At 46.7% G+C, this 576,716-nt stretch overlaps 7 protein-coding genes, 3 non-coding genes and 1 pseudogene across 23 annotated transcripts; 4 read left to right on the forward strand and 7 right to left on the reverse strand.

Annotated features, from left to right (window-relative positions):
• Nucleotides 1-3,985: 3,985 nt before the first annotated feature.
• HNF4A (hepatocyte nuclear factor 4 alpha) lies at nucleotides 3,986-72,653 on the reverse strand. Of its 3 annotated transcripts, none has more exons than XM_025263427.3 (10): nucleotides 69,604-72,653; nucleotides 29,053-29,227; nucleotides 27,891-27,985; nucleotides 21,563-21,669; nucleotides 20,525-20,680; nucleotides 16,575-16,662; nucleotides 15,538-15,693; nucleotides 12,476-12,712; nucleotides 8,230-8,382; nucleotides 3,986-7,179 (listed from the first exon to the last, which is right to left on the reverse strand). In XM_025263427.3, exons 1-10 carry the CDS (start codon nucleotides 69,650-69,652, stop codon nucleotides 7,037-7,039), a joined length of 1,359 nt encoding a protein of 452 aa, XP_025119212.1. In that variant the 5' UTR covers nucleotides 69,653-72,653; the 3' UTR covers nucleotides 3,986-7,036. The 3 variants fall into 3 exon arrangements, with proteins under 3 accessions (XP_025119212.1, XP_025119211.1, XP_025119210.1); XM_025263426.3 differs by lacking the exon at nucleotides 69,604-72,653 and adding an exon at nucleotides 33,438-33,721 and having other exon boundaries at nucleotides 8,260-8,382; XM_025263425.3 differs by lacking the exon at nucleotides 69,604-72,653 and adding an exon at nucleotides 33,438-33,721.
• A 4,158-nt stretch (nucleotides 72,654-76,811) lies between these two features.
• R3HDML (R3H domain containing like) lies at nucleotides 76,812-88,019 on the reverse strand. The gene is made up of 5 exons (XM_006067862.4): nucleotides 87,451-88,019; nucleotides 83,989-84,107; nucleotides 83,751-83,883; nucleotides 81,847-81,962; nucleotides 76,812-78,711 (listed from the first exon to the last, which is right to left on the reverse strand). The coding sequence occupies exons 1-5, from the start codon at nucleotides 87,775-87,777 to the stop codon at nucleotides 78,579-78,581; spliced, it is 828 nt and encodes a 275-aa protein (XP_006067924.2). The 5' UTR covers nucleotides 87,778-88,019; the 3' UTR covers nucleotides 76,812-78,578.
• An 18,499-nt stretch (nucleotides 88,020-106,518) lies between these two features.
• On the forward strand, nucleotides 106,519-112,269 carry FITM2 (fat storage inducing transmembrane protein 2). The gene is made up of 2 exons (XM_006067861.4): nucleotides 106,519-106,771; nucleotides 109,257-112,269. Exons 1-2 carry the CDS (start codon nucleotides 106,536-106,538, stop codon nucleotides 109,870-109,872), a joined length of 852 nt encoding a protein of 283 aa, XP_006067923.3. The 5' UTR covers nucleotides 106,519-106,535; the 3' UTR covers nucleotides 109,873-112,269.
• An 8,351-nt stretch (nucleotides 112,270-120,620) lies between these two features.
• On the reverse strand, nucleotides 120,621-144,163 carry GDAP1L1 (ganglioside induced differentiation associated protein 1 like 1). Of its 4 annotated transcripts, none has more exons than XM_006067859.4 (6): nucleotides 143,778-144,145; nucleotides 136,429-136,621; nucleotides 135,066-135,239; nucleotides 129,904-130,001; nucleotides 129,037-129,169; nucleotides 120,621-120,991 (listed from the first exon to the last, which is right to left on the reverse strand). In XM_006067859.4, exons 1-6 carry the CDS (start codon nucleotides 143,955-143,957, stop codon nucleotides 120,648-120,650), a joined length of 1,122 nt encoding a protein of 373 aa, XP_006067921.3. In that variant the 5' UTR covers nucleotides 143,958-144,145; the 3' UTR covers nucleotides 120,621-120,647. The 4 variants fall into 4 exon arrangements, with proteins under 4 accessions (XP_006067921.3, XP_006067922.3, XP_006067918.3 ...); XM_006067860.4 differs by having other exon boundaries at nucleotides 129,055-129,169; nucleotides 143,778-144,128; XM_006067856.4 differs by lacking the exon at nucleotides 135,066-135,239 and having other exon boundaries at nucleotides 143,778-144,163.
• Nucleotides 144,164-159,470: 15,307 nt separating this feature from the next.
• On the reverse strand, nucleotides 159,471-159,542 carry TRNAF-GAA. Its single transcript has one exon. It is a non-coding gene; the product is annotated as a tRNA-Phe (tRNA).
• A 13,115-nt stretch (nucleotides 159,543-172,657) lies between these two features.
• On the forward strand, nucleotides 172,658-182,422 carry OSER1 (oxidative stress responsive serine rich 1). Of its 4 annotated transcripts, XM_025263430.2 has the most exons (5): nucleotides 172,669-172,804; nucleotides 174,667-174,775; nucleotides 176,493-176,609; nucleotides 179,490-179,603; nucleotides 181,596-182,422. In XM_025263430.2, exons 3-5 carry the CDS (start codon nucleotides 176,533-176,535, stop codon nucleotides 182,278-182,280), a joined length of 876 nt encoding a protein of 291 aa, XP_025119215.2. In that variant the 5' UTR covers nucleotides 172,669-172,804; nucleotides 174,667-174,775; nucleotides 176,493-176,532; the 3' UTR covers nucleotides 182,281-182,422. The 4 variants fall into 4 exon arrangements, with proteins under 4 accessions (XP_006067915.2, XP_025119215.2, XP_006067916.2 ...); XM_006067853.3 differs by lacking the exon at nucleotides 174,667-174,775 and having other exon boundaries at nucleotides 172,658-172,804; XM_006067854.3 differs by lacking the exon at nucleotides 174,667-174,775 and having other exon boundaries at nucleotides 172,675-172,799; nucleotides 176,491-176,609.
• Nucleotides 182,423-192,629: 10,207 nt separating this feature from the next.
• Nucleotides 192,630-267,964, forward strand: JPH2 (junctophilin 2). Of its 2 annotated transcripts, XM_025263433.3 has the most exons (6): nucleotides 192,631-193,524; nucleotides 218,621-219,401; nucleotides 260,852-260,970; nucleotides 262,851-263,581; nucleotides 264,294-264,387; nucleotides 266,198-267,964. In XM_025263433.3, exons 1-5 carry the CDS (start codon nucleotides 193,146-193,148, stop codon nucleotides 264,372-264,374), a joined length of 2,091 nt encoding a protein of 696 aa, XP_025119218.2. In that variant the 5' UTR covers nucleotides 192,631-193,145; the 3' UTR covers nucleotides 264,375-264,387; nucleotides 266,198-267,964. The 2 variants fall into 2 exon arrangements, with proteins under 2 accessions (XP_044783545.1, XP_025119218.2); XM_044927610.2 differs by lacking the exons at nucleotides 260,852-260,970; nucleotides 262,851-263,581; nucleotides 264,294-264,387; nucleotides 266,198-267,964 and adding an exon at nucleotides 222,751-226,919 and having other exon boundaries at nucleotides 192,630-193,524.
• Nucleotides 204,027-204,099, reverse strand: TRNAG-CCC. Its single transcript has one exon. It is a non-coding gene; the product is annotated as a tRNA-Gly (tRNA).
• On the reverse strand, nucleotides 247,192-247,264 carry TRNAG-CCC. The gene has a single exon. It is a non-coding gene; the product is annotated as a tRNA-Gly (tRNA).
• Nucleotides 267,965-284,607: 16,643 nt separating the features above from the next.
• TOX2 (TOX high mobility group box family member 2) lies at nucleotides 284,608-444,097 on the reverse strand. Of its 5 annotated transcripts, none has more exons than XM_025263435.3 (9): nucleotides 443,944-444,097; nucleotides 381,161-381,226; nucleotides 340,291-340,536; nucleotides 292,424-292,663; nucleotides 289,958-290,185; nucleotides 289,395-289,475; nucleotides 287,966-288,361; nucleotides 287,148-287,275; nucleotides 284,608-285,203 (listed from the first exon to the last, which is right to left on the reverse strand). In XM_025263435.3, exons 1-9 carry the CDS (start codon nucleotides 444,040-444,042, stop codon nucleotides 285,137-285,139), a joined length of 1,551 nt encoding a protein of 516 aa, XP_025119220.3. In that variant the 5' UTR covers nucleotides 444,043-444,097; the 3' UTR covers nucleotides 284,608-285,136. The 5 variants fall into 5 exon arrangements, with proteins under 5 accessions (XP_025119220.3, XP_044783547.2, XP_025119224.3 ...); XM_044927612.2 differs by lacking the exon at nucleotides 443,944-444,097 and adding an exon at nucleotides 442,615-443,787; XM_025263436.3 differs by having other exon boundaries at nucleotides 285,064-285,400.
• Nucleotides 444,098-465,080: 20,983 nt separating this feature from the next.
• On the forward strand, nucleotides 465,081-465,457 carry LOC102396315 (annotated as a pseudogene).
• The last annotated feature ends 111,259 nt before the right edge of the window (nucleotides 465,458-576,716 follow it).

Below are 576,716 nucleotides of genomic sequence, written 5' to 3' on the forward strand. Positions count from 1 at the left end.
TCTCTTCTGGCTGGTGCTCAGGCTTTAGGCACATGAGCTCGGTAGTTGTGGTGTATGGTAGGTGTGCTCTGTTGCATGCAGGGTGTTCCCAAATCAGGGATGGAACCCGTGTCCCCTGTGTTGGCAAGTGGATTCTTAACCACTGGACCACCTGGGAAGACCCTGCTTGTAATTTTCCCTTCTATAAGAAAAAATTGTAAACTAAGAGGGAGGTACCTCATGGTTCTACCCCTCCGTAAACCCCAGGATGCTTTGGCACAAGGCTCTGCCCCTTAGTATTTGTCAAATAATGAACTTTTATCCGTTCGCACTGCTTCTGTGGTCAGCATACAGTGACTGACTCATCGGCTTCCTCCCAGGTCCCATCATGGTGGCCCCTGGCGTCAGACAATGGACGTTTGAATCTTGGCTGTTGGGCCAGCTCTGAACCGTGGACAAATGCCATCCTCATTTGTAAACTAGAACAATAAGAACACCTGACTCAGGGTGTTGTCATGGGGATGAACGTATGCCAACAATGTTTGGTGGAGAGGAAGTAGTCAATAAATGTGGGTCTTGAAACAGGATGTGGTTGTAGCTTCTCCATCATTAGATGGTGGCAGAGAATCCTTTAAGACAGGTCTCTTGGGTCTTGCCTTGGAATTTACAGATGACGCACTGATCCAAGAAATGTAGGACAAAGGTGATCTGGGTTCCACAGAAGAGGAAGTAGGGTGGTCCCACCAGTTTGGGGTGATTACATGGACATTCCTTTGGATGGTCACACAACCCATCACCCAGAGTCCCTCCCACTTCTTCCCATTTATTGAGGGGTTCCATCTGGGATAAAGAGATCAAAGCACCCAGTGTCATGGCTGGGGAAGGAGCCTCTGTAGTGGGTAGGTGAATTCCCAATTCTTGGGGGCCCACGTGGGTTGGTTGAATAAGGCTGGGTTTGAGTCCTGGCTCAACTGCTCCCTGGCTTTGTGCCTGGGACAAGTTCCTTCACTTCTCTGAACCTCAGTTTCATCATGTCTAAAATGGTGATCATGGGATGTGGTGTTTGCCACCCGAGCTGATGTTGTTTTGCAATGAAAATGGAAACCAAACTTGCGGCTCCAGCTGCCCAGGTGGAGATTTGAGATTAACGGGGGCAAAGGGCTGATGAGGTTGGAGGAGCCAAGGCCAGAGGAATTTATGGCAGCCCAGGGTTTATGGTTTTGATATGGATTTATTAAGCACGCTCTAGGACTGCACTAGCCTGCTCTGTCCCCCACCCCCATGTCCATGCTGGCAGTGGCATGGACGAGGTTTCTGATGCAACATTAGAGAGATTACTTCCGGGTGCTCGTGAGTGGAGGAAAGGCCCAGGGGAGGGTAGGAGTGGCCCTGGGGATCAGGCTGCAGTGAAAGGGGGCTTTTGAGGCTGGAGAACTCAGTGGTTAGCTTCTCACTAGACAGGAGCTGAGTGAAGAGTCTACACTCACAAAGCCCCTCCTGAGCGGGCACTCTGTACACCTTATATACACGGCAGCTGTCGTGATCTCATTCAGTTCAATCCTGACAACACCCCTGGAGGGAGGGATCATTTCCGTTTTACAGATGAGGCTCAGAGAGGAGTGACCTGAAAGTCAATCACCGAGATATGTGACTCCCAGGTCAGAGCTTTGGTCCCCTCCCTTTGTAAAACAGAAAGGGTCACCCTGCTCTACCGTCACCCTTGACCACACCTAGGCACCCATTGCCCAGCCATAAGCAAGCCTCCATCCCACCATCACTGAATGCAGTGTTGTGCTGGTGAATGGTGAACAATTGGCTGGCCAGGAAACAACTTGAATTGCAGTGTTTGCCATTTTTTGTGCTGTAAATGCTTCCACCATTGCTATCTGTGTAGCATCGCCCAACACAGAGTTGGAAAGAGCAGCTAAGAAATCAAATCTCCCAGGCCAGCTCCAGCACACCCCTGAGCAAAAGCAAGGTTGTGGTGGCCAAGGTACAAGCCCAGCCTCCTGGGTTATCCGGGGGACAAGGTGGGTGCAGACCTGGCTGGGAATTCAAAATTTTATATTGGAGTACAGTTGATTGACAATGTTGTCTTAGTCTCAGGTGTACAGCAAAGTGATTGAGTTAAACATATACCTATTCTTTTTGAAGTTCTTTTCCCATTTAAGTCCCAAAGAAAGGCAATGCCAAAGAATGCTCAAACTACCGTACAATTGCACTCATCTCACATGCTAGTAAAATAATGCTCAAAATTCTCCAAGCCAGGCTTAAACAGTATGTGAATACCAGATGTTCAAGCTGGTTTTAGAAAAGGCAGAGGAACCAGAGATCAAATTGCCAACACCCACTGGATCATGGAAAAAGCAAGAGAGTTCCAGAAAAACATCTATTTCTGCTTTATTGACTATGCCAAAGCCTGTGACTGTGTGGATCACAATAAACTGTGGAAAACTCTGAAAGAGATGAGAATACCAGACCACCTGACCTGCCTCTTGAGAAATCTGTATGCAGGTCAGGAAGCAACAGTTAGAACTGGACATGGAACAACAGACTGGTTCCAAATAGGAAAAGGAGTATGTCAAGGCTGTATATTGTCACCCTGTTTATTTAACTTATATGCAGAGTACATCATGAGAAATGCTGGGCTGGAAGAAGCACAAGCTGGAATCAAGATTGCCGGGAGAAATATCAATAACCTCAGATACGCAGATCACACCGCTCTTATGGCAGAAAGGGAAGAACTCAAGAGCCTCTTGATGAAAGTGAAAGAAGAGAGTGAAAAAGTTGGCTAAAGCTCAACATTCAGAAACCTAGACAATGGCATCCAGTCCCATCACTTCATGGGAAATAGATGGGGAAACAGTGGAAACAGTGGCAGACTTTATTTTTTGGACTCCAATATCACTGCAGATGGTGACTGCAGACATGAAATTAAAAGACACTTGCTCCTTAGAAGAAAAGTTATGACCAACCTAGATAGCATATTCAAAAGCAGAGACATTACTTTGCCAACAAAGGTCCGTCTAGTCAAGGCTATGGTTTTTCCAGTAGTCACGTATGGATGTGAGAATTGGACTATAAAGAAAGCTGCGTGCCGAAGAATTGATGCTTTTGAACTGTGGTGTTGGAGAAGACTCTTGAGAGTCCCTTGGACTGCAAGATCTAACCAGTCCATCCTAAAGGAGATCAGCCCTGGATGTTCTTTGGAAGGAATGATGGTAAAGCTGAAACTCCAGTACTTTGGCCACCTGATGCAAAGAGTTGACTCATTGGAAAAGACTCTGATGCTGGGAGGGATTGGGGCAGGAGGAGAAGGGGACAACAGAGGATGAGATGGTTGGATGGCATCACCGACTTAATGGAAGTGAGTTTGAGTAAACGCTGGGAGTTGGACAGGGAGGCCTGGTGTGCTGCAGTCCATGGGGTTGCAAAGAGTTGAACATGACTGAGCGACTGAACTGAACTGAATTTCCCATTTAGGCTATTACAGAATATCGAGTCACATTCCCTGTGCTATATGGTAGGACCTTCTTGAATATCTATTTTAAATACTTTTATTCTTTTTTGAAAACAATGCTTACTTTTATGAGATTTCCTATGCCTGCTTGTTCCTCATTGCTGGCAGGTTGACCCAGGTCCCTGGCAGTGACCCAGAACAGGGCTCCATCTCAGACCCTGATGGTCAGTGACAGACCCTGGAAACTTCTTGCCATTCTTCTTGCCATCACCTCCTCTCTTATCCCTCTCCTACTCTATACATACTGAGCAGTTGGAAATCAAGACACTAGATTTCAACTCCCACCTCTCAAGGAAAATTGTTTTCCCTGAGCCTCATTTATCTCATTGATAAAGCAAGAGGTAATCATGTCTACCCTGCTTACCTTGAGAAGATGAAAAAACCGTAACAGATATGAAAGCATTCTGCATATAGAAAAGAACTATCTGAATATTCTCATTCTTATTTCTAACACCTGAAAGGAAGAAAAGACACTCATCCAAGGACTTAGAAAACATAGGCGCCATTTATTTCTTTTTATAAACTTTTGTTAAAACGCACAAGAGTAAGAAATCTTTTTTGCTTCTTTGCCCCGTTGGGTGGCAGTGACAGGGGCTCCGGGGACAGCACAGGACCCGATGACATCCGCCACGGAAAGATGTTGATCAGTCTGGCGGGACACCAGCCCACTTTCAGAACTGCTCAATGTGAATTTCTAACTTCATCACAATCAAGGCAAATCACGGAGCAATTTGGCAAAAGTAATTGGCTTGGTCATCACAAAAAATTGAGGAGCGTCCACTTCCAAGGCTCTGCTCCCGTTTGTCCACCCTCAGGAGAGCCGTGTGGGTTCCGGAAGCTACTGAGAGCTGCCCAGAGAAGAGGTTGTCTCAGTGGAGGAATTACAGGGCCCGTGCTTGCCCTCTAACCCTCTTTGAGTCCATGAAATCGTATGTTTTAGGATCACGACTCAGGTAGTGAAAATAAAGATTTTTCCAATGTGGTGGCCTCAGTTTAAAGTCTTTTAGAAAAGTAAATTCTCTTTGTTTTGTGTTTCCTGTGTGGCAATAAAATTATTAAAGTGGCATGGATTTCTCCTCCAGGGAGGTTGATTTGGGGCCAAGAATTGGCCCCTGGCCCAGAAGATTGGCTACCGTTAAAAATCACAGCTACCCCACCCCACCCTATGGGAACTTATCTCAGCTTTGTTCCCATGGCAGAAGTCTGGGCAATAGTGAGGCAGGGCGAGGGGGTCGGGGTGGCAAAGAGGGGATGACAATGACCAGAAATGATTCCAGCTTCCCCACCTTGTCCCAGACCCATTTGATTACCCTGGCTGGGGTTTCTGGGGGAACGCCCCAGGAATGAGGGGTGGCTGAGGGAGACTGGGCTGCCCTGAGCAGGGGACAACCTTTCCTGGGACGGAGGACTTGGCTTGGTGGAAGTGGAAACCCCAGCTCTGACAGCACTGCAAGTGTGGTGATTGTTCTCGGACATCCCGTCCCAATACCCTTCCTGCCTCTCTCACAAAAAGCAGTCCCTAATGGTAGAATCTGGGGGGCACTGGGGTGCTGCCTGCATCCACTCAGAAACCTGCGTGGGGGGTAGGTAGTCAGTCTGACCGTTCACTCTCCTCCCTAAGCTCCAGTTCCAGGACACATCCCTTTAATTCCCACTAGGCAGTGGCACTTTCCAGAATTTTCACAAAGCCTCTAAAATTCTGCATGGATGAGTACTGGCTGCTTGATTTTGGGGTTTAATGATTTCAGAAGGTACCCTGAGTGATGCTCCACAGAGCGGGTCTCAAACCCAGTTCCTCTTACCTCTCCCCCACCCCCACTCACATCATCCCATTTCTGGAATGCCAGGTCACATTGGTCCATCTCACAATGGACTGCTGAATGCCCCTTCCCCACACTTAGGGACTGAAGAGACAGAAAAGGGGTCTAGGAACCATGACTTCTCCATGTTTATCAGCAAACAGGATTCTGGACCCAAAGTGGACTTTAATGCAGCCTCAGGCCAAACTTAGTCCCTGGGAGTGGGCAGGGCTTCTGGGGAGAATGAGGCTTCCAAGGCTGCTGAAGCAGGCAGGAAGGTCCTCAACTCAATCCCAGTGAGGACAGAAGGGGCCTTTTCAGAGATGTTCAACCACTGAGGCTAAGTGTGCCTGAGCCTGGCAGATCTGGGATCAAGTCTGGGTCACTTACTAGCTGTGTGAGTTCCATAAAAATGATTTAACCACTGAGATCTCAATTCCTTCTTCAGTAGCGATTTCTGGGTAATAAGGAGGATGAAAGGAGATGGGGCAGGTCAAATGCCTTAAGACAGCACCAGGAGGAAGCGCTTGAGACAGGCCCGGTGGGATAATTCCTCCTCGCTGCCGCTCTCACCTGAGGTTCACCCATCTGTCTTCTCCATCCCCATCTTCATCTCCCTCACCTGGATGACTTGATCAGGCCCCATCTGATATTCCTGCTCTCTCCCAAACTTCTGACCTCTGGAGGACTGTGATCTTCCAGTTTCTGAAAGCTCGGCTCCCTGCACATCCCTCTCCAGCTACTCACAGCCTGGGGACCCAAGTCACTATGCCTCCGTCTGGCATTCAAGATCCCCAGGCTGTCCAGTGCACCCCCACTCCTCCAGAGAGCCCCCTCTTTCATCATCTCCTTCCATGGCCTCCTTCTGACCTCCCCGCCTGGTCTGCTCTTAGAATGTTCTGGCTCACCTGTTCCACCAGCCAGAATCCAGCCCTTCCTTAAAGGCCTAATGGATGGTCTGCCCCTTCCTGCCTTCTCTGACCCCTCCCAGCCTCCCCCTTGGTCCTGGCTGCAGTGTCCACCCTGGATTGTTCTTTCATGTTCAGCAGCCTATAGGGACCATCACTCTGACCCAAAGGACCCTCCCAAGTCCCAGAAGAAGGGAAGAGCCAGGGGTTAGAGGAGAAATGGCATCCACCTACTCGAGAGTCTCCCACACTGCACCGAGCTCCAGTCAGTGCTTTTCAAACGCTCCTGGGATGACCGGGGGTGTTGTTTGCACGTCATCCTCAGCCTCTGGAGAGGTGGCTTTGGAGAAACGAGGATGACTAAGGAAGGGGGACAGTGGTGGCTGCGGCAGCAAAACAGGGATGTGGGAGGTGCCGCCATGTGACCCAGCCCAGAAGGGCTCTGTGTCCAACATTACACCAATCTGAGCGGGGAGGGAGCCGTGCTTCAGCAAGGTCTCGTGTCGTCTCCAGGCGGCAGCCATTTGGGGGTGAAGAAGTGAGGCAAAGGATGAGGGGAAGGCAGTGGTTTCAGCAGGAGAAAAGCTGTCCAAGCAGCAGAGGATTTTCCAGCTGGAGTCTCCCCAAGTCACAGCCCCATTATCCAGAGCAAGTGGTGAAGGGGGGCAGTGGGATGCAACCCACAGCCCGAGTTCAAGGGCCCTCGCCCTTCCCATCACTGCTCTGGGACTGGCCCGTGGTCACAGCTTGCTTCACTGTGACCAAGTGACCATCAGGGGGCTCTCGGAGGGGGCTGGGGGATCAGCAGACCCCCGCCCCCCAGTGACTTGCTAGATGACTTCTTGCTTGGTGATGGTCGGCTGCGGGATGGCGGAGGGGGGCTTGACGATGGTGGCAATAGCTCCGGGCAGAAGCTTGTAGGGCTCGGACCCTGAACCACCAGGCGGTGAAGGCTGTGGAGTCTCAGGGGTAGCTGGAGGGGCAAAGAGACAGACAGGGGTTGCTCAGAATTCCAGCCCTTTGTGGGTGGGGGTCAATGAAGAGCACTAGGGAAGGCCTCCCCACTCTCTGACACTTAATTTCCTCTTCTACAAAATGAGAGAATTAGACTAGATTATCTCTAAGGACTGCTACAGCCCAAACCTTCTGAGCCCAGATCACCAAGTCTAAGTTCCATCAGGTCTGGAAGGCTATAGCTGGGTGAGGTTCTGCAGTTAGAACCTTTTGCCCATGTCCCTACAACCCCCATCTCCTCCACCCTTTGATACAGAGTTGGATGCTTCTCCCAAACTGGGGTCCAGGTCTCCCTAAGGACCGTGGGACATGTGACAGGATCAAGCGTTCTTGGAGAAAAGGAAGAGCAGTAGATGAGACCCAAGGGACAGGCCAACTGGCTCGAAAAATACTCTCCCTTTGATAGTTAGGTAGATGGGTAACAGAAACTGATGGCCCCACCCCCATGACAAGTTCAGAACGTAATTTTGACTATGACCCTCTTGGCCAACTTTATTCAAAGGCCAACTTTCCCAAAGAACAATCTCAATAAAATGCGATCTCATTTTAGCAGACCCTCTCATCCCAATGATAATCTTCCTCTTTGAAGGACCCTGCCCGATGACAAACTCACTCTTGTGAGACTTCACCTCAGAGGACAGTCTAGCCCAGTGGAAGCCCTCACCCAGTGAAGAGTCTCACCTAGCTGTCTAATGGACTGGGAAGTCTAACTTCAGTGAACAATTTTACCTAGTGGACAACATCACCTAATGAAATCCTCACCGCAGTGGACATCCTCGACCAATCTACCCAGTGGATCACCTCATCTAAGGACGGCTTCATTCAGCGGAAGCTGTCAATCACCTCACTGAATTAGCAGCCTTAACAAATGGACAGTCTCACCCCTCATTCCCTACCCTGGAGCACAGAGAACTCTTTTACCCAATTTCCCATCTTCTAGACCCAACCTTCTCCAGATTCCCTCAGGCCCCAACCTCACCCCTTCCAGGGGAGAGCCCAAGTTGCCCACCTGCCTGCCCCCTGGGCCGGGGCCACTCACACATCTGTCCGTTGCTGAGGTGAGCAGGCATCGTGTTGGCAACAATGACGTTGGTGCCCATGTGTTCCGGCATCAGGTGAGGGTGCAGGGGGTGGTGGGCATGAGGTGTTTCACTGGAGGACCCTGCAGGCAGAAGGTGCTCAGTGAGGATGCAGAGTCTTGGATAAAGGCCATGGGTCTTGAGGCACCACCGTCCTCAAGGGTGGCCGTCAACCTGCTCATCCAATCTTCACGACGCCTATTGGGCTCCTATTTGTGGGTTAGTAAACTGGGGCTTTCCTGGGTGGTGAAGTGGTAAAGAATCTGCCTGTCAATGTAGGAGACACAAGAGATGCAGGTTTGATCCCTAGGTTGGAAAGATACCTTGGAGTAGGACAGGCAACCCACTCCAGTATTCTTGCCTGGGAAATCCCATGGACAGAGGAGGCTGGTGGGCTACAGTCTATGGGGTCACAAAGAGTCAGACATGACGGAACATGCCCACACACAAACTGAGGTTTCCATTCCTATTCACAGGCTTCATGAAGGTATTAAGAGGACTCACAAACCAAAAGGACAACAGTAATCTGAAAGGAACAAAGGGTATATAAGGAAGCTGTGAGATCATTTAGATATTGCAAAGAGCAGTGTATTGATTGCATGTTAATATAATGGATCCAATCAATGTCTCTCAAAACTCCTTGGTATGCGAGTCCTTAACCTTTTGGTCCCAACTCACCTTTCAGCCTCATCCCCCACATCTGAAGCCCAACTTGCCTATTTATAGCATCTCCACATCCTTTGGACTGACCTAGCTCTGTGTTTTGCTCCTGTGTCGCTAAAGATGCCTTCTACCCCACTTCCTCCACCCCCACCAATATCCCCAAGTCCAAATTCCAACTCATACGTTCCCTCCTTTGGAAAGCCTCTCCTGATTCTTCCTACTTCAATAGAAAGTAACTTCTCCTTCCTTGGAATTCACATAGTCACTTATCTGTAACCAATCTTTGGGGAACAATCACTTCTGTCTATGAACATTACCATTACAGGTGTATCTTTCTTCTCTCTTTGAGATCCTAGCAAAGTGGAACACAGCAACTGCCTCAAGAAAATGTGTCAAGAGAATGACAGGACCATATATATAGCATATGGTCTAGTAATAGGCTACGGCACTAACAGAACAACGATGGAATTTTAGGGCTGGAAAGGGGTCTTTAAAATACACTGTTGCAGGGGCTTCCCTGGTGGTCTAGTGGTTAAGAATCTGCCCTGCAATGCAGGGGACTTGGGTTCAATCCCCGGTCAGGGAACTAAGATCCCACTTTGTGTTGCTGTTGTGCTCATTCATGTCCGACTCTTTGCCACGCCATGGACTGTAGCCCGCCAGGCTCCTCTGTCTGTGGGATTCTCCAGGCAAGAATACTTGAGTGGGTTGCCATTTCCTTCTCTGGGGATCTTCCCGACTCAAGGATCAAACCTGCATCTGGCAGGTGGATTCTTTACCACTGAGCCACCTGGGAAGTGCAAATAAGTCCCTAGACCACAACGAGAGAGCCCAAGTGCCAAAACAAAAGATCCCACAAGATGCAACAGAAATCCTGCATACTGCAACTAAGACCTGATGCAGCCAAACAGATAAATACAGAAAAAAGTTTAAAAGTACATCTGTTTCAATGATAGCTATCAACATACTATGTGCCAGGTACCGTTTTATGCATTTTCCAGGTTTGACATAATTTAACCTTCACAACAGCCCTAAAGCCCGGGTATCATTACTAACCTCATTCTACAGATGAGATGACAAGGCCCAAAGAGATGAATTATTTTACCCAAAGTTTATCTGGCAATAGCACACAGGCTCCTTGCCGATCCTAGCCTCAGTGACACCTGATTCACAGTGACCCTGCATTCACAGGGTCAAAGTGAGAAAAAAGTGAGTTACCATGTGACAGTGGTTCTCAGCTGGGGTGATTTTGGCCCCTCGGGGGACCTCTGACAATATCTGAGTATCTGTCACCACTGAAGGAGTGTTACTGGCATATCACGGGTAGAGGCCAGTCATGTGCCCAAAGAAGATACAGAAGAGCCCCCTCAGCAAAGAATGATTCAGACCCAAGAATCCACTGAGGTTGAGAAACCTTGCCCTTGGTCATCACCAGTGATCACGTCACCTCCAAAGTCTCACGTTCAAGCATCTTTATTTAGACCCTGCCTCCTACCATTCCGGCTCGCTTCCTCTAGCACCATCTCTGCAAAAATTCTTCAGCCCCATTGAGGCTGTCATTTCACTGGCCCCCACTTTTCACTGTCTGTCACCTGTCTTCATCCCTCTTAGTCCAGCCAAGATTCCACGGCACATCATCACAATCACTCCCCTCCAATCAGCCTTGGCTCTCTCCCAGCTCCCTTCTGAGCAAAACATTCTCCCAAGGCAGTTGACTCTTGCTGTCTCTATTTCTCCACCTTCCAGCTCACTCAGTCTGCAACATCCTCCCCTGGTTTCCTTTCCCACTGACACTGCTCTCAACACAATCGCCAAGAGACCCCTTCCCCCTCCTGTGGAATTTAACACCATTCAATGCTCTGTCCCCACTAAAACACACTCTGCTCTTGGCTTCTGGGACTTCCCTTGGCTCTTCTCTTATCCTCCTGGCTAGACCTTCCTCCATCTCCTTCTCTGGCATCTGGTTTCTGGGACACCACTAAGCTGCTTCTTATCCCCAACTTTGGGCTTGTTTGGGCAACGGATTCAAATATCCATCTGCCTCCTGGATAACTCAACGTGACTATTTAACAATCATTTCATGCTTCACTAAATTCTACAATGGATCTTCACCCCCCACCCCCACCCTCAGTCTCAAATTGGTTTTTTTTCCCCCAGTCCTCCCCATCTCAATAAATTACTCCACCACCATTCCTGTTCCTCAAAGCAAACATGCAGGTTTCATCCTTGACTCTTACCCTTCCCCTTATTGCCCCTGTCTGATCAATCAGCAAATTCTGTGAGTTCTTCCTCCAAATAGTTGTTCAAGTGCATCTGTGTTGATCAATTTCCAGTCATGTCTTGGTCCAAGCCTCCCTGTCCTTCCCCTGATTGAAGACAGTGACATTTCTCAGGGGTTTCTGGTCTCCATTTTCCCTCTGATGTTCAGCTTCTACCCACAATTGGGATAGTTTGTTGAAAACATTAGTCTGATTTTCCACTTTTCTTTTAAGAGTTGCAACGAGAATACAATGCAAATCTCTAACCATAACCTCTAAGACTATATTTATGATTTGGTTTCTTCCCAATCTCTATCTTCTGTTTCATACAGTTCCTCTCGCCTCACAATCTTATCTTTCTCCAACACACAAACCTCTGCTGCTTCGGGGCCTTTTGCACTAGTTATTGTGCTTGGAGTGTTTCTTGTTTGGCTTTTAAATGTTATCTTTCCTTCCATCAGATCTGTGGCATGAGAGCCACCACTTTAGAGAGGTCTTCCTTGACCAACCTATCTAAAGAGGCCCCTTTTCAGTTATATGGTATTGTATTACTTGGTTATTTCAAAATTTATAGTTGCCCTCTTTATTATATACTCAGTTATCATCTGTTCCCCCGAGTGTTAATATACACCAGCACACGCACACACACACACATTCATATATACACTCATACACAACCTCTGGGAGAACTGACTCTTGTTCTCTGCTGAACCTCTAGCACTTAGAACGGCGACTGGAACATGGTAACTTCTCAGCACCTGAATTAACAGGCTATTGTCCCCATTTTCCTGATGAGTAAACTGAGACTCCGATAGATAAAAGGATTTGCCCAAAGCTACAGAGCAAGGAAGTCATGGAGCTAAGCGGTGAGCTCAGGTCTGCATGAGGCTTGTCTCTTAGAGAGGCTACCTCTCCCAGCCCCGCCCACTGGCTCAGATGGTAAAGAATCCACCTGCAGTACAGGAGACCTGGGTTCAATCCTTGGGTTGGGAAGATCACCTGGAGAAGGGCATGGCAACCCATTCCAGTATTCTTGCCTAGAGAATCCCATAGACAGAGGAGCCTAGTGGGCTACAGTACATGGGGTCACAAAGAGTCGGACACGATCGAGCAAATAACACTTTCACTTTTTCACAGAGTGAGGAAGTGATGGAGCTGAGAGGTGAACGCAGCTCTGCATAAGTGAGGCTGGTTTCTTGGAGAAGCGGCCTCCAGCCCTGCCCACCTCTCAGCCCCTCCCGGGCTGGACACTAACCTCCCAGCAGCATCTCCTGCAGCAGGTTGTCGATCTTGGCCATGCCGAAGAGCTTGATGAACTGGATCTGCTCGATCATCTGCCAGGTGATGCTCTGCAGGGTGGGCAGCAGCAGCAGCAGCTCGCCGAAGCGGCCACGTGAGTCGTACTGGCGGTCGTTGATGTAGTCTTCCAGGCTTACCTGCACCTGGGAACGCAGCCTCTTGATCTTGCCTGGGTCACTCAGCCCCTTGGCATCTGCAATGGGAGGGATCGTGCCAGGGAGGCAGAGGGCCAACCCGGAGCGTCCGGGGAGGTGGGACCCAATGTCCCCTTACTCCGGGGGCTCCAGTGGGAGACCTAGTGGCCCGAGGGCACCTAGGGAATCCTAGCAGTGCTGGGGCAAGGCTTCAGGAGCACTCCCGAGAGGGTGCCCTGTAACCTTCTCATTTTACAGATGGGGAAACCAAGGCACACAAAAAGGAAAGGACTTGGCCCAGACCACAGAACCACTTGTTGGCAGATCCATGATGTGGAATTAGGGCTCCTGACTCCCAGTTAAGGCCCCACTGGCAGTCCAGTGGTCAAGACTCCACCTTCCAATGCAGGGGATGCTGGTTCAATCCCTGGTCGGGGAATTAAGATTCCACATGCTCACAATTCAGCCAAAAAGGGAAAAAAAAAAAAAAAAAAAAAAGCCCCACAATCCAGGCCTCAGCACTTGCTTCTTCTGCTGCCTCATCAGTCTCCCCACTTGCCTGTGTGGTCTTGGGGTCTCAGCTTAGACCACACTTCCTCTGGGAAGCCTTCTCCATTCCATCCTACCAGCTCTGCACTCTGAGTGTTCATGGTGTCCCCAAACTTCTGTGGCTCTTTTGTCACTACTGGGCACACAGGATGGAATGTCTCTTCCACTAGCCTGTGATCTCTGTACAGGCGTACACACATCTTTTAAACCCACCACCCAGCACCATGCATTGTCAATATTTGTTGAACAGATAACTAGATGAAGGGATGGGTACATGGATGGAAGGGTGAATGAATGAATGAAAAAAAAAAAAAGCAATGGATACATTTTAGATTCTTAACCAGGAAAGTGATTGAAGTGGTTATTCAATAGTTAATCTCCACCTTCATGGAAGACATCTATTGTCTCTTTTATGGATAAAGTAAGCAGCAGGAAGAGGATTTCACCCACATTTCCAGTGCAAGGCTGTCTCTCTCCTGGGCCACATTTGTGCATTCTATCATTCAGTCAATAAACATTTATTGAGCACCACCCACATGCCCGGCCCTGACCTAGGTCACCAGCCCCTCCAGGCCAGGCTGCTGACCCTGACTCTGCATCAGTAATCCTGCACATTTTACTGAGCAGTTACTATCATCCAGGCCCATGCCAAGCACCACAGGTATACAGCCTGGGCCAGGCTCTGGAGGAAACTGGGAAATCTTATCCCCTCAAGAAACCAGGAATAGTGTGTGATAGGTAGGAACATGGGCTTGAGAGCTGAAGAGTCTGAAGTTCAAATCCAAGCTCTGCCATTTCCTAGTTATGTGACCTGGGCAAGTCTATCAATTTCCCTGTGACTCAATTTTCTTATCTGTAAAATGGAGATAATAGCAATTCCTATCTCACAGATACCATGTTGCAAGTAACAAGTGAGATCAATAAGAGCCTTAGTGAGTGCTCCATACACAGTGTTCATTTCTGCCTCCTTGCTATGCTTACTAGACTCAGTCTTCACTCAGAGAGGGCTTGGCACTAAGGACAGTGCCTGACACGAGGTAGGACCTCTCCAACATGGAAGGACAGAAGGAAGCAAGGAAGCTTTGGAGCCCAGGTGCCCATCTTGACATCAGGAGAGGAAAACAGGTTTTGCACAAAATCACAACTACAAAAATGTTGTACAGGACTTCCTTGGTGGCCTAGGGGTGGGGACTTCCTCTTTCAAGGCAGGGGGTGTGGGTTTGATCTCTGGTCTGGGAGTAAGATCCCACATGCCTCGCAGCCAAAATACCAAAACAGAGAACAGAAGCAATATTGTAATGAATTCAATAAAGACTTTATAAATGGTCCACATCGAAAAAAACCTTCAAAAAAAAAAAAAAAAAAAGACGTTGTGTGAAAATGGAATTGGAGGCTTAGTAGATGGAAGAGGGAGAATGCAAATACATTCTCTTTATTCTGCTAATGAAAGGTTAAGAGATACTGCCAACAAGTGATGGAACAAAAAAATACAAGCATAAGCGCAGAACATTTTAGAGGCAATCAGTAGAGACACTGAAATAGTAAGAAAAATGTATTAGGACAATGGGAGAGAAAAAATGGAGTGATGGGGAAAAATACAATTCTCAACTATCATAGAAGGAAAAAATATGTTCTAAAATGGATAAATCAAGAACTAGAAGGGTTAGCATTTTATTTAGAGCTGGAGAGGTGGCAATAAAAAGAAACAGTACAAAGAATCAGAAATGGTTCCTCCTGGGGAGTAGGCTTTGGACAGGAAACGTAGAGTAGAGAGGACTATTTCCATTTTAAGTATGTGCTGATATTATTTTGATAAAAAAAATTTTGAGGGAAAGAAAAAGAAGATGGGAGGAGGTAAGGAACAGAAAGCAGAGAGGAAGGGAAAGAAAGGTAAAAGTGAAGTCGCTCAGTTGTGTCCGACTCTTTGCGACCCTGTGGACTGTAGGCCACCAGGCTCCTCCGTCCATGGGATTTCCCAGGCAAGTATAATGGAGTGGGTTGCCATTTCCTTCTCCAGGGGATCTTCCCGACCCAGGGATCGAACCCGGGTCTCCTGCATTGCAGGCAGACACTTTAATCTCTGAGCCACCAGGGAAGCCCAAAAAGGTAAGATGGGAAAGAAAAAAACCAGGCCTCTGGAGTCAGTGTGCCCCGTCGTCACATCAGTCATTTGAGCCTTGATTTTCCTCATCTGTTAAATGGAGTTGATAAAGATGTCCTCTCCTGATTGTTGTACTAGAGAGATGGGGTGGTAAACTCGGGGTTCGCAGCCCAGTGGGAGCAGTTCGACAGAGGGTCTGGAGCATCAGGGGAGGGTGGGAGGTGTGGGCTGTACCTGGGTCAAAGAAGATGATGGCTTTGAGGCAGGCATACTCGTTGTCATCAATCTGCAGCTCTTGAAAGGGCAGCACCAACTCATCAAGGATGCGCACGGACACTCGACTCATCTCTGCCAGCTCCGGGCAGTGCCGAGGGACGATGTAGTCATTGCCTGGATGGGTTAGGAAGAAGAGGGGATGGGAAGCCACCGGGGTGTACCTCTCTCCTCTAGCTTTTGCTGTTTGCAGTTATAATGCAGCAGCTGCTCGTGGAAGGAGGGGCTGGTGGGGACTGTCACACCCATCTTACAGATGCGGAAGCCAAGGCCCAGATTAAAGGAATGAGTGACTTGCAGGCATTGGAGTGGGCCCAGAGCCTGACTTCTTAGGACTCCTTTCATATCACCCAAGCTCCATTCTTCAGTGGCGACAACAGACCACAAGACTGATGACAATCAAGGGCTGCTTGGGAGGCATAAAAGCACCAAGCATAAGGGCTCAGGTTCTGGAATTAGACCACCTGGGCTGAATCTTGCTTTTTCCACTGACTAGCCAGATCTATCTGGATAAATTACTTTCTGTGCCTCAGTTTTCCATCTGTAAAATGGGAATAAAATTATAGTGCTTATCTCATTGGGTTGTTGTACTAGAGGAGTTAGTATTTGTAAAGTACTCAGACTAGGGCCCACGGTGTGCCCTATGTAAGAAGTTAGAGTAATAAACAAACATGTTATGACGGCATAGGTGACACAGACTGGGGGTTTGTGCCATTCCTGACTGCCTTTTGCTCCCTCTCCAGAAAGTACATCTGAATGCACAGGTTATCCCAGGGCTAAGCCTGACTGTGCTGTAACGTGAATGCTGGGGAATTTAATTCCTCGAGTCCACATTTCCTTGCATCTGAATCCGGTATCCAGTTGAGAATACTGAGGACAGGACCATTCTATCTGCCTCCCTCACTCTGCACACCAGCAGGGCAATCACCCATGCCCAGGTGCGCTCCACACTCGGCATGCCTCCTGCAGAGCCCTGGCTGGGCAGACAGCATCCTCACCTAGAAGCAGAACATCCTTGAACACCATGGAGCGCTTGGTGGCTCCGAGAAGCAGGTGCTCGCCAGCGTGGGCTCTGAGCAGGGCCACCTGGAAGAGAGAGGGGACGGCGTCCGGTGTCCACATGCCTGGGAAGGCATCTACACCCCTGGGGAGGCTGCTCCCCGCCAACCCAATGACCCTGAGCAAGTCAGCATGAGTGTTATGCTTGCCTTTACCTGCCTGAATGATTAGATGGGCATCAGAAAACTGCTGCCTTCCTCTCATAACTGATAAAACTAGAAACTGGGAAAAGCTTCAGCTGACCGCTGAAAGGGGAAACAACCTGTGCTCGAGCCAGGACACCAAATGCCAACTCTGCCCTTGAACTACTGCGTTCGGGGTAAGCTGCTGCTCCCCTCTGGGCCTCGTCTGTGTGTCTGTGTGCCTGGTAAAATTGTAACACCACTCTGTGTGTGTGTTAGCAGAGACTTAAAGGCTTTCATCAGACTCTAAAGAGGGTCTACAAACCCAAAAAGTTCTAAAACTTTTAGAGCTTTTTTGGGGGTTCTGAATTCCTACTCATGGATCAGCTATGTAACACGATGAAGGGTGTTTTGTAAAACACAGATTCTTGGGCCTTACTACCCGAGGCACTGATTCTCTTTGTCAGGGGTGGGCCCAAGGGATCTGAAATTAACAAGCTCCTCAGTTGATTTTGATGCATGGTTGTGTTTGGGAAATCACTGCTCCAAGAGATCTCTAGAGCATCCTTCTACTTGAAGCTGGAAGATTCTAGATTCTGTTGTAAGAATCTGGATATGGATGCTGGTTTCTGAGGCAAAGCGTGTGAGCAATGCTCCTTGGCCAGGGATCCGCTTGACCGACCCCTTCCCTGCAGAGAGGACAGAGAGGCCTTGGAAGACTGAAGTCTGAGTCTGAAGTCTGGCAGGTGGGAGCCCTGCCAGCCCACAGGAGGGCATTGCCTGCCTTTTCAGAACCACCTGCTTCAGTGCTTGCATGAGGACCAAGGATGGGGCTGGTCAAACGGTAGCAGGCTAGTAGCCTCAAGGATCTTATCTGCAAGGTAGGGTTAGGGAGTTTGGAAATTCTTTAGCAGACTAAACTAGGAAGCAAAAATGCTTTTATTCATTAATTCATTGGATTGCTCATTCTTGAAGTCATCAGATGTTAGTGCCTACTAAGTGCCAGACATCACTTTGCCAATAAAAATCTGTATGGTCAAAGCTATGGTTTTTCCAGTAGTCATGTACGGATGTGAGAGTTGGACCATAAAGAAGGTTGAGCACTGAAGAATTGATGCTTTCAAACTGTGGTGTTGGAGAAGACTCTTGAGAGTCCCTTGGACAGCAAGGAGATCAAACCAGTCCATCTTAAAGGAGATCAGTCCTGAATATTCATTGGAAGGACTAACACTGAAGCTGAAGCTTCAATACTTTGGCCACCTGATGAGAAGAACCAACTCATTGGAAAAGACCCTGATGCTGGGGAAGATTGAGGGCAGGACAAGAAGGGGGTGACAGAGGATCAGATGGTTGGGTGGCATCACTGACTCAATGGACATGAGTTTGAGCAAACTCCAGGAGTTAGTAAAGGACAGGGAAGCCTGGTGTGCTGTAGTCCACGGGGTCTCACACCAGACTGGGACATGACTGAGAGACTGAATGACAACCACAAGTGCCAGATGCTTGTTTGGGAAAAGAACGGAGGGAGGGAGGAGGAGAAGGAAGGAAGGAAGGAGAGAGGAAGGGAGGGAGAAAGAAAGAAGAAATAGATCGATGGACGGAAGGAGGGAAGAAGAAAAGAGGAGGCTCATGCGATGAAGAGCAACGGGGTAAATCATAAAAGGCCTTGCTAAGGACGTGAGGTAGTTCTAAGGTATGGAGGACACCTGGCACATAGGAGGCATTCAATAAATATTTGTTTGGATGAAAGATGAAGGGACAGGTGAATGGATGAGCCACTCTACTTAACATCCTTCCAGACTGAGCCCCTGTTGCAGCCATGTCCTTACCACGTCTGTGAACCCCCCAAGGTGAAGCCTGGTGAGAATGACAGGAAAAGAGGGGGAATGGCAAGCAGCCTTGAAGGAGGGTGAGAACTCCCTTTCCATGACCAGGACAAAGGAGCCCAAAGCCTGCTGATTATCAAGCACTTCCTACACGCCAGGTACCATGTGGAACTTTTCATCACTTACTCCAGTGTCTTTGCGATTGAGAGAGAGAAGACCTAGAGTCGAGCCCTGTAGCTGTCTTGCTCTGTGACCTTGGGCAAATCGCTCTTTCCCTCCAAGCCTCCATCCCCTTATCCAATGCTACCCAGCTTTCTAGGTTTCAATGGGTCGATGCCCCAAACAAACCAAGAAGCAAACACGCTTGGTTCCTGGGGCCATGTTGACAGACAACATCCCCCAGTTCTCCCAGCTGTGCCCCACCCATCACAGGCAGGATAAGCTCCTTATATACTATGAATGGGGAGCTGGGAACCCTCCTGGCCCTGGGTCCAGCCCCCTAACATGGTTGTTCTGGGGGTGGGCCAGTGGTGGGTGGCGATGTTAATGATTATCCTGTGTTACTGGCCACCCATCACTGCTCTCTGAGAATGCTCTGAGCCCCAGCCAGGGAGGTTTGGGTGGGAAATGGAGGTTAACAATTGCTCAGCTTGGGGGGGAAATCTTGTTGTCCTGCTGAGCCCCTGGGAAGGAACAGGAGGGATTAAACATTAATGGAGCCTCTCCAGCAGAGGGGACCGGGGCCAGAACACAAGGAGCAGGGAAGAAGGCCAGGGCAGCCTGGCCAAGATCCCTGCCTTGTCATCCCTCCCGAAGCAGCGAGGAATCCGTGTGAGAGGGCATCCGATCTACCCCTGTGTGAGGGTGAGGACCAGCCAAGCCAGGGTTTTCACAGCCTGTTTCAGCACGTGATGCAAACGCATTCCAGGAGCGCCTGGGCACCAGAGGACTTTGAGAAGCCCTGGACTTCCCAAGGTTCAACAGCTGCCTTGCCTGAGGACTTCTGAGAAACTTTAAGAGACCGAGACATGTTGCCAATCTTCTGTGCAGAATTGCAAAACAGAGAAGCAAATGTACCAGGAGCCGGTATCTGGAACACTGTCCATTGGTGCCGCCCCGCTTCCATTGGAGCTGAGTCAATGACCCAGTTCAGCCCCTCTTCCCCAAAGAAAGTGTCTGCAGAGGCCTCAGGGCCTCCTGAGCAGGTACTCAGGAACTCGACTGTCCTCAGCGCCCCATCCCTCAGCCCCACTAAGACATTTTTGGTATTCCAAAGAAGGTAGTTTGGGAAATAAAATTGCTGAATGAAAATCCATCTTGGTGGGATACAAGGAAGAAACTGACATTTAGGGAGGCCAGGACTGTGTGGGTGTCCCGTTATACCACTGAGACTTTTCAAATGGTAACGTTCTCCATCCTCCCAACAGCTTTCTGAAGGGGATATTACAATTCATACTTTACAGATGAGCAAACGGAGGCTCAGGGAGAGGAAGTAATTTGTCCAAGATCGCAGAGAGAACCTTTCTTAGAGCCAGGGCTTAGGCCCTGCCCCTGAGCCCCTACCCACATCCTACCTGGGAGAGCTGTCGGGTACAGCAGTGCAGCGGCTATGGGCCTGGACTTTGAAGCCTGCCTGCTTGTTCTAGTTCCGCCTGTGTTGGATACTAGCTGTGTGACCTTGAGCAAGTTATTTAACCTCTCTGTGTCCCCAGTTTCCTCACCTATATGATATGGTCATAATAGCACTTACCTTACCTACGGTTGTCGGAAGGATTAAATGAGCTAATATTTGTAAAGTGATTTAAACAGCCCCATGCACACATGAGCTCTATGTGTTTGTGAAATAAATCGAATCAGCCCAAGGCCATATCCAGGGTAGGGGGTACTGCAGGACCCACCTACCCAGGGCCCGCACTGCCCGCAGACCGTGTCCGCCCTTACCTGGTCATCCAGGGGGAGCTCACAGAAGGCTGGGATGTACTTGGCCCACTCGACCAGCACCAGCAGCTGCTCTTTCATGGACTCACACACATCCGCGATGCTGGCGATCTTCTTTGCCCGAATGTCGCCGTTGATTCCGGAGACAGGGGAGGTGATCTAGGGGGGGCGAAGGAAAATGCTGGGGTGGCTGGGGCCCCCCTCCATATACTCTGTCCCCTGCACAGAGCCCCCACCCACTCAGAGAGCTTCCCTGCCTGGGAAAGAGGAGCTGGACTGTGGGTGCCTTCTCAGCTCTGAAGGAAGCTGGGGAAACCGGAAAGGGAGGATGCCAAGGAGGCAGTTATGGGGGAAGACGGCTCTCTCTGGGCCTTCATCTGCTGCTTGCCCCCTACCTCCTCCTCCACCAGCTCCTTTGAAGCCTAAAAAACCCATTGGCCCTAGAGGAGAAGCAGGGCAAAAGTCCCCATCCTCATCAGAAGGTGTGATACCACTGCCCAGAGAGGTACTGCAACTCGCCTAAGGTCACACAGCAAGGGGGGCTGGCTGAGCCCCAGTGCGCCACAATGTCCACTCCTCTTTTCTCTCAGGGCTAAGCCAATCTCAGAGACTGCTTGGCCTGCACAATGTGGGCCCCACGGTGCCGCTAGGTGCCAGCAGTGGGTTTGTGCTGCAGTTAGTCACTCAGTTGTGCTCGACTGTCTGCAACCCCATGGACTGTGGCCCACCAGGCTCCTCTCTCCATGGGAATTCTCCAGGCAAGAGTACTGGAGTGGGTTGCCATCCCCTCCTCCAGGGGATCTTCCCAACCCAGGAATGGAACCCAGGCAACTGTAGGCGGATTCTTTACCGTCTGAGCCACCAGGGTCTGAGTCTTTGCTACTAAACGGGCTGTGTGACCCTGGACTCATTTTCCTTCGTGATGTCCGAGGGCATTCCCGTCTGCTGCTCTAAGGCCCGGGTGGGAAGGAAAGGGGTGGGGCTGAGATTCCTCTTTGGGATGAGGGGGCCCCAGGCGGGTGGGGGAGGCTCCCCTGGTACCTGCTGGGACAGGACCTCAGCCTGCAGGAGCGCGTTGATGGAGGGCAGGCTGCTGTCCTCGTAGCTGGACCGGCGAGTGCTGATCCGGTCCCGTTCATTCTGTACAGCTGTGAGGAGGCAGAGGGAGGTGAGCGGGAGGAAAGGGGTCCCATGCCAGGAGGGGTGGCTGAAGGACAAGGGGAGAGAGGTGAACTCGGAGGGCTGCCCTGCAGGGCTGTCCAGGAACAAAGGGAACGCACTTGGAGGTGGGAGCTGGGGGCGGGAGGGAGAGTGTCCAGGCCACAGAGCCCAGGTCAGTGTGTGGGGATGGGGGCCAATGACTCCTCACCCAGCTTGTGGGAGAACTTTCCCAGAGCCAGCCCTGCTCCTCACACAACAGGGTGGCTTGAGGAGTGATCTGCCTGTCATGGGAGGCATGCAAGGCTGGGATGACTTGGCAGAGGGCTTCAGGCGGGTCTTGAATTTTGAGCAGGAGATCTGTCTCAATGACAGGCTTTCAAGCTGTGTTTTAGAAAAGGGTCCCTTCCTTTCCAGGTGCAAGTGGATAAGACAAGCAAAATGAATTGCTCTGAGTGATGGAGATGGCCCAGGGACGCCTGAGTACAGAGGCAGAAGCCTGGACAAGGGGGTCTGGAGGCCCCATCTGCCCTGGCGTCTGTCATCAGTAGGAAGCACATGTGCTCTAGGCTAACCTTCCCAGAGACAGCTCGCAAAAGCTCTGGCTGCCTCCTGCCCCACCATGGGGCTCCCCTCCCAGGAACTCGGAGATCCGGGGCCTCTGTCCACCCGGGCCCCACACCCCCTTGCATCTCCACTTGGATCAGCCTTGGCCTAAAATGTGGGATGGCCCTTCTGCCTCCCTGACAGGCCCTCGGAACCTGGGAGGCCTTTGTTGAAGCTGTAAGAAGGGAGGATGAGGCTGCAGGAGACCTGGGTTCCAGGTGGGATTCACCGCTCAGTCTCCATGTGCTGGTGGGGGCCACACCCTCTCTCTGGGCCTCAGTTTCCCCATCTACAGCCTTTTCTTTCCCAGACCTGCTCCTCTTGGTCTTTCCCATCTCAGGAACAGGCAGTTTTATTCTTCCTCCCAGCCTGGGGGCCTTGCTGTATGTCTCTTTCTCTCACCACCCCACCACCACCACCACACACACTCCAAATGCTGTCAGTAATCTGTGCAAACCCACCTGCAGCTCTCACTCTGGGCTGGGTCCTGGGGGAGTTCAGACCCTCCTCTCTGGCTGCTTTGTTTCCGGCCTTACCCCTGCAGTCTGTGCACCTCTCGGAAGACAAAGGGATCCCCTGAAACCCGACTCAGGTCACATCCCTCCACTGCAGAAACCCAGGACCTCCCCATCATGCCTGGAGTCAGGTCACCCTTTCTCACAGTGGTCCTATCTCCCCCATCTCACTTTTACTCTATCAAACCTGCCTCCCAGCCGTTCCTGGGACTCACTCAGCCACTCTCCATCAAAGTTTTCGCCACTGCTGTTCTCACTGCCTGGAATTCTCCTCCCACTCACACCCCATCCCCCACAACTAAGCATCTTCCTCTCCCTTTACTCATGTCTCCTTGCAAGTATCACCTCTCAGAAACACCCTCTCTGACCACCCTGTCTGATGGGGATACCCCTCCTGCAGGTTCTGCCACTTTCTTCTGTTTTATTTTTCTTCTTGGTACTTGTTCTCTGTCCTTTCTTCACTCTCTGTCTCTCTAAGAGAAAGAAAGCTCCAGAAAGCCAGAATATCTTCCTTTTCATCCATTGCTGTAGTCCCAGCAACTAGAACAGAGCCTAGCATGCAGTGGGTGCTCAATAAATATCCGTTGAGTGGCCGAAAGAAGGTGCAGAAGGAGACAAGCTTTGATTCTCGGGTGCAATCTATACCCCATTTCTCAATGGAACGTTGACATTCTTCTCTTCAACTCTTTTGATTTCAAACATTGTTGAAATCAGAGAAGGGAAGTCAGCCAGTGTAGGACTTTCCTGGAAGTCCAGTGGCTAAGACTGCAGTTCCAATGCAGGGGGCATAAGTTCGATCCCTGGTCAGGGAACTAACGATCCCACAAGCCACGTGGTATGGCCAAAAAAATAAAAAATTAGTGTAAAGGGAACCCAGAGTTAGTGGGATCTAACAGAGGTCCCAAGGTAAGAAAACTCCTCTTCTCAGACCCACCACCCTGGATGGGGGGCCAGCTCCCAGTAGCGCTCCCCTGCCTGGGTCCCACCCCGCCTGCGACACCCCTCCACGGCTGCCAGCCCGCACCCACCAGGGCGCCCAGTGGCGGCGGGCCTAGGAAAAGGGCTGCTGTCAGCAGCTGGGGATTGGGCTCCTCAAGGTTAGGCCGGCGTTATCAGTGCCCGGCGCGAGCTCAGTCACGGAATGATGTTTTCCAAATGTTTGCTCAGTATTAGCAGGGTCGGGGACCTAATGTAACTTCTATTGAATATTAACCGGCCCGGGCAGAGGCGGAGAGGACAAGCCTGTCTTCCGAAAGAACCCCTGATTGGGGGTGTGGGGAGGGGGGCTGGGCCGGGGATCCCAGGTAGGGCCCATCCGTGGGCCCCTGGCCTACTGCCAGCTTGTACTTCCTGCATCCCTGGCCCTGATTCCTGGGCTGAATTTCCGAAGCCGGGCGTCAGACATTTGTCCTGGGTCTGACAGCTCAGGCTCAGGTAGGTGTAGGTTTATAGGAAAGAATTTGGGACCTGCCATTGGGCCCACTGGCCCCCAGATTTCTTCCCAGAGTCTCCGTTCTTTAACTCACAAGACTTTGAGATTCAGAGCCCTTCTCTGTGGTTGAGAGGAAGTTTCAGAAGACTTGACCAAATCCAGGTGCCTCCCAAGGCCATCAGTCCTAGTTCTCATCCAGGGAATTTGGTGTCTGCTCAGCTCTGGGGAGCCCGAGGTCTAGTCCTGACTTCCTCTGCCCTTGACCCGATCATATCACCTCTCTGGTCTCAACTTCCCCATCTGTAAAGTGGAAAGATTTGATGACCTCCTATACATCCGACTGGTCTATAAATGCTACATTTACAATCCATGCTTTCTTGTCCTCATGGATAACTTTGGAGTTCTAATTTCTAGATTCTCCTAAGGCCATCGAGGAAGGGAAATAAAAACTGGTCCTAACTCTCCCAGTCCTGGGGCTTCCATTGAGAATCTCTCTTGGCTCTGAGAACCTCCCGCCAAGCCAAGGAGGGGTATTGGGACTGTAAGACTTAGGTAGAGATAGTGAAACCAGTCAATCCTAAAGGAAATCAACTCTGAATATTCATTGGAAGGACTGATACTGAAGTTCCAATACTTTGGCCACCTGATGCGAAGAGCTGATTTATTGGAAGAGACCCGGATTCTGGGAAAGACTCAGGGGAGGAAGAGAAGGGGACGACAGAGGATGAGATGGTTGGACGGCATCACCAACTCAATGGACATGAGTTTGAGCAAAGCTTCAGGAGATAGTGAAGGACAGGGAAGCCTAGCGTGTTGCAATCCATGGGGTCTCAGGGAGTTGGACATGACTTAACAAATGAACAATAACAACAAGAGCTAGTCATGCCCTTACTTCCCAAACTTGACCTCAGTGGCAGTGGGACACTTTGCTACCCTGGCGTGTTCTCAAAGCAGCTGAGCCCACCGCATGTGTCAGGATCTCCTGGTTAACCCAAGCGTGCAAACCACCACCAGCCTTTACTATAGCCCACACACACTTGCCATTAGCCCATCCTCCTCTCCTCCTGGCATAATGCCACCTTCTCCAAGATAAGAAGCTACTGGCTATTTTCAAGGCTAAGCCAAGGTAGAATGGCTGGGGACTCTCCCTCCCCTGGGCCTGCCGACTCTGCGGCAGTCCAGTGGGAGGACCAGGGAACAAACACACATGTCCTGGTGGGCAGTGTGTACTTGCACAGGTAGATCAGTGGGCGCATAGCAAGACTCACAGAGCTGGAAGGAGGGTTCATTATCCACCCCTGTGATTTTATAGATGTGAACACTGAAGCCCAGATGGGGCAGAAACTTCACTGAAGTAAGTGTGTGATCTGCCACACACATGAAAGTGACTCTGAATGTTTAATAAGAGACATCTCTAAAGACCAGTGAGATGCAGGAACAGGCTACCTACAACCCAGGGAGGTGGCTGTCTGCTCAGGTGAGCTGCCAACCTTTCTCCCTCCCGCCTGTCACAACGCTTGGAATTTTAACACGAGATTCATTCTCTCAAACATAAAATCTTAAGGCTGTCGAGCTGATAGAATCACTGGCTCTTAGAACCCTAAACTGTTTGGCTCTTAGACTGTAGCTCTCAATCTTTTCCTTGCCTCTAGCTATTCACGTGTGTGTGCTCAGTCACGTCCGACTTTGTGACACCAGGGACTATAAGCTCGCCAGGCTCCTCTGTCCATGGGATTCTCCAAACAAGCATACTGGAATAGGTTGCCATGCCCTCCTCCAAGGGATCTTCCCAACCCAGGGATCGAACCTGGGTCTCCTGCATCTTCTGCATTGCAGGCAGATACTTTACCGCTGAGCTACCAGGAAAGCCCCTAGCTGTTCACACATGCCTCATATTCCCATTCATGACATTTCTTTTATTTATTTCTTTTCTTTTTTTGGTGGCCAGGGCCTGTCGAATGCGGGATAGTGGTTGCCCAACGAGGGATTGAACCCTCACTTCCTGCAGTGGAAGCACAGAGTCTTAACCACTAGACAGCCAGGAAAGTCCCTCATTCATAACATTTCTCATTCGACAAAGTTGTGCTCAAGTTCAAGGTAAGAGTGGTGCAATCCCATTGAAAACTGGGTGGGGGAGAGATGGGGGGCATCTGTCCTTTGAAAAAGGTTCTCCTTGCTCTTGAGAACCACTGAGGTCCAGATGAGAGAATCGTGGTGTAACCATCATGGTGTGTTCCTGAGGGTCATAGCCCAGGTTTCACAGCAGGGGTCATAAACTCTCAGGGCCCTATAGGGATGAGACCCAGAGGATATTCCCCAGGAGGCGGGCAGAGAAACAGGGGCTCAGAGGCAGAGTCAGGGAGGGTAGACTGCCAAAGCCAAGTTCCCCCTCTTCCCAGTTGGCCGGGAGAAGGCTGGGTCCCAGGATCCTGCTGGGGGTGGGGTGGGGCAGGTGTGTGTTTGTGCAGAACTAGACCAAGGGTTTTGGTTAGTGTGCTGCAGCTGCGGGCTGGAAGTGAAGGTCTGGGAGCCAGTCTCAGGGCTGGGAAAGGTGCATTGAGCAGAGAAGGAGACAGAGAGATTTGAAAATGGGCTCAAGTTACTCAGAGAAGCAGTTGAAAGATGTTTGTTTCCTGAGCGTGGGCTAGAAAACTTTCAAACGTTCCTAGAGCCCGGAGGGCATAGCAGGCAGCATCGAGGTTATCACCCAAACTGCATTGAGCTCAAGACCAAAGCTCGGGGTTCACACCTCAGAGCTTGCTTCAACCAACTGGGGGGGCCTTGGGCAAGTTGTTGACCCATTCTGGGCCTCAGTTCCCTTGTCTATGAAAAAGCTAGGGTGATAATAGTGCCCCACAGGGCTGTCATGATAATGAAAGAACTATCAGTTGTGGGAAAGCCCAGCCAGGTGGAAAAGCCCAGCTTCTGGTGGCAGGAGACACCTTAATAAATGTGCCCCAGCACTCCCAGCCTCCTCCACCCAGAACGAGTCTGATGCCTTGTTCCCTTTCTCTAGAGCCTGAGGACGCTGCCTCATCTGATACCCAAGAACAAAGACTAAGGAACTGAGGCACTTGACCCTGAAACAGGAAGATGGGAGATAGAGCCCCGCCCCATACCCATTCACATTTGCTGAGTCTAGTCGTGGGGCCATGGAAGTTCGTCATGCCATTCTCTACGTTTTTCCTGATGCTTGAAATAGTATATTAAGCAAAAACACCCAAGGACTTCTGGGGTGGTCCAGTGGTTAAGACTTTGTGTCTCCACTGCAAGGGGTGTGGGTTCAATCCCTGGTCAAGGAACTAAGATTCCACATGCCCAGGAGTGCAGCTAAAACATGAAAAAATAAAATCACATTAAAAAAAAAAAAGAAAACACACCCAACCTGGCTGCCTTGCGGTGGTGAAGGCAGGCAGGGGTGGTGGCGCTGGGAACCCGAGTAGCTGAAAGTAGGAGCTTATCTCTCGGAATCTTTCTCAAGACCAAGCCCAGCCCCTCCCTATGGTCAGATCTTCAGGCCCTCCCTCCTCTCAGCCATTAGCCAGTCACCCTGGGGCCTGTCACCGAGTCATAAAGTTGTGGCCGCAGTTGTAAATGGCCGTCAGGAGCTTGTAGGCGCGGGTGGGGCAGGGGGCGGAAGGCGGGGGCCGAGGCTCACCTTCCTTCTTCATGCCAGCCCGGAAGCACTTCTTGAGCCTGCAGTAGCGGCACTGGTTCCTCTTGTCTTTGTCCACCACGCACTGCCGGCTAAACCTGGGGAGGGCTTGGGGTGGTTGGAGGAAGAAAGGACAGCCCTCCTCCCCTCAAGGCTCAACTAGGATCCTGGCCATCTGGTTGACCTCCAGGCTCCTTGCTCAAACCTTTCATCCCAGGAGTCCTCCGGCTAACCAACCAGGAGCTGGAAAGGCCCTGTGGACTCTCTGAGAGCCCAACCCTGTCCCCCTAAACATGAGGAAACTGAGGCTCAGAGAGCGAACACGTGGCCTCAGATCACTCAGCTATGAGTAGAAGGCACTGCTATTTCCCACGTATCTTATTAAAAGCCCAGAGCAGGCTACTGGCTGTGAATCAGTTTCAGTACTTGGTCCACATAAGCCGCTTTCTGGAGGGGGATATGGAGTAGAGGCAGGCAGGCGCCACCGTGGTTCTGGGTGGTGCCCTGGCAACCCCGGGCTTGCCGTTGATTCAAGCTGGGTGACCTTGGGCAAATTCCCAGTCCTCTCCAAGCCACAGCTTCCTCATCTATAAAATGAGATAATAATAGTAACCTCTGCAGAGGGGTGTTGACAGGTGAAAATGAGATAATTACCCAAATGGGGCTCAGTGCAGTGTCTGTTCACAGTAAGAGCTTGTAACTACAGCTGCTATTATTTTATTATTGTTGTTACCCAGAAGGGGAGATGCTTCTGAAGGAGGACTCTCCAAGGCCTTGAGAGAGGTGGAAAGGCCTGGGGCCAACCCCCGATCCACCCCAGAAAAAGCGCCAGGTTGGGGGATGGGCCTCACCCTCTGTGGTTTCAGAGGAGACTTGATCCTAAGCCTCAGAGGTGCCCATTTGCTAAATGTGAAAAATCACGATGAGCTTCTGGGAGCGGTTAATACAGGCAAAAACTTAGTATGGTTCTCAGCACATAGTAAGTGTTCAATAAAGGGATGTCTAAAATAGACACTCCCATCTGATCTGCTAGGGCAAAGAAATTAGAGGCTTGAAGGCCTTGAAGGGCAGAAGGCTCCGAGACCTACCCAGGGAGAAGACAGACCCGGGGGAACATCAGGTGAAGGGCACCCATTTCCCAGATGTAGAAATCAAGGTTCGTCACCTGCAGGAGTACATGTGGTTCTTCCTCACACTTCTCCGGAAAAAGCCCTTGCAGCCGTCACAGCTCGAGGCACCGTAGTGTTTGCCCGTGGCCCGGTCCCCGCAGATGGCGCACAGGGCGCTGACACCCAGGCTGTTGGGTGCGTTGAGGTTGGCACCCTCTGATGGGGATGTGTCTGCGCCAGAAAAGCAAAGAGTGAGGATGCAGGAGGGGCAGGAAGTCACCTCTCAGAGGCCCTGCTCTCTTGGTGGTTTATATTCAGAAAAGGATGTGAGCCTTGTAGGGATCTTTCCAGGGCTTCAGCCTCAGCTAGACCCAGGTGCTACTGACCCCCCTGAAAGAACTTGGGCCAGTTCCTTGCTGCTTTGGAACCCCCATTCTGCATCCGTAACTTGGGGAGAGTTGTGACACTGACTTCGTAGAGTTGTTTAACAAGGGTCTGCTCCTCCCCGTGGTGGCGATCGCCAGCCTCAGCTTTCTCTGGGAAGGAATGAAGAAACTGGCTGTTTCCTAGGATGCGTCCAACAGTTGTGGACCCTGATTAGCTGGGCAGAGGGAGCTATGAGAGGGGCAAATATTCCCCCATCATCTCCAGAACCAAGTCCTATTTCTCAGAGTGGCCAAGGCTGGGTGAGTCTGAGCTTGGTACTCAGGGGCCTTGCAAATTCTGCAAGGAAACAGGAAGATATACATCAAGGACAGTGGCTCGTTTGCCCTCCTGGGAGGATCACAGCAAGGATCTGGGCACCCCATAGCAAAAGCTACTGCATTGGGACTTCCCTGGTGGTCCAGTGGTTAAGACTCCAGTGCAAGGGGAGTGGGTTTGAGCCCTGGTCAGGGAAGTAAGATTCCCACATACCGTGGGGCAAAAACACAAAACTGCTGCATCTATGTGAGGAGGGGGATAAGAGGTAGGTGGCTGTGGTCTCGGTGACTAGTGCTGCCTCTTAAGTTGTCTGTGACCTTGGGCAAGTTCCTTTTCCTTGCTTCAGTTTCCCCTGGGCTTCAGTTTCCCTAATTGCAAAAGAGGGCAGATTGACTGGTTCAGTCATTTTCAATTTCATCTTATATTTCCACAGCTGAACCCTCGTTTTTGTAAGCAACTCTTCCACCGAGGATAGACCTCTTACAGAAGATGACACTGTGAACCATTTCCCCAGAAAAATGCTTGCAGACACATACCACACAAAGTCATACACACACACACACGTTTTCACCCTGAATCCGATCTTGGGCTCCTAGGGAACATCTAGCTAAGCACTGGACAGGGCTATAGTGCTGTGGTTATGAGCATAACCTCTCTAGCCCTTCTGCCCAGTTTAAATCCGAGCCTGCCCACTTCTTAGCCATGGGACCTTGGCCACATTAATGTATTTCTCAGTGCCTTCGTTTCCTCACTTGTGAAATGCTGCTGCTGCTGCTGCTGCTAAGTCGCTTCAGTCATGTCCTACTCTGTGCAACCCCATAGATGGCAGCCCACAAGGCTCCCCCGTCACTGGGATTCTCCAGGGAGTGGGTTGCCATTGCCTTCTCCGCCTGTGAAATGGGGCACATAATAATCTCTAGGGCTGTTATGAAGGTTCAGTGAATCAATATATGTGAAGTGCTTGGCAGGTAAGAAGCACTTTATCAGTGTTTGTAAAATAAAAACTTTTCTGCAGAAGACGACTCTGGGAGCAGATGATTTCCAGCCTCTGTGCACAAGCGGACACGCTGCTACATCTCATTTCTGTCATGTCCTGGCTGAACATCTCGTCGCCTCTGAGGGTGCCCAGGAGTACGGCCCCTCCACTTGGTGAATTATTCCTGGAGATGAGGATAATTGTTAAGCTGCATTGGTGCCCTTTCTCCTCCAGCCTTGCCTCCTCCAACCACCGGGAGAGCTGACCCCACAACTCAGGCGGAGACTGGGGGAAGGGCTCACACATCCTGGGCAGGATAGGCTGGGTGCTGCCAAGTAGCTCATCCTACTCCCCAGGGTCAGGTGATGGTGCCCATTCTCCAGGTGAGAACATCAAGGTTCAGAAAGGACAGGACCTGCCCAGAGTCATCACACTGCTGCTAAGTAGAGGAGTGGGATTTATGGTCCAGGCATGCAGGCTGGTGCTGATCTGGCCAGTGCTGTCCTGTTGGGGTGTCCGCTGGAGCCTCTGATAAACAAGCACCCCCTGCTCCTTCTGAATCAGGGATGGGAGGTGGGTAGGGAGCTTGGAACCTTCGAGCTACCAACCCAGCACATATGCAAAACATCGCCCCAACTTTCTGGCCCACTTCAAACTCCAGTGGGGAATGTAGACCCTTCTTAAAGATGCTCAGAGTTCCTGACCTGACTCATAGAGGGTGCAGGACCAGTTACCAGTGCTAAGCCCTCAGGTGCCTTATCGCATGGGATCCTCTGGTTAGCCCTGGGAGGCAGGCACTATGATTTATTCCCATTTTACAGATGAGAAAAGTGAGGCTCAGAGAGGAAAATGGCTTCACAAGTTTACACTGGTAGGAAGGATGGACGCCAGAATTTGAGCCCTGATCTTTCTGGCTCCAGAGCTAGATTTGTCCTGTCTTTAGGACATCCTGTAAGGAGCTTAGCTCCTGCCTTGGGAACACACACTTCCTGGGAGCAGGAGGCGCCCACTGTGAAGGGGTGATGGGGGCAGTCCAGGGCTAGATGGTGGTCAGGTGTCTCACACGCTGTCTCTCTGGGGTCACACACACACCGCCGAGGGCAGCAGCTTCTTGTTTACCGTTTCCTACATGTTTTCCCCTCAGCTCCCTCACGTGATTCCTGGACACTCCTGAAAGCCAGCAGGCCTGGAATGACTAAGCCCATTTTGCAGAAGGAGCCAGGAGAGGGGACGTGACATGCCCAAGATCACACACTGAGTGAATGGCAGGGGGAGGCGAGCAAATGGTGAGACTGACCACAGATCATGCCCACTGACCATGGGCAGGGCAAATACCTCTCTCTGGCTGAGCTGAGCTGACTCAAGTGCTACAGAGCTTGGCTAAAGCTGCAGAGCTGTGGAAAGAAGGCAGGTGGGCTGCCCCCCTCCTCTGAGGCTGGCCTGCGACTGGTCAGGTCCCCGCATCCTGGGTTCCAAGCCTCCTCCCTTCCCCCACCTCCTTGTGGAGGAGAACTCCCCCCACCCCTTCAGATGTGCTCTCAGTGATAACGGGAGCAGATGTACAAACCTGGGGAGACACACGGGCAACGCAATCTGGTCTGAGACAAATGGACATGTTGCTGAGGTGACTCGCGTGTGTGAATGGCAATGGGATATCACATGAGCGCTGGAGAGAGCTGACCCCCCAGGATGGGGGTGTGCACACGTACACAAGCAGGTACAAACAGGGACACGGGACAGGATGCCCAAACTGGACGTACGTCCGGGAGACCCAGGACACACAAACCAATCCACGTCCAGAGCTCACACGTGCAAACGTCCATGGACACACGTACACACACTCATCACTGCTTACTGTACACACTCATTGCCGCTTACCGTACACACACTCATTGCCACTTACGGACATCAGCAAGATAAACACAGATATCCCTAGAGATAACAACAAACACGGACCCACTCAGAGAAGAAATGTAACTAGAAATAGACGCAGAACACGTGCACACACAGACCAGTGAACGCAAACATGCAAATGGGTTCCTGCAGACATACATTTGCAACAAAGTCCACCACTTGCCCACGTGTGTACATGGAAATTCAAGCACCCATGCCAACAGGAGGTTACAATCACACACCAGTGTGCTTGTGCGTGTGCACCAATGTGCTTGTGTGTGTGTGCACATACACACACACAAACACACAATGAGCGTGCGCATGCGCACCGTTGATCCCCGTCTCATTTAGCAAAACCTCCCTGAGAACTCCATTTTCTCCCCAGGAAAGTCCCAAAGACACCCTGAAACATAGTCATGTCTCCATCCACCATCTCCGGGGACAGGACATAACCTTTCCATCTCTCTGAACCTCGGCCCAAGGGGTTCAAGCAGGGGTCATGATGGGCCCAATGACTGGGGCTGGACGCCGAGAGGACACTCACCATGAAGTCCCCGCTCCCGGTGACACGCTGCACAGCGACAGCTTTGGTCACAGGGACCACAAGGGCCTGGCAGGAACACCCAGGCCCTACTTTTGTTGCAGATTGGCCCTGGCAGACCCCCCCCCCCCCCGCCACCCCGAAGGCTTCTGGTCACTGTACCTGGGCACATCAACTTCACCTGGCAACACCTGTGCCCTCACCTACAGGACCACAGTGCTCGCCTACCACTCTCCCCCCAGCCCCAAACCCAGTGCGGCAGACTTGCTCCAGTACCTGGGTACACCTGCCCCCACCTGGCACACCTGGGCACACCTGCCCCCACCTACCATTGCCCATCGTCAACACCTGCACATTCTCAAACTCCAGGGTGGTGTAGGCTGGGTCCAACGCGGCACTGTAGTCGGCCATGTCCATGTCGACGAGGGTTTTGGAGAGGCGCATCCTCCCTCTCCCCGCCTCGGCCGCCTGCCCTGCCCAGGATGCCCACCCCGAAGGCTCTGGGCCGAGCCCCGGCCTCCGCGCTCCGCCCTCCCGCCGCCTCCTCCCAGCCGCCCTCTCTGCCTTCCTGCGTTTCAAACCGTCCTCTGGGAGGGTCTGCCGGGAGTCTGGGCCTAGCCTCTGCGCAGGGGTGGAGGCTCTGCTGGGGAGGGGTGGGGGTTAATGGTTAATCGGCTCCCCCCCTGGTGGACCGGCTGGGCAGGGCCCCAGGGATTTGGCTGTCTGTTGGTTTCTGGTTGACACCAGGGTGTTCTTACAACAGATGGGGGGGCCCTAACGCCCCAATACCGTGTTACCAGTCCTGTGAGACGACAGACACATGCTGCCTCTCCAGCACTCACTGGACCCTGACTCAGCCACCCTCCGAGTCACTGTCACCCCGAGTCATGCTGATACTGACATGCTCACATGCACCCCCAGACACTGACAGCCCACCTCCAAGACGCCCTAACTCAGGAACTTCCCAAATCATTGACCTCGACCCTCAGTGCTCTTGCAGAGATAACGCCGCCTCATGGCTCATGAGTCAGAAGCGTCGGTCCCAGGCCCCACACACCAGTCTTCTAGATCCTCGTTCTAGGAGGCCCCTTCCAGTTTCCTTCCTTCCCTAGGGGCAGGAAGAGGCCCAGACTCCTGTCTAGGTCCCCTCCCCTGCTCCCCAGGACCCCACTCTGGGCACCACCAGCCCCCGCAGCGCCCAGATGCTCAGGCCCAGACAGACTCTATCACCCCTTCCCTTGTCACCTCCTCCAGCTCCCCCACCTCCACCCCGTGCCTCCCCCACCCCCCAGGGAAGAAGGGAGGCTTATAGCCCCTTAAACCCGGATTAACATTCAGGCGCCTACCACCCACTAATCATGACTCTGGGTAAATGATTCTCCTCTCTGAGCCTCAGTTTCCTCTTCTAGAAAAATGCACAACCAACTTCAAAGGGTGGTCTGAGTATTAAATGAGTTGGTGTTAGGCAAACACCAAGCAAGCGTCCATTTCCCTCCACCCCCACCCTCTTGGCCTCCCTTTCATATGTCCCTTGTCTGTCTCCTCCCTCCAGAGTGGGCTTCGTGGGCAAGCCACCTGAACAGTGCACCCGGGCAAAGGAGCTCCACTTTCAGGCTCCCGTGTTTGGTTTCGTGCTCGGGTATTCTGAACAAGGGGCCTGCATTTTTGTTCGGGACCGGGCCCTGCTAATCTTGTGGCCTTCAATTCACAGCTAACGTTTTTCTTCTCATCCCCTTCGGCCCTCACTGCCCGCTACACAGACAGGGGCAAGAGCTCCCGATCTAGCTGGGCAGATAAGGTCCCGAGGTAGAGGGGGAAAGTGCAGGTCTGGGGAGAAGGACCTACGATTCTGGAGGCCTGGGAGCTTGTCCTCCTTTGTTGGCAGGAAGGGCCAGGCAGAGGGATTTGGTAATAAGGGCAAGGGTGGGTGAATTAGTGAAAGAGGGCATTTATGAGTGAGTGGGTGGGTGAATTAATGAAGGAGTGAATTAACGAGTGGGTGAGGGACTTCCCTGGTGGTCCAGTGGTTAAAAATCCACCTTGCAAAGCAGGAGACTCAGGCTCAAGCCCCGCTTGGGGCACTAAAATCCCACATGCTTCGAGGCAACTAAGCCTGCGCCTGAACTACTGAGTCTGAGTGCCACGACTAGAGAGCCCATGCGCCATCACAGAAGATCCTGCTGATGCAACTAAGACGCACTGCAGCTAAATCAATAAATATAAAAAAAAAGAAAGAGTGGGTGAATTACAGACAGGGTATTAATACGTGAATGAGTGAATTGATGAGTGGGTGAATTACTGAAAGACTGAAATGAATCAGTGAGTGAAATGGTGGATTAGTGAGCAAAGGACTGAATGAGTGGAAAGGTGAGTGAATTAATGAATGGGCACACTGGAGGGAGAGGCGGCTTGCGTTTGAGGGGTGTGTAGAAGCATCCTCCTCACATTCTTCCAACTATTAGAAGCCCTTTTTCGGGCTTGTGTAAGCCTTGTTCTCCTCCCTCCATTTTCCCCCTGGAGCTTAGATAATTAGGGTGGGAAGTTGGGGGCAGCAATTGTTCTGGAGAAGAGATGCTGGATTTGGCGTTAGGAGGCCAGATTTATGGCTTTCCTGGTGCCTCAGACGGTAAAGAATCTGCCTGCCATGTGGGAGACCTGGGTTCGATCCCTGTGTGGGGAAGATCCCCTGGAGAAGGGAATGGCAACCCACTCCAGTATTCTTGTCTGGAGAATCCCATTGATGGCAGATCCTGGTGATTTACGGACTAGCTCTGTCACTATTCGGATAACTTTGCTTAAATCATGTCTCTCTAAGGGCCTCAACTTTCCCATCTGTAAAGTGGGGTGAAGATGCTGGCCCAGTTGTTTGTTGATAAGTACAAGACCTTGAGGGAGGGAAGGAGGGACAGAGATTCCAAAAGGGCGGAAGGAAAAGACTTCAGCTTCTGGTGGACTCCTCCCATGTTCCTCCAAGGACATCTGAGCCTGGTTCCAAGAGCCTTGGGCAGGAGACCCAACTAAGGGATAAACGTGGAGGAGAAGGAGGGACAGCGCTGGGAGGGACTACCTACGGCTGATTCCGGGTCTTGTCACCAGTCTAACACCTCTGACACAGACCGTACACAGCTACTCCTCTCAAAAACCTTCACACAGGGCGTCTCATCCAGTCTAAGGGGAGCAGTTCCCTATTTCCAAAAGTAGGCTGGGATCGCTGGAATGTCAAAGTTTAATCCGTAATAAAAATAACAAATCTTTGATCTCGATAGGCAGCATCTTAGATTAAATTAAATAAAGTCTATAATCAATAGAGTCAGCCATGCCACATGCAAGAGCTCCCAGGTGGGCAGCCTGCACACCGTAAGTTACTTCATACACAGGGACACAGATGCTTTACCAAACACACAACACAGGTGATCCACTGACTCTGAGGTACATTCCAGAAAATGATTTCATACCCATCCATGTCCCACCAATCACGACCTACCACATAAGTAAATCCACGCACCCATGAACTGGAATTTGCATAATCTATTACATACACGATTCACCCCATCCTTGAAAAGGTGAAAGTGAAAGTCACTCAGTCGTGTCCGAGTCTTTGTGACCCCATGGACTATATAGCCCATGGAATTCTCCAGGCCAGAATCATTGCAGGCAGATTCTTTACTAGCTGAGCCACCAGGGAAGCCCAAGAATACTGGAGTGGGGAGCCTATCCCTTCTCCAGTGGATCTCCTTGACCCAGAAATCAAACTGGAGTCTCCTGCATCGCAGGTAGATTCTTTACCAGCTGAGCTACTAGGAAACCCCATCCTTAGCTGTTCCCAAACAATATCTTCTAGATACACATCCCTCATATAAACAACTGGCCACCTCTAAGATCTACCAACTCTGTGGTCTTGGGCAAGTCATTATTTCCAAGCCTCAGTTTCTCCTCCTGTAAAATGGGCCAAACTTGAAATTTGTTGTGAAGATGAGACGGGATAATACTATAAAGTTCTTAGTCCTTCCCTCACCCCCACCCCACCCCTAAAGGATAAACCGTGGACCTTGAAATCAGAAAGAGCTGGGTCAAAAGTCAGGCACTGCCGCAGCCGTGCCGCACCGAAGATCGAAGCTCTCACGTGCCACCACTAAGACTGGGCACAGCCAAACAAAAACAAAAACAAAACACTCAGGCACTGCCAACTTCCCAAACTCTGCGACCTCGGGTTCCAGCTTTCTCAACCTTATTTTTGGCACCAGATGGCTTGTACCTTTTCCCTGGGGGATGGTGTGGGCATGAAATGGCCAAGTGTAGGTATACAGGGCAATAGCAGTGACTGCTGGGACTGACTCCTTGACCTTGGCTACAAAGTCAGCTGGAATCGGGACCCCTGCACAGGAGAACTCCAGGGACAGCTGGCCCATACCTGAGCTCACCCTGGCCTCTTTGCCATCAACTCTGCAGCCCTTCTTTATCTCGGCACCGCCCCCCGGGGCTGTCAGACCCCAGCTCAACACGTTCCAGATCCCAGGGGAAAACAGGTCTTAGAGCTCACTTAGAGGTCCCGCTCCTTCTTGTCATAGTTGGAGAACCACGAGCCTCAGGAAGGGGAAAGAGGGGCATTCTGAGAGCAGTGCCCTGGGCAGCCAGGGGTTGGGGAGGAGGGGCAGTGGGCAGAGTGCTCAAGCCTATGGTGCGGACAGAAGTTAAGGGAGCTGCTATTCTGGACCACAGTATTTTTCTTTTCAATGACAATAATGTTTCCAGGAAGATTCCACGCTAGGCCCAGTGCTAAGACCCTTCCACTCTTCTGAGCTGATCTGTCCCGCGTTGTAGTGGACACAACTGAGGCTCAAAGAGGTGAAGCCTCTTGCTTAAGGCCAACCTGATGTAAGAGGAGGGGCTGTAACTGGAACCCCAGTCTGACTCCAGAGCTTGAGGGCTTCCCCTACTCCTTGCTGCCTCCCAGAAAGAACCTCGGACTTCTGAGCGCTGGTGGTTCCGTTGTCACATCACTGCTGGAACACTCAGGGGTCTGAGAAACCAAGGAGCCTGTCCTGGTGCACGGGGAAGTTCAGAGGCATCCTCCAGACACCGTCTATCCCAGGGCCACCAGGCATCTTCACGTCCCCTGGGTGCTCACGTCCCCACCGTCTCCAGCCTCTCCTCCCCCACCCATCACCCAGGGAGCGGTGCAGGGAACCAGGGACTTATCAAGACAGAGAACAAAAGTCGTGGGGGAAAGAAGCCAAGAGCCATCTCCACTCTGGGGTAGGGCCCTTCAGTTTCGCCCCTTTGAAATTTCAAATTCCAGTTTGTGGACAAAGTCCTAACTTTCTCACAATATATGTCCCCAAACGCTGACCAAACTCCAGTCTGGGCAGCCAGCAGGGCCCCGTGTGGCCTTTCGGCTTCCTTTGGCAGCTCTTGAGGTCTTGGGGCACCAGCTGGGGTCTGTCAGGTCATTCCTGCAGCCCCAGCCCACCCCACAGGGACGCATGCCTCCCACCTGAGAGGACAGCCCTCTTCCTGGAGCTGGGATCTGTCACTGGCTGGTACCAACAGCAGATACCAGGTAGGCCCCCTCCCTGTTCCGGGCTTCTTTTCTCCCCCTAACACTCCTAAAACCACAGCTCATCCCACTCTCCTTGTCCTGAGTACAGGCCATGTTGGTTTAAGCCAGTCACGGAACGCCAAGACTGGACAGGGTATCTCAGCCAACCCACCCATTTGGCAGATGGAGAAACTGAGGCCCCCAGGGGCGTGGCAGCTGTCGAACCTCGGACACAGACCCAGGACCCCTCAGTGAGCCCTGAGGATGGAGAACTCATGCTCAAGTTCATGCAGAGGCAGTGGGGTGGGGGGAGCGCGGTCTTAACAAGAAGACCACAAGCCCCATGAGGAGCCCTTTGCTTCACTACAGTCCTCAAGGGCCCTGGCAGTGCCTCCTATGGACCCCAGAGGGTGGGCTGTCTGGTCACTCAAGGACTGATGGCCACTTGCTGGGATGCCATGGAAGTATCGGGTGGGCAGAAAAGTTCGTTTAGGTTTTTCTGTCAGATGTTATGGAAAAACCCAAATGAACTTTTTGGTCAACTCAATATTTCCGAGAGGAAGAGGAGGAAGCTGAGGGCTGAAGGCCAGTGGGCTTGGAAGGAAACATTTATGTGGTTAACTGATAACTAAGCCCCATCCTTGGGCCCCTGGAAGCCTCCTTCCTCCTTCTCCTCAGCATGATTAAGACCAACTTACCTGCTTGCTAATCATTGCTGAGCCTGTTGATTTTGCCTTAAAAAATTAACTGGGCATGAGTTTGCGGTTTGCCTCACCCCTAACCCTGCAAAGCAAAAGGCCTGGGTGGGCAGGAGGCCGCTGGGTTATGCAAGAGGCCATCAGCCTCCCCACGCACAGCCAGAGCCACCTCTTGCTCTCCAAAGGGTAGGTTTTGCTCAAGAGTCAACAGTCTGCTTGTTTCTCCTGCTCTGGGTCCTGAGCAAATTTGCTGTGTTACCAAACAGAGATAAAAGCAGCTGAGGCCGGGGGAGGGGGGGTGCGCGGGGGAGGGGGCGGCGGTGCAGGGTCGGGGGAGAGCTTTCCAAACAGGGATGCGAGGCGGCGGCTTTGAGCTGCAATTCTAGAATCCTGCAGTGTCAGAGCCAGGGGAGCCCTTCAGAGGATGTGGCCTGGGGCCTTTCAGATGGGTTCTGATGTCCTAGGAGCCAAGGGGGTCTATGCCCAGGCCCTACTTCAGCCCGTGTCTGCCTCTTACAGACACTGGTCCTTAATATTTCGTTTCAAAATAGAGCCAGCTGCTAATAATGAGAATCAGAAAACCACCGGTTCAGCCTCATCTTACAGATGGGGAGATGGAGGCCGAGTAGGGAAGTGACTTGTGCAGGAATAGAAAGTCATCCAGGGTCTCCAGATAGGCTAAGGCAGGCAGGCACTCTCTCTGGTACTCAGGGATGTATCCTGGATGTTAGCGAACAAAATGGCACTGAAAGGCCCTTCTTTGCTGTTTACCCTCCCTCCCAGGGCTGGTTGTAAGCACAGTGGTGCCTGAGAGCCACTGGGAAGGTCTGAGTCAGGGAGGAAGGGTGGGGATGAGGGTGTCACCTGGCCCAGAGTCCTGTGGGCCCTCTGAGAAGCAGTCATGAGCTGCAAACCAGAGGTTCAAGGTTGTAACCCATCCCAGCCACATCCTCTCTCTGAAGGCATCAGGCCATAGAAAAAGATGCAGAGCCCTGCCCTGACTCTCTTGACCTCTTTGAGTCTCAGTTTTCTCACCTGTAAATTGGGAATAATGGTACCTAACTCATAAGGTTGTCGTGAGGATGAAATGGAGTGGGATCTACACAATGATAACCATGGCCAATGTTTACAAAGCTGTTTTGCAGGCTTTTCACATATTAACAGGATTCCCAGGCGGCTCTAGTGGTAAAGAATCTGCCTGCCAATGTAGGAGACGGAAGAGATACAGGTTCAGTCCCTGAGCTGGAAAGATCCCCTGAAGGAAGGCATGGCAACCCACTCCAGTATTCTTGTCTGGAGAATCCCATGGACTGAAGAGCATGGCTGGCTGCAGTCCATAGGGTCACACTGAGCTGGACATGACCAAAGCAACTTAGCACACATACATGCACACAATAACTCATCAATCCTCATAACCACTCTGCGATGTAAAGCCAAGTCTTTAATCACCATCTTATAGACCCAGGGCACAGAGAGACTGAATCATGTGCCAGAGCTCACACAGCTTCTAAGAAGCTGGGATTCCAACCCAAGTCGTCTGGCTCCAGAGTCTGTGCTCCTAATCTCCAAGCCACTCTGCCCTTCCAGGGCTGGCAGACGATAAATGCTCAATGAAAAGTGGTCAGTGTGATGACAAAATAAGCTCCATCCCAAGGCACATGTGGGCTGTGTGTATGGATTGTGAGGGCTGGAAGGAGGCAGAAAGAAGACATATCTCTGGGCTGGAGTGGTCAGAGAGGGCTTCCTGAAGGAGGTGGCTCCTAGGCAGAGGAAACTTCCAGAATTGGAGAACATGGTGGGTGAGGATGAAATGACATGGAAGCCACTCTGGCTGGAAAGCAGGGCATTATGGGAGATGCTGTCTGCAAGGCCCAAGAGGTAGTATAGAGAGTGTGGTCTAGAGAATGATCAGGAAGGAAGCCAGGATGACTTGGGTCTGTGTGGGAGGGGCCTCCCTACAGGCTGCCTTCTGCCAGGTGGCTTGTGACTTCTGGGCTGCGGCTGTTTCTGTCCTCCTGTGTACGTTCCTCCCTCCCGGGTATGTTCCTGACTTTATCTGCAGAAGTGACTTTGGGAGTTGGATGGGGCCTGCCCAGCTCTTGTTGGGTCTGAAGGGTGCAGGTCCTGGTATTCAGGTGAGGGATGAACTCACATCCCAGGAACCACCCTTGATCTCCCACATCCTTGTTCTGAAGGGCTCCAGGGATCTGCCTGGAGGCCACTGAGTTAAAATGTTTGGGACCCTGAGACTTAGGCCATAGTTGCTGTGTACAGTTGCACAGGTTGCTCACTGCACAAAGGTTCTCTGGGTAAGGGAGCAAGTGGAGGTGGAAATCCAACCTTGTTCCACTTACCAAGCCAACTGCCCATGGAGATCTGTCTGCCCAGAGTGGGGCACCACTCACTTATTTTCACAAAATATCCATTGTAAGCTCTGTTGTAGTTCTGTCTGCAGCTACTATGTGACCTTGGGCAAGGTCATTCCCCTCCTGGGCCTTGGTTTCCCATTTGAAAAGCTGTCTAGCATAAAGCAGAGATTCAATGCTGATGGTGAATTAGAATCACCTGGAACCTTTAAAAAATACTGATGCCCAGGTCCTGTCATGTCCAGTGATCGAATCTAGGGGTGAGTGGGTGCTGGCTCTGAGTATTTTTTAAAGTCTCCAGGTGATCCTAATATGCAGCCAAGATTGACACCCATCATAAGAGGGCTTAAAATTCTGGAGCTGGAAAAGCCTAGATGTGTATCCAAGTTCTACAACCTCCTGGTTGCAATTGCAATAAGGCTCCATTTCCCCATCTGTTGAATGGGAACATGATAGCTTCCTCATAAAGTCAGAATGCCAATTCAATGAGATGCTGTTCAGACAGTGCTTTGGCACTATGGTGGGCCTGTAGGGAGCTCCTGACTCTTGGTATTGATGACTATTAATTTGCTATTGGCAAAATGAAATCGGCTTAAAATTCAAGGGCCTTTCAGATTCAGAGACTCGGGGTCGGGTCCTAGATCATGGGTCTTCATATTGTCAATAATACGACATTAGCTAAGATGTCATTGAAGTATGAGCAATTGTTCTTACGGTTTGATATTTTCCCCAATCTGCTAAAAAAAAAAGTAAATTTCTTTTTTAATTGGTACTACATTCACATGACTCAAAAATCAAACAAAATAAAAGGTGCAGGGGCTTCTCTGGTGGTCCAGTGGCTAAGACACCTCGCTCCCAAAGCAGAGGACCCGGGTTCGATCCTTAGCGGGAGAACTAGACTCCCACATGCCGCAACTAAGATTCGGTGCAGCCAGATAAATAAATAAACTCATAATTTTGTTTAACGGTGCACTTGAGGAAACTTGTGTCTACCCCTGCCTCCTGTACACCAGTCCACTGCTCTCTTTACCAGTAGCTAACATATAAGATCATAGGATATCACCTCCCACCTCTTAAACTGTTCTGCGTCTCGCTTTGTTCATTTACTAGTATAACCTGGAGATTCTCCCATAGCAAGTGAGAATGAGCTTTGAGGACGGAAGGGTTGTTGCCCCCTTTCACAGGTGAGGAAACTGAGGCTCACAATGCTGAGTCAAGAGCGTTTGACCTATGGCTCCTTGGCTTCAGAGTCAGTGTTTGCTTTCCTGCCCTAGTGTGGCCTTCCAGGAAGCCTGGCCCAGACAGCTTTGGAGCCAGGCCTAAATTTCTCCAACCCAGGCCTGGCAAGAGGAGTTGGGATGGGGATGGGTTCTCACGGCCCCCCACCTTGTCCAGGTCCTGAAGTCACAGAGGGGCTGGAGCGTGGAACAAAAAATGTCCAAGGTCATCCAGATAGTGACCCAGTGTGGGGATGTCCCCTGGATGGGACAGTTAGGGCCTGGTGGCTGTGCCCTCCAGTGGAGTGGAGCCTGCCAGGGACATTCTGGCAGCCTCAGACTGTGCAGGTGGTAGGGGAGGGCAGGAGTTGGGGGGAGGTGGGGAGGGAAGGGAAGCCTGGCTGATGGGACAGGCCCAGGGGAGAGGAGGCTGAGGGGACGTCATGCCTGGAGGTCAGGAAGGAGGATCTGGGATTCATGGTAGAGGGGGCAATGACATTTGAACCAAATGTTTTCTGCTTAGGCAACCCCAGGGCTCCCTCTGGATTCCTGACCTGCTTCAGTTCACTGACTGCCTGACTTTGGACAAGTCACTTTCCTGTTCTGTGCCTCAGTTTCCCTAAAGCAAAATGAAGCAGATTAGGAAGCTAGTCTTCAGATAGCCTTAAAACATCCCTAAAAGACTCTGTGAGGTGGACTTCCTTTAGTGGTCTAGTGGCTAAGACTCTGGGCTTCCACTGCAGGGGCTGTGGGTTCAATCCCTGGTTGGAGAGGTTCCACATACCTCGAGGTACAGCCAAAAAATAAAATGAAAAATAAATAAAATTAAAAATGACTGTAAACTGCAAGGTATGAAAAAAAAAAAAAAAAAAAAAAGACTGTGAGGCTCCCCTTGCCTTGTTAAGGGAGTTTGGGTCTTGCCTTGATCAGAATAGGGTCTGCTTGTCAAGGCCCTGGGCCTTTCTGGGTTGGGGGCTGAGGTGATAGCATCTCTGCTGCTGCTGCTATGTCGCTTCAGTCGTGTCCAACTCTGTGCGACTCCATAGACAGCAGCCCACCAGGCTCCCCCGTCCCTGGGATTCTCCAGACAAGAACAATGGAGTGGGTTGCCATTTCCTTCTCCAACACATGAAAGTAAAAACTGAAAGTGAAGTCGTTCAATTGTGTCTAACTCTTAGTGACCCCATGGACTGCAGCCTACCAGACTCCTCCATCCATGGATTTTCCAGGCAAGAGTACTGGAGTGGGGTGACATTGCCTTCTCCGACAGCATCTCTACCCTGCTCCAAAATCTATACTCCTCCCCTTGGCCCTGTGTCTCTCTCCCACCATCTCAGCCTCCTCTCCAGGTAGATGTGGAGTCAGGATCATACCTGAGGGGTCCCGGGGGAAGCCCTGGCCCCAGTCTGACATCCTCCTCCTGGTGTTATGGGGTCGCACACAGCAGGCAACCTCTTCATCCTTAAGGGAGCTCCCACAGCCACTCTGGCACCCAAGACCCTGTGAGGGCTGCCAAGCAGAGTTAATCTCTTAATACTGGTCACAATGAGATTTCAGGGATGGATGGAGGCAGTCTCCATGGAAACTGCAAACCAGCCCAGGACCCATGCAAGGAATTAGCCAAGGGCTCAGTAAAGGATTCCTAGAGACTCAACCCAAACAGAAACAGGAGACACAGAGGCCTGAATTCCCTTGTCCTGCTCCATACCCCTCACTGTACTGTCTCAGCACTCTCCCGTTAAACTGGATGGAGCCACCTTCACAGGGAGAGCCCTGTCATCTTTCTGGGCCTCAGTTTCTTCATTCTCTAATTGGAATTATAATCCTTAACCCTGAGCCTTTTCTAGAAGAGTCAGGCTTCAGAATCTGCCAGACCCGAACTTGAAGCTAGGCCTTTCCCACTCAGACTATAAACCCAGACTAGGCATTTCCCCTCTCCTAGCCTCAGTTTCCTCATCTATATAATGGGTACAATCACTGTGGTACCTGACTGGTGGGTACTGATGCTCAGTGACTGAGTCTCCTTCTCACCTCTTTCTGACTGCTCCCTCCACACTGTACTTCTTCCCTCCAATTCAGCCATTGCAGCTTTCAGAACCCCATAACCCCTAACTTATCTCTGGCCTTTGCACACGCCACACCTTCCACCCACAGCATCTGTCACACCACTCTCTTCACCTCCTCATCCTCCAAGTCCCAACTAGGTCATCTTTCTCCAGGCAGTCCTGCTGGCTCAGACAAGTCGGGGCTCCCCTTGGTGCTCCAAGAGCCCCTATTACTTTATATCATCACAGTTCAATCACACGATGGTTATTTATTTGTCTGCCTCCTCCATTGGACTCTGTCTCATTTTGCCCTTAGAGTCCCAGAACCCAGCTGGCAGTTAATATAATGGGTTGGATGAATAGATGAGTGAATGAAGAAATTTGCCCATCTAATCATTCGACATTTATTCAGCGCATTCTGTGTGCACTATCGTGGGTGCTAGAGGTAACACAGTGAACAGTTAAGATCCCTCCCCGACGGGGCTGCTGTATTAACAAATAAAAACACCGGAGGCCCAATTAAATTTGAATTTCAGATGAACAGTGAATAACTCGTTTAGTACAAGTATGTACCAACTAACACAGGGGACATACTTATATATATATTTCTTTTTTTTTTCATACTTTAAAACTTCAGTTGTTTTATTCTCCATTTCAAACGCAACTGTGCATTCTACACTGGATCTGGCCACCTTATTTTCTCCTTCACGGAACTTACATCCTGGTGGGGAGGTGCGGTGGAAACAGGAGGAAGTAAATAAAAAAGAGAATTTCAAACATGAGTTAAGTGCGGTGAAGATAATGAAACAGCACAATGTGGATAGCGCCTGCGGATGGTAGGGGCCATCTGTGTACTGGGTGATCTCCAAGCTAGTGACCTTGACCTTCAAGGGACAATTCTAAGCTCCAGTGAGAGGCTACCTAGGAAAAGCCCTCTGAGAGTCATAAAGGAAGTGAAGGCTGTTAAACTTGAGAAAAGGGCTCTGAGGCGAGCTAACAGCGCAGCCGGGGCTCACCTGACAAGACTCAACTTAGCAATTTGGATCTGGGCCCTCACAAAACTTCGCGAACCCGCAGCCCCACCCCCTCGGCCAGTCAAGGTCCTCTGCGGGGCTGAAAGACAGGGGACAGGGCCAAAGGGCCGTACAGAGAAGCGTGGCCACCTGGGCCGGAGCGGGGAGCCCTGACGCCATCCTCCCACCTCCGTCCCAGGGTGGCCCTTGGTGTGCACGGTAGAACCTGCGCGGCGCTGAGGCCGGGGACCTCCGGGAGGAGGCCGCCCAGACGCTCCGCAGCGCCGCACTTTGCGTGTCCCGGGCTCCTCCTAGTGGCCAACGCAGGAACTAGCGAACAGAAACTTCAAATAACGCACGGACTTCACCAATCACAGCCGACGTCGTACTACAATCCCACCAATCACAGGCCCAGACGGACTACGACTCGCCAAACTCGGCGAAAGACAGTTGGACACAATTCTCTGAGGTTCTATTTACTAGGCAAGCAAACTTTCCTCCAGTCACACACCAGCACGTGGTCACTGCACCAATCAGAACGCAGTATTTAAAAACTGGTTCCCTAAGGCCGGTTTCGCGCTCCCATTACACCATCTACCAAATTTGTATTCCCAACATCCGGTCCCAACAGGCAAGCACCTTTAATGAGGGTCCTAGACTTTGTGCAGGCTCTATGTGGAAGCCCATGTTTGCTTTCAGGGATATTTCTTTATCTTAATATTTAATGATAATATATCATTAAGTATACTACCCCCATTATAAAAATTAATCTGTGGAGAGTGGGAAAAGCATGACCTTTGGAGTTAAATACACCTGAATTGGATGTTTCCTAGCTTTGTGAAGTAGGTCAATTCACTTACCCTTCCTCAATCTTTAAAAAAGAACAATAATAATACCTTCGTTAATTGTCATTGTCCATCACTCCCCAACTCAATTCAGTTCAGTTCAGTCGCTTAGTCGTGTCCGACTCTTTGCGACCCCATGAACTGCAGCACGCCAGGCCTCCCTGTCCATCACCAACTCCCGGAGTTCACTCAAACTCATGTGCATAAAGTCGGTGATGCCATCTAGCCCTCTCATCTTCTGTCATCCCCTTCTCCTCCTGCCCCCAATCCTTCCCAGCATCAGAGTCTTTTCCAATGAGTCAACTCTTCGCATGTGGTGGCCAAAGTACTGGAGTTTCAGCCTCAGCATCATTCCTTCCAAAGAACACCCAGGACCGATCTCCTTCAGAATGGACTGGTTGGATCTCCTTGCAGTCCAAGGGACTCTCAAGAGTCTTCTCCAACACCACAGTTCAAAAGCATCAATTCTTCGGTGCTCAGCTTTCTTCACAGTCCAACTCTCACATCCATACATGACCACTGGAAAAATCATAGTCTTGACTAGACGGACCTTTGTTGGCAAAGTAATGTCTCTGCTTTTGAATATGCGATCTAGGTTGGTCATAACTTTCCTTCCAAGGAGTAAGTGTCTTTTAATTTCAAGGCTGCAATCACCATCTGCAGTGATTTTAGAGCCTCCCAAAATAATGTCTGACACTGTTTCCACTGTTTCCCCATCTATTTCTCATGAAATGATGGGACCAGATGCCATGATCTTCGTTTTCTGAATGTTGAGCTTTAAGCCAACTTTTTCACTCTCTTCTTTCACTTTCATCAAGAGGCTTTTTAGTTCCTCTTCACTTTCTGCCATAAGGGTGGTGTCATCTGCATATCTGAGGTTATTGATATTTCTCCCTGCAATCTTGATTCCAGCTTGTGCTTCTTCTGGCCCAGCGTTTCTCATGATGTACTCTGCATATAAGTTAAATAAGCGGGGTGGCGATATACAGCCTTGATGTAGTCCTTTTGCTATTTGGAACCAGTCTGTTGTTCCATGTCCAGTTCTGACTCTTGCTTCCTGACCTGCATATAGGTTTCTCAAGAGGCAGGTCAGGTGGTCTGGTATTCCCATCTCTTTCAGAATTTTCCACAGTTGATTGTGAGCCACACAGTCAAAGGCTTTGGCATAGTCAATAAAGCAGAAATAGATGTTTTTCTGGAACTCTCTTGCTTTTTCCATGATCCAGCGGATGTTGGCAATTTGATCTTAAGCATTTGAATGCAGAGTTCCAAAGAATAGCAAGGAGAGATAAGAAAGACTTCCTCAGCAATCAATGCAAAGAAATAGAGAAAAACAACAGAATGGGAAAGACTAGAGATCTCTTCAAGAAAACTAGAGATACCAAGGGAACATTTCATGCAAAGATGGGCTCAATAAAGGACAGAAATGGTAGGGGCCTAACAGAAGCAGAGGATATTAAAAAGAGGTGGCAAGAATACACAGAAGAACTGTACAAAAAAGATCTTCACAACCAAGATAATCACGATGGTGTGATCACTCACCTAGAGCAAGACATCCTGGAATGTGAAGTCAAGTGGGCCTTAGGAAGCATTACTACGAACAAAGCTAGTGGAGGTGATGGAATTCCAGTTGAGCTATTTCAAATCCTGAAAGATGATGCTGTGAAAGTGCTGCACTCAGTATGCCAGCAAATTTGGAAAACTCAGCAGTGGCTACAGGACTGGAAAAGGTCAGTTTTCATTCCAATCCCAAAGAAAGGCAATGCCAAAGAATGCTCAAACTAGCGCACAATCTCACGCGCTAGTAAAGTAATGCTCAAAATTCTCCAAGCCAGGCTTCAGCAATATGTGAACCGTGAACTTCCAGATATTCAAGCTGGTTTTAGAAAAGGCAGAAGAACCATCTCAATTATTCAAGTCAAAATCCTCCCATCCCTACCAACTCATCAGAAAATCTGGTTCTTGCCACCTCCAATAGTATCTCAAATTTTTATCATCTTTTCATCTTCACCACAGTCAACCTTGTCCCCACAACTGTCACCTGGAAAGTGTGGAAGGGAGGGAGCTCCCTTAGCAACAAGCAACATGACAAAGCTCTAGTGGTTTTGCTTGGCTGCAGCAGCCCAAACCTCTAACCTGGTCTCGTGCCCTTAGTGAATCTATAGTGCTCTGGTGAAATGAGCTAAGAAGCCCTCTGTATACACCAGCCATACACAAACAGTTGTGTTTGACTTCAATTTTAATAGAAACACAATATTTTCCCAAGATGGGACAGGGTGAGAAAACCAATAATTGACTATCCAGAAGAGCTCTGGATTGGGACTTCCCTGTGGGTCAGTGGTTAAGACTCTGCACTTCCAGTGCAGGAAAGTGGGTTGGATCCCTGGCCCGGGAACTAAGATCCCTGAGTGAATGCTGGGTGGTGCAGTCAACACCCCACTCCCCCAAACAAAAAGAAAACAAACAAAACCAAAAAAGTTCTGGGCTGACTGTTGGGGAAGAGGAGAGGGGCAGTACAGCAGAGTGGTCAAGGCTACTGCTTTTGAAATATTAATGATTCTGTTTACATAACTGTTCTATGCTGTGAAAATAAGTTCCCCAACAACAAACAAGTTATTTGTTTCATCTGTGAAAAAGGAATCAATAAGAGGACCTATTGTAAATAGTATTGAAGTGAAGAATTTTGTGAGCCAAAGGACATTATTAAGAAAGTGAAAAGGCAACCCATGAAATGAGAGAAAATATTTGTAAATCAATCTGATAAGAGGTTAATATTCAGAATGTATAAAGAATTCCTATAGTGCAACAACAACAAAACTTGATTTTAAAATAAGCAAAGGATTTAAATAGATATTATTCCAAAAAAGATATACGAATGACCAAGAAGCACATGAAAATATGCTCAACATCACTAATCATTGCTTGCTTGCTCAGTTGTGTCCAGCTCTTTGTGACCCCATGGACTGCAGCCCACCACGCTTCTCTGTCCATGGGATTATCCAGGCAAGAATACTGGAGTGGGTGGCCATTATGTCCTCCAGGGGATCTTCCCAATCCAGGGACTGAGCCCTCATCTCCTGCGTCTTGTGCACTGCAGAATTCTTTACCTGCTGAGTCATCTGGGAATTCTAATTATTAGTGAAATGCAAATCAAAACTAAGATAAGATACCACTTCACACCTATTACGATGGATATAAGGGGAAAAAAGATAATAAGCATTGTTAAGGATGTGGAAAAATTGGAACCCTTTCTCACTGCTGGTGAGAATATAAAATAACACAGTCACTAAAGAAATTACCATAACAGTTCCTTTAAAAATTAAAAATAGAATTACCATATAATCCAGCAGTACAACTTCTGGGTATATACCCAAAATAATTGAAAGCAGAGCCTAGAAGACATATTTGATATCATTTCACAGCAATACTATTTACAATAGGCTTCTCTAGTGGCTCAAATGATAATCTGGCTGCAATGCAAAAGACCTGAGTTGGGAAGATCTCCTGGGAAAGGCAATGGCAACCCACTCCAGTATTCTTGCCTGGAGAATTCCATGGACAGAGGAGCCTGGGAAGTACAGTCCATGGGGTTGTTGCAAAGAGCTGGACACGAATGAGAAACTAACACACACACACACAAAGGCAGAAGCAACACAAGTGTCGATGAAAACCATAATTTATATGTATGATGGAATATTATTCAGCCTTAAAAATGAAGGAAATTCTGATAAATGCTACAACATGGATGAACCCTGAGAACTCTTTGTAAAGTGAAGTAAGCCAATCACAAAAAGACAAAGGCTGTATAATTCCATTTATAAGGGTACTTTGAGTAGTCAAATTCATAGAGTAGAATAGCAGTTGCTAAGAGTTGAGGGGAGGAAGGTCAGTTCAGTTCAGTCACTCAGTCGTGTCCGACTATTTGCAACCCCATGGACTGCAGCACCCCAGGCTTCCCTGTCCATCACCAACTCCTGGAGCTTGCTCAAACTCATGCCCATCGCGTCAGTGATGCCATCAAACCATCTCATCCTCTGTCGTCCCCTTCTCCTCCTGCCTTCAATCTTTCCCAGCATCAGGGTCTTTTCCAGTGAGTCAGTTCTTCACATCAGGTGGCCCAAGTATTGGAGCTTCAACTTCAGCATCAGTCCTTCCAATGAATATTCAGGACTGATTTCCTTTAGGATTGATTGGTTGGATCTTGCAGTCCTATGAACTGTAATCTGCCAGGCTCATCTGTCCATAGGATTCTCTAGGTGAGAATACTGGAGTGGGTTGCCATTTCCTTCTCCAGGGGAACTTCCCAAGCCAAGAATTGAACCCAGGTCTCCCATATTGCAGGCAGATGCTTTACCAACCGAGCTATGCAGGAAGCCCACTGGGAGGGGGGGTATGGAGAGTTATTTTCTAATGGAGACAGATTAAAAAATTCAAGAGATGGATGGTGGTAAAGGTTGTATAACAATGTGAATGTACTTGATGCCTCAGAATTGTACATTTAAAAATGGCCAAAATAGCAAAATTTATGTTGTAAATATTTTACCACAATTTAAAAAAATTTCATCAATGTATAAAATATATGTATTTCATCCTGACAAATTTAGGTTTAATTCCAGGGATGCAAGAATGGCTTAACATTAGAATATTAATAAATCAACAGACTAAAAGAGAAAAAAAAAAGTGATTATCTTAGTAGGTGCCAAAAAGCAATTAAGACAATTCAACATCGTGATTAAAAAATGAGCAAAACGTCTAGCTTATTTAGAACAAACTTTAAAAAAAACAGTAAAACTTACCTACCAAAACCCTAAAGCAGATATACTTCAAAGGGGCAAAGTATCCCTTATAAATGTCAAGAATAAAACAAGGTTGTCCACTGCGGCAGAGGCTGCAAGTTACCTGTCCTGTGTTACACCATCTCCTTGTCTTCCTTGGTAACATAACCTTCAATTTTCATTTGAATAGAGGGGTGCCCCCTCAAAAAAACTTATCTCAAACTTTCCTTAAAGCTAGGGGAGATTATGTGAATATGTTCTGGCTGATGAAGTATAATCAGAAATGTAATATGGGAACTTCCAGTAAAGTTATGGGGCAAAGAGACACGTGAAACATGCTTTTGCTCCTTTTCCTTCTCTGTCTCTTGCTCCATCTTTCTCCCTGTAACATGGCTGTGTGGTCGGATCTCTGGCAGCCTTTCTGGACCATGAGGATGAAGACCTCATGAGGATGAAAGGAACATGGGTTCCTGAGGACTGCTATGGGGAAGAACCACCATACTAACCTTAAATTGCCTACCTCTGGACTTTCATAACCTGAGGAATTCTCTTCTACTGCTATTTTGTGGCTCAGCTACTCATAGACAAAGTAAACCCTATTTGAAATTCTCTATTTCTATTTGATATTTTACTAGAAGTCCAAAAGATGCAATAAGCAGGAAATTAAAACATCTACTAAGAGAATTTAATACAATTGCTGGATACATTTCCAGTGTGTCAAAAGCAGTTGGTTTGTATACACTAAGATCAACAAACAAGAAGATTCAATTTTTAAAAGCATTCATGATAGCAAGAGCAATTATTGCTAGGATTAATCTAACAAAAGATCTTCATGCATTAAAATTATTGAATTTTATTTAAAAAAAATAAAAGCACACCTGTATAAATGTATCATGGTCAGAAGGATTTTTAAAAATGAGTAAAGGGAAACCTCATTAAAGTGAAGTCAGAAGGCCAGAAGGGGGAGCTCTCATATACATACTCTCATAATACAGATCCCAACAGGAAGAGATATACCTTACATTTCCGGAAGGAAGTGACACTACTTTACTACAGGAGAAGAAAGATTTTCTCCTTGCCTCGCAACAGTGTAGCCAATGAGTAACTGTCACAACTCAGCCAATGGAAAGGCACTATACTTCCAATTTCCACTTTCCTCTAATGGACTATTTATAACAGCCCATTCCAACTTCCCCTTCTTCTCTATAGAAGACTTTCTTCTTCGTTTTATGAGACTTCCACGTGGTTTGCCATAGTTGCAGGTCTCAATTGCACTTCTTTGCTGCTCCCAAAGAAACCCATTTTGCTGGTAAAAATAACTGACTAGTTTTATTGTCTTAGGTTAATAGCTTCATTATGCAGAGATGTCGATTCTTCCCAAATTAATCAACAAGTTCAATGTAATTTCAATTAGAAGGCCAAAAGGACAAAGACCTTTAGCCCTGCACTTGGAAAACTGCAAACTCTTAAAATATAGTAGTTGCCTTTATTGAAATCCAGTGGAAACAAATAAGCCATTGGTCTCCAAACTTTGTTCTGTCCTGTTCAGTCTCATCTTAAAATTTATATGAATGAGCAAAGAGAATAGACAAGATCATTTTTTAAAAAACAATTATAATATGAGGAGAGCATGCTCTATGTAGGGGTCCAGAACCTCCAGGCCAAAGACCAGTACCTCCTGTCAGATCAACAGTGGCATCAGATTAGAAATCAAATTCACGATAACTGTAACGCGCTTGAATCATCCTGAAACCATCCCCCCACCCCAAGTCCATGGAAAAATTGTCTTCCATGAAACTGGTCGCTAGTGCCAAAAAGATTGGGAACTGCTGCTACGTAAAGCCAGAGCTTCACTGTCCAATATGATAACCACTAGCCACATGCGGCCACTGAGCATTTGAAATCTGGCTAGTTCAAATTGAGGTATGCTGTACGTGTAAAATATGGGTTGTATTTGGAAGACCTAGTACATCAAAGAAGAAAAATACCTCATTAATTATGTTCGATTGATTAGATAATTGAAATAATATTTTAGCTATACTGGAGTGAATAAAATATTATTAAATAATTTTAACTATTTCTTTTTTTGACTTTTAAGAAAAATCAAGTGTTTTGTTTTAGTATAATTGTAGATTCACTTATCTTTTTTTTCTCATTGTTTGAAAGCAACTACTAGAGATAAGTGGAGCAGTATAGAGAGCCTAGAAACGGAGCTGCTGCTGCTGCTGCTAAGTCGCTTCAGTCGTGTCCGACTCTGTGCGACCCCACAGACAGCAGCCCACCAGGCTCCCCAGTCCCTGGGATTCTCCAGGCAAGAACACTGGAGTGGGTTGCCAGGAGCTACATGTGTTCAAAAATGAAAGACAAAAACAATGGCATTGTATAACCAACAAGGACCTACCGCATAGCACAGGTAACTCTGCTGAGTATTCTGCAATAACCTAAATGGGAAAAGAATTTGAAAAAGAATAGATATATACATTGTATGGCAGAAACCAGCACAACTTTGTAAACGAATTATTCTCCAATTTAAAAATAAATTTAAAAAAGATACATGATGTATAACTAACTCACTCTGCTGTACACCTGAAAGTAAGGCACGTTGATAATCAGCTACACTCCACTGTAAAATAAAAAAAATTTTAATGTAAAAAAATTAATGCTTAAAAAGCAGTGGCATTGCAAAGCAGTCAAGAAAGGGTGTCCAAGTCAATAAATGGTCTGAACCAACTGGTTATCCATATGAAGAAAAATATAATGGCATCTCTATTTCATATAGCTCACAAAATCAATATCTAAGGAATAAAGACCTATGTATAAGAAATGAATTTAAAAATTATAGAAAACATATAGCAGAATATCTTAATGATCTCAAGGCAGTGCAAAAAAACAAAAAAGCACACAGCATAAAGGAAAAGATTAGTAAATGTACTGACTTTATTTATAATTTAGCCAAAATTAACTACGACTGTAAACTTCTGTACAATAAAGATACTCTAAAGAGAGTGAAAAGATGAGCGACAGACAGATTAAAGGTAGTTTCCACTAATACAACTGGAAAAAGCATTTGTATCAAGAATTCATAATCCCTTAAAATAGTTAAGGTAGATAATGCAATAGGAAAATGGGCAAGGGGTAGAAACAGGCACATTCAAATGGCAAAAGGAACTTTTCCCTCTCCAGCCATATGGGAAATGCAAATTCTCATTTTCCATCCATCATCTTTCAGAGTCAAGTGCGGATGAAGATGCAAAGCAACTAACTCTTAGCTGCTAAGGACCCGAAGTGGTAGTTGGCGGGCAAGACTGACCAGTTTATCAACATCTCGTCAAAGTAAAGATGCTCATTGCCTGAAATCCAGAAATTTCACTCCTACACATGATCCTAGAGAAAATTTCACCCACACATATAAGGATGCTCTTTGTAGCACTGCTTAAAATAGCGAAAAACTGGAAACAACTCCATCATCCAAAACTGGAATAAATATACTTTGGGATATTCATTCACAGCATTTTCAGTGAGTGCTGAGTGCTGTAGTGTAGATGGATAGGAAGATCCAGAAAAAAAAGGAAGTTGCTGAAGGATATGGACAACATTTGAATAACTTTTCCAGATAGGCAAAATAATGCGCTATATATATATATAGTATTGTAGCCATGTAGAGTAAAAGTATTCAAACTTGTCTATGGTACTTCCCTGGTAGTTCAGTGGTTGAAGACTCTATGCTTCCAATACAGGAGCATGGGTTTGATCCCTTGCCAGGGAACTAAAGATCCCCTGTGTGCCAAGCAGTGTGGCCAAAAGTAGAAAAAGAAAAACGAAAAATCATGCCTAGCAATGATGCACAGCAAAAGTTGACAGGGGTCAACTCTCAACAAGCAAGGGCTCAGGGAGGCTTACAGGTAGGTGGCAGGGGACAGGGGGGTTCGTATCATTAAAACAACAAAAAAATGAATCTCATGAAAATATGGTCATGTATGTAGGATTTGACAAAACTGAGTGATGGGTACATCCATGTTCACAGTATTATTCTACCTTTTTGCAATATTAGGAAATATTACAATTTTTTTTAAAGGAGAAAGATAGTGAAAAAAATTAACGATATTTCAAGGGAATTCCCTGGCAGCCCAGTGGTCAGGATGTTGCGTTCCCATTATAGGGGGCTTGGGTTCAATCCCTGGTTGGGGAACTAAGATCCCACATGCCATGGGGCACTGCCAAAAAAAAAAAAAAATTAACTGTCTTTCTATATACCAACAAAAATCAGTAATGTACTGGTTAAAATCATAATATTTAAAATATCAGTATATTTTTTCTTAAATCTAGGAATGTATTACGCTATAAAACGTCTCTGTGGTGGGGCAGAGAGAGCTTTCTGGGTGTTGATGTTTTCAAGGGGGCTCTATGATGAATTAACCTGCACACATTGGAGGCTTCTCTTGGAGTGCCCAAGGCATTCACTGTCCTGTGTTAAGGGCTCTGAGACATTCTCTGATACTGAAATTTATACAGCTTTCTGAGCCAGCCCTGGTGCTTCAGACAGTAAAGAATCTGCCTGCAATGCAGGAGACACAAGTTTGATCCCTGGGTTGGGGAGATCCCCTGAAGAAGGGAATAGTTGCCTACTCCAGTATTCTTAGCAGCAGCAGCAGTGGGAGGAGACGGAGAAAGCAATGGCAACCCACTCCAGTACTCTTGCCTGGAAAATCCCATGGACGGAGGAGCCTGGTAGGCTGCAGTCCATGGGGTCGCACAGAGTCGGATATGACTGAGCGACTTCACTTTCACTTTTCACTTTGATGCATTGGAGAAGGAAATGGCAACCCACTCCAGTGTTCTTGCCTGGAGAATCCCAGGGACGGGGGAGCCTGGTGGGCTGCCATCTATGGGGTCGCACAGAGTTGGACACGACTGAAGCGACTTAGCAGCAGCCAGTATTCTTGCTTGGGAAATCCCATGGGCAGAGGAAGCTGGCGGGCTACAGTTCATGGTGGGTTGCAAAGAGTTGGACATGATTGAGCAACTAACTCTTCTGAGCTGGTATTTTTTCAAACATCTCAGGATAGAATACTCCCAGTCTGAATGGTTTCACCTTGGGAAAGGCTACCTAGTTACCTCCCAGTTTCCTTCCAATCCTCAGCATCACTGTTCTGCCACTGACTTGCCAAATCACCTTTCGTCTTGGTGCCTCAGTTTACTAAAATAGTAAAGGGTGTGTGAAGTTCAGACTCTAAGATTCTCTTCCCTGTTCCCAGCTCTAAAAGCCCACATTGGAGCCCAGCCTTAGAATGACATTTCCACTCAATTTTATTCCTTTTTGCTCAATTAACTTTTTTATGATTTAACTGAAGCAAGTTCATGGTAGAAGAATTATAAAAATGCATAGAAGTGAAATAAAAAGGAATTAAATCTATTACATATACCAACATAGGCCCTTTTGCAAAAGGTATGATGATTGCTAGCATTTATAGAATGTTTGTCCAAAGCATTGTGCTAGAATAGAACTATTCTTATCCTCATTTTATAGAGGGGGAGACTGAGGGTCAGAGTGTAAAGTCACGTGTCCAATGTCACACAGCTTACAGAGCTCTCACCCAAGTCTTCCTAAGTCTGCAGCACAAATTCTCAGCCACTAACAAATATAGACCTCCCCATTGGAAGGGAGTCTTCATCTCTGTGAGATTCCTTTTCCTCCTGGCCCCCTAAGTCCTTCCAAATTCTCTCATCTTAGAGGAGTCCTGGGAGGATATTATCTCCTCCAAAAACAAAAGCAGAGCCTTCCCAGTAGAAGGCCCCAGGTCCCTCCCCCGTATTCAGTCCACCTTATCTCTAGAAAAACTATGAATTGCTGTGGAGAGGGGGAAAAGAATCATCCTCTCCCCTCCCCAATTCTACTCCCCAAATCGCAGGATTTGGAGGTAAATTCACAGGCTGAAGAGAGAAGAATGGGTGTATAATTAAGTTTCAAATTGACTATTGTTTTATGTGAAAGTCTGATAGAGAACACAATGGCTACCCATGGGGGCTGGGAGATGAGATTTCTCAAGTGTAGAATTCTAGAAGACAAGTTTTGAGTTCTAGAGCCTGGGTCCCCCCCCCACTGCCACCCCACCCCCGACAGGCAAGCAACGAGGTTGAGGACACCAGGGAAAACTGTAAACTGGGGAGAAGACCCAGCCAGGGATGGCTGGCTTGAACTGGTCTATTCAGAGCGGGAAACAGGCAGGATGAGTTAGCTGCTGTATTAATAGAAACTGAGGGGCTAGAGCTGCAGTGTCCAACAGAAATGGAATGTGGACCACAAATTACAAATTGTAATTACATATATACAATAATTATAATTGCAAATTATATGCAAATTATCTCCTTTTAACTTTTGGCTACGTTTTACAGAGGAGGAAACTGAGGTTCAGAAGGGTTACATTTTTTCCCAGCATACAGTAGAGACAAAGAACTGGCCCTTTGGGTCATTCCTGGTACTTCTGCTAATAATCAACATTGGTTTTTCACTCTTCCTATTGAGAATTCACTAGGTGCCAGGCTCTGGGCTGACCATTGATACTGTGAGGGAGGTACTGTTTAAGATACCAGATTCAGAGAAAGAAACCAAGGCTCAGAAAGGTGGAGTAGATTACCTAAGATGCCGATGTCAGGCTTGAACCTGGAGGTAGGTTTAATGACAAGACTCTTGCTGTGAATCTCAGAGACCAAGGAGACTTGGTGGTTTTCACCCTGGGGCCGCTTTGAAGGGCCAGGGGACGTGGGGTAGGCAGAATCCTCAGCCCCACACTTTAAACCCAAGGCTTCCTTTGTATGATTCCTGCAAACTGGCTTCCAGTAAGATTTTGCTTAAAGAAAGAATGCCGCTGCCTTTTTTTTTTTTTGAAGCTTGAAAACCACCGACCAGCCCACAATCTCTTATTTACAGGAGAGGAAACCGAGGCCCAGAGGTGGCAAGTATCTGAGGTCCTTCTGCAAGTCAGGACCAGAGCCACGACCAGAACTGGGTTCCGGTGGCCAGGCCCTGCCTGGGAAACTGCCCACAGGATGTGCCAGGGCCTCCCTCCCGCTCCTCCTGGCTCTGCCCAGGGAAGGGCCAACTGCTCTGTGTCCCACCACCTCCTTTGACTTTCCTCATGCCTGTTTGGGTAACTTTTTGACCTGTTCCTTCACACAAGCTCTCCCTGAGGCGTGGCTGCCTCTATTACATGTCCCAGGGAATCCTGGGGCCCTGGCTGTGTGACGGCCCTGGCTTGGCCGTCCCGGTGGCAGACAGTTGTCAAACAGGCGGCTGTCTGGGCGGAGGGGGGACTGTTTACCCAGGGCCGGGCCCAGGCAGGGGCTTGCAGCTTCCTGGCCCATCCAGACCCTCAGCACACTGACTCAGCTGTCCCCTTCTGACTCTTTTCATTCCACAAATATTTATGGAGCGCCTACTGTGTGCCAAGTGCTGTTCTACATGCTGAGGATGTCGCAAGGCAGCCAGATTCCCTGTCCTAATGGAACTTCCATTGTAGTGGAGGAGACAGATGATAAACAGAGCAGTGAATCCACAATTCCGGGGCTGTAGAGGATAACAAGATTGATAATGATGACTGGAGGAGGGGCCATCCGAGATGGGGCTGGCCAAGGAAGACCACTCTGAGTAGGGGACACTGAGCTAAGAACCAAACTTGGGGAGTTCCCTGACCATCCAGTGGTTAAGAATCCACCTTCCAATGTAGGGGACGTGGGTTCGATCCTTGGTTGGGAAAATAAGATCCCACATGCCTCATGGCAACTAAGCCCGTGCGCCAGGACTAGAGAAGCCCCCATGGGCTGTAGCTAGAGAAAATCTCACAACAAAGATCTTGCCCAGCGGGGTGGGGGGCGGGGGAGAAATGCAAGGAGAAGACATCAGTTTGGGGAAGATCTGGAGAAAGGGTGTTCCTGGCAGTTGTTGCTGTTGTCCTGTAGTGACCAAGTCGTGTCTGACTCTTTGTGACCCCGTGGACTGGAGCCCACCAGAGTCCTCTGTCCATGGGATTTCTCAGGCAAGAATACTGGAATGGGTTGCCCATTCCCTTCTGCAGGGGACCTTCCCGACCTGGGGATCGAACCCATGACTCCTGTTTGGCAGATGGATTCTTTACCACTGAGCCACCTGGGAAGCCCAGGCAGAAGGAACAGCAAGTACAAAGGCTCTGGGGCAGGAATGTGCTTGTGTGATTGAAGGATCCTAGGAGGGCCCAAGGGGGCTGAAGTGGAGTGAGCAAAAGGGAGGAAGACAGGAGAGGCCGACAGAAGGGCAGATGGCTTTCAGGGGGCCCTTTAGGTGAGAGAAAAGCGCTCAGCTTTTCTTTTCAGCCTGACACAAAACAATTAGAAGGTGTTCGGCAGAGATTTTAAATTCAATTGGATCTTGAACTTCTAACTTTAACTCTGCCTTTTCCTTCTGTGGCTTTCTGTCCCAGGACTCTTGTTTTAAAGTACAATTGAGGATGTTTGAAATAGTGTTTAATTATTCCCTTTTCCTCTTTAATTTAAAAATTGTTCTGGGACTTCCCTGGCAGTCCAGTGGTTAAGATTCCACGCTTCTACTGCAGGTGGCATGAGTTTGAACCCTCGTTGGGGAACAGAGATCTCACATGCAGCATGGTCCAGCCAAAAAAAAAAATTTTTTTTAATTAAATTAAATTTTAAAATAATTTCAAAAAATTTATTAACACAATATAGGTACACAATTGAAAAAAATCAAATATTCTAAAAAATATTTGATATAAATAGCAGTAGTTACCCACCCACTCTTTCCTGAACCTGATTCCCACAGCTCAAGGGCAACCCCTTGCAACTATTGGGTTGGCCAAAAAGTTCAGATTTTCCTGTAAAATGTTATGGAAAAACCTGAAAAACTTTAGCTCAATTTTCCCTGCTCCTGGTGTTTTCCTTTGTATTTCTAAATATCGTGGCTATACTTTTTGATTTTTCACTGCCAGATGTTGTGGGTTAATTTGCTAATAGGAAAGATGCTATAAACTATTTGCCAGTTTGGAGGTAAGTTAATATGCATTGTTTCATTAGCCAGACCTGACAAGCTGCAATCCATAGGGTCGCAAAGAGTTGGACACGACTTAGCAACTGAGCAACTACCTCTTATTACTACTATTCACAGCTGATGGAGTCCGTATATGAACAAAGGCCTTTACATGCAATATCTCAATTAACCTTTATAATAACACTGAAAGGTAGGTGTTGGCCAACTTAATAATGTTACTAACACTTAAATCCACTAGAATTGGTTGCAGTTTGCAGAAGACCCTTGGACCCATCCCCTGATTACAGAGCTGCCCTGAGAGGTAAGCAGAAACAGCATTACTAATCTTATTTTTCAGAGGAGGACCTGGAGGCCGGAATGACAAAGGAAATTCTACCTATCACAGTAGGATAGTTAAAATAAAATCCATCTTCCAAACAAGGAAGGACCCTAGGTCCCTGCATGAAAGAGACAAATTCTTCTATCTGCCATTTTGGTTTTATTATACCAGCTGGTGTTGTCTTTACTAATGTAATGCCTGGGTTTGAATCCTAGCTCTGCCTCTGATAGTCTGGGTGGGTAGGTTATTTAACCTCTTTGAGCCTTGGTTACCTCTTCTGAGAAATGGGTATGATGACAGTACCTACTGAGTGGGCAGTTGTAAGGATTAAAGGAAGTCATTTTTATGAAGTGTTTAAAACAGTGCCTGGTCCATCCTAAGTACTATACGTGAGATAAAATAATCAACAAGCCCTACTGTATAGCACAGGGAATTCTACTCAATACTCTATGCTAAGTCGCTTCAGTCGTGTCCGACTCTGTGTGACCCCATAGACGGCAGCCCACCAGGCTCCCCCGTCCCTGGGATTCTCCAGGCAAGAACACTGGAGTGGGTTGCCACTTCCTTCTCCAATGCATCAAAGTGAAAAGTGAAAGTGAAGTCGCTCAGTCGTGCCCGACTCTTCGCAACCCCATGGACTACAGCCTATCAGGCTCCTCCGTCCATGGGATTTTCCAGGCAAGAGTACTGGAGTGGGGTGCCATTGCCTTCTCCAAATACTCTATAATATCCTATAATATATATATACACATATAACTGAATTTCTTTGTGCCACACCTGAAACTAACACAACATTGTAAGTCAACTATACTCCAGTATAAAATAAAAATTTTAAAAAGAGAGAGAAAAAATAAACCAGAGCTAGAGAACGAATAGACCAGGACCCATATCCAGGCCTTCTGATACCAAGTTCAGTATTTGACCCCAAAGCCCCAAATATTTTCATTCCTTTTATGATTTTTATTATAATCTGCCCATCAGGTCTATTTTGTTTATCTATAATTATTTACTTGATAATTTTCTTTCTTTTGAAGATGTACATTAATCTTTTAAATAATATTTTATAGTAGTGCTTTAATATGCTAGTTATACATTTTTCTAACATGCAGTAAAATTAATAAAATTTAAAAGTGTTTGTCCATGTACTACCCAAAATCAGCCCCTGTTCCCTGTGGGGACACTTAAGGAAAAAATATGCTATTTTTAGATCTATAAAGAACATTTGGGAACATTCTGTCCAGTGGCTTTAAACCCTTTTGACCATGACTCTTAGTAAGTAACACATTTTACATCACATACTTTATATACAGTGGCAATAAATGTGGTAGTCAAAACACAGATTCTGGGGTCCGCCTGCCTGGGCTGGAACCTCAATCTACGTCACCTCTTAAGGCATCTGTCACTTTCGCTGAGTGACTCAGCCTCTCTGTGCCTCCATTTACTCATCTATAAAAGGGGAAGGACAGTAAAAGCCCCTCCCTCACAGGGTTATTGTGAAGATAAGGCGTTGATATGTGGAAATCCCTAGTATGTGATCTATGAATGCTTGGTATTATCACGACCACACACACATATCCATAAGCATGTAGAAAAGAACAGAAGTTTCTCACATACAAAACCTATACATGAGAGGCATTGGGCTGCTTTCTATTCTATTTTACTTCATTTTTAAAAAAAATAGTCATCCTTGTTAAATTTCATTAATCTATTTGTGATTAGTCTATTCATGCTCTTTGCTGTGTGAACAATATACTTCAATAAACATATTTTTAAATAGTACATTTTTACTCAGAGAAAAAGAAAGAAATCAGTTAATTATGTGAACATCAAAGGTCTGAAATTACTGTATCCTGCACAGCTAGGGTGTATGAACAGATTCAGTGTCCCTAACAACATAGATACTGCTGGTCTGTAATTTCTTTTATAAAAATTAAAAAAAAATTATTTTTAATTTTGTTCAGTTTAATATTGAAATAATTCTAATAAACATGAAATATTAGATACATAAAATTCATCTTATAAATATTTTAGGATTTTTAATATCACAGAACAAAAAGGTTTTGTATGATTTTAAAGGGCATATTTTATTTTCAAATTCCAAAAATCGTCTGAACATTTTTTTAAATTTTTTTTCCTCTTTTTTTTAATTTTATTTTTTAACTTTACAATATTGTATTGGTTTTTCCATATATCAACTTGAATCCACCACAGGTATACACGTGTTCCCCACGAACATTTCTTTCTAAACTACGAATAGATTTGCTCTGCTCATCTGTAATGTCTAATAAAGACTATTGAATTGTACTCTAGGAATTATATATGTGGGGCTTCCCAAGTGGCATAGTGGTAAAGAATCTGCCTTCCAATGCAGGAGACATGAAAGACTTGGGTTCGATCCCTGGGTGGGGAAGATGCCCTGGAGGAGAGAATGGCTACCCACTCCAGGATTCTTGCCTAGAGAGTTCCATGGACAGAGGAGCCTGGCGAGCTACAGTCCACAGAGTCACTAAGAGTCGGATATAACTGAGCATGCATTTCCGAATCTTTTTAGGAACAAGAAAAATCATTCATAGAGAAGGAAATGGTAAACCACTCCAGTATTCTTGCCTGGAAAAGTCCATGGACAGAGGAGCCTGGCTGGCTGCAGTCCACGGGGTTACATGACTGAGCATATGTGCATGAGGGTGGAGGGTGACGGGTTGGTAGCAATAAACTGGTAGAACTAAAATAATAATAATAATAATAATTCATGAAACAATCAGAAAAACCCCAAGATAACTGTGAAGAAAGGGTGGAATTAGTTGCAGTCAAATGTTAGGTAAAATCAGTGCTGTGTGTGGCCAGGCTCTGGGTCTGTGCATCCGCTGTCCCCGTGCCTCTCTCCTCTCCCGCTAAACCTTCAGGTTCCAGCTCAGATCTCAGCTCCCTCCTCCAGGGTCCTGAGGCCTCTGACCCCTTCCCCTCTTCCTAAGCCCCCTGTGCTCCCACGGTGCCCTGTTCACACCTGTTATGGCACTTTGTTTTTGATTGCTGCCCATCCATCTGTTTACCACCACCACCCCCAAAACTGGACACTCCCCAAGATCTGAAGCCACACTTTATAGTCTCCTACATTTCCTCAGTGCTGGGCAGAATGCCTTGCATACCATAAGCCCAAGGAGTCGTTTGTTGAAGGAATGAAAGAGTGAGCAAGAGCCTTCTGGATGGAGACAGAATGCTCTCTGAGTATCCATATCTTCTCTTTATAAAAGGGGACAAAACAAGGCCATGGTTTCCAAACTCTAGCTGACCCAACACCCAAAATCACTTAAGGAACTTAACAAAAATTTAAAGGCTCTTGGAATTCTTTCCAGGAGATTCTGGTTTACCAGGTCTGAAATGGAGCCCCAAGGTGTCAGCTTAAGTAATTTTCCCAGGGGCTTCCTTGGTGGTCCAGTGGTTAGGGCTCCACACTTCCACTGCAGGGGGCACGGGTTCAATCCCTGGTCAGGGAACTAAGATCCCTCTGGCCGCACTGCACGGCAAAGAAAAAGAAAAGGAAGTTTCCCATAAGCAGGAAGATTTGTAAACCATTGAACCAGAGGGGCTGAAATCAAATTGAGGTGGGACAGGGAGATAACATGGGGAGAAAAGCAGGAAGGGAGGGGAGACTATATTTAGGGAATGAAGGGTGGAAACAGCCATGCCTGGTTATCAGATATAGTCCTGTAGCCAGCCAGCAACTGGGGTTCTACCCAACTTTGGGCTCATTAACCATTCAGGGAGACAAAGTATTTTATAGTTTATGATACCTTTTCTTCTTCACGAGCTCATGGAGTCTTCACAACAACCAAAATTCACTTGGTTGATGAAGAAATTGATGATCAGAGAGGGGGGCAAAGTGTCTGGCATCACACAGCTTTAAGTGGGAGAGCCACTTAACCAAATGTTGTCTCCTCTGACAACAGCCTCTAATCTAGTCTGAGATTGATGCCATTAGCCAAAGGAACTAGGAACTACTGCCCTGAAGGAACCAGTGGACAGTCACCATCGATCTCTTTACTTGCAGATACTGCTGTCCCAATACAGCCCACCTCATCCATCTATATACCCGTCTATCTTTTCATCTACCTACTCACCCATCACCTCCTTCATCCATCCATTCATGCACATTTCTAGTTATTTATCCATCTACTTACCATATCCACCCACATATCTCTCCATTCTTTCCATTCATCCACCATCCACCATACCCATTTACCCATCCATCACATCTATTCATTATTCCATCCATCCACCTACCCATCTGCCCATATTCCCTGTTATTTATTCATTTGTCCCATTCATTCATCTGTCTCTCCATATCATGCCCATCCATCCATCCGTCCATCCATCCATCCATCCATTCACTAGCCCATCACATTGGTTCATCAAAGCATCTACCTATCTACCCATCCAGGTATCCATTTATTCATTTATCAATTCATTCATCAACTTTCTCATTCATTCTTTCTTTTAAGTAAACATCTATCATAATCTACATGGGGCCTCAGTCCTATGGTAACCTGGGGTATAACAAGAAGATCAGACAAATACAGACCTGGCCCTCGAGGAGATTTGAGATGCTTTCAAGAATGACAAAGTCCCAAAGGGCCAAAATAAATAATTAAGGAAGCTTGCTGAAAGCAAAACAAGGGTAGGAGAATGATGAAGCCAGGAGTGAGGTTAGCACAGAGACATGGCATCTTATCCTCACAGTTGCTAAGGGCAGCCCCAAATCTGGCGCTGAGCTAGATGCTGATACCCAAAACAAATACTAACACACGAGTCACGGTACATTCATCTCTGGCAGATCCGACTCAGCTGCTATTCCTGCTTCCTTGTAACAGTGGTGTTACACGTGCCCAGGATACATTTGGAAATGGCAGGAGACATTTTTGGTTGGCACAACTGACGGGCAGTATGCTACTAGCATCTAGTGAGTTGAAGCCAGGAAAGCTGCTAAACATGCTACAGTGCACGAGCCAGTCTCTTTACAACAAAGAATTACCCAAGCCAAAATACCAGTAGGGTCAAAGCTGAGAAACCCATTACAAGGGAACTCCAGTTTGCTTTGCAGCAACATTGTGTCAGACCCCAAGAAGAGACCATCGTTGGTCTAAGCCTGTGTTGGCTTTCTCATTTCTTTCCACTAGACACTTCCCAGCTTTCTTGGAACTAAGGAAGTCTGCTGGGAGATTTTTGGGAAATTTTTGCTTTGGGGGAAAATTGGGCTTTGAGAAAAACCCCTTCCAGCTTCAGACAGACCCCTTCCAGCTTAAGTGCAGGCATGATCTCTGATGCTGTGACAGCCGCCTTAGGTCTATAATGGGACAAACCAAGAACCAAAAGCCAACAGCGAGGAAGGCAGGGAAGAGGGAAGGGAGCAGCATGGACCTGGTTGACATTGCTGATCATTGTCCTAGGGCTATTTCTTGGAATCTCCATTAGTTCATTCATCCAACAAATGATTACTTGTGCCTGCATGAGTGCTAAGTCGCTTCAGTCGTGTCCAGCTCTTTGTGACCCCATGGACTGTAGCCTGCCAGGCTCCTCTGTCCATGGGATTCTCCAGGCAAGAATACTGGAGTGGGTTGCCATGCCCTTCTCCAGGGATCCTTCTGACCCAGGGATTGAACCCGTGTCTCCCGAGGCTCCTGCATCGCAAGCAGATTCTTAAATGCTGAGCCATCGGGGAAGCCCAACTGAATACTTACTGAGCACTTATTCTGTGCCAGTCACCATGTGAGACAGGCAAGGCTGAACAAAGCACTGAAGTCCATGGCCTCATGGAGTTTGCAGTCTAGTTGGGGAGACAGACGCCACGGTGCACACAGTTACATAATCAGTGATGAGAACTACAGAACAGAATCCAGTGTGCCGTGGATACATTTCAAGACCAGGGAAGGGTCAAGTTTGCTTAGGACCACCACACCGAAGACAGTCCATTAAAGACTCTCCTACTCGGACTTCCCTGGTGGTCCAATGGTTAAGAATTCGCTTGCCAATGCAGGGGACAGGGGTTCAACCCTTGGTCCAGGTAGATTCCACATACCTTGGAGTAACTAAGCCACAATGACTGAAGCCTGTGTTCCACAACAAAAGAAGCCACCTCAATGAGAAGATTGCGCATTGCAATGAAGAGTAGCCCCTGCTTGCTGCAACTAGAGAAAGCCCACACACAGCAAAGAAGACCCAGCATAGCCAAAAATAAATAAATAAAATTAGAAAAAAAAAAAAGACTATCTTTATCCTCCTAAGGTTTAAATATGTGAGACAGCATTTGGGATTGATTTCACGCTTATTCTGAGTCAGGTGCAATTCTAAGCACTTTAGATTCATTCATTCATGTGATTCTAACCACAGCCTTGCCCTCCATCACCTCTCCCAAGGCTCTGCTGTGAACAATGTTGCCTACTCAGCAACTTACCTTTGTGATTGCAACCTTTAGAGACTATTATTATCCCCAATGGAGAATTTCAAAAGAAAGGATTTTATTCAAAGTACTTTTTTGTTTTTAAAATCAGTAAGTGCATCTTTCCCAGAGCCTCGCAGCAGACTGCCCCCGTTTATTTTACAAATGAAATGTCTGAGACTCAGAAAAAGGTAGGTTACACAGCTTGGGGGAGGGGGGGAGGGAGGCAGATCCAGAATCTAACCCAGATTTATTTTATCTAAAAAGCAAGGTCTTTTGGTCAATGTCACACACACAGAAATACACACATCAGTAAATGCCCAGTCGTTTCCAGGACAGCAGTGTTGCCTTGTTGATGGACATGAGAGCCCTCCTTTCTCCGCCCAGCCATACCTGTAGCTGAGCCAAGTGGGGTCAGTACAGATGAACGATGTCAGGTCTGGAGTCAGATGATTTTTTAAAAACAATCCTAAACATTAGTTTTCTCTTCTATCCTTAGATATATTAGTGTTATTTATCTGAGACAAGTGTTTTGAAAATTAAGTGCAGTAATAGGAGTTGAACATTCAGCCATTCATCCATCCATCCCTGGCTGACCAATTGGGAGACGATGAGTCTTCCTCCAGCTACAGGATCAACCAGATCTCACAATTGTGTTTTAACCTTGGATGAAGCCCCTCAGACATACCCAGGCCTTTAGCTATGCAATCTCCTCTAGCCACCGCCCCCTGTGAGATAGGTCCTGTCCTCTCCATTTTGCAGACGAGGAAACAGATTGAAAGTTGGGAAGTCACTTGTCCAGGGTCACACAGCCCTATAGGATAGGGTCTCAGGCGGTTTTTTTTGGCTCCTCAGCCTCAGCTATTTGCACTGTATCTCATACTGCTCCTGGATGCTGGGTCAAAGGGCGAAGATTCCCTTGGACCAGGCAAGAGAACAGTCCTTGATTCCTTGAGGCCATCTTCTCTCGGCTCCTGATGATACCAAGTAACACTAACTGTCCTTAGGATGTGCAAGGAGCTGAGGGCTTAGCGGGAGGGTTCACACCCTCGCCTTCCTTTAGACCTGCAGAATGTCCCTAAAACACCTCTGTCCACTTCAGAGAGAAGGCAGCCAAGGCCCAGAAATGATAAGCAATTTGTATAAAGTCACGGAAACAAGAGCCAAGATCTACTGGATTTTTGGAAACCATGCTCTGCACAAGAGTGTGATTGAATCAGCTTATAAAATTCACCGACTTTTTGAAAATCCAAAATGTGCAAAAAAAGTGAAAACAAACGTTTACCTGAACTTCCTTCCTCCGAACAAAGCTGTTACCGGTTTGGTTTCTTTGTATCCTGGTAATTTTCTACGCAAACACACACGTGTGGGTACATACATCTGCATATATCTGTTCTCAGAAATGTCATACGCTATAGGCTCTTCAGCTTACTTTTTTTTTTTTTTCACATAATGCACTTGAAGGTCCTTCCCTATCTGTACACAAATCTTTTTTTTTTTTTTTCAACAACGGGATAATATTCCATCCTAAAGAGGCATCGTGTTTTATTTACCCATCCGCTACTGCCGGACATTTGGGGTTACCTCCAATTTTGGAGTTACACACCGAACATCAAAGCCCCCTGCGCTTCGCCGTCAGCGGACACACTCTTCCCTTATCCCGCACCTAAGTTACACACTTACAGCAAAGATGGTTTTCGTTTTCCAGTGCCCCGCTCTGTGCGTTGCTTTCTATGGCTTTCCCTTGCGGAATGATCCAGAGCTGACGGCCCTCGGGTCCAGCCAACTCTCCCCTTGGGTCGTATCCCACCTAGACCCGAAGCCAGCTCGGAGGCCGAGGCCCCGCAAGCCTCTCTGCGGGATTCAGAGTGGGAACGATGCTTCAGCCCCACGTTTAGTGGAATTTCAGAACTACTCCGGGATGCATCCCTAGGAAGGCAGTCTCTCTGGGCGGGCTAAGTGAGCTGATCCCCTTCCCCGGGCTTCCACGAGCCCTCCGAGCGCTTCCCACACTTGGATACGCCAGGCCTCAGTTTAGGAGCTTAGTCAAGAGGTCACTCGCCTCCCGGGGGCTTCCTGCCATTCTGGAGAAGCCCTAAGGGTCTTGGGGGCCCTAGGAAACACACGGAGGCCATCCCATGCTCTCCCAAACTTAACGGTGGTCCCACCACGTCCAGGCTTCCCTAAGCCCCAGCTACAGACCCCACTCACCATAGGCACTCTCCACCGGAGCCCCGAGGGGCGCGTTCACGCTGACCATGGCGGAGCCCACCCAGCCGGAGACCCGGGGGCATGGAGGAGCCGGGGCCCCAGGCACACAGCAGCAGCCGCGGGAGCCAGTCCACCAGGAAGGCAGTGAGTGCAGCCAGCTGCCACCGCCCGGTTATCTTATTGATTCTTCTAATCACCCAAGGTGGGTGGATACGTTAAAGAGTAACCAGTCACTTAGGGAACCTGCGGCTGGGGACTGTCATTGTTGCCATGGCAACGACAACCTGGCCAGACCAGAGGTCCACTAGGGCCCCAGTCTTGCCCTTTGGGGTTGGGAGGCTCTTGGAGCCAGAATATGGGGGATACCAGCCCCTTTACCCCCAACTTAAGGGAAAGGAATGACCAGGACAGGATGAGGAGGTGAGAGTCCAACCTGGGTTGGGTTTTATGGCTCCAAACAATGGGTGTGGCAAGAAGCCGGAGGGAGGGGTAGAGGAGAAAAGGAGGAAGCTGGGGGGAGTGTATTTATTGAGCACCTACTGGATGCTGAGAGTTGCATACAGGCATTGCCACATTTAAATCAAAATTTAGGATGAGGAAATCGAGGCGAAGGAAGAAGTTACTTGCCCGGAGTCTCCCAGTTGGTACAAAGAGGAGTTAGAATGACAACCCACGATCTCTCCATTATCTAATGTATATTTTTTGAGTGCCTACTGTATACTGAGCTCTGTGCTAGACTCCAGTGATATAGAAATGAGCAAAGAGACATCATCCCTGAGCCCATGGAATTGTGGCCCAATGGAGGAGATGGGCATCAATTAGATAACATTAAAGATATACTATTCAGGGACTTTCCTGGTGGTCCATTGGTGAAGATGCCACATTCCCAATGCAAGGTGTCTGAGTTCAATCCCAGTTCAGGGAACCAGTGCCTACATGCCATAACTAAGACTCAGCACAGCCAAATAAATAATAACTAAATAAATGTATTTTTTAAAAGATATTATTACAGATGGTGACTGCTAAGAGGAACAGGGAAACATAGGTCTGCCTCCAGGCCTGTGGGGCAGAGGCACTCTGCCTGCTCCTTCCACTGGTCCATGGGTCTCCTTTGCCTCACAAAACGCAATCTCCTGCCCAAATCTGCGTTCTGGTCTCAGAATGCAGAACGATCTTACATCTTAGCTGTCCTACACAGTAGGCTACCATCTGGCTTTTTGGGGATTAGCCCCATTTCTTATTACAATGTTGGGGTTCACAGCTTGACTTGGGATCCTGAGCTCAAGGTCTTCATCATATTGGGGGTGCTCAAATGAGAGGCAGGAAAACGTGGGTGAAAACCCCAGCTCCATCATCATTATCTTGCTGTATGGATTTGGGTACAGTATTTCATTTTCCCATAGTAACACCTACCTCACGTGTTGCTTCACTTCTAAAATAGCTAATTGAGGTCCAGTGGCTAAAATCCATTCTCCCATTACAGGGGTCCTGGGTTCAATCCCTGAACAGGGAACTAGATCCCATATGCAGCAACTAAGAGGTCACATACTCCAAGTAAAAAATGATCACACATGCCACAACTAAGACCTGACCCAGCCAAGTAGATAAATACATAAAGAAATTTTTGAAAATATTGAATAAATAAATAAAACAGCTAACTGATCTATTTCTCTCTGTCCGCAGTCTCTTTTTTCCAGTATGCTCACTCAGTCACCTCAGCAGGACCTCCTGTCCCCTCTTGATGGACACTGGTGTGTATCCAGTCCTTCCTTCCTTCCTTCCATTTCCTCCCTCCCTGTGGCACCTTCCGTCTTCATTTCCCCCTGTCAACTTTGTAGCCCACGGTCCATCTTAGTTTCTCTCTTACTTCTGTCTCAGGCCCTTTCCTTCTAACCATCTGACAAAAACCCAACCCTGGATGAGCCCATGTATATTGCTTTCTTTATGCCTACATGCCAGCCGCTGATCACTGTTGAAAAAATAAAAAATCACGTAGACGGACAGCTGGGGGCCACCAGAGATTCATAATCACAAGCTTCGATGGGTCCCTCCCCAATGCCCAGAACCTCTACCCTGTTTCTCTTCTCCTGGCTTTTCCATTTTCTACCTCTACTTCAGATCTTTTCTTGCCTCGGAAATTGTCCATCTCATTCTCAGGAGGCTGAGGCTTTCCCTTCTTCATAGAGAGAACAGGAGCCTTCAACCTGGACCAGCCTCAAGTCCCCACAAAAATTCACCTGCATTTGCACTTTGCTCACCTCTTTCCCTCCTGATCCACATGGGTCCACACCCTCCGTCTTGCCACTGCCCAGGAGCCCCACATGACCATGTACGTTCTCTTGTATATTCAACCTCTCCCTCTTTAGACTTTAAAAATCAACTTCATTGAGGTATAATCTATATATAATAAAATTTTAGGTGTACACTTTTATGATTTTGACAAACTTATATTCTTATGTAACTATAACCTTAATCAAGACACAGAACATTTCCATCACCCCCTAAAGTTCCCTTTTTTTCCTCTGCAATTAATCCCCCCAGCACCTCCCACTCCAGGCAACTAACTGCTGATCTGTTTTGTCACACTACATTAGCAGCAGCAGCAGCAGCAGAAGGGCATTTACTCTTGTGTCTAGCTTTTTTGCTCAGTATATTTGTGAGTTTCACCTGTGCCCTGGTACTTTTTTCTTGCTAAGTAGTATTCCATTGATTAGATATACTGAAATTTGTTCACCCAATCACTTGGTAATGGACTTTGAGGTTATCTCCTGTTTGAGACAATTGTGAATTAAGCAGTAATGTACATTCATGGACAAGTCTTCTTTTACACATGTTTTCATTCCTCTTGGTTAAATTTCTAGGAGAAGAATTGCTGGTTGTTATGTATATATATATGTTTAATTTATAAGAAATTCCAAACCTATTGTCTATAGTGGTCATACCATTTTTCATTACTGCCAGCAGGGTAAGAGAGCCCCCTTTTTACTCCATATCCTTATCACCGTTTGCCGCTGTCAATCTTTCTTTATTTATTTTTGGCCACACCCCAAATGGTATGTGGGATCTTAGTTCCCTGACCAGGGATTGAACCCATGCTCCTGCACTGGAAGCTCAGAGTCTTAACCATTGAACCACCAGGGAAGTCCCAGCTGTTGTCAGTCTTTTTTAATTTAAGCAGGTGATATGAGCTTTCTTTTGCCTTTTGTTTGCTTTACACTAGTTTTATAATGAAGCCATTAGCACATTCATGTGTTAAAAATGAAAATTTTATGAACAGCATATAATGAAAAATAAAAGATTTTCTCTAGCCTTACTTCCCACATCTCACTCTATTGAACTTTTTTTTTTTTTTTAAGAGTCAGACACAACTAATCGACTTTCACTTTATTATTTATTTGGCTGCACTGGGTTTGGGTTAGGTCTTAGGTGAGACATGTGGGATCTAGTTCCCTGACCAGGGATTGAACCCCAGGCCCTCGGCATTGGAAGCGTGGAATCATAACCACTGGACCACCAGGGAAGTCCCTCTATTGAACTTTTAAACAAATTCTTGTATATATATATACCCAGAAATTATACACATAGACACTGCTCTACACAGAAAAGTGTTCCCCCAAATTCATACGTTGAAGATCTAACCCCCAGTGTGATTGTATTTGAAGCCTTTATGGATGTTCAGTTCAGTTCAGTTCAGTCGCTCAGTTGTGTCTGACTCTTTATGACCCCATGGACTGCAGCACGCCAGGTTTCCCTGTCCATCACCAACTCTCGGAGCTTACTCAAACTCATGTCCATCGAGTAGGTGATGCCATCCAACCATCTCATCCTCTGTCGGCCCCTTCTCCTCCCACCTTCAATCTTTCCCAGCATCAAGGTCTTTTCCAATGAGTCAGTTCTTCGCATCAGGTGGCCAAAGTATTGGAGTTTCAGCTTTAGCATCAGTCCTTCCAATGAATATTCATGAATGTAATTAAGGTTAAACTAGAGGGGTCCTGATTCAATAGGGTTAATGTCCTTATAAGAAGAGACACGAGAGGACTTCCCTGGCAGTCCAGTAGTTAAGACTCTGTGCTTCCAAAGCAGGGGGTGCAGGTGTGATCCCTGGTCGGGGAACTAAGATCCCACACACTGTGCAGCTTGGCCAAAAAAAAAAATTTTTTTTTTAAAAAGAAGAGACATGAGAGTGCACCCCTGTCCTCCCCTACCTATGCAGATACAGTGAGAGGGTAGTTGTCTGCAAGTCAAGGGAAATCTCACCAGAATCCAACTATACTGGCATCCTGAATTCACACTTCCAGCCTCTAGAACTGAGGAAAGTTTTTTCTCTTGGTTGAGTCACCCAGTCCACTGTATTTTGTTATGGCAACCCAAGCCGATTTGGATATACACAATGTAGATGCACATAAATACATGGGAACATGTGAAACACACCCTCCTGTCACCTCCTCGGTTTCTAAGGGCTATCTCCACACCAGCATACCCACCTCATTCTTTGAGTGGCTATGTACTGTGTGGATGTCCCATAAATGATTTTTCTAGTCTTCTATTACTGGACACTTAGGTTGTCTCCAGGCTTTTGTCACTACAGTGAATGTCTTCATAAACTTTAAGTGTCCTGCGTCAGATGTGGGAGTTTATCTGTAGGTCCAATTTCTAGAGGCAGAATCCTATCAATATGTAAATATACTATGATATGTCTTTTATTAAAAACAAGACAACTTCCCTCCATAGTTTACTTTCCCATCTCAGTGACAACATCTCCTTCCTTTTGACATTGAACTTTTAAATAAATTTATTTTATTTATTTATTAAATAAATTATTTATTTAATATTGATTTAATTTATTTATTTAAATAAATTTATTTATTTGGCTGTGTCAGGTCTTAATTGTGGCATGCAGGATCTTTGATCTTTAGTTGTGGCATGTGGGATCTAGTTCCCTGACCAGGGATTGAACTGGGGCCCCCTGCATTGTGACCAGGGAATCTTAGCCATTGAACCACCAAAGAAGTCCCTTGACATTGAACTTTTAAAGCAACTGTCTACACTAGTGCCAGGTACTGTCCCAGATGCTTTCTACGTACTCATTCATTTCATGTTTTGAAGGACCTCATGAGGCAGATACAATTTATGTCCCCATTTACAGGTGAGACTGAGGCGTTAAGATCTTGACTTACCCAAGCACACTTGGCCACTTTGTGTTAAATTTGTACTGAGGCATTCTGGCTTCAGAGTCCATGCTCTTAACTCTCTTGGCTGGTGAATGTATGAGCAAATGAGCAATCAGATGAGACTGGGGAATGATCTTCAAAGAGCATAAAATATTACGGAGGTTTAAGAACTGTTTCAGATTTCTTGCAGCAAAGTTCCAAACTTCAAGAGGGGAGGAGAGGGTGAGATGTATGGAAAAAGTAACATGGAAACTTACATTGCTGCTGCTGCTGCTAAGTCGCTTCAGTCGTGTCAGACTCTGTGCGACCCCATAGATGGCAGCCCACCAGCTGGGATTCTCCAGGCAAGGACACTGGAGTGGGTTGCCATTTCCTTCTCCAATGCATGAAAGTGAAAAGTGAAGTCATTCGGTCGTGTCTGACTCTTAGCGACACCACGGACTGCAGCCTACCAGGCTCCTTGGCCCATGGGATTTTCCAGGCAAGAGTACTGGAGTGGGGTGCCATTGCCTTCTCCGGAAACTTACATTACCATATGTAAAATAGATAGCCAATGGGAATTTGCTGTATGGCTCAGGAAACTCAAACAGGGGCTCTGTATCAATCTAGAGGGGTGGGATGGGGCAGGAGATGGGAGAGAAGTTCAAAAGGGAGGGGATATATGTATACCTCTGGCTGATTCATGTTGAGGTTTGACAGATAACAACAAAATTCTAGAAAACAATTATCCTTCAATAAAAAAAAGTTCCCAACTTCAGTTGGAACAGCGGCTTAGCCAAGCTAGGGCACTACTGGAGTTCTCACTGCCACATCTGTAGGGGCCAAGGCTCGATAAACACAAGCGTGCCCACTGGGTTCATTCCTTCTTTGACCTGGGGTCTTCTCAGAGACAGTTTCAGAAATGGGGGATCCAGGAGGTCTTCTGGAATTCCCAATGGACTTTATGCTTCATCATCTCTGTTATTATTCAGTCACTAAGTCGTATCTGACTTTTTGCGACCACATGGACTATAGCCCACCAGGCTCCTCTATCCGTGGGCTTTCCCAGGCAAGAATACTAGAGTGGGCAGCCATTTCCTTCTCCGAGGGATCTTCCCAATCCAGGGATTGAACCTGGGTCTCTGGCATTGCAGGTGGATTCCTTACCTACTGAGTCACCAGGGAAACCCCTCATCATTTCTACCTTTGTCCAGTCCCTGGTTTCTCCCTTCTTAGCTGAGAGGCAGGGGAGTGACACTGGACGTTGGAGTCATACAGAGCATATTCAGACCCAACTTCTATGGCCTCAGTTTTTATGTCTATAAAATGGGAGTAAGATCAATACATAGCAGGATAATTCAATGAGATTAAGAGTGTCCTCAGCATCTCATAAATGCCAATGGTGATTACCCTGGTTATCCTGTTAACTCAGGACATAGGAAGGCAAATCGGGCGCCTCAGAAGAGCATAGGCATTGGGATCGGAGGGACCTGAATCAAAATCCCATATCTGCTCCTTACTAGCTCTGTGACCTTATACATGCCATGGAATCCAGAGGGTTACATGCCACTTAAATTTCCAAAACAAGGTTTTCCCTGTTAGTGCAGTGGCTAAGATTCTACACTTCCAATGCCGGGGGCCTCTGTTTGACTTGTGGTCAGGGAACTAGATCCCACATGACTCAACTAAAGAGCTCACATGCAAAAAAAGAAAAAAAAAAAAAAAAAAAGAGCTCACATGCCACAGCTAAGAGCTGGTGCAGCTAAATAAATAAATACATTTTTAAACCTAAAAAAAAAAATTCCAGAACATTTTGGGAATTTGACAAAGGGTTGGCAAGTCCTTCCCCCACCTGCCACTGCTGCTGCTGCTAAGTCGCTTCAGTCGTGTCCGATTCTGTGCGACCCCATAGACGGCAGCCCACCAGGCTCCCTTGTCCCTGGGATTCTCCAGGCAAGAACACTGGAGTGGGCTGTCATTTCCTTCTCCAATGCATGAAAGTTAAAAGTGAAAGTGAAGTCGCTCAGTAGTGTCCAACTCTTAGCGACCCCATGGACTGCAGCCTAACAGGCTCCTCCGTCCATGGGATTTTCCAGGCAAGAGTACTGGAGTGGGGTGCCATTGCCTTCTCCATCACCTGCCACATAAGGATATTAATAATTTTTAAGGAAATCTAACATTCATTATTACCATTGTGTGATACATGAAAGGACATTTTAATATACCCCCTTCCAAAAAAATTAGGAAGAATATAATCTGAGAATAATGAACTCAGAACCGTGTCCTTGTTTTTCTTATTTCATGCATCTCCAGCATTTGGAAATGGGCACTTCTGATAAGTCTCATTTTCCTTAGTTGTAAAGTGGAGTGAGAAGTCAGACACCTGCGCCTGTGATCCAGCTGATGTACTTGGTGCGAAGCAGGAGCCGAGGGACTGTTAGCACCTGGTCTTCTTTATTTATTTGGCTGTGCCAGGTGTTGGTTGCAGTATGCAGGCTCTTCACTGCAGCATGCAGGATCTAGTTCCCTGACCAGGGATCGAACCAGGATTCCCTGCCTTGGGAGCTCGGAGTCTTAGCCGCTGGACCATCAACGAAGCCCTTTCGGCCTTCTTCCTGAGCTGGTTTCCCCTCAGCCCATCTCCTCTGCTCCGGTTCCTTCTCTCCTCTTTGACCCTCCTGAGGACCGAGACGGGGACCAGAAAGAGCCAGTGCACAAGATCTCAAAGAATTTTATTGAGGGCAGAGGAAGGCAATATTGGAGACACAGGTACAGGTTGTAGAGTAGATGGGAATGTCCAAGAGGGAAGAATACTCATTCCATCCAGGATCATGTAGGGACTCCGAGAAAAGGGGCTTGTTTTTCATCTGGGTCTTTTGAATGAAGCTCTCTCCAGCCAGGCAGGGAGTGGGCCCCAGCTGGAGGGCAAGGTCTGAGGGAGAGATTTTACTATCTCTAAAGACAAAAGGTCTTTTGTGTGCTTTGATAACTGGGTGGGGTGGGGAGAGGGGAAAAGGTTTCAGGGAACGAGAATGAGATTCCCTGGGAGAAATAAAGAAAGGAAAGAGAGACAGAGAGAGCCAAAGGAAGGAAAAAAAAAAAAAAGCCTTAAAAGACAGAATTCCCTCAGGCGAGCTTTGCTTTTAGGCTGTCAGTTCTGAGCATTCAGAGAGGTGTCTAGAACAGCCTGAAGGAGCTGTCAGAGCCTGGGCTTCAACCTGGGTGCCCTCCCAGACAAGCCATGCAGCTCTCAGTAAGTCATGCCCTTTTGCCAAGCCTCAGTGTGCCCACCTGTGAAAAAGATGCCTGGACCCTGCATGGCTTCAGTAACGTACACTGAGGGTGGGGTGTCCACAAGCTAACTACAGTTATTTTGTAAAAGCTTGCAACTGAAATGGTCCCAAATCAGAGAGGGAGACCACTGGTCCGCAAAGACGGCCCAGGAGCTGATTGGCTATTACTGAATGAATGAAGGTAGTTTATTGGATACACAAAGACTTGCGGGTTAGAGGCCTGCGAGTCCAAAAGCTGCTGCCACTGCTTCTTCCGGCCCTGGCTGTCTGAGAACTGAGTCAATTGAGGATGCAGGCCTCTTTTCCCAGAGGCCGGAGGAAAAAAAGATGTAACAGGTAAGAAGGAAAGCAAGGAGGCTGTTTTCTCCGGGTACATGCTGGACGTTTAGGAAATGGAAACAGGAGGGAAGATTCAGGTAGGTGAAGTGAGCCCAACTCACATCCTTAAAAAAGTATTCCTTGACCCTGTCTTGGGGAAGGGACTCTTGGAGCATCAGGCCCAGCCGGAGGCCTGCCAGAGCCCATGGAAAATTCAGAACCACAGGAGCTTGTTGGACTTGCGTCTCGAGAAGCACATGTTGCTACTGCAGCTGCCTTGGTAGATGGGGGGGCAGGCAGAACACGGCCTCCCCGTCTTGTATGGTGCCTCTCCGATCCAGTTACCCCTGGAAGAGAAGAGGGCCCAGGGAGGCGGGTGGGGGGGACAGATACACGAGCCACCTTCACACAGGTTTTCAAATATCAGCAGAGCCGCTGACTGGCCCCGTAACCACGTCACAACTGCAAGCCTCAGTTTCTTCATCTCTAAAACCAAGAGAAGACATTCTTCCCACACAGGAATGAGCATATCCAAGCACCTGGCTTGGCAGATAAGCAGTTCCCCAGGAAGTGCAATTTTTTTGATTCCTTCCACACAACCACCCCACTCCAACCACCTCTCCAAAGAAATCCCTCCCTCCCCTCTCCAACAAGCAGATCTGAGTTCTGATCCTGGTTCTGTCAGCTGGTGACAGAATAAACCATCTCATTTCTTTCTTTTTTTTTAAAGATTTTTTTTTTTTTTTTGATGTGGGCCATTTTTAAAGTCTTTATTGAACTTATTACAGTTTTGCTTCTGTTTTATGTTTTGGTATTTTGGCCCCGACCAGGGATCAAACCCACACCCACTGCGTTGGAAGATGAAGTCTTAACCACTGGACCACTTAACCACTTACCCAGGGACCACCAGGGTAGTTTAGTCCCTAAACTACCTCATTTCTTGAGCCTTGATTTTATCCTCTGAATAAGTTAATGAAATGGTGTCCATAAAAATTATGCAAAAAACTTTGTAACTTACAAAGAAAGAAAGATAGCACTAAGTCATGTCTGACTCTTGGGATCCCATGAACTGTAGCCTGCCAGGCTCTTCTGTCCATAGGATTCTCCAGGCAAGAATATTGGAGTAGTTTGCCATTTCCTTCTCCAGGGGAACTTCCAGATCCAGGAATTGAACCCAGGTCTCCCACATTGCAGGCAGATTCTTTACCAACTGAGCTATGCGGGAAGCCCCTGTAACTTACAAGATGATATGCAAATAAGAACTAGAATAATTAGATACTGGGTGTAATTCAACCATGGGAGATGTGCCCGTGAAACCTCTTTGTGGCCTCTGCTGTACATTTATTTTTCATGGACAGTCATCCAAAACCATCCTACCTGCTATGGAGTTAATCTTCTCAATAGATTTGGGGAGGGGGGTGGATAGGGAGCCATTGCTTAAAGGTAACAGTTTTTTCTCTTTGGGGTGATGAAAACATTTTGGAAACAGAGGTGATGGTTGTACAACACTATAAATACAGTTAATGCCATGAAATAGTATACAGTACTTAAAAATGGCTAAAATGGCAAATTTATGTTATATAAATATTTTTTTACCAATATTGAAAAAAATGAATAATGTGATACACCAAAAACCCATTGAGTTGTACACTTCAAATGGATAAATTGTATGGTATGTGAATTATATCTCAACTAAGCAGTTTTTTAAAAAAGAACAAACCAGGGATTCCCTGGCCATCCAGTGGTTAAGATTTGGTGCTTTCATTTCCAGGGGCTGTGTTTGATTCCTGGTCAGGGAACTAAAATCCCACAAGCCTCGAGGCGTGGCCAAACAAACAAAACAAACCTTCATCCCATCATTCTCCTGCTCAAGAACTTTTAGTGGTTTCCCATTGCCTGTGCAGGAGTTTGCAAACTTTTTATGTAAAGGGCCAGATAGTAAATATTTTAGGCTTTGGGGGTCAAATGTCTTTATTGCACGAAAGCAGCCCTAGAGGATATGTGAACAAATGTCGTGGTCATGTTTCAATAAAAGTTTATTTATAGAAATAGGCAGCAGGTCGGATTTTGGCTGTGGGCTGTAGTTTGCTGGCCTCTAGCTTATGAATCACAACTACGGTTTTGGTCAGGCTTTCCAGACTGCTCTGGCTTCCCTGATAGCTCAGCTGGTAAAAAAAAAAAATCCACCTGCAGAGTGCAAAGGACCTGGGTTCGATCCCTGGGTTGGGAAGATCCCCTGGAGAAGGGAAAGGCTACCCACTCCAGTATGGAGAATTCCATAGACTGTATAGTGCATGGGGTAGCAAAGAGTTGGACACGACTGAGCGACTTTCACTTTCCAGACTGCCCTAGTGGCACATGGGTCCAGCTTACACACTGGATCTTCCCACAGCTCTCTTCTCCATCCAGCCCAAAGAGTTCTCTTTTCTCTCTCTCATCCACCTCAAGGCCTACCATCAGTCCCCCAGGATCTTGCTCGGGGCGGCCTAATACTCTCACCTCTAGCTTGTGGTGTTAGTGATTTCTCAAGCTCCAGTGCCTTATTGTCTCAAACATCAAACACTCTTTGTAGGCAGAAATGGAATCTTTTTCCTCCAAAAGTGATGGCTGAATAACAATAAGTAAAGTCAGCCAAAGTGCTTAGAAAAGTGTGGATTTCTGGTTTCATATGGGTTCATTCATTCGTTCATTCAACCAAGACTTCTAGTGGGCATCAGGATTTGTGTCAGATGCTGTGAGTCCACAGTTTTCAAAAGGTGCTCCCGGAAGTTTAGGAGCAGGGAATGTGGGTGGTGGAGACACCAGGGGATGATGGAATAAAAGTCATCCTTTTTTTGTTTAATTCAACCACTTGAGGGAAAGTTCTGCTTTAAGAAAAACCAACAGTTTGAAATCACTGTAGTAAAAGGATATAAAAATGAATCAGGTCTATTTCCTGCTCTCAAAGACTTCTCTTGACCTCTCTCCCACCTAGCTGATTGGAGAGTCTGGAAGAAGCAGCTGAGCATGCTCACTGCATCCTTCCTTTCTTTCCTATGGGATCTGCCTCCCTGCAGGGAGCATGTGTCCTTGGTTGCTCTGTTTCTTGTGGGAAGCTTAAAGGGGCCGGCACTATACTTAGAAGAGGCCTCTGATTGTCCAGTGTTGCTTGTTAATGGATGTGAAGGTTTAATTCAACAGCAAGCTATTTGCAAGCCCACTTGGCTGGCAGAGCTAAAATACATTCTCCACTACTGGCTTCATCAGGGAGACTGCCTATCCACTATCCACCTGCCTTGGTCCTCTGTCTATCACCCAATTGACTGTGAAGCTTGGGTAAAAAAAAAGGATTCTCGATCAACTCTAAAAGTACCAAACTGTATGGTGCATTTAGAACAGAAGAAGGCAAGGTGTCCTGTGTGTCTTCCTTTTATGAGAGTCCTGCCCACCTTGTGAGCCACCCTCCTGCCCCAGAGTCCCCTCGACCTCAAAGCTGCACTCACTTAATGGCGTAGTTGCAGACCAGGTACACAGCCTGGCGCCAGGTGCTGCCCCTGACTCGGATGCTGCCACAGGTGTGGATGGCACAGCCCAGCCGGTTGGAAGATGCCCACACCATCTGAGGAGGGAGGACAAAGGCAAGGGAGGCTGTGAGAAGGACTTGGGCCTGGAAGTTTCCTGCACTTGCTCAGTTCAGGGTGGATGCATTAGCTGAGGTTTTCCTGGGGGAGGCAACTGTCTCAAAAGTGAGAGGATGGAGGAATTACGGTACTATTAATATAATGTTTCCCAAACTTTATTTTTTACTACAATCAACAATAGGGAAAACAGTTTTATATTGTTACCCAGTGCACCAACACACACACACACACACACACACACACACACCCCTACTCCTCTTGCACAAAAGTTTTATGAACGAATATTTAATCTTATCATATAGAATGATATATGCTACTGTTTTCTATAGTGTTCAATTAGATTTCTTTCTTTCCCCCCTTATGAACAATGCTTGAAAATCATTTTTGTGTTGGAGATTAGAACACAAACTTTTTTTTTTTTTAGAAAAGAAAAAAATTTTACTTGAAAAGAAATACAAGGAAGTCCAGCCTCAAAATGACCAGCCAGCCAAATACAAACCACAGTATTTAAAGGAAATGAATACAAAATTTCTAAGATTACCAGGTTTTCCATTAATCTGTTCCTGATTTAAAAAAAAAAAGCAAAACAGTATCTTTCTCAAAAGATTACATATCCACAAAGGAAGGGACCTGTGTTTAGGTATCCATGTCACAAAAGGCAAAGATGAAATTGTCTTTGCAAAGCCTTATGGGAAATACTCAAGGTTTCAATATTGGAAGGATGCAGGCTAAACAGACTAACCTGTTGTTCCTGGTTTATCTCAGTATACAAATTGCTATTTCTCATGAACTGTGGTATGTGATGTGCTTAGTCATAAAGAAACCAGGAGAAAGTGTCAGTTTTCCTTTCATATTATTCATGGGGAAAAAAATCTAGAAGCAAAAGTACTACCCTGTTATCTTTGGGAAATAGAATTGAGAGAAGAGCTTACTATCTACAGTGTACATTTCTATAGCATTCAAATACTTTATTATTTCTTTTTTTATAAATTTATTTATTTTAATTGGAGGTTAATTACTTTACGATATTGTATTGGTTTTGCCATACCATCCACATGAATCTGCCACAGGTATACATGTGTTCCCCATCCTGAACCCAGAACACAAACTTTGAAGATAAACAGCCTTGGATCAGTTTCTCAATATCAGAAGCTGTGTGACTTTGACCAAGTCACTTAACTGCTCTGTGCCTTGTTTCTCCTTTGGTAAAATGGAGGTAGTAATATCTCATGGATGTCAGGAGGGACATTTGGCTTAAGCCTCACATTTCCTAGGAGAATTTTCTTCAGTGTTTGACATTTACTGCAAATGAGTCACAGAGAAATTGGCAGGTCTCCAAAAGAAGACATTTGTCCTACCATTGGTCCTATTTCTTATAACACTATACTGCATTGTATTTTTATGTACAGTAAGTGGTACCATCTCAATATGAGCACTCAATACGATTTTTGGGTAATCTTATTTGGCATTTCTTTTTTAAGATAGCACAGCCTTGGAAACTAGAAAATACTGGGAAACATTTGGACCTATTGATAGCAAAGGCACTCTTGAACTTGTCAGACCACACATCTCCATTTTGGGGTCAAACAATATGGTCCACTGACCTAAGACACTCAAAATAAGACCCAGTTCAGTTCAATTCAATGTATATACAGGAAAAGGCTCATTATGTAAAAGCAAGTCCGTTACAGGCCTGTGTTTTATTTCGAGCTGCTGTCCACCACATTCAATTTCTCCCACCAGCCCTTCATCCCTACAAAGGGTACCTGGGTATAGTGGGAGCAGACAGGGCCACTGCAGCGCCAGGGGCAGTGCGGGGTACAGTCCTTTGGGGCAGGAAACAAGTAATGCCGCTTCTCCTCTGACCAAGACTTCACAAGATCCACCACCGAGCGGTACCTGGGAAGGCGGAGGCGATGGAAGAAACTCAGATCCTGTGCTTGGCGAACTTGTTGAGTGAAAGAAGGGCAGTGTGGTGACGGGGTGAAGGGAGGGCTCACTCACCGGCCGGAATGCACAGACAGGTTCTGGCCCACGTATCTCATCAGCTGTGAGGGCCCGTGGGCCCAAATGCACTGGGAGGCCCAGACCTCAGCCGACCTGGCCAGCCGCTCGTCCCAGACCTGGGAAAGCAGAAAGGTCATGAAATTCCCCGCGGGAGCAAAACCACCACCATCTCAGTAGTATCTAGAAATGCAAATATACATGGTATCATGACTCCTCCATCTCCTGGGAACCCTGCAATAAATCCACTTAATTAATAAGAAAACTGAGCCTTAGAGAAGGCCTGTGACTTCAAGGTCAATAGCAAGTCCACACAAGAGCTGAGATCCACACCTAGCCTTCCGACTCTTAGCCCGATATCCTTTTTCCTTCACTGGACTTCAAGACTGGGGTTCCCTGCTCTGAGGGGGGTCCCAGGGATTGGCCTGGGAGTTCCCAGCTATCCCTAGAAGTGACTGAGCCCAGGATAATAGGAAAAGGATGGATTTTTTATTTATTAAAATTTGAAAATGTGTTTAGCATTAAATTTTTAAAATTCAAAATGTGTTTGTTTTTAATAGTGAAAACATGCACACATTTACTCTGTAAGCTGTTGAAAGGAGAAATGGAGAGTCTTTCATCTTCATCTTATACTAGTCCCTCATCTTATACTAGCCACCCAGACCCTGGAGGTAACCATCATCGTGAGTTTCTTGTGTCCAGTTGCAGGAATATTCCACACCCATAAGCATATAATATATATATATAATGTTTATATGATTATATGTAAAAAATATATGTAATTATATATAATATAATGTATGTAATATATGTAATTATATATCATATTGTGTTAATATATAAATAAAATATGTATTATGTAAATATAATAATTATATATATATCAGATCAGATCAGATCAGTCTCTCAGTCATGTCCGACTCTTTGCGACCCCATGAACCGCAGCACGCCAGGCCTCCCTGTCCATCACCAACTCCCGGAGTTCACTCAGACTCATGTCCATCGAGTCAGTGATGCCATCCAGCCATCTCATCGTCTGTCGTCCCCTTTTCCTCCTGCCCCCAATCCCTCCCAGCATCAGAGTCTTTTCCAATGAGTCAACTCTTCACATGAGGTGGCCAAAGTACTGGAGTTTCAGCTTTAGCATCATTCCTTCTGAAGAAATCCCATATATATATATACACATATAATCCTTCCCGGAGAAGGAAATAGCAACCCATTCCAATATTCTTGCCTGGAAAATCCCATGGACTGTAGAGCCTGGTGGTCTACAGTCCATGGGGTCGCAAGTGAGTCAGACATGACTTAGCAACTAAAGTGTTGGTCACTCAGTCGTATCCGACTCTTTGTGACCCCATGGACTGTAGCCCGCCAGGCTCCTCTGTCCATGGAATTCTCCAGGCAAGAATACTGGAGTGGGTTGCCACTTCCTTCTCCAGGGGATCTTCCCAACCCAGGGATTGAACCCGGGTCTCCTGAATTGCAGACAGACTCTTTACCAACTGAGCCACCAGGGAACAATGACATATACATACATATGTGTATATATATATGTGAATTTTTTTGACAGATGGCAGGATGCCAGACATTCTATTTGGCACCTTGCTGTTTTCATTTAACCAGACAGGTTTGTCTTAGCGATGATTCTACATCAGCACATAGAGAATACCCTCCTCCTCCTCTGTAATGGCTTCTTAATTTTCCAATCTATGAATGCCCCAAGTTTTATATCTCGAAAAAGGATCACTTACTTAAAAAAAAATACTAGTTCCCTTCCACTCTGACTTCCTGAGATTCTGAGATATTATTTGTTCCTTCATTTCATCTGTCATTTAGCAAATATTGAACAAGGACTCACAGTCTAGCAAGGAAATGAGACGTTAAGCAATCATTACAGTTGGCTGGTGTGAGAATGTGAAACGGAACCTGGTCTTTTTTGGAGCCATAGAGAGAAAGGGTTCCTTGAGCAAGGGATGTTTAGCCAGATACATGTCCTGTGGGCTGAAGCCAGCTAGTGAAGCAATGTGGACACCCAAAGAAGGGTCCAGACATCTCCCCGGTGTTGTGAGACTCATCCATTCTTAAAGAAAGCAGAGGAATGTTTTCTTCATGCTGCAAAGGGGTGAGCTGAGGTAGGGGCATGCAAACCTCTAACCCACACTCACTGACCCTCCCCAGGGTCCCTCCTGGTAGAACTGTCTAGCTCTCTCTCTTCCACAATACATGCAACAATCAAACACCTGTTGTGAGGACAGGGCTGGTGCTCAATAAATGTGTCATTGTTTGAAAACTGGAGGGCCTTCTACATGCCAGCCACTGTGTTAATCAATGGATGAGTCAGTTAATGAACAAATAAATGGCTCCCCCACCTTTAGCTGCCTGCCATTTGGGCTCCCATCCCCACCCCTCCCAACACCTTATTGCACCTGATGTCCTATTCTACATAAATGTGGTTGATCTTTGTTTTTTATCATGCCCACTGAAATGGAAGCTCTGTGAAGGACAAGACCTTGTCCATCCTGTTCTCGGCAGTGTCCACAGGGCTTAGCAGTGGTGCCTAGCTCCAAGCAGGAGATGCTACATAAGTGAATGAACACATTGTAAAAGTACAAGTGGTTGCAGGCAGTTAAGGGAGCAGGTATCTGTCTTACAGGGGGCGGCTGACAATCCTTTTCCCTAAGGAAATCTGTAGGTGAGCTGGAGGCCTATCTCTACAGGCTAGTTTGGGACAGTGGTCCTGGGGGAGGGGCTGCAATAATGAAAAAGGTTCCCTCCTCCCTTCCAGAGTCAGGCTGGTAGGGGGCTGGGGTGAGACACCCCCTTCTCCCCTGATCCCCCATTCTGCCTCTTTGAAGGAAGACATCCCAGCTTCCTTTGCTGGTCAGCTGCTGTTTCTCCCCCAGCCTGTGCCCTCCACCCCCACCCCAGAAACTAATCCCCATCTCTCCCAATTCTACCTCCAGAGACTTGTGAACAGACTGGGAGTGTCATCAAAACCCTGGGGCAAAGAGACAATGGCAGGGAAATCTCCAGCCACCCACCCACTGCGGATCCCCAGCAGGAAGCCAGAATTCTTGGAAAAGGCATTGTGTTAGTTAAGACAACAGCTTTAGCAGCTGGCAGATCTGGGGTGTAATCCCAAGTGGGTGACCTTCAACCAATTAATTCTCTGCTTCTTGATTTCTTTATTTGGAAAATGCAGATAAATCCCACCTTGATGGAAGAGGGTTCTGTGTAAGTGCCTGGGGCACAGAGGATGTGCCATAAATCGCAGTCCTCTGCTCCTGCCTGCAGAAAGGACCTATATAAAGCCTTGATTTTCTCATCTGTAAAATGGGCAGACTTCACAGGGCCCAGATACTGGCTAGAAAGGCTAGACTTGTGAATGGTCCAGCCCTTCCAGGGCACACTGAGTCAACTGGTGTTTGCCAGAGAGGGCACAGGCAGAGCGTGAGGACTCACCATATACTCCATGTTGGCAGCAGGTGGGTGCACGCTGGCCCGGATGTGGTTGTGAAAATCCAATAAGGCACTCATGTCCCGGGCAGAGATGTGGCGCTTCCGCCGGTACCGAGGCACCCCCAGGCCACTCAGGGGCCTCACAGCTGTGCCCTTGGTCTGGGCCAGTGCCAGGGTGGCGTTGGGCATCAAGGCGTTCATTGTCTGGCCTGCCCAGAAGAGCAGGCCTGCCAGGCCCACAGTGCCGGGCAGCGGGGGCATAGCTGGCTGGAAGGGGTCCCACGTCTGGCCTCGTGCAGTCAGAGCTGGCTGCCTGGAGGGGGCGGTCATGAGGGCACCAAACTCTGAGTGCTCCCCAGCATTCCCACCCTAGAGGATGCTAACTGCTGGGAGCTTGACACAGACCTCCCAACACAGCTCTGGTGGTGGGAAGCAACACTCCATCCTTCCCACCCCATGGACTGAGTGGATGGTGCAGTGGGAAGAAATGCCCAGACAGGGACTTCCCTGGGGGTCCAGCGGTTAAGACTCCACGATCCCAATGCAGGGGGCTCAGGTTCAATCCCTGGTCAGGGAACTAGATCCCACACGCCGCAACTAAGAGTTTGCAAGCCACAACTAAAGACCCTGTGTGCCTCAACTAAGATCCGGTGCAGCCAAATAAATATTTTTTTAAAAAGATAGAAAATAAAAATAAAGAAATGCCCAGAGAGTGGCTGAATTCGGACCAGGCCCTGGAGTGAGACAACACTTCAAAGCCGGAGTTCCATCCCACTAGACCAGGAAGCAGACCCCACACCTCCCCAGACTGGATACCCTCTGCACCAATCTCACTCCACATGGGCTCTGTCGGTGCCCTCAGAGGGGCAGCGCCCACCTCCCCTGAGGCATCGGCTAGGGCCCTCTCCTCCCCGAGTTGCTGCAATTTCAGGGTGGAGTTCAGTTCAGTCGCTCAGTCGTGTCCGACTTTTTGCGACCCCACGGACTGCAGCATGCCAGGCTTCCCTGTCCGTCACCAGCTCCCGGAGCTTGCCCAAACTCTTGCAAGACACAGAAAGAAGAGACTGAAAGAGGCAGACAGAAAGAAAAGTGAGAAACGGAGAAAAAGAAAATGAGGGAGACAGAAAGATCACTGACATAAAAAGATCCAGAAAAGAGCTATGAGAAAAAAAGATAGAAAGATACAGAGAGAAAGAGAGACGACGTTGGGGCAGAAAGAGAAGGAACATGGGAGAGACAGAGAGAGAGAAAGAGGGGAAAAAAGAACAGAGAAGATGGAGAAAGAAATACTGAGAAGAGAACCAGAGAGAGAGGTCCGGGAGACAAGGCGGCAGGCTCCCCAGGGGCGCGTACCCAGGATGGGCAGCCCAGGCTGGCGGCAGGAGGCGGCCCAGGAGGCAGGGGACCTCTGCAGACGCCCAGCCCGCCTGCCGCACAGCGACTTAAACGTTCCGCCAAGAGCTGATGGCATCTGATGTCCCAGCCCCCCAGCCCCCTCCCCTTCCAGCCGGGCCAGGCTCGAAGCTCCGCCTGCCAGTCCGTGGGCTTCTCTCTCCTCCCTCTCTCTGCTGTTCCACCTGAAGTGCAAGGGGGCCGGGGCTGGGCTGCCGGTCAGGATGGGGGTGCGGTCAAGGCAGGGATTCCCGGACGAAATACCACCTCTCCTCAGGAGACCTCAGATCCCAAGCCTTTTCTCTGCCTTCCAGACCCCACCTATTACGGCCATCTCGCATCCAGAAAGTGTTTTTCTGTTTTCTCCACAAAGCCCTCCAGCCCCAGAGCTGGCAGCTTTCATATGGCCCCCATCTAATGAGCCTGGCTGAACTTGGATGCTGAGCTCGATGTATACAAGCTCAGCCAAACCCTCAGAAGCAGATACGATCCCTCCCCATTTTAGATGAAAAACTGGTCTCCAAAGAGGTGAAAGAACAGTCCAAAGTCAAGCCAGCCTGCCTGCTGTGGGGCCAGGATTCACATCCAAGTCTGACCCCGGGGAGGGCCCTGCTAGTATGTAAAAAGGATGTCATTTCTGTAAGCAAACCAAGTATAGATGCATGGGGGGGAAAGCCCGATGAGAATATTAGAATATTTGCTGCCAGGCCACTCAAAATAGGACCATGCAGCCTAATTAACTAATCCGGTGGATCTGGATTCAAATCCCCATTATTTTGTGTTTGAGGTTTTCTTTTTTAGGTTGTTCTTTCTTTAAAAAACAAACAAACCTTTTTACGCTCACTAACTGGTGTCCTTGGGCAGATTACTTAACCATTTGTGCTTTATCTGGAAAATGGGAGAAATAAAGGTTCTTTCCTTACAACACTGATGCCAGGATTAAATGAATTCACATCTAATTGAACTGGTGGAGCACTGAGAGGAGCTCTTTAGGTGTGTGTGCATGTGCTTATGAGAGTATGTGTGTTTGTTATAGGTGTACAGACACATGTGACACACATGTGAGGGCTTGTGTGTCACATATAGGTGTATGGATGCATACATGATCATGCAGATGTCTGTACCTGCGTGTGTACTTACATGAGTATGCGTGTGATTGTATGTTATGAGTGCAGAAGCACACACATACAAGCACGTCCTTCTGATGATTTCTGTGTCATATGCATGTGTTAATGCATAAATATTCAAGGATGTGTGTGTGTGTGTTGGCAGAACTCCTTTGATCTCTGAGTTGCTGTACTTTGTTGTTGACAAAGAATTTCATTTTCTCTTCTCTGATTCCTTGTATTCTTCACAAATAAAGCGATGCCTTTGCAACGGGAAGGGACAGATTTACAAGAAAGGTGTTCCATTAAAAAAACCAAAGTTGAAGCACTTGTAATCTTCAGTCTCCACTTCCAGAGACCTTTCTGAGAAGTTCCAGGCAGAACCCAGTCTCCGGTGCCAAGCTGAGCCCTGGCCCAGGTGACGATGCAGGGCTGGGAACTGGGATGGGGCTACCCAAGTGCGGTCCTCCCCAGACGCATGGAATTCCCGCCCCAGGCAGCCGCCCAGCCTCAGCCTCGGCGGCCCAGACAGTGCCGGCTGCCAAAGCACACACCTTTTCCCCCGGAGCAGCTTCCCCCAGCCCAGGCTGACTGCTGGGTGCTGGGGGAGGCGGGGCACACAGAGGCAGTGGGGGCTGGGGACTGCTGACTCTGACCTCTACATGGCTTTCCCATCATGCCAGAAGGACAAGAGGCACTGGCTCTGATCTAGCTCCATTCTCTGCCTCCAGTAGGCTGGGTGTCCTGGGGCAAGTCTCTATCCTTCTCCGGGCCATTGGAGCAACTGGATTTAGGGCTTTTCTGTCTACAGTGAGCTGAGAACCATGACATACCAGGCGGCAGAGGAGGCAGACACAAACAGCTTTGGCACTGATGACCCAGGAGTGTGTGCCCCACTCTCCCTGAGCACTAAATACCAACCTCTCCCATGTCCTGGCCACTTGCAACGGTCCAGAGCATTAGCTCCATGACTCACTTGGTCCTTGCAGCTGCCTTTGAGGCAGCAACCCCGCCCACAGACAGATGGGGACACAGAGCTTCAGTGACTTGTCCTAGGGCTTGTTTGTTTGCTAACTGGGGTTCTGGCAGTGAACATTCTTGCCCATTTTACAGAATGCACACGCATCCACTGTGCACACACCACACACACATGCACGTATACACACACATATGCACGTATACATACACACATATGCACGTATACACACACACATACCCTCCTCCCACAAAATATGAGACAGCTGGTTCCCCCAGTCCCTTAAATTCTTGCTGTCAGATGCCTTCAGGTGCTTTTCCATAAATACACAGAAACCCACCCTTTACACACTTGATCATGTTAACACATATAAGTGGCAAGTATTTGCTCTTTTCTCAGTGCTCAGAACCATTTCAAGCGCTTGACCTGGATGAGACCATCCAATCTTCAGACCCACCCTAGCAGGTCGGTATTATTACTGTCATAATAACCATTTTTCTATACGTGAGGGAACAGGCACACAGAAGTGAGTCCTTGGCCTGGGGTCTCACAGCAGGTAGGGGGCAGAGGTGGGATGGGCCAGGCTAGTCCCACTGCCTCCCCGGAGAGACAGACAGACAGACATCTGAGGAAGGCACGGCCTCGAAGTCCAACCACGTGTACAAAATCACCATCTCCTGGGACTTCCCTGATGGTCCAGTGCTTAAGACTGTGCTTCCAATGCAAGGGATGTAGGTTCGATCCCTGGTCTGGGAACTAAGATTCCACATGCCTTGCAGTGTGGCAAAAAGAAAAAAAAAAAAAAATCACTGTCTCCTACCCGACATGTTCTCACATCCAGAACAACCCAGAAAATCGCACTGGTAGCAAACATACAGAAACACCCCCGGCCAGTCCGCCAGGTAGGACCGTGCCTGCTGTCCTTGTTGACTAAGCCTGTCCCGAGGTTCGCTTTGACAGGTTGGTGTTGTTTAGTTGCCAAGTCATGTCTAACTCTTTGTGACCTCATGGACTGCAGCACGCTAGGCTCCTCTTTCCTTCACCGTCTCCCAGAGTTTGCTCAAATTCATGTTCAATGAGTCAGTAACGCCACTGAAACATCTCATCCTCTGCCACCCTTTTCTCTTTTTGCCTTCAATCCTTCTCAGCATCATTCTGACAAGTCGGCTGTTTGCTTCAGGTGGCCAAAGTATTGGAGCTTCAGTTCAGCAACTGTCCTTCTGATGAATATTCAGGGTTGATTTCCTGTAGGATCGACTGGTTTGATCTCCTTTCTGTCCAAGGGACTCTTCGAGTCTTCTGTAGCACCAGAATGCAAAAGCATCAATTCTTTGGCACTCAGCCTTCTTTATGATCCAAGTTGCCCATCTGTACATGAATACAGCAGGTTGCCAGTGGATAAAAATGTTAGGGGTGAAGGCAGGAAATAATCAGAGATGGCCCAGATGAATGTCCTGGGCTGGGATCTCACTTCAGGGTAAGAGCTTTACTCACCCCTGGATTTTGTCACACTGGATTCAGCTATTGCTTCATCTTCACCCCTACTGGAATTCTCTTGGGCAATGAAGGGGAGATTCTTCTAGATAGCAGTAGTATTTGAGGCAGTACATCTCGGTGACTAACACTGCTGACTCTGGATCCAGACAGCCTGGGTTCATGGCTTACTAGCTGCGTGTCCATGGACAAGTTACTCAACCTTTCTGTGCCTTGGTGTCTCACCTATAAAATAAGGCTGCCTTGTGGAATTGTTGTGAGGATTAAATGAACTGAGACACGTGACACAAGGTCTGAGTAAGCAGTCAATAAATGTTAGCTATAACTGATGATAATAATAACAACAACAATAACAGTTAACATTTATTTAGCACATACTAGATGGGCTTCCCTGGTGGCTCAGACGGTGAAGAATCTGCCTGCAATGCAGGAGACCAGGGTTTGATCATTGGGTTGGGAAGATCCCCTGGAGAAGGGAATGGCTACCCACTCCAATATTTTTGCCTGGAGAATCCCATGGACAAAGGAGCCCCGCAGTCTGTGGGGTCACAAAGAGTTGGACACAACTGAGCGACTAACACTTTCACTTTTTTTTCAGGTGCCAAGCACTAAGTGCTATAAGGGTCCGATATCATTTAAGTTTTGCTCCAGTTTTATGGATTAGGGTTCAGAATCTCCATTCAACAGACGAAGAAGTGGAAACTCAGAGAGGTTAAGTACCTTGTCCAAGGTCACACAGCTAGTCCCAGTGGAAACTGGATTCCAGAGCCAGGTCTCTGATTCTTACCCCAGTGTTCTTTTCAGACAATAAAGTTGCTTTTAAGAAGAGTCTGTGTTGGGACTTCCCCGGTGGTCCAGGGATAAGACTCCACACTCCCAATGCAGGGGCACAGTGGAAAAAAGCCCGTGTAGTACAACACAAGGAATATAAAACTATAAATGGAGTATAACTTTAAAAATTGTGAATCACTTTATTGTCCATGAATTTATATAATATTGTACATCAACTGTACTTTAATTTTAAAAGAGAGATTAAAAAGAAGAAGAGACTGTGGAACAGGAGCCTGGTGCTTGAGAGAGGAGACTAAGAAAGTTGGAATGTCCTTAGAGATCTTCCAGATCACCCCTTCATTTGCCAGTTGAGGAAATAGGTTCAGAGTGGATGAGTGACTTGTCCAAGGACACACAGCAATTGGCAGACTCAAAACTTCAACCCAGATCTGTGTCACTCCAAATCCAAACAAGGGAAAGAGGGAGCTGGGAGGGAGGAAAACACATGTGAAAAATAAGAATGGTGATCCACACTCTTCAAAACTCTTTGGTCAAATGTTCCAAGTTCTTCTAAAAGACAACTGAGAAAATGAAAGAGATGGAGGTGGAAATCAATAGAGACTCAAAAGATACACGTTTTTTAAAATATTTATTCTTATTGATTTATTTGCCTGCATGTGGGATCTTCGAAGTTCCTTGTGGTGTGGGAACTCTTGGTTGCAGCCTATGGGATCTAATTCCCTGACCAGGGATCAAACCCGGACCTCCTGCATTGGGAGCATGGAGTCTTAGCAACTGGACCACCAGGGAAGTCCCTACATTATTTTATATGGGCAAATTTTTTATGGACTCCACTGTTGAGGGATGTAAACTTGAGTGCAGACAAAGAAATATTATAGAAGTCAAGCTGTGATTGAGGTGGGACATTTAAGAGGCTCCTACTTCTTGATCTGACTGGTGGTTACAAGAGGTTCACTCTATTGGGTCCCACATTGGTTTTATGTGACTTTCTGTACTTATGTTTTATTTTTCAGTACAAAGTCTTTAAAAAAAAATAGCAGCAGTGGTAATTTATACAATGACACCTTCCATCTGTTACTGTCCTAACCCTGCATGAGGATTTTAGCCTTCTTTCAGCAGTTGAGGATGTGAGGTTCAAAAAAGGAGGTAGCTTCCTCATAGTCATACAGCAAGTAACTCTGGGAGCCAGGACTCAACCCTTGTGATTGGTGTGTCTCTGCAGCCCTGCTGTGGCTGGGCTGCCAGTGGCAGGTGGTACCCGACACAGCAGTAGGGGGTGTTGGGGAGATCTGACGACAGATTCAGAAACACCGACTTCTCGGAAAAGAAATAAAGCACACCCAGAAGCACCTCTGGGCTCCCAGGTCTTCTGCTCTCTCATAAGTCATGTTACCTCTTCGGTGGGTTATTCAGAGGGAGGCAGGATGGTCTAGGAGCTGCAAGGACCAGAGCTGTGACCTCAGATGAGTGACCTTGGTCTGGGTGACCCGAGGCAAGTCTCTGAGTTTCAGCTTCCTCATCTGTATAATGGGAACCATAAACAGGCACTACATTATTTGGCTATTATGATAAATTCAGTGAGATACAGGAAGTGTCAACACACAAAGCAAGTTTGTTCAGTGTTAGCTATTAACCTGCCCAAGCAAACACCACGTGACTCCATTGACAAGATGCTTAAGAATGGGCAAAACTAGAAGACTTCCCTGGTGGTCCAGTGGTTAAGAATCTGCCTGCCAATGCAGGGGGACATGGGTTCAGTCCCTGGTCTTGGAAGATCCCACTTGCCACAGAGCAACTCAGCCCGTGCTCTACCCTGAGATGCAGCTACTGAAGCCTGCACACTTTAGAGTCTCGCTCTGCAGCAAGAGAAACCACAGAAAGAGAGCAGCCCCAGCTCACTCTCTTTCCCCAGCCCCAGGAAGCTTGATGGCATGTATATAAAAATTCATCCAGCTGTACACTTAAGATCTGAATACTGTAAATTATACCTTAGTCTTCCCAGATGGCGCGGTCATAAAGAATCCACCTGCCAATGCAGGAGACACAGGTTTGATCCCTGGGTCGGGAAGAAGCCCTGGAGAAGGAAATGGTAACCCACTCCAGTATTCTTGCCTGGAAAATTCCATGAACAGAGGAGCCTGGCGGGCTACAGTCCATGGGGTTGCAAAGAGTCAGACAGGACTGAGCAACTGAGCATACACACAAGTTACACCTTAAATAAAAACTGAGTTATAGACGGTTTGAAAAGCCTTTGTTTAATTTCAAAGAGTTCTTTCAACAAGTATCAAATTAAAATCTAATATAAGAAAACACACACACATACCAACAGAAGTAACCCAATTTTGTCTTCCCAACACACACTTCCTACCCAATACACAGACATATCCTTCCCAGTACACCCACCAAAACCCCCAACACTTTATACACATAGCCAAAGACCCCACCATCCACACAAAGAGAAGTCACAGCCCAACAGAGTAGACATACCTGCACTCCCACTCAACCTCACAGCATATCCATCTTTAAATAGATGGTTTTCAACTTTGGGTGTGTGTGAAAACACACCTTACTTTTATACACACAGAGACACACACAAACCAAACCCATAGACCAAATTGGCTTGGGCAGATTTGTGAGTCAGACAGACTGGGTGGGGGTCTTGGCTCCACCACTTCCTCACCGCAGGACCTAGGGCAGGTCATGCAATTTCTCTGAGCCTCAGTTTTCTGATCTGCAAAATGGACCCAATAAGATCTTCTCTCATGAGATGAAATAAAATAGAAAGGAAGACCAGGAGTAAAAAAAAGCTTATTGAGGGAAGGAGTTGCATGGTTTGTCTCTGTATCCTCGATGACTCACAACACGTCATTATAGTAGACTCATAGGTGTTGTCAGTTCTCACCAGATTAAATTTGCTACAATCCTAATGGAAATTCCAACAAAGTTATTGGAGGAAATTGGCAAGTGGATTCTGAACTTCGTGTAGGAGAGCCGTGGCCCAGGAATTCTCAAGACACTCCCTTAGTCATAATCTTAGTAATATGTGGTGATTGAGCAGACAATAGAAAAATGAAAAATGAGGCGAGGGTGAGCCTGGGACATAGGGGTACACCAAGGGGGACAGCATGGGCAAAGGCTCTGAGGCTGGAAGGCATTTGGTTCATTTGAGGAACTGAGAAAAGGCGGGTTAGGGAGGATTAGAGGGGGCACTAGTGGTAAAGAACCTGCCTGCTAATGCAGGAGACAGAAGAGACACAGGTTCAGTCCCTGGGCTGGGAAAATCCTCTGGAGGGCATAGCAACCCACTCCAGTATTCTTGCCTGGAGAATTCCATGGACAGAGGAGCCTGGCAGGCTATAGTCCATGGGGTCGCAAAGAGTTGAACATGACTGAAGCGACTTAGCAGGCATGCACACAGAGGGGACAGAAGGGTACGAGGTGGCCCAGAGATGGGGGCAGAGGTGAACAGAGACTATTTGTGCTGTTGGGAGGCCTTGAATGCCACCTCGGCTGCAGAACTGAGGACCTCAGTTTCACCTTGGCTTTGCCCTGTGCCCAGTCCTGGTGCCCCACTGGGGACAGGGGTTGGGGGGACACAGGGAGAGGAGAGGATGGCTTAGGTTTCAGGGAAACGGGAGCACGTCATCCCACTATGATCTCTTAGGATCTGACTTCCCAGGGTTTGAAACCCAGAATCCTGAAACCAGAGGGGTGCCCCTGAGGGGTCCTCTATCCTCCTCCTCCGAGTCAGCATTCTGAGCAGGGTGTTTTCAGGGGCTCGACCGGGGAGCCCCTCATCTTCCCCGGTGTCAGAGAGGACTAACCTCCTTCCTTAAAGGCCAGGTGAAGAGGAGTAGCTGGAGAATGGGGCTGGTCCAGCGCGTTTAACCCAGCGGGAGTGTTCGGCGTTCCCCCCGCCCCCCAACCCCTCCCGCCCATGATCGCCAGGGGTCAAGGCCGTGCCCTCGGGGGCCTGCGGCCGGAGGATTGGGGAATCCTCCTCCCGGCCCAGCCTGGACAGCTGCACGGCCAGGTGTGGCCGCTGAATTTGCTGTGTCGCCCGTCCGCGCAGCTGGAGCGGAAAAGCCTCAGCGTCAGCGCCCCTCCTCGCCACCAGCACTCGCGCCCCACATTCCTGCGGAGCGGGGCGGGGGCCAGGCGGCCACATCAGACGCCAGACCCGGAGAATTCTACTGGGCGGGGCCGGTAAGGGACCAGTGGACCCTCTGGGACTCCTCACCCCTTGGTGGTACCAGAACTGAGCCGGATCTCCCATCTGATAAATGCGGACAGCGACACTTGGCCTTGTCTATTTCCTACGCGGTGAGCATCTTAATTTTAGAGGTGATCATCTATTGTGTGCCTACTGTGTACCTCATACCTGGCAAATAAGTTTTCATTTACTTGTCCTGGCAACAAAGTTGGCTGAATACCGTCCTCATTTTTCATGTGAGTTTAGATTTGAACCCATGTCTGACTGTATTCTTTCAAAAAAAAATTTTTTTTTTTCTTTATTTGGCCACACCTGGTCTTCCTTGAGGTGGGTGGGATCTAGTTCTCTGAACAGGGACGAACCCAGGTCCCCTGTATTGGAAGCAGGGAGTCTCAGCCACTGGACCACCATGACCTCTAAACTCTACCAACTGTAAGTGACTATGTGGCTGTCATTTTAGCAGTCAGGTAAGGTCACATCTGGGAGGCAGTACGGGCCAGAGGTTAAGCTCTGCCCCTTGAGCGCACTGACCCTAGTTTGAATCCCAGCTCTTCAGCACAGCTAGCTGTGTGACCTTGGCTAAGTCACTTAGCCTCTCTGGGCCTTGGTGTTTCCGTCTATAGACTAGAGTGATCACAGTACCTACCTGTCATGTGAAGGAAGAGCGTTAAGTACAGTAAAGCACTTAGCACCGTGCCTGGCACCTGGTTAAGGCTCAGTATGTTATAAATCAATGTCACTTCCATAAAAAACAAAAATAAAACAACTAGCTAAATGTTTAAACTAGTAAAGGAGACAATTTAATTCATGTTTAACTCAACTTTAAGAATAGAGGCATTAAAATATGACGTAGGTACATCTGAATTCTATGCTGTACTTTGGATGGGAAGACCGGAGGAAAAAAAATGTCAAAAAACTCATTCTTCTCAGAACCTAGGCATTTTATTCCCAGTGTGGTGTTCCCTTTTTTTTTTTTAATACCATTTCTTTAAGTGTGAAATATAACAAATATATAAGATTTATAAAAATATAAACATATAGTTAAATGAATATTTTTAAAGCAAACATCTCTGTGACTCTCCCCAGGTAAGGAACCAGAACTCTGTCTACACCCCCAAAACCCTCTGATCCCAGTGGCCTCCCTCGGTCCTACAGGTAACTGCTATACGGACACTGACATAGTCATTTCCTTGCCTTTCCCCCATCCCCTTATTTTACCAATGCTCTTTCAGGCAAAAACAAATAAAAAACCAAACCAAATCAAACCAATCAAAAAACCCTCCTTCCAAAACCTGGGATTCCCTGGTGGTTCAGATAGGAACGAACCCTCCTGCCAATGCAGGAGACTCAGGTTCAGTCCCTGGGTTGATCCCCTGGAGAAGGAAATGGCAACCCACTCCAGTGTTCTTGCCTGGAGAATCCCATGGACAGAGGAGCCTGGTGGGCTACCGTCCATGGGGTTGCAAAGAGTTGGACATGACTGAGCGACTAACACTTTCCAAGCCTCAGCCCCGTGACTGTTTCAGAGAGGAGGGTCCTGGGGTCTGCAGGATGCAGTGGCCAGAGAGAAAGCAGGCACGTACTCAAGGCTGCCGGGGCTGCTGGCAGGCCCGCCTGCCTCTCTCGCTTTGGCTGGAAGATGAGCAAAGCCAGATCCCTGCCCTGTGGTGCCAGCTCTCCTGACCCTGTTCCCAAGCAGTCCCAGAGGCTGGGCATGTGTGGGCTGAGGGCGCAGCCAGTGGATCCAACCCCCTCCCGGTTTGGCAGTCAGGCAGCCTGGCCTCTGGCAGCTGCTGGCTTTGCTCAGCTGTCTCATCCAAGGGAGCAGCTAGCCATCCCCTCCAGCCAGAAAGAGAGGTGGCCAGAGGTTCAGAATGAGGGAGGCATTGCAGAGAAGGAAAGGGCTGGCTGCTGGGGAGGAATACTTCTGCCCTCTGGCCAGGAGCTGTGGACAGAGGGCTGCCTGCTGGGAGAATTATTGGGCTGTCTACTGCCCTCCCTGCCACACCAGGAATGAATTATTTCAGGCACACCAGCCAGCAAAAAAGCACCTGCTGCTTGCTCTTCCTGGAATGACTGCTTCCCACTGTTCCTCTGGCCACCCTCTGGCCAGTCCTTCCAACCCCAGCTTGGACAGAAATCCTCTCTTCTAAGAATTCTTTCCTGACCCTTCCCTGACTCTACAGGGTCTTCTCCTCATGCCCCCGAGCATCCTCTACTTAACCCCTTCTCATTTTTTCACTACATCTTTCAAGCCTTAATGGACCAGAAACCCCTCTCACAGCGATTTATCAACTTGGGAACCCTTATTAGTAAAAAAAATAAAAAAATAAAAAAATAAAAATTCATAATTATTACTTTCTGCTGTTTCTCTTCTGTTTATAAGGAAACAATTTAAATTTTAAAATAATTTCCTTTACATCCACATATTAATAATTATTCTTTAATTTATGTAACAAAATAAAATTTTTTGAGTGCTTAGTAAGTGCCAGATATGGTTTTAATGCTTGGGATGCATTAGTGAACAAAATGAGCAATGCTCCCTACCTTCTAGGGCTGATAAGCAAGTAGAAAAGACAGAAAATAATTAAGTAAATTATAAAATACATTTTTGATAAAGTACATTTTAAAAAGACTCTTTGATGATGCTCCTAATCCATAAAAACCTCCTGCTTTTTGTATTAAATCAAGTGATACAGGACAATTTACTTTTAAAACTGACCAAGATCATTGTCAAAATAAAGTCTCTTTTCCAGTGGAAACACTCACTTTTTGTTGTTATTCTACCCCAGTAGAATTTAACTTTATGAGTCTGTGGCATTATAATGTAATATGGTTATAAAGAAGAAAAATTCTGTAGAGGAAGGCAATCAAAGCTTACATTTATTTATTTATTTGGCCATGCCAGGTCTTGGTTACCGCATGCAGGTCTTTCATTGCTGCCCATGAACTCTTAGTTGCGGCTGCTGCTGCTGCTGCTGAGTCACTTCAGTCATGTCCGACTCTGTGCGACCCCATAGACGGCAGCCCACCAGGCTCCCCCGTCCCTGGGATTCTCCAGGCAAGAACACTGGAGTGGGTTGCCATGTCCTTCTCCAATGTGTGAAAGTGAAAAGTGAAAGTGAAGTCGCTCAGTCATGTCTGACTTGTAGCGACCCCATGGACTGCAACCTACCAGGCTCCTCCATCCATGGGATTTCCCAGGCAAGAGTACTGGAGTGGGGTGCCATTGCCTTCTCTGCTTAGTTGCGGCATGTGGGATCTAGTTCCCTGACCAGAGAGTGAACCTGGGCCTCCCTGCGTTGGGAGTATGGAGTCTTAACCACTGTACCACCAGGAAGGTCCCACACTTTCTCTTTTTTGGTTGTGCTGGGTCTTTGTTGCTGCATGAGGGCTTTCTCTAGTTGTGGAGAGCCAGGCTACTCTCTAGCTGGACTGCCTGGGCTTCTCACTTCGATGGCTTCTCTTATTGCAGACCTCAGGCTTCAGAAGTTGCAGCACATCGGCTTAGTAGTGGTGACCCTCCGGCTCTAGAGCGAAGACTCAGTAGTCGTGGTACACAGACTTAGTTGCTCCGCTGAATGTGGAATCTTCTTGGACCAGGGATCGAACCTGTGTCCCCTGCACTGGCAGGCAGATTCTTAACCACTGGACCATCAGGGAAGTCCCCACATTTCCTTTTATTTAATCTTTAGTGTACATATATTCATGTTCAGCCTGGCCAAAGCCCAGTCATAGCCTCAGAAGATTCCACACAACCATTCACAGATTTAGTAACTTTATATTTTTCAAAGAACACAAACTGCCATCAAAATAAAAAGACAAATAAATGTGATTTTCAAAAAATTCAAAGACCACACTGTTTATCTGTCCAAGGGAAACTTAGACGCCAAGATAAATTCTATAATCTCCACTCTTGCAGCAAGTGATGTACATGTGGAGATTGCTTACGAAATTGCATTTTGCATTCAGCAAGAAAAAGCTACTTTTTTGGTAGCAGACATATTTTTGATTCTAGTTCTCCATTTCTATAGTAAACATGAAGCCATGTGCTTGTAAAATCTGACAGCAAGAAACCTAAAATATAAAATTCTGAGCAAAAGTCACAATTATAATAATCTGATTTTAAATTTTGAAACCTTATGAGATGGATTTGTAGAGATTTAGTTGAAAGTGCTTTCAAGTATGTATTAAACTTTTTTATGAATATCCGCAAGCTGACTTTTTAAAAAGAATGAATCTGGCTCACCAATATTTCAAATGAACATTTTAAACTTTCATGTCTGATTCTGCTGTTCCTTCATTTACTCGCTGAGATATTTCTTTAACAAGAAATTCACTGTCTCCCTGGTTATTCAGTGACTTTATTCCCATAAGAGTGGCAGTAAAAATGCTTGATTATTTCCCTTTATTTAATAGCTGTCAAAATAATGAGAGCTGATTTCTCCAAAGGTAGCCATTACTTTTTTTTTTTTTTTTTTGGTAGCTACTACTTTTAAAGCACACTATGAACCTCTGGGACATCCCTGAAGGCTCAGTGGTTATGACTTCATGCTTCCAATGTAGAGGGTGCAGGTTCCAGGTTCGATCCCTGGTCAGGGAACTAAGATTCCACATGCCTCACAGCACAACCAGAAAAAAAGCTACTAAACAAATGTGTGTGTTTCCATCCATTGCAGTTAATACTTTTATTTAGGCTCAAGTTGTCCCATCTTTGGCCTGTGGGAGCTTTTCTAATTGGCTTCTGTGTCCTCCTGAAATGACCTTAGCAGTCCTTGGTAGGTTATGGCTTCCTTACTTTCTGGTTTTGACAAGATGGCCCAGCTTCATCTTGCCTCAGGCTTGAAAAATGTTGTTTTTAAAGAGACGAATCTATAGTTATTAAGGACACTCGTCTATCCAAAACATCAGAGATCTTAACATCCAGCCCAGTGCTTGGTGCATGGCAAATAGTTCATAAGTGTTGGTTTGCTGAATAAATTAATGATGATCACCTTCACTAGCTGAAGTTGCTTGAGGTCAGAGGCCGTGTAATTCAAACAAGTATTTATTTATTCTTGAATAAATAAATGAAGGACTGAAACCCAACAAATTAGGTGATACCACTCAGTCCAGGCAGGGCAAAGCCTTGATGTTTGTGGTTTTCTATCCCCTCCTGCTGGGGAAGGGTAGGGCATGGTCCTCCAATGCCTTAGAATCTTCTAGGGAAACGTTTCTCAAATTACAGGTCCACACCTATTAGTGAGTGGGTCATGACCAGCATGTTTTAAAAATTCAATTTATAATTGAATAGAAACTATCGGAGTGCCTCACACAGTAGAGGCAAACTCTGTCATGAACTGTCATGAAGCTATATTTACAGCTATGTCTATATGCTTATTAACAAACATAGTCACTTATGCTACATATGTGTGTACTGGATCACAACCAATGATTTGTTGATAAATGTTTAACAACTCTCTCTCTAAGGGAAAATGTGTAAGTACCGTGTTGTGCCGTCGAGCTTAATCGCTTCAGTCATGTCCAATTCTTTGTGACCCCCATGGACTGCAGCCCACCAGGCTCCTCTGTCCCTGGGGATTCTCCAGGCAGGAATACTGGAGTGGGTTGCCATGCCCTCTTCCAGGAGATCTTCCCCACCCAGGGATCAAACCTGCGTCTCCTGCATCACCTGCCTTGCGGGCAGATTCTTTACTGCTGAGCCACTGGGGAAGTTTGTACATACATAAAAGTATAATACATTTCTCTTAATATAAAGAATGTAGCACATAATTTTAAAATAATAAAATATGCAAACACTCTTCACTCTGAATCCCATATAGCGAATTGCTTCTTCTAGAATGCTTTCATTGATGTTTAATTTACTAGTCTCTTGTCTCCACAGCCAACCTCATGTTTCAGTTTAACCATGTTTTGACAAATGGAGTTTCATCTCAGTGCAGACAATCAATAAACACTCAGTAAACCAAATAAAGCCCTGATTTACAGTACTTGCCATTTCTCTTAATGTAAATACTCCCACCAGAGCTGGTTTCAAGCTACATATTGATGTGACAAACACACAGTTGGTGAATTTGCGCCGTAACATACAAGAGATATAAGCAACCCGAGGGGCATAGGTAATAATCAAATAGAGGAAAATAATTAGGGAATGATGACTTTTGAATATTTATTCTGCATTTAATTGTTCATATATACATTGTGATTTTTAATGGTGGCTTTAACAATCAACTTGCAAAAGTCCTGAAAATTTAACAGTTTGTTCTCACAGGCACACAGCTGGACTTACAACGTGAATACGTATTTCTTCATGTAGGTTGAAGTTTAACCGAAACAAGAAAAATTCTCTAGAAACCTACCATTTTTCAGGTCTGGGTTTAACCCTGTCTTTGAAAATCTTCAGGGATGAAGCTGCAAAGTCTCAATTGGAACAAATCCATTTCCTTTCTAGAGGAATACAAATCCTGAAATTTACAGGAGGTAAATTTTTTGCTAGTTCCTCTGGGTAATGTCTAGTTTTTCTCATCCAGAAGAACCCTTTCCCTTTCTCCTGGGATGGGGGATCAACATCTGGATTTCCACCAGGAGGGACCACTTAGCTTATAATGTCCAGTGTACCTCTCTGTTCCTAACCACCATGCAGCTTGCTCTAGAAAGTGACAATAATTGAGCAACTGACAATCTGCAGGAGACAGAGAGGGTTTCAGATACTATTTACAAGCTGCCTTCACAATTAACATCTTTCCGGCTGTGTGGTTTTCATCCCCAATTATGAAAAGCCAAATTAGTGACTGTATAATCACTACTGTTGTTGTTCTGTTGCCAAGTCTTCTCCGACTTTTTGCAACCCCATAAACTGCAGCACGCCAGGCGTCCCTGTCCTTCACTATCTCTCAGAGTTTGCTCAAACTCATGTCCATCAAGTCGGTGATGCTGTCCAACCATCTCATCCTCTGTCGTCCCCTTCTCCTCATGCCCTCAATCTTTCCCAGCATCAGGGTCTTTTCCAGTGAGTCAGCTCTTCGCATCAGGTGGCCAAAGTACTGGGGCTTCAGGGTCAGCATCCATCTTTCCAATGAATATTGACTCAATCCTGAAATCCAGGGTTGATTTCCTTTAGAATTGACTGGTTTGATCTCCTTGCTGTCCAAGGGACTCTCAAGAGTCTTCTCTAGCACCACAGTTTGAAAGCATCAATTTTTTGACTTTCAACCTTCTCTCACATCCATCCATGACTACTGGAAATATAAACATCTGCTTTTTCACGAAAGTATTTATTCATTTTAGGCCCATGTTGGGTCTTAGCTATGGCACTTGGGGATCTTGCATTGCAGCGCGAGGACTTCTCTCTAGTTGTGGCACGGGACTTAGTTACTTCGGGGCATGTGGGATATTAGTTCCCAGACCAGAGATTGAACCCATGTGCCCTGCATTGGAAGGTGGATTCTTAACCATTGGACCACCAAGGAAGTCCCACATTTGCTTTCTTAAATCTAGTTTTTTAAAGACCCAGAGATACCTTGATATATAAAAACTATTATCAGATCAATGCAGTTTACAGATGGCAGATCATCTTGAGATAATTTTAAGGAATTAATACTTTTATTATTTTATTGACTCTCTGCATAAGAGATTTTAAATATCAGTCTATTATAGGCATAAATCAGACAGGTGTTCCCCAAAGTGCAGTAGCTACCCTTGGTTTAGGGACAGAGGATTATTTTAGGCAGATATAAAACAGTGTCAGTCACTCAGTGGTGTCCAACTCTTTGTGACTCCCTGGACTACAGCACTCTAGGCTCCTCTGTTCATAGAATTTTCCAGGCAAGAATATTGGAGTGGGTTGCCATTCCCTTCTCTAGGGGATCTTCCTAACCCAGGGATGGAACCCAGATCTCCTGGATTGCAGGCAGATTCTTTACCATTTGAGCCAACAGGGAAGCCCATAGAGATAATGAATATTTTAACAGAAACATTATTTTTGTCATAGAAGAAATATAACTGGGACACAGAATCTTTTATTCCATGGATATTTCTGCTTGGGAGGTGGTCCTGTCAGCAGGTTGATTGCAGACTTCTGGCCTCTAGAATTGTCAGAGAATAAATTTCTGTTTGTTTAAGCCAATACATTGTAGTAATTTGTTATGGCAGCCCTAGGAAACTAATACAGTAGCAAAGAAATGGTTTGAGTTTGGGAAACTCTGAATCAGGTACCCAGCCATGACAGGAGATGAGAGGGTTTTGCTGTTGTTTAGTTGCTAAGTCGTGTCTGACTCTTTTGTGACCCATGGACTGTAGCCCTGTAGACTCCTCTGCCCATGAAATGGTTTAACTCTGTGTTAAAAGAGTGACTGACTCATTAACATGTTCATTGGATTGCCATTAACTCCCAGGGTCCAGCATTTTCACTCAATACAAATACGCAATTGTTTTAAAAGGGAAAATATAGTATTTTAAAATGTAAATATAACAATTTCAAGCAGTTATTTCATTTTCTCACATCCCTGCATCTGGACCACCATAAGGAACCTCGAGTTCATAACTAACTCGTAGGAGAGGTAGATCTGTCCTCTTCCCATTTTACAGGGGAGAAAACTAAGGCTCTATGGAAGAAGAGCTGCCAAGAGAGAGACTAAATGATGCTGGGACCACTGCTCCAGTTCCTACAGTGCTACGTTCATTCTCCCCCTCCTGCAGCAAATATTCCCACAAGCATTTATTCCTCTGAACAGAGCAAGGAACAGAGGTTGAAATTCTAATCTGCCTGACTGTGCAGGCCAAATTTTGAGAACAAGGAAAGGATGGATCCGGGCCCAGGGCAGCCAAAAATAAATAGATAGATAGATAGATAAATGGATAGATAGATAAACAAATAGTTGCTATTTAATAAAAAGAGATAGTGAAGGACAGGGAAGCCTGGCTTGCTGCAGCCCATGCGGTCGGACTGCGCAATTGAACAAAATAGAGGGATGAGCAATTCGGAGACAGGCGCGCTGCAGAGGCTGCAGGCGGCCAGGAGGGGGAGCGCGCGGGCTCCGAAGCCCGACGCCCCTCAGGGGAGGGACCTGCGAGCGGCGCGCATGCGCCCAAAAGGGAGGCGGTGGCGCCGGCCCGGATGAAGGGCAAGACGGTGGCCGAGAGGGTGCGCGGAGGAGGACGGTGGCCGACGAGGTCGGGCATGGAGCACCTGGAGCGCTGCGCATGGGTCCTCCGGGGGACGCTGGTGCGATCGGCAGTGCGGAGATACCTGCCCTGGGCTCTGGCGGCCTCTATGCTGGCGGGCTCCCTCCTCAAGGAGCTCTCCCCGCTGCCCGAGAGCTATCTCAGCAACAAGCGCAACGTCCTCAACGTGTGAGTGCGCCCCGGGTCCTCTCCTGCCCCCGCCGTAGCCATCACTGTCGGCTTGCCTAGAAAGCCGGGGCTTAGCTGCTCTGATGGACGGGTCATTGGAAGGGGAGGTCCTTCTCCGCATCGTGGCAGCTGTGTCTACACGCGTGTCTCGATGAGGGGACCCTGGGATAGCTAGTGTCACTAGCAAGTCGCGTTTGCACATCCAGAGCAGACGGTCTGAGCTTGACTGGGCAGGGGTGACGGGCAGGGTGTGTGTATCTCCGTGTGTGTAGAGGTGGGAGATGGGAATGGGGCATGATCCAGCCTCTGTGGCTGCTCCCCGTGCCTCCCCTCGGGATTAGGAGTTGGCCCCTGCTCTAGGGGAGATGCCACCTCCCTCCTGCCTGCCAGTGTCAGACCGTGAGCCTCCGCCTTAAGTCCTGTATTCCCCCCAGCTGGTGACGGAATCCCATCACACTTGAGTGGGGCAAGTAGACCTGCCTTCTTTCCCCAACACCCCTTCCCTCCCCGCCCACCCCCACCTTTGAAAGCCTGTCCTAGCCTGTGACAACCCCCCCCCCCCCCCCCCCCGCTCCAAGATAATCACCCCGGGGCGGAACCCTCCAGTCTATGACCTTTCCCCTGGATCTGCTTGGATCTTCTCAGCTACTCAAAGTTCATGGCAGTGGCCCAGGAATGCAATTCCAGTTGAACTCTTTGAGACTTCTCCTTAAGTCCACCCACCCGCTCCTTTTTTTTTTTTTTAATTTATTTATTTTCTGGCCATGCCCGGAGACATGTGGGATGCTTGTTCCCCCACCAGGGATTGAACCCACACCCTCGCATTGGACGTGTGGAGTCTTAACCATTGGATGGCCAAGGAAGTCTTTTTATTCTTTTTTTAAACCTCTTGGATTTTAAGTTTATTGACACAAACACTGATTTGCAATTGTGAAGGGAAACTCTGAAAGATAAAACTTCTCCCTTGGTGTGAGCTTCCATTCTTCTTTGAATTACAGTGTCTGTGGTATCTTGCAAGAGTCAGTCCAACTTTGCTCATCTACTTAAAACCCTAGTTTCTTTCTCCAGCAGCTTCATCAGATACCTGACAGGTCTTGATCTAGCCAGATCCTTGCATGTCAGTCCCAGGGAAGACTTTCATGACAGGTGCTTGGGTACTGTCTGAGGAAGCTTTGGGACCCAAGAGTCTTACTGTCTCTGGCCCATCTTCCTTCCTTCCCCACTCATGGAGGCTGGGCTGAGACTAGATTATGAGAGTGGTCCTGGCCCCACGTGTTTCTTGCATGTGTGTTGACCGCCCCTGGTCTCTAGGTCATCCACCTTTGATGAACTCAGGGGTGGCAGACAAGGCAGCTGCTTGCTTAATCTGGCCTGGGTGAGCTGGGTGCCCAGCAGCCTTGCAGACAAGTTCCTGTCATTTGAGAGTTTCCATGAATTCTGGTGTTTTGTTCCATACCTCTATGCTGGTTATTGGGTTGGCTAAAATGTTACGGAAAAACTCTTAACGAACTTTGTGGTCAACCTGATAATTAATCAAAGGGAGCTAGTGAATTATTGGCTCTGAAAGGGATTTTAAAGGTCATTTCGTCCCCTCAGTTCTACTTGACAGTTGAGAAATGGAGGCCCAGAGAAGTGTGTTGACAAGTCAGAGTCAGGATTGGAACCTGGGTCTTCTAGCCTGAAGCCAAGCTTCTGTCTGATCATTTCTGCCACGTAGGAAAAAGCTTTGGTGTAGAGAAAGCATAGGTTTGGGGGCTGGCCAAACCTTGGTTTCACCTGGGCTTGCTGGTCGTGTGAGTGTGATCCTGGGCAAGTTACCAAACTATTCTTTATCTATAATATGGGGCTAATGACACCTTCCTCACAGGGTAACTGAGTGTTCTGTGGGAAAGTGGATGTACATAAAAGGTCTGTAATTACTTTCCTGAGCAAATAACATAGTGCTTAAGATAATAGGCCCTGGATGTGAACCCCAGCTCCACCTCCGATGGCCTCCGCTTTGGGCATGATGCTTCTCTGTGCCTCTGTGTTTGTATCTCTGTACAGATAAAGTTTTCTTATTATAAAGTGGGGATAATAGCAGTACCTTCCTCATAGAGTTGTGTGAGGATTAGGAGTTAATGGCTTCCCTGGTGGCTTAGATGGTAAAGAAACTGCCTGCAATGTGGGAGACCCAGGTTTGATCAGGAAGATCCCCTGGAGAAGGGAATGGCTACTCACTCCGATATTCTTGGCCTGGAGAATTCCGTGGCCAGAGGAGCCTGGTGGGCTACAGTCCACAGGATTGCCAAGAGTCGGACTCGATTGAGCAACTAACACTTTCACTTTCTTTCTTTGAGGTTATACTTACATAGGTGAAGCTGTCATCTCTAGCTCTTACCACCTTTTTGCCTTTTTCCCTGCTCACGAGTCCAGAGTCTTGAGGCGTGGCACGGGACTCTCTGCCACACCCCCGCTCTTCACCTCCGCTCTCCTCCTCTCCCAGGTATTTTGTCAAAGTGGCCTGGGCCTGGACCTTCTGCCTCCTCCTGCCTTTCATCGCCCTCACCAACTACCACTTGACGGGCAAGGCCGGCCTGGTCCTGCGGCGCCTGAGCACCCTGCTCGTGGGCACGGCCATCTGGTACGTCTGCACGGCCATCTTCTCCAACATCGAGCACTACACGGGCAGCTGCTACCAGTCTCCAGCCCTGGAGGGGGAGAGAAAGCAGCACCAGAGCAAGCAGCAGTGCCACGGGGAAGGGGGCTTTTGGCACGGCTTCGACATCTCAGGCCACTCCTTCCTGCTGACCTTCTGCGCCCTCATGATTGTGGAGGAGATGGCCGTGCTGCACGAGGTGAAGACGGACAGGAACCACTGTCTCCACGCAGCCATCACCACCCTGGTGGTGGCCCTGGGCTTCCTGACCTTCATCTGGGTGTGGATGTTTCTGTGCACGGCCGTCTACTTCCACAACTTGTCCCAGAAAGTGTTTGGCACCCTGTTCGGTCTGCTGGGCTGGTACGGGACGTACGGCTGTTGGTATCTGAAATCTTTTTCTCCAGGACTCCCTCCCCAGAGCTCCAGTTTGAACTTGAAGCAAGACACTTACAAGAAATAAGAGAAACAAAAGGGATGAGGGCAGGACCAGGGTTAAAAGCTTTTTCTGTTTCTTTTTCTCCTTAATTGTTTGACTAAATGATCGATCCTGCTTCGGGAAGGACACTTACCGGGCAGTTTTGGGGTCGGGGGGTGTGGTGTGGAGTCTGGGGAGCCAGGCCGGGCCTGGCGACATCACGCTATATTACAAGCACCACCATCCCCACTCAGGCACTTTGCGTCCCTGGCAAGACTTGACCTTAATCTGTTACGTCCCTTTTGTCCCTGGATGGCGAGCTCAGGCTCAGCGAGAGGGCAGAATGAGGAAGGCCTCTCTGGTGTGGCTAAATGGGGTAGGGGGGCTCAGGACCCTCCCTTGCCGTCACTCGCTCCCTGATTCTTAGCTGTCTTCTGTGTCAAGGGCTGCTAATGCTGTTAATTAACAAACATGCCCTCTGGTCAGCTTTGCAGAAGCATTTATTTCCAGCAGGGTTCTTTATATATCACTACCAACGGCCTAAAAGACACATTCTGGTTGTAGTATTTGTTCTATCTGTGGAATGTCAAATACTTCAACTGACTTGTGATTAACTACCAAAACAGTCACACTGGAGTGCCTCTGCGACGGAGTATTGGATACTTTTTATGTAACGAACACTAATAATTTTCTGTCCATGTTGTCTAGTATATATTGGTTTTTGGAGCAATAAGGTTATCTCCCCTCCCCTTCTGTTTTGAGTGAATGCTTTATAGTTTTTAATAACAACCATGGTATTTGTTCTTTGTTGACAGAACTTCCAAAAATAACTCACGACTCCAGTGTTGCACTTTGGCACACGTGTCGAGCGCCTTGAGGATTTTTTAGAACACTAGAACACTCTAGGCTTTATGGTATTAAATTCAAGCTTGCGGGGCTGTTTTCTCCGTTAAGAATCAAACTGGGAAGCAGACATTTGAATAACTTGTTGAATTTTAAGCTGAGTCAGAGTAATTTTGCAAAATGCCTGTTTGCACTGAAACTCTCCTGATCATGCATTAGTGGTGTCAGACTGAACAGTGTTTCAGAGTTGTGTGATAATAAGTCTTCTGTCCATTGCTATGGCCCAGAACATTTTTGCCTGTTTAGACAAGATTATGATAAGTCAGAAGTGGAGAAAGATGTCTTTCCTTGCTTCTGAGGGCAAGAAGCCAACTTGTTTGCAAGAATGTCCCTGTTAAATGGTGGCTTGACTTTGGCCCCTCCCTCTTCTTAACTGGACCACCACCAAAACCACAGCAAACCAGGGTCTCTGTTCATCTGCCCTCGAACTTGACTTTTTCTTTCCCGTTTGCAGCATTCTTAATTTCCAGCCTTGTCCTTGTGCGGCCTTCACTGTGAGAATGCTGGAAAGGGTTAGATACTCTGTTTCATCTGCCCTACAAAGACGCAGTTAGTGCTGTGATAAGATACCCCTTCCTTCTCTCTGTGTCTCTGTAAGCCTTTCACCCCCAGCCCCTTGCATTTTGGATAATCATCCTGGAAGCTTCTTCTATACTCTTTGCCCCCAGTCAAGCCTAATAATAGCATTAACTGATAAGCACTTGACTGGTTTAACTCAAGCTTAGGTTGCTAGGAGCTTGATGTCTGGGAAATCTTCAGTGTAAAACATATTGCTTATAAAGATGTATTTAAAATACGTATCTCATCTGGCCACAGGTTATCCTGTATCGATCAAAATGTGAGGTGTGATGCATTGGACCCAAAGGTGGCAGAAGCACCTGGCAGTGAGATTCTGGAGGTGTCGCCACGGTGCCTTGGGAGCACTGGCAAGATGAGATGGGCCCCCCGGGAGAATGGTTTTGCTCTCTGGAGCTCCATCTGTAAACCAGGGGTGGCCGAGGGGGTGGGGTAGGTGGCAGGGGCTTGTTGAAGGGATCGAAATCCCTCCTAAGTGTCAGGTTCAGCACCGAAAGGCAACAGACACGAGGTGACGCCAGTATTTGTCCCAGGTAAACATCTCCAGACATTTCTCTCCTGCAGTTGTGATTCAAGCTCAGCCATACATTAACTCCGTGGAACACGTCCGGTACCGAATCTTGTCGAGTCATCAGTCTCCCTCCACTTCCTGCTCAGTCTTATCGCTTTGCCTGTCACTGGGGGACATGCTCTCCATCCGTATGTGAGACAGCATGGCAAGGCTGAAAGCGTTTGGGTTTAGGCAGGTGTGAGAGGTGGGTCCAAATCTTGGCACCACCACCGCCAAGAGTGGTCTGACCGTGGGCACGCCTCGCTTTCTCCATCTGTAAAATGGAGGTGGTCCTGTCGGGATGAAGGGAAAACGATGCAGGTCAATGCCCAGCACATGGGCGTAGTAGGTGACCACCCCGCTGCTTCCTTTTTCTTTTTTTTTTTTTAATTTTATTTTATTTTTAAACTTTACATAATTGTATTAGTTTTGCCAAATATCAAAATGAATCCGCCACAGGTATACATGTGTTCCCCATCCCGAACCCTCCTCCCTCCTCCCTCCCCATTCCATCCCTCTGGGTCGTCCCAGTGCACCAGCCCCAAGCATCCAGCATTGTGCATCGAACCTGGACTGGCGACTCGTTTCATACATGATATTTTACATGTTTCAATGCCATTCTCCCAAATCTTCCCACCCTCTCCCTCTCTCACAGAGTCCATAAGACTGTTCTATACATCAGTGTCTCTTTTGCTGTCTCGTACACAGGGTTATTGTTACCATCTTTCTAAATTCCATATATATGCGTTAGTATACTGTATTGGTGTTTTTCTTTCTGGCTTACTTCACTCTGTATAATAGGCACCGGTTTCATCCACCTCATTAGAACTGATTCAAATGTATTCTTTTTAATGGCTGAGTAATACTCCATTGTGTATATGTACCACAGCTTTCTTATCCATTCATCTGCTGATGGGCATCTAGGTTGCTTCCATGTCCTGGCTATTATAAACAGTGCTGCGATGAACATTGGGGTACACGTGTCTCTTTCCCTTCTGGTTTCATGCTTCCTTTTTCTTGATTACGCCTTTAGGACTCTTTGGCTCCTCTAGAGAAGGCAGGGAAACCAGCATCTTCTTTGGAGTGCCATTCAGAGTCTGGGTGTCCTGTCAAAATAGCCTTATCTTTTGAAAAGTGTCTGTTCCCCCAGTGCTGAACAAGAGGCTTCCGAGGGCGTCTGCAATCACAGAACACCGCCGTGCTCGGTTTGCCTCCGTGTTGAGGTTCATTCATTGGCGCCTCATTTTCCATGTGCATCTGTCATAGTCTGAGTACCAGATTGTATTTAGCGAATGGCTCTTGCCACTGTTTTTGTACACACACAGATCGTATGTGTAAACAGGCAAATGAAGTAAACTGGAGATAATGAAAACCCCACATTGCTGCGTTTCATGTGTTCTTTTCCACAACCCTTAATTCCAGAACCAGGAAAGCTCAGCCCGCTTTACAAAAGGAGGGTAATTCTTAGTGGAGCCCCTCGTCACAGATAGGGAATTTCAAGGCTGTCGCCACTCTTAATTATTTTCTCCTCAACCCTGGAAACTAAGGATGGGTTGTCACGTATTTCTTAGCTTGCTTTACTCCTTGCCCCTGTGCCACATCCGTGTCTCAGAGCCCTGAGGTCTGTATCTGCCAGATTTGCAAACAGTTTTCTTGGCAGTCGGAGGAAGGCTAAGCCTCGTAGAAGTAACACAAAGGGCAGTTACAAAGTTGACTCAAACGAGGTCATCTGTGAAAATGCCTTCTCACTCTGGAGGCCTGTATGCCTGTGAGGACTTTCTGTACCTTTTAGCTTTAGCGCCTACTCCTTTGTCAGCCTGACCTACTCAGTCCTTCCACGCAGTGTCTATAGAAAGTTCAAGGGCTCCAGGATTTGACTCTCCTCCTACGGCAGAACTTCCCAGTTCAAATGCCCTCAGCAGCACCAAACCCTTCTTGAGTTTATCCTGTGAGCCAGTAGCTGGGACAGGATAATAAAGTCCCTCCCTTCTGAAGCTTGTGGTTCAAAGTCTGTCTCTTCAGAGCTTGAGGTGTGTGCCAGGGTTGCAAAGGTGAATTTGCTACATCTTTGCATCTGAGGAATTTTCAGTCATCAAGAAGAGGGGTGAAGAGTCGACAGCCACCATCAAGTGTTCTGAGCGCAGGCCAAGGTCAGGGCCTGGGAACGCAGAGCAGGGGACCACCAGCTGCCCTGCGGAATCATGAGATGTTTCCCCGGAACCTAGTTCTTTTGGGTCTGGAAGGATGGGGAAGAGTTCAAACGGTTGGGCAGAGAAGAGAATCCCGGAGCGTGAGAATAGCACGCGCAAAGGCACGGGCGTGCAGCGCCACGGTTGTCATTCGGGATCTCTTCTCAAGAGACCTTACTTTCCCCTAATGGTCAAGAGCAACGGAAGAAAACGTGGCAAGCTAAAAGAATGTCAGTGGAGATCCTGGGTGCGCCCCGCTGTGCCATCAAGAGCACTTAGCTAGAAGTGCAAATGCCTGCTTGGAGCTGGCTTCCCCCACTGCTTTATCTGCTCTTCTATGTGACCCTGACCGAGTCACTCAACATCTCTGGGTCTCAATTTCCATATCTGATAAATGGTGGGCACAAATTGGTTAACCTCACCAACTCTTCGACTCTATTTCTCTGTTTCGCTTGATGAAAAGTTCTCCCAAGTGGGTTAGGACTTTTATTTAAGGAAACAACATGAAAAGAAACTCCCACTCAGCTGAGGTGGCAGCTGGCTTCCCAGTGAGTGATGGGGAAGCCGACCTCTGGGTGCACTTGATCACACCCTGGCTTTTCTCTGCATCAACAATTAATTAATGCAGTTCAGTTCAGAACTAATGCAGTTCGGACCTGATTGCTTGGCTTCATAGCAACTTCCTGGGCATGGAGAGCTGGACCTGGCTCCCAGAGGGATGAACTTCAGAAGGCTTTTTTAAAAAGTCTCCAAAATCAAACCAATTTCAGTATCTATCAAGAAGAAGGCAGGTTCTGTTAAGGGAAAGCCTGTGCAGTATAGTCAGCTTCAGAACTTGTGGTAGAAACCCCTAATGCAGTCTCTGGGGAGTTTTAAAATTGAACACACACAGCACAGAAAACAGGTCTTCCCATATGCTGGGGAGAGGGGAGAGAGTACTTTGGGCCCATGTGATTACCTGGTAACCTTGTTGTAGCCAAACTTAAAATGTGCAGACCTGGGAGTTCCCTGGTGGTCTAGTGGTTAGAACTCGGGGCTTTCCCTGCCTTGGCCTGGGTTCAATCCCTGGTTGGGGAACTGAGATCCCACAAGTTGTGCAGCGTGGCCGAAAGCAAAAACAACCCCCAAATTTGTGCAGATCCAACAGTCTCTGTCTAGGGATTTAGGCTATGGGAGTGCTCACCGAAGTGGGCAAAGATAAACAGAAAAGATTTTATTATAGCTATGTGTGATAGTGAAAAGTTGTCAAGATTTATCTGTTGCCAATCAGATAAATAAATTATGGTAACTGTATCAGGGGGCTTCTCTAGTAGCTCAGATGATAAAGAATCTGCCTGCAATGCAGGAGACCCAGGTTCAATTCTTGGCTCAGGAAGATCCCCTGGAGAAAGCAAATGGCAACTTGTTCCAATATTCCTGCCTGGAGAATTCCATGGACAGAGGAGGCTGGCAGGCTACACTCCATGGGGTCGCACAGAGTTGGACACGACTGAGCAAATAATGTACATACCTGCCAGGAATATAATACAGTCACTACAAAGAATAAATAGTGTTATATTTAGGGAATCTAGAAGCAGAAAGACTGTGCTGTGCTACAACTTGCAGCTGTGTGTCCTCGGTCAGGTCAGAATCTTGCAGCCTCTTTGCGAAAGGTAAGATGGGGATAATGCCACACCTCACTCAACATTCATTGCCCTGCTAGTTGAGGGGGCACTGTGCTGGGCACAGTGTTAACTGTTGTTTGAACAGTGTTTGAACGCTGTCCCCTTGGAGCTAAGCTAAGGGCTGCCTGGCCCTGGTTTCCAGGCTGCTTATTTGAGAGATTGGGCTGGGAGCCTTATCACTTCTCTGCCAGGGCATCGCTCCCGCGGGGTGTGTGTCTGAGTGCCCAGGAGGTGCGTAGGTGGGGTAGCCTGAGAGCTACTCTGATTAGCATCTTAATTTCTAAAGCAAAGGTATCAGGCCCCACCTGAGCTCGCAGCTGTCACCCTTTCCCAGCTCCACTCTTCTCATGCCTTTAAAAAAATTTTTTTTAATTGAAGGATAATTGCCTTACAATGTTCTGTAGATTTCTGCCATACAACAAAGTGAATCAGCCATGAAGATCCTCTGGAGAGGGAAAGGGCTACCCACTCCAGTATTCTTGCCTGGAAAATTCCATGAACAGAGGAGCTTGGTGGGCTACAGTCCAGGGGGCTCCAAAAGGTTGGAAAGGACTGAGCCCACATACACCCATGGATACGTATGTCCCCTCCCTCTTGACATGGAGGGAACCTCCCTCCCAATCCCCCATCCCAGGGCTCTAAGTTGTTATAAAGTACCACCATGAGCTTCCTGTGTTATACAGCAACTTCCCACTAGCTAGCTATTTTACACATTCTCATGCCTTCTTGCCTTCAGTTTGCATCTCCTGAGCATCTGCCAGGGATGGGAAGGGATGCAGGGCTGAATAGATGGGGGCATAAACTGACTCTTACCTGGAGTTATTAGAAGCCTTGAACTAGAAGAAGCAGACTGTTCAAATCCTGCCTTTCAATGCCTCAGCTGTGTGACCTTAGGCAAGTCGCTTAACTTCTCTGGGCTTGTTATGCAACTATGAAACGTGGATGATTCTTTCTACATCACTGGTCTTTGACTGGTTTAATGAGATCATAGACAGTAAGATATATCATAAGTTTTAAAATGTTGAGCTGAGAGATTTACTTTGGTGACTGTCTCTCTCAGAAGCCAGGACACTGTAACTTCTACATGTCCCCAGTAACCTGAACTGGCTTGGTGTCTTTAATATAATTTTTAAAATGCAGGATTAGGACTTCTCCATGGTCCAGTGGCTAAGACTCTGTACTCACAATGCAGGGGGCCCGGGTTCAATCCCTGGTCAGGGAATGAGATCCAATACGCTGCAACTAAGAGTCTGCATGCTGCAACTCAAGATTCCGCATTACGCAATGAAGATCAAAGATCCCTTGTGCCACAGCTAAGACCAGGGCAGCCAAATAAATACATTTTAAAATGCAGCACTGACTAAGAATTAGTAACAACTAACATTTGTTGTGAACTTTTAAATCTGCTGCCTGATATTTTTAGTGAATTATCTCAGCTATAGTTCCCAACTAGGCCACAGAGGAAACAGAAGGGCTTTGGCTTCATCCCAGCTCTGCCACTCTATTAGTCAGCTATTGCAGTAATAACCTCCAAACCTGATGATTTATGACATCAAATGCTCACAGGTAGCTGCAGCTCTGCGGATATGCGCTGGCCTCAGTTGGTGAGCTCTGCTCCTGGCAAGCTGGACTTGGTCCCGGGCCACAAGCTGGGCTCGAGTCTGTTCTACTTTCATTCTAAGGTCCAAGTGAAAAACGCAGCAACTGTAATACCTGGGGCCAGATTACCCTGGTGGTTCAGTGGTTAAGAATCCACCTGCCAATGCAGGGAAACCAGTTTGATCCTTGGTCTGGGAAGATTCCACATGCTGTGGGGCAACTAAATCCACGTGCTACAACTGAAACTGCACAGCCTGTGCTCCACAAGAGAAGCCACTGCAGCAAGAAGCCCGCACCCTGCAACTAGAAAGTAGCCCCCGTTCGCCAAAACTAGAGAAACCTGGCACACAAAGACCCAGTGCAGCCAAACATAAGAAATTAATGAATTACTTTTTAAGAATATGTTTATAATACCAGGGGCCTGTTCTTCTTGTGATGAACACTGAGGCGCCCACAGGGCACGTTTAAAGCCTCTGCTCCCATCACATCCTTCCGCTAACAGTCCACTGGTCACATGGGCAATTCTCTCCGGCAGGGAATATACTCCACCCACAGTGGGAGGTGCTACAAAGTCACATGTCAAGCGTTATGAATGTATAAACCTATTTGTTGTTTAGCTGCTAGGTGGTATCTGAATCTTTTGTGACCCCATGGATTGTAGCCTGCTAGGCTCCTCTGTCCCTGCGATTTCCCAGGCAAAAATACTGGAGTGGGTTGCCATTTCCTTCTCCAGGAGATCTTCCCCACCCAGGGATTGAGCCCAGGTCTGTTTTGTCTACCTGCATTGGCAGGTGGCTTCTTTACCCTTGAGCCACCAGGGAAGCCCATAAGCCCATTAGGGAACCCAACAATCCAATCTACCACTTGTACCGAGGGTGCTAACTCTCTGAGCTGGCTGTTTCCTCATCAGTGAAACATGAGAAACTACGCTGGGGACTTCCCTGGTGGTCCAGTGGCTGAGACTCCACGTTCCCCATGCAGGGAGCCCGGGTTCAACTTCTGGTCCTAGAACTAGATCCCACACGCTGCAACTAAAGAGCCACATGCCGCAGTGAAAACTGAAGACCCTGCATGCCACAACTAAGACCCGGTGCAGCCAAATAAACATATATGTGTGTGTGTAAAACAATGCTTTGCAGAGTTAGAAATAATTTCTGTGAATTTCCTAGTTCCTGATTAGGACTCAACGGATGGCAGCTATTGTTACCAGCTCCATTGAGAGATGAGAAAACTAAGGTTTTTAGGCAATGTGGGCCCAGGTTGCAAGGGAAGAACCAAATAGGTCTTCAGAAATATGCTGTTGTGACCTGGGCAGTAGATTCTATGACTTTGGCAGTGAGCAGCTAATGAGCTGAAGACGATACAACCTTCAGCAGCCCTTACTGTCCTGCCCAACAGCAAAGAGACCTTCTCAACAGTGTAAACACTGGGGGCGCCCATTACCACAGTCCTGGTGCTGGTGGTGGTGTCTGTCTTCATGACTAGACTGAACTCTGATAGCCCCACCTCCTCTGCATCTCTGCATCCCTCCAAGGGACGTCAAAGAAGGTTCAGCAATGGATGGGTTCTGAGTAATCGTTTGCATGTTGACTCTTGTCCACACCCTAGCGCTCTCCATAATATTGCAAGATGGAATGGGAGTGGAAAAGGGCACTTGGCTCTCTAATTCACTCATAATGGGATCCTGACCAAACCAGGCATGTACCCATCCAAGGCTTCAGTTTCTGCATATGTAGAACAAGAAGGTGGGAGCTCACAGAGGCTTTGAGTCTACAGTTCTCGCCAGAAGTCTGTCTGTGTCTCTTCTCTTTCAGTTTCTCCTTATGATCTGTTCTCTCCTTCCTGAGCAATAGGCTGGCCAACCAGGACTACATTTCCCAGCCTCCTTTGCAGCTGGGTGAGACCCAGCAATTATATTCTTAGGCTTGAACCAAGATCGGAAGTCACCTGGCCCTCTTGCATAACGGGGCCTTAAAATACTGGAAAGATGCTCTAATATCCTCTCTATCCTTTCATGTCAGATAAAACCTGGTCTCCCCAGCTCAAGCCTTGGGATCCCCCAAAACCATCAGTCATTTCTTCCTTCTTGATAGAAGTGAAATGGTCAAAACTGGCGACAGAGTAAGGTGAGTCAGGTTCACAGAGTCTGATTGTTTTATCTTGACCCCTCTAGCCCTGACCTCTGGGAATGAGAGCTAGATGGACAGCTCAGGTTTAGAAATGAAAAGCGGCGGCTCCTCCTGGATGCTTTATTGGGGGCTTTCAGTGGTTTTCAAGCATGAACGGCAGTGACACTCAGACCCTTTCCCAACATGCAAAAGGCACAGGGAAGTGAGATGCCCCGGGGGCTGGCAGCGTGGATGCAGAGACACCCCCGCACCCCGACCCTGTGAGACATGGTGGGGCACGGAGGAAGCCCAGAGAGTGATGGGGAAGGCAGGCATTGACAGAGATGGCTTTGGCAGAGGCAGGAGAAGGGACCCCAGGACCATCCATCTCCAAACCCAACACTCTGGCCAGGGCTGAACTTCCGAGAGATGGTCAACATGGCTTTTACTGAAAGTCCACCTCACATGGCGGGAAAACTCAACGCCAGGTGGGAAGAGGAGGATGGGATGGACGCTGCCTTCAGGAACTTCCGGTAAAGCGCCAGACCCAGCACTCTGCTCAAATCAAGAGGGGAATGGGAGGGTGTGCTTGTGGCATCGGTCCCAGACACAGCCTCTGGTTGGATGTCACTGCCTTGGCTTCAGCCAGTGCTGACTCAGTTCAGGTCCAGGAGAAGAATGAAGCCCCTGAGCCGATCTTCAGGGGTCTCCCATGCGGGTCTCCGGGTCTCCAGCCCCACCCGGAAGTACCGCTTAGAAGAGTCGAGTCTTGATGTTGGCTTTGTCCTGTGGAAGAGTTTCCCTGGGCAAGAGGGAAGGGGAGGCGAGGGTCAGGCCCTCTGAGTCCCCAGCACCTCCCAGAATTTCGGCCCTAGTGAATGAAATGGCCTGGGACTCACCTCAGATCCCAACTAGTCCCCACAGTTCCATCTTGAGACCTTGAATCAAAACAAACAAAAAGAGGCATTCGTGTTTTTGTTTTTCCTTTCTCTCTCTTTCCCACTCATTCTTTTTCTCCTTTAGTAGAGCCGTGGCCTCAACTCACGGCACTGGCAATATCTACTTCTAAACTATGGAATGTTTTCACACTGACTCTAGAATTACTCCGAACAAGGGGTGGGAGGGGGCTGTCCAAGTTTTCGTGAGACGAGACGGTGTGTTACCGAGAGCTCGTGGGGAATCACACAGCACAGAGACACCGACAGTCAGACACCAAGCCCGGAGCCTGGCTTTAGATGTATTTTTTCTTGAGGTACCAGTAGGCAAAGTAGCCCATCCCTCCCAGGGAGCCCATGAGAAAGGACGCCCCAAAGAAGGATGGCGGCTTCCGCTTGACCAGCCGGAACGCGTTGGGGATGACCGCCGACAGCAGAGTGGTGTGGATGTCGCCCAGAACCTTCCGGAAGGCAAAGCGTTTCTGGACCCTCTCGAAGAAGGACTGCAGGTTGGGCCGGCTGCCATCTTCCCAGTATTTCTTGGACAGTCCCAGGAATTTGAGGCGGTGCAGGGTGGCTCCCAGGAGGACATCCGCAAGGGTGAAGGCACAGCCGCAGAGCCACAGCTCGCATTTCTGCCCTGGAGTGCAAGAGAGACAAGATGGCGGTGGGGCGGGCTCAGCTTCTGTCCTCCCATAACTCCCTTCTCTCTCATCACTTACACCTCGGCTTCTGTCTGCTGGCCATAGCGTTTCCCCAAGGTCACCCACTCCTGTATTTCTTTCATGATTTTGGCCATATGCATATACTTCCTATATTACTCTTTTCTTTTAAATCAACTGACTTGTTAAATGCAAATATATGTATTTAGGGGCTTTCCAGGTAGCACAGGGGTAAAAGAATCCACCTGCCGATGGAGGAGATGTAAAAGGCCCAGGTTTGATCCCTAGGTCAGGAAGATTATTTAAACTCTGGACTCACATATCACACTGCTTATTTTCCAGCTCTACTTGTCTGCTCACTGGGTGTTTCAAACTGGACAAGTCCAAAACTGAATTCCTGATCATCACCCCAAATCCACCACACTCATCCACACATCAGTAACAGCACCTCCGTCCATTCAGTTATTCAGGCCCAAAGCCTCATGCCATATCAAATTCTTCTTTTTGTTTCACACCCACATATACTTTGGCAGCAGTTCCCATCAACTTTACTTTCAAAAAAACATCCAAAGTTGGATGTTACCTCCACTGTTACCACCCTGGTCCTAACAATCATTATCTTTTGCCTTTGACTCCCTAGAGTCTATTCTCAGCACAGTAGTCCAAGGAATCCTGTTAAACCTTAAGTCAGATCATGTCCTTCTCTCTGATCAAAGCCCTGTAATGACTCCCTGTCATGGTCAGAGTAAAAGTTGAAGCTCTGGGCTTCCCTGGTGGCTCAGTGGTAAAGAATTCACCTGACATGCAGGGGACATGCATTTGATCCCTAGTCTGGGATGATTCCACATGCCGTGGGCAACTAAGCCTGTGTGGCACAACTACTGAAGCCTGAGCACCTACTTACCTATGCTTCGTGACAAGAGAAGCCACCATGAGAAGCCTGTGCCCCGAAATTAGAGAGTAGCCCCTACTTACTGCAGCTAGATAAAGCCTGTTCACAGCAATGAAGACCCAGTACAGTCAAGAATTAATCAATTAATAAAACATTTAAAATGTGTATCTGGTGGTATGTTCCATGGGTCGCAAAGAGTCAGACACAGCTGAGCATATGTGCTGGTCATGAAGATGTGATAAGACACAATGTCTTCCCTCAAGAGGTTCATGGTTTCATGGGAGGAGGAGCTAAAATGTAATGAAGGCTCTGATCAAAAATTTGTTCTTGACTATGGAACCTTCCAGATGCTCATGAGACTTCCGAGGAGAGATGATGTGTCTGCAGTTAGAGGCACAGGTGCGTGGCATCATCAAGGGCATGAGTGGAGACAGAGCTGAGAACCGGACCAAGGATGGAGCTTTGGGGGCATCACGATTGAGATCTTGGGCAACAAGAAGCAACCAGCGAAGCAGCATGAGAAGGAGCAGCCTATGGGGTGGGAGATGACCCAGGAAAGGGCGATGCCCTAGAAGCCAAGATAAGAAAGTGTGCCAGGGAGAGAGGGCTCAGCTGAGGTCAGACGCTGCCGGAAGGTCACAGAAGGGGAGGCTGAGACCTAGAGACTGCATTCGGCGGCTGCTGACCTTGACAAGAACAGCTGGAGTAGATGCTGACAATGAAAGCCTGGCTGGAGGGAGTCCAAGAGAGAAAGGGAGGAAGGGAAATGGAGACGTTGAGCAAAAGTCACCCTTCCAAAGAGTTCTGCTGTAATGGGAAGGATACACTGATACTATGAGATGGGTCAAGAGTGTTTTTGTAAATTGGAAGAAAAAAAAAAAAAAAAAAACGTTGATGGGAATGATTGAGCCAAGAGGGGAAGAGATACTACAGGAGAAGTGGAGAATTACTGCTGTGGTTGTCCTTGAGTGGATGAGCGTGGGTGGCATCCAGGACACAGGGAAGGGACTGGGCTTAGCTAGTTCAAGAACAGTTCATCCTTGGTAACAAGATGGAGTACAGCACTGTCTTTTAAGACGTCTAAGTTTCTAATTCTAAGTTTCAAATGTAAGACATCCACCCGAGAGAGAACAAGCGATGCCAATTAAACTACTGAGAACCTTCCAATTTCAGGGATGTTGACATGTGATTTAACAAAGATGCATCTTAGAATCGATAAAATACAGTGTCTATACAGGCACTAGGACTGGTGGGAGGGTAGCTATGGGGGTGAGTTGAGAGTGAGGATGTGGGAGAAGCAGCTGGAGGGTTCAGGAGAAAGGAGAGGTAGTAAATCGCCATCTGAAGAGGAGGCAGTGGGAGGCCTGGGGCAGCAGGAAGGCCTCTAAGGTTAGTGGTCATGAGTTCAAAATGAGACCTGCCAGGGACTTCCCTGGTGGTCCAGTGGCTAAGACTCTGCATTCCCAATGCAGGGGGCCCAGGGTGAATTCCTGATCAAGGAAGTAGATCCCACATGCCGCAACTAAGAGTTCGAATGCTGCAAATGAAGATACCACATGTGGCACCAAAGATTACATGTGCTGTAACCAAGACTTGGCACAGCCAAATAAATAATCATAAAAAAGAAGGAAATAAAGTTCAGCCACCATCCTTGTACATTCCTCCAGCCATGTTTAGGCTCCTGGGTATAGGCTGAATAGGTGGAGAGCGGTCTGAGGTTTTGCAAGCAGTTCGATTCCTGGGTTGGGAAGGTCTGCTGGAGAAGGGAAAAAGCTACTCACTCCAGTATTCTGGCCTGGAGAATTCCATGGACTGTATAGTCCATGGGGTCAACCTAGATATCACATTAAAAAGCAAAGACATTACTTGGCCAACAAAAGTCTATCTAGTCAAAGTTATGGTTTTCCCAGTAGTCATGTATGGATGTGAGAGTTGGACTACAATATAGAAACCTGAGTGCCAAAGAATTGATGCTTTTGAACTGTGGTGTTGGAGAAGACTCTTGAGAGTCCCTTGGACTGCAAGGAGATCCAACCAGTCCATCCTAAAGGAAATAAGTCCTGAATATTCATTGGAAGGACTGATACTGAAGCTGAACTCCAATACTTTGGCCACCTGATGCGAAGAACTGACTCTTTAGAAAAGACCCTGATGCTGAGAAAGATTAAAGGCAGCAGGAGAAGGGGCGAGAGAGGATGAGATGTTTGGATGGCATCAACGGCTTGATGGACATGAGTTTGAGCAAGCTCCGTGAGTTGGTGATGGACAGGGAGGCCTAGTGAGCTGCAGTCCATGGGGTCGCAAAGAATCGGACACAGCTGAGTGATTGAACTGAAATGAACTGAACTGAGGTTTTGCAAAGTGTGATGAAGTAGGAGAGGGATAAGGGAGCTGAAGGTGCAGACAAGGGGCTGTTAATGATGGATCAGGGAGTTACTGGTGTGTAAGAAGAGGGGTAAGATCATGATCAGGGTGACGGACAGTGAGAGGAGGCAGGACCAGGGGATGGAAGTGCCGGGGTACGCACTGGATAAGCGTAGACAGATTTGAGAACAGGACAGGGACTAAGCCGTGGGACACGCCAAGGTTTAGATATTGGGCAATGAGAGAAACTAGTGCTGGTGCATGAGAAGGCATGGTCTTTGAGGTACGAGACGAACCAGGAGAGTGTGGTTTCATTTCCTTAATCCACACATCAATCCAATCAAATACGTGCTATTATTATCCCTGTTTCACAGGTGAGGGAATTTGAGGCCCAGAGAGGTTAAGTAACTTAGTAGAAGCCACACAGCTAGTAAGTGGCAGAGCAGAGTGTGGATTTGAACCCAGGCCATCTGGTTCCAGAGCCTGTGCTTATAACCACTGCATTAAGCTGCTTCTTTCTATGTGCAAATACGCACATCTGTATGTATTTCTACAGACACACAATCCCCTTTCAATGGGTGCATTTTGATTTGGGTCTGTGTGTGGACCTATGTGTCTGCAACCTGCATGGTGTGTATGTTTAGCCATGTGAATGTCTGCTCAGATCCGTGCAGCTGATTGTGTATAAGCATGTAGAGAGCTGCACACGTGGGTGCCTGTGTCTATGAAGTGGGCTGGATTACCACATGCAATGTACACCCATGTGCATCTGGTGTTTGCCTGCAGACAGATGTTTGCAAACATGTACATGTGCGTCACTATTTAAGAATGTCCATTCCTGGGACTTCCCTGGTGTTCCAGTGGCTAAGTCTCTGCACTCCCAATGCAGAGGGCCCCGGGTTCGATCCTTGGTCAGGGAACTAGATCCCGTGTGCCACAGCTAAGTGTTCACATGCAGCAACTAAAGATCTTGCATGTGGTAATGAAGATTGGAGATCCCGCATGGTGCAACTAAGACCCAGTGCAGCCAAATAAGTAATAAAATAGAATGTCTTTCCATAAAGAAGAGAGAAAATAAACTAGTGGTTGGACTTTCCTGGTTGTCCAGTGGTTAAGAATCTGCTTGCCAATGCAGGGGACACGGGTTCAATCCCTAGTCCCGGAATATCCCACATGCTATGGAGCAATTAAGCCCATGCACCACAACTACTGAACCCACAGGCCCTAGAGCCCTCGAGCTGCAACAAGAGAAGCCACCGAAGTGAGAAGCCTGTGCACAGCAACTAGTGAAAGCCCACTTGCAGCAGTGAAGACCCAGAGCAGCCAAAAACAGCTAATTAATTCATTGGAAAAAACCCTCGTGGTTACCAAAGGGGAGAAGGAAGGGGGAGGGGCAAATTAGGGGTATGGGATTAAGAGATGCAAATTACTATGTATCGCATAGATAAGCAAAAAAGATACACTGTATAGCACAGACAATTATGGCCATTACCCTGTAAAGACTTTTGATGGAGTATAATCTGTAAAAATACTGAGTTACTATGCTGTATACCTGAAACTGACTTCCCTGGTGGCTCAGAAGGTAAATTGCCTGAAACTAATATAATGTTGCAGATCAACTATACTTCAATTTAAAAAGAAAAAGAAAAAATATGTCCAAGATTACTTGATACTTACCTCTTTTGTGGAGCCCAATTTTCTTCCCCTTGAATATGGGCTGTATTTAATGACTGGCTTTGAATGAACAGAATGGGGCAGAAGTGACAGAATGACTTTCAAGGGTAGATCATAAGAGCTAATGTGGCTTCTGCTGCTTCTATCTCTCTGGGGTTACTCACTCAGGGGAAAACCAGCTGCCATGTTGTGAAGAAACTCAAGCAGCCCTAATAAGATGCCCACGTAGGAACTGAGGTCTCCTGCCATCAGCCACTGAGGAACTGAGACCTCTAGTCAAGACCCACGTGAATGAGCAATCTCCGATCCTTCAGCTCAAAGTGCTGCAGCCCCAGCCAACAGCTGGACTGCAGCCTGCATCATGCAACCCCAAATTAGAACCACTCAGCCAAGCCCTCGAAAATTCCTGATTCACAGAAAACTGGGTGCTATGATAAAAGCTTTTTGTTTAAGCTGCTGAGTTTGGGAACAGTTTGGCATAAGCAATAAATAACTAATAAGCAGGTCTTGATACGTCTTTCTCTCTCCACTATCCTCTACATGGCATTATCCAATTCTATAACTTGAATCACAACATATATGGGAATTCCCTAGTGGTTCAGTGGTTAGAACTCCATGCTTTCGCTGCCAAGGGCATGGGTTGAATCACCGGTCAGGGAACTAAGATCCTACAAGCCGCATGACCAAAATAAGTAGATAAATAACAAAACCAAAAAACCCACGGATACGCTGAAGACTCGCAAATTTCCATCTCCAAATTCTGACCTCTCCTTTGAAAGTCAGACTGGGATATCTGATAGCTTATGTGACATGCCCTCTTGGGTGCTGAACTCTTGAGTCCCCCTTGCCCATATCAGGAAATGGTATCATCAGTAACTCAGACCAAGACCTCAGAAGTCCTCTTGGATTCCTTTCTCTCCTCTTACTCCCCACCCTTCCCCTGACACCCTCAACCTTTCAGCAAGTTCCTGCCCATTTTCATCTCCAAAATACCTCTGGAATCTTTCATGCCTTCTATCTCCACGGCCACCACCTCAGTCCTGGCCACCACCATCTCATCTGTGCTTCTGTCTCCTGTGAAACCCACTGAAAGTAAAATCAGAACACTTCACCCCAAGGAGACTGCAGAAACAGCCACAAATTCCTCCTATTCTTGCAGGCATGCCCCTATGCAAAGGCTTTACTGATCCTGCCACCAGGAGGAAGAATCCAACCCTCCACCCGTTAAATTCTAGCTCTGCTGTGTCATTTGCTTTAGCCAACGGGGCTTTAGTCAATGTGACACAAGAAGATGCTTAACATGTGTTTGCACACTCTTGCTGCTCTCAGAATCCCTGTGACCATCATTCGACTTAGTCTTGCTTAGCCTTCCAGATGATGGGCAACATGTAGTCCAGCTAAGTCCACTGGCCCCTGAACACTCTTCCATAATAGCCCTTCTTCAGCACCCTCTGAGATAGAAATGAGAAAATTCCTTCTTGAGGTATCAGGTTGGTCAAAAAAATTCATTCAGGTTTTTCCATAATATCATGTGGACAAACCCGAACGAACTTTTTGGCCAACTCAACATATATTCTTTTTACTCATTTAGCCATACAGCACTTTTTTTGTAGAAAGGATTTATGACAGTTGGTTTCAGCATGCATGGCCTTGTCCCTATTTAGGACCTTAGGTACTCGTGTGTGCCTTGCACTTGGAGCCTCAGCTGTGAAATGCTGGACGAACACTGGACCCACCAAAAGGGAAGCTGTTCTTGTCCTAACTATGCCATTTAAGAGCTGTGTGACCTTGAGCAAGTCACTTTACCTCTCTGAGCCTGAGTTTTCTCATCTGAAGAATGCACATGTCTTTAGCTGTCACATGTAATAAACTAGTTTGTTCTAAACGCTGTGCTGAGTGCTTTTCACTTTTTAAACAGTTCAACAGGATGGAGTTAAGGTTTTAAATTGTACTATTACCATCCTACTTTGGGCTTCCCTGGTGGCTCAGAGGTAAAAAATCCACCTGCAGTGCAGGAGCCACAGAGGATGTGGTTTGATCCCTGGGAAGATCGCCTGGAGGAGGACATGGCAACCTGCTCCAGTATTCTTACCTGGAGAATCCCATGGACAGAAGAGCCTGGTGGGCTACAGTCCATGGGGTTGAAAAGGCTGAAGCGACTGTGCATGTGCACACACATCCTGTTTCACAGATGAGGAAACTGAAGCTCCAACAGGGAAAGAAACTTGTCCAAGTCACACAGTATAGGCAGCAAAGCTGGAACCCTAATTTGAATCTGTCTGACTCTACACCTATCTTTTAGAATACTGTGCTCCACAACCTCTCCAAATACACAGACATCTATGTGTGTGTGTGTGAAGCTGTAAGTGTAGCAATGCAAGTTGCATGGCTTCCACAAATTTGCATTGTTGAGGAGACCAGACTAACAGGCCACCTAAAATAGAGCAAAATGGGAAAGTCCAGAATGAAATTTGAAGAAGGTGATGGCAAAGATGGTGGATAAATGAAGACAAGGAGCAGAGTGGTATGGAGAGGGTACTCCAGCCTGGAAAAGTGGCAGGTGCAAAGATGTGGAGGTGGAAATGAGGCTGGCATGCTTACAGTCCCAAGAAGAGACGCACTTGACAATAGAAAGAGTCAAGATCAGAGAGTCTGGGTGAGCCTAGCTGTACGGCTACAGCATGAAGGAGCCATAATACATCCTTCAGTGGGGGAAAGGTGAGGTGGTATAAGGGATAATGGTCACCACCATCACTATCATCATCATCATCATTAACCTTTATTAAATACCTACTGTGTGCGAAACGCTGATCTAAGCATTCTACGTGTATAATTTCATGCAATGTCTCAGCATCTCTCTGAAGTAGGTCTTACTATTATCCCCATTTTATAGACAGGGAACTGAGGTTCGGGGAGGTGAAGTACCTGGCCCAGGGTCATTCAACTAGCAAGTGGCCAACCTAGGACTTAAACCTAGGTTTTCTGACTTCATGGCCCATGATCCTAACCACCTGGACAGTCCTCTGAGATCTTTGGGGAAAAGATGCTGAGACATAGACAGGGTGGGCTGGATGAGCTCCAGCACTCACCTACCCCAGAACTGGCACCCACCCTCGTTCTCAAGCTTCCTCTTCTCCAGCTCAGCCTCGATCTGGTCCAGCACCATGGCCAGCTCCCCCAGGATCTTCTTCAGGTAGCTCACGTCATCGTGTTCCAAGATCTTGGCCTGTGGGCAGGACAGGCAAGAGCTAGAGAAGCTGAGTTGGCTTCAATATGGCAAAGATGACCAGGGATGGAAGAATCTTGGTCCAAACCCCCTTCTGCCAAACCCAGTCTCCAAATAATCCATCAAGTGTATTGGATACTCCAACATTACAAAGCATCCTCATCTGCTGCTCACAGCAGTCTAGTGAGCTTAGCTGTCCTGACCAGATCCCTTTCATGGCTGTAAAAGCTGGTTGATAGTGGCTCAAAGCTGCCCCTTCTCCAGAGAACAGCTTTTGGCCAAAAAGGAGTTTCCTGGAAATATTTGAGAAATACTTGGGCCAATGGCTAATACAAGGGTATAAAAGTTTATCCCTTTGTTCAAGGTGACTTTGTGGTACCCTTTAAGGTCCAAATCAGGTGAACTTGGATCCTTCTTCATTCCTACCCCATCCTTACTGGGTTCTCCTTAAAGCACTCCCTCAATACTACATTTACCCAAGAACCTCAGTACAAAGCTCTGCTCTTAGAGACACAACTGAAGACATGAGGAAAGGGAGGCTGCAGGGCCACAGTGACTTGCTCAAGGTCAAAGAGCCAGTAAATGACAGAGGAGACAGGATTGGAAAAGCAAGACAGTGGTTTTCCTATTTCAGGTCATCAAATGATTTCTACTTAGAACCAGCTTCTCCCAGTTCTTCTCTTCCATGGAAAAGACGGTGGGAGAGGGGAATGAGCAGTCCTAGGGGCACTCACCATGAGCTTCTTCTGTTTAGAAAGGTAGGGCTCAGAGAGCTGGGGCTCCTCTTCATGGTCCAATTTCATAAGGTCTGTGGTGGCGTTGGCTAAATGTCCTGGGGAAAGAATAGGAAAAGTCCCATTCATCTGATACCTGGTGCTTTTCCTTTCCCTTCCCCCACAACTTGGAATAGGTCCCACTCAAACACTAGTCTGGAAAGTAACAATATCAACAGGCATAACCAGCAGACACTATGTCACTTCAGGCCAGGACATAGGGATCGATGAGATGCCATCCTGCCTTAGGCTCAGGCTAGTGGGAGAGACAGACCCTTAAGAGATATCTATGACATAGCATGGCCAACCTCTAATGAAGAATGAATGGATACTGTGGGACCCAGAGGGCACAAGGTATCAAGAAAGCTCAAGGAGGAGGAGACTCTGGGGGATGAGTAGGAGTCTGGCCAGAAATGAATATCACCCTAAATCTGGACAAACTCCTATTTCAGTTTACACTCCCCCCACCCCTTTCTATAGTGAAGAAACAAGTTCAGAGAAGCTAAATAATGTAACACAACTAGTAAACAACAAGCAGAGATTTTGAAGCTGGATCTGTCTGATTCTCAGTCTGGTGCTCACTCACTGTAACCCACAAGGAAAAACTTGTTCAGTTAAAAAAACGAAAAATCAAAAGAGAGCTGGGTGTCCACTCCTGGTGAGGGAACTTCCCTGAAGATATAGGGACATACTGACCATGTTTTCTGGGAAAACTGGCTTTTTAAAGATGCCCAAAAGGCCAGTGATGGAACATGGGGCAGTGATGGAACTCAAGGCAGCACCGTGAGAATTATTCTTAATGAGAGAGAGGAACTGTCCTGTAATCTACCTTAAAAAGTCTAACTGTGAGCCACAGGTTTTACAAGAAGAGGTGGAAAGATTAAGTGGGATAAGATCCTGTGGAACAGATTCCATGTGTGGGGTAGACTTTCTCCAGAATTCTTAGCCAGTAAGTCTGGGACACAGTGGGTCAGGTGGTGCGTAAACCTGACCTGCCTTCTCCCCTGAGCCCCAACTCCATTTGGACATCTCTTGGGCTCCTCAAACTCATCCTCACCCAACCAACCCCATCATTTTCTCTGCTTCACCTGCTGCTTGTTTGCATACTCCCCAAACTGCAGCACGCTTACCCCACACTAAGCCAAGCCAGATGCCTGGGCGTGCGTGTGTGCTAAGTCACTTCCCTGCAACCCAATGGACTGTAGCCTGCCGGGCTCCTCTGTCCATGGGGTTCTCAGGCAAGAATACTGGAGAGGGTGGCCATGCCCTTCTCCAGCGGATCTTCCTGACCCAGGGATCGAACCTGCATCTCTTACGTCTCCTACATTGGCAGGTGGGTTCTTTACCAGTAGTGCCACCTGGGAAGCCCAGATTACTGGGGGTTGTCCTCAACTCTGCCTTCTCTTTCCTCCCCAAACCAAATATGTCACAGTTTCAGAGAGACCCTCCTCAAACACACATCTGACTGCCACTCCCAGCTGAAAAGCCATCTGTTGCTCCTCACTGCCCTCAGAAAATGTTCAAGCTCTTCAACTTGCCTTAAGAGATGCAGCAGGATCACCTCCTATTCCCTTACCAACTCCATCTTCTTCCACTGAGTTCCCCCAACTGCCTCTGTCCCCATATGGTAACATTTCAGCCCCTCCAAATGCTTGGTACTCGCTGAATGTCCAGCTCATTCCAAACCTCTAGGCCTTTGCTCTGACTGCTTCTTCTTCCTGGAAGGGCCTTCTCCTGTATTCCTGAAACTCCCCTTCCAGATCCAGCTCAAGATCACCTCTTCTATGAAGCCCTTCCTGATCCTCTAGGTCTCTTTGTCCTCCAGCGTATGCTGTACAGATTTCCAGAGAATGCAAACACATTAATCAGCTGCCATTCCACAAATCTATTCACATTGTGGTCTATGTGAAAAGTGCCCCCCCGACTTGTGCAGTGCACAACATGTACTGCTGGACATGGACATTTTGATGCCAGTGTACTTATCTCTGGATGTGCATGTCCCCCACCAGAACCCGAGTATCTGGAGAACAGTGAATATATCTGATTCATCTCTGTTCCCTCAAAAACCAGTACAGGCGTGGCACAGAACAGGAGTTTATGAATGAATGAATGGAATAGAATGAGAAAATAAATGAGTGACTGCAATTGTTCAGCTTCTGCTTCTGAGGTTTCACTGTCCACCATCCCATCTCCTGGCCTGATATCAGCAAGCACACTTCCCTGATCTTTCAGCTATGGGGCTATATTAAGTCTCATTGATGTTTTATGAGTTTGAAGTTCAAGGACAGTATCTTCTCCTCTTGCCAGTCACCCAAGGCTCCCCATGTGGCTTTCTTTAGACCCCACGAGGGCAGACCAGGCCAAGGAAAGACATTTGACTAATTGGGATGGGGGAGGGGTCACTGCAGGATGACTTCTGCATCCTGTGAGGTCCTTCCTCTCTCCCTCAGCTGGGCTGGAGTCTTGAGATCCTCTCTGCACCCCAGTGCCTTCTGTTGCTGTTGCTGTTAAGTTGCTTCAGTCGTGGCCGACTCTGTGCGACCCCATAGATGGCAGCCCACCAGGCTCCCCCGTCCCTGGGATTCTCCAGGCAAGAACACTGGAGTGGGTTGCCATTTCCTTCTCCAATGCATAAAAGTGAAAAGTGAAAGTGAAGTCGCTCAGTCGTGTCTGACTCCTAGCGACCCCATGGACTGCAGCCCACCAGGCTCTGCCGTCCCTGGGATCCTCCAGGCAAGAGTACTGGAGTGGGGTGCCATTGCCTTCTCCACCAGTGCCTTCTAGGTACCTTCAAATAACTCAGGACAGGATGGGGGAGCACCTCTATCTTTCAGAAGCACTTAGAAACTCCTTCCACCTAGTCCAGACCAGCATCATTGCTCACCTAGATGACAGCCAGGACCCTTTAACTGTCCCACCCACTCTTCTTCCTGTTGAATGATTTTTATAAAATGCCAATCTGATCCTGTCACTTTCCACCACTGTTTCTCTGCTGCTCATGAGATAAAATTCCAATTCTGCCAGCCCTACTCCCTAGATTCACACCAGGACCACACCTACCCCCACTGGGCTACATACATCAACCCCATTAAGTGTCCTTTGGTTTCACACAACTCCCTCTCCTATCCGTGACCCTAAAAGGATTCTCTCTTTTATTTCCCTTCCTAGTTCCTGGTCATCCTTGAATATTGCTGCCTTCCAGGAGCCCTCCATGACCCCAGAGGCTGGGATGGGCATCTTCTTTAGCCCCAGCCTCTGTGTTCCCCTTATCATAACACTGATTGGTACTAGATTAGAAAAATTTAAATCAATGAGTCCTGAACAGACTATACATGCATACTTGCTTGAGAATTCAAACAATATTAAAGAATGTACAGAGAAAAGTAAATCTCTCTTCTCTCAATCTGCAGTCCCTTAGTCCTGCTCCCTTAATCTTCTCATGCATCCTTCCAGAAATATGCTTTGTGTTTGCAAGCGCTCGTGTATCCATTGGACCCCCTTTGACATATATAAATGATAGCACATTAGATGCTTCACTTTCTTCTTCTTTATTAATACGTCTTAAAGAGCATTCCATGTGCCTATTATTTTTTTAACAGCTGCGCAATGGTCCATTGTTTGTAAGAAATAGAATTTATCTACCTATTCCCCAAATCATGGACAACAAGGTTATTTCCCCGATGACTGAGCAGGTAAATAATCTGCCTGCCAATGCAGGAGACACAGGAGACCCTGGTTCGATCCCTGGGTTGGGAAGATCCCCTGGTGAAGGAAATGGCAACCTAGTCCAGTATTCTTGCCTGGAAAACCCCATGAAAAGAGGAGCTGGGGGGGCTACAGTCCATAGGGTCACAAAGAGTCAGACATGACTGAGCACGCATACACATTCATGCATTCATTTCCCCAGCTCATGGACAACTAGGTTATCTCCAGCTTCTTGCTACTAGCTCCTATGCTGCAATGCATATCTTTGTACATACTTCTTTGGCTCACACATCCAATTGTCATTGCAGGACAATCTCCAAAGGTGTGGGCCTTTTAATATTCGATACAGAGTGCCAGACTGCTCTCCTGAGAGGCTGTTCAAATTTACTTAGTCCTGCATTGTAATTACCTGGTCATTTGTCTTTCTGTTTCCCGGAAACCATGACTCTGGGAGGGTAGACGCTGTAACAGTCCCCTTCCCTCCCCAGCCCCCTATCCAAGGCCTGGGTCATAGAAGACCTCAAAAATATTGTTGATTCACTGGGGACAGGGCAATATAGACAAATCCTGAGTCTTGTTCAGGGGCACTCTAAAATGATGAAATCAAGTTCCACAATCTGCTTCACCTTCAGACATGAGCCTCATTCCCTTGAGAGAGAGGAAGTGACCATTTACCAAGCATCTATTATCTACTTAGACTCGTCACGCTTCCTCTGTGTATAGGACACCATGGTGTTTGCATAGAGCCTGGACCAAAGTCTGTAAACAGTTGTTGATGGATGATCTGATTTCATCCAACCCTTATTTACTGAGTACTGAAAAAAAAAAAGAAAGGATAACATAGGCTGTGGGCACATTCAAGCTGGCAGTTATGACAGTACATGGGTGATGGACTAATCAGAAATCAGAGACTCCACTGGGGGCCTCGCAATACCTGGGCAGTCATCCTTGGTGATGCCAGCCCGAATATCACTCAATGCCCTGGGCTGCCTTTGGAGAAGTGTCCAAGCTCCCATGGACAGACAAGCCTCTGGGGCAACAGATACCCTGATAGCCTCTGTATGGGATAGCAGGACAAGAGGAGCAGGGCAAGAGAGGGGGACAAGAAAGGGGAACTGTCAGAGATGGAGAGAGACATTCAGTTCAAAACAGTGAGTGAGATGGAAAGCCAGAGACAGAGAGACACAGACAGACCCAGAGTGAGAGATAGAGAAATGAACAAACAGACACAGGGATGGAGAGAGATATCCACGGGGAAGAGGAGAGAAGGAGTAAAAAGAGGAGAAATGAAAGGAAGCAAGTGAGTAAGAGACAGAAATAGGAGGAAGACAAGTGAGGATTGCGTTTAGAGGGAGGAGGGGGGCTGAGCCAAGGTTACTGGAGGGTCCTGCGGCCCCATCCCCGCGCCTGGCACTCACTGCGGATCTCGGCCGTGGCGTACTTGGGGATCATGGAGTCGGTGGTGAGCTCGGGGTGCAGAATGCAGCCGTGCGTGTAGGCGTCCATGGGCAGCGCGTCCAGCAGCTCGCGGTACTGCAGCACCCTCGCGTGCTGCGGGCTGCCTGCCTCCGGCATCAGCGCCACCACATGCTCTGCGGGGCACAGCGTGGGGCTGGGGAGGGGATGGAGGGCCCAGTCTTGGGCCTCCCGCCCCCCTGATTCAGAGAGGCCAGCCTCTGGCACCACACCCCCCAACCTCAGCATCCTGGAACCACGAATCATCCAGCAGTCTGGGGCCCACTCCCTTTCCTTGACTTCCCAGGTGATGCTAGTGGTAAAGAACCTCCCTGAGAATGCAGAAGATATGAGAGATGCTGGTTCAATCCCTGGGTCGGGAAGATTCTCCTGGAGGAGGGCATGGCAACCCACCCCAGTATTCTTGCCTGGAGAATCCCACGGACAGAGCGGTCTGGCGGGCTACAGTCCATGGGGTCACACAGAGTCGGACATGACTGAGCGACTAACACTTTCTTGGGCCCACCCCCTTTCCTTGACTCTTGGGATAAAGTCCTTACCAGGCTAACAGGGGACGCCAGTGGTCCTGCCCGCCTACCTCTCCTCCAGGGAGCCCTGCCAGACTGTCCTTCAAGGGGTAGCTCCTCACCTGCCCAGGCCTGTTTTCAGGTGGGAGTCTAGGCCTAGTGTTGCTAGACTTGGCGAGAAGTTGGAATCCTGGATGTTTGAAACTGAAACATCCTTGGTTTTTAAATGTTGACAATTAATTCATATATTTTTTTAAACACTGCGCATCTGGGCCCATCTCCGCCATGGGGACTGAACTGCTGAACTTGAGCAGGGCCAGAGGGAAGGAAGGAACAGGGAGAAGGTGGAAAAGGACTTGGGGCCTCTGAGGAGCTGGGCCCTGCTCACCTCTGGAAAGTTCTCAGGTATCTGAGCTGGTCTCCGGCTTCCCGGAGAGTCTGTTGGTTCTGACTATACTTATAGGGTTTCAGGGTCCTGGCTGAACCCTGGCCTTCCTGGATGATCTGGGTCCTGTCTGTGGGGACTTACAAGAGGGTCTGGGCCCTGCTCTGGCCTGGGGGGCTTGGGAGGGTCTGTAGCCCATTCTGTGACTCCTGAGTTCCTGGGAGGAGGCCACAGCCCCAGTGCTCCAAGTGGGGGTCCTCGGGGATCTGAGGATCCTGGAGTGGTTATCTGAGCCTGGCCTGTAGCCCGTGGTTCCTTGTCAGGGAGACCAGGCCTGGGTCGGGGGTTGGGGGGTGGGTTCCCAGGTTTTCGAAGCTTTCGGGGGCGCTGTCTGGGCCTGTGCGGCCGCCGTACCTCCAGTGAACGTGCGCTCCACGTAGTCGATGATCTGGTCGTAGTCGCTGATGATGTTGTCGCGGTGGATGATAACGGGCACCTCCTCGCCCAGGTTGAGCCGCATGAACCAGGGCTCCTTGTGCTCACTCTGTGGCAGGCTCACGTCCCGCTCCTCACACGCCAGGCCCTTCTCGGCGATCACCAGCCGCACCTGCAGGTGCCAGGGTCAGAGCGGGGAAGGCGGGAAGACACACGGGGACCCTCTGCCCGGGTGGGGCGGGGCGTGCAGGAAGAGGGGTCAGAGGTCACTCACCGGAGGGGACATGTTGCTGGAACCCATTCCTGGGCCCCTGGGGCGCAGGACAGGGTGGTGTACCTCGTGGGGGCCTGGTGCTTGGGGCCTGGTGGAGGGGACCAGGGGCAGTGCTGACTGGTGGTTAGGGAGCTGGGAGTCACAATTGGACATAGTTGGGATAGGATTTCTGGCTCTGCTGTGTGAATTTGGGCAGATTCCTTACACTTTCTGGGCTTCAGATTTTTTTTGTTGTTGCAGAATTGAAGTATTAATAATAGCACGGACACAGTGTCTGGTACATAGAAAGCACTTAATTCATGATTATCATTATCAGGATTGGACTCAGCCTGGCTTCCAAACGTGAATCTGACCAGGAAATTTGCAGAATTTCTCATCATCGTCATAATCAACAGCAAAATTTCTCAAATGATTTGAGAAATCTAAAGTGAGGTGAAAAGAATTTGCTGACATCAGCCTAGCCCTTTATTGTCCCCAAACACCTTCCTATCTGGTCGTTGGATGCTCACAACAGCCTTTCAGAGAGTGGCAGAGCAGGGACCATCTCCCTGTTTTTCTTGATGAGAAAATGAAAGCCCAGAGAGGGCAACTAACTTATTCAAAGCCACACAGCCACTTTGGCAGTCAACCTAAAACTAGAAGGTTCCTGACTCCCAGACTAGTGTTCTCTGCTCCGGGGGCTCCTTCCAGGGAGTCTTGGACCTGCCCTCTCCAGAATCTTTCCCTAAGGTCCAGAGGGTCCCTGACAAACACTGGAGCTGGTAGATTCTAATGGAGATTTTTGAGGCTAGCTTGCTCCTGATCCAGCCCAACAGTTCTTAGCTGGGAGATGGTTAATGACCACCTAGGCCAACTGTTCTCTCCCTGTGGACTGAGACTCAGAGAGAAAGCTGGGCTTGTCCAAGTTCTCCCAGCAAAAGGATGGCAAGATCCATGCCTATAAGCTCTCCCTATTTCTGTCTCCAGCCCAGGAGAAAGAGAAGGCATCCCAAGAGAAGCACAGGTCTTTTCTGGTAAAGCATCGATGACCCCCCTCCATACCTAGGTGGTAACTCCTGAGCCTGGGCGTCCCCAGTCTTCCTCCCAGATACCAAGAGGTAAGCTCCCAGAAGAGGCAACATGGTGTTATAGTCAAAATGTTAAGCTGCGTGCCAGACTGTGCCAGTTCAAGTCCTAGCTCTAGCACTTAATTGCTGGAGAAGGAAATGGCAACCCACTCCAGTATTCTTGCCTGGAAAGTTCCACGGACGGAGGAGCCTGGTAGGCTAGAGCCCATGGGGTCACAAAGAGTCAGACATGACTGAGTGACTTCACTTTCTTTCTTTCTTTCTTGGCTTTACAAGTAGCTCTCCATCTGTGTGCCTCAGTGTCCTCATCTGTTCAATAGAAGTCTCACGAGTAAATTCCTCAGAGGGTTGTTGTGAGGATTATATAGATTAGTCCCTGTGGAACAGTGCCTGGCATACTGTAGGGGTAATGTATGTCTTGGCTTCTTGAATTAGACTAGGTTTTGGAGGCAGACAGACCTGAACTTGAAGGCTGACTCTGCTGCTTATTTGCTATGTGACTTTGGGCAAGTCACGTGACCTCTCTGATCCCTAGCTTTTGTGAAATGAGGAATGTATTTTACTCCTTCAAGGCTGGCAAAAGGTTGAGGTGGAATGACATGGATAAAGTCCCAGTGTGAGAGGTGAATACATGGGTTCCAACATCACTGTTATCACACACACACACACACACACACACACACACACACTGCCCTACCCTGCATTCCTGGTTGATGTCTTGGAGTACTTGATGCCCCACCCTCACAGCTAACATGAACAACCCCGTCTGTGTGCTGGGCTGTGGGGAAGAAGGGGTAATCAGCCCTTGAAGCCCCCAGCCCTCACCCAGATTCATTTGCTGCAGGAGCCAAAAGCAGGCCCCGTGGGCGGGATGGGGAGGCAGGGACTCAGGTCCTCAGCCTGGCTCTGCTGCGGGGCAATGCTGTGTGACCTTGGAACTACTGCTGCCCCTTTCCGAACCTCCTTTTAATTGTTAGTAAAATGAAAGCCTGAACTCCGTGTTCTCAGAGTGTCCCGTGGCCCTGCTTTGAGCTAATGCTACATTCAGATCCTGCGGAAGACAGGACTGGCTCTGCCCTCCTTGGCAGAGGGTGGGAACTGCTGGTTCTAAGATGGGGGGGACTGCGGCAGAGGGAGTGCCAGGGTGGCATTTGTTAGGTCTAGTCGTGTGAGTGTGTGTGCATGTGTCTGAGTGGCAGCTGTGTAAGTGAGCAAATGTCTGCACATGTGTGTGCACGAGTGTGGGTGGGTATGGATATAGATCAGTGTGAGCATCCAGTCTTGTGTGAGCATGTGTACATGAGTGTGAATATGAGTGTGTGTGCCTGTGTGTGTATAAGTGTGAGTGGGCATGACGGAAAGCATTTATATGTGTATCTTTGAGCTCATGGGTGGTGCCTGTGCCCTGTAGGAGCTGCAGGGCAGTCGAGGCTGGAGTTCTGCTGGAACCCAACCAACCATTCCCCTCTAGCCCATCCTGGCGAGCTCCGCTGGGCCATCCAGCCTCTGGGTCAGGCTGGGATCTCTGGAGGTATGGAAACAGAAACTAAATCAGGCCTTTGCCCTTGGCAGGTCCAGACATTTGATGGTGCATCCTGGCAGGGCATCTACTCCCAGGGCGCTGGCCTTGAACTTCAGTAAGGATGCCTGGTGGTGGGACTCCTGCCTGGGGAGGGGACTATCTTTAGAGGAACAACAGTCCTGCTTGGAGCTGCTTCGGGGTCACGCTGGCAAGCAGCCAAGGAGACTTTCTCCTTTAGCTGCGCTGCAGGCCACAGCCATGTGCCATTCTGTGGGGGAGGAGAGTGTGGGAGGAAGCCAGGCCCGGGGGAAGGGCATGCAGCCATCAAGGCCATCTGCCATCTCTACCTCTTGGAGGCCAGGTCAGACTCAGGTGGTCACCACTCAGTGACCAGGCATCAGCCATCTCTGGGCAAACTGTTTCCCCTGTGGGTGCCTGGAATTCACCCGCTGGTGCTTCACTGTCATGGTTAGGCACTGTCCCCTCTCACCCAGGCCCTGAACAAATGGTGATGGGCTGGGTTGGTGTCTCTGTCCAGCCTCTTAATTGCTGTGTGACTTTGTAAAAGATACTTGGAGTCTCTGAATCTTAGTTTATTTGTCTCAAATACTTTTTTGAAAAAAATTAATAAGCTTTATTTCTTAGAGCAGTTTTAGGCTTACAGAATCAAATGCCTTTTAATATAACATTTTGAAGCTTACAAATGAGCCCTTTTTCAGCACTTATTTACTGAATGCTTACTCTGCGCCAGGTCTTGTTCTAAGTGCTTGAAACTCAGCAGTGAACAAAACAAAGGTAACTGCCCACGGGGAGCTGACACTCTAATGGGTGCAGACAGAAGACGAGCAGTTAAAATGAGATAGTGTGTCAAAAGATAGTGAGTTCATTGGGAAAAAAAGAAAAAAAGTAGAGCAAGGTAAGGGAAATTGGGAGTCCAGGGCATTTTAGATAGGGTGATCCAGGGACTTCCTTGGTGGTCCAGTGGTTAACAATCTGCCTAGCAGTGCAGGGGATGCAGGTTCGATCCCTGGATGGGGAACTGAGATCCCACATGCTGTGGGGCAACTAAGCCCACACGCCACAACTAGAGTGCCTGTGTTGAAGCTGCTGCGCCTGCCTGCAGTAGAGTCGGTGCTCCGAAACCAGAGAGGCCCATGCGCTGTAACGAAGACCCAGGGCAGCCAAAAAAGAAAAAAACCAACAGAGTGATCCATCAGGGCAGGCCTCTCTGAGAAGGTGACATTTGAGCAAAGGACAAAGTGAAGGGGTAGTTCAAACAGTGATCTGAGGAAGCGAGTTCCAGGCAGAGGGGATAGCCCGTGCAAAGGCCCTCAGGTGGAGATGTCTGAAATTTTTGAGAAATGGTGAGATGGCCAGAGTGACTGCAGCAGGATGTATGGGAGACAGAGGAGAGGGGATCAGGAAGAGTCATGCACAGGGATTTTTAATGAAGGTTCCTAGACTCCGGGGTCTATGAATAAAATCAGGGAGTCCTTGAACTAGGATGGGAAAATTACAGGTTTATTTTCAGTCATCTCAGGCTGACACTTGGCGTTCTCTTCAATTATGAGTGTAGGCGACAAGGCATGGTAGTGTTAGCAGTGCCTGCAATATTGTCCCCGCCAGGAATCAGACACTGTCATCACTTCCCAGCTGCTGCAGTTATAACTGTCATGACTTCAACATCACAGCAGTCATCAGTCCTGGCACTCGATCGTGTGATACGATGGCTTAATACACATTATTATGTAATTAATTTGTTTTGGAAAATATGTCAATAGCTGTACTTCAGTAGGACTGGTTTTCCTTCTAATCCAATGCTCCTATGTATTGATGTTACTCAGTTAAAAACACTATTCTGAGAAAAGTTCATAGGCTTCCCCCGATTGATGAGGATTCCACGACCAGGCAAGGTTAGATCCTGCAGGAGGGCCTGAGGCCATTATGACAACTCTGGCTTTTTCCCAGAGGCACTTGGAAGCCACTGCAGACTTCTGAGCGGAGGAGAGGTGGGCTGTGCAGTCCTCGCCTGTGGCACTCCTGGGAGTGGGGGTGGAGCTGGAACATGGCCAAGGGCAACATGGACAGGACTGGGGTGCCAGTGCCCAGGAGCTTGACAAGCCAGGCCAGATTGGCAGGTCGAGGCCATTCACTTGCCTTCTGCCACGTGTAGGAGGGCCCTCTGGGAACTGCTGTGCATACAGGCAGGGCCCTTTAGGACTGATGGGAAAGAAGGCAACGCTAAGCTCCTGCTGTGTGCCTGACACTTAACACGTGTCCATGTCCTCTGAATCCCCCAGAAATCCTGCAGAGCCAGATGCAAATGTCCCCCTTTCCAGAGGAGGATATAGAGGCACAGAGAAGTGAAGTGACTTGTCCAAGGTCACACAGCTAGTGAGCACTCAAGATGAAACCAGAAGCCAGGACCATCTGACTGCACAGCCCAAGAGCTTTCTGCCAGGCTGCACTGCCTCTAGAACCCACCATGGGCACCTGGGCAAGGAGAAGGCCCTGGCAGGAGAGGCAGGAGAATGCCTTTGTCAGAGGCTTGGTCACAAATGGGATTGCAGTGGGTGGTCCCATCCTTGACTTAGGGGGCAACTTAGCCCTGAGCTGAGCTCATCCTGAATAAGAAATATTCAGGAGGCTTCCTCGGGAAATGGTAATGGGAGGTGCCAGCTCCAAATCCCTGTCCAGTCCTGGACACTGGGGCTTGTCTCCTGAGGTTCTGGGGGAGGAGGAGATCCTGGCATCTGGAAGTGGGTCTGACTCATTCCCAAATCCCCAGCAACTTTGTCGAGCCTGGCGTGCAGTAGGTGTTCAGCACGCATGTATAGAATTTATGGACGAGTCCCCGCGTGACCTTGGTTAACTCCATCTCCTCCTTTACCTAACACTTTAGTGATATCATTATCAACAGAGCCCTGATCTCGTGCCAGGCACTGCTATCAGCACTTTTTGTGCATCATCTCATTTCACCATCACAAATAGCCCTCTGTAGAAGGTACTGCCATTAGCTCCATTTTACAGATTATAAAACTGAGGCTTTGGGGGAGGCAAAATGACCTGCCAAAAACTTCATGGTGAATTATTGGGGAAGATGGCTCTCCTGCTGGGGACTGTCTGGCCTCAGAGTTTGTACTTTAAACTGGGAACTACTCAAAGGAGAGTCGGTGGGCCAGCTTCATTGGCATCACCTGGTCGTCTGTTAGAATGCAGCATCTTTGGCCCCACTCCAGATCTACTGAATCAAAATCTTTGAGGTGGGACCCAGTGTTCTGTGTTTGAAACAGTAATGTATGCTCACACGTGACTAGTGCCAGTGTAGAACACGACTTAGCGACTGAACAAGTGTAAAACTATGAGCTATAACACCTTTTCAACAACTCTCTCAGCAACCCTAAGAAGGGGTTGCAATTAGAGGAAATAGCTATAATTGTTACTATTATCCCATTTTCCAGATGATGAAAACTGAGCCCGAACCCCAAAATCAAATCAAAGACTGGTTCCAAGGCCATTTCTCTTTAAGGCATCTATTTATCCATCTGGAAAATACGTGAGTGGAACAGAAGGATCTTCCAGGGAGAAGTGGAAGGGTCAGGCAATGGGTGACCCGTAGGCTCCACCAGGACCTGGCTGCTGGGACCTGGCCATGGTGCTGAATTTGTGCCTCATAGATAGGACAGCCCAGGGTTGGAGATTGCGCCCCTAGAGGTGCCCTGGTCTTCCAGGTGCGGGGTTCGGACCTCACCCCTAGAAAGCGGGAACCCCGATAACTTAACAACGGGCTGGATTCCCAACCACCTTCCAGCTCCCCTGAGTCAGAAAGGGCTGTGGGGTTGTCTGTGCCTTTAAGAGCAGAAAACACACATCTTATGGGCCGAGCTGAGGTTTGGGGAGATGGGTTAACTCGTTGCATCTCAGCTCAAAATTAGGGGGTATAAGGGGAGGGCTAGGGTAAGACCCTTCAAACCCCAATCAGAAGAAGTCCCCCGGCCGGACAGAGAGGCAGGGGAGCTTTGACCCGAAGGCCTGTGGTATCGGGATAGAAGCGCAGAGGGCAGGCCTGCGATGGGACTGGGGCTGGAGGCTGGACCCCAGGAAGCGCTCCTCCCCCTCCCCGCAGCAGCCGCCCCCTCCGACAGGCCGCCTTCCCAGCAGTGCCCATTCCCTTCCCCTTGCCTTTGTCTCTCTTCTCAGCCCTCCAACAGATCGGGTCTTTCTGGGAGGGAAAGAGGCAGAATGGCTGTGCCTAGGATGAGGGACGGTGCTCCTGGGGCCCAAGACAGGGCCAGTCACCTCCCCGGAGAGCAGCCCAGCGTCCCCCGTCCTCCGGGCCCCCCAACCCCAGATTCTACCCTCCAGTCTCTGAGCAGATCTTCGGATCCTTAAACCCTCCCGGGTCCCCTCCCCCAAGTCTCCTAACCGCGGGGCGCATCGGATTCCCCGGCTCCCTCCAGGCTACCTTCTGCGAGCTGAAGGACTGAGTCCAGTGGTACAGAACCAGGCTCTCCTTGGGCCAATGGGCGTGGCTGGCCGCTTCGGGTGCGTCGGGGGCCTCCGCCGGCTTCGCCGCATCGCTCTCCAGCGCCGAGATGGGCCACCAGCTGCAGTTGGTGGGGGTCAGGTTGTTGGGGGTCGCCATGACAGCCCGAAATCCGAGGGAGGAAAGCAGGAGGCTTCGGCGGCGGCGGCTCTCTCGCCCAGCATCACATGGCCTCGCCGAGCCTGCCCCTCTCCTTCGCTCGCTCGCTCGCTCCCTCCCTTCCCCGTGAATGTCATTACTCACTGGGCGCGGGGGGGAGGGGCGAGGGGATCCCGGGAGCTCACTCCCTCCTCTTCCCCTTGGCCCGCCCCTGGCCCGTGTCGGAAAAGCCGTCAGTCCTCGGTCAAGCTCGGTGGAAGGGCGCGAGGCGCCGTAGGAAAGTGGACCATGTCCCCAAGTACTCCAGTCTGGCCAGTTACCTGCCGAAGATTCCACCATTGCAAACACATTCTGCCTCTCAATCTTCTAAAAGGCAAATGGGACCGCTGGGATTATAGGAATCCATTCCTTTTATCATTAGAGTCTGGAAATAGCTGGTTTCTTTTTGAAGCTGTTATTTTCTAACTTTTCTCCAGAAGGACCTTTAGGGGTTAAAGGGAACACATTATGATCTATTGACCAAACACTTACATAGCACCTCCTGTGTTTCCAGACTCTAGTCCTAAAGGCTTTTCAACCATCCATTCATTTAACCATCACAATAATCCTATTAGCTTCATTTTATAAACAGAGGAGGAAACTGAGGCACAGAGGGTCTAGGTGACCTTGGGCAAGGTCACCTAGCTAGTAAGTGGTGAAGCTGAGATCCAAACCCAGGCTTAGTAGCTCCAGAGTCTTTGATTTTAGCCATAAGGTCATTATGTGACATTAATATAAAGGACAGCAGAGCAAGCATTTATCAACCCAAGTAATCTACATGCATCATCTCATTTCATCTGCACAGTAATCATTTTTCCCAGGTAAGGGAGGTGAGGCTCAGAGGCATCGAGTCATTGGTCCAAGGTCACATCTTCACCCTGGAAGACTGAAGCAAACTAGAGGAGCCTTGTATTGGCTTTGTTGTCACATGATTTACCCTAAACATTCATGGGTGTGTGCATACTAAGTCGCTTCAGTCGTATCCAACTGTGTGACCCCATGGATGGTAGCCCATGGCTCTTCTGTCCATGGAATTCTCCAGGCAAGAATACTGGAGTGGGTTACCATGCCCTCCTCCAGGGGATCTTCCTGACCCTGGACTTGAACCCAAATCTCTTACATCTCCAGCATTGGCAGGCGGGTTCTTTACCACTAGTACCACCTGAGAGGCCCCAAATTCATGGAACTTTACATAAAGTTCCCTAATATATTCTTGCCTGCCTTGCTGTATTTTATTTATCGTTGAGCAAATAGATTCAAATAGAAACGTTAGCTTCTCAGTTTGCCCTCTACTGCCCACCCCAGGTCATGCTACCAAGGGCCCTTGAGCCCATCACCCCCAGATCAATTAGCATATCTCTGGTGGAACCAGTGTCCTTTCTTCTACCAGATAACAGCAGTTCTGTGGTCCAAGAGTCTCCTTTTTGTGTTGGTTGCCAGGAACCTTGAAACCATGTTCTAGTTGCCACATCAACCTCCCTGGTTCAGCAAAATCTCTCTCTCTCTTTTTAAAAAATGTAATTAATTAATTTATTTTTGGCTGTGTGAAGTCTTTGTTTCTGCTCTTGGGATTTCTCTAGTTGTGGCAAGTGGGGCTACCCTCTAATTGTGATGCTAGGACTTTTCATTGTGGTGGCTTCTCTTGTTGCAGAAGATGGACTCTAGAGTGTACAGGCTTCCGTCATTGTAGCACGCAGGCTTAGTTACCCCAAGTAGGCATGTGAAATCTTCCTGGACCAGGCATCAAACACATGTCCTCTTCTTTGGCAGGTGGATCCTTAACCACTGGCTAACCAGAGAAGTTTAGCAAATTCTCTTTTTATGAAAGTTTTATTTCTTCCTCAAAATGTCTTGTTCACAGTTTAATTTTGCAAAGGACATGATGTGTCTTGGAAAATTCAAAAATCTATGAATACAGGAGAGTAAGACCTTAGAAATTTGATCAGTGTGGAAAATCTCGGCCCCTATCTGTATCTTTGACCTGAATGCATACAGAGAGCCTGACTCAGAGCAGCCACATTGATATATGTATTATTTATCTCAACAAACATTAATATTAATTGTGTACTCACTATGTGCAAAACACTTTTTGAGGCAAAGTAATAAGACAGACGCTGGTTTGCTGTTTGCATTTTTCACTTAAGTACATCTTGGAAAGAGTTTCCTAGCAGCACAGGCATAACCCATACTTTATAACAGGTCACGCTGTGTGGATGCAACATAAATTGATGAATATATGTGCTGTCTCCAGTCTTTTGTTATAAAACAATGCCGCAGTAACTATCCTTATTCATATAAACTTATGCACATGTTTGAAGATAATCTATATGATAAATTTTAGAATTGGAATTGCTGGATCAAAAGTATGTCTTTGCCAAAGTTCCCTCTGAAGAGGCTGTACCAGTTTATGCATGCGTGTCTGCTTCAGTCTCTTTGCAACCTCATGAACTGTAGCCCACCAGGCTCCTCTGTCCATGGGATTCTCCAGGCAAGAATACTGGAGTGGGCTGCCATTCCCCTCTCCAGGGGATCTTCCCAACCCAGGAATGGAACCCTTGTCTATTGCATTGCAGGCAGATTCTTTATTGTTTGAGCCACTAGGGAAGCCCATACCAATTTACATTCCCCTACTAATGATCTATGAAACTGCCCATTTCTCTACACCCTTGACAACAAAGCATACTTTTAAACTTTTTTTTCATTTTCTATGGGTGAAAACGATATCTTGTAGATTTTATTTGCTTTTCTTTTTTGACTTTTATTATAAAAAATTCCAACATATGAAACAACAAAGAAAATAGCTCAATGAACACCCATGAATCAATCACCAAGACAGAATCATTGTTAAAATTTTACAACATTTGTTTAATTGGAGGAGGGGTGGGTGCAGTGAGGACTTGAAGTATTTTGAAATAAATTGTATGATATTTTGAAATAAATTATATGTTGAAATAAATTGTATAATATTTCATTCATTAAATATTTCAGCATTACTTTGTATCTAACCTAGGTCATTTTTAAACATCATTTTCACATTTATAAAGTTAAAAATAACATCCTAATATCTAGCTTAGACAGTAAGTCCCTTACATATGAATAAGTTCCATTCCAAGAGCATGTTCATAAATCCAGTTTGTAAGTCTAACAAAGTTAGCCTAGGTACTCTATTAACACAATCGGCTATATACTACTACACTGTAACAGGTTTATAGTATCTTTCACATATAAATAACACATAAACAAACAGAAAATGAAGAAAACATTTTTAATCTTATAGTACAGTGCCTTGAAAAGTCATAGTACAGTACCGGACTGTAGTACAGTGGTACAGTACAGCATCTGGGATTTGGGGCTGGCGTCAAGTGTGTGGTCAAGAAGCGTTACTGACCAGAGGAAAGAAAGCAGGTGGGAGATGGTAGAACTGAGGGATCAAAACAATAGGAGACGGAGGGCAAGCTGCAGTTTCACTCAGGCCTGAGGTCAATGACACAGGTTCTGGTTCTTCGCTGGGTTCAATTCTACCTACCTTTTTGTAAAAAGGAGCCAGTGATGTCTGGGTCGGAGCTCTCTTTTTGTCATCAGAGATGACACAGTAGCACCGGATTGCGTTGTGAACAGCGGTTGCAACCTTCACGTCCCATTCTACATTCAGGTCCTATACCTCAAAAACTAACAATGCCTCCTTGAATAAAGAAAATCCTCTTGCCATTTCCTGAATTGTGGATCTCTTTGACTCTTCAGTGACTTCTTCCTCTTGTCTCTCTGTGTCCTTTCTTTGGGCCTCCAATTCCATCAGGTCTTCATTGGTAAGTTCCTCCTGGTGCACGGCAAGGGGTTCAGTGCAGCTGTCCTCTTGCAAATGTAGTTTGAAATAAAGATACTGTACTACTGTACTCTACAATACTGTACAGTAGAGCACGCAAAAGCACAACCACTTGTAGAAGATTTATGCGTGTGACAGTGTACACCAGACATATGAACTAGCTAGCATGATTGGACATGTGAATGCATGTTCGAATAAACTTTGAAAGTCCACAGCTTGAAAGTTCGTATGTAGGGGACTCACTGTATTTGAATTTCTCCAGCTGTACCAGGATGTCTTTATTCAGTTCAGTTCAGTTGCTCAGTCATGTCCGACTCTTTGCGACCCCATGAATCGCAGCACACCAGGCCTCTCTGTCCATCACCAACTCCCAGAGTTCACTCAGACTCATGTCCATTGAGTCAGTGATGCCATCCAGCCATCTCATCCTCTGTTGTCCCCTTCTCCTCCTGCCCCCAATCCCTCCCAGCATCAGAGTCTTTTCCAATGAGTCAACTCTTCGCATGAGGTGGCCAAAGTACTGGAGTTTCAGCCTCAGCATCATTCCTTCCAAAGAAATCCCAGGGCTGATCTCCTTCAGAATGGACTGGTTGGATCTCCTTGCAGTCCAAGGGACTCTCAAGAGTCTTCTCCAGCACCACAGTTCAAAAGCATCAATTCTTCAGCACTCAGCTTTCTTCATAGTCCAACTCTTACATGTCTTTATAGCTGCTTTCAATCAAGGATCATGCAAAACAAGTTCTGTTCTAATTCTGTTAGATCTCTTAAGTCTCTGAATCTAGAATGGTTCTCACCACTCTCCTCCAACATTGACTCATGAAGAGACTGGACTGGTTGTCTTGTACAACGTCCCACTTTGGGATTTGCCTGACTGCAGGATTCTTTAACTTTTGGTGTGCCCCCACTTGCCCTGCCCCCTGTATTTCTTTAAACTAGTACTTACATCTAAAGGATAGATTAGATTCAGGTTAAACTTTTTGACGTCAAGAATTTAATCAACACGTCATGGGTGTTGCTGTTTGCTTTATCCTGTCTCACACCAGGAGGTCCATGATGTCTTGCTGTCCCATTATTAATGATGCCAAGTCTGATTCAAGGGTAAGGTGGTGATCATGTCTCTCCCCAAATGTCTATTTTTCTTCTTCCATCAGAACCTGGAATATCCAGTTTCTCATCCATGGATGGTCCTTGACTGAGTCAATAATTGGAGGTTGAACCATGATTTTCTAATTTTGTCCTTTCAGTAGCATTTCTCAGCTGGCATTCTTCATTTGAATTTCATTAATTATGACTGGAGTTGACCATCCTCTCAAATGTTTAACAGCCATTTAGATTTCTCTCCCAGTGAATTACCTGTGTTTCCATGGGGACCTGGGCAGTTATGGCACAGCGTGATGAGGGCTATGACCAAGATAGGAACATGGGGTTCCAATACAGCTGGGAAGGGACCATGGGTCTGCCCCACCTAGATGCTGGACATGCCAGGGAAGGCTCTCCAGAGATGGAGGCTCCTGGTATGGGTTCCTCCAAAGCAGACCTTGAGACAAGAATTGAAGGAGAAGCAATTGATTTGGGAAATGAAGGAAATCCTGGAGGCAAGGGCAGGAAATGAGACAGGAAAAGCAGCCAAAAAAGGCGCGTTATCAAGTAACTTAGCACTGTGAATGTCTAGAGCTTAGTTTCCATGGGCAAATTCTAAGACCATTGTAAAGTACCTTGGCATTATCTGCTAAAGGAAGAGAACTCTTGTAATTGTACACCAAGTCCAGTTTGTCATTGCTTAAACGTTTGTCCTTGGGGGAGTGTTAATTTCCCAGCATATCAGGCCTGCCTTGAAGTTGGTAGAGTGGGTTCTAGTGACCACAAAAGCCCTTAGGCAACAAATGTGGGTGCTGCTAGCTGGGGTCAGCCAGCGTGCACCGAAATGGTAAAAGTGAAGACATTAGGGCACCACCGGCATCTGCAGGGACCTCTAAGCAGAGACTTAAAGGATGCAGAGACATGAGCCTGTTGAAGAGAAGATGGGGAACGGGATGTATGCTCCAGGCAGAGACAGCAGCAGGTGCCAGAGCCCAGAGGTGAGAGTTAGGTGAGCCTGAGGGACCAATGGACTTTCATGTGGCTGAGGGCAGAGGTGAGAGGTGAGGCCATGTCAGACCTGTTCAGCCACTTTTAGGACTTGTCATGTCATGCCATAGGCACTGGGGAGTCACTGGAGAGTTGGTTTTTAAATTTATTTTTTGCTGCTCTGGGTTTTTGTTGCTGCACATAGGCTTCCTCTAGTTGGAGAGAGCAGGGCTGCTCTCTAGTTGCGGTTCACAGGCTTCTCCCTGCAGTGACTTCACTTGTTGGCAGAGCATAGGCTCGGGCCTGCAGGCCTTCCGTAGTTGCGGCACGTGGGCTCCAGAGCCCAGCTCAGTAGTTGCCGCGCACGGGCTTAGTTGCCTCATGGCATGTGGGATTCTCCCAGACCAGGGATTGAACCCATGTCCCCTGCATTGGCAGGCGGATTCTTAACCACTGGACCACCAGGGAAGCCCACCTGGAGAGTTGTAAGCAGGGAAGTAACATCAGTTTAGGTACCAGAAACGTGGAGAAGCTAAAAATGTGCATACTGTCATGCCAATGGACTAATTCACACTGGATGCTAGATGTTCCTTCCTCACTAGTGATGAGACTCCTGTCCTTCTTCCATGACAAGTAGGGATGGACTGGGCTTGAATGTGAGCTCAGGGCACAGTGAGATGGAGAGTCTTAGGGAAACATTTCACTTGGCCCCACTACTGGCAGATTTTAATGTATAATATATGTTTTGTACTAACAGCTCTGAGGGTTTCCCATGTGCCAGACACTGTGCTAAGCTCTGTACAGTCATTATCTCAGTTGAGGTGACATTTTTATCATTCTGATAACACAGATGAGGAAATTGCTGCTCAGGTGGATGGAGTCATTATTAGGTCAAAGCCAGAAGCTAACGAACACCCAAGTCCATAGAAAATGGAATTATGATTGTCTAGGCAATTGAGGGTTAAATATATGAGTAAATCCTTACAAGGGGACAATTTATATTCATTATAGGAGGAAGGTTACAGTTAAAAATGAGTTACAATGTTATAAGTTACTATAAATTTTCTATGTAGCTTAGATTACCATAAATGTAAAAAGAAAAGAAAAAGCAGGTTACCAAAAAAGTAAGTGGAATTCAATTTAAATTTTAAAAATATATGAATCATGGAAGGATAGTCAATAAAAGTGGTTCTGTGGTTAGACTGGGGTGGGTGAAGACAGAGGCAAGAGGAAATGATGAGTTTTTTTTTTCCTTCTTAATTGGATTTGCTGGTTTTCCTACAATTATTGTCTGAATTTTGCATCCCCACAAAATTCATATGTTGAAGCCCTAAGCCCTAGTGTGACTGTATTTGGAGGTGGGGTGTTTATGGAAATAATCAAGATACCTAATAGGACTGGTGTCTTTTAAGAGGAAGAAACACCAGATCTCTCTCTCTCTTCTCTTTCGAGCACCACAGAAAGGCCACCTGGGGACATAGTGAGGAGGTGACCTTCGACAAGCCACAAGAGAGATCTCCCCAGAAACCAACCCTGGCAGGACTTTGATCTTGGACTTTCAGCTCCCAGAACTGTGAGAAAGTACATTTCTGTTTTTTAAGCCACCAATTTGTGATGCTTTGTTAAGGCAGCCAGAACAAGATTAATACACCTACAACAGAAATGCATAATTTAAATATTTTCAAAAGAATTAAAAGTTGATTAAAAAAAAAAAAAGATACTGCTGGATTTCCCTTTACTCTTGGAAGCAAAGCTGGTTTTGGTTCCCACACTACAGGCTTCAAAGAGGGAGGAATTAGCGTGGTCTGTGTCTGACTCTCTGCAACCCTATGGACTGTAGCCTGCCAGGCTCCTCTGTCCATGTGATTTTTCTGGTAAAAATACTGGAGTGAGTTGCCATTTCATACTCCAGAGGATCCTCCCCACCCAGGGATCGAACCCGCATCTCCTGCATTGGCAGTCGGAGTCTTTACCACTGAGGCATCTAGAAGCTGCTCTGTGTCCTGTAGCCAGACCCTTTACAGAAATCCCACAAGAAGAGTACTAATGTCCACACTTGACAGATGGGAAAACAGGCTCAGCAAATATGAAATGCCTAATCTCACATCACTATGTAGGGACCAGCCGAGCTCATGCTGGGCTCCAGGTCTACCGGATCCCCAGATACACCTGAGTTCTCTTCTCCTCCTACCACTGTCTGCATGGAGCAGGTGCTGAAATGGTCACAGACATGGGTGGCGTGGAGGTGGCCGACATCCTTCGGCCAGTAAGCATCAGTCAGGAGATTTTCCTTCCAAGTTCTGGGCAGGATGAATGGTTCTCCTGAAAGTTATTAATAGAAGTCACCTGAAGGAATTCACTGGGGAAAATCCTAACAGCAAATGCACCTAATGGCTACATTTATTACACCAGGAGCCCCTGACTCGGGAAGCTACAGGGATCAGGGAAATGCCATAAATGCCGTAAATATGAGGTTAACCAAGTATGAACCCACAGGGTGGGGTGGAAGCTGTGGCAAGTCATAGACCACAAGTCCCACCCTGTGGGGCCAGATGCTTCCTATATTGCCTTACGGGAAAGCAAACCCAGTTGCCAGTTATTCTGGGTTTTCAAGAACCTGGAAATGCAGAGGTTTGTGGGAAATTGTTCAATTAAAATTTTTTTTGTAGATTAAAAAAAAAGCCACAGGACAAGCATAACAAAACGACTTGTGAGTCAGAGTTAAACTCTCGTACAGTTAGTTTGAAGCCTCTGCTTTTGATAATTTAATTTTTGCCACAATCCTGGAGGCAGTGTGTTAGTTAATGTAGCACTAGCCACCGTAACAGCTAAACTGCCAAGTCATAGTGGCTTGACGCAGTTGAAGTTTATTTTTTCACTCATATTGGTCCAGTTAGCAGCAGGTGAGGAGAGAGGCAGGGAGTGCAGTCAATCTGCCTCTGTGGCTTCAGAGATCACCCAGGCATTGACATCCAATGGGCATTGATCACTAACGGGCAGATGGTGAAGAGAGAAAACTGAAGACCAGATGAGCACTCCTTACTCTGACCACCTACTGTTGGACAGAATGCTGTGGCCACCTCACTTGAACACAGATTAGAGCTGGGTATGTAAGTCCCTGGCCTGTGGCAGCCACTTTCCAACAACTCTATTCTGCAGACTCATTCACAGATCTTATCCATCCCTGCCTCAGGCAGTTATTATCATCTATGGTTTATCAGTGGAGATCCAAATCCCATAGAGACAAATCGACCCATGAGAAGTCACATAGCCAGGAGCATTGTCTTTCCAATCGAGGGATCATTTTTCTATCTTAACCTTTCCCAAACTTGCCATCTCGTGAGCATATACAGATTGTTAATATACAGATTCCTAGCCCTCATCCCAGACCCTGAACTGAATGTCTTGGGGGAGAATGTGGTAACTTGTACTTTCACTGAGAATCCCAGGATGCACCCTGGAATTGTCTGGGCAACTTTGTTAAATGCTAATCTCTGGGTTCTAACCCCTAGAAACTCTCATTCAGTTGGTCCATAGGGAGGGTCCTTGATGTGGATCTGTTGTCAAGCTCTCAGGTGACTCTGATGTGCAGCCAACACTCAGAAACACGGCCTCTGGTCCCCAGTCTAATGGGGCTGGGGGAGATTTACAAACTAAAGCAGCAAGAGAGAGGAAAGAAGGAAGGGAAGGAATGAGGGAGGAAGAAAGGGAGGGATATCACGTGATTCTCAATCTTCAGAATCAGCATTAAAAAAAAACACAACTTTTGGCCACACCACATGTGAGATCTTAGTTCCCCAAACAGGGGATCGAACCCATGCCCTCTGAGGTGGAAACATGGAGTCTTAACCACTGGACCACTAGGGAAGTCCCAGAATCAGCATTTAAAAAAAAAACTCTTCAAATGATTCTAATATACAATGTTGAGACCTACAGAATAAATGGACCATAAGATTCTGATTCAGTAGATTTGGAGTGAGCCAAACTTTCCGTATTTTTAAAGTGGAGACTATGATTCCACTGCCCTAGGGCTTTGCTACTCAAAGTCCTAGCTGAAGTATTAGTGCATCACTGGGAGCTTGTAAGCAGACTCTCAGGCCCTCCCCTCAACCTGCTAAATTAAACCCACAATTCAACAAGACCCTGAGGAGATGAGCACATACATGAATGGGAGAGGCACTGGTCTCAGGCTCACAAGTTTTTGCCGGGAGGACAGCAGTTTAGTCCTTCAGTCAGGGCCGGTCCAGCTTCTCTCTCATCTCCACTCACCCCCTTTTGAGGCTGCAGAACCTTTTCTAGTGTCACCAGCATAGTCTCTCCTCAAAAGGTAGACTATTCTCAAAGGTCTGGGCCTTGCTGCCCCCATTCCATGGGCAGATGCTCTTGGACACTTTGTTAGAAGGTCTGGGCATGCGCACTGGTTGATGACTCAACAGGGGGCTTGCAGATCCCTCCTCCCAGGGCAGGACATCACAGATGTGAGACATTGACTTGAGGACCAGATCGTGGTTGCTTCACAGGAAGATCTCTTTATGAACTCCCCTGGTCGTCCAGGGGCTAAGAGTCCACATTTCCAATGCAGGAAGCCTGAAGTTCAATCCCTGGTCAGGGAACTAGACCCCACATGCCGAAACTAAGAGTTCATATGCCACGGCTAAAGATCCTGAGTGCTGAAACTAAGACCTAGTGCGTGTAAATTAATTAAATAAATATTTTTTAGAAAGAGGAAGACGATCTCTTTAGATCTGCAGGTTGGAGAAGGCAGACTTGTTTTGTGAGGTTCTGGGGCCAATCAGAGGAAGTCATAGGGATGGAGGTTGCAGTTCAATAGAAGGAAAAGTTTCAAACGAGCAGGAAGGGACTGAGTCAAGCAGAGGGAGCCTCTTGTTCCTGGAAGTTGAATGGCCATCGTTCAGAGGCACCTGGATGCAACCTCTGGATTGGATGTGAGCTTGGGGGAGACCCCTGCTTGAGGCTGAAACATATAGCCTTCCCTCCCCGGAAGGCAGGGAGGCTCAGTCAGGAAGTGAGAGGACCAAGATAATTCAGGGTTCCACTGTGCCCGTCAATCATGAAGGCCGTTTGGCTAAATACAAACTATTTTTGGTGCATGAAATAATTTCGCTGTGCGTCTCCACTAGTTTGAAAGCTCAGTGAGGACAGGGGCTGGGCTGCTGGTGGGGTCCATAGCACCTGACATAGAGTCTGGCATGTGAGAGCATCTGCCTAGAAAATGTTTGTTGATGTAAATGTAAGTGGCTGAAAGTGAAAAGTGAAAATGTTAAAATGGCTGAAAATAGGTTTAATCTTTTCTGTCTGTGAATGGTAATTTTTGTGCACTCCTTTTGTGTCCTTTAAAGTGTTTTTTGTCAGGTGTTCAGATTGAGTTTTCCTTGTTTTCTCATTAAGTTCTAATTTTTTTTCATCTAGCCTCTCTCTACATGGTATTCACTGTAATGGTAAAACAACTGAAATATCCTAAATGGCTCATGAGAGGGAGTTTGCTAAATCATTGGTGGGGGACAGGGGTTGGGGAGGGAACTTCCTTATCGGTCCCAGGGTTAAAACTCCGCACTGCTAATGCAGGGGGGCTTGGGTTTGATCCCTGGTCAGAGAACTAGATCTCCCATACCGGAAGTAAATATCTGGCATGCTACAGAGAAGATTGAAGATCCCACATGCTGAAACTAAGACCCAGCACAGTTAAATAAATAAATATTAAAAAAAATTATTCCTGAACTCTCTTCCCCCAAAGCCTATTCACCAATATACATTAAAAACTTCGTAGCTGGAAGGATCCCAACAAGACGTCAACAGCATGGTCTCTGGATGTAGGGTAGTATGAGTGTTCTCCAGGAATTCTCTACATGCTAGTTTTTGCTTGGCTCTATCTTCTGACTTTTTCTGTTCTGAGCATCTATTACTTTTGAGTAAGAAAAACTAGCCAACAGGAGCTGGACCCGTTCTAAATTGATTTTCAACCTCTCATTTATTTTAGCCAGCTTTATCTAATTGACTGTATATTGTCACCTTGCTTATTTAACTTATATGCAGGGTACATCATGAGAAATGCTGAACTGGATGAAGCACAAGCTGAAATCAAGATTGCTGGGAGGAAGATCAATAACGTCAGATATGCAGGTAACACCACTCTTATGGCAGGAAGCGAACGAGAACTAAAGAGCCTCTTGATGAAAGTGAAAGAGGAGAGTTAAAAAGTTGGCTTAAAACTCAACATTCAGAAAATTAAGATCATGGCATCTGGTTCCATCACTTCATGCAAATAGATGGGGAAATAGTGGAAACAGTGACAGACTTTATTTTTTGGACTCCAAAATCACTGCAGATGGTACTTCAGCCATGAAATTAAAAGACGCTTGCTCCTTGGGAGAAAAGCTATGACCAACCTAGATAGCATATTAAAAAGCAGAGACATTACTTTGCCAACAAAGGTCCATCTAGTCAAAGCTATGCTTTTTCCAGTGGTAATGTATGGATGTGAGAGTTGGACTGTGAAGAAAGCTGAGCACCAAAGAACTGATGCTTTTGAACTGTGGTGTTGGAGAAGACTCTTGAGAGTCCCTTGGACTGCAAGGAGATCCAGCCAGCCCATCCTAAAGGAAATCAGTCCTGAATATTCATTGGAAGGTGAAACTCCAATACTTTGACCACCTGATGCGAAGAACTGACTCATTTGAAAAGACCCTGATGCTGGGAAAGATTGAAGGCAGGGGGAAGCCTGGCATGGTGCAGTCCATGGGGTCCCAAAGAGTCAGACATGACTGAGTGACTGAACTGAACTGATCTAATTGACAATGTTTTTATTTGTGAAAATTTCACATTGGAAAAAAAAAGTTAATGTTACCAATAACCAATGAGCAAGGAAGCTGATAGCCAAAGAAGTAAACGGCTTTCTGTGTCCCAGAGAAGCAGCCGGTCAGGGGCAGAACGCAGGCCCTGACTTGCTGATGGGCACTCCTTCCCTCACCGCGCTCCTTTCCCTGCCCTCTGGGAGCCTCCAACAGCGCCCTCTCTCTCTTCTTGTCTTCCTCCCTCTCTCTTTCATTAAGTCACAATTCAGGAGTGTTTCAGACATCCATCATCCATGGCTTCACAGGCTGGCCATTCTGCTGTGTGGGGTCTGTGTGGATTCCAGAGACCAGACAGAGTCCTTAGCCCAGGCAGCCTCTTTCATCTGCCCTTTGCTGTGCTGTGCTGTGCTTAGTCCCTCAGTCATGTCCGACTCTTTGTGACCCCATGGACTGTAGCCCGCCAGGCTCCTCTGTCCATGGGGATTCTCTAGGCAAGAATACTGTAATGGGTACAATACCCAGAAATTGAACCCGGTTTCCTGCATTGCAGGCAGGCTCTTTATCAGCTGAGCGACCGGGGAAGCACTCATCTGCCCTTACTTCCTGTAAAACCACAGCAGGCTGCAGAGCAAATGCACCGAACTGCTGACGGAAGTCCTGCCCACCCATCCAGCCCCAGGACAGGAGCTGTCTGCCCACTTCATAAAGCTTTTTAAAAATGTGTTTATTTTGGCCACTGTGCACAGCATGCAGGATCTCAGTTCCCAGACCAGGGATGGAACTGGTGCCCCTGCATGGGAAGCCAGATTCCTAACCACTGGACCACCTGTCTGCCCACGTTTAAAGTCTGCTTTGGGAGCTCTGCAAAGGCTGAAGGCAGGCCTATGTATTTCTGCCACCTGGGATATTACCTGGGAGGATCCAGGTAATACTGACAAGTCCTCCACAGGCACTTCCTCTAGGCTGGCTGTGGCTTGCTCTGAGCCAAGTAAAAGGAATGGGGCTCTTCTTCCTTGGCATTTTGGGTTGGGCTTGGGTTGGGCTTGGGATGGGGCTGTAGCCCTTTTTTCATTTGGATAAGGCTCAGTGGAGGTCAAAGCTAATCAAAGCTATGGTTTTTCCAGTAGTCATGTATGGATGTGAGAGTAGGACCATAAGGAGATCAAATCAGTCAATCCTAAAGGAGATCAACCCTGAATATTCATTGGAAGGACTGATGCTGAAGCAGAAGGTCCAATACCTGATGTGAAGAGCTAACTTACTGGAAAAGACCCTGATGCTGGGAAAGATTGAAGGCAAAAGGAAAAGGGGGTGACAGAGGATGAGATGGTTAGATAGCATCACTGATTCAATGGACATGAGTTTGAGCAAACTCTGGGAGTTAGTGAAGGAAAGGGAAGCCTAGTATGCTGCAGTCCATGGGATCACAAATAGTCGGATATTACCTAGCAACTGGAAAACGACAGTGGAGGGAACGTGAGAGTGTCCCTGCTGCTCCAGAGCCCATGCCAGCAGCCCCAGGCTCTACAGAAGCCCAGTAAAGGCTGACCATGCTGCCTGGGAGATATGTGGGTGAGTGGATCTCAGGTTTCACAGCTGAGAAAGGAGCCTGAGGATTTTTTTTTTTTCCTGGCTTCTGGGCAGATGAGTGCATGGCAGGTGTTCCAGGGACCCTAAGGTCAGCCTGGGGATACATTTTGTCCTGGAGCCCTGGTCTGTGGTGAGGCATGTCTCTGGGCTAAAATGATTCTCGGAGGCGGCTCCTGGGCCTGGGTGTCTGCTGGGAGAAGGTGCTTTGGAAGAGCAATCAAGAAATTCTGAAGGCAGAGGATGGGGGACTTGAACCTGAAATACTGGCAGCTTTTCTGTTCTGAGCATCTATTCTTTTTGAATAAGAAAAACTAACCAATAGGCACTGGACCTGTTCTAAACTCTATTTTCAATTTCTCATTTGTTTTAGCCAGCTTTATCTAATTGATCATATTTTTATTTGAGAAAATTGTACCCATGGGAAAATGGACCAGGCAGGAAGCAAGTTAACACAGACATACAAACCCTATCTAGGGTTTGTGGGACACCTCAGTTAATTTATTACCGTTATAAAAGGTAATGTATGCGGAAGCACCTTGGGCAGGAAACCATCTCCCACCACTCAGAGAAATGTGTTAAATAAAAGTGACCTTATAAAAGGAAGGGCAGCCACAACAGGCAGACTTAAACACACTCATCTCACTGATGGAGAAGGTGCAGGGAGGTGGGCCTGAGTGTGTAAATGGGTGATAATCTTTCATTCAGGCAACTTATCAGTGTGTTACTGGAGACTTTAAACAGTTCATACCTTCTCACTCAAGTGTTCCAGGTATAAAATTCTACTCTAAACAAATAATCATTCTTACATACATACACACACACGTTTTTATGTGTATGCATGTGTGTGTGCCAAGTTTCTTCAGTCGTGAAAAAAGGGCTACAGCCCCATCCCAAGCCCACCGGGCTCCTCTGTCCATAGGATTCTCATGCCCTCATCCAGGGGATCTTCCCGACACAGGGACTGAACCCATGACTCTTACGTCTCTTGCAGTGCCATCTGGGAAGCCCTTTGATGTGTGTGTGTGTGTGTGTGTGTGTGTGTGTGTGTGTGTGTATGTTAGTAGCTCAGTTGTATCCGACTCTTTGCAACCGCATGGACTATAGCACGCCAGGCTCCTCCATCCATGGAATTCTCCAGGCAAGAATACTGGAGAGGGTTGCCATTTCCTTCTCCAGGGGATCTTCCCAAACCAGGGATTGAACCTGGGTCTCCTGCATTTCAGGCAGACTCTTTACCATCTGAGTCACCAGGGAAGCCCCCTTTTATGTGTATATGCACACAAACAAGGGTTTTTCAGCTCAGAGTTCTTCTCATTTTTATAGTTGTTTTTATCGAAGTATAATATACATACAAAAAAATGCACGTGTCCTAAGAGTACAGTTTGATGAATTTTCATAACTAGGAAGGCCCATGGACCCAGCACCCAGATCGAGAAACTGTATGTTATGAGCATCCCAGACAGCCCCTCTGCTCCACTCTTCAAATCACTTCTGCCCCCCACCCCCACCATGTAACCTTGACCCTGACTTTTTTTTTCTGACTTTTAAGAGCATCAATTAGTTCTATTTTTTGCATTTTATATAAATGGAATATAAATGGTACATGCTCTTTTTCAGAGTTCTTTATTATGAAAACTCACACACATACAACACACACACACACACAACTGTCCAAAAAATGAAGCAATGGTTAACTACAGAAGAAATTATATTTACGTAATGGACTAGAATTCAGTCATTAAAATTACGTTTTTGGGGATTATTTTGTGCCTTGTAAGATGCTTCCAATAGTTAACAGGAAAAAAAGCAGAATATAAAACTGTATATAAGTTTATTGGCAATTAAAATAGATACACTAATAATAATTATAATAACAGCAGTTGACATTTGTTGGACACGCACCAGGAACCAGGCAGTGTCCTATTTCATCACTCACTCAGTTCTCTTCAAGCCCTCTGAGGTGGAGCCGCTATCATTAGCCCCATTTTTCAGAGCAGTAAATGGAGGTACCAGGCTTGGGCAGCATGCCAAGGCCACACAGAGGGGTAGATGTGGTGAAGTCAGACTTCTAACAGGGCCAGCCTGGCTCTTAGGCACATCACAACACTGTGACAAAATGCAGACGGGGTTCATCCCCGGGTGCCGGCACTGGGGGAGAAAGTCTGCTGACGGCCACAGAGCCTCCCAGGGCTTCTCTCCTCAGAACCTGAATCCTGTGCAGAGGGGCACGGGGGGAGGGTGTCGCAAATGCGTGGCATCTGATGACCGTGCCCCAGAGAGGCTGCCTGCAAATTCCTGGCACCTGGGAAAGGCTCTGTCCCCAGGCCGATGATGTCTGGCCGATTCAGCATTTTCTTCTGTTGAGTGAGCTGACCGCCTTGCAGTCAATTCCTTTTCCACTCAAGCAAATCAGAGTGGATTCCTGTATGCTCTGACACAGGTTCATCCAAGGGAGTGAAGGGGAGGTAAGAAGCATGGTGCGGGGTGGTAAGAAGCATGGTGCGGGGAGGCCCCGGCACGGCAGAAGGGCAGAATAGGAGCCTGGGGAGGAGACAGAACAGGAGAAGCAGCAAGGATGGCCCTGGATGCAGAGACCACAGAAACTGGGAGGGGACTGAGTTAAGGAGGCCACGTCCAGTGTCGGAAGGTGCACAGAACTCGAGCAATGTTAAGAACTGAGAAAGGGGCTGCTGGATTCAGCAGCAAGGAAGCCTCTCCTGCCCTTGGCCACAAGCACTTCAGTGTGGATGGAAGTCTGGTTGATGAATGAGAATCAAAGAGGAAGAGACATTGACTGTGGTTCTAAAGGGGAGATAAAGACAGGTGTTTAAGGGAAATCCAGGTAGAAGGGGGCTCTGTGGGTTTGGGTTTTGTGGGTTTTTTGTTTTCATTTTTTTTCAATATGGGAGAAGACACATGGTGTGTTTACACGTACAGAAAAAATAGTGTGAGTTTCCCGAGAAGGTATGAGAGACATGCACCAGTGTGACACTATGCTGGGGGCTGGTCTCGGAGGGAAGACCCTCTGAAGAGGAGGAAGGGGAAGAGAATGGCTGCAGAGACAGGCAAAGATGAAAGGATGAAGGACAAGATCTCCAGTGGCGTCTGAGGACACACCAAAAAAAAAGGTGCACTTGTTTTTGTGTGAAACCTTTTCCTTTTCCCTCAAGCAGAATAAGATGCTCATGAATTATACGTGAATGTCAACACTTGAGAGGGCAGACTGGGTTAGAGCACAGGCAGGGCAAGGAAAGAATTCTCAGGAGTCAAGGCTGAGCCAGGAAACCTTGACACAGCAGCTCAAATGTATCAACAAGAGTAAGCTGAAGACTATCGAGACACAGCTTCATTCAAATTAAAAAACAAAAACAAAAACAAAACCCGCCATTGTGAAGTTGGTAGCTAAGTATGAGAGCCTCGAGGCTTTAGCTCAACAGCTTCAGAGCAGGACTTTTTAAATCTGCTGCTCTTGTTTTGCGTAGGTAAGACAGGGACAGGATTCAAAAATCAGAACACAAGGTCCAGGCAAAGAAGTCTGGCTGCCCCCACCCCACCCTTCTCTGACCTGCTTCTCTTGCTGTCCTGCACGTATTTTCATTCTTTATTCAGACATGAGTAACACAAATAAATATTCTTAGCTTGCATCTTTTTCCCTTCCTTCCTCCCTCTTTCTCCATTTCTTTTTTTCCTTTCCTTCCTTCCTTTCCCTTTTTCTTTTTACTGCCTGTATCTCGGAGGGCTCTCCTAAGTCTATGGAGAGCTTCCCATTTCCAGCTACCTACACTCCTGCAGGCGGCTGCACCACAGTTTGGGTGTCTAGTCTGTACAGATGGACACGTGGGTTGTTTCCATACTTTTGCTCTTACAACCAATGCTGCAATAGCTAACCTTTACACAAGTCATCGCATAGACGTACAGATGTCATCTGCAGGGTGGGGTTACTAGACTTGTCACTTTAATACTGTAATCATGCAATCCCTCCAGCAATATCTGAGAGAGCCTGTTGCTTCTTGCCCCCATGGCCTACCTCCAACCCCACCCGATGTGCAAACTTTGGGATTGCTGCCAACCAGAGGTTAAAATTGGTGTCTCTGTGCACTTTTAATAAGCATTCATCTTTTGCAAATTAAAACTGAGCATCTTTTCATGTTTGTCATTTGAATTTCTTTTTCTGTGAACTATCTGTTTACATCCTTGGCTCCTTTTCTCTGTTTTGCTGCTGCAGAAGTTCTTAACCAGGGTTTTTTTCCAGAGGGTCTTGTGACTCAGATAAGGTTAAGAACTAAGGGATAAAAAGAATAGTCACCCTAATCCAATACATATCTTGTGTTATACGTTAAGAGGACTTTTTTTAAGTTTTAAAAACATTTATTGAAATTTAATACATATACAGAAAAATGTATTTATACTATGTCACAGCTTGATGAATCTTCACAAACTGAACACACTCCTATAATCGACATGAAATCAAGAAACAGAATTACCAGCACACCAGGAAGTAAGTAATCCTTCTCAATAAATAATCCCTCTGGTCCTCACCATTTACAGACTCTTTTCTTCTGTAGTTTCATTGCTTGATTCTATTTCTTGACCTTAATACCTTCCTGATGTCATCATTCAGTTTCCATGACAAAGCTGAATGAAACTTGAGCAAGAAGGCAAGTGATTCACAACTCTCAGTCTTCAACAGTTTTGAAAACTCACTCTTCTCTGTAAAAGGGTTTTATTACAGAAGGGACGATCTTACGGCTCCCCCTGCTGGTGACCAGTTCAGTTCAGTTCGGTTCATTCGCTCAGTCGTGTCTGACTCTTTGAGACCCCATGAATCACAGCAGGCCAGGCCTCCCTGTCACACAAACTCATGTGCATCAAGTCGGTGATGCCATCCAGCCGTCTCATCCTCTGTCGTCCCCTTCTCCTCTTGCCCCAATCCCTGCCAGCATCAGGGTCTTTTCCAGTGAGTCAACTCTTCACATGAGGTAGCCAAAGTATTGGAGTTTCAGCCTCAGCATCAGTCCTTCCAATGAACACCCAGGACTGGTCTCCTTTAGAATGGACTGGTTGGATCTCCTTGCAGTCCAAGGGACTCTCAAGAGTCTTCTTCAGCACCACAGTTTAAAAGCATCAGTTCTTTGGCACTCAGCTTTATTCACAGTCCAACTCTCACATCCATACATGACCACTGGAAAAAGCATAGCCTTGACTAGATGGGCCTTTGTTGGCAAAGTAATATCTCTGCTTTTTAATATGCTATCTAGGTTGCTCATAACTTCCTTTTCAAGGAGTAATTTTATTTTTAAAATTTAAAATTTCATTTAAAATTTTAAATTTCATTTAAAATATTTAATTTCATGGCTGCGATCACCATCTGCAGTGATTTTAAAGCCCCCCCAAAATAAAGTTTGACACTGTTTCCATTGTTTCCCCATCTATTTCCCATGAAGTGATGGGACCAGATGTCATGATCTTCATTTTCTGAATGTTGAGCTTTAAGCCAACTTTTTCACTCTCCTCTTTCACTTTCATCAAGAAGCTTTTTAGTTCTTCACTTTCTGCCATAAGAGTGGTGTCATCTGAATATCTGAGGTTATTGATATTTCTCCTGGCAATCTTGATTCCAGCTTGTGCTTCTTCCAGCCCAGCGTTTCTCATGATCTATTCTGCATATAAGTTAAATAAGCGGGGTGACAATATACAGCCTTGACGTACTCCTTTTCCTATGTGGAACCAGTCTGTTGTTCCATGTCCAATTCTAACTGTTGCTTCCTGACCTGCATATAGGTTTCTCAAGAGGCAGGTCAGGTGGTCTGGTATTCCCATCTCTTTCAGAATTTTCCAGTTTATTGTGATCCACACAGTCACAGGCTTTGGCATGGTCAATAAAGCAGAAATAGATGTTTTTCTGGAACTCTCTTGCTTTTTCCATGATCCAGCTGGTGACCAGTAGTTACCAGGAAAAGCCTCCCATCTCCTCTCCAGGCTCTTGAGGATGCAGTTTAGGACTCGAGTCGCTGTAGACTTTCTGTGAACCAGTGCACAGGGGTGTCTAGTACAAATTGCCACTTACCTCTACAAGGATTAAATCATCTGCTGTTGCTGCTGCTGATTTTCAACACCCCCTGAAAGGAGTTCAGGGTGGAGAGCAGAAATGAGGCACTCTGCTCTGGGAAAAACGGGCAGAACAGGTCTTCAGATAGTTGGACACTTTGAGGAGCCCACTTTATGAGCCCAATTCCTGTATCTCTTCAAATCTAGAAAAGCACTAAAATCCTTCATGGTGACAACTACTCCTCATGATTAGCAGAAACTCTGCAAAAAGTATGACTCGACTGCACGCACACCAAAACCACATACTTACTAGCCTTCCCCCTGCCTCTTTGAGCCCTTTCTCAGTGCTGTCTGAAATGCTGTCTCCTGGGCTGTGGTCTTCATTTTGCTCCAAATAAAACTTAGCTCACAGCTCTCCTGTTGTGCATTTTTTAAGTCAGCAGAGGGATACAGTGAGGTCACTTAGCAAGACAACCAGAAGTCCCCTTTCCTTTCCCATTCCCTCAGTCAACATCTGAGGAAGGCAATGATCAACTAATGGACCATAACAGCTTTGGGGGCTAAGAACAGAATGATAGGAAAGTGCAGTTAATCTTTGCTTCCCCACCTCTTGCCTCAGTTCAGTTCAGTTACTGTCGTGTCCGACTCTTTGCGACCCCATGAATCATAGCATGCCAGGCCTCCCTGTCCATCACCAACTCCCAGAGTCCACTCAAACCCATGTCCATTGAGTTGATAATGCCATCCAACCATCTCATCCTCTGTCGCCCCCTTCTCCTCCTGCCCTCAACCTTTCCCAGCATCAGGGTCTTTTTCAATGAGTCAGCTCTTTGCATCAGGTGGCCAAAGTATTGGAGTTTCAGCTTCAACATCAGTCCTTCCAATGAAATCCCAGGACCGATCTTTAGAACGGACTGGTTGGATCTCCTTGCAGTCCAAGGGACTCTCAAGAGTCTTCTCCAACACCACAGTTCAAAAGCATCAGTTCTTCGGCGCTCAGCCTTCTTCACAGTCCAACTCTCATATCCATACGTGACCACAGGAAAAACCATAGCCTTGACTAGACGAACCTTTGTTGGCAAAGTAATGTCTCTGCTTTTGAATATGTTATCTAGGTTGGTCATAACTTTCAAGGAGCAAGCGTCTTTTAATTTCATGGCTGCAGTCACCATCTGCAGTGATTTTGGAGCCCCAAAAAATAAAGTCTGACACTGTTTCCCTATCTATCTGCCATGAAGTGATGGGACCGGATGCCATGATCTTAGTTTTCTGAATGTTGAGCTTTAAGCCAACTTTTTCACTCTCCTCTTTCACTTTCATCAAGAGGCTTTTTAGTTCCTCTTCACTTTCTGCCATAAGGGTGGTGTCATCTGCATATCTGAGGTTATTGATATTTCTCCCGGCAATCTTGATTCCAGCTTGTGCTTCTTCCAGCCCAGCATTTCTCATGATGTACTCTGCATATAAGTTAAATAAGCAGGGTGACCTCTTGCCTATTCTTCACCAAACAAGGGACTGTTGTGAAGGGCCCTGCTGACTAATATTAACTTGTCAAAGGAGCCAACAGCACAAGTTACGGGGCTCAAAAGCCTGCAGGCAAATAATTATTTACTGAGCAAGATGATGGACTGATCAATTGGTGGGCTCTCACTCACTCAGTAGATTCTGTAGCATACTCTGTGCCAGGTACCCCGGTCATATGATGCAGTGCCACCGATGATGGGGAAACGTGAGGGCCAGGGGAGCACCAGGTATAGGGACATTCAACCCTGCAGGGGAAATAGAGGTTGGGGTGGGGCGGGAATGGGGGAAAGCTGGAGGAAATATGCTTCTTGCTCTCTGGAAGCTTAGAATCTAGTTAGAGACACAAGAAATGTATGAATAAAAGGCTAAAAAAAACTAACTTGAGGTGGTGCCTGGAGTTGAGAAATGTCACTTGGGACTCCAGGCACCTCATTTTGGAGCCCTGGAGATGGAGAGGGGCCCTGGGCTGACAAAGCTGAGAGGGGGTAGACAGAAGAGCTGGAAGCCCTTTAGTTGCTGTGAAGAATCAAAAAAAAAAAAAAAAAAAAGATGTCTAGGAAGCCATCAGGCCACTAAGTGGGATCTCAGGGAGGAAAGAGCTGGGAGGGTCATCACCACCCAGGATATGTCCTTAGGGCTGCGGGTCCAAGAACTCTGCCGTGTCAGGGGCCCCAGATCTGAACAAATTCAAGGACATGGACTCAATGAATATTGGCTGGTGACCTAGAGATCTGATGCCAGTTTATTCATGTACAAAGGAAAGGTACCTTCCCCACAACTGGAATGCTTACTGCTTGCCTCCCAGGGTTCCCCTCACCTTTTAAAAAAAATATTTGGCAAAATATGAATGGCAACCCACTCCAGTGTTCTTGCCTGGAGAATCCCGTGGACAGGGGAGCCTGGTGGGCTGCAGTCCATGGGTCACAAGAGTAGGACACAACTTAGTGTCTAAACCACCACCACCATGAAGTCTTAGCTACTGGAACTCCAAGGAAGTAACCCCCTGCCCCACTTGTTTATTTCCTCCTGATAGTTCCCACCTCTCCAGGGGAGGGGGGAGGGCCTTACCCTCCCTAGGGCTTCATCGGCCACCTGCGTGTTGACTCTACAATCTCTTTCCAGTCCAAATCTCTCACTTGAACTTCAGACCCATGTCTCTTCCTGATCCTTGGACACCTCCATGTGGCTGCCCCCAGAATCTCTCAAGGTCAATGTGCCTAAACTGAGCTCATCATTTAGAAGTATTCTATCACAGGAAGGTACAGCCCATGTGAGAGCAGACTCTAGCCTGAGCGCCTCTGTTCAAATTCCAAATCCACCACTCAGCAGCTGTGTGACCTTAGGCACACAAGTTACTTAGCTTCTCTTGGCTTCAGTTTCCTCATCTGGAAAATGAAGATGATCCTTATTGCCAAATTCAGACATATTGAAGAAAGCAGGGAAAACCACTAGACCATTCAGGTATGACCTAAATCAAATCCCTTATGATTATACAGTGGAAGTGAGAAATAGATTTAAGGGACTAGATCTGATAGATAGAGTGCCTGATGAACTATGGAATGAGGTTCGTGACATTGTACAGGAGACAGGGATCAAGACCATTCCCATAGAAAAGAAATGCAAAAAAGCAAAATGGCTGTCTGGGGAGGCCTTACAAATAGCTGTGAAAAGAAGAGAAGTGAAAAGCAAAGGAGAAAAGGAAAGATATAAGCATCTGAACGCAGCATTCCAAAGAATAGCAAGAAGAGATAATAAAGCCTTTTTCAATGATCAATGCAAAGAAATAGAGGAAAACAACAGAATGGGAAAGACTAGAGATCTCTTCAAGAAAATCAGAGATACCAAAGGAACATTTCATGCAAAGATGGGCTCAATAAAGGACAGAAATGGTATGGCCCTAACAGAAGCAGAAGATATTAAGAAGAGATGGCAAGAATACACAGAAGAACTGTACAAAAAAGAGCTTCACGACCCAGATAATCATCATGGTGTGATCACTGACCTAGAGCCAGACATCCTGGAATGTGAAGTCAAGTGGGCCTTAGAAAGCATCACTACGAACAAAGCTAGTGGAGGTGATGGAATTCCAGTTGAGCTATTCCAAATCCTGAAAGATGATGCTGTGAAAGTGCTGCACTCAATATGCCAGCAGATTTGGAAAACTCAGCAGTGGCCGCAGGACTGGAAAAGGGCAGTTTTCATTCCAAACCCAAAGAAAGGCAATGCCAAAGAATGCTCAAACTACCGCACAATTGCACTCATCTCACATGCTAGTAAAGTAATGCTCAAAATTCTCCAAACCCAGGCTTCATCAATAGGTGAACCGTGAACTTCCTGATGTGCAAGCTAGTGTTAGAAAAGGCAGAGGAACCAGCGATCAAATTGCCAACATCCGCTGGATCATGGAAAAAGCAAGAGAGTTCCAGAAAAACATCTATTTCTGCTTTATTGACTATGCCAAAGCCTTTGACTGTGTGGGTCACAATAAACTGTGGAAAATTTTGAAAGAGATGGGAATACCAGACCACCTGATCTGCCTCTTGAGAAATTTGTATGCAGGTCAGGAAGCAACAGTTAGAACTGGACATGGAACAACAGACTGGTTCCAAATAGGAAAAGGAGTACGTCAAGGCTATATATTGTCACGCTGTTTATTTAACTTCTATGCAGAGTACATCATGAGAAACGCTGGAGTGGAAGAAGCACAAGCTGGAATCAAGACTGCCGGGAGAAATATCAATAACCTCAGATATGCAGATGACACCACCCTTATGGCAGAAAGTGAAGAGGAACTAAAAAGCCTCTTGATGAAAGTGAAAGTGGAGAGTGAAAAAGTTGGCTTAAAGCTCAACATTCAGAAAATGAAGATCATGGCATCCGGTCGCATCACTTCGTGGGAAATAGATGGGGAAACAGTGGAAACAGTGTCAGACTTTGTTTTTCTGGGCTCCAAAATCACTGCAGATGGTGACTGCAGCCATGAAATTAAAAGATGCTTGCTCCTTGGAAGGAAAGTTATGACCAACCTAGATAGCGTATTCAAAAGCAGAGACATTACTTTGCCAACAAAGGTTCGTCTAGTCAAGGCTATGGTTTTTCCTGTGGTCATGTATGGATGTGAGAGTTGGACTGTGAAGGAAGCTGAGCACCGAGGAGTTGATGCTTTTGAACTGTGGTGTTGGAGAAGACTCTTGAGAGTCCCTTGGACTGCAAGGAGATCCAACCAGTCTCTTCTAAAGGAGATCAGTCCTGGGTGTTCATTAGAAGGACTGATGCTAAAGCTGAAACTCCAGTCCTTTGGCCACCTCATGCAAAGAGTTGACTCATTGGAAAAGATTCTGATACTGGGAGGGATTGGGGGCAGGAGGAGAAGGGGACGACAGAGGATGAGATGGCTGGATGGCATCACCGACTCGACGGACGTGAGTCTCAGTGAACTCCGGGATTTGGTGATGGATAGGGAGGCCTGGCGTGCTGCGATTCATGGGGTCGCAAAGAGTCGGACACGACTGAGTGACTGATCTGATCTGAAGGATAATCACATGGGCCCATTGTGAGAATTAAAATGAGTCTTCTGAAAAGCTAAAGGAAAAGCATAGGAAAATCTAAAGAAGTATTAGCTTTTGTTGTGATGTTGCACTTAATTGTGGTTCTTCGTCTGTCCTTTGTCAACTGGATTCGACAGTGACATTAGAAACCGGCAACAGAAACTTCCCAGGCAGTACAGTGGTTAAGACATCACACTTCCAGTGCAGAGATGAGGGGATGTGGACTTGATCCCTGGTCAAGGAACTAAGATCCCACATTCTGTGCTGTGTGGTGTGGCCAAAAAAAAAAAAAGAGAGAGAGAAATAGGCAACAATACCCACTCAGTTGCTCAGACTAGAAAGCAAATTGTTATTGTTGACTTCCTCTCCCTGCCCCTACTATTCACATGCAACTTCTTATTTTTTGACAATCAAAAGCTTTGATTTTAAAGTAAATTTATTTTCAATCAAAAGTCATCTTCCTATATAGATTATTTCTGCAGTATAATTTGATGGAGTTAAGTCTCCTCTATTCAATCACTTTCCTGGAGAAGGAAATGGCAACCCACTCTAGTATACGTGCCAGGATAATCCCATGGACAGATGAGCCTGGCTGGCTAGAGTCCATGTGGTTGCAAAGAGCTGGACACACTGAGCAACTGAGCACGCATTCAATCACTTATAAGATTCATGTAACAAGAAGGAAATACACTGTTGATGAAATCTTACAGCTACCTTAGCTTCTGATGGGCTTCCCTAGTGGCTTAAACAGTGAACAATCTGCCCACAATGCAGGAGACATGGGTTCAATCCCTGGGTTGAGAAGATGCCCTGGAGAAGGGAATGGCTACCCACCCCAGCACTCTTGCCTGGAGAATTCCATGGACAGAGGAGCCAGGCGTGCTACACAGTCCACGGGGTTGCAGAGTTGGACATGACTGAGCGAATAACTTTCATTTCATAGATTCTGATTAGATGGCATTACTATGTGCGTTAACACCAAGTCAATTTCCTGAACAGAAAGTCTCAACATAAGTTCAGGGCCTTTTCTCTGGCTAGAAAGATCCTGTGTTGCTGATGTAAGCGGCAGGCTTGGATTCTGGTCCCCTCAGGTCACGTGGTCTGTGGCTTCTCCGTCATTCTAAGTCAGGAGGTACCACACAGTGAGTCAGGCCTGTATCTAATGACCTGAAATTTCAGGCCACATCACTGAGGTTTGAGTTAACAGACTTTATTTCCTAGAGGCTCTCACCTTCCAAATGCTCCCGGAGAAGTGAGCCACATCCTCAGAAAGTATCCAACTTTATGATGGAAACATGCTTACCTAAAATGAAGCATTTAAAACCATTTTTAAATATTTTAATGCCATATGGGTATAAATAAGGTAAAATGAAGAATTCATCAAAACTGTATGGAGCACCTACTAACTTCCAGGATCTGTCTTAAGCTTTGGGAATTCAACTCATCTAGATACAGTCCTTGCCCTCAAGAATGTGTGGTTTTATCTGAAGCAATATTTTCAAATAGCTTAAGAACACATCTTTGGTCATGATGAAATTCACTTGGGAAATTCACTGAGGGGAAAAAAATGCATCATATTTTCCTTTTTTTTTTTTTTTTAAATAATTTTGGCCATGTGAGGCAACTAGAGGGATTACAGTTTCCTGACCAAGGACTAAACCCTAGCCATAGCAGTGAAAGTGCCAAGTCCTAATCACTAGACCACCAGGGATACTTTCCTGTTTCTTAATCTTTTCTAAGAGATGTTGAGAGATGGGCAGCAGTGGATGGCCAGGCTTTTGAGACTGTTTCAATCCTTATTTTGTCACTTTCTAGCACTGTATGACACAGGAAAATGGGCGACAGAACAAGTTATGAGTCCCAGTTATCCTCATCTGTAAAATGTGCAAAAACCACAGGAATATTAAATGTGCAAACATGTGCATGGCTGTTGCATAGTGGAGGACAGCCATTATTAGCATTATTAGGCTTGATGTTGGAAGTTCGCAATTAACAGGTTTTCTTCATCCGTTGTCAGTTACTGAGCCTCTCCCACTAACAAGATTTAGAATGTTTTACCCAGCGCCCATGGCATGCTTTAACAACCTTATCCAGTGACCTGTACATGGGTCAGGCCTTCCAAGATCTAGCTGTAGGTAGGTTAAATATACATTTTCAGCAGCCTATCTAGCTAAGTGATTATAGCTAAGGTATTGGGGAGTGGGAGGGTCCTGTTTTGGTTCTGGTGACAACTTCACATAAAGGTTGGGCCAGGACCAACTTTAGCCCATTCTATTGAGGAAAGCCATCTTTTCCCATACAGCGCTGATAGGTGCTCTGAGAGCTGCAGACGGGAGCTTGGGTGCGGTGAGGAGATGTACAGCGAACTCCGCAGAACCACTCCTCCTGATGGAGGGAGTGGCAGCTGAAGGGACGCCCACCCCTTCTCAGCCTGTCATGAGTCATACAAATAGACAAGATACTTAAAAATCACCTACTTAGGTGACCTGCCCAAACCTTTTCGCAAAATTTAGTATGCATGTGCGTCTCTCTGTCGAGATGGTCTACAGTTCTCCCCAGATTCTCAAAGGAGTCCATGCCTGGGAAAAAAACCCCCAAAACCGAGATTCGCTGAAATAGTCCGAATGGAGAAACTGAGGCCCAGAGATAAAAAAGCGAGTTGCCTCAAGTCAAACAACAGGGGTATACTAAAGGCATTTCAGTTCCGATTCCGGTGTCACGTTCATGGTTCTGACCGTGTCGAATACCTCCTCGATTTCTCTGCAGCCCTGGAAGATCCTTGGGAGGCGAGGGCTCTCTTCGCAGCTCTGGAGATGTCGCAGCAAGTCCAATTCGGGCGTAGAGGGGGCTCTCGCCAATCGCTCAGACGGAGTCTATTGCCGTGAAGATTCCCCCATCATGGCCTCACCCCGAGGAATCCCGCAGCCTTGTCAATTCCAGGTACACCACCAAACACCAGGAGACCCGCAGAAGTGGAGGCGGCTGGCTGGTGAAGCACGCCCACTCGCTCACCTGACCAAGCGGAAGAAGCGGGCAAGCCCCAAAAATCCCATCCCCAGCGAACCCTTCGCGGAGGGAGGAGCCAGTGAAGAGAATAACAGGAAATGACGTCAGGCGCACGTGTTTCACGAGGGGGCTGGCGCCAGGCTTTTGAGACGCGCGGCCACGGCCTCGCGCCTGCGCAGCCGCTGCCCTCCCCCGTCGCCGTGTCCCTGAGATGGGAGGAGAATGAGAAGGGGGCGGGGCGCGTGCCTGGGTGACGCAGGCGCAGTGCGACTTCGGAGGCGCTGGTCTTCCCCCCGCGGATTTGGATCCGGGTCAGTTAGGCGCCGCGATCGGGGAAAGACGTTCTAAACTGACCGGACTGGCTTACCGGAGCGCCCCTGCTGCGAGAAGGTGAGTACCCTGACGTGACGCGGACGCGTCGCGTCACCGCGTCTGGGCCTCCCGGCCCGGCCTGACCACGGGCGGCTTCCTCTGGCCCTCCCGCCTCACGTCGAGCCGCGTCGCCCGCCGACGCTGGCCGCCTGGGCCGGGCCGTCCGGGCCGGGCCTGTGCCTCTCTGCGCCCCCTCGGCCACTGCGGCCTGGCCCTGCCAGAGGCTCTTCTCTCTCGCCCCTTCCCGCCTCCACGGCCCCCGCGCCGTGCCTCCGCCCTCTCCCGCCGGTCCACAGCTTCCCCTTTTCGCTCTCCTCGGCCGCCCTTTGCCCCTTCCCGCCCTTTCCCGCTGGTTCCCGAGCCCCAGTCTCGTTGGCTGCCTCTTCGGCTCTGTTCCCGCCTCCTTCTGGATCCCTCACCCCTTTGGCCCGACGCAGGCCTCTCATCTTGGCTGGGGGAGTATCCTCAAGGGGAAACTTTGCAGCCGGAGAGCCCGGGCGGGTTCGGGTGCCAGACAGATCCCCACTTTCCGAACCCTCCCAGGCCCTGACCTTTCCCCATCCCATCTTGTTTAACCTCGACCGACCCAGTTTCTGGGTGAAAAGAATTAACTTTGTGCACCGAGGGTGTAGAAGTTGAGTGGGTAGAGAGAGACGTGAACATGTTTTGTCTCCGGGGCCGATTGTTGCAACTTCGTCTTGTTCGCGTCTTCCAGAGTTGCTGGACAGGATTTTCTTTTCCCGGACTCCATGCTTCCTGCTGGGCTGGGAAATTTTCTAAAAGCTTTATTTAACATTGTGATGACACGCTTATGCGCGGATCCTTTATTGATCGTTCTCAGGTCTTTTCAGGGTCCGGGAAATTTGGACCTAGGCTTGTGGTTGTTAGGTGGGCTTGGTTAAAATTGCAAGATATAAATAATATTGTGAGAGTTACTCTTCGTTTAAAGTCAGAGAAAAGTCAGGAATTTGCCCTTTTGATGGAGGAACTTAGAAGAATTTTGTGTTTTTGTGTTGTTTTGTTTTGAAAGGTTAAGGGAAACTCCGAATCCCCGTGTGATTTGACTTAAAGTAACTTTAAAAGTTTGACCTTTGCGGGGATTGTTCAATTTCAAGAAGATAGTGCAGTAAAAATCGGCAAGAACGCCTCCCATAAACTTAATGAAGATAAATCAAGTGTAAGATCCCCGGAGTTGGTTGTGCAGCTCTTGATTTGAGTGAATGGAAGAGGGAGGAGCATGGTAAAGCCTTTTAAAATTACAGACACGCTACTATTTAGCTGTTAAGGTCATACCTGAGATTCACCTTTGCTCTGGGTTAATTTAACTGAGGGAAAAGATGAGTAATCAAAATGCTCGAAGTCTGAAAATAGTTTAGATGGAACTTCATTCCTAGAGTTTTAGTCGGTAGCCAGTCTTATTCTGGCCTGTTTTGGTTTGTAAATGATGGATCTTTTAGTGTGTCAGTAAGAATGTTAGTGGAGTTTGTATTAACGTCTGGAGGTCACTTACAGTATATAAATTAGCCCTATTGTATAATTAAAAGTTTCATATCTGAGTGCACAACATCTTAGCACAGTGTTAGGGCAGGAGTGGGGTTCATAGTCCTGAGTCCACACCTACATGTCTGAGCATCCAGACTAGTGCTAAAAGCACAGCGTAGGGATTCTGTCAATGTTTTCGTAAGGAATGGATTTCTGCCTGTAGAATTCAGCAATGCATATGTAGATGTGATGTGTGCTGATTTCTAGAGAGGCCCGGAGAGGGATTGTGTGGGGTTCAGAGGAGTGGGGAGACTGGCTCATATGATGTTCCTCTGTGAGGGCCAGCGTTTGACTGGTCATAAAGTAATTGAGGAAAACTAATAAAAACTTTATTTTAGTTCTGCCAGCAGGAGGAATTTGTTTACAGCCTACAGACAGCACCGTTTTAGATGCTGTGGAGCTTCAAAAATAAGAGAATATCTGATCTTTGGCCATCCCTCTCCCCAGGTGTAAATATATATGTATAGAAGACGTTATTGTGTATCTGGGAGAGGATCCTCCTCTAAATCTAGAACTGAATTAGTAGCCAGTGAAATACGGAATTGATACTGTTTCTTCACAGTGACGTACTGGTTAAATAAACCAGCAAAAATATCTATGGGGAGTGTATTTCAATATTTTAAGAAGTTGAGGTGAAAACTAGATAAATTCTTTTGAGACTGTTTTCAGTGTTCTCAGAGAAGTCTGCCTGAAATACCTTCTACACATAAATAAAACAAAGAGTCTTGATTCCTTGCTTCCTAATTCTGTCTCTGGTACTGCGTGGTTACATTAACAAACATATTATGACACTCTGACCTTTAGAATATTAGAGGTCTCACAATAACATCAAACCCACCCCTGAGAAATGAGCAGATATAAAATCAAAGAGGCTCCAAGGATCCAGGCACTGGGAGAGTGCCCAGGGCGGGGTGGGGGTGGGGGGATGGGGTAGCAGGTTAGAAATAGAGAAGGTGAAGTGAATGCTTAAAAAATTCCTCATTTTCTTATTTTTTTGTTTTACTTTTTTCTTTCTGATTTCCAGTAATATGTTTATAGAAACCATCTTCATTCTGGATTTGGTATCAGGAAATTTTTTACCCTAAAAGTAAAAAAAATGGAGAGATTAGAGTCAATGAATTGATTAACTTCTCTATTGTATCTCTTGTTGTTTTGGTTGGTCTGCCCCCCCCCCCCCCACCTTTTTGGTTTAAATATAAAAATCAGGGTGGGGGAAATGGAGAACTTTGGTTAATCAAGCTAGTTGATTAGGTAGAGATCATTTAAAGGCATATCTGTAGAACAATTTTAGTGTTTTCCTTTACTTGCTATCTCTTCAGCTACCTTTAAGATTTTGAGTTACAAGTGTAGTTTATCTATTTTTGTGAGAGAGTATTAGAAGCTAAAGAAAGCAAAGGTATCAACCTTGTAGATAGTGTGTGGAGTAGTCAGTATCATTGAAACAAGTTTATAATCCTGCCTTGACAGTGGTAACAACTTGATACCTATCTGTATGATTATTAGGATGAGTATAAATACTGATATCTGCGTCAGGATTGCTTTAGAGAAATGCTGTCATGTGTCATGTAGTTATTCTTACCTGAAATGTTTTGCGTTAGATGAGACAAATACTCAGTAGGGGGTTTTTTTGTTGTTCAATAATTTTTGTTGAAGTATATATAGTTGATTTTATAATATTGTATTAGTTTCAAATACACAGGAAAGTGAAGGTTTGCATATACATATATATACTTTTTAAGAGTAGCATTTTAAAGATCAGAGTCTTGTAGACTAAGCTTTTCCCTTTTATTTCCAATGCAATGATCATCTTTTCTGTAGGTTTCTAGACTTCTACAACTGGAAGGATTTCCCTTCCTGTTAAAAAGTATACAGAAACACAGATTTTAGGTAATGTGATCTAATTTCCAAAACTGTGAAACAAGATGTTGTCTTCAAGTATTTGGACAGTTTAAATACCATCATAATAAACACATGTTTTCTGTATCATTTCATTTGTCTCCTCTTAAGAAATAAAACCTGCAGTTTCCTAATCATTGAAACTTCCTTTTAGAAATAGAAATTTGCACTTTATCCCACTAAGAAGCAATGGTAGTATCAGGAATACAGATTTTAACCTGTTTTCACTTTGCTCATTTAATTTTTCCTTCCTTTTTTTTTTTTTTAGTATTAACGGGAACATCCATAATAGTGTAAAAACTTTCACAATGAAATCGGAAGCCAAGGATGGAGAGGAGGAGAGTCTACAAACTGCTTTCAAGAAACTAAGAGTGGATGCATCAGGGTAATTAAATATGAAGTATATTATTGGGGAATTGTTTACTAGATTTAAATAGACATTTCCTCAGGGGAGCTCTTTCTCTTCTAAAGTTTCTTTTTATTTGTAGGAAGTATAAATGCTAATAGTGTGATATTTTACCAAATTATGTATAACATTGTTATAAAAGAAACTCTTCTGTTAAATTTTGAGAAGTAGCTGCTCATTTGTATTCCAAGGTTGGGAATTATCCTTAACTTTGGTAGAGTACCGCTTTCCCTGCCCCCTGCCTCTTTTTAATCACACATTAGCAGTCAGTGTCCCATCAGAGAGTTCCTCCTACATCTCTAGGGAATCACAGTATTTTTCACTGAAAGTGAGTTGGTTCAATAGGAATCTCTGCAGACATTGTCAATTTCATGGGCTGTGATCGCTGAGCCTATCACTATGGAAACCTTTATTCATTAGGGTTCTCTCACTGAGATCAATAGTCTTGGACCCTTTGGTCAAACTAATTAGAGCACCTGCAGACCAGCTGCTGTCTGAATGTTAATATTTTCACCCTTTGCAAAATGTTCTATGCAGGACTCTTTTCATCCCCCTTCTTTGCCCCAGGCCAGAAGATATCTTAAATTTTAATGGCTATAACAATATTTCATTTCATGAACGGAAACCCAACTCAGCAAGGAGCAATAATGACTGTTAAAATTTATTACTCATTTTACTATGCCCTCAATACTGAAGTACTCTGTACATATCATCTAATCCTCTCTACCAACTTAGAAGATAGACAGTACAGAGTATACTGTATAGTTTACAGAGAAGCTACAGATGAATTGTCTTATAAAAGGTCATATTGGTAAGACATGGTAGAGCCAGAATTTGAACCCAGATAATTTTTCTCCAGAACCTCTGCTTTTAACCATTTTTATGAAGACAACAGGAAGAAACACATTCAGTGCCTGGCGCATAGTAAAATTAAATACATGTTAGTTGTTACAGCTGCCTGCCTATTGCTAATCCTGTTTTTGGCCTACCAAATGAGAAAATTTATACTCATAGATTTGCACAGCAGCTGTTACAGGTGCTGACATTGTTTCCATGATACAGCAAGTAAGTATCTTCTAGTGATTTTGCCAATATGATCATCTTGCCATTAGAATTGATTAGTACTTGCTATTTTGGGAAGCAGAAACAAAGCAGGGAAACACATAGTTCCAGACTCGAGTCATAGTGTAATTCTCTGTGATTTCTGGTATAGACTATGCAAATCTATGCAATTTTTTAATCAGGAAAATACTTACAAATGCACAGGTAAATGTAAATCCCTTAGTATATGAATTTACTTAACTCTTGATACACAGACTTCTTTCCTGATATTTTCATTGGAACATAAAATTAAGCTATTTCTGTGCCCCTAAAAATTACTTGGAACATAAAATCTTTTAAAATACTCTGTACAGTTGATGGTCCGATACTATGTGTTTGTAGCCTGCAATCTACTGTGTGTAAAATTATAAAGAGAAGGAGCAGTGGAGAACATTTCAGAAAACCAAGTAAGAGTACAAGGGGTGAGTCATTACTGTGACTAAGCAGAATAAGACTTGTATAGTGTGTCATGCAGTTCTAGTTGGTTGTTTCGAATTGTTGCTGATTTACAAATGGAACATGTGAGGTACTGACTCATAAGCTAACCAAGCTTTGCCAAGGAATTCAGCATGATCCTGTTGAACGGGTTTTGGTTCCTAATGGTATTTGTCTTATCAGGATAGACTATATATTTAATTGCAAAACAATATAGTTCTTTTTTTCAGACTCACTCTCTCTCTATATATATATTTAGCATAATACATGCTTATTTATAAGTCATAAAATGGATAAAGTAAAAATCACGACTTACCATTACCACTGTTAGTATCTAAATCATCTGTAATATCACTGTTTTTACACAGTTGAAATCATAATATATGTACAGGTATTCATCCATGCTGTTTTCCTTTAATATTATAAGCATTCTCCCATGTCATTAAAAGTTCTTTGTACACTTAATTTTTAATAAATTCCTAATATCCCATTGTGTACCAGACACCACTAATTTTATATAGTATGGTATTTTCTGTTATTTGACATTTAGTTATTGCCAGCTTTTAAATTATGTTTCAGTGAGTGAGCATCTTGTTACTTAGTAGACTGTCTCTTTCTATAGGATACTACAGTGCTGCAGCATGTGTAGTAGGAGCCCTGTGTGTGTGTGTGTGTGTGTGTGTGTGTGTGTATTGAAAAGGTCCAGAAGAATTTGATGTTAAATGTTAATGTTGATCTCTGGATTATGAAATTAGAGTTGATTCTTTTCTCTTTTAAATTTTTTCATCTTCTTTACTGAGAACCCACGTTACTTGTGTAGTTTTAAACTGTAGAGATTTAACTGAATAATATTTCAGGTTTATTGGTTGTAAAAATCAGAATATTTTTGTATAAGTTGTATACTATTTGAAAAAGGATTCATTTAGATTGAGTCTCCCAGAGTTAGATTGAGTCTCCTGAAGTTTATCCTCCTGAACTGAGTTTCCACAGCCCTGGTTTGCCCACATAAAATAAGTGGTCAGTGTCATTAGCATTCTCCCTGGACATAAGGCCTGATCTGCCCCAGATAAACAGTCTATTTATATCCCACTGCTGGTTATACTTAAGAATCATTCTTTGGCTTACAGTTTTGCAACTATGAGCTCTTAGGGATCCTCCAAATTTGGTTTTGAAGGACAGTTTACAGTAAAAGCTGAGCAATTCTTGAGAAAAGCAAACTGAAAAGGTAATAAAGGTATTAACACAAGTTGCATTTGGGTTGGTGAGAGCAGAGTGTTCTTCTTGCACGGTTTTCGAAGCAGTAAACTCTGTTCTTGTCTTCAGGTCCATAGCGTCTCTGTCTGTTGGAGAAGGCGCAAGTGTCAGAGCGTCGGTCAGAGCAGCAGTAGAGGATGCCAAGCCTAAGTCCGCATGTGCATCTAAAGACAGTTGGCATGGGTAAGAGCTTCTCACTGCACATGGTTTTTATCCCAGCACCTTAACGTGGTACTGGATTTTCTTTGCTGAGAATTCAAAAGAGAACGTCTTACGATACAGAACCCAAGATGCACCAATTAAAGAAGAGCCTTTCTTCTCATTGTGAATTTGCTGAGACTTGCTGTCTGGCCTGGTTCGTAGTCAGTTTTTATAAATGTTCTATGTGTGTTTGAGAAGAATGGCTCTCCTCTAATCATTCTTAGGTTTTATAAATGTCCGTTAAAGTAAGCTTTTAAATGTCTTATTTGTAGGATCTTTTTTCAAATAATTCTGTTGGTGTTGTTAGCTTCGCCTGTTAATAATTGAGGGGCTTGTTGAGGTCTCCCCCAGTGGAGTACATTCGTTTATTTTCCCTGTAAGTTCTGTATTTTTGCTTTATCGTTTTGAAGCTATTTTGTTTATAGCCTAGGTTCATGCCAGTTTAGAATGTTTTCTTCTAAACTGAATGAATTGAGACTTTTACTGTATTTAGTGACCTTCTTAATCCCCCATAATGGCTTTTGTCTTAAAGTCTGTTTTGTCTGGAGTTAAACTTAGCATTTATTTTGATTATTGATATATTTGGATTTGTTCTGCTGTTTTATGCTGTTTGTCCTGCTTTTTCTTTTTTATTTCTTTTGTTCCCACCTTCCCTCTCCTCCCCATTTAAAAAATTGTTTGAAATGTGTTTGTTTTTCTCCATACCAGTTTTCCTTTCATTGGTTTGGAAATTACATACTGTGTTTCTCTTAGCTGTCCTCCTCAGAACTGTTTTGCTCCAGTCCCCTCCCACATGGATGGCCTGGTACTTGAGTTCTGTCAATTATTTTTTGTCTCACCGGTTCAGTTTTATTTACCCTACTTCATTTTATTTAGATTAGAGAGTGTTTGTTTAGATTCGTCTCATGGACACTTCCTTTACTCTCACCATTGTGGCATCAGACCTTCCATATAGGATCACTTTCTTCCTAAAGAAGTCTGTTATTTAGTTAAAAAGGTGGGGTGGGGGGGTGTTGCTCTGTGTTAGTTGTCCATATAGAATGTTTCTCTGAAAATGTCTTTATTTCATCCTTTTTCTTGAAAGTTATCCCTGCTTTAGTGACCCTGAAATCGTGGTCCTAGGTGGCAGTTGTTTTCTCTTAGCACTTGAAGGTATTGTCTTCTGGCTTCCATGTTGTTGTTGAAAAGCCTACTTTCAGACTTAATTTTTCTTTTTTTGGCAATAATCCATCTAGTCTGTAGCTGGTTTTAAGATGTTCCTGTTGTTTTTGGTTTTCTCCAATTAGTTGTCCTGCCTGTGCTTCTTGTGTTTGTATTCTCTTGCATCAATTCAGAAAATTGCTCGGCCATTATCTCTTTCAAGTTTGCTTGGCAATTTTGAACCTTTTTCTCTTTGCACAATTCTTATTAAATATTTTTTATAAAAATTACATAATGTGCCTGATAATTCCCAATATCTAAAAACTTGAGAGTGTCTAAGTCTGTTTTTCAGCTGTTTCCAGTGATAGAAATGAATTCTAAATCTGTCATTCTGTTGAATGAGTGATTATTTATAGCATTAGCCCCCCCTCCCCCCACCCCCGGCCTTGGTGGTACTGAAACTGCCTTGTTCAGAGGATGGAGCCCAGCATTGAGGTTTTTCTAAGTTGTCTGTGCAGGGTGCTTCCCCAAACCACTGGTCAGAGGTTCCTAAGCCAAGGGTTGGGACAGGGCAGACAGGTCTTCTGCACCAAATGTTTGGTCTGAGAAACGTGACTTAAAACTACCCTTCACCTCTCCTATAGTAAGAGGGTGTTGGAGTTTTCGAGATGCACAGGCTCAGGCAGCTTGACAATGGAGGTGGGCACACGTCTTTGGGGAGAACTTATTTCCACTCATTCACCAGAGAGGTGGCAATTTTTCCCAACCATCTTAAAAGATCTCTTTAGAAGAACTCTGTATCCCAACATCCTCTTGTGTGTTTTTTCCTCTTAGGTCTACAAGGAAGTCTTCACGAGGAGCAGTGAGAACCCAGCGTCGCCGCCGTTCCAAGTCTCCTGTCCTTCATCCTCCAAAGTTCATACATTGCAGTACAATAGCTTCTTCCAGCAGCCAGCTCAAGCACAAAAGCCAGACTGACTCCCCTGATGGCAGCAGTGGGCTGGGAATTTCAACCCCTAAAGAGTTCAATGCAGGAGAATGCTCATCTTCTCTCGATACTAATCACACAGGGGCGGTTGCTGAGCCTTTGAGAACTTCGGTTCCAAGGCTCCCATCAGAGAGTAAGGAGGAAGATTCCTCTGATGCTCCCCAAGTCTCCCAAGCAAGTCTCCAGGCCAATGATCTCTCTGACTTTCAATCGGTTTCCAAGCTAAACCTGGGCAAGCCATGTGTATGCATAGGCAAGGAGTGCCAGTGTAAGAGGTGGCATGACATGGAGGTGTATTCCTTTTCAGGCCTGCAGAATGTCCCTCCCTTGGCCCCAGAACGAAGATCCACACTTGAGGACTACTCTCAGTCGCTTCACACGAGAACTCTGTCTGGCTCTCCCCGTTCCTGTTCTGAGCAGGCTCGTGTCTACGTGGATGACGTAACCATTGAGGACCTCTCGGGCTACATGGAATATTACTTGTATATCCCCAAGAAAATGTCCCACATGGCAGAAATGATGTACACCTGAGAGCAAGAAGCTCCTTACTATGCTTTAACCAATGAAGGGTTGTCAGAGAGTTAGTTAACAGCAGACCTTGCAGCTACTTTGTGTGAGAAGACATCTCCTTCTGCTCACTGTGCTTGCAATAAAAACTTTTCTTGGCATCTCAGTCAGTTAATCTTCGTTCTTTAAACTTAACTTTCTGAGTTCTTACATACCCACCAAGGTGAGCAGATCATTTAGAAATGTCCCTGGGGGTGAACAAACGGTCATTGCTTGACTGGTAGCAGCATGCTTATGGTGAAAGCCTTTGAAAAAACAGTGCATTTTTCAGATGTGTGTTAAGATTTGGGTGCCAAGGAAAATGAAATGTGGTTTTGTAACTGGACTGAACATTTGTCATGCTGTAATTGCCAGCCCAGCGGTATTAGAAGTTACATGACAGGTTTAAACCATCTCTGATTTACGTAAGATTTATTGTGTCTTTAAAGGTTTCCTATGTTATTGTTAAGCCAGAGATCTAAGGTTTAGATTCAATATAAATAAACTGGCTGGCCTGCCCTATATTGTTTGAGAGAATCATTAACCATCACCAAGCAAACCCCTGCTGGTGCTCTTCGCCCTGAGACATGTCACATAAGGTTTCTTACGTGAGAAGCAGCTTGGAGTGGGCTGCTTCGTTGCGGGAGAGGGGTGTAATGTTGGACACTGCCGTGTATCTGCTCTGTCTCGCATTCTGGTATATATGGCATGTTTCAGTCACTTGCAGTATAGCTCTCATACCTCAGTTTCAAATGTTCTGGATGGATAGTATCTCTTTGTACTGCCCTCCTACCCCAGCAGGCCCCAAAGAGAATTTTATCCATGCCGTGTCCTGTAATTAAAGGCCGACCAGGCCACAGCTCCCTCCAAAGTTTTGAACAAAAGTCTCCACAGTTTCCACTGGAGGAAGAACCCTCTCTTTTCCGGGTGGTTCCAAAGTGACATGCTGCCAATATAAGGCAAGGGTACTGGTTTGCCATTCCCTTCTCTAATTGAATATATCCAATGAATATACTCCAGTGTTCATTGGAAGGACTGATGCTGAAGCTGAAACTCCAATACTTTGGCCACCTGATAACAAAAAACTGACTTATTGGGAAAGACCCTGATGCTGGGAAGAATCAAAGGCAGGAGGAAAGAATGGGACAACAGAGGTTGAGATGATCGGATGGCATCACCGACTCGATGGACATGAGTTTGAGCAAGCTCCAGGAGTTGGTGATGGGACAGGGAAGCCTGGTGTGCTGCAGTCCACGGGGTCGCAAAGAGTTGGACACGACTGAGCGACTGAACTGAATCTAGGCCATTAGCGCTTCTGGTTATAAAGGCACCTATGGTCCCTCCCCCCACCCACTCCCCAACACAGCTAGTGTTTTGCTTTACTTTTTTTACTAGAAGTGGAGCAAATTGAGCTGAACATGTTACTTGAATTAAAATAGTTACTGAGTCTGTTAAGTCTTTTAAGGTTTTAGTTTGCTTTTCAAAGCAGCAGTCCAATTATTAATTCTGTATATTAACAGAACAGTCACAGGAGAAGGGTGAGTGAGGCCCGTTTTTTATTCAGAGTTGTTAGGAGGAGAGTCATAACTGAAAAGGACCAAGTTCCAATGGCTGAGTAACCTGTTGGAGAAATCCACACTTGGACAAAAGCTTAGGAACTCCAGATTTGCAGGAATGAGGTGTAAGATTTACATCTCAGTCAGAATCTTCCTTTAAACGTGAATCTTGGAAGTCCAAGATCACTCAAACCCAGTTGGGCCAGCTTTAATATGTGTCCCTAATTGGAACAGTTGACCATTTGTGAGTCAGACTTATGGGACCGATGATTGTTTGTCAGATGCATCCTGGAAAACAGATTCAAATGGTGGTTTGAGGGATTTTTACTCGGATGTTTTGGAAAGGAGCATCCTGAAGTGTAACTTCATTGAACATATCTTCACTGAGTGCTGTCAACACAGTCGTGCTATACCAGGTGCTGGGAATAGGACATCATCATATCCTTGGTGGAGAAAATGCTATGGAGAGGAGGATTAGGAGAGAGCAAGGGCTAGGGCAGTGGGAGGAGTTGCTGTTTCATTTGGGGTGGTCAGAGAAGCTTCTGTGAGGAGGTGACATCTGAGCTGAGACCTGAAGATAACGAGAGGGAGCCATGTGGATATTTGGGGGAAGAGCATTCCTGGCAGCATTCCTTGAAGCAGGCGAGGTCACAGAAGCATGGGTCATGGGCAGATCATGGAGACCCTCCTGGGTCGTTTTAAAGGCTTTGGTTTGTGAGGAGACAGGGAGCCTTTGAGAGGGTCTGGAGGACAGGAGAGACATCAGACTTGTCTTTTATAAAGACCACTGGCTGCTCCGTAGACTAAGAGGGGAGCTAGGAAAAGGAAAGGAAGGAGGCAGTCAGGAGGCTACTGCAGTGAATCAGACAATGATTTCAAGTGGCTCAGACCTTGGCAGTGCAGGAGAGAAGACCTATTCTGGAATTATTTTGAAGGTCGAGCTAAAGGGATTTGCTGATGGATATAAATGATGGATATGGGCTTCTCAGGGGGTGCTCGTGGTAAAGAGTGAGTGAAAGTCGCTCAGTCATGTCCGACTCTTTGCGACCCCCTTGTCTGTAGCCCGCCAGGCTCCTCTGTCCATGGGGGTTCTCCAGGCAAGAATACTGGAGTGGGTCTTCCCAACCCAGAATCGAACTCAGGTCTCCCGCATTGCAGGTGGATCCTTTACCATCTGAGCCACCAGGGAAGTTCAGTGGTAAACAATCCACCTGCCAATGCAGGAGACAAAAGAGACATGGGTTTGATCCCTAAGTCAAGAAGATCCCCTGGAGGAGGGCATGGCAACCCATTCCAGTATTCTTGTCTGAAAAATCCCATGGACAGAAGCGCCTGGCAGACTTCAGTCCATAGGGTCTCAAAGAGTCAGACATGACTGAAGCAATTTAGCATGTGTGCACATAAGGTATGAGAGAAGGATTGAAATTACGGATGATTCCCAAGGTTTAATACAGTGGGAGTTGGCTGGAGGAGCAGATTTGGGAGGAGACTTTGGGAGTTTGGTTTTGATATCATGTAGAGATGCTGAGTCGGTGGTTGGATATGCAACTGAAGATCAGGGGCGGGACAGGCCGGAGATCCAAAGTTAGGAGCCATCAGGGTGTGGGTGTTACTGAAAACTCTGCTGCCAAAGGAGATCACCTAGAGAGTAAATGTAGATTCTCGGTAAGAGGACCAAGCTCTGGGTCATTTCCAAAGTCTAGAGCTCAGGGCAATGAGGAGGAACCTGCAGAAGACTTGTGTGGGAGCAGCCAATGAGGCAGGACAGAACCGAGAGACAAGCCCTAGGAATAGAGTGAAAAAGCGTCTCAAGAAGGGGGTTGTCAGCTGCCAAATAAGAAGGAAAGATGAGGGCACGTAGTTTGTGAGGGTGCTGGGCACAAAAAGATGAGTTGGAGTGCCAGGCAGGCACTTAGGAGGTATTCAGGCTTTTTTTTTTTTTGGAATGAAGATAATCTTTGCTTCAGACAGCTCATAGGTGGGGGAAGGAGTCAGCGTGTCAGAAGGCATGTAACTCAGCCAGATAACTTGTCTGGGGAGGTGAGGCTTCTTTAACTAAGTCTTCGGTGCTGAGAAGGAACATGAGACCCGAGTAGATTTCTGTGTGCATTCCTCTCTGTTCTAGATTTTCAGTCCCTTCCTCCCCTCCCTCCCTAGGAAGCAGTCACGCTAGAGAAATTGAGGAGACAAGGGAAGCAAGTGACTGCACCTTCTGACCCAAGAACAACACTGTGGAGTGAGAAAAACCTGCGAAAAAGAGAGAATGGGATAGCTACCTTTTAAAGCAATTTAAAATTCATTCTAAGTTTAGTATATACGTTTCAAATGTAGAACTTGGTTTTTCTAAGAAAAATCTGTTGTAATGCACATGTGGCCACAAGGAGTCTCCCTTTCCCTGAAACTCACTGGTTTAAAGGGAGAGGCAAAGAAGTGATGGCTGGTCAGGTAAGGCCAGTACCAAATTGACCGAAAAAAATTGACCGAAACTTCTGGCTGTGCTGCACGGCCTATAGGATCTTAGTTTCCCCACCAGGGATTGATCCCGTGCCCCCTGCGTTGAAAGCGCGGCACCTTAACTACTGGACCGCCAGAGAACTCCTCACTTAAACGGTCAAGAAATCAGTGTCCCCTTGCCAATAATATAATTTATCAGTTTGAAAAGGGGAAAACCACACAGGGTAATGTTGAGTAAATACACATTGGGAAGAGTAAGGAGTGCTTCAGTGTTAAGGTACTTAATATTTAAGGGGTGATTCTTACCTTAAGCTTCCCTGGTGGCTCAGAGGTTAACACATCTGCCTGGAATGCTAGAGACCCCGGTTCGATCCCTGGGTCGGGAAGATCCCCTGGAGAAGGAAATGGCAACCCACTCCAGTACTCTTGCTTGGAGAATCCCATTGAGGGAGGAGCCTGGTGGGCTACAGTCCATGGGGTCACAAAGAGTTGGACATGACTGAGTGACTTCACTTTCACTTTCTTCCCTTTGGTAATAATTTTATTAAGCATGATAGTGTGAAAAGCAACTTATTTTTTAAAAATTTATTTTATTTTATTCAAGTACAGTTGATTTACAACAGTGTGTTAATTTCTGCCATACAGCACAGTGATTCAGTTATATGTACACATGCATTCTTTTTCATATTCTTTCCCATTATGGTCCATCACAGCATATTGAATATAGTTCCCTGTGCCACAGTAGGACCTTGTTGTTTATCCACTCTATATATAATAGTTTGCATCTGCTAATCGCAAACTCCCCCCACATCCCTCCCTCACCCTGCCTGCTGCCTTGACAACCGTGAGTTTTTTCTCTATGTCTGTGAGTCTGTTTCTGTTTCATGGATAACTTTATTTTTTGTCATATTTTAGATTCCACACATAAGTGATATCGTATAGTATTTGTCTTTCTGACTTACTTCAGTTCAGTTCAGTTCAGTCTCTCAGTCGTGTCCGACTCTTTGCGGCCCCATGAATCGCAGCACGCCAGGCCTCCCTGTCCATCACCAAATCCTGGAGTTCACTCAGACTCACGTCCATTGAGTCAGTGATGCCATCCAGCCATCTCATCCTCTGTCGTCCCCTTCTCCTCCTGCCCCCAATCCCTCCCAGCATCAGAGTCTTTTCCAATGAGTCAACTCTTCACATGAGGTGGCCAAAATACTGGAGTTTCAGCTTTAGCATCAATCCTTCCAAAGAACACCCAGGGCTGATCTCCTTTAGAATGGACTGGTTGGATGTCCTTGCAGTCCAAGGGACTCTCAAGAGTCTTCTCCAACACCACAGTTCAAAAGCATCAATTCTTTGGCGCTCAGCTTTCTTCACAGTCCAACTCTCACATCCATACATGACCACTGGAAAAACCATAGCCTTGACTAGACGGTCCTTTGGTGGCGAAGTAATGTCTCTGCTTTTGAATATGCTATCTAGGTTGGTCATAACTTTTCTTCCAAGAAGTAAGCGTCTTTTAATTTCCTGGCTGCAATCACCATCTGCAGTGATTTTAGAGCCCCCCAAAATAAAGTCTGACACTGTTTCTACTGTTTCCCCATCTATTTCCTATGAAGTGATGGGACCAGATGCCACTTACGGAGTGATAATTTCTAGCTTCATCAATGTTGCCTCAAATGACATTATTTCATTCTTTTTATGGCTGAGTAGTATTCCCTTGTGCATATGTACCACATCTTCTTTATCCATTCATTTGTCGATGGACATTTAGGTTGTGAAAAGCAACCTATCTTGTGAGGATAATATTAATAACAGTAAACATTTGTTAGGTATTTAGTGTCTTCTGAGCTATTTTACAGGCTTCCCCAGGTGGCGCTAGTGGTTAAGAACCTGCTTGCCAATGCACGTAGAGGTAACAGACCCAGTGCAGACTTCCCTGGGTTGGGAAGATCCCCTGGAGGTGGACATGGCAACCCGCTCCAGTGTTCTTGGCTGGAGAATCCCATGGACAGAGGAGCCTGGTGGGCTATGGTCCATAGGGTCACAAAGAGTCAGACATGACTGAAGTGACTTAGCATGCATGCACAAGTCTTTTTACACCATTAACTCACTTAATCTTCATCCAGCCATATAAGGTAGATACTATTATCCTTGAAACTGAGAACCCTTGGGAGGGATATTCAAGAGGGAGGGGACATATGTATACCTATGGCTGATCCATGTTGATATTTGGCAGAAAACAACAAAATTCTGTAAATCAATTATCCTTCAATTAAAAAATAAATAAATTAGAAGAAAACCCTGAGAATCCTTTGAGATAGGTGCTTTTACAGACAAAGAATTTGTGACTTAGAGAAATTAACAGTTAGTCCAAAGCCACACAGCTTGTGAGGGCCAGACCTAGGATCTGAACACAAATCTAATTCCATAACTATCTACCCTACACAGTGAAGGCCTGGATCTGTACATTATTAAGAAACTGCTTCTTAATTAGAAAACCTACAGTGGTTCTTTACTGGGAATGAGAGTCAGATTTGTCCGAGGAGATTTTAAAAAGAATGCACGTGCTGGAGCCTCCTCCCAGGACAATCTGGTAGGTTGGGGAGGGGGTGGGATTCCGGAATCTGTTCCCATTTTTACGTTCTACAGGTGATTTTTACTTATACCAGCCCTTGGGAGGAACCACTGTAGGGAGGCATATGGATGAACAGTTGCTACACTTGGAACAGCTCGCTAGGACACAGCAGCCAGCCGCCCAGCCTTAGAACAGGATTATGCTGATTTGCTGGGCATTTAAACTACAAAGGGTTTTGAACTCAGAGTCCTCTGGCTTCCAGTTGGAGATACTCTTTCCTCTCCCCTGGAGAGCAGAGGTGGAAAGAAACGTGCCGTTTTCCAGGGTTGGTCAGAAGTGGCAACAGCAGAGTTCTACAGGGGCAGCATTGAGATGGTCTCAGCAGTGAACTGGGTGACCAGGCTGTCAGGCAACCTGCGGGGCAGGGGGCTGGAGTGAGTCAAAACCCACACGAGACAGTCTTTATCTGCGGCTTTTTGCTGCATGTCTGCTTGGCAAAGAGTTCCGAGGCTGGGTGTTTCTATCTGGGGGCAAAATGTGGGCCAAGAAGGGTTCTTTAAGGCAGAGGACTGTGAAGAAGGAAGGAACCAAGTGGTAATAAGAACCAGGATCAGCTAAGGGTGAAGGGAGAGAGGCTTGTCTATCCATTTCTTAAACAAGGACACATCTTTGGTGGTGACTTGGTCTTCACGACCCAGATAATCACTATGGTGTGATCACTGACCTAGAGCCAGACATCCTGGAATGTGAAGTCAAGTGGGCCTTAGAAAGCATCACTACGAACAAAGCTAGTGGAGGTGATGGAATTCCAGTTGAACTATTCCAAATCCTGAAAGATGATGCTGTGAAAGTGCTGCACTCAATATGCCAGCAAATTTGGAAAACTCAGCAGTGGCCACAGGACTGGAAAAGGTCAGTTTTCATTCCAATCCCAAAGAAAGGCAATGCCAAAGAATGCTCAAACTACCGCACAATTGCACTCATCTCACATGCTAGTAAAGTAATGCTCAAAATTCTCCAAACCCAGGCTTTAGCAATACGTGAACCACAAACTTCAGATGTTCAAGCTGGTTTTAGAAAAGGCAGAGGAACCAGAGATCAAATTGCCAACATCCGCTGGATCATGGAAAAAGCAAGAGAGTTCCAGAAAAACATCTATTTCTGCTTTATTGACTATGCCAAAGCCTTTGACTGTGTGGGTCACAAGAAACTGTGGAAAATTCTGAAAGAGATGGGAATACCAGACCACCTGAACTGCCTCTTGAGAAATTTGTATGCAGGTCAGGAAGCAACAGTTAGAACTGGACATGGAACAACAGACTGGTTCCAAATAGGAAAAGGAGTACGTCAAGGCTGTATATTGTCACACTGTTTATTTAACTTCTATGCAGAGTACATCATGAGAAACGCTGGACTGGAAGAAACACAAGCTGGAATCAAGATTGCCGGGAGAAATATCAATAACCTCAGATATGCAGATGACACCACCCTTATGGCGGAAAGTGAAGAGGAACTCAAAAGCCTCTTGATGAAAGTGAAAGAGGAGAGTCAAAAAGTTGGCTTAAAGCTCAACATTCAGAAAACTAAGATCATGGCATCTGGTCCCATCACTTCATGGGAAATAGATGGGGAAACGGTGGAAACAGTGTCAGACTTTATTTTGGGGGGCTCCAAAATCACTGCAGATGGTGACTTCAGCCATGAAATTAAGAGACGCTTACTCCTTGGAAGGAAAGTTATGACCAACCTAGATAGCATATTCAAAAGCAGAGACATTATTTTGCCAACAAAGGTTCGTCTAGTCAAGGCTATGGTTTTTCCAGTGGTCATGTATGGATGTGAGAGTTGGACTGTGAAGAAGGCTGAGCGCCGAAGTATTGATGCTTTTGAACTGTGGTGTTGGAGAAGACTCTTGAGAGTCCCTTGGACTGCAAGGACATCCAACCAGTCCATTCTGAAGGAGATCAGCCCTGGGATTTCTTTGGAAGGAATGATGCTAAAGCTGAAACTCCAGTATTTTGGCCACCTCATGTGAAGAGTTGACTCATTGGAAAAGACTCTGATGCTGGGAGGGATTGGGGGCAAGAGGAGAAGGGGACGACAGAGGATGAGATGGCTGGATGGCATCACTGACTTGATGGACGTGAGTCTGAGTGAACTCCAGGATTTGGTGATGGACAGGGAGGCCTGGCGTGCTGCGATTCATGGGGTCACAAAGAGTCGAACACTACTGAGCGACTGATCTGATCTGATCTGAAGTGGCCTAAGTCATCGTGGGTTTCAGAGTATGACAGATAAGCTTGGAGTCAGATAATAATAGTTGAATGTTCTCAAATGCCTTCTGGGCTTTTTTTTTTTGGTGATTTCTATCCTCCTCACTGCCACCCCCACCCCCGCATCTCTCACACACACAGACACACATACGCACAGCTTCCTGTGCTTGCTGGCTCCTCACTTTCACAGAATTACTGTGCTCCTATTAACCCTGGGTTCAGCTGGGATTTCTTTAAAAATAAAACCCTAAATCTGTTATTTATTTATTAGTTTTGGCTGCACTGGGTCTTTGTCGGCACTCGAGGGCTTTTCCCTAGTTGCGGTGAGCGGGCTTCTCATTGCGGTGGCTTTTCTCGTTGTGGGGCACTGGCTCTAGGCGCTCAGGCCCAGTAGCTGTGGTGCATGGGCTTAGTTGCTCCAGGGCATGTGGGATCTTCCAGAACCAGGGATCAAACCTGTGTCTCCTGCACTGGCAGGCGGATTCTTAACCACTGGACCACCAGGGAAGTCTGAAATTTCCGTCCCTAGGTCTTGGCCACCGTCTCTCATCATGGAGATTTATTTGTCCCTTTTCCTGGAGTTCGGTGGGAACCTGAGGGCTGGTCAGTCCCTTTGCTGTTGACCTTGCCCTAGGAGCTTTCTGAAATCTGGCCTCCCAGGCTCTTAGGAGAGCACAGCAAAAGAGAGCTTGGAAAGAGAATTAAAAAAAAAAACAAAAACATGATCGTTGAGTATTTCTAGGACGATCTCCTGGCGATACAACCAGTCCTGCTGTGTCTTGGAACTAGAGAGCAGAGGGTGGGCTCCTCGCCCTTGAGAAGAGAGAAACGGAGTGATCCAGATGACGCTTCTTGAACGGGGCTCTTCCCGGGGTTTTTCCCAGGGTGCGGGGGCAGGGCGGGAATTGGGTTGTGTCAGACTTAGATTCACTTTATCTAACCCCACTCAGTTTCCAGAACTTCACCTTTCTTCCCGAGTTCCCTCCTCCGCTTTCAAAAGCATATGTGACCCCATGCCCGTTCCTTTCTCTTTAGGTCACCAGATTCCTTTATGGGGTTGGCAGCGATGCTCTGATAGCCCCGGGTCCTGTCGGGGCATGTGAGTGGCGCTGGGGCTGAGGTTCCCCAGCTTCTACACTCAGGGGGATTTGAATGTGTTTCAGGACTGAGACTTCCTCTCCCCTCCCTGCCGGACACTCAAGGGACCGGGAAGGTGGAAGGGAGCTCTTCTTTACCCAAGAGAAGAAAAGCCGCCCGATCCGCCTGCCCCGCTACCCACACTTGCTTTCAGCTTCCCTTCCTCATCCCTCCAGCCACTCCCCGAGTCTGAAGCGCCAGCCCAGTTTGAAACACCCCTCCCGCTTTGAAGGAGGCTGGGCCGGCCGGGGGGTTATTTTGGGAGCAGCCTCTGAGATCCAATGGCCTTGTTAGGGCAACACTGACCTTTCCATCCCAGGAGGAGGGTAGGATTGGAGGGGGGTGGGGCAGGGCGCGGAATCACAGCCCGGCACACCCAGGGGGGTGGAGGAGAAGGGGGCCAGCCGGCTGCCGGGAATTCAGCCTCTGGGCTGGGGGCTGTCATAGAAGAAAAGTTCTCCTTTTTGAAGACAGACTGGGGACCCCTCCACCCCACCCTTCCCATTGCACTTCTTAAAGGGATCACAGCACTTTTTCCTTTGACTCCATGGAAGCCAGGTTGGGGACACTCCGTGGAGACTTCAAACCTTTCCTTCCCACTTCCTCCTCGGCTGGCAGCCTTCCTCTGGCCGACTGAGTGGGGGCCTCCCAGGCATGGCACTGACCGCCCGACCCAGTGCTGACTTGGCTCCTGGGTTCCTGCAGCCTCGGGTGGCATCTCGCTTCCCTCCTCGCGGGGCGCGGTGAGTCAGGGGGGCGCCCAGCCCTGAGCTGCTTGGAGAGAGTTGCTGGCACCCCCTCTCCCCATCACCTTCTCCCCCAAAGCTGGAGAACGGTGAGGAGGTCGGGGGCTACGATGAGATGAGCGGGGGTCGCTTTGACTTTGATGATGGCGGGGCATACTGCGGGGGCTGGGAGGGGGGCAAGGCCCATGGGCACGGCCTGTGCACCGGCCCCAAGGGCCAGGGGGAATACTCGGGCTCCTGGAACTTTGGCTTTGAAGTGGCGGGTGTCTACACCTGGCCCAGCGGAAACACCTTCGAGGGATACTGGAGCCAGGGCAAACGGCACGGGCTGGGCATAGAGACCAAGGGACGCTGGCTCTACAAGGGCGAGTGGACACATGGCTTCAAGGGCCGCTACGGGACCCGGCAGAGCAGCAGCAGCGGTGCCAAGTATGAGGGCACTTGGAACAACGGCCTGCAGGACGGCTATGGCACGGAGACCTACGCGGATGGAGGTGAGCCCGGTCTGCAGCCTGCAGACCTGGGGAGGGGCCAGGAGGGGTGAGGAAGGTGGCGGAGGGTGGGGCAGGAGGGGCCAGGATATGATTTGCTGTGTGGCATCGGGCAAGCAGCTCCACCTCTCTCTGCATCCATTTCATTGACAGGAAAAGTGAGGCCAATAACGGAGCTGTTGAGAGAATTGGCAGACATGCTTGGTACAAGGCCTGCCATAGAAACACACATTCAAGACACATTCAATAAGACACCGCTGCAACTGTGGCAGGCTAGGTGTACAAAGAGCTCTGGAATATGCTCCAGAAGAACTGGTGTCTAATGTCAATTTTGCCATGAAAATTATTTTCAGCCAGCAGATCATGAAGTGTTCATTCATTCATTCATCAATCCACCCCTGCACCCACTCATCAGTTTACCCATCCATCCATCCACCCACTCAGCCATCCATCCACTCATCCATCCATCCATCCACTCATCCATTCATCCATCTATCCATCCATCCACTCATCCATCCATCCATCTATCCACCCAAGCATACTCTTGTTCAGTGAATATTTCTGTAGTACCACATTCACCAGGCATTGTAAAAAGGGTTAGAGGTAGAGAGAAGTAGGGTAGAGTCCATGGGTTCAAAGATATGCTTGCAAGTACTCAGTGTGCTGTGGCAGTAAAGGGAAGTTAGGTCTGAGGAGGTCATTGGAGGCTTTAGAGGAGGTGACATCGGAACTGCATCTTGATGGGAAGATTGTGTTTGTGAGGCTTGTAGACAGTGGTCTCAGGTATAGGACAGGCTCCTGACTGGGTTACCTGCTGCTGGCTATCTGGTGAGGGCTCAACCTCCAATGCACCTGGATGTTAACAGGTTGTTAACAGAGTTTTCGTGGCACAATGGCTGGCTGGAATTGGACTAAATCTGGCTCCACATTTCCTAATTTGGTGACCTTGAGCTGTTTGCAGAACCTCTGCAATTCAGTGCAATTCAGGTGTTTATACTGGTCACTGCACAGAGCACTGGGGATGAGCAGAGAGCAAACCTCACATGTTCCAGTTACCAAGTGGAGATAGTCCCCGCAGGCTTGTGGACATCAGTGAACCAGGCAAAGTGGTGCAAATACGCATGTGCAGAAAGTTCCTTCCCTTCCCTACCCTATTCCTCCTCCCCACACTGTGTGTGTGTGTGTGTGTGTGTGTGTGTGTGTGTGTGTTGGGAGCATGGATGTGAGTCACAGGGGCAAGCAATATTTCTGGGAAACTACAGGCTGATGTCCCAATATGTCTAAAATAGGGAAAACCCATTCATTCCTTCATAGAGTACCAATGATGTGTCAGGCGCCCTCCCGCAGCAAGTCCCAGGGTCCGAGGCAGTGAGCAAGCAAAGTCCTCAGGAAGCTCCCTGTCTAGTGAAGAAAACAGAAATAAACAGGAAAACAAACACAGATGCAATTTCCAAAAGTTACCTGTGTTACGGAAAAACTAGCAGAGAGGGAAGAGGATAATTTTCTTTTTTGGAGGTCGGGTGTCTGAGTACTAAGGTAGGGAGGACGGGAGAAGGAAGGAAAACCCCAGGCAGAGGGAATGGGATTGAAGAGGCTCTGAGGCGGGACTGGGCTTGGCACGTACGAGGAACAGCAAGAATGCCGGGGCGGTGGGAGAGGCGTGAATGAGGGGCACAGGCTGGGCTGCCGGGGCTGCTGCTGGAGATGTGGGCGGGCCAGGGCACGAAGGTTTGCAGGGCCCTGGGTTTTAGCCTAGGTGTGTCCAGGAGCCCTCCAGGCCAGGTCATCGGGAGGTCTGCCCCTCTGGTTTGTCAGAAGCCCAGATTCTCCTGTCGGATGAGACAGCCCCACATCCAGGGGGTCTGGAAACCTCAGAGATCCTCTCCCCCAAGCGCAACCCTCCAAAATTAGATGTGGCCACTGCTTCGGAAAATCTCTTTAATCAACCTGTCATCAGTTTTCCCAGGGGTTGTTAAGGACCTGCCCTTTGCCCCATCCTGGGTAGCACTGAGGGGAATGTGGACAAATAAGATCCTGGGATTAGGGACGGCTGGGAGCCGGGCAGCCTTGGATCACCACCCTGCCCCTATCGTATTCTCTTGTCTCTTGGAGCTTCAGTTTCCTCATCCCTAAGATGGATTTATACTAACCTCTCCTAAGCTTTCTCATGGGATGAATGTGCAGTTGCCATTATTACTATTAACTATCACTAATTCATCCAGTAAATGTTTATTGAGTGATTATTAGGAAGCCAGCACTGGGTGGGCAGTGGGGGGGATGGGGAGAGTGCAGAACTGAACAGGATGGGAGAGGTCACCCCGCCTTCCAGGGAATGTAACAAAAAATTGTGTTGGGTGCCAAGCAGGGACATGCTGGGGGCTAAGCGAGCAAGAAGCGGGTGGCTAAGGAGACTGAGGCAATCAGGGGGGCTTTCTGGAGGAAGTGACAAGTGGGGCTCTGAAGTACAAAGTGAGCCAGGTGACAACGGTGAAGGCCTCTTGCTCCGGGTGGTGAGAACACTGTACAAAGACCGAAGTCCAAAGCTTGCTGTCCATCAGAGATCAAGCTGAGATTTGCGTCTCATTCTCAGTTTTGAGAAGCATTGATCCAGGCGATAACACGTCTGCTTTCCTCCATTCCCTGGCTTACCTTGCGGTCTGGTGTTACAGGTTTCTGCCTGCTCCAAACCAAAGAGTAGCTTTCCAAACTGGAGCTGTCCACCCACTGGCCAAATCAACTTAGTGGGTCATGACCTGCATTTTAAAAGAAAGGAAAGAATAGAACAGAACAGAATAGAAAATATCAGAGTGTTTCATAGAGAATGAGATTAAAGTATTGATTCCTGAAATGTTTGTTCAGTTGGAGATTATATATCTATATTTTGTGTATCGAAACATCTGTTTATGTGTATATCATGATTCAAATGTATTTTTTGTTGCAGATCATGGTCAAAAAATAGGAATATTACTTTTGTAAAGTGACTTGACCTGACATCTTCATGGCTGCCCCAGTCATTCCTGAAGGCACAGACCTTCCCTCTCCCCCTCTGCTTGTTGCTCTGGCTGGAAGTTCCAATTCTCTGGTCGAAGGGGAAGGTAGTCCAGGCAGAGGAGTCTTCCAAACCCTGCCCTAAGCCTCCTGGCACCCCTCCCCCATCTATAGCCCCACATTCCTCCCCTGGCCATATATAGCAAAGCTAAAAATAGCTGTTGACTTAAAGCCCAAAGCCAGCACACCCAGCCCTTAAGTAGTAATCCACAGCTGCATGGCTGCCTGGCGGTTCCCACCCAAGACCCACAGACTCCAGGACTTGAAGGGCCACTAGTGATCTTGGTTTTCCTCCGATCTTGACCTGGGCCTGAGCTTAGGATTCCAAGGCCCACGAATGGCCTGAAACTGCAGGACTCTGTGCGTGGACTCTCTGTGTTTTTCTGGGAGATATTTCCTGCAAGAGCCATCAGATTCTACAAGTAATCTGGTGCTCAAATAAATTCCAGAACCATGGATCTAATTCAATAATCCCCTCCCCAAAATGTGCAGCAGGAAAAACCAAGCCCAAGTTTGACCTTTTTTTCCCCTGAAGCTAATAATAGTTAACATTTTTGGAATATGAACGATGTGCTTGGTCCTGATCTGGGCACATGGCAAGCATTGTGTTACTTAAACTTTCACTATAACCTTTACAGGGAAGTACTATTATTACCCCTATTTTATAGACGAGGACACTGAGATCGACAGTCCTCTAATTGATAAGAGGCCCAGATGGAATTTGATCATCCTAAGTGACAATTAAACATTTTATACTGTAAATCAGCATTTTAACAAATGATAAACAACTACACAAAATAATCAAGACTGGCTACATACTTTAGGGACACGGTGCACAACAAAAATGAGGGGCCCCTTTTTCAAAATTAAGAATTTCAAGATGGTGACATCAGAGCCTTAAACCAAGGTCAGGGCCCTTCTGAGCTCAGAGTCTTGTGTGACTGTACAGGTTGAATGCCCATGAAGTTGGCTTTATCAAAACCAAGTAGCAACAACTGTCTTCTCCACCATTTGTTGACTCTTTACCAGTTTTTATTTTTTGGCTCCATTGGGTCTTAGTTGTGGCACTCGGGCTTAGTTGCCCCAAGGCTTGTGGGTTCTTAGTTCCCCAACCAGGGATAGAAGCTGTGTCTCCTGCATTGGGAGGTGGATTCGTAACCTGGACAACCAGGGAAGTCCCGAATCTCTATTAGTTTTTACCAGACTCCGTGACAGTAGTAATAACCATCTCTACCATTTATGGAGTCTTCACTAGTCTTTATCAGGCTCTGTGCTAAGAATCATACATGTGTTATATTATTGAGGCTTCTTAATTCTCTCTTCTACTATACTAGTGGCTTTCAAATTTTTATAATTATAACTCACTTTAACATATGTATTTTCTATTATAATTCTATGCATACATATAAAAATGTAAAACTGAAACAAGTCATCATGAAGTAATATTTCTCTCCCTGTATGCTATACTTGCTGTTTTCTTTTATGTGATCTCGTTGATAGAATTGGGCTTCTCTGGTGGCTCAGCTGGTAAAGAATCTGCCTGCAGTGCGGGTGACCTGCGTTCGATCTCTGGGTTGGGAAGATCCCCTGGAGAAGGGAAAGGGTACCCACTTCAGTATTCTGGCCTAGAGAATTCCATGGACTGTATAGTCCATGAGATCACAAAGCGGCGACACGACAGGGTGACTTTCAATTGATAGAATTGTTATTTTCTCTTTTTGAGAGAATTAAATGATGCATTGTTATACATTAAATACTTAAAATTAGGCCTGTGGTTAGTGCTTTGATTATTATTATTATTATTACATGCTGAAATGATGATATTTTTATGTTTAAGTATGACAACTGGGTCAGAAATGGAACCTTCTATGCTCTGGGTACAGATTTCTTTGTCCTTCCCAAAGCTGATGGCTTCAGCTCATTTTAGCCTAACTGTCTCTGAACATGGGAGCTAAATGAATTTGCCAAGCTAGAGTCCTAAGTAGCTCAGCTGGTAAAGAATCCGCCTGCAATGCGGGAGACCTGGCTTCGATCCCTGGGTGGAGAAGATCCCCTGGAGGAGGGCATGGTAACCCACTCCAGTATTCCTGCCTGGAGAATCCCCATGGACAGAGGAGCCTGGTGGGTTACAGTCTATGGGGTCGCAAAGAGTCAGACATGGCCGAGTGACTAAGCACAGCACAGAGCCCTGAGTAATATCTGCTGTCACATGACCTGGGTCTGTGACGTGTGTTCCTTGAAGAAACTTAACCTTCATATTTCTTTCTATATTCGCTCCCCAAAGGAATATCATTTCTGTTGATCTAGGTGTCTGTCTTTGTGCCGATATCATAATGTCATGGTTACTGGAACTTTAAAATAAGTTTTTATTTATTTTTGTTGTAAATTTTTATTGGGGTATAGTTGATTTACAAAGTTGTGTTAGTTTCAGGCGTACAGCAAAGTGAATCTGTTATACACCCACTCTCTTCTAGATTCTTTTCTCAGGCATTACAGAGTATTGAGCAGAGTTCCCTGTGCGATGCAGTAGGTCTCTCTTAGTTATCTGTTTTATATACAGTAGTGTGTATGTGTCAATCCCCATCTCCCATAAAACAAGTTTTTCAATCAGAGTAAATCCTCCAACTTCTCTTGTTCAAGACTTTTCAGGTTATTCTAGATTATTTCCATTTCTGCATACATTATAAAATCAGCTTGTCAATTTCTACCAAAAAGGCCTGATGGAAATTTGATTAAAAACACATTTGATGGGTCATGAGGAAGTATATTCAGCACAACTTCACAAGAACCAAAGGCAATTTGGAAAGAAGTGATTATGTTAACTCTTCACTAGAGAATTTGAGAGACTCATCCATACAGATCTGTGCAAACTGTTGATCTTGTTGCTTTTTAAAAAAAATTATTTAATTATTATTTTTGGCTATGCTGGGTCTTCGTTGCTGCGCATAGGCTTTCTCGAGTTGTGGCGAGTGGGGGCCACTCTTTGTTGCAGTGCCTGGATTCTCAGGGCTTCTCATTGTGGTGGCTTCTCTCGTTGTGAAGCACGGGCTCTAGACGTGCGGGCTTCAGTAGTTGCAGCTCGTGAGCTCTAAAGCATTGGCTCAGTCGTTGTGGCACCTGGGCTTAGTTACGCCAAGGCAGCCGGGATCTTCCTGGACCAGGGATCAAACCTGTGTTCCCTGCATTGGCAGGCAGACTCATAACCACTGGATCACCAGGGAAGTCTTTTGTTGCTTTTAAATTCTTTTTTTCTATTTTTTGGATCCTAGTTAGTTTTCTAACAATTGGATGCATTGTTCGTACTGATGCATTCATTACATTCCTTTTATTCTGTCAGTTCAGTTCAGTTTATTCCCTCAGTCGTGTCTGAGTCTTTGTGACCCCATGGACTGTAGCACGCCAGGCCTCCTTGTCCATCACCAACTCCTGGAGTTTACTCAAACTCATGTCCATTGAGTCAGTAATGCCATTCAACCATCTCATCCTCTGTCGTCCCCTTTTCCTCCCACCTTCAATCTTTCCCAGCATCAGGGTCTTTTCCAATGAGTCAGCTCTTTGCATCAGGTGGCCAAAGTATTGGAGTTTCAGCTTCAACATCAGTCCTTCCAATGAACACCCAGGACTGATCTCTTTTAGGATGGACTGGTTGGATCTACTTGCAGTCCAAGGGACTCTCAAGAGTGATTATGAGTAAAATAGTTAAAGAAAAATGCATTTGATTTTTACATCAATTTGGAGGGAATGGACATCTAAACAGCAGTGAGCCTTCCAATCCATGGACATGGTATATATCCTTTCTTACTTATGTCTTCTTTAATTTCACTCAGCAATGTTTTAGTGTTTTCAGTGTCTTGCACTTTTTTAAAAAGTAAAATTAACAAGTATTTTATTTCTTACGATATTATAAATGGCATTTAAAATTTCCGTTTTCCTATTGTTCATGCTAGGTTATAGACATACAGTTATTTTTGTACATTAGGCTTCAGTCCTTTTACATTACTAAATTAATTTCTTAGTTTTGGTGGGATTTTTTGGGGTTTTTTTCTTCAGATTTAAAAGGAACGTCTTTTAGTTTAAAAATTCTTGATCGCTGTTAAAGCTTAAGTGTAGAAGGCCTAAGAGAATCCGATGGGACTAAAGGCATGTGTTACTTAAACACTTGGGGCTTCAAGTGGCCAGATCTGAGTCCAAGTCCAGGTGGAGCCACCTCTTCATTTTACACACATGGGCATATCATGTGGCCTCTTTTATCTTCTATTTCCTTTTTTTCCACTAAGGCTGTCAAAATCTCCCTCAGAATATGACTGAAACAATGAAACGAGATAATCCATGAAAAGGGCTTAGCATGATGCCTGGCTCAGAGGAACGGCTGAAACGTACACCTTCTTTTCCGTGTTTCTTTCGCAGACCAAAGGGCAAACTAATTCAGGATGGTCTGAACCACAGCTGCCTCTGGGGAAAATATCAAAACCTAGCTTTTGATTTTGGAGCGCTTAAGCAGCCAAGCCTTTGACTTGCTTAGCTCTGCGTTGGGCCCTGCCAGTGCAGGTGGAAGCCGCATCAGGTGGATTCCACTGCGAATGTAGAATCAGCATAATTGAACCTCATCTTGAAAATCTCACATCCCAGTTCACAGCCAGGGGTCAGCGTGACAGGCAGCTGGGCTGCTGTGATGGCAGCTTCTTGGCATTTATCTGGGCCCCCAGGGGAGCAGAGCAGACCCTGAGTAAGACAGGGAAGTGGACGTCATTAGTCCTCCTCTCTGCAGCTTTGTTCTCTGGGGTGCATGTGTCCAGCTGGCCAAATCTCCCCAGACGTGCCCCTGTCCAAGGCCAGGCCCTTGGCATTCATCGAGCTGGCATGTTTCCAGCACCTGCTAATTCTGTGTCCCCAGCAGCTGTTCCCTGGACCAGCCCTGGCTGCCACACCTTTGTGAGGAATGTCCAGTCTCATTTTCTAAGGGCCCTGGTTGAGGGCAGAGTGTGGGGTGAGGGAGACAGGCTTGCTTTCTGCCCTAGACCTAGTTCTCTCCTATCCCTTCCCAAGCTGGAGCCACAGAGTAGGTGGGTGTTAGGTCTGGTCACGACTGATTCCCCTACTTACTCCTGCATAGCTGGGAGTTGAATGGCCCAGACCTGCCTGGCAGAATCCATAGGGCGACCCAGGGACAGTAGGAACTCCAGAAGCCCCACCCCCTGGCAAGGAGTGAGCACCTCGTGCCTGGAAGCATTCAAGCATGTGATGTCCTGCTGACCACTGTTTGAACTGTGCAGAATGGGGGCCACACCCCAAGGCCTGAAGGTGGCCCACAGCTCTGGGTTTCATGCACCATGTTTCTCTTCCTTTTATTTATAATACAACTTGAATCCTTTATGTATATCATCTTAACAAAGTGATCAAATTTCACATTGCTGATGACAGGACAGTCTGGCAACAGGGGCCCTTGGTGGGATGTACAGAGAAGGCTGTCACTTCCCCTGTGTAATATTCCTGTGGGACAAGTGTGGACAGAGGGCTGTTCATGCAGAGCCTAGGAGGCCGTGGTAAGAATCTGGCTTTGATCCTGAGAACAACGGTGGCTATAAAAGTGACATGGTTTGGGATGGACAGGTACACACTGCTATATTTAAAATGGATAACCAGTAAGGTCTTACTGTATAGCAGAGAGAACTCTGCTTAATGTTATATGGCAGCCTGGATGGGAGAAGAGTTTGGGGTAGAAGGGATACATGTACATGTATGACCAAGTCCTTCTGCTGTCCACCGAAAACTATCATAACATGGTTAATTGGCTATACTCCAATATAATATAAAAAGTTAAAAAATTTTTTTTAAGTAATATGAGGGAATTTCCTGGTGGTCTAAAGGTTAGGACTCTGCGATTCCACTGCAGGGGGCACTGGTTCCATCTCTGATCAGGGAACTAAGATTCCTGCATGCCTCATGACAAAAAAAAAAAAAAATGACTCGCTCTGATTTTGTTTTAAGGGGTTGCTTTGTGTTGGGAGACTGGGGGAGGAGACGGCACAGAAAGGTAGAAGAATGGAGATCGATTAGAATCATTTATTGCAATGATACAGCTCAGATGCCACGATGCTTTGGGCCAGCCTCCTGGGGCAGCAGAGGTGGGGAAAAGTGGTTGAACTCTGTGTCCATTTTGAAGGTGGAGCCAATAGATTGGCCTCGTGAGTTGCAGAGAGGGTGTGTGGAGAGAAAGGGGAGTCAGGGAAGGTTTCAAGGCCTGAGCTGCAAAGGATGGCGTTGCCCTGAGCTCAGATGGGATGAGGATTCAAAGAGGTAAGGTCAGGAGCTCAGTGTTGGATACTGAGGGTGAGGGATGCCTGTTACACAAGCCATGTGGACGTAAGGGTTGTGCACAGGCCTGCATACAGACAGGTGCCTTGGAGTGACCAGTGGGGCGTCTGAACCCAGACCCTCTCCCCTTGATCCCTTTGCTTCCCCCACCCTCAATTATTCCTGGCTTCCTAGGCCTTCAGCATGGCCGAACTGACCCAAGACCTGGCAAAGTTGCTTTCCTCCAGGCTCCAGGACTGTCAGCATCCAGGCAGTGTCACTCGATTAATCCCCTGCCTCCTGTGCAAGCTAGGAGAGCAGCCTCTATGTGTGGGGGTGGTGGAACCCTGCAGGCTACCGGGACCTGTTATACACCCACTGCAAACCAATCCTGATCCCAGGAGCTGGTCGCCCATGCTGTCAGCCCCTCCACTTTGGGTCCCCTGGTGGTAATCTTGGAAAGTGGAAGACAGCGGAGCTTTGATGGGAGGGAGCATTTGGGGGCCATGGGAAGAGACGTTGGTGCCACCTTGCAGGCGAGCCAGAGAGCAAGGCCTTGGGATGGTTACAGCAAAAACGGAATGTTGTCTATACAGTCACCCAAAGGGACTGTTCAGTGAATCCATGAGACCATGCCAGGAAGGACTAAAACCATTAAAAAGACAGAGTTCCAGTGGTTAAGACTCCATGCTTCCACTGCAAGGGGTGGGGGTTGCATCCCTGGTCCAGGGAACATAATCCCGCATGCCAAGTGGTATAACCCTCTGAAAAAAATAGAAGTGAAACTATACTTCAATAAAAACTTTTTTTTTTAAGAGAGAGAGGGGAGGAAAAAAGAGACAGATTCACCTATATTCATACAGAAAGGAATCTAAAGCATTTTAATCAAACGAGCAACTGGACGAATATTTATTGAGTGCCTACTGTGTGGGGGGCAGTGTTCTCATTGAGAGGGAGAGTGGTAGCGTGGGGAACAGCTAATCTTTTAGTCCACTTGTGCTATGCATAGGCTTGTAAATAAGCAGAAGAAATCCTGGAAGGACCAAAATTGTTAACAGTGATTACTCCTGGGGAGACAGTACAGAGATTTTTTTTAATAATTAAAGAATATATATTTATCTATTTGGCTGTGCCAAGTCTTAGTTGCAGCATTTGAGATCTAGTTCCCTGACCAGGGATCGAACCTGGGCCCTCTACATTGGGAGTGCAGAGTCTTAGCCACTGGACCACCGGGAAAGTCCCAGTACAAGATTTTTTAGTTTAAATACTCCTCGATTGTTTGAATTTTATGCAGTGAACCTGTGCAACTTTGTGATATTTTCAGAAGTGCCTTCCCTTCAACAGATGAACAACACTTATGCTAAGAAGCCTTCAGGTATGAAAAGACTTTGGGAGCTCTAAGCAGAGCCCCCCAGAATCTAGGCTCAGATCCTAGATAGTTTCCCTTTGTTCCACCCCACTCTGGGGTAGGCTGCTCTTCAAGGCAAAGCAGGAGTGAAAGGGCAAGCCAGGCAGGTGATCTGTTCTTTAGTCCCAGCTGAGCCACTGCCTGGCTGTGTGACCTTGGGCAGGTCCCTCTACCTCTCTGTGCCTGAATTTCCTCTCCTGCATAATGAGGGGCTGAACCACACTTACTCCTAGAGGTAAGTCAATTTCTCTTATGTGCAACATCAGCTACTTGACTGTGGCTGCTCAGAGACGCGGTGAAGGGAGACAGCATGGCCATGTTAGGAGTCAGCGTCATGATCGATTAGCAGTGTCTGCTGTGGACACAGGATGGATGGGAAATAGGTAGCCCACATGATAGGTGACTTGTTGCCTTGGACTAGATGCTCTTCAAGGTCCACTCAAGCTGTGCCCTTCTTGGAACTGAAATAACATCACTTACCCCTGCACTGAGGTCATCTATGACCTCATTGTGCATGTGCTGATAGCAGGAATACGACAGTTAGTATTGGCTACAGGGCTGCCACTGGCTCCTACTGATGCATGACAGCCCATTGTTAAGTTTTCAGGAATGTTGCAAACTGGCTGTTCAACTGTTGGTAGCTTGATTGGCCATGGGAGGAATATTTAGATGATAGAAATTGGTTAACACTGTGAATGAGGGTAGGGCTTCCCAGGTGGCGTTAGCGGTAAAGAAACTGCCTGCCTGTGCAGGAGATGTAAAAGATGCAGGTTCGATCCCTGGGTTGGGAAGATGGAGCCTGGTGGGCTACAGTCCATAGGGTTGCAAAGAGTTGGACATGACTAAGGTGACTTAGCATGCCTGCACACACATGAATCCAAGTTGTTTTTCCAAGGAGCTGTTTTACCAGCATGCCATGAACACTGCACTAATTAATATGAAATGCCCTTGTCTCCCTCTCACCCAGATTTAGGTGACCAACCCTCCTGATCTGCCTGGGAACTGTCCTGTCCTGGCTTTAGTACTGAAAGTAATAAAGTTTCTTGGGAAACTCCTCAATCTCGGGCAAATGGGGAAGACTGGTCACCCTGCAATCTTTTCCTAAGAAGTGAAGGGAGCCAACATTTGTTGAGAGTCTGAGGTCTCTGCTAGATAACTCATACTTTACTCACAGCAACCCTGAAAAGAAGCTGGCTCTGCCCTTGCTGGGTGGAGATACATTCAAAGAGAACTTGTCCAAGGCCAAGTACTCATGCACTCAATTGACAGTATCTGCTGAATGCCTAGGGGAGAAGGCAATGGCACCCCACCCCAGTACTCTTGCTTGGAAAATCCCATGGATGGAGGAGCCTGGTGTGCTACAGTCCATGGGGTCGCTAGGAGTCGGACACGACTGAGCGATTTCACTTTCACTTTTCACTTTCATGCATGGGAGAAGGAAATGGCAACCCACTCCAGTATTCTTGCCTGGAGAATCCCAGGGACAGGGGAGCCTGGTGGGCTGCCGTCTATGGGGTCACACAGAGTCCGACACAACTGACATGACTTAGCAGCAGCAGCAGCAGCTGAATGCCTTCTATGGGCCAGTCATCACACTGAGGGTTGGAGATGCTGTGATGAGCAAGGCAGTCTTGGTCCCTGCCCTCAGAGCATACATTCTAACAGCAGAGATCAGCATCAGACAGTTATTTAATTGGAACATGGTATTTATAATTTGAAGGGTAAGTAGAAGGGTTTATGAGCTGATGATGAGTGAACCTAATCTGGTTGGGTAATCAGAGAAGGCTTCCTGGAGGAAGTGATATCAGCCTTGATGCTAAGATCTGAAGGATGGGTGACTGGAGGACCACACTTCTGTGCCAGGCAAAAGGAATATCGAGGACTTCCCTGGTGGTCCAGCGGTTAAGAATCCTCCTGGCAATGCAGGGGACACGGGTTTGACTCCTGGTCTGAGAAGATTCCACATGCCCTGGGACAGCTAAGCCCAAGAGCCAAAACTACCAGGGCCCACACTCTAGAGCCTACATGCTACAACTGCTAAAGCCCATGTGCCTAGAGCCCCTGCTCCACCACAAGAGAAGCGACTGCAATGAGAAGCCTGTGCACCGCAACTAGAGAGTAGCGGCCATGGTCACAACTAGAGAAAGCCCACACAACAGCAAAGACCCAGCTCAGCCAAAAGTAAATACTGTTTTTATAATAAGAGGAATATTGAGTGTAAAGTCTTGGAGGTGGGAGCAGAGCATTTGTGTTCGAGCAAAGTGGGAGCACAGAGACTCAGAGGAAGAATGGCATATATGAGACAAGGGTTGGCAGGACCCAGGTCATGAGGGTTTCCTGGGTCACAACGAGGAGTTTGAATTTCATTCTTACAGGGGAGGCTGTGGGACACCATCAGACATCCCTCAGGAACCAGGGTCCTCATTCCTCTATTTGCCGGGAGTGTGGGCTGCTGATGGCTCATAGCTGGGCACTGCCTTCTGTCAAAAGGAGGTGACGCCCTCTGGGGGTAACCCATAGTTAATGAGTTGATGCTCGAGTACAAAGCCTCCTTGTTTCAATTTCAAACCACTCTGAAGGTCATTCCAGCTCCAGTGACCCCATGGGATCTGTTCAGCTTCTTCCACTTATGGAAACCTGCTTCCTGCCTTACAGGTGTTTGTCCTGAGAGTCCCCCTCCCGCCAAAATCACCCACATGCAGTCTCAGCCTCAGAATCTGTTTCCGAGGGACAAGCCTTCCTCAAGGCACTGGGAAGCCATCAAAAACCAGGTTTTATGTTATCAGATCTGCATCTTAGAAGGGAGAGGACTCTGGCGGCAGCGAAGGGTGGATTGAAGTGGGTATCCCGGGAGGCAGAGACTAGGGAAGATGCTATTGTCTCTCCTGGAGAACTGGTGCAGTTGGACTAGGTGGATGGGGTGGAGATGAAGAGAAGGGTGTTTTGGGGTATTAAAGAGAGATTCAGAGTCAGGTTTGTTTCTGAAGCCCAAGCAATTTCCATTATTCTTTGCTGCCCCTAGAGATGCCTCAGGCTTGATTGACTTGCTCTCGCTGGGACACAGGGTCCGTGGTCATTACCAAGGTGGGTTAGAGCTAAGCTGGGATGGGTCCCCTCTACTCAAGAGCATCTATGTGGGTGTCCATGGTGTGGGCATGTGTGTTCACCATAATGTGCATACCTGGTTTGCCTGGTCTGATTTGGGGGTGTTTGGACAAGAGCTATGACCATTGGACTCCCTGGTCCTCACTCCCCTACCTGTCATGTACATGCATGCCAAGTTGCTTTAGTCGTGTCCAACTCTTTGCAACCCTAGGGGCTGTAGACCCCCAGGCTCCTCTGTCCATGGGATTTCCCAGGCAAAAATACTGGAGTGGGTTGCCATTTCTTACTCCAGGGGATCTTCATGACCCAGGGATTGAACCCACATCTCTTATGTCTCCTGCATTGGCAGGCAGGTTCTTTACCACTCACACCACCTGGGAAGCCCCTAGAGTTGTCTTCCTTTGAGCCTTGAGAAGAACTTGGTGTGTGTGTGCCAAGTTGCTTCAGTTGTGTCTGATCCGTCTGAATCTGTTGATGAGGCTTCCACCATCCTGCCCAAAGATCTTGAGCTAACTCATAAATAGAGGACCTGGGGAAAAGGATCAGGGAAGGCTGTTGGACAAAACAGACAAGATATTGACAAGATAGCAGCTCTTAGTGGTATGAAGTGATGAGTGTTTGGAGGAAGGAGGTGGCCTGGGTAGTTTTCTGAAGCAGGTGGCTTTGAAAGTGGGCTTTGGTGGATTTGAGAAGACAAATCTGAGAAAGTGAGCTGGGACCAGGTCATGCAGACACTGGACTGTCAGTTGAGGACTTCCATGGACAGTGGGGACCCCCGGAGAGGAGCCTGTCCTGATTCCTTCCTCTCCATCTCTCGTCAGTCCGTTAGGGACACTGACATTTGGATCTCAGACAGTTTCCTAGAAATAGGCAGGTGTCACTGGCCAGAGGGAATGGTTTTCTCAGTGTCTAGTCTGTATTTGGCAGAGAAGGCAATGGCACCCCACTCCAGTACTCTTGCCTGGAAAATCCCATGGACAGAGGAGCTTGGTGGGCTGCGGTCCATGGGGTCGCTAGGAGTCGGACACAACTGAGCGACTTCACTTTCACTTTTCACTTTCCTGCATTGGAGAAGGAAATGGCAACCCACTCCAGTATTCTTGCCTGGAGAATCCCAGGGATGGGGGAGCCTGGTGGGCTGCCGTCTATGGGGTCGCACAGAGTCAGACATGACTGAAGCGACTTAGCAGCAGCAGCAGCAGTCTATTTGGAGGCAGAATTCATGGTCTGATCCACATATCTCTTCTCTGTCTCAAAGTGGACTCTGTGTCTTCTAGACTCCCTGAGGGTTTCTCTCTCTCTCTTTTTTTAAATCACACTTTTATTTCCTTTATATACTTTAAAAAATTTTATTTTTTATTGAAGGATAATTGCTTTACATCCCTGAGGGTTTCTGAATAGTTGCACTTCTTTAGGGCTGAGATTTGGGTGAAGGCTTCTGAACCTTTAACTTGTAAAGGGTGTTCTCAGGTTCTTAGGGGTGCTGAGGAGTCACTGGTCTGGTTACTCAGCTGTGATCTCCAACAACTGCCACACTGGTATGATCATGAGCAAGTCATTTACATTTTTTATTTCAATTTTCCCAGCTGTAAAATTAGAATGATTAGACCTGTATCTCTTAGGATATTTTTTTTCTGTCTGTAAGTAACAGGAAGCTCTAGCTTCCAAATGACCTAAAACTAACATTTCCCAATAGAAATATAATGTGGGCTCCAAATGTAATTTAAAATTTTCTAGTAGCCACATTTTAAAATGTGAAATCAATTTTAATCACATATTTTTAAAAAATTGGTGGAAAATTGCTTTACAATGTCACATCTTCTGTTTAACTTGTTATCCCAAAAAGTATCATTTCTACATGTAATCAATATATAGTTATTAGTGAGATATTTTACATTTTTTTCTGTACTAAATATTTTCAATCCAGTGCTCAATAACCACATGCAGCTAGTAGCTACCATTATTGGGCAGCACAGATCTTTTTTAATAAGAATATTTCTAATTGCACATAACAACATTCCAGAGGTAGGGAAGTCTCAGGATCAGTTAATTTGAAGGTACAACAGCACCAGCAAGAACCCAGACTCCTGCTATCTTTTTGCTCTGCCAGAGTGTGGGTTTTGCTCTCAGCTAGTTACCCTCATGGTCCCAATATGGCTGCCACTGCTCCAGGAGTCATGTCCACATTCAACAACATCCAGCAGAAAAAGAGGGTGTGTTTCTCCACATGTATCTCTTTATAAGAGCTATGAAACCTCTCTTGTCTCCCTTGCCCCACCCCACTAGCCAACTTATCCTCAAGTCTCAAGGTCAGATTTCATCACACGCTCACGTCTAATCCAATCACTGGCAAGCTGGATAGACTTTAATGCTTGACTTAGAGCAATCAGAATTTGCCCCTGGATTGAGAATCTTTCTCAGAGTCACATGGGAGGAGTACTGGACACTTGGGTAAAAATTGAGGCTCTGTCAAGCAAAGTGGACAATTGCTGTTGCGTCAGCAATTGTAATGTCATTTCCCAAAGTGGGTTCCATGGAACACGAATCCTGATAGATATTCTTCAGGATGGCCTTCTGAATAAATAGCAATACCACTTGGAGACTCATGGTCCCCAGGAGCACTTAAAGTGTAAATCAGGATTTACCCCCGAATTGAGAATCTTTCTCAGAGTCACATGGGAGGAATAGTGAAGAATTAAGAAAAATTCTTGAAGAATAATTCTTCTGGGGACTTCCCTGGTGGTCCAGTTGCTAAGACTCTGCGTTCCCAATGCAGGGGGCCCAGTTTGATCCCTGGTCAGGGCACTAGATCCCACATGTCCCAATTAAGACCCAGAGACCCAAGCACTGCCATATATATATATATATATATATATATATATATATATATATATATAAAATGTATTTTATAATATATATAAAATAGTTTATATAAAATATATAAAATAATATATAAAATAATTCTTCTGGCATAGTCTCACAGTCAGAAAAACTCATTTCATTTAACCTCCTCAAATTGTCTTGACTTCAGAATTTTTTTTCATGATAAACTATTAACACCAGTTTTGAGAAACACATTTTTTGAGAGCCTGCCTTAATAGATCATTAGGTTGTATAGTTGGGAGAATCTTCTAGGCTATATATCTCTAGTTTGGCCTCTTGTGGTCTGAACAGAATGACCTGCACCTACCACATTGGGAAAATTCCAACGGACCAGGTAGAAGACAGAGTCCCCAGTGACTCAGGTCAGAAGCATCCTTTACGTGAGAAAGAAAAACAAAAGTGCAGTGTTGCCCTAAATAAACTCATCCAAACCTTGGATTCACACCCTATGGGAAAGTCACACATCAGGGTACTGGCATACACAGGCTTTTATTCTCCTTGTCTTAGTTTCAATTACCCATCTGCTATCTTCTTTCCTGAGATGGACCCATCTCTTGGTCACAGCAGATGTATTCACACTGATGTTTAAAATCGAAGTAGAAGCCCTCTAATCTGATGCCATTGATGCCAAATGCAACTTGGTTAACTGAATGTTAGTGAGAGCAGAGAAAGATTTTTAAATGATTTATAAACCTTAAGTGGAGAAGGCAATGGCACCCCACTCCAGTACTCTTGCCTGTAAAATCCCATGGACGGAGGAGCCTGGTAGGCTGCAGTCCATGGGGTTGCTAAGAGTCGGATACGACTGAGCGACTTCACTTTCACTTTTCACTTGCATACATTGGAGAAGGAAATGGCAACCCACTCCAGTGTTCTTGCCTGGAGAATCCCAGGGACGGGGGAGCCTGGTGGGCTGTCGTCTATGGGGTCGCACAGAGTCGGACACGACTGAAGCGACTTAGCAGCATAAACCTTAAGATATTCATTTTTTATTTATTTTCTCACTGCACTGTGTGGCCATCGGATTTTAGTTCTCCGACCAGGGATCGAACCCATATACCCTACATTGGAAGCTCAAAGTCTTAACAATTGCACTGCCAGGGGAAGTCTCTTGTGATATTTAATTTATATCACATTTAGTTATGTGCTGTGTCGATTCTGTGACCCCATGGACTGTGATCCCTCTCCAGGGGATCTTGACAACCCAGGGATCCAACCCAGGTCTCCCGCATTGCAGGCAGATTCTTCACCATCTGAGCCACGAGGGAAGCCCGAGAATCCTGGAATAGGTAGCCTATTCCTTCTGCAGGGATCTTCCTGACCCAGGACTTGAACCAGGGTCTCCTGCACTGTAGGCAGATTCTGCACCAGCTGAGCTACCGGGGTGCCCTGTCACGTTATGTACAACGTGTAGATATTCAGTGGAGTTTCTCATTGTCTGCCTTCCGTTCCTGTAATGTATCATTTACAATTTCCGGTTTCTGTCGGTTTCTTTAAAATGGAGCAAGAAATTAAATTTAATTTATAAATTAAAAATTTATATATTTTTTCCCAGTATTTTATAGTTAGCCCATTCATGGCAAGTTTGAGAGCGATTTTTAAGGAACGCTCTCCTTTATGAACATCCAAAAACATTCATCTTGTTTTTGGAGAAGTTAGACTCTCTCTCTGTACACTCATAGTACACTGGTTTAGAGAACAAATGTTAACAAGTAACAATATTTCAATAATGAGTCCGGGGCTTCCCTTTTGGTGGTTAAGAAGCTACTTTGCAATGCAGGGGATGTGGTTTCGATCCCTGCACTGGGAAGATTCCACATGCCTTGGGGCAGCTAAGCCCGGGGACTGCAACTACTGAAGCCTGCACACCCAGAGCCTGTGTTCCGCAATAAAAGAAGCCACCTCAGTGAGAAGCCCATCCTCTACAGCTAAAGAGTAGCCCTTGCTCACCACAGCTAGAGAAAGCCTGTACACAACAACAAAGACCCAGCGTAGCCAAAGATAATTAAAGCAAACAAATAAATAATGTGTACAATAGAAGTGAATAGATTTAGAAACAGTTAAATAGACAGACAACTCCACATGTGGGAACAGGGGCATGGATCTGCTAGAGCACAGGCTGCCAAATGGGTGCATCAAGGTGCTAAGGGCCTCAGTTAGCAGGCTTTACAACAGAGGGACAGAGCATGCTGGCTGATTGGAGGTCAGTGGAGAATGTTGACAGAATGCATATTACAATCATCTGATATGCTTTCTAGTATCCAGGTCAATTAAGCCATAAACTCTGGCCCCGGTGGGGTGGGGGGTGGATCTTATATTACAGATGTCGTTTCCAGAAATTCCTCCATTCTGTGTGTAGGGGGCCAAGTCTCACTGATGAACAGATCCCCCAAATGTTCTTCCTCCCAAGGACAGAAGCTCTGAGGCCTCCCTGATTCAGGAGTGTCCCCAAACCAGCAAAAACTGGGTATCCCAGCCCGCTTTCTTACAAGCACGCAGACCTAGGGAGAAAACCAGAGCTGGTCTCATTCTCTCCCTCTAAGTTCTCTCTGCCCTTCCTGGCTCCTCTTCATCTTCCCAGTTAATCCTTTCTGGGCCAGCTTTTCTGAGCAAAGACTTTGACCTGCCAAAAAGCTAGCCTTTATTGAGCACTTGCTGTGTGCTAGCTGCCTCACATAGAGTTCACTTAATCTTTGGTCAACCAACCCTCCCCATTCCACTGCCAACCAAGAACTGGATGGTCATCTCTCTGGATCACACTGCTGGGGCAGCCTAACATTTATTCCTGTGCTGCTGCTGCTGCTGCTAAGTCGCTTCAGTCGTGCGACTCTGTGCGACCCCATAGATGGCAGCCCACCAGGCTCCCCCGTCCCTGGGATTCTCCAGGCAAGAACACTGGAGTGGGTTGCCATTTCCTTCTCCAATGCATAAAAGTGAAAAGTGAAAGTGAAGTCGCTCAGTCGTGTTTGACTCTTAGCGACCCCATGAACTGTAGCCCACCAGGCTCCTCCGTCCATGGGATTTTCCAGGCAAGAGTACTGGAGTGGGGTGCCATTAAATCCAATCTATCACTGGCAGTAGACTCCAAGCCCCTTGAGGGCAGGGACCACATCTACTTATTTGCACTGCATCCCCAGCACCTAGGCCAGTTCGTTGCCAACACTTGATTCAAAGGAATGAGTGAAAAGCCACAGGGAGGAGGTGTCATGACCTCCGTGTTATAGTTATAGACATAACTGAGACTTAACTGGCTTCAATAACTTATGCATGTTTTAGAACTACCCAGTGTCAAGAGTTATGATTAAAACTCAGGTTATTCTTTTCACTATAATTTTATGTATTTATTTAGTTTTGGCTGGGCTGGGTCTTCGTTGCTGTGCAGGCTTTTCTCTAGTTTTAGAGAGTAGGGGCTACTCTCTAGCTGCAGTTCTCAGGCTTCTCGTTGCAGTGGCTTCTCTTGTTGCGGAGCACGGGCTCTGGGTCACGTGGGCTTCAGTAGTTGTGGTGAGCAGGCTCTAGAGCACAGGCTCAATAGTTGTGGCACATGGGCTTAGTTGCCCCATGGCCTGTGGGCTCTTCCTTGATCAGGGATCGAACCCGTGTCTCCTGCACTGGTAGGCAGAGTCTTTCCCAACCCTGGTTATTCTATACTAAGCCTGAACAAGAATTGCAAGGAAAAGGCACTATTTCGGTTTTATTAAACTGAGGAGTCTGGTCTGTATATTAGGATGGCATTTACTGTGGTTACAGCCTTCATCAGTTTTTTACAAATATCCCAGTAACTCCCAGAGTTAGTCGTGACTATTCTCGGCAGCCACTGCCGGTCCCAACTGAGCACTTACTATGCGCTGAGTTGTGAGGGAAAAGACAAGATACAGTTCCTGACCGTGAAAGAACAGTAAGGTTCATTCAGGAGATGCTCCCAGGTTCCCCAGGTGTTCACTCAGGGCTTCCTTTTGCCTGGGTATTGTGTAGATGCTGCTGCTGCTGCTAAGTCGCTTCAGTCGTGTCTGACTCTGTGTGACCCCATAGACGGCAGCCCACCAGGCTCCCCCATCCCTGGGATTCTCCAGGCAAGAACACTGGAGTGGGTTGCCATTTCCTTCTCCAATGCATGAAAGTGAAAAGTGAAAGTAAAGTCGCTCAGTCATGTCCAACTCTTAGCAACCCCATGGACTGCAGCCTACCAGGCTCCTCCGTCCATGGGATTTTCCAGGCAAGAGTACTGGAGTGGGGTGCCATTGCCTTCTCCAGGGTAGATGCTGAGATCATGGCAAATAAGCTAGATAGGATCCCATCTTTCTTGGAAGCCACAGTCTGGTAGGAAAGGCTTAAGGTGAATAAATGATCATAAACATTGTTGGCTGTGACTGCAGACAATGCCCAGAAGGACTGACATCACATGGCAGCATCTGGTGGGGGGTGGGGGAGGGCTCAAGAAATCATCCTAGGTGAAGTCAAATTTAAGCTGAAGCTTGAAATGCCACTAGAAGTTGACTAGGGGAGGAAAGAGGAGACGAGCACACCAAGAAAAAGAGGGGAGGCATGTGCCAAGGCCCTGAGGTAGGAAGGCAAGTATTCCTGGAGAGCCATTCAGGATGAATCCGGAGAGGTGGGCAGGGGCAGCCCACATCAGGCCTTGCAGGCTGCTGAGAATCTTGATCCTTACCCTGCAGGCAAGCCCTGTAATGTCTACAAGTTCAAGTGAGGGGCCATCCCAAAGGGTATGAGGAAGCACTTCCTTACACAGAGGGCCCTTCTCAGCCAGATGGCTATGGGTGGGTTCCCCTCTCCCTCTTTGGATGCATTCTTCCTGTCCCCAAAGAGAACTGTCCTGTCTTAGAGAGAGTCAGGCAGGGAATGACCCCAGCACTTGGCTCTTCCCCTTCCCAGGGCCCAGTCACTCCCAACCTCCCCTGGGTGTCTGCGCTTCTTGTCACTTGCTTGTAAGTTTCCTAATATAGCCTGGCCGTTTCCTCCCCAACTGGAGGCCAAGAGACACTCTCCTGTTGCAATCTCAGTTTTTCTTAGGCTTAAAAGGGCCACGTCAGCCCATCTCATGCCAAATTTAAGCTAAAGGTAGATTGGTTGATTTGATTTCACAAGCTATTCAATCCAGATATTAGCTTTTTTCTTTCCTCCGGTTTACTATCTTCTCTGTCCTGTTCTTGTCTCATTGTCTGTCCACAATGTCCTGTCTCTTGTCCACTTCTCTGTCTCATTTTTTTTCTTTTTTCTTCTGAGACTTTTGGAAGGAGCACAGTCAGATATGGATGTGAGTTGTGACACTCTGCATTTATTAACTGTGTCATGTTGGGTGAGTCTTATAGGAGCCATTAAACATCTCTCTGGTCATTTTTGCAGATCCATTTTCAGCTGGCTAGAGCAGAAAGAAGAGAAAATAGTTATAAAATGCATGCTATTCACTCACTCATTCCTTCAACAAATATCTATTGAATATTGTTATTCAACAATATTTATTGAATAATGTTATTATTTTAGGTACTAAGGATACAACAGTGAACAAAAAAGAATGGAAATCCTGCATTTATGGAACTTACATTCATTCTACCAGGGAGATGTGCCATGTATGTGTGTGCTCAGTCATGTCCAACTCTCTGCAACCCCATGTAGCCTGCCAGACTCCTGTCCATGGGATTTTTCAGGCAAGAATACTGGAGTGGGTTGCCATTTCCTTCTCCAGGGAATATTCCCGACTCAGGAATCAAACTCGCATCTCCTGTGTCAGTAGGTGGATCTTTACCACTGAGCCACCAAGGAAACCCAGGGAAGATAGTCAAAAAACAAAAGAAAAAGCAAAATATATGTAATATTAGATATGTTGTGAAGGAACAAAAAGCAAAGAAGGAAGGGGAAAGAAATTTGGGTGGGTGTTAGCATTTTACTTATTTTTACAAACATTTATTTAGTTAGTTAGTTGCATTGGGTCTTGATTGCAGCACATGGATCTTTGTTGCATCACGCAGGATCTTTTGTTTTGGCACAGGGACTCTCTAGTTGTGGCAGGCTTTGTTGCTCTGTGGCATGTGGGATTTTAGTTCCCCGACCAGGACTCGAACCTGTGTCCCCTGCATTGCAAGGTGGATTGTTAACCACTGGATCACCAGAGAAGTCCCAGGCAGATTGTAATTTTAAATAGGGTGGTCAGGTAAGCCTCAGTGAGCAAAGACTTCAAGGACATTGGGAGGGAAAAGAGTTCCAAGCAGAGGGAACAGCCAGTGCAAAGGTCTGAATGGGAGCATGCCTGTTGGGTTGACCTTAGGGGTCCCTTAGCAGCCATCCTGGGTATTTGTTGGGAAGCCATTTGGTTGTTTGGTTAACCGGGGCTGCATATCAGCTTGTGTTTAAAACAAAGGCTCTGAATTGCCCCCTCACTTCAGCTAACATGATGTGTTAGGCACTGTTCTGTATACGACAGGCACAAAGATGGAGGCAGAGAAATGGCTTTCAGGGATGCTGCTGCGGGGAGGAAGATCAAGAAGGCAGAACAGGTCTTGGGGAGCTGGGAGGGGAGGTGACGAGTTGGAGATGCTGTGTCACATCTGGGGGCACCTGCCTTAAGGGTGGAGCTGCAGAGGGGAAGAGGTTGGGGATATAGTCAGGATAACCAGCAGGAGATAGGTGGCAGTTACAAAAGCACCAGATGATGCAATCCCCCAGGGAGGACAGGGGAGGAGGGAAGGTCTTGGATGAAGCCCCAGGAAGCACAGCCTGTTAGGATGGGGGTGGAATTCACATGAAGCTATTTTGTAGCTTTGTATCAGCTTGTTCATGCAGCTAGGTGACCACACACACTAGCACAACTTTGCAGAATCACAAAATCACACACATCTTTTCCTTCATACTTCATCAGCAATATCAACTCATTTAAACCTTCAACAACCCTATGAGGTAAGAGGCAACTGTTAATCTGTTCTAATGGATGAGACAGCTGAGACACAGAGAGGTTAAGTCACTTGCCCAAGGTTACACAGCTAGCAAGGGCCAAGGCAGGATTCAGACCCAGCAGTCTGGCTCCGGAGTCTGTGCTTCTAACCACTGCTCTCTTCTGCCCCTCTATGCACGTCACAGTCACATGCACAGATTCTAGTTCCCAGGAGCTCACGTGTTCACACTCATGGACACGCAAGGCCTTCTTGCTAATAGCTCCTTGTACACGCCACTATCCTGCATACATGTAGTGTCACATGGTCTCAGTTTCATTAATGCGCCCAACCTCACATCAGCATCGGGTGTCTCAATCTCAGATTACGTTGCACTTCAGCACTCAGATGGCCTTGCGTACTCAGACCTCATGTATACCCGTAATGTCACCTCCGCTAGGCACTCACGCCATGTGTACACACGGCATCAGACACACATGAGCCTATACAGTCAAAAGACACTGATATTCATGCCCCCAACCGTCTTCTCTACACATGGCCTTGCACAAGTACACACTTGTCCATGCCCTCCAACATTCATACCACCATGAAAACACCGCCTTAGCCATTCATGACCTTGGACCTTCACTTCACCTTGAACACCAGGATAACCATGCACAAACATTTAACCTCACATACAGAGCCCTGCCTGCTCACAAGTTTGCACTTTTTGATCCTCTAACAGTCTTGCACCTTCACTCAACTTTACCTGTCCTTGCACACTGAAGACCGCAAATGTTCTCATAACCTTACATACATCTCATGATGACCTGTTGGTGTGATCTCGGTCACCCTCTGTGCACACACTGCCTTGCACACTCATGCTTCCACATGCTCCCCTACCTTGCACACTCACACAAATGCAATTTTCACACTACCTCACAAACTCACTGTCTTACCCACTCTTGCTCTGGCACTTTTCATTTCTCTTGAGTGATTCCATTTCTATGCACGCTCAGTTAACTTCACACTCACAGAGCCTCACCTGCTCACTCTTCACTTAAAAAGGCTCTCTCAACCTCACTCTGTTTGGCACACTAAAGACCCTAGTGTGTTCCCACCAGCAGAAATATACACACTGTCTGCTCATGTCCTGGCATACTCATGTAACTCCATGCACTCGAGGGACCTCACCTGCTGGCACAGCTTCACACACTGATGCCCTGCGCCATTCCACCTCACTCCATCTGGCATGCTCGTGACCTTGACACGTTCCCACCAATGGGACTACTCACACCACTGCATCAACGCCTGGCTTTCAGGCATGTGTTCTCATACACTTAGGCAATCTCAACCCTCGGAGGCCCGCTGGCTCCGGTCACTCCACATCCCCTGCCCCTCGACGGCCTGGCCGTTGCACGGCCGGGCTCCCTGGCAGCCCTGGGGGCCCCACTGACAGTCCTCTCCTCGCCCGCAGGGACGTACCAAGGCCAGTTCACCAACGGCATGCGCCACGGCTACGGCGTGCGCCAGAGCGTGCCCTACGGGATGGCCGTGGTGGTGCGCTCGCCGCTGCGCACGTCGCTCTCGTCCCTGCGCAGCGAGCACAGCAACGGCACGCTGGCCCCGGACTCGCCCGCCTCGCCGGCCGCCGACGGCCCCGCGCTGCCCGGGCCGGCCATCCCGCGCGGCGGCTTCGCGCTCAGCCTCCTGGCCAACGCCGAGGCAGTGGCGCGGGCGGCCAAGGGCGGCGGCCTGTTCCAGCGGGGCGCGCTGCTGGGGAAGCTGCGCCGCGCCGAGTCGCGCACGTCCCTGGGCAGCCAGCGCAGCCGCGTCAGCTTCCTCAAGAGCGACCTGAGCTCGGGCGCCAGCGACGCCGCGTCCACCGGCAGCCTGGGCGAGGGCGCCGACGAGGCCGCGCCCTTCGAGGCCGACATCGACGCCACCACCACCGAGACCTACATGGGCGAGTGGAAGAACGACAAGCGCTCGGGCTTCGGCGTGAGCGAGCGCTCCAGCGGCCTCCGCTACGAGGGCGAGTGGCTGGACAACCTGCGCCACGGCTACGGCTGCACCACGCTGCCCGACGGCCGCCGCGAGGAGGGCAAGTACCGCCACAACGTGCTGGTCAAGGGCACCAAGCGCCGCGTGCTGCCGCTCAAGAGCAGCAAGGTCCGCCAGAAGGTGGACCACAGCGTGGAGGGCGCCCAGCGCGCCGCCGCCATCGCGCGGCAGAAGGCCGAGATCGCCGCCTCCAGGTAGGACCCTCGGGCGGGGCGCGGATGGGCAGCGTCCCACTCCGGGAAGTGTCCCGGGCCAGCGCAACCTCAGAGGCCCTGTTCCTGCTTCTTTCACCATCAGTGGTTTCCCCCCAAGACTTTATATAGCGGGTTTATTGGCGGTGCTTCGGGATCTCATGTCACCTGTTCACCCATCCATTCATTGTCCATCCATCATCCATCCATTTATACACTTGATTCTTCCCACCCACAGCTTCACACACTTCACCAATCCCTCCCTTCACTTAAACCTTACGTTCACCCAACTTTTATAATATTGACCTAAACAACCATCTCTCTACCCAACTGTCCTTCCCACCCAGCCAGCCACTTAATTTTCTGTTTGCTCGTTCTACCACCCAGTTACCCATCCAACCACCCAACAACCTATTCAACCACCTAGTCGCCCATCCAACCACCCTGTCATTCATCCATTCGTCCACCCACTTCGCTCACCTAACTTCTCTACTACTCATCCTAGCAATCCCTCCATTCACCCAACTCCTCTATCCATCCATCCACTCAGCCCCTGTATAACATCCACCTTATCCACCCAACCATTTCTTCATCTATCCATTCAGCTTTCCACCTTTACACCCACTCAACCAAGCACTCACCCCCCTCATCCATCCACAACCATTCTTCCAAACACCCAGACACCCGTTCAACCACCCATCCATCCGTTCATCCCCAGCACCCACATTCACTCAACTTCTCCCGTCTGCTGAACCACCAGCCATCCTAACATCCAACCATGCATCCATTTACCCCACCACCTTCATTCATCTCATTTCCTCCATTTATTCAGTCACCCCTTTACCCAATCATGCTTCTGTCTACTGAAACAACATCCACTTCTACCACCTGCCCAGTCATCCAGCCATCCACTCATTATCCATCCATCCAACCACCTTCATCACCCAAACAGACCCAGCAACCCATCCGCCCGTCCATTCTCTCAGCCACCTCCACTGACCCATCCCCCAGCCCTTCGTCCATCCACTCTCCATCCATTTAGTACCTACGCTTTCATCCATATTCAAGCCCCTCTATGTCTTCTCACTGTACTTCAGAAAAAGTTCCAATATTACCTTCAAATGTTTATAATACCTGCTGTGTGCATGGCATTATTTTAAGTGGTTTACAAATATCTACTCATTCAGTCTCCTTAATGACTTTGTACTATTTTTATCCCCATTTTACAGATGATATAAATGAGGCTCTGAAAGATAAAGTTGCAAATCACCCAGGTAGTGAGTGGCCAGGTAGTAAGTGGTTCCTACCCTCCTATCCAGCCTCATTTTCTACCATCGTGTCCTAGGATGTGGATTTTTGGCTCTGTACTAGTCATACTGGCCTTTCATCATCCTTCTCTAGTTCTTCCTATCTGAAGGCTTTTGTTCCTGCTGATTCCTCTGCCTGGACTATTCTTCCTTCCTCTTGCTGCCCCTTAATTTCTATTCCTCCTTCAGAGATTGGGTCAAGTCTGACCCCCCATATAGAGCTGATGAAGCCTTACCCCCTGTCACAGCTTGACTCTCACTCAGCTGAATAGATGTCTTCTTACAACATTCACAGTTGCAACTTTATGCTGCTTATATGATTTGTTTATATTCTAACTCTTATAATGGGCTTCCTGTGAGCCAGTCACCATTCTGATGTCTTCACGTATGTGTGGTAGTTGCTGAGTCGTGTCTGACTCTTTGTGACCCAATGGACTGTAGCTCTCCAGGCTCCTCTGTCCATGGGATTCTCCAGGCAAGAATACTGGAGTGGGTTGCCAGTCCCTTCTCCAAGAGATCTTCCCGACCCAGGGATCAGACCCAGGTCTCCTGCTGCAGGCAGATTGTTTACCATCTGAGCCACCAGGGAAGCCATCAGGGATGGATCAGATCAGATCAGATCAGATCAGTCGCTCAGTCATGTCCGACTCTTTGCGACCCCATGAATTGCAGCACGCCAGGCCTCCCTGTCCATCACCAACTCCTGGAGTTCACTCAGACTCACGTCCATCGAGTCAGTGATGCCATCCAGCCATCTCATCATCTGTCGTCCCCTTCTCCTCCTGCCCCCAATCCCTCCCAGCATCAGAGTCTTTTCCAATGAGTCAACTCTTCACATGAGGTGGCCAAAGTACTGGAGTTTCAGCTTTAGCATCATTCCTTCCAAAGAAATCCCAGGGCTGATCTCCTTCAGAATGGACTGGTTGGATCTCCTTGCAAGCCAAGGGACTCTCATGAGTCTTCTCCAACACCACAGTTCAAAAGCATCAATTCTTCGGCACTCAGCCTTCTTCACAGTCCAACTCTCACATCCATACATGACCACAAGAAAAACCATAGCCTTGACTAGACGAACCTTTGTTGGCGAAGTAGTGTCTCTTCTTTTGAATATGCTATCTAGGTTGGTCATAACTTTCCTTCCAGGGATGTATAGTAACTCATTTAATTTTTACAAGGTCATGAGGAGGTAGGCACTGCTGTTAATCCCGTTTTGCAGGTGTTGACGAACTGCAGGGGCAACAGAGGGTGTGGCAAGACAGGGGTGAGAGGTACCAGCCTGTCCTCGTGCCGAGAACCCTCCTGCTGGTGGCTGGACATGGCCTGGGATGGAGGCTTTCACACTGTAGCCTTCAGTGTTAAGCAGGCAAAGGGCCAAATCTTAGCTCTTTCATCTTTCAGCTCAGACCTGGGCAACTCAGTTTGCCCATCTGAACTTCTGTTCCCGGTCTGCGATGCCACTGTTTCTTAGTTGTATGTTCTTGGCTAAATCAACCTCAGTTGTCTCATCTATAAAAATGGGGTGGGTCTGAGGGTTAAGAAACATAGTCCACGTCCAGTGGTTCACAGTTCTGTCATGGGACGAGTTCTCTCAGAAGCCAACTTTGAGATGGAGATGAATATGCAGGAGTTTACAGGCACATTCTGAGGACCAATATCTGGGGAAGGGAAGGAGGCAGGATTGGGCAGAGGGTCATGCTGGGCTGCAATGCAGTCTCCATGATGCCTTGGCAGACCCCAAGGGGCGCCCTGCAGTGGAGAGGACCTTCAAAGTTCTCCCAAGTTGAAGTGAGGGAGCTGGATCTTTGGAGCCTCTGCATTGAATCCAAGCTGACCTCCAGAAGGCACATGACCTGGGGCTGGTCAGCTCTCTCTAGCTAGTGGCCATCCCTGGACAGGACTGACAGTAGGCTGCACTCTGAGCAGCTTGAGGGCAGGAGGTTCTGAAGGGGAAACTGGGTGCCACATCAGAGTACCCACCGCTGTGCTGGACACCTAGCCAAGGGCTCCACAGATGCATCGTGTCCTTCTGTGAATCTGTTTTACAGATGTGGAAGCTGAGACCCAGAGAAGGAAGACAGTGCGCTTCAGGCCACCCGGCAAGCAAATGAGAGAACCAGGGCTTCAGCTCCTGGATTTCTGGTTCCAAAGCTTTAACCAGCACATTTGCCCACTCTAAACATTGTAAACTTTCAGTTGCTAGGAATGTGTGAATAGTTACTGTCATTAAGGCAGAAAGAAGGTATGGGTGATTTTCTTAAGATTTCTTGGTCAGGGGCAGAGCCAGATAGTCATATGATTTATTGGATGCTTTTAGGAGCACTTTATAATATTTATTTGGCTGCACAGAGTCTTAGTTTGCAGCACACGGGATCTTCAATCTTTACAGCATGTGGGATGTAGTTCCCTCACTGGGAATTGAACCCAGGCCCCTTGCCTTGGGAGCTCTGAGTCTTACCCAGTGGATCACCAGTGATGTCCCAAGGGGTCACTTTTTAAAAATAGTACTTTGATGTTGGAATCATTGTAGGATTACTGAAGAGCTGCAAAGGTAGTACAGAGAGTTCCCATATACTCTTAACCCAGATTCCTCTAATGTCAACTTCTTTCGTTACAGCGACACATTCATCAAAGCCAACATTCATACCTTACTGTTAACTGAACTTCAGACTTTCAGGTGGTGTCTGCTGGGTTTCTCTGCTGTCAAATTACCATTTTATCCTTCCCCTAATTTAATCTTTGGATCCCAGACACTCAGTTCAGCCCACACTCAGAAGGGTCTGGAATTAAACCTCTGCCTTTTGGAGGGGAAAGTATCCATATACGTAACTAGAAATTCTTCTGTATGGAAGATTTGTCTCTTCTTTCCAAAGGAACATTTAAAGTTATTATGCCAAGTGTATATAGTTACGACAGGCATAAGCCAAGGCTGTCCTGTGCCAGCCTGGGGCTCCAAAGAGCTTAAATGAGGTAAGAGCTTAAACTCTTGATTTGGAAGTCCATGAGTTGGAATTCTGGCTCTTGTATTGAATTGCTGTGTGACCTTGCCCAAGTCGCCTCACCACTCTGAACCCTGGCTCTTCTTTCTTTCCTGGGTTTGTTTGGGGGAGTAGATGAGATAATGCCTGAAAAATGCCTGGCACAGAGCAGCCAACAGCAAAGCAGTCTTTACCCTCATTTAACATGTTCAGTTTTAAAGGTGATGAAATGGGAGCTTGCAGAGAAGGAGGGATTTCCCCAAGGTCTTCCCCTGCTGGGGACAAAAGCTTGCCCCTCTCCGCCCCCTTGCTTTCCCTACCCTCCCTGTCCTTTCTGCCAAGGCTGTGCCCTTGAACATGAAGACACTGAGCTCCCTCCAAGAAGGCTGCCAGACCCACGGCTGGGCACTGAGTCTCAGGAGTGAGAAGGTGGTGCCAGCTTCCTCCATGTGGTGCCACCGGGACGGGAGGTTAGGATTCCTTATCCTGGATGCCCACAGAGCTGGTGGCACTGGGGTGGGGGTGGGGAGCGTGGGGAGCTGCTTGACTCGGTTTTAAGCTCAGATTGAATTTCCAATTAAGGGAATCTTTGGGTTAGGAGGAGCCTCGCTCCCGGGGGCTTTGTTGAGTAATCAGGCTGCAGAGAACAGAGAGCCTTCCTCCCAACCTCCTTGGCCCAGGCAGCCTGGGGTTTTTTCTCCATTGTGGCCTCAGATTGTCTGCTCTGGGCTTGAAAGGAACTTCTCAGCTCAAAGTCTAGGACCAGGACCGCTTTCCCAGGGGGAAGGGAGAGAGCTGAGATGTCTCATTCCCTAAAATGTGCTCTAGATTGAAGGCGACTCTAGCTCTGTGCTGTCCAATATGGTAGCCCCTGGCCTTGTGCGTCTGTCGAGGTCTTAAAGTGTGGCTGATACAAATTGAGATGCACTATAAGTGTGAAGCAGACCCTGGCTTTCAAAGACTTCATAAGAAAAATATGTAAAGGAACCTAGTAATAAATTTTTATATTGATTACAGGTTGAAATGTTTATATTTTTTGCGGCGGGGGGGGCGTGCGATGTGGACCATTTTTAAAGGCTTTGTTGAATCCACTACAGTATTGCTTCTGTTGTTTATGTTCTGGGTTTTTTTTCGCTATGAGGCATGTGGGATCTTAACTCCCCAACCAGGGGTTGAACCTGCAATCACCTGTGTTAGAAGGCGATGTCTTAACCTCTGGACTGCCGAAGTCCTGAAATGATTATATGTTAGATATAATGCGTTAGAGAAAACATATTATTGTAATAAATTTCACTTGTTTCTTTTAACATTTTTGAATGTGGCAACTAGAAAAGTAAAAAAAAAAAAAAAATTGCACGTGTGTCTCATGTTATACTTTTCTTGGGCAGTGTTGCTCCTAGACCCATTCAGGGCCCTAAGGAGATGGTCCAGCTCCTTCACTGACCAGATAAGGAAACTGAGGTACAGAAAGGGACAAAGAAAGGCTCATAGCCACTAGGTGATCAAGGGGGAATTAGCTTCAGGGTTTCTGATTTTGTGGCTACTCTCGCTTTTTGTAATGCCTTTTAAGGTCATGGATGCTGGGCCATGGAGGGAAGCTGGGATGTTTGAGGAGGCATCTAAACCCTTCTGGTTGTCATGCCGACACCCTGATAAATGGCTCCCTTCTGGAAGGAGCACAGGGAGAGGTTCTGAGTGGAGCTTGCCCTCTGCTGCTGCTGGCCATATCTTGTCTTCTCTCCAGATTGCAATTCTCTTATGTCTAAAAGGAAATGAATGTTTACCTGGAAACGTTTTCACAAAAGTTAAACCAGATACTATATACGCAGCATTCAGGACAAGGGCCAGAAGTGGGAAGCACTCAATAAATATTAGCTGCTGTTGTCGTTGTGCAGGATTCTTGTTGTTATTGTTGTCATTGTGCCACGGCAGCAGAGGCAGCGGCTGGCCTGCGGGAGTTCTCAGCCTCCCCGGGGTGTAACGTTCGCAACATCTCAGGTTCTGGACCATGGTGGCATCGGTGTGACCCTGAAGATAGGGTCCCCTGAACACATGTGTTCTCTGCTCCTCCACGTCCCCACCCCGATTCTCACCCACTCCCTGACTGACCCTGGAAGTTCCCAGGTTGAATGCAGGGTTAGAGTTGGCGTTGTGAGTTGCTGAGAGGTGAATTTCTCAGATGAGCAGAAGCTAAGAGCTTGGCAAGCTTAGAGCCAAGAGCTTGGCTATGACATTGGACAGATCCAGGTTTGAATCTGCGTTCAGCTTCTTACAAACCGTGCGACCTTAAGCAAGTTACCTCACTTCTCTATGCCTCACTTTCCATTTCAGTCAACTGGGAATCACATTAATTCTCTTTCAAAGTATTGTTGCAGAGGATAAAAGAGATAGCCCATGTAAAGGGCCTTTGCTTTGAAGGCGTGCAAGGAGGTGGACACTGTTAACAATGAATTGTCTTATAATGAGTCATTCTGTACTGATCTGAGTCTCCCTTGAGAATGATATTAATATCAGATGGAGGGACGCCTGTCATCTCTCACAGTCCCAAAAACAATTTCCCAGGCTTGTATCTTCTGCAGGCCACAGTCCCAATTTTTAATATATCCACATATCACCTCTGTTTTCCAATCTCAGTCATTTCAGTCACTCAGTCGTGTCTGACTCTTTGCGACCCCATGAACCGCAGCATGCCAGGCCTCCCTGTCCATCACCAACTCCTGGAGTCCACTCAAACCCATGTCCATCGAGTCGGTGATGCCATCCAACCCATCTCACCCTCTGTCGTCCCCTTCTCCTCCCGTCTTTAATCTTTCCCAGCATCAGGGTCTTTTCTAATGAGTCAGTTCTTCGTATCAGGTGGTCAAGGTATTGAGCTTCTGCGTCAGCGTCAGTCCTTCCAATGAATATTCAGAATTGATTTCCTTTAGGATTGACTGGTTTGATCTCCTTACAGCCCGAGGGACTCTCAAGAGTTTCCTCCAACACCACAGTTCAAAAGCATCAATTCTTCGACTCTCAGCTTTCTTTATGGTCCAACTCTCATATCCATACATGACTATTGGAAAAACCATGCTTTGACTGTATGGACCTTTCCAATTTAATCTCTATCTTTAAATCAACTTACTTTAAAATATGTAGAGGCTTCCCTGGTGGCTCAGAGGGTAAAGCGTCTGCCTGCAACGTGGGAGACCTGGGTTCGATCCCTGGGTTGGGAAGATCCCCTGGAGAAGGAAATGGCAACCCACTCCAGTACTCTTGCCTGGAAAATCCCATGGACAGAGAAGCCTGGTAGGCTACACTCCATGGGTTCGCAAAGGGTCGGACACGACTGAGCAACTTCACAACTTCACTTAAAATATGTACATTTACTGAAAAGGAAGACTTTGGAACACTGTTAAAAATGAGAGACCCATATCACGGGAGGTTCTGAAAACAGAATGCTATTCAAGTCTGAGGTCAACCTGAGGTCAACCTTAAGGCTGAAGTCTGGTCCCTTTTTGCTGATAAGAGACATTGGCTAGAGATTGACAGATGTGAGAGACCTGTAGGCACCTGACCAGGGTTGGTCCTTGACTAACAAAAAGAATGGGTCTGGTGCTATTTCTTCCCTTTTTTTTTTATGAAGAGTTTTTATTTATTGATTTAGTTTTGGCTGCACTGGGTCATCGTTGCTGCTCACAGGCTTTCTCTAGTTGCAGTGAGTGGGCTTGATGTGGTGGTTTCTCTTGTTGCAGGGTGTGGGCTTGGTAGTTGTAGCTAACGGGCCTACTTGTTTGGTGGCATGTAGGGTCTTCACAGACCAGGGATCAAATCCATGTTCCCTGCTTTGGCCGGTGGGTTCCTAACCACTGGACCCCCAGGGAAGTCCTGGTGCTGTTTCAGGCTGTGATTTCACATCTGCCAGCACCCATTTCCAGCACCTCCCAGTTTTGCAGACCACCGTGGGAAGAGGGGCTGGCCTTGGACTAGGGCAAGTTTTCCCATGTTTGTGCCTGATTATTTAATTTTTATTTAACAAGGATCTATGTAGTTCTTATTTTTAGGAGCCACAAGGATTCTAAGTATCTTAGTTATATTAACTCAATCCTCAGAACAACCCTATGAAGAAGGTACTATTATCCCCATTTTATGGATGAGGAAACTGAGGCACAGACAGATTGAGTATCTCAAACAAGGTCATTCCTCTGAGTAATGGCAGAGCTGGGAGTTGAGACCCCAGAGCCAAGAGATCTGGTTCTAGAATGCCCTTAACCATGACCTAACCTTTAGCTGGTTTTCTTTCAGAACTGTTGATTAGCACTTACTCTGGGCCAAGCTTGTACTGGGACACTGGGCACCCAAAGGATCAGCATGGCTAGCATCCTCTGGGGACTCACAGCCTAGTGGACAAGACAGGCTGGAATCTGACATGATCAGTGGTGTGTTAGAGGAACAAAGAGTAACTACTTGCCCCAGAGGTGGTCTGGGAGATTCCCTGCAGGTTGTGGTTAAGTCTGCTTAGGAGTTTGCCAGGTGGAGAAGTGGGGGAGAAAGGTTATTCCAGGTAAAGCTACGGAGGTAGGAATGTGTGTGGTTTATTTTGGGAGCCATGAGTCATTGGCAGGGGTGCCTTGGGTGGGGAAAGCGATTAGAAATGAGGCTGGGAAGGCAGCTGAGGGCCAGGTGAGGATGGCTTTGAATGCCGGGTTAAGGAGTTTGGAACTTACTATGCAGCAGGCACTGTTCTAAATGCTTAGCTAAATCCACTCATCTAATTCTAACTGTGGTACGTAGAGACTGTTAGAACATACTCCTGGTCACATAGGTAGACTAAGTGATAGATCTATAATTCTGGCCCCAGAGTCTGTGATCTTACCTGGGACAGTTTCTGCCACTTCAGATAGGTAATTTCTTTCTTTGTTCTTTTTCTTTTCTTTTTCTTTTTTTACATTGTTCAGAAAAGCATACTTGCTGAAATGTAAGGAAATTCAGAATGATAGAAGATAAAAACTAATAAAACATCTTTTCTACTTCCATTTTGATCGTACCTTTAAAGTAGCTACTGTTAACACTTCACTCATAGCATCATTCCGTTTACCTATTCTGGTTTGTGATTTTTTGTTTTTATTTTCCACAACTGGACTATCTACATAATGTTCTTCATTTTGCTTTTAAACTTAATATGTTTTGAGATCTCTTCATCTTAGTACATACTGCCTTTGTCTTTTTAACAATTGCATAATATTCCACAGTTTGGATGCAGCATGGTTTATTTAACCAGATCTCTCTTGATGGAGATTGAAAGCATTTCATGTTGTCACAGTTACAAACAAGGCTGCACTGAACATCCCTGGACCCATGTTCTTGCTCATGGATCTGGTTAAAGGGATGGCTCAGCCAGGTACCCTATCCTCTGAGGGCTACTCAGGCATCATTTGAATGCATTGGAAATATAAGGCCATTAGCCCAGGTCTTTGCAAGAGATTGACTCTTGACATTCATGGTAAAAATGTAAGTTCAGTGGTCTCTCCCCTAAAAAGATTTATGGTACCCTTGAGTGGATTAACACAAACAAACACCCCTATCTAAGGTCCCACTGCTCCCTCCCCATATATGTTCAATAGATATTTAAGAGTAATCATTGCAAGGCATGCCAAGTTGTTAGCCTGCTGGGATGCTCCCATGTCTCTGTCTGCCTGTCATCCTTGCTTGCACAGATGTACTTTTATGGGTTAAATTCCTAGAAGTGGAATTGCTGAGTCAAAAAGAATGTGTGTTTTAATTATCATCAGAATCCCAGTTCATCTCCAAAAATGGTTGCACCAAATTTATAACCCACCCCAACAATGTATAAGAGGGTATTTTCCTCACACCATCATCAACACCATGATTATCAGTCTTTTGCATCTTTGCCAAATTGTTTGAGGACAGTCGGGTGTTCCATGAACCCAGTGGTCCCTGTTAACTTGCCCAGGCCCACAGAAGCAGAAATTCTCCCTTGTTCTATTTCCAGCTGACCTCCAGAGATTCCTGGATATGGGGTTCCATCAGGGAGGATTAAACGCCCAGGGGGTGGCCTCAACATGTTGGAAGGGCCCCAAACCCCGGATTCCTGCCCCCCCATCCTATCCCTCTTCTGAGAAGTGCCAGATGGACAAAATCCCCTTGCTCCCAGAGACCGAAGCCCAGGATGAATGGAATTTCCTGAGTTGTCAGAGCTGGCTTCTCATGATATACACGAGGCAGCTGTGACTCTAAGGCCTCTGAGCCCAGTGGTCTAGGGAGAGAGAAGAGATTGCCTGGGTCCCTGGCAGCATGGCGATGTTCAGACTGTAGGGCAGAGTGTTTGGGGGAGCCAGGTCTTCGGAGCTCTGAGAGTGGAGGTGCAGAGAAAACACTCAGCATCACTCCTATCAGTCCTCAGACAAAGCTAGTCAGAGGATGCCACCCAACGTGTTCATTTAGCAGATGGAGAAACTGAGGCCTCAAAAGGGGCAGTGACCCAGAGAGAGGAGCATGGCCAGAGGACAGAGTTGGGGGGGGGCTCTTGCAAAACCTCACTTGGTTTCTGGGAGGTGGAAAAGAGCATTTTATCTCCCCCCAGCCTGGCCCTATAAACTGTGGTTCAGTCTGGCTCTGGAACCTTTCCAGCTTGATATTTCAGCCTAAATAGCAGTCAGAGAACAGACAGGCCAACAGCCTGCACTTTGGGGAGAAAGATCACCTTTTTGTTCCAATGCCAGGGTTTCCCCATGTCCCAGTAGAAGGTCCAACCCTGCGAAGCCAGTGCTTGGCCCTGACCGTGGCACCTGAGCTGGGCCTCAGTGCAGCAGCTCCAGGGACTCGGGGGCATCACTGGAAGGGCCTGGACACAGGGTGTTGGGATAACAGTAACGGTGAGAATAATAGTGGTGGCCATATGACCAAGTGCTTGAGGGCTCAGCCTCAGGGCCAGGCTGCCTGGGTTCTAGTCCTGGACACTAGATGGCCTTACGGGCAAGTAACGTCCCTCTAAAGTTTGTCTCTCCATTTCTGTTTTTTTTTTTTTTTTTTTAATTTTTACCATTATAGTTTATTTTATTCATTTGGCCACAGCAGATCTTAGTTGCAGCACGTGGGATCTAGTTCCCTGACCAAGGATTGAGCCCAGGCCCCCTGCATTGGGAGTGTGGAGTTTTAGCCACTGGACCACCAGGGAAGTCCCTCTGTCCCTGCATTTCCTCATCTCTAAGATGGGGCTCATGAGAGGACCAGCCTTGGGCACATGAGAGGATCGAGCCCTTAGGATGGGGCCAGGCACAGGTCAGGGCCACGTTCTGACCACTGGGTACCAGACTCTGTGCTAATTCCCTTTTATACGCATCATTTCATTTAATCCTCATGAAAGTGTTAGTCGCTCAGTTGTGTCTGACTCTTTGTGGCCCCATGGACTGTAGCCCCCCCAGGCTCCTCTGCCCATGGAATTCTCTAGGCAAGAATAACTGAAGTAGGTTGCCATTTCCTTCCTCCGGAGATCTTCCCGACCCAGGGATCGAACCTGGGTCTCCTGCATTGCAGGCAGATTCTTTACTGTCTGAGCCACCGGGATGGAGCCACATCCTCATGAGGGAAGTGCTATTTATTATAGTAACCCATTTCACAGGTGAGGAAACTAGCCCAAAGTCCCCAGGTAACTGATATAACAAGGCTTAGATTTTCTGATCCAGACTCTACCCTCCTAAGCACTGTTGGAAGAAAAAGTCTTTGAGTGCTAACATTTCAGGTTACTATCCTGCCAGTCTGATATTCCGTGCCTTGACCTTGGTGCCTGGCCAGCCATCCTTTTGTATGGCAGAGCAGCTGAAAGCCTGGGGAGGTGAAGAAATTGAGGTTCAAATCCCGCTCTGTTTCTTTCTCTCTCTCTCTCTTTTTTTTGGCTGTGCTGGGTCTTCACTGTGGCACAAGGGTTTAGTTGCCCCCCAGCATGTGGGTTCTTAATTCCCCGATGTGGGATCTTAGTTCCCCCACCAAGGATCGAACCAGCGTCCCCTGCATTGCGAGGCAGATTCTTAACCACTGGACCACCAGGGAGGTCCCCCACTCTGTTTCTTGCAGACATTATGTCCTTTGTCCTTCCTGAGCCTAACTTTCCTCATCTGCAGAATGCGAACAGTTAACAGCCTGGCCTCCCACGTTGTGATGAGGACTAAATGAGATGATGTGTGTAGAGGATTTTATGCAGTCTCCGTGTTCGGTAAGGAGAGGCCCTGGCCAGCTTTATCATCATTCTTCTTAACCAGAGAGTCAGGCATGTGGAACTCAGAGAGGCAGGCTGGCATTTCCTCCAAGCTTCATCCTTCCCCAAGCGCAGGCTGTTTCACTCCCCTGGGTTTCCAAAGCCCAGTCCAACTTCCACTTGACTTCCTAAGTCCACACCAGTGGGTCCCTGCCATTGGGAGAGCAGTTAAAAATAAAGCCCAGTCTTCAAATCCGTCAAGTAAACACCCAGCTTTCTAAAAATAGCATCTTTTTGCCACAGGTCTCCAGAGCCAGGGCGGGCTTGCAGGATGGAAATTGGCGAGCCTGGTTCTCACAGACAGGCAGGCTGGGGCCAAGTGTCCATCACCCTGCCTTGCTGCTGAGCTTCTCGGCCTGAGGGGCAGCCAAGGGCCCCTTGGATTCTACAGCCTCAAACTGGCCACCAGCGCCTCTCACTGCGCCACTGTAAGGGCCCCTCATCAGCTCTTCAGTTTTCTTCCTGCCCTAGACTCTGCTCAGTAGCTGGAGTGATATTTTAAAATGTAGACCTGGGGACTTCCCTGGTGGTCCAGTGGTTAAAAACTCCAGGCTGCTACTGCAAGGGATACAGGTTCGATCCCTGTTTGGGGAACTAAGATCTGGTATGCACTGTGGTGCAGCCAAAAATTAAAAAAATAAATAAAATGTAAGCCTGACCATAAGTATCACTCTCATGAGCAAAACTTTCGTGGAGTCTTCAGTTTGGTTTCCCCTGAAAGCAGAGCCTGAAACGAGGATCTGGGTGCAGGAAGTGGATTTGGGAAGTGATGCTAGGAAGGAGGAGGTGAGAGGAAGTGGGTGTGGGTAGAGAGAGACAGAGAGGAAGGAAAAGCAAATATAAATGTGTGCCATGGAGGCATGGTGGCAGCCATAGGAACTGGGTTGGATGGGGACTTCAGTACAGAACACTCCTGAGACTGTGCCCCTGGAGAATGGCGGGGAGGGTAAGTGGGCAAAGCCGTATCCTCTGGCTCCAGTCTCCACTCGCGGCAGATTTCTCTGGGGGCATAAATCCCCTGTCCTTTCGGGTACGCTTGCATTTGGGGTGGGTTGAATGGGCCTCCCTCCTGCAGCATCAAAAGCAGGCTCTGGGCAGAAAGCCTGGATGGGACCCTGGCCATGCCGGAGGCATCTTCCTGTGCATGGAGCTGTCCCGAAAAGCTATGGATGAAACTGGGAGTTAGACTTGGGGGGTGTGATGTGGGCATCATGGGTGTCTGCCCTTTGGAGAAATTTCAGACTCCTTGCTTTGGCCCCCAAGACCCTTCCTGTCTGGCTCAAGCTCACCCCCACCAGCCCCATCTCACACCACTTTCCCCATTACTCACCTCCAGCCTCAGTTCCTCCAAAGGGCCATGCTCTTTCCTGCCCTTGGTCCTTTGTACATTCTGTTCCATGTACCTAAAATGCTTTTCCCTTACTCTTGGTCTTGCTAACACCTTCTCATGTATCAGACCTCACCCAGCTCAATTGTTTCTTCCTCAGGGGATCCCTGAGCTCTTTCCTAGTCTGGGTTCCCTGTTACATGTTTCCTGTGTGCCCCGGCCTCAGCTGCCACCCCCACCATTGTCCTGACTCATTCTGTCTTCCCTGCTGCTTTGTCCATTTCCAGAGCACGGGGACCCTCATTGGCTGTGTTCACTGCCAGGTCCCAGCAAACGGCACAACACCCAGCACTTAGTGAGGCTCAGGAAGCCTTTTTGACTGACTGATAGGTAGGTCTCCAACAGCTCGTAAGGGAAGGCACCCTCCATTTGACTCAGTTAAGCTTTCAATCAAATTGAATATGTATTGAAAAGCAGAGACATCATTTTGCGGACAAAGGTCTGTATAGTCAAAGCTATATATGGTTTTTCAAGTAGTCATGTACAGATGTGAGAGTAGGACCTTAAAAAAGACTGAGCACTGAAGAATGGATGCTTTTGAACTGTGGTGCTGGGGAAGACTCTTGAGAGTCCCTTGGACTTCAAGGAGATCAAGCCAGTCCATCCTAAAGGAAATCAGTTCTGAATATTCATTGGAAGGACTGAGGCTGAAGCTGAAGCTCCAGTACTTTGGCCACCTGATGTAAAGATCTGACTCATTGGAAGAGACCGTGATGCTAGGAAAGACTGAGGGGCGACAGAGGATGAGATGGTTGGATGGCATCACTGACTCAATGGATATGAGTTTGAGCAAACTCAGGGAGTTGGTGAAGGACAGGGAAGCCTGGAGTGCTGCAGTTCATGGGGTCTCAAAGAGTCGGATATGACTTAATGACTGAACAACAACAACCTACTGTGTGCTAGGGAGTGATGTAGATACTTAGGGAGGAAAACCTCAAGATCCTGGCCTGCATGGAGTTGCATTCTAGCTGGGGAGACAGAACAGCAGACAATAAATAAATTTTAGAGCGTGTGGGAGGGGGCAAGTTGCCTTTCTAAATATGTGACGTGAAGGAGTTGAACCAATTAGCCAATGGAGTACCTGTGGGGAGAGCATCCCAGCAGAGGACAGAGCTAGGACGTGCCTGGAATGTTCTAAAAGCAGCAAGGAGACCAGCACGACTGATGTGGAGTGAGAGAAAACCATAGTATAAGAGGCTGGGGAGAGTGCAGGGGTGAGGTGGGGACAGGTCACTCTGCCAGTGTGGGGGCCGCTAGCCACATGTGGCAATTTATTCATTTATTTTTAACTTAAGGATAATTGCTTTACAGTGTTGTGTTAGTTTCTGCTGTGCAACAGCATGAATCAGCTGTGCGTTAAGTCACATCAGTTGTGTCTGACTCTGTGACCCTATGGACCCACCAGTCTCCTCTGTCCATGGGATTCTCCAGGCAAGAATACTGGAGTGGGTAGACATGCCCTTCTCCAGGGGATCCTCTTGACCCAGGGATCGAACCCATGTTTCTTATGTCTCCTGTATTGGCAGGCAGGTTCTTTACCACTTGCCCCATCTGGGAAGCCTTGGATCAGCTATGCAGTGCTGTGCTTAGTCGCTCAGTCCTGTCTGACTCTTTGTGACCCCATGGACTGCAGCCCGCCAGGCTCCTCTGTCCACGGGGATTCTCCAGGCAAGAATACTGGAGTGGATTGCCATGCTGTCCTTCAGGAGATCTTCCCAAACCAGGGATCCAACCCAGGTCTCCCGCATTGCAGGCAAATTCTTTACTCTCTGAGCCACCAGGGAAGCCCAAGAATACTGGAGTGGGTAGCCTATCCCTTCACCAGGGGAATCTTCCCAACCCAGGAATTGAACCAGGGTCTCCTGCAATGCAGGCGGATTCTTTACCAGCTGAGCTACCAGGGATCAGCTATACATGCATGCTGATCATGTATACATGTGTGCCCTCCCTCATACAACACACATACACATCTGCTCCCTCTTGAGCCTCTCTTCCACCACCACCCCCATCCCATCCCTCTAAGTCGTCACAGAGCACGAAGCTGAGCTCCTTGTGTTATACAGCAACTTCCCACTAGCTCTCTATTTTACACATGCTATCGGAGAAGGCGATGGCACCCCACTCCAGTACTCTTGCCTGGAAAATCCCATGGATGGAGGAGCCTGGTAGGCTGCAGTCCATGGGGTCACTAAAAGTCAGACATGACTGAGCGACTTCACTTTCACTTTTCAGTTTCATGCATTGGAGAAGGAAATGGCAACCCACTCCAGTGTTCTTGCCTGGAGAATCCCAGAAACGGGGGAGCCTGGTGGGCTGCTGTCTGTGGGGTCACACAGAGTCAGACACGACTGAAGCGACTTAGCAGCAGCAGCGGCAGCAGTATATGGGCTTCCCTGGTGGCTCAGAGGGTAAAGAATCTGACTGCAATGCAGGAGACCTGGGTTCGGTCCCTGGATTGGGAAGATCCCCTGGAGAAAGAAATGGCAACCCACTCCAGTATTCCTGCTTGGAGAACCCCATGGACAGAGGAGCCTGGCGGGCTGCAGATCGTGGTCGCAGAGAGTCAGACGCGACCCAGCATGGCAGTGTGCATATGTCACTGCTGCTCTCCCAGTTTGTCCTCCGCCTCCTCCCCCTGCTGTGTCCACAAGCCCGTTCTCTATGTCTGTGTCTCTGTTCTTGCACGTGTGGCAATTCAAATGGCAATACATTGAAATGAAAGTGCCATTCTTCAGTCTCAGTAGCCACATGTCAAGGGCCCCCTGGCTATCGGGTAGGACAGCACAGATGTAGACTGTTGCCCTTATTGTTGAAAGTGTAGACACAGCCTGGGTGGGGCCTTTCAGGTCATCGCAGGGCAGCAACCTGGCCCACACATAGCTGGGCACACATCCTGGGGTCCTTTCCTCACCTCTCAAAGTGGGCATGATTAAAGCATGCAAGGCCATTTGGTCCAGCCCCAGGCAATGTCAGAATGCCTTGCCCATCATCCTTGCCAAACGGCCCTTCGGTCACTGCCTCTGTGTCTCCAGGTGGAGGAAACTCACTCCTCTTGAGCCGGTCCAGACCAACTTTGGACAGCCTTGGCTTTAAGATTGGCTCAGACCAGGAGAATGCTCTGCTTCTCTGTCACTTCAGTTCATTGGTCCCAGACCTGCCCTTGGGGACTGTGTGGGTTAGAAACGTGTTCAGCTGCGGGTAGCAGTACTTGTTTTAAGCACTCGACTTATCTTCTCCCAGACCAGAAAGACAGTGCAAGGCTGACGTGGCAGCTCCAAGATGCCCTGGGGGCCTACCTCCCTCTGTCTTTCCTTTCTGCTCTCCTTAGAAGGTGGTTTCTGGCCTTGTACTCAGAGGTGGCCACGGCACCCCTAGCTCCACCTTTATATCCGGGGGCAGAATGCACCGGCGTCTCTTGATAGAGAAAGAAGCCCACTGGGGACTCACATCTTCTTCTGCAGAGTGGGTCACGTGGCCTTCCCTGCATGCAAGGGATCTGGGAAGGTGAATATTTTTAGGCGGACACATTGCTTCCCTGAGCAAGGTTACACTTCTGTTAGGAGGCAAGAAAGGGAAGAATGGATATTTGGTGAACCATTAGCAGTGCCTGCCCCGGACGTCCCTGGGGAGATGCAAAGATTGTGATCTTAACACCTTCGAGAGTCTTCTCTGGTCTAAACATCTCCAGCCCCTTTCCTCAGCCCCTGTTTATAAGCCTTGTTGCTTTTTCCACTTTCCCAGGTGGAGAAACAGAGGCACAAGACATCCTTTAGTGATCAGGAGCATGGATTTTGGGGTCAGATGACACTGCTTCATTCAACAGGTCACTCTTCTTGAGCTTCAGTTTCTCCGGCCTTGTAGTATGGTGGCAACTTCCCAATGAGGGAGTTGTGAGGCTAAAATGAGATGGTTTATGTCAAGTACTAGCCACAGGTTTCCCAAATGGTGCTAGTGGTAAAGAACCTGCCTGCCAGTGCAGGAGACATAAGAGATGCAGGTTGGATCCCTGAATCGGGAAGATCCCCTGGAGGAGGGCACAGCAACCCACTCCAGTATTCTTACCTGGGGAATCCCCATGGACAGAGGAGGAGCCTGGCGGGCTACAGTCCATGGGGTCGCAAAGAGCTGGACCCGACTGAAGCGACTGAGCATGCATGCAGCCTAGCCCCAGCGCCTGGCACACAGGTGTCACTCAGTAGCGGCATTTGTCGTTATTATTATAACCATGCTTTTTCTTCAGTGATTCCTTTGGGTGTTGTTGAATGAGGAACCAGAGAGCAGCCCAGACTGGGGACAGCCGTTCTCCTTCCGTCTCCAGGAGGGGTGTGGAGTGGGACCACAGTCTGGGGAGGGGCTGCGTTGGGGATCCATCTCTCTAAAGCCACCTTTGGTCAAGCTGCATCCCTGGTAAGGGCGATCGCATGACTGCCCCAGCGCTCTTCCCATCAGTCCCCACTCCATGCAACCCTATCTGGGAAGGGGTATCACCCCAAGGTCACAGAAACCTGCTGCCAACCCCTTGACCCCACAGGACTGGCGGCAGCCTTGTCAGAAGCCTGGCCAAGGCTGGGGGCCCCTGAGCTCTGACCCAGCAAGTAGGCTCCAGCAGGTAGGCTCAGAAATGTCACCAAGCAAGTCCTGTAGGTGGGAATTTGTCAGAGGCCACCCTGGGACAGCCCCCACCCCCACCGGGTGTCAGATGTACATAGTTCTTCCCTGAGCACCCCAACTGGCGTGGTTATAGACACAAGCACTCCGTGCCAGAAAAGTTGGCCCCTAATTATTCATTCTTTTATATTTTTAATTGGTTGTACATTCATGTGGTTCAAAACCCCACTTTTAGACAAAAATGTAAAGTCTCTCTTCTTCCCTTGTTGTCCTCTTGTTGCTTGCTCCACACTCCCTGGTCAACTGTTATTTGCCGTTTTTTCTTTTCCTTCCAGAGTTACTCTATTAAGGTGGAACTTCATTTGACCTGCAAAATGGCAGTGTCCTGTCGTGCCATCTAATACAAGCAAACCTGTAGGTTTCTGTTTTGCTCTCTCTGCCCCCAAAGGCAGCATATTATACATACTTGTCTGAACCTTTTTTTCTGTTTAATTTTATTTACTTATTCATTTATTTATTTTTGGTTATGCTCGGTCCTCGATGTCGCTCGGGTTTTTCTCTAGTTGTGGCAAGTGGAGGCTACTCTCTGGTTGCAGGGCGCAGGCTCCTCATCGAGGTGGCTTCTCCGTTGCAGAGCACAGGCTCTAGGCTGTGGGGCTTCAGCAGCTGCAGCTCATGAACTCAGTAGTTGCAGTTCCCAGGGCTCTAGAGCACAGGCTCGTTGGTTGCAGGTCATAGGCCTGTGCTCCGTGGCACGTGGGATCTTCCTGGATCGGGAGTCAAACCCGTGTCTCCTGCAATGGCAGGTAGAGTCTTTACCACTGAGCCACCAGGGAAGCCCTGAACCTTGCTTTTTTCTCTTTGCTATGTTTATATATCAGAGAGCTTTCCTGATCTTTCTAAATAAAGAACTTTTCCGCTTGAACTCCCGCATAGTATTTCATTGTATAGCTGAATCATCGTTTGTTGAATCAAGGCCCTGTTGTTGCAGGGATTGTTTAGGTAACTTCCAGAATTTTGCTCTGCGAGATAAAGCTGTACATTCATCATTTCACCCGTGGATCAGTATATGTCTAGAATAAATTTCTCCAAGTACAGTTACCAGCCAAAGTCTCAATAGTGGTGGTAGTATTCTGTCATCCCATCCATATGGTGTGAGGGTGAGATGGCCTCTGCCCCAACCTGCTGAATGACCCTGGGCAAGTCCCTGCTCCCCACTGGTCTCCGTGTCCTAGGTTGCTGAACTGTCCTTTCCTTGTTTTGGGGAAAAACAGCGGCCCAGATTTGCCTGTTTGTCTTGGCCTTTCCCATGCCCGACCACGTGCACATTGTTACCATGGCTTCTTTGGGAGATGACTTCAGCCCGGACTAAGGCCATGGGAGCCTAGTGAGGTCTGCATGGAAGAGCAGGCAGCGGGACCAGCATGAGCAAAGGCCCAGAGGTGTGACCCTGGGGGGTAAGCCGGAGTTTCCCAAATGTCGTTCACTGATGTACCTTCCCAAGCCGAACCATGGCCATATATACCCTTTGGGTTGCTATTTCTTTACTATTTAAAAAAAAAACACACACACAACCTTCCTAAGCCTAAATTTATTTATTTTTAATTTTTTTGGACATGAACACACTTCTTTGTTTATTTATCTATCTTTGGTTGCACCAGATCTTCGCAGCCTCACGTGGGCTTTCTCTAGTTGTGACGACTGGGGACTGTTCTTCACTGTCGTGTGTGGGCTTCTCGTTTCGGTGGCTTCTCTTGCTGTGGAGCAAGGCTCTAGGTGAATGGGCTTCAGTAGTTGCGGCGCAGGGGCTTGTTAGTCGTGGCTCGCGGACCCTAGAGCATGTGGTTTCAGTAATTACATCATGTGGCTCAGTAGTTGGGGCCCGCAGGCTCTAGAGCATGGGCTCAGTTGCTTGGTGGCATGTGCAATCTTTCCGGACCAGGCACTGAACTTGTGCTCCCTGCATGGCCAGGCGGATTCTCATCCACTGCACCACCAGGGAAGTCCGAAACTTATTTTTATAAAGGATCTTTAGATCATTACCATAGATCGAAATCCAGTGTTACATAAAGTGGAGTTAGTGGGAAAAAACAAAAACAAATAATACCACAAGAACACTAGAACACACAACACAAGAAAAATAAAAAAATACAGTGAAGCAAAACATCATTCAACTGTCCCCACTAGGGTTGCCTACTAAAAGCTCAGATCAAGGCTACTTGCTGCTCTGGTCTCTCTCTGTTAAAAAAATGGAATATAAGACTCATTAAGAATATATAAGGGACTTCCCTGGTGGTCCAGTGGCTAAGAATCCATGCCCCCAATGCAGGGGACCTGGATTTGATCCCTGGTAAGGGAACTTGATCCCACATGCTGTAACTAAAAAAAAGATCCTGCATGCTACAACTAAAGATCGAAGATTCAGCAAATAAGATCTGGAGCTGCCAAATAAATATTTACCAAGGGGGAAAAAAAAGATATATAAGCATGAAATGAGACTTTCTTATTGAAGAAATCAGAATGGTTGACTTTGAATTTTAAAGGGCCAGTATTATCCAATGAATGTCCTGGTACCACCTATCATTTTTGGTCCTGTCAGTAGTAAGCTTTTGAGTCACTGGCCTGAAAGATTTCTCCTCTCCCTCTCTCCAGAGCCTGAAAGGGAGGGAAAGCCGGTCTTTAGAAGGGCAACTGGACTCTGGAGTTGTGGATGGGAGGAGCCCAAGCTTAGGCATTATACACAGTAGACGTTCATTAAATGCTCGGCAGTGACCGACTCATTTATGAGCCTGTGGGGCTCTTTTGAAAGAGGGATGGGCATTCAGACTAACGGTGCCTTTCTGAATCTTGTCCAAGAAGAGGAGGTGTCCTGCTCTCACTCTGGCCTCCAGTGGCGCACGGTTGACCTCCTGGCTGAGACTCGCTGCGGGAGCCCTGGAATAGAAGCCCCCCTCCCCCAGGCTGGAGAGAAGATGCACAGGAGTCCCTCTGTCGTCTTTCCTCATCTGCTTCTATCCCTCCGTTTGTAGGAAACCAGCAAACACACAGACACAGAACACATCAAGCACAAGTTTATTTTTCACTCTTGTCAAATCCAAAATGGGTTCTCTTATCAGTGGGCAGCTCCGTTCCACGCAATGATTCAAATACCCGGTCTTCTCCCATCTTGTGGCTCTGCTGTCTTCCACGTGTGACTTCCAAGAACATCACGCTCTTCTGCGTCAAGCCAATGAAAAGGAAAAACGCATTGAAAGAGGCAGTGGAAGGTTCTTATTGGCCAGGAAATAGGGCGCATCATGTCTTCTCACATTCCATTGGCCAGCATCTGGTCCGTGGCCACACTTCCCTGCAAGGGAGGCTGGGAAATAGTCCAGGCTTGTGTTCACGAAGCAGAGGAAAGCAGTTTGGTGAAGTGACATTGTCAGGTTATTTTTCTCAGTTTCATTAAAACTGTGTGTGTGTTTTAAACAACATTCCTTTGCCTTGACTCCTGCCCTTCCCTCTATTTAGACCACCTTTTCTTCCCTTCTTTCTTTTCCATCTGACCAGCTCAGATGGAAATAAGAGTCAGAATTGAAAATAAGACTTTGTCATTTTCCCAGGACTACACGCAGGGAGAAGAAAGGATGCCTATACACAGCCTGGAGGGATCCCCTTCGCTTCCCCAGCTCAGTCACAGAGCAAATTGCAGGTTTTATACGTTAACGACGCCTGAGACCCACTCAGAAATTGTCCTGTGATAAATAGGAAGGGGAGATTTTGTGCTTGGAGATGGCAAATTTAAGTGCTTTTTGTCAAGAGAGCTAATAACATGTTTTTCAAAGAGATGGGGGGCGGGGGATTGTCCAGGTAGGAGGTAAGACATAATTTGAGTCTGCTGAGACTGTTAACTTTTTTCTAGTTCATGTCTGTTTTGAGAAGTAGTGTGCTGATTAAGTAGCTCTTGGAGGGGCTGGCGGGTTGGGGACGGAGTTGGAGAACTCTGCTTCCTGGAGTTTGCCAGTTTCCATGGTGTAAAGATGGCTATGGCTGATCTCAAGCTACCAGTGTCCTGTCAAGAGCTTGCCTAGGTCACCTCCAGTACATGCTTAGTACCAGGCTTGATTTCTCCATCTCTTCTCTGTTTCAGGCTGTACCTCAGAGCTCTCATCTGCAGGCAAGTTTACCATGTCTCTTCCTCTTCTGGGCTCCCTGTTTTCAAAAGCCTGAACTTGGGACTTCCCTGGTGGGCCAGTGTTTAAGACTTTGCCTTTCAATACAGGGAGTGCAGGTTCCATCCCTGGCTGGGGAGCTAAAGATCCTACATTCCTGGCAGCCAGAAAACCAAACATGAAACAAAAGCCATAATGTAACAATTCAATAAAGACTTAACAGTCTATATTTGTAAAAAAAACTTAAAGAAAAAAAAAAACCTGAATTTTCTCAACTAGATTATCTTCCTGTAGATTTTCTTTACAGGTCTATAAGATCCTTAAGGCCAGAATTCTGGTTTTAAGTTTCTTTTTATCCCCGTTATGTTGTCAGATGCCTGCACTTAGTAGGCACCTAGGGAATGCTTATAGAAGACAGGCGAAAAATAGGCAAGCCAGGAGGACATTGGAGTTGGAGTTGAAGACGCTGGCCGGGAACCCAGATCCTGCTCTGTGACTTACTAGGAGTGTAACCTCAGGCAGATCCTTTCACGTGTCTCAGCCTGTTTCCTCATCTGTAAAAAAGCTCCTTTGTTTTCCTCTGCTCCAGCTCAGCCAGGCCTATTACTGCATAATACTTATGATAATAATATTTATAATGGCTGCTGTTTATTCATTCAACAAATTTTTATTAAGCACCCACTGTGGGCCAGGTCCTGTTTTTGGTGCTGGGGATTCATCAGTGAACAAAACAGACAAAACCCCTCCCTTACAGAGCATGTGTTCTCCATTTGCGACCTGCCTGTGAACTGAACGGAATTTCACAGGCATCATCTCATTTGGTATTCGGGCAACCCTGCAGGGCGAAGGTATTGTTTGCTCCATTTTATTGCTGTGGAAAGTGAGGCGATGCAGATTGTGTGAGTTGCCAGGGGTCAGCCAGCGCGTTAGGGGTGGAGATGAAACTTGGACCCTCAATTCTGGTCCAAAACCTGGTTCCTGAGGTCCCCTTCCTGCCCACCTCTCTGCCTTTGCTCTGCATTTGATCTGCCAATGGTTACATCCCTAGGGTCCACCTTTGACCTGACCCCTCCCTGATGGTGTCTTTTCTGTCTTGAATCCTGTCCCCAAATCCCCTCTTATTATCTGACCAACTATGGCTGGTCACCGGGAATGGAATCCTTTACTTCTTTATTTTGCTTCTTCTGATGTTTCTTTCTTCTCCCCCTTCACCCCAGGGCCCAGGCACGGACCCACATAAAAAGCTCAATAGATATCTGTTAACTAATGCATTGAAATCCTTTATGTTTTTCTTTGACTCTAGCTCGAATTCGGTTTTACGTGTCTTCCTCCTGGGAAATCTGAAGGTCAGATCAGTGTGCTGGGTGTGCTGTTCACCTCTTGCAGGGCTTGCTTATAAAGATGACATATTTGTTGTCGGTGACAGTTGGCACCTTAGTTGTGGTCAAGTCTGGGACGACCACGCGGCCTCGTGTGCCCGAGATTGCCTTGGATCGTGCAGGGTATACTTATAAACAGCTCCCTCTTTCACCCTCAGGCACCCTGGTTTAACTGGTAGGCTCTCCAGTCGGTCACCCTGAATAAATCCTGATGACACGACCTCCTCCTTGCTGCTCTGAGCACTTTGCAAAACCAGTGTACTTAGTCCTCCCAACTCTGAGGTGGGTGCTGTTATTCTCCCATTTCACAGATGGGGAAATGAAAGCCCAGAGTGGTTAGGTAACTCGTTCAAGGTCACACAGCTCGGAAGAAGCAGGGCTAGGATGGGAACTCCGGTCATCTGGTGCCAGAGTTCCCCTGCTCAACCCCTGCCTCAGCAAGAACTTCTCGAAGACGTCTTCCCTGGCCCCATGCTCTGGACTAGCTGTGTCTGCCTTCCCCCACCCCACCAGGAGCAGGTGTGAGTGCTGGGGCCTGGTGTGGGGACGGGGAGACAGCAGCATGGTCAGAATCTCCGCTGGGGCCCTCACACCTGACGCAGTGCCCGAGGCCAAAGAATATCTCTGGAAATGCTTTTCGAACCAAGGGATGCAATTTTCCAGGGTTGGGGCTGGGTTGGCCCCTCCCTGCAGTTTCTTCCTCTCCATGTAGCAGCCGGGATTCCAGCCCCCAGGAGCAGATGGAGCTGCCTGGAATTCCTCCGGAAGGCTCCTTAGCAGTTAGTTATCAGAGCGGCCTGGGCTGGGGGAGGGGGTGTTGGGGACTTTGGGGGCTGCTCTGGGAAAAGCTGGAATGCCACACCTGGGGAGGGGCCGGAGGCGGGGGAGAGTGCCGGGCGGGCGGGCTCAGCTGTCACATTCCTCCGGCAGGCAGAGAGCTCTCCTGGACGCCTTGTCCTTATTTAGGCAGGAGATGTCTGCTGACTCGAGTCTTCTGGGATGCCATTGCTGGCTGGCTTACCGGGGCTGGGGGTGGTGGTGGGGGTGGTGGGGGTGAGCCGAGGCGGGGGGAGCAAGTGAGGGAAGCAGAACACACCCAGACGCAGGTCACCAGTAGACCCAGGTGGGAAGACCAACCCTGGGGAAGAAGAATCACTCTCTAATAGTAGCAGCTACCATTTATGGGGTTCCACTATGCGCATGCTGGGCTGGTCTGTAAGTTCTAGGAGGTAGATTTCTTCTGTTCATTGTTGTGCCCCTAGATCTAGCCCAGGACATGGCACACAGTAGGCGCTTAGTAAATGCTTATCATGATCAAATGAATGTACACTTCTCATGGCACAGTTCACTTGATCCTCACGGTACAGATCTAGTGACAGCTAAGTGCAATTACTGAGTTGTTCACTTGTTAAGTTGTGTCTGACTCTTTGCCACCCCATGGACTGCATGCAGCACACGGGGCTCCCTGTCCTTCACTATCTCCTAGAGTTTGCTCAGCTTCTTGTCCACTGAGTTGGCGATGCTATCTTTCCATCTCATCCTCTGTCTCCCCCTTCTCCTCTGGCCCTCAGTCTTTTCCAGGGGTCTTTTCCAGTGAGTTGGCTCTTCTCATCAGGTGACCAGAGTATTGGAACTTCAGCTTCAGCATCAGTCCTTCCAATGAATATTCAGGGTTGTTTTCCTTTAGGGTTGATTGATTTATCTCCTTATAGTCCAAGGGACTCTCAAGAGTCTTCTCTAGCAGCACAGTTCAAAAGCATCAATTCTTTGGCACTCAGCCTTCTTTATGGTCCAAATCTCATATCTGTACATGATTACTGGGAAAACCATAGCTTTGACTATACAGACTTTTGTCGGCAAAGTGATTAACCTGAGTTACAGATGGCGAAACTGAGACTTGGAGAGGTTCCATGACTTGGCAAAAGTCATACAATTTGGATGTGAAGGAGCTGGGGTTTGAAACCAGCTTGTCTGACTCCAACACTAACACATGCTTTGTCTTATTTTGGTGTTAAACACATTGGAATTCTCAGCTTTCCTCCTTTATTGACTGTGTGAGTGGAACAGGTTACCTAACCCTGTCAGCCTTAGTTTTCTTGTAAAATGGGGATTGATAGTGATGTCTACTTTAGAGAATATTGTGAGGATACAATGAAATAATACATGCAAACGTCTAAGCACAGTGTAGAGACATAGTAGGTACTCAACAAGTATTGATTATACCATAAGGTGATCAACTAGTCCCCTCTTCTTGCTTTGGCTTCACTTCCAGTGTTTTGCTCTTACAAACAGGATTGCAGTAAATACCCTTGTATGGGTGTCGTTTTGCACAGTTTGAGTATGTCAGTTGGTCGGATTCCCAGAAGAGGAATCACTAGCACAAAAATACATGGATGCTGGGACTTCCCTGGTGGTCCAGTGGCTAACGCTCTGTGCTGCCAGTGCAGATTGGTATCAGGTTCAACACCTGGTCAACTAGATCCTGCATGCTGCAAGTAAGACCCGGTGCAGCCAAATGCATAAGTAAATACATATTTTAAAAATAGGTAGATGTTAAATTTCAAAAGAAGAAAGGTTGAGGGGTCTGAAATGATAAACATGAATATGTGGAAACACGAAAAATTATGTAAGTAAGAAACGTATAATAGTGAAAGCTAACGCTTTCATACTACTATAGGATAACACTACTATATATACACTGCATGCAAGGCACTGTTCTAAGCCCTTTCTGTATATTAATTCCTTTAATTTTCATAACAACCCTATAAAGTAGGTATTATGATCCCATTTGTATTAGTTGTCTATCACTGGATAATAACTTATGCTCAAACATAGCAGCATGAAACAGCACACATTTCTTATCTCACAGTTTCTGTCCATTTGGTATCAGGACACAGCTCAGCTGGGCCCTTTGGCTCAGGGTCTCCCACGAGGCTGCTGTTGGTCGGGGCTGTAGTCCCATCTGAAGGCCCCACTGGGGATGGATCCACTCCACCCTCATGCACTTGTTTGTAGGAGGATGCAGTTTCTTGTGGGTGTTTGAACTGAGGCCCTTGGCTTCTCACTGATGTTGGTGGGAGGCTGTCTTCAGTTCCTTGTTATGAAAGCTTCCCCAGCATGGCAGCTTGCTTCATCAAGGCCAGCAAGAGTCTGTTATCAAAAGCAAAGTTGCCGTCTTTTGTAAACTAGTCATGGAAGTGATATCACCGTTGTCATGGTCTTTTAGTTAGAAGCCCATCACTGAGTTCAGCCCATACTCCGTGGTGGCGGGGGTGGGGGCTGAATCCCATAAAGATGTGAATACCAGGAGCCATCTGAAAAATCTTGCCATGCTCACTTTTCAGAAGAAGAAATGGATGCACAGAGAGGTTAAGTGATTTGCTCAGGCCACACAGCTAATATCTAACTCAGGGATTCAGACTTGGGTAGCGTGATTTCAGATTCCATGCTCTTAAACTGTGGGCTTTACAATTAACAGTTGTTCATAAAAGGCTCAAAAGAAGGCTCAAAAGCTAACATAACCATTGTTTTAGCACAGTGGGTTCACAGTGGTGTTGCTTCGATATTACTGTTCTCATAATTCACAAAATGTGATTTTAAAATCTGGCATAGGCTTTTCATTTTTAAAAATATTTGTTTATTTATTTGGCTGCCCACGGTCGTAGTCATGGCCCGTGGGATTTTCGATCTTTGTTGTGGCGTGTGAACTTAGTTGCGGCATGTGGGGTCTAGTTCCCTGACCAGGGATTTAACCTGGGCCCCCTGCATTGGGAGTGCAGGGTCTTAGCCACTGAACCACCAGGGAAGTCCCTGGCACAGATTTTTTAAAAAGGAAGCTTCTCTGTACAGCCAACTCATGCAGAAAAGGCCTCACTGCTGAGAGCTGGGCTTCAGATTGGACTGTAGAGCCCAGTCCCATGTCGGGAGGGGGAGCAAGGCCTCATGTCCCCTCTCTGTCCGTTCACTGGCTGCCATAGTATAGCCAGACCTCAGTCATATGTAGTCAAACCAGGCGATCCCAGTTTCCAATGGACTAGCCTTTCACTGGGGAAGTTGACGGTGTCCCTGCTGGTAACCACTAGCTCTGGACTCTCAGGCAGGCAGGATGCATGCTAGGGATGCCCAGGCCCCTGGGGGAAGCAGCATAGTTGTGGCCAGTTCCAGCTGCTGGGCTCTTCTGGCTTAACTGCAGTGTGCAGCAGATGCATGGGACAGCAAAGGGTCTGGTGCCAGACAGACCTGGAGTCGTGTTCCACCCGGCTCCGGATCTCACAGCTATGTGTGAGTGGTTGTGCTAGGTTGCTTCAGTCATGTCTGACTCTTATGGACCCTGTGGACTGTAGCCCACCAGGCTCCTCTGTCCATGGGATTCTCCAGGCAAGAATACTGGAGTGGGTTGCCATGCCCTCTTCCAGGGGATCTTCCTGACCCAGGGATCGAACCCACGTCTCTTATATCTGCATTGGCAGGCCAGTTCTTCACCACTAGTGCCACCTCAATATGTGCTGCACTCAATATGCCAGCAAATTTGGAAAACTCAGCAGTGGCCACAGGACTAGGATAAGTCAGTTTTCATTCCAGTCCCAAAGAAAGGCAATGTCAAAGAATGTTCAAACTACCGCACAATTGCACTCATCTCACACGCTAGTAAAGTAATGCTCAAAATTCTCCAAGCCAGGCTTCAGCAATACGTGAACCGTGAACTTCCAGATGTTCAAGCTGGTTTTAGAAAAGGCAGAGGAACCAGAGATCAAATCACCAACATCCACTGAATCATCGAAAAAGCAAGAGAATTCCAGGAAAACATCTATTTCTGCTTTATTGACTATGCCAAAGCCTTTAACTGTGTGGATCACAATAAACTGTGGAAAATTCTTCAAGAGATGGGAATACCGGACCACCTGACCTGCCTCTTGAGAAACCTGTATGCAGGTCAGGAAGCAACAGTTAGAACTGGACATGGAACAACAGACTGGTTCCAAATAGGAAAAGGAGTACGTCAAGGCTGTATATTGTCACCCTGCTTATTTAACTTCTATGCAGAGTATATCATGCAAAATGCTGGGCTGGAAGTAGCACAAGCTGGAATCAAGATTGCTGGGAGAAATATCAATAACTTCAGATATGCAGATGACACTACCCTTATGGCAGAAAGTGAAGAGGAATTAAAAAGCCTCTTGATGAAAGTGAAAGTGGAGAGTGAAAAAGTTGGCTTAAAGCTCAGCATTCAGAAAACGAAGATCATGGCATCTGGTCCCGTCACTTCATGGGAAATAGATCGGGAAACAGTGGAAACAGTGTCAGACTTTATTTTTTGGGGCTCCAAAATCACTGCAGATGGTGATTGCAGCCATGAAATTAAAAGATGCTTACTCCTTGGAAGAAAAGTTATGACCAACCTAGATAGCATATTCAAAAGCAGAGACATTACTTTGCCAAGAAAGGTCCGTCTACTCAAGGCTATAGTTTTTCCAGTGGTCATGTATGGATGTGAGAGTTGGACTGTGAAGAAAGCTGAGAGCCGAAGAATTGATGCTTTTGAACTGTGGTGTTGGAGAAGACTCTTGAGAGTCTCTTGGCCTGCAAGGAGATCCAACCAGTCCATTCTGAAGGAGATCAGCCCTGGGATTTCTTTGGAAGGAATGATGCTAAAGCTGAAACTCCAATACTTTGGCCACCTCATGCAAAGAGTTGACTTATTGGAAAAGACTCTGATGCTGGGAGGGATTGGGGGCAGGAGGAGAAGGGGACGACAGAGGATGAGATGGCTGGATGGCATCACTGACTCGATGTATGTGAGTCTGAGTGAACTCTGGGAGATGGTGATGGACAGGGAGGCCTGGCGTGCTGCGATTCATGGGGTCACAAAAGGTCGGGCATGACTGAGTGACTGAACTGAACTGAACTGAACTGAATGTCACCTGGCAATGAGCCATGGGCAAATAATTTCCTGAGCTTTCGTTTCTTCTGCACAGTGAGTTGCCTTGAGGATGGCATGAGATCACACAGGTTGCTGCAGTTTCCTGTTGCTTCTGTATCAAATTACCACCAACGTGGGGGCTTAAAACAGCACAGACTTACTCTCTTACTGTTCTGGAGGTCAGAAGTCTGAGATTGGTCTCAGTGGGCTAAAGCCAAGGTGATGACAGGGCTGGTTCCTTTTGAGGGTTCTGGGAGGAGAATCCAATTCCTTGATTTTTTAGCTTCTTAGTGGCCGCTGGCATTCCTTGGCTTGTGGCCCCATCCTGCATCTTCAAAGGGCATCACTCTCATCTCAGTTTCCATCATCACATCGTCTTCTCCTCTCCTGTGGTCACATCTGCTCCTGCCTCCCTCTTATAAGGACATGTGTGGTTACATCTAGAGCCTGCTTGTCTAACCCAGGATAATTCTTGCATCTCAGGATCTTCAATCTAATCACATCTGCAAAGCTCCTTTTGCCGTATAAGGTAACATTCACTGGTTCCAGGGATTTAGGACCTGGATATCCCTGGGGCCATTATTCAGCTGACCACATAGGTCAAGTGTCTGGCACATAGTTAGCACTCAGTAAACAGCAGCTTGTCACTCTGCCTCCTGCGTAGAGACTGGAGGATGGGAAGGGGTGTCACATACCCACTCACACATGGTGAAGATTTCCCAGCTGGACTGGTGATTCTTTTTCAAGAAGAGGAGAGAGGTCTTTGTAAAACATAATCTTGAAGTGTTCACCTCCACGGCCTGGGGATTTCAGTCTGGGCTTCCAAGGTGGGGAGGTTCTGCTTAAGCTCTTGGGGGGGTGGCACAGCCCCCCAGACTCAAAACCCATGCCCCTCCACTTCAACTAAAACAAATCAACTTTTTAAAATGTTAAAACACTTGCATAGAGCTTTCTATGTGCCAGGTTCTATTCTAAATACTTTATGTACGGTAATTCTACAATTCTGTGAGGCAGGGGCTATTCATATCCCCACTTTACAGATGGAAAAAAAAAATCAAAGTACAGAGAATTTATGTCACCCACTGTGAAAAAACTGCTCTTAACCACCTCAAATACCAAAATATTTTTTAAAAAATCTGTTTATTTTTCATATTCTTTTGTACTGATGAAGCCATATTATACTACATCTTTTAAAAAATTTATTTGGCTGCACCAGGTCTTCACTGGGGCATGTGGGATCCAGTTCCCTGACTGGAGATTGAAGCCCAGACCCCCTGGATTGTGAGCACAGAGTTTTAGCTACTGGACCACCAGGGAAGTCCTCTACTACATCTTTTATATATTTATAATATATGGTATGAAAATAAGAAAATGCAGATTATGAACATGTAGCTCACCACATGGGCTTCCTCCTGCCCTGTAGCCTTCTGTGTATGTTTGTTCTCAAAACTTTTCACCTTGTCTTATCATTCCTACCAAACTCTAGATCCTTCCAGAGCAGGGGCCACTTCTGGCGTAATGTTCACAATAAAAATAATGGCCAAGTGACTTAACCTCACTGTGCCTCAGTCTCTTCATCTGTAAAATGGTTGTAGTGCCTGTCTCCTAGGGCAGTATGAACCCTTAGTTTATTTCCCATTTTTCCTTATTAGAAGTAGTCTTCCTAGATGTAAATGTAAAAACTGAACTATAAAACTCTGAGAAGAAAATATGGTAGTAAGTTTTTGTGACCTTGAGTTAGACAAAAGCTTCTTAGATGTGACAGCATCAGTATAGGCAACAAAAGGAAAAATAGATAAATTGGAAATCATTAAGCTTAAGAACTTCTGTGCTTCAAAGGACACCATCAAGGAATTGAAAAGACAATAGAATGGGAAAAATATTTGCAAACCCTATATTTGATAAGGTACTTGTATCTAGAATATATTGAGAACTTTTACAACTTAAAAAAATTGAAAACAGGCAAAGAATCTAAATAAACATTTTTTTTCCTAAGAAGATAACATAAATGGTCATTAAACATTTAAAAACATGCTCAACATCATTAGCCACCAGGGAAGTGCAGATCAAAACTACAATGAAATGAGCCTCACAAACCATTATGTGACTAAAATTCAAAAGTGGATAATAATAAGTGTAGACAAGGGTGTAAAGATATTGGAACCCTCATGTTACTAGAAGAAAGTACAATGGTGCACTCAATTCAGAACCAGTCTGGAAGTTCCTCAGAAGTTTAAAAAGAGTTACAACATGACCCAGCAATTCCATGCCTTAAGGTGTACACCCAGGAGAAATGAAAACCTACATCCATCCCCAAACTTGCACAGGAATATCCATAGTAGCATTATACATAGTAACCAGACAGTGGAAACATTCCAAATGTCCTTCAGCTGAGGAACAGATAAACTAAATCTGGTTTATCCACACACACAGTGGACCATTATTGGCAATGGAAAGGGATGAAGTACTATACTATGCTACAAACTGGATAAACTTTGAAACAAAGTTTACATGACATATCCTGCTACAAAAATACCTATTTAAATACCAATTTGTTGGCAGTCCTTAGACTTTTGGAAGGGAGTTGCTGGTAAACTATCTTATGTGCCCAGTCACTTCAGTCATGTCCGACTCTTTGTAGACTGTAGCCCACCAGGCTCCTCTGTCCATGGGGATTCTCCAGGCAAGAATATTGGAGTGGGTTGCCATGCCCTGCTCCAGCAGATCTTCCCAATCCAGGGATCAAACCTGAGTCTCCTGTGTATCCTGCATTGGCAGGCAAATTCTTTACCACTGAGCCACCTGGGGATCCCCAAACATTGTTATAATAATAACCAAAACTGTAACAATAATAATAGCTAATATTTGTTAAGTGCTCAGTTTATGCTAAGCACTCTTGCGTGATTTCATTTCAGACTCCCAGTAATTTTGTGAGGTAAATGTTATTAACCCCATTTCACAGTTGAGGAAACAGACCAGCAAGCAAAAGTCAGAATGTGATGGACTGGAGCTTGTACCCTTCACCCTTCTGATGAGTGTTTATTCATTTATACTCCTTATACCATTTCTCCAGGATAGGTGCTGTTATTATCCCCATTGTACAGATGAGGAGACTGGGGCTCAGGGGGCTCAGGGGGCTCAGGCTTGCCTGAGAGTATAAGGAGCAGACCTAAGACCTACCAGAGCTGTCCCTTTTTAGCTGCACTGCCCTGTGGCTTACCGACTTTGGTCTGCCCCCGCCCCATCATCTGCTGGTTTTCAGAGATGCTGCACAGTTGACTTGGAGGGGCTGCATTAGGCTGGGAGCTCTTCAGATGCCTGCTGGATCTAATTTATCCCCATCCCTAGTACCAGCATGTGGAGGACCTGGTCCAGTTAGTACCAGGAAAGCGCCAGCTCAGTGTAATGGGGAAGAGCTTGGGCAGATACACTTTCTAGCTGTGTGACCTTGAGAAAGTGACTTCACCTCTCTGAAGTCACGTGTGTAAAGGTGATCACAGCACAGAACTGGGCACAAAGAGCTCAACCAATAGTAGACTAATATTATTAATTAGAATATTAGGAGAGACAATTGTTGAGTGGATGCATTAGAACAGAGGTGGGCAAACTTTTCCTGTAAAGCACCAGATGGTAAATGTTTTTGGCCTTGCAGGTCATGGACTGCTATGGCAACCGTTTCAGTTCAGTTCAGTTCAGTTGCTCAGTCATGTCCGAGTCTTTGCAACCCCATGAATTGAATCATGCCAGGCCTCCCTGTCCAACATCAACTCCCGGAGTTCACTCAAACTCATGTCCATCGAGTCAGTGATGCCATCCAGCCAGCTCATCCTCTGTCGTCCCCTTCTCCTCCTGCCCCCAATCCCTCCCAGCATCAGAGTCTTTTCCAATGAGTCAACTCTTCACATGAGGTGGCCAAAGTATTGGAGTTTCAGCTTTAGCATCATTCCTTCCAAAGAACACCCAGGGCTGATCTCCTTCAGAATGGACTGGTTGGATCTCCTTGCAGTCCAAGGGACTCTCAAGAGTCTTCTCCAGCATCACAGTTCAAAAGCATCAATTCTTTGGCTCTCAGCTTTCTTCACAGTCCAACTCTCACATCCATACATGACCACTGGAAAAACCACAGCCTTGAGTAGGTGGACCTTTGTTGGCAAAGTAATGTCTCTGCTTTTGAATATGCTATCTAGGTTGGTCATAACTTTCCTTCCAAGGAGTAAGCGTCTTTTAATTTCATGGCCACAGTCACCATCTGCAGTGATTTTGGAGCCCCCCAAAATAAAGTCTGACAGTTTCCACTGTTCCCCATCTATTTCCCATGAAGTGATGGGACCAGATGCCATGATCTTCGTTTTCTGAATGTTGAGCTTTAAGCCAACCTTTTTACTCTCCTCTTTCACTTTCATCAAGAGGCTTTTGAGTTCCTCTTCACTTTCTGCCATAAGGGTGGTGTCATCTGCATATCTGAGGTTATTGATATTTCTCCCAGCAATCTTGATTCCAGCTTGTGCTTCTTCCGGCCCAGTGTTTCTCATGATGTATTCTGCATAGAAGTTAAATAAGCAGGGTGACAATATACAGCCTTGACGTACTCCTTTTCCCATTTGGAACCAGTCTGTTGTTCCATGTCCAGTTCTAACTGTTGCTTCCTGACCTGCATACAGGTTTCTCAAGAGGCAGGTCAGGTGGTCTGGTATTCCCATTTCTTGAAGAATTTTCCACAGTTTATTGTGATCCACACAGTCAAAGGCTTTGGCATAGTCAATAAAGCAGAAATAGATGTTTTTCTGGAACTCTTTTGCTTTTTCCATGATCCAGTGGATGTTGGCAATTTGATCTCTGGTTCCTCTGCCTTTTCTAAAACCAGCTTGAACATCTGGAAGTTCACGGTTCACGTACTGCTGAAGCCTGGCTTGGAGAATTTTGAGCATTACTTTACTAGCATGTGAGATGAGTGAAATTGTGTGGTAGTTTGAACATTCTTTGATTATGCCTTTCTTTGGGATTTGAATGAAAACTGACCTTTTCCAGTCCTGTGGCAACCGCTTAGCTCTAGACAATAGTAAACAAATACATGTGACTCTGTTCCAATAAAACTTTATTTATATGGACACACATTTAAATTCTGTATAGTTTTCATGTGTGATAAAATACTATTTGGGTTTTTTTTTCACAGCTTTAAAAAGTATAAAAAACATTCTTAGCTCACAGGTGATAGAGAAACAGGCTGGATATGGCCTGTTGCCCTAATTTGCTGACCCCTGCAACAGAATGTGAGTTCTACAAGGGATTTAAAAAAAATCTTTATTTATGTTCTTTGGACTTCCCTGGTGGCTCAGTTGGTAAAGAATCTGCCTGCAATGCGGGAGACCTGGGTTCAATCCCTGGGTTGGGAAGATCCCCTGGAGAAGGGAAAGGCTACCCATTCCAGTATTCTGGCCTGGAGAATTCCATGGACTGTATAGTCCATGGGGTCGAAAAGAGTCAGACACGACTGAGTGACTTTCACTTAATTACTTATGTTCTTTGGCTATGCCGGGTCTTAGTTGTGGCAGGCAGGATCTTAGTTCCCGGACCAGGGATCAAACCCGGGCTCCCTGTATTGGGAGCATGGAGTTTTAGTCCCTGGACTACCAGGGAAGTCCCCCTACAAGGGATTTTTTAGATACTTGGCTTGCTATCGTAGCCACAGCACCCAGAAAATTCCTAACATATAGCAGGCATTCCATAAAGTTGCATTAACTGAATAAATCTGGAAGTCAAAGTGGGTCTGAAGCTGGCCCTTTAAGGCTGGGAGGTGGAAGGAGGGAAAGGAACATTCCAGATGGGGGAACAACCAGAGCAGAGGAGTCAGGGGTACCTCCTGTGGGTGTCCCTGCTTTGGCCCAGTAAAGCCATCAGAGCTTGATGGAGACGCCTGGGCAACGAGGCCAGCTATTCCGGGGTGGTGAGGGGTCCAGGGTGGGGAAGGGAGACAGGAGTGAGGGTCGACACTCTGGGAGTGCTCCCACCGGGTTATGGCCCTGCCCCATCCCTGAGCCACCACCAGCCTTATTTTTAACCTGCTGACGAAAGAAAATCTGATGAAATCAAGAAGGGTGACTGATCCTTGCCCCACCCCCTGCCCCAGTTACTGCTCCTTCCCTTCTCTACAGAAGGGGCAGAGCCCTCCTGGGAGACCCGCCCCAAAAGCCCTTCCCCAAGTGGTCATAGGAAAAGAAATGGTGCCTGCATTTCCCTAGCAGGCCCTGGATTCAGGGAGGGAGCCTGGTGCTTGAAGGGAGACCCTCAAGGCTCCTGGATGGTTGAGCAGGCTGGGAACTGCCCAAGAGAGAGCTGGATGTTTCTATCTGTCCAGCACAGGCTTCTCAAATTTTAATGAGCAGTGGAAGCAGCTGGAAGGCTTATAAAACACAGATTCCTGGGCTCCTCCTGAGAAATTCTGATTCAGTGGATCTGGGGTGGAGCCCCCCCAATCTGCATTTGCAACAAGTGCCCAGATGATGAGGGGCTGGGGTCTGCCTGGACCACACTGTGAGTGCCATTGGACTAGAAGATAGCCTCTGGACCGCAGCACTTCAGCCTGCCGTTTACCTGGTAAGCTGCCAGATACCCCCTATCAGGGCCGCTTCAGGCTGAGAATCTGGGTAGCCTTGAAGGCCGTGCTAAGCACTTTGGACTTTACTTTCTGCAAGATAGGAAGCCTTGCAGAGACTGTCAGCAAGAGGTGAGGCAAGCAAGCTGCGTGTGGTCGGTTGTAGGGAGTGAGTCTGGAAGCAGGGAGGTTACAGAGGGCAGGGGGAAACCTGGCAGGAGGAGCCATGGAAAGATGGAGAATAGGCAGATCAAGAGCCTCGGGGGGAGCAGGAGAGACAGGAGTTGGTGGTGCTTGTTTGTGAATATTGAAAGATGAGGAAGGAGGGTGTGGGAGACACTGGGATTCCTGGCTTGAGGGCTAGGGAGCTGAGGGGCCATTCCTGAGATCAGAGGCATTGGAGCAGGGGCTGGTAAGGTATTCAATCAGTCAAGAGTGCCTCCTTCAAACCCAGCAGCCTTTATTACCTTGGGCTGTGTGGCCATTCCCCTCTGACCCCTGTTCTGGTTGCCCTGGAGGGTCCATTGTTGATTCTCTAGAACCTTCCAGGGCTCAGTGTGAAGACTGCCATTCTGGCCTGAGGAGTCCGTTCTGCAACACAGCTTCCCAGGAAACAAGCCTCATCCAGCTCACACCACCAAAAAAGGACATTTTCTCAGTTTGAAGGTTTGCCCAGTCTTTCCCCTCCTCCCCCACCCAACCTGGGGTTTCAGGTTTCCAGGGAAGTGTCTCTGAAAATTTAGATCTTTGAATCACACATACCCATGTACAGGCAAATGTGTGTCTGGGGTTGTGCATGCACTACATTTTTTCTTTTTCTTAGTTTTTAATTGTATAGTTGATTTGCAATATCATGCAAGTTTCAGACGTGCAGCCCAGTGATTTGATTATACATATGTGTGTGTGTATACTCTTTCAGATTCTTTCCCCTTATAGGTTATTACATAATATTGACTATAGTTTCCTGTGCTATACAGTAGGCCCTTGTTGGTTCCACAGTTGGTTTCGGTGTAACAAATGTTATCTTTCTCCTCCTCCTCCTTCTCTACCGCTGCCAACACCCTCATCAACACCATCACCATCCCTCAGCCCCATCCTGGGCTAAACACCTTCCTATGTTGCTTCTCAGCCATTCACATCAACTCCAAGAGGGGAGAATTATTACCCTACAGACATAGAAACTGAGGCATGGAGAGGCAAAGCCATTCACCCAAGGTCCTAGAGTCCTTGTAGGGTTGGGACTAGGGGGAGGTGAGTGAGGTGAGTCATACAAGTGCAGGGTCTGGATCTGGACTTTATTGACGTTTTTTTCATAACTTGTTCATCAAGGATTATTGCTGCATTAATTTTGACGTTAAAAAATACTGCATTCAAGTACTGTTTTTCTGGATTACTGAGGTTTTTTATTTTTTTTGGTCAGCCCCCTAAATTTTGAGCCTGAGGTGAATGCTTCATTTGTACCCTAGCCCCAGCCATGGCCGAGCCAAAATTAGAATCCAGGGCTGCTGATTCCAAAAGCATGCTCTTTATTCTCTATGCTGCCCCCTTGCCCATGCAGATGTACATGTATGTATGTGTGCATTCTTTTACGGATTCTTTCATTCAGTATAATCTTATTTTCTTCAGTAAACATTTCTGTGGCAGTGGAGGGACTTAGAAACCAGACAGTTCTGGGTTTGAGCTCCACTACTTATTATTACTTTGGCTGTGCTGGGCCTCTAGCTGTGGTGTCCGGGCTTTGCCTTGAGGTGAGTGGGGCTTCTCTTGTAGACCACAGGCTCTGGAGCCTGCAGGGCTCAGTAGTTCCTGTGTGTGGGCTTAGTTGCCCAGCAGCATTGGAATCTTAGTTCCCTGACCAGGGATAGAACCCATGTCCCCTGCATTGGAAGGCAGATTCTTAATCACTGGACCACCAGGGAAGTCCCCCACTACTTACTGTTGAGTGGATGGACAAACCTGTGACAAAAGGCACAGACTCTAGGCCCAAGAAAGTCTTTGTTTGAAACCTTGCTTTCACTTGCTGGTTGGATAAGTTGTAGGTGGGCTCCTTAAACCTTCTTGTGCCTTGGATTTCTCCTCTGGAAAGAGGGATGATGGTGATAACATGGGCCACAAAGAGTACCTGGGGAAATGAAATGGATTAATTTCTATAAAGCTCTTGGCATGTTGTAAATGCTTTGTAAATGTCAGTTGTTACTTGGCATCCTTGAGCAAGGTATTGCTCTGAGACTCAGTTTCCCCACCTGTGGAGTAGAGTCAGTAAAACCTACCTCCCAGGCAGTTTTGAGGATTGTAAGGTGTAATGTAGGCAAAAGGCTTGGCACCTGGAGGGAGCTTAGTAAACTTCATCTCTAGATGGGGCTCAATTCGTGCTGGAGATACACGCAGATCAAATCCCCAAGGAAAGTGACTCGTCTGCTCATGGGGACACTGATTGGACCTTTCAGTTCCCCAAAGACATGACGCTTGTAGACCCTTTCAGGACCTTTGCACATGCCCTTCCCTCTGCCTGGCTTACTGTTCCCGCCTCAGTGCTGATGAGCCAATCAGTGGATGTGTCAGTTTCAGGTCTCAACTGTCACATCCTCGAGGAAACCTTGCCTGATCCCCCCTCCACCACCCATCTACTTCAAGCCTTCCTGTTGGACATTTTCATCACATTCTATATGCTTCCTTTACGGCACTTCTCACAATGGCACTTAATTGTGCTGTGCTTAATCGCTCAGTCATGTCCGACTTTGCGACCCCACGGACTGTAGCCCTGCAGGCTCCTCTGTCGGTGGGATTCTCTAGGCAAGAATATTGGAATGGGTTGCCATGCCCTCTTTCAGGGCATCTTTCCAACCCAGGGATCAAACCTAGGTCTCTAGCATTGCAGGCAGATTCTTTACTGTCTGAGCCACTACAGAAGCCCAAGAATACTGCCGTGGGTGGCCCATCCTTTCTCCAGGGGAACTTCATGACCCAGGAAGTGAACAGGGATCTCTTGCATTGCATGCAGATTCTTTACCAGCTGAACTACCAGGGAATCCCTTTTATTTGATTACATTATATTAAATAATTTTGGTTGCTTGCATCCAGCCCATCTCCTTCTTTTGAAAGGCGCTTGTCTTGCCCCTGGAATCTTGGCTCCTGACCAACCACAGCACACTCTTCAGAGCAGCACAGGGTCTGGAATCATCTTGCCTGGGTTCAAAATCCCAGTTCCTGCACTTAGGGACTCTGTGACCTTGGGCAAGTTACTTACCCTGCCTGTGCCTCAGTTTCCTTTTCTGTAAAATAGGGACAATAATAAGAGCACCAGCTTCCTAAGGCATCATGATGATTACATGAGATAATCTTTAATTTCTTTACCTTGAAGTCCATTGGTTAGTAGGGCTGTTAATATTTTTGTAGGTGCTTTTCCTAGTTAGGTTAGATTAACAGCTGAAATAAACATCCCCCAAATCTTAGGCGCTTAATGCAGTAGACATTTAAGGCTTGCTGAGTTCAATGTTTAAATTTAATGCTCAAATGTTGCATGTTTAATATGAAACTGTTGGGGAGGTGGGCTTTGTTCTATGCAATAATCATTTGTGGACCCAAGTTCCTTCCACTGTGTTTCTTGACCCTGGGGGCCACAGGGGATTCTGTGGATAGAATTCAGCGGGTCTGTGAATCTGGATGCTGCCTTAGGTTAGATTCCCTAGAAGCTGAGTCTGAAATGAGGATTCTTGCATGGGCAATTAATGGAGCAAGTGCTCTCAGAAGCAAGGGGAAGTGAGAGAGGCAGGCTGGGACATAGAAGTAGCTAAGCAGGAATGTGTTCTGGAGTCCTTCAACCTCATCCCACGGTGGGGCTCTGGAGCCTGAGCAGTACCTCAAGAGTTGGTTCCTCTTGGGGCAAAAAGGGGCTGGCTGGTGTCAGCAGTCATTGGTTATAGGCTCCTTGGGTTGGGGAGGGGTATGGACCTTTGGAACAAGGTGGCTTCTTATTGGTTCCAGTTCTGAGACAGCAGTGAGTCATCAGCCATCAGTTTAGCAGCCAAGGGCGGGTGCATTTGCCCAGTGAAGGGATCCGGACAAGGAAAACCACGCACATCTCTATTTTTACTGACGTGTAACTGAAATTTAGTATTTTCTTCAATTACAGAAGTCGGCAATAAATCACAGTAGTATTAGCAGTATCTCTGACTTTGTCACTCATAGAAATCACATATATTTTCATGCCACATTCCTGTTGTTGCATGTATCCTTAAAATATCCTTTATGCCAATCTATACTTTTAAATTATGGTGGTCAATAGGCCTGCCGAATATTTTGTCTCATGTGTTAATAAAGAAGAATATACATTATTATATTACAGATTTGTCCCTTTAAATATTCTGGTAACAATGTGTCAGTGTAATTGCATGTCTTTGTAATCCTGTGTAGTTTATGCATTTTAAAACAGTACACCGAGAAAGGGTCCAGAGGTGTCACCAGGTTGAAAAGAGCTGTGACACAAATGAGGTTAAGTCCCTTGTTCTGGGGGCTTGGCTCCTGCATTTTACCAGCAACAGCGGAGAAGAGAGAGGGCACTGTGGATTACAGGACAGGTTTTTGTGGACCATGCCTGGAAATGGCATCATCCTGTCTTCCCACAATGCTTTAGCCAGTCACCTGACCACACCTAACCCCAGGGAGGCTGGAAAATGAAGTCCGTCTGTGTGCTCTGAGAGAAGAGGAAATGGTCTGGGGAATGCACAACAGCCTGGACCACAGGGCTTAATAAATATTCATTGACAGCCCAAGTGAACAAAAGTGTTGTCTAGGGTGTCTCTTTGTGGGTGGGGGGAGGAAGGGCAGAGAGTGTTGGTTCTCCTGAGGGATCCTGAGACTCCACCGTGTCGTCTCCTTAGGACAAGCCACGCCAAGGCCAAAGCTGAGGCAGCAGAACAGGCTGCCCTGGCTGCTAACCAAGAGTCCAACATTGCCCGCACTTTGGCCAGGGAGCTGGCTCCAGACTTCTACCAGCCAGGTAGGGCCAGCCAGGGAGGGGACTGGCCGGGATGGGGTGGGGGAAGTCTGTGGGGTGGGGATGGGGAGGTGGACACCTTTTTCTTTGCTTGGTGGAAAGCTGAGATGCTCCACTGGGTCACACATGCCTGTGAGCATCTGTGGGGCGTGGTGCAGGCATGGGATGGGATGAGTCAAGGGGACTCAGGCTGAGATTGGGGTGGTAATAACAGAGGTTTCCCCAACTGGAGCCTGTCTCCTCTCTCTGGTAAATGAGGCTGCAGAGTGAGGAGGACCTCCTGGCTCTGATCCAGACTTTGCCCTTCAATACAGTGGTGGGAGTCCATCAGGATGGGCGACTGGTGCTCTCCATGTTGAAGGGTTTTGGGGTCGCTAAGAGTTGGGCACGACTGAGTGACTTCACTTTTACTTTTCAATGCATTGGAGAAGGAAATGGCAACCCACTCCAGTGTTCTTGCCTGGAGAATCCCAGGGACAGGGGAGCCTAGTGGGCTGCCGTCTATGGGGTCACACAGAGTTGGGCACAACTGAAGTGACTTAGCGGCAGCAGCAGCAAGGCAGAAGGAAATGGCAATCCATTCCAGTATTTTTGCCTGGAAAATCTCATGGACGGAGGAGCCTGGTAGGCTGCAGTCCATGGGGTCACGAAGAGTCGGAGAGGACTGAGCGACTTCCCTTTCACTTTTCATTTTCATGCATTGGAGAAGGAAATGGCAACCCACTCCACTATTCTTGCCTGGAGAATCCCAGGGACGGGGGAGCCTGGTGGGTTGCCGTCTATGGGGTCGCACAGAGTCGGACACGACTGAAGCGACTTAGCAGCAGCAGCAGCAAGGGAGGCTAGATGCAAGACCTGAGTGCAGATCTCAGCCCGGCAGGAGGAGTCTAGCGTCCCATCACAGTGCGCCCCCTGCTGGTCCCAGAAAGAGCGACGCTGGCTGGCAGCCTCTGCTTGGGTAGTCATAGCAACAGCTGTCACTACGCGCCAGGTTCTGCGCTCAGCATTTCACAGGCATTTTTTTTTTCCCACTCGATTAATCTTACAGTTAGTATTTATGAAATAGATATCATTAGGCCTGTTTTTCAGATAAGAGAATGGAAAGAGGCCGGTGTGACCATAAAGAGCATAAACTCTGGAGCCAGACTTAGCCTGTGTGCCAGCCCCGGCTCCGCTCTTGGTCAACTGGGTGACTTTGGGCAAGGCATTTTACCTTTATGAGCCTCCTTTTCTTCTTATGTGCTGCTAAGTCGCTTCAGTCATGTCCGACTCTGTGCGACCCCATAGATGACAGCCCACCAGGCTCCCCCGTCCCTGGGATTCTCCAGGCAAGAACATTGGAGTGGGTTGCCATTGCCTTCTCCGAGTTCTTATGTGCAGTGGAGGCTAAATAATAGCATCCACCTCATAGGGTTATTCCGCAGAAGGCAATGGCACCCCACTCCAGTACTCTTGCCTGGAAAATCCCGTGGACGGAGGAGCCTGGTAGGCTGCAGTCCTTGGGGTAGCTAAGAGTCGGACACGACTGAGAGACTTCACTTTCACTTTTCACTTTCATGCATTGGAGAAGGAAATGGCAACCCATTCCAGTGTTCTTGCCTGGAGAATCTCAGGGACGGGGGAGCCTGGTGAGCTGCCGTCTATGGGGCTGCACAGAGTCGGACACGACTGAAGCAACGCAGCAGCATAGGGTTAGTCAAAGGAGTAAATGAGTTTAGTATTGGGGAATGGCTTAAAAACAGTGTTCTTGGCACCTGGTGGCTGCAGGTCAGTGCTGGCTGAGTAAGTTGACGAGACTCAGCGGGGTTGGAGCGGCTTGCCCAAGGTCAGCCGGTGCGGGGACCCGGCTTCGAATCCCACCTCCCCTTGTGGTCCCCTCGCAGGTCCGGAGTATCAAAAGCGCCGGCTGCTCCAGGAGATCCTGGAGAACTCGGAGAGCCTGCTGGATTCCCCTGACCGGGGCCCCGGCGCCGCGGGCCTCCCGGAGCGGCTCCGCGAGAGCCCGGAGCTGCACGAGCGGGAGACCCCGGCGCCCGAGGGTGGCCCCCCGTCGCCGGCCGGGACGCCCCCGCAGCCCAAGCGGCCCCGTCCGGCCGCGGCGTCCAAAAACGGCCTGCTGAGCCCGGGCGCCTGGAACGGTGAACCCGGCGGCGGCGGCGGCGGCGAGGGCAGCCGGCCGGTCACGCCGTCCGACGGCGCGGGTCGCCGCAGCCCCGCCCGGCCGGCCAGCGAACGCATGGCCATCGAGGCGCTGCAGGCGCCGCCCGCGCGGTCGGAGGAGCCGGAGGTGGCGCTGTACCAGGGCTACCACAGCTACGCCGTGCGCACCGCGCCGCCCGCGCCGCCGCCCTTCGAGGACGAGCCCGAGGCCCCCGCCGCCGACTCCGTGCCCCCCTCCCCGGCCGCCGCCGCCGCGCCCGGGACGGCGTCCCCGCCCCGAAGCCCCGCGCCGGCGCCCGAGAGCCCCGCCAAGCTGGAACCCAAGCCCATCGTGCCCAAAGCCGAACCCAAGGTCAAGGCCCGCAAGACGGAGGCCCGAGGGCTGACCAAGGCTGGGGCCAAGAAGAAGGCTCGGAAGGAGGCCGCGGCGGCGGCAGAGGTCGAGGTGGAGGAGGTGAGGCTGCTGGTGGAAGGGGGGGAGGGGCGGGGAGCTGGAAGTGGGGGGAGCGGGGAGCTGGAAGTGGGATTCGGGGGGCAGATGACCGGGGGACCAGGGTGATGGCACAGGACAGGGCAGGGGGGGAACCCCTGCCGGGATGTGGGCTTAGTTAGGTGCAGCCTGACCCAGGGTTACAGGCAGAGTGCCCCCACCTTGGGCAGGGGCTGGCCTGTGTACAGTTGTCTGGGCGCTTCTTTGGAGGAGGCGACTAGGAGTCCCAAGCAGCTAGGCTGTGGGCTGCTCATGTTTATGAAGGATCTAGGCTGGGCTCCAATAGCCTCTACTACAAGGTGTAGCAGGGAGGGCTTTGGGGGGATGGAGGAGGGGTTCATTAGGGGGGTGGGTCCTGGCCCTCTGGCCTTGTTAGGGGAGCAGGAAGCTATGGTGCCAAAGACTGAAGCTGGGCTCAAAGGGCCTGAGAGATGCAGCCCCAGAGGAATTAGCAGTGGGTACGGCCATGTACTTGTATTCCAGTCCCAGCTCTGCCCGCTGTGTGTCCTGGGATATGTTCTCGACCCTCTCTGGACCCTGAGCAGTTTGGTTGATTATTTCTTCCAAGAATCCTTCCAGCTCGGATGGTCTGTCCAGGTGCTGGACACTGAGGAGGGTCAGGGTGGGGGAGTGTGCTCTCCTGGGGACTCAGGCAGCCTGTCTCTGCTGTTCCCAGGTCCCCAACACCGTCCTCATCTGCATGGTGATCCTGCTGAACATCGGCCTGGCCATCCTGTTCGTTCACCTGCTGACCTGACCTCGTCCCCCAGGTGAGGCCTGGAGGAGAGCATGGCAGTCTCTGGGGAGGAGAGGAAGGGCCTGCTGGGCCACTGTCTTGTGGTTAATTGAGGCCCATCCCCCAGCAGGGGCAGGGACCTAGAGTGTGGATTTGAGAGATCATCTCTCCCCAATGCGCGCGCGCGCACACACACACACACACACACACACACCCTCGTTGGCCCAACATGCACAGAACACTGGCTGTCTGTCAGGTGAACACTGGGGGCTTCATTCATTCATTCACGAACTCACCATTCATTTGTTGTGGTTGTTGTTTAGTTCCTAAGTTGTGTCCAACTCTTTTGCAACACCACAGACTGTAGCCCTCCAAGCTCCTCTGTCCATGGGATTTTCCAGGCAAGAATACTGAAGTGGGTTGCCATTTCCTTCTCCAGGGGTTCTTCCCCACCCAGGGATCGAACCCGTGTCTCCTGCATTGGCAGGTGGATTCTTTACCCCTGAACCACCAGGGAAGCCCATTTAACCACTCTTTACTGAGCGCCTGCTCTGCTGGGAATAGGGACAGAGCAGGGACACATTCCTGCCCTAAGAAATGAGGCGAATGTGAGAGTAAACCTTTAACTTATGGCTCATTATGTAAAAGTCTTGCAGTTTAAACATTAAGCAGAATAGTTCCTGACCTCCTCCCCACAGAGCTCCGAAAGTCTAGACTGAGGTTGCGGGGATGGCCGAATCCTCTCTCCCTGTCCTCCGGTTCTCCCTTGCTTGCACTCTCCACCCACCTCCCTCAGTCCTCTTCCTGAACCCTGCTGTCAGTCAGTTGGTTCCATCAGTTGGTTTTCTCCCAGTGATGGAGCTCAGGAGCTGGGTAAGGTCCGGTGAAAAAGAAGTGGACAGGGCTGGGGTGAAGGAAAATGGCCCTCGCTGGTCTCAGGATGAAGTAGCCACATGCATGCGTGCTAAGTCACTTCAGTTGTGTCCGACTCTTTGTGATCCTGTGGACCAAAGCCTGCCAGCCTCCTCTGTCCATGGGATTCTCCAGGCAAGAATACTGGAGTGGGTTACCATGCCCTCCTCCAGGGGATCTTCCCGACCCAGGGATCCAACCCATAGTCTCTTAGGTCTCCTGCATTGGCAGGTGGGTTCTTTACCACCATCACCACCTGGGAAGCCCAAAGTAGCCACAAGGCAAATCAAATCTTTCTCATACTAGGACCAGCCTTTACACTGTAAATCCTGTGTTTGGTGCTGCTAACAAGAGTTGCTGCCTCTTGCCTTGCTCCCCTCAAAGATCCCCTCCCTCGACTCTAGCTTAGTATGGGCTGGAGGTTCCTACTCAGTCCCAGCGGAGAAGGAGAAGGGTAAATAGCCAGTGACAATATTAACCTGGTAGGTGCTGCCCTGGGAGTGGATGCTGGCCCCAGCGGGGTCCGTGTTTCCTAGGGAATCTGGGAGTGGTTGCAGCGGGGGACTGCCGACTTCCTGACCTGAAGGATGGTGAGGGGCGAGCCAGATGGCAGTGAGGGAGGGGAGGAGAGGAGGGCAGCATGTACCAGGCAAAGGGAGCAGGCAGAGGCAGCCTCCAGCAGGGCCTTGCATGGGCCAAGGAGGGGCCTCTGGGGCTTGTCTCTGGTCCCACTGAGTCAGAGCCCAAGGCCAAGGCTTGAGGGCTTGCAGAGGCGGGGATGGTGCTGGTGATAGAGATCTTGCCCCAGAGAGGATCAGACCTACTCCTTGAACCCTGCCCAGAGCCTGGCTCAGCCTCGCCCTACCCCCCACCCCTGCTTTCATCCCTCCTCCATCCTTCCCGCACCTGGACCTCTTTTCTTCTCTTTGCAGAGCCAGGAGTTCCTGCTGAGGATGCATGGACCCATCTTTTGCAGAGCCAGGCAGGGCGGCTGAGGAGGACTGGACCTGCTTGCTGGGGGTCCACTCGCATCCACACCACAAACATTTAAGGAGGCTTCCTGTGGCATCTGTGCCCAGACGCAGGCAGTGCCCAGAGGAAGAGAAAAGTGCTGGGCACTGTCCGGGAGCTCTCTGCCCAGTGGCAGGGAAAGCCCTGAAAGAAGAGCCCTGGTCTTGAACTTCCCAATCTGCTCCATCCCCCATCCCCATCCACTCCCTCGCCTCCACCCCTACCCTAGGTCACTCCCTCCCCAGGCTTTTTGTGTTTTGGGAGAAGTCACCAAACCAGGATGTTAAATCCCAGCCCCCTCCTTCCTACCCTCCCTGGCTTTATTTTAAACTTCTGAGGCCTCCCAGGCAAGCGGAGGAAGTAACGAGATCCCTGTGGTGGGCCATGGCGGGTGATGCTCTCAGCCCACCAGCCCTTCTTGTCTCAGTCCCGACCCCTCCCACACTCTGTCCGTTGCTTCCAGATGCTCAGGATGACAATAGAGGAAGTGGACATCTTCTGTTTGAATATCCCAGAATACAGGGCTTCTGTATCCTCCCACCGGTCCAGTTAGCTTCCCTCTGGACCAGCAGGCGAGGGGGAGACGACGTGAGGGTTTGGGACCTTTGGCTGGGAAGCCGCTGACCAGGTGGCCAGGGGGTGGGGGAGGGTGTGTGGGGAGAAGGGCTGAGGGGCAGTTAGGATGGCCCTGTTTCTGAGGGCGCCTGAGCCTGGGGCTGGCATTACACATGGGGGCTTCGAGGATGCTGAGGGTGAGGAGAGGTCACCCTGCAGGAGCCGTGGGGCTGGTGAGATAAAGCCTCAGGGATGCCCATGAACTGGTTTGTCCGCTTCCGCTCCCAGGGGCCACCACAGGCTTGATTGGTGGGGGGTGCTGAGCATGGAAGCCCAGGCAGCTTTCGCTGGGGCAGACTCTCAGGCCGATGCTGAAGAAGGCTGCTTGTCAGCCAGCGTGTCCCAGGGAGAGGGGAGCAGGTATGGGGTTCCTGCCGTCTGTGATAAGCTCCTCGGCTTGCTTGGCAGGAGCCAGTCTTTGCATGTAGCCCCTTTCTGATGTGCTGTGTACCATGCTGCTTTCTCCTGTCCCTGGTGCTGGCTGGGGGTGGGTGGGGGCTGAGGGCTGTGGCCTCGGCACTGGGAAGGATGGAGGGCCAGTGGTCCAGGCCCCTTTGAGCAGGGGGAAGGACGTGACCAGGACATTTAAACTGAGTTGGAGGGGAGCAGCTGCTTTTCTGTCTTTGTTTCTCTGCTCCTTGGGGGCTGGGGCGGGGGTAGTCTGGCCTCCCCCCCCCGGCTTGCTCTTTGACCTAAAGTTTGTTTCTGATGGCGTCAGCTTTCCCTTCCTCCCTCAATACTTGGGAACCTTCCTTCCAACTCCACACTTACTGTTTCAAGCACTGCTGGGGAGCCTGTGGGTTCTGCCGTCCTCCAGGGCCTCCGCCATCGTGTGTGGGCTTTTCTGGACAAGTAGGGCAAGAGGAGGGTGGGCCGGGCATGCTTCTTAGGGGAGACAGGCTCCAGGCCTGGGCTCTGAGGTCACTGTCTGGGGTTTTTGGTCTGGCTCAGGGTTGGGGATAAGCCTCTGGCTACCAGGGCTCCTGGGTGGGGTCTTGTTTGGGGGTTGGTATTTGGGGTGAAGGTTCAGGAAGCTGCTGTCTATGCAATAATAAACTTGCATCTGCTCACAGGCTGTGCCTGGGCTGCGGGGTCTGCTTGTGGCCTCAGGATGGGGGACTGGTCTGAGGAGGAGGAGGGAAGCTGAGGACCCTGGGTCATGCTGGGTCAGGCCCTGCCTCTCTTACAGTTTCCATAATACCTCCTGTGTGTGCACCTGCTCAGTCGTGTCTGACTCTCTGCAACCCCGTGGACTGTAGCCCACCAACCTCCTCTGTCCATGGGATCAGCTCGGCAGGAATACTGGAGTGGTTTGCCATTTCCTCCTCCAGGGGATCTTCGCAACCCAGGGATCGAACCCAAGTCTCCTGCAGCTCCTGCATTGACAGGCAGATTCTTTACCATTGCACCACCTGGGAATACCTCCTGAGGGGTGGCGGAAAGGCTTCAGTCCTGACAGGGGCTCCCCAAAGGCCACAGACCTTCTAGGGAAGACCTTGGGTTTGTAAAGCCAACTTCTAAAAGATTCCCTGAGCAGCATATAGCAAAAGAAAGAGCCTGCCTTTTGGAAAAAAATCTTTGGCCACCCACCCCGCAGGATCTTAGTTCCCCAGTCAGGGATGGAACCTGTGCCCCCTGCTTTGAGAGTCTTAACCACTGGACCTCCAGGGAAGTCCCAAAAGAGCCAGCCTTTTGAGATTGGCTTCCCTGGGCTCTAGTCCTGCTTAGGATACTTATTTCACTTCTCCGAGCCTCAATTTCTCATCTATAAAACAGAGAAAATACTACTACCTCCTGGGGTTGTAATGAGGACAACTTTAAATGTTAAAGCTCATATAAAGCCCAGCAATTGAGAGCAGTAAGTGCAGACTTCCCATTTTGGGGTCATTATTGCTGTTGACCTGAAGTACAGTCATTAGCCCTCTCACAAGCCGCTTGCATTTTAATTGAAGCCCCAGAAACTTCGAGTGGGTGAAGATGATTCGGGCTCCTGTCAGAAAGTCACAGAGCGTCTCAGTCAAAGGAAGGATCTAGAGGCCATCATCATAGCTTCCAGAGGCTTGGACGGGAGAAGAGACTTGCCCAAGGTCACACAACAAGCCAGGGGTGGGAAAGCAATTATCTTGACTTATTTTAGTGGCTAAGTCAAGCCAACAGCCCCCATGAGATAGTTGGAGGGGAGGGTCCCTCACCAGTAGGCTTGAGTTCAGGCAGGTTCCAGAGTTCTTTGGTGCTCAGGAGTCCTGGCTGTCTGCTCAGCGTCATCACTGACTTACTGCATGCCAGACACCCCCTCTTTGTAGGCCTCAGTTTCCTCTTTTGCCAAGGAGACCGTCATCCCTGCCCCATTGCCTTCTTTACAGGTATCATGGTTGTGAGCATCTGATGAGGTAGCTCATGAGTGGTAAAGAGGTTGGCAAAACCCTGGAATAATCCAGGGGTCCCAAAGAAGAAGGATGGGCTTGGAAGGACCGCAGGGGCGATGGAGGGGATGGGGGTGAGGAGGGAGGAGTTGTACTTTGCAGAGGTTTGAATAAAGTGCACCAAGAGAAGGGGGGAGTGGGCAGCCAGCCCAGTTGGGGGGATTTGCAGACTGGCCCTGTGTGTATGTGTGTGTGTGTAAAGTGGGAGTGTGAGGTGAGGGGGCAGGCAGATGACAGCCTTCGAATCCCCTTGAATGGTTTGGGGGGGAAAAGCTTATTCCAGAGCCGGCTGGAACGTCGGAGTCAGGTAAGGTCGGTTGGAGTCCGGCGCCCCCCCGGGGGCTGAAGCGCAGCACGCAGCCTGGCTGGTCCCCTTTCAGCCTTGGCCACTGACACCTCTAGAAGTTTGTCCTCCGCTGCCAGGTCCAAGGTCCTTTGAAGGCGTCTTGTGCCATAGAGGAATTTAAAACCACCTCGTGGATGTTAACCAGGGCCTGTGATTACTACCACTGCCTTGGAGTCTTGGCAGGACTCTTCCAGGGCAGAAAAAAGATGGGGGGGGTGGGGTGGTGGGCCTGGGAGCTGTGGGATCCAGATGAGGGATTTGTGGCAAGATGAAATTTTTCATAATTTCTGATGAACCAACAAAGGATCTGACTGTGCTGGGAGAGATGAAGGCCCAGATGATGACTTTTGGCGGCCTCAAGCCTGAAAAAGTTCTGTGGTGCACCCTCAAATGTGTAGCTCAAAATAAACACAATTTCAAACTGTAAAACACAAAACTTGAATGTATGCTGAAATTCAGGTAGCTCATTTTTCTTTTGTCCAAAAGACTGTCTCTAGAGGTGAAACTTCTCCCTCATTAATGCTTCTTGGCCATACGGCCCCTCCTCTGAAAGCGAGCAGATTACTTCCTTCAAGGTCGCTTCATCAATATGAGCTGTTACCCTATTCTTAGTTCTCCACTTGGCAGTGGGACAGCATGCCCAGGGAGCAAGTGGAGGCTCCTCTCCCTCGTTTTCCAGTTGGAAAGGGCTTCTGTTTGCCAGAAAACGAGCCCAGGACCTTGTAATAGGTATGATCAGGATATGGGAAGAGAAGCAAGGCTGACATGGGAGGAACTGTTTCAGAGGGGGCTGAAGCGGGGAGACCCTGTGGTCTGAGCCCCGGCCTTGCCTCGGGCTCTACAGTGGGGAGGGGGCGGGGTGTGGAGAGTGGAGGGGGGAGATGGTGAAACAAGTGAAGTATTTATTAGAAGGAAAAAAAGAGCACTGTATGTGTGGATAGACACACAGGTAGACTCAGTTGCAGAGTTGCACCCTCATGGCAGTTTAAATCACTTACGTGGAGCATTTCTTCCAGTTTTCCTTTGGCTAATCATTTTGATTTGCCTGGTTCCTATTTGGTATATCTCAGGGTCCTCCCATGTGCACACATGCATCTCTTAGCTAAGATGGATTCTGCTGAAGAAGCCTGTGGGTAGCTTGGCATCAGCATTAATCCCCTTTTGACGTCTAAGAACCCTTTCTGCGCATGTGTAGTCAGGGAGGTCTCTTGACATTGAGAATGAGAAATATGTGATCTGTTATCTTCTGTCTGGGCAGGGCCCAGCCTCCTCGCTCAATTGTCCTGCCATTCTCATCTTGAAGTATCGGTCCACAGGGGAAGAATCTCCAATTGCTTCCCCTGTGTGCAGGGGCATCTACCTCCTGCTTCACTCCTTGCCTCTGGACTCTGAGAAGGAAGGAAGTCCCCTCTCCAGGCAGAACAGCAAATGGGGTGGAGGGTGTGTGTCGAGCGAGCGGGAGGGGGTGATGACACCCAAAGTGTCTCCCAGGCCCCTCTGGTCTGGGAGGCAAGAAGCTGGTTCATTCATCCTCACCTGGGCATTTGACACAGGATATTAGTTATCCTTCCAGGGGAGTTTTCACTTGAAAAGAGAAGTCTGGAGGGAGCAATGCATTATCCAAAGGAATATTTTACTCTAGAAAAATTTCAGGTATCCACAGGGTATCTTTTCTGGCCAGGTGCTCCGAGCCAAAGAAACAGCTCCTCGCTCCTACCCAAAAGAAGAAAAAATAAATAGTCACCCACCCACTTCCCTTCTCACACGAGGGAGGGATATTAGCAGTCTGTGGCCAGTGGTGTTCTGGGTGCTAGGATCGTAGCCTTATTAAGAGCTAGTAATCTCACTTGCATGCCAAGTGAGATTATATTGTCTCATTAAATTGTCAGAGCCATGGGCTTGCTTAGTGGTCTTGTGGCTAAGACTCCACACTCCCAATACAGGGGGACTGGGTTCGATCCCTCATCAAGGAACTGGATCCCTCCTGCTGCAACTGAGTTCACATGCCACAACTAAGACGCGGTGCGGTCAAATAAATATTAAAAAAAAATAGAGCCACTCCATGGAATAATAACTTTTGGGAGCAGGGAATGGACGATAAGGGTGAAGGTAAATGACCTGTGTTACCTACTTGTATCTGGCAGAACTGGATTCAAACTCCTTGTCTATTGACCCTAAAGACCACAGTTAGGCTGGCTACATTGCTTTGCAGTTCTTGATCATGACCACCAGGGGCGCCACTGCTCCACACATGAATGCTTTCATAAATGTGCTCAAGAGAACGCTGCTTTTATTAAAAAAAAAACAACAACAAACCATCACCATTGCCATTCTGTGATTCACTATAACAATAAAAGCTACTATAAATTAAACACTTACTATGTGCCAGGCTTTGCCCAAGCACTTTACATGCATTATTTCATATATTCCTCACAACTGCTCTGTGATTTCAAATGCCACTGTGTTCCACAGATTAGAAACTAAGATTTAAACCCAGATCTGTCTGTCCATCTTCAAAGCCCATACGCTTAACCATACCCTCAATGGAAGGCACAAACTAAATGCTTGGAGGGTGCATTTGGCTGGCAAACTTTTGTTTGGACCAGGCTGGTACCTTAAAACACATTAAATTTAAACGCTTTGGGGCAGGGCATTGGTCTACACTTGTCGGCTTCCCCAGTGGCTCCACGGTAAAGAATCCACCTGCAATGTAGATGATGTAGGAGACCCAGGTTCGATCCCTGGGCCAGGAAATTCCCCTGGAGGAGAAAGTGGCAACCCACTCTTAGTATTCTTGCTTGGGAAATCCCGTGGGCAGAGGAGCCTGGGAAGCTACAGTCTATGGGGTGGCAAAGAGTCAGACACCACTGAGTGACTGAGCTCACACGTCAGTCTCGGCTTAGCCACAGTCCTCACCACGCCCTGTTGTCTCTTTTGTTTATCTTATCTGCCCAACTCTGACATCATTGGAATTTGCAACCCCATTTATGCCAATGACAGTGCTGAGTCCATTTATACTAATAATATTTGGTGGACTGGAAAAAAAAACTGGGTGGAGTCTTGGAGTTTTAGGAAGACAGCCAGGAAAGGTGACAAATGGTTCCGGCCCAAGGTCATTCCAGAGATGTGGGAGGCAGCGCTGTCCGTCAGTGCTGTCCCGAATGTGTCAGTGAATGAGTTAACTGCAGTGTGCATGGCACACAGATGTGTGGGTTTCCTGGGACAGATGACAGTGAGCTGGAGGTGGATGTGACATGTTTTGATGTCACAGCATCCTCCCAAGCAGGGTGATCAGGGTGACTGGCTACTGCATGGACCCATGCAGCATCTTGTCCAATTTGTGTGTCTTTTTAGATTTCCATTTGCTTGGCCCCTGACCCAGTGGTTGGACTTCATCAGCATGGTGGAGTTTCTAATTAATATCAATCACTCCATCTGTTAAGGAGTGAATTGTGTCTCCCCTAAAATTTATGTGTTGAAGCCCTACCCTCCATACATAAGAATGTGATTGTATTTAGAGATAGGGCCTTTGGAGAGGCGATTAAGTTCAAACGTTAGGCCATCAGGGTGGCCCCTCAGCCAGTTTGACTGGTGTCCTTATAAGAAGAGGAAATCTGGACAGAGTTGGGGGAAGCAAAGGTGGAGATGGATGAGCCCTAAATCCTCTCTTTTTCTACAAAAAGAGGTGATTAAATTCTTCAAAGTGAGGTTCCCCAAATGTGTGACCACATCCCCACCAGCTACACTGGCAGCCGGGGGCCAGCTCTGAGGTTTGCAGGTTAAGACAAGATACAAATGGAGGTCCCCCCCCCCCCATACCCACCAGTTTGTCCGTCCCAGCTCGGACAAGCAGCCTGCAGTGGAGGGCCTGGAATTTGTGTCCAGACCACCTAGTTCAAAAGTTCAGCTCTGCGCACCTCCCTCCAGCCTCAGCAACACCCTGGGCCACCTCTCAGGGGTAGAAGGACACTCTCCAGTAGCCAGGAGAACTGGCCACAAGCCCAGGCAGGCCGTGGGAAACAGAATGTTGTTCAGAAAGGTGGACGTTCTAGGTAGGTGTGTCTCTTTGGCTCCATGGACTTCTCACACTGTAGGGAGAGCAGTGGCCAGAAGGGGGGCCCTCAAGAGGCCAAGCCTGGCTCCCCATCTAAGGCAGCACTAGTCCACAGCAACAGGAAGTCCAGCCTAAGCTTCTGATACATTGGTGGTTCTCAACTGGGGGTGATGTGGCCTCCCAGGGGTCATTGGCAGTGTCGGGAGGTATTTTGGGTTGTCATAAGTCAGGAAGAGGGATGTTACTGGCATCCAGTGGGTACCAGCCAGCGATGCTACCTAACATCCTGTGATGCTCAGAATAGTGCTCCACCCCCTCCCCCGACTCCCATCCAACAAAGAATTGTGGAAGTTTTCATCCCAAATGTCCATGTGACACGGTGGAGCAACCCTAAGACACGTGAGTAAGTATGAAGGCTACAGGCTTGGGGTTCAGACCCTGACTCTGCCACTGACTTGCTCTGGGATCAATTATTTTCTTCATCTCTCTCTGCATCTGCTTTTTTCATTTGGGAAATGGGGTTAATTACAACTATTTTACAGGGTTGTGTGAGAAATAAAATGGACTTTATATAGAATATGCCTGGCACAGAGTAGGTCCTCAAAAAGTATTGTTACCGACCGGGGTTCTTGGCCTCGTTGATTGATAGAAATTGATCAGAGGCCAAATTCAAGCAAGGCTTTACTGGGGCTCCTAAAGCATCAGGGTTTCCCTCGCTTGCTCCCCGGGGCGGGGGGAGAGCTTGTTCCTTATGTGGGGTGAGGGTAAGGGTGTGGCTTGGGTGCTTTGCAGCCCCCTCCCTTAGGTGGTGTTGTGTGCAGGGGATATGCACAGTACCCTGCTTTTGCTCCAGGCTCTTCAAAAGCGGCAGTTGGGATTTTTTGGTCTCTTTGTATCTTTCATCCAGCATTGGCCCCGACTCCACATGTACACAGTTATTTTTAGTCCCATATAGTTTCTTTGTATGTTGGTGCTCAAGGAGGAGCGATGTATCCAGGTGCAAGCACTGCAGCGAAGGATGCCAGATCCCAGCTTGTCTCATTGTAAGTGTCCCTTAGATGGAGGGAAAGAAGTGAATAAATAATATTTTTAAATGAATAAATCACAAAACAGCAGTACAGCCATATTTCTGTGTGAAGCCGCAGAGGAAATACTAAAAGCCTTGAGGGTATGAGGGGAGGTGGTAGGAGTCGGGGCTGGAAGATGTGGAGAGCCATGTTGTTACAAGCTGCGTGGTAGTTTGACCTGTTAAGCTCCATACATGTATGATTGGTTTAAATGTTGAAGTCGAGGACCTTGAATATTAATATCCTTCCTCCCATGTTCCTGATAATTGCTGTTAGGAGACAGCATGAAATTCCTGTGGACGTCCCACTGGCAGGATTTCATGCCACCAAGCCCTGCCCGGTTCTGCACGCTCCAAGCGCCAGGGGGTCCTGCCCCTGTTTTCCTGCCCCTCCAGAGCCCTTACTAATTCTCGGGGCGTAGCAGTCAGTTTGGGCTGCCATGACAAGCACCGCAGATTGAGGGGCTTCAGCCACAGAAATCAATTTTCTCACAGTTCTAGAGGCTAGATGTCCAAGATCAAGGTGCCACCAGGGTCTGATGAGAGCTCTGTCTTGGGGTGAGGACAGACGGCTGTCTGGTCCCTGTGATCTCTGCTGGCAGAGAAAGAGGGGGAAGGGGAGAGGGGAGGGGGGAAGGAGAGGGAGGAGAGAGCGAGAGGAATTAATTACACCCCTTCCGTGTCCCTTCTTCGTTGTTGTTCAGCTAAGTTGTGTCCGACTCTGCGATGCCATGGACTGCAGCACACCAGGCTTCCCTGTCCTCCACCACCTCCTGGAGTTTGCTCAAGTTCGTGTCTGTTGAGTCTGTGATGCCATCCAACCATCTCATTCTCTGTTGCCTGCTTCTCTCCCTGCCCTCAATCTTTCCCAGCCTCAGGGTCTTTTCTAATGAGTCCTCTCTTCGCATCAGGTGGCCAAAGTATTGGAGCTTCAACTTCAGCGTCAGTCCTTCCAATGAATATCCAGGACTGATTTTCTTTAGGACGGACTGGTTGGATCTCCTTGCATTCCAAGGGACTCTCAAGAGTCTTCTCCAGCACCACACTTTGAAAGCATCACTTCTTTGGTGCTCAGCCTTTTTTATGGTCCAACTCTCACATCCATTCATGACTACTGGAGAAACCACAGTTTGACTATATGGACCTTTGTCGGCAAAGGAATGTCTTTGCTTTTTAATATGCTGTCTAGGTTTGTCATTGCTTTCCTTCCAGGAAGTAAGCGTCTTCTAATTTCATGCCCGCAGTCACTGTCCACAGTACCTCTTCTTACGAGAGCACTCATCCCAGCATGGGCACCCCCACCCCCGCCACATAACCTCATCTAAACCCAGTCACCTCCAAGTGCTATCGCACAGAGGTTTAGATTTCAAAATGATTTTTTAATTTTTATTTTTTACTTTTGGTTACACTGGGTCTTCATTTCTCTAGTTGTGGCAAGTGGGGATTACTCTCTAGTTGGGGTACGTGGGCTCTAAAGTGCACAGACTCAGGTGCAGGGGCTTAATTGCCCTGAGGCATGTGGCATCTTCCTGGACCAGGGATGGAACCCCTGTCCTCTGTGTTGACAAATGAAAGTGAAAGCGTTAGTCACTCAGTCATGTACAGCTCTTTGCAACCCCATGGACTGTAGCCCACCAAGCTCCTCTGTCCATGGAATTCTCAAGCAAGAATATTGGAGTGGGTAGCCATTCCCTTCTCCAGGGGATCTCCCCAACCCAGGGATCAAACTCGGGACACCTACATTGCCGGCAGATTCTTTACCATCTGAGCCACCAGATTCTTAACCATTGGGCCACCAAGGAAGTCCTCAATATACAATTTTGAGGGGACATAATTAAGTCCATACCATTTCTGTCTTTTATTGAGCCCATCTTTGCATTAAATATTCCCTTGGTATCTCTAATTTTCTTGAAGAGATCTCTAGTCTTTCCCATTCTGTTGGTTTCCTCGATTTTTTCTGCATTGATCGCTGAGTAAGGCTTTCTTATCTCTCCTTGCTATTCTTTGGAACTCTGCATTCAGATGCTTATATCTTTCCTTTTCTCCTTTGCTTTTCACTTCTCTTCTTTTCACAGCTATTTGTAAGCCCTCCCCAGACAGCCATTTTGCTTTTTTGCATTTCTTTTCCATGGGGATGGTCTTGATCCCTGTCTCCTGTACAATGTCACGAACCTCATTCCATAGTTCATCAGGCACTCTATCTATCAGATCTACGCCCTTAAATCTATTTCTCACTTCCACTGTATAATCATAAGGGATTTGATTTAGGTCATACCTGAATGGTCTAGAAATGGTTTCCCTACTTTCTTCCATTTCAGTCTGAATTTGGCAATAAGGAGTTCATGATCTGAGCCACAGTCAGCTCACGATGGTGTGATCACTCACCTAGAGCCAGACATCCTGGAATGTGAAGTCAAGTGGGCCAAAAAAAGCATCACTACAAACAAAGCTAGTGGAGGTAATGGAATTCCAGTTGAGCTATTTCAAATCCTGAAAGATGATGCTGTGAAAGTGCTGCACTCAATATGCCAGCAAATTTGGAAAACTCAGCAGTGGCCACAGGACTGGAAAAGGTCAGTTTTCATTCCAATCCCAAAGAAAGGCAATGCCAAAGAATGCTCAAACTACCGCACAATTGCACTCATCTCACACACTAGGAAAGTAATGCTCAAAGTTCTGCAAGCCAGGCTTCAGCAATACGTGAACCGTGAACTTCCAGATGTTCAAGCTGGTTTTAGAAAAGGCAGAGGAACCAGAGATCAAATTGCCAACATCCGCTGGATCATGGAAAAAGCAAGAGAGTTCCAGAAAAACATCTATTTCTGCTTTATTGACTATGCCAAAGCCTTTGACTGTGTGGATCACAATAAACTGTGGAAAATTCTGAAAGAAATGGGAATACCAGACCACCTGACCTGCCTCTTGAGAAACCTATATGCAGGTCAGGAAGCAACAGTTAGAATTGGACATGGAACAACAGACTGGTTCCAAATGGGAAAAGGAGTACGTCAAGGCTGTATATTGTCACCCTGTTTATTTAACTTATATGCAGTGTACATCATGAGAAACACGGGACTGGAAGAAGCACAAGCTGGAATCAAGATTGCGGGGAGAAATATCAATAACCTCAGATATGCAGATGACACTACCCTTATGGCAGAAAGTGAAGAGGAACTAAAAAGCATCTTGATGAAAGTGAAAGAGGAGAGTGGAAAAGCTGGCTTAAAGCTCAACATTCAGAAGACAAAGATCATGGCATCTGGTCCCATCACTTCATGGAAAATAGATGGGGAAACAGTGGAAACAGTGTCAGACTTTATTTTTTGGGGCTCCAAAATCACTGCAGATGGTGACTGCAGCCATGAAATTAAAAGATGCTTACTCTTTGGAAGAAAAGTTATGACCAACCTAGATAGCATATTCAAAAGCAGAGACATTACTTTGCCAACAAAGGTTCGTCTAGTCAAGGCTATGGTTTTTCCAGTGGTCATGTATGGATGTGAGAGTTGGACTGTGAAGAAAGCTGAGTGCTGAAGAATTGATGCTTTTGAACTGTGGTGTTGGAGAAGACTCTTGAGAGTCCCTTGGACTGCAAGGAGATCCAACCAGTCCATTCTAAAGGAGATCAGTCCTGGGTGCTCATTGGAAGGACTGATGTTAAAGCTGAAACTCCAGTACTTTGGCCACCTCATGTGAAGAGTTGACTCATTGGAAAAGACTCTGATGCTGGGAGGGATTGGGGGCAAGAGGAGAAGGGGACGACAGAGGATGAGATGGCTGGATGGCATCACTGACTCGATGGACGTGAGTCTCAGTGAACTCCGGAGTTGGTGATAGACAGGGAGGCCTGGCGTGCTGCGGTTCATGGGGTCACAAAGAGTCAGACATGACTGAGTGACTGAACTGAACTGAATTAAGTCCATACCCAAGGGCGACAGCCAAATCACGGCTGGCCTCCATGTCCACTTCTCCCTTGACTAGAAGGTCTTTGTAGTAGTTTCTTTAACTGCTTCGAGGCTGCGGTTGAGGAAGCCCTTTCCTGCCCAGTACTCTGGTTCTGATTCCTTCCCAGCCCTCAAAGTCAATAATAATCCCACGGTACATGGTGAGAACCGGTGAATGTACAGTGGGGCAGATATGGGCTGAGCTTCCTATGAACCAGGCTATGAGCTCCTCGCCCCAAGTGCTGCTTCTTTCGGCAACAACTGTCCTTGGGCCACTATACCGCAAGCCCCCATCACTTCCAGTGACACCGTGCATCTGAGCCATCTCAATCCCTCTCGTCCACTGTCATTAGCCTGTCTGGTGTCACCACTGTCCTTCCCCTGGATGACCGCACAGCCCCCCTGACGAATCTCCCCACTTCCACTCCCCACCCCTAGCAGCCAGAGGGACTTTGTGAAAAGGCAGTCTGGATTGTGTCCCTCCTCCACTTGAGTGACTTCCTACTGCCTTGACCACAAAGTCCAAATTCCTTATTGTGGCCTAGGAGTCCCCATCAGGCCATCAGCTGCATCCTCAAACCCATCTTGGTCCACACTCGCATTTGATCATCCCTCAGCCACACTGGCTTCCTTGCTACTCCAGAGCAAGAAGGCTTCTTCCTGCCCCAGGTCCCCTCCACGAGACTTTTCTTCTCTCAGGCAATCTGTCCTCTAAGATATGGTCTACTGCTGCTTCCTCTACCTTCTCAGGGCTCTGCTTGGCCACCTCCATCCCCTGTCTGAAGTGGCCACAATTCCCTCCACCCATTCCTCTCGTGTCACCATATTATGTTGTCTTTGGGGCATTTGTCACCGTCTCCGACTAGCCATCTTATTCATTAAGATGTGTTAGTCACTCAGGCGACTCCATGGACTGTAGCCCGCCAGGCTCCTCTGTCCATAGGATTTTCCAGGCAAGGATACTGGAGTGGGTTGCCATTTCCTTCTCCAGGGGATCTTCCCAACCCAGGATCAAGCCCGGGTCTCCTGCACTGCAGGCAGATTCTTTACTGACTGAGCTACGAGGGAAGCCCTCTTAGTCATTACTCATTTGTATAAAATATGTTGGCGGGAGGGAACAGCTCCGATGGCCCAGAGTGGGTGACCAGGGCTACCTCTGAGGCATATGTGTTAGGGAAGTTGATTCAGGGCCAAACATCACCATACCCAACACACTCATATGTGGAGCTCCAGAAGAAATGGGTGAACAGACCTCTCCTGGAGCCAGCATCCTGACACCATCCACAGCTGCATCCGGTGGGAGGGGATGGCTGGAGCCGTGAGGGCTGCCAGGATCACTTCCTCAAGAGCCCTTTCTCCACCGCTTTCTCCCAACCTGACACACCACCATCTGCTATTCTTGATCGGAACAACTATTTTGGGGCCCTTCTAAGAGGACTTATTCTTGGGTTTCCTTTGTGGCTCAGCTGGTGAACAATCTGCCTGCAATGTTGGAGACCTGGGTTCGATCCCTGGGTTGGGAAGATCCCCTGGAGAAAGACTACCTACTCCAATATTCTGGCCTAGAGAATTCCACGGACTGAATAGTCCATGGGGTCACAAAGAGTCGGACACGATGGAGCTACTTTAAGTTTTACTTTCTAAGGGGACTTACCAATTGATATCTTATAAGTACTGGTGAAAGGAAAGAAGGGAAAGTGAAGTTGTTCAGAGAAGGCTGCCAGGCTCCTCTGTCCATGGGATTTCCCAGGCAAGGATACTGGAGTGGGTTGCCATTTCTTCCTCCAGGGGATCTTCCAGAGAGAGTGCTAATTAACCTGCTTTGTATTTCATAGGAACCTCTGGAGGGCAGTCTTCCTCCACTGCAGGGTCTAGCTCTCCTGCCGAAGGTCAAGGGCTGACAAGATCAGATGGACAGAGATAGGTGGGTGGGGGTGGGGGTGCCTTCTGGCAGCAGGAACACCCTTCCTTTGGAGAGAAGGAAGGCTGGAGGCCCAGGTAAGCACTGAATGTGGGGTGAAACTCAGGCCAGAGAGACGAAGGGCTGCTGTGCGTGGTGATGAGGGACAGATCCAGGCACAGGGAGAATATTGGCTCTGCATCCTACAAGTCCCATGACCTTGAGCAAAGCTCCTTCCCCATTTTCTCATATGAAACTTGGAGTAATAGTCTCCTCTTCAAAGAGCTGCTGTGAATAATAATGAGCTAAAACATGGAAAGTTCTTTGAAGTTATTATTATTGTTGTTATTTAAGCTCTATGCAGGAAGGTAAAGTTTCTCATATTATGTGCTAGCCAGGACATACTGGGGTGTATGCATGGGCCTGGCGGGCACGTGGTATGTGATGTGTATGGTGTGTGTGCCCATGTGCTATGCATGGGTATACATCTATATTCTTTTCTTTCTGCTCTTTTCCATTATAGGTTATAACAAGATATTGAATATAGTTCCCTGTGCTATACAGTAAATCCTTGCTGCGTACCTATTTCATATACAGAGTGTGTATCAGTTAATCCCATTCTCTGAATTCATCCCTCTCCGTCCCCCTTCACCTTTGCAGAATCACAACCACAGAGTCAGCCTCTGAGGTCAGAATCAGGAAAATATGGCATTCTTCAGGCATAGGCCAGTCCTCCAGCTCAGTCCTGGTCACCAGGCAGGGCACAGTCCAGATGTCAGCTACCCAGGAAGACTTGGCATACTCCCAGCTGGACTGGGGGCACCTCTTCTGCCTTCTCCTGGCTCCCTCTTTTTGCACTGGCCACATAGTATTTTTAAATGTATGCTTTTTTTAAAATGATTTATGATATGAAATTATAAATTGAGGACTAATTTAATATTATCGATTTCATTCTCTGCCTCCCCAACTTGCTGTAAGCTCCTAGACGGGCAGACTCTGTGTCCGATTCCACTTGGTCTCCCGGGTGCTCAGCTGAGGGCCTGGCAGAGAGTAAACTGTTCACTTGTTTGTATTCCTGCTGAATGAATAAATTGAATTTTAGCATCCTGGACTCTGAAAATTCATTGGAAAGCCCATCCGGGCCATGTTGCCCACATTCTGTCTAATGTGGAAATTCAGATGTAGCCCTAGAGGGAGGGATTACCTCTGGGCAATCTCAGGACCAGCCACACCCTCCTTTCGGGATGAGAAGCTTGGCCTTTGCCCCTGCTGTGGCCCCTGCTAGGATTCCAGGGTTTTGTGGGGGAGCTGGAAGATGCAGGCAGCTGAATCAAGCATTTGGCACCTGGAAGGGCAAGCAGTTTTGGTTCCTGGATCAGCTCCACAGAGAGGGGAGACGGGTTGGGGAGGGCGGGCTGCAGGCAGGAGCTGAGGGTCCTCACCAGGTCAGGGGCCCTGCAGTAGGGACCAAGCAACAATAACATGTGACCTCAAGGACTGGGTCCAGGCCACAGACTGGCCTTGGCAGATTGGGGGCGCCATGGCTGCATTGGTAGCTGGTCTATTCTGAGCCCAGGGTGGCAGCTTTAGGGGCACAGGAACAGGGTGGGGGCATCTGTGAAGAAGCCTCAGTGCTTTTATAGTGGGTGTGGCATCAGGCTCCAGGGGCTCCATGGGCTGAATCAGCATCATCTCTGGACAGAATAGGAAGAGGTAGCAGACACTGCTTCCTGGAGAGAGGACTTCCTTGGGGAGACAATTTCTTTTTTAAAAATATTTATTTGACTGCTCCGGGTCTTAGTTGCAGCACGCAGGACCTTTGATCCTCATTGCAGCATATGGGAGCTTTCGTTGCGGCACGTGGGATCTAGTTCCCCAACCAGGGATCAAACCTGGGCCCCCGGCATTGAGAGTGTGGAGTTTTAGCCACTGCACCACCAGGGAAGTTCTGAGAGGATTTCTTTGCGAACATGTGAGAACCTAGATCTCCCCTGCGTAAGGCTTGGGTTGGTTTCAAGGGCTGAAAGTCTTACATTTGAATGCAGGGCCAGAGCCAGGTAAAGAATATGGAACGTTACTGGTGTGGCCCCACTCTGCTCAGCTAGGATTGTGGATCCATTGTCTGAGAAATATGAGCCTGAGATGGGGTTTCTGGGTTAAGAAATTTACCAGGCGGGTGCTCTGAGTAGGGGAGTGAGGGAAGCAGGGTAGGGTGGAGAAGGAGCTAAGCAAAGATAGGGAGCCACTGCATTGTGATCCCAAGGAGCTCTGGAGCATGAGAGGTACCACGGAGTGGCTGCTCCATTATTTGGTTAGGAGGGCAGCTCTGGGGCGTGGGGCATCCCCTCCTGGTCCAGGGCGATGACTAGGACAAAGGGGGCAGCTGTGACCAGTGAACAGCCAATACTCAGGAGCCAGCCCATAAAGGGGTCTGGGAGGGGCACCAACATCTTCCCCTATAGTAGGCATCATGGACTTCCTCACCCTGAAATCAACCTTGTACCTTCCACTATCCATGCACTCTGCTTCCACTCTCTGAACCCCCTGGGACGCACCCACTTGGCCACCCCCTGATACGTGTGGGCAGGGTATTCAGACTCCATCTGGGTGCCTCTGAGCATCCCTGGAGCTGACAGAGAGGCCAGCATCAGCACATGGATGTGGCCAAAGGAACCCTGAGATCCTGATGTAGCGATGTGGGGTAGTGGTGGGGGAGCACGTGGGAGCGTCCACCTCAGCAGCAAGAACCCAATAGCCTAGCACTCTTGTTATTTGGAACTGAGTGCGTGGATCCCAGTCATCCAGCAATGTTGCTTTCTCCAATGTATTGAGAGAAGCAAGAGTCGAATATTAAACTCTCTAAGTCATCTGTTACTGACAAGCTCCACACAGGAAATTATAACCACATGAAATATTTATGCTTCACACTGCAACGACGCCACTGACATGACAGCACGTTGTTTTTGTTTGTTTGGCTGGGTTTTCTTTTTTTCTTTTTCCAAAGTGGATTACAAGATGCCCTCCAGTGAGGAAATGGCTCAGAGAAATTGTGCCTATCCCAGGAGTTGTTATCTGGGTGAAGCAGGGTTATGTGATTAGAGAACGAGGGGCCAGACCCATGGAGCCTCCTCTGTCTGGGTCATGGGCCTGGTTTGGGGTGCCTAAACCTGCCCTTCATCTCAAAATAGCTGTGTCATGAGGCCCAAGAGCTGCAGTCTCCCCGTAGCTCCTCCACACCAGGCAATTGTGATTTTTCCAGAAACAGCTAAAATAGTCACATAATTATTACTTTATTTTGAGGTTATCATCCCTAACATCTTTCAGGAAAACCAGTTAAGAGTTCCCTGTCTGAGATGCTTGCTATACTTGGGTTTGGAGGAGTCCCTCTTCCCACCCTGGGCTCCTGCTGCCCTAAACGCACCTCTCATCTCCACCAGCCTGGAAACTTCCAGAGGACAGAAGCTCCACTGGGGGCAAGGGAGTGGTCGGGAGGGACTCACTGTGGTCACCTGCTGATGCGAGCTCCCTGTGTGGCCAGCACGCAAGACCAGAGCACCTTGAATCATCATGGGAACCTACTTGCTGGCACCATCATCGCCCCACTTCTACAGATGGCAAGACTGAGGCTGTCCAGGCTCTGTCGCCCACAGAGACCCTCAGGGATGGAGAAAGGGCAGGGGGGACTTTGCCCTCAACCTGGCTGACACTAGGGGCTCTGTCCTGGCAAATCCCACCACCAAGGACCACTGCAGAGGGCCTGCCCCTGGCTTACCAAGTGTAGAGAGAGACAGGCTTGTTTCCAACTTTTTATCAGTTTTATTACAAAGAAATTCGAGAGAAGCACTGGGCACCAAGACAGACATTTGCAGGGTCAGAAAACAGCTGCAAACATTAAGAACCCAAACCCAAACCAAACCCCAAAGCACACACACTTTATGATAAAAACTGCAATTTTGTTCTCGATTGTTCCTCGTAAACAGACAGAAGTCATTGCTGGCTGTTTTAAATAGATGAATGTATGATAAAAAAAAAAAAAAAGCGCAATGTCTCTGAGTGTGGCTATAAATTGTCCAGTTCCTGCTGTACAGAGGGTGAAATGGTTTGGCAGCCTCTTTTGTGCACGTCTCCCTTAAGATAAAACTTAAAAAAAAATGTGCTAAGGGTCATATAAAATGCTTTTTTTTTTTTTTTTTTTTATCTTTAAGGAGTCTACTTTCTGCCCCACCACATCCCAACAAAATAATCTTACAGGTGTCTTCAGCACAGCTTCTAAAACACGTAGTCAACTAATACTTACATGGAGCCAACAGTTTATAAGTGTCATAATGTCTTGTTCACACTGTAAAACCGGATTTGCACGTCTGGCGCTGAGCCGACCCCCGCCCGGCGCATCTGGGGGTAGTTTCCTGCGGCAGGGCCACCGGTCCAGGGACAGCTCCGGCGCCAGACGACCAGACGGAGGGGACGGCGGCAGGCGTGGCGCGGGGTCCACAGGAACCCTGGAGCAAGCGGTCAGGGGGCGGGAGGTTCCAGCAGGTTCTTTGGGCTGGTGGCGGGCGGCGGGCGGCCTCTGCAGAGTCTGCCGGGAGGTGAGGAAGAGCCTCAGCCCTGGGCCCGGGCATCTCATTGCACTCCGCGCCGGCGCCCTGCTTTCTGCCGAGGCCTCTTTTCTGCTGTCAGCCCTTCAGGCTCTGAGCAGCGCCCTTCCAGCAAGCCTCAGGGAGGACAGGGAGACGGGCTTAGGTGAGGTAGAGCGATTTATCCCTGGGGAGCAGGCTGGGGAGAAAGGAGGGGCTGTCAGAGCTGATGTGACCGCCCCTCACCCAGGCATCCCCTGGTCCTCACGGGGCTGGACACAGGGCCCGAGTGCATGGGGACAGCTGCTCCCTGGCCGTTCATCCCCTCCCCGGATTCAGCGGCCCCTCGGAAGATGCGTGAAGGTCTGGGCAGGTCCAGTCTTGACTATCCACCTGCGGGGCGTCGGAGGGGTGTGTGTGTGTGTGTGTGTGTGTGGCGGCGGAGGGGTGTGTGTGTGTGTGTCGGAGGGGTGTGTGTGTTGGAGGGGTGTGTGTGTGTGTGTCGGAGGGGTGTGTGTGTCTGTGTGTGTGGCATCGGAGGGGGGTGTGTGTGTGCGCGCGGAACCAAACACCCTTCCTGGAATCCTGGTGGAAGACCACCCGGTCCTCAGCGCTGAGGATACAAAAAGCTAGAACTTTTTAAAGTTGGGACCAGATCTCCGTTCTTCCACTACAGGAGCTCTGGTTCAATCCCTGGTTGGGGAACACAGAATTCTGCCTGCCACGCGGTGAGGCCAAAAAATAATAAAAAATTATTTTATTTTAAAACATGGGACCAAATAATGGGACCAAATCTGTGCTGTGATTGGAACCCAGAGCTCGCATGAGATCAGGCCAAAGCCAGAGAGAATAGCACTGAAACATGTATATTACCATATGGAAAACAGATGACCAGTGCAAGTTGGATGCATGAAGCAGGGCACCCAAATCTGGTGCTCTGGGACAACCCAGAGGGATGGGGGGGAGGGAGATGGGGGTTCAGGATTGAGGGGACATGTGTATCTGTTGCCGATTGATCTTGATGTATGGCAAAAACCATCACAATATTGTGAAGTAATTATTCTCCAATTAAAATAAATAAATTAAAAAATAAAAGCCAGTCTCTGGGTGAGGTCACACCCTCGCTAGGCTCCTCCCTGCCCCGGCCGCTGCCCTAGCCCCACTACTGGTATGGGGTTCTCCCTGAACAAATATACATCATCAAGGGCACCAAATTCCTGCTTCAGGCTCTGCTCCTCGGGAAGCTGAACAAAGACAGTCGTGCTAGCTATGAATGCCACGCGGAAGCACTTGTGAGAAAAGAAAACAGGTTGGAGATCTCTGGTGGTCCAGTGGCGAAGAATCCGCTGGCGGGTTCCACCCCTGCTCCAGGAAGACTCCACGAGGCACGGGTCGACTAGGCTCCTGCACCACAACTACTGAGCCCGAGCTCTAGAGCCTGGTGAGCCACAACAAAGACCCAGTGCAGCCAAAAATAAATAAATCTGCCCGTGGAATCCTCCAGGCAAGAATGACTGGAGCGCGTGGCCATGCCCTTCTTCAGGGGATTTCCCTGACCCAGGGTCGAATCTGGTCTCCTGCACTGCAGGCAGATTCTTTACCATCTGAGCCACCAGGGAAGACTAAATAAATAAGTAAATCTTAAAAAAAAAAAAAATAAGGAAAAGAAAAATAACAGGATGGAAGGAAAAACAGCAAGAGTGAAGACGGGCCTCAGTATCCCCCACAGGCCTGGCCCCAGACAGCTGAGTCCCTATGGGTCCTTGCTTTGCTCTACTTCCTCTCCTGACAACGCTGGGCACCTGGTGCCCACGAGGCCCACCTGCAGGTGACAGTGATCTGCAGTGTCCCCCTTGCCCTTTCCCCCCTGTCACCCCATCCTCATGCTACCCTCACGCTGCCCTCAGCAGCACCCACCGTGGGTAGGGGTGGGGGTGAGGGCCCACCTGCAGGTGCTGACGCCACACTCGGTGCTGGGGTAACTGCTGTCCCAGTCTCCGCTGCTCGTGGGGTTGGATGGGCCAGGGGAGCGGGGTCCGGAACCGCTGGGGAACTCAGAGATGTGAGGGAAGTCCTGCAGAGAGGGGAGGAGGAGGCAGTGAGCAAAGGCGAGCCGAAGGGGTGCCTCTCAGGCAGCAAGGAGGGGATGGGGCTGTTCGCAGAGACACTGCTCTGGCTTATACGAAATTTCTGCTCTGCCCGTCTGCCTGGACCACTTCTTTCTTTTCCCTGGTAGAGCACCTTCTGGAAAATCCAGTCCTAGTCTTAGCTGCAAGGGTGGGGTGCTGGTGGTGAAGGACTTTCCTTCCCTGGACCTCAGTTTCCCACTCTGTAAAATGGACTTACTGGGCTGCGTGACCTCCCAGGGTCAAGCAGGCTTTGTAATTCCCAGTGTCCATGGAGCAATTAGCCGGGTCAGGCCTCAGAGGCTTTGGGGAGAGCCAGGAGCTAAGGCTCAGTGGTCTTAGCCTCTCTGGCCAGAGAGCAGGAATGGACAGAAGCTGAGAGAGGAGGGCCTGGGATACCCTAGGAATCTGAAGAATCTGCCTGGGAACCTGCCAGCTGTTCTCTGCAGCCAGTGCATCTCAGGCCAGGTGTACTCATCCCATTTCACAGATGTGGTCACTGAGGCTCAGAGGGGTAAAGTGCCAAGGCTGAGGTTTCACAGGCCGTGAGTGGCAGGGCCAGTATTTGGAATCCCAAGCTGCCTTCCCTTTCCGCATGGGGGTTCCTCAGGAGCGCATTCTCACTGGGTCCTGCTTACCTGTGGCCCTGGAGGTGAGGGGCTCATGGCCAGCTGCACCTGGAGTGCCATGGGAGCGGGCAGGACCGGAGGCTGGGGGGCTGGGGACATACTGACAGGTGGGCTGAGGAGGGTGCCCTGGGCATGGGGTGGCAGCGGCAGCTGCTGGTGCAGGGGTGTGCTGAGAGGGAAGGAGGGCGGCGGCGGTGGGGAGGCGCTGAGGCTGGGCAGCAGTGACTTGGAGCCCAGCGTCCGGGCGAGGCTGGCGGGGGAGGTCCCGCTGCGGAAGGCCTGCAGGTCAGACGGGGTCAGGAAGGAGGCCAGGCCTGGCATGGCGTACATGGGCTGCTTGGGGGGAAGCATCTTGGCCGGCGGGTTCGCCTGAGCGCTCTTGGTCTCACCCTGGTCAGGGGAGCTCTGGAAGGAAACAGACATCAATCTGGATAAGCCAGAACCAACATGGATAAGCTGGAACTTGGGCCACAAGACCCACGTGGTTTTGTAACCCACTGGCTGGCTCTCATGCCCCTCAGGGGAGAGCAGGGAACTCACGAGAGATCCTTCAGGACCCACCACCCTTGGCTCTGACCATCCAACCACCCCATATTTAAATCCCTGGGGGTTCCCCTGTCCACCCGCGAACCCATGCTTCTCAGCCTGGCCCGAGGCATGAGCATCACCCAGCTGGGTTATCCTCTCTGTGGGCTTCTCCCAGCCTCTGTGCCTTTGCATTGGCTGTTCCCTTGATTTGGGACACCCTCTTTGCTTGGCCCTTTCTGGCCCAATTCAGAAACCATGTCCTCTGTAGCAGGTGCCAGACCACCTCCCTCCCTGGCTTGGACCACGCAACCACCACCATGCTGAACCTCCTGTGATATGGTGTTGACAGAGAAGGCTGAGCGTAGGACAGGAGTAAAGGCCACTTTGGAAGACAGGCAAACCGGATTTGAATCCTAGTACAGCCATTTAACACACTGGATACTTCCAGGCAAGTTGCTTAACTCCTCTGTGTATTGGGTTCTTGTTGGAAGAATCATGTGAAATGAGATGCGTGTAAAGTACGCAGCATGAGCTGGCACACAGGAGGTACCCTGGAGAAGGGACTGCGTGCGTGTGTGCTAAGCTGTTCAGTTGAGTCCGACTCTGTGCGACTCTATGGACTATAGCTCTCCAGGCTCCTCTGTCCATGGGGATTCTCCAGGCAAGAATACTGGAGTGGGTTGCCATGCCCTCCTCCAGGGGATCTTCCCCACCCAGGGACTGAACCCAGGTCTCTTATGTCTCCTGCATTGGTAGGTATTCTTTACCACTAATGCCACCTGGGAAGCCCAGAGAAGGGACCACATTGGTCTTATCCATCCCTTTCAAGACCTGTGGTGTTGACCATTCCCATGGACTTCGGTTCTTGCTCTATTCCTCAAGGACTGGGCTTAGGGATCCCAGATGTTACCTTGGAAACGAGGCTGGCCCTGTAGGCTGCCAGAGCCTTCAGATACTCCTTCTTCGCTGCTTCAGTCTTCCTCTTGTAGGCCTGAAAGATCCAAGATGTGGGTGATATCAGGGAGAGGTCAGGTGGTCAGCCTGAGCTCATAGGGCTGGTAACTGGAGTTAACCTCTGAGCCAGGTCGGCTTCTATTCCCCCCACAGGCCCTTGAGGGGAAGCCACAGGCTTACGGCCAGTGGGTAGGAAAGCTGTGACCTGGACCCCAGACTTTCAGAGTTAGAGGCACACGATGGATGGAGATGCTTGTTCCCATTTAACAGATGAGGCAGCAGAGGTCCAGTTTCCTCCCCCACTTAACCAAGTCGCTAGTGAACACAGCTACAGAACAGCCAAATGGGACCAGCCCTACCTCCCCAGTTTACAGATGGGCAAAGTGAGCCCAGTAGAGTCCTCAGCAGAGGCTGGGCAGAGGCTAGTTCCCCTAGTTCCAGAGGGTGGACCTGGTGCCGGACCTTCCAAGTCTGACTGCAGAGCCTTGGGGGATGGCCCAGAAAGGGATGGGGGCTCACCTGCTTCTGCTCCTCTCCCAAGCTGTCCCACATGGAGGCCACGATTTTGGACACATCCCCGAAGGTCGCGCTGGGATTCTGTCCCTTGATGGCAGCCTGAGTGTCTCTGAAGAAGAGTGCGTAGGCTGACACAGGTTTCTGTGGCTCATTGGGATCCTTCTTCTTCTTCTTCTTTGGGTTCTTGGCCTTTTTGCCAGGATCGGCTGAAGGTCTCTTTTCTCCCGACATCTGCCCGGGTGAGGGGAGTTAGAAAACCAGAGAAGCCCAGGACCTCCAGCTAACCGACCCAGCCTAGGCCGAGCTGGATCTTCCTTCACTTTTCCCAGCTTGCCCAGCCCTCCTCACACATTGGCAATGCCCTGGCCACCCGCTGGGCTTGAATACACACACACACATAAATCACACACAAGCGAGTGAGCACACATGCCCTGGGTACGAGCCCTGGGTTTTTCATTCAGAATGATGGTAAAGTTCATTCAGAAAAACACAAGAGAAAGAAACAAGTTACTGCCCTATAGAGCAATAAAACCATCACCTCTGAGCCTTTAGTCTTTTCTGCTGCACAGAAGTCATTTGTGTCTCTACAGGGAAAAATTAATTTGCCTTGTAATCGAACAAAAATTGCTTACCTCTTCATCACTTTGCCCTCACCCCAAGTTAACATCTTCCTTTACAGAATGTAAAAGCCCCCATCAATAATGAGGGAGGAATCAAAAGGAAGGTATAATCTCCCAGAGAATCATCAGATAATTCTTGAGCCTGTTCAATGAGGCAGTGATACGCCATTGAAAGACTGTGCAGTTATCTGTTTTTGGACTATTTCCAAGTTTTGGATATATATATTTTTTCTTAACACCTCTCCCTTCTTGTGATCACAAATAATCCCCAAAGATTATTCTTGACTGAATAAGACCGGTCTCTTCCACCACATTTCAGCTCTGCGACTTGGGGCAGGTGGCTTAGTCCCCCTGACTCTCTTTGAAGTTGCTGGATGGGAGAGAGGTTAATGTAACTGTCAGCAGGGTGACCTCACCCTGGATACCTGGCCTCTGATGCAGTCAGACTCCAGGACCTCAGTACTGTGGGCACCTGGCTTCCAGGATGGAGGGGGTGGGCACGTCCCCCATTGACTAGGACTCCCAGGCCACCCAAGGACCAGGGATTTTGGCCAAAGGCCTTGGATCCTGCCATGAAGACTGTGGCTCTAATGCTCCAAGAAAATGAGGGTAATATCGTAAACTGATAAGGAAACCATGGGCCAGACTCAGGTCTGCGGGGTGAGGGACAGTGAGGGGCAGTCTGCGGCCACATCAGTCCTGTTCTTGAGTTTCTCTGCGGTCACCCACCTCTCCAAGCCTCAGTTCTGTCTGCCGAGCAGATGGGGTGTTGCGGGTGGTTTAGAGTACGTGTGCTGGAGCCAGACTACAACCACCTTGGTTTAAATCCTGGTTCAGTGACACCTGATAAGTCACTTGACCTCTCTGTGCCTCAGTTTCCCCATGTGGCAATCAGAGATAATAAAGCCACCTACCACATGGGGTTGTGATAAAGATTATATGGATTAATACCTGTCGTGTCCTTAGAATAGTATCTGCCCCATGGAAGTGTTTTAGAAGGGTTTGTTAAATACAAATTAAATTAAATTAAAAGCACCTCCTGCCTGGACTACAGTAGTGATCAAGTTACCCTGAGGATGAAGCTGGACCAGGATCCAGATGTGCCCACCCCAGCCAGGAGGTCAGGGTCTCTGATGGATGCCACGATTACTGCCCCAGGCCTCTTCAGGGACACCACGTGGAAAGAAGTGAGAGGCCCTTATGAAGAAGAAAGGGAGGCAGGCATTGTGCGAGGGAGCAAGTCTTGATTTTACCAGTGGCTCAAGGAGAGACTGTGGGAGAGGCATTGTGGGAGAATCCGGGCAAGCACAGGCATCCTTGGCTTTGATGAGTCTCTGTTTCCTGCTCCAGTAAAACAAGATGCTCTTTGACAGGGAGGGAGGCTTGGGGTCAGTGCAAAGAAAGCTCAGGAGCTGGACAGGTGGTGAGCTCTCATTCCCTGGAATGTTCTTGAAGAAGCAGGACAACCCCTGGTTCCAGGGATCTGCAGGGGTCATGTCCGCAGTGGGGGGTTGTTTTTAATGCTCCCTCCCACAGTGATGCCCAGAGGTGCCCTGTGCTGGACCGCACATTTCTGTGGTCCTCCTGAAAGGTCAGAGTGGCCACAAGATGTGGCCCTGAGGATCTTGCCAGTGCCATCAATGACACCGAAATGATCCACTGGCCATTGAGGAATAAGACGTCATCATGTTTTTCCAGAACTTTCGTTGTTTTCCGACAAAGGGGACAGTTATACTCTTGTAGTCTTTTCTATAGGTAGGCGATGCCCATTTCCCTGCAGGGCCTGTCCCCTGCTGACGGGAAGGCATTCTAAGGCATCTGAAGCCTTTGCATCTCCATCCCCACGTACCTTGAAATGTGCCTCCGACTCCTCCTCCTGAGTTGAACTGGAGGGAGAGGGGGTCGCTGACTTGCTCCCTGGGGGTGACGGGGAGCTGTGGGCGATGCCGCTCCGGATGCCCATCTGAGAAATGAGCTGGGACTGGCTGAGGGCGCTCATGTGGCTGGCCAGCATTGCCGGGCGGCCCAGCAGGGGCCCTGGTCGGCCCGAGTCATAGGCAGCAACCTCTGAGTGGACCATCTCCTGGATCTAAGAGAGGAGGAGATTGCTTGCTGAGTTAGAAAGGGCCAGCACATCGGCGTTGTCAGACTCAGAGAAGGGGGTCTGCTCTGACCCGTGGCTTCCTCAGGGACCCCTGCACGATTCGGTGCACCCCTAGGGGGCGCCATTCTGCTGACAGTCACCCTGGACGTCTAGACGGTCAGCATCTCAGCCCTCGTGAGAAAGCCCAATTCAGTTGTGAATAAGTTATTTGATGATATTGGATCTTCCCTCCTGAAACACGGTGTATCTTTGCATTTATTCCCTGTACAACATAACAGCAAAGAGCAGAGACGCTGGAAGCTGCCTGCACTTTGAAATCTGGTTCCGCTTGTACGCTGGGTGACTTTGGCAAAGTTACTTAACCTCTCTGTGCCTCAGTCTCCACATCTGAAAAATGTGGATAATGATTAAACCTACCTTCTAGGGGTGTTAAGGATTAAATATGCCTGGCACACTGTAAGCCTTATATCGTACAGTGAAGTCGCTCAGTCGTGTCCTACTCTTTGCGACCCGGTGGACTGTAGCCCACCAGGCTCCTCCGTCCATGGGATTCTCCAGGCAAGAATACTGGAGTGGGTTGCCATTTCCTTCTCCAGGGGATCTTCCCGACCCAGGGATCGAACCCAGGTCTCCTGCATTGCAGGTAGACGCTTTAACCTCTGAGCCACCAGGAAAGAGACTATATTGTATAAGGGTTTGCTAAATACAAAAACAAAAACAACAACAACAACAACTCAGTAGTTTTCTTTATATTCCAAAAATAACCAGTTAGAAAATATCCTGGGGAATAGATAGTAAGAAAACTACTGACCTATGTTTCGGGGGGAAAGTGCAAATCCCTGAAGAATGTTTGCACTTTCCCCCCGCCACCATAGGTCAGTAGTTTTCTTACTATCTATTCCCCAGGATATTTTCTAACTGGTTATTTTTGGAATATAAAGAAAACTACTGAGTTTTACATACAGGCACTTCTCATACTAATCACTTTTAGAACAGTGTGTATTTTTCACCTAAAAATTATCAGATCAGATCAGTCGCTCAGTCGTGTCCAACTCTTTGCGACCCTATGAATCACAGCACGCCAGGCCTCCCTGTCCATCACCAACTCCCGGAGTTCACTGAGACTCACGTCCATCGAGTCAGCGATGCCATCCAGTCCTCTCATCCTCTGTCATCCCCTTCTCCTCCTGCCCCCAATCCCTCCCAGCATCAGAGTCTTTTCCAATGAGTCAACTCTTCGCATGAGGTGGCCAAAGTACTGGAGTTTCAGCTTCAGCATCATTCCTTCCAAAGAAATCCCAGGGCTTTTCTCCTTCAGAATGGACTGGTTGGATCTCCTTGCAGGCCAAGGGACTCTCAAGAGTCTTCTCCAACACCACAGTTCAAAAGCATCAATTCTTCGGCACTAGCCTTCTTCACAGTCCAACTCGCACATCCATACATGACCACAGGAAAAACCATAGCCTTGACTGGATGAACCTTTGTTGGCAAAGTAATGTCTCTGCTTTTGAATATCTTATCTAGGTTGGTCATAACTTTCTTTCCAAGGAGTAAGCGTCTTTTAATTTCATGGCTGCAGTCACCATCTGCCGTAATTTTGGAGCCCAGAAAAATAAAGTCTGACACTGTTTCCACTGTTTCCCCATCTGTTTCCTATGAAGTGGTGGGACTGGATGCCATGATCTTCGTTTTCTGAATGTTGAGCTTTAAGCCAACTTTTTCACTCTCCACTTTCACTTTCATCAAGAGGCTTTTTAGTTCCTCTTCACTTTCTGCCATAAGGGTGGTATCATCTGCATATCTGAGGTTATTGATATTTCTCCTGGCAATCTTGATTCCAGCTTGTGCTTCTTCCAGTCCAGCGTTTCTCATGATGTACTCTGCATATAAGTTAAATAAACAGCGTGACAATATACAGCCTTGACGTACTCCTTTTCCTATTTGGAACCAGTCTGTTGTTCCATGTCCAGTTCTAACTGTTGCTTCCTGACCTGCATACAAATTTCTCAAGAGGCAGTTCAGGTGGTCTGGTATTCCCATCTCTTTCAGAATTTTCCACAGTTTATTGTGATCCACACAGTCAAAGGCTTTGGGATAGTCAATAAAGCAGAAATAGATGTTTTTCTGGAACTCTCTTGCTTTTTCCATGATCCAGCAGATGTTGGCAATTTGATCTCTGGTTCCTCTGCCTTTTCTAAAACCAGCTTGAACATCAGGAAGTTCACGGTTCACATATTGCTGAAGCCTGGCTTGGAGAATTTTGAGCATTACTTTCCTAGTGTGTGAGATGAGTGCAATTGTGCGGTAGTTTGAGCATTCTTTGGCATTGCCTTTCTTTGGGATTGGAATGAAAACTGACCTTTTCCAGTCCTGTGGCCGCTGCTGAGTTCTCCAAATTTGCTGGCATATTGAGTGCAGCACTTTCACAGCATCATCTTTCAGGATTTGGAATAGCTCAACTGGAATTCCATCACCTCCACTAGCTTTGTTCGTAGTGATGCTTTTTTTGGCCCACTTGACTTCACATTCCAGGATGTCTGGCTCTAGGTGAGTGATCACACCATCGTGATTATCTGGGTCATGAAGATCTTTTTTGTACGGTTCTTCTGTGTATTCTTGCCATCTCTTCTTAATATCTTCTGCTTCTGTTAGGTCCATACCATTTCTGTCCTTTATTGAGCCCATCTTTGCATGAAATGTTCCTTTGGTATCTCTGATTTTCTTGAAGAGGTCCCTAGTCTTTCCCATTCTGTTGTTTTCCTCTATTTCTTTGCATTGATCGCTAAAGAAGGCTTTCTTATCTCTTCTTGCTATTCTTTGGAACTCTGCATTCAGATGTTTATATCTTTCCTTTTCTCCTTTGCTTTTCACTTCTCTTCTTTTCACAGCTATTTGTAAGGCCTCCCCAGACAGCCATTTTGCTTTTTTGCATTTCTTTTCTATGGGAATGGTCTTGATCCCTGTCTCCTGTACAATGTCACGAACCTCATTCCATAGTTCATCAGGCACTCTATCTATCAGATCTAGGCCCTTAAATCTATTTCTCACTTCCACTGTATAATCATAAGGGATTTGATTTAGGTCATACCTGAATGGTCTAGTGGTTTTCCCTACTTTCTTCAATTTCAGTCTGAATTTGGCAATAAGGAGTTCATGGTCTGAGCCACAGTCAGCTCCTGGTCTTGTTTTTGCTGACTGTATAGAGCTTCTCCATCTTTGGCTGCAGAGAATATAATCAATCTGATTTCGGTGTTGACCATGTGGTGATGTCCATGTATAGAGTCTTCTCTTGTGTTGTTGGAAGAGGGTGTTTGTTATGACCAGTGCATTTTCTTGGCAAAACTCTATTAGTCTTTGCCCTGCTTCATTCCGTATTCCAAGGCCAAATTTGCCTGTTACTCCAGGTGTTTCTTGACTTCCTACTTTTGCATTCCAGTCCCCTATAATGAAAAGGACATCTTTTTTGGGTGTTAGTTCTAAAAGGTCTTGTAGGTCTTCATAGAACGTTCAACTTCAGCTTCTTTAGCGTTATTGGTTGGGGCATAGACTTGGATTACTGTGATATTGAATGGTTTGCCTTGGAAACGAACAGAGATCATTCTGTCGTTTTTGAGATTGCATCCAAGTACTGCATTTCAGACTCTTTTGTTGACCATGATGGCCACTCCATTTCTTCTGAGGGATTCCTGCCCGCAGTAGTAGATATAATGGTCATCTGAGTTAAATTCATCCATTCCAGTCCATTTCAGTTCGCTGATTCCTAGAATGTCAACATTCACTCTTGCCATCTCTTGTTTGACCACTTCCAATTTGCCTTGATCCATGGACCTGACATTCCAGGTTCCTATGCAATATTGCTCTTTACAGCATTGGACCTTGCTTCTATCACCAGTCACATCCACAGCTGGGTATTCTTTTTGCTTTGACTCCATCCCTTCATTCTTTCTGGAGTTATTTCTCCACTGATCTCCAATAGCATATTGGGCACCTACTGACCTGGGGAGTTTCTCTTTCAGTATCCTATCATTTTGCCTTTTCATACTGTTCATGGGGTTCTCAAGGCAAGAATACTGAAGCGGTTTGCCATTCCCTTCTACATGTATATAGATACACACACACTGTTCAGTGAAGCATACCAATTTACATATTCTTATAGTTATTTTTATTTCCTTTAAATTTGTGGTCAAATTCTAATTTCTAATATCTAGTATCTGTGTTTTCCTTTTACTTTTTATTGGAGAAGTTCATCAGTTTTCTATTTTATTTTATGGGATTGTTTTTTTTCCTCCTTAAGAATCAAATCTCACATTTGTTTATCAGGTCTAGTCTTTCTCTGCTTTCTAATTCTTTATTTTATCTTTATTCATCCCTTTATAGTATCTTTATCTAATTCTTTTATATTTATTAATCTCTTCTTCTGCTTTTGCAGTTTGGTTGGTGTTGCTTCCCCCTCAATTCTGAGTCACATTTTCAATTCATTATTTTCATCCTCAATGTTTAGAAATATGTTTCATGCTATGAATTTCCCTCTGAACATGACCTTAGCTTTTCCCAGACTTCATCTCATGAGATTTTCATTATTATCCTTTTAGATATACTTATTCCTAAATTTTATTTTTAATTTCCTCTCTCATGGAACCGATGTTTAAGAAGACTTTTGGAATTTCTGAGGTTAAAATTTTTTGTTGTTTCTTTCCTTTTTGCTATTCATTTCTCATAACAAAAGTGATCAAAGAATATAATCTGTACCATTTGTACTTTAGAGAATTTATTCTGGTTTCCTTGGGGACCCAAACATGCTTATTTTTTAACATTCTTTTTTTTTATTGTAGTAAAACATGCATAACATGAAACCTACATTTTAACTATTTTTAAGTCTACAGTTCAATGACATTAAGTCCATTCACACAACCATCACCACCATCCAACCACAGAACTCTTTTCATCTGGCACAACTAAAGCTCAGTACCCCTTCAATACCCTTCCCCATTCCTGCTCATTCTGCCCCTGGTAACCACCCTTCTACTCTCTGTCTCTATGAGCTTGACTATTTGAGGTACTTCACTTAAGTAGAATCATACAGTATTTGTCCTTTCGTGTGTGGTTTATTCCACTTAGAGGCTTCCCAGGTGGCTCAGTGGTAAAGAATCTGCCTGTCAAGCAGGAGACATGAGTTCAGTCCCTGGGTCAGGAAGATTTCCTGGAGAAGGAAATAGCAATCCACTTCAGTACTCTTGCCTGGGAAATCCCATAGAGGAGCCTAGGGAGCTACAGTCTATGGGGTCACAAAGAGTTGGACACGACTTAGCAACTAAACCACAACAGTATTCCACTTGGCATAATGTTTTCAAGGCTCACTCATGTTCTCCCATGTGTCAAAATTTCCTCCCTTTTAAAGACTGAATACTAATTCCCTTGCACGAATATACTGGACTTCCCAGGTGGCTCAGTGGGTAAAAAACCCACCTGCAAGGCAGGAGGCACAGGAGACACAGGTTCAATCCCTGGGTTGGAAGAGCCCCTCGAGGGGCATGGCAGTACTCCTGCCTCGAGAATCCCATGGACAGAGGAGCCTTGTGGGCTACAGTCCATAGGGTGGCAAAGAGCTGGACATGACTGAAGTGACTGAGCACATACACAAGCATGGATATACTACATTTTGTTTATCCATTCATTCATCAGCCATTTGGGTTGTTTCTACTTATTGTAAATGATGCTGCTTTGAACACTGTGGTACACCGATCTGTTTGAGTCCCTGCTTTCTTTTTTAAAATTTCTATTGGAGTATAGTTGCTTTACAATGCTGTGTTAGTTTCTTTTGTGGAGCAAACTGAGATCAGTTATACGTATACATGTATAATATATCCACTCTTTTCAAGGTTCCCTTCCCATTTAGGTCACCACAGAGCACTGAGTAGAGTTCCCTGGGTTACACGGCAGGTTCTCATGAACCATCTATTTCATACATAGTAGTGATATATGTCAATCTCAATCTCCAAACTCTTCCCACCGCCCAAAGATGTTTAAATTCTGTGTATTTTCACAGTATCTGGAGCTGTGTTTGCAGATTAATAGTGCAACATTGCTCTGTCCTGTCAGTGATGATTATTTTGATTCCTTTGGTTTGTCTAAAGTGAAAATAGAAGTCGCTCACTTGTGTCCGACTATTTGTGACCCCATGGATTATGCAGTCCATGGAATTCTCCAGGCCAGAATACTGGAGTGGGTAGCCTTTCCCTTCTCCAGGGGATCTTCCCAACCCAGGATTGAACCCAGGTCTCCCGCAGTGCAGGCGGATTCTTTACCAGTTGAGCCACAAGGGAAGCCCAAGAATACTAGAGTGGGTAGCCTATCCATTCTCCAGTGGATCTTCCTGACCCAGGAATCGAACTGGGGTCTCCTGTGTTGCAGGCAGATTCTTTACTAACTGAGCTATCAGGGAAGCCCCTTCATTTGTCTAAGTTGCCAATAACTTTTCTGCTTCTATCAAAATCTTTCTTTGAAGCTTTTGTTTTGGGAATCTGATATTGGTTTTTACATCTTACAATGTTGTTCAGCCACAGAAAAGAAGGAAACCCTGCCTTCTGTGGCAGTGTGGACAGTCCTTGAGGGCATTATGCTGAGGGAGATGAGCGAGACAGAGAAAGACAAATCCTTTCTGTTCTTACTCCTACGTGGCTGGCGCAGTTGGTAAAGAACCTGCCTGCCAGTGCAGGTAGACATAAGAGATATGGGTTCAAGCCCTGGGTTGGGAAGATCCCCTGGAGTAGAAAATGGCAACCCACTCCATTATTCTTGTCTGAAAAATTCCATGGACGGAGGAGCCTGGTGGGTTACAATCCATGGAGTCACAAAGAGTCGAACACTACTGAGAGATTAAGTGTGCGCAAGTGCGCACGCACACACACACACACACAAATAGTAGAACGTGGTTGCCAGAGGGTTGGGGGAAATTGGTGAAGGTTTTCAAAAGTTACAATTTCTAGCTATATAATGAATAAATTCTGGGGACCTCATGTACAGTATGGTGATTATAATTAACAATACTTTATTATATAGTTAAAAGCTGTTAAAAGACTAGATCCTAAAAGTTATCACCACACACACACACACACACACACTTATTGTGGTAATTATTTTACATTCTCTGGTGGCTCGGTTGGTAAAGAATCCACCTGCAATGTGGAAGACCTGGATTTGATCCCTGGGTTGGGAAGATCCCCGGGCAGAAGGGAAAGGCGAGAATTCCATGGGCTGTATAGTCCATGGGGTTGCAAAGAGTTGGACACGATTGAGTGATTTTCACTTCACTTCACTTCATATACATGCATCAAATCATCAAGCTGTATCCCTTAAACTTAAATATGCTAAATCTCAATAATATCTCAATAAAGCTGGGAAAAATTTTAAACACTTTTAAAAAAGAGTAGCCTTTAAAATCTATTCTCTAAGCACCCCTTTTCCATCCCAACATGTACACACCTTTCTTTCCATGAATTTTAAACAAGGGCCTGACATTATTTCTTCAAGGGCAAATTAGCCTTGGGGCTCTGTGTTTAGGGCTTGTCGTCTGTTTCTTTCTTTTTTTTTTTCTTCCTGGTTGCCTGCTTTAGAATTCTTCAACCAGATATTCCTGACTCAGGAATTTAATATATGACCAACACTTGGTAATGGCAGACTTTGAATTTTTGCAAATTTTCTAAGTCTGAAATGCTCCCAAAGTTGTTCTAATTTGCACTGCCCTCTTTACTAGAGAAGTCAGACATCTTTTCATTTGTTTCCTGGACATCTGGGTTTCTGTTTATACTACTGGTAGGGGTGTAAACTAGTAAGACACACACTTTAGGAAGCAATCTGATGATACATATCCTATAATCTAGCAAATCTACACCAAGATATAAAGAACTTTCCCACATACACAAGAACACATATATACTGCAGAAAATTTTAAAGACTTTGAAATGGGCAAATGAATGCCCTTTCAATGGCATCCTAGGTGTTGGCTTAGGGTCATCTGTTTCTACAGGAATGTATACTTTTGTCTTTGACTAGGCTATGGGCTTCCCAGGTTGAGCTAGTGGTAAAGAACCTGCCTGCCAATGCAGGAGACATAAGAGACATGGGTTCAGTCCCTGGGTGGGGAAGATCCCCTGGAGGAGGGCATGGCAACCCATTCCAGTACTCTTGCCTGGAGAATGCCACAGACAAGGAGCCTGGTAGGCCACAGTCCATAGGGTCGCAGAGTCAGCCACGGCTGAGTGACTGAGCACGCACACAGGCTATTTGCTGTTTCACAAATTTAGTTGTGACACGTGGGATCTTTAGTTCATATAAATTCTTCATTGTGGCATGTGGTATGTAGTTCCTTGACCAGGGATCAAACCCAGGCCCCCTGCACTGGGAGTGTGGAGGCTAAGCCACTGGACCACCAGGAAAGTCCCCCTTGCCTTTTTTTTTTTAAAGGTGTTTTTATTTTATTTTATTTGTTTTCTGTCTACAATGCATGCGGGATCTTAGCTCACCGACCAGGAATCAAACCCGCACCCCCTGCGTTGGAAGTGCAAAGTCTTAACTACTGGATCACCAGGGAAGTCCCTATTTTAGAACTTTGTAAGCTGTACAAAAATGAAATTAGTACTTATTTTTTATCATTAATTTTTTAAAGAAATTGTGGTAAAATACACATAGGATTCCCCAGTGTCTCAGCAGTAAAGAAACCATTTGCAATACAAGAGACCTAAGTTTGATCCCTGGGTTGGGAAAGATCCCTTGGAGAAGGAAGTGGCAACCCACTCCAGTATTCTCACCTGGAAAATCCCATGGACAGAGGAGCCTGGTGGGCTACAGTCCATAGGGTCGCAAAGAGTTGGACATGACTGAGCACAGAAACCCACACGTAGGATAAGATTTATCATCTTAACGATTTTGAAGTACAGAGTTCAGTGGCATTCAGTATAGTCACATTGCTCTGTTACTGTCACCAAGATCCATCTCCAGAGCTCTTTTCATCTTGCAAATCTGAGACTCTGTATCTGTTAAGCCATAACTTCCTGATTCCTTCTTCCCTGAAGTCCTTGGCAACCATTATTTTACTACTATGAAATCTGACTGCTATTCTATGAATTTGATTACACTAGGTACCTCCTGAAGTGGAATCATACAGTTCTTTTTCTTTTGTGACTGGCTTATTTCACTTAGCATAATATGCTAATGGTCATCCATGTTGTAGCGTACATCAGACTTTCCTTCCTTTTCAAGGCTAAATAAAATTCCATTGTATACATATACTGCATTTTGTTTATCCATTCATCTATTGATGGACACTTGGTTGCTTCCGCATTTTGGCCATTGTGAATAATGCTGCTATGAACGTGGATGTCCAAATACCTCTTCAAGACCCTGTTATCAATTCTTTGGGATATATACACAGAAACAGAATTGTTGGATCATATAGTGATTCTATTTTTAATTTTTGAGGAGCTGCCATACTGTTATCCTAAGGGTTTGCACCATTTTATATTCCTACCACTAGTGAACAAGTGTTTTAGTTTTTCCACATTCTTGCCAACACTTGTTTTCTCTCTCTCTCCCTTATTTATTTTTTTGATAGTAACCATCCTAATGGGTGTGAGGTGAAATGCAACTGACCCTTGTGCATAAAAAGGCAAAAAATGTTGTCTCATAGAGGTACTAATTGATCTTGCCATGTAGAAAAGAAGAACCTGAACATTATATCCTTGCTCTATAGATATCAATCAGTTTTGCATTTATTAGAAAATTTATTTCAGCACTCTTGATTGCCTATATATGTACTTATTCATCAGATTCTCCTTTGAGCCGATTATGTTACTGGCTTCTTCATTAATGAATAAATCAAATAAACTGATGTTTCATTTTATATTTATATGAGTTATGATATTACCTTTCAAAAGTTACACACTACAACAAAGTTTGTTATGGCATCTTTTAACTTCAGAAAAATTGGAAATAATCTGAATGTTTGCTAGTTGGGAAATGGTGGAAATTTGTGATGTATTCACACAATGGAATTCTGTACAGAGTTCAAGTGAATGGCGTGGAGGCATATCTACCAGTGATGATGAACTCAAACCAATACTGAGTGAAGAGCTTCAGAAGGACGCACACAGAAGAATAGCTTTACGTAGGCATTCAAGACGTAAAACATCACTATAAAGTGTTTATATAGGATCTGAATAGAGACTTTTAATCGTATGCAATTCTTCATGATCCCATGGACTATAGCCCACCAGGCTCATCAATCCATGGAATTTTCCAGGCCAGAATACTGGAGTGGGTAGCCATTCCCTTCTCCAGGGGATCTTCCCGACCCAGGGACGGAATTTGGGTCTCCTGCATTGCAGACAGATTCTTTATCACCTGAGCCACTAGGGAAGCCCAAAATGCATGAGACTTATAAAAATGTAATAAAGGCCTAAAAACACCTTCTGTGGTACAAGTGTGCTGAAGTCTTTACTCTGTGGATCCTGATTCCTCTCCTTCAGTAAACAACACACAAGAATTCTTGTCTCAGGCCTAAGGCATCCTCCATCTGGTCAACTGGTCTACCCTTTCTGCGGCAGCATCTCACTGGCATTGAATCACGCTCACTTCTTTCCCATCTTTAAGTGAAAATCTCCCTTATTTCCAAGGCTCCTAAGGACTTCTGCCCCAACTTTCCCCAGAACAGTCAGCTTCCTCACTGTCACTAGGCCCTCCCCTCCCACCAGCAGCTGGTCATCTGGTACCCTCATTACTACCAATACCACTTAATCATCTTCATCTTCCTCACTACTGGCCTCATCAGAGGAAGAAGAGGAGAAACTTCTGTTAAGCATTTAATATGTGCCAGAAACAGTGCTAAGCTTTTCCATCTATGGCCCATTTAATCATCAAATAAGGTGGACAATATCATCATCCCCACTAAAGTCAAGACTCAGACAGGTTCAGAGACTTGCCCATGATCACACAGTTACTGCAGGTGGAGCTGGGTTTCCCCAGACCGTTATACTTTCTCTCTAAGCTATGACACCTTCCCCAAAGACACCCCTCAGTCCCTGACTCCAAGAACTACTGCCTCTCCAGGCAGCCCTCTTCCCTCTGTCCAGGGCCTGGCTCCTGGTTGCCCAACTACCTAACCAGTTGCTCCTTTCTGGTCTTTTCCAGCCCACTCCTTCAACACTGGCATTCCTCTAGCTTTATCTGACTTTCCCTCCTTTCTTCCAGACTCCCTGGGTGAGTCGTGGCTTCTGCATGGATGCCTACAAATAGGGGGCATTTCCCAGAGATGATTCCAAATTCCCATATCCTGCCTAAGAAAGTGTTTTGGTTAAAGCCAATTTTAGAATTTGGAAGGAAAAAAGGTGAGCTCACAGGAACAGTACACAGAAATGGTCAGACAATGTCAATATCTCCACACATTCTAGAATTCTCCGTTAGCTCACAGGACACTTTCCCTAATCTGAATTCACCCTGGTCTTCCCAACAGGTTGGACAACCATTGCCTTTTGTCCTAATCAACTACACAAATGCTGTGAGGGGCCTGCCCGTTTGCCTCTGGCCTACTTTGGAGGTCCCTCCGCCGAGTCCAGGGGTTATTGCACCTGCTGATGGCTTCCTGCGTCTCCCTTCCTGAGAGTGTTTTCTGTCCAAAGAAGCTGAAAGTGCTGAGCCCAGAAGTAACCCTCAACCCCCGAGGGACAGCAGTTTGTGGATAAAACCTCGGCATTCCCCGCTCAAGAGGACAATTCTGAGTTGCATCCCATATACTTCTTGGAGGGTCCGGAACAGGATTCCAAGTGGTCACAGCTCACCACTCTGCCCTTTCCTGGCTTTCTTCCCTTCCTGTCCCTCTTCCCTTCTTCCTTCCCAGAGCATCCTGGGGCTACCCTCAAGCAAACTAAGTGCACCCAAACATTTGTGTTGGAGTCTGCTTTACGGGGGATCCCAAATGGGGGTCACAAATTAAGACACCAGCCCTCCTCTTGGCTCCCAGCATAGCTTCCTCAAGCCCAGGTGCTCTGTTGGCCACCAGAGTGACCCTTCAGGAGTATAATTGTCTCTTCCCTTCTCAGAAGCTTCCAGTAGCTCCCTCACGACCTGCTGGCACGGTCCCACCCTTGTAGGATGCCCCCACCCTCTGCACCATCTCTTTCCTCCCAACCTCTCCAGGTTCTTCCCAGAGCTTCTTGGGACATGTGGTCTTCTCCCTAGAATGGAGACTGCTTCCCCCATGGCTCACTGGTCCTTTCCTCTGTATCATCATCTTCGAGGCTAATCTGAAACATCACCTCCTCAGAGAAGCCTTCCCTGACCTTTCCCCCTCCTCCCTCCTTTGGCCACGACTTTTACCTGGGCCTTCCCCAAGGCTCATCCTGGTGGGGAGGGAGCATCTGCTTATGTGCAGAGATATAACGTGCTTCCCCAGCACCAAGCAGGTGGCCCAGGCCACAGCTGGCGCTTATGAGATGGCTGGTAACTAAATGAACCAAGCCTTCTGCTCGTCTCATGGAAACATATGGTCACGTCCAGGAGCCACATCTGAGCCTCTCCCGGAAGGATGAAACAGAGGAAATGGTAAGGCGGCGGCGCTGTGAACATAATTAGGTTCGCCTGGCTTAATAGATTCTCAGGGCTACAGGACACAAAGGTGTTTTTCCGCAAAGCTTCATTTGCAATCTCTACGGAGAGCATCCCAGATGCCGAAGGCACCCCCACATAGCAGGGGGAGAAGCAGTCACACCCGTCTCCTTCCCGCTTTCTGCTGATTCACGACTGACCGCACATCCGCCCTGCTTCCTCTGAGGCAGGGACAAGGTGTCATTCAATACGACCTCACGCTCTGCCCAGGGACTTGGGAGTTGTTTTTTTTTTTTTCTGGAGGCAACAGTGGCTCTGCTTAATTCTCTCATTGACACCTCTACTCAGCTCCAAAGGGTCTGGAAACTTCTTATTCTGAGCACAATCAAACCCCAAAGGAAAATGAACAAGCCACTGACCATCATTTTACAATCCCTTCCATAGTCTCAGAGGAGCTCTTTCCAACAGATACTAATATCTCTGCTTCATAGAGGATGGTAAAAATAGTCATAATAATACCAATACTTACTATCATAGTTAGTGAGTGCTATGTCCCAGGCACTGTGATAGGAGCTTCATGAACAAACTTTGACATAAACCCTCCTGTCATCTCCCTTTTATAATAAAGATGCTGAAACCCAGAGAGGGTAAGTAACTTTCCCAAGGTCACACAGCTAGGTCGTGGGAAAGTCAGAATTCTTGCTGTCTTCAAAGACTGAGATCATTTTACTGCCTTTGCTGATTTTTTTTTAATGGTTTTAAATTTTATTTACTTATTTTTGGCCCCACTGGGTCATCATTGCTGCACGCAGGCTTTTCTCTAGTTGTGGGGAGCAGGGCTACTCTAGCTGTGGAGTGCAGGTTTCTTACTAAGGTGGCTTCTCTTGTTGCAGAGCACAGGCTCAAGGGCACTCGGGCTTCAGTAGTTGCAGCTGGAGGGCCCTAGAGCATGGGCTCAGTAGTTGTGACACACAGGCTTAGTTTCCCTGCAGTGTACTCACAGATCTCAACACCTCTAATACGGGTGGAGGGTGATGAACCCACTCTCACAGGGCAGCTGTAAGGAGCCAATGAAAAGAGAGCATTGTAGAGAAACTGGCACATAGTAGGTCTTCAACCTGAGAGGTTTCCTTTCCTTCATGCCCTCATGGACTTGCTCCATGAGGGAGCTTGAATTGGATCTCAACCGGGCTAAGAGGGCAGAAGCAATGGCAGTTTCTGGAATATGAGAGAAATATGCAAGAAGCCAAGAGGAGGCACTGATGACAATAAAAATAACAGCACAAGGCCTGGCACAGGGCTGGTGCTTCAGAGATATTTGTCATAGTTGTTAGATCAGGAGTTGGGAAACTTCTTTTGTAAAAGGCCGGATATTAAATATTTTAGGCTCTGTGGACCAGATGCAAGTACTCAATTCTGCCATTATAGCACAAAAGGCAGTCACAGACAATAAGTCAACGAATGGGCATGGCCACGTTTCAATAAAACTTTATTTATAAAAACAAGTGGAGGGCCAGGTTTGACTTATAGACATGGATTACCAACCCCTTGAATGCTGTTAAGTAAATAGAAATGGTGATAGAAGCACTACTCTGTATTTGGCAGTTAACATCTGCCAGGCAGTGTGACCTGACTACATTTCATTCTCACCCAGTTATGGGAGGAAGGTGTGTTTATCAGGAGCATTTTACAGAGGAGGAAGCTGAGGCTCAGTAAAGTGCCTGAGGTCAACAGTGGTAAGTGGCAGAGCTGGGATTTGAATTAAGGGTTGACTAGTTCCCTGTGTCTTCAGGTACTACCTCACCCTCCTGCTCAGCTGTGTCCTAGAACACAGCTGCTCAGTGTGCTGCCCCAGGCCCAACCCTGCCCTGGCCACCAGCTGGGCTCTTGCTCTGTCTGACTCATATCACAGCCTCTGTTTCAAATCAGAAAGGTCTGGAAGAGTGGCAGAGATCTGTGGCCATTGTTCTCTGACTCTGAGCTTCTGTGGCTGTCTTGATCCTCTTTCTCATGTCCTCGACTGGGCCTCTGCCTTCAGCTGCCCTCATCAGAACTGCCTCTGTGGTCCTTTTACTTGTCTAGTCCTCCTCCTGTTACTCGTTCATTCAACAAACCTGCCCTGAGGGCTGCTATGTCTGAGATCCTGGGATAGATCCAGGGGACTAAAAACACCCCACCTAGAGTGCAGTCTGATGGGGGAGGCAAAGATGCAGCCACACAGTTTCAACCGGGGCAATAGCATGGTTGTGTAGGAGGATCAGGGAGGGGGATAGAGAGGAGCCCCTCCCATGGCTGGAGAGCCAGCAAACCTTCCCACAAGAAAGACTCTGAGCTGCTCCTGGAGGGGAGGTCTGCAGAAGATAAGGAGTGGGTGTATGGTGTTGCCACATGCGCAAAGGCACAGAGGCATGGAGCAGCGTGATGGTTCCACTTGACTGGCTACAGGTACCCGGACATCTGACCAAGCATTATCCTGGATGTGTCTGTGAGGGTGTTTCTGGATGAGACTAATATCTGAACCAGCAGATTGAGTAAGCAGCCTGCCTTCCCCAACGTGGGTTCAATTCAGTTCAGTTCAGTTGCTCAGTCGTGTCCTACTCTTTGCAACTCCATGGACTACAGCACACAATGTGGGTGGGTATCATCTAATTAACTGAAGACTCAAACAGAACAAAAAGGCTGAGTAAGCTGGATTTAGAAAAGGCAGAGGAACCAGAGATCAAATTGCCAACATCCGCTGGATCATCGAAAAAGCAAGAGAGTTCCAGAAAAACATCTACTTTTGCTTTATTGTCTACGCCGAAGCCTTTGACTGTGTGAATCACAACAAACTGGAAAATTCTTCAAGAGAGGGGAATGCCAGACCACCCAATCTACCTCCTGAGACATCTGTATGCAGGTCAAGAAGCAACAGTTAGAACTGGACATGGAACAACAGACTGGTTCCAAATTGGGAAAAGAGTACGTCAAGGCTATATATTGTCACCCTGATTATTTAACTTATATGCAGAGTACATCATGCAAAATGCTGGGATGGATGAAGCACAAGCTGGAATCAAGATTACCGGGAGAAATATCAATAATGTCAGATACGCAGATGACACTACCCTTATCGCAGAAAGAGAACTAAACAGCCTCTTGATGAAAGTGAAAGAGGAGAGTGAAAAAGCTGGCTTAAAACTCAACATTCAGAAAATGAAGATCATGGCATCTGGTCCTATCATTTCATGGCAAAGAGATGGGAAAACAAAGAAAACAGTGAGAGATTTTATTTTCTTGGGCTCCAAAATCACTGCAGATGGTGACTGCAGCCATGAAATTAAAAGACATTTATTCCTTAGAAGAAAGGCTATGACCAACCCAGACAGCATATTAAAAAGCAGAGACATTATTTTACCAACGAAAGTCCGTCTAGTCAAAGCTATGGTTTTTCCAGGAGTCACATATGGATGTGAGAATTGGACTATAAAGAAAGCTGAGCGCCAAAGAATTGATGCTTTTGAATTGTGGTGTAGAAGACTCCTGAGAGTCCCTTGGACTGCAAGGAGATCCAACCAGTCAATCCTAAAGCAAATCAGTCCTGAATATTCATTGGAAGGACTGATGCTGAAGCTGAAACTCCAATATTTTGGCCACCTGATGCGAAGAACCGGGAAAAGACCCTGATGCTGGGAAAGATTGAAGGTGGGAGGAGAAGGGAACAACAGAGGATGAGATGGTTGGATGGCATCACCGATGTGATGGACATGAGTTTGAGCAAGTTCCGGTAGTTGGTCATGGACAGGGCAGCCTGGAGTGCTGCAGTCCATGGAGTCACAAAGAGTTGGACACAACTGAGCGACTGAACTGAACTGAACTGAAGAGGGAGCCTGCCTCCTGAGTGCTGGGACATCAGAGCCACACTGCCAATTCTCCTGGGCTTACAGCCTGCTGACCACAGATCCCGGGAAGAGTGGGAGATGAGGATAAAGGGGTAATGGAGGCTAGGACGTGCAGAGCCGAGTTGCGGGGATGGTGCCTGCCAGATGAGAGCTTCATGCAGAGGTGGGTCAGAAGCCAGGTCTGTGTACCGACAGCCACCAGGGTGTCCTGTGATTTACAGCAGAACCACCTTCCTGGAGGAAAGCTGTCCCAGGACTCTGAGAAGCAGCAGAGACCCTGTGTGGCAGTTTCCCATTGCTGTTGTAACAGATTACCACAAACGAACACGAACTCATTACTGTACAGTTCTGGAGGCCAGGATCTGTCTCACTGGGCTAAGCTCAAGGTGTGGGTAGGGCTGGTATGTCTCCGTGATTGTTTTTCTTTGGGATCGATGTGGTCCTTATTCTTGGGCTCGTGGCTTTGCATCACATGGCCTTTTCTCTCTCTGCTTCCATTGTCACATCAGCTATTCCAAACGCTGGACCCCCCTGCCTGCCTCTTATAAGGACTCTTGCTTACATCATTGAAGTGAAGTGAAGTGAATTTGCTCAGTCATGTCTGACTCTTTGAGACCCCGTCGACTGTAGGCCACCAGGCTCCTCCATCCATGGGATTCTCCAGGCAAGAATACTGGAATGGGTTGCCATTTCCTTCTCCACGGGATCTTCCCAACCCAGGGATTGAACCCAGGTCTCCTGCATTGCAGGCAGACGCTTTTAACCTCTGAGCCACATTCAGTTCAGTTCAGTCGCTCAGTCGTGTCCGACTCTTTGCAACCCCATGAATCGCAGCACGCCAGGCCTCCCTGTCCATCACCATCTCCCGGAGTTCACTCAAACTCACGTCCATTGAATCAGTGATGCCATCCAGCCATCTCATCCCCTGTCATCCCCTTTTCCTCCTGCCCCCAATCCCTCCCAGCATCAGAGTCTTTTCCAATGAGTCAACTCTTCCCATGAGGTGGCCAAAGTACTGGAGTTTCAGCTTTAGCATCATTCCTTCCAAAGAACACCCAGGGCTGATCTCCTTTAGGATGGACTGGTTGGATCTCCTTGCAGGCCAAGGGACTCTCAAGAGTCTTCTCCAACACCACATTTCAAAAGCACCAATTCTTCAGTGCTCAGCTTTCTTCACAGTCCAACTCTCACATCCATACATGACCACAGGAAAAACCACAGCCTTGACCAGACAGACCTTTGTTGGCAAAGTAATGTCTCTGCTTTTGAATATGTTGTCTAGGTTGGTCATAACTTTCCTTCCAAAGAGTAAGCATCTTTTAATTTCATGGCTGCATTCAACTTCTGCAGTGATTTTGGAGCCCAAAAAAATAAAGTCTGACATTGTTTCCACTGTTTCCCCATTTGGGTCCATCCAAATAATCCAGAATAATCTCCTCATCTCAAGGTTTAAACTTAATCACATCTACAAAATCCCTTTTGCTGTATAAGGTAATATATTCAAAGGCTTCCAAGATTTGGACATGGCCATCGGAGGGGGGGGGTGGGGGAGGAGTGTTCTTTAGTTACCATACCCCAGAATCAGTGATGTGGAGAGTCACAACCAAAGCTACCCCAGATCAACATTCCCAGAGATACAGCACTCTCTGAAGCTTGCTCAGGCTTTAAGAATCAAACATCAGAAAACTCTTTTCTTGGCCATGCCATGAGGCATTCGGGATCTTAGTTCCCCAACCAGGGATTGAACCTGTGTTCCCTGAAGTGGAAGCACAGAGTCCTAACCACTGGACAGCTAGGAAGTTGCAGAAAGCTTTTTTTTTTTTTTTTTTTTTTTCAGAAAAAAACTCTAGCACAAGGACTTCCTTGGTGGTCCAGTGGTTAAGAATCTGTCTGCCAATGCAGGGGATACAAGTTCAATCCCTGGTGGTAGAACTAAGATCCCACATGCTTCAGGGCAATGAAGCCTGTGCACCACAAATTATTGAGCCCACGCTTTAGCACCTGCAAGCCGCAACAAGAGAAGTCACTGCAATGAGAAGCCCGCGCACTGCAACTAGAGAGCCCCCGCTCGCCGCAACTAGAGAAAACCCGTGAGTTGCAATGAAGACCCAGTGCAGCCAAAAATAAATAAAGTACAAAACTCCAGCACAGAAGAGATAGGGAGCCAATAGGAAGCATTCGTCAGCGCCTGCCTCTTGCCCTGAAGCCTCATCAGCAAGTATTTCTAATAAACTTTCATGCTTGGCGGGAGATCCGTCGCACACTGACAAATTTCTCCAGAAATCTGAGATGTCTTGTTCAGAGTCATAGCTACAGTGCCCAGGTGCCCAGCTGCTATTGTAAAATCAGTAAGCATTTAATTGAAACAAACGACTATAATAATAGTACATTATCCCTGCAGGCTGAGCACCGTCACAGTTTTAATTATTGAGTTAAGCGTCAGACTAATTTATCCTTGAAAGCAACAGCCCTGTTCCTGGTTACAGCGATCATCCCATTATGAATATGAAGGCACCAGCAGGGAAGGATCTAAATGGAAAGCCATTTGTCCTCTTAGGGGCTGGTTTTGTCTCTGAAGAAAGGTTTGCAAACACAGGATGCTGAGACACTGGGATTGTCCTGCTGGGGGTGTGAGATTTCTGCTGGGTTGGGATTTCTCCTAGGGGGTGTGGTCCTCAGGCTTCCCCTCTCTAGGATGTAGGCTCTTACTCCTCTGGATGGAGCCTGCACTAGCCCCCAGCTTCACCCTGAGTTAAGGCCTGAGTCTTAACCAAGTTATATGCTTCTGGACCCGGAGAAGAGAATGACAACCCACTTCAGTATTCCTGGGGCTTCCTGGTTCAGAGGGTAAAGAGTCTGCCTGCAAAGTGGGAGATCCTGGGTTGGGAAGATCCCCTAGAGAAGGGAATGGCTACCCATTCAGGTATTCTTGCCTGGAAAATTCCATGGACAGAGGAGCCTGGTGGGCTACAGTCCATGGGGTTGCAGAGAGTCGGACATGACTGAGTGATTAACACTTTCACTTACATTTCACGCTTCTGAAACAACCCACCACCATCACTGCCACACATACCACTCTGGTCTCTCCCTATTGCTTCTTCCTCATTCATTCCACTCCGCACCCGTACCTCCTACCATCCCTTGCACATTCAAGCTCAGGGCCCTCCTCTAGCTCAGCGTGATGCCTCCTAGTGGACATCTGCCAATATATGGAGATACTTTCAGTTACAATAGGAGACCTGGGTTCGATCCCTGGGGTTGGGAAGATTGCCTGGAGAAGGGAAAGGCTACCCACTCCAGTATTCTAGCCTAGAGAATTCCAGGATCACAAAGAGTCAGACACGACTGAGTCACTTTCAGTTTCACTTTTTTTTCAGTTAACGACTAGGAGATGCTACTGGCATCTAGTAGGCTGGTTGTTGTTCGGGAGCTAACTCGTGTCCAGCACTTTGTGACCCAATGGACTGCAGCATGCCAGGCTTCCCTCTCTTTCACCATCTCCTGGAGTTTGCTCAGACTCACGTTCATTGAGTCAGATGTCCATTGAATAGGTCAGGGATGCTGCTAAACATCCTACTAGGCATAGAACAGCCCCCCACCATGGAGAACTACCCAGCCCCATATGCCAAGAGTGCCAAGGGTGGGCCACTTGGAAGTTAGCCATTGCCTTTGTTCGGATGTTCCTCCCCACCTGCAGGAGCACCTACCTGCCTTACTCCCTCATCTCTTTCCAGTCTTCGTTCAAACCTCCCCTTACCTGAGGCCTTCCCTGACCATTCCATCTAACACTGCAACCTATCCCCACCCCCACCCCTCCTGCCTTCCCAAGCCCCTTTGGACCACTCTTCTTTGTCTTCCTTCCAAAGCCTGACCACCGGTGAACACACCATCTGACTTCTTCGTTAATTGTCTTTCTCATCGTGCCCCCTCTGCCAGGATATACTTTCCACTTGAGCAGACAGCTGTGTTTTGTTCACAGATGTTTGTACTGGAAGAGCACTTGCCACAGGGCAGGATGTTGGTTGAGTGAATTGTCTGCTCAGTCTCCTTCTTCCTTTACCTCCTACATCTACTCCGCCTCCAGGTCAGGCAAGGCCACCTCCTCCTCATCTCCCACATCCACCCCTCTTGCCCAGCTTCAGAGCCTGGGATAATTAATTTTATTTATTTACTTATTTGGGGGGCTGCACTCGTCTCTGTTGCTGCTCAAAGGCTTTCTCAAGTTGTGGCGAGTGAGGGCTACTCTCTAGTCGCAGTGCATGGGATTAGTTGCCCTGAGGCATGTGGGATCTTCCTGGACCAGGGATCAGACCCATATCCCCTGCATTGACAGGCAGATTCTTAACAACTGGACCACCAGGGAAGTCCCTGGGATAATTAATTTTATGTGTCAACTTGACTGGGCTAACAGATGCCCAGGTGCTGGTAAAATGTTATTTCTGGGCGTCTGTGAGGGTGTTTCCAGAAGTGATTAGCATTTGAAATCTGTCCGCTGAGTGAAAAAGAAGGCCCTCCTCAACGTAAGTGGGCATCAGACAGTCCTCTGAGGACCTGAATAGGACAAAAAGACAGAGGAAGGGCGAACTCTCTCTTCTTGAGTGGGGACATCCATCTTCTCCTGCCCTCAGTCACTGGGGCTCATGATTTCAGGTCTTTGGACTTGGACTGAATTATATCATCAGCTTCCCTGGTTCTTTAGCCAGCAGACGGTCGATTATGGGACTTCTCGGCCTCCAAAACCACAAAAGCCAATTCTTACATGTATCTATCTACATCCTGTTGGTTACGTCTCCTTGGAGAACCCTGACTGGCACATAGCTCATTTCTTTTTCCTGGACAATGAAACATCTCTTGCTGGGCTGCCCAGGGGTGTTTCCAGCAAGCATTTTGGGGGTTACTCCCATGTGCCACAAGTGATGTTCTTGGTTCCTTGAGGGAAGAAACTGAGGCCTGTGATCTGTCAAAGTCCCAGGGTCCAGAGGGCACTGCCTCTGAGCTAAAGACCCTGGGACACAGGGAAGGCAGGTACAGGCCCTGTCATTCAGGAAAGGCCACCAAATCCAGCAGAGGGACAGCTGAGCGAACCATGTGAATCCGTGATTTACTATTAATGCACTCGCCCATTCAACTGTGCTCCCGGGACACAAACTACCCCATCCCTGTGAACGGGCGGAGGGGGCACCACGTGGAAGCCCTGCTCACGCACAGGTGATTCTTCTAGAGCGTGAACATTTTGTGCCACCAAGGAACAGCCTCAGAATGCAGACGATGCTAATCCAGCCGAACTCAGTGAGCAGTGGAGGAGTCAGCTGTGCTCCCCTGGCCCACGGGCCCCACCGTCTAACTCTCATCCCATCTGGCCACACATCCTGGCATGAAAGTGTCTCCCAGTCTTTGTGCATTTTGCTGTAACCCAGTGGTGAAGAGGTATCTTTACACACCCTTCCACCAAGCCACCCTCCCAGTTCTCACTGAGAGTTTATGTGGTAAGGGTTTAACACGGATCTATCCACTGTGCAAGAATCTGCATTAGGGATCATTGCTGCTGCTGCTGCTGCAAGATGCTTCAGTCGTGTCTGACTCTGTGTGACCCCATAGACGGCAGCCCACCAGGCTCCCCCGTCTCTGGGATTCTCCAGGCAAGAACACCGGAGTGGGTTGCCATTTCCTTCTCCAATGAAAGTGAAAAGTGAAAGTGAAGTCACTCAGTCGTGTCCAACTCTTAGCGACCCCATGGACTGCAGCCTACCAGGCTCCTCCGTCCATGGGATTTTCCAGGCAAGAGTACTGGAGTAGGGTGCCATTGCCTTCTCTGAGGGATCATTACGATTCTCTAACTACAAAGCTTTGGAGGTCTTGAGAGCCCTGTTTTTCCCATAAGCTCTGTTTTTAGGATTTTGCAGCATCTCTCATCACAGAAGAACCATCTATACTGATTGTGTGTGTGTGCATGCATGCTCAGTCATGTCCAACTCTTGCGACCCCATGGACTGTAGCCCGCCAGGCTCCTCAGTCCATGGGATTTCCCAGGTAAGAATACTGGAGTGGGTTGCCATTTCCTACTCCAGGGGATCTTCCCAGACCAGGGATCGAACCGGCATCTCCTGCATTCAGGTGGATTCTGGACAGATTCTGAGACATGCAGGAAGCCCGTGTGTATGGACTAGGTATCTGCTATGTGCTCAGCTCTGTACTGGGGATTCACAGTGACCAAAACAGCTGTGGTTCCTGCCCCACGGAGCTGACGGTCTTATGGAGGAGACACATTGATCAATTCCACGCCTAAATCAAGGTGCAGTCACGACAGTGATGAGTGCTGAAAGGAAAGCCAAGGCCACAGGGATCTAGTTTGAGGCAGACTGGAAATCCAGAAAGGAATCCAGAAAGGATTCCAGAAAGCCTGGCTGGGATGAAGGAGAGTGGGGAGAGGTGAGAAGGGCAGGGAAGGATGAGACTGAGATGCAAGAAGGGGCCAGGCTGGAGCAGGACTGGAATGCCAAGTGAAGGCATTCAGATTTCATTCCATCACTGGGAGACCAGAAAAGCAGATCAGTGACTTGAATTTTACAAAGGCGAGCTTGGCTGCTATGTGGCAGGTGGCAGCTCCCAGGTAAAAAGTGACACAACCACCATCACAGATTCAGGAAGATAGAAAGTAAGAGATGGCTATCAGAGACACAGAGGGAGAGAGGCAGGATTCGGGACAGGTCATGGCAAAGGGTCAAGGATGACACTGGACAGCCAATGATGTTCCTGGGCTGGTCACAAGGGAGAAAAGGCAGGTCCAGCCACGTGGGGAAGAGCAGACAGCTATGAACAGGCTGAGCTCAGGCACAGCATCGAAGTGGGGTCTCCATGTGGGGATGGTCGATTACGTGGTCCGATAAGAAGGGGACTAAGCAGTGGAAACTGGCCTGGGGTCCTAGAGGTACCCATCCACAGCGGAGGATCAGGCAGGATATAGGGGGCTGAGAAGAGGCCTGGAAAGGAGGCCGGGAGTGGGTGCTCTGAGCAGCGAAGGACCTCAGGACTGAGGAAGCAGAGGAGCGGGCTGTTCCAGGAAGAAGGGGTGGCGAGTTGATCTAACTGAGCTAAATGTCAAGTGTTGGCTTTGGCAACACTTGGCAACACTTTGGCAATGCGGAGGCCACCGGGGCCCTAAACTACTACCAAGTTTCATATTTGGGGTGGGGTGGGCGGAGGCCAGAGTGAATGCGAGGGGAAGGAATACAGACAACCTGGGCCAATGACTCCTTCTGGAAGTTCTGCTGGGTGAGATGGGATAGCAGGACAGCATCAAAGGATGACTTTCTATTTAGATGCCACAGCTCAATCCAGGAGGGCAGGTGTTCCTGTCACAGGAACGCCCTCGTGGGGACCTTCACTGTAGAACTGATGGGGGGGCATCCTGGCTCTGCCACTCACGGGTCACGTTCTCATCCCATCTCCAGCGATCCTTTTAACAGCCCTGTGAGGCAGATGCTGCAGCCTCCACTTTACAGAGGAGCCCACAGAGTCCCAGAGGTGAATTAACTGCTCCACGCCCACAGCTCAGATGGAGCAGGGCCGGGTCCCACCCCAGGTCTGCCTGACCCCACATCTGAGCTCTTCTCAGTACTGAGGGTGGAGGGTGCAGCATGGGCTGGGTGGGCCCGGGGTTAGAGTGCCCGAGGGAACAGTTCTGTTATCTGCCTTGTTTTGACTACTGCCGGACTCCTCTGTGTCTCTGTGAAGGACTGGGAGGGGGTGACTATCCACCAGGAAACTGCTATGATTAAAGCAAGACTGGAGGCGAAGCCTGGGGTCCGGAGTCAGCACGATGGTCATCCCTGAGCCCCAAGGCACTCTAGGACTGGGGACGTACTGGGGTCAAGGCAGGGATGCAGCTCGGGGAGCCCCCAGGGGCACATGAGAGGTGGTGAGGGTTTGGTCCTGCAGGTAGTGGGAGCCTAAGTAGCTGTGAGCAGTAGACAGTCTGGTAGATTCCCTGTGCTCAGGATAAGAGGCCAGAGGTGGGGTCAGGAGGTAGGCGGGGCAGATGCTATGGACAAGGGAGAGCTGACGAGGGAGCCAGCACCCTCGGTCACGGGAGGCCGATAACCAAAATGACCTGTCCAACTGTGAATCCTCCATCTTCCTGAACTTGATCTTCGATTCCTACTGGAAGGCGGCCTGGTGCCCCTGCCCACAGCTGTGGGGTTGAGCCTCGTTCCGGGAAGATGCCTCTGCTGAGCTGTTAGCCAGCCTCGGCTTCCCCATCTGGGGGCAGGAAGGGTGTCTTTTACTCCCTTATCTCCTTGTCTGTCTCTCTGTCTACCCCACTGGATATAAGCTCCATGAATCAGGGACTCATCTGCCCAAGGCTTGGGAGCATGCCTGGTACATAGTAAATGCTCAATAAAAGCATACAGAATGAATGAAAAAACACAGGAAGGAATCCTGATGAAATGAAGCTGAGAAATTTCCTATGTCCTCTTCAAAGTCTTGCAGCTTTAAGCACCGGAGTCAAGATTTGGGACCAGAAAAGGGGGTTATTTCCTCCCAGCAATGAGTTCCCTGTGGACAGACACCCTTTTTTCATTCCTAGTCCAGACCCCATGCCTATTACCAGCTCAGCCCCATCCCCACACCAGACCACTTGGCGGGGACTCTGCCAGGCCCCCGTCCTCAAGCACCGCCCTCTGGGGGTGGGGCAGCTCTGATTTACGGGCCCAGCTCCCTCTGCTGGGAACCCAGTTTGCCTCCCAAACCCTGACTCGCTTTACAGGACTCTGCTCTAATGTCAGCACCTCCAGGGAGGCCTCTTGGGCTCACCCCCTAAACCAGGGTCCCCAGGTGATTGCCTCTCATGCATCCTGCTATTTTTTTTTCCTTGTCATGTCCAGAATCATACATTCACCAGCATGTGGACATGGTCCTGGTCATGTGCTCCATCCATGAAGGCAGGGACTGTGGCTACTCTCCTTAGAATTGTTTCTCCGGTGCCCAGCCCCAGGCCTGGCACCCAGCACGCATTGGGTAGATGTAGGAGTGAACCAAGGAGGCCTGGGAGCTCTGGGCTCCACAGTGGCAACCTCCGGAAGCCAGGCCCATGGAGGCTGAGCCCCCGTGAGACCCGCCTCCCAGTCCTCCTCTCCAAGCATTGAGGCACAGCTAGGTCCCCGCTTCCTTCAAGCCTCTCCCCGCCTGGCTCCCCGCTGGCTGTCCCCACATGGCAGCTTCCTGCTTCTTTGCTTTTGCTTATGCTGTTCCTTCTGCTAGTGGTGACCTCGCCCATCCCCACGGGTCTAGAGATTGGCTGAGGTCAGCTGGTCCCGGTGTGCCCCTGAATACCCGCGTGACTTTGCTTAACCTATTTCCTCTCTCTGGGCTTCCTCAATTGAGGGGCTCTGAATGAAACCAGATTTGCATTTCAGAAAGCTGCACTAGCAGTCCTGGTGGGGAGGAACCAGCTCTTGAATGAACCAGAGGGGGACAGACGGAGGCAAGAGACAAGTTCACAGGCTTCTGTACCAGACTCGGCCCTGACTAGGGGATGCTGAGCTGGGGTCCGGCAATGGGCCTGAAGCCGCGAGCAGTGGAAGGAAGAGGGACTCAGGAGATAGGCCCAGCACGGCTCAGAGACTGCTGGCAGGTGGCGGGACCCCAGGTGAGAGGGAAAGACAAGGAAAGGGAAGGGTTACTCTCTCCCCTCCTCCCGAATGGGGAACATTCTACATTCTGAATTAACACATGTGCTAATTAAAACCATCTTTCCAGAGAATTTATGATAGGATATTGCAAGCTAATTATGAGTTCTCTGTAGCAGATCCTGAGCGGTGTGCTAATGTGGTGTTGAAATCTCTTTGGCCACCCTCGTTTAAATTATTCATCAGGCCCTGCAACAGTTGTGAACTGTAATTTAAACAGTCAGCTCATGAATATTCAATTAACACAACAAACACTGGCATGTTTTACTGCCTTGCCGCTCAATATTTTGTATCCTCGCCCGTGTTTACATGTTTTTATGAACTCTCGAGAACAGCGCTGCCTGTTGAAGTCCCTGGTTAAGGGGAGATTGAAATGCTGGGGAGGGGGCGGGAGGCAGCAGACATTATTTCTGACAAACTTTCTCAGAAGAGTTGTGGGTGATCAGGCTGGAAGGGTCCAGAGATGGGGGGCCCAGAGAGGGCAAGGACTGGCCCTGAGGTTGCACAGTAGATCCAAGGCACAGAAGTCCACGGTGGTTCCCACTGCCTAATCCAACACAAATTCACTGATAAAGTGGGTCTAAAGACATCTGGCTTTGAGTCAATATGAGGGACATAGGAGGAGGCCAGGCCTTTCCTGCTCCCCAGCTTCCTAAGGGCCATGGCTAAATGCTGCCAAAGCAGGTACAACCATTCAGGGTTAGCAGGCTGGATTAGAATCCAGGCTGAAAATCAGAGCTCCCAGCCCTCTCCATGGCCAGGACAGAGGAATATGTGTCTCCTCTCCCCGTTGTGAGCCCCCGCCACCTGCAAATAGTTTTGCAGCTTTCACAAATGGCTCCTCCTCCATCCTCGCATCCTCCCTTGAGGCAGGAACTATGGTCATTCCCATTTTATGAGAAGATTGAGACTCAAGAGGGCTTGCCCAGGGCAGAGTTCTCCTCTCCTCCCGCTCCTGACACCACACCCTCCAAAAGTCATCCTCACAACTCCTAAGGAACCCATCCCAAGAGGGTTTTATAATAGAGAAAAGTCAGAAATAGCCTAAACATCTATCAATAGAATACTGGTTACGTTCACAATGAGATATCCATAAATCAAATGTTAGGCCACCAGGAAAAATAAGGGCACATCCTATAACTATGGGCATGGAAATACACGCACTCCCTACTGTTGTAGAAAATCAGCAGGTCACAGAACGGCTCCAACAGAAGAGATCAGAAACTACAGGAAATGGTACCGTATTATGGTCCTTTTTATGTAAATCACATGTGTAAGTCACAAGTTCAGTTCAGTTCAGTCGCTCAGTTGTGTCCAACTCTTTGTGACTCTGTGGACTGCAGCACGCCAGGCTTCCGTGTCCATCACCAACTCCCGGAGCTTGCTCAAACTCACATCCATCGCATCGGTGATGCCATCCAACCATCTCATCCTCTGTCATCCCCTTCTCCTCCCACCTTCAATCTTTCCCAGCATCAGGGTCTTTTCCAATGAGTTGGTTCTTTGCATGAGGTGGCCAAAGTATTAGAGTTTCAGCTTCACCATCAGTCCTTGCAATGAATATTCAGGACTGATCTCCTTTAGGATGGACTGGTTGGATCTCCTTGCAGTCCAAGGGACTCTCAAGAGTCTTCTCCAACACCACTGTTCAAAAGCATCAAGTCTTCAGCGCTCAGCCTTTTTTTTTTAAACAGTCCAACTCTCACATCCATACATGACCACTGGAAAAACCATAGCCTTGACTAGACAGACCTTTGTTGGCAAAGTAATGTCTCTGCTTTTGAATATGCCATCTAGGTTGGTCATAACTTTTCTTCCAAGGAGTAAGCGTCTTTTAATTTCATGGCTGCAGTGAAATTTAATTTTACCACCTGCACTGATTTTGGAGCCCCCCAAAATAAAGTCTGACACTGTTTCCACTGTTTCCCCATCTATTTGCCATGAAGTGATGGGATCAGATGCCATGATCTTAGTTTTCACAAAGCTATGACTAAAAGGATACTTAGCGAACCATTAGTCTAATCGTGGTTATCTGCGGATGGTGCAGGTTTTCATCGTTTTTTTTTGGCCACACCACACAGGTAGTGCCAGTGGTGAAGAATCCTCATATCAATGCAGGAGACTTAAGAGATGCAGGTTCGATCTCTGGGTTGGGAAGAGTCCCTGGAGAAGGAAATGGCAACCCGCTCCGGTATTCTTGCCTGGAAAATCTCATGGACAGAGGAACCTGGAGGGCTGTGATCCATAGGGTCACACAGAGTTGGACACGACTGAAGCTATTTAGCCCACACACAGCATGTGGGATCCTAGTTCCTTGACCAGGGATCAAACCTGGGCCCTCAGCTGTGAAAGTGCAGAGTTCTAACCACTGGACCACCAGGGAATTCCCAATGGTGCTGTTTTAACAGTCTTATTTCTTCATTGTATTTGCTTGTGCTTAATATTTTTACTACAACCATCTCCCATTTATAGAAAAATGGATAAAGCTATGTTTTTGACAGAAAGAAGTAAAGGATGTAAGAATACTTCATTTCAAATTTATAGGGTACAGCCAAAGCCATACTCAGGAAAAAGGTACAACCACAAAACTTTTTATTATGAAACAATAAAAATAAAAGTAAATGAGTTAAAGAATTTAAAATGGAAACTCTAAACATACACAGGAAACAAGGGAAGGGATTAATAAACATACAAGGGGAAATGAATATGAAAAAAGAAAAGTAAGAGAATTGAAACATAATTCTGATGGTTGGTTCTTTGAATAAAATGAATAAAACAAAACTGATAAACCAATAATGTGATTAAAGATGAGCATAAAAAAAAAGAGAAACTACAAAACACAGCTTTTGGAATATTAATGGGGTAAAATTAGAGGTACAATGCTATAAAAAATATAACATTACACTAAATACGATTTAATGGTAATGACTGTATAGATCTCAGTGAGATAACTATTCATTTTACAAAGATGGTATAACCTGTATAGTAATTATATATGGTATAGTTTGTATTTCAGTACAGAAATACGAGAAAGCTATTTTATAAAAAGAAAACTACAGACCCATTTCACTATAAAAAATGCAAAAGAAACATCTTAAGTAAAATAGTACAACATTAAATTCAGCCTCATATTAAAAATATATGTGTGTATGTACATATATTTAAATATGTATGTATACATGCATACCATACCCAATCAGAATATATTAACAGGTACTGGGAACCTATTAATAAAATTTATTAACTCAATATACTGAGAAAGAAAAATGCATATGATTATCTCAATGCACACCTTCGAGGCATGTGATAAAACTCAACTAAAATTATGAGTAAGCTCAAAGATTAGAAATGTCTTTTAAAGTATGGTAAAGAAAACCGACTTTATGCCAAGGTGAATTTCTTTCATATTTTTAAAATGTACTTGGCTGCACTGGTCTTAGTTGTGGCCTGTTGGATCTAGGTCCCTGACCAGAGATTGAACCTGGACCGCCTGCACTGGGAGATCTTAGAGAGGAGTCTTAGCCACTGGACCACCAGGGAAGTCCTGCCAAGGGTGAATCTAATTTGCATTAAATTGAGGGAGAAAGTAAAGATCACTGGTCACTGATATCGTCCCTATTAAGTGAAAGTTTGACCCAATGCAATGCAACAAAAAGAGATGAGAGATGAGTTACAACAACAAAGAAGATGGAAAAGCTTCTTTTTTGTAGATGTGATAGCATTTCTAGAAAACCTCAAATTTTTAAAAAATTAGAATTTGAGACAGCCACATGAAACTAAACATAAAAGATACACTGATTTCTTATTTACTTTCACACACACAAAAACAGAAAACATAATCAAGAAGTCCTAACCACGACAGCAATGCAAAAATATACAATTCTAAAAAAACAAGCATATATGGACTATGTTAGATCCGTATGTATGTATTTATATATATACAGCTATAGAGCAAAAATTATTTAAATAAATGGAGATACACATTGTTTCTGAAGGGGACAACTCATGAGTATATTGATATAAAATCTCCCCACTTTAACCTGTAGATATAATGAAATTCCAAAATAAAGAAGTATATCCAGGATCAAACCCAAGCAGGAAACAGAGGGCATGAGTTGGTCAAAAGGGAGCTAGCAGACCACATATCATGCACAAAACACAGGTGCACCAGTGCCCCTGCCTCAATTCACACACCTGGCTGTGACAAGGAGGGAAAGCCTGACTCAGCCAGCACCACTCTCTGGGGATAGACGGAAAGCCTGGTCCACAGGCATGGACTCACAGCTGGCGTAGCATCCCACCAGGGGGCCCGCTTCACAAAGACAGAGGCATGGAGATGGAACTGTCGCCACGGGATTATGGCTCACATCACTTATCTGGCCTCTAGAACACAGGGATGGCCTTCTACAGAAGCAGAGGAAGCGCAGGCTTGGAGATAACGCTCTGGGAAGATGGGGCACTAACCCCGAAGTCATGGAATTTGCATTCAACTGGAGGCCTCCACGTGGTTGAGTGCAGTACACATGGGCTGAGGAACCCAGGTGTGGGAGCAGGATCACCCCTCCTCCTCATCACTCCCCATGACCCACGAGGGGATTACCCTGACCCAGCAATGCTGGGCTCTGCCGAGCCGGAGAAGCTGGTACCCACGGAGGGTGTGGTCCTGCCAGAGGACACAGGAGGTTCTGGCTGCTCTCAGGGCCCTTTGGGCTTCTTACGTCTGGGGTTGTGGATGAGAGAGGAGAACTCTGCCATCAGGGCAGGAGGAACTGGCCCTGACTGGTGGGAGGCCAGAGGGCTGCCCCGTGGGGGCAAGGAGGTGACCCCTTCCTGCCATCTCCTTCCCCACCGCGACTGTATGTGGACAGGTGTGGTGACCTGAACCTGAGAAGTGTATGAGTGCCAGGGACACAGAGCTCCTGGGAGCAGGTAACACATGTTAAGTCACCAGATCAGCAGGGGTGATAGCTGAAGGGGAGGGGAACTTAGCCAAGGCTGGCCCGGGAGGATAAGGACTGATCACAGTTCCCAAAGGCAGGCTGTCATGAGTTCCACTACATTTCCTACAGGAACAGAGGTCCAGGCAACCACGGAGATGCCGCTCCCTTGCCTGCGTGGCGAAGTAGGTCTGTGTGGATTCTGCTGGCCACGAAAATGCTCTGAGAGCCCAGCTGTGCTCTTCTGGCTCCATGAATGTGCCCTTGCCATGGCCACGCTTTCCACAGGCCACCCCACCTTCTTTCCCTCCTTCTTTCTTTTCTTCCTTCTATGGATGTAGAATTCTGGTATCACGGTCTGGAATTCCACCTCCCCACTCCCCACTTCCTGCCTTCTTTTTCTCCCTCCTCAACAAATCTCTTCCATGTCCCATCCCGTCCAGTGCTGCTGCTTGGGGCACTTGAACTAGTGCCAACCAGAACCCCTCTCTGGGAGCAAACTGTCCTTGTTTGACTGTACTGCACTGAGAAATACACCAGTATATTTATATATTTATATACACTGAGCAAGGTGTGTAAAATGCACCTTGCTCAGGGTGGAGGGTGGACCCAAGGATGCTCAGTTCAAACCAAAGGGGCCCTGAACTAACCTCCAAGGAAGGCGGGTCCTATTAACGGAGGAATCTTCTTGAAGTTGAGCTCAGAGGTATGTCTGGATCCGTAGGTCTGGGGGCATATGCTGAAACCGGGGGGATTATGGTATGAGAGAATCAAGAGGATCGTGACACATGACACGCATGCCATGGGGGCAGAGATGAGAGAGACAAATCATCACAGTGTCAGTGTGGGAAAGAGGGGACTTGGGAGCACAGACCTGTGTCAACTGTCTGTGATGGAGACCCCCCCCTGCCAGGAAGGTCCCCAGGGAAGTAACTTTGTCCACCCGTACTTTGGTAGGTAGATTTTTGGGGGGAAACTAGGAAGGTACAGGGTCCTCCATGTGGGTTGGCAAAGAAAAAAACAAACAGGCAGCTCATACACGAAGTGCTTAGAGACAAATAATAGCATATTTATGGCTACCATGCTGAGCATTTTATAAGCATTATAGCATTTAATTTTCAAAACAAGCCCATAAGGTAAGGGTTATTAACATATCCATTTTATGCATAAGAAAACTAATGATCAGAGTATGTGAATAACTTGTTCAACACGGCAAGCAACTGGAGGAACTCAGATTTTTTGCCAGGGGGGTGGGCACTTGGGATCTTAGTTCCTGAATCAGGTATTGAACTTCCCCTGCAGTGGAGTCTTAACCACTGGACTGTTGGAGAAGTCCCAGGAACTCAGATTTAAATCCAGGTCTCTGGAAGTCCAAAGTCAGAGATATTTATTTTTGCAAAGTACCACCCCCCTTTCAGCAGGGCAGTGGTCAGGGGCAGAAAGACACAATGCAAGTGTCCAGGGTGAGGGGCGGCAGCGGAGGCTAAGCCTCTATCCCAGAGGACAGTTTTGTTTCTAGTGTCATTGGCTGGCCATTGGTCACTTGTGCTGTGGACACCTGTGGGGGCAGCAGGCTTCATCCACGTGCTGGGGCGTAGAGTTAGGAGAAGATACATCACTGTGACCAAGGTTGCAACGGTGGAGGTGGGGGGGACATGCAGAGAAGGGCTCAGCCAATCTGCTGGCTGGAGTTAGTCTGCTTCTCCTAGCAGGACACAGCAAGTAAGAACACGTCAAGTACAGAGGCAGGTGAAAGGGGCGGAGAGGACGGCTCTCACGTGCTAAGGCAGAGGGGCCGGAGGTCTGGGGTTCCCAAGCGAGGAGTCCTGTGGGGTCCTGGAGTGACCGTCTCAGCTTGACCCTTTGGGCCCAGGATCTCGGGCAGGAGGCCCATGCGTTTCTGTCACCCTGCGCCTCTAACCAAAGCCCAGTTCATCAGGTCCAGCTGCGGCCAGCACCACAGTGTCTGCTTGAGTGTCCAGCTCCTCATACTCGGACCTCTCGTGATTTCCGAGAACAGGCTGCCCTGATCACCCTTCCTCAAGCACCGCACTGTCCCCCAGACCCTGCCTCTCGGTCATACAGAAGTCCCAGTGACATGCCTGCCCGGGGTTCCCTTTCTTTACCCCCTACTACATTTTGCTTCTAATTCTGCATAGGCCCTTGGCACACAATTACCCGTGAAGCCCCACAATCTAAGGAGACGTGGCCTGGAGTCCTTCTGATCCCAGGGGGCGGATGGTCCTCAGGCCAGGGTGTCTGCTTCGAGGCCTAGCCAAAAGGAGGCAGGAGGGGCTAGGAGGAGTCAGGAGTCACGCGTGTGGATCCTCTGCATTCCCTGGGATGAAGGGCTTGCAACTGTCACAGGTGTGCTGAAATTCTCAAGGCAGACAGAAACACAAGGGACAGTTCCGAGGGTCCTAAAACAATGGAAACCAGGACTCAGCTGAGGCTGACGGCCATCCAGAGGCTCTGGGCTGGATCAGAATCTTCTGGGGGACTGCTTAACAAAGGTTGAGAGGTTTGGGTGGGGCCTGAGAATCTGCATCCCTTAACGTCCCAGGATCCTGCAGGCCTTGTTGTTGTTTAATTGCTAAGTCGGGTCCGACTCTTTGCGACCCCATGAGCTATAGTCCATCAAGCTCCTCTGTCCATGGGATTTCTCAGGCAAGAATACTGGAGTGGGTTGCCATTTCCTCCTCCAGGGAATCTCCCTGACCCAGGGATCGAACCCACATCTCCTGTATTCTCCTGCATTGCAGGCGGATTCTTTACCCACTGAGCCATGATCTCATTTTTGATGGCGATACTGCCGGAGTCCCATAGAGATCAATTCTTGGGAGTGTTGGCTGCCAAAGGTTCCCGGCTGCCTCCTTCTCTAAGAACTGCCCTTGGCCAGTGGGAACCATCTTGCCTAGGAAGTTATGCACAAGCTCCACCCAGCCTGGCCTGTGACCAATGCCTGATCACACCGCACACAGCGGCCTGATTCATGCTTGAGAGCTCCCTACGGAACCAAGCAGACCTCCCTCTAGCACAGATCTGGACACCATCTGGAATATCTCATTTACTCTTCACAACAATCCCGTGAGGAAACTGCAGCACAGAGAGGGTGAGTGGATGGCTGAGGTCACACAGCCAATCATACATCTGACCTCGGAGTTCCTCTCGACCCCCAACCCCCAACCATTGACAGCAGCCCCACTGACAACAGCCCCCTGCGGGCTTTGGAGATGTTATCTCTTTTGATCCTCTCCACAGCTCTCGCTGGGGTTGGTCCATTCAACACATGAAGAAAGTATGGCTGGGAGGAAAGGGATTGTGGTCTATCATCCATCAGCGGTGGAGAGATGCGCCATGAACCCAGGTTTCCTGCTTCCAGGTCTTTCTACCAGTTCCGGGGTGATACTAAGAACTGCTGCTGCTGCTAAGTCACTTCAGTCGTGTCCGACTCTGTGTGACCCCATAGACATCAGCCCACCAGGCTCCCCCGCCCCTGGGATTCTCCAGGCAAGAATACTGGAGTGGGTTGCCATTTCCTTCTCCAATGCATGAAACTGAAAAGTGAAAGTGAAGTCGCTCAGTCGTATCCGACTCTTAGCGACCCCATGGACTGCAGCCTACCAGGCTCCTCCATCCATGGGATTTTCCAGGCAAGAGTACTGGAGTGGGGTGCCATCGCCTTCTTCTAATAAGAACTAGCAATGGCTTATTTGGAAGGGATTCCTCAGGGCTCCAGCATCTCGGGGCCCAAAATTTCATCCAACCAACATAACCCAATGACAAGTTCTAAATACTTTTTTCTTGATACCAAGAGCCTGGAGAAATAGCCAATGCTTTTGTGCCACCCCCTCCCCCCCCATCTCTGTGTCTGGTGAGAACTCCGACCACAGGCTGGGCAAAGGATGCTTCTGTGCAGTATTGAGGGCACAAAACTTGGGGTCAAGGGAAGAAGGTTCCTATCCTGCCTCCACCACTTCCTGGCTGTGTGTCTCTGGACAAGCCCCTTGTCCTCAGGGACACACCTGTAAGTGAGATTAACTCTGTCTCCCTCCAAAGTTGATGGGAGGGTTAGATAAGGTGGGTCATAAGATGAAATAGACTATTTTCAATAGAATAGAAAATAGAAATAGAGTCCCCATCTGGCTTACTTACCAGCAATAGCATAGGCAGCACTCTACAGTTTGTGAAGGGTTTGCCTCGGCACCGTTTATTTTTCATTCATTCACTCACCCACTCACTCACTCAGTCATTCAACAAGCCCGTATCAGACACCTGTTACATCCCACAAAAAGCTAAGCATCAGGATCATCCAACAGTACAGTTGGTTCTCACAGCCACTCTGGGCGGGCGGGGGGCGAGGGGTGGGTAGCGAGGGGTGGGGTAAACAGCATCAGCTCCATCTCACTTGAGGCTTGGAGAGGAGAAGTAATGCCCAAGGTCACACACCAGGGCAGAGGAGGAGCCCCAGGACTCCAGACTCCCTGTTAAGTGCTACTGGTTGGACCCCAGGCTGCCACCACCACAGCTGGGGCCACAGCCCAGACCAGCCAGTGTGCTGAAACCTCCCCCAGGACACCTGGCCTCAATAGTAATACAGCGATGCTCTCCTCTGGAGCCTTAATATTTTGATGAGTTTTATTTGTCTTGCCACGTTTTATAAAGACTCTGAGTACTAAATGGACAAAGCCGCAAGACTAGAGAAAGAGGGCAGGGGACTGACTGACTTTTCATTATCCAGCAGAGCCGGGGGGAAATGACTCCAATAGATCTCAAGTTTTATGTGCTCCAGACATTCTGCGGAGCCAGAGATGGTTTCTCAGCAATGCTGATGGTACATTAAAAGCTCATTTTCCCAAACGTGGTACTGAATATGCAGTAGGAGGAAAGAGCCATTATATTGGGTAATATCGAAGCTGCAGCTGACGAATGTTGCTGAGATTTTCTGTGAGTTTTCCCTCGTGACTCGGGAGTGGGTCTCAGAGGGAGTGGTACTCTGCCAAGCTGGGCATCTGGCCCAGACTGGAAGTAAATGCCTGGTGGCCCTTGCACCCTTCTGGGCCAGAGGGTCACAGCTCCTACTGGGAGCTTGGCAGAGGGTGGACACTAGAGGGCGCTCAAATGATCTATTAATAAAACCTCACAATCGTTTTGTGAATCCCAGTGGAACAGGTGGCAATTGCGTCTGAACACGGAAGTCCAGGCAGGTGTGAAATTTCCTCCTCCTAGGCATCTGCTGCTGTTGTCTGGTTCCAAAGGCCCAGCCCCTAGGATGCCACCTCCAGGAAGTGCTCTCTGCTACCTCTCTCCTCCGAGCTTGTTAGTACTCATCAGCTCCTCATTCCGAACTAGCACCTCATGCTTCATGCTGTGGTTACCTGTGAATGTGAACAGCTTGACTCAGAGTCGGTTAAAGTGGGTCTCAGGCCTGGCTCACTCACCCCTTTGCTCATTCATTAATTCACGTGAAGGCTGTACAGGTTGGATACTGAGTTCACAGGCAGGGGAGCCAGCACCTGGGTTTCAAATCTGGGCACCACCATTTGGTGGTTGTGTAGCCAAGTGGTTTTTCTCTCTGTGCCTCTGTTTTCTTATCTGCAAAATGGCAATAGTAATAGTACCTCCTTCTCAGGACGAAGGACTAAATGAGGTAAATATAAAGGGCTTAAGTGGATGTCGAGCTAGTAAATGTTTTAATAAATGTTAGCAGATTACAGATGAGCCTGGTGGGCTACAGTCCATGGAGTCATGAAGAGTTGGACACAACTGAGCAACTAAGCACAGAATCCACACATTTAGAAAAGCTCACCTAGAGGAAAGTGAAAGTGTTAGTTGCTAAGTCATGTCTGACTCTTTGCGACCCCATGGACTGTAGCCCACCAGGCTCCTCTGTCTAAGGAGTTCTCCAGGCCAGAATACTGGAGTGGGTTGCCATGCCCTCTTCCAGGGGATCTTCCTGACCCAGGGATTGAACCTGGGTCTCCTGCATGACAGGCAGTTTCTTTGCCATCTGAGTCATCAAGGAAGCCCCACCTAGAGTAAATGGGGGTCAAATGAGGAGTATTCCTTGCCCTCCAAAGGCCAAGATACAGAATCCATGACCGTGGGGAGCATTAGTGGTGCTCCCGGAGGCTCGTCGTCACGGTTCTGTTCTAGGAGAAGCTCTACATCAGTGGGCTGCTGCCTCTTGCCTGGCACAGGGCTGGTGGCTGCTTTAGTCAGCCACCCAGAGAGCCAAGTGGGCACCAAGCTGAAATCACAGCTGCTGTTCCCTTTCCCCCTCCCCCAGGCTGGGAGCATCCCATTGCATCTTTGAATCCCCTGTGACTTAGATACCACCCTGTAGGCAACCTTGATTCACTCCATACACAGCCTGAAGGGTGCAGAAGGCACTGGGCTTCGAGGCAGAGACTTGGGTTCAAATTCCATCTCTACCCTTATTTTCACTGTGTGACCTTGAACAAGGAATCTCTCCTCCTGTTTATTCCATCAATAAACAGAGACTGAATGTTATCTGCAAGCCTGGCCCTTTGTTAGATGCTAGTGCAGAGCAAAGCATGAAGCACAGACCCAGCCTTCAGGCTGTGCCGGGCTGGTGGTGCGGAAGGCATCTGAATGGACAACCACATATTTCCAGGAATTTAGTCAGATACTACCTTTATTTAAATTTTTGATACATGATTCATCATATTTTTGGTGGCAATTCTGCCTTTTAAAAATGCTGTATATAAAAAAAGGACTTATCTTGATTCCTGAGTTTTGGCACATGCCCTTAAATCTTGTGATGGAAGCAAATGCCTCACCTGCCTCTCCCTACATCCAGCTCAAAGGATCCAGAGAGCCTCCGAGAGAAAATGACTTCTGAATCGGGTCCTAAGGCAGGAATAGGAGACCACCAGGTTGACAAGAGGGAAGAGGAGTCCAAGTAGAGGGGATGGCATGCAGTGGTGCTCAATCAGGGGTGATTTTGTTCGCAGGGAATATCTGGCCATGAGAGGAGCTATTTTAAAATTTTTATTTGACTGGGGATTGTTCCTAGAAGCCAGGAATAGTGAAAGGAAGCCAGGGATGCTAGACATCCTACAGTGCACAGAATGGCCCTCCACAACAGAAAACAATCCCTCCACCAATGGTGGTTGGGCTAAGTTGAGAAATGCCGTACTAAACATCAAGGAGCGAAACATCATGGCATCATGCTACCTTGGGCTGCCTCTTTGACTTCTCTAAGCCTCAGTTTCTGGATCTGAAAAATGGGGATAATCGTGGTACCTACTTTAGAGGGTTGTTGGGAAAAGGCAGTGGCACTACATCTGTACACAGCAGGTGCTCAATAAATAGCCTTATCTTTTCCAACTTTGAACATACCTCAAACTTCAGAACAAACCCTTCTCAAAAGAAACAGCTTCCCCGGGTTCCAAAGAAAACTAGGACACAGAAAAGAACACATTTTGTTCTTTTCTGACCTTTCTCTTAGAGAAAACCACGAGTCTTATCTCTCAATAGAACGTGAGCCTGTTTGCAGAGAACCAGCCTGTGTGTTGGCTTATCACTGGCCTGAGTTTTAACAGGGACTGCATTTTTATGACTGCGTTATAAACCTTTGCAAAACCCACTTTTAAACTAAAATACGCCGACAGGTTCTTAACTACTATAGCTACTAAATTAAGCATGAGGGATGGAGGGAGGCGCAGAGTGCAAAAGAAAACAAAAGTGCCCTGAAAGAGTCAGTGGAGGTAAAATAATGTTCATTAAAAATAGAAAAACAAACACACAAAAAAATCTTTTGTGTTCAACTTCACACTCGTACATCATAATGTTCCAGTAAAAGGCCATTTCCCCCTGAGATAATAAAAGAATTGAATTTTTCCTTATCGGTCATCTATTTTTCTAGCTGAAGCTATTACTCCCGCTCTGGGGTTGCTAGGCAACAAGAAATATTAATAGCAGCTTTTATTAGCTTAGCTTTTGCAGCCGAGTACCAGAATGAGAAAATGGGAAACATAAATGTGTTACATAAATCTTTCAACCTTTCAGAGCCGGTGTTAGTCTCTGTTTTCATAATGATTTATTGGAGTGATGGTTCATTTATGAGAAAAAGGAGTGCAGGATAAGAAAACGGAGCAGTCCCCTGCAGGAGTGTTTGAAAATAAATAATTATAGCAGGAGAGCAAAAGCTGTTTAAAGCCATTTTTCTGAGTTTTATAAAATGTAAAAAGACATATTTCTTTCGCTTACTGCCTCTAAAAAACAGGGGGAGTGAGTTTCATCCAGACTCTGCAGAATAAAAAGGAACCTCTGGACCTCTGGTCTACCGCCACCCTGTGTAGGATTCTCAGAGGTCCATTTGGAAGATAAATACCCCGACTCCCACTTCCCAGAAGGAAATTAGCCAAAAACATGGCAGCCAGGAGAAGCTCAGCTACAGAAGCCCTATGGATGCCCTTGTTGTTGTTCAGTCACCAAGTCACATCTGACTCTTTGCAACCTCATGGACTGCAGCATGCCAGGCTTCCCTGTCCATCACCAACTCCTAGAGTTTGCTCAAACTCAGGTCCATCGAGTCGGTGATGGATGCCTTCTTTTACCAGAAGGTGGATTCTTCTCCAGGTCACGTAGCCAAGAAGAGTTGAGTTCAGGTCTTTCTCTTTCTTGGCAAGCAGGAGAACTGACACTTTTCTGTTGCTGTCAAGCTCTGAGCCTTGACTGAGGTCCTGGTTTAATGACCATGCCCATCCCCTGTCCACCCCCAGCTGGGGCCCACTCCCCACTCACAGCCACCCCACCCTCTGATCTGCCTTCCCCAACACCCACTTCTTGGACCGGTGAGCACTGGCGAGTCTGACGACACTTCCAGCAAAGCCAACCCCAGGCAGGTCAGGCTGGACCAATAGAGATACCCAAACAAATAGAGTGGCTTACATTTACTGAATGTCCACTGTGTGCCAGGCACTGGGGACTTGCCTACATCTGATCACTGAATTCTCTTAAGTTCCCATAAGATGTAGTTCAGATGGTAAAGAATCTGCCTGCAATGTAGGAGACCGTGGTTCGATCCCTGGGTCAGGAAGATCCCTTGGAGAAGGGAATGGCAACCCACTCCAATATTCTTGCCTGGAGAATTCCATGGACAGGGGAGCCTTGAGGGTTATAGTCCATGGGGTTGCAAAGGGTCAGACACAACTGAATGACAAACACACACACACACACACACACACATTACCCAGCAGTTAGGAGCATGGCTCTGGGGTTAGGCCAACCTAAGTTCAAAACCCAGTTCTACCATTTGTTATTCTCCACCCTGTGACTCAGAGCAAGGAGTTAATCCCCCCATGCCTCAGTTTTTTTTCATCTGTAAAATTTAGGTAATGTTACTTATCTTATGGGAACTTGTGTGTGTGTTAGTCGCTCAGTCATGTCTGACTCTTTACAACCCCAAGGACTATAACCTGCAAGGGTCCTCTGTCCATGGAATTCTCCAGGTAAGAATATTGGAGCAGGTTGGGCTGCCATTCCCTTCTCCAGGGGATCTTCCCGGCCCAGGGATCAAACCCAGGTATCCTGCAATACAGGCAGATTCTTTACCATCTAGCTACAAGGTCTTACAACTGCTGGATAATACTAAACATTAAGAAAAACACACACACACAAATGGCCACAAATTCCTGCCCTTGCTGCATCTATACCTTTCTGCAATGCCACTCAGCCATTTCTCTCTTTGGGGTCTATTTCTGGGCTTGGCCATATGACTTGCTTTGGCCAAAGGAACATTAAAAAATGTGATGCAAGCAGAGGTTTGAAAAGTGGTTGCATGTCAGAGCCTCTTTTTCTTGATGCTCTCAGGAGCCCTATCACCATCACCATGTGAACAAGCCTAGGTTACCATGTGAAGAGAGACCTGTGGCCACATAACCTGCACAGACCCAGCCAACTGCCAAGTTGTAAACAAGACCATCCAAGGCCATGCAGCTCCAGCCAAGCTGCAAGCTGACCCCAGAAACCAGCCAAGCCAGTCCAAGTCAAAAGAACTACCTTGCTGTTCCACAAAAGAACAGGAAATAGAAAAAGTTCATTGTTTGCTTTAAGCTACTAAGTGTTGGGGTTTAAGCCACTAAGTGTTGGGGTAGTTTTGTTACACAGCAAAAACTAACTGATAACAATTGTAAAACAAAACAAAAACCAATTTATGCACTAAGAGCAATCAAATTAATAGGTTGGACAGGGTGATGGGTTTCCACTAGCCCTGCGGCTCAGAAATCCAGAGGATCAAAGGTTTGGGGCCTTTGGTCCCTTTATCTCAGACTCCAGAGAGGATCTCCTGCATCTCAATTTGTGAGAATCATCTAGAGGGAGATCAAGTCTTCTGGGTGGAAGAGGAGTGAGTCAGGGATGGGAAGAGGGGAGGAACAGGAGATTGGAGGGTAAGAGTGAGAACAGGAAGAGGGAAGGTGATGGGGAGATGAATATGAAGGACCTCCCCTCCCTGCGTCAACACACAGATCCTGCCCCGAAGCTCTGAGCCCTGCCCTTGGGCTCTGGAACCTAAGCCAGGGCTGCAAGCTGTCTCATGGGAACCACCTCTAAGGTGAGGGGGTGAAGTGCAACTGCGAAACTGCTCAGCCCTCTCCCTCGGCCTATCCTAGGATTCTAGCCAGGAAAGAGCCTTCACTTGGTATGCCCCCAGCCGTCTCTGCGCAGGGAGAAAGTCCAGTCTTGGCACGATGCTTTGGGACAAGGACCTAGAACACGAACAGTATAAAACTACCAGTCCAGCACTCAGGATGTGAATCCAAGTTGATGAGGCTTGAGCCCCCCAGGCCAGTGGCATGTGTGGTGGTCACTGCAGGGGGAGTCTATCCAACCCAAACCCATATACTTATTCAGTGAGTCATAGCTGACAAAGCAATCACTCCCATTTTCCTATCTGTGAGTTCACCAGATCTAGAATTCCAGTCTCCACTCTGTCGATGGGAAAGAAAACTGAGGCTGGGAGAGAAGTTACGTACTCAGATCCCCAGAGAAAGCAGTAAAGAAGAGTCAGTGCTGGAGGAGAACGTTTGAATGGTGACTGTGTGCCACTCTTGTGCTCACTGAAGCCCACGACTGGACCACAAAGTTCCAGCGACCTAGCGGATGGCCCAATGACCAGCGCTCATCTTAGGGAGACCCCAGATTACCCACATCACCAGGGCCCGTGGCTGCTTTTGCCAGAACTCATTTCCCATCATGGCCCGTCTCCACCTGTTCAAGGCTCTCCAAGGAGTTCCTCTGGTCTTGAAAAAGGAGCAGGTTCCCTGAGAACTTATCTAGGAGGATCAGGCTTTGTCCCTTCCCAGGATAATTCCTCTCCTGCGTAAGCCAGGACGGTGAGCTCAAACATTTCCCAAGGACGACTCCAAAATAAATTATTTCAGACTTAACAGAGGCTGTTTAATAAATTCCACTCTTCTAGTTTCTTTGGGTATTTTAGAAACTGATTTATACACACAATATCTCTCTCAAAATGAGACAATCAACACAGGATAAAATTATTGAGTTATGAAAATAGGGGTCAGATGGAGGTGCAGCGCTTTAAATTAAACTGGCAAAATATATCTTTCATACTAAATTGACTCTTTTTGTCTTGGAAATGAATGTTTAATCAGTTAAGATGCTGAAGTCGAGGGAGAAGCCTTAAGCATATTTAATTTTGTAAAAGAAGCCTGAAGCCAATATTGTACAGGCCTCCTGCCGACAGCCATACCTTTAAAACCAAAGAACCAACTCCCACACAAGCTGGGAGACCACGCGGGCTGGGCAGGGGACCAAAAGGAACTGGTGACCTCTGGCATCAGAGCCAAGAGGGCCTGGCATTAATGAGAGGGCTGTCAAATGCCTTAGTGTCAAATGCCACTGCTCCAGGGACCACTTCCTTGACACATCGCAGCCTATGCAGAGGGCACCTCGTCACTGGGCCATTCTCTGTGCCCCCGGTGGCCCTGTGGCCAAGCTGCTCCACCCCTTGGGCAGCTGCTAAAAACTGTGAGGTACATGGTAGGGGACAGAGCTGGGAGTGAATTCTGGTTTGGGGACTTAATAACTATGTTATACTCATTCATTCATAAAGTACATAAACTATTAATACTAGGGTCAGGTTATCACTTCCCCTAGGAAGCAGTAACCTCACATCTGAGCCAGGTGCTGTCTCTTTGTGATTTTAATTAATTAATTAGGCTGCATCAGGTCTTAATTGCAGCACGTGGGATCTTTGTTGCAGCATGTAAACTCTTAGTTGGCCAGGTGCCTCTTCTAGGTGCATAGAGCAACATGCACTGATTCTATCAGAGGATTTATTGCATGTTCAGAAGTGGGCTCCTCACCTGTCTCTCTACCGGCACTAGTTGTTCCTCAAGGGCGTCTCGTAGGTCCAGAGCTCAGAACAATGCCTGGTACTTAGTTGGCTCTTAATTAAGACTGATTACTGTGGTTAAGCCTAAAAGTGGCCCCTTTAAGATATCAGATTCTAATCCCTGGAACCTGTAAATGGTTCTATACTTGGGGGAAAAAAAAAAAAGAGTCTTTGCAGATGTAATTAAAAGTTAAGGCTCTTGGGATGGGGAGATGATCCTGGATTAACCCTATATGTTGTAAGTCCCTAAGCATCCTTATAAGAAAGGCAGAGGGAGATTTCACTGACAGAAGAGAAGGGGATGAGATGACAGAGACTGGAGTGATGTAGCCACAAGCCAAGGACAGCCAGTGACCACAGAAAGCTGGAGAAGCACAAGATGGATTCTTTGCCAGAGACCCCAGAGGAAGGTCACCCCTCCCGACATGTTTCTCAGTCCAATGACATAGATTTTGGACCTCCATCTTCTAGAGCTGTGAGAGCATAAATTTCTGTTGTTTTTAAGCCACAGTTTTTGACAATTGTTACAGCAGCCGCAGGAAACTAACAATCACCTACCTGTTCTGAGTCTCCGTTTCCTTACCGCAGTCGTTCCTGCCTCACTTGGAACTTGGGAGTGTTACGTGAGACAATGTTTGTAAAGCTCCCTGCATGGTGCTTCACATCTCGGGGGTCTGACACAAACTCCAGCATCACCCACATAGCATGCATGTCCACACACACTCACACACACACACACCTTCAAGTTTCAGCTCAGACAAATTTAAAACAATTGTTGGGCTTCCCTGGTGGCTCAGTGGTAATGAATCTGACTGCCAATGGAGGAGTGTGCATGCAAATGTGTGAGCACTCAGTTGTGTCCGACTCTTTGCGATCCCATGGTCTGTAGCTCACCAGGCTCCTCTGTCTATGGGATTTTTCAGGCAAGAATACTGGAGTGGGTTGCCATTTCCTACTCCAGGGGATCTTCCTGACCCAGGGATCCAAACTGTGTCTCTAGCATCTCCTGCATTGGCAGGCGGATTCTTTACCTCTGATGCCAATGCAGGAGACACGGATTCAATCCCTAGTCTGGGAAGATCTCACATGCTATGGTGCAGCTAAACCTGAGCACCGCAGCTACTGAGCCCACACTCTAGAGCCTGTGCTCTACAACAAGAGAAGCCACTGCGATGAGAAACTTGTGCACGTCAACTAGATGGCAGGCCCTGCTCGCTGCAACTAGCGAAAAGCCTGCACAGCAAGGAAGACCCAGCACAACCGAAAATAAATAAATACAAATATTTTTTTAAACATTTTTTAAAAACAACTGTCTTTTTAGCATATGGTCCCAATGGATGGACGTGTTCTTAATTGGTTTCCCACTTGGTTTGGCAGCCTTCCTCTGGGTAAAATAGTTTGGCTTACCTTTCATTTCATGACGAGGGAATAGAAAACCCAGTGAACCATTGATAACTCTCACTAATGGAAGAATTAAAGCGATCTGAATTTGTGAAGCATCTTAAACATGCACTAGTTTTAAAGGAATCTGGAAAATGGCTCCAAAGTGCCTATCTGGACTAAGCCCAACTAAGGCGTTTCCTCGGCGAAGGGATCAGGGGGTCGTCTCTGATAAACAGATAATCTCCTTTGTAATGATCAGAGCTCTTATAACCAGGTGACCCTACCAAGGTACCTGCGAGTATCTGGAGACTGTTCCTTTAGGTAAGTGAGACTTATGGGAAAACACTGCCACTGGTTACAGTGGGAATTCATTTTTATGACTAATAATAACAATAGCAAATATTCCCTGATTGTTTACTCTCTGCCAGACATTTGCTGAGACTTTACATACATTATCTCAGATACCCGTCACTGTAAGAAAAGAGGATTGAAGCTCCGGATGTGGGGCCGGGGTTAGCACTGGTCTGTGGGATGCCAGAGCCTATGCACTAACCACTACCCAACACTGTGTCTGCTGAAGACTAGCATCCCAGGCCAGTGACACTGTGACCGAGAACCCAGGCGGACGCACGCCTGCATCCATGGGCCTCCCCAGGGTACACGACAGAGATGTCAGCCAGGCCGTGCCCTCGCCTGGGTTACCACAAATCCCGAACCGGGACCGTCTGGAGTTGTGAAGTTTTTGCTAGGAAATTAGCTGGGCAAGCAGCTAAGGCAAAAGCATTGTAACAAAGTGGAATTAAAACCATACACTGTGGAATCTGCAGGTCTCCGAGAGAGAAGAGGAAGCGGAGGGTCTGCATTATTGATGGACTCCTTTTTCAAGAAATGGAGCAGCAATTTCCACTGAGCACTTTAGTGAACAGTAGAAAATGTGGGCCTTGAATTGGCTTCCTCCTGCCCTCCCTGCCTCTCATCTTTCCTTCTACGTCTCACCTAGCTTCACAAAAATAAAAGTGACGTGGCTCTTGAAAATACATAGAGTATGCCAGGTTGTTTTTCTTTTTCTTTTTAAGCAAGGAGATTTGGTGGTAATAAGAGTAAACAATAAATAAATAGAATATAGTCAAGATTGGTGGATGATAAACAGTGTAAATGAAGGTCTCAGACATCAGATAGAACTGGGCCACAAATTTGGCTGTGACCTCTGAACAGCCTTGGTAGGGATAAACAGGATCCATCCAACATCATGTGATTCTTATAGAAATCAATTTAGCAATCCCTCCTGCCCTCCCACAGGTGTGTTTCTGACAAAATCAAGGACTGTTTTCCTCCTAGATACAGCGGTTGGTCCACCCATGGTGTCACGGTCCTCCCTGGAAGACTCAAACTATCACCTACCAGAGACATCAGAGAAGATGCTGGCTGCCGGTAGCTGTCATGTCTGCTGTGTGGATGATACTAATGATACTGCTGGAGTTCCTGGATCCAGCCATGCCTGAAACCCTCTGTCCAGCTCTCAATACCTAGATATTTCAGTCTTTTTTTTTTTTTCTGAATCAGCTTCTTTGAATTTTATTCTTGTCACTTAAGAATGAAGTTAAGAGGTGTGACTATCAATATAATATTAATTGTAAAGGAAAAAGCAAAAAGAAACATATACCTCAGTCATTCAGAAGAAGTACTAGAATTCTAGAAGTACTAGAATTAAGGAGATTTTCCCCATTATACAAAAGAATTCTCTACTGTCTTTCTATAGGTCTTGATTGTTCAAACCAGTCATTCATTCATGCTGAAAACTCAAACCTTGCTCAGCATGGGACTCAGGATCCTTATGATCCAGGCCCTACTAATTCTTTCATGTCCTCTCTTCCTACGCGACTCCATGTTCTTTCTCTCCAGCCCAGAAAGAGCGACCCACATGCCATACCTGAGCACAACACGAGCCACCTGCTTCTTGCTTTTGTACACGCTGTTCCCTCAGCCTGGAAGGTCCTTTTCTGTGCTGGTCTGCCTGCCAAATTCCCTCCTATCCTCAAAACGCTAAGTCAGTCACCACCCCCTTCCCTCCCAGCTTAAGCAAGACACAATATTTTTTAAATAATATGATTCCACTTTTATGAAATGTGCAGAAGAGGCAACTATACAGAGACAGAAAGTAGATTAGTGGTTGCCTAGGGCTAGAGATGGGGGTGCGGTTGGGAATGATGACTAAAGGGTATAAGGTTTCTTTGTGGGGTGATGAAAGGGTTCTAAAATAGCTTGTGTTGATAGTCACACAGCTCTGTGAATATTCTAAAAGCTACTGAACTGTATACTTTAAATAGGTGAATTTCATAGTAGGTGAACAATATTTCAATTTCAATAAAGCCTTTTTTTTGACCGTGCCAGGTAGCTTGTAGGATCTTGGTTCCCCAACCAGGAACTGGACCCAGACCCCCTGCAGTGGAAGCATGGAGCTCTAACCACTGGGAAACCAGGGAATTCTCCTTCAATAAAGCCTTTACAAGGTGAGACTATACTATTAAAAATAAAAATAAAACACATAATATCAATATATTATAAACAGAGCTTCAGAAACAAGTAGCATGAGAACATAAACTTCCCTCCATGCCCACCCCCCATATTCTGTGGACCCGCATGCAAGTAACCGACAGAGCCCAGACCCTGCACCTGAGCAGAGGGTCCTCCCTTCCTTGCCGTAACCCGGCAGGAACCATGGCAGGTAACAGGGACTCACCGTGGGCAGCTGGCCTGATAGCAGGTGGCTGTCCTGGGCCAGCATGTTGGACACCATGATGGCTGGGAGGTCCATGGCCTGGTAGGAGTAAGCAGGGAGCAGTCCGTTGGGCGTGAGGCCGTGGCACAGCGAGTGGTAGCTGGCTTCGTGGTCCCCCAGGTGCAGGAGGGATGGCTCGGGGAGGTTGGGAGGTGTTATTGGGGGGATCTCATAGTCTTCGTTGCTCTCGTTCTGGCTGTTGAAGGTCTAAAATATCAAAAGGGCAGGTTGTTGCGGGTCAATGTCGTACAACTGCAGAACAGGCTTGACAGCACCAGTGATAGCCACAATGAACACCCCTTAGCAAAGCAGAGAGGGGATGGTCCCTCTGCAAGGCACACAGTCAAGATGATGCAGTCAGACTCCTGACCCATCCCCAGTGGGTGCTTCCTCCTACTGGACAGTCTGTATACAGAAACCTGCCCTCCTGGAAAGTGGGGCCACCACCTGTTCACCTGTTTTTCTGTTTTCCCACCAGATCTGGCCACTGTAGCCCACCATGAATCCATCTGTCTACATCCACCCATTTTATAGATGGAAGAACTCGGTCCTGGAGGAAAGTGGCTTGTGCAGGGTTAGTAGAAGAGCCAGGAGTGGAGCTGAAGTATCCTGGCTCCATGCCTGGTGGTCTTCCAGGGCAGCTGGATGACTTTCTCTTGGGTGTCCCCATCTGTGTCCTCTCTTGGTCTTCTCATCTCGGCAAATGGTACAAACATTCCCCCAGAAGCACAAGCTATTCCCCCAGGAGCCACACTGGACACTTTTCTCTCCAAACATTATTTGTTCATCTTCCCCACCTCATTGCACTGACCAGGAAGGTCCAGTACAATGCTAAATAGAAATGGTAAGAGTGGACACACTTGCTTTTTTCCCTTAAGTATCTCAATATTTTACCACTAAGCACCCAGGTAGTGCTAGTGGTAAAGAATCTGCCTGCCAATTCAGGCAGCATGATTCCTGAGTAGGGAAGGCATGGCAAGGAGGAGGAAGAGGGCATGGCAACCCACTCCAGTATTCTTGCCTGGAGAATCCCATGGACAAAGGAGCCTGGCAAGCTGTAGTCCCTGGGGTTGCAAAGAATTGGACATGACTGAAATGACCCAGCATGCAAAATGTTTGCCATAGATTCTTATAGGTATTCTATAACAGGTTAATTGTATTCCTTCTTTCAATTAGGCATCAATTTTTAATTTTATTGAATTCTTTTCTTCTGCATCTACTGAAAGGTTCAAATGAGCCTTTTCTCCTTTAATTCAGTTAAATATGGTAAATTGCTACACTTGGTTTTCCTAATGCAAAAGCAACCTTGTATTTCTGCATTGGACCCTACTTGGCTGTAATGCATTACTATTTTATCCATTATTAAGTTTTGATCGCTGATATTTTGTTTAGGATTTTTGCATCTAGTTGATGAGTGGGATGGGCCTATGATTTTCCTTTTCACACTGCTCTTATTAGGTTTCAGCACCAAGGTTATGTTAGCCTGGAAAATCATTCTTCCTTTCCTATGCTCTGAGAGTGATTAGACCTAGGAGAAGTTATATGTGAAATGCAAGATGGATCTGAGAAAACATGAAAGAGAAGTTTCAAGACATAGAGGAAAAAGTGAGGAAAAAATGGACATCTCTTTAATCAACAGACTGGAGGGGGAAGAGTGAGAATGAAGCAGAGGAATAACTGAAGAGATAATGACTGGGAATATTCCAGAACTGATGAAGGACACTTAAGGTACCAGTGAATATGATGGTGACCTGTGGTCACCTGTCTATGACAAAAGAGGCAAGAATATGTAATGGAGGGAAAACAGGCTCTTCAATAAATGCACAGCTCCACATAAAAAGATGAAATTAGAACACTAACACAATACATAGAATAAACTCAAAATGGACTAAAGATCAAAATGTAAGACTGGAAACTCTAAAACTCTTGGGGGAGAAACATAGGCAGAACAATATTTGATGTAAATTGCAGCAAGATCTTTTTTGATCCACCTCCTACAGTAATAAAAATAAAACAAAAATAAACAAATGGGATCTAATTAAACTTAAAAGTTTTTGCACAGCAAAGGAAAACAGAAAGAAAGCAAAAAGGCAACCCTCAGAATGGGAGAAAATATTTGCAAATGAAGCAACTGACAAGGAATTAATCTCCAAAATATACAAACAGCTCATGCAGCTCAATGTCAAAAAAACCCAGTCAGAAAATGGGCAGAGATCGAAACAGACATTTCTCCAAAGAAGACATGCAGATGGCCAGAAAGCACATGAAAAGATGCTCAACATCACTAATTATTAACATTAGTGAAACGCAAATCAAAACTACGCTGTGATTTCACCTCACATTGGTCAGAATGGCCATCATCAAAAAATCTATAAACAATAAATGCTAGAGAGGGTATAGAGAAAGGCAACCCTCTTACACTGTTGGTGGGAATATAAATTGATACAGCTACTATGGAGAACAGTATGGAGGGTCCTTAAAAATGTAAAAATAAAACTACCATATGACCCAGGAATCCCACTCCTGGCCATATACCCAATGAAAACCATAATTAAAAAAGATAAATGCAATCCTATGTTAAAGCTGAAACTCCAATACTTTGGCTGCCTGATGCAAAGAACTGACTCATTGGAAAAGACCCTGGTGCTGGGAAAGATAGAAGGCAAGAGGAGAAGGGGACAACAGAGGATGAGATGGGTGGATGGCATCACTGACTCAATAGACATGAGTTTGAGTAGGCTCTGGGAGTTGGTGATGGACAGGGAAGCCTAGCGTGCTGCAGTCCATGGGGTCACAAAGAGTCGGACATGACTGAGCAACTGAACTGAACCCTGTGTTCATAGCTGCACTATTTACAATAGCCAGGATATGAGCAAATGAAATGTTCATCACCAGATGAATGGATAAAGAAGATGTGGTACATATATACAATGGAATATTACTTAGCCATAAAAAAGAACAAAATAGTGCATTTGCAGCAACATGGATAGATGGAGAGATTGTCATATTGAGTGAAGTAAGTCAGACACAGAAAGACAAATATCATGATATCACTTATATGTGGAATATTATTTTTTAAAGGATACAAATGAATTTATTTGCAAAACAAAAGTAGAGTCACAGATGTAGAAAACAAATTTATGTTTATCAGGAGATGGAGTGGGGAGGGATAAATTGGGAGATTGGAACTGACATATGCACACTACTATATATAGAATAGATAACTAACAAGAACCTACTGAATAGCACAGGGAATTCTACTTAATACTCTGCAATGGTTTGTATGGGAAAAGAATCTAAAGAAAGATATACATATACATGTACATGTATATGTATAACTGATACACTTTGCCATATATATGAAACTAAGAGAACTTTGTAAATCAACTATACTCCAACAAAGTATAAAAAAATAGCTAGGGCAGTTCAAGCCCATTACAATATCTGGTTCGTGGTAAAATAATATTTGTTATTATTATTAACAATAATAAATATTTGTTGGATGAGGTCATTGAGGGATGGGATGGGTAGGATTTGAGTGGAGTTATGGCAGGAGACTAACTTGGAATTAGTCTTCTTCTTGGAATCAGAATTCCAAATTATTGGAATTCTGCCAAGAAAATGCACTAGTCATAGCAAATACCCTTTTTCAACAGCACAAGAGATGATATACATGTTCATTACCAAATGGTCAATATCAAAATCAAATTTATTACATTCTTTTTTTATATAAATTTATTTATTTTAATTGGAGGCTAATTACTTTACAATATGGTATTGGTTTTGCCATACATCAACATAAATCCACCACGGGTGTACACATGTTCCCCATCCAGAACCCCCCTTCCACCTCCCTCCCCGTAGCATCCCTCTGGGTCATCCCAGTGCACCAGCCCCAAGTATCCTGTATCCTGCATTGAACCTGGACTGGTGATTCGTTTCATATATGATATTATACATGTTTCAGTGCCATTCTTTTTAGTCGAAGATGGAGAAGCTGTATACAGTCAGCAAAAACAAGACCTGGAGCTGACTGGATTAGATCATCAGCTTCTCATAGCAAAATTCAGGCTTAAACTAAAGAAAATCAGGGAAAAATACTAGGCCAGCCAGGTATGACTTAAATCAAATCCCATATGAATTTGCAGTAGAGGTAACAAATAGATTCAAGGGACTAGATCTAGTTAACAGTGTGCCTGAAGAACTATGGACAGAGGTCCATAATATTGTACAGGAGGTGGTAAACAAAACCATCCCAAAGAAAAAGAAAAGCAGGAAGACAAAAGGGTTATCTGAGGAGGCATTACAAATAGTGGAAGAATGAAGAGAAGCAAAAAGCAAGGGAGAGAGGGAAAGATAAATCCAATTAAATGCAGAATTTCAAAGAATAGCTAGAAGAGACAAAAAGGCCTTCTTCAATGAACAGTGCTTAATAATAGAAAAAAACAACAAAAGGGGAAAGACTAGAGATTTCTCCAGGAAAATTGGAAACATCAAGGGAGGATTCTGCCAAAAGACGGGCACAATAAAGGATAAAACTGGTAGAGACACTGAAGAGATCAAGATGAGATGGAAAGAATACAAGGAAGAACTGTATAAAAAAGATCTTAATGAACCAGATTACTACAATGGTGTGGTTAGTCACCCAGAGCCAGACACTCTGGAGTGCAAAGTCAAATGGGCCTTAAGAAGCACTGCTGTTAATAAAGCTGGTGGATGCAATGGAATTCCAGTAGAACTATTCAGATCCCTAAAGGATGATGCCATCAAGGTTTTGCATTAATTATGTCAGCAAATCTGGAAGACTCAGCAGTGGCCACAGGACTAGAAAAGGTCAGCCCTCACCCCAATTCCCAAGAAGGGCAGTACCAAAGAATGTGCTAACCATTGGACAATTGCACTCATCTCCCATGCTAGTAAGGTCATGCTTAAAATCTTGCATGCTGGGCTATAGCATTATGCAAACCAAGAATTAGTTAGTCTTCTGGATGTCCAAGCTGGGTTTAGAAAAGGAAGAGGAACTAGAGATCAAATTGCTAACATTTGCTGGATTATAAAGAAAGCAAGGGAATTTCAGAAAAATATCTATCTCTGTTTCATCAACTACACTAAAGCCTTTGATTGTGTGGATCATGACAAAGTGTGGAAAGCTCTTAGAGAGATGGGAACACCAGACCATCTTACCTGTCTCCCAAGAAACCTGTATGCAGGTAAAGAAGCAATAGTGAGAACCCTGTATGGAACAATTGATTGGTTTAAGATCGAGAAAGGGTAGGACAGAGCTGTCTGCTGTCACTCTGTTTGTTTAACCTAGATGCTGAGAACATCATGAGAAATGCCGGGCTGGATGAGTTATAAGCTGGAATCAAGATAGGCAGGAGAAACATCAACAACATCAGATATGTAGATAATACTATTCTTATAGCAGAAAGCAAAGAAAAACTAAAGAGCGTCTTCATGAGGGAGAAGGAGGAGAGTGAAAGAGCTGGGTTAAGACTAAATATTAAAAAAACTAAGATCATGGCATCTGCCCCTGTCGAAGTGAAGTGAAGTCGCTCAGTCGTGTCCGACTCTTTGCGACCCCATGGGGTGTAGCCTATCAGGCTCCTCTGTCCATGGGATTTTCCAGGCTAGAGTGCTGGAGTGGATTGCCATTTCCTTCTCCAGGGGACCTTCCCGACCCAGGAATCAAACCCAGGTCTCCCGCATTGCAGGCAGACGCTTTACCGTCTGAGCCACCATGGCAAATAGAAGGGAAAAGGTGGAAACAATGACAGATTTCCTCTACTTGGGCTCCAAAATCACTGTGGGTGGTGACTGCAGCCATGAGATCAGAAGACGATTACTTCTTGGCAGGAAAGCGATGACAAACCTAGACAGTGTGTTGAAAAGCAGAGACATTACTCTGCCGACGAAGATCCATACAGTCAAGGCTATGGTCTTCCCTGTGGTCACATACGGTTATGAGAGCTGGACCATAAAGAAAGCAGAATGCCAAAGAATTGATGCCTTTGAACCGTTGTGCTGGAGAAGACTCCTGAAAATCCCTTGGATAGCAAGAAGATCAAACCAGTCAATCTTAAGGGAGATCAACCCTGAATATTCACTAGAAGGACTGATACTGAAGCTGAAGTGCCAGTGTTTTGGCCATCTGATGCGAACAGACAACTCATTGGAAAATCTCTGATGCTGGGAAAGATTGAGGGCAGAAGGAGAAGAGGGCATCTGAGGATGAGATGGCTGGATGGCATCACTGATGCAATGGACATGAAGTTAGACAAACTCCAGGAGATGGCGAGGGACAGGGAGGCATGGCCTGCTGCAGTCCATGGGGTCACAAAGAGTCAGACACGACTGGGCGACTGAACAACAACAGCAATGGTTGGAGTGGGGACCACACAGTCTCTAAAACCCCTGCTTGGTGTCAACACCTTTCTCCTTGGGTGCCTGTGGTTTGAACCTCACCACAACTTGTGGGGAAGAGCCCTAGACTGTTCTTTGAGGAGCGTGCATGCATGCTCAGTCATGTCTGATTCTCTGCAACCCCATGGATTGTAGCCTGCCAGGCTCCTTTGTCCATAGGATTTTTCAGGCAAGAGTACTACAGTGAGTTGCCATTTCCCTCTCGAGGGGATCTTCCCAACCCAGGGATTGAATCTGTCTCTCCTGTGCCTCCTGCATTGGCAGGCGGATTCTTTACCACTGAGCCACCTGAGAAGCCAGACTGTCCTTGATATTCACAGAAACATGCTCTGAGAAGATAGTGCCTTGCCACATTCATGCCCAGCCCTTAGACCCAGACCCCAAGCCACCTCTTGCTCATTGGCTCCCTCTGCAGGGATGTTGTGAGATTATTTCATATTTTAGGCAAATAGCAGTCCAGGAAGCAGTGACCCTGTTGGTGGGAAAGGGCACTGGCAGCCCTACGGAATAGGACTTAGTCTTCCCACACCAAGATCTGGCTCTTCCCTACCATCTGAAGTTGCTTCCAAGCACTGGGCCAAGCTCACATGTTTGGGGACCAACCTCTGCCTAGCTGCTCTATATGCATACATCCAAAGTTACATCTCTCTTCCTGCACGATCTGAGGTTGTCATCACCTCTCTCTGGGCTCAGTCCTCACTCTTGCACTAAGAGGGACAGGGGATGGGTTCATCTACCTCTCAAGTTCCATGGCTAATGATATACATTGGCTATTCAATCAAATCGATGAGATTTCAATCCAACTCGATGGGAGTCCCACAGCTGGTGCCCAGTAGTAACAGAAGGACAGGGGAGGGGACCCAGGGAAGATCCAGTTTCTCCTGGTCAAGCTTGACACATAAGTGGAAACCATGTCCTGGTAGGCATCAGTTCTTCTGAAAACAACTTCCTTGAGCATTTTTTCAATTAGGAAATATAAATAAATAACATTTATTGTACATTTAATATGCTAGTTATAAACATTTTACAAATAATTAATGTATTGAATTCTTACAACCTCTTTATGAAGGAGGTTCTGTTATTATATGCCCATTTTACAGATACAGAAACTAAGGTACAGAGAAGGGAATTTACTTGCCAAAGTCACACAGTTAGAAAAAGGTCTCACTCCCTCCACTGTCTGCAAAGGAAGGCAACGTTTTCTAGTCTGTGGCATGGATCCTGGGACTCTGGGTCCTAATAATCGTTAGAGGCTGTGCCAGTTCATGGCCAAAGTGAGGGCGTAAGTGCTAAAAAACAAATTTTGGTCCAGCCATGATAACCATAGCTATCGTTGTTATTGTTCACTCAGTCATGTCCAAACTCTTTGGGACCCCATGGACTGCAGCACAGCAGGCTTCCCTGTCCTTCACCATCTCCCAGAGTAGCTCAAACTCATGTCCATTGAGTCGGTGATGCCATCCAACCATCCTTTCCCACACTGGGTCAAGATTCCCCTCCGCAGCCTCACATGCGCTCTCCGTGCCTTCTTAACGCCTGCAACGATTTGTGACTCATTTCTTACTTTCAGTTTATGTCCCCTTCCTCCAGACCCCAGGCCAGGGGTTAGGCTGCTGTGTCACCAGTGCCTGGCACACGGTAGGTGCTCAGTTAGAATGTGATGAGTGAGCACATGTAAGAGGGTGATGCACCAGGCTTTGGGTTTAGACTTCATCTGGGTATTTCCATATCTGTCCCTCCCAACAGACCGGAAGTCCCTGAGACCGGAAGTGCCTGAGTCAGCCGCTATTCATTCTGTGGACAGCTGACTTCCTCTCTTCTCCCTGCACCCACAACAGAGCTGTCACAAGGCACGCGACAGTGAAAGCCAAATGACTGCTGGAGTCCACACCTTTCGTTTAAAAACCAAAACCTTAGTACACTGGAACCAGCCCAAAGGACCAGAAGCCTTTTGCAAAACTAAGCATATGTTGTATCAAAATATTGGAATCACACAATTATGACAATTCATTTAAAGAGGCAATTAGCACACTTAAAAATAACTACACTCGCCAACATGTACATGCCTCCTCTGAATGCAATTAAATCCTAAATGCATGACACCTGAATACCAGCCCAGCCTCCTATGGATTCATACTGTCTGTGAGTCGCTGGACCCGGCATTTCCACACTCACTCTCCATTTAACTCATGAGTTCTGCAAAGAAGTGACGGTTCTCTCCATTCTGTAGATGAAGATGACAAAGTTCAGAGAATGAAGGTGTCACAAGTAATTCTGGGTTGGGATTGAAGCCCAGGTCTTGTGACTCTGAATCCATCATTTTCCCACACTGGGTCAGAGACCTCTTCAAGACTCAAGTTCCTCACTTCCTCTAAGTAAGAGATGGGCCTCAGTGATGTCTAAGTTGCTCTTCAGCATCAGTGTCCTCATGAGAATACAGAAAGAGATGCCAAGTTGTAAAAGCTATAGAAGCTAAAAATATTAGCAAAACCTTACAAGGAAACTTCTGGGAAGAGCTGTCTCTTCCTATCTACCCATCCTCTCTCAAACCCACTCCAATCACATTTTCATCGCACCATCCACCAAAACTGTTTGTCAAGGTCTCGAGTAACCTCCATGTTACTAAGTCCAATGGTCAGATCTCACCGCCCTCTTGTCCCCCTTGACCTTCTCAGCAGCATTTGACATACTTGGCCACCTGCTTTCTCCTGGGAATAAATTTCTTCAGATATTTCTAGGACATCACAGATGTTGATCTTCCTAAATCACAAGCCATTTCTTCTCCATGCCCTTTGCTGGTTCCCATTCTTTCCCTCAACCTATTAATGATGTCACAGAGCTCAGATCCCAGACCTCTCCTCTAAACACACTCAGTCTTTGAGGATTTCATCCAGTCTCCTGGATTTAAATACCATCTATGTTCTGCTGACTCCCCAGCTTATGTGTCCAGCTCAGAACTCTCTTCTGAACCACAGATTCATGGACCCCACTGTTATTTGACATCTTTGTTTGCCTTTTAATGGACATCTCGAATTTAATGCATCTAGAAGAGAACCTGTCAATTCATGGTTTTCTCTTCCTTAGCTAATGGCAAGTCCAACCTTGCAATTGCTCAGGCCAAATGCCTTGGAGCTGTCCTTTGACTACTTTCTTTCTCTCATATCCAACACCAAACCTGTCAGGAAATGCTAACGGCCCCACCTTCAGAACAGAGACGAGTGGAACCACGACTGTCCCCACCACCATCCTCTCTATCCTGGAGGACCGCAGTGGCTTCCTACCTGGCTTGCCTGCCTCTGCTCTTGCTATGGTCTATGCTCATTCAGAGGCCAGAATTACATGTCAAAATGTAAGTTCATGTAATTCCTCTGCTCACCACCCTCCAGGAGTGCCCTTCTTACTCAATAACAGAGTCCTCAGCAATTCCATTCCTGGTTATAATCTAGAAAAAAACAAAAATACTAATTCAAAAAGATACATGCACCCCAGTGCTAATAATGACATTATTTACAATTGCCAAGGTATGGAAGCAACTTAAGGGTCCATCAACAGATGAATGGATAAAGAAGACGTAGCATATATACACGCACACACACACAAACACATGTGTATGTATACACACACAGACACACACAGACACACAGACACACACACTGGAAGGCTACTCAGCCATAAAAAGAATGAAATTTTACCATCTGCAGCAACATGGATGGAACTGGAGGGCATTATATTAAGTGTAATAAGCCAGACAGAAAAAGACATAGACTATATGATATCACTGACATGTGGAATCTAAAAAATACAACAAATTATAGCAAAACAAAAGTGAAAATAGAAAAAGAAAAAAGGGAGCAGACACAAAAATATAGGTAAGAAAGTAGCGGTTACCAGTGGGGAGAGGGAAGTGGGAAGGGGGAGTACAGAGTAGGAGGGGAAAAGGGTTATTATGGGATGATATGAAACCATGTGTGTTTCATATGAAACGTTTGAAAACTGTAAAGCACTGCAGAAGTTTTTTTATATTTATTTATGGCTGTGTTGGGTCTTAGTTGTGGCACAAGCTTTCTTGTAGCATGTGGGATCTCAGTTTCCCAATCCTCGATTGAACCTGTGTCCCCCATACTGGAAGGTGGATTCTTAACCACGAGGCCACCAGAAAAGTCCAGCACTGCAGAATTTAAAGAATCGTTCATTCAATAAAAAAGAACAAGGATCTTATAGTGGTTACATGGCCCAGCTCCCCCACTCCCACCTACATCCCTTTTACCTTCCTGACGTCACCTCTTATAGTGTTCCTTCTTTGCGCCAGTCTGGCCACACTAGGTATGGTTATGCCTCAGCACCTTTGCACTGACTGTTTCCTCTCTCTAGCAGATTCTCCTGTTAAATATTCACACAACTCATTCCTTCATCCCTAAGGTCTCTACTCAAACATCCACTTCTCAATGAGGTCTACCCTCACTGTTCAATTTAAAGTCACAAATCATCAGCCATGTTCTACAATTTCTTTGTTTCTATCACTTACTAAATAGCAACTCACTCCAGTATTCTTGCCTGGGAAATCTGATGGACAGAGGAGCCTGGCGGGCTGCAATCCCTGGGGTCACAAAGAGTTGGACAGACTGAGTAACTGAGCACGCACACATCACTTAATGCTTTCTAACATCCTACACATTTTATTGATTTATTATGTTTATTTTGTATTACCTTACTCCACTAGAATATCTTCATGGAGGAGGAGATTTTCACCTGTCTTGTCCACTGCTATATCCCCAGTTTCTTCGACAGTGCCTGGCATGTAATGAGTGCTCAAAAAGTCTTTGATAAATGAATGAATAAATGAACAAATGAACTGCTCAGCAAATGCCTGAAGAAAAGTGGTAAGAAAATGAATGGACTGGCAGACCATGAAGAGTCCCCCCTTCTAAGGAGAAGGCTTACTCTAGGCTCTGATCCAAGGTTAAGACACAAGTTGTTTGAATCAGTCCAACATTCCCCCCTTCTCAGAGCCGGTGGATGAGAATCTGGGTGGGAGTGGGGAGAAAGAGTCACTGCAGCAAACAGCAGGGCTAGGAAGTAGGGGTTTACCAACACATGACGTCTACCATGCAGAGGTGTGTTAGGAGGCTGCCAGAATCAGCTTGTTTCTCAGTTCCTCCCTTTGTGCTTTTCTTTCCAAATCAACTAAAGAACGAGTTAGTTGAATCAACTATACTCAGAGCAAAGCAATAGAGATGGGGTAGAAGAGGCATCCGGGAAACTGTCCGGTTTTTCACGCACCAATTCCAGGAAAGGAAGACCACTGCACTGATCCAAACAATCTTTGTGGCTTGCCCTTGGGTCAGAAGGCTAAGCATTCTCAGGGAATTCCTAGGAGGAAGAGTCTTAATTAAACATGGAAGCTGATGACTTCTTGAGGTAGGGGAACAAACAAGCAAAGGTGGGGGATGGGCCCTGGGCCTTGAGAAAGTGATGGAGAGGAAGGAGTCTAAGAACATCCAATGGACCAGAGCCTGTTGCAGTGATAAGCTTATGTTCCATGAAATTATCAGAATAGACTCATTTGCTTACTACAATAAAATAAAATGACAAGTGAATCAATTAGCCATAGGAACTAACATGGCTGTAATATAGGAAGTAAAAAAATAAATATGTGTGTGTGTACGTTCTAAGTTGCTTCAGTTGTGTCCAACTCTTTGCAGCTCCATGGACTGTAGCCTGCCAGGCTCCTCTGTCCATGGAATTTTCCAGGCGAGAATACTGGAGTGAGTTGCCATTTCTTACTCTAGGGGATCTGCCTGGCTCAGGGATCAAACCTGTGTTTCCTCTTTCTCCTGCTTTGGCAGGCAGATTCTTTACCACCGAGTCACCTGGGAAGCCTATATATATATATATATATATATTCTTTTAAATAACCCTTTCTGAAACAAATATTCAAAGTTCAAACCCAGAGAACGATAAAAAAAAAATCAAGAAAAGGATTCTAGAAAGAGTAATGAGCTGAAAAATTACAATGTATATTAATTCAAAATATCTGTTCATAAGGTGACTATAGTATTCAATATGTAATGTGACTATATTGGTTCCTAAAATAGAAAAGGTACAGGATAGAATTATAAAATTAATAATGATCACAAACTAAAAATCTAGAGGATTTCATTAGAACCTTTGCCTTCCCTTAAGATTACAAATATTCATTAGCAATTTATATTGCAAGGAAAATGTAAGTTTAAATACTTCAGTTGTAATTTTAAAAATTTTATTGAGGTGAAATTCACACAACAAAAAGATAATTCTTTTAAAATTAGCACTTGTGTGGCATTTAGTATATTCACTCACAACATTTTGCAATCACTGCCTCTATCAGGTTCCAAAATATTTTCATCATCTTCAAAAGAAAACCCCATACTTATTAAGTAGTTTCTCCCCTGGCCTCAACCCCTGGAAACCACCGAACTGTGTTGTCTCTGTGGATTCACCTATTCTGAATAGTTTAATATAAGTGGAACCATACAATATGCAATTTTACGTTCTTCTTTCATTTAGCATAATGTTTTTGAGCATAATGTACGTTATCCACAATGTAGCATATATCAGTAGTTCATTTCTTTTTGTGGCTGAATAGTATTCCGTTGTATGTATATACCCAATTTTGTTTATCCACTCATCCGCTGATGGACATCTGGGCTGTTTCCACCCTTTGGCTATTGTGAATGCTGCTGCTATGAACAAGTGTGTACATATATTTGCCGGAGCCCTTATTTTTAACTCTTTGGGGTATACAGCTAGCGGTGGAATTGCTGAGTCATGTGATAATTCTATGTTTAACTTATTGAGGAACTCAAACTTTTCCACTGTGGCTGCACATTTCACATTTCTACCAGCAATGTATGAGTGTTCCAATTACACCACACCCTTGCCACCAACACTTAAATTCTGTTTTTATTAGCGCCCTCCTAGTGAGTATGAAGTGGTTTCTTATAGTAGTTTTGATTTGTATTTGCCTGATGACTAGTGATGTTGAGAATCTGTCCATGTGTTTTTTGGCCATTTGCATATCTTCTTTGGGGAAACGTCTAGAACTTTTTGTTCATTTTTAAATTAGGTTGTCTTTTCATTGTAGTGTTGTAAGAGTTCTTTACATATTCTACATACTAGACCCTTATAAGAGATATGATTTGCATGGGGTGGAAAGTGGGAGGGAGGTTCAAGAGGGAGGGGACATACATTTAAGTATGGCTGATTCATGTTGATGTATCGTAGAAACCACCACAAAGTTGTACAGCAATTAGCCTCCATTTAAAAATAAAGAAATATTCTTAAAAGCTAAGCACAGAGTTTAAAAACAGATATATGATTTGCAAAATATTTTTCTCCCATTCTGTAGGCCTTTTTTTCATTTGATAATGCCCTTTGATACAAAGGCATTTTTTCATTTTCATGGAGTCCAATTCATTGTTTTTCTTTTGTTGCTCATGCTTTTGATGTCCTGTCTAAGAATTCATAGCCAAATCCAAGGTCATGAAGAGTTACCCTATGTATTCTTCTAAAAATTTTGTGGCTTTAGTCCTGAGACTTGGGTCATGGATCCCTTTTGAAATAACTTCTGTATACAGCATGAAGTACAGTCCAGTTTCATTATTTTGCCCATGGTTATCCAGTTGTTCTAAACTATTTGATGACAAGACTGTTCTTTCTCTGTTGACTGGCCTTGGCACCCTTGATGAAAATAATTGTAACTGACCACAGACGTAGAGGTTTATTTCTGGACTCTTATTTCTATTCCATTGGTCTATATGTCCAACCTTATGCTAGAACCACTGCAGATGATGACTTCAGCCATGAAATTAAAAGATGCTTTTTCCTTGGAAGAAAAGCTACGACAAACCTAGACAGGATATTAAAAAGCAGAGACATCACTTTGCCAACAAAGGTCCATCTAGGCAAAGCTGTGGTTTTTCCAGTGGTCATGTATGGATGTGAGAGTTGGACCATAAAGGAAGCTGAGCGCTGAAGAATTGATGCTTTCAAACTGTGGTGTTGGAGAAGACTCTTGAGAGTCCCTTGGAAAGCAAGGGGATTCAACCAGTCAAACCTAAAGGAAATCAGTCCTGAATATTCATTGGAAGGATTGATGCTGAAGCTGAGGCTCCAATACTTTGGCCCCCTGATGTGAAGAACTGACTCACTGGAAAAGACCCTGATGCTGGGAAAGACTGAAGGCAGGAGGAGAAGGGGATGAAAGAGGATGAGATGGTTCGATGGCATCACCGACTCGATGGACATGGGTTTGAGCAAGCTCCGGGAGTTGGTGTCGACAGGGAAGCTTGGTGTGCTGAAGTCCATGGGGTCACAAAGAGTCAGACACAACTGAGTGACTGAACTGAACTGAACTGAATACTATGAGCACGCTGTTCTGGCTGTGGTGCTCTTGTAGGAACCGGAAGTGTTATCCAACTTTGCTCTTCTCTTGTAAAACTGCTACGGCAATTCAGGATTCAATTCCATATGTATTTGAGGATCAGTTCTTCTATTTCTTCTAAAAAACTTGACAGGGATTGCATTGCACATGTAGGTTGCTTGGATAGTACTGCAATCTTACCAAAATTAAGACTTCCGATTCACAAACACAAGATGTCTTCCCCATTTATTAAGCTCTTCTTTAATTTCTTTCAGCAGTGTTCTGTAGTTTTCAGCATTCAAGTCTTTCACCACCTTGGTTAAATTTATTTCTAAGTATTTTATTATTTTGGATGCTGTGACATATGAAACTGTATTTTCTTAGTTTTTTTTTTTTAATTGTTCTTTGCTGGTATATGGAAACACAGCTGATTTTTGAATATTGATCTTACACCCTGAAACTTTGCTGAATTCATTTATTATCGATTTATTATAATTTTAAATAAAAGCAGAAATTTCACACCATTAGAGGAACAAAAACAAAAATAAAAACAAATGGAAAAGAAAACAGAGCCTGATCAATCTAACAAAAATGTGAAAAGAAAAAGAAAATAGAAATGAATTATGAAATATTATAACCTTCATAAAACGAGAGTATTAAGAGACTACTAGTAATCACAATATATACAAATGACTTTAAGTCCTTTATTAAAATATAAAAAATTAAAATTTTGATTAAAATAAATGAATCCAGCACATGACATTTATAACAGGCATGCCTAAGATAGGATTACATAGAAGGTTAAAACTAAGCAGATATATCAGGCACATAAAAAGCAGAAGTGGCAAAATTAATAACAAGTTAAGCACAATTTGGGGGCAAAAAGCATTAAAGAGACCAAGAGCAATACTTAAGTTGATAAATGACACAATCCACTAAGAAGAAATGACAGACATAAACTTTTATGTAGACGGATAAACCACAGGAATATAAAACGTTGACAAACTGTAAGAAGTACAAAGAGGATTTAACCAAACCCCAAACATAAAGAGACACTAGCGCATTTCTTCAAAACCTGACAAATCGATCAGCTAGAAATGAGTAAGGACAGAAGATGTGAATAACACAATTTCCTCTCTTGATTTGTCTCAATTTAAAGAACACACATTCTTTTCAAATGTGCGTGGAACACTTAAAAAACATGACCATGTACTAACTACTCAGATAACTACAAACTTTTCAAAAGGTAGAGATGACATGGGCCACATTCTATGATTTTTTTTTTTGCACTAATCTAGTTTTTAACAACAAAGAAAGAAGAGAGAGAAAGAGGGAGCAGAAGAACATGGAGGGAGACAGACCCTCTTAAATACTTGGACATTTTAAGAACAAATCTAGTAAATCTGGGGTCAAATAGGAAATCACAACTGAAATTACAATGAAAATACCACCTGACCAAATCTGTGAGAGGCAGACAATGAAAAATGTATAACTTCCTACATAAATGAATTTATTAGAAGACAAGAAAGACAAAATAGATGAATTCAGCACTCAAGAAGCTAGAAACAAAAACAAATAAACCAAAAGTCGTTAGAAGAAAGACTTAAAAAAGTACTACAGAAGACAAATTTTACATAAACATGAGGAGGAAATTTTTTTGAAAAGGTTAACAAAATAGTAAACTGACAAGAAAAAAAAAAAGGATGCCCCAAAAAGGAATGAAAAATACATAGAATCTTTGAAAGTTATTGTTGAGAATTCCTTTGTAACAGAGTATAAGGCTAATTTTCATAAATGTTTGTTATTTTCAGTTTAATTCTGTTGTGTAAATCTTCTAAATAACTATTAGCTTTCTTTTTTTCTGTTTGATCTATTGGTTTCTAAGACAGGTAGGTCAAAAAATTTCCACCATGATTGAGATTTTATCAATTTCTTGCTGTATGTCCATTTTTGGCTTCATATATTTCAGAGCATTGTTATGTATTTGCAAATTAACAATTATTGTATCTTGGAGAAGTATACCTTTTATTATTTAATTGGTTTATCCAATTAATACTTACTAGAAGGTTGTCTTGGAGAAGGCAATGGCACCCCACTCCAGTACTCTTGCCTGGAAAATCCCATGGACGGTGGAGCCTGGTAGGCTGCAGTCCATGGGGTAGCTAAGAGTCGTACGACTGAGCGACTTCACTTTGACTTTTCACTTTTATGCATTGGAGGAGGAAATTGCAACCCACTCCAGTGTTCTTGCCTGGAGAATTCCAGGGACGGGGGAGTCTGGTGGGCTGCCGTCTATGGGGTCGCACAGAGTCCGACATGACTGAAGCGACTTAGCAGCAGCAGAAGGTTGTCTGGCTGACATTTGGATTACCGGTTTCCATCGCCCACCCCAATACTGTGGAAGGCAGAAGATTCACTGAGGAGGAATCTATAGGAGTTGAGGGTGATTTGGCTTTTCTCTCATCCTGAACCCCCACTTTTAAGCCAAGTGAGAAAGACCTCTGTCACCTGTCAGGACTTGGAGTGCAACACAAAAGGGGTGGTGGCACCTCATTCCCTGGTGAAGTCTGGTGAGAAAGAGCTTTCAGGAGGACTCAAATTGTGTCTCCAGAGTCGAGAGGCTCTGTGACTAGGAGGTTCTAGAAGATGAGAGGAGAGCTGGAGCCGCCAGAAGAGACTGCAAGGAGAGTCAGAGAGCGATCTGCATGTCCATGGTGTGGCAAGTTCGGGATGTATGAGTTGCTGGGGGCAGATGAAAGCTAAGGACAGCGGTTGGCTGAAGGTCTCTAAAGAGGTTCACCCAGGACAGCAGCCTGATAGCGCAGGAGGAGTGTCTTAGCAGCAGGAGGTAGTCAACAGGTATGCCACCTGCAGAGCGGATCCCCAGCTCAGTGCGCCCCAAGGGAAAAAGGCCACGTGTGAGGGTCTGGTACAGCAGCAGCACAAAGGCAAGGATATCAACACGACTAGTGAGCATGGTGTTCTGATCCTATTCCTTAATCCTGCCATCCCCTGTCCTGACTCTGGAGCCTCCAGCAGCATCACAGGAAATGGGAGTGGGTGCAGAGGCAACAGACCACCCCCTGCCCACGGCAGTTTCCAAGACCATGAGCCGGGAAGGAAAGGACAAGTGTGGACCTCTGCTTTCTTTTACCCTGTGGAGTCCAGTCTGCTGAAAAACCCAGACTGACAGCAACACCTTATGCTGAGACAGGACTTTGGAGCTCCAAATGCTTTCATGTATTTGAAATGCTTTTTCCACAAAAGTTTGAAGAGTCTTGAAATGTACAATCAGTGGGTACTATTTTTTTTTTTTAATCTACAGAAGCAGTGCTGGCTTCGGACTTACACTGAGCTGGGGGAATTCCAGTCCTGCCACTTACTTGCTGAAGGACCTTTGGCAATTCATCGCAAATACCTACTCCTGGGTGTCTTTATCTATTAACGAACCCCACCTCGCTGCAGAGAGAATTATACAAGGAAACAAGATGAAAACACAGGGCCAGAGGTCAACACAATCCCCTCCCCCATGCGCAAGGAAGCCAAACAAACAAACAAATCGAAAACTCAGGGTGTAAGCAATACAAGGGTTAAATATCTTTTCTGTTTTGGAAACTGAGGTTCAACATGGAAAAATGACTCATCCAAAGTCACACAGGCAATATTTATGGTAACAAAGACAAGAAGCCCAGACTGACTGGGGCCAACACATGCTCTACCATTATTCACGCCTGTCCCAACAGATACATCAGTCCTGATTAGCTCAGAACTGTCCTGCTTTATGCCTCCTGTCCTGGGGTAATTTTTAATAGTGCCCTCTTTCACCTTAAAATCGTCCTGGTTTGCACAGTAAATTATATGGCCATCTACCATCTTAACAAATCAAACCCACACCCTGTAAGAACATCTCAGATAGAGGACTGTCATTCAATTCAGTGTTTCCTGACTCTGTATTCAAAATAAGGAAAACAGCATCTTTCCCCAACCTAACGCCCCGTCAACTGGATCAGGGCACCCAGCGCCATAACTTACTATGTGTACAGTGATTTTATGAATTCAATAGGGAATGAAATGCAATTTTGTCAGGCTTGTCTGTGTCCATAATGACTGAGTCAAATTAATCATCTTGGATAATACCCCTGTGTCTCCCGTCCCAGAGATGTTTAATAGAATTTTTCTGATTCATGTCTTGCAGTCCATCAGATCTGGAGTATTGCCACCCTTCTGAAAATCAGTACAATAATGCCTTCTTGTTGGGCTATCATTTTCCAGGGCTAAAAATGCTTCTCAAAAATAAATAAATAAAAGCCGATGCCATATATAAGCGAAACAGGAGTGAAAAAGCCATATTGTTAAAATTATATGTGGATTCTGGTGGCAGCAGGGAGGGGGGGAGGATATAATAGCTTTTTAAGCCTTTATTTACAGGCAGAACCTCCGAGCCATGGCAATGGGGATGGAGGAGACCATAGAAAACTCTCCCACTGGTGGTCCTGACCCTGAAATACTTAGGTTGGAGCAGACAGAGGTGTCATAATGAGACAATGACAACCAGTCCCACTTGACATGAGTTTTGTTTATTAAAACTGTATCTGGGAACAAACATGATAATCCCTGCAGGTTTTTTGCTCAGGAAATTATCTGAGTCACTTTAAGGTTCAGGCAGCTTTCCAGACTGATCCACTTGTGGGGGATGCTTCTGGAAAAATGAGCAATTAGTGGAAGGGTTTCCTTCTTCTTTAGGAGAAAGCAATTCCAGGAGAACTGAAGTAGCAAGGCCGGGAATAACTTAGGGGTCACAGCTTTTGAGTGACAGGGTGTGGCCTGGGCACCATCATTATCCCATTTTACAGATAAGCAGGCTCCCTTTTCTAATAACTGGCAGAGGTTTATTTTAATAACATACTTTTTTTTTTACAATCACATACCCACCTGCCTCTTTGACACTTTCCCTTGGATGTTGTAAAGGCGAGGTCTGCAAAATTTTTTCTATGAAGGTGGAGATAATAAACCTTTTTGGCTTTGTGGGTCATATAGCGTCTGTCACAACTATTTTACCTCTGCTTCTGGAGCGTGAAAGTAGTCAAGACAGCATTGAAACTAATGAACATAGCTGTGTTCCAATAAAGCTTTATTCACAAATGACAAGTGGTTGGCCAGATACGGCCCATGGGCCATGGTTTGCTGACCCTTGTCCTAGAGGTGGTTTTTCTTCTCCTTAGAACTTTTACCATCTAACACACAAAACTCTTGACTTTTTAAAGATACTTATTGCCTGTTCCAGAAATCTGTACGTGGGTCAAGAAGCAATAGTTAGAACTGGACATAGAACAATGGACTGGGAAATGGAAATGGGAAAGGAATATGACAGGGCTACATAAAAGGCTGCTTATTCAACTTATATGCAGAGTGTATCGTGAAATGCCAGGCTGGATGAATTACAAGCTGGTATCAAGATTGCCAGGAGAAATATCAACAACCTCAGACATGCAGATGATACCACTCTAATGGCAGAAAGTGAAGAGGAACTCAAGAGTCTCTTGATGCAGGTGAAAGAGAAGAATGAAAAAGCTAGCTTGAAACTCAACATTCATAAAACGAAGATCATGGCATCTGGTCCCAAGACTTCATGGCAAATAGAAGGGGAATAAGTGGAAGCAGTGACAGATTTTATTTTCTTGGGCTCCAAAATCACTGTGGATGGTGACTAAAGCCATGTAATTAAAAGCCTCTTGCTCCTTGGAAGGAAAGCTATGACAAACCTAGACAGTGTATTAAAAAGCAGAGACATCACTTTGCCGACAAAGGTCCATTCAGTCAAAGCCATAGTTTTTCCAATAGTCATGTACAGATGTAAGAGTGGGACCATAAAAAACGCTGAGTGCCGAATAATTGACACTTTTGAATTGTGGTGCTGGAGAAGACTGTTGAGAGTCCCTTGGACTGAAAGGAGATCAATCCTAAAGAAAACTGACTCTGAACATTTATTGAAAGGACTGTTGCTAAAGCTGAAGTTCTAATACTTTGGCTACGTGATGCAAAGAGTCAATTCATTGAAAAAGACCCTGATGCCTGGAAAGACTGAAGGCAAGAAAGAGAAGAGGGTGGCAGAGGATGAAATGATTAGATAGCATTACCAACTCAATAGACATGAATTTGAGCAAATTCCGGGAAACAGTGAGGAACAGTGTGGCCTGGTGTGCTGCAGTCCATGAGGTTGCAAAGAGTTGGACATGACTTAGCAATTGAACAACAATAATTGCCTGTTCCCTTCTCTAGCATATAAATTCCACTGTTTGGTCACTGATTATCCCAAGGGCCAAGAACAGTGCCTTGCATATAGTAGGGCCTCAATAAATATTTGTTGAATGAAATAACGAATGAATGAGAATAGGGGTTTTGGACTGTTGTGTTTGCAGCTGTGTCTCCAGCTCCTAGGACACTGTGTGGCACACAGTAGGTACTCAGTAAACATTTTTTAATGTGTGAATACATAAATGAATTTACTAGCAGCCTACTGATGGTACAGAGGGCTGGCTCAGCACCATCTTCCCTGTTCTAAGAAGTTAGAGCAAAGATCTGAGGTGGCCTTCTCCTTAGAGACGCTGCTTAGCACAAAGTAATTCTAACTTGACCCATGGACATCTCTTGGTTCCCTGTCCCCATCTTAGAAATCATCTTCCTGTGAAAGTGTCTGAATTCCAGCTCTGCCCTTCATAGTCTGTGTAACTTTAGGAAACTCACTGGCACTGCTGCTTCTGGAGCTCAGTTATACCAACTGTGAAAAGAGGGAGTTGGACCAATGGATTTTCAAACCCAAATTCAATCCATGTATGTGTCACTGATTCACAGGTACACAGGCAGACATGAAGCGGTGCTGATTTTAAAAGCATTTTAAAATGATGAGCAGGCTCTCCTGTCGTTTCTGTGTTAAAAGAGCTTCTGGGAAAAAATTATGTCTATTTGCAGCTTTTTTTCTTTTCCATTTCTACCTTTTGAAAACTACATAAGTAGCATCACCTAAAAATGTGCCACGCCAGCTGTCTAGGGCTGAAGACGCTGAAGTCCTCAGAGACTGGTCTCCGTGAGTGCTCTGAGGGCCTGTGATACTAGGATAAGCAGGGAAGACCCCCAGTTTGCGTTGCTCCAGGAACACTGCCCTGCTCAGACCCTTCCGAGGCTTACCTGCCTTCAGAGCAGGGATACAGTACCTGTCTGGCATCCAAGGACTCCTGTCCCAGACCCTGCAGCATCACGTGACACCAGGCACGGTGAGCCCCCTGAAGACCCCAGACACTGCAAGCTCTGGTATCATCACGCCCCTGGGTGTGCTGGGTCCTCTGCTCAGGTCATTGTCCTCCCAGGTGACACCTGCTCATTCTCAGAACAACCACAACACCCTTTTGCCTTCCCAGGTGGTGGGACCAAGGACAGAGCCCAGCACCCTAAGCCTGTTCTGTACAGAATGGAGCAAGGACTCCTTCTACAGCCTGGACCCCATATTCCCTCTAATGTGCCCCAAAAGTCCCATCAGGAGACTGCAACCCAGAGCTCATCCAGACCCCTAAGGTTTACTGTGAGCCAGCTCTGTGAGCCAGCTTATGCTGTTCCATTTCTCTGAAGCTTTGTTCAAATAATAATAACAGCAAAACATCTATATAGTTCTTACCATTTACTCAGCACATCCCTGCCCTATGACTTTTCATACATGAATTTATCTTCACAACAACTCTAGGAGGTAGGGCCTACAATTATAATCCATTTCACAGAGGAAGAAAGGGAGGCACTGAGATTTGAAACTGGCTGAAAGTCACAAAGCTGCAAAGGGTTAGGACCAGGATTCCAACTTGAAAGTCTGGCTCAGGGGGTCTGAATCCTTTCAACAACCACTGATGAGCTTGGGAGCAAATCTCCCTTCAGTTGAGCCTTCAGATAAGACCACAGCCCTGATCAACACATCAACTGAAGTCTCATGAGAGATCTTGAGCCAGAGGCATTCAGCTAAGCCACACCTGGATTTCTGACCGACAAGAACTGTAAGATAATGAATACATGTTGTCTTTATATTTAAAAGTCTAGCTCTTAATCTCTGTGGGATTCTGCCTCTTTATAAATAGGAGGGATAGGCTCCCTCAGGAATGATGCTGAAGGCCTGTGTTGATTCTGTCTCCATGGGCAGCTCCCGGCTGCCTCCTCCCTTATTCTCTGATCTCTCCTCTCCAGCACTCCTCAGGTGGGCATACGGCTGTGCTCCACGCAGCTGGTAAGCGCCTTGAATGTGGACCCTCCTTAATGTTTGAGGCAGACAGCGTACCCCAGGCTATGCCTCTGAATCTGTACTAAGCACAAAAACCACCTGGGAACCTTGATAAAATGCAGGTTTTGACTTAGGAGGTTAGGGTGGGACCTGAGATGCCACATTTCCAACAAGCTCCAGGGGATGCTCCTGGCCCATGGGTCACACTGTGGATAGCAAGGCCTTAGGTATTAAAAGCATAGACTCTGACCCAGACAGACCATGGTTCAAATGCCAGTTCTGTCACATCCCAGCTTGGAATCCTTAACTTCTGAGAGGTGGGAAGACTTACCCAAGACCACGAAATAACATGGAGCCACGAACAGAACCTTTGCTCTGACTTCCAGTCCAGAGTCTCAAAACTGCAGCTAAACACCCACTCTCCTGATTCCTGGGCCAGACATGGCTATTTGGGTGTGTGCATGTATATGCCCTATATATGTCAACACATGTGGATGGGTGTATAGGCAGACATGTATACATGTTTAAAAAATGTGTCTGTGCATGTGCCAAAAGTTAGCATGTGTGCCAGGGCATTAGTGAGAGTTGTTCATTCACTCACTATGTCACCAGATATTAACTGAGCTCCTACTATGTGCTAGGTCCCCACGTCCGTGAAACCAAGTCTATGAGGGAGGCAACCATCTACAAATAAAAATGTCACTTGTGTGTGTGTCTACATGTGTGTGTACTGCACACAACAGTGCCAACAGCTGGGTGCCTTTATCGTCTCCATCTCAATGAGGACACTGAGGCACTGAGAGGTTGAGTAACTCGCCCCGAGTCACAGAATGATGCTTAGTGCTTGCAAGGTTGTGTATCAGCAAGCAGGACAGGGTGAATGTGAAGTGCATATATGCTTGTACTTGTGCATGAATGCCTGCAGGTGTGTGTGTGGGTGTGTGTGTTGGTGTGGGTGTGTCTGTTGGTGGGTTGGTATGTAGGTGGGGTGTGTGGCTGGTATGTGCATGTGCCCAGAGGCACTTTTCCACAGATATCTCTAAATATTCCATAAACAAGATTTTCTGACACCACAACATAGCATCACAAGGACACACGAGCACACAAACATTTTTTTAAGACGTTCGTGTTTTCAGAGTTCCTAAAATTCTGTCCATGGAGAAATGGGAGTGAAAGTCGGGGCCAGCAGAGCACGGCAGATCCAGGGAAGCCCAGACCCCTTTTTCCCCTGGGGTAGCCCTGGAGCAATTTCACAGCTCATCATCCATTATGAGGCTAAAAGAATTCGGCCCCTCCCAGGAAGTTAAATAAATTGCTCAGGCTGTAATGGGCCAGTCCCTCCACACTCCCAGTGGGAAAAGGCACTACCTTGGTGAGATGATTGACACAAGATACAAATGACCAAATCTGGCTAGGTTCCCTTCTCCATCATACCACATCTCTAAAAATAGAGACATCTATACAAATACCCTGATAATTCTTTTTCCTTTTTGTTGAAACATAGGATATAAATAGGAAGTGCAGAAGTCCTATGTGGACAACTCAATGACAAATCTTCACAAAATAAAAATACTTGTGTAACTAGCACCCAAAAAAGGACAGACGACTTACCAGCACCTCCAAAGCTCCTCAAGGCCCCTCACTACCCGCCCTGGCCCCCACCACCAGGGTAACCACAATTCAGATCTCTATCACCATAGATTAACTCTGCCTGTTTCTGTGCTTTATGTAAATGGAATCATATGGAACACTCTGTTTGGGTGTTTGGCTCCTTCGATTCACCCTGTTGCTTGAGATTTATGCACTTGGTTATAAATTGCTCCTTGTCGATGCTGTGTAGTATTTCACTGTGTAAGAATATTTTGCAATAATCTATCCAGTCTGCTGTTCATAGGCATTTGGACTGTTTCTAGTTTTGTGCTTTTATGAAAAGTGCTGCTATGAACATTCTTATACATGTCTTTGGGTGATCAGACGAATGCATTTCTGTTGAGTGAACACTCAGGAGTTGAATTACTAGGTCATTGAGCTCTATACTGAGAAATGGTTTTCCAAAGTGGTTGTACCAATTTATGCAGCAATGTATGAGGACACTAGGGCTTCCCTGGTAGTTTATTATTATTATTTTTTCCCCCTGGTAGTTTAGCTGGTAAAGAATCTGCCTGCAATGCAGGAGACCCTGGGTTGATTCCAGGGGTGGGGAGATCCCCTGGAGAAGGGATAGGCTACCCACTCCAGTATTCATGGGCTTCCCTGGTGGCTCAGATGGTAAAGAATCTGCCTGCAATGCAGGAGTCCTGGGTTCGATCCCTGGGTTGGGAAAATCCCTTGGAGAAGGGCATGGCAACCCACTTCCGGTATTCTTGCCTGGAGAATCCTGTTGACAGGTGAGCCTGGTGGGCTATCCATGGGGTCCAGAGTCAGACACAACTGAGCGACTAACACACACATGAGGGCACCAGTGCCTCCACATCCTTGCCCAACTTGGTTTCTTCTATTTTTTCCACTTTCTACATTCTGGGGGGAATACTTAATAAAATACCTTCTTCTCCTATTGCTGTCTGGGTTGTTTGCTAAGGCTGACAGCAAGTGTAAAACTCAGTGCTCCATGTTCACATATCACACAGACACAATCTCCAGCCACAACCCACCACTCTAGAGGGCCATCCCAGCACAGGAAATAGCCCAAAGGAGCACAGAGTGACTTGAAAGGCCTTGAGCTGCTACAGGAAACTTCAAGGTTTTCTTGAGGGGACTTTGATCAGGTCAGGCCACCTCACAATGCTAACAAGGCTTTCACAGACGCTCCTTCTCCATCTCCCTCTCCAAAGAAAACACTCATTCCTACGGCCTATCTCCCCATCCTTCACCGGCCAGGCACAACCTCCCCTCCAGGCTGTGCACCCCAGCCCCCCAGGCTTCTGAGAGCCACCACCTTGCTCCATGTCCCTGGGCAGTTGATCAGACTCTGACACCAAGCAAACAGGTGCATCTACAAGGCCCTGGTGCTGGCCTGGCTTGAGGGTATCTGGGCTGGATTTCTGTTTACCTGGATTCTGTTTACCTGAAATATAAGCCTCATATAATTCATGCCACCCTGGCCCTATGTAAAAAAAAAAATTTTTTTCACCAAAAACTGGAGCCTACCTCCAAACAATTACCTAGCTCCTTCACTATTTCACTTCTCAACATGGCACATTCTAACAACAACAAAAACGAAAGCTTTATCAAGTTCCTATCATATTCATCACTGGCCAAGCAGGTTATCCTAGACCCATTTAATCGGTTTTCTTAACTAACGTACACCCACTTAACCAGTCTAACTCAACTGAACCACTTAACTAAGCTACACCTGCTAGTTTTTTTTATCCTGCAGGGTAGGTAAGGCTGCTTGCTGCTGCTAAGTCACTCAGTCGTGTCCAACTCTTTGCAACTCTTTAGGCTGTAGAGAAGCCCACCAGGCTTCTCTGTCCGTGGGATTCTCCAGGCAAGAATACTCAAGTGAGTTGCTTTTCCTCCTCCAGAGGATCTTCCTGTCCCAGGGACTGAATCCTCATCTCCTGTGTTTCCTGTACTGCAGGCGGATTCTTTACCTGCTGAGTCATCAGGGAAGTAAGGCTGGTAATAATACCCCCACTTTACAGAAACAGAAAGTTAAGACAAGAGAGGTTAGGTAATTTGGTCAAGGTCACACAGGGAGAACGAAACAGAGGTAGGAGTCCCAGACCTGCCTCTTACTCTCACCTGACTCCCTGACTCCCTGGCACTCCACACTTTCCCAGGGGCTGCAGGATGCGGGATGCCAGGTCTGGCAGGGGCAACCATGTCACACCCAGGCCTTTGTTTCCCATCAGAGTCTCAGGTTTTGACTCTAGCAGAGACAGAGACACTAGCTGTCTGGACCAGATTTTTAATAATAATGAGAGAAGGCTGGGCAAACCCAGCCTGGGGCACCAGACTGGAGTGTGGTCAAATGGAGTGGGAGTGGGGAGGGGTCACACTTTAGCCAACTGGCAATTATCAGGAGGCATCTTCTATTTTTGTGATGGGGGGCATTTATTGGTACATTTTAAAAGCAAGGTAGTTCCAACATCATCTTTGCAATTTCAAACCTTCATATAATTTGACTGGCATTAGATAAAATCACTGACTGGCCTCCTCTTTGCTGATATTTCTGATGCTGTTTTTATCTCCTGTGCCTACCACATCCTGGGTGGATGACTTTGGCAAGTTGTTTCACCTTGCTGAAAATCAGTTTCTTCATCTGTAAGACATAGCACCTCATGCTATTGTATCCCTGCCACATACCGAGGACTGTAATAAGAACTTTGGGTATAAATGCACCTTATTTACTTCCCCCCTATATCACTTTGAAGAACTTCTAAAGACAATATTGAGGCTCAGAAAAGTTGGTTGGCTTACCTATGGTCGCCCAGCCATGAAATGTCAAGACTAGAACTTGAGCCCAGCTCAGTCTGTCTTCCCGTGTCATTACTTCTATAACTCATCTGACCAATAGCATCTCTTTATGGTTGCCCATGGGGGGCTAAAACCTCATTCAGAGTCACCAGACTCCATCTTGGGGGCTGCTCCAGCCAGGGGCAACTTCAGCCAGCTGGGGGAGGCCAGTCTCTGGTCAGTTGAAAAGACCACTGTCCCTTCTAGGGTTCAGGCAGTGGGTGGAAGAGGCCAACCCATCTAAAGACATAACCCTGAGACACCCAGTCAGCCCCCATTCACGGATGCAAAAAGCAGGGCTCAGAGAGGGCACATAAACCACCCAAGGGCGCCCAGGGAAAGAGGCTGAAGAGGCTGCAGGCTCCGGCCCCTCCAGGGGCCAAGGACCCAGGACCACTCTGGAAAGGTCCCACCTCTGGCCCGCTCCAACTTGCTAATCCCTGGGTGAGCTTCCACTGTAACAGACAACAAGCATGTGAAACCAGGGACTCTCCCATCCTCTCCAGGAAAGACTCAGGCCCTATAGAAGATGCTGAGTTCCAGGTGGCTGGGAGTGGGCAAGGGGTGTTGTTTTCAATAAAACCCTTGAAATTACGTTTCCAATGCAATGCTGTTCCCTCCCCCCAACCCATAAACTTCCTGCACCATCTTCATTGTTTCCATCCCTTTTAGAGAGAGTGAACGTTTCCTGGGATTCAATTTCTCTCATAATAGTTGGAAGGAAACAAAACTACATGCCGTAAACATTCACTGCATTGTACAAAAAATATCAGCATTATGGGGGAGGCATAGTAAGCGCAGACCAAGGTCCTCCCCAACCCCTGCCCCACAAATGTTCATTTCTCGGTTGTGTTTGACTCCGAGACTCTGTGGACTGTAGCCCACCAGGCTCCTCTGTCCATGGAATTCTCCAGGCAAGATATATTGGTGTGGGTAGCCATTCCCTTCTGCAGGGGATCTTCCCAACCCAGGGATCAAATCTGGGTCTCCTGCATGGCAGGCAGATTCTTTACTGTCTGAGCCACCAGGGAAGCCCCAAATTCTGCCCACGAATCCATGCCCTAATTCCTCCCACGCCTGTGCCCTCAACTATTTAAACTTTTAACAGCCAGGAGGCTAGAACTTGAAAACAAATATATATATATATATTAGCTATTGCAGTACATAATTAAGACTGGTGAGGTGTAAGCACCGACTTTCTCAGCAGTTTTCTCTCAAAGAAAACAAGAGAGGTTGGTCCATTTTTCCGAGCACATGTGTAGGACACATGAGGGACTGTTCATTAGTTCAGCCTGACATATACTCAATTCTCTCCATATACATAGCTTGCGTGGTTTTTTTTCCCCCTTTCACGCATTTTCTTCTCCAGCTGCGAAGTGATATTAAATTTCATCAGATTTGAACACAATCTCTAGTCTTGAAACAGTTTCCTTTAAGGGCCCTCATATTTATTCAGAATTCATGAATCATGTTCCGATAACACAACCATAATTATTTTTAAAGTGTGATGTTTGTGGCTTTAATAGGAAATGCTTGCAAAAGGCCTTTTCTCTTTGATTGTTTGTAATCTTAGCAGTAATCGCTGCCTTTCCCTTCTCTGCATCACAGCAGGCAGAACACAATTTCATTTTCATATGAATCGGGAGCTCTTCACCCAGGTTTTAATTAAAGCAATAAAAGTCATGTCATCTTTGCCCTTTATATTGTAGACAGACTCAGGGGCCGGAGTTACAAAGCCTAGACTCTTAGATTTCAATAGTGGCAAGAGGTCTTCTGTCTCCTGGTACATTTTCTAGAAGTATTTTTGTTTGCTTCAAAAAGACTCTCTATGGCTGCAGTGTCTTCCTCTGTAAAACAGGAGAGCAACCTTACCTACCTGAGAGACGAAAGAACACCAGCTGTGGAGAACACAGAGCCCCCGAGCCTGAGCCCAAGGAAGTGCCTGGTAAATGCTCATTACTATCACCAGCATTATTTAGGGCTGGAAAAAGCCAACAGACCATCTTCCTTCATTACTCACCTGAGCCAGCTGAGGCTCAGAGAGATACCAATGCAAGGTGAGGGGAACAGGGCCGAGCTGAACCTAAAACTCAGAGTCTCCTGGGCTCTTTCCCCCTTCTGGGCATCCTACACTGTCCCCTGCTGGAAGGAGGCTGAACCTTCAAGACAGGGACAGTGCCTGGGGACTGCAGATCTGACCCTAACCAGCAACCTATCTTCTGGCCTCCAGGTTAGACCATCGACCTAGTGGAGGTCGATGCTTGATCCAGGTGGTAAGAAAAACAGACCAGGCATCCCTGAGGATGGGGTTGACATCCTTCTCTTTGCCCAGTGTCCCAGGCAGACCACTGTCTACCTCCCCTACAAATCCACCCCACCCTATTCAGCTCCATCAGCATCCAGTGCCTCATGCCTCTCCAGCGTGTCCCCTTTGCCCAGCATGCTCCCAGCTTTCATCTCTGGCTTCCTATCCATCACATCCCAGCATCACCTCGAGTCCCTCCAGCTCAGCCATCATGCTGATGATGCTGGGCCCTCAGCTCCTCACCCCCAGGAATGCCTGCTTCACTCTGTCAACGCCCTCCCCTGAGAGAGGAGAGCCTCCATCAATGCCCACAGCTGCTCAACTTTGAATCACCACTCAAGTCCCACTCTGTGATTTAGATATCTTACTGTCCAGCTCCTCCCCCTGGGGCTCTCGGAGCCCAGGGTGCCCTCTCTTCTCTCCTTTCCAAACTTGGACTTCCAAGTCCTTCACTTCAGTCCCTCTTTTGGGCAACGAAGCTTGGATGTCCTTCTGGTACACCTGCTTGGAAAATCCTTGTCCTGGCTTCACTCTATTAATATCCACCCCGACAGCACCTGAACCAAGAACTCAGTCTTCCATCAGTTCAGTTCAGTTCAGTTGCTCAGTCGTGTCCAACTCTTGCGACTCCATGAATTGCAGCATGCCAGGCCTCCCTGTCCATCACCAACTCCTGGAGTTTACTCAAACTCATGTCCATTGAGTCGGTGATGCCATCCAGCCATCTCATCCTCTGTTGTCCCATTCTCCTCCTGCCCCCAATCCCTCCCAGCATCAGGGTCTTTTCCAATGAGTCAACTCTTCGCATCAGGGGGCCAAAGTATTGGAGTTTCAGCTTTAGCATCAGTCCTTCCAATGAACACCCAGGACTGATCTCCTTTAGGATGGACTGGTTGGATCTCCTTGCAGTCCAAGGGACTCTCAAGAGTCTTCTCCAACACCACAGTTCAAAAGCATCAATTCTTCGGTGCTCAGCTTTCTTCACAGTCCAACTCTCACCTCCATACATGACTACTGGAAAAAACCATAGCCTTGACTAGACGAGCCTTTGTTGGCAAAGTAATGTCTCTGCTTTTGAATATGCTGTCTAAGTTGGTTATAACTTTCCTTCCAAGGAGTAAGCGTCTTTTTATTTCATGGCTGCAGTCACCATCTGCAGTGATTTTGGAGCCCCCCAAAATAAAGTCTGACACTGTTTCCACTGTTTCCCCATCTATTTGCCATGAAGTGATGGGACCAGATGCCATGATCTTAGTTTTCTGAATGTTGAGCTTTAAGCCAACTTTTTCACTCTCCTCTTTCACTTTCATCAAGAGGCTCTTTAGTTCCTCTTCACTTTCTGCCATAAGGGTTGTGTCATACCCATAACAAATATCGCAGACCTTCCCCACCCTCTCCAACCTCCAGTGCCCTCTCAGCAGGTGACCCACCCACAATCTGTCTGAGAACAGGTGCTTACTGGTACAGACGCCCTCTGCTCCCAGCCATCCTATCTATAAAGCAGCACTCCTTTGGTCCTCAGTCCTCCTTCTGGCTAAAAGGCCAGAGCTTCCACCTCTGGGCAGTGGTGCAACAGTACCCATGCCTCCCACCCTCTCCAAAAACTTAAGCCATCAATTAACTCCTCCCTGTCCTGAGCTCTCAGCATTACCCTTTCTCCTAGATGCCTTCTATTGAGATTAATTCTAAAGACTCTCTTGTCTTAAAAAACAACCCCTTCTAAGGAGTCTTCATCTCATTTCAGCTATGGCCCTTGCTCGTCTTCCCCGCTAGACTTCTCAACATTGTCTAGACTTACCATTTATGTCCTCACCTCATACTCCCTCCTCCATCCACCCTGGGATGGGTAGGACATCCCCTACACATCAGAGCTGCTCCTTCTGAGGTCCAGGGTGACTTTCTCTTTGCTAAAGCCATCAAATGAATCTCAAGTCCTTCCCCAACCAACCCGTCAGAAGCATGGACATTCTGCTGCTTCTTGTTTAAATCTTATTTAACTTTTTGAAGTGATAATAAGTCATCATGGTTGGAAACCCCCAAAATGTACAAAGGTACAGTGAAAAGTCTCTTTGTTATCCTTGTCTACCTCTCCAATAACCATAACACACACACACACACACACACACACAAGGTACAAAGTCACTTTTACTAGTTTCCATAAATCCTTCCCTGGTGGCTCAGACTGTAAAGAATCGCGTGCAATGCAGGCGACTCAGGTTCAATTCCTGGGTTGGGAAGATCCCCTGGAGAAGGGAATGGCTACCCACTCTTGCCTGGAGAATTCTATGGACAGAGGAGCCTGCCAAGCTACAGTCCATGGGTTTGCAAAGAGTCAAAGACGACTGAGTGATTAACACTTTCACTTTTATATATCTTTCCAGAGTTGTACAAACACACAGAAATGTACATTCTTACTATACTTTTGGCATAAATGTTACCATTTATGTAACCATTTATACCATTTAACCATGTATACCATTTATACTTACTGTTCATTGCTTTTTTTCAGTAAGTAATGTGTCTAAAGAATTCTATCACTTCTGTTTCCTCATTCTGTCTCTATAACCACACAGTATTCCATTTGCTAGATGTACATAATTTCTGCAACTAGTCCCATATTACTGCACTTTTGATTTTTTCCCAATTTTTTGCCATTATAAAGAGTACAAAAATGAGTAAATTTGAATACATCATTTCTCATGTATGCAGATATATCTGTAGGATATATTTCCAAAAAGTGAATTACTAGGCTAAAGGTTGATGCACTTTTAATTTTGATAGATGCTGCCAATTTGTCTTCCTTAAGTATCATACCAATTTACTCTCCTTTCAGTGATGTATAAAAGTGCCTCTTTCCCTCCATCGACTCCAACAGAGTTTGTTATCAAGTCTCTGGATTTTTGCCAATCTAATAGGTGAAAATGTTAGTTTTGTTTCTCTCATGAACTATTTTTAGCATTTTCCATTTATTTAATATCCATTTATATTTATTTGTCTGTAACCTATTGCTCATTGGGTTTTGAATTGATTTCTAGGAATTCTTTATATATGAAGGGAAATCAGTCCTTTCACTATATCATAAGTTGAAAACATTCTTGCCCAGTTTTTTGTTTGTCTTTGACTTGACTCATGGTGTTTTGGCCATGCCAAAGTTGTGCTTCATTTTAATTTACGGTCAACCTTTTAATGCCTTTTCTTTTAAGGCTGAGTCATGGAAATGCCCTTCCTACTCCAAAGTTGTAATGTGTACTGTAAAGACTTTTTTTCTAGTTTGAAAAAGAAAACCATTATGGTTTTCTTGAGTACATTTACAATTTTAATTTATTTAAAGTTTATCCTTTGATAGGGAAGTGGCTGGGCCCAACAGCATCTTTCCCCAGATCTCCTCCTTCCTTCTTGGAACCCTGCCATTCGCTTCTAAGACTCCACGGTCCCTACTTCTCCAGCCACTGATTTTCAACCTATCTCACGGTTGTCTTCTCCTCTATTTTGCTTTCAAATGTTAGACTTCAACACTTCAAGAATCATTTGCCCTCTGGTCTTCTCACTCCCTTCTGCCTCTGTAAATTTCATCCTCTCAAGGTTTTAATACCACGGGCTAAGGACTTTCAAAATCATTTCCACCGTGGGCTTCAGACTTGTATAATCATCTACCTACTTGGACATCTTTACTTGGATAGACATCTCCAATGTAACACATCCAATTCTGGCCTTATCAAACCTGCATTTCCCCAGATAATTTCCGACTTAGAAAACTGTGCCATTGTGCCTGAAAACAGACTCATCACAGATGCCTAAGAGTCATACTTTACTCCTCTATCTCTCTCTCCCTCTGCATTCATCATCATCAAGACCCACCGACTCTATTTCCAACACACATTTCAGATCCATCTACTTCTTCCCATCTCCTCTGCCTCTACACAGTCTAGGATAATACATCATCCTTCACTTCAACTATTACCACACCCTCCCATTTGGTATTCCTGCATCCAATCTTGCCATCGAGAATTTTTAAGCCCTCTGCAAATCTGATCACATCACTCAATCTCAGTCTCTCTCCATCTCTCACTAACAAAGTCTAGTAACTTGCTTTGACTATTAAAATATGCTGGTGGTAGTCATGTGCCAGTTTTCTCTCTCTCTAACACATACATACAAACATATACACAAGCTCTTTCAATCATTCTTAAAACAAAGTCTGAAATATTTAGCAGAACTGCTGTTTATAGATAGCCAATATGCACATGAAAAAAGATGCTCAGTATCTCTATTAGGGAAATACAAATCGAAACCACAGTGAGGTATCACCTCACACTGGTCAGAATGGCTATCATCAAAACATCTACAAATAATAAGTGCTGGGGAGGGTGTGGAGAAAAAAAGGAATGCTCTTATACTGTTGGTAGGAATGTAAATTGGCACAGCTGCTACAGAAAACAGTATGGAGTTTCCTTAAAAAAAAACTAAAATAGAATTGCCATATGGTCCAGCAATCCCACTCCTGGGTATATATTCGGAGAAAACTCTAATTTGAAAAGATACATGCACCCCAATGTTCACAGCAGCACTATTCACAATAGCCAAGAAGCAACCTACATGTCCATCGACAGATGAATGGATAAAGAAGATGTGGCGTATATGCACTCAGCCATAAAAAAGAATGAAATAATGCCATTTGCACTAACATGGATGGACCTGGAGATTAAAGACAAATACCGTATGCTATCTTCACGAATGTGGAATCTAAAATATGATAAAAATGAACTTACTTACAAAACAGAAACAGACTCACAGACACGGTTACCAAAGTGGAATGGGGGTGAGGGAGGGATAAATTGGGAGTCTGGGATTAGCAGACACAAACTAGTATATATAAAATAAACAACCAGGACATACTGTACAGCACAGGGAACTATATTCAATAGGCAGTAATAAACCATAATGGAAAAGAATATGAAAAAACATATATGTACATATATAGCTGAACTACTTTGCTGTACACTGAAAAGTAACACAACATTATAAATCAACTACACTTCAATTAAAAAGTGGTCTTTACAGGCACAAGACTGGAGAACTCTACCTACAGCCAGGGAGGCTGTAATGAGGAGGTGACATGTGCAATGGCCCTGAGAGAACAAACAGGTATTTGCTGGGTGAGAGTGGCCAGGGGATTCCCATCGGAGGAAACGCTGCACACAGAGGCACAGAGCCGTAAATGAGCACAAGAAGTGACCAGAGGTTCACCCCCTGTGACCAAAGCATTAGTTACGGTAATAAAAACAATAAAAAGAAGACACAGCTAGTTTTTTTTTGAACACTGGTACTTTACATACTCTCTTAGGTTAGGTTCTCTTGAAGTGGAACTGAGATGGGGATTCCCATGAGAGCGACTTACTGAGAAGTGACTCTAGCGAAGGGGAGGGAGGAAAGCAGGACAGGGCAGAGATGATGGAGCTGAGCTGGCTAGAACTCCATGGGGAGTGGCCCTGTTGATCCCCTCTAGGGACAAGGGGCATGGCCTTCTAGAACATCTCCCACTCCCCTTCCTGATTCACGGTCCCTGTTTAGCAGAGAACTCTCTAGGGAAGAGGCAGCTGTGAACAGGTAAAAGCCAACACTCACAACACCTAGGCAATGGATGTTTTGGGCGGGCGAAGGGAATCCGCGGGGGAGGTACCAATAGAATCCACATCACGCACCTCATTTAGTTCTCAAAACATCTTAGGACAGAGGTCCCCAACCTGATGATCTGAGGTGGAGTTGATGTAATCATAATAAGAATAAAGTGCACAACAAATGTAATGTTCTTGAATCATCTCAAACCCCACTGCCCCCAACACCACCACCACCACACTATCCGTGAAAAAATTGTCTTTTGGGAAACTGGTGCCCAAACTGATGGAAATTGCTGCCTTAGGAGGCAGGCATTATTTCTCCCACTGGACAGAAAGCTGACATAAATTAATAAGGGCATTTGGCTGGTATATTGGAAATCTGGAATTTTGGAAATCTGGTATATGGAAATCTGAATCCAGGTCTGCTAAGATCCAAGCCCAGTTCTTTTCCTCCTCACTCTCATCCCAGGAAGGGGGAAACTCTTTCCGGGTCACTTGACCAGGAACAATCAACCCCTGTAACTCTTCAATGGGGTTTCCTCTCAGGATGGGGAAGAGCTGATCTTTACCAGGCCCGCCACCCCCAGAAGCTACTGATGGGCCAGAAATTATGTCTGACTACTGTATCTCAGGCTCAGACCACCCAGGAAAGTCTAGTAGCAAAGAAACTCAAGGTCCTCAAGGGAGGGAGGAAAAGGGATAATATATGGAAACTAAGGCTGCTATGCAGGAATTTTGTAGACTTGCAAAAAAGCAAACAATGAAGCATGCATTTACAAAAGAAACTTCAAGCCTATGAGAACCAGTTTGAAAGGTTTTACGAGGGGACACAGTTGGCTAATATACATCCTGTAGGAACCTCTGTCTAAGGTACAAAGATAGGGAGTACCATGTTTCAGCAGAAGGTTACCTTAAAGAGCAAGGTTTTTAACATGATGAAATTGGACTTTCTGGAAGGAAACATCTAGAAATAGCTTCCTGCTTACACCTAGAGCTTTTACACATAATAAGTGCCCAATAAACACTTGGTAAATAGATGACGCTTGTATTTAACTGTATTTATAAAATACAGTTGTATTTATAATAATACAATGTAAATACAATTTATTTTATACATATAAACACAATTATTATAACATATTTATAAATGCATTTCATGCCATTTCGAGTGTTTATCCTCTGAATCCTCTATTAGCTATGAGGCCTTTGTTTGCTCACATGTTTATGCCCATCCTTGATAACCGGCACAATACAATTCCTACAGTTGATAAGACCACACACCATGACTGGTTCTCAGGTACAAATGTGCATGTGTGGGTTCAAGCAAGCATTCCAGGGAAAAGACTGGAAGGAAAGACACAGAACTTTTGCCATTAAGAACTAGAGGCCTTGTCTTATTCAATAGATGTCCTTCATCTATTCAACAGATGAATAGATAAAGATATGGTGTGTATATATATGTGTCTATATATATGCATATATATATAATGAATACTATGCAGCAATAAAAAAGAATGAAATATTGCCACTTGCATTGTCATGGATGGACCTAGATAATATCACTCTACAGTGAAGTAAGCCAGACAAAGACAAATATCTTATGATATCACTTATATGTGGAATCTAAAAAAATGACACAAATGAACTTATTCATAAAACAGAAATAGACTCACAGACATAGAAAACACATTTAAGGTTACCAAAGGGGAAAAGGGAATGAGGGATAAACTAGGAGGTTGGGATTAGCAGATACACACTGCTATATATAAAACAGATAAACAACAGGGCCTACTGGATAATACAGGGACCTATATTCAATAGCTAGTAATAACTTACCATGGAAAAGAATCTGAAAAAGAATATATGAACATATATATGTGTATATGTATGTACAAAATAACCAAATCACTTTCCTGTACACTGGAAACTAACACAGCAATGTAAATAAACTATACTTCAACAAACAAAAAGAACTAGAGGTCAGTGGAACCCTACCAAACCACTGGAGCTGCAGGTCTTATTTTTAAGTAAAATTGTATGTACTACATCCGACATGTTTCCCACATGTGATAGTTTGTTAAAAGACCATATTACTCTGCAGTGCTTCCCATCAACAGAGTCTATTTCCTCATTCCTTGACTCTAGACTGAGCCTGTGACTTGCTTTGATCAACAGCATGTGCTAGAAGTAGTCATATGCCAGACCTCAAGAGGTCATGTAGCTATGGCTCTTGCTGCTCTGGGAACCCTTCTCCCACCATGTAAACAAATTTGGTCCTGCCTGCTGCGGCAGGCTACCATCTGAAGTAGAAGGGAGTCCCCCATAACAATTAGCCAACAGCCTACCTGGCTGCTTACAGTTGTGCTTAGATGACCCTAGCCATGACCAGAAGAGCCACCCAGCCGAACTCAACCAAACTTCCAAGCCGTGGAATCATGAATTAGATGAATATTTGTTGTTTTAAGCCACTAAATTTGAGGGGTAGGGTGTGCAAGTTATGTAGCAAAAGCTAACTGATACACTTTAAGAAGTCTAGACTGTAATTGCTAAGTCTGCTCACCTCAAGGTTGGCTCACACCACCATATGGACTCTGGGAATCCTGATATCTCGTTTATAAAGTTCTAAGTTAGGGAGACTCTCTGAGCGACAGTGCATGAGACCAGGAAGGACCCTTAGGGAATCCAACCATATTGTTCCATTGTTAAGGAATGCATTCATTACATAAATGTTTCCTGAATGCCTCCTCTGTGCCAGGCAGTATGGCCCAGTAGGAAGGCACAACAAAGAATAAGAGAGACCAGACCCTTCCCTCAGGGAGGTCACAGTCTAGGGTGGAAATCAGATGTTAACCAAGTCATTATGCAAATAAGCAAAAACCACAGTGACAAACGCTGTAAATTAAAAGGACGAGGTACCATGAGAAAGAATTATGGAGAAGGGACCTACTTGGATTTGGGGCTCACAAAGAGCTCTGTAAGGAAGTGACATTTAGGCCGAAGCAAGTTGAAAATAGCCTTGAGGTGGGAACGGAGCTCTCCATAAACACAGTAAGGGACTCGGAGCTTTGAGTTCCAGCCGTGCAGATTCAAATTCCATCTCTACCGCTCCCTGGCTGAGTCAGTCAACATCCTAGAGCCTCAGTTGCCTGATCTATGAAACGGGGTTAATGGTAACATCTTACTTTTTCATGACACTTCTCAAAGCTGTCGTGAAAGCCAGTTGAAATAACCATGTTTATTTGTCCTGCAGTTTCCCTTTGAGGGACTGTGCCCCTCTGCCCAAGCCTAGAGCAGACACAGAGCTCCTGAGTCTCACTTGCCCTTCTCGGTGGAAATACAGTACCAACCCTCTCCATTAGGGATGGAGCCAGAGCAGACTCCAGCATAGCACAGTTCTGAGTCAGGATGTTAATAAAACGCAATCCAAAGCTGAAGCTCCAATACTTTGGCCACGTGATGTGAAGGACTGACTCAGTGGAAAAGACCCTGATGCCAGGAAAGATTGAAGGCAGGAGGAGAAGGGGACCACAGAGGATGAGATGGTTGGATGGCATCACCAACTCAACGGACAGGAGTTTGAGTAAGCTCCAAGAAACGGTGAAGGACAGGAAAGCCTGGTGTGCTGCAGTCCATGGGGTTGCAAAGAGTCGGACACGACTGAGCAACAACAAATCAAAACACTGTGAAAGGACTCAGATAAGAGGTTCAGGAGTAAGCTCTGGCTTTTGAACTAACCACATTTCCAAGTGGCTTATGGACAATTAAATGACTTCTGTGATTTCTTCCAAAATGGGCATTTCCAGGACTGGAGTCTTACCCACCAGTTCTTGCAGCTTGTCAGTGCAATATAAAGGCAGCTTTTCAGCAGCCCCTCTGGTGCTCACATGGTCACAGACCACAGAAGGGGATGGCATGTGGGCCCACCAGCGCCCTGCTGCAGTGGCAGGGGTGGGGTGGGGTGGGGGTCGGGGTGGGTGTGGGCTCCAGCACCCTGTAACAGAGTTTCCACGACACACTGAGACATAGTCTCTTTCCTTGTCAGTAGTGTTCCCCAAGAGCCACAAGCCCATGTCTTTCTCATCTTTGTCTCCAATAGGACCTCTCACGTAGCAAGGCACATAAATATTTGTGAATTAATAGGCTTCTGTTTCTCCAGCTGGAAAATGTGACCCCAGCCACCCAACTGCCATGACTGCCATGATTACACAGCCAGAGAGGGCACAGCAGCTCCAGGGGCAGGCTTGTCTCCCAGATCCCTCACGTTTGTCAATGGCTACGAAACCCCTTCGCCCTCCATCCAGCACCCCGAGCTGCTGCCACCCTGGAGGCACCACTGGGAAGCATCTTCCAGGATCTTTGCAGGACCCTCCTTGGGGTCGCAGACTGCAGTGAGGACCCTCTGTGGCATCTGAGTCTAGACTGAGGATGCTTCTGGCTGAGAGAGACCTTAATTTTCAGAGACCAGGCTGACAGTGGAAAATCTGTCCAACTGGTGTCTGGACTGGGCCTAGGGCTGGTCTTCCCTGGGATGACTCAGCTCCCATTCCCACCAAGAAAAGCTGCCCAGGGAGCCTCCACTCTCTTCCCTTTCCTCCATGTCCACAACTCTCCCCAGAGCATGAGACGACTCCAGGTGGGCAGAAGAACCCTGAAAGTTGATGCATGGGTGTGAACGCCTCCACACCAGCACCTGTCCCCATGGCTGCTGTGTGGTAGTAAGAGGCAGGGCCACCAGGGACATGTGACATGTGTATTCGTTGGTGCTGAAAATCTCCCCTCTGTGCGTGGAGAGTGCAGACAATATGTTTCAAGTTTTATCAAGTTTTCAATGATGCCAAGAGTAGCCAGGTAGTTGATTTACAGGAAACACTATAGTCCCAGTTTGTCCATTTGAAGGAAAACTCAATTGACATTGCTTTCTAAAAAAAACCAGAAGTTTATAGACTTGGTTCAAAAAAGCTTATAAAGGTTTTTTTTTTCCTGTTAAACAATTATAGTCTAATTTGGAAAGTCACCAGTACAAGAACAATGACATCTATGATTTAGACAGGCCTCTTAACAATTACATGTTTTTGTTTTTTAAATTTTTTGCTTCATGCAAGGCATCTGGGATCTTAGCTCTTCAACTGGGGACTGAACCCATGCCCCCTGCATTGGAAGTACAGAGTCTTAACCACTGGACCACCAGGGAAGTCCCTAACAATTAGATGTTGTATAACATCTAAAACAATTAGATGTTAACAATCAATTGATATTCTTGATCATTCTGAGAGAGGACAGTAGTGGGCTATGCCTCCAGCTCTACACCCCTGCCACCCTGCCCTGGGAGCAGCTCAGCTCCAGCAGCCCAAGGGAGGCTGGGCACCCACCTGGCTGGTTGATAGGAGCTCTGGGTTTCCGTCACTCATCCCCACGTAGGCACTCTCACCATCAAACTGGAACAGAGAAACAGAGAGGCAGCTCTGATGAAAATATTCTCTAGAAGGGCCCAGGAGAAGCCCGAGGTGGTCAGGGGACTATAGTACTGAGGGGGAAAGACTGGAGTCTGGAGAAGCAAAGATTGAACCCAAGATGCCCAGTCTCTATTTCAGCAGAACTCCCTCTAGGGTAGAAGGAAGTGTCCTTATTTCATGACCTCTATAGCTTGGGTTCATCACACTCAGGATACAGAGAGGAATACCTTTTTGCCCTTTACACCTTGTCCATAGATGTGACAGATGGCTTTGTCAGGTACTGAGCTCCCCATCTCTGGAAGTATGCAAATATTTCTCCTGGCCAAAATGACATCAGGCTTTCAGCTAGAGCTGGAATTCCACATGCTGGAGGGAGGCCAAGATCTCCAGAGCCCCGGGATCAGGACAGCCTGCACCCGACCCATCCTCCAGGTATGACCATCCCAAGGGGCTCTGTCCCCTTACCCTTGTCCCCCAGGCCGTCCCTGACCACAGGCACTGAGGACTGTGGTAGAAACCAGGTACAGGAACTACAACCCTGTGTTTTGAGACGCTGCCAAGGCTGGATTTGGGAAAATTCGTCTGCAAGAGGGAGCAGGTGTAGCTGGAGAAGCAGGGGCTCTGGAGTCGCTGGCTCCCCTTTCTCAAGATGTGTGATCTTGTGCTGGAGACTACACTCCGGAGGTGCCTCGTCTGTCAAAAGGGGCTGACAACAGTAAACCTCTCTCCAGGGGACGCTGCCCCGGAAAGTGCAAAGCACTTGGCTCCATTCCAGCTCCCTTCACTTGAGACAAGCTCTGGGATAGGGTTCTCTACAGAGCCTGAGACAAGGATTCAAAGGCATGTGATCTTTGAGAAGTGCGCTTTAGGAATAACCTGTAAGGGAGGGAGGGATCAGGATAGGGTACGGGAAGGAGATAAGCAAGGAGGGAGCCCCAGTGGGAGGCTTGCTGTAGGCTTATCCCACCACAAGCTTGCTCCAGGGCATGGCTGGTACCGCAGAGTTGTTCCTGCATGAAACCAGGGGCGGGGCTTCTGTAACCCATATACGTCAGTCATTGGTGGCGGCTTAAGGGTCAAAAGGGAGTCATAACCTGAGAAGGGTGGCCCCCATTTGGCCAAGGACATTTTTCCAGAGAACTGTGCCAGCTATGAGCCATTTTCAGCCTGTACTCATCCCTGGTGGCTCAGACGGTAAAGAATCTGTCTGCAATGCAGGAGAGCGAGGTTCAAACCCTGGGTCGGGAAGATCCCTTGGAGAAGGGAAAGGCAACACACTCCAGTATTCTTGTCTGGAGAATTCCGTGGGCAGAGGAGCCTGGTGGGCTACAGTCCATGGGGTCACAAAGAGTCGGACACAACTGAGCAACTTTCACAGCAGATGGGGGACAATATTGTCCAGCTGTGCTGGACAATAAAGAGATCTGGGTGGAGTACCAACACCAGCTGTCCATTTTATTGTAATTGAAAAGAATTTTTTATTAGGTTATATTCACATGATTCAAAATTCCCAAAGTACACAAAGAGCAACAGAACGAACAGTCGCCTGCCCCCACCTCCTAGGCATCCACTGCCCCTCTCCAGAGACAATCACTGCATCTACCAGCTTTCCATACATCCTTTCAGAGAGAGTCCCTGAAATACATTAGAGTCACTTTTCTATAAATGACAATGCTCTATACACACCATTTCACACCTTATATTTCTCCTAGCAACACATCCTGGAAAGTGTTTTCTATCAGATCATAATTTTGTCTTCTGGTATGCCCTAGCATGGCCGTAACATATATATTGAACTACTTGAGCAAACGGGCAATTGAGTTGTTTCCAGGTTTGTGCTATTCCACATTGCTCTGGTGAATATTTTTGTATATCCGTCATTTTGCATGGGTGTGAGTCTATCTGTAGGATTAGTCCGAATAATTGCTGCATCCAACTGTGGGTGCATCTGTAATTTGGATGGACATCACCAAGCGGTCCGTACGGAGGTTGGAAAAGCCCACATTCCCACAATCATCAGTTCATCCAGACCCTCTTTGCTCAGAGAGGTTTTCATAACAAACCAGCTCAGACACCAGCCTCCGACCTCGGTGGGCTCCGAAGCCCAGCACGCCCGACTCCCCCTGCTCTGCTCACCCTTGTTCATTGTTCCATCGCCCCGTCACCTTCTAGCTTTCTATGTAATTTACTTATTTACCACATTCATTGCTCACAGTTGGATTTCCCCTATGAAAATGAAGGGCCCTTGAGGCCAAGGGGTCTTAGTCTTTCTGTACACTGATGATGCCTCCCAAATATCTAGACTAGCACCTGACATGAAATAGACACTCAATAAATGCTTCTTGAATGAATGAATGAAGCAACCACTTGCATTGTCTTTTACCAGGCCAATCTTTTCATCAGGGCAGTGGCATTAGGACTTATACCCAAGTGCCTTCCCAACACAGGGATGGACAGTCCTTCAGTGGCTGCTGGATTCACAAAAGAAAAGGCTGTGCCATGCCTAGAGTCTGAGCATGACCCCAAATGCAGGGCTTCATCCATCATACAGAGTTCAGGCTTCAAGTCTCTGCTCAGAAACCACCTCCTGCAAGAGGCTGGACATCATTGCTTTCATTTCCTTCGGCTGTCCCTCTAACAATCTAGATTGTCTCTCCATCTGTCCTCTGCCCAGAATGGAGCAGTGTGAAGGCTGGAACTGTGTTCTGATGGTTTCCCAAGCCCCCAGTGCCCGACAAGACTGGTATCAAGGATAGGGCTATGACTTGGACAGCATAGAGAGTTCTCAACGAAACTCCTAGGTTCTATCTGATAGGTCACCATGGCCCTATATTTACTCTTTGATAAAAATTAGACCTTTCTAAAAATCACACATAATTGATAAGTATGTTCTAAAAGAAAGAGGGCTTCCTTTGTGACTCAGCTGGTAAAGAATCTCTTGCAATGCTGGAGACCTGGATTCAATCCTTGGGTTGGGAAAATCCCCTGGAGAAGGGAAAGGCTACACACTCCAGTATTCTGGCGAGTCCATGGGGTCAGGGAAGTGGAAGGGGACTAAATTTTTTAAATAATTAAATAATAATGAAATATCTTTTAAAAATTTTATTTATTTTTCATTCAGTTCAGTTCAGTTGCTCAGGTGTGTCTGACTCTTTGCCACCCCATGGACTGCAGCACGCCAGGCCTCCCTGTCCATCACCAACTCCCAAAGTTTATGCAAACTCATGTCCACCGAGTCAGTGATGCCATCCAACCACTTCATCCTCTGTCGTCCCCTTCTCCTCCCGCCTTCAATCTTTCCCAGCATCAGGATCTTTTCAAATGAGTTAGTTCTTCGCATCAGGTGGCCAAAGTACTGGAGTTTCAGCTTCAACATCAGTCCTTCAAATGAATATTCAGGACTGCTTTCCTTTAGGATGGACTGGTTGGATCTCCTTGCAGTCCAAGGGACCCTCAAGAGTTTTCTCCAACACCACAGTTCAAAAGCATCAGTTCTTCGGCACTCAGTTTTCTTCACAGTCCAACTCTCACATCCATACATGACCACAGGAAAAACCACAGCCTTGACTAGATGGACCTTTGTTGGCAAAGTAATGTCTCTGCTTTTGAATATGCTATCTAGGTTGCTCATAACTTTTCTTCCAAGGAGTAAGTGTCTTTTAATTTCATGGCTGCAGTCATCATCTGCAGTGATTTTGGAGCCCCCCAAAATAAAGTCTGTCACTATTTCCACCGTTTTCCCATCTATTTGCCATGAAGTGATGGGACTGGATGCCATGATCTTAGTTTTCTGAATGTTGAGCTTTAAACCAACTTTTTTACTCTCCTCTTTGACTTTCATCAAGAGGCTCTTTAGTTCCTCTTCGCTTTCTGCCATAAGGGTGGTGTCATCTGCATATCTGAGGTTATTGATTGCAATCTTGATTCCAGCTTGTGCTTCATCCAGCCCAGTGTTTCTCATGATGTACTCTATATATAAGTTAAATAAGCAGGGTGACAATATACAGCCTTGACATACTCCTTTTCCTATTTGGAAGCAGCCTGTTCCATGTCCAGTTCTAACTGTTATTTCCTGATCTGTATACAGATTTCTAAAGAAGCAGGTCAGGTGGTCTGGTATTCCCAGCTCTTTCAGAATTTTCCACAGTTTGTGGTGATCCACACAGTTAAAGGCTTTAGCATAGTCAATAAAGCAGAAATAGATGTTTTTTCTGGAACTTTCTTGCTTTTCGATGATCCAGCGGATGTTGGCAATTTGATCTCTGGTTCCTCTGCCTTTTCTAAAACTGGCTTGAACATCTGGAAGTTCACGGTTCACGTATTGTTGAAGCCTGGTTTGGAGAATTTACTAGCGTGTGAGATGAGTGCAATTGTGCAGTAGTTTGAGCATTCTTTGGCATTGCCTTTCTTTGGGATAGTTTTGGTTAGGTGGGTCTTTGTTGCTGGGCTTTCTCTAGTTGCAGTGCACGAGCTTCTCATTGCAGTGGTTTCTCTTGTCACAGAGCATGGCCTCAGGCAAGCGGGTTTCAGTAGTTGTGGCACATAGGCCCCAGAATGCAGGCTCAGTAGGTGCAGCGCATGGGCTTAGTCAACCCGCGGCCTGTGGAATCTTCCCAGACCAGGGAAGTGTACACTAAGCCACTAGGGAAGTCTGAGGGGACTAAATTTAACAAGGTATTTGAAACATTCTATAAAGCAATAGTCATCAAATAGTACTGTGTATGTTAAAGATACAGGGCATATCTTTTAATGTAGGTTAAAAGATATGTCCCCAAACTCTGCATAATATCCCATTTATTAACTCCTGGCTAGAACAGAGCTACCCTGGTCTGCTCTCTCTCCCCACCCCAACCCTGCTCCCCAACATGTACAGCAGGTGATGAACAAATACTTGGTGAGTGTTTGTTCATTGGGTGAATGAATGAATATAGTTGGCACCGAGCAAAATGCTTTCCATAAAAGAACTCATTTAGCTTTTTCAACAACCAACATTTTGGGCTTCCCTGGTAGCTCCGTGGTAAAGAATCCTCCTGCCAATGCAGGAGACTCGGGTTCGATCTCTGGGTGGGGAAGATCCGCTGAAGAAGGAAATGGCAACTCACTCCAGCATTCTTGCCTGGAGAATCCCATGGACAGAGGAGCCTAGTAGGCTACAGTCCATGGAATTTCTCAGTCCATGACTGAGCGACTAAAACAACAACAGCAACCAATGTTTCAAACCATGGAAATAAGCTGAGAAGATAAACAGTTGTCCAAGATCACAGTTAGGGAGACGCTGCACAGCAGTGGTCTGTTTGCTTCTTGGGCTTGGTCTCTCCCATGAGCATGTACGCTCCTCGGCAGCAGGAATCATGGCCTGGCTGCAGCCCCCCTCCCCAGACATAACCAATCATTCTTCAGGGCCTGGCACATAATAGGGATCTGATGAGTATGTGTTTGTGGTTCATGCAGGGAGGACCTACCCGCAGTGAGCAGTGGGGAACGACGCTGGGAAGAGCAGCAGGGATCCTGGATTTTGAGGTGTGCGTGCCAGGGGTTGGGCAGGGGATTCCCATGAGGTCATCAGAGTCCCCTCAAGTGGGCTTATTCACTTGCCCTTTATTCAAACAAGAAAGAGCAGCCACGGGTAGAGTGAAGCTTGCTTCCTGCTTCAAGGAAAATCTGAGAATTTGGCAGAAGTTCCCAAGGCAGGGCTGGGTCAGCCTCTGTTGGGTTCCCCGCTGGGTGCTTTGCACGGTGCCCTGGAACACAGGATCGGGACTGGCTACTGAGCAGCTGTGAAAAGAGGGCCCCAAGTTGGTGGTTTGGGGGCTCTGTTCTCTGCCTGCCTCTGTCCAGTGTTCCACCACCTCTGAGCCCTTGTAGGGGAAATGAAGGCGGGGAGGGGCCCCTGAGACCCCCCGGGCTTCCCTGGCTTGGCCCCCAGGGCGAAGGGGAGAAGTCGCAAAGCCTGGACACAGCAGAGCCACCTCCTCCACGTGCACAAAGAAGCTCCAATGCACCCGCATGGACACCCGGCGTACAGCGGTGACGCTGTGAGTTCATGGACACACAGGTACGTGATGCACGAGTGTGCCCAAGCACGGCGACAACGTATGCAACACAAACTGGCGGGGGCCCACCTCATACAACAGAGTGTTCAAGACACCACTCAGTTACACACGTACCCCAAGCATGGGTAACACCAACCGTCACAGACAAAGGTGTCCAGAACACAAGCACGAGTGCACACAGCACAGACCCTTTACGTGACTGGTACACAACACCTAGAGTCTGCACACAGGGGAGGGAGGGGATGCCCGGACGTGAATCAATACAGCATCCATCTGCGACTGAATCCATGCATAACTCACAGAAACGTGCACACGAACAGACGACACGAGCATATAGAGACACACACAGACACCCAAGAACTTAAATTCTGTGCATATTTCAGCTTCTCAATCCCTCAGTCAAAAATCTTTTTTCACATCACACAACCTTCTGCATACTTTAAAACATGAAAAAAAAAAATGTGTGTGTATGGGAGGGTGGGGGACAAGGGCCTAAGAATTTCCATGAAACGCCAGGAGAACATCTCTTACCACTGACTGGAATAGATTAATTTTCCCCATTTCATATTCTAATTATAATTCCTTTTCCCAGCGCCATCTTCAGTCGTCATTACAGCTGGAAGATTGTTCTGCAAAAGCCAGCCCTTCATCTTCTCTTCCCAAGAGTTTTGTCATGGAAATGAGTTTGGGAATCTGAAAGAATCCACATTTTTGCAAACAGCGAATGTGTCAGGATAACCCTTTCATGACGGCCCCCAAGGAGAGGCTTCTGAAGGGTCTGTCTCTCCTCAAAACCTGTGGTCCCTTTGGTGAGAGGGGTAGCTGGTCCTCTGGTCCAACAGCCAACCCACACATACCCCAAGAAAAGGATAGATCCCCTTTCTATCTTTAAGCAAACTTAGCAAATAGGTAGGCAAGGTGAAAGGCAAGAGGCCCTGATTTTTGCAAGTCAGATGATGCCAGCTCCATCTGTGAAACCTCGGGCAAGCTCTGTAACTGCTTGAAGCCTCAGTTTCCTTATTCTTAAGACCCACAGAGCCACTGATTCATAGTAGGTGTGAATTAAATATCTGTGGAATGGACAAATGTGATAACTGTGTAGGTGAATGGATGAAAGGGAGGGAGGGAATGAAGGACGGGAAGGATGGATGGCTAAGTGGATGGCTAAGTGGATGACGGGTGGTACGGGTCAGCACGGCTGCACAGCAAGCCACAAGTGTAATGCAAAATCCTCTAGTAGCCACAGTTTAAAAAGCATAAACAGGTGAAATTAGTTTTAAAGACATTTATTTAACCCAATATATTCACATTATGATCTCAATGCTCGATCAATACAAGAAAATTGTAAATGAGATGGTTTATAGTCTTTTTCCGGTACTGTCTTTGAAATCCAGTGTGTATTTAACCTTCCACTACGGCTCAGTTTAGACTTAGCCACACTCTGAGTGCTCAGAAGTCACCAGTGGCTGGTGGTAAATACAGACGTAAATAGTTGGGATGGGTAAGATGAGTGGATGGATGGTGGGGAGGTTTATGGGTGGGATGAATGGATGGGTGGATGGTCAGGGGAGTTGAGTGGTTTAGGGAAGGAATGGGACAGATGGGCCAGTAGGTGGACAAAGAGATGACTCAAGGGTCAGATAGATGGAATTAGAAGGTGGGATGAATGGATGGATGGGCAGATGAGTGGCTGAGATGAGAGGGATGAGAGATAGATGAATGAACTAGGATGGGTGAGTGAGTATGAAGAGACAGGTAACGGGAAGATGCTTGGGATGGTGGGTGAGATAAACAAGTAGATGATTGGCATGGGCGAGTGAGATGCCTGGGTTGATGGAATGGGTTGAACAGGTGGGTGGGATAGATAAGTCTGGTATTTCCTCCTCTATTCACACTTGCTTTGGACAATGAGCTTGAGCAAACTCCAGGAGTTGGTGATGGACAGGGAAGTCTGACATGCTGCAGTCCATGGGGTCGCGAAGACTCGGACCTGATTGAGTAACTGAACTGAACTGAGCTGATGGCTTCTTAGGGTTGCCACGTGTCACTGACTCTCAAACATTCATCTTCAGCCAAGCTGCCTCCAGATTCCAATGCACAGTTTACCCCTGAACATTGCCCCATTTGGTTCATGCGCACCTCAAATTCAACCCACCCAACACTGAACACATGACACATGGATGAGCCTGCTCTTTCTCTGGCGGTTGTCCATCATGAGAGATGTCACGTTCTACAGAGTTCCCCTGGGGTGAGTCTGGACCCCTTCCATCCTACATCCTCCTGATCAATCACCAGCAGAAGTCTTCTGCTCAGCTTCCTCCCACCCAATCCATCTTCCTGCCACCCTAGCTATCACTAGCAATCTTTTGGTAATCATTTCACTGCTCAGATCAAAACCCTGCAGTGACCCCACATCACTAGCTCTGGCATACGGGACCCTCCATAACAACCAGCCCTGAGCCTCAGCTCCCATTAAGGCTGCAGAAACCTCCGGAATCTTGAAGCTTGCACATATTTCCCCATCGTCAGCCTGGAGCACCCTCCTCCCTTTCTCTACCCCGAAAGCCAACTCTTTCTAGGTGTTTTGTTTTTTTTTTTCTGGCTACACAATCCAACCTTAACCAGTGCAGCTTGCTTCTATCAACCCATATTCTTGGGCCCAATTTTAAAGTCCCCATCTCAAGTTAGCTTTGGACTTAATTCATCTTCCCTATATGGTGTGACATCCCAGTCAACAGCATTGATTCTTGAATAGAAGTATTGGTTTCAACACTTTCTAGCTGTGTGTAACCTTGGGTTTAACTTCTCCTTACCTCAGTTTCGTCACCTGTAAAATGGTAATGACGGTAGTTAATTATTACTGCCTTAAAAAGTTTTTTATATCTGTTATCATATATTAGATATGAGCTATGGTCATGTATGGATGTGAGAGTTGGACTGTGAAGAAAGCTGAGTGCTGAAGAATTGATGCTTTTGAACTGTGGTGTTGGAGAAGACCCTTGAGAGTCCCTTGGACTGCAAGGAGATCCAACCAGTCCATCCTAAAGGAGATCAGGCCTGGGTGTTCATTGGAAGGACTGATGCTAAAGCTGAAACTCCAATACTTTGGCTACCTCATGCGAAGAGTTGACTCATTGGAAAAGACCCTGATACTGGGAGTGATTGGGGGACGGAGGAGAAGGGGATGACAGAGGATGAGATGGCTGGATGGCATCACCAACTCGATGGACACGAATTTGGGTAAACTCTGGGAGTTGGTGATGGGCAGGAAGGCCTGGCGTGCTGCGATTCATGGGGTCACAAAGAGTTGGACACAAGTGAGCAACTGAATTGAACTGAACTGAACTGAATACTCTATAACATAACACTTCATAATGGTGATAACTTTTGACAAGTGTTTAATAAATGTTATCTTTTATTATTATATGCTAGATTATTATCCCTTCATCAGCCCCAATAGCTCTCAGTCTCGCAGAGAACCATGTCTCCTGTGTCACGGAGGCCATCAGATATCCCCTCAACTCTCTCCCCTCCCCTACTTTATTAACATCATATCCCTCCTGACATCCTTTCCTTTAGTCTAAATAGGTGAAGCGTCTCCCTTCTGTTCAAGGTGAGCCCCTCCACTTTGACCTCATGCCCCTCGTGTCTTCCTCGTATTCACTCCCACTCGTGGTCTTAGGTCTAAGACCAAATTTACATGTGCTGAGGCAAAATGAAATCAGTCAATGCCCTTATATCAGGTACCAAGCACCTACAATGTACTGAGTAACACATCTCCCAACATCGAGGGTTTATGATAAACAAAGCTTGTCACGGGGCCCTGAAAAGAGGTAACAGCAAAGGAATTCTGAGGTCACAGAAGGGGCAACAGTCATTGTTCATTGACTAGTATCCAGTGATTATGTGCCTGGCATTGTACAGATACCAGGCACCCTGTAATGGTAATGACACAGCCCCTAAGGAGTCCCCAGTCCTTTGGAGAAGCTTGGGCGAATAACACGTTCCTATTCTCCAAACCTGAGAAATGAACACAGGCCATTCTTTGGCCACTGTCTCACGACAGGAGCAAATAAAAACCTTGTCTGAAAGCTTGTCTTAATTGTCAGTGACAGTTTTGCACCCACCCATCCTCTGAAAGTCAAGAGATCAATTAACAGTCTCACTACCATAGCTACATGTCCACAGGTGGCGGTCAGCCTGTCCCAAGAACCTCCTGCTTCTGAAAGTCCCCTATGCCAGGACTCCATGCTTCCTCAAACCCTACAAAACTCAGCTCTTGCTTGATTTGGACAGACTAACTTTGCAAAGTACAGCAATGAATTCAGCATCATATTGAATGGCAGCCTCATCTTTGACAAATGTGACCATGGTAGGATAAAGTTATCATAGAAGAATGGAAGAAGAGAGAAGGGTCTTTCAAGAGAAATCTTCTGAAAAGGGTAGCCTGGAAGCCCCATGATGGAGAACACACAGGAGCTGGCCAGGCAAAAAGCAGGGAACGTGACATCTGAGGCTGCTGGGAGCACAGGCCAGTGGGCACCTACTCTATTTCAGACCTCCTGCCAGAGCCATGCCTGGTCATCTCATTGGAAAGCCCCAGAATTCCCAAGGAATTGCATGACCAGCCCCACTGTAGAGATGAGCAAGGCAAGGCTCAAAGAGGTTGGTAGCTTGTGTATAGCTCTCCAATCAGTTCCGAATCTACCCTCAATTCTAGGTACCAAAGCAACAGTTGTTGTGTACAAGTTGCTGACCCTCCCCTCTGCACAGAGACACACATCAAAGACCAAAGATGCGCAGTCCTCAACCCGGCCAGTTGCAGACACCAAGAGATGTGCCTCATGGAGATCTAAAGAGGAAACAATCAAAGCAGCCTACACGGCTCCCGCCTACCCCCACACCGGGCCGTGAGAACACTTGTTCTGCGCAGATAAAACACAGTTCAAAAGCAGCGAGGCAGCAAATGTGGCAGCTGCGCCCTGGGTCCTGCCGAGAGTGCGGTTTTATGTGGAAGTCTCACAGAGAGATACACCTCGGAGCAGGGAGGTGGTGGAGGAGGGGCAGAGAGGCCCTGTAGAGATGCAACTGGACAGGGAGAGGGCCTCAGGCTCAACTCCGACCAGATCCCATACGCTCGAGTCCAGGCCCACCATCTCTTAATGAAGGATGATGGCACCATGGGTACAAACACGGGCTCGGGTGCCAAGCTGCCTGGGTCCAAATCTGCTGGCTTTTCAAGCTGTGCAACTTGTAAACTAAGTTATTATGTCTCTGCTTCCTCATCTAGAAAATGTGTATGACTATCATTTGGATTAAACAAATTTCTGTGCTTAGAACATTGCCTAGTGCAGAGAAAGCACTCAAAATTGTTAGCTATTACACACACACACACACACATATATATATATAACTTATAAGGTAATATATTACTTACACTGTTTAATTCTTACAACAACCCTTCAGTTCAGTTCATTTGCTCAGTCGTGTCCAGTTCTTTGCGACCCCATGAACCGCAGCATACCAGGCCTTCCTGTCCATCACCAACTCCTGGAGTTTACCCAAACTCATGCCCATCGAGTCAGTGATGCCATCCAGCCATCTCATCCTCTGTCGTCCCCTTCCCCTCCTGCCCCCAATCCCTCCCAGCATCAGGGTCTTTTCCAATGAGTTATCTCTTTGCATGAGGTGGCCAAAGGATTGGAGTTTCAGCTTTAGCATCAGTCCTTCCAATGAACACCTAGGACTGATCTCCTTTAGGATGGACTGGTTGGATCTCCTTGCAGTCCAAGGGACTCTCAAGAGTCTTCTCCAACACCACCGTTCAAAAGCATCAATTCTTTGGCTCTCAGCTTTCTTCACAGTCCAACTCTCACATCCATATATGACCACTGGAAAAACCATAGCCTTGACTAGACGGACCTTTGTTGGCAAAGTAATGTCTTTGCTTTTTAATATGCTCACTTTCACTTTTCACTTTCATGCATTGGAGAAGGAAATGGCAACCCACTCTAGTGTTCTTGCCTGGAGAATCCCAGGGATGGGGGAGCCTGGTGGGCTGCCATCTAGGGGTCGCACAGAGTCGGACATGACTGAAGCAACTTAGCAGTAGCAGAAGCAGCAGGTTAGTCATAACTTTCCTTCCAAGGAGTAAGCGTCTCTTAATTTCATGACTGCAATCACCATCTTCAGTGATTTTGGAGCCCCCCAAAAATAAAGTCTGACACTGTTTCCACTATTTCCCCATCTATTTGCCATGAAGTGATGGGAACAACAACCCTAGGAGGTTGATATAATTGCTTCTCTTCTGTAGATGAAGAAAATGAACCTGTGAGGTCTTAAGTGGGATTCTTTCCTGCCTGCCATATGTAATTTGGTGCCTGCCTGCCATATATAATTTGAAATAAAATTTGCAAACTAAACTCTTTGTCAGAGAGTCTAATTGGGTTTGTTTTTCCCATGATGATGACTTTCGTGCTTTGTTCCTGAATATCAAACATCAATTTCTCTCCAAAGAAAAAAGCTTTTCTCCTTATCAGTCCTTTGCACATTCTTATTCTGCCCACCAAGAAATCCAGGGCTCCGATTGAGGCCCAGAGAGGTTAGGGGATCTACCCAAAGCCACACAGCCAACAAGGGCCCAATCTGATTTCTGTATTCCATGCTGCTGAACCCCCAAAGCCCACACTGGCTTCCTACCCCCACTGTTTCTAAGCTGAGTGAACCAGAGCAGGTGACCTCATGACCCTGGGCCAGGGACTTTGTCTGCCAGGAAGGAGAGACTATGCCTTGGATATGGCCTGCTGGGGGGCTGGGAGTCTCTGGAGCAAGTTTGGTGCTGTGGTCACTGCAGGAACTGCCTCCTCACGACTAAAAAGAGTCACATAAGATGGTGCCATCTGTTATATCAATAAAAACTATCAGGAGGTAGTGAGAAAAGACAGTGATCAATACAACTTTGGTGGCAGAGTGTGCTACCAGGCACTTGGCTCCTCCAGGAGATGAGAGTTGTTGCCCCATTTTACAGACAGGGAAGTAGGGCCTTCCTAGCTGGCTCTAACCTCACTTTTTCTAGACCTGGGTTATAACAGTGCAGTGGTCCATGAGCACTTAGAATGTGACTGGTCCAAACTGAGAGGTGTTTATGTGTAAAATACACATCAGGTCTCAAAGACTTGGAACAACAATAGCAAAAAAGACTATAAAGATGCCTCATCAATATATTTATATTGATTACATGCTGAAATGATAACATTTTGGGTATATGGGGCTAACGAAAATATTTTATTAAAATTAATTTCAGCTGTTTCTTTTTCCTTTTTTAAATATGACTACTAAAAAATTGAAGTGATATAGACAGTATGCATAATATTTCTATTGGACAGTGCTGGTCAAGATGCTGTCCCAGCCACTACAGTTTCAGACTCAGAACCTTACAGATAGCAACAGCTGAATCCAATTCTCCACTCAGAAATGGGGAAACTGAGACTCATAGAGGGAGAGTGATGTTTAAGGCAAGAGGCTGGCACAGAGGCATTCATTCACTCAACAAATGCTGTTGTTCACTTGCTAAGTCACGTCCAACTCTTTTTGACCCCATGGACTGCAGCATGCCAGGCTCCCCTGTCCTCCACTATCTCCTAGAGTTTGTTCAAATTCATGTCCATTGACTTGGTGATCCAACCATCTCATCCTCTGTCATCCCCTTCTCCTCCTGCCTTCAATCTTTCCCAGCATCAGGGTCTTTTCCAATGAGTCGGCTCTTTGCATCAGATGGCCAAAGTATTGGAGCTTCAGCTTCAGTCCCTGCAATGAATATTCAGGGTTGATTTCCTTTAGAATTGACTGGTTTGATCTCTTTGTTGTCCAAGGAACTCTCAAGAGTCTTCTCTAGCGCGATAGTTTGAAAGCATCAATTCTTTGGTGCTCAGCCTTCTTTCTGGTCCAACTCTCACATCTGTACATGACTACTAGAAAAATCTTAGCTTTGACTATATGGACCTTTGTCGGCAAAATGTCTTTTCTTCTAACATGCTCTCTAGGTTTGTCGTAGCTTTCCTTCCAAGGAGCAACTGCCTTTTAATTTCATGGCTGCAGTCACTGTCCACAGTGAGTTCTAAGTTCTGGGATACAGCAGAGGACAAAATGTGGACCCACACTCCAGACCAGAGGTGACAAGGTGATGATGCAGGTTTCCTTGCCTGGCCCAAGACCCCTAGGGTAGCCGGGGCAGCCGGACTTGCATCAACCCCTCGGTTCCCCATTGTCAGCTCAGACCACAGAGCTCAGCGATGGAAAGACACAAGAAAACTCCAGCTCCAACCCAGAGCAGATCCACCTCAAAGACCCCTACTGAGCACCCCCAGCAGCTGCCAGGACAACCTGATGGACAGAGTGGTTCAGTGGGCACAACCTGGCCGCCTGGCAGGCCTGTGATTCTACCCCTGGTGGTAACTTACATACCGTCTGTGTTACTGCAGATTTATGGCAAAAATTATCCTCTCTCTCAGCTCCATTTAAAGCCATTTGGAGCTCGCTTCCATCCTCGATTATAAATCTAATTGCACATTCCAAACAGACAAGCACTCATTAAGCTTTAATTATGCACATGTTGTTTTCAACAAACATTTTCATTTGGCCGCTGTGAGGGGGAATGGTTCCCAGGGGGCTGTCAGTGCTGCCTGTGGCTAGAGGGAGCTGGGGCCTGAGAAGTGGGTCAGGGTGGGGTCCAAGGGGAACGTCCAAGAGCAGGGCCAGGACCCCATCAGACCTGGCTCATGATCTTGATGGTTTCCCACCAGGCATCCACTGCAGAAGATGCCACAGGTATGTTCTCAGCCCCAATGAGCCAGAGTCTCATCTAAGCTGAAGCCAGTGGGCAGCTCTAGGGTGTGGAAGGGGAACCCACACTCCCAGCCTTGAACGATAAGCTCTCCCTCCTCAGGAGCTATCTCTGCTCTCACCCATTCCTTGCATTGCACCTGGCACCATCTTTCTCCAGAACCTTCCATGCCCTCCTATGTCCACTCATCTATTCCACAGTGACAGACTATGCACAGACTCGATTGGGCAGTGAGGGGCCAGTGGGGATCATGACAGATAAGGACCCTGTCTGGTTCTGTCCAGGTGACTCTCCTTCAAGGTCCATCTTCCCCACGGTGGGGGGAAAATCAGAACGCTTTACCATAGCATTCAAAACACTTAAGGACCTGAGTCCTGCCAGCCTGACCATCGAGGCTGGCCTCTCATCCCTCTCTCACATTCCTCCCTTGCTCTTTTGGAGATGTGTGGACCTCCCGGCATGGACCATGCTTTCCCTCCCTCTTGGCCTCTGTGGCTCTGAACTCTCCACCTGAATCTCCCTTCTCAATCTGTTCCTTGTTGTCAGCTCCCTTTCACTCCCACACTGTCCCTTCCAGGAAGCCATTGCTGACACCCATTCTCGGATCAGGCTGGCTGCCCCTCGGCTGGGGGGAAGATATGGAAGCATTTATTGGACCCTGATGCTGTAACTGGGTTTCCCTGGTGTCTCAGATGGTAAAGAATCTGCCTGTAATGTGGGAGACTCAGGTTTGATCCCTGCATTGGGAAGATCCTCTGGAGAAGGAAACGGCAACCCACTCTAGTACTCTTGCCTGGGAAATCCCATGGACAGAGGAGCCTGGCGGGATACAGTCCATGGGGTCACAAAAAGTTGGACACCACTGAGCAATTAAGCAACAATGCTGTAACCACTGCCACATGTCTGGCTCGGAAGACCAGCCTGCCCCACTATTTCCCCATAGCGCCCTCTGCTCCAAGGGCTGGGAGGAGAGGCACCTACTCGTTGTGTGGCCTTGAACAAGGCCTTCTTCTCTCTGGGCCTCAGTTTCCCCACTGGGACATGGAGGGTTTGAATGGGTGAGGCTCTCTGGGCCCCTTGCAGTGCAGTAAGTTTTAAGTTTTGTGGTTTGTCCAGGAGCTAAGAGCTTTCTCTTTCCCACCTGAAGAGTGGTCCTAAAGCCACCGACCCCCATTCAAAGGTTCAGCCAGGACCCTGGGAGCAGAGGGAGCCTACCAAATCAAGTATGGAGTGGGGAAAAGGCACCCACCCAGAGATGGGGACCAGGGGTGGTGGAGAACTCTGAGGCCACGCCTCAAAGAGCTTCTGGAAAAACAAGGGAAATAAATGCTTGCTTTAAAATGCATATCAAGCTCCATTCATATCTGATGATGAACTGATGTTCTAGGGCAAGTTCCGTGGAAACAGACTCAGAGTGAAATCTGCCAGCTGGATGTTTATTGGGGAGCACTATAGAAGAGCAAGGGAAGTTGGTGGGCAGAGGGCAAGTTGAACTGTGAAGCAGTCAAAAACAGGCTTCAGTCTGTCCCAAGGAGACTCTGGAGCTGGGACGGCTCTGCAAAGATGAGTCAGGAGCCATTGCATTCCCAAGTAGGCCAGCCATTGGGTCCAGGCTGAGGCAGAGAAGAGTGTTTGATAAACTTGGACAAGGCTCCTCCTTCCACCAAAGGCAATTAATACCCAGAGAGGGACTCGACTGTGAGTAGCAGTAGCCGCCACTCCTCACAGCTGGCAGGATAAGCATCTTAGTCAGGGAGGGATCTGGGTGATTTACAACAGCTTCCACTGCAGCTATGATCACCCGTTCATTGTAACTAAACTGTGCAACATTACCACCTGCTTAATATGTCAGTGAAAGTGAAAGTGTTAGTTGCTCAGTCGTGTCCAACTCTTTGCGACACCGTGGGCTGTAGCCCACCAGGCTCCTCTGTCCATGGAATTCTCCAGGCAAGAACACTGGAGTGGTTAGCCATTCTCTGTGGGAGTTTTTAACTCATATAATCCTTACAACAACCCTGCAAGGTGAGCTGCTACTTTTTTAATTGGAGTAAAATTGCCTTACAACCTTGTATTAGCTTCTGCTGCACAACAAAGTGAATGAGCTGCATGTATACATATATCCCCTCCCTCTTGCACCTCCCTCCCACCCCCTCCCACTGAGTTACCACTTCTAAGGCTCCCATTTTACAGATGAGGAAACTGAGGTCAAGTGAGGTTAAGCTGCTTGCCCAAGGCCACATAGCTAGTAAGTGGTGGGAGTCAGGACTCAAAAGTCAGGATGTCCACCTCCAGAGTCCATGCTCTCACGACTGGGCTGGGCTACTTCCACGGCCTTGGCTGCTACTCACAAAGGCACAGAGCTACCTGCCTCCAGCCTGCTGCCCAGAGGCTGGGCTGCGGTCAGCAGTCTAGAGCCTCAGGCTGCCCAGAGCGGCCAGTATTTGTGCCTGACAATTATCCATCATCTGAGTGGTTGGGAACAAGTCCCAAAACTGATCCTTGCCAAAGACAATTAACTAAAAGCCACATGAGCATACGTCGGGGGAGGAGGGGGACTGTGGCATGGGGATGGGGGGAGTGAGTGTGACTGAGACAATGAGAAGCAGATGATTTGGAAGATATTTTCTCCCCAGCGCTACAAAACAAGCCCTCAATCATGCCACAAAGGGCTGGTATTGTTGGAAGGGAAATATGTCAACGACAGCGTTCAACTGTGGGGCGGTTAAAAAAAAAAAAAGAAAGGAAAAGAAAAAAATATCTTTTGAAATTGTGATTTGACCTAGAAAGGTTTTTTAGGTCACCTGAACTTGGCACTGATGCCTCTAACCCCAAAACCTAACACAGACAAAGTACCAAGTTCACTTCCTTTTGTCAGTGCCAGATAACCCAGGAAATGATTTTTATAAACACTGCTGCTGTATTTTTTAGTGTATGAAAATCAGCCCTCGGACTTGGGAGCCAGGAGGACAGTGGAGCAGGGTGGTTTTGGAAGCCCAGGCTCTGCACTTAGTCGCTGTGTGGCTAGAACAGGGACCTTAGTTATCTGATTCTCATATGTCTCCCCTGTAAAGTGGGAATGGGACTGGCAGGACTGCTTGTGCTGCCTGGCAGTGTGCGGGCACCCTGAGGTGCCCTCGAGAGGCCAGATCCTTCTGTTGCTTCTGCCACTTGCCTAGGCTGAGGGCCACCCTCTGTTCTTGACTATGGAACTCCTATGCCCCAGGTCTGGACTTTCCCTGGTGACCTTGCAACACAGAAGCCAGGAAGGCAGTTAGAAGCAGTTAGAATCTCTGTCTTAACAGGGCTTTTCTCCCCAGACTCAGGAAGGGAGAGCAAACCCCATTCCAAGGCCGAGCACATGCCAACGAGTTCTTCAAATTCATCTCCACTATCAGGCCACCCAGTCGGAGATACATTATAGAACCTCAGGGCTGACAGGCTCTCAGACCTTCTCATTATCCCTCTGGGGAAAATTGAGGCTGGTAGATGGCCCCCAGTGACTGGCAACAGCATGCCAACAGTTGCAATCACCACATTCCTAGGGTCTCTGACCCTGTGTTCCCCCAAAATGACAAACTCATCCTGGTTACCCGCAAAATCCAAGGTGGTATCAGCATATCTGAATTCCCCAACCCCCAGCCTGAGAATCTATGATGTTCTGGCCGTTGCCAGGCTCTGAGGGGACCAGGGACACAGAAACCATCCCCAGGGAAGGTTGGATTCCAGAGGCAGTACAGACACCAGCACTGGTAACAGCTGGAGTGATGAGGGAGACACAGGTAGAGACAGGCCAGGTGGGTCAGCAGATGCAAAGCTGCCAGGTAGAGGAGCCACAGGATCAGAGAGCTGGGGCGTGAGGCCGCAGGGAGGGTCAGAACACTGCGTGTGTGTGTGTGGCTGTGAGGTCAGCTATATAGAGTGCACGGGAAGACTCAACATTCACTGAAAAACAACAGTGAGAGTCTGAAACAATATTCCTAAGAGAAGAGTAATAGGGGCGTGGGAGTGCCATCTAGTTTGGCCCGAGATAAAACATTCTGCAAAGCAACAGTTAAATGAACAGTTAAATAATTAAAGCAGTGGGGCAGGGATGTCAACGGAGAACTTCACATCAATGAAACAGAAAGAAAGTGCAGAATCAGACCCAACTCTGTACGGAAACACATTACATTCCGGTTACAGAGGGCACTTACTCTACGCCAGGCACAGCATGGAGTGCTTCACCTAGGATATTTCAGACAGCCTTTGCAAGGAGCCTGAGCCTGTAACGGAGATGCTACGACTCCTTTTTCACAGAGGAGAAAAGCTCCATGTAAGCACAGTGCTCAAGGTTACACGGCTACAAAGTGACAAAATCAGAATCTTAACTCTGCTAGCTCCTGCCCATAACAGCCACTCTATTTTGCCTCTCCTTTTGGAAACAAAGAGACAAAGACCAATTATTTCATGAACAGGATGAGGGGTTATCCTGTTCCCACTTAGGAACACTGGACTAGATACCCACGCAAGCCATCCACCAACATGTCCTGAGAACAGATTCTAGAGTTAAGTATAAAAAGTCAGGTTACAGGGAAATATCAGAAAACAGACAGAATGCTTATCAGATCTCTGGCGGCAGGATAACTTCCTCAGTCCTCAAAGCAATCACGGAGGGAGGGAGATTGACAGATTCAAATATATACGCATTCATATCTTCTGTAGAGGGAAGCATAATAAAACTAAAATGAAAAGGACATCAGACTAAGAAAATAGCAGCACCAACTATGAGACAGTTAATATATACGATGCAGAAATGGCGTAGTCAAATTAAAGAGACAGCAAGGTGCCGACAGACAAGAAGACGCAAGAACGAACAGGAACGTCACACAGGAGGCAATCTAGCAAGAGACAAGTACATAGGGAAAAACGGCACGCTTGATTCTGTGAACATGGGAGAAATGTACATGAAACACACCTACTGTAATGAAACTGGGATACTTCCCACGTTGCTGCCGTGGAAAGCAGCTTCCAGCCTACTGGAAAGGAACACGGCAGCCACCCTCAGGCAGACAGCCAGCGGGAAGCAGGGTAGATGAGTGCCCGAGACCAATGCCGGCTGCCTCAAGAGTCACCCCTCACCACATTGCTCATTTGTCTCAAGTCCACCGAGTCTTCCTGGAAGCAGCTTCTGTTCTCCATGCCGGGGATGGTATGAGTGATGGACAGGCCACAGTCTTTGTCCTTCTGAGTATCTGGTGTAGTGAAGAGGAAGGACTAGCCATTATAAACGGGTGATAAGTGCACTGGGAGCCAGAGTTCACAGGAGCCTAGAGACTTCTCGGAGGAGGTTTCTAAGCCCACCTACCTGCAGGCTGAGCAGAATTAATCAGGTGAGGGAGAAACCACCAGGTGGGAGAGGGTGGTGGAAACAGCATTTGCCAAGGCCAGAGGGCAGGAGAGGAGGACCCACTTAGGGGAGGCAGTGAAAGCTGAGCTGCTCAGGCAAACAGGACCTGATGAAGCTTTTCAGGGCTACATGGGGTGGGGGTGGGAGGTGGAGACCTAAGTCCAGATTGTAAGCTACATTTTATTTTTTTACTAATTAATTTTTATTGCAGTAGAGTTGCTTTACAATATTGTGTTAGCTTGTTGTTGTTTCATTGCTAAGTTATGTCTCTCTGTGACCCCATGGACTGTAGCCCACCAGGCTCCTTCTGTCCACAGGATTTCCCAGGCAAGAATACTGGAGTGGGTTGCCATTTCCTTCTCCAGGGGATCTTCCCAACCCAGGGATTGAACCTGACTCTCGGCTTCCCTGGTGGCTCAGAGGGTAAAGCGTCTGCCTGCAATGCAGGAGACCTGGGTTTGATCCCTGGGTCAGGAAGATCCCCTGGAGAAGGAAATGGCAACCCACTCCAGTACTCTTGCCTGGAAAATCCCATGGACAGAGAAGCCTGGTAGACTACAGTCCATGGGATCCAAAGAGTTGGACACAAATGAGCGACTTCACTTTCTTTCTTTCCTTTCTTTCTCCTGCATTGCAGGCGGTTCTTCACCACTAAACCACCAGGGTAGCCGTGTCAGCTTCTACTGCAGAGCAAAATGAATCAGCTCTACATATACAAATACTCCCTCTGTTTTGGATTTCCCTCCCATTTAAGACACCACGGTGCAGTAAGTAGAGTTCCCTGTAGTTTTGGAAGTCCAAGCCACAGCAATCAGAGAAGACAAAGAAATAAAAGGAATGCAAATTGGAAAAGAAGTAAGACTGTCATTGCTTGCAGATGACATGGTACCATACATAGAAAATCCTAAAGATGCCACCAGTAAACTACTACAGTTAATCAATGAATTCAATAAAGTTGCAGGATACAACATTAATACATAGAAATCGCTTACATTCCTATACACTGACAACAAAAGATCAGAAAGAGAAGTTAAGGAAACAATCCCATTTACCATCGCAACAAAAAGAATTTTTCCAGTCGTCATGTATGGATGTGAGAGTTGGACTATAAAGAAAACTGAGTGCCGAAGAATTGATGCTTTTGACCTGTGGTGTTGGAGAAGACTCTTGAGAGTCCCTTGGACTGCAAGGAGATCCAACCAGTCCATCCTAAAGGAGATCAGGCCTGGGTGTTCACTGGAAGGACTGATGCTAAAGCTGAAACTCCAATACTTTGGACACCTGCTGAGAAGAGCTGACTCATTTGAAAAGACCCTGATGCTGGGAAAGATTGAGGGCAGGAGGAGAAGGGGATGACAGAGGACGAGATGGTTGGATGGCATCACCGACTCAATGGACATGGGTTTGGGTGGACTCCGGGAGTTGGAGATGGACAGGGAGGCCTGGTATGCTGGGGTTCATGGGGTCGCAAAGAGTCGGACACGACTGAGCGACTGAACTGAACTGAACTGAACTGAAGGAGGCAAAAAAACCTGTACACAGAAAACTGTAAGATACTGATGAAAGAAATCAAAGACGACACAAACAGATGGAGAGATACACCATGTTCTAGAACTGGAAGCGTCAATATTGTGAAAATGACTATACTACCCAAAGCAATCTACAGATTCAGTGCAATCCCTATCAAATTACCAATGGCATTTTTCATAGAATGAGCTGCATTTTAGAAACTGGCCTCTGGCCTTGGGTGGAAAATGGATTGGGGGAGATAGGATTGCAGCCTGTCTAGGGAGCCAGGCAGAAGCTTCTGTGATGATCCAGGGCCAGCGCCTGGAAGCAGGACTCTGAGCAGGGTAGAAACACTTGCTAAAGAAATAATAAGTAAAAGAGCACGGCAGTGATTCAAAAATATAAATTTATATTGATGGTTAGAAAGGGAAGCAGGGTTGAAGTCAGAATAAAACCACGACAATCTCCAGTGTATTTTCCAAAATTCAGAACTAAGAGTCTCAGAGATGAATGAAACCTGCCAAGAGCAAGGGATCACCCAGGAGTCAGAAAAGGGGTGACTCACACAGTTTTGCAAACCCTAATTTCCTCTCCTTGGTCACACACTTCCTTCTGATTTCTTTTTCTGATGATTCATAAGAAAAAAAAATTTCCCCATTTAAATTCAAACCCAAAATGCTTGAACTCCGGAGCTTACCCTACCCAAGCCTTAACCTCTGCCCCTCAGCCAACAGAACTCATTTTAACCCCAGGTAACTAAAAAGACACTGGCTGCCAAGAAACCAAGAGGAAACTAGAGGTTTCTAGCTTTATTGTGGCTGTCAAAGGCCCCATGGGGCCTCTGAGACCCTAGGAGGGTCTTCAAGCAGCAACTCACAGGCCCAGGTCCACAGCCCTTAGCCAGGACCCACAGAGTTTCAGAATTCAGAATTTGTTTGGATTTCAGAAAAGTGAGAAAGTGATAATTCCACAAATTAGGTAGTAGCCTCTGTGGGGTCCAAGTTAAGACACTTTCAGATTTCTACAGTGAATCCCTAGAGGGCTAGGTAGAGATTATGTCTGTCAGTTTAGATCAGACTTGGGAGCCGAATGAGTTTGCAGCATATTTGCAAAATAACTGCTGGTTTCAAAGCCTTTTGGATCTCAAATAAGGCAGTTTAGAGCTGACTCGAGCACTGAGCGCACATGTGCTGGGCCCTTGGGCCACCATCCCACTGTATGCCCATCTTACAGATGAGGAAACTGAGGCTCAGGAAGGTAAAGGAAACTGCCCAAGGTCTCACAGCTATTAGGCGACTCAGCTGGGATTAGAACCCAGATCTTACATCCTTCCATGGGCACACATGGATCTGCCAGGCTGCTGAAATTCCAGGCAGTGCTTAGCATTACAGGAAATGTGGGTAGCATTGGGATCTGGCCAAGACCAGCTGCAGACTTCCCTAGAAGTCCAGTGGTTAAGAACCCACCTTCCAATGCAGGGGTCACAGGTTTGATCCCTAGTCGGGGAGCTGAGATCCCACATGCCTCGGGGCAACTAACACAGCCAAAAATAAATAACATAAATAAATATTTTTTAAAAGACCAGGTGCAACAGGAATTGGGTGCTTGCAAGATGCGCATCCCCTCAGGCAGGCCCAGGAGCATCGACCCTCCTCACAAGCCCAGAGCTCCCCGTATCCACTGTAGATATGGTCCCCAAAGGCCTCAGAGTCCACTGGGGGAAATTTTTTTAAAAGAAAAATGATAAATGTAGTAAGTCATTTACTTAGTATGTTGGACGGTTCTGAGACCTATATGAGAAGAAACGGTGGGGAAGGTGAGATGAGTCGGCAGTGGTGAGAGTTTGAACAGGGTAGTCAAGGTGGGCCTCCCTGAGAAAGTGACAGTCGAGCAAAGACTGCAAAGAGGTGAGTGAGCCAGCCAGGCAGGTATGTTGGGGAGAGGCCGGGCAAAGATCCAAAGGTAGGAGTGTGCTGGTGGAGACCACTAAGGTGGGCAGAGCTAGTGAGGGGGACGGGAGGGGAGGCCAGAGAGGTTAACAGGGGAGAGAGTGTACCCCCAGATGGCACTGAGATTACCCCTCCCCGGAGAGAGGAAGGCAGCACTTTTTCCGCCTGCCTTATCTGATGCTGTGGTTGGAGGAGCGGGCGAGGGCAGGCGTGAGGGCTGCACACGTAGCTCGGCACATCCGAGGAACCTCAGAGGGGCCCCAAAGCAGCTGACATCCGCTCGGCCTGCGGCTTCTTCCTGTGGCTTCTGCATCTCAGGTTGCCCTGATGGCTGCTATTTTTGCTCCTGTTTGGGGTTCAAGACAGGGCTCCTCTGTGCATGGGGCCAGGGGCTGCTGGGCCCAGCCCCTCTTCGGGTTTCCTCTGCTCAGAGCAAAGGGGAGGAGCTGTTTAAATGTTCCAAGTATCTTTGGGGACACTTCCTGTTCAGTAAGTGGGAAAGAAGTAGGAATTTGTTATAGGTATCATCCTGTCAACCTCTTGACCCTCTAAGCTCAGACAGGTTAGGTGGCTAGTCTGAGGTCACACAGCCAAGTCAAACCACAGGCTGAGGATTCTGATCCAGTCAGTCTAGGTCTGAAGGCTGTTAATTAGCAAGGGGCTCTCTGCATTTACTATTTAAAGTAATGTTTACCAAGCAGATAGTCTGTGTTATCCAGACTTATAGAAGGTATGAGAATAAAGGTACATCATCAGTTCAGTTCAGTTGCTCAGTCATGTCCGACTCTTTGCGACCCCATGGACTGCAGCATGCCAGGCTTCCCTGTCCATCACCAACTCCCGAGGCTTGCTCAAACTCATGTCCATCAAGTCGGTGATGCCATCCAACCATCTCATCCTCTGTTGTCCCCTTCTCCTCCTGCCCTCAATCTTTCCCAGCATCAAGGTCTTCTCAAATGAGTCAGCTCTTCACATGAGGTGGCCAAAGTATTGGAGTTTCAGCTTCAACTTCAGTCCTTCCAATGAATATTCAGACCTGATCTCCTTTAGGATGGACTGGTTGGATCTCCTTGCAGTCCTAGGGACTCTCGGGAGTCTTCTCCAACACCACAGTTCAAAAGCATCCATTCTTCGGCGCTCAGCTTTCTTTATAGTCCAACCCTCACATCCATACATGACTACTGGAAAAACTATAGCTTTGACTAGATGTACCTTTGTTGGAAAAGTAATGCCTCTGCTTTTTAATATCCTGTCTAGGCACATCATACATGCCTTCAATGCCCTCCGAGCATCATTGCACTGATGGGAAGGACTGTGATACAGTGGGCACAGGAGAGGGGCCTCTGGCTCAAACTGTTGGGGCTGGGATAAGGTGGCAATCAGAGAGGGTTTCTAGGGAGCAGTGATACCACAACATGGTCTGCAGGAAAAGGCAAGGAGGGACTTGCCTGGTGGCCCAGTGGTTAAGAATCCACCTGCCAATGCAGGGGACACGGGTTTGATCCCTGGTCCAGGAAGATCCCACATGCCAAGAAGCACTGAAGCCTGTGCACCACAACTGCTGAAGCCTGCACACCTAGAGCCCCTGCTCTGCAACAAGAGAAGCCACCGCAAGGAGAAGCCCACACACTGCAGTGAAGAGCAGCCCTCACTCCCCACAACAGAGAAAGCAGGCGCACAGCAACAAAGACCCAGCACAGCCAAAAATAATGACTTAATTTTAAGGTGAGTTAGTCACTCAGTCGTGTCTGACTCTTTGACCCTATCAGACCCTATCAGGACCCCTTCAGGCTCCTCTGTCCAGTTCTCCAGGCAAGAATACGGGAGTGGGTAGCCATTCACTTCTCCAGGGGATCTTCCCAACCTACGGATCAAACCCAGGTCTTCTGCAATGAAAGTGGTTTTTTTTTTCTTTTTTAACCATCTGAGCCAATTTATTAACACAAAAAGAATAGGCAGGAGTTCGAGGAATAAAGGAAGCATGTTCTGGATAAAAGAGTCTGGGTGCACAAAACCAAGAAGCATGTTCTCTTGGCTAGTGGGGAGGAGCTTTAGGAAGCAGGAGGGCAGTGATTCTGCCTGGGAGGGAGGAGGCAGAAACCAGCTCTGACTGCAAAGCCTGAGATCCAACAGGGGCCCCAGCCTCACTAGCAGGCATATGAAAGATTTCAGAACAGATCCAGTGGCTCCAAGTGACCAAGGATTCAAGCAGAGGAGCTGTTCGTGGAGACTGCACTGGGGGAGAGTCTGTGAACAGAGCAGACTCTAAGAGGGAAGGCGCAGCTAGGGAGCTCTGGGTAGAGGCTCCTGTGTCGCCCAGGCACAGGTGATAGAGAAGCAGGGAGACGTGGCTGTGGCCTAGGGGTGCAGTCATCAGGGAGTAAGGCAGAGAGAGGGGTCAGGGATGACTTAAGCCAAGCACTGGAAGGCCATGAGGTTTACCAGGATGGGGTGACGGGAGCGGGCATGTCTGGGGATGGGCGCACGTGCATCAAGATAAGGACCGTTCAGAGCCACCGTCTCCTTCAAATGAACCTTCTGGTGGCTCTGAGGATGTGCAAACCAAGGCTGCCTCTCTACACTATTTCCCCGTCCTTAGTGGCTGGCGGTTCCCACGCCTCAGCTGTAAGACCTGTAGAAGGTGAGAATGTTGCCTGAAGTCTCAGAGTCAGAAATCATGAGAGCAAAGCCTGCCCATCCAGGCTCACCTATGCCCATTCTCATGTCCAACTCGACAGACACTCCATAGTGGGGGACCCTTACACCCTCCCTGGAAAACGGCACCGCAGGGTCTGCGAGAAGCTAGGGAATTCAATCCCATCTATGATAGTTCAGGACTTTGTTTGTCATTGTTCCACACGTGTGAACACCTGCCAGGCCCCCTGACTAGACAGAGACCATGACTCCTGGATAGCCCTCGGGCCCCCAAGACCGTCACAGGGGGTGCCACAGGGGCGCCCGCTCAGGAAACTCTGCACCCCTGCCTCTGCCCCTAATTTCATTAATTACTGGTTTGTGGCTGCATGAGGAGGCGTTGTGGGTACCACTAATCATGAGAAGGAAATTAACTTCAAACACGCAGTTCATCCTCTTTTGGAGGGTCTCCATACAACCCTGACTTCCAACATGAAATAAAGCATCTGGAGTTTCTGGGACCAGCCTAAATTATTTCTCTGAAGGAATCAGGGACCAAAAAAAGGTAGAGAACTTGCCCCAGATCACGAAGCAATTACTTAGCAGGCTACGTACAGGCGACTCCGGTTTCCCACTCCCCGGGAACCTTTGTTCTTTCCGTAATTTTCAGGGGTGCCTGTTGTGTGCCACACCCTGTCAAAGGCTCTGCAGGGCGCCTTCCTTGAGAGAGACACGAGTGTTTTTATTTACTGAGCACCAACAAAGTGTTTGTTTAATCCTCCTAACAATCCATCACTTTGTATGAGAGGAAACTCTGGTTCAGAGAGGTAAGGTGCTGAAGATCACACAGCGAGTAGGGAGCTCACGGCCAAGTCTTAACTGGGTTCAGCTTCTGTTCTCCCGGTTCAGGGGGCGTGTGGGGGATACTCCAGCCACACCGTCTCCTCCAAGACCTCTCCTCCCTCCCTCCCCAGGTCTTCCTCCCTGACCCAGGGTTCTCAGCTAACACTGGTTTACTAAGGGGACTATTGTCTTGAGATCCCAATTGTATTCTACAATGCTGGTGAGGTATTCGGTAAGCCTTCACGAAGTGTTAAAAATAAGAGTCAGTTCTGTGTCAAGACAGCCAGTAAACCCCTGTAATTTACTCCTCTCCCTGTCAAGAGCTCATGGGTGTGATCAGAGACATAGAGAAATTTGTATCAGCCAGGGCCACAAAAAACGACTGTGGCCCTGTATTCAAGCTTCCTAAGAAGAGAACCAGAACACAGAGCCTCGGGCTACAAGCACAAGGGGAGAGCTCCCTGGGTCATACACACCTATGCACGCACACACACAGAGTCATCACCACTCAGAAACGTAGGTATCATTGTTCCCATTTTGTGGATGAGGAGACAGACTTGCAAGGCTCAAGAAGCTAGTCCAGTGTCACAGACTGTATTTGAGGCAGAGCTGACATTTGCAACCGGTACCTGATCGGCCCCTGACACACAGTGGGCACTTAACAGCTACTTCCTCCATGGACGGCTGGTTCCAAAGCCTGCTGAGCAAAGCCTGACTGCCTGCTGTGAGACCCAGTGTGCAGAAAGTACAGAGCACACACTTCTTGGTCTCAGTTGACCTGGGATTTTCCGAGCCCAGGAAAGAAGGCCTGAGAGTGTTACAGGGCTTCCATTTCTGGGACGCACATGCTCACAGCTGCATTTGCAACGCTGACGGTGACTGTGATGAATCAGAGCGCCAGAAGAGGTCAGGCCTCCCGCTCGCTCTGCTCAGCGGGGTGCAGCCCCGTCAAGTGTAACAAGCCCCACCTCCAACTCGGCCAACTCCTAGCTCAAAGACGATCTCCCCAGGGACAGCGGGGAAAATGCCACGGATGTTGGGTTTCTGCACTCACATTCCCGGTCACCTGTTACATGTGTATGTGTTCCCCCTGAAATCTGTTACCGTGTCTTTTCTCATTTTTTGCTGTCCTTTCAACTGGTTATCTTTTCAAAATCGTTAATGGAGAAGAGGAAAAGGTGGCACTCACCACAACGGGTGAGGGCTTTTTCCTGATTCCACAAACTCCTAAATCCAATGGAAGAGGCAGCTCAAACTTTGCTCCTGGTGACATCCCCGGCTACCCCTCACCCCCGCTGCCTTGAAAGGCTCTTCCCACCCCTCATCCCAGGTACCTGCTGGGCTCCTACCATGCCATGGGCCAGCTCTACCCTTGTTTCAATCTGAGTTAGCCAGATCGCCCCACCATACCTGGCCAGGCCTACTGCAGGGCATGCTAAATGGATGGATAAGTGAAAGAACAAATGCTTTCTGAGCATTTAGGCACCGACACCTGCTCTCCAGGGGCTGGTACCAGCCACTGCCAGAATTCCTTTTTAGGAAGGAGTTGTCAACTGCAGGCCTCCTGGACCTTCCAAAGCATCTTCATTCTACAACGTGACAGACACCTGTCCATCCCTGCTGGCCCCCACCCAGACATCATCTGTCTTCACCCTGGCAGTGCCAGCCTGATCACCTCTAACCCAGGAGGTGGTGGGCGCCGGCTGCTTACCTTCTGCTGAAACACACCTGCAATGCACCAGCGTCTTGTTAGTAGAAGGAGCCCGAGTCTCATTCCACAGAAGCCCAGGCAGTGAGAGAACGCGCCCGCGACAGCCTCTGTGCAATTCTGCTGCATAATCAGCAGAGAAAGAGAAAAAATGCCAGAAATAGCAAGCTTTATAAGCCCTCCTGACAACTCTTGGTCCTCTATTGGCTGGAGGCCCGGCACCCCCGCCCCCCATCCCATTCCTATAAGGTGAAATGGAAAAACCTGTTATTTAACCTCTTTTATCAAAATCCATCTTCTATCCCAATTTGGGCCTGTGCGTTCAGAGCTCCTGGCAGCAGTCTCCACGCCAGGTCTCATGGAGTGGAAGGGGAGGCAGCCTGGCTCCGTATTATTTGTGGCTTAAGAGCCTTCCCCACTTATGTCCACTGCCCTGGGAACGGGTGCTGGACTGCAAGGGCTTTCAGAAGGCAATTTGGCAGCACCTGTCAACGTGTGAAACTTGCATGCCGTTTCATTTGGCAATTAGACTTCCAAGTATCCATTCTTTAGAAATACCTGTACCTGCGTGCACCATGCAAGCCCACTGATGTAGCTCGTTACAGAGCAGCATTAGAGGTAGGCTAAATGTCTAAAGTGGGGTCAGGCTGAATCGACTGAAGGGCATCCATTCTATGGAATATGATGGAATGGGGAAGATGTGTAGGTACTGACTCAGAACCAGTTGGGACAAAGTCAAGGACATGATCCCCTTCTTATAAAAACCATAATTGCCTGTGTATTTGGATACGCACTGTAATAGATGCCAAACTGTTAATAGTGCTTAACCTGGGGAGTAGGAGAAGGAGGTATTTTCAGCTGCTGCTTTTTTTTCTATTTCATTTTTTTTTTTCTTTCCACAAGCATGTACTACATTTGTAGTTTAAAACAAAAACATAAGAGCCTCCCTGGTTCCTTTCCCACTCCTCTGAAACCAGCAGGCCAAGCAAGGCCCAAGGTCACCCACCACAAGGCGTAATTAAGCCTAGGACAGTGCTGGCCCGAAGCACTATGGATCCCCCAGCAGCCTCACTGACATTCATACAAGCACGGTTAAATTAGGGCTTGGTGAAGAAGGTGGACTTTGGAATAAAACAGAACTGGGTTTGAATTGCTGCGCTGCCTGCTGGAACAGTTAACTTCCCTGAGCCTCAGTTTCTTCATCTGTTAAATGGGGATGACAGTGCCTACTAAATACCATGTAGTGTGGGAGGTGGTATGAAGCTAATTTTAATCTTTTGGACATTACAGAACCATCAGAGGCTGCTGAGAAAGCACCACAGAGCTGAGGGCATCCAGGACTAAGTGAGAGGGGTCCTGGGGGATCACCCTACTTATCACAATAATAAACTATGAGACAGAGAGAAGCGCCTGGGCAACAGCAACTGCCACATGATAATGGGGGTCACTGCCCAGCACGTCAGTAGTAGGATGGATTGAGGGGATTAGAAAAGGCTTCAGAGAGAATTCCCTGGCAGTCCAGAGGTTAGGACTCCATCCTTCCACTGCAGGGGGCACGGGTTCGATCCCTGGTTGGGGAACTAAGATCCCACATGCCGCACCACATAGCCGACATAAATAAGTAAATAAAAATAATTTCAAAAAAGAAAGAAAGAAAAGGCTTCAAAGAGAAAGAAGTCCTGCTTCTGCCTCTGTCAGGCAATTCTTCATTGCAACATTATTTTTGAGAATATGGTAACAAAAATAAAATCCACTGAGAGGGGTTAAATTACAACTCTGGTTAAATCACAACTCTCTGGACAGTAGAATACTAGGCACCTATGAAACGGTCAGCATTCACTGCTACGGAAAGAAGCTCACATTTGTTGAATGTTAATCTCGGTCACTGGAAACCAGAGACGCTGATAAGTAAAAGGTGTAGCTGACTGGAACACAGAGAGAGTGAAGGTAAAAGCCCCTCAGTTATCATGTTTTCATCCATTCACTCATTGAGCGTGTTCTGCTCCCTCTGCCTAGGTCCCACATCAAGAAGGGCGGGCTTCCAGACGCCAGGGCAATGTGTGAGCAGGGCACTGTTGGTATCATCAAAAAGACATCCCAGGGGCTTCCCTGGTGGCCCAGTGGCTGAGACTCTGCACTTCCAATGCAGGGGCCCCAGTTCAATCCCTGGTCAAGGAAACTAGATCCCACACACAACTAAAAAGAGATCCTGCGTGCCACAACTAAGACCCAGTGCAGCCAAAATAAATACCAATAAATGTTTTTAAAATTAAAAAAAAAAAAAGACACCCTAGCTCACACATGTAGTGAAAGGTTATGGTGGAAGGAAGACAGTGCTCACATCTAAGGGCCCAGGGTCATGGGCTGAGTGAGGGCTTCACATAACAGGTGTCATTCGGGCTGATATTTGCAGGAGGGGCCAAGTTTGGGTGCATGGAGAGCGGAGGAAGCATGTTAAGAGGGGGGCTGATATGGGATAAAGGCAGGAGGTCCTGACATTCTCCATCAAACACAACTCCACCACGTGTTGGGGGGAAGGGAGGCTGAGTCTGAGGACAGAAGATTCTGGATGTCTTGGAAGGAGGAACGCTGGGGTTGTGACCATGCTGTCCTGTGTGCAGTGACAGAGCAGCGTCCCAACCTGACTCGCTCACCCTGAGAGTCCCAGCCCCACGGGGCAGACAGTGCTGGGTGAGGCAGGAGCGCCCCTCTGGCAGGTTGGGTACCGGCAGCTCAGCTAGGTGAACGCCAGCACCTGGATTCCGGAAGGAGGGCTCTTTGCTTGGCGCTGAGTACTTGGCCCAGCGGTGCAGGGTGACGGGGGTCCCAGCTCGAAAGATCCTCTGCTCAGCTGCCCATGTTGCAGAGCCGGGGAGGGGCCCCTGCACCATGATGAAACTCAGCATTTTCTTAGTTTTATTTTTATTTTTCAGATTTTCGATGGTTCTGGTTCAAAACAAAGAGAGATGACTCAGCTTCCTGTGAAAGGGCTGCAGCCCTTTTGGAAAAGGTGGTTCTGTTCTAATGCTTCTCTCTTCCCAGTCCTCCAGGCAGCTCATCCCGGCTGCCTTGTTTTCCTTGATGATCAGCTATTCCCAGAGTGGGGACAGGGACAAAAGCCAGGCTCTAAGGGGATGGGGGGGTGTCAGATGGCCTGAGTCTGAGTGCTGACCCAGGTCCTTACTTGCTGAGAAGTGAAGTGAAAGTCACTCAGTCGTGTCCGACTCTTTGTGACCCTATGGACTATACAGTCCATGGAATTCTCCAGGCCAGAATACTGGAGTGGGTAGCCTTTCCCTTCTCCAGGGGATCTTCCCAACCCAGGGAGCGAACCCAGGTCTCCTGTATTGCAGGCAGATTCTTAACGAGCTGAGCCACTCGCTGAGAAGACCTGGACAAAGTTAAACCCTATCTGAGCCTGCATTAAGAATCTCTCGCAGGACCTCTGTACACAGCAGCAGTCTCCTATGGAAACAGTGGACCATAAACATCACTGTTAATACCAGCAGGCACCTGTGCTGAGGTCCTACTGTCCCTACATTATCTTACTGAAGCCTCACACCTGCCCAGCCCAGGTTCCTATTTTACAGATGAGGAAACTGAGACTGAAAGCAATGAGCTGCCTCGAGTTCCCATCTCCCCATTCCCGAGAATCAGTGCCCACATCCCAAGCCAACTGAGAACTGAACCCTGTACGAGCTTGTGCCTTCCATCTGACTCTCCCAGCCAAGAACACACCAGCCCCTCACTGCCTCACTCTTGACTGGCAACACGGAATCATTGTTTTCATATAGGGGAAATTTTCAAGCCAAGCCTTCATAAAAATAATTCCATGAAGGGCTCAGAAAGAAACCTTCAATAATAGCACATCATTTCTTCCCCCCCGCCCCACCAGGACTAGGAATCCAAAAAAGCTGCCTGTGTAGCATCCCAAGGAGATACAAGAAGCTGTTAGGAAAACCCCTTCAGGGTGAAGAGAAAACCGAAAAGCTGAGAATGAGGTGTGAGCTCATGCAAATAAAGAGGAAAGGACTCTAAAAAGGACCCGGATTTCAAACAGCCACCCGGCAGCACAACAGGGTGGGGTCTCTCAAACCTTTGTCCTAGAACTAATGGAAAAAAACAGATCTGGTGCAGGTGAACACAAGGTAACTTAAGACAGCAAGAACCCCACTTTCCATGACCCTTTCCCCTGCATCACCCCAAAGCATACACTGACAGAACAACCTTAATAGTAACCGACTAATTTTAAACCCTGTGATTACCAGGGTTGATTTCCATGGAACCTTCCTTTCACAGCACCGAGACGCGCTCATGAGCGGTAATTGCCAAGTTCAGTTTTAGCTCTGTCATACCCAGTCATCGGCGCTAACTAAGGCGGCCGCTCCCTTGCCAGGTAAGCCGGTAATGAAGTCGGCTTTGCGGCTGAATTTCACAATATTGTGATGCCGCCGTCAGCACCTACAAGTGCTGAGAAGCCATGGAGCTGCTTCGAGGTAGAACAAATCTCGCCCCTGGGAAGTAACTGGAGCCACTCTGAGTCTCTAAGGGGTCCTGCCTGGATCCTCACAACCACCAGGGTTCGTGATTGCTTAACCCCACGTGCTGCCTCGCTGGAAACGCTGATCACGTGGGGGTGCTCCCTGCCCTGCCTCCCGACATCCCCTGCAACTGCCTCCCACTTCCCCGTCTCCATCCCGACGGCCCTCCCCGCATTTGAACTCACGTCTGATCGCACAGTTTCACCCACTGGGCCCTTGCCGGTCCTCCAACCACTGCATGGACTCGCCTGTGGGAGTTCTGCACCAGCCACGTGCCAGTCTCATTTTATAAACGCTCCCATTGGCCTTGGCCGCTGACCTATTTTTTATTATGTACTTATTTATTGGGCCGTGCCGGGTCTTCCCTGCAGCACATGGGATCTAGCTCCCTGACCAGAACCTCCTGCACTGGGAGCGGAGTCAGCCACTGGACCACCAGGGGTGTCCTGTAATTAAACAGTTTCCATGCCCCACACACAAAACCCTCCCCCTGACTGCGTTCTGATGGCAGAACTGTGCTCTAGAACACGAGCAGGTATGTGTGCGCTGACTTTGTACTGACTTCAAACTTATGCCCAGACACTGAGAGGTGCTGCTATGATGGGACAGAGGGCTGAGAACTACTCCCTCTAGGTGCCCACTGCACACCAGGCGTGCTCGCGTACCCTTGCCCACAAGCAGCCAGACAGGCCAGAGAGCAGGGGCTCATTCCCTCCCTGGGGAAACAGAGCCCTGAGAATGTCAATAAAGCAGGTAAGGGGTTTATCTTCGTTCCAAATGCCAGTTAAACCTGAGGAGCTGCCAGGCCTCTTCCCCTGATAAAGAAATCCTGGAATAAATCTATTTCCCTTTTTACTTGTCCACCAGGAAGCCTGGAGAGCCAGATGTGTACGCCAATTTCACTAACTATAGGACCCAAAGCCAACATATCTGTTTTCATTTTTCACTTAGAATTTGTTCTATTCTATATTTTCCTTGGCTCTAATTCTCTTTTTATTGGAGTGTGTCTTACAATGTTGTGTTGGTTTCTGCTGTTCAAGGAAGTGAATCAGCTACATGGATATATATATCCCCTTCCTCATGGACCTCCCGCTCCACCACCACCACCATCCCAGCCCTCTAGTTCATCACTGAGCTGAGCTCCCTGTGCAATATAGCAGCTTCCCACTAGCTCTCTATGCTAGACATGGCAGTGCACATATGTCAGCCTCAGTCTCCCAATTTGCCCCACCCTCCCTTTCCTCCTCCTCTGTTCACATGTCCATTTTCTACATCTGCATCTCTATTCCTGTTTTGCACATGGGTTCATCTGTAGCAGTTTTCTAAAGTATTATATATACTTTTATCTCTTCCTATGTGTTCCTGTGAAAGAATGACCGAAGTTAAGCAAGCACCAAAAGCCAGACATGGAGAGGTAGACACCCAGGGTCCCACAGATGGTCCAGGAGTCTGTCTACCCAGGTCCCCTCCATACTGATCCCATCCACTTCCTCCTTTCCTCAACCAAAAGGCTAACAGCGTCCGAGCGTCTGTTTCCTGCCAAGCACAACAGGTCCTGCTATGTCCACACCAACTTCCCAGCAACCCCAAGAGGCAACACTAGTAAAAGCACATCCTCTGTCCCAGATACTGTTTCCGCACATTTACGAACAGTGTTCCCCACGACAACCCTCTTAGGTAGGGTATCCCCATCTTACAGGGGCATGAACTGAGGTACAGGTTGGGTAACTTACTGGATGTGCACAGCTAGTTAGGTGTCACAGAGAGGACTGGAACTAAGGTTCTGGGCTCTATTGTGCATGCTCCCAGCAGGATGCTGTAGACTGAGTCCCTCATCTTATAGATAAAGATGTGAGGTTTCGAGAGACCAGGTGTTCGCCGAGCTTGGGCTCCGACTGTCCAGTCCGGATGGCTGCAGACACAAAAGGAGAAGCCAGGGGCTCCAGGAAACCCCTCTCCCAACTCCCGGCCAAGCCAAGGCTGCGCTTCTAGAAGTCAGGGCACAAGTTCACTCCTGCCAGAGATGCAAAGGGAGACTGCCAGGGAGAAACACGAGGACTGGAAGGCATTCCTGGTCTTCCAAGGCCACCTCAGGGCTTCCCAGGTGACTTAGTTTTAAAGAATCTGTCTGCAATGCAGGAGACTCGTGTCGGATCCCTGGGTGGGGAAGATCCCCTGGAGAAGGGAATGGCAACCCACTGCAGCATTCTTGCTGGGATAATCCCATGGACAGAATGGCCTGGTGGGAAAATTCCATGGACAGAGGATCCCAGTGCATGGGGTCGCAAAGAGTCAGATATGACTGAGTGCACACACACACACACACACATGCACACGCATGAAGGCCACCTCAGCTGTCTCTCCACCACCGCCCTGGACCCTTTGGTGCTGGGGCCAGGCATCCCAGGCCACCCACCCCCACTCAGGCCTCTTCCCTGCCACACTGGTGGCTGAGTGCCCAATTCAGTCAAAGGCAGTGTGAGGTTTTTTGTTTTGTTGGTATTTTTAACTTAATTATTTAGAATTTTTTTTAAATGTGGACCGCTTTTAAAGTCTTTATTGAATTTGTTATAGTGTTGCTTCTGTTTTATGTTTTGGATTTTTTTTTTTTTTTTGGCTGTGAGCCATGTGGGATCTTAGCTTCCTGACCAGGGATGGAACCTGCACCCCCTGCATTGGAAAGTAACGAAGTCTTATCCACTGGATCGCCACAGAAGTCCCTGGAAATGAGTTTTGAAGCATGAAGAGCCAGGTTCAAATCCCAGCTCTGCCACTTACTAGCTGTGAACCCTGGATGAGGGTGAGCCCCTCCATATACTGAGTGTTAAAACCACAGCCTCACTGCATGTCTGGGGAGAGGGGAGAGCCCACTGCACCTGTAGCCTCTCTGTCCGAGTAGATTTGCCAACCAAGTGGTGCCCGCCTCACCTCCAGCATCGTCCTGGCAAACCCTTCCAAGGCCTCCATTCAGCAGATGCCAGAGGGCTGGGGAGGCCAGGGAGGTTTGCTCCAACTTACCTCATTCAAGACATGCCTTCTGGAACAAGACAAAAAAAATTAAGTAATAAAATTTGAGTTTGAATAGAAAGCCCGAATCAGGACTGATCTTTCCAGAACTTCTCCGTCCTACCTCAAGAAGGGAAGGGGATCAAGGAAGTCTTTGCGGGTCACCCCACCTCTAGTCGGACTCAGTGACAGGCCTTCCCCCTGGCCATCCGCAGCAGGATGGGCTGCTGGCCCACGTGACACAACACGGTTGCCATGGTTTCTGTTTATTCTGGGAAAGACAGCTTCCCTGACATCCAGGCCTGGTAAAGACGCGTGTTTGCTACACTCTGACCGTGTAATCACTGAGGTCCCTTGCTCTGTCCTCAGCTGCACACAGGCTAGAGCCTGCAAGCACAGAAGCAAAGGCACTGGTGGTAACTCAGCACCCCCAGGTCCCCCCTCCACCCACTCCAGGGTGGATGGAACCAAACCCCACTTTCAGCTGAGAAAACCAAGGCTTGGGCTTGGGCCGTGACTTGCCCAGGGTCAGCGAGAGGCAGGGATTCAAACTTGGATCTGTCTAACCTGTCCCATTTTTTCCAGCTGTGTGCTGGTTCATTTATGATCATTACTCTGACTCCCAGGAAACTCAGGCCTTTTCCCAAAACTGCACCTCCTGGTATGCCTTGAGAGGGCCATATCCAGTGCTCAGAGACATCAACAGCAGCTCACAGGAGTGAGCAGGGAGTTCCCCAGGGGGACCTAACACTCAGGTCCCCACCCCAGATCTGACCACACCATTTTCAGTTCATGGTTCAAAGACTGCTGGCCAACAGAACTAAATCTAAGCCTCCCACTTGACCAGCACCCCACACATCCTCAGTTTATGCCTATGATCCTTCCCTTGATGTCTCTTTGCTCTTTCCAATGCTCAGATCCCTCCTCTTCCATCGGGATTTCCTGGGTGCCCACTGGAGCACCAATCCCCCCCTCCTCCCAAAGACCACAGAGCCCAGCTGCCCCTGCGAGTGGGCCACCCATGGAAGGGTCTGTCCCCACTCCTGTGTTATGTGGGACAGCTATGAAGCAACAGTTCCTTTCTCAGCCCAAGCCTGCTGACACTGCCAGGGAACTGGCACTTCACTGGGAGCTCAAATGTGCCAGGTTCCTCCCTCCACAGGGCCTTTGCACATGCCATCCTACCTGGAATGCTTCCCCTTAGTCCCTACCATCTAGCAATTCCTAGTTCTCCTTCAAGTCTCGATTTAAGGGTCACAGAAGTCCTCCCTGACCCTCCCTGTTACCCAGTCAGGCAGCACTCGTGCAGCCCTGCTAATCACACTTGTCATGGTCACATTGTGTTTCATTATGTGATTATTTATTAACTGGACTGAAAGCCACCTAAGTGCAGCACTAGGTTTGTCTTGTGCTGGGGTCCCTGGCACAGTGCCTGGCACACTGCAGGGACTTGATAAGTGTTTGCTGTTCTGAAAGAGCGTGGGCAGCTGTGGTGGATTAAAATGATGCCACAGGGTCTCAGGTTTCACATGCAACCTCTGCACTGTAATGTTACACCTCCTCCCATTAAGCACCGGAGTCTGTCTGTGCATGCCTTGAAGGCAGGCTTAACCATGTGACTCCATTTGGCCAATGAGATGGCAGCAAATGTGCCGCAAGCAAAGCCTTGAAAAGCACTTCTGCCCCAGGACAGTCTCACTTGCTGCACTCACAACCTGGGAGCAGCAGATGAGGACGCCAGAGGGAGCTTGCTGGAGGATGAGAGACTCTCGGAAGAGCTGACCCAACAATCGGCCCCCCACCCATCAACTGCCAGACACATACATCAGTGAGGCGATCCTCAATCAGCCAGCGGCCGACTGACCGGCCAACTGACCACAGATGCAGGACAGAGCCTTGAAGAGGCCAGCCTGGCTCAGAAAGCCCTCCAGCAAACCCACAGATTGTGACCAAATAAAATGGTGGTTGTTTTAAAGCACTAATTTGGGGTGACTTGTTATGCAGCAAAAGGTAGCTGATACAGGAGCTAAGATATGCTCACAACCAAAGAGCTCAGGTCTGACCAATACAACATCAAGCTGAAAACAACAAAAGCTTCTTGGGAGGTGGAAAGCAGCTGGGAGGTGAAGGTCAAGTCTCCGGGTTTGAGCCCTGCTGGTCTGTGACTTTGTCTTGAGCCTAGACAAGGTGGGCACTGCCTCTGTGCCTATTTGCCCATCTCTGCAGTGAGAATGACACATCCCAAACCAAGTTTCCCTAGGAGGGGTAGACTGAGTCTAAACAGGGAGTGGATGTGAAAGAGCTGCCCAGAGGAAGCTAAAGACTCTTTGGTAGACACATGCTGCAGAAGAAAGATCACAACTTCAGAGCAGACGGATTCCGGTTCCTGATTCCCTCTGCTGCTGTCAGGCTGAGTGACCTTGGGCAAGTTTCTCAGCCTCTCTGAGCTTCAGGTGTCACCTGATACATGTCCCCTGACCTGGTGACAATACATAATATGCAGGGCTATGGTGAGGGTTAAATAAGACAGTATACATAAGTCATGGAACACTGTGCCTGGCACATAGAAATTCTATAAATAGTAGTTCCTCCTCTGTCCCCACCTCTACTCCACTGGCACCTGTTTCTGCCACCTTGCCCCAACATACCATGTGGAGTAAGAGTTTCCATGTTTCAGATCAATATCTTGTGCCTGGTGACAAGTTGTGACTGTAGCTTACATAACATCGAGAGAGAAAAAGAGAGAAAGGCTTGCTTGAAGGATGAGAGGGAAAGAGCTCCATGTTGGCAGTTCTGACGAGGGGAGAAAACTCAGGCTGTGGTGAAGAGCATGAAGAAAAATGGAGATGATTCAGAACTGAGCCCCTGCCCTGAAGGCAGACACACCCCAAGCCCACATCTGTCTTCATCTAGGATGATTATCTGTGGTCCTTCCTCCATTCATCGCCAAGGCACCAGCAGGCAGCCTGGCACTGGCCACTCAGGAAGGATGCAGGTGGGCACATCACGGGGCAAGGCAACCAGCTCTGAGACCCCTGAATGATTCCTGGGCCGCAGTCAGCATCTTGGGCTTCCCAAGTGTCCCGGTGGTAAAAAAAAATAACCCCATGCCAATAAAGGAGATGCAGGACATGTGGGTTTGATCCCTGCGTTGGGAAGCTCCCCTGGAGGAGAGCATGGCAACCCACTCCAGTGTTCTTGCCTGGAGAATCCCACGGGCAGAGGAGCCTGGCGGGCTGCAGTCCATGGGGGCGCAGATGAGCATGAGCACGTCGGCATCTTAGCCTGGCCTCTGTCCAACAAAGCACCTACTGCAAATGCAGAGGTCCCTCTGCCCCAAGGACCCCGAATGTCAACAGGTGGTCAGGAAGGCTCCAGGATGGAATCAGCAACTGCAAGCCCCCCGCCCCAACACACACTGATGAAGCTGAATCCAGGGAGGGCTGACATGTGGGGGAGCTGGCCCCGCATGGGGACAGAAGGTTCCCAGAGCAGAGGGGAACGACACTGGATGATTCCCCCTGCAAGCGTCACACCTACCCCATGGCCTTCCATGGCCCCCGCTACAGGATCCAAACCCTGGGGGCTGACACTCCAGGCCCTTCCCAAGCCCCAAACCCGTATACGTTGGCCCCCTGATGTGAAGAACTGACTCACTGGAAAAGACCCTGATGCTGGGAAAGATTGAAGGCGGGAGAAGGAGACAACGGAGGATGAGATGGTTGGATGGCATCACCGACTCGATAGACATGAGTTTGAGCAAGCTCCTGGAGTTGGTGATGGACAGGAAAGCCTGGAGTGCTGAAGTCCATGGGGCTGCAAAGAGTTGGACACGACTGAATGACTGAACGACTGAACTGAAACCAATCCACCCAACCCTACCCCAGGCCCCATTACAACCTGAGTATAGGGACCAAGGACCAATCACAACCAAAATCTTGTGAGGCTACAGCACAAGAGAGCACAGTGGCTTACCCAAGGTCACACAGCGAGTTCAAACAAAAGCCAAGAACCCTGTCCCCCATCCACACTCCTGAAGGTCACTGTCAGGCAAGGATACAGCGTGGGTGTTGATGGGGTCTCCCCTCCCATACCCCAATCTTCCTTTTCAGGCTGTGCAACCGCCCCTCAGCGACAATACAGGCTGTTCTTCTCCATAGAACTGCTCTTGGCTGATAGACAAGCCTAGGGGGCATGACCCAGCTTCCCCACCCCTCCTGAGGAAGCCCATGGCCATGACCACCTGAGATGGAGGTACAAAAGGCTACCCTCCATCTCAAGATGGGACCAGTTCTATAGCATCATTCGTGCTTCAGGGATCCCTGTAGGATGAAGCAGGTCTCCAGGCAGACCACCTCCTTGCTCATCTTCTCCCTGCCCTGCTGCCCCCACTCCCCTTCTCATAAAAGCAGTCCCCACTGATTCTCTTTCACAAGAAGCAGCTCTGCTGCTAGGGAGCTCAGCCTGACACAAAGTCCTCAGTCCTCAAACTGTGGTCCACTCACCAGCAGCAGCACAGCATCATCTGGACCTCATGAGAAACACACGCTCTCCGACCCCACCCAGATCTACTAAATCAGAAACTGCCTTTTTATAGAAACCAACTTGCATGTGATTCCCATGCAAGTTATGATTTGAGACGCTCTGGCTTAACAGAGATAGTTATCCCATCGTGGGGATCATCCAACCATGGTATTGCCCAAACCTGCCCATCTGTTGTGGCAATTGTATGGCTAAGCAGCTATGTCATCTCCGTGCTCCATGCTCTGGCTGGATGTGAGCTCCAGCATAACCGAGGTAGAAGCACTATGTTCTTCTGATTTAAGTTCCAGTCTCACACACTTTACACGGTCACCAGAATTCTGTTTTTCTTTCTTCTGCTTTTCTTTCATGCCCCCAGAAACCAGTCCCAGTGCTTGCATTAGTCAATTAGAATGTCTGCCTCTACTACCTTCTTTTTTAAAAAAAACTATTTATTTATTTATTTTTGGCTGTAGGGGGTCTTTGTTGCTGTGTGACTTTTTCTCTAGTTGCAATGAGTGGGGCGAGCTCATTGCAATGAGTTTTCTCTCTAGTTGCTCTTGCACTTCTCATTGCAGTCACCTCTCTTTTTGCAGAGCACGGGCTCTAGGCGCACAGACTCAGTAATTGTGCCACACTGGCTTAATTGTCCCGTGGCATGTAGCATCTTCCCGGACCATGATCGAACTCATGTCCCCTGCATTGGCAGGTGGATTCTTAACCACTGGATCACCAGGGAAGTCCTCTACTGCCTTCTTGAAGGGACCCAACCCAACACCAGACAGCTAGGAAATTTTCCTCAAGGGCACTTTTAGGGGAAGATGGTGCAAACAGGTCCAGATTCCCCAGGGCCCTGGATGGTGGAGGGAGGGGGAGCAAGTCCACTGATGTCACTGCCTTGGAAGAACATTCCTCACCAGCCATGAGTCAGAAACCCCTCTTCGGAGGCCCCATTCCAGCCCACCCCAGGGAATGAGCCCCACAGAGCCCCTCCAAGGGGATGCCTATGACCTTTGCAAAAGGAAAGGCAATAACCAAGTCCTACATGCCTAGCGGACCCCAGGGCCATTCCCGGAGGCTGCAATAATCCTGCCGGGTGTTTAGACAGGAGCAACCGTGCAAAGCTTGTCATCTCTGCCTGTTGCCTGAGGAGGGAAGTGGTTCACCTTTTGCTAATCGCTCTAATTCATTTTTTATTACTAACTTTCCTGTTTTCTATTTGCCCTCTGATTGAAGGTATTACCGAAGGCATTTAAACAGCATCAGACCGTACCACAATGGCAAACATAACTCTTCTGATTGAAATCTGCATTAATATACATATAATTCCCTGATCACAAAGATCTCATGATCCACATGTTAGACCCCAAGTGAAGGCGGATTTGACAAGAGACATACACAACTGAAGGTTTTTCAAAAGACAATTAGCCGTGCCAGGAGGCTGCCTTAAGATGGGTGCTTTCTTGGGCTGTTGGTGGACATGGCTGACACTTTGGCACCGTGTTCTGAATCCAGAGACATAAAAACATTCACTCCTTTGAGCCAGGAGTTCAACTTTGGCTGTGGCCAGCAGCCTAGGTCTGAACCTTGACACCCCATCTCGAGCATACCCCATAGCCAATCCATCCCCAAATCACATATAGTCTACCTCCTAACATCTCCCATATCCTTCTACTTCTCTCCACTCTCATCCCAGCAGTACAGTCCAAGCCAGAGTGGTCCAGCAGTAAAGTCCAAGCCAGTGTGGTCCAACAGAACTTTATGCAATGACAGGAATATTCTATATCTGCACTGTCCATGGGGGATATAGAGAACTTGAAATATGGCTTGTATGATGAAGGAACTACATTTTATTTGATTTTACTTAAATCTCAATAGTCACGTGTAACTAGTGGCTACCATTTTGGAGTGTGCAACGATCATCAATCCTCTTCTAAGCCACAGTGACCACCTCCCCACTGTCCCCTTGCATCCATTCTTTGTCCCATCCACTGCTTTCCCCGTAGGACAGCCACAAAGATAAGTGCAGCACACCTCAACTCTCACTACCATTGAGACAAAGTCCAAACTCCTGGACATGGCCTTCAAGGCCCCATCTCCTGGAGCAGAAACTACTCCAGTTCTCGGGGAGGCTATGGTATGCCAGGTGCTGGAGGCGGGGCAAGCAGCGAAGGCCTCCTGGAGGAGGTGTCACTTGAGCAGAAACTTAAAAGACATGTCCATAGGAGTCTGCCAGGCGGGAGGAAGATGCCAAAATCAGAGGCGCCACAGTGAGAACAGCTCTCGTAGCTATATCCATGAGCCACCAGCAGAGAGCCAGCCCTTGTGAAGCTGATAATCTAGTGGGACAAAAACAATACACAGAATGAATAGGCAAATGACACATGAGAAGAGAAAAGAAAAAGACGGGTAAGGGGTTTCTGGTGGACTGGGTGGAAGGGAGAAATCAGCAGCATTAAATTGTAAGGAAGGAAAGCGCCCAAATAAACATGCTCTCGAGTCTGTGTGATTGGACAGTAGCGGGTGGTTTCTCCCCCATTCCTTAAACATCTTGGCAGGGAACACAGTCTTCACGATTTATAGTTTAGTAAGAAGAAGCAGGTGATATTGCGTGACCACACTGATTTTTTTATAGAAGTTTATTTTTTATCTATTTATTTCTATTTATTTGGCTGCCTCAGGTCTTAGTTGTGACAAAACAGGGGGCTAAGATCCACTAGCCTGTCCCCCATCTAGACAAGCACTGATGAAAAATCCTAAGAGTTTCAACCACCAACCTTCTTGACTCCCATTTCAACCTTCTTCCCTGGGCCCGGCATGTCTTTACGATGTGAACTCACGTAGGCTCTTTCATTGTGGTACACAGATTTTCTAGCTGCAACATGCTGCCTTAGTTGCTCCATGGCACGTGAGATCTTAGTTCTCCAACTGGGGATTGAACCCATGCATTATACCGTGGATTAATCACTGGACCAGCAGGGAAGTCCCCAACCACAGAGAGATCTTGATTATAGCCTGATGCCACCACTTAAGGAAGACCTTTAGCAACCTTGATGAGGGGTAGTACATAAACAGTGGAACCTTTCTCTACAATATTTATCATTCACTATGGATGTTAACCCTTCAGTTAACTGTGATTTTGCTCTACATGGTTTATTTTACAAGGTGAATTTAGTTTTTCACAAGTAATTAAAAACCTTTCCTTATAACGTTTAAAAAAAAAGTCCTGCCTGCCCAACAGAAACATTCCCATGGGCTAGAGAGAGATTTCCTTATCTCTGAAGGTCAGGCTGACTGCACTCCAGCTCCCCCAACCCAAGCAACTGGGAATGATGCCTCCCTCCTAAAAATGGCAAGGTCATCACCCACAGGGAGACCGGAAGTGGACAAAATGGGGCTGAGATCCACCAGCCCTTCCCCCAACAAGTCAAGCATTGATGAAAAATCCTAAGGGTTTCAACCACCAACCCTCTTGACTCCCATTTCAACCGTTTTCCTTGGGCTCAGCATGGTCTTTACAATGTGAACTCACATTTATTAACATTTACAAAGCCCCAGACACTGTGTCTCTCATATTTATGCATTTAATCCTCTTGGCAACAATGCACAAATACCCAATGGAGGCCCAGAGAGGGTGACACTGAATTATTCTTGGAAGCACAGCCTGGGATATGTTATGATGGCTATCTCTGGCAAACATAACCACCACACTCATTCATTCATTCTTTCAACAACTTATCACCGAGCACCTACTACCTAGCAGACACCGCGTTTAAGTGCTGGAGACTCAGTGTTGAAAGAAACAAGTGTGACTCCAGTGGTTGGAAAGCTTACTGTCCTCAAGGTGGAAAAGGCCCTCAAGTCATCCTACAGATAGCATACAAGGGGGAAAAACACAATGGGGGCTGAGATAGAAAATAACAGGGTAACTGCAAAGATGAGGGGGTCAGAGTCTTGGAGAAGGTGAGGATAAAGCTGAGACCTGAAGGATGAGCAGGAAACAGCCTTGTGCAGAATGAAGACAAGGACATTTCACACAAAGGCAATGGCATATGCAAAGACCTTCAAGCAAAAATAAGCATGCGGGTGGGGGCATCTGGGGAAAAGGCAAGAAGGCCGGGGTGGCCAGAATGGAGTCAATGGAGGCTGGTTTTGCTCCCCATCATATCCCCAACTCAAAGCCCAGGGCCTCGGACAGAGCAGCTGGGAGTGAGGCTGGAAAAGCAGGCTAGATCACACCAGGATGTCTGGACCAAACAAGGCATTTATCGTTACCTACACACCCAGGGGAAGCACTGGAAGGTTTTAAGCAGAGGTCTGATTTTGGTTGGGCAGAGTTCACTAAGCCACCATGGAGACCCATGAGCAATTCTGCCCAGAAAAATGACAAGATCTCATTCACAAATCAAACGAAACCCGATCACAGTCGAGATGGCTCCTCAGCGTGTCGTACTGTGTGGCTCCAGGCCACTGGATAGTGACTGTCCCCAAAGCTAAGCGTCCCCAGCTGGTATGTGGGAGGTGGCCGCCTTTCAGAAGAGCCAGATAAAGCAGCAAGTGACAGGACGTGTTGACCGAGCACTGGACAGAGGCAGGGCCGCCGGCAGGGAGAATGTTGTGCCCAAGATGCTGCAACAGGGTCGTGGCTTGTTGTTAACGTGGAGCCATCAGGAAAACACACTTCTGTGCTTCACTGACACTGTAAGACCTAACCTAAGAGAGTGTGCAAACATTTAGTGCTCCATTCACAAGGTAAGTGAAACAGCCAACAGAAGGGCCGGTGGAGGAGATGCATCGCACGGGTGGGAGGACAGGCCCTTCAGGTTTGGAGTTTTTTCCCTCTTTGTCTCATTTAAAATCAAACTTTGGCTCTTAGACATCAATAAACAGATCTGGAAAGGGAAAAAGAAATTCAGTATCTCAGATGCTTAAACACACTTTATTATCTCATTTAATTTTATCAACAGATAGCACAGTTAGTTCCATATTGCAGATGAGGAAACTGAGGCCTAGAGGTAATAAGTAGCTTTTCAAATGCCCTCTCGGCCCCTTCTATGCCTTTGCACATGCTGTTCCTTCTACCTGGAATGCTCTTCCCTATCTTCTTCACCTGGCCAATTCACCTCCAAGCACAGGCCAGGTGTCCGCTCCTCTGAGAAGCCTTCCCTGACTCCCCTCACCCCACTCTAGCCTCTGCCTGGCCTGGTAGTCTCACACCCATTGGAATTGCTTCTTTTTGCCTGTCTCTCTAGTATATCAGACTGCAGCTTCTCAAGGACAAGGACTAGGTGTTCATCATCTGTTCATGTCTGGCATCTACCTCCAAGGCCTACATACAGCAGGCAGAGAATGTTCTTTGCTTGGCCGAACGAATGAAGGAATAAATGAATTAGCTCTACGTTTCAAAGCCAGAATTTTATTCTGGGTCAATATGACTTCAAGGCATATCTTTTGACCGGAATGTGAGTGTGTGTCTTTATATAATCAATCAGAAGACATACAAAAACATGGGATACATTTCAAAACATACTGAGAGCTTCATTCACCCCTCTGAAAGAGCTGCCAAAAAGCGACACCCCTAGGGGAAAACAGGATGGCGAATGTGGATAAAAGGCTCACCAAACCTTTTTGCAAGAGCCTTTCACCTTGGTTAATTGTGTAGCATAACTCCCCTGGAAACCTGAAGAAGGCAGGATGCTAACTATGTTACTAGGCCACTCTGCTTATGGTAAAAGTGACCCTTGACTGATAAGTTGCATCTGGACTGGAAGGAACTATAAATAAACTATAACTATCTGATTAAGAGGCTGTATTTGGGACCTCCCCGGTGGTCCAGTGGCTGAGACTCTGTGCTCCCCATGCAGAGGCCCCGAGTTCGATCCCTAGTCAGGAAACTAGAGCCTGCATGCCGCGGCTAAAGATCCCACATGCCTCCACGAAGAGGAAACATCCCAAGGGTTGCAACTAAGATCTGGCACAGCCAAGTTAATACATATTTAAAAAGAAGCTACATCTGAGGTTTCCCCCGAGTGTAATGACTCTTGTAACCGACATGCCCCTTGCACAGAAGTAGATACTAGAGAACGAGATGGTCCTTTGGGAACTGAAGCTTTTAAGTCAAGTGGTTTCCAAAGTCACTTACTGCGGATCTTCTTCTCTTGCATCTGAACTAAAACCTGGCACTGGGGGGAGCTGACAAAGAAAAGAGAAGTCCCCCTCCATGGACAACATCAGAGACCTCTGCTGGAACTTCTCCTGCAGAGAAGGCACAGATCATGTGTCCTGCTGGACAAGCAGTGGTTCTTGTTCCAAGTCCTTCGAGGAGATAGGTACCAAGGGTCGCCCGAGTGAGTCTTATGAAGCTGAATGTTTCATTGAACCTTAGAGTCTTTGTGAGAGCGTCCATGAGAAAGAAGAGAACTGATGTAGAGGAGGGAAGAGATTATCCCAATCAGAAACACCACTACACTTATTCTGAACTTGAAAGCTCCTTAGACCTCTCCTTTACAAAAGACATGAAAACCTGGGATGCAGACTGCCCTGGCAATCCAGGGGTTAAGAGAGGGTGTGGATTCAATCCCTGCTCAGGGAACTGAGATCCCATATGCAGCGAGGTGCAGCCAAAAAAAAAAAAAAACAACATTGGGATGACACCTATGCTCACTGTCCTTCAAGGGCCCAGATGACCTGAACACCCAGGACTAGAACGAAGAAGGATATGACTTACTTGATCTCCCAGAGGCCTCACCACAAACCTAAGATGCAAATACAGTTATATGAGATAATTGAGGTTCAGAGAGGTTAAGTGAGCGGTCCAAAGTCACACAGCTTGTAAGTGCCAGGAATATGAACCCAAGTACCTCCACAGAACTCAAAAGTCATATTTGAATCCACTATCTGGTTTTGCTTAAGAATTCACTTACAGCTCAGGTGGACGTATAAGGCAGAGAACACATGGGGTAGAGGTGGGGGTTGCTGCTCAGGTCATTTGGCCCCTTGAAGGACAGCAAGGAACCATCCCAGATTTTTTTTTTTTGTGGGGGGTTGGGTGGGGGGAGTAAAGGGATCTCCTTAAATAACATAGGTAACACCCAATAGGCACTTACTGAATCTTTGCAGAACAAATGAAAGGCCCAGGGTCCATCTTCTACATCATCAAGTATGCGTGTGCAGGCTAAGTCACTTCAGTTGTGTCTGACTCTTTGCTCTGCTATGGACTGTGGCCTGCCAGGCTCCTCTGTCCATGGGATTCTCCAGGCAAGAATACTGGAGGGGGTTGCCATGCCCTCCCCCAGGGGATCCTCTCGACCAAGAGATGGAACCCGGGTCTCTCATGTCTCCTGCATTGGCAGGCAGTTGCTTTACCACTAGCACCAATTATCAAGTATAGTTCAAGTCAAAACACAGCACAGTGCAACAACAAATTTATGCATGAGACTGACCCTGGGTTAGACTACTGAGGTAGACTCCTTTCCAACAAGTTTCTAAATCATTCCTACAAATTACGCCCAACTTCGATATAAGCACGTTTTAATTAGCTCTAATGTGAAGGCATTCTACTACCAAATGCTGTTTGAAGCTGAAAACCAAGGCAGGAGGCCCAGCTGGGAATCCCCTGACCCCTAGAATAGACAATGCCGAAACAGTTGAAACAAGGGGTGAGCTGGTCCACTCTTGCATCCCTGCAGAGGGAGGAAGCTCTAGCTGGCACCACAGAGGCTGCAGGAGATAGGAGCGGGGAGGGCAGTCTGAACCCCAGCTCCGCCAGCCAGCTCCTCTGCTGCCTTCTGTAACGTGACTTACTAGGACCTCAGTCTTCTCACCTCCACAGTGGGGATGTGTGTGTCTAGCACACAAAGACTTAGTGAGATGATATAAGTGAGAGAGCCTGGCTCTGAGCCTGCAGTAAATGCTCAGAGAATAATTTGTGCTTATTTTTACCCTGCTTTTCTCCATAAAACAGCACAAACCTTAGAAATAAAAGTCAGTGAGACCGTGGTTTTTTTTCAAGATGGTGCATAGAACACATAATTTTACCTCTCCCCTCTTCTAAACCCACTAGAGTGGGGTTTTTTGGGTTTCAGTTCAACCCTCTTTCTCTTCAACTTCTTACTTTCCAGCACCCTCTCTATGTTTCTGATGCCCACTCTTTTCTTGTTTTCTTACAGACCCTTTTGGAGTTATTCAGCTTTCATCTATCTGAATTATGAATATATATGTGTGTATATGAATTATGAAAATCTGTGTTATATCTGTCTCCCCTTTTTTGTCATTCTAGTGGGGTTTAGAAGAGGAAAAGCTATTTTCTTAACTGAAACCCAGAAAATCCCAAAGAACAGGCAGCAAGGGCTGAAAGCCCTAAGAGACTTGACCTTTGTGTTAACCTATAGTCCTCTGCAAGGAGATCAAACCAGTCAACCCTAAAGGAAATCAACCCTGAATATTCATTAGAAGGACTGATGCTGAAGCTGAAACTCCCGTACTCTGGCCACCTGATGCAAAGAGCTGACTCACTGGAAAAGACCCTGATGCTGGGAAAGATTGAGGGCAGGAGAAGGGGGCGAGAGGATGAGACAGTTGTATGGTATCACCAACTCAATGGACATGAGTTTGAGCAAGCTCTGGAAGTTGGTGATGGACAGGGAAGCCTGGCGTGCTGCAGTCCACGGGGTCGCAAACAGCTGGACACACTTAGTGACTGAACAACAACAGTCCCCAGAGAAGCTGACTGTTGGCTTTAACCTAGGACTAAGCCAGGGAGACGAACTCTAGAATTAAACAAGAAATCTGTCTCAAGGATTCCCTCTTGCCATGGATGGGCATGATGCAGAAAAAACAAAGTGCACGAGTGCCCATGGGTGACTGCTGGCTGATAAGAGAAATAGAGGTCCCCACCCAGCTGCAAGTGAGCTTGTCCCATGCTCTAGCAGAAGTCCCCAGCTTCAAATGTCTACACACAGGCCATACTCAGGGCACCTAAAACCAACATTTGCATTGCCTACCTACATGCTCGTGGCTTTCACAGATGTTGAGGAAACTTTCAACCACAGGATAGATCAATCTAGAACCTTGTTTACAAATAAATGTCAACCAAGACTTATCAGGCATTTGTAGAAAATATCAGCATAAAAGAGGGACCAGGAAGTGAACCGAAGAGCTAGTCAACAAGAAAACAGAGTTAATGCAGCAAACAGAAAATGACTTTTTTAAACAATTGAATTATCGTCTTCAAAAAGATTCAAGATGTTCATATATCCATTTAGAAAAGGATGGGCTACTATAACATAAGATCAATCAAGAAACAATACAGTATTCTGGGAAATGAAAAAGTGATTACAGAAATAGAAATGATATTTATTAGAAGCATTGAACTAAAGAATGGTTATGCCTGGAAGTATACCTACTACACTTCACTCTATGATTAACCCTAGGGAGCAGGGCTGAGAGGGCAGGGAGAAAATGAAAGAGAATGAGAGGCTCTACTTTTTTTTACTCTTAACATATTTCAGTGTATTTTATAGAGAATAAAAACAATTTTAAAAAATAGAGAAAGGCGGGGAACTTTCCTGATGGTTTAGTGGTTAGGAATCTGCCTTCTAATGCAGGGGATGCAAGTCCAATCCCTGGAATTAAGATTTTACAAGTGTCGAGGCAACTAAGCCCATGCTGCGACTACTGGGCCCACACACTGCAATGAAGAGCCCATGCACCTGAATGAAGACCCAGTGCAGCTAAAATTTTTAAAAAATAAAACAAAAAATAATATTGGCTTTCCTGGTGGCTCAGAGGGTAAAGCGTCTGCCTGCAATGTAGGAGACCCAGGTTCGATGCCTGGGTTGGGAAGATCCTCTGGAGAAGGAAAATGGCAACCCACTCTGGTACTCTTGCCTGGAAAATCCCATGGACGGAGAAGCCTGGCAGGCTATAGTCCATGGGGCCGCAAAGAGCCGGACATGACTGAGCAACTTCACTTTCACTTTTAAGACAAAGAGGGAAATGAAAGAAGAATGAAATGAAATTGGGAGTGAATTAATGAGCAAAAGATGTCCCATGATATCCTATGTCATGCCTACAAGTGACCCAGGCATGTGCCTCTGAGCTTCTTGGTTACTCAGAGAAGATGAAAGATTGGTAAAGAGACCACCATGGCTGCTGACTTACACTGGGGCAGGGCAAAGAGGCTCTTGAAGAATGTGACAGGACTTCAGTCCAAAGAGAAAGCCACGGCCCCCTGCCCAGATGAGCCTCACTCAGGCAGGACCCCGAAGCTCCTCAGGAACCAATGTGGTAGAGTCTTCTCCACCACACAGGAAAATGTGTGACATTTCAATGCAAAAACTCTGGAATCCTACCTAGGAATGTGTCAGAGAGACTCGCTGGGCCCCAGAATATCCCACGAATGACCATTTTTCTTCATCTGGTCCTAAGAAGCAGTTATCCACCAGTTTTCACTCACAGCATGAAATAAAGAAGAATCCAGGCAGTGACTCAAAAGTCTCTAAAAATTAACAACACGCTGGCCCTGGGACAGAGAGGAAGGTGAGTCTTCTCCCCCAAATGCAGCCTCCTGAAACAGATACTGTGATGCTTTCCTTTCCACTCATTCACTCCCAAACTGCTGGGCTCACAGCTATACGTGGGGCTGCCTGAAGACAGCGACCAGAGGACACAAGAATTCAAGCAGTGGGCAGCCCCCTTGCCTCAGTTTGGGACACACTTGAGCCCAGCTCCAAAGTTCCCTATGGGTCACTTTCATCATTAAGTATATTCCAGGCAGCACCTCCCTCTGCGCAGTCACGCTTCCCCTCCTCCGTTCAAGGTGCTCCTCCTGAGAACTTCCCTGCAAATACACCTTCCACAGGCAACTCTCCGTCTCAGAGTCCGTTTCCAGGGAGTTCCATGTAAGGTTGTCTCCCAGATGAAGGAGACACTCCCCCTGACCCACAGGGGTCCTGAAGAAGGCAAGAATATCAGGGACACCCGACCATGTCCAATCTAGGCTTACATGCCCCAGGCCAGCAGCACATCCCTGCTGCCCGAGGCCAAGACACAAAATTCTTCCATCGTCTAGAGGAGAGCCGGTTCTCTAAGTGTGCTCCCTAGGCTGGCAGCACTGGCATAGCCACCTGTGGGCAGTGCACATTTCCAACTCCTGCCCAGACCTACTGAATAACTGTGGGATGCGGCGAGGTGGGGGTATGCTGAGTTCTGAGTTCTGACTGCCCTCCAGGTAATTCTGTCGCACTAAAGTTTGAGACGCAGAGCATCTCTGACTACTGTGGGAAATCAAACTTAAGTCATTAAACTTTCCCATAGCAGGATGTAAATTGGTGCAGCCACTATGGAAAACAGGATGAAGGTTACTCAAAAAACTATAAATGGAGTTACCATATGACCCAGCAATCTTACCTCTAGGTATACATCTGGAAAAAATGAAAACTCTAATTCAAAAATATACATGCACTCCAATGTTCACAGAAGCATAATTTACAATTGCTAAGACATGGAGGCAACCTAAGTGTCCAACAAAAGACGAATGGATAAAGAAAATGTGATGTGTGTGTGTTTATATACACACATACATATATATAATATTACTCAGCCATAAAAAATGAAATATTGCCATTTGTAGCAACATGGACAGACTTAAAGGATAGTATACTAAGTGAAGTAAGTCACACAGAGAAAAATAATATATGACATCACTTACATGTGGAATCTAAAAAATAATACAAATCAACTTATTTACAAAACAAAAACAGACTCACAGACATAGAAAATAAACTTATGATTAACAAAGGGGAAAGGAGAAGAGGGATAAATTAGGAGTATGCAATTAACAGATAGACGCTGCATGCACGCTAAGTCACTTTAATCGTGTCTGACTCTTTGTGACCCTATGGACTCATAGCCCACCAGGTTCCTCTGTCCATGTATGGGATTCTCCAGGCAAGAATACTGAAGTGGGTTGCCATGCCCTCCTCCAGTGGATCTTCCTGACCCAGGGATCGAACCTGCAACTATTACATCTCCTGAATTGGCAGGTGAGTTCTTTACCACTAGCACCACCTGGGAAGCCCAACAGATGCACACTACCACACATAAAATAAACAACAAGGATTTACTGTATAGCACAGGGGACTATATTCAGTATCTTGTAACGTATAATGGAAAAGAATCTGAAAAAAATACATATATGACGACTAAATCACTTTGTTGTACACCTGAAACTAACACAATATTGTAAATCAACTACACTGCAATAAAAAGGGAAAGAGGATGCCAGATCCACATAAGTGAATGCTGTGAAAGTGCTGCACTCAATATGCCAGCAAATTTGGAAAACTCAGCAGTGGCCACAGGACTGGAAAAGGTCAGTTTTCATTCCAATCCCAAAGAAAGGCAATGCCAAAGAATGCTCAAACTACTGCACAATTGCACTCATCTCACACACTTGTAAAGTAATGCTCAAAATTCTCCAAGCCAGGTTTCAGCAATATGTGAACCGTGAACTTCCTGATGTTCAAGCTGGTTTTAGAAAAGGCAGAGGAACCAGAGATCAAATTGCCAACATCCGCTGGATCATGGAAAAAGCAAGAGAATTCCAGAAAAACATCTATTTCTGCTTTATTGACTATGCCAAGGCCTTTGACTGTGTGGATCACAAGAAACGAGTTGCCAGTCCGGGTTCGATGCACGATGCTGGATGCTTGGGGCTGGTGCACTGGGATGACCCAGGGGGATGGTGTGGGGAGGGAGGAGAGAGGAGGGTTCAGGGTGGGGAACACATGTATACCTGTGGCGGATTCGTTTTGATATTTGGCAAAACTAATAAAATTATGTAAAATTTAAAAATAAAATAAAATTAAAAAAAAACAACAACAAGAAACTGTGGAAAATTCTTAAAGATATGGGAATACCAGACCACCTGATCTGCCTCTTGAGAAATTTGTATGCAGGTCAGGAAGCAACAGTTAGAACTGGACATGGAACAACAGACTGGTTCCAAATAGGAAAAGGAGTATGTCAAGGCTGTATATTGTCACCCTGTTTATTTAACTTATATGCAGAGTACATCATGAGAAACGCTGGACTGGAAGAAACACAAGCTGGAATCAAGATTGCTGGGAGAAATATCAATAACCTCAGATATGCAGATGACACCACCCTTATGGCAGAAAGTGAAGAGGAACTCAAAAGCCTCTTGATGAAAGTGAAAGTGGAGAGTGAAAAAGTTGGCTTAAAGCTCAACATTCAGAAAACAAAGATCATGGCATCTGGTCTCATCACTTCATGGGAAACAGATGGGGAAACAGTGGGAACAGTGTCAGACTTTATTTTGGGGGGCTCCAAAATCACTGCAGATGGTGACTGCAGCCATGAAATTAAAAGACGCTTACTCCTTGGAAGGAAAGTTATGACCAACCTAGATAGCATATTCAAAAGCAGAGACATTACTTTGCCAACAAAGGTTCGTCTAGTCAAGGCTATGGTTTTTCCAGTGGTCATGTATGGATGTGAGAGTTGGACTGTGAAGAAGGCTGAGCGCCGAAGACTTGATGCTTTTGAACTGTGGTGTTGGAGAAGACTCTTGAGAGTCCCTTGGACTGCAAGGAGATCCAACCAGTCCATTCTGAAGGAGATCAGCCCTGGGTGTTCTTTGGAAGGAATGATGCTAAAGCTGAAACTCCAGTACTTTGGCCACCTCATGCAAAGAGTTGACTCACTGGAAAAGACTCTGCTGCTGGGAGGGATTGGGGGCAGGAGGAGAAGGGGACGACAGAGGATCAGATGGCTGGATGGCATCACTGACTCGATGGATGTGAGTTTGAGTGAACTCCGGGAGTCGGTGATGGACAGGGAGGCCTGGTGTGCTGCGATTCATGGGGTCGCAAAGAGTCTGACACGACTGAGCGACTGATCTGATCTCTGATAATAATATTAAACCCTCTACCAAAAACAAACAAAAATTTTCCTACAGCAGAAGACCTAGAGACGGTCACCAACAATGGTCTGGATCCAGCAACAACGAATATTTCATACTCTGAACGATAACTGTGGCGGCCCCGCATCTTTCCACTTAAAACCTAAGCAGCTCGAATTCAACCCTCCGTATAATGACCCCTACTGGTATTCCTCTCTCCTGCAGGCCAGTAACCCCAACTTAGGCTGACAGTATCCCCAAACTACCTTACAAGAGCTGCCCCTCTGCCTAGAAGGTCTTCCCACCACTCTGCATGCATCCCACATAGCCCGCTTGGTGTTTCTTGTAAGACTCTGCTGTTTGAAGCCTACTCACACCTCTGACACTATCATTTCCCCAGACAGTTATATAGTTAATTGTGACTCTGCATTTTGAGCCAAAATATTACAGATCCACATGGTCTTTCATCTAGGAAAGCCAAGTTTCCTATCGAGTCACTGAGCCTTCAGGACAGGGCTGAATCCCCTAGCACACAGTAGGCACTCAAGAAAACTTGTTAAGCATCAGAAAAACCCAGCAGAAAATCCAGCCTTATAAAACCACAACCCTGTTGCTCCTTCTTGCAGGCACCAGAAACAGCAACTGTACAGTAGGAAATTTAAGCCTCAGGATAATTGATCAAAATTTATTATCTTGTGTTATACAACATGTTTTCACTAAGTTATAAAATTACAATTTACCACGACTCATTAAGTTAATAATTACTTACCATATGTTTTTCCTGCTGCTCCCAAACCATGCTGAAACATCACTACGTAGGTTTTTGGTCCATGTAAACGAATAAAAAAAGATAATGGCCAACCATGTGGATAAAGGATTTGCTGACAGGGAGACACAGGACTAAAATACCAGACAGAAAGCGTGAACCTCAAACTCTGCCACTCTCATCACCATCATCTCCTAGTTTACCTGCACCACTTTCCAGATCAGTGGTTCTCAAACAGGGGTGATTTTGCTCCCCACACCCCAGGGAACACTTAGCAAAGTCTGGAAATATTTTTGATTGTCATGACTCGAGGGGAGGTGCTACTGGCTTCAGTTGGTAGTGGCCAAGAATGCTGCTCCACTTTCTATCATGCATGGAACAACCCCCACAACAAGGAACTGTCAGGTCCAAAATGTCAATATTGCTGAGGTTGGGAAACGCTGTTCTAGACTTCAGGGAACTTCCATATCCGTTACTTTAATCTGAGCTTCATAGCAACAATATGAGGAAGGCATTATGCCGCCATTGTACAGATGGAAAAAACTGAGACTTGGAGAGGTTAAATGATGTGCGCAGGTCACCAGCTCTCGCCAGTGAACCACGCAGCTGCAACGTGTACTGGTCTTCTCTGCCTCCAAAACCCACCTTCCCTCCCACACAGATTCAAGAAGGAAGAAAAAAAAAGACGCAAAGGAAGTGCACAGCCCTTGTCCCTCCATAATGCTGTGCAGAGACCGCTTCAAACCGGAGGCCCGGGAAAATCAGATCTAGAGACTATGGCACGAAAAGATCTCACGTTAGGAAGACCCTTCCCCCAGCAGCCTGCGCTGAAACTAGATTCCTCTTGCATTTTAACTTTCAATTGTGCTGCTCTTTGTGAATAGAAATGAAAGCATTTCCTGCTGGTGCTGAGTGCCTTACAAGCAGGATTTCTAGTCCTCAAGGCAACCTTATGGGGGTCAGGGTGGGGGGTGGTGGGGGGGGTAAGTACTGATGTGCCCATTTTCCAGATGAGGAGACTGAGGCACGGGGAGGTGAAATAACTTGCCTGCATTGAGGATCAAAGCCAAGTCTGCTGGGTTACAGAATTTACGCTGCCTTTCTAACTGGAGACCAGCACTGGGAAATCAGAGGAGCAAAATAAATGCCCTACAGAATCACATGGGGCTGGCAGCTATGCCACACGGGGATCCTTGGGATAAGGGTAAGGCTCTTCCCAGCTTATTGGCTGCTCTCCATGCTGGGCTCAGTCCCCCGGGCCTATGCAGGGAAGCTCTTCTAGGAATGTCAGGTCAGCCAAAAGACTCTTGGCCTCTACCCTGCCCTGAACACCAGGCGCTCACTACAAAAGTCTTCAGATTATAAGAGCCAAACAGATGCTAAATTCTTCAAGCCACAGGGAACAACAGGCCAGCCCTGAATTCATTCATTCAGCAAATATTTACCTAGCACCTATGTGCCAGGCCAGCCCTGGGAATACAAAAGTAAAGGGAGACAGAGACGGTGGTACCTACCTACTGAAGTATATGAGAGCCCATCTCTTCAAAAAGCATAATCCTCATCCTCGCCAGGGGAACCACACTCTACAGTTATAAAGGACATGCCCAGACTTTATTTCATTATATTTCCACACCACAGCCTCCCATCTCACAAGGCTAAGGGTCACTAATTTGCTCTCCTTTTTGCACAGAGGGGAACACAGGCCCAGCGTATGGCATTTTCATGCTCAAGGTCATCCAGTAGACTGGGGACAGCTGTGCCAGACCTGGGCTGCTGCTCCTGACATCGGTAAGGTATAGAAGTGTGGTCCTGTGGAATCTTTGGGACAGGCTGGGGGAGGACAGCCTATAGAGAACATCTTATAGAGGACATCCTATAGAGAACATCCTTGGACAGAAAGTGAAAAAGCCTCCTAACAGAAACACAGGTGCCCTTCCAGAGTTCCCCCAGGACCAGCCAGCCCAGGGCTCCTCCCCCAGGGACCCGCCCACAGCCACTAGTGTCCCAGGAGAAAGATGCCGTGGGGACCTCACCTACCAGGGATGCTGAGCAGGCCTCTCCAATCTCAAGTCTGGGTGAAAGTGGGACCAGCCCCTCCCACTTCGTGGATTTTCGTCACAAGGAGCCGCCAATCATTCACTACCCAAGCTTGTCTAGATTGCATCCAGGGACAAGATGCTGTGCCCAGAACTGTGGGGGTGGAGAGTTGAATCATTCACCCACCAGCACAGTTTCCTGAGTAATTATCGGTCAGGCACTGTGCCAGGTGCTGGGCACGGTTCCTGCCTGCTGGGAGCCCACAAAGCCCTGTATACAAACAACCGAACCACTGCTACATAACATGTGGTCTCCGGAGTGGCAGCGGCAGGACTGGGAGCTCGTCAGACACGCAGACCCTCAGGACCCCAGCACAAATTAGCTGAATCAGAATCTCAGGGCAGGAAGGGGTGCCCCGGAACCTGTGTTTCAAATCTTTCCAGATGATTGCTATTGTGTACATGAGTTTGAGAACTCCTGGTCTAGACCACAAGGTCTTCCCCAACCTCACTACTTAAAAAGGCAAACCAGTCCCTGGACCTGACACCCCTAACTCTCTTCCCTGCTTCCTTTTTCTCCATAGTTGTACTGATGGCATCGGTCACAATACCATAACGATCTCATCCATATATTTATGACTTCCCATGCTGATACATAAGCTCCAGAGGGAAGCAATTTGAGTCACTTTGTTTCACTTCTATTGCCAAGTACGGTGCCTAGCACAAAGATGTGCTCGGTAACTGCTGACTGAATGATGGATGGCAGAACATGCCAAATCCCATGCAGTAACCAGTTCTTGGGGGGATGCCTGGAAAAAGGCAGAAGGTTACTGACCATGGAGCACTGCATGGAGAAAGTGGTACCCAAGTTGGCCCTGAAGGATGTTTGAAACAGGGATGAAGGATATGTGGAACACAAAGATGCTAATCCTCTCACCGGAATAGGTCCCCAGTGGTTGATACCATTGCTATCTAACTAGTAGCCAGTATGTGCCAAGAACTTTTATACCCTATATTAACTCAATTAACTCTCCCGAACCTCAGAAGTAGACAGTGTTGTCCTTAAGAGAACACTGAGACTCAAAGATATTAAATAACTTGCCCCACTCACAGAAGACTTGTATAAAGATGTTCACAGCAGCTTTATTTATAACAGCCCCAACATGGAAACAAACACAAATGTCCATTGGCAGGTGAACAAATAAACCAACACAATGTAATATTACTAAGCAATCAAATAGAACAAATTAGGGATAAATACAACATGAATGAATCTTAAGGACACTTCATTGAGCAAAATGAACCCAGATGCAAAAATGTATATGCTTCATATGAAGTTCTAGGACTAAAACTGACTTAGTACACATACACTGAATTTAAATAAACCACTGATAATAGAAATCAGGTAAGTAGTTTCCTCCAGAGGTAGTGGGTATTGACTGGAAAGAAGCATGAGGGAACTTTCTGGGGTGACAGAATGTTCTATATTTGGATTGGGATAGGGGTCACAAGGGTGGTTATATTGGTCAAAACTCATGGAACAGTACACTTCAAATTTCCATTTTATTGCATGTAAATCATACCTCAATGAGTTAAAATCATTTGCCCTAGGTCACAAAGACACAAGTGGCGATTTGAATCCAGATTTGTTCAAGGCCACTGGCCAGTTTCCACTAGTCTGCCATAGTTGAGCGGGGAGCCCCAGGCAATGCACCCATCCTGCTAAACCACCTTGCCAAAACCCAGATAAAGGGACTTCATAGTTACCCTAGAAGGATATCATAACTTCTAACTCCCAAACCATGACAGAGACCTGTGGGGAATGCCAGTCAAGCATCAAACTGGGAGTCCAGGAACTTGGGTTCAGGCCTCCACTGTGTTCTTCATTTGCTGTGTAACCTGTGAGTATACTACTCCATGACTCAATTTCCCCTTGTGTGAAGAAAGAAGGAGGGGATCAGCAGTTCCCTGTAGGGAGACACATATAGAGCTACAAGGCCACAAATCCCTATGCTCAACCAGGCATCATTACTACATGAAATAAGTAATGTGCCTGTTTCATAGCTTATAAGCTATTTTTCAAATGTATGCTAATATTATTGTGATTAATAAAATAAACATCTATTTCAAAGCAAAAATGAAACCATAGCAGCTTTGTCACTGTGCATTTTCTCAAACAAAAGATACCAAAAGAATAGCCACTGCTCATGACTTTGGTTTAAAGAGGCTGGAATCTCTATGTTAGAGGATTACTAAGGGGACAGTCACCAAGGGCCCTTCCAGGTCAACTGCCCCATGGTTGTCCAGCATCACTTGGCAAAGGCTTGTCCTTGTGTTTCTCAGGTTTGGGTCCTTGTGGGAACCTGGCTCTTATCTAGACTCCAGTGACCAAGCCCCCAACGTGCGGGTCACGTCCTGGCTGTGCACCCCAGTCTATAGATCCCAATTGTGGTCATGGTTGCATCTTGGGTGTGTCTCCCCTCCAGTCTGGAGAGTGACCAGGATCTCCCCAATCCCTCCTTGCTGTACCAAGAAGTCTGGTAGAACAAGGGGCATCAGTTCCTTGGTACAACTTGCACCACCACCCCCAACCACTAGCACTGAAGGCGAGTGCCCATTGGTGATCTGCTACCAACAGGCTTCTGACTCGTCCCTCCCTGAGCCAAGTGACATCCTCTGTCTCCCCCTGCCCCCAGGCTGCAGGATTGAGAAGCATTTCCAAGTCCAAGTAGAAAGTCAGATCTGGTTTTCACCTACCCTAGTGATCCAACCGCCACACTCCTCCTACCTGGACACACCCTGAGCTCTGGGCTAGGGGTCCAGAGATCACAGAAAGAAATCAGAATCACCAGCTTCTCCTTCCCTGACTGGTTTCCTCCCACCAGGGTTTCACACTGGATCTTGGTGCTGAGTCAGAGCTTTACAGAACATCATAATAAAGCAGGGGCCTGGGCTGAATGCCACCTCCCAAAGGCCCCCTTAGGAGACCACCCCACTCTAAAGGGGTTTACAGAAACATCACCCTGCAAAGGAGCACTGCAGGCGAGGGGCACCCATCTAACCAGACTTTGAGGCACACAACCCCAGACTCACCCATGCCCCCAGACCAGAGGCTGGAACCTTGCCAACTTCGTATTTTAAAAAATAACAAAGCCAAGGGCAGCAGATAGACAATTCCCACCCCCACCCCCACCCCCTACATCCAACTGTCTTCTGCTTACTAAAGATTTCACTTACTACTTCTCATCAATTTTCCCTCCACCAGATGCAAGCGGCCAGAGAACTGGCCTTCTCTTGAAGACACCATCCTCCTCTTTTGCTTCTAACTTTGCCAGTCACTGGACCAAAGATAAATCGCCCCATCCTCCGCGCGATCTCACTTACCGCCCGTCCCCGCCCCAGGTCTGGGGGCCCCGGACCCCACCCCATGCTCCAGGGGAACTGCGCAGGGCTCTCTGCCCCTAGACTCCAGAAGCCGCTCCCCAAGGCCTGAGGACGCAGCCAGAGAGGCTCAGCCGGGGCGGCCCCCAGGTTCCGCGCGGGGACGCCCCCTCCCCGCAGCATCCCCATAGCAAGAAGCTTGATGAAGAGCCTGCGGGGTGGGGTTAAGACCCCGGAGGGGCGCCGACCCAGCCACCGGACTTGCACTCACCACGCAGCGCCACGGATCCCGCGCGTCTGCGCCTTGGCCCCGAGGAAACCCACGCGCGCCGTTCAATCCGGGCTCCGAGTGACGAAAAGCCGCGCTCGGCTCCGGCCGGCCCGGGACCGACGAACCGACTCGCGGACGCACTGACTGTCCGGCTTCCTAACTTAAGTTTGAAAGTTCCCTCCCGGGCGAAAGAAGAATCTCGGACTGCGGCGCTGCCCCGCAGGGTCCGGGGCTGGCCTGGCAGCGCGGAGCGGGGTCGGACACCGCCCGTCCCGGCTTTCAGAAGCGCGAGCTCTCATCGCGCCCGTGCCGGGCAGCGCAGCGGGGACTTGGCTCCAGGTAGGACCTGGTCGCGGGAAGGGGTGGCGATCTCGGGAAAGAAGGGGCTCCCCTCACCACAACTCCAGTCGGGAGAGCGTCCGCTCGCCGATCCGGGGAGGGGAAAGGCCTCGATGGGCCACTGCCAGCTCGGAATCCGAGGCTCCGCCGGATTTACCGATTCGTAAACGGCCCAATTCGTGCGCTTCGGCGGCAAGAAGTTAAAAACCCCGACGCGCGGGTGTGGACGGCCGGGCGCGGGGTAGAGGGGGCGGGATGCTGCTGCCCCTGGGTGTGACCGCGCGTGACTGGGTGACTGTCAGGGCGATTCGTGTGCCTGAGGTTCACCGTCCACGGGGTGGGTGGCTGTGGGTGAGAGCGTACGACTGTGGAAGTCACTGGGAGCGCGGGCGAGTGGCTGTCGGAGCGACTTCTTTGTGTGCTTGTCCCGAGTTGTGGCTGCGTGTGGCGGAGAGGGGGCACGGGACGCGGTGTGCGGCGGCGTCGCGTGAGAACGGTGACTTGTGCGTGGCGGGGTGACAGTGCAGGTGGGCGCGTGACTGCGTGTGATTGTGTACGGATGAGGGTGACCTGTGCAGGACGGTAGTGTGAGCAGGTGCATGGCTGGGCGACAGTGGGTCACTGCGCGTCGGCTCGTGAATGCAGGCGAGGCCGTCAGGGGGGACGTGGTGAGTGTGTCACTGTGACTTCGTGTGAGCAACTGTCGAGTGACTTCTGCCTGTGATCCCAACAACTCCGGGCGTTGAGTGTCACCACCAAGGGGATCGGCGTGAGCGGCGTGTGTGCCCGTCGGCAGGGCTGGGGGAGGTGCGTGTGCCCGCGCGTCCGCACCGCCGGCATCTCCCCGCGCGTGTCCCCGAGAGCGCCCGTGTCCCGAGACGCCGGGTGACCGCTGCCCGCGCGCTCCAGCCCGGGACGCTCCGGCGCGGCGCGGGGTCCGAAGGCGCGGGCAGGCCCCGCCCGCCGGGCCCCCACCCCGCCCCCGCCTACCTTGCCGCAGTGGTAATAGTCCAGGGGCGTCAGGCCGGCCGGCTCGGCCCCAGGCCGCGCGCCCACCGCGGGCGCCGAGGGGTACAGGCGGACGTCCATGGCGGGCGCGGCGGCGGCGGCGGCGGCTCCCGCGGGCAGTGCCTGGGCGGGCGGCGGGTGGGAGCCAGTGTGCGAGCGGGTGTGCGAGCGCGGGGGGCGGGCCGGGGGCGGCGCCCGGCGGAGCGCCCCGCCCCCGCCCGCCCGCCCGCCAGCGCGCGCTATTGTTCCGGCCGCGGGCGCCTAGGAGGGCCGGGGGCCTGGGCCCCGGGGGAAGACCGCTCCAGCGGTCCGGGCAGACGCCGGGTCCCCCGCCCGGCTCTCCGCCCCTGCGGGACCCGGAGGATTGCGCGCCCGTCCAGGCGGCCCTTTCCCGTCCCGCCCTCCGCCACCAAGGGTGAGGGGAGGGAGAAAGCCGTACTACACCCCTCCCCAGAAGTGGGACTCTACCCGCCCTAGATATCTGGGCGTTGCTGAGCTCTGAAGGTGGCAGAAGAGAAGGAACACTTTCGGAGATGGATGCTGCGTTACCCGGCGTTGCCCAGAGCCCGAGGCCGGCCGATCGTAGGATGTCCTCGCTACCGATCCCACTGATATGAATCATTGAGAGAGTGGCCCTGAGTGGGGTGGGGGGCTGCTGCTTAAATTCTCACTTTACAGATGAGGAAACTGAGGCAAGGACTTGTGGGATCGGGTACCCAGAGGATCCAGGACTGAAGCCACCTGGAGGAGTCTAAAGCATCCTTTAATGACAGAGAGAGGAAAGGGTGATAGAAAAAATAGACTAGGAAGTGGAGTTCCGGGGGAGCGGCCAGAATCGGCCACCCCCATCACCACAACCAACAAACACCACCACTAACCACCACGGTCTCCTGGAGTGAGAGACTGGAAGTAAGATGGCTCCCACAGTGGGGCAGAGAGGTGACTGAAACGGGCTCCCCCTCCCACAAAAAAAGCCCCTCACTCCTCCCATCACCAGCGGATAGCTAGCCTGTGTTGCTCCTCCCCTTCCCATCTAAGAATTGTCTACTCGGAGGGCCTCTATGCCCTCACTTTCCACGGACTGGGCCACCAGCCCTGCCCTCTGGTTCCCGACTCTGGCACACTCAGGATGCCTGGCTGGGAAGGGTCTGAGGCCAGGAGGTGGAAGGAAGCAGGTCAGAATGGGAGTCTTGAGTGGCAGCAGAACATGAGATGGCATCTGGAGAAAAGGGAGTGAGCCCCTTGCCTTCACAGGAACCAGCTTGGAACTTAGCTCCCAACTGTGATCTGGGCTTTGCTGGTCCTGGCTTCAAGCTGCTGCCGCTACTGCTAAGTCGCTTCAGTCGTGTCTGACTCTGTGCAACCCCATAGACAGCAGCCCACCAGGCTCCCCCCTCCCTGGGATTCTCCAGGCAAAAATACTGGAGTGGATTGCCATTTCCTTCTCCAATGCATGAAAGTGGAAAGTCAAAGTGAAGTCGCTCAGTCATGTTCGACTCTTAGCGACCTCATGGACTGCAGCCTACCAGGCTCCTCCATCCATGGGATTTTCCAGGCAAGAGTATTGGAGTGGGGTGCCATTGCTTTCTCCACTTATTTATAACCATAAGGATGCCCTGATACAAGATAGGTGAGGGAAAGAGGCTTTCACTAAAGGTTTGGGAACAACAGAAGGAAATTACAGCTCAGAAAGGAAAGAACTTCTAAATACATTTCATCAATCATTGTTTCTAAAATTCATTGTCATATCTCATTAGAATGAATTTCCCACTGGTCCGTGTCCTTTTTTTTTTTTTTTCAATCTGAACATCCAACTGACCCAGCAGCATTTATTGAAAAGATCACCTTTCCTCCCACTTCTCTGCAGTGTTAACTTTGTCATAAACCAAGTAGTCCATATGTTCATCAGACAGTTTCTGAATTTTCTAGACTGTTCCATTAGCCTGTTTGTCTCTCCTTGAGCCATTGTCACATTGCCTGAACTTCTGTAGTTTTCAATAAGTCTTTAATGTCCCGTAGACTAAATCTACCCACTTTTCCTCCAGAGTGCCTTGCCTATTCTTGACATTTGCACTTTCATAAAAATTTTAAAATAAAGGTTGTCTGTTTACACACACACTGGCACACACACAATCCTGCTGAGATTTGATTGCTATCACATAGAATCTTTAGATCAATTTGGATAAAACTGACATTGCTAAATCGCTTCAGTCGTGTCTGACTCTGTGCGACCCCATAGACGGCAGCCCACCAGGCTACCCCGTCCCTGGGATTCTCCAGGCAAGAACACTGGAGTGGGTTGCCATTTCCTTGTCCAATGCAGGAAAGTGAAAAGTGAAAGTGAAGTCGCTCAGTCGTGTCCGACTCCTAGTGACCCCGTGGACTGCATGCAGCCTACCAGGCTCCTCCGTCCATGGGGTTTTCCAGGCAAGAGTACTGGAGTGGGGTGCCATTGCCTTCTCCGAAAACTGACATTAGTAAATATTAAGTCTTCCTATCCATAAACATGGTATGTCCCTTCATTTATTTAGGTTTTTTAAAAAAGTCATCTCAGCAGTATTTTGTAGTTTCTTATATATAGAACTTGCACACATTTTAATAGATTTAGTCCTGGATATTTCATGGTTTTGATGCTATTATCAATGGTTTTTTTATATGTGAGGATTTTTTTTAAATTTTCTTTTTGCTGCCAGTATAGTGTGTGGTTTTAAAATAGGTCAGCAAATTATTTGCTGCTGCTGCTGCTGCTAAGTCACTTCAGTCGTGTCCGACTCTGTGCGACCCCATAGATGGCAGCCCACCAGGTTCCCCCATCCCTGGGATTCTCCAGGCAAGAACACTGGAGTGGGTTGCCATTTCCTTGTCCAATGCAGGAAAGTGAAAAGTGAAAGTGAAGTTGCTCAGTCGTGTCTGATTCTCAGCGACTCCATGGACTGCGGCCTACCAGGCTTCTCCGTCCATGGGATTTTCCAGGCAAGAGTACTGGAGTGGGTTGCAAATTATTTGATATCCTCCTAAATAGTGGAGCCTAATAACCTCCCTCTTTAAAAGTGTTGGTTTTAATGGTTTTTAATAAGTTGAATGTAGCAGAAGTGACACAGAATTGAGTCTAGGTTATGAAAGTTGATATATCTTTTGCCTGGCTCTTTGTCTTGGGACATTTGTCTTTGGAACACTAAGCACTATGTAAGAAGCCCTAGGCTGCTATGCTTTGAAGAAGTCTAAAGTAGCCCACACAGAGAATCCATATGCAGTGACCTTAAGACTAAAAAAGGAGAAGAAAATGCCACCAGTCCCCTGCCATTCTAGCTCCATATACGGACTGACTGCAATCTTGAAACAATGAAAAACCCTGAAACATCCAGCTGAGTTCTTCCTCAATCCAAAATGCACAGAAATCATGAGAGTTAATAAACAATTATAATTTTAAATCATAAAGTTTTGGAACGATTTGTTACTTGGGAATAGAGATCTGGAACATACATAGAAATGGATTTTTGTGCAATGCCTCTATATCTAGCAACACTGCCAAACTCGCTTATTCTAACAATTTTTCTGTAGATTGTTAGGTGGCACAGTGGTAAGAATCCACCTGCCAATGCAGGAGGCCCAGGAGACGCAGGTTTGATCCCTGGGTCAGGAAAATCCCCTGGAGGAGGAAATGGCAACTCACTCCAGTATTCTTGCTTGAAAAATCTCACGGATAGAGGAGCCTGTGACGTTACAGTCCATGGGGTTGCAAACAGTTGGACACAAGTGAGTGTCTGAGCATGCACAAATGCACACAGGCAAACATTCTATTTCATCTATAAAAATGAGAGTTTTCAATCTTTAAACATTTCTTTCTTTTTCTTGTCTTGATGCACTGGCTAGTATTGCCAGTACATTTTGGAAAGAAGTAATAGTAACAGGCATCCTTATCTCATTCCTGATCTCAAAGGAGCACTATCAATATTTCACCATTTATTATGTTGCCTGCTGTAGTTTTTTTTTTTTTTCTTTTACTTGCTTTTTTGTTTAGTTTTGTTTTGTTTTTGCAGGTTGAGGAGGTCAGTCCTCACAGTAAATCTTTTGGGTCAGGAAATAAGACTGCTGTCGTGATTTTACAGATAAGAAGTATGAGGCCTAGTGAGGAATCCTCAGCATCACAGTGTTAATAGCTGGACTAATCAATCAGTGGTACCTAAGCCTGGAATCCCACTCTCCATTGCCCATATTTCCACAATCTTGGTCTCACTGACTCTGGTTGAGGCTGTAGAACAATTACCACCAGAGTATGGAGGCCCAAGTGCAATGGGTCGGCTTCGGGAAGCAATTCAGCCACCCCGTCAGTCACCTGTGTCCACCCCTGTCAATCACCTATGTCCATTCCCTTCCCCAAGGCGAGGTCAGCACCAAAGAGATCTCTGGGCATTTTGGCAGTGGAGCCCAGCAAGGAAGCCATGCAGACCCCAGAGCTTGGGTTTGCCCGTTTTTTGTTGGGAGTTGATCAGATAGGAAGTCAATGACTCATTTCCCCCAAAGAAATGCCTCAGCCTCATTTGTTGTTCTCAGAACGGGAGTGGGGCTTCTCTTCCTCTGGGAGATGGGAGTCTCTCAGCTGGTTGAGGCTGGGTTGGTCTTGCCCTGCCTGCCACAATTCAGCGTGAGGACCCAGAGTATCTGCTTTTGCATCTCCCAGTTCTCAGTTTCTGATATCATCAATAGCTGAGATATCAGAATATGGATGTATCTTAATATGTTTTATTATAATTTAGCTATGGTAAGGAAGATAGATCAGGAAACAATTGACATTGAAAAGATAATTTGTTGCTCACAGTTTCCAAGAGAAGAGGCAGGCCATACCATAGGGGCCACATGGGGAAACACCAGTGTCAGGTAGGCGGCAAGGGACAGGGAATAATTGTAGGCAAGAACATTTATTGTGGTTACCATGTGAAGGAACAGGCTTCCCCGGTGTCTCAGTGATAAAGAATCCAACTGCCAATGCAGGAGATGCCAGTTCGGTCCCTGGATCAGGAAGATCTCCTGGGGGAGGAAATAACCCACTCCAGCATTCTTGCTGGAAAATTGCATGGACAGAGGAGCCTAGAGGGCTACAGTCCATAGGGTGGCAAAGAGTTGGACATGACTGAGCACACACATACATGCAAGTGAAGGAACAGCCAGAGCAGCATAAACAAATTTAGGATTGGCTAGTTTGAATCATTTCCATGTGGACATGTGGTAGAGTTGTACTTCCCCACCCACTGGTACTTAGGTATATGACCTTGTGACTTGCTTTAGCCAAGGAAACATGAGCATAGTGGTGTGTGTCACTTCCAGGTGGGAGATTTAAGTGTCTGGGCATTCTTAACCCCCTTCTCTTTTCCTTCCACCACGAAAACCCTAACAAGTTCTAACTCATTCACTAAGACTCAATGAACATAACACCTCTTCAGTGAAGACGTCTCCAAGAATCCAACTCATTGCTGCAATTTGCTGCTCCAATAACTGTCTGCACACAGGACTGTTAGTGTTAGATTTCACCCAACCGTAATAACACAACTGCCCTAAGAGTATCTTAAGGAGGGATGATGGTGCCTCATTCATCTTGGTGCCTCCAGTGACTAACACAGGATGGATGTTTCATGCCCACTTCCAGGAGAACTAGAGCTCTCAAGGGATTTCCTATCTACACACACACACACACACACACATACACTCAGGAAGAAGTCGCCTCTGAATTGTTCGGATTCCAGGCAACAGATGGGCTACATTTGCCAGTCAGGGGAGTCACAATGTAGCACATGTGGGCGGCTTCCAGCAGTGTCTCTTCCCTCCCAGTGGCCACTGTGCATAAGATCTGACCCGGGCTTTGATGTCATGGGATATGTTAAGCTGGGTTGGGGACAGGCTCACTTCTCTTAGTTGGAATTTTCCAAAAGCTGATTCTGAAGCAAGAATCCTAGTGTAAGTAATCTACTGGAGAGGGATTCCAGGACACATGGGAAAGGGGTGGAAAAGTGATCCCAGGAAAGAAAGACAGTCAGTAAAAGGCACGTTATCAAGCAAATTACCACTGCAGGCAAATGAAGCCTGACTCCACTGGGGAATTCTGGAAAACAATGCAGAACACTGCCACAGAGTCATTCCACTTGAGGGGCAGAGAGCTGGAGTCTTTACCCACCAGCTCCTCATAGTCTTGGTTGAAGGTTGCGCTCAGAAGGCAGTTCGGCCTGAAAGGTAGAATGGGACTCTGGCAACCAGAGAGTCAACAGGCAAGGAGATGCAGGTTCCAAGAGCTGGCAGTTCGGGCTTCATGCACCGGAACGGTGAGTCCGTGGGGATGTGGGCAGAGCCCCAGTAGTGTCTGCCGCAGGGTTCAAGTCCATCTAATAGCAGAGCAGAACTCTGCTTTCTTTAGGCACTCTCATGTCATGTGTGTGCGTGTGCTGCGTGCATCAGCTTCAGAAACTTGGTTGAAGTGGGTGACTATTGTCTGGTGCATCCGTTGGGCATTCTTGGGGCCCCAACCACTGTGCCCCCTCAACAGCACTCCAACCTATGATTTCTGACCACTGGCCAAGTCAGCCCACAACTTCCACTCAAAAGGTCTGCTGGATGAAACATCAAATAAACCAAATGCATGTGTGGCAGAGACTTTAGCACAGGATAATTCATTCAGACCCTGCATATAACAGCACTGAAACACCAAAGGCTCTGAGTTTAAATCCCCGGCTCTGCTCAACTCCCTGTTTTGCCCTATCCAAGTCAATGTACCTCTTTGAGGCTCAGTTTCCTCTTCTGAAAAATGGGGAAGTAGTGCATCCTGCTGCCTGCTGCCAAGTCGCCTCAGTCATATCCAACTCTGTGCGACCCCATAGATGGCAGCCCACCAGGCTCCCCGTCCCTGGGATTCTCCAGGCAAGAACACTGGAGTGGGTTGCCATTTCCTTCTCCAATGCAGGAAAGTGAAAAGTGAAAGTGAAGTCACTCAGTCGTGTTCGACTCCTAGCAACCCCATTGACTTCAGCCTACCAGGCCCCTCCGTCCATGGGATTTTCCAGGCAAGAGTACTGGAGTGGGGTGCCATTCCACGGGTTTGTTGAGAGAAGCAATGAGGACATCAATAGTAAAACATTTCTAAAACTCTGAAGCACCACTCAGTTGTGAGTCACTGTTATTAAGGCACATTTTCCTAGTCAACAACTCTAAAAGTTGCCTCAGAAAAGGAGGGAACTTTGCCCTGATGTCTCACCCATACTGATGTCCCATTCATGGATGTCCCACCCATGAATCCCTCTCCATTTTCCAGAAGGGCAGTGCCAGAGCCCATCTGGGAGACTTTACACTCTTTGGACTTTCATGGGGAGAGGGGATGGTGCTGGGAGGAAGGAGAAAGGTTGGAGAACCCTTGGGAGGAACCCTTGGGAGGGAACTAGAGATCATGGAGCCCTGCTGTGGGAACCAGCCCATTATCAGCTCCCCCCACCAGCCTTCATGGTGGGCATTATTATCAAGGCACTTTTTACAAATGAGGAAACTGAGGCTTAGAGAAAATTCCCTGAACCTCAGACACACAGCCAGAACTTTGCCAAGCTGGGATTCCTCAGGAGTACTTGGAATTCATGCTCCTTCTGCAACAGCACACTACACTTGAGTTTAAATTACATCGTGCAGATTGTCTTACAATACAAAGAGCTTGTAATGAGCAAGCTATGTGGAACACATTCCCTGAGAACTCTCAAGGATTCCTTACCTGTCTCTGCCGTGTGCACACCTGTATATTACTGTGCACTGGTTACAGAAAGAGAGAACACAGAAAAATTAAGTGTGAATGAACCCCACTCAAAAAAGAAACAAGAAATCTAAATAAACCACCATGGGCAGTTCTCTAAGAAGAAATTAAAAGAAGTTCTAATAACAGCTAAAAAGTACCTAGTACCAGATGTGTGCCTGACTGTGTTAAATGTTGTACATATATTACCTCTGTTAATCCTGACCAACCCCATGAGGTAGGTTCTAGTCTTATCCCTATTTTACAAATGAAGAAACTGAGGCACGAAGAGACCAAGTAACTTATTTGTAGTTAGCACACGGTGTAACCAGGATTTTCAACTAGTTGATTTGACTCCAAAGCCTACACTCATAACCATCAGACCTCACTGTGTGTGTGCTTTGTGGCTCAGTCATGTCCAACTCTTTGTGACCCCATGGACTACAGCCTGCCAGGCTCCTCTGTCCATGGGGATTCTCCAGGCAAGAGTACTGCAGTGGGTTGCCATGCCCTCCTCCAGGGGATCTTCCCAACACAAGGATCAAACCCAGGTCTCCCGCATTGCAGGCAAATCCTTTACTGTGTGCTGTGTGAGCCACCAGGGAAGCCCACTAGACCTCACTGTATCTCTCTAATATTACATGTAAATTTCACCTTATACAAAAAAGAAAGCTCTGTTAGTGTTTTATTGGAATTGTATTTAGTTAAATTAACTTGGAGAGAATTGAGAGTTTCTTGATAAAAAGTCTTTCAATATTTAGAAATTATATATATATATATGTATATATATAAATATAAAGTCTTCCCTGGTGCCTCAGTGATAAAGAACCCACTTACCAATGCAGGAGGCACAGGCTTGATCCCTGGGTCAGGAAGATCCCCTGGAGAAGGAAATGGCAACCCACTCCAGTATCCTTGCCTGGGAAATCCCATGGACAAAGGAGCCTGGTGGGCTACAGTCCATGGGGTCTCAAAGAGTCAGATTCTACTTAATGACTAAACAACAACGACATATAAATATAAAGGAATACTATTAAAGTTGTGGATGAATATCTTGTGTCAACAAAACTAACTAAACTCTCTTATTCTAACAGTTTTTCTGTAGATTGTCTTGAATTTTCTGCATGAATGGTCCCATTATCTGTACAAAGAGGATGGGAGGGAAACTGAATCTGCTTTTCTGTTCCAATCACCTTCTTACTTGTTTGTTTTTTCTTATTGCATTGTCCACCGCCTCTAGAATCAATGCTATATAGAAATGTTGATATCAGGAATGCTTGTCTTTTTCCTTACTTTAATAGGTACACAGTTCACATTTCACCATTAAGCTATTAAGTAAGATACTTACTGTAAACTTTTGTAAATGCTGCTGCTACTGCTGCTAAGTCGCTTCAGTTGTGTCCGACTCTGTGAGACCCCATAGACGGCAGCCCACCAGGCTTCCCCATCCCTGGGATTCTCCAGGCAAGAACACTGGAGTGGGTTGCCATTTCCTTCTCCAATGCATGAAAGTGAAAAATGAAAGTGAAGTCCCTCAGTCATGTCTGACTCTTAGCGACCCCATGGACTGCAGCCTAACAGGCTCTTCCATCCATGGGATTTTCCAGGCAAGAGTACTGGAGTGGGGTGCCATTTCCTTCTCCGAAAACTTTTGTTAATACTCTTTATCAATTAAAAAGTTTCTTTTTAGTTCCTCTTCCGCTAAGAGATTTTTCTGGTGATCATGGATTAATTTTAATTTATAACACTTTTTAAGCATTTATTAAAATAATCATCTGGATTTTATCTTCTAACTTACTAACATTGTAAATTATATTATGTTAATATGTATTTTCATGGTGAACCATCTTTGAATTCCTGGGATAACTGGTGGAAATTCTATTCAGTCATAATTCACTTTTTAGCTCACTGCTAAAGCCATTTGCATAATTTCATTTAGAATTTTTGCATCTATGTTAGTAGTTGAAACTGTTCTTAAAATTTTTTTCTGTTATTGCCAAGCTTTGCATGTCAAGGCTATATTCATTTTGCCTAATGAGTTGAGGGAGAATTTTGATAACTGATTCAACTGCTTAAATTATAATTGTATCATTATGTCATATTTTTCTCCAGTAAGTGTTGGTAAATTATGTTTCTAGAAAGTTGCTCATTTTCTCTAACTTTTCAAATGTATTAGTGTAAAGGTGTTTTAGTCTTATGGTTTTAAGAACTCTTCTGTATCTATTATCCATTCTTTCTCTCTCCTTTTCTTTATCAAGGTTTATCTTTGTCATTAGACTATATATTTTTCTATATTATATGTGTTCTATTTTCTATATTCTCCTCTAATCCACAAATTTTCTATAGCAACTGGATTAAAAATTAATAATTTTAAAGAAAGGCAATTATAAATTATCTGGCAATTAGAAAGTATTTGGCAAATATTAGTAAAGCTAAAATGTGAAAAATATTTTTGATCACATACCAGAGACTAGAGATTGAACCATGATAAAGACTTAATTTGTGCTCTCAAGGAGCTCACAGCTGAATTGTGAAGGCAGACAAACAAATAGTCAATTAAATAGCGTAGGAAACACAATAGAGGTGAGAAAAAGAATGGGAATGGGAACACAAAAAAGGGCTTCCTGAAGGAGGTGATGATGAACTGGGCATGGGAGGATATTTAGGAGTTAGGCAAGTAAAGAAATTGGGTATCTCTTGGTTCTACCCTTGGGCCCATCTTCAGTTGACTCAGCTTGAGAATATCTGCTAATGTTTCCCTCTTCTAAGGATAAGGCTCCACTTTGGGCCAAGACACCCCTCTGGTCTATATTCTCCATCACCTGTAGTAGCCTTAGTGATATACAGGCTTGGGCAAACGAGAATAAATATAGAGTTTATTGGTACTTCTCATGTTGAAGAAGATATTTGACAAAGCCCCTTCAAGTGACAGCCACTCCCCAGTTGCTGATGGTTTGTAAATAGGCCCAGCCTTAGAAGAAATATCAGAACAAGTACATTAAAATAAAAGATGTACAACTCTCTGATCACTCTCTTCCAATTCTCTTCCTTGGGGGGATCTCAAGAAACTACTTGGGAGAAGCCTAAATTTCCTGGTCCAAAGATGTTCAGAAAAGTAGGGCTTAGAGTCCCTGAAATTGGACAGAGAGAAATCTTGTTATGGCAGTGAGAAATAAGAAGGGTTTCTCGGTCCTGGAATACTGACAGCAACCACTCAGCTATGGATTCTCTGAAGAACCCCATTGAGCACTTACTAAGTGTTTGACGTGTATTATTCACCTAATTCTCTCAACCACCTGTGAAGTTGTCATTGTCAGCCTTCCCAGCTTACAGGTCAAGAAAGTGAAGCTCAGAAAGGTTAGGTGACTTGCCCTAAAGAACTCTGGACCTGAGATTCACACCCAAGCAACTTAGTTCCAGAACCCTCATGCACCATCTCATATGGGGTCGTGTCTCCAATGCCTGGGACAGAGCAGACCTTAGGAGACTAAAGAATGGAATCAGTGAAAAGCACAAATTACCATGAAGGCTAGTAAGCAACATGAAAAATTATTTTCCTACAGTGGTAAGTGAAAAACAAATAACAAAATGGTGGTGGTGGTGGTGTGTGTGTCTGTGTGTGCGTGCATGCACACACATGTGTGTTAATGATAGACTAGGAAAGAGCATGAGGGACCTTTCTGGAGTGATCCTGATGTTCTGTGTCTTGCGTTACACAGGCATATGCAGTTGTCAAAACTCAGAGAATGTGCATTTAAGATTTGTACAGAGCTTCCCTGATGGCTCAGTGGTAAAGAAACCGTCTGCCAATGCAGGAGCCACTGGCTTGATCCCTGATCTGGGAAGATCCCACCTGCTGCAGAGCGACCAAGCCCGTGTGCTACGACTATTGAGCCTGCAGTCTAGAGCCCAGGAGCTGCAACTGCTGAAGCCCGAGTGCCCTAGAGCCTGTGCTTGGCAACAAGAGAAGCCACTGCAACGGGAATCCCTCACACTGCAACTACAGAGTAGCCCCCGCTCTTTGCAACTAAAGAAAAGCCCGTGCAGCAACGAAGACCCAGCAGAGCCAAAAATAAAAATGAATAAAATAAAAAAAACTACCTTTGTTAAACAACCAGTATGCACCAGTTGGAGAAGGCAATGGCACCCCACTCCAGTACTCTTGCCTGGAAAATCCCATGGATGGAGGAGCCTGTTAGGCTGCAGTCCATGGGGTCGCTAAGAGTCGGACACGACTGAGCGACTTCACTTTCACTTTTCACTTTCCTACATTGGAGAAGGAAATGGCAACCCACTCCAGTGTTCTTGCCCGGAGAATCCCAGGGACGGGAAGCCTGGTGGGCTGCCGTCTATGGGGTTGCACAGAGTCGGAAACGACTGAAGTGACTTAGCATGCACCAGTTATTGGATTAGATGCTAACTAAACAAAGCAGAAAAAATGTAACAGACTCTCAATAAAAGTTTGTTTAAAAAAAAAAAAAGATTTGCATGTTTCATTGTACGTAAATTTCAAATCAAGAGAAAAAAAGGTAAACAAATATCAGACTTTTATTAATTACACACATACTGATATATTCTAGGGGAGTTAAACGATGCCAGCATTTGAAATGTGTCCAAAAAATAAGGATTGATGGATGAGTGGAGAAATGGCTAGATGGATAAATATGTAATAAAGCCAGAAAATGTAAGATGTCAATAGCCAAATTCAGGTGGTGGGCATACGGGTGTTGGCTGTAATATTCCTCCAGTATTGTTTACTAAACTGTTATGAAAAAAGCGGTGAAGGAAAAGATCTTGGTATATTGTGGTGGCGATTGTTTAAAGAGCTTTTTTGTTTGCCTGCCGCTTTGCCTGCATCCTGGTATTTACGATGCTTTCCCCTTTAAAAGAATGGAGAGAGAGCCCTGCCTCCCACTCTTCCTTCCTTCCCTCCCTTCCTCCCTCATTTCATCCAGGAAATAGCGAATAAGTGCCAATGCTGGGTTGGCAGCAAATCCCTTCTCAGGCTCCCCTCCTCTATGCTGCTGCTCCCCTTTCCCCAAGCAGCACTGGCTACTCCCTCTGATGAGCAACTGTCTTCGGTTCCAACTAAAGTCCATTTGGAGTTACAAGGAGAGCATGGTACTTGGGAACACTGCCATACCATCCACCTTGGAGTGAAAGAATCTGCCTTATCTTTGCATCCCCCACCCCAGGTCTTCATCTGGCATGCAGGGGATCATACAGGACTGTCTAAGGAATGCAGAGAGAGAGAGAAAAAGTGTCCTGAATCCAGCAGGTAGAATTCTAGATGATTTTGCTTTCAAACTTTCTTTACTGGTGTCCGATTGCCTTTTGGATAAGGAGAACACACAGCTCGCCCAGGGGCCCCAGTGACGCTGTCGACAAGCCTTTTTACCCATCAAGGGAGGACGAACCCGCTTGCTTTGAGACTTGCAGTGATGTTCGTTTGCTTGGCTATTTGTTTATCATTGGCTTATTTATTTTTCTTTTGTTTGCCATATGGTTCCTTTAAAATATCCAGAGAAGGAAGCCACTATACATAAAGAAATTTGAATTTTTGAATGCCCGCTTCCCATCTGAAATGTCACTTGCACGTTAAGTCTCTGTCCCTGAGTTGCTGTGGCAACCTCAGCAGCACTCTTTGCCCGGGGTGACAAAGGGGCCCTTTGTTAGCTGGGAGGCCAGGTCTGGGTGCAGGGACATCCTATTCAGCCCATCGTAACAAAGGAGCACACGTCCCCCTCTCTGAGCAGGGCAGCCGCCGGCCCGATTATGCTGCACTGTTGACAACCTTCCACGGGGAGACCGGGAAAAGAAATCCCCTATTATTGGCATCTTTGAGCCAAAGTTGTTTTTTTCCCCCTTTTTCTCTCTGTGCTGCTCGCTGTACAAAAACCCCTGCAAAGGGCCCCACTCATGCTCTTGCAAAGAAAAAATACCAATTGTGAGGCCTCCCTGGAAGAGGGATGCGGTTCCCAATCTTAATTGAATCTCCTAAACTTGGTTATTAAATGGCAACTCCAGCAGCAGTGGGTGAGCAAATGGGTTCTTCAAATTTTAGCAAGCGGCCTGGCTCTGGCCCAGAAAAGAGTGTTGGCCACCCTTGGATCTGCAGTGATCTCTGTTCCCAAGAGCAAGGGGCTTGTGCTAAGGACAGGGGACCACCCCTCACATACTCTGACCAGATCTGGGGCTCAAGTGTGCCACTCAGCCTTGGAAAGCTGAAACCCCGGGGAGGAAGTGAGGCTGGGCAGTACCTAGGGAGATGACTGAAATGGTCCTGTGAGAGCAGGGCTAGGAACCCAGCATCCTGACTTCCAGGCCTAGGCTCTTCAAGGTCACTGGTGGGCAGAGAACAGCCCCAGACCCAGGCTACACCCATGGCCCTCCGTCTGCTGCCAGAGCCTTCTGCCTGCAGGTTAGGCTCAGTTGAGGCTCTTAACAGCATTTTTCATGCTGTCTATCACTGCTCCCATTAGCATCATCTTTCACATTCCTCTTTCTGATCCGGCGATGTATGTATTAATAGAAGCTAGGACTGGGGTCTCCAACAGAGCCAGAACTGTCTTATTCACTGTGCCCCAGCACAGTGCCTGGCATGCAAGGTGTACTCTGAAAGTATTTGTTGAACCAGCAGATCAAGAATGAGCGAATCTCTCAGTACGGATTCATTTCATTGTACCAAACCCTCCTTGAGGTCAAAGTCATCTTCCTCATTTAATTCAGTTCCTGCTGTCCTCTGTTGGTAGGTCCAGGGCTGGAGCAGACTATCCGGGTGACAGACGTGGTCCCTGCCCAACAAGGGCTGCATTCAGACAGTTGTGTGTGCAGACAGTGCAGTGGAGGACAGCGAGTGCCCAATGCGGGAGTGACCCTGGGCTGCAGGAAGCAAGAAGGGAGGATGCAAGGAGTACAGAAAGACTTCCAGGCCAAGGACACTCCCAAACAAAGGAATGACCAGAGCTGGCTGAGCAAAGAACAATGCTTTGTTCAGATAAAACAGCAAAAGCAAAAAGGCAGAGTGGTGAAGTATTAATAGTCCATGATATGTAATAGCCCTGTGAAGCTGGCAATAGGTAGAGAGTACAGAGCGTGGCAGGGAGGCCTGGATACTGCTGGAGAGACAAAGCCAGAGGGAGGACCCTATGAGCCAGGCTTAGGAGCTCAAAGCCAGGGCGACCATGAACAGTTGTACATGTTGTGTACTGTGTAAAGGAGGTGAGTAGAGTTGAAATCCAGCCTGCATTCTGTTGGCTAAGCCCGGTGGCCACGTCCAAATCCCTCTACTTAAAAAGGCAGTAAAGTCAGTTTGCAAAAACATAAATTACTCAGATGCCCATTCCCAGGGGTGGGCAACAGTGTCCTCAGTCCAAGCTCCAGGCAGTGTTTGTTGAAGGGAGGTGGTGAAAAGTCCAAAGGAAGGCCAGGCAAGAATCAGGATAAATTAGCAGTTTCCCCAGGATCATTAGGGCCTACTTGGGTTGCCAGGAACATGCACACTCCAGTCCACCCAAATTTTCTAGCCTTCCACACACAGGGTGAAGGTATTTGCAAAGGAGCAGTGAAAACTCGCAATCTCCAAGTCAAACCTCATTAAGAGAAGAGAAGGCAGGAGGGGATGGAGTATGCAAAGGGGTGGAGGTTCTGGTTTTTGAGGTCTCCATGGGATGGGGCTAGAGGAACTATGAGAAGGCTGAGGATGGTATAGTGAGGCCCGCCAGGTTTTAATTTAATACGGGGGAGTGGGAGAGACCGTCTCTAGGGTGTGTCCTCAGCAGTGAGGGTAGGTTTGCCTTCAGAGAGAAGGTGAAGTCCAGGACCAGAAGACTGGGCTGTGAACTGGCTCCTGAGATGGGAGGGTGAAGCCTCAGGCCAGTAACTAGACCATGAGCTCCTCCAGGAAGGACAGGGTGGAATCTGCTTTGTGTTCCAGGTGCCCAGCCCCGTTTCTCTTACATGGAAAATGAGCTATAAATATTTGTTCAATTAATGACTGAATTGATAACATCAATGACCCCAATATTCTGAATGTTACCTGTGAATGTCTGAGAGGTTTGGAAGGGAAGGAAGCAGGGGAAGGTGTGCCAGAGGAAGCAAGTACACAGAGACAGTGTCTCTTTTAGGGTAATGTTAGCCTCGTAACAAATAACCCCCCAATATCAGTGGTTTAACCTCATTGTTACTCTTTGATTGGCAGCTTTCCTCCATGTGGTGATTCAGGGATCCATGCTTCCTCTCTCTCAGGCTCTATCATACCCTAAGGGCCTTGGAGCCCTTTGCATTGAGCAGGCAGATAAAGGCCAGGAGAAGGGAGAAGTTCCAGCTACTTCATACAAACCCCAATCAGGAAGTGACCCATCCCTTCCGCTCCCCTTCTCTGGATGAGAACTGGTCCACAGCTCACCCTGGATGCAAGACAGGCTGGGAAATGTAGTTGGCACCTGGAGAGACGTCTTTTCAGAACAATGGAAGGGGTGCCCCTGATGTTTGGTTCATGGACACAGGAGGTGACAGGGATGTGAAGAAGGTGGGTACAGAGGTGTGGTCATGGCCAAGGACAAGAGCAGCCACCAAGTGAGCCGTGGATTGAGCTCTCGGCCTTGCTTGAGATTCTAACTGGACCATGCAGGTGAGTTTTGTGGGGGTGGGGATGGACTCTCTCACGCTGGATCCTCATGGAGTCTTGGGAAATAGAACTCACCAGCTCACGACCCCTTTTAGACTGATGAGGAAACAGGGCCTCAGAGAAGACCTTGGCCAAAGTCAGAAGCCAGAACTAGAACCCGGGGCATCTGTTTCCCAGTCTTGTGCTGACCCACCTAGTCCCCGACCTCTAAATCAATCCCCCAGAGCACGACTGAGATTTTTGTGTCATTTCAGAAAAACAGCCCAGTGCATCACTCTCTTCTGCCCGAGCTTGGAGAGAGCAGCCTGTGGCCATCAAGACTGAGTATTTGCTTTTACTGACAGCTGGGAGGAGGAGCCTTTATTGTCAGCCTCTGTAGGCAGGGCTTGGCCAGGCTCTCCCTGCTGGGTCAGGAATTCTTCCATTATTGCTCAGCAACTCGGTTACAAAATATAGGATCTTTGAACTTGTTTTTAAACGCTATCAACTGAGCTCTGTGTTCGTTAATATCCCTTTGTCCTGAAACTGGACCCGGACACAAACATCTTTTCCATCAAAAATTCAAAGGGACCCTTACAAAGTGACAGAGGATTAGATAGCAGTATTTATGATAAAATCCCCCACCCTCTTTTTTTTTTTTTTTTTTTTTGGCCTAGTACCAAAAATCAAATGCCAAAAAGGCAACCCATCTCAGCTGCTTTGAAACTGGCTGTGTCAGTTCAAAGATTGTTTCACTGTAGACACTGTGTGACCCTGTGTTTGCGCCTCCATGAAATTAATAAGCAGTGGAGATTCATGAGCCCTTTATCTCAGTGTCTCCCCCAGTCCTGGCACACAGCAGGCTTAGGAAACAGGATGGAAACCCAAACCCTGTTTTTTCTCTGACCCCCCACTCCCCGAGAAGGCAGCGACTTATAGTTGCTGAGAAATCTGTTATTCATGGTTTTTCATTTTAAACCTGTGTTCTCACATTGCCTTAAAATGTGTCAACAAAGGCATGGGGAGTATTACCAGCACCCAGCACCGTGTGGATAAGAGCAAATGATCAACAAATCATCTTTGAATGAATAAAGCAATTAAGTAATTAATGTCCAAAGACGGGCTTTCATACATCACATCATTTCCTGAAAACAAGGACATGAGTGTACCTCCCCTTAGCGAAGGGAACTCACTGCGAACTGGAGGATTGGGGTGTGCAAATATGACATTTCTGGGGCCTATGACACTCCCCTCTGACCTCAGATCCTACCCAACTATGGCTCTCATCCCCAGATCTTCTCTTCCAATCCCCTTCCTGATGTTGCTCACAACCTCCACATCTCCCCCCATCTACCCTCAGGCTGCACACCCCTTACCCCCTACCCACCAGTTCTAGCCACTCACCCTCCAGGGTGGATGCCCAGGATGGCCTCAAGTTCCCTGGGATCAGCCACAGGGAAAGAGGACTTGGATAACTCCTGGTCCCCATGGCCACCCCTTTTGTGGGGAGGGAACAGGAGGATCCAGGGGGACCTCTGGGTGGAAGAGTGGGGTTCTTTCAGCTCCTGGTACTTAGCAACCTCCCCATGGCCCAGCATGCCCACCTGGAAGATGAGGTGGAAGGAAGGGCCAATGGAGCCTAAGACAGTCAACCTAAACATTTATTTAACCCTCAACTTTAACCTCAAAATTAATCTTAATGCTATTAACCCCTTCTCTCATAGATGTTTTAAAGTTTTTCTTCCACATTAGTGTTTGTCTTTTAGCTTCAAGCTTTCTTTTGCTCTATAGAAACGTCCTCTAAAAAACAACAGCAAACTAAAAGAGAAATCTGTTTTCTTGCAATTAAATCTGTCAATCTTTTCCTTTAGTTTTTCTAAAAGATCACGAAAATGTTCTCTTGAATTTTTTTATGCTGTATGGATTTAAGGATTGCTTTTTACCCCCTCTTTTCATCTTTGATTTATCTCTGAAGTTTATTTTGGAGTAAGACCTGAGGATAGTTTTTAACTTAAATTTGTATCCCAAGGGCGAGCCAATTTAGAGAGGATTTAATAAATAATTCATCATTTCCTCCCCAAATGTGAAATACTCACTTCATTATTTGACAATAGCCATGGACCCTTGAGTCTATATTTTCATTCTGGGGCCTCTTCAATTCATCACCCCATCTCTTTTACTGGCAACATGTTTTATGAATAGGCGAGTCCCACTCTTGCTTCCTTTTCAGGAAAGGCTATTCTACTCTTTCAAACCCAATGGTCAAGATTCATAATAACTGTTAAAGTCCCATCAATTTGGGGGAGATGTTTTTATCGGGACTACCTTGAATTAAAGACTAATCTAAGAGGATTTCCCTGGTGGTCCCGTGGTTAAGCCTCTGAGCTTCCACTGCAGGGGGTATGATCCAACCCCTGACGGCAGACTAAGATCCTGCATGCCATGTGATGTGGCCAAAATTTTTTTTTAATTTTTTAAAATAAAGACTAATCTAAGAAGAATGTACATCCTTTCTATACCAACACTTCCTATTCAGGATAGGAAGACCTATTATGTACTTAATATTTTATTGATTAAAGTCCTATTTTATATCCTTGAGTGGAGATTCATTATTTTCTCTTTCTCGTTCTTTCGTTATTCTCTCCATATTAAACCATTTTCTGATCTTGTTTCCAGGAACCCACCTTGATGCACTGTTCTGCTTTTACTCCCAGAACATCACATGCCCCTTCTTTTCCTCCTACCTCCCAAATGGCTCCTTTATAGAATCTTTTGCTCACTCCTTCTCAGCTCCCAGACTTCTCAAATGGGCCCTGGAGCTCAGACTTAGAATTCTCAAGGATTCTCCTAAATAAGTGAGTACTTAAGTGATAGATATCTTTGTGCTGGGATTTCCCTGGGATCCAGTGGTTAAGAATCTGTCTTCCAATTCAGGAACACAGGGTTTGATCCCTGGTCAGGGAACTAAGATCCCACTTGCTGCGAGGCAGTGAAGCCTGGGCATTGCAACTACTGACATTACATGCCTTAAAAAAATAAAATAAAATCTTTTTACAAACGGGCTTCCATGGTTTGAGTATTTTTCTCTTTATGATTCCTCTCCAGTGGGAAACACTGAGCAAAAGAGCCATGTAGGGTAGATTTCCTTATCATGTCAGTACTGACCATGGTTGCCTTACAGGGTTATCTTGGCTGAGAGCAGAGAGCTTTGTCTTTGAGTTAAGCTTCCACGTTCATCTATGAGAATAGTAATCTCGATTTGAAATGCCAATGCAGGAGCTACATTTAGAAGGAAATTATGGTAGATTGCAAAAGTGGCCCCTCCTCTACATGCAGAAGAATGATTTCTAAACTCATCAGTCCTGGGTTCAAAAATCTATTCATACTCTGTTTATAGCGTGGCCTTGGGGAAAGTAACACCTTCTGAACCTCTGTTTCCTGGTTAGTAAAATGAAGGCAGTAATATGTAGTTGTTGTGGGCAATTCATTCATTCATTCAACAAACATGTACGGAGTGCCTGTCATGCACTTGGTGTTGTTTTTAACACTGGGAACCCAGCATGTTTAATAAAACAGACAAACACTCATACCTTCTTGGGACTTATATTCTAGGAAAGAACAGACAATAACAAAATAAACAAAATTATCAGAGCTAGTATAAATGCTAAAAAGAAAAGCAAAAAATAGGAAATGGGATGGAGTGAGGGGCTTGCATTTGAGGCAGAAAGGACTCTTGTTAAGGTGACATTTGACTGGAGCGAGTGAAGGGTGAAAGAAGCAAGATCGTTTAGGTGCTGGAGCAGTTATTGAGGAGAGAGGTAATGGTGGCTTAGGAAGAGCAGCCACAAAGATGGTAAAGATACTGAACCCTGAGTGTGTGTGTGTGTGTGTGTGTGTGTGTGTTTATGTGTGCATGTATTCAGTCATTCAGTCATGTCCGACTCCTTGCAATCTCGTGGACTGTAGCCTGCCAGGCTCCTCTGTCCATGAGATTTTTCAGGCAAGAATATAGGAATGGGTTGTCATTTCCTCCTCCAGGGGATCTTCCTGACCCAGGGATCAAACCTGCATCTCCTGAGTCTCCTGCATTGCAGGTGTATTCTATACCACTGAGCCTTGGGGAGGTGGAGTAGAAGGAGAAGAAGATGTAGTAAGGGCTAGAAGGTTCAGCCTGTGAAAGTATAAGAATTGAGTTACTATTGAGGTTGAGAGTGGAACAGGCATGGGGGAGATCAGGAGCTGTTGGAACAAATTCACTGGAGAAGTCTGTTTACTTCCAGGTGCAGAGAGCAGGCAGGTAGGTGGATGCATGAGTCTGGAGCTCACGGCAGTAGCCCAGGCTAGCAGTACAAATCCAGGCTTAAATAAGAGAATCAGATAAAGTGTTTGGACCCCTGTGAGTCTTCAAAAGAAGACAGACAGGTCCATGCCAGGCTGACTCCCTGCTATCTTGAACGTATCAACGTGCACAATTTAAACTGATGCCTCTGTAAAATCACGCACTTTTTACACGTCACAGTCCTTTGGAGCCTCTCATGAATGGGTGTGAGCAGTGTCATCAGGAGGACCTTCAGAGCTCTCCCCAAACACTCATTCCCGAGTTAATCATGCCCTTGCCAGGATTCCAGCTCAACTGGTCAGGTCTTCAGTCTATAAAAGCTCCCCACGTGGTTTTTGTGGACACCCAAGTACCATCCATTGGTCAGAACCTTGGGTGCTAAACTCATAATGCCAAGAATATTGTAAAAATGGGGGGTAGAAGGTGGGGTAAAAACTGGGGGCAAGAAGGTGGCTGTGGTGGCCGCGGCTGAGGAAACAAGATGGTAGATTTTCTGAAAGCACTGCCTGTTTACAACAAAAGCAATTTTAGTACATTTCATGCCGACTCTGGGTGCAAAGCCTCGAACAGACGTCCCTCGGTCTCCCTGCCCACTCGGGAGTACCCGTCTGAACAGATCATCGTGACAGAAAAAACATTCTTTTGCGCTTCCTACATCAGCAATGGGACAGAAAGAATGCCGCCAGGAAGAGACACCTGGAGCTAGTGGCCCTGGGGGGCGAGAGCTCGGCACCCCGCGCCCCCTCAAGGTCGCCCGGACGACAGCCCCGACGTGCACGAGGACACTTAAGACTCACGCTCCCCCACAGGCGCCTCCTGTCCTGTCTGCTCCTCGCCCACCTGCCTTGTGGTAGCGCCCCCCACCCGCACCCCAACCCGACCCGCACCTCCACCCCACCCCCTCCAGCGGCCCACCACGCCCCTTCCACACCGCCTCCGACCTCATAGAAGCCAATGTATTTATTTTCCTTGAGTTTTTATTTATGCTGTTAAAATGTACCAAGTAATGGTTACAGGGGACGTCAGACCCAGTAGTGTGATGTCGGTAGATGCTTAAAAAAAAAATATATATATATATATAGTTACTCACCTCCCCACCCCCACCCCCGTCCAGTTCTCCTTCCTTCTCTTGCCCCCCCAGTTCTCCTCTGGAAAACTGGAGCGTGTCTGTGAGTGTCTAGAGCCGGAACACTAATGCGGCTGGCCGGCAAAGGTGGGTGGCCCTTCTCCCAGCCCTCTCCTACCAGTCCAGGCCTTAAAGACTTTGCCCCGTCTCAAGTTCCACTGGGACCTATTCTGTGCCGAGACCTTGCTCTAAGACTGAGTAAGGGGGAGGAGTCAGCACTTCCGGATCTTTCTCTTAAGTCATTTTATCATGGACTAGTGCGTGCTCCATGTCCACCCCAATAAAAGGATCTTTCCTTAAAAAAAAAAAAAGAGAGAGAGAGAGAAACAGAAGAGGGGGAAAGAAATATCCAAGTAATAAAGGTGGGTATGCTTATCCTCGCTTCCCAGGTGGCACGTGTGGTAAAGAACCCGTATGCCAATGCAAGGAAACATAAAAGATGCAGGTTCGATCCCTGGGTCAGGAAGATCCTCTGGAGGAGGGCATGGCAACCCACTCTAGTAGTCTTGCCTGGAGAATCCCGTGGACAGGGGAGCCTGGCGGGCTACAATCCACAGGGTCCCAAAGAGTCAGACATGACAGAAGTGACTTAGCATGAACACAAGCATGCTTATCCTCATTTTATAGGTAAGGAATCAGCAACTCAGAGATGAAACAAGCTTCCTAGAGTCACATAGCTGATGGCTGATAGCCAGGATTTGACACAGGTTTCCAGGTCAGATTCAGTGGTGTTCTTGTCACCACACCACTCTGCTGCTTGGTCACTCGTCATCCCACCGAGGAGGAGAAAGCCTGTTTTGGGAGTCTGAGTGACAGAAACGTGTCAGGGATAAGTTTTCCTGCCCTCTTAGCCAACTCTTCAGCCTGAAAGAGGTAAGGATTGAGCTGATATGTCCCAAATCCTAATATAATCAGAGTCACCGGGAGGATTCCTACGCCTCCATCCCCAAAGTTAATGCTTGCTTAGATCAGAGTGAGAAACACAGTCTTAGATGCAAAGTGCTGGCTGCTCCAAACACTCAGTCATTTCTCGGAATCTTTCTTCCACTTCCCTTAGGTGCTCAGCATCAGATCGTGAACCCCTCCCAGCTTGGCTCTGGTCCCTGGGTCCTGGCAGGAGAGGGTTAAAGCCCTGAGAACTCGGGGCTCTTCTCTCATGAGAATGGAATGTGGAGGGGAGCAGCTGAGCGGGATGCGGGCTGTCCTGGGCTGAGCATGGCTATTGTTGCAGAACAATTGACCCCCAGGAACAGAACAGCAGACGCTAATTATGGGACACTCGTGTTGTCATGTAATTATGAGGCCTCTGGAACCATTAGCATAAGAAACTAAGCTCACTGGCTTGTTTTGGTCATAACTTTTCCCAAACTGCTCTGCTCAGAAATCTGAAGAAGTAAGACTGTTAACTCAGAGTTGCATAAAAGACTCAGTCCAGAGATTCTCAAGTTTTGGTCATGCTAAAATCTCCCAGTTGCTTGATACATATGTGGATTCTCAGGACGCACTTCCAGAAACTTGGGTTTGGTGGAACTGAGTGGAAATGAAATTAGCCATTGAAATTCACAGAAGTCCAAATTTAACCCTCCTTGGGAGTTGGCAGAAGTCCTGGCAACCATACTGGAGCTTTCTAAGTACCCTCACTCCCTTAGCAAGGACTCTGATGCTCAACTGTTGTTGCCTGATCCTTGTGAGTTAATCAACACATCCTAAAACACCAATTGAACCCCAAGATAGCTCACCAGGAAGACCAAGTCAAATGACTAAATTTCTCTGCACACAAACTCAGATCTGATGGGAAAGTAAGAATTACAGAGAAGACAATGATATACAACTGGAGTGATAAAGGCTCTGAAGAGAGAAATGATGAAGGAGCAAAATGACCTCATCTAAGGGTCCTTCGGTGTCTGATCACTGAATTAGGTGACTTTAGAGATGAGTCAGAAATCTATGGTAATCTAGCTTGGGCAAGATAGAAGAAGTGATATGTGTGTTTGTTTAATACAGCACGAGCTACAGCTGCTGCAGAAATAACCAGAAACCAAGGAGAAATGCCTCCAGAGTGCTCTCTAGGCTTCATTCTTCCACACTGACTTCCTGGGCCGCCTGGACATCACCAACTCCCTGCCTCACACCTCCCGCACTCTCCCATCTGAAAGATGCTACACCTCTTCCTTTAACTCCAATTTGAAAACTCCTAGGAAGATTTCTGCTTGGCCCAATGGGCTCTATTCTCCAGTTCTGGTCCAGGGGGAAAAAAGCTGCAATGATTGACAGCTCATAGAACCAAAGGGTGAAGACAGGATAGGAAGCCTCTCCCTCAATAAGAGGAGAGAAAGATTGAGCAAAATTTGGTCCCTATGGTTACATACCCTATTCCATTTAAATCTCGCAACCAGGTTGGGAGGAGGTAAACACTGCTAAAGTGTTCTAAGACCCTTGCATTGACTGGGAAGAAAATAAAAATACACATTAATGTTGGACTTTGATAAGTCAAGGACACTTGTTGTAGTCTCTATGGTAGCCTTTAAAGGAATAGTAAAAGTATGTATAATTACTGAGGTGACAAAAGAGGCCACAAAAACACAAACTTCAACAGAAAAAAATAAAGGATAGAGGAAAATAGAAATTACACAGTAAAATGGTAGATTTAAACTTAAATACATTCTTAATTACACTAAATATAAATAGTCAAAAGGGTCAAAATTAATACAAAGATAAACCATATTAAAAAGTATAAAACTCATATGTTCTTTAACAAGAGATAAATCTGAAATAGAAGGATACAGAAAAGTTGAAAGTAAGATGTCAGTGGGTTGCTTTTGGGAAGAGGACATCTAAACATCTCTTTCATCAGATACCTGAATGAAATGAGTCCTTTGCATGACCAAAGGGACATGTTGCAGAAAGAGGAAATAGCACATAAAAAGGTTTGAAGATGAGAATGAGTGGATTTTGAAGGAAGTGTTAATCGAATTTGGGATGAATTGGGTACTGGGGGTTGATGAGGGAAAGAACAGAATAAAGAATAACTTTTTGGTGTTTGAACCTGAGCAGAAAAATGCATGAAGTCATTAACTGAAATAAGGAGGAGTGAGGTGGCTTAGCAGTAAAGAATCTGCCTTGCTGTTGCAGGAACTGCAAGAGATGTGGGTTTCGATCCCTGGGTCAGGAAGAACCCCTGGAAACAAGGAGGAAATGGCAATCTACTCCAGTATTGTTGCCTGGAAAATTTCACGGACAGAGGACCCTGGCAGGCTCCAGTCCATGCAGTTGCAAAGAGTCGGACACAAGTGAGTGACTGAGCATGCACGCACGAAGGAGAAACAGATTCTAAAGTAGGGAGTGAGGGGATCAATCAGTACTTTGGTATTCTGCTTTGGATGGTTTACATTGGAGATGCTTACTAGACATCAATTGGAAGTGTTAGGTTGCCAGGTGAATATATAAGCTGAGATCAAGGGAGATGTCAGAAGGTATAAAACTGAAAGTCATCAGTGTGTAAATGATATTTAAAAACAACTGTACTCAAAGCCTGCTGATTGTTGGATCAAAGTGTAGAACCAGAAATAAGGAGATCATGATGAAAGAGGACTGGTAATTAGTAATAAGACCAATTCAGTATGAATTTAAAGTATTATATATTTCTAAAAATTAACTCTCAGAAAAGAATTGCCCTAAATTTTAGTCCTTACAAAATCTCTCATATTATGGGAAGTCACTCTCAATTCCTTTGTTTCGAACAAAAATCCTGTCTGGGGAGGAAAAAACGACCTGAAATGACCTCAATCAATGCTGGTTTGGGATGATTAGAGATGGCACCTGACAGAGTCAGTCAATAAGGAAGGCAAAGAAATTTGACACAGATTTAGTAATTATTGCTGGAGGTATCACCTCACAATTGCAGGCGTCCGATGTCTTTGTAAACAAGCCTCTTAAAGCTTGCTTTAAAATCAATACAGGAAATGGTTGTCTGTGGAAGTCATGCACAAACACCACCAGGACAAATTAAACAACCCAAACCTGTCCTGACATAATGCATTACTGCGGCTTGGGATACAGGTTTCTGTGAAAGCAAAAATATAAATTCAAACGTTAATGTATCTCAAATGCCTTAAATGGAAATAAAGATAATGTGGTGTGGAAAACTTAAGATGATTCCCCCAAAATGGCCCTACAGATGACAAGAACACTGATGTCCGAGATGCTGGTGAAGACCTTGAACAAAACTGCTCTTTAAAATATGAGTGGCAGGACTTCCCTGGTGGTCCAGTGGTTAAGAATCCGCCTACCAATGCAGGGGATATGGGTTTGATCCCCGCAGGGAAGATCTCACATGCCTCAGGGCAACTAAGCCTGTAAGCTTAAACTACTGAAGCCCATGTGCTCCAGAGCCCGTGCTCTGCAACCAAAGAAACCACCACAGTGAGTAGCCCCTGCTCATCACAACTAGAGAACAGCAGCAGTGGAGACCTAGGGCAGCCAAAAATAAATAATAAATAAATTTTGTTAAAAATAAATGGAAAAAAGCAATAAAGCAATAAATAAAATTATTTTTTGTAATATATAATTCTAAATGTGTGTAATTATTCCAAAAAATTTTGTAAGTAAACACCTGTTTCCACTATGCCCTAAAGTTTTTTTTTTTTTTTTAATATTTAAGATGACTAAGAATCTGGTCATATTTAACTTATATGCAGAGTACATCATGAGAAACGCTGGACTGGAAGAAACACAAGCTGGAATCAAGATTGCCAGGAGAAATATCAATAACCTCAGATATGCAGATGACACCACCCTTATGGCAGAAAGTGAAGAGGAACTAAAAAGCCTCTTGATGAAAGTGAAAGTGGAGAGTGAAAAAGTTGGCTTAAAGCTCAACATTCAGAAAATGAAGATCATGGCATCCAGTCCCATCACTTCATGGCAAATAGATGGGGAAACAGTGGAAACAGTGGCTGACTTTTATTTTTCTGGGCTCCAAAATCACTGCAGATGGTGACTGCAGCCATGAAATTAAAAGATGCTTACTCTTTGGAAGGAAAGTTATGACCAACCTAGATAGCATATTCAAAAGCAGAGACATTACTTTGCCAACAAAGGTCCAGCTAGTCAAGGCTATGGTTTTTCCTGTGGTCATGTATGGATGTGAGAGTTGGACTGTGAAGAAAGCTGCGTGCCAAATAATTGATGCTTTTGAACTGTGGTGTTGGAGAGGACTCTTGAGAGTCCCTTGGACTGCAAGGAGATCCAACCAGTCCATTCTGGAGATCAGCCCTGGGATTTCTTTGGAAGGAATGATGCTAAAGCTGAAACTCCAGTATTTTGGCCACCTCATGAGAAGAGTTGACTCATTGGAAAAGACCCTGCTGCTGGGAGGGATTGGGGGCAGGAGGAGAAGGGGACGACAGAGGATGATATGGCTGGATGGCATCACTGACTCGATGGATGTGAGTCTGAGTGAACTCCGGGAGTTGGTGATGGACAGGGAGGCCTGGCGTGCTGTGATTCATGGGGTTGCGAAGAGTCAGACACAACTGAGTGACTGAACTGAACTGAACTGAAGAATCTGGTGCTGCTGCTGCTGCTAAGTGTCTGACTCTGTGCGACCCCATAGACAGCAGCCCACTAGGTTCCCCCGTCCCTGGGATTCTCCAGAGGCTATTCTAAATTGGAAAATGGATGGAGATATGTGTTATATTCTGGTTTGCCCTGTATTTAATTAAACATGTATGGTATTGGATGTTCCTATGGCTGTAAAGGGCTTCCCTGATGGCTCTGATGGTAAAGAATCCACCTGCAATGCAAGAGACCTGGGTTCAATTCCTGGGTTGGGAAGATCCTCTGGAAGAGGAAATGGCAACCCAGCTGTTGAGGGGCTTCCGAAGTGGTGCTAGTGGTAAAGAACCCACCAGTGCAGGAGATGTAAGAGACTTGGGTTGGATCCCTAGGTCGGGAAGATCCCCTGGAGGAGGGCATGGCAATCCACTCCAGAAATCTTGCCTGGAGAATCCCATGGACAGAGGAGCCTGATGGGCTATGGTCCATAGAATCGCAAGGAGTTGGACTTAGAGACTTAGCACACCTGGCTGTAAAACTAATGCAAAGTTAAGACTCTATCTCCACATAGGAGGCATGAAGAGAAAGACCTAGGTGAGTCCTGAGAAAATCTGAGACCGAGGTCCCTGCATAAACAGCATTCTGAAACCATGGTAATGGAGCCATACAAGAGCAATGCTCCTATCACATTTCTCTGAGCCAGAGTCTGAATACTGCTGAGGGTACAGCATTCTAAAGAATGAGGAGTGTATGCACGTACATGTGCATGCGTGCACGCGCGCGCACACACACACACACACACACACACATGCCAGATGTTATCAAGGTGAAGGCAGAATCATGGAAGATGGGGACAGTCATCTTGAGACTATTCTCACAAATATAGACCAACATCATCAACAAATAAGGTTGGGATGGGAATATCCTTAGTCTTCAACACAGAAAGCCTATAGTAATGAGCTTTTCCTTTAGCTTGACATCTCTTCAATCTGATTGATCCACTCCCAAAAAGTGGGGAAAAATGAGAATCAGAAGAGGCGCCCCCCAGTGGGCCAGGGCACTTCCCCATCTCCATGTTGCCCAATAGGTACAACAAATATAGAAAAATGTACCAATTTCCAGTTAAAAATGATGAATTGATGAATTGAACCCAAGCATTGCGCTCTGCTCTCTTTAGAAATTCCATGAAAACAACAAAAGGGGATTTAGCAACAACAAATAAAGCACAGATTAAAAGGGGATGACCCAGAGGGATGGTATGGGGCGGGAGGAGGGAGGAGGGTTCAGGATGGGGAACACATGTATACCTGTGGCGGATTCATTTTGATATTTGGCAAAACTAATACAATTATGTAAAATTTAAAAATAAAATAAAATTAAAAAAAACAACAACAAAAAAAACAATGTATACTTGAGGAACCCAAAAAAAAATAAAAATAAAAAATAAAAATAAAAAGGACCAATAAGAGGAAAAGCAAAAACAAAATTTTGAAAGATGGAACAAGTGAAACATATTTAACTGAGAACTCAGAAAGCTGAGTTCTAAGACAGCAGGGGTAAATCCAAGAACCAACTCAATTTATATAAACCCCCTTCCACCTTGCCAAAATAATCGGCAATTGTTATCAGGAATCTCTAGAGGCAGAGAAGATTCAAGTAGAGGCTGGATGGTGGGTTGAAAGTCTCTTGAGGAGACAGTCCAATACCCTTGCCCCTTCCCCTCCCCGACTGATCATACCCAGACAGAGGACTGAAGGTCTAGTCCCTGAACAAAGGACACCAAGCCACACTGAAGGAAACAAAGAACAAAGTCAACACTCACTCCCTGGATTTTGAAACCCCCGACTCCTCCCTTACTCATCTTCAGAGTGTGAAGGCCAGGCCCTCTTCCTCCAGGCAGGCGACTGCGAAAGTTTTCTCTGGGAATCAGAGCAGTGCATCAGGAAAGTCCCAAAGCTACTAACATTGAGTTTGCCCATGGATATGTCCAGTTAAGGGGCTTCCTCAGTGGCTCAGCAGTAAAGAATCCGCCTGCAAGGCCGGAGACTCGGGTTTGATCCCTGGGTCAGGAAGATCCCCTGGAGGAGGTCATGGCAACCTATTCCAGTATTCTTGCTGGGAGAATCCCATGGACAGAGGAGCCTGGTGGGCTACAGTTCATAGGGTTGCAGAGAGTCAGACACGACTGAAGTGACTGGGCACGCATGCATGACCAGTCAAATCACTCACAGGGAGTTTCACAGTCAACAAGCTCGGCTCATGCTTTCAGAGCTTCTGATACATTTCTTAGTCCCCCATTATTAAACATGTTCAGATAACTAAGGACTACCAGATATCTGAGAAAACCTCTAATGTGAAAATCAGAACTCAAACTTGTTTTTTAAAAAAATGGCAGGCAGGATAATGACCCCTCAAAATGTCCATGTCCGAATCCCCAGAACCTGTAAATGTGCTAAATATGTTACATGGCTGCAAAGGCAAGTAAGTTTCATAATCAACTTACTTTGAGATGAGATTATCCTGGATTATCCGGATGAACCCAATTTAATGACATGAATCCTTGAAAGCTGAGGACATTTCCTGGCTATGGTCAGACAGAGATGTGACAACTAGAGAAAGAGTCAGAGGGTTGTGAGTTTCTGGCTTTGCAGATGAGAAATGGGGCTGTGAGGAAGGAATGTGGTAGCCTCTAAAAGCTGCGAAAGCCCAGAAAATGGAGTCTCCAGAAAGGAACACAGTCCTATGATTATAGCCTAGTGAAATCTGCTGTTCAGTCACCCAGTCAGTTCTGACTTTTTGCAACCTCAAGGGCTGTAGCACGCCAGGCTCCTCTGTCATCTACTATCTCCTGGAGTTTGCTCAAATTCATGTCCATTGAGTTGGTGATGCTATCTAACCATCTCATATTGAACTTTTTTTTTCCTACAGAATGGTAAGACAATAAATTTGTGTCACGTTAATTTGTTACAACAGCAATAAAAACCAATACAAAGGGATTTCAAAAAAGAGATATGATTCAGGAAGAAGACCTCTTTTTACTAAGTATTCATTTCCTCAAAGGTATGAAGGGTTGCAAGCATGAAACAGGAACAGGATTCTATTTTTGATAAAAGCAACATTCTGAGAACAAGAGGGTGCTCTTAAAGTTAAAAATAAGATAGGAGAAATTTTTTAAAAAAGAAAATCAGCAGCAGGGTTGGAAGATATAGATGAGGAAATCTCCCAGAAAATGGACCAAAAAGACAAAGATACAGAAAATTAGCAAGAAAGGTAAGAAATGATCCAAAGAAGAGGAGTTCCAGAGGAGCATAGGGGAGTATATACATGGGTTCTGGTAGCAATTTCAATATGGGAGAAGGTCCCCACGCCAATAAGCAATTCTCAGACCCCAGCTGGGAGTCCTACAATTCAACTGGATTCTGACACCATCTACCTGGATGAGGCATCAGATTCCACGGGTATATGGTTCAATCCTATGTGACTCCCTCACCCAGGCCAATCACAGGTCCAGTTTTTCATCTGTGCTTCTGACCCCACTGGCTAGAAATCAGATTCCAATCACCCCCTCTTCAGGTTTTAGCAATTTGCTGGAGTGGCCCATAGGACCCAGAGAAATAATTTATTTACTAGATTGCTGGTTTATTATAGAAAAGATAAAACTCAGGAACGGCCAGATGGAAAAGCTGTGCAGGGCAAGGTGTGGAGGAACGGCACAGGGCTTGTAAGCCCTCTCCAGGACAGACACTGTCTTCGCATCTCCATGTGTTCACCAATCTGGACGCTCTCTGAACCAGGTCCTTTGGGGGTTTTTTGGAGGCTTCATTATCATCTGCCATTGGTGACTGATTCACCCTCCAGCCCCTCTCCCCAACTTCAGAGGTTAGAGTGGGGGATGGAGGGTGGGGTACTGAAAGTTCTAACTCTCTAATGACATGGTTGTTTCCCCTGGCAACCAGCCTCCATCCTTAGGTTACCTAAGGGCTATCCAAAAGTGACCTCATTAACATAACAAGACACTCTTCTCACGGGAAATTTGAAGGGTGTTAGTAGCTCTGTGCCAGGAAAGGGGTCAAAGACTAAACATATATTTCTCATTATAAATCACAATATTACCGTATGTCAGTAACAAAATAATAGCAATTCTCCCCAAAGAGAAGGATCTCAACTTCCAGATTGAAAAAGTCCACAAGTATCTAGCAAGACGCACAAAAAAATGGACTAAAGCAGGGGTCTCCAACCTCCAGGCCATGGACCGGTACCTCCTGTCAGATCAGCAGTGGCATTAACCAGAAATTTAAAAAGAAATACAGTGCACAACAAATGCAGTGCACTTGAATTATGCCCCCGCCCTGATCCACTGAAAAATTGTCTTCCACGAAACTTGTCCCACATGCCAAAAATGTTGGGGTCCACCAAAAGGATATCGTTGTGAAATTTCAAAACACTGGGAGCAAATAGAAGATTTTTTTTTAATATTTCTGATTATTTTTAGCCTACTTAATCTGTCCATTTCAGAGTAGAATATGATAAAACGTCCAATGACAAATCATGAATTATCAACCTCTCCTTGAGGTTCTATCAATTGTTGCTTGATCCATCCCATCTCTTGTATTCTTTCCTCCAGCTGTTCTGTTTTTCATGCTTAATATCGCTTCTTTTAAACAATTTCTTAGTTTTTCTTCACACTCTTTCCATCTTCCTTTATTTCTTTGAGTCTTTTTGTAATGCTTATTTTAAATTCTGGATCCATCGGTCTCCATAATTCTGAGTCAGGTGGGATGCATTTAGTTTCCCGTCTTTCTTCCCTAAGAAAGGCAGTCCCTGTCTAGTTATTTTGGGGGCTGTGAGTTCATGACTCCATGATGCCAGCAGAGCACCTTGCTGTTCTGTGTTGGCATCACTGACACTGGAGGTCTGGGCTGTTGCTTCCAGTTTCTACGGTGAAGTGACCGTCAAAGGTGGTATCACGGCGTTTCAGGAGCAGCAAAGGCGGGACTTTTAAAAAGCTTTCCTTCATCCCAACAATGGGATGGTTCTTAAAAGTGCCAGCTCATCACACACTGATAAAATCAGAATACCTGGAAATTTACAATATGCATCTCCAGAGGTCTGGGGATGTGCATTGATTTTCTCAACACTGTATTTTAGGGGAAAAAAAAAAGTCAAACCTATAAAAGAGTTGAAAAAGATAGTATAATGAACACTAGTGTGATCTTTACCTGGATTCACCAAACATTGCCACACTTGCTTTTGCCCTCTCTGTCTCTTTCTCTCCCTTCCTCTCTCTCTCTTCCCGCTTCATGGGAGTACAGAGTGTTTTGTTTTATTTTGCTGAACCATTTGAAAGTAACTTGCAGACATAACTTTTCATCTCTAAGACTTCAGCATGACTCTCCTAAGAACAACAACATTCTCCTATTGTTATCTGGTGTGAATATTTTTAGAAGCTTCCTTGGGTAATATTTAATGTGCAGCCAGGATTGAGAATCACTGCTCTAAGCCATCTTCCCACCATTGCCTTTACTTGCCTCATCCCCTACCCACCAACACACATGAGCATGCACACACACACACACACACACACACACACCCCAAATGCAACACACACATATACACCACACATACTACATATCACGCACATAACACGCCACACCACACATATACACTATGAACATACACTCACACCACACATACACCAGCTCAAGGCAACCTGGCAAACTTCAAACTCCTCAAGGATTTTTGACCGTTTTTTTGTTTTTGCTTTTTTGGCCATTCTGTTCACTTCACTTGAGTCGCTCAGTCGTGTCTGACTCTTTGCGACCCCATGAATCACAGCACACCAGGCCTCCCTGTCCATCACCAACTCCTGGAGTTCACTCAAACTCATGTCCATTGAGTCTGTGATCCCATCCAGACATCTCATCCTCTGTCGTCCCCTTCTCCTCCTGCCCCCAATCCCTTCCAGCATCAGAGTCTTTTCCAGTGAGTCAACTCTTTGCATGAGGTGGCCAAAGTATTGGAGTTTCAGCCTTAGCATCAGTCCTTCCAATGAACACCCAGGACTGATCTCCTTTAGAATGGACTGGCTGGATCTCCTTGCAGTCCAAGAGACTCTCAAGAGTCTTCTCCAGCACCACAGTTCAAAAGCACCAATTCTTCGGCGCTCAGCTTTCTTCACAGTCCAACTCTCACATCCATACATGACCACAGGAAAAACCATAGCCTTGACTAGCCGGACCTTTGTTGGCAAAGTAATGTCTCTGCTTTTGAATATACTATCTAGGTTGGTCATAACTTTCCTTTCAAGGAGTAAGCGTCCTTTAATTTCATGGCTGCAATCACCATCTACAGTGATTTTGGAGCCCCCCAAAATAAAGTCTGACACTATTCCACTGTTTCCCCATCTATCTGCCATGAAGTGATGGGACCAGATGCCATGATCTTGGTTTTCTGAGTGTTGAGCTTTAAGCCAACTTTGTCACTCTCCTCTTTCACTTTCATCAAGAGGCTCTTTAGTTCCTCTTCACTTTCTGCCCTAAGGGTGGTGTCATCTGCATATCTGAGGTTATTGATATTTCTACCAGCAATCTTGATTCCAGCTTGTGCTCCTTCCAGCCCAGTGTTTCTCATGATGTACTCTGCATAGAAGTTAAATAAGCAGGGTGACAATATGCAGCCTTGACATACTCCTTTTCCTATTTGGAACCAGTCTGTTGTTCCATGTCCAGTTCTAATTGTTGCTTCCTGACTTTTATATAGGTTTCTCAAGAGGCAGGTCAGGTGGTCTGGTATTCCCATCTCTTTCAGAATTTTCCACAGTTTATTGTGATCCACACAGTCAAAGGCTTTGGCATAGTCAATAAAGCAGAAATAGATGCTTTTCTGGAACTCTCTTGCTTTTTCCATGATCCAGCAGATGTTGGCAATTTGATCTCTGGTTCCTCTGCCTTTTCTAAAACCAGCTTGAACATCTAGAATTTCACGGTTCACGTACTGCTGAAGCCTGGCTTGGAGAATTTTGAGCATTACTTTACTAGCATGTGAGATGAGTGCAATTGTGTGGTAGTTTGAGCATTCTTTGGCATTGCCTTTCTTTGGGATTGGAATGAAAACTGACCTTTCCCAGTCCTGTGGCCACTGCTGAGTTTCCCAAATTTGCTGGCATATTGAGTGCAGCATTTTCACAGCATCATCTTTCAGGATTTGAAATAGCTCAACTGGTATTCCATCACCTCCACTAGCTTTGTTTGTAGTGATGCTTTCTAAAGCCCACTTGACTTCACATTCCAGGATGTCTGGCTCTAGGTGAGTGATCACACCATCGTGATTATCTTGGTCATGAAGCTCTTTTTTGTACAGTTCTTCTGTGTATTCTTGCCACCTCTTCTTAATATCTTCTGCTTCTGTTAGGTCAGGGATCAAATCCTGCAGTAGAAAAGCACAGATCTAACCACTGGACTGCCAGGGAATTTCCCAGTATGTCTTTGTTAATTCCTCAAATCTAAGTTCTACAGTTTCTCCAGGGTAGAGTTTGAGGACAAGAGCCACCAACTAGGGCTCAAAGGTCATCTTGTAGCCCTCAGGCTTTGTATGTATCTATTTCCCAATGTTGATGTATTTGGTATATGATAAAGCAGTGGAGAGATATCAGCATTGTAAGTGAAATATCAGTCCAGAAAAACTGAAAGCAATCTTAATGCAAAATTAAGTCTGATCTTGAATTTGTTCATAGTATTCTTAAGAGTATATGAATTATTTCTCCACTGAAAACAAAATACACTAAGACTAAATTCACCCACTCTATCCATAGCCCCATTTCAGTGTGGGTTTTAAATGCCTGAAATAGCATTTTAAGTTACATGACACAGTTTTAAAATTGCCTTTAAAAAAATTTCTTGTAATAGTGCATCTTCCCCCATATTTTTACTGTACTAGATATTATAGAATTTTAATGTTTTTTCCAAGAGATGATGTTTCAGTGTTGTTTTAATTTGCATTTCAATAGATATCAGTGAACTCAAGCATCTTTTTACAAGCAAATTTTATTTGCCATTCATAATGTTTGCCTGTTTTTAAAAAGAGATTTTTAAAGAACAAAATTGAGTTTTTCTCTCCCTCTACTCCTACCTTGAAGTAATTGATAGATTCTGTTGGTTTTGTATCCCTCTTAATTTTTCTCTAATTGCATCTAAATATGTAGACACTTAGATGGTACTTGTAAGGTGACTCCAAAGCCACTCAAATACATAGGGGATGGAGTGTGAGGTGTGGGGAATCACCAAGGAAAATCTGGCCATATTCAGTTCAGTTCAGTCACTCGGTTGTGTCCAACTCTTTGCAACCCCATGGACTGCAGCACGCCAGGCTTTCCTGTCCATCACCAACTCCCAAAGCTTACTCAAACTCATGTCCATTGAGCTGGTGATGACATCCAACCATCTCATCCTCTGTCATCCCCTTCTCCTCCAGCCTTCAATCTTTCCCAGCATCAGGGTCTTTTCCAATGAGTCAGTTCTACACATCAGGTGGCCAAAGTATTGGAGCTTCAGCTTCAGCATCAGTCCTTCCAATGAATATTCAGGACTGATTTCCTTTAGGATGGACTGGTTGGATCTCCTTGCAGTCCAAGGGACTCTCAAGAGTCTCCTCCAACACCACAGTTCAAAAGCATCAATTCTTTGGTGCTCAGTTGGCCATGTTAGTCTGAGACAAATAAAAATCCTAAATAGAATCATAGTCAAAGGTGAAAAAAGGAGACATAAGCAAAAACTTCACCACAAAAGAGAATGAAACAAACACAGCAGTATAGAGATGTGAAGAGTATGTTTCTGAAAACTGAACCCATAAAACAGATGAAAATTTGGGGTGAATCAATTTTCAACAGCATGGGGAAAAATTAAACACTCTTAAAGAAAAAGGATGAAGAATGAGGTCCTAGAACAACAGATCAGTTAACAAAAGAATGGGCAATACTAAGAAAAATATTAAGAAAATGAACAATGATATTGTAGCATTTTAAAAAATGGCATAAGAAGCAATGAAAAGCAAACTCATCATTGAAGGAACCCAAATCAGCAAGACTGCAGGAAGATGTGAGGAAAATAATACAGAACGTAGAGGTGAAAAACAAGAGAATAAGAAAACCCAAATAGGAAAAACAACAGAGATCCCATATATGGTAATTGGTATTCTTAAAGAAAGACCTGAATAAACTGAAAAAACATTTGAAACATAAAAGAAGAAACCTTTGCTAATATGAAAAAGGACTTCAGATTGAAGCAGGAAGCAGCCCACCGAAGAGAGGGAAAATAAAAAACAATAGCAAGGCAAATTCTGATATAATTCTTTCATTTTACATATAAATAGAAATTTATGTAAATATCCATGGAGAAGAAATAGAATCTTGACTTTTCTGCCATTCAGATTGCTGCCAGAAGACAAAAAAGCTTTGAAGGAATAAAAGGAACTTGGTCCCAGAATTCTAAGCCCAGACAAGATACCTGTTACCTGTTAAAGAAACAGACAAGATGTTATTAAACATTGGAGAATTTGAGGAGGAGATTACTTTAAAACTTTTCCTCAAGAACTACTCAAATAAATAAATATTTTTGAACAGGAAAGTTGTGTCATGGAAGGGTTGTGGTGAGCCTCAAATCCCAAATATGGAATTGACTTAATAACTATGAGAAATATAAAACAGAATGAAGATATTCAGTTCCTTGCAGAGAAAGGCACATGATACAAGAATTAATAATAATTTCATTATAATACACTGGAATCGCTAGTGGTAAAGAACCCTCTTGCCAATGCAAGTGATGTAAGAGATGTGCATTCATTCCACCTCCGGGTCGTGAAGACCCCCTGGAGGAGGAAATGGCAAGCCACTCCAAATTCTTGATTGGGAAATCCCATGGACAGAGGAGCCTGGTGAGTTACAGTCCATAGAGTCACAAAAAGTCAGACGTGACTAAAGCAACTTAGCATGCACATAATACAGTGGAACAAAAATTCGGGATACACAGATAAGTAAATCTGGTAGTTTAGATTTGGAGTTGAGATTGACTGAGGAAAAAAATAAAAGGAAGTAAAAATGTATATTTTCTTACTCTTATAGAGAGAGATGAAAGACCAGGTCTTCTAAAACTGATGAATTAGAGAATATAGGGTTAACTGTCTTCAATTATTAATAGATCCAAAGCATGGAATCTATATGGTCATTAATTACTTTTAAAATTATAAGCAATACAGCAAAAGACTCAAAGCAAATAACACTGCCGTGAATCACAGCACAAAAGACACAATAGCCTAACAACACTTTTAAACAACAGAAATTATTATGGCAATAAATGAAAATGGGATATACACATATTTAAAAAAAAAAACTTACTTGAATTAAAACATAAAATGCAGTTCCAGAATGTCAACAAAACATTCAAGTAAAACAAAATGATTCAAAAAGATTAGGAGTAAGAGGAAAAGCAAAGATGTTCTAGGAATTGCTAACAAACAAGAAAAAGGCAGAGCTGCAATGCTAACATCAAAGTAGAATTCCCTCAAACATTCAAATACTATAGCAGTCTCTTGCCATTTAAATAATTCCAATGCATAATGAAGTTAAAATTCAATTATTTTTACAAATTATGCAGACTCAGTGTAAAAAAGTAGACAAAGCATGAAATGGACCACTATAAACCCAATTCTAAATGTACCTGAAAAAATATTAAATAAAATAAAGCAAATAAGAGGCAATGTGAGATGAGATTAAGAATGCTAACAGAAAAAAAGTGTGAGATTAAGCAATGATTGTTCTAAATTTGATAGACTATCCATATAGAAAGAAAAAGAATAATCTCAATGAATGCCTAAAAATCATTTTTTAAAAACAGTATCTACCTTTGATAGCAATGTTTCATAAAATAATACTAGAGGGATATTTTCATAGCATAAACTCCTCTCCGCCCCCTGAAATTTCACACTGACAACAAATGACTGTTAGCCTTATAATCAATGGGAAGACATTCAGGAACATTCCCCTTAAATCATGAGAAAAACAAGAGACTGCTATCACTACCCTTTTTGCACTCTCTTCTGAGGTGCTATCAGCGTCACTGGGCAAAAGAATGAAATAGGAGGTGTAGATATTAGAATAAAAGCAAAACGATCAATATTTGCACATTATATAATTTTCTATGTAGGGAAAAAAAACAAGAAAATCAATTAAAAACCTGTTAGAAATAATCATCATCTCAGTGAAAGCAGGTGGTTTAAAAATAAATACACTAAAATCAATAGTTTTTCTAGATTTCCAACAATGATCAATTAGAAAATATGGCAGATTTTAAAAATTGCATTCATGTAAACAATAAAAGTACAAGATACCTAAAAATTAACTTTAAAAACTATTCCTGATCTATACGGGGAAAAAAAAACTACTACTTAACTTTATTAAAGTATCTAATAGTTTAAAAAAAATAAGAAAAAGAAAAATAATATTTGGGGGGATAAGAACAAATTGGTTGGGGTAAACACTTTTAGAAGGTAATTGACAGTGTCTATCTAAGTGGAAAATAACTATACCCTTTTATTCAGCAAACCCAATTCCAGGGACTCTACAGAAATTCTACCTCAAAATACAAAATTACTATATGTAGAATGACTCAAGAATTTTCACCTGAGCAGTTGGGTACAGTTTCTAAAGTTAGCAAAGTTTATCAAATTGACAATATGTAGTGACAGCTGGCACCCCACTCCAGTATTCTCGCCTGGAAAAATCCCATGGATGGAGGAGCCTGGTAGGCTGCAGTCCATGGGGTCGCGAAGAGTCAGACATGGACACGACTCAGCGACTTCGCTTTCACTTTTCACTTTCATGCATTGGAGAAGGAAATGGCAACCCACTCCAGTGTTCTTGCCTGGAGAATCCCAGGGATGGGGGAGCCTGGTGGGCTGCGTCTATGAGGTCGCACAGAGTCGGACACGACTGAAGCGACTTAGCAGCAGCAGCAGCAGTGACACCCTTAAAAAATGTTACCCTTGTTTTTCTAGTCCTAGGGATCTATTCTTAGGAAAGAAGCATGGTCATGCTCAGAGTTAGTTTCTGGGAAATTTACTGCAGTGGTGTTTATAATAATGAAAAAATGCAAACAACTTAAATGTTAAACAGTGGAATATTGGGAAGCACTTTAACACTGATGTAGAAGAGTGTTCAATGATGATGAAAGAGATACATGATACACTGTAACATGAAAAATATCATATTACAGGACAGTAGTTTCTGCATGTATAATGTGCTTGAAATTTGGCAAAAAAAAAAAAAAAACCAGCATACAGATATGATATGAATATGTCTAGAAAAAAAGACTAGAAAGATACAGACCAAGTGATTGACACTAGTTGTCTCTGGGTTATAGATATGATTCTTAATTTTCCTTCCAGCTATCTTTTCTGAATTTTCTCTAACAATTGTGTCTTACTTTCATAAAATAAAAATGTTTTTAAATGGCTTTTTTCTTTTGTACAAGGTCCCAAAGGAACGCAACTTGCCACCTTGGCATGCTAAGAGTACTTTACGATTTTGGAAAAGTTTCTTTTCCTCTTTTCCTCTGGGTACTTCAGTTTCTCATCTGTAAGCCAGAGGGCTGGTGATAGCCCAGGTCCTCTGAGCCCTTGTCATGCTCTGGGGCTTCCTTTAAACCACCACCCTTCACCCCAAGAGACCCTTTATGGTACTGCTCAGAGTCTGTTGCTGGTAAATTCATTCTGACCCCTGGACCCTAACCATACCAGTGCTGACCCAACTTCTAGTTGCCATCATTTGCATATTGCCTAAGGGCTTTCCCTGGTGGCCAGAGCTCTCTCCCCACCCCTGCATCCGTCTAAGTGCTGGGGACCGAAAGGAATCCCCAGCCAGGAGCAGCCTTCAAGCAAATACCACCCAAGCTGGCATATAGATACCCCAGCTCCCTCTCCTCATGGGTGGATCCCAGAATTCTCCACTGGGATGGGCCTTCAGTTGCCCACTGTGGCAATGGGCTTGACCATGCTCCTCGTACTGGCTTCCTCGCCTTCTCTGCCTCCATCCCCTGCCTGTGTATCTTAGGATCACCTTCCAAATAAACCACATGCTCTGGGATTCTTGTCTCAGATACTGCTTTTGAGCAGCCCAAAGGAAGATAACTCACACTCTTCAGCTCCTCTCCTCTCAAATCTGCAATCCCCACCACCTCAACTGTGGACCTTGTCTTTTAGTTTGTAGAGGAAATAGAAACAGTCAGGTATCAACAGGCATTCTCAGAAAAAACTTGAAAGGCTAATACACGTATGAAAACACACTCAGCATCACTGAGGATCGTGCTTGCGTGCTAAGTCGCTTCAGTTGTGTCAGACTCTTTTCAAACCCATGGACTATAGCCCACCAGGCTCCTCTGTCTATGGGATTTCTAGACAAGAATACTGGAGTGGGTTACCATTTCCTTCTCCAGGGGATCTTCTCCCCCGGGGATCGAACCACGTGTCTCTTATGTCTCCTGCATTGGCAGGCAGGTTGTTCACCACCAGCACCAGCCAGGCAGCTGGATGATCCAGGAAATACAAATTAAAACAACTGATAGACCATTTCATAAAACCAGTTTGAGGAGAGTTATCTGACAAGACCAAATGTTGTGGAGGAGGTGGGGTAAACAGTACCTCTCATACATTCTGGGTGAGGGTGTTGGTACTCTCACCTTGGAGATTTGGCAAAACCCAGTGAAGTCAGAGATGTGTCTGTCCTATGATCCTATGACCCTATGATCCAATCCTCCCACTTTTAGGAAAACACCTGCGAGTCGCTCTTACACATGGGCTCAAGGATAATCACTCCAGCATGAATATAAATAGGAAGAAAAGAAGGAAGCAAACTCATGGCCTGTCAGTAGGGTACTGGATAAGGAAATTTAAAACCATTCTTACGCTATAACACTATGTTAAGGCAAATGAACTACATCTACTAACAGAAAGGAAAATGGATCTTAAAAGCACACGCTGAGTAAAAATAAGTTGTATACATTATGCGCATACATTGTGACACTATTTTATGTAACTATCAGAAGTCTCCAGAACAGTGTAGTATATTATCTGTGATCATATACAATGCAATGAGTTTTAAAACCTGGGGAGAGCTTGTTACCTTTAAACACAGGTAGTGACAGAGACTGAGCTTCTCTGGTGGCTCAGTGGTAAAGAATCTGCCTGCCAATGCCAGAGACACAGGAGACGTGGACTGGATCCCTGGATCAGGAAGCTCCCTTGGAGAAGGAAACCGCAACCCACTCCAGTATTCTTGCCTGGAGAATCTCATGGCCTGAGGAGCCTGGCGGGCCACAGTCTATATGGGTCACAAAGAGTAGGACAGGACTGAAGAGACTAAACAGAAGTGACGGCGGTTACCTTCGGGGACTGGAGTGAGGAAGTCTCCAAGCGTATCTACAACGTTTAATTTCTTCAAAAGAATTTTATTCCATTTCTTTAAAAAGGGAGAGTAGATGAAGGGAGAGGAAGACAGAGAGTGAGAAACAGAACAAACCAAAGCAAATACAGCAAAACAAAAACCCTGGTGGCAAATTCGTGCTATTTTGAAATACTAAACTCTGTATTTTTTTTTTTTTTGGATGGTTGCAATATCTCTAAATTTAAAAAAATTGATTGAGGTTCTCTCTTGATTGTGATGGTAGTTACGTGAATGTGGGCCCCAGCTAAGGCTCCTTGAGCTGGACACCTACAATGGGTGCATGTTTCCACATGTAAATTATACCTCAGTAAGTCCATCTTCAAAAGGAAGGACAAGTCAGTGAGATGCTGACTGGGCAGGTGTGCAGGTCTCCTGTGGGACGCAGTTCTACATGGAAGTCCACAGAGGGATGAGATGCCATAAACTCAGGGCAGCCTTGAGGGTCTGCCCCCTAAACTTCAGGACCTCAGGGCAAGTGGAACACCCTTTGCTTTGGGGGAGGAGTGGACCAAGCCCTCCTCACAGAGTCTAATCTGAGAGCTTTAGGGGCCGGGGAAGCTCTCTCCTGCCATGAGTTCATCATGTCCTCTGACATCTCAATGTTCTCTCCATTTAATTTTTAAGAAGCACCAACACATCAGAAAAGAAGTCTTGCCCTGAAATTGCTGTTTGGATGAATCTGACATTTGTAGGCCAGCAACAGCAACTGGAGGAGCTGATGTGTTTGCAACTCACAGCCTCATCTCATGGCCCACCCTCCCAAACACTGCACACACTAGGAGGTGGGGGTGGGGGAAACATTTGCCTGGATGGATAAATAGAGCTCAGTAGACAGACTCTCCATGAGGAAAGGAAAGAAAGAGGAAGGAAGGGAGGACAGGCAGGCTGGCACAAATATACCCCTGTGTGCCAGGTCCACTGTGCCATTTCATGTTCAAAACCTGTGTCGTTACCCCCATTTTCAAGTTGAGAAAACAAGCTCAGAAATGGGATGTGTTGCTTTGCCAAGGACACAAAGCCAAGTTGGATTTGACACAATCCACGTGATATCAAATTCCTTAGAATATGCTGGCAACAAAGAGAAGGGACTGTTTCCTTCCTCTTACCTTTCCTCTCTCCTCTTTCTTCCTCTACGAGGAAAGGGGTCCAGCCAGACTGGGGGATGTATGATTGAGCTGTTTGGGGGACAGAGGCAGGACAGAATAATTAATTGGATGGTGAAACTGAGGAAGACTGAAGAATCCTGGACAAGTCACTTGTTTCCGTGCTGGGGTCGGGCACAGAGGTAAGGAGCCTTCACAGGAAAAGCAGCTGCTGGCAGGAAACGGAGGGATGGGATTAGCTTGAAATATCTCTGCCTCCAATAAAGGAGTCCTGAGACAACTGAACTTCTTGTTATAGACTTGTAGAGAGAGGGGTACGCTAGGGAGTTGGCGATCCTTCCAAAAATGAGCCTTATTGTGGTTAGACTTTCTTCTCAGAGTCTAGGATGACTCCTCAATATAAGGGGTCCAGGTGGAAAATTCCAACCCAAGGTGAGCCAATATTTTGGTGAGATTTCTTCCACTTCCAATAGGCAGGGGAGAAAACCACATTCACATATCGTTGCATTTCTAATACCATAATAATGGTGAATTTTTACAGTTGTCCAACAATGAGATAGACAAAGAAATAACAAAAATGTGAAAACCCTAGGTAGTTGTTCCAGTTAAGTTCAATTAAACATGCCCGTAGGTAGAACAGATACGGTGGAAAATGTCTTGTCAGAATCCAATTTCCTTGATCAACACACTTGCCAGCAGACAAGGAGGTTATTATTTCATTTGTTGATAAAGATTGCAGTGTAGTGGAAAGGACAGAAAATTTCGAGTCAAGCAGATCTAAGCCACATCAGCTCTCTAGCCACAGACAAATAAAACCCACTAAAACATGGGCACAATCATATCTATTTCAATAGGCTGCTGGAAGATTAAATGAGATGATGATGCACAGGAAAGAGAGATTTGAAAATGTACCCCCCAAAAGTCATAGGAAATTAAATAACTGAATTATTTGTAAAGTTTTCTTCAAAATTATCTGAAACATTCAAGGAAGATAGAAGAGCCAATATGGGCTTACTAAGCATCCCTTGCTGCCAACTGAATAGAATGAGCAAGAATACATTTTATTTTTTAACCTTTTTATTTCATATTGGAGTATAGCCAAACAACAACGTCGTGATATTTTCAGGTGGACAGCAAAGGGACTCAGCCATACACACGCACGTATTCATTCTCTCCCAAGCTCCCCTCCCATCCAGGTTGCCACATAACATTGAGCAGAGTCCCCTGTGTATACAGTAGGAAATAAGACATTTTAAATGACCAAGAATTACCCAGCAATTCTGAAGCTAGGAATGGACCGCAACCCCCTGGGTTGAATTTTGAAAACTGTCTTCCTGAAAAAGAAAAAAATAGGACCAATTTGGAAACAGGAAAAATAGGACTTAAGAACGGATATGTTGATTACCCCTGCAATGGTGAAAAGGTTGAATGGATGACATTCAGAGGAACCTCATGACATCACCCCGTTTGGTGGGGTGGGGACCAGGAGAATGCACTGTCCAAGAGAGAGGCCAGGGTATGTCAGTCTAGAGCAGGCTTTCCAACCTCACATGATGGAAACATGGGACAAGAGAATTCTTTGCTTTTCTGGGTGGTGTGGAATGCACAATAGCATCCTTGGTCTGTCCCAGGTTTGATCCCTGGTAGCTCATTTGGTAAAGAATCTGCCTGCAGTGCAGAAGACCTGGGTTCGACCCCTGAGTCGGGAAGATCCCCTGGAAAGGAAATGGCAACCCACTCCAGTACCCTTGCCTGGAAAATCCCATGGACAGAGGAGCCTGGTGGGCTGCAGTCCATGGGATCACAAAGAGTAGGGCATGACTGAGTGACTAACACTTTGGTCTGTCCCTCCCAAACTGTGCCAACCAAAAGTATCCCTAGACTTTGCTGAGTGTTTCCTGGGAGGAAGGGGCCAGTATCACTTCTAGGTGAGAATCACAGGTCTGGAAGACCACCCTCCTTACCCCAGAAAAGAGTGAGTTGGCCAAATGCAGACAAGCCTAGGATCCCTGCCTCTAGCTGAGAGAGAAGCAAAGCTCTTTCAAGGGGATGAACATCAGGACAAACAGTCTGACAACAAATAGAGGCTTTGCAGAATGGGGAGAGAAAACAAGACTTCCTGTGGGCAAGGCAGCCCAGGAAAGACGTGGAATGCAAAGAATAACCCACTTGGCCTCTCTCCCTCCCTGTCAGTAGCTGGAGGAGCTGGGATCTTTAAAATTCCATCTCACAAGAACAGGGAAGAGCTTGGCTGGACCCATGGTCTGAAACTGATTGTTCTGATAGCCAAGACGTGGTCTCCAAAGGTGGACTGTCTCCGAAACTGCTGGCACCATCTGAAACTAAGAGTGTCCCCCCTCCCCACTGTCCCCAGCTGGATGTGTCCCTAACCGCGCCGAGTAACTCTCCTGCATGGCTTTAAGCTCTCCATGTGCTATATGGAGAAAGTCACAAAAGTTTCACTTGTAACTCCCGTCCAGGTCCCCAGCTCCTCCTTTGTCACCTTCTAGGCACCAGAAAAGCAGCCTTGAAATTCAAGATGTGATGGGTACAGAGAAGACCCAGGTCAACAGACAAGGAAGTATGGGAGACTCCAGCTGTTCTGGATCTAGGCAAATAAGAGACATGATAATAACTCCTCCAGTTCAAAGATAAATAAGTTGAAATAACAACAGCAATAACAACAAAATAATATTAAAACTACAGAAATTTTCAAAACAGCAGGAAAGGAAAGAAAAGGATAGATCATGTTAAAAACAAAGACTCTGGCTTGAAAAAAGACATGGACTAGGAAACAGAAAAAAAAAAAAAGACCACAAATGTATCACAATCCCAAAGAAACTGAAAATAAGATGATAACAAAGTAAGATTAGAAGAATTGCAGAGCCAAGGTAAGAAATTATGGATCAAAGTAATACCACGAGGCTGCTACTAAACAGATAAGAAACCATGAGGGCAGAACTGACACAGCAGAAAAATAACTTGGGAATGTTAAAGATAGTCTACAGGAAAAAAAGAAAGAAAGAAAACCATACAAAATGCAAAAGAAACAAAGAGTTAGGAGCAATTCAGAGAAGATAATTGTTATGGATGACAGACAATGGAGGTTAACATAAAGATGAGTAGCCTTAAAGAGGACAAAACAAACACATCACAAAAATAACCCATCATATAAAAAGGGAAAAGTGAATATGAACACTGAAAGTATATATGAAAATCTAGACGTTCAAGATGTTCAACTTAAAGAATTGAAGAGGCAATTATATAAACACCCCACCCAGGAATACCAAATTATTAGCAAGAGGAAGAATATCAGAATCCCTTCAATTTCTCCACACTAACGTTTGATGTCCGAAGACCAAAGTAACATCTGCACAGTTTTGAGGGAACACAAGTGTGACTTAAGAATGCTGTACCCGACGAATACTTTATCCGTACTTACTCAAGGACGTAAGATCCATCAACATTTCTCTTTAAACAGTTTTGGTCATAAAACCCAGACAGCCATGCCATGCGTGTATATTCAGTCGTGTCCGACTCTTTGTGACACTATGGACTGAAGCCCACCAGGCTCCTCTGTCCATTGGATTTTCCAGGTAAGAATACTGGAGTGGGTTGCCATTTCCTCCTCTGGGGGATTTTCCCAACCCAGAGATCAAACCTATGGCTCCTGTGTCTTCTGCATTGGCAGCTAGATTCTTTACCACTGAGCCCTCTCAGATCATAACTAAATTGGGTTGGGGAGGAAATATCAATCCTTCAGAGAAAGTGGGAGGCCAGGAGAAGGACTGAACAGAAGTTGAAAGTAAAATGATTTTCCAGGATGTGCCAGGCAAATGCAAACTAAAAGAAACCACAATCAAGTCAACTTTTAAAGTTCTCACCACATACAAAAAATTATAACTATGTGAATTGATGACTGTGTCAACTAACCTTATTGTAGTAGTAATATTGCAATATGCACATATATCAAATGATTACATTATATACCTTAAACTTGAAAAAAAGAAACTACATGTTAGTTTACTATGTTATGAATATCAGAAAAGGTTGAATTGAAAACAAAAATTATTGAATGAAAAGAAAAGCATTGCCCATAACTATAAAGGATAGAAAACATTAGAATAACCGTCATGACATTTTCTGTTCCAGATAAAGTAGCATCAAAATATATGAAACAAAAATTATAGATATAAATACAATGTGGAATCAATAGAAATACAAGAGTAGGGAACTCCCCCTTTTTTGATTTTTGATAGTTAAGTTGAACAAGTAAGGATATAAATGATCTTAATAATATGATTAATAAAATTGATTATGGACTTCCTTGGTGGCACAGTGGTTAAGAATCTACCTGCCAATGCTTGGGTTCAATCCCTGGTCTGGGAAGATTCCACATACCACGAAGCAACTAAGCCAACCAGCCGCATCTACCGAGCCCGCGTGCTGCAAATATTGAAGCCCATGTGCGTATAGCCTGTGCTCCACAGCAAGAGAAGCCACTGCAGTGAGAAACCCGTGCGCTGCAACAGAGTAGCCCCCCGCTCACAGCAACTGGAGAAAGCCCATACAAAGCGACGAAGAGCCAGTGCGGCCAAAACTAAAATTAGCAAATTAAATTTTAAACTTTAAAAAATCTCTTAAAAAATTGATCCAATATGAGTATACATGGTATCTTTACACTCTGTACATGGGGTGCAGAGAATGTTACTCTTCTTTGGGTGCCAATGTGATTTGTATAAGTTTGCCATACGCTAAGCCACAAAGAAAACCTAAAAATTCTAAAAGTAGATATACCATGGGCCACCAACACTGACCTTGATGCAATAAAAATGTACAGTACTAGTAAAGGCAAAAGAAAACAGAAATTGAGACATTTTCTATCCTCAACCACTCTTGCCTCAAAGAAGAAAACAATACAAACAGTTCAAGCCATAATGAGAAGAAAATTCATAGGCTTAAACGGTTACATTTCAAACAAATGTTAACTGATATGCCCTCAGATTTCAATACTCAATGGCCACAAAGTAATTTTAAGACCCCAATTATTATGACTCTCAGCCTTCCATCCCACTAAATAGAGTCCATCATTCTGCCACATTCCCCATGAAAGCATTCCTGGGAACCCCACAGCTTGTGCCCGCGAGTTCCTCTTGGGCATCACAGCTCTCTCCCTCCCTGCCCCCACCTCTTTGGTTAGCAACGACAGTCTTAGGATAATTCAGTACCTCCATTATAGAGGTAACTGCACATATCCATACATGTATTAAAATCTATAGAATTGTACATCCGCTCAAAAAAGTCAAAAAAGAGCCTATTATACAGTGAAGTCAGTCAGAAAAACACCAATACAGTATATTAACACATATATATAGAATTTAGAAAGACGGTAACGATGATCCTATATGTGAGACAGCAAAAGAGACACAGATATAAAGAACAGACTTTTGGACTCCGTGGGAGAAGGTGAGGGTGAGATGATTTGAGAGAATAGCATTGAAACATGTATATTACCATATGTGAAACAGATGACCAGTCCAAGCTCAATGCATGAAACAGGGCACTCAAAGCTGGTGCACTGGGATGACCCTGAGCGATGGGATGGGGAGGGTGGTGGGGGGGCTTCAGGATGGGGGACACATGTACACCCATGGCTGATTCATGTCAGTGTATGGCAAAACCCACTACAATACTGTAAAGTAATTAACGTCTAATTAAAATAAATTAATTAATTTTAAATTAAAAAAATCAATTTAGGATAATTTTAAAAATATAATTAAGGAGAAAGGGTAGTGACCACTAGGATTTATAAAGAAGAAATTTTCTGAATATTTTAAGAAGGCAGGCATATAAATTACACTAAAAGCTGAAAACAAAACCAAAAAAAGCAAACAAAAACTGAAAACAAAAGGAAAAAAGAAAACCGATTTCAAAACATTAAATAAAATATTAACAAATCAATTACAGTTATACATTAAATGACTGCCATAATATGCCCAAGCGGTGGTTTGCTCTAAGACTACAAAGATGGTATAATATGAGGAAATTCATAAATATGATTTACCATATTAATAGGTCAAAACAGAAAAATGACAAGATCATCTCCTTAGATGCCAAATAAAGGCATTTGATGAAATGAAATCTTTATTTCTAATAAAAATAGTTTCATAACAGTATCAATATATACCTCTATATTTAGATATCTACAGATATCTGTTGGATGAAGAAATACATGTCTGCAATAACCATTTAACTCAAAGGTCTGGCAATAGCAGCATTCTGATTATATATCAGAAATAAGATCAGGATATCCATAAGTAACTAAGAAAATAAGGTATAGCTTTTGAAAAGGAGTAAGCAAAATATTCATGTATTGTATTATTGCATTTCTAGAAAACTTGAAAATCACTAGTAAACTATCAGAAATAATACAATAATGCAATATAATACAAGAATAATAATATACTAATTTAGGAAAATAAATTAATATACATTATAATAGCTCAGGAAAACAACTCATTACAAAACTTTAGATAATAACAGTAGCTATATAACAATAATAATAGCAATACCAAATATTTATCAAGGATTTGCTGGGACATTGCCATCAACTAGGTACCATTTTTATTCTTATGTTAAAAACGAGGAAACTGAGGCTCAGAGAGGCAAAGTTACCTGCTCACAGTCACACAGCTTGTGAATAACAGAGCTAGGATGGAAATTCAGGTAGTCACATTCCAAAGCCCATGTGTTTATACACATCAGTTCAGTTCAATTCAGTTCAGTCGCTCAGTCGTGTCTGACTCTTTGCGACCCCATGAATCGCAGCACACCAGGCCTCCCTGTCCATCACCAACTCCTGGAGTTCACTCAGGCTCACGTCCATCGAGTCAGTGATCCCATCCAGCCATCTCATCCTCTGTCGTCCCCTTCTCCTCCTGCCCCCAATCCCTCCCAGCATCAGAGTCTTTTCCAATGAGTCAACTCTTCGCATGAGGTGGCCAAAGTACTGGAGTTTCAGCTGCAGCATCATTCCTTCCAAAGAAATCCCAGGGCTGATCTCCTTCAGAATGGACTGGTTGGATCTCCTTGCAGTCCAAGGGACTCGCAAGAGTCTTCTCCAACATCACAGTTCAAAAGCATCAATTCTTCGGCGCTCAGCCTTCTTCACAGTCCAACTCTCACATCCATACATGACCACTGGAAAAACCATAGCCTTGACTAGACGAGCCTTTGTTGGCAAAGTAATGTCTCTGCTTTTCAATATACTATCTAGGTTGGACATAACTTTCCTTCCAAGGAATAAGCGTCTTTTAATTTCATGGCTGCAGTCACCATCTGCAGTGATTTTGGAGCCCCCCAAAATAAAGTCTGACACTGTTTCCACTGTTTCCCCATCTATTTGCCATGAAGTGATGGGACCGGATGCCATGATCTTCATTTTCTGAATGTTGAGCTTTAAGCCAACTTTGTCACTCTCCACTTTCACTTTCATCAAGAGGCTTTTTAGTTCCTCTTCATTTTCTGCCATAAGGGTGGTGTCATCTGCATATCTGAGGTTACTGATATTTCTCCCAGCAATCTTGATTCCAGCTTGTGTTTCTTCCAGTCCAGCGTTTCTCATGATGGACTCTGCATAGAAGTTAAATAAGCAGGGTGACAATATACAGCCTTGACATCCTCCTTTTCCTATTTGGAACCAGTCCATGTCCAGTTCTAACTGTTGCTTCCTGATCTGCATACAGATTTCTCAAGAGGCAGGTCAGGTGGTCTGGTATTCCCATCTCTTTCAGAATTTTCCACAGTTTATTGTGATCCACACAGTCAAAGGCTTTGGCATAGTCAATAAAGCAGAAATAGATGTTTTTCTGGAACTCTCTTGCTTTTTCCATGATCCAGCGGATGTTGGCAATTTGATCTCTGGTTCCTCTGCCTTTTCTAAAACCAGCTTGAACATCTAGAAGTTCACGGTTCACATATTGCTGAAGCCTGGCTTGGAGAATTTTGAGCATTACTTTACTAGCATGTGAGATGAGTGCAATTGTGTGGTAGTTTGAGCATTCTTTGGCATTGCCTTTCTTTGGGATTGGAATGAAAACTGACCTTTCCCAGTCCTGTGGCCACTGCTGAGTTTTCCAAATTTGCTGGCATATTGAGTGCAGCACTTTTGCAGCATCATCTTTCAGGATTTGAAATAGCTCAACTGGTATTCCATCACCTCCACTAGCTTTGTTCGTAGTGATGCTTTCTAAGGCCCACTTGACTTCACATTCCAGGATGTCTGGGTCTAGGTCAGTGATCACACCATCATGATTATCTTGGTCATGAAGCTCTTTTTTGTACAGTTCTTCTGTGTATTCTTGCCACCTCTTCTTGATATCTTCTGCTTCTTTTAGGTCCATACCATTTCTGTCCTTTATCGAGCTCATCTTTGCATGAAATATTCCCTTGGTATCTCTGATTTTCTTGAAGAGATCTCTAGTCTTTCCCATTCTGTTGTTTTCCTCTATATCTTTGCATTGATCCCTGAGGAAGGCTTTCTTATCTCTTCTTGCTATTCTTTGGAACTCTGCATTCAGATGCTTATATCTTTCCTTTGCTCCTTTGCTTTTCGCTTCTCTTCTTTTCACAGCTATTTGTAAGGCCTCCCCAGACAGCCATTTTGCTTTTTTGCATTTCTTTTCCATGGGGATGGTTTTGATCCCTGTCTCCCGTACAATGTCACGAACCTCAGTCCATAGTTCATCAGGCACTCTATCTATCAGATCTAGGCCCTTAAATCTATTTCTCACTTCCACTGTATAATCATAAGGGATTTGATTTAGGTCATACCTGGATGGTCTAGTGGTTTTCCCTACTTTCTTCAATTAAAGTCTGAATTTGGTAATAAGGAGTTCATGGTCTGAGCCACAGTCAGGTCCTGGTCTTGTTTTTGTTGATCGTATAGAGCTTCTCCATCTATGGCTGCAAAGAATAGAATCAATCTGATTTTGGTGTTGACCATCTGGTGATGTCCATGTGTAGAGTCTTCTCTTGTGTTGTTGGAAGAGGGTGTTTGCTATGACCAGTGCATTTTCTTGGCAAAACTCTATTAGTCTTTGCCCTGCTTCATTCCATATTCCAAGGCCAAATTTGCCTATTACTCCAGGTGTTTCTTGACTTCCTACTTTTGCATTCCAGTCCCCTATAATGAAAAGGACATCTTTTTTGGGTGTTAGTTCTAAAAGGTCTTGTTGGTCTTCATAGAACCATTCAACTTCAGCTTCTTCAGCGTTACTGGTTGGGGCATAGACTTGGATTACTGTGATATTGAATGGTTTGCCTTGGAAACAAACAGAGATCATTCTGTCATTTTTGAGGTTGCATCCAAGTACTGCATTTCGGACTCTTTTGTTGACCATGATGGCTAGTCCATTTCTTCTGAGGGATTCCTGCCCGCAGCAGTAGATATAATGGTCATCTGAGTTAAAATCACCCATTCCAGTCCATTTCAGTTCACTGATTCCTAGAATGTCGACATTCACTCTTGCCATCTCTTGTTTGACCACTTCCAGTTTGCCTTGATTCGTATCAGGGACTGCTATTTCCTGTCAATATGCTCACATATACAAGTTAAAAACTAGTCAGAAAATACTATGGAATAAAAGACACACTTCTCAATAGTAACAAAAACAAGAAAATACTTAGGAATGAACATAATTGGAAATGGGTAGAATCTTTAATGCAGAAGAAAATAAAACACACATAGGTACATAAAATATAAAAAAAGATTTGCATGAATAATAATAGATACCTTTTTCTAAGTAGAACCTAACATTGAAAAATATAAATTCTTCCCCAAATCATATAAAATTTAACACAATCCAAATTAAAAACTCAAAAATACTCTTTGTGATCTTAACATGATAATTCTAAGTTTTGCAAAGAAAAATAAATGTATAGAGTTGTGAAAATCTTTTAAAAGAAAAAAAACAATAAAGAGGAATTTTCCTTAGTTATATCGCTCAGTCGTGTCTGACTCTTTGCAACCCCATGGACTGTAGCCTACCAGGATCCTCTGTCTATGGGATTTTCCAGGCAAGAGTACTGGAATGAGTTGCCATTTTCTTCTCCAGGGGATCCTCCTGACCCAGGAATTGAACCCGGGTTTCCCGTATTGTAGGCAGACACTTTACCGTCTGAGCCACCAAGGAAGTCCAAAGTTGTTTTAACAGGTGCTAAATATAAATACTTCTTATCTCCTGTCTACACTCTTGTTCGGATTAACTCTTCTATGAATAGAATTTTCCTTACCAGGTAGTAAAATGTACTATAAAACTATAGTAATCAGTAATGAGATAGGTTGCCTAAAGCGATAGACAAATCAGTGAAACAGAATGGGGAATCCAATTTGGAGCCAAAAATATATTGAAGTTTAATTTATAATAATGGCAGCATTTTAAGTGAGTGAGAAGATTATGGTTTATACAATAAACAGATGGTGGGATAATTGGTTGGCCCTTTGGGGGTTAAAAACCCAACCACCCTCTTAATACCAAAATAAATTCCAGAGTTCAATGGTTTACATATTTTTAAATAATTAAAATGCTGGGAAAACACACCAAAATTGAGGAATAGGACACCCTAAAAAAGGTTAATTTTATCCTATAACATTTTAAAATGGTAATGAGCACCATAAACAAAATCAAAAGACAAACTGTAGTATATATACAGAAGAACCAAGGTCTCTACTGTACAAAGAAGTCTCTCACATCAATAAGAAAATAGCTGAACTTCATAGAAAATGAGCAAAATAAATGAGTAAGCCTTTCAAGTAAGAAATAACATAAAAAGATACTCAGCCTCACTGATGATTAAAGAATGCAAATTACAGCATTGACAGCTGTTTGAAACTCTACAATTGGCAAAATTTAGTAATTGAAAATTCTGAGGGGGGTGCGCTAAAAGCACGGAGGCACTAGTCAGTGGCCAAGGGCATGGCGGGGAGGGTGGTCATGCTAAGGTCCTGAGGCCTGTGGGCCTGATGACCGAGGAAGCTGAGTGGTAAGGGAAGCTTGCAGGGCAGCCTGGAAACATGAGCTGACAGTCACAGCAGCCAAAGCTTCAGGATGACGACGGGGATGCTGAGCTGGTGGGCAAAGAAGACAGAAGGCAAGATTGGGAGGTTGGTGATATTAAGAAAAGAAGCAAATCAATTAAAGAAATAAAGAAAAATGTTGAGGATAACAAGAGCCAAGATTTTCATTGCCTAAGAAGATATTTACAAACACAAAAGGGGAAGCCTGTAAAGAACCTTGAGATGTTTGATTGGAATTAGAGGTATGGATATAAACTCATGGTTCTGTAATATACATAGAAGTACATTAGAACTAATTTATAAGTTGGACTGCAAGGATATCCAACCAGTCCATTCTAAAGGAGATCAGCCCTGGGTGTTCTTTGGAAGGATTGATGCTAAAGCTGAAACTCCAGTACTTTGGCCACCTCATGCGAAGAGTTGACTCATTGGAAAAGACTCTGATGCTGGGAGGGATTCGGGGCAGGAGGAGAAGGGGACGACAGACAATGAGATGGCTGGATGGCATCACTGACTCGATGGACGTGAGTCTGAGTGAACTCCGGGAGTTGGTGATGGATAGGGAGGCCTGGCATGCTGCGATTCATGGGGTCGCAAAGAGTCGGACACGACTGAGTGACTGAACTGAACTGAACTGAACTGATATGGGTATATAGTTACACAAAGGTAAATGGATCCAAAGATAGATGATACATACATACACAGATAGGTAGAGATAGGTTAGGTCAGTTCAGTTCAGTCGCTCAGTCCTGTCCGACTCCTTGCGACCCCATGGAGTGCAGCATGCCAGGCTTCCCTGTTCATCACCAACTCCAAGATAACCAAGCGATGTATAGACAGAAGCAAGACATCCTAGTAGCAACAAGCACACTGAGCGCCCATACCTTGGTTTTTACCATCCTCCACTGAAATGAATCAAAACTAATCAAATAAATGGCTGATTCCAAGGCTGAGGACAGGAAAATGCAAGGGGAGAAGATGAACCTAGAAATTCTCGTTGTGCCCAGAAGTAAGGAAATGATCAGTGAAACATGGAGGCATGTCAAAAAGGCCACAGGAGACACTTTGTCCTTGAAGGGGCTCCTGTTGGACACGTTGAGCATGAAAATAAACAATGATAGAAATTGATTATAAAATAAGAATCCATGAACTCTTGGTGATACAAATAAACTGGAGAAAGGGAAAAGTTTTTCCTTATGATAGAAAGCCAACAAATCCATGTAGAAGGAATGATGGGAATAGAAAATCTCCATTTGGCAACAGGCACAGAGGTGGTTGATCCATCAGGAGTAATCCATGGAGATTTGACAAGGAACAGGATATTGACATAATCTCAGAGAGCCTACCCACAACATATAGGTCCCTTACAAAAGGGGACGGTGAGTTTAGGTAGAGAAAGCTGGCAAGCACCAATGTGACCAGGAGACCAAGTTTAACATCTCCAGGGTGGCATGAAGCACTGCCACATGCCTCTTGATATGGGGCACTGATTTTTTTTTTTTTTGGCCACACCACTCAGCTTGTGGGATCTTCAGTTTAGTTCAGTTGCTCAGTTGTGTCTGATTAGGGATCAACCCACATCCCCTGCTTTGGAAGCATGGAACCGTAACCACTGGGCCACCAGCGGAGTCCCATGGTGCCTTGATTGAGCACAGCATAATTTCTGTGGTCCTTCTGCCCAGGAAGCATGACCTGAATATGGAATGAAGGGAATGAGGCAGTTTTGGATTGAGGGTCATCCTACAGAATGTAAGACTCAAACCCTTTAGCACTGTTGAGAACTCAAAAGACAGGGGGAAATGGAGGCACTGCTCTAGATTGGAGGAAACTGAAGGTGCCTAAGAACTAAATGCAATACATATTCTTAGAGAACATCCTGGACAAGAAGAGAAAAGGCACAAAGTCAGCACAATTGATTCTGTCGATTGGATGGTGGTGCCCGTAGCAATGTTGTTGATTTGGAGGGTTGCATGGGGGTTGTGTAGTAGAATGAACTTGGTTTGGGGAAATATGCACTGCAAGTGTTTAGAGATGAGGGATGTTTTGTCTGCTGCTTGCCCTCCAAGGATTCAGAAAAAGAATCATGGAGAAAGAGACCACAGATGTGATAAAAATGTCAGTTTGAGAATCTGGCTGGAGAAGGGAATGGCAACCCATTCCAGTATTCTTGCCGCCACCCCCCTCCCAAAAAAAAAGAATCTGGGTGAGGGGCTTTATGGGAGTTCTTTGGAGTTCTCCAGCAACTTTCCTATTAGCTTGAAAATTCAAAGTATACTATTTTTTAAAATATTCAGTGAGGGAACAGAAACACAGATTCTCTGGTGATAGGATTATAAGCCGGTACAACCTAGAGAAAGGGAAATTTGGCAATACCTATCTAAATAAACCTTTCTCTGAGTCTAAAAAAATGCATAAAGAAGTAAGCAAACATATATATGTTACAAGGATTTTCAGTGCAGAATAGATATAAGCTTGAAAAGTTGGAAGCAGCCCAAGTTCAAGTACCCGATAGTGGTTATTGAAAGTTAATCACATCCATACAATGTAATTCTCAGCTACCCTGTAACAATGAAAGATCCGTCAGTGGACAAACACCCAAAGGTGTTTATGACATAGTTTTGAAAAAAGTTTGCTTAGTCATTCATTTGGTTATTAGCTCAGCAAATATTTGTTGAATTCTATTATGTACAATTTATTTGGTAAGGTTTTAGATTTATAAAGATTGATAAAGCATAGAAAGGCTACCCACTCCAGTATTCTCGGGCTTCCCTTGTGGTTCAGTTGGTAAAGAATCCACCTGCAATGCAGGAGACCTGGGCTCGATCCCTGGGTTGGGAAGATCCCCTGGAGAAGGGAAAGGTTACCCACCCCAGTATTCTGGTCTGGAGAATTCCATGGACTATATGGTCCATGGGGTCACAAAGAGTCAGACACGACTGAATGACTTTCACTTTTACTAAAACATAGATACCTTCCCCCTCTAAACCCCAAATTCCAGTTGAGGAGACAGACATATAGGCAAATAACACTTGTGGTATCTTAGGTGAAAAGCGCAAGTTATAGAACAATTTTCATAGAATGCTGTTTGGAAAAAAAAAAAAGAATTAAATGAGTGGTAACGTGAGGAAGCACACACATGATGACAAAAGGTGCATATGATGCATTCTGCTCCGTTATCAGTGGTTCTCTCTGGGGAACAGGTTACAATGGGGGAAATTTCACTTTCTGCCATGCTCAGAAATTTTTACAGTGAGCATGTAATGCTCGTATAACTGAAGGGGAAAAAAGCAATACAAATATCTATGACTAAGAACAGATAAACAACATAATGTTACCTGAACACAAAACAAGAAAAACACTGTCTTGTCTCTAAAATCGAGATGTAGCTTCGCCCCAGGAAAGATTGACCTAAATTATTATTAATTGCAGTTGTGGGCTTGAGTGCTTCGCCATGTCTGCAATTTCTAAAGTAAACAAACATCTTGTTCTCGAGATAATCTCGAAATGTTTATATTTGGTCTTCCTGAGAACGGACGGTCTGTGACTGCCAGGGGTTGAAGGGAGGAGGGGGCAGGCCCATCACGGTGCTCAGGTTTGCCTGTTGAAGAGGCTGCCCCCCGGGAGCCCCGATTTTAGCCAGGGGGGTACACTTGTCAGAAGCATCTCTCCACACTGAAAAATCATGGGGTCCAAGCTCATCTCTAACTCCATTAATGACAGGGGATCTTAATGGAGAGGGCTGGTTTGGATGTTAAAAAAAAAAAAATCATCTTTCTCTTTACTCACCTCTTACTGAAATTCACCGTTTCCTTCCCTTGTGAAGACCAATGGCAAACCACAGTGCTTGCACTGCCTATCAGTGTTTGTTACCAAGAGAAGTCACAGATATTTTCATATCACATTTCTGTTGCTGCTGCTATCTTGAAAGATCACTTATGCTCATCACCGCTTCAAAATTATGGTACTAATTAGACCTGTCCCTAGCTGTTGGTATTCAGTTCATTAATAAAGAAACACACTTATTACTATATCAAAATGTCTTCTTTTAATATTTTGATAACTGCAGTTCAAAATAATTAGTATCTTTTGTAATATAACGTATCTTATGCATTCAAAAGATTTGCTCAGTGAAGAGATCCATGGCTCAGAAAGGAGAGGAATCTTTGATCTCAAGGATTACAAGGGGCTGAAAATCCCAGGAGACCTTCCAGATCACCCCCAAATCCTCCTGCTGTGGACTGAATGCTTGTATCCCCCCAGATGCGTATGTTGAAACCTAATCTCCAGTGTGATGGTGTTTGGAAGTGGGACCTTTGGGAGGTGATTAGCTTTGGATGAGGTCATGGGGTGGAGCCCCTAGGATGGGATTGGTGCCCTTATAAAGGGATGAAGAGCTCAAAGTTCTCAGCAGGCATTGACTCTGTGTGCCGGCGCCTCCAGAACTGTGAGAAGTAAATGTTTATTTTTTAAGCCACCCAGTTTAAATTCCCTGTTCCTGTGAAATTTAATTCTCATCAGGGGCAACAGACAATGAACAAATAAGTTAAGTACATAGGCAGTGATATATACCATGGGGGGGAAACAGGGTAGGGCAAGGGAATCAGAAACGTGAAGGTGAAGAGGGGGTTGAGCTTTGAAATCTATCATCAAGGAAGTTCTTTGGGGCAAAGACCTGAAGTCAATGAGAAAACAAGCCGTATCCATATCTGGGGTGAGGAAGAGTGTTCCAGGCAAAGGGGGCAGCATGTGCAAAGGCTCAGAAGTTTGAGAGAACATGTAACAGTTGAAAACTGCAGGGAGGTTGATACAGCTGGAGCAAAAGTGATGGGGCCACGTGGTGAGAAATAAAGGAGGAGAAGTACTCAGGGACCATGTCAGGAAAAGCCCTGTGCTTCAGGCTAGTAAATGTGGACTCTGTGCTGAGGGAATTCAGGAAGGAATTACCCATCAGTCTGTGTGTGGAGGGCAAGGCTGTGGGGCAGGCAGAAGGCAGTCTGGTGCCGGGGCTGTTACAATTATTGGATGATGACAACGGCTAAGTTAGGGGCGGAACTATCTGAGACCAGGCGGCTTGTATTCGCTTCCTGTCGCTGCTGTAACAAAATGCCACAAACTCGGCGGCGTAAAGAAGCAGACGTTCATTCTCTCGCAGGTCTGGAGGCCAGACATCTGAAACCAGGATGTCAGCAAGGCGACACTTCTGGAGGTTCTAGAACGGAATCTGATCCTTGTCTCTTCCGGCTTCGGGGGGCTGCCCCCATTCTTTGACTTGTGCTGCAGCCTTCCGAGCTCGCCTCCGTGGTCACATTGTCATCTCTGGGTCAGGTCTCCCTCTGCCTGTATTACAAAGACAGCCAGATAATCCAGTGTAATCTTCCAGTCTCAAAATCCTTAATCACACATGCAAAGACCATTTCCCACTGTTAGGTAACAAAAGGTTCCAGGGATAAGGACCTGACATATCTGGGGGCTGTCATTCACCCTCCCATGAAGGTAAAAGATAAGTCACCCAGACATGGAAAATTACTGCAGCCAGGCTCCTCCCACAAGGCCACGGACGACCCCCTTAGTTCCTAAGCCTGACTTACTAGACCCTTCGCATCATGTTTCTCCTACTTGCCCTCCTACCTCAGTGGCCACTCCTGTCTGCCTCTTCTGTGATCCTTCTCTTCTCCCCACACCCCGAGGCTTAGCCTCTGGTGACCATCCAGGCCATGGTTGTATATCCCTTCATGCCAGAAACTCCAGCCTCGGCCTCATTCCCCAGCTCAAGCTCCACAAAACCAGCTCACTCTCAGCATCTCCACCTGAATGTCTAGGAGGCCTTTCAACCCCCAGATGTCCAACCTTTCAACCCTCAGATGTCCAAACTGGCCTCCTGGTCATCCCCTCAACCCTGCTCCACCCTCACCCTTACTCAAGTGTCAGCAATTCTGCACTTCAGATGCTCATGCCAAAACCTGGGGGTCACCCCAGACTCCTCTCTTCCTCTCACATTCCACATCCAATTCATTAGGAAGTCTTGCTGGCTTAATCTTCCAAGATTCCCAATTCCTCTTATCCACCTCTATTTTTTCCACAGTACTTTCCATCTTCTAACACATTTCTTTTGCTTCTTTTTTATGTTTCTGGTTTAGTCTGTCTCCCTAAGATGGAATGTAGAAAGTTTTGTCCATTTGGTTTGCTGGTTTCTCCTTTGAGCCTAGAACAGCTCCTGGCACATAGTAGGTGCTCAATAAATGTTTGTTGAATGAATGAGAGAGTGACTCCCTGGCTGTGGGGTGGAGGGAAGGGCAAGTTCAGGTGACTCCAGCCAGGCCTCATCCTGGAACCATGTGACAGTTAAAGCAGACATTGGTGACACAGGCTTTCAGCAACAGTTGAGTCCAAGTTAATGGGCCTCTGACCCATTTTCCTGGTTGACTCATTACCTCTTATTCAACCTTGAAGACACAGAGGTCTGCTGGCAGAGATGCCTTCACTGATGAGAGAGCCTGGGATCTGGATCAGCTACCCACTGGTAGGGAATTCTGGCCTCAGCAGCTAAAGGGAGAACCAGGAGAGGCAGGGTGTTGGCTTTACCCCACACCGCTCTGCCGTGGAAGGTGTCAAGGGCCCCACTGACTGCACTGCCGCCCCAGCGTAACCCCCATCCCCAGCTTCCTTGGAGAGATGATGCCTGCACACAGACCAGGCTGGAAGTGCCCAGCACAGCCTCTCACCTAACCTACTGGCCCAAGATCATTGCTGGGGGAGCATCGGTTAGAAGCTGGGCTCACTGGTGGGAGGGCAGGATCAGGTCTGCCCCTTATCTTATGCCCCTCTACGCTGGGTGGCTGGAGCACAAGGTGTGCAAGGCTGAGATGAGTGTACACACGATGGATACCCTCCCTCCATCGCTGTCAGCTTCACCCCATCAAAGCCCGGTCAGCTGGTCCCACTCATTCTCCCCAAGGCCACTAGAGGGGGCTATTCAAATCACACCTACTGATCAGATTTGGATACTCCCCAGTTTAAAGCCTTTTGTGGGCACCCCCTCAGGATGAAGACCAGAAGCCCTAGGAAAGGCTCCCAGGTTCTACTTGCTCTGGCCCAGCCAGTCTCTCAAGCCTTTTCTCTCACCACGCTCCCCCTCAATCACTCTACTCCAGCTGCTCCAGCTTTGTTTAGCTCCCCAACACGCCCCGCTCCTTCCCGACATAGGGCTTTTTGGAACATCGGACTTTTTGTTCCTTCGGCCTGGGATGCTTGTCCCCGTTGTTGCCTAGCTACCACTGACTCATCTTTCATAGCTCAGCTCAAAGTCATTTCCTCTGGGAAGCCTGCTTTGACTATATAACAATATGATGATAAATGAGGATGATGATTTTTTTTTAAAGTAGCCTTTTAGCTCTTACCGTGTATTCAGAACATTCTAAGGACATTGTGAGTCTTATTCATGTGAACCTCCCAACAAACCGATGAGGCAGGCACCTTAATCATCTTCATGTTCCAGGGGGAAACTGAAGCACAGAAAGGTTCATCAGTTTGCTCACGGCCACACAGGAGTTCAGCTCAAGGGTCCTCCCTCTCTGGACCAAATCCTCTATTATACACATTCAGCACCACTTTCCTCTCCTTCAGAGCATTAATCATCACCCCCATAGCTAACCTTTATTGGGTATTTACTATTGGGTTAGCCAAAAAGTTCATTCGGGTTTTTCTGTAAGATGGTACAGAAAAATTCGAATGAGCATTTTGGCCAGCCCCAGCATACTCCATGCACTACAACATCGCTGTTGTCATTTAGTATTTGTTTGTAGGATCTTGGCTGTATGACAGTTCAAGTTGCTCACATTCTTACTCACACTCTGTTTCATTTATACCCACAACAGAATATTGGTTAAGGACAGGAAGCCTGGGGACTCTGAATTTGAGACACAAGTGAATGAGCATTGTTGCATTGATGATAAGTCACTTATGTGCCTCGTGGTAACTCCCATTGGTTCCATCTGATCGCACTCCTTACAAAGCACATCCATAGGCTTCGGGCTCCTCAAAAACCAACCACAAAGAGAGAAAATTCAGGGATGAGTACAACTGACTTGATTTTTCACTTATTGGAGGCAAAAAAGGAACCCACAATGTGTTCCTTGAGTAGGTCTCACCGACACCAGCCCAAAGCCGTCTCTCCTATTTAGTCAATTTGAAACAAAAACCTCAAAATGAACTAGTAAGCTGGTGGCTTTCATTTTAGCCGCAAAATGCAAAGCTCCCAAACATCAGGCTATGGAAGCCATTTCTCTCTGTGTCAATGATGAACACATGATTAAATGTCAGTCTACATTTTAATATGCATTTGTTCCCCCAAATCAAACACAGTACATCATTTAAAGATGTATTTGTGAGCAAACTGTGTCGTTTGTTACATAATTAATCCAAAAGAAATTAATTTTGTGTATGTCTTTTTAAAGGATGAAGATAAGAAATGTCTCTCTATATAACAACTGTATTAAATGTGAACTTTGTAATACAATCCTTAATAGTATGCTGATTTAAATAATTAACTCTTTTTTAACATCGGCTTGCATGGTGGCTCAGATGGTAAAGAATCCGCCTGCAATGCAGGAGACCTGAGTTCAATCCCTGGGTCAGGAAGATCCCCTAGAGAAGAGAGTGGCTATCCACTCCAGTATTCTTGCTTGGAGAATCCTGTGGACGGAGGACCCTGGTGGGCTACAGTCCACAGAGTTGCAAAGAATCAGACTTGACTGAAGCAACTTAGCAAGCAAGCATTTAAAAATAAATGAAAGAGAGGGTTGGAGAGATTATTTTGGCCATGAATGGGGAATGCTGATAGCTACTCCATCAAAGCTCTGTCACGGGGAAGGACCCTACAGAGGGGATGTGACGGTCACCTGGGCTAGAAGTGGGGGTGCATGCCAGGTCTCCTGCCCACCCCCCCAGCTCAATTCTAATCTATCCTAGTACCCCTCCAGCCTCTCGCCTGGAGGGTCTCTTTCACCCACTACCCACCTGCGACCACTCTCCACCTTCACTTGCATCTCTCATATCCCTACTGGCTTGTCTTTGGTCCTGTGTTTCCCTCACCTTCTCCAGGAAGGCCTCCACCTACCTGCCATCAGAATTCATCCCCAACTGAAGGGAGCCTGACCAGCTGCAGTCTATGAGGTTGCAAGAGTCGGACACAACTGAACATCTGAGCATGTGTGCTACTGAAGAGAACTTGGGCAAATCACTTCACTCTTGGAGGCCCCAGTGTTTTTTTTTTTTTATTTTTTTTATTTTTTAACTTTACAATATTGTGTTGGTTTTGCCATATATCAACATGAATCTGCCACAGGTATACACGTGTTCTCCAACCTGAACCCTCCTCCCTCCCCGTACCATCCCTCTGGGTCGTCCCAGTGCACCAGCCCCAAGCCAGTGTTCTTATCACATGGGAGAAAACTTCTCCATACTCCTCGCCCCCAGCCTAGAGAGGGTCTCCAAAGACCCAGAAGCCAGCCTTTACAGGTGTCCCTTTCCTCCACCAAATACACCTGGGTCTGTCCTTGACTCTCACCTTCTGACCTTGGTCTCCCCAGACCAAGTTGCCAGCATCTCTCACCTGGGCTCCCTGCAGCCACCCTGCCCTCCCCTCCAGTCTATGCTGGGGCCAGAGGGCTCTTGTACAGCATAAGTCACTTTGTGTCTCTCTCCTGCTCTGGCCCCTCCGACAGCAAACACCCCCCTGCCTTTTCCTTACCCAGGGCTGAAATGCCCTCAGGTTCTGGTCCTGCTGACCTGGCCCAGATCTAGTTGCCACCCCCTCCACGGCCTCACTCTCCCACCCCACACGGCAGGAAGCTAAGCCTCTTCTGAGCTCCACAAACTACAAGTTTTTTCTCACCTCTGAACCTTAGCACACACCTGGACCACTCTTCCTCTCCATCTTCAACCAGGCGGCTCTTTCCTCCCCCTCCTTCAGTTCTCAGCCTGCAACCTTCATGCCTCAGGGAGGCCTGCCCTGGCCGCCCCATTGGAAGAAGGCTGCCTCCTTGACACCCAAACCACAGCAACGCTGGTCACCTTCACTGTATGGGTCACAGTAGTAAGTCATTAATTTGCTTGCTGGTTTATTGTCTGTGCCACCCACAAGGCTTTGTCATGTTCTCTGTTGCTTCCCCAGCATCTGAGACAGTGCCTAGCACATAACAGGTGCTCAAGAAATATTTGAATGAATGAAAGAACAAACAGATAGGAGTGACTGTGTAGTACCTCGTGAAGGCCCTGATGGATGTAAAGGGAGGTTTGGGTTTTTTTCAAATAATTAACAATATTTTAATTTTAAAATTTACTTTATTTAACTATAGTTGATTTACAATATTGTGTTAGTTTCAGGTGTACAGGTGTAGACTCTTTTCTATTCTAGGTTGGGAGAAGCCAATGGCACCCCACTCCAGTACTCTTGCCTGGGAAATCTCATGGGTGGAGGATGCTGGTAGGCTGCAGTCCATGGGGTCACTAAGAGTTGGACATGACTGAGCGACTTCACTTTCACTTTTCACTCTCATGCATTGGAGAAGGAAATGGCAACCCACTCCAGTGTTCTTGCCTGGAGAATCCCAGGGACGGCGGAGCCTGGTGGGCTGCCGTCTATGGGGTCGCAGAGTTGGACACGACTGAAGCGACTTAGCAGCAGCAGCAGCTATTCTAGGTTATTATAAGACACTGAATATAGTTCCTGTGCTATACAGTAAGTCCTTGTTGCTTATCTATTTTACATATAATAACTAATCCCATACTTCTCTCTCCTTCCCCTTTGATAACAATAAGTTTGTTTTCTATGTCTATGAGTCTGTTTAATAAAAAAGTTGATTTGTATTCTTTTTTTTAGATTTCACATATAAGTGATATCGTATAGTATTTATCTTTCTCTCCCTGAGTTACTCCACTTAGTATGATAATCCCTGGGTCCATGCATACTGCCTCAAATGGCAGTATGTCTTTTTATGGCTGAGTAATACTACTATATATATACATATCACATCTTCTTCATCCATTCATCTGTTGATGGACATTTAAGCTGTTTCCATGTCTTGCCCATTGTAAATAGTGCTCCTGGTGCACAGATCTTTTTTCAATTAGCGTTTGCATCTTTTCTGGATATATGCCGGATCATATGGGAAGAAACCTTCAGACTGTTCCCACAATGGTTGCACCAATTACACTCCCACCAGCAGTGTAGGAGGGCTGCTGCTGCTGCTGCTGCTGCTAAGTCGCTTCAGTCGTGTCTGACTCTGTGCAACCCCATAGATGGCAGCTCACCAGGCTCCCCCATCCCTGGGATTCTCCAGGCAAGAACACTAGAGTGGGTTGCCATTTCCTTCTCCAATGCATGGAAGTGAAAAGTGAAAGTGAAGTTGCTCAGTCATGTCCGACTCTTTGCGACCCCATGAATCGCAGCACGCCAGGCCTCCCTGTCCATCACCAACTCCCGGAGTTCACTCAGACTCACGTCCATCGAGTCAGTGATGCCATCCAGCCATCTCATCCTCTGTCGTCCCCTTCTCCTCCTGCCCCCAATCCCTCCCAGCAGCAGAGTCTTTTCCAATGAGTCAAGTCTTCTCATGAGGTGGCCAAAGTACTGGAGTTTCAGCTTCAGCATCATTCCTTCCAAAGAAATCCCAGGGCTGATCTCCTTCAGAATGGACTGGTTGGATCTCCTTGCAGTCCAAGGGACTCTCAAGAGTCTTCTCCAACACCACAGTTCAAAAGCAACAATTCTTTGGCGCTCAGCCTTCTTCACAGTCCAACTCTCACATCCATACATGACCACAAGAAAAGCCATAGCCTTGACTAGATGGACCTTTGTTGGCAAAGTAATGTCTCTGCTTTTGAATATGCTATCTAGGTTGGTCATAACTTTTCTTCCAAGGAGTAAGCCTCTTTTAATTTCATGGCTGCAGTCACCATCTGTAGTGATTTTGGAGTCCAAAAATACAAAGTCTGACACTGTTTCCACTGTTTCCCCATCTATTTGCCATGAAGTGATGGGACCGGATGCCATGATCTTCATTTTCTGAGAGCTTTAAGCCAACTTTGTCACTCTCCACTTTCACTTTCATCAAGAGGCTTTTGAGTTCCTCTTCACTTTCTGCCATAAGGGTGGTATCATCTGCATATCTGAGGTTACTGATATTTCTCCCGGCAATCTTGATTCCAGCTTGTGTTTCTTCCAGTCCAGCGTTTCTCATGATGTACTCTGCATATAAGTTAAATAAGCAGGGTGACAATATACAGCCTTGACGTACTCCTTTTCCTATTTGGAACCAGTCTGTTGTTCCATGTCCAGTTCTAACTGTTGCTTCCTGACCTGCATACAGATTTCTTAAGGAATATTAATTTTTGATAAACATTATTTATAGAAAATTGAGACTAACAATCAAATATAAGCTTAAGATTGGGAGCACTGTGATTATTTTGACCCTAAGTTCCATTCTCTCTCATCTTTATCAAGAAGAGGCTATAAATCTAGCAGAAGGAAGAGCAGGTTCTAGTCCGAGCTCTATCACAGATTTGCTGTGTGACTTCAGGTGGGTCACTGTCCCTCTCTGAGCCTCAGCTTCATCATCGGTTACAGTCTGCACTAGGTGGTCTCCCAGGTGCCCTAGCACTGGCTCTCTCTGGAAGAGATGAACCATACTGGAGCCAGGATCATCTCAGAGTATTTCAAAAGTACCCCATCCTGAAGGAGAGTCTGGGGGAGAATGAATACATGCATATGTATGACTGAATCCCTTTGCTGTCCACCTGAAACTATCCCAACATTGTTAATCAGCTCTACTCCAATATAAAATAAAAGGCTTAAAAAAGAAATACTCCATCCAGGGCCCACTGCCAAGGTTCAATGTGTCCAGGATGGGGCCCAGAGTCTACACTCTAATAAAGCTCAGACTAAACCTCTCTCCGGGGTTCTTTGGGCCATACTCTGAAAAAAGCTGGCTGTAACTCTTGGGATATCCAGGGAGGACCCTTCAGAAAGGATAGGGACTTGAATGATATACATTTTTATTGGCTGCCTATGGCAGAAAGTGAAGAGGAACTCAAAAGCCTCTCGATGAAAGTGAAAGTGAAGAGTGAAAAAGTTGGCTTAAAGCTCAACATTCAGAAAACGAAGATCATGGCATCTGGTCCCATCACTTCATGGGAAATAGATGGGGAAACACTGGAAACAGTGTCAGACTATTTTTTTGGGCTCCAAAATCACTGCAGATGGTGACTGCAGTCATGAAATTAAAAGATGCTCACTCCTTGGAAGAAAAGTTATGACCAACCTAGATAGCATATTCAAAAGCAGAGACATTACTTTGCCAACAAAGGTCCATCTAGTCAAGGCTATGGCTTTTCCTGTGGTCATGTATGGATGTGAGAGTTGGACTGTGAAGAAGGCTGAGCGCCAAAGAATTGTTGCTTTTGAACTGTGGTGTTGGAGAGGACTCTTGAGAGTCCCTTGGACTGCAAGGAGATCCAACCAGTCCATTCTGAAGGAGATCAGCCCTGGGATTTCTTTGGAAGGAATGATGCTGAAGCTGAAACTCCAGTACTTTGGCCATCTCATGAGAAGAGTTGACTCATTGGAAAAGACTCTGCTGCTGGGAGGGATTGGGGGCAGGAGGAGAAGGGGATGACAGAGGAGGAGATGGCTGGATGGCATCACTGACTCGATGGACGTGAGTCTGAGTGAACTCCGGGAGTTGGTGATGGACAGGGAGGCCTGGCGTGCTGCGATTCATGGGGTCACAAAGAGTTGGACACGACTGAGTGACTGAACTGAACTGATATGCTGAAAGGGTGTGTGAAATGATATTCAAGTGGATTCACCCAGTTCTTGATTTTCCTTCTCATCAAAGTTCATGTGGTTAATTCTGGGGTGTAAAACATAAAATCTTTGTCTTCTAATTATCTGCTTATGAGTTCACTACAGTGACTCCCCAAAAAGAAGCCATAATTCTTGTCCATGGAAACTGAAGATGAAACACACAGATAAGCTCTCTGAAGAGAATGCACATACATATATTTCCTGAACACACAGAGGAGAAGCTTGACTCTGAAACCCTGGGAAGTAATCTGTCTACCCACCTATCTACACACCTACCCACCCATCTATCTATTCATTCACTCATCCATCCATCCAAGGAATGCTTACCGAGGACCTCCTATGTCCCAGGCACTGGAGATACAGACGGTAAGCAATACAACTTTGTATCCACCTGGGGATATGGACATTAATTAAGTAAACAAACTAAATAATTACAAATTGTGAAAAATGCTCTGAAGGACTCAGATAGGTCCCTGAGACAGAGAATGGCAGAAGAGGAGAAGAAGAAGCCTACCTCGAATGAGGAATTAAGGAAGACTTCTCTGAAGAGGCGGCAGTAAAACTAATACCCGAAGGATGAGGAGACACATATGAGAACTCTTTCAGACAGAGAAAGACAGTCAGTGCAAAGACTGGTCATGAACTGCTTGGGAATCTGAAAAATTCCTTAGTCCAACAGCCTTCCCAAGTGGTCAGATGATCTTCTAGCTGCTTTGTCGTTGCTGTTCAGTTACTACGTGTGTGTGTGCTAGTCACTTCAGTCATGTCTGACTCTGCAACCCTAAGGACTGTAGTCCACCAGGTTCCTGTCTGTGGGATTCTCCAGGCCAGAATAATGGAGTGGGTTGTGATTTCCTCCTGCAGGGGATCTTTCTGACACAGGAACTGAATCCACGTCTCTCACACCCTTGAATCAGCAAGCGGGTTCTTTACCACTAATGCCATCAGAGTTCGTCCCCAACTGGTGAGAGCTTGGCTGGCTACAGTCTGTGAGGTCGCAAGAGTCGGACACAACTGAACATCTGAGCATGCGTGCTACTGAAGAGAACTTGGGCAAATCACTTCACTCTTGGAGGCCCCAGTGTTCTTATCACATGGGAGAAAACTTCTCCATACTCCTCGCCCCCAGCCTAGAGAGAGTCTCCAAAGACCCAGAAGCCGGCATTCACAGGTGTCCCTTTCCTCCACCAAATACACCTGGGTTTGTCCTTGACTCTCACCTCTGACCTTGGTCTCCCCAGACCGAGCCACCAGCATGGGAAGCCCATATATGAATATTCAGTTCAGTTCAGTTCAGTCGCTCAGTCGTGTCCAACTCTTTGTGATCCCATGAATCACAGCACGCCAGGCCTCCCTGTCCATCACCAACTCCCGGAGTTCACCCAAACTCATGTCCATTGAGTCGGTGATGCCATCCAACAATCTCATCCTCTGTTGTCCCCTTCTCCTCATGCCCCCAATCCCTCCCAGCATCAGGGTCTTTTCCAATGAGTCAACTCTTCACATGAGGTGGCCAAAGTATTGGCGTTTCAGCCTCAGCATCAGTCCTTCCAATGAACACCCAGGACTGATCTCCTTTAGGATGGACTGGTTGGATCTCCTTGCAGTCCAAGGGACTCTCCAGTCTTCTCCAACACCACAGTTCAAAAGCATCAATTTTTCAGTGCTCAGCCTTCTTCACAGTCCAACTCTCACATCCACCATTCATGACCACTATAAAAACCATAGCCTTGATAGTAATATATGAATATTACTCAGCCTTAAAAAGCAATGGAATTCTGACTCTTGCTACAAATGGACAAGCTTCGAGAACGTTATGTTAAGTGAAATAAACCCGCCATAAAAGACAAATGCTCTATGTCTTTGTCATGTAAAGACAAAACCTTTGCATGAGGTACCTGAAGTAGTCAAATTCACAGAGACAGAATAGGATGGTGGCTGCTACAGCTGGGGGTGGGGGTGGGGTGGGGAATTGTTGTTTAATAAGTAGTTTCAGTTTTGCAGGATGAAAGAGTTCTGAAGATTGGTTGCACAATAGTGTGAATGTACTTAACACTTTTGAACTGTACACTTAAAATGGTTAAGGTGGCAAATTTCATGCTGTGTGTATTTTATCACAATTTAAAAAAAATAAAAAATGGCTTTACCCAGAGGCAGGAGTGTGGACTGTTTGACCCAGTGTTTCCACAATCAAATTAAAGCACAAGAGCCCACAGTCCCAGAGCCAGACGTGCCTTTTATTCACAAACAGCAATGAGAAGAGGGTTCATTAGATACCTAATGATTGATTTTAAAATTCTTATCGAAAGGCCTGTATAATCTATATTCAGAATCAGCTTGTCCTGCAATTAACTAAAAACCACTTATGACAGGAATTCATACACACTCACTATCAGTGGAGTCAACTTGTAAGAATATTCCAAGCATTTAATTGACTTTTAAAAGAAGAGCTACAGCAAGCTAATTAAATATCAAGTCAGGGAATGTGTTAATTGATATTTAATAAGGATGTCAATTGATGTCTAACTAGCCAATATGTCTCTTAAAATATGTCAATTAGAGGCCTAAAGATCCTTTTCAAAGGGAATTAGGAACTGAATGCATTGAGGATATAATTGGTTAATTCTTTTTTAATTACAAACTGCAACCCTCCCTCCTGACTTTGCCTGGATCATAGTCATTTATAAACCACTTTGCCTGGTCACTAGATTGTCTTTACTACAGATCCATGAAGCCAGAACTGGCTTTTGTTGGGTTCTTGTGCAACACCTGTATAAAAATGGGACACAGAGAGGGTGAGTGAACCCTATTGAAGTTCTCCATCAAGTCGAGCATGGGTTTTTCCTCCACTCAGCATGGCTGAATTTAGACAATTAGGTCCAAAGGCTCCTGTACAGAGGCCATACATGCAGTGTGCACCATACCTGACAACCCCACCCTGCCCTGCCCTAAGACTCTCCTCCTACCTGATGCCACCATACCTGAAACCCACACAGCCCAAGACCTTTCCTTCCTATCTGCTGCCTGGTCGCAGTAAAAAATGTCATCAAGAAAGCCCTTGTAATTTGGAACTAACAGCAGAAGCTCTTGTACTTCTCAAATAATTCCACCAAACAGTATCAATGATAATACTAGCTTTATCCATCCTTCCATTCATCCATTATTCACTGAATGCCTCCTGTGTGCCAGGAAGTCTACCAGGAGCTGGAGATCCAGGAATGGGCCCTGCCTTTATGGAGCTCACAGTCCAGTGCAAAAGAATTAATAAAAAAGATCCAAAGGTCACTAAGATATTTGTCATGTGATAGAAGCCCATGGTGGGCCTGACCTGCTCTGTGTGGTTGGAAAAGGTGTCCAGCAAAAGTGATGCTGGAGCTGAGAATGAAAGATGAGTCAGTGGTAGCCAGCTGAGTATGTGGGGAGAAAGCTAAAAGAACATTCCAGACCCTGAGATGAGAAGATGTATGGAGTGTCAGTTGGAGGTAAAGACCTGCAGACCTTGAAGTCTGTAAGATCTGAATGCTGGTCCAGCTTTCTACTGCAATATAATAAACCTGCCTAGACAACTGCCATTTTATTATTCTTATGCTTTCTGTGCACCAGAAATTCAAATACGAAACAACAAGGATGGCTTGTCTCTGTTCTTCAGTGTCTGGGACCTCAGCTGGGAAGACATGAATGGATAAGAGTGATTAAGTGGCTGAAGTTGAGGGGATCTAGAACCATCTAGAAACTTCATCACTCATTGGCTCCTAGGCTGGAATCACCAAAGGCTGGGCTCTTCTGTGACTGTCAACCAAAGCCCTGATATGTGGACTCTGCATGGCTTGGGCTTCCGTACAGCATGGTGGCCTCATGATGATCAAATCATCTTAAAATTGGTGCAGCCACTATGGAAAACAGTATGGAGATTCTTTAAAGATCTAAAACTAGAGTCACCATATGATCCAGCAGTCCCACTTCTGGATATGTGTCTGCAGAAAACTAACTTGAAAAGATACACTCACCCCAGTGTTCACAGCAGCACTATTTACAATAGCCAAGACATGGAAACCACCTAAATGTGCATCAACAGATGAACGGATAAAGATGTGGTGCACATATACACAATGGAATATGACTCAGCCATAAAATAAAGAATTAAAGGTAAGAATTGAAGCCATGACCATAGTGGATGAGGTCACCTTGGACCAAGCCTTGAACCCCTCCAACTTGTAGAGGTCAAGTATAGGAGGAAGAGTAAAGGGAACAGTGAAGGAACAGCCAGAAACACAAGAGGAAAACCAGAGAAAGCTGGGGTTAGAGAAGTCATGGCAGGGCAATTTTCAAGATCAAGAGAGTGGTCAGTTATGTCAGAGGCCACTGAGAGATCAAGAAAGATGAGGGTCCTTCTTAAGAAGGGGTACTAGAATTTGGACACGGATGGCCAGATGCCAAACTCTGAGTTCTTCCTCACTTCTGTATTACAGGGCCTTCACCAATTATGAGCATTGTACATCTCTACTCAAAATCTCAATGGGATTAGTTCCAAGTCCTGGCAAAAGTGATTTTAAAGTTCATCTAGGAAGAGCAACCATGGAAGTGGGCCTGCGGTGTTTTGTAAAACAATAGAACTGAGAGAGAGAAAGATGATAAAACTGAATGAGGTGCCCAAAGGTCCTCTATAACCATGCTCAGAATCTCACTTCTGCCTCATTGTACATCATCTTCGGGGAAGAAGAGGGAGTATGATGGGGAGAGCAGGCAGCTTAGGTGAGCAAGTGCCCTTGTAACAGAGCAGGATGAGCACAGCACTTAGCAGACAGCCATTGCTGTGCCTCAGTACTCCCCGCGCAACGCTGTTACTAGGCAACAGGTCTCGCTCAGCCATTGCTCGGTGCCTCAGTAGGCCCCACCCACAAGCAACTGGCTGTCAATGAGTGACTGTTAGTTGTTCTGCTCAGTTATTGGTCAGCACCGCAGTGGGCCCTGCCCACTGGTGAGGGACCACTGGGGAAGTGACTGAGGCAAGGGTGGGTGTTGTGGTGGTCGTCAGGTAGAGAGTGAGGTAAGAGGCAGATTCAGGCCTTCTCCTAGAGGCCCTCCAGCTTCCCCCTGCCTTAAGCCAGCAGGTGAGCTGGAAGGCCCAGGGAGCAGGCTGGGGACTACGTCCTGCAGGGCTCCAGAGCCTTCACTAAGGCCCTCTACTAGCCTTGGCCCAGGCCTTGAGGAGTGGTGAACCTCTCCCCCATCCCTGTCTCTGCAACCTATTAGCAGTGGCCATCTGTATGAGTTACAATCTGTGAGACCTGGTCTTCCTATTTGGGCGGCCTGAGGAGACTGAGGGCCAGTGGGGTTGGATGCCTGGCTCTCTCAGGGAAGACAGCTGGGCAGGGTGTGGGAACCTGGCCCTGAAGGAGCTGCCAACTGAGATCTGCAATCCTCTTAGCCAGGACTCGGACTTTGGAGGGTGAAAGTTGTGCCTTGGGATTTTGCCCTTTCTTGTCAGGACAGAGAATAACATTCATCTGGTAGAGATTTATGGGAATATCGTTACCTGACTGTGACCAGACCTCAAAAACAAAGGATCTGACACCAAGAAGTCTGCAACAACCAACTGTGCCCATCCCTCACCTTTTGCCTTTGAAGAGACTTGCTGAAAGCTTTCAGTAACTTTGGGGTTCTTAGGGCATAAGTCACCCATCTCCTTGTATGAATCTGTAATAAACCTTTCTCTGTTCCAAACTCTAATGTTTAGTATTGATGGGCCTCACTGTGCTTCCTGCACATGGGCTTGTGAATTCAGTGACCCTCTGCTTCCCTACAATTCTAGGAAGATAGCATCTTGAGGTCCCACTGATTCCATTGCAGGATAACCAAGTGAGACAGCGTCTAGAAGGACCCTCATGGTGGCCCATGAATCACCATGAGATGCTGCCTGTTCCCACAAAGAGTTAAACCAATGGTGTCACAAGGGAAGTCTGACAAAGTTGACATGTGACCTCAGAGTTAAAGGACAGAGGTGCAACAGCCATGCAGTCACAGTCATGGCTTTCAGAATCAGACAGGTCAGGTTTCAAGTTCTGGACCTTGCTAGCTAGATGCTCTTGAGTAGGTTTCTAAGCTTCTCATAAAGAAGCTGGAAAATACATGTTAAGTCAGCTTGTCGCACGTCTTAGGCCGCAGAGGCTAGAGCGATAATTAAAGAGTGGCTTCACCTTGCCCAATATCAATTGATGATCCCAAAATGGGGGCAAAGAGCCAGCACTTACGATCAATCAGCAAAGACCCTGGCTCCTTTTACTTTCATCTAGAAGGGAAAAACCATCAGCAGCTCCAGCGGCTGTTGTTGGAGATGCTCATTCAGTTACCAATAACAACAGTTGCCATGGAGATGGGCTGTCCAGTCTACCAGCCTGAAATGACTCTCAGACCAGGGCAGGATTACCTACATCCACACCCTTTCCAAACCACAGAGGCAACTTGAGCCCCAGTTACCTGTTTGGGGATTTCTTCCACTTTATTTTTTCCCTCTTCTTCCTGCCGGAAGGTCCACCTATTTGAAAATCAATGGGATATTGGCAAAGGCAGGGAAAGTCTCATGGCTGTGCAATTACAAAATCTTTGTAAAGTCAAAAGACAGCTTATGTTGGTGTAGGGGCTGGGGACTGTCACAGGAGGTGGGTGAAGCAGCTATGGGTGTTTGGGCTGCAGCAGGATCTGTGGAATTCAGGACCGCTTCGGGAACTCCTGGAGGTCTGTGTTGGGGTGCATTTCCTCATAGAGGGATAGGGCAGATGGGGATGTCTCAAGAGGTGATGGTTGGATAAGCAGCCAAGATCGTGCACCAAGAAAAATGGCAATGCCCACACTCAGAGGACCTCAGTTCTCAAAGTCCTCGAAGGTGGCTCTTGGAGAAAAGGAAACCAAATAAGAGATAAGAATGTTTGGGCTTCCCTGGTAGCCCAGTGGTTAAGAATCCACCTTACAATACAGGGGATGCTGGTTCGTTCCCTGGTCCATGATGATCCCACATGCCACAGAGCCCATGTGCCACAGCTATTGAGCCAGTGCCCTAGAGCACGTGAGCTTCAACTACTGAGCCCAGATGCCACGACTACTGAAGCCCGCATGCCTAGAGCCTGTGCTGTGCATCGAGAAGTCACTGCAGTGAGAAGCCCGTGAACCACACTGAAGAATCACCCTTGCTCTCCACAACTAGAGAAAGTCTGTGTGCAGCAATGACCCATCACGGCCAAAAAAATTAATAAATCTTAAAAAAAAAAAGAATTTTAGTGGGGAAAGGAACTAAAGAGCAGAAATCTTCACAACAAAGAAATCAAAATACTGGAAAGGATGGTTTACAGACAGTTACCCTAATCTTCCCTGGTGGTTCAGATGGTAAAGTGTCTGCCTACAATGCGGGAGACCTGGGTTCAATCCATGGGTTGGGAAGATCTCCTGGAGAAAGAAATGGCAGCCCACTCCAATACTCTTGCCTGAAAAATCCCATGGATGGAGGAGCCTGTTAGGCTACAGTCCATGGGGTCGCAAGGAATTGGACGTGACTGAGCAACTTCACTTTCACCCTAATCGCATGCCCAGGAATCTCAACTCCCCATCTGGTTCTTCCCATCACAGCATAAATCGGGCTGTTCCTGGCAGGTCACTCAATGTGAGCAGAGCTTTCTAACTGACAATAAGAATTTCATCCATGGGCTGGCTGTCTACTGAGGTAGGTAGTGATTTCCCTGTCATGACAGGTGTACAAGCAGAGGTCAGGCAGCCTTTGAATAAGGTATGTCAGAGATGATTTCCGGGGGGCAGTCAGGATTATATGACCTTGGAGCCTCATCATCTCTGGATGTCAGGATTCTGTAGTGAGTGGAGGTGTTCCTGGCTCCAACTGGAGCTGCCACAGTGAGGCCATGCATGTGCTCAGTTGTGTCTGATTCTTTGTGACCTTGTGGACTATAGCCACCAGGGGGGGAGGCACCAGGCTCCTCTGTCCATGGGATTTTCCTGGAAAGAACACTGGAGTGGGTTACCATTTCCTACTCCAGAGGTGTCTTCCCAACCCAGAGAAGATCCCCAGGAGCAGACCATGCCAAACCCCACCAGCCTAGGTTCTTCTGCTGTTTTCCTCCTCTTCCAGGGCTGGGCCTCAGAATGGGGAGTGCAAGTGCTTTCTCAGCTCATTCACAAAGAAATCACTCAGAATTGCTTCACACAGCAACAGCCAACTCAGCCCTCTGTCCAACGAGGTACAAGGTACAAGAGTACTTCTTAAAGATCTACAGAAAGAGCACCCACATGTGAGAGAGGGAGGCAGGGAAGAAAACTAGTGCCTTCCCCCAAAGTCCCAGTGGGAAAAAGAAGCAGTCAGGCCAAAGCCCAATAGCCCTCATGGTCTGAAGTCCAACTTAGGAGACCGTGTAATGGAGATCTGACCTGGGCACCATCCTGGGTGTCCTCAGCTTCCAGAGACATGAACCTGGGAAATTTTCCTAACATCCCAGAGGCCTGGTTCCCTCAAATAAACAACCATACTCACACATGCTAACAAAGCAGATTTGAAGTGAAGACTGAGAAGGCAATGTGGAAAGCAACTAATACAATACCGGTAACAATTGATGGTTATTGATTTGCTTCAAAATGATGTTGGGGGGCACACAGGAGGAAGAAGAGATAAAAACAAGATTGACCTTGAGTTGATAATTAAAGCTGAGGCCTGCAAAGTCAAAACTATTTTGCTAATAACACGACCATGTCACTTGGCTTTTTCCTCTTCTCTCATGAGTGGACCGGGGAGTTTTCCAGAGGCTGAGTGGCATGTGATGGGGCCACAGATGAAATACAGAAGCAGATTTGAGAATTCAGCTGCCTATTAAGTCAGACATTGAAAACATTTGCAAAATATAAAACAGTGACTTTCTTCTTACCAATTTTTTTTGGGAAAATATAGTTTATATTTTTAAATTATTTAATCACCATTCAGTTCAGTTCAGTTCAGTCGCTCAGTCATGTCCGACTCTTTGCGACCCCATGAATCGCAGCATGCCAGGCCTCCCCGTCCATCACCAACTCCCGGAGTTCACTCAGACTCACGTCCATCGAGTCAGTGATGCCATCCAGCCATCTCATCCTCTGTCGTCCCCTTCTCCTCCTGCCCCCAATCCCTCCCAGCATCAGAGTCTTTTCCAATGAGTCAACTCTTCTCATGAGACGGCCAAAGTACTGGAGTTTCAGCTTTAGCATCATTCCTTCCAAAGAAATCCCAGGGCTTAGGACAGCTATCATTAAAAAAACAAAACAAAACCTCCAAGTACAAACAACAAGTGTTGCCATGGATGTGGAGAAATGGGTACCCTTATGCAATTGCATGTGGGAATGTGTGATAGTACAGCTGTGGAAAACACTGTGGTGGCTCCTTAAGTAAACATGAAATTACTGTTTGGTCAGCAATTCCACTTCCGGGTCTATACACAACAGAACTGAAAGCAGGGTCTCAAAGAGACCTCTGTGCATCCACGGTCACAGCAGCATTACTCATAATCACCAAATAGGGAAAACAGACCGAATGTCTGTCAGCGGATGAATGAATAAACAATATGCAACACACTCAATGGAATATTATTCAGCCTTAAAAAGGAAGGACAGTCTATGGTTGCCTAATGGTTAGGATTCTGGGCCTTCATTGCCATGGCCCGGGTTCAATCCCTGGTCGAGGAACTAACATCCTACAAGCTGTAGAGCATAGCCAAAAAAAATCTTATTTTTAAAAGAATTGACTACTGTCTTTTCTTCTTTGCTATTTGGGTAAATTGCTTATCTTTGATGGAGCTCAGTATCCTCGTCTGTCAAGGGGGTAGATAATTTTGAAGCACAATTCTATGACCCAAACCTGACCTCACACAGACACGGGGGCTGCTGCCCCAACCTGGGGCTTCCGCAGAGACCTGAGCCTCCCTGAGTTGAGGAAGAGGGAGTGTACTCTTGTATTAATCAGCTCCCATTAATTTTTCAAAGTCAGCAACAGCCCACTTACTCATTTCCCATAGAGCCTCATCCATAATTGATCCTGAGCTGCACTTATCCAAATAGATGGAGAAGATGCCCGGGGCACGTGGGGGCTCTAGGAGGGTTTTCTGCTGATGAATTTACCCTCTGAATTAATGACTGTCTTGAGAAGGTGCTCACAGCCATGGCATATTCGAACAAAAGACATGTTGTATCCTTTCCTTCCATCAAAAATAACAAGGAAGAAGAGAAACAAATGACCCCCTAAATGCTCTGAAGGACTGTTTTGAGGTTATTTCTATATACAGACCAGCTTGAAGAGATAGATGGAAACCAGCTTTGTAGATGACTAGGTCTACACAGACCCCAGAGCAAGTTCAGCCTTCAAACTACATCTCAAATCACTTCTACCCTTGTGGCTTCTACTTGAGACCACACACCTTTGGCCCCATCCCCTACTCCAAAATAAATGCCAAGTGCATTGAAGAGGTAAAATTTTCCCCCAAACTTATTTATTTTTAATTGAAGGAAAATTGATTCACAATATTGCACTGGCCTCTGCCATACATCAAAATAATCAGCCATAGGTACACGTGTCCCCTCCCTCTTTAACCCCCCTCCCACCCCATCCCACCTCTTACATGTTTTTTTAAAAAGGATGCTCTGTGGTGACCTAGATGGGTGGGAATGGGGTACAGTGGGAGAGAGGTGCAAGAGGGTGGGGATATATGCATACATATATGGCTGATTCACTTCACTGTACAGCAGAAATCAACAAAACTTTGTAAAGCAACCATATCCCAATTAAAAAAAAAAAGAATTAGTTAAAACCGTTAAAGACAAAATCAAGTGAACGTTTATCAGATACGTTTAGACTTTATGGTTAAAAAAAGAAAAGAAGGCATCTGGGAGAGGTGGCTTGCTGTTTGAAGCAAGTCCTGGTCTTTTCCTGTTGAACATAAAGAATTTCACAAAACACCTATATCAGACAAGGTCACTGTGACCATGATCAAGCAAGATGAGAAAGCAAGACCACTCCGTAATCATATCTGAACTATATTCATTTCCTGGGGATGCCACAAGAAGGGCCGCAAACTGACAGATTAAATAAAAGAAAGTTATTGTCTCACATCTCTGGAGGCTGGAAGACTGTGATCACGGCACCTGATGGGCCATGCTGACTCTGGAGGTGCAAGCCAAGGATCTGTTCCAGGCCCGTCTCCTAGTTCCTGGCGACTTGTGGCAGCATAGTTCCTTCACTTGTGTCAGCATAACTCTAATCTTTACAAGGTACTCTCCCTGTATTTGCTCTCTCTGTCCAAATTTTCCCTTTCTATGAGGACACCTGTCAGATTAGGGGCCCACTCTTCTGACCCCATCTTAACTAATTACACCTGCAATCATGCAGTCTCTAAATATGGTTATATTTTGAAATACTCGAGTTAGATCTTTAACGTATGAATCTGTAGGGGACACAATTCAACCTGCAACTTATGCATTTTGGCAAAAGCACAGCATCCAAACATCCTCTGTGTTCACTTTCTAAAGCTACTATAATAGATCACCACAAATGTTGGCTTAAAACAAGAATGTATACTTTTGAAGTTCTTGAGGCCAGAAGGCAGAAATCAGTCTCATTGGACCAACATCAAGGTGTAGGCAGTGCTGTGCTCCCTCTGGAGGTGCTAGGAGAGAATCCCACTTCTGATGGCTACCAGCATTCCTTGGCTTGTGGCCACATCACTTCGATCTTCAATGCCAGCATCTTCAGAACTCTCTCAGCTCTATCTCCACATCACCCTCTCATGGGGGTGGTGAGGGGTGGGTAGGGGCTGGAACAGATGCAGAGACAGACAGACAGACAGACTGATGGAGGGTGTGAGTGAACCTTTGCCTATCTATTACACAGATGTTTGTGATTATATTTAGGCCCCATCTCAATGGGCTTCCCTGGAGGCACTGGTGTTAGTTGCTCAGTCATGTCCAAGTCTTTGCCACCCCATGGACTGCAGCCTGCCAGGCTTCTCTGTCCATGGGATTCTCCAGGCAAGAATACTGGAATGGATAGTCATTCCCTTCTCCAGGGAATCTTCCTGACCCAGGGATCAAACCGGGTCTCCCACATTGCAGGCAGATTCTTTACAGTCTGAGCCACGGTAGCAAGATTCCAGGTGGCACTTGTGGTAAAGAATCTGCCTGCCAATGCAGGAGATGCAGGAGACAAGGGCTTGATCTCTGGGTGGGAAAGATCCCCTGGAGTAGGAAATGGAAACCTACTCCAGTATTCTTGCCTGGAAAATTCCATGGACAGAGGAGGAGCCTGGTGGGCAGAGGAGCCTGGTGGGCTACAGTTTGTGAGGCCACAAAGAGTTGGACACGACTAAGCACACACATGCAACCAACTCAAGGTCCTTAACTGAATCAGTTTTTTCATATCAAGAATTTTTCCACGTAAGGAATTCCAGATTCCAGGGATGAGGATCTGCTGTCTTTCGCAGCCCTTAGTTAGCCTGCTACATTCCCCATCAGAGCTGATGAGAGTGACTGCAGCTTCCTTGCCAGTAACAGCTTTAATCTCCCTTCATTCCTCCCACTTTCTAAATGTATTTATTAAAATATCCAGTCATAGAATTACCTCCACTTCCCATAAGCATGCGATTCAGAGAGAAGCTTTGTTGCCTTGAAATCATCTCAAAATCACCTGACATGACCCCGAATTCTATCAGTGCTTTGTAACACCTCTTAGGAGGTGCCTCACCATTCATTCCCCAGGATGTATGGCCTCTCTTGTTGCGCTGAGTCAATAAACTCAACTTTATTCAACTACAGCCTATCCATGGTGGTATTTAGAAGAAGACTATTAATAGTTACATTAGAATTTTATAAGAGATAGCACAAGAAAATACTAAGTGTATCTTCATAGGTGCGACATCATCAAAAAAGTGGCACAGTAAGAATCTCCAAAAACCCTCTCCTCTTTAAAAGCAATAGAACACTGGCAAAAATTGTCAGAATCAACTACTTCAGAACTCTAGAAATTAACCAAAAGCTTGCTGCAACCTGGGAGGTGTTTTTTTTTTTCCCCCCCAAGAAAAACAATCTTGATAAGAACAGTGAGCTTTGTGCCATTTTAACTTGCCCCAGTCCCATTTCTGGCTCTTCAGCCCACAATAGCCTTGAAAAGTAGCAGCCCATAATCACAGGGAAAACTAACAGCCCAGCAGCCACTGGTATACTCAGAACAGGGTTGGAGGTTTTCAAAGTTCCATTCTCAGAAAAATCATCATTTGACCTGTCGGGCAGTTCTCTGGAAAACCCTACTTCTAAGGCTCCTCTTTATCTGATCTGGTTCAGAGCTCACCCAATGCAAAGTCTTTTCAACCCTGGGGGTGGGGGTGGCTTTTGTTAAAAGCAATAAGCAGCAATGATTTAACATTGTAGCTGCCTGAGGAAGAGATAACAGTTTAGACAAACAAGGTTAGCTGGAGAAAGATTCCTTAGAGAGTGGAAAAGAAAGCCACACACCAGCATAGAGCTGTGTGTATGACCAGGAAAGACATTAGAAAGCCCTAAGCTATCAGAAAACAAAGATCATGGCATCTGGTCCCATCACTTCATGGCAAATAGATGGGGAAACAGTGGAAACAGTGTCAGACTTTATTTTTCTGGGCTCCAAAATCACTACAGATGGTGACTGCAGCCATGAAATTAAAAGAGGCTTACTCCTTGGAAGGAAAGTTATGACCAACCTAGATAGCATATTCAAAAGCAGAGACATTACTTTGCCAACAAAGGTTCGTCTAGTCAAGGCTATGGTTTTTCCTGTGGTCATGTATGGATGTGAGAGTTGGACTGTGAAGAAGGCTGAGTGCTGAAGAATTGGTGCTTTTGAACTGTGGTGTTGGAGAGGACTCTTGAGAGTCCCTTGGACTGCAAGGAGATCCAACCAGTCCATTCTGAAGGAGATCAGCCCTGGGATTTCTTTGGAAGGAATGATGCTAAAGCTGAAACTCCAGTACTTTGGCCACCTCATGTGAAGAGTTGACTCATTGGAAAAGACTCTGATGTTGGGAGGGATTGGGGGCAAGAGGAGAAGGGGACGACAGAGGATGAGATGGCTGGATGGCATCACTGACTCGATGGACGTGAGTCTGAGTGAACTCCGGGAGTTGGTGATGGACAGGGAGGCCTGGTGTGCTGCGATTCATGGGGTCGCAAAGAGTTGGACACGACTGAGTGACTGATCTGATCTGAAGCTATCACCTCTGCTAACCTTGAAGGTCCCTGCAAGCAGGAAGTGAAGACTAAGCCAGAGTTGTAATTGGCTAGGCTGAGTATTGAAAGTGCACTCCAACATACATACAGAGCCGCTTGGCAAAGCCTGGGAGTCATTGGTTCCAGGCATTTGAGGAAATCTCTGTCCAATCAATACTTACTACTAAGCTGAGAAGAGATGTCAGTGGCCAGAAACCTCAAAAAGTACAGATTTTATGTAATTAGTGCAGGAAGGCCCTGGCAAATAAGCACAACAATAATAACCAACAGCAAAAAACAACAAACCCTAAGAAGAAAGGAGACTCCAATGTCCAGAATTGTCACATTATGTTATTTAGAATGCCCAATCTACAACAATAAATAAGACGTGCAGAGAAACAAAATAGTATGGTCAATACACAGGAAAAGAAGAGTCAATAGGGACTTCCCTAATGGTCCAGTGGTTAAGATGGACCAATCTTAACCAATGCAGGGGGGCTGCCAATGCAGGGGGCTCAGGTTTGCTCCCTGGTCAGGGAACTAGATTCCTGCATGCTGCAACTAAGACCCAGAGGAGCTTAGTAAGGAGCTTCCTTACCAGTAACAGCCAAAATGTGACACAGAGACATGAAGTAAGCAAAAGCCAACGCCATTGTTTTTAAGCCAAAAAAAAAAAAAAAAGTCAATAGAAAGTACCCCCTGAGGAAACACAGATGTTAGGCTTAGTAGACAAAGCCTTAAAATCAACTCTTTTAAATATATTTAAAGAACCAAAGGAAGCCACATTTCAGAATTAAAGGAGAAGCTTGAAGAAATGCCAGCAAGGTGGTAAAATAAGTGATTCCAGTCTTCATACTCCACAAAAACATTGATTTTGACAGTCATCCACAGATGTGAGTAATCTGTGGAAATTGGGAGTCCATTGAAGAGATTCTAGCAGCCTGTTAAACAAAAGCAAAAAAATCCAAGAAAAGATGCCTTGAAAAGGGTGAGAAGTACAGTTTCACTTTACCTGTTACCCTTCCCTCAAAGTGGCACAACTTAGTGCCAAGAAGGACTCCCTCAGCCAACAGTTTCTCCCATGGGAGAAGGTAAGAGCAGAATGAGTGTACGGTTTCTCAGCCTGCAGGAGGTTGTCCACTTCTCCTTCACCCCACTCATATCACGGAAAGGATCAGCATGGCTGAATAGTCTGGCGGAAGATAGAAGAGCAAATGGACAGGGGCTCCAGGAAACTACTGCATGGATCTCAAAAACCAGCAACAGATGCCACTGACTGGCTTGCAGACTCTAGTACGAGGCCTACCCATGAGCCCCACAGGACGCTTCACCTCCAGCCACCCCCAACTGACCAGTGCATACCTGCAGCACTCCAATATGTGCTTGCAACTAGATATGCAAGTCTCCAAAGACAGTGTGCACACACTCCCCCAAATGGCACACACAAGCCATGCCATCTGCATACACACATCCCCATGGACAGCACACAGATACTGGCTGCAGCTCAACTCTGCAGGATTGATAGGAAGAATACAACCTTGAACACTTCAGGGCATTGCCCTGGGAAAAATAAATGGGAAGCTCTTAGCACCCATCCTGACTTTGCAGGATTGAGAAAAGGCAAAAATATTTTGAGACTTCTCCCTTAAAAAGAGAACAAAAAAAGTAGGACAGATGTATCCTAGAAAAAGCTTAAGAGGTCCCAAAATCTCTAGCTGGGCTGACTGGTGAAGGTCTTTCTCTCCTGAAACAGTTAGTAAAGACTGGAGGAGGGAACTGCTTCTTCAAATGTGAAGATGGCAACACAAGACTTTAAGATAAAGGAAGAATCAAGAAAACAAAACATCACCAAAGGAGCAACATAAAGCTCCAGTGGCTGATGCTAAAAAATAGAGGTCTATGAATTTCCTGACAAGAAGTTTATAAATTATGATCTTAAAGGAAAGCAGAGACATTACTTTGTCAACAAAGGTCCGTCTAGTCAAGGCTATGGTTTTTCCAGTGGTCATGTATGGATGTGAGAGTTGGACTGTGAAGAAAGCTGAGAGCCAAAGAATTGATGCTTTTGAACGGTGGTGTTGGAGAAGACTCTTGAGAGTCCCTTGGACTGCAAGGAGATCCAACCAGTCCATCCTAAAGGAGATCAGCCCTGGGTGTTCTTTGAAAGGAATGATGCTAAAGCTGAAACTCTGGTACTTTGGCCACCTCATGTGAAGAGTTGACTCATTGGAAAAGACTCTGATGCTGGGAGGGATTGGGGGCAGGAGGAAAAGGGGACGACAGAGGATGAGATGGCTGGATGACATCACCAACTCGATGGACGTGAGTTTGAGTGAACTCCAGGAGTTGGTGATGGACAGGGAGGCCTGGCGTGCTGCGATTCATGTGGTTGCAAAGAGTCGGACACGACTGAGGGACTGAACTGAACTGAAAGAAGCTCAGTGAGATACAAGAGACCACAGATATACAACTAAACAAAATCAGGAAAATGAGACATTTGACAACTACAAACCATTAAAACAAACAAAATTCTAGAATTGATAAATGCAATAACTGAACCAGGAATTTGACAGAGAGCTTCAACAGCAGACTCAGCCAAGCAGAAGAAAGAATCAGTGAACTCAAAGACACATCACTTGAAATTAGCTAATCAGTGAAACAAAAAGGAAAAAGAATCAGAAAGAATGAACACCTGCATGACTTATAGAACACCATCAAGAAAAAAATACATGTGCATTATGAGAATCCCAGAAGGTGCAGAGGAAAAAGGGGCAGAAAGCTAAAATCAGTCAATGATGAGAAGCTGAAAACGTTCCCTCTTAAAATCAAGAAAAAGACAAGAATACCCACTTCTGTTTAACATGATACAAGCATAACTTGTTTTTTTGTGCTTCAGTTTATTGTGCTTTGCATATCTTACAATTTTTACAAATTAAAGGTTTGTGGCTACCCTGCATCAAGCAAGGGTATCACACCATTTTTCCAATGGCATTTGCTTACTTCATGTCTCTGTGTCACATTTTGGCAATTCTCACAACCTTTTCATTCAGTTCAGTTCAGTTCAGTTCAGTCGCTCAGTCATGTCCGACTCTTTGTGACCCCATGAATTGCAGCACGCCAGGCCTCCCTGTCCATCACCAACTCCTGGAGTTCACTCAAACTCACGTCCATCAAGTCAGTGATGCCATCCAGCCATCTCATCCTCTGTTGTCCCCTTCTCCTCTTGCCCCCAATCCCTCCCAGCATCAGAGTCTTTTCCAATGAGTCAACTCTTCACATGAGATGGCCAAAGTACTGGAGTTTCAGCTTTAGCATCATTTCTTCCAAAGAAATCCCAGGGCTGATCTTCAGAATGGACTGGTACTTCATGTCTCTATGTCACATTTTGGCAATTCTCACAACTTTTTCATTAGTATTATATTTTTTATGGTGATATGTGATCAGTGATCTTTGTTCTTACCATTGCAGAAAGATTACAAGTCACTGAAGGCTCATCTGATGGTTAGAATTTTTTAGCAATAAAGTATTTTTTAATTAAGGCATACAGTGTCTTTTTAGACATAATGTACACTTAATAGATTACAGTATAGAGTAAATATAACTTTTATATGCACTGAGAACCAAAAAGTTTGTGTGACTTTTATTGCAATATTCACTTTATTACAGTGGGCCTGGAACCAAACCTGCAACATCTCTGAGGCATGCCTGTACTAGAAGTCCTAGTCAGAGCAATTAGGAAAGAAAAAGAAATAAAAGATATCCAAATTGATTACTAAGCCATAAAAAAAGAAAGAAAGAATGCCATTTGCAGCAACATGGATGCAACTAGAGATTATCAGACTAAGTGAAATGAGAAAGACAAATACCATATGATGTCATTTATATGGAATCTAAAATACGGCACAAAGAAACCTATCTATGAAGCAGACTCACCAGCATAGAGAACAGACTTATGGTTGCCAAAGGGAAGGCAATGGGAGAGAGATGGACTGGGAGTTTGGGGTTAGTAGATGCAAACGATTACATAGAGAATGGATAAAGAACAATATCCTACTGTATAGCACAGGGAACTATATTCAATATCCTGGGATAAACCATAATGGAAAATCATATAAAAAGAATGTATATACATGTATAATTGAGTGACTTTGCTGTACAGCAGAAATTAACACATTGCAAATTAACTATAATTCAGTTTTAAAAAATGAAAACAATAAGTAAATAAATGGGGGGAAAGGTATCCAAATTGGAAAATAAAAAGGAAAATGGTATCTTCTTACAGATGGCATAATCATATATGTGGAACACACTGAAGACTCAACAACAACCAAAAAAATCTGCTAGAAGCTAATGAGGAGGCTAAGATATTCGGTTAAGATTGTAGGGCTTGATGCTGTAAGCCAGCGGCTGCCAACCCAACAGAGCATCCTAATTGCCTGCTTTCCAACTTTGCGGACTCTGGTCCAGCCCATCTGGGTCCTTCAGCTTTTAATGAGAAGTCAAGGTTGAGGACCCCTGCTGGGGCATTAAGAAGAAAGTTGGAGAGATTTTCAAGCAGGGGAGGGACATGATCCCATCATCAAATCTAACTCTGCAGGGAATGAGGCCAGATGGAAGTAGAGAGTAAATACGATGGCAGAAAGAGGGATGATGAAGAGGTCCAGGCTCCCACTGAATGTAGGACAGAAGGACAACAGTGTTGGGTTCAGTGATAAGGACGGTGACTTGTAGTTACACTGCTTTGAAGTAGGCAGAAAACCTGAGTCAATATGTACAATCTGTGCATACTCAACACAACTCACCACTTCTGACATACACAAATGTACACACACACACACACACACACACACACACTTCTCTCGGCCTCTCCTCTCTGAAGCCAGCTGCCCATCACAGCGCACTGCTTAGACACACCCGCACACCCAGTCTGGCTAAAAGCTCCCTAACCTTATAAAAAACAGTGCTTGCACACAACACTGGCAAGTCAAGGCCCAGCACAACACCAATTTCCACTATATCAGTTTCCACTGAACAGGAAGACAAGCAGTGACTTCTAGGAGGAGCTTCAGGCTCCAATGGTTTTGCCTTTTCTAAGAAGCAATTGCTATTTTCATCCACACTGGGTGGGGGCTGGGGGAGATAGCATAGAGAGACAGTGGCTAAGCTATTGCTCATTATAGGCAAGTCCTGATACGGAGAGGAGAGAAAAATCCAGTTTGTACTATCTTCACATATCACAGTGTTGTGACTTAGAACAGCATCTGGTGTATCTTGTTTCATTACAACTGACAAAAGGTAAAAAAAAAAAAAAATATATATATATATATATATATTGAATTACCATACTAATGTCTTCTCTTTGGGTGAAATCTGTGATTCAGGTACGTGGATATAAAATACATCATTAGTTGCTTTTAAGCTTGTCTTTAATGATGAAAAGGCATTTCAGGCCATGAGGGAGAGACACACCACACTCGGCTGGTTGGCAGCACTCTGAGCCTCTTGTAGACTCTAATGTGACAGTGCAGTTTCTTTCTCCCTCCGAGATGACAGTTAATTCCAGACCAGGAAGGCTGTCAAAAATGCTTAGTTCTGCTCCACTTGAGTTAATTACCGACCCTGGGGCAGGCTGCCCTCCACTCCTCGGCTAATGGGGCTGGGCTCCAGGTAAAAAATGCATTTGCAAGAATGTTTTCCTTGCTCCAGATCTAATTTATTGAATATCAAATATTTATGCCAATGCAATTAAAGTGACAACGCTGCCTTCCCTCCTCGCCTGCCCCCGGTCCTAAGCAAGCCCAGGCTTGCTGACAGAATGCTTTATCCCATCAACACAGGGTAAAAGTTTTGCTTGAGCTTCTAAAGCTGGATCTTTGAAACCTCTTCAACCCACAAAGTCACCTGGGATTCTTTATCTGTTTTTGTAGGCAGTCACGTGACAGGCTATGGAGCAATGGCTTGGTAACTGGGGCAGGAGGCAAGGAAAAGAGGGGGGAGTCGACTGCGGTTTCAATTTCACCGACATCTGATGTGGCCCTCCGTGTTGCAGGCATTAGACTAGGCTGTGTAGGCGTGAGAGGGAGTACCCGTGGCCCATATATGCCAACAATTTCCTGGCCTGACAGAGGGGACAACCCAGGGCATGTGCAAAAGAGGTTCCAGAAACAGCTCCTATGTATACATCTTGTGTTTGGGGTCTCCAAAGCTTGAAGGTCACCCAAGTTCCCCTTCCACTCAACCAGACTTTATTGCAGAAAGTTTCAGGTCCAGCTAAGCACACTGAATCTTTCCCAAAACCCTAGTCCAGCAAGAGAGCCTCAGACTATCCAGACCCTGGAGCCTCGGGACATTCCCCGTTGGGACGGCCCTCAGCCACCATCATCACCCCCCTGAGCCTCTTGCACCACAAAATAAATGATTTGACAACTGCCCACAAATGGAGGTTTGACTGATAAGATGGGCAATGAGCAATTTAATGTGTATCCACTCCCAACCTATGCCCTGAAAATATGCAAAGGAAATACAGTTGGCGAAGACTTTCTTTTCTTCCCTGAAGCAAGGGAGCTTGGAAAAGCCCAGGCCAGCAGATAATACTGTGTCTGTGACATATGTGAGGTTGTGCTTTGTCCTTTAGCTGGGATCCTTTCAGGGACCTTGGTGTCTACGCTCATCTCTCTCTTCCTGCAATGGAACCAAGGCCTTTCTTGGGTCTGAACTAGGTTTTGAAGAAGAAATAGGCAGGCACAAGGTGAACTACAAGGCTTAGGGAGAACAGGACATTGTGTTCAAACTGAAAGTAGCTTGAATTTTATTGGAGCTTGAATTGCAAGGGAGTGAGCCCTGGGAATATAAGCATCAAATGAGGTAATCTAAGCATGTTAGAAAATGTCAGGTCCTGGATAAATGTGAGTTACTCCCCACATCACAAAGGTATTGGGGGAACTAAATGCTATGTTACATGCATGCTTGCATTACATAAATTGTAGTTGTTATAAGATATTTTGGAAGAAGATGGATTGAGCATTAGCTGTGCAGATCAGAAAAATACGTATCTTTCACCTTTTTTGCTCCTACTGTTTTAGAATTTTTTATAAACTATAAATGATAGATATCGTTTTTTTCAGATGAACATGCTACACCCAACTTTAACATTTACTATAAAGTTAGTTTCCTGTCACTGCAACAACAATGCTTTAGATGCAAAGCTTTGTGGTCATTTTTTTATGGCCAGATCATTCTTTGTCTGTGAGTGTTAGGGAAAAAGGGTTGGATATTCCAATCTGACATTCTATGAGCTGAAGTTACAGGAAGAGGTGATAGCAGTTGAATTGGTGGAGGAGGAGAATGGGAAGTGGGGAGGGGGAAAGAGGAAATAGTCCAGAACAGAAAGAAAAGCTAGAAAATTACGAGGAACCACTTTCAGGGCATTTAGAACATTAAATGCTATCACTTTGTGTTATAAGCAGAACAACTGAGATTAAATCTTAACAGGATTTAGGACCATCATAATAATCTTGTCATGAGCACAGGAAAAAGCCAGCCAACCTGTGGTATTTAAATATTAAATACATGAACTATATCGACAATTTGATTCCAGTCCATGAAAATATTGCACATCATCCAAAGTCAAGAAGGAAGAAACCCTCATTCATCCATGTAAGGAACTTCCAGGTACCCAAAGGAAGGGACACATGACCGCTTCTGCTCCTGGCTTCCAGGGACTCCTGGTTGCCTACTCAAATCTCCTTCTCTCTTCCTACCAGAACTTTGGTTTCAAAGGAGCTATGTAACAAATTAAAATGTTATATTTTTTAGTTTCCTTTGCCAAGAGGGATGACCACATAATGTCATCTAGCAAATGATAGGTAAGAAGAAATTGCTGGTTAAACTTCAATGAAATGTCACTAAAGGCAGGGCAGGCTCGACTAGCACAAGACCTTTCTGTCCTTTGTTTTTTATGCTTTCTCTTTCTTCAGCCATCTTGTGACCTCCTTCAATCACCTTGTGACCTCGAGGTGACTGCAAGAGACAGACCAAGAGAACTGGAAAACTCTTTAAATCCCAGCTCTGCTACCTGCAAACTCTATGAACTTGGACAGTTCATTTAACCTCTCTGAGCTTCATTCTGATCTACAATAATATCTTGATGATATTCTGATCTTCCATAGTATCTATTTCTCAACATGAAACCAATGACATGAAATCACTTATCTTCCATATCAACCAGAAACTTCAGCTGCACTGTCCTTGAAAAAGCTAACTTTTCAAAGATGTAGGTCTGTTTTATTGAGCGGCAGAGGGATCCTATCAATTTACAATTCCACATCCTTCAATTCTAGCAGTTTTTCTTGAATTATTTCTTCTAGGATGCCTTCCCTTTCATTTTCTGTGTTTTTTCATTCTTGAACTCCTGTTATTTGGACACTGGCCCTCTTAGTCTGTTCTCTAGTTTTCTTATCTTTTGATAAGATCACTTTTCTTTATCTCTGTACTAGGTAAAGAACCCTGAAAAGCCAGGAACCATCCTCCTCCCTTGAAGGCAGTAAAATATTCAAAATAATAATAAATATTTCTTCCCTAGCACACAAACCAAAAAAGAGCCAAACCATCCTCCTCCCTAGATAGCAATGAGGAATTCAAAATAATAAATATTTCTTCCCTAGCATACAAACCAAAAAACTCGATCACTTAGGTTATCTTTAAGTGTTTTCCTGGATAATGTTTGCGTTAAAGAGGAAAAATCAAAACTGCAAACAGAATATTTAAAAACAAGAAAGAGAATATCACATAGAAAATCTTACGGAATGAGACAAAGCTGATTCACAGGCAAGTTCATAACCTTAAATGTCTTTATGATTAATCAAAAAAGCATAAAAGTAGATAAAATAAACATTCATTTAAGTGATTTGGTTTTTTATAAAATTTAAAATAACTAAAAGTAATCTGGAAAATACAGTTAAAGCAAGCTTCATTGATTAATAATCTTAATAGTCAGAAAAGCAGTAGAGTTAGTAGATAAATATTAGAATTGGTTCATGAAATAGCTTTGTTTCCATTAAGAGGCAGCAAAAATAAATATTATAAATGCAAAAAGGGAGACTAATGATTTAAAACTGTTAGAGTCCAAAATACTTTTGTTAGAGTCCAAAAGACTTTTGGACTCTGTGGGAGAGGGAGAGGGTGGGATGATTTGGGAGAATGGCATTGAAACATGTATAATATCATATATGAAACGAGTTGCCAGTCCAGGTTCAATGCACGATACTGGATGCTTGGGGCTGGTGCAATGGGAGGACCCAGAGGGAATGGTACAGGGAAGGAGGAGGGAGGAGGGTTCAGGGTGGGGAACACGTGTACACCTGTGGCGGATTCATGTTGATATATGGCAAAACCAATACAATACTGTAAAGTTAAAAAATAAAATAATAAAAAAATAAAATAAAACTGTTAGAGGACTCTATGCATAATTATATGCTAATACTCTCAAAACCTCAGTGAAATGGATTATGTTCTGGGAAACTATACCAAAATGTTAGACTATCAGAAAAATTAGACTACCTCAATAGACCAATAACAAAGGAAAAATTATAAAGTTGTCAAAGAATTGCCTTCAAAAATGCTTTCCAACTTCAGCTGATTGCGTGGGTGCATTACTTCAACCTTCCACGGAGCAAACAATTTCCCTGTAACATAAATCCTTTCAGTGTGTGAAAAAACATGGAAGTCTTATTAGTTTCAAAGTAGTTTCCAAAGCTTGCAAAACTATTGACATGATGTTTTGAATGAATCTGAAAAAACATTATGTTGAATGAAAGCAGCCAGACACAGCATATAAACTATGACCCCATTTATATGAAGTTCAAGGATGAACAAAACTAATGTCTGGTGATAAAAATTAGAGAAGTGTTTGCTGGGGGCAGGGATGGAGGAATACCTAGAAGAGCCACAGCAGAACTTTCTGGGGCCATAAGAAGACTCTATACCTTGATCTGAGTGATGGTTACTGGGGTGTGTATATTTGCCAAAATTCATTAAGTTGTACTCTTCAGAACTGTGCATTTTACTGTATGTAAATTATACGTCAATAATACATGTTTAGGAAAAAAACTCAGTAACTGTCACCTAAAAGACAGCGAAGAAAAGAGCAGGCTAATCACACTTAATATGTTGTATATGCAAAAATACTATACAAAATATAGGTAATCTTACAATAAATTAGAAGAATAATACATTAAAAAAATGGCAAGGTTGTTTCAATATTAGAAGTTTATTACTATTGTACATTATTTCAAATTAGAAAAAGCAAATCATAATGTTGAAATTAGCTTACTAAATGCAATTATTCTTGATATTAATCCCTATTAAGCTCAGATAAAAAGAGATGATACCTCAATATGACAAAAAATATCTATCTCAAACCAAAAGCCCAAGTCACCCTTAACAGGGACACTGAATTAATTATCTCATTAATGCCAAGAACTAAACTAGGAAGGCTACCGTTCCCAGTGCTATTTATTATTGTTCTGAAATTGCTAAGCAATATAAAAGGACAAGAAATAGATATGAATCATAACTATAGGGGAGAAAGAAAAGTATCATTTTTAGTCCATGATAATATTGTCTTTCTAGAGAACTCAAGAGGGCCAACTGAAAAACAATATTCAGATGGACTACAAAATAAATATACAGGCACCAGTAATGATGTTCACTGAAGCATTGTCCTGAAAGAACAATTGGAAAGCACCTAAATGTCTAATAATAAGAGATTGGATGAATAGAAGTGTACACGTCCAGTAGAATATTATGCAGCAGTTAAAATGAAATAAGTAAATATAAAAATATTAAATGAAAAAGAAAATGCAGGATGATATACACAGTGTGGTTCTTTAATGTTTAAAAAAAAAACACTAAAAACTATGCTGTTTGGAAAATACAAAAATATGAATGTGAAAGATTCCTCCCAACTTTGGGATGCTGGTTGCCTCTGGGGAGAAAGAAAGGGAAATGAGATGATGGAGGCCAGGGGCCTCAGCTATGGGTGTACATTTTTTAAGGAATAAAAAGGGAAAGAGTGGGGGAAACACTCTTCATCTGAGAACCAGACCCACTGTGCCAGAAATAATCCCCAGAAAGTTCCCTTGTGGCCCTACCACCCCCAGCAACCACTTCCCTGCTTTGCTACCAATGGTGACTTTTACCAGTTCTTGAAGTTTATTTAAAAGGAATCACAGGGGACTTCCCCAGAGGCGCAGTGATTAAGACTCTGGGCTTCCAATGCAGGGGGGATGGGTTCCATCCTGGTCAGGGAGTTAAGATCCTGTGCCCTGTGGCAGGGCCAGAAAAAAGGAACCACGGGCTGCCTGGCCAGCCTTCTTTGGTCTCCCTCCAAAGACCGGCCGATTGGCTGTCTCTCCAACAGACCCGTGGCAGTCTGAGCCACGGTTGAGGACCACACACCTCAGTGCTCTTGGCCGCCATGCAGGCCAGGGGTGCAGCCTCTCATGGGGGCTACTCAACTCAGGACACAGAGCAGATGCCCAGAGGACAGGGCACCCCTGTGGACACTTGATGTGGAGTCACATCTGGTACTGATGGAAATGCCATTAGTCCAGTAGGAACAGCCCATTGGGAAAAGACTCTCTGCACATTATAGACAGATCAGAGTTTCTCCACCACAGCACTACCGACACCTGGGGTCAGACAATTATTTCCAGTGGGGACTCTCCTGGACATTGTAGGATGTTTACCAGCATCCCTGGCCTCTCCCCACTAGAAGCTGTTCCCCTTCATGACAGCTAAAAATATTTCCGGACATTGCCAACTGTCCCCTGAGGAACAAAATCACTCTTGGTTGAGAACTACTATGATAGAAGATAAATTAGACTGAGGAGGGGGAATGCGAAGTGATTTTTGAGTTTTTTTTTTGTTTTTTTTTTTTACCTAGGAATAAAGTTATTAAGATGTATGTTGCTGTTGTTCAGTCACTAAGTAGTGTCTGACTCTGAGACTCCATGGAGTGTAGCCCACCAGGCTCCTCTGTCCATGGGATTTCCCAAGCAAGGATACTGGAGTGGGTTGCCATTTCCTCCTCCAGGGGATATTCCCCACCCAGAGATCAAACCTGTGTCTCCTGCATTGGCAGGCGGATTCTTTACCACTGAGCCACCAGGGAAGCCATTAAGATATATGCATTAGTGCTGAAAAGAGCAATGAAATCGTATCAAGGACATAAAAGAAGATCTATTCATGATTAGGGAGCACACCAGATTCAAGGATAGGAAAGCAATATTACAAATCTACTGATTCTGCTCAAAGTAATATGTAAGCTTAATGGAACTGCAATTAAAACTTGGCTGGAAACTTTCTGGAACTTAAAAATGTTAGTCTAAAGTTTGAGTAGAAAAATAAAAGAGACTGAATAATAAAGGAAATTTTCAAAAATATAAATAAGTAATGATTTTATCTACCAGATATTAAATGGGTTATAAAATTATAATAATTAAAACAGTATAGAAGAATAGACATTGCTATGAAAAAAAATTAAAAGCTAGAAACAGGTCTTACTCTATGCAAGAATTTAGTATCGATTAAAGTGGCATTTAAATTAAAGAGAAATGTTGTGGAATGCTCAATAAATGATGCAAGAACAACTCATTAACAGTTTGGGGCCAGGAAAAAATTCAAGGCCTCGCACCACGTGTCAAAATAAATTTCATGAAGCATAGAGTTATTATTTTAATTAAACCATAAAAAACTAGAATAAATACAGATTAATATTTTCTAATATTAGGAGACAAATGGCTTTCTAAGCAAAAGAAGAAAAAAGTAAAAGTTAGGACTTGAAAAGATTGATACACTTGACTATATTAAAATGTCAATCTTGTATATATCAGGAAGCACTACAAAACCAAAATTCAGAAAAACTATTTGTCACATAAAAGAACATAATATTTAAGATTTCTTCTAAATCAATATGAAAAGGACATATCCTTCTCATTTTTTAAATGGACAAAAGGGCCAAGACCATGCAGTTCATAGGAGATGAAAGAGAAATGGCCAAAAAACATCAAGAAGTTCATCTCACTGGAAATCCACAGTACACAAATTAGAATATTGAGACACCATCTTTCACTTATCAAGTTGGTATGGATTTTTTTAAGGTAACACCCAGCCTTGGGGAATTTCCATATCTTCTTGAGAGAGTGTGAATTTCTGAAACTTTCTGAAAAGGAATTTGACAATTATTTTCAGAGGCCTTAAAAAGTTTCATGTACACCTAAGAGTCTCATGTTTACACCTCCAGCCTAGAACTCACCCCTGAATTCCAGGTGGATATTCAACAATCCTCCCTACCACCACCATCTCTACTCGGGTATCAACTGATGTTTCAAGTGCACCACATTCAAAACCAAGGTCCTGATTCCAACTGCCCCTCTGTGCCCCAGAACTGTTCCTCCATCTCAGGAAGAGATAACTCTACCCCTCCCATTGCTCAGACCTAAGACCTTGATGTCCCTGACATCTTTCTTTTATAGACATCAGATCTGGGGATATTAACCTTCAAAACAGATTCAGTTTTCAATCCCTCATCACCACCTCTCTTAGGAGCAAAGGGCTAACTGCCCGACACACACAGAAACCAATCCTTTGGCACTGGCTTTTGAGAAAAGAAAGTACTTTATTTGCAAGGCTAATCAGCAAAAAAGATAGAAGGCAAGGTTCTAGAATCTGACTTCTCAACCCAGGATTGGGGTAAAATTTAAGGTGTCAGGAAAATTTCAAACTTGGAAGCTGATTGGCTAGTCTCATATCTGTCCATACAAGCTATTCCAGTTGCTGGAAGTCAGGTTTTCCTTATTGAAGGATTTCTTACTTTTTAAGGGGTCCTACAGCAACATTTCTATTTTTTGAGTTCCATAGACTGAAGATTCTTGGTTCCAGAGGCATTGGGGAGACATGGATTTCTTTCTTGCACATGCACAGCGCTGTCTCTATAAAATAACTCAAGGCTTGATTAATCAACAACCTATTGATACTTAAGGAGGCTAAACAGTTTAAGCTGGTCAATGTTTTACACTGAGTGTTTTACAGTGTTTCATCTCTGCACAAACTCCCTGGTTCAAGCCACCATCGTTCTGAACCTGGACCATTGTACAGCCTCTTTGTTTGCCCGACCATCTTTCAGATTATCCTCAATATAGCAGCCCGAAGGAACCTTTTGTAGTAGCCTAAGTCAAATCACACCACTCCTCACTCAAAACCTTCCACTGGCTCCCATCTAAGAGAAAAGCAAAGCTCATTAAAGGCCTGTGATTTATAAGAAAAAATGCATACTTGGTCGTTCAGATGACCAAAATATACTTCTCACCCGTTTTTGGTCTTTGTTGACAGTTCCTAACTCATAGCTCCCCAAACCCTTGGAATCTCCGAAGTACTGAGAGTGATAAAGGTGTCTGTTTTGTTATGTTAATGAAGTAATTTCTGGAAAGCATGTAAGAATCCTGGACTGGTTGCCCCTGGAGCCAGCCATGTAATCGGTTCCACCTCCTAACCTCCAGGGAGCTCAGAGGGACTGGAGATAGACCAAAAGCCATGGCCAGTCATTTAACCGATCTGGCCTATATAAGGAAGCCGCCATGAAGAACCAAAAAGATAGGGCTCTGAGAGCCTGTGGGTTGGTGAACACGTGGAGACTTGGGGACAGTGCATGTGGAGAGAGCACAGAAGCTCTGTGGCCATTTCCCCACACCCTGCCCTGTGCATCTCTTCCATCTGGCTGTTCCTGAGTTGCATCCTTTTACAGCAAACCAGTAATCCAGTAAGGAAAATGTTTTCTCTGTGTTCTACGAGTTGCTCTAGCAAATGAATCACACCCAAGGGTCGTGGGAACCTCTGATTTATAGCCAGTCAGTCAGAAGCACAAATCACAACCTGGACTTGCAGTTGGTAAGCTGGAGGTGGGAGGGGCAGTCTTATAGGACTGGACCCTTAAGCTGTGGAATCTGATGTGATCTCTGGCTGGATAGTGTGAGGACCGAGTTGAATTCTTGGACACTGCTGGTGTCCAAAAATTGCCTGTTGGAAGTGAGGGGCGACTCTCCCACACATGTTGGAATTGGGTCCAGGAACCCAAAGAAAGCCTGTATACAATCTGGCTACTTTTCTCACCTAAGCCCAAGAGAAGCTACATAATCATAAAACCCAGCATTGCAGAATGCCAGTGCCAGAAGGATTAGATTCTACTTCAGCAAGTCTGGGCTGACGTATGGAAAAATGCTTCCCTAGAAATACCTCTGACAGTTTGGAACCCTTGAAATTCTAATCCAATACTTCTATCTACAAAAGAGCAAACTGAGGCTTAGAAAGTGACTTCCTGGAGATGTGCAGAGTCGACGATACAGTTCTCTCAGGATGTCCTCTTGATCCAGCCCTTCCTGCAATCCCGTCTAGCTCTTTGAGCCTTCGTGACCTGGTATACAATGTTGTCTCTCCCTGAAAGCTCTGTACTAGCAAACCAGAATTCACATTTTAAATAAATGATCAGAATAAGTGTTATCTTACTTACATGACAAAATGAAGAATTTCTGTTGTCTGGGCAATCAGAATTGATTTGTTGATTTTTGGCTCCCTACCAACCAAACATCTTCCCAGTTTGAGAGCAATCCCCCAGGGTGTGACCAACAACCTTGCCCAATGCATCTGTCCCCACTCCTCAAGTGGCCAACTGTCGGCTTCCCTCTTTATCCAAAACCCCATCACACATCTATGGATCTCAGCTGACCCACCTGTTAAGGTGTGTGAGAGGGTTTCCTAGAGTGTTTCAGAACCATGAGGGTGCCTGGGGCCTCTCTCTGAGCTCAGGTGCAAGTCTCCCAAATGCTGCAAAGACCACTATTAAAAACCTAGCAGAAGAAGCCAGCGAACAAAGAGGCGCCTTAATGATACGCTTTGGAAGCAAGCCTTTTTATAACTTCATTCTTCCCTCTCAATGGCCCCAAATGAAGATGAACTCAGAAAGGACCCCTTGGCGACAGCAGAGGAGAAAACAGCTTTCAAGGGCCTTCGCCTTGTGCCCAAGTTCTTGTTTCAATAGGAGACAGATTTGGTCTCTCTAACACTCAGCGTGTTACCAAATATCTGGATCATGAGAAATAACAGAAACCAACCTTGGGAGAAACTGTGGCCAATCACACAGAAGCTCTAGGTGTCAGCTGCTGTGAAAATCAGCGACTCCTTTCCCTTGAGTCTCTCCACATCTCCCCATACCTTTCAAGTTCCAGTTGAAGGTAGGTAGTAGGCAGGGCACAGTGAAGAAGGACCATCTGGAGAGGCTGCTGGGCACTAGGAGTCAAGAGTGTACAAGTTTGTGGATGATGATGCTGCCAGAACCTGTTGGAAATGGAAATCCAGTGTCTATTCTGATAAGAACAGACCCCTTCCCTTCCATAGCAAATGAGGCCAATTAACCCATCAACTATCAGGTCCCCTCAATGTGGTCATGTTCCTCAGCAAGGGCTTGGACTAGAACAAGCCCTGATGGAACATTGGACACGGAGCAATGGGGGCAGCCCAGGAAGTCTGAGTGTTGGGTGCATGCCTGTTGCCATGGCCACTTGGTCATGAGCCCTTGAGCAATGGGGCTGATCTGGAGAAAAAGGAAGATCAACGGCCATGGGGTGAGTTTTTGCTCACTGGTGAAGGACATGTTGTAGGTACTTCATAAACATTTATTCAATGAATATCTTAACCTGATCATTGAGAGACACAGGGGCTTGGCAGAGCCAAAGATGGGAGGAGCTTAAGTCCTTGAATCATCACATGGAAGAAAGCTGCCCATAGACTGGAAACTGTCTCATTGGACTGTTATGTGAGCAATGGGTTGGGGGGGGGGTGGGGGGTGTGGTGGTGGAATGGTATTGTGTTAAGCCTGTGGGATTTGGGGATTTATTTGTTATTAGAGACCCAATCAGGTATCTTCACCAGACACAAATAGGCACCACTGTCCCCTATGGACAGCTTTCCTCCAAGTGATTCAAGGTCTTAGGCCCCTCCCATCTTTGTCTCTGCCAACCTCTCAGACCACAGAATCTTCTTCTAGCCCCTAGAATAACAGAGAGAAGTCCCACCCACTTCTTAAAAGCTACTGCCCAGAACGGACACACACCATTTTCACTCATGTTTTGAGGACTTGTCACATGGCCAAACATAGATGCAGGCTTAACTGGGAAATACAGTCCTTGTCTGGGGCAGCTGCCCCCTAGCAACAATTCACACTATGGGAAAGAGAGCACAAAGGATTGGTAGGTGGAACACTAGCTGCCTCCACCAGGTCCTGATCCTAGACATTCCTCCAGCATTCACTAAGTCTGTGATCTATTCTCCAGCAGGCATCAGGCCGGGGTTTTCTCTGAATATCTCCACCCCTCCCTTCAACTCTTACCAGCACAGCAGCATCGCCAGACTGCCCTCAAGCCTTTACTGTAAGATCCTCTTACCTCTCACCACAGCTGCCCTGGTGACAGGTTCTTGGCTTGAACCCGCATGGCTGGAGCCTTCTCTCTGCCTGACCCCACCTCACTGCCAGCCTCACTCTTTGGGGGCCTCCTACATAGCTCCCTCCTCCTGGCAGCCCAAACGGAAAGCCAAGCAGATGCCTCCTGAAGGAGGGCTCAGGGTCCGTCCTGTCTATCTCTAAGCCAAAGACAATGGGTCTTGATACATAGCGCCTCATTGGTTACTTGTCCTCTTGTTTCCCATCTCCCCACACAATCCATCAGGGCAGGAAGTGGAACCGCCCCTCTGCTTCCTGTTCCTGTCTCACTGGGACTCTCCCTGCACTGATGCTGATGGTTCCCAAGCTGAACCCTTTTACCAGATGAGTGGTCCCAAGCCCCAGATCCTGGGAGAACTGACTGCTAAGGATACTACTATCCCCTTCCTTGGACACTTACCTTCAGCAGGATCTGCATCCCCTAGGAGGTTACTCTCCCCAGCCAACCAGTGACATTAGAGTGGCCCTTGACTGATGGCATGGAGGTACAAATGCCAGCCCCTGAGTCTCCAGGGGGGACCAACTTTGGTGACACAATTCATGCTCAGAGCTCCTTGTGGGATCAGGCTGAAGCTGGCCTCTCTCTCATGTTCCCTTGTGTCTCTGTAAGAGCACTCTGCAATAAATCACTCTCACAAGAAACCCCATCTCAGGCTCTGATTCTAGGAAGCTGATCTAAGACCCTCCCTTACATCAGATCCGCCTCTTCTTTCTCAAGGTGGCACCTGCTTTCTTCTTTTTCCAGAGCTGTATTGGCAGACAGGATGCAGAAAAAGAGAAATCAGCTTGCAGATAGCAAAAAAAAAAAAAAAAGCCTTGGGAAGTGCAATGAAAATATTGCACAAAAGAGACTATAAAGTGTTGGATGCCATGCTGTCCATCAAAACTCTTGCCAGGAACCCTAGCATGGCCCTGGAGCTCTGCCTCTTGGAGGGAGGCCACGCACCAAACCAGGAGGACTTGTGACGTGGATTCCATGGACACTGTGCATTAAGTTGATCCTTGTCCCTAAGCCACCTCTGGCCTCACATTGCCTTCCCCATGGCAAAACCCACTCCTTGTTACTGTGGTAGCCATTTGGGGGAATTAGAAAAGCAAAAGGGTTATGTGAGAGAGAGAGAGAGAGAGAGAGAGAGAGAGAGAGAGAGAAAAGCAAAAGGAACAGATAAGAACCTAGAGAGAAAGTGTGAGAGCATCATCTTTCAAAAACGTCCAAGCACCCCTTTCTTTGGCCCGTCAGGAAATCCACACCCTCTTTCCCGGCCCCAGGAGATACATCCCTGGCTAGATCCTGGAACCTGCGAGCCACAGAAGTGCTTCTGGTGTTCGATGCCTCCTAGACATGTAGCTGAAGGTAGCAGGGGAGAATGACCGTGCCCACAGGCCTCTGGGAGACCGAAGAGAGGGGCGAGGGTGGTGAACGCAGAGGGTTAAGAAACTGGCAGTTTGCACCAACACCCTCGACTCCTTTCAATTTCTTTTCCGAGAATTTAAATGCATTCTGTCACAGTGAGTTATGTCACCCGGAGGAAATGCCCAACTCGGCGACGTTTTTAAAGATTATTTTTTAGATCACCTATCACTATCCATTTGAGGAACGATTGTTCAATCCGAAAAAATAAATTCAAAACTGTCCCCTTCTAAGCAAGATGGAAAAATAACTTTCCCTATTCTTTCCCTTTTACTTATTTTTTTTAAAAGAAGGCTTCTTTCTGAAGGACAGATTTGAAAATCTGTTTTCACCTTGACATTCTGGCTAGATTTGAGCAGCTCAGTAAGCTGAAGATCATGCCTTGTCAGACGGGTAAACAAATGAATGTAGAGCCAGCTGTGTGACCTCAGGCAATTCACTTAACCTCTCTGAGCCTTAATCTCCTCAATTGTTTCACTGAGATAACAGTGCTAACCATGATCATCAAATGAAATGATGTCCAGACAGTCCTTGAATGTGAGACAGATGTAAGGTGTCTGTTCCACTAGACTGTCAATTCCTAAAGAGCAGGGAGCAGGCTCTGGCCAATTCTGCCCTCTCTGTAGATCTTACATAGGCCCAGCCCACCTAAAGTGTTTAATAAATATTGGATGGGTGGACAGTTCAATGGGTGATGGTTTGGTGGGTGGAGGTTTGCACGTACAAAGAGATGGATGATTGAAGGAGGGGTGGATGGAAGTGATCGTATGTTGGGAAATAGCTATTCAAAAAAAAAAAAAAAAAGATTCCAAAAAGCCCTTATGACAAGTTCCCCAATTTCCATAGTGTGAATATTGATACCTTGGCCACCAACGTGACAACACTGAATCCTGAGTTGAAAAGAGAGGTGCAAAACTGGCATTTACAAGTCTGTAGAAGACAGTTCTTGTACCGGAGTGGATGGATGGAAGGAAGAGAAATAAGGGAGGAAGTAATGAAGAAGGCAGGACGGGGGACTCCCTGGTGGTACAGTTGTTATGCAGCTGCCTTGCAGTGCAGGGGATGTAGGTCAGGGAACGAAGATCCCACACGTTTGGGAAAACTAAGCCTGAGTGCCACAACTAGAGAGCCCACGAGTCACAACAGATCTCACTCCTAAGATCTGATGCAGCAAATAATACAAATAAAGACTCTTTTTAAAAGAAAGAAAGAAGGTAGGAAGGAAGGGAGAGGGAGAACCACGAATAAATATTTACCATAGAGAAGAAAAAAAAAATATTCTGGTACCAGGGAACACAAGGAAAAGCAACGCCTGAAAAGACAGGAAATCTGCTTTCACCACCATTCCTCAGGGACACTCATCTTCTGGAGCAAATTATTTCCTCTTATAGGATGAGGGTGGGAGTGGAGTTAACACAGTGCAGAACAATGGTCCTCAATTAGTTTTAAGAATTGGAAACCTATTTCCCAGTAAAATCTTACTTGAAAAGCACAATAATAATTACAATTGATATTTATTAAGCATTTGCTATGTACTGGGTACAGTCTAAGCACATTGCATGGAGTCCTCCCGACAACCCAGTAAAACAGATAACCTGACCATCCCTCAACTACCAGAGAGGCTGAGGCACTTGCTTGAAAGTGAAAGTGAGTCACTCAGTCATGTCCGACTCTTTGCAACCCCGTGGACTGTAGCCCACAAGTCTCCTTTGTCCATGGGATTCTCCAGGCAAGAATATTGGAGTGGGTTGTCATTTCTTTCTCCAGGGGCTCTTCCTGACCCAGAGACCCAGGTCTCCCACATTGCAGACAGACTCTTTACTGACTGAGCCACCAGAGAAATCACCAGGGAGGCACTTGCTTAAGCTCACATAACAAATAGCAGATCTAAGATTTAGGCCCAGGCGATGATGGCAGTCCTAACCATTCTGCTCTCCTGCCCTTATCTATCAAAAGGAAAAGAAGCTGAACTGCCCCCTATAGACCCTAAGCTCAGCAATTCCAGAGGCCCCACAGAGAGCCAGATTGTTGGAAAAGAAGCTGGGGGAACAGGTGTTGATCCTAGTTCAGCTCCTGGTTGGCTATGTATCCTTGGAAAAACTTCTTGCCCTCTCTGTGCTTCAGTTATCTCATTTATAAAACAAAGTAGACATTCCCTACAACTATTATAAATTATACATTGGGCAATCCTCATGAGAAGGATCAAGAAGTCTTCAAAGAAGAATAGCTCAAATAAGTCATATTACACAGAGTTTATTTACTTCTAGGACATCAAGACCCATATGATTTAGAATGCATCCATTTTTGAGGTTATATGACTTTTTTTTTTTTAAAGTAGAAACAATTTCTCCAATTAAATTAAATCTTGGGACTTCCCTGGTGGCACAATGGATAGGAATAGGAATCTACCTGCCAATGCAGGGAACACGGGTTCCATCCCTGGTCTTGGAGGGATGCCTCAGAGCAGCTAAACCCATGCGCCACAACTACTGAGCCTACACATTGCAACTACTGAAGCCCGTGTGCCTAGAGCCTGTGCTCTGCAACGAGGAGTCACTACAGTGAGAAGTCTATGTGCCATAACGAAGGGTAGCCCCCGCTAGCCACGGCTAGAGAAACCCATACAAAGCAACAAAGACTCAGCACAGCCAAAAATGTTTAAAATAAATACATTTTAAAAGTATATTAGCTAATTAAATCCTGTAGGGATGACTTTATTTTCAAGGATACTAATTTGAAAGTCACTGTTGTTAATGCAGAGGAACACTTAGTTATTAGCAATATTTAGCACTGCCTTCACGTACAATTTTACAAATCTGCATGAAATCCAACCTGTTTCTGGGGGTAGAAACAGCAAAAACAACAACAAAAAAAGGTGGTCAGCGTGCTGAGTATTACTTTCTTTGGGACTCAGATCTCTTTGGGAATCTAAAGAGAAATTTGGACTTTTCTCCCCAGAGACATGCAGACGCTTGCCAAACTTTGGGTAAAACTTTGGGACAGGAAGGATGAGAGGGACTGCCAGTCCTAGGAGTCAGGAGAAGGCAGGATCTTAGTAGAAACAAGAATATCTCTGAGGTGCCTGGTAATTCTACAGGTCCACGTTTCAGCATCCTCAATCAAGGCAGAAAAGATAGCCAGAAGCCACTCAGACACCGCCTGAGATTTTAAAATGAAGAATTCTCTTGATAAATAAATCTCTTAATGAAATACAAGCAATTAAGCTAAAAGTCCTATCAAATGCAACCTGTCACTCAGCAGGCTGACACTTAATTGAATTTCTTTTTCCATCCCCTGGCTCCTTTTCCCTGATAAACAAATTCATTCACCTCGGATCAAGTTTCCCTAACCCAGAAACCAATGATAGTCAATCAACTAATTGACACAACAAAGACTTCTATTCAAAAAAAAACTTTCCCTAATTAAAGTGGGAATGAAATTTTATAATACTCTGGTGCCTGATATTAATTACTCTGTGGTTAACCTCCTCCCTCCTCCTTAGGGGCCTGGCAGTGGGCTGGAGTTAAGGAAGGCATCTCAGACCCAGGTCCAAGTCCGAGTTCCAGCTTTATCCTGAGTTCACTGTGTGATCTTGGGAGGTCACATCTCCCTCTGTTTCTCATCAGGCATGGACATCAGGGGTAGAAGCTGCTTCCAGCTCTAACCATTATCTTTTATGATCCAGAGGAGAGTCCGAAGGCATAGTCTTCCCTCGGTGACTGCAGGTCAGCCAGCCGCTGGCGGGAGCTCTCGCCCGGCACTGAACTGAAAATCCCGCGCATGGTCAGCAGGCTGCCTCTGCCTCCACCTGGCAGACACAGCAGCCCCTGAATGCAAACGCCCCTCTCCCCACACATCCATCCACACACTCCCAGGCACACTCCTTACACGCATCTGTACAGTCTCTCCTTGCCACACTCCCCCCACGCACACTACATCAAGGCCAAGCATGTACATGCACTGACAGACACCCTCACTTATGCACATGAAACACACACACACACTTTGCAAGCGTGTGAGCACACGCTCTCTTACTAAGTCCCCCCAATCAAGGCCACGCACACACTGTCGCTCCTCCTGAAACACATGCACTGATTTAGAGGCACACCCCTCTAGAGAGCAGATTTGAAGCCCTGAGTGCACACCCATCCCTTTACCCCAGACTCAGAAGCACAGGCTGGGTAGTACCTGGCCCCAGACTCTTCTCTAGAGTAAACTCCCTTTGGAAAGGCTGATGTGCGCACACGCACGTGCACTTACACACCCATAGGCTCCTCTCCTCACTGTCAGATGTTAACCTGAACATCATATGACCCAGTTTCCCAACTGTAAGGAAGCTTTGGCTGGAATCTCAGAAACCTAGTGATCGGCCCACTGGACTTGTCCAGAACTGTCCGGGCTCCAAAGTTTCTTTCCTTCAAAAAAGGGCTACTGAGTATGCCAGGCACTGCTGGGGGGAAGAAAATGAAGGAGACAGACACAGTCCCCCAGAAGCAGCTCTGTTCCTGCGACCCCTGCCCAGACACGCCAGCTGATAGTGAGGGCCCGGTCCCTGGACCCTGACAGCCCCAGGACTCTAGTTTAGAGGTAGTCTTTTCAAGACATTATAGTCAAGGTGCCTTTGAGCCAGGCCTTACAGGACACAGGAGAGGGTGTACAAGGAAGAGACACAGTATGAACAAACACATGAGTCTGGGAAGTGGGGGCACAAAGAGACAGCGCCAGGCAGGCATGTGGGCAGCCCAGTTCCAGTACTCACTGTCTCTGGGGCAGGGGCAATCACTGAACATCTCTGAGCCTCCCTTGCCTTGCGTGAAAAATGGGGATGTTAGGGACTTGTCTGGTGGTCCCGTGGTTCAGACTCTGAGCTTCCAGTGCAGGAGGCACAGGTTCAATCCTTGGTCAGGGAACTAAAGTCTCATACTGCAGTGTGGCATGGCCAAAAAAATTTTTTTCATAAGAAAAAAACAGGGTTGATAGTACAGAACTGCCACAGAAGGACCATACGTTCACTCAACAAATAGAGGGGAGCAGCTACTCTGTGCCAGGCAGTGTCTGGGCATCTGGGGCTGTTGTGAAGATGACAGGGGGTGATGAACGCCAGCTCTTGGGGCCATATTTGCTCACACTGGACACCAGCTTGGCAGGCCTGAGTGCTAGTGAGAAGACGGGACTCTGGAATGAATGGAGGTAGGGGTGTTGGTGCTCTTGGGCCAAGGGAGCAGGAGGGAGCAGATGGAAAGATGGAAGGGCAGAGACTGAGGCTGGGAGGCCAGCCTGGAGGAAGAGGGTGAGGGACTGGTGATGGAGCCCCCAGGCTCAGCTGCATCTCCAGGTGAGAGACATTGTCTTAGCCCTGACCTCCCCTGGTCAGCCCCCCACCTGGATTCCTTCCAGGTCAGGGGCCCAGATTCCCCGACAGGTTTTCACCAAGCCAGGCAGGGGTGGAGGTGAGGGGGCCCCCTTTCCCTCCCCCTCGGGCACAGAGCAGAAGCTCCAGCATCTGATGCCTTCGGTGGGGCTCATCTCATCTCCCTGACTCTGTTTTCATGTTTTCCTCTCTCACGCTGGCTGTGTGGAGCGCATCTCTCAGAAAATACTTGCTTTTGAAAGTTGTTGCCATAACAACCACTTCATTACACGCCAGGCCCAGTATCTCAGAAATGCAGAATCTTCCCTTAAAAGCGTGCGCTGCACATCAAAGGGGAATAGGAGCTCATTATTTTTACATTATTTTGCAGGCAAATAGATATTTTCCAATACACATTTCTTTTCTAAGTTGATTTTCTTGTTCAGTGGAAATGCACATTTCTTTCTTAACACTTTCCTGCCTGCGGGGCTCGGGGCCTAGAAACGTAAGTTCCTCAAAGCAGGAGGCAGAAGACATTTCTTTTGCTGGGAGATCCATCCCCCAGCCCACGAAGGGTGGTTTGCTCTAAGTCACAATTAGACTGCACCCAGAAATTCTGGAACACGCAGAAATTCTCAGTGTAGCACACACAAGCCTCTCTCAGTCTGACTTTGTTCTAACCAAGGTTTCGTAACAAGTGAAGCTAATGACTTAAGGAGCCAAATCAAAACTAAACCAAACAAATATCTTAACCGGCTGAGGTGGAGACATGCTCCAGAATTTTGTTTCCTGAACTAGAGGGTGCTGTCAGAATTTAACAGGCTCCTGTAAGTGAAGGCCGAGCACATATCTCTCCCTTCACTAGCACATAAGTGTCATGATTTTTGTCTGTCTGTTTCACTGCTTCATCACCAGAACCTTGAAAAGTGCCTGGGCCTACAGGGGCTCAGAAAATATTTGTTGAATGGACCAATGGATGAATGTGCTGGAAACACCATGCCTTGTAACAATTCTGCAGAGAAAGGAATCATCATCCCCATGATACAGATAAAGAATTTGAGGTTTATAGTAGTTAATACCATAATAATAATTATAACTGACATTTAAATTCTTTATCGAAGCATAATATGCATAGATCCCACAAGCCATGCAGTGTGGCCAAAATAATAACAATAACATGCATAGAGAAGAATGCATCGATCTCAAGTACACAGCTCCTTGAGTTTCTATAAACTGAATACCCCTGGGTAACCAGTACCTGGGCTTCCCAGGTGGCGCAGTGGTAAAGAATCCACCTGTCAATGCAGGAGATGCAAGAGACTCAGTTTCAATCCCTGGGTCAGGAAGAACCCCTAGAGTAGAAATGGCAATCCACTCCAGTATTCTTGCCTGGAAAATACCATGGACAGAGGAGCCTGGAGGGCTACAGTCCATAGGGTCATAAAGATTCGGACACAACTAAACACACACACACACACACACACACACACAACCAACACCCAGATCAAGAAACAAAACATTTGGAGGGAAGAAGGGGGCTGTAGGCAGGACCAGCTTTCCTGATGGCCTTACAAGATCCATTATGATGCCACACATTTGTTTTAGGTGGATTTCTGTATCTGCTCTATTTTACATCAGGAGGGGCAGGCCTGCTTAGAGTCACTAAATCCCACAACTGCTGTCCTGACCTCTAACGTCATAGATTAGTTTTGCCTGTACTTGTAATTTCTGTACATGGAACCACACAGTGGCTTCCCTTTCATGTGTGACTTTTTCCCTTTGTCTTTTTCGTTTTGGCCACTTGACTTGTGGATCTTAGTTCCCTGACCAGAGACTGAACCTGGACAGTGAAAGTGCTGGGTCCTGACCACTGGACCACCAGGGAATTCCCATATGTTCTAGGGTATTTTTGTGTGAGTTTGTTTAGCTTTAGTTTTTGGCCGCACCACACAGCATGTGGCATCTTAGTTCCCCTACCAGGGACTGAACCCGTGCCCCCTGCCGTGGAAACATGGAATCCTAACCACTGGACCTCCAGGGAAGTCCTTACAATGCTTTTCAGATTTGTCCACATCGTGGCAGGTAGCTGACCATCACCCACCTCTCAGCTAACAGTGGGTAATTTTTAATGAGCATTTACTATGTGCTGGGTAAGTTCATTTAATCCTCCCAACACTCTTAAGATGAAACCATTATCTTAAGTGGTTTGCCTGGAGTCCCACAAACAATAAGTAGGGAACTGAACTCAGAAATGAATGATCTCCAAATTCCTGCTGTTGTCAGGAACCTTTTTCCTGGCTGACTCAAGGCTATCGCTAGCAAGTCAATAGCTGGACCAGGCTAGGGGTAAGGAGGGGGCTTTGTACTCCAACTTGAAATGGTCCCAGCATCCTTAGCCCTCAGCCTCTTGTAACTGCTTTTATATTTTATAAAATATTTTGTATTTCTCAGCTTCCTGACCTCACTGTCAGGCTCTCAGCTGCTCCCTCCTGCCGATGTCAATGTGCCTGCCAGTCACCACACCAAAAGCTCTTGTTACTTCTAATCCATTATGACCAGGAAGCCAAAAATACTGGGGTTATTAGAACTGTGTGCAAAACAAGAGATAATGGCTGTGAATAAGGGCTTGCCTCGCATGGGTCTACAGACAGTGAGATCTGTGATAGCTTCACTTCTGCTTGTTTCCTAGGTCTACAGACATGAAGTATCTAGATAAGCCAAGGGCCTCTCCAGTACATTTTTTTCTCATTTTGAATGCCTTAATTAAAAGTTTTCTGGTTGGGGTCTGAGGACCTCACTCCTGTAGTATTTCTGTAGCTTGTGCTGATGGTCTGTGCCTGACAAGTTAGCTCAGGTCTTTGTAGTCCTGAAATCTCATCAGACAAAGCAGCCAAGAGGAACACAAATGCTTCTGCAGCTCTTGGCTCTGAGGCAGAAATGAGTGCTGAAGTGATACTGGGAGGCTCTGGTTCCTGACCCCGTAGCAGAGCTGGTCTCCTGTAATCCTGGGCTTTCATGGGTCTGTTCCAGCTCCCCTCTCCTGGGCTGTCCCGCCCCACCCACTCAGGTCTCAAGGTCTGCGGTGCACTTACCTGATTCTAGACCTGTGCTGGTTGCATGATATAAGCAGGATGGGACCCACTCCGCCTCCTCCCCCGACAGCCTCCTGCTTCTGTGCTGTGAAGGCCTCTTGGACAGTCCAGGTCTGGGTAGCATGGTCCCATCCTAGTCCTCCATCCCAGCCTATCCTTCCCTCCATCAGGGCTCTCACTTATCTCAACTGGGTACTTGGCTCTCACTCTCTCTCTGTATATATATGGGTTTCCCTGGTGGCTCAGATGGTAAAGAATCTGCCTGTAGTGTGGGAGACCCAGGTTCAATCCCTGGGTCAGGAAGGTTACCCTGGAAGAGGGCATGGCAACCCACTCCAGTATTCTTGCCTGGAGAATCCCACGGACAGAGGAGCCTGGCGGGCTACAGTCGTTGGGATTGCATAGAGCTGAAGCAACTTAGCACACACTCAAACACACACACATATAAATATATATTTGGCCACATCAAATGGCTTGTGGGATCTCAGTTCTCTGACCAAGTAATGAATGTGGGGCCCACAGCAGTGAAAGCACAGAGCCCTAAACACTGGACTGCCAGGGATTTCTCCCTCAATATTTTTTAATGAAAACCTAAACCTTCTCTCCGCTCACCTTACCCCTCTTGAAAGAAGCCAATTTTGCATCTATTAACCAATTCATTTCCACTTTCCTCATTTCCTATATTCACATCTGCTCTCTGGAATCTCTTCTGAACCAGTTTTTAACACTTTATTAGTTTTTTCAGTAATTAATGGGTTAAAAAATCTTTTAACACTGTTTAAAAAAAAAATATAATCTTTCCTGTGGGCTCACACGATGAACATGAGCACTCGCTTTTCCTGAGTTTCACACTCCCCTAAATTCAGGGCCTGACACCAGAGAAAGCGTCTCTCTTTGTGGACAGGGACAGCTATTTGCTCATGTTTTGACACTTCTCATAGAAGCTCTGATGGCTGTACTGTAAAAAGCCACTCCACCCTGGGCTCATGGCTCACATTTGGCAACTATGTCCCTTTAATGGATGCACGCGTGTCTATTGTGGGGACAAACATAATGGTTTCCATGGAGACCTGGTCACAATGACTAATTAGACAAAAGAAGAGTGTTTTTCAAAGCCTTGAAAGACATCATGGATGTAATAAACGAACATCATCTTAGTCAATTGATATATTCTTTCTTATTTCTCCCTAGAAACATCAAAAAATGGTCCCTGGTGATTCGACCTTATTATGGAGTTGGACCCTCTAGCCACTGGGTCATAGCCTTCTAGATTCTCAACTACAGGATTCTGATCCTGACCTTCCAAAAGCAGCCACGGGGGCACTTGTCCACTACAACCATTTGCAGACTGGGCCATCCCACCTGGCCCCACTTGCTTACTCTCATAATGGCCATTAAGGAGACCAGGGATGCTCCAGATTTGGGGGACCTCGTCCTAACCACTCCAAATGACCAGCCTGACTCAACCATCAGCTGCCCCACTGGGTTCACCAGCCACCTTCATTTGTTTCAGATATTGGGTGTATGAAAATTGATAAAGGGAAATCGCAACTCAACTTGTAGTCAGGAAGGCCTATAGATAGTGCTTTCCTACTCATTGTTGTTCAGTTGCCAAGTCGTGTCCAACTCTCTGAGACCCCGTGAACTGCAGCACGCCAGGCTTCCCTGTCCCTCACTATCTCCCTGAGTTTGCTCAAACTCCTGTCCATTGAGTCAGTGATGCCATCCAACTGTCTCATCTTCTGTCACCCCCTTCTCCTCCTGCCCTCAATCTTTCCCAGCATCAGGGTCTTTTCCAGGGAGTCAGTTCTTTGCATCAGGTGACCAAAGTACTGGAGCTTCAGCTTCAGCATCAGTCCTCCCAGTGAATATTCAGAGTTGATTTCCTTTAGGATTGGCTGGTTTGATCTCTTTGGACCAGCTTTTTCACTCTCCTCTTTCACAATCAAGAGGCTCTTTAGTTCCTATTCAGACTCATCACCAATGACCTCAAACAGGAAGACAACAATCACCCCCAACAGGAAGACCTCTGTTACTGACCCCAACAGGAAGATACCTACCTTGCACTGACAGGAAGTGCCACTATTTTACTACCCCAACAGGAGGAAGGAAGACTTCCTTCCTGCCCAGCAACAAGTCCAGCCAATAAGAGACTGTCGTCACCTAAACTTTTACTTTCCTCCAATGAACTTAAATTTTTTCCCTACTGTCCTCCAATGAACTTGAATTTTTTTCCTTGCTGATGACTTCCTTTCCTTGCCCTGCCCTCCTTGCTGTAAAAGGCTTCCATGTTGTGTAACCCCTCAGTGTATCTCCTTGTTGCCAGATGAGATGCTGCCTGACTCATAAATTGTTTAATAAAGCCAATCAGATCTTCGATTCACTCAGTTAAATTTTATTTTCTAATAGATGCAACTTGTAGTCTCTATACCCCTAACAAAACTGGGGACGATGAGTATTAACTATCCCAGATTGTAAAGAAACGCTATCCTTTTCCCCAGGGGGTTGTAAACTTAGCATAACGTGCTGGCAAAAATCTCAGAAGTGAGAGAACTATCCCAGCTATTTCTTCCAAAGGCTATACGCTGATCTGCATGAGCTTTCCCATTTTTTTCCTGCCCCTCATCCAACCACATCAAGCTTTTTTTGTGTTCAGAACACAAAATACCAAGACCTGAAAATATGACTTGGCAAGGAAAACTAACCTGTCTTAGATATACTGAACACTGAGTCCCAAAGCCACTCCATGTAACAGCAGAATAATAATAATAATTAATCTGGATAGAAATGAGAAATGCCTGGACGTAAGGCAAACATACTTCAGCCAACAGCCCAAGAAAAAAGTCATCTAAAGTATCCAGTCTAGAAGAAAATGGAACCTAAAGCAAAAGAAAAATTTACCAAAATGCTGCTGTGAAACTACAAAATAAGAATACAAATATTTTAAAAGCATAAACTCTCAATAACAAATATAATGGAAGAAATGACAGAGACATAAACATTTTGAAGAGTTAAAAAGTGAATGGATAAGTAGTAATTGACCCAGAAAAAAGAGAAAATTGAGATTTGTGTGTGTGTGTGCCTGCCGGGTGGAGAACCTGCAACAGAAAACTGATTGAAGCCACAGAACTCTGCATCGACCAGAGTACCAGTGAGGCTGGGGTGCAGCAGATACTGAAACAGGAGAGGCCAGGAGGCTGTATGTTCAGCATTCAGAGCTCCAGACCCGCTTTCCTGATGCTGCAAATCCAGGTGATGGTGTCTCCCACCAAGAAGCAGAAGAAAGTGGGACGTTTTCTCCCTGGAAAGGTTGAAGTCAGAGGCTCACGTATGAACATCAATCACAGCTAACTAGTTGGTATGGGGTGCTGTAATGAAAATACTAGAATTTAGTACAAGACTGTACACTAAACAGGGGAAGATGGAAGTCCTATCCTTGCTTGGCCCCAGAACATTGGCGGACAGCCTGGTGCCGTGAGGTGGGAGAGCAAAGGCCTCCTCTTAGAGAAATTAGCCCAAGAGAAAAAACTTAGAGATACTGACATTCAGGTCTCCCTAGGGCACATCTCAATCCCATCTCTTTACCCCAAAGTGAAGCCCCTAGCCAACAAACACCATCCAAACCCCAAACTCACCCAGAGACTCCAATGCGCCTTGTGGTGCCCTCCTCTTAAATTCAAGCGGATAGCCAGGGATCACCAGACAGTTGGAGGAAAGCTTGAAACCTGAAAGATAAAGAACAAAGCAAACAGAACCCAGCTTCCAAAAGCCCAACACAACCGAGGAAGGATGAGAAAAGGGAAAGTATAATTACAGGGGTAACTCAATAGTAAATTAAAAATAAAAACAATAATAAGAGCAATGTAAGATGTTATTTAGAAATATGGAAGTAAGACTAGGAAGAAATAGCTTACACTTGAAGGAGGTTGGCAAGAATGAAGAAAAGTAGGAGAGAGCTGATTTTCCTTATAAAACTGGGAAAACAATGTAACTTTTCAAACTATGTGTATTTACACTTTTTTTTTTTAAGGAAACGAAGTGGTTTTTTTTAGAAAAATAAACTTCCGAGTCATTAAATCTTCAAGCATTCAGGCAGAAAAAGCAAATCATCTACAAATGAGAAAAGGCCTCAGGCTGGACTGTGACTTCCACTCAGCAACAGTCAAAGCCAGAAAGAAGATTTAGGGAAACAGTGTTTCAGTTTAAAATACATGTGAGCCAAGGTCTTTCTGTCCTGTACAGATGTTGGTCAAGTACAAAGGCAACGGGCATCAGCTAACTAAGAGTCTACTTTATTTATGACTTTCTCTTGGAAAAACTACTTAATAATAAAATCTAGCAAGGAAGACAGAGAAGGCAATGGCACTCCACTCCAGTACTCTTGCCTGAAAGGTCCCATAGATGGAGGAGCCTGGTGGGCTGCAGTCCATGGGGTCGCTAAGAGTCGGACACGACTAAGCGACTTCACTTTCATTCTTCATTTTTGTGCATTGGAGAAGGAAATGGCAACCCACTCCAGTGTTTTTGCCTGGAGAATCCCAGGGACGGGGCAGCCTGATGGGCTGCTGTCTATGGGGAAGCACAGAGTCGGACACGACTAAAGCGACTTAGCAGCAGCAGCAGCAAGGAAGAGATAAATAAAAAAATAGAAAACTCAAAGAGGGGGACATCCTGGCAAAAGGACTAAGCATGAGAAATGAGTCTTTCCAAAATCAGAGTTTACACTAATTGTCATTTCATTTAAATATCAATGTTCTAAAATGTATCAATGTAAAAATATCATATATTAACACGTACATATGGAATCTGGAAAAACGGTACAGATGAACCTATTTCCAGGGCAGGAATAGAGATGCAGGTATACAGAACGGATCTGTGGACACAAAAGGGAAAGAGGGGGGGACAAATTTGGAGATTGAAACTGACATATAGACACTACCACGTGTAAAATAGACAGCTAGTGGGGACCTGTGGTATAGCACAAGGAGCTCAACTTGGGGCTCTGTGATGACCTAGAGGGGTGGGATATGGGGGAGGGAGATGAAAGAAGGAGGGGATATATATATATACATATAGTTGATTCATTTCATTGTATAGAACAGACCAACACAATATTGTAAAGCAATTAAATTCCAATAATAATCATGAAGATGAGGAGTGAAATAGGAAAGAAATAGAAGAAGGCCAGTGTAATGTCCTATAGAATAGGACATTCCATTCTACCTAACATGAAAATACGTCATTTAAAAACACTCAGATCTCAAGGATGAGATGATTGCATGACATCACTGACTCAATGGACATGAATTGGAGCAAACTCTGGGAGAGAGTGTGGAACAGAGGAGCCTGGTGTGCTGCCGTCCATGGGGTGGTGAAGAGTCAGACATGACTCAGCAACTAAACACACACACAAACATCAGTACAATGGACTCAGTGATAAAAGAGAGTGACCCCGTTAATCTCAAATGCAATATGCTAAGTGAAAGTCAAACTGAAAAGCATGTTCTGTACATGTTACATGGTTTTCTGGAAAAGGCAAAACAACAGGCACAGAAAAGAGATCAGTGGATGCCAAGGTCCATGTGTGGAAGAAGGGGTGGACCAAAGGGGTGCAAGAAATTTGCAGGGAGGGTGACAAACCATTCCACAGCTTGACTGATTCTGGTGTGACTACACGACCACGCATTTGTTAAAACTCATAGAACTGACTCTATGCTGCTCTGTGAAAAATGCATTAGGACAGGAACACAGACAGTAGTCACAGGCTTTTCACAAAATATGCCATGTCTTTTGATTTAACGGGCGATTTTATGTTGCTGTCTCAAAACTTCCACTGTTGAATTAATTTAAGTAAATATTTTATCTGGGAGTACTGCTGTTAATTGTGCTCATGATAAAACACACAGATTTGGGGAATTCCCCAGAAATCCACTGGTTAGGACTTGGCACTGTTGCCGCTGGAGCCCTGGGTTTGATCCCTGGTCAGGGTACGTAGGGTCCAACAAGCCAGCCACAAGGCTCGGTCAAAACAAATAAAAACAAAAACAAAAGCACAGAGAATTTTTAAAAAGATGACTCCAACCACAATGTCTTCCCTAATCTCTTGTTGAACTTGGAAGCATATTTTAGGAAACAATTTCTTTGGTAATGACTGATGAAATATCTGTCTGAGGTTCAGAAATTCCTTTGGATTCCCCATCCCATCCCCTAGAGCCCAATAAAAATAAAAACAAATTAAAAACAAAAAAAGAAATTCCTTTGGTTTCATTGGTTTCCTTTTCTTCTATCACAGTCAAGTAAAGTTACGCTGAATGACTTTCTTTCAAAAGTATCCCATTTCACATAAACATTGCTACCTACCTCTCCACCTAGAAACTCCATATAGAACATAGTTTGATGGTTTGAGGGGGCTGGAGGCAGTCTTTTTATTTATTGTACCCGTCTGTATTTTTGCCGTTTAACACCTATGCACTATTTTTATGAAAGCGATGAGTCCTTCCCTGGCCCCCCTCTAACTGCAGTCACAGTTCCACACCCTCCCTTCCAGGGCATGCATGTCACTCTCCTGACTCCACAGGCGTTGCCATGCCACTTCCACCCCCTTCCTGGACCCCACATCCTTGAGAACCAAGAGCTCTATCTTGCTCATTCCTCTATCCCATGGAGGGCCATGGTTCACACAAGCCCTCAATACATGCAGCTGGAATACAGTGGATCACATATTAAGAGGCCAAGGGCAAAATCCTCCATGAGCTTAAAAGGTAAAAAAAAAGCATCTCAGAATTTTCAATCCTGACCACTGTCTACTTTTCTACAATGTAAGAGAGAAATCAAGGGAGAAGGAGGACATGGCTAAAAGCTTAGTTCATTAGAACACTGGGAGACCAAACACAGCCATCTTACTGCCTAACAGCTAGTGACATGTCTCTCTGCTCCCAGTGAGAGATTTTGATGGAAGCCCAGTGGTTGGGAGTCTAGAACCAAGAGTAAACAAAGAGAACTTCAGAATGTGATGGAGTCACAGAAGCCTGGAAGGCACTAAGGTTGAGCAGAGATTGAATAGAGAAACTCAGTAGACTCTTTGGCATTTGTGAAGTCACTGTGAATTATTTGTAAGACATCTTCAAATAGGATAACATGAGATTACCTGTTATTTCATAGAGGATTGAACTCAAAGTACATGCACTGCAGAGCTGGGTGTAGGAGCTATTGAAAGAGTCCCTTGGCAAGTGGGTGAGCCAAGTCCACTCCCAGTGCATTTCAACGGGCTTTGTTGCTCCCTCTCGGCCCTTTTGTGTCCCCCAGCTACTCCCAAAAGTAATGGAACTTTGCTTTTTTGAGAAATGCTTCCAAAATAAATCCAACTACTTATGTTGGTAATAGAAGGGAAGAGGAAATTAAGAAAAAGGGACGGCATCCAAGAAAGTGATGATGTAGAGTTATATATACTGAAAGGGAATATCAAATTACAGGGTAGCTCAAATCGGCCATGTGAATGACTTCAGTGTAGTGTGTTCAACGTGGAAATCAGAAAACGTGACTCACGAAACTCAGAAAGTGCTTCCTTCACAGACAAAAATGCTCATCACATGGGATCTCAGTTGTTTGACCCTTCATTTGTTTGATCCTTCACTTAATTCAACCAGTTTTACTGATGTCCAGCTACGGCCCAAGCACTGGTCTTGGCCTTGCAGATGTAAGAGTGAGCAGAGCAAAGTCCCTGCTCTCAGGAAGCTTATTGTCTAGTTGAGGAAGACAATAAAGGAATACATCCTACGTCAGGTGGAGACAGACCATGAAGAAAAAGTGAGCAGGCAGAGAGAGTGCAGGAGCTGGTATTTTAGGTAGAGTGGCCAAGACAGCCTCTGAGAAGATGTCAATTGAGCAGAAACCTGAATGAGGTGAGGGAGGGAGCCACATACCTGGGGGACTGTGCTTGGGCGTTTCAGGCACAAGAACAGCAAGTGTAAAGTCCCTGAGGTGGGAAGACCCTTGGAAGAAGAACACAGAGGCCAGAGAGGCTGGAACAAGGTGAGCAAAGAGAGGAACAGCAGGAGACGAGCTCAGAGAGGGAGCAGGGCAAGATCTGAGGCCACCAGGCGACCACAGGGACCTTGGCTCTGACCCTGAGTGGAAGGGAAACCGCTCGAGTGCGGTGAGCAGAGACCGATGTGATTGACTCGAGCTTCTAACAGGATCCTTCAGCTGCTGTGCAGAGAATAACTGCAGGGAAAGAAGGTCGGGAGGGTAGGGCGTAGGGGGAGAGGGGGACCAGTGAGGAGACTCCTGCAATAACCAAAGGTGGTAACATGGAAATGGTCAGATTTGGGAAACAGTATAAAAAGCCATATTCAGATGCTGGGGGTGGTGGGTCACCTCCATCCCTAGATGGTATCAGGTATCTACTTGGAGCAAGAAACTTACTTGTGTTGAGCCTTTTACATTGATTTAAAATATTACTTTAGGGACTTCCCTGGTTGTGGGAAAATCCAGTGGTTAAGACTTTGCCTTCCAATGCAGGGAGTGCAGGTTCAGGTCCTGGTCAGGGAGCTAAGATTCCCACATGCCTAAAGGCCAAAAAACCAAAACAGAAGCAATATTGTAACAAATTCAATAAAGACTTTAAAAATGGCCCACATCAAGAAAAATCTTTAAAAATTACTTTAAATTATGCATTATATTCTTAAATTTATTGCTGATAATGAATAGTGGCTTGCATTCAATTTTAGCACCATTCTCCTCTTGATAAGAATGACAAGCTTAGGGTCTATAGGGTGACTGATTCTTGAGCAATCCCACTGTTGGGTGGTGAGATTCAGGTCCAGACACAGCCAATTAGTTGCTTGGTGTCAGATACCCACACATGGCAGTAAGTACACTCAGGAAGTACCCAGAAAGACATAACTGACTTGGTCTGGCTTAGCCATGAAGCCAAGGTTTAAGGCAAAAATTGTGTGTTTTTAATACCGCCATTGGAAGATTCTTTAGACAACCAACCCAGGGAACTGAACATGGCTTCAGTTCTATTCAGTGATGCTCTGGCACCACTGAGTTTGACCACAGGAAGGGGCAGATGGACAGTCTCATGCCACATGGGCAATGAAACCTCTCTGCCTTCATGTCCTAGGCTGGGAAGTGAAGGAAGGGTGTGGAAACCACCAGGCCTCCTGCTCACAGGCAAGGTCTCTTCCACTGTTTTGCTAAGAAGCCTTTCAACCTGGATATCTGTTCATGGCTTTGTTGTTGTAAGGATTAAATGAGATGGTAGACTCAGTTTCCAAAATCAGGAAGGGGTTGGGATCAAATTGGCTTGAGGAACAAGCCACCTCTGCCCATATTCAGTGGGGGGCTTGGGGAAATTGTTTAACCCCTCTGAGCCTCAAAGTTAGGAATAAAAGCCTTAAAGTTAGGAATAAAGGCCTTAAAGTTAGGAATAAAGCCTCAAAGTTAGGAATAAAGGGCTTGCACGTGAAAAGCCAAGTGAAAAGGACAATAGACCAGGTATGTCCGAGTGTCCAGTACTGCACTGGGCACTTAGAAAGCCCTCAGCCATGTTCAACCCTGATACTTCATGAATACTCCACTGCAAGTCCCAGAGTTGGGAAGTGAGTGTTGAAGGGGTTCAAGGGCCTTGAGGGGCCCTTTGGATCTGGGACTATTTGGACTCCAGTGGACTTGTGCATCTCAAAAGACTGGACCACACTGGGCTCATGCAGCTGGTCTGGCCCTCCTTTTCCCAGATGGAGAATTAAGCTCCAAAGAAAAGAGCGGGTAACAGCCATAAAAAGGAACAAACATGAATCAGCTGAACTGAGGTGGATGAACCTAGAGCCTGTTATATAGAGTAAAGCAAGTCAGAAAGAGAAAAACAAATATCACATATTAACGCGCATATGGAATCTAGAGCGATGGTGCTGATGAACCCGTTTGCAGGGAAGGAATGGAGATGCAGATGCAGAGAACGGACTTGCGGACACAGTGGGGGAAGGAGAGGGGGCATGAACTGAGTAAATGCATTGACATAGTATGTGTACAACAGCCAGCAAGTGCAAAGTTGCCATCTGACCCTGGGAGCTCAGCTGGGTGCTCTGCGACGACCCAGAGGGGTGAGATGGGGATGAAACAGGGAGGGAGGTTCAAGAGAAGGGGACATGTGTATCCTTACGGTGGATTCGAGTTGTATGGCAGAAACCAACGCAACATTGTAAAGCAATTATCTTCCAATTAAAAAATATATTTAAAAAAGAAAAGAGAGAGTTAGCCAAGGCCGCATGGTCACTAAGGGTCAAAGCCATGGCTGGGACTGGGGGTCCAGTGCTCTCTCCCTAAACTCAATACCGCCTCCACATTCACACCCTGTACAACCTGGCCGAGGTTCCCCCAGGTGCTGCCGCGACCTACCCCCAGATGCTCTCTGGAGCTGATGCAAACATTTTGTTTTGTGTCACGCCTGTGGTGACAGCTGAGTGAAACTGAATGTTCACAGTCATTCTGCTCAGAAACCTCGCACGCGTTCCATGTAATCGGAGTTTCAGAATGAGTCAGGTTTCCAAACTCTCCTCTCTCCTTCCAATCACATGTCTGTATATGGTAACCTTCAGAAAACGAATCTAATAATTAGTCATCTTGGCCTAGTTCAAGACAACAGCCTGTTCTCCAATTTCACTTTGTTTTCAGCAAGAGAGTGATGCCAACGGTAATTTTCACCGTGGTGAAAACACACTTCTCAGGTGTGCCCTGCCGTGGACCATCAACCGAGACGCCTCCGGTGCCCACACCTGCCCGGGGCTTTCCCACAGCTCAGTCTTTAACCCGGCCGTGCCCTCTAGGTGCCCTCCCCTCACACTCTTCCACATCTATGACACCAGCTGTGTACTAAACAAGATGTTTTGGACTCATTATTACACTTAATCACCTTTGCAAGACAAACCTTGCGTGTGTGTATGCGTGCTCAGTCGCTTCAGTCGTGTCCGACTCTGTGCGACCCTATGGACTATAGCCGGCCAGCCTCCTCAGCCCACGGGATTCTTCAGGCAAGAATACTGGAGTGGGTTGCCATTTCCTCCTGCAGGGGCTCTTCCTGACTCAGGGATTGAACCCACGTCCTTTATGCCTACCTGCACTGGCAGGTGGGTTCTTTACCACTAGCACCACCTGGGAACCCAAGACGAGCCTTACTGCCCCATTTTAGAGCCTGAGTGCCCCACCTACTGTCCAGCCCCTCTCCTCCTTTCTCCCTGCTGCCCCCTTGCAGTTCCTCAAAAGCAGTGAGCTCATTCTCACCCCAGGGCCTTTGCACACACAGAGCCCTTCACCTGAAACACTCTTCCTCCTGACTCTGCCTACGTAACTCCTACTCTCCCTTCAGATCTCAATTCAAGCCTAATTTCCTGAAGGAAGAGCTCCTCCCACGTTCCCACATGGTCCCATAGTTCTTTACTCGAATCACACCTGCCTTCCTCTCCTTTCAAAGCAGCTATTTACAACTTGTAATTTCATGTTTGTGGGATTATTTGCTATTATCTGCCCCTCCCACCAGAGAAAGCAATGGCACCCCACTCTAGTACTCTTGCCTGGAAAATCCCATGGGCGGAGGAGCCTGGAAGGCTGCATTCCATGGGGTCGCTGAGGGTCAGACACGACTAAGTGACTTCACTTTCACTTGTCACTTTCACACATTGGAGAAGGAAATGGAAACCCCCTCCAGTGTTCTTGCCAGAAGAATCCCAGGGATGGGGGAGCCTTGTGGGCTGCTGTCTATGGGGTCGCACAGAGTCGGATGCAACAGATGCAACTTAGCAGCAGCAGCAGCAACCCCTTCCACAAAAGCATGAACTCCAGGAAGGTGGGAGCCATCATTCTGTCTATGTGCCTAAAAAGGACTCGTGAGAGTTTAGGTACTACATTGGACAGATGATGGATAAATGGACAGATGGATGATGGATGAATACAAAATACTAAGAAACAAAATTTTCCATCCATTGGGATAAGAAATGGGGCCAAAATGCAAGCCCGAAGCCTCCAACTTGTCAAACTTGCTCTGCTCCATGTGGTAATCATCCACTGCCACCAGCAGCAGCAGACTGTAGGTGTATACACACACACACACACACACACACACACACCCCATCCCATTTCCCACATGTCTGGACCTCCAGAGGTATGGATTCAATGGATTCCAGAAGGGCCCCCAAATCTACATTGTTAACATAATAATTTCTGGATGCCCAGGTAATTTTGAAGGGTGTGTGTCCCAGACCTCCGTTTCAGGGTCTCTAGACTCAGGTGAATCCCAAGGAGGGGTGGGGATGGGGTGAGCCGCCCAGCCCTCCACCCCTTGAACTGCCCGGGAGCGAAGCTGCGAGGGCAGCAGAAACTGGGGCCGTGCTGCCCTCTGGTGGTCATGGTGGCGCTGCAGCTGCTGAGCTTCCAGAAGGACCGGGTCCGTAGCGGGTGTGCCCCTTCCTTCCGTCCCTGACTCTACAATGAGCTCTCCAGGACTTCTCTCCCTTTGTAAATGCAACACAGTGTTTCCCAAACTTTGGTCCTTTGGGTAACACCACCATTTTTCCCATTTCATATGACACTTGAACTATTATTTTTTTCCTTCTAAATATTTGTACATAAAATACTCATTTTAAAAGAGAAATTTGAATCCCTACTGTAGAAAGGAGGGAGAACATTCATTTACCATAAATGGGAGGAGGGGGAAACATGGAGTGGGGAAAAAAAGAAAACGGATTCCCAAGGCTTTCTAAAAATAAAGATTATCATTCTACAAACAAATATAAACAATGACTTGCCCAAGTGGTGAAACTATAAAGAACAGCACAGAAATTATTATGCTAAAGGTCAGGATATGGGTCATCTCTGGGTGAAGGAAGGAGGCTGTAATTGGGAAAGTGTGGAGGGGGTCCCAGGAAGCAGTTACAATCATATTAACCTGAACCTATGAGCTAGATGTATTTTTTTTTCTGTATTTTTATCCCACATTGAAAATTGATGAAAATTGAAAAAAGCAGTGAAACACAAGTAATTTACAAACCCACGCCTGAAGATAAGGGGAATGACAGTGAGCCATAGGGGATGGTGGGGGGTGGGGGTTCTACCTGGCTCTAGAATCCTCTGAAGAGGCCCTAGCCTCCTGATAAAACAGCTGGGTGGGACCAGAAGTCCCACCTGGATAAATGCCCCAGAAGCAGGCTGACCAACAAGGGGTCTCCCAGGCTCTCCACACCACCCCAAACCCCCTTCCTGCCCTCCCCACCTCCTAGGGAGCAGACAGGGCTGTGATCAGAGCTAAAGCTTGGAGTGGGTCTGGAGTCCAGGACTGCTGTCTGAGGATCTTGGAGCCTGCGTGCTGAAAACAACGTGAACCACTCTTGGGGGACAGTCAGCACCCCAATCAGCAGGCCGGCTGCTCTGCTTCAGTTATGGACAACCAGAAACGTACTCGAATCATTGACGTAGTCCATCCTGATTGTCATGCCAGCTGTCAAACATGTTTATGGGGGCTTCCCTGGTGGTCCAATGGTTCAGAATCCAGCTTGCAATGCAGGGGACACCAGTTCAGTCCTTGGTCCAGGAAAATCCCCCATGCTGTGGGGCAACTAAGCCTGTGCTCCACAGCTGCTGAAGCCCAAGCACCCTGAGAGACTGTGCTCTGTAACAAGAGAAGCAGTCGCAATGAGAAGCCCACTCCCCGCAACTAGAGAGCAGCTCCCACCCTCCACAACTAGAGAAAGCCTGTGCACTAGCTAAGACTCCGTGCAGCCAAAAATAAATATTTTTAAAAATATGTTTATGATCAGCCCTGCTGACATTCATTAAAGCCTGTATGTAACTGTTAAGGGAAGCACTACCCACAGAAACACCATCACACATCACTCACATACCTCCAATAGGGCCTGTACCAAGTTTCGGGGCTGCTGCTGCTGCTAAGTCACTTCAGTCGTGTCCGACTCTGTGCGACCCCATAGACGGGGCACATGAGGCTTTACCCGGCCCCTCCCAGAGTGACTCTAAGGATGCAAATGTCAGAGCCAGGCAATCCCCAGCGTGGAGCCCAAGCCAGAGGAACGTGGGATCTGGCATGACCCTGTACGGTTGAGCAAATTGAGGCCCAAAGGGTGAAAGGAACTCCCCAGGGGGACTCATGAGTGCTCTGCTGTTTGCTTGTTTCATCTCTAATCCTCACAACACCCCTGCCCAGGAGCAGCTGGGGAAACTGAGGCCACTCCAGAACCACCATTCTTCCCCTCCACTGGATTTTTGTGTTTGGCTTTTGTTTTTCGGTTTTCCTCTTCCTCACCTTCAAGGACACCAGCCGCTGACTCACTGAGTGCCGGCCCCCCCTTGTCCCGCCTTATTAAGGCCACTCTCATTTTTATTAAATGTGTGTGTTCAAGCATACAGAGGAAATCTAGAAGAATAGACACCAACATGTTATGGATATGTTCTTCTACGTTTTTGCATTTGATGATTCCTTTTCATAATAAGGTTCGGAAATGAGAAAATTCAGTTGTGTGTTAAGGAAATACAGCAGAGCAGTTTGGGACCATGAGCTCCAATAGGAGAACGAGGTCCCCAGGAGAGTCCTCTGTCCTTCAGCTGCTAAGTGATCTCAGGCAAGTCCTCCCCGTGCCTGGGCCTTGGTCTCCCCATCCAGTCAATCGGAAGGGTATGCTAGCTTTTCTTCAACCCCCACTCCAACCCACCCGTCTTCCCACCCTGCTCTGTGCTCAAAAATCTGGCCCCTGTGGACTGTACCACCCTGACACCCTTGCTGGCTGGCCTCCAGGTCCCAGAGGCTGGGAGGAGCCAGAAATGGCAATGTTTCTTCCCAGCAGTCTCCCTCCTTTGGGTCTCCCTTCTGGCAGTAGCTCAGCCCCTACATGACCACAGCTCCTGCTGAGTGGCCCCTACTTTCTGCCTCCAGTTCTCAGTGGAACCCCCTGCCCTTGCCCGCTCCCCCAGTCTTCTCACTGCTGCTCTTCCTTGGGATCCTTGGGACCCTGCAAAAGTGAAAGCGAAGTCGCTCAGTCATGTCCGATTCTGTGACCCCATGGACTGTAGCCTGCCAGGCTCCTCCATCCATGGGATTTTCCAGGCAAGAGTACTGGAGTGGGTTGCCATTTCCCTCTCCAAAGGGACCCTGACGCCCAGGTAACTGGGTCCCTTTACTCCATCCACTCCCCAGTATTACTCCCCTCATTAAATCCACCTGAATTGGATTCTGTTTCTTGCTGGAAGCTCAAGTAACACAGGCGTTGGTCAGTCTATGTAGTAAGTATAAATTTCCCTGACCACATTCCTCAGGGATTAAAAACCTATTAATACTCCCCACCTCTACCCTCTGACTGAGCTTTGCATATTCCACTAAAACAGGTAGGTGGCGTGTGGACGTTCCTGGATTCAGCCGCCTCCAAGGGCAGAACGCTAACCCGTCCATGGGCAGGTCTGCTGCACTCTTCCCATAAGAACAATTCCAACATAAAAAAAAAAAATCTATTAATTTCCTTATTTCCTCCTATTTAAACTCATTCTAGCTTGTAAGCTCCAGTTTCCACTGAAGGTGGGGAAGCAAAGTGACAAACATTAAGCAGAATAGCCACTTCACTCAGCTTTTCTTTCAGTAAATGCCACGTGTCTTCAGGTTTCACACATGTGCTCATGCGCCACCCAGAGGCAAGCCAAGCTGGGGTGTGAGGGGGTTACATACTGCGCCAGCATCTGGGAGGGCCATGTGGCTGCGGGCCGCCCTCAGCCCTCACTGGCATCTGAGTCTGGGTCCCCTCGATTCCGGCGGCAGAAACTACAGTTCAGCCATCAGATCAGATCAGTCGCTCAGTCGTGTCCGACTCTTTGCGACCCCATAAATCACAGCACGCCAGGCCTCCCTGTCCATCACCAACTCGCGGAGGTCACTGAGACTCACGTCCATCAAGTCAGTGACGCTATCCAGCCATCTCATCCTCTGTCGTCCCCTTCTCCTCTTGCCCCCAATCCCTCCCAGCATCAGTCTTTTCCAATGAGTCAACTCTTCGCATGAGGTGGCCAAAGTACTGGAGTTTCAGCTTTAGCATCATTCCTTCCAAAGAACACCCAGGGCTGATCTCCTTCAGAATGGACTGGTTGGATCTCCTTGCAGTCCAAGGGACTCGCAAGAGTCTTCTCCAACACCACAGTTCAAAAGCATCAATTCTTCGGCACTCAGCCTTCTTCACAGTCCAAATCTCACATCCATACATGACCACAGGAAAAACCATAGCCTTGACTAGATGGACCTTTGTTGGCAAAGTAATGTCTCTGCTTTTGAATATGCTATCTAGGTTGGACATAACTTTCCTTCCAAGGAATAAGCGTCTTTTAATTTCATGGCTGCAGTCACCATCTGCAGTGATTTTGGAGCCCAGAAAAATAAAGTCTGACACTGTTTCCACTGTTTCCCCATCTATTTCCCATGAAGTGATGGGACCAGATGCCATGATCTTCGTTTTCTGAATGTTGAGCTTTAAGCCAACTTTTTCACTCTCCACTTTCACTTTCATCAAGAGGCTTTTGAGTTCCTCTTCACTTTCTGCCATAAGGGTGGTGTCATCTGCATATCTGAGGTTATTGATATATCTCCCGGCAATCTTGATTCCAGCTCGTGTTTCTTCCAGTCCAGCGTTTCTCATGATGTACTCTGCATAGAAGTTAAATAAACAGGGTAACAATATACAGCCTTGACATACTCCTTTTCCTATTTGGAACCAGTCTGTTGTTCCATGTCCAGTTCTAACTGTTGCTTCCTGACCTGCATACAAATTTCTCAAGAGGCAGATCAGGTGGTCTGGTATTCCCATCTCTTTCAGAATTTTCCACAGTTTATTGTGATCCACACGGTCAAAGGCTTTGGCATAGTCAATAAAGCAGAAATAGATGTTTTTCTGGAACTCTCTTGGCTTCCCTGGTGGCTCACTGGTAAAGAATCTACCTGCGATGCAGGAGACCCTGATTCAATCCCTGAGTTGGGAAGATCCCCTGGAGGAGGGCATAGCAGCCCACTCCAGTACTCTTGTCTGGAGAATTCCAAGGAAATAGAAGCCTGGTGGGCTGCAGTCCATAGGGTCGCACAGAGTCAGACACAACTGAAGTGCCTAAGCAGCAGCAGCTGTAACCCACTCAGACAGCGTATGTCTACTGTCAGCCACATGCACACCCTCTCTGGGGGCTTGAGGACTCCGACCTGCTCCTCTGTGCTGTGCTGGGGTCGCTGGTCTCACTGACATTGTCTGTGCTCAGATCATTCCATTGCTATACTTCCCTTGGCTACCAGGCACCACTAGTCAGGTGCCATGTTGGACTTTCTATGAGGCCTTTTCTGGGATCCCTACCACCTTGACTGAGGTTGCTCTCACCTTGGAGGACAGGATGCTGGACATCTTCTCGAGGAACCCGGTAATTCTAAACCCTGACCCAGCCTCCTCATCTGGTTCCTTCCACATTCGCTCATTCAACTCATCTCCTCTAGAGCAGGGAAATAGTCTTCATCGCCACCCATTCTTCCCCACCCTGTGGTTTATGGTGTAAATTATAGTGCTTTGGGGTTCCTTTAGTTTTGTGTGCCATATGCCAAGCCAAGCTTCAAGAACAATGACAAAAACAAGCAAACAGGAACATTTCTCTCTCTTCTGCTTCTGGCTCTTGTAATCAAAAGCCAAAGGTTTCAAGAGCCCTCTGGAATTCAAAACTCTGAACATCAGTCCCTCAGCTTTCTCAGGGATCTTCCCTCCCCTGGGGTCTCAGCCACAAGCTCCACTGTTAGTACTAGGGGTGACCTTTAGTGTCGCTTGTGACCAGCTGCACATCAGCCACTTACTCATTCAGTTAACAGATATTTCTTGGGCACCACTAGGCACCTGGTGCTCTGCCGGGCACTGGGGATACAGCAGGGAGTTGATACAGACACGATCCGTGCCTCTGGGGGCTTCGAGCCTCCTGGGGGAGGGAGGTGCTCCTCAGAAGAGGGACAGTAATGAATCATAAAGCAACAGTGTCATAAAGTGCCGTGAAGGAAAGGCGCTAGGACTATGAGGGCAAAGAATAGAGGAGTTTAACCTTGCAGGGAGTTCAGGGGAGGCTGAGCTCTAAGGGCGAGTAGGAGCGTAATTACACCAAAAGAGAAAATCAGATTTTCAAAACAGGAGATGCCAAGAGCCCATGACAGGCTGAGAGGAGAGAAGCAGAAACATGCTCCAGGCCCGGCTGGGTGTGGACGGTCTTGTGGGCACCTGAGGAATCTGTATCAGAATTCTTTTTATTATTATTATTATTAAAGTACAGTTGATTTACAATATTCTATTTGTTTCAGGTATACAACATAGCTATGCAAAACTTTTATAGACTATACTCCATTTAAAGTTAGTATAAATGATTGGTTGTATTCCCTGTGCTGTTCAATATGTCCTTGAAGATTATTTACTTTATACATAGCAGCTTGTACCCCTTAACCCTCGACCCCTCTCTTGCCCCTCCCCAATATCTTAATCACAGTGGGAAGCAGAAGAGGGTAAGTGTATCTGGATTTCTGGATGTCCCCTCTGGGTCTGGTCCAGAAAGAGGCCAGAGGGGTGGTGCGGAGGCCAGTTAGGAGACCTCAGACCAGACCAGAGACAGTCGTCCCTAGAATTAGAGCACCGGTGATAGGATGAGGAAAACTGGATAGATTCAAAAGTTGCCCCAAAGTTAAGAGCAGCAGGACGTGGTGATAGATTCGACATGGGGGCGGAAGTGAGGGAAAGGAAGGATCAGAGCCTCTGTTCTGCTGAGTGGATGGAAGTGGACAGGCGGCGGTATGGTCAGTTGAGACAGAAGCTTCAACATGGGGCCTGGTAGGGCGGAAGGTGGTTTTCAGACAGTTCGCGCAGTCTAGGTGTGAGGTCCCATGAGACGTCCAAGGGGAGGCATCAGTTGGCAAAGTGGCTTTGTGGGTTTGCACTCAGCAGTGGTTTGGATCTTGAGCTGCTTATGGTGAGTTGTCCACAATACAGACAGGAAGAGAGAAGAGAAAACAGCCCAGGGGACCGAGTTCAGTGGCCCAGTGGCAGAGAATAAGACTGAAGAATCCAGGACTTCCCTGGTGGTGCAGTGGCTAGGAATCCACCAACCGTTGCAGGGGACATGGGTTTGATCCCTGGTCTGGGAAGATCCCACATGCCTCGGCGCAACTCAGCCTGTGCACCCCGAGGACGGCACCTGTACCCTAGCGCCCACGCTCTGCAGCATGAGAAGCCACAACAATAAGAAGCACACACACCACAACGAAGAGTGGCTGCTCACCACCACGAGAGAAAGCCCGCGTGCAGCAACACGGACTCAGTGCAACCAGAAACATACACGTGATTAAACAAAAAAAAGACTGAAGAATCCAAACAGCAAATTCAAGGGTAGGGTAAAGACAGTCCCAAGAAAATAGAAACTAACAACCACAATGCAAAGATGACTATAAATATAGTAGGCTATAAATATGCTGACTATAAATAGTGATGCATGCAACTTATTCCCAATTATCAGAAATAAGTATTAAAGCTTAAGATATATAATGTGTTAAAATAATTTATTTTGAATAACCATGATCATAATCATCTGCCTGTAAAAATCCCAAATGATTTCCCCAGAAAGTATGATATATGAGAGGAAGAAAAAGCATATGATGGGAGATCTAGATTGTTGTATTTAGAATAATGTCTTGTATTATAAAAATAAGAGGTATGACTTCTAAACCACCAAAGAAAACTAACCAGAGAAAACATGGCTCGTTAGAAACAAAATGACAGAACTAAGCCAAACAAAGTAGGTGAGACAATAAATGTGCACAGGTTATATTCATCAGAGACTTAAGCTGAATCCCAAATGCAAATCCAAATTATTAGACTTCAAAATAAGGTTTTCATGATGTTTGATGGTGCTTTGCTGGAGGACCCAGGAATACCAATTCCTATTCTGCCAACCAGCCCGTCTCATGAAGTTCCCAAGAGACAGACTCTCCAAACAAGAAAAAACAAACCCAAAGTTTCCACACTATTATGATTAGGCTTGGACTGGGACAAGGGCAAGGTCACCAGTTCATGGGGTGTCAGATAGAGCAAGTAAAAATACAGGATGCCCCTGTACATTTGAATTTTAGATAAACACCAAAGATCTTTTTGTTTCTTAATTTTTTTTCTTAATTTTTTAATAAAAATATTTACTTAGCTTTGGAGAAATATGTCATGTAATAAATGACCGAAAAAATTAAAAAAATAAACCTCCCCAAACTGACATGTTATATGATAGATCATCTCCAGGCACAACAGCATTTATTAATGAATATAAAAAATTAATTTTATTATTTTTATCTGCTCTTGCATCAGCTTTAACTACTTGTTGTTGGAAGCTTGCATGTCTAAGCTTTCAGAATTTCACAGCTACCTCAGCCCCTGTGGTGCGACTGAGGCTAACATCCCATTCTCATTGTGGGGTAATAAATTTCTATCCTTCGGGATTCTGAGCTACACCTAGAAGACCTTAAAAAAAAAAAAAAGATCCTCTCACTAGGATCCTTCTAACATGGGGAAAATGCAGCCACCGTGCATTGAAACATGATCCAATTTGGACACATAAGTATATATTTTCAGCATAAGTATGTCCCATGCAATATTTGGGACTTGAAGTGAAAGTGTTAGTCATTCAGTCATGTCCAACTCTTCGTGACCCCACTGATTGTAGCCTGCCAGGCTTCTCTGTCTGTGAATTTCTCCAGCCAAGAATACTGGAGTGTATTGCCATTTCCTTCTCCATGGGATCTTCCCGACCCGGGGATCAAACCCAAGTCTCCTGTATTACAGGCAAATTCTTTATTGTCTGAGCCACCAGGGGAGCCCAACTTGAGCTTAAAAAGTATCATTGTTTAATTGAAATTCAAGTTTAACTGGGTGTCCTGTATTTTATGTGGCAACCCAGCACACCAGAGCAGGTGTATTAGAAAATGAGATCCAGGGACTTCCCTGGGGATCCAGTGGTTAAGAATCCACACTTCCATTGCAGGGGGCACAGGTTCCATCCCTGGTCAGGGAACTAAAATCCTGCATGCCTCACAACAAGGCCAAAAAATAAATTAAAATAAATTAAAAAGAAAATGAGGTCCAGGAAAGAGGGAGTTGGCACACACCCGGTCACATGAGAGGGCACGTGGAAGAGCAGGTGACCTTCCCACTAGCAGAAGTGGACTCACCAATCTGCGGTCTGGCCAATGAAATTGGCATTTCCTTCTGAGAAGTCAGAGAGAGCCTTGGGCAGAAGCAACTTTTCCTCCCTGTCCTCAAATCAATGCAGTTTACGAAAAGTCCACATCCATGAAATGCCACCTAAAGGTTGAAAGTGAAGAGAGTTCAGGTGACTGACAGCGGTATTCAGATGCTCACTAAAGTGATCAAAGGGAAAACCCAGGAAAATCTGTACGAGCACGTAAACCAGGAAGGAACCCAAACCACATGCTCACAACCTTGCGGTGAAATGTAATACGGGAAGGAAGGACTGACGGCTGATGAGCTGGGTGACGCTCACAAGAGCTGAAATTTGGGAGCTGGTTATTAAACCATTGGTAGTTTGAAACTGGCCTTAGCAGGAGTGTTTACACCATGGAAATTGGCAGATGCTACAAATCAGGAAAAAAAAATTGAGTTTGGTGGTTAAACATTTGGACCACCAGCTTACCAAGTAAGAAATAAGTCACCGAATAAGTCACCTACACTTCCTGTGTAGGAAGTGGTCAGTGCCTCATGTATATCCATGGGACTTTTCAGTGTTTTGGCCAGCTTCCACCTCCAGTCTCTGCATTTACAGAGGGGAGTGGGGGAGCTGGGTGTCTCTTGCTCTCAAAACTGCCCACACTTGGCAGATTGGAAGTGTCAAGGAACTTACACTCCCTCAACAAATGAGACTTTTGGAAGTTGGTGTACACACATTCCAGCCTTCTTACCCCTTGGCTGGGGTAATTCTGAGTTCTGTGCTTTACACCTTTTCCCATTAGTTTCCCCAAAGGCTTTCAGAGGGAGGGAGATGGCTTGATTACCCATACCGTTACTGAATGCAAGTCCATGTGCCTGATACACAGTGAGGCCAAGCAATACCAAAACTTCAGAGTTTGGGGCACAAAAAGGTGTACTGCAGGACCAGGCAAGGAGATTAGGGTGGCTCAAGCCTTAAAAAAAAAAAAGCCAAATCTCTGAAAACTTTCAGCAAGGCCCTTTTATAGGAAAGGTATGGAGGGGTGTGGTTAGTTGTTGCAAACTTCTTGGTGTCAGATTCTTTGTTCTTGGAGGTCAGATCCCTATGTTCCTGGAAGCCTCCACCAAACAAATGTTATTCTCTGATCTCACAAGAAAGGGCATGGTCCCAAAGTTCAACTCTCATCCTTCAAGGTCCAGGCCTGGGCTAAAAAGACGGGGTTCCTGCGAGGGTCAATTACCCTGCCCGGGAGGCTTCGTCCAGCATCCTGTCTGCATCCTCCCGTCAGTGCTCAGACATCAAGTGAGGTGACCTATCTCAGCTGACGGTGCCCTTAGGATTAGGTTCTCCAGACCCCGCCCAGCTGTCATCACGGAGGAAGCCAGGCGGCCAGGACCCCACCTGCCCTCGGGCTTGCCATTTAACCTGGAGAGAATCATTTGTACGGGACCCAGAGAAATACATGTAGCAGATACCAAGCAGGTTCACTCCCCACTCAGCTCATCACAATTGTCCTCCTTTGAGAACAGCCCCGACCACAGAGGTGGACCTTTAGTAATTCTGTGCAGTGTCCTTGCAATTTAACCATGACCTCTGGCCACCTCCTAGGAGTAGGCCACTGATCTATGCTGGGCCAAGTTTGGAAACTTGAGTGGAGAGACTGAAGCTGGTTGAAGCTGGTACCTTAATGGTGGTGTCCATATACTCCAACTGATGAGGCCTCTATGGACCGTGACCCACAGATACAGCCACCGCGGTAAGGTCACAGAGGTGGGGATGTAGGAGGGGTTCCCTCCTGCTTCAGGGTCCAGGGGCCTGGCTGGTGGGCGGCAGTGGTGAGGTGAGGATGCAGGAGATCTGGGGGACACAGCCCTCAGTGTGGCCCCGAGCCCCCAGCTCACCTGCTGCCCTGAGGTTGAAGGACCT

This window comes from Bubalus bubalis, chromosome 14 (genome assembly GCF_019923935.1).
Source record: "Bubalus bubalis isolate 160015118507 breed Murrah chromosome 14, NDDB_SH_1, whole genome shotgun sequence".
NCBI classification, from domain to species: Eukaryota; Metazoa; Chordata; class Mammalia; order Artiodactyla; family Bovidae; genus Bubalus; species Bubalus bubalis.

What these genes read in the sequence shown, in the direction of transcription:
- TOX2 (XM_025263435.3), bottom strand. Translation starts at nt 444,042, where the DNA reads ATGGACGTCCGCCTGTACCCCTCGGCGCCCGCGGTGGGCGCGCGGCCT. An exon ending in ACTATTACCACTGCGGCAAG is followed by an intron (nt 381,227 to 443,943) that starts GTAGGCGGGGGC and finishes TCTCTGTTCCAG; the next exon opens with TTTGATGGTGAGAGTGCCTA. An exon ending in TATCAGGCCAGCTGCCCACG is followed by an intron (nt 292,664 to 340,290) that starts GTGAGTCCCTGT and finishes CTCCTCTCTTAG; the next exon opens with ATCCAGGAGATGGTCCACTC.
- R3HDML (XM_006067862.4), bottom strand. Translation starts at nt 87,777, where the DNA reads ATGACCGCCCCCTCCAGGCAGCCAGCTCTGACTGCACGAGGCCAGACG. An exon ending in TCTGCTCCCACTATACCCAG is followed by an intron (nt 81,963 to 83,750) that starts GTACCCTTTGTA and finishes CTCCCTCCTCAG; the next exon opens with ATGGTGTGGGCATCTTCCAA. An exon ending in GTCTGCAACTACGCCATTAA is followed by an intron (nt 78,712 to 81,846) that starts GTGAGTGCAGCT and finishes CTTCTCTTCCAG; the next exon opens with GGGTAACTGGATCGGAGAGG.
- GDAP1L1 (XM_006067859.4), bottom strand. Translation starts at nt 143,957, where the DNA reads ATGGCGACCCCCAACAACCTGACCCCCACCAACTGCAGCTGGTGGCCC. An exon ending in AGTCCTTCAGCTCGCAGAAG is followed by an intron (nt 136,622 to 143,777) that starts GTAGCCTGGAGG and finishes TGGCACCTGCAG; the next exon opens with GTGCGGCTGGTGATCGCCGA. An exon ending in CGCCACGGCCGAGATCCGCA is followed by an intron (nt 130,002 to 135,065) that starts GTGAGTGCCAGG and finishes TTCTTTCCCCAG; the next exon opens with GACATTTAGCCAACGCCACC.
- HNF4A (XM_025263425.3), bottom strand. Translation starts at nt 33,552, where the DNA reads ATGCGCCTCTCCAAAACCCTCGTCGACATGGACATGGCCGACTACAGT. An exon ending in CTGAGGTCCTGTCCCAGCAG is followed by an intron (nt 20,681 to 21,562) that starts GTACCAGGGGAG and finishes CGCCCCCCCTAG; the next exon opens with ATCACCTCCCCTGTCTCCGG. An exon ending in CATCATCTTCTTTGACCCAG is followed by an intron (nt 12,713 to 15,537) that starts GTACAGCCCACA and finishes CTCCCATTGCAG; the next exon opens with ATGCCAAGGGGCTGAGTGAC.
- FITM2 (XM_006067861.4), top strand. Translation starts at nt 106,536, where the DNA reads ATGAAGGGCAAGACGGTGGCCGAGAGGGTGCGCGGAGGAGGACGGTGG. An exon ending in AAGCGCAACGTCCTCAACGT is followed by an intron (nt 106,772 to 109,256) that starts GTGAGTGCGCCC and finishes CTCCTCTCCCAG; the next exon opens with GTATTTTGTCAAAGTGGCCT.
- OSER1 (XM_006067853.3), top strand. Translation starts at nt 176,533, where the DNA reads ATGAAATCGGAAGCCAAGGATGGAGAGGAGGAGAGTCTACAAACTGCT. An exon ending in CTAAGAGTGGATGCATCAGG is followed by an intron (nt 176,610 to 179,489) that starts GTAATTAAATAT and finishes TCTTGTCTTCAG; the next exon opens with GTCCATAGCGTCTCTGTCTG. An exon ending in TCTAAAGACAGTTGGCATGG is followed by an intron (nt 179,604 to 181,595) that starts GTAAGAGCTTCT and finishes TTTTCCTCTTAG; the next exon opens with GTCTACAAGGAAGTCTTCAC.
- JPH2 (XM_025263433.3), top strand. Translation starts at nt 193,146, where the DNA reads ATGAGCGGGGGTCGCTTTGACTTTGATGATGGCGGGGCATACTGCGGG. An exon ending in GGAGACCTACGCGGATGGAG is followed by an intron (nt 193,525 to 218,620) that starts GTGAGCCCGGTC and finishes CCTCGCCCGCAG; the next exon opens with GGACGTACCAAGGCCAGTTC. An exon ending in TCCAGACTTCTACCAGCCAG is followed by an intron (nt 260,971 to 262,850) that starts GTAGGGCCAGCC and finishes GTCCCCTCGCAG; the next exon opens with GTCCGGAGTATCAAAAGCGC.